This window comes from Diabrotica virgifera, chromosome 1, assembly GCF_917563875.1.
Source record: "Diabrotica virgifera virgifera chromosome 1, PGI_DIABVI_V3a".
Lineage (NCBI taxonomy): Eukaryota > Metazoa > Arthropoda > Insecta > Coleoptera > Chrysomelidae > Diabrotica > Diabrotica virgifera.
Genome location: NC_065443.1, coordinates 226821168 through 227397883, shown reverse-complemented (window position 1 = coordinate 227397883; position 576716 = coordinate 226821168). Strand labels below are relative to the sequence as shown.

At 33.3% G+C, this 576716-nt stretch overlaps 4 protein-coding genes and 2 long non-coding RNA genes across 8 annotated transcripts in view; 1 reads left to right on the top strand and 5 right to left on the bottom strand.

Moving 5' to 3' along the window:
* Positions 1-5119: 5119 nt before the first annotated feature.
* LOC126879047 (uncharacterized) lies at positions 5120-7166 on the bottom strand. Its single transcript, XR_007695950.1, has 3 exons — positions 6405-7166; positions 6135-6344; positions 5120-6072 (listed from the first exon to the last, which is right to left on the bottom strand). It is a non-coding gene; the product is annotated as an uncharacterized LOC126879047 (long non-coding RNA).
* A 97192-nt stretch (positions 7167-104358) lies between these two features.
* On the bottom strand, positions 104359-105652 carry LOC114327591 (uncharacterized). Its single transcript, XR_007695953.1, has 2 exons — positions 105501-105652; positions 104359-105237 (listed from the first exon to the last, which is right to left on the bottom strand). It is a non-coding gene; the product is annotated as an uncharacterized LOC114327591 (long non-coding RNA).
* Positions 105653-150869: 45217 nt separating this feature from the next.
* On the bottom strand, positions 150870-393742 carry LOC114329583 (anosmin-1). 2 transcript variants are annotated; one of them, XM_050641925.1, is made up of 7 exons: positions 393430-393742; positions 327566-327761; positions 256037-256357; positions 253583-253782; positions 184779-184920; positions 164119-164333; positions 150870-151153 (listed from the first exon to the last, which is right to left on the bottom strand). In XM_050641925.1, exons 1-7 carry the CDS (start codon positions 393625-393627, stop codon positions 150986-150988), a joined length of 1440 nt encoding a protein of 479 aa, XP_050497882.1. In that variant the 5' UTR covers positions 393628-393742; the 3' UTR covers positions 150870-150985. The 2 variants fall into 2 exon arrangements, with proteins under 2 accessions (XP_050497882.1, XP_050497883.1); XM_050641926.1 differs by lacking the exons at positions 150870-151153; positions 164119-164333 and adding an exon at positions 182967-183228.
* Positions 204849-249309, top strand: LOC114329577 (prothoracicotropic hormone). The gene is made up of 4 exons (XM_050641927.1): positions 204849-204972; positions 234670-234861; positions 247967-248070; positions 249007-249309. The coding sequence occupies exons 1-4, from the start codon at positions 204928-204930 to the stop codon at positions 249236-249238; spliced, it is 573 nt and encodes a 190-aa protein (XP_050497884.1). The 5' UTR covers positions 204849-204927; the 3' UTR covers positions 249239-249309.
* A 37797-nt stretch (positions 393743-431539) lies between the features above and the next one.
* On the bottom strand, positions 431540-437685 carry LOC114329576 (uncharacterized). The gene is made up of 2 exons (XM_028278731.2): positions 437519-437685; positions 431540-431973 (listed from the first exon to the last, which is right to left on the bottom strand). Exons 1-2 carry the CDS (start codon positions 437612-437614, stop codon positions 431656-431658), a joined length of 414 nt encoding a protein of 137 aa, XP_028134532.1. The 5' UTR covers positions 437615-437685; the 3' UTR covers positions 431540-431655.
* Positions 437686-574330: 136645 nt separating this feature from the next.
* The window catches only part of LOC126879036 (gustatory receptor 68a-like), a 15166-nt gene continuing 12780 nt past the window's right edge, over positions 574331-576716 (bottom strand). For both annotated transcript variants that reach the window (XR_007695944.1, XM_050641924.1), the window contains exon 2: positions 574331-574768. Coding sequence is in view for 1 of the 2 variants with exons in the window: in XM_050641924.1 (XP_050497881.1) it covers positions 574439-574768 (330 nt within the window). In the remaining variant the exon portion in view is untranslated. The remainder of the gene's footprint in view (positions 574769-576716) is intronic.

The following is a 576716-nucleotide window of genomic DNA, read 5'->3' as shown; positions in this document are numbered from 1 at the left end:
ATAATGGGATGGATTTGAATGTCAACAAGTGTCACATTATCCGGTTTTGTCGGAATCATCATTTATCAGTATTTAATTATACCATAAATGATCAATTATTGGATACGGTAGACTCAATTAAAGATTTAGGTGTTGTTCTTGATTCCTCTCTGAGCTTTAACCATCACATCAACAATATTACTCAAAGATCCATGAAAATGCTTGGCTTTGTTAAAAGGACAACTCGTGATTTCACGAACGTGTTCGCTATTAAAATGCTCTATTGTTCTTTAGTCAGGACGCACCTTGACTACTGTTCTCCAGTTTGGTCCCCACATTATTTACACCTCAAGAACAAACTTGATAGTGTTCAACATAATTTTCTTAGATATATTGGGTTCAAAAAACACATCAATTATATTTATACAGATATGGAACGATTTTGGAATATCTCTTCTCTGGATGTCCATAGGAAGCGTAAAGATCTTACAGTATTGTTTAATATTATCAATGGCATATATTACTGCCCTGAACTCCTTGCTAAAATATTGTTTGTTCCACCACGATCAACAAGACAAATTCAAACCTTTCATATTTCTTTTCATAGATATAATTACTCATATTTTACTTTTGTTCCTAGAACACTAAGCCCCGTATTTATAGTCAGTACTCAAGACTGATCTCGAGATTGGTCTCAGCCAAGACCAGTGTTGCCAGGTCAAATTTATAAAAGTTACTAGATTTCACTGAAAAAATCACTAGAATTTCACTAGATTACGCGCATGCGCAATAACGTAGAATTATGCGCAGTAACACATTTTTCGTTACTGCGCATACTCGTAACCATAGGGCTTTCATAAAATTTTCAGGGGATTTCCCTATTTTTGACCTATCCAGGTTAGTTAAAACGCAAAAAGTCCTTACAATTTTATGCTGAAGTAATTATTCCGAACAACCATAATTTAAATTTAATTTATAAATAAAGAGCTAAGTGATTTTTACAAAGGTAGCCATTATGATGAAACATTTTATTTTGGGAAATAGCGGGAATCGGTAACTAGGACATGGATGGAGATCATAATACTTATACTTATTAAAAGTTTATTTATTCATCTCGTTGAAATAGATAAGACAAACGTGATTTTCTTATTAGTTGGGCTAATGGATTGTCAAAGAAAACCGCACAACTATTATCTGTTATTTATGTCCTTCTCTTGACACTTGAATCTCTTGAGTTGAGGAGAGTGTCGTAATCGTGAATTGACTCATCACAGTCATCACTTTTTAAGGATTGCCATGTTTATGTTAACGTTATGGTATGTTATGACTAGGTATTAAATTGCCATCACAAATTTCTGGGGATTTTTCTTTCTTTGCAAAGAAATTTTTAAACAATACAGGGAAGTATTAAATGAATTTTAATACAAACGTATTAAAAATACTACTGAAAATATTTTTTTTTGGTATAATGTAGTAAAAATATTCAATATAATGGAAATTTCCAAAAATCACTAGAATTGTGACTATTTTGAAAAGTTATCACTATTTCACTAGATTCTTAAAAAATCACTAGATCTAGTGAAATTTCACTAGACCTGGTAACACTGGCCAAGACGATCTTACGGCAACGTCGAGCTCAAGACCACGTTCTGTTTTATAAACGAGTCTTCGGCTAATCTCGGCCAAGATTGATCTCGAGGCTGGAAAATTATGGATTTTAAGCAATTTTGACATAGAACACCAACTAAAAACTGTCAATCGTCAAGTTAAATATCTGCAATGTTTTTATTTTTTATATTTAATTTGTTTTTTGAAAATAGATTATTAAAATGTTTTCAGTTAAATAAAGTTTATTTTATTGATTGAAAGTTTACATTTTTATTTTTTCTAAATCTTACATGCTATTTTTTCAAAGGTTAATGACCTCTCATAATTTGTTTCCATTATGAGATAAAGGATTTCTTTTCTTTGTGGTAAAGGATTGCATATTAAAGGAAAGTATAAATATATTCTTTGATATTACCCCAGTATAACAGAATACTGTGATATTACTTTATTCTTGGTTGGGAGTAATGGGGTTTAATGAAATATTCAAAGTTCTAAGAGAAACCACTGGGATATATCATTTATTTCTTATGAGAGAAAGCAAAGCAAATAAAACTCTGGTACTTCCTAGTATTACCTGCCTTTTTATTAATGGTGTAAGCTTTCTTCTATGTTTATATTCTTCATCTGACTAACAACAAAGAAGAAACCATGACAGGTGGTACTTGTATTATACAGTGTATAAAATGCAATTACTATTTTCATGGGAATAAGCCTCAATTTAAGAGGATCGGAACGTATTTTCGGCTGCAATGCTATTCAAATGGGGATTCATTTTTTTCAAATCCTGAGAAAACTAATAAGTATTTTGGAAAAATTTAAACGCAGAATGAAAGATTACGTTATTAGCGAGGGCCGAAAGTCCCTGAGAACTTCTACAATGTTTATTTTAATAAGTTACAGGGGTGAAAAAACTAAGAGAAAATTTAGTGTGATTTTTAAATTCAAATATCTCATTCAAAATAAACTTTTTATTTATTCTAAGGGACTTTCGGCCCTCGGTAATAATTTAGTCTTTCATTCTGCGTTTAAATTTTTCAAAAATATTTATTGGTTTTTTTAGGATTTGAAAAAAATGAACACAATGCCGTGGTAATATTTTCCAAATCTGTCTTTGTCTTACAAGGCACTCAACCGAATATAATATTGTCAGCATATATTGTCAGTCAGACACTGACAATCAGTGACAATTTTAAATATTTGACATTGCATCGGGAATATTTTGAGAAATTGATTAAATATTATTGATATATAGTGTATTTGATAAATAATTGATTTAAGACGTGAACTTAATAAAAAGTTATTTATTGTGTATTATTTGTGAAAGATCCAAGCAGAGAATACATCAGATATATCCTGTGATCCAAGTATTTTGTTGTTAGAGATGTTCAAAATTGTAAGCGTTCCAAAATAACAACATATTATTAAAAAATCACTTTAACACTTTTCTTCTTTTCTCGATTGATTATTAGTTTTTGTTGTACAAATAAATTATTACAATCACTGAAAACATAGTTAGTGAAAAAATTATCACATTTATTAACTGAATTAATAATTTGCAATTATAAAAATAACAGTTATCCAAGAACATTCAAAAGCCATCTCTTTAAATTAATTATGACATTTTCAAGTAGAATGACATTCTAGTAATGTTTACATATCCACACCAGTGTGAATTTTACTACACATAATTTGCCGTGTAAAGACAGAAAAAGTAGGGATACACGTAAAATATTTGCGAATTATGTACCCATAGCCTTAAGTTTGAAATTAAATTTATTTAATGTTTAAATTCTTAAAGACAGATCACATGCTATAAATTTTTTGTGATAAATATTATTGAGTTAAAGTTGATTTTATGTAATCGAATTAACTATATTTTAATAAAATCGTCCCAGGAATGCAACTCATAACTATTGGTGATATTGTTTTAAAGACATCTACTCTAAAATGTATAAATATATGTCTGAATGAGTTAGATAAAATTAAATTATTAGAAGAATTTTTATCAAGCAACAACAATATTGATATAAAATATTAACAATCTTACCCAAATAACAGCAGAAAAGTAAATATAGCCTATCCATTTCTACTGGACATTAACGCTCCTCCTCCAATTCTACACTTCTTTATCATCCAAATCTCCTTACTGCTTCGAACAACTCTTTTCATGGTCTTTCTCTTTTTTTTCCTTCAAAAATAATCTCTTACATGTCGCTCTTACATTCAAGTAATGTTGACCTAGCCACCTGACTTTCCATATCTATTATTTTTTGCCAGTCCTAACTCAGAACTGCCAGCCCCTACCAGTACTATGTCTATTTTCATTTCATCTTTCTTATTCATTGGGTGCGTTCGGACAGCTGAGCCAGCAGTAGCTGTCAGACGTCACTGCTGGAAGTCAGCCGCTGAGAGATTTACTAAGCTTTCCCTATCACGGCTGAATACAACCACTCAGCCGATTTCTGCTTACAGCCAGCCACTATGGTCGTCCGAACGCACCCATTGTTTCAAGTGCCACAAGCATACAATGCCACTTGAAATAACTGCTTCATAATACATTTTTGCATTATAGTTGTCCTACATACATTTTTGACTTCAATCATATACCATCGATCTGCTTACTAGCTTACTCTTAGTAGTATCTTTTCTATTTATTTTTCTTCTTCCCATTTATCAATTATTGCCACTCCTAAATACTTGAATTTGTTGATATTTTCAATTTTGTATGCCTTTGTTCCTGTTTTTAGTGTGAAAAATTTATTCTGTTTCATCTCTCCACACATTTCAATACACTTAATATTTTATTTTTGTTTCATTTATAGACATGCAATTTTCTTGCTTCACCTCTCAAGTTTCTAAACAACTTCAGCTTTTTTTCTTGTTAAGAGGACTATGTCATCTGCATAAATAATGGTATACAGTGATGAGCGTGCTATTAACTGGCAAAATGACATAAAAGATGGAAACATATAGTATGTTGTGAAATAAAAGGAGATGAAACTAGTAGAGGTGTACAATTATCAATAGGAACCTATAAATTTACATTACATTAGATAATTTCCCACCTTTAGACCTCTGTGACAGTTGTCATACTCCTGCCACACATCTAAAGGTGACAAACTATGTAATGTAAATTTATAGGTTCCTATAGATAATTTTACATCTCTTTTTATTTCACAACATATGTTTTCCATGTTTTGCGCTATTTTGCTGGTTATTAGAGTGCTCATCACAGTATTGCTGTTTACACACCTGGACCTCGGAGGTAATCTACACTATGTCGACATGGTGTTTTTTTATTAGTTGGATTATACACATTGGTTATATATTATCATTAAAATATAGTCATATTGTCTTTCAACTAATTATGGGATATATCAGATTTTTATTAACATCCTAAGTGCTCTAAACTTTGGTGCAAACACATGCTAAACACAGTTGCTCGAAATGACATAGTGTAGTTTACCTCCGAGGTCCAGATGTGTAATTAATTTTATATTTGGTAAGGAAAGGTTTGTCAAATAAATACTTATTTAAGAAGAGGGAAACTCATACTCATTTATTTTAAAATAAAATATAAAAAATACATATTAAGAAATAAAATAAAAAATATATCATAATACAGATTCAATAATGTATTCTCAGAATAAATAAACAAATTCCAGTTGAACAAGAGAAAGACAGGTTACTATATATTTATATTCCAAAAATATATATGGTGAAAGTACAATAGTAGAGTAGCAGTAGACAGGTAGGTAAAATAAATGATGATAAATTGATAAAGCACTGGAAACAACGATAAAGCACTAGAATCAGGCTAAATAGCATCTAAAATATGAAGACCAGAGAAGATACAATTTTGAACTATACAGGGCATACCACGATCCATATACTTTCATCAAAATAGGACCACTGTCTAAGAGGAAGGATGGAAGCATATGAAATACTTTCCAAAATAAACACACAAATGTCAGCTGGACATATAACGAGAGAAAGACTATAGATTAGATATAAGGAACAAATAGAATAAGACATTGATATTTTAAAAATAAAAAATTGCAAGAACAAATCCTGAAATAGATTGGAATGGAGCTGTATTCCTCAAGAGACCAAAACTCGAACAAAAAGGGTTGTCGAACAATGATCATGATAACATTTTGAGAAATAATAGACAAAAAAATCAAACACAATAAGAGTAGGTATTCAATAATGTATTCTCATGCAAAATATTGTTGAAAAAAATGTCACCAAAAATTTAGAGATTGTTCCACATCATTAACATGTCTATTTACCACCAGATCATTATTTACCTAGATTGTAAGGTACTGCTGTAGCACATATTATTGCAAGACATGTATATAATTTGGTTTGTAGACCTTGTTGAAGACAAGGAAACTCTCTTTTCCAGGTTCCAAATAGCTTTTCTACATTTCTTGTTCTCACATGAGTACTATGGTAAAAATATCTTATTTTCTTGATCATTACCTAAAAAGATATTTATGTCTATTAAATAACCTACTATTTATTTAGCAATTATCAATAAATACCTGGCTGTAATACTGGGGTAAGCAGATAGTGTCTGCATGCATACCCACTACTGTCATCTATTCCTATTAATAATCCTGGAATTTCACTTCTTTCCATTTCACAATTTCACTCTTAATGCTCTTAGATCAAATATTGAATGACTTGATAAACTTGTTGTTGAACAGTAATATACATAATTCTCAGTTGAACAGTAATTTCTCTTCTAGTACCTACAAATTCATTTACCTAATAAGAGCCTGAATAACATATATTGTATGTCTTTACAGTACCTGTACATTTTTGGAAAGTGGGCTTCCTCATAAAAACTGGTTATATTCCTATAAGTAGCATAAAACCTTTGTTGTTTAAGTTAATGCGCTGATTCGCTAATGAACTTCAATATTGTAATACTCCATTGTATTTTAGATTATATTTTTATCTTGAATATATCGCTTTTGTATACTTCCCGGGCGATTTTCTTCTCCAATATTATCAATAAACTCTAAAAATGCTTTTACTTCTTCATACATTTTTATTGTAATTAGAAAAACAAAAAATATATGTTAAAACTGAATTAAAAATATTCAAAATTCAAACAATAACAAACAAAGTTAGGTTAGAATCGCGGTCTTGAGGAAGGTCGATCGATGACTTGAGATTCGGCTGTCATTTTACACTTCCCAAGACAGCGTCGTGTCTCGAGATCGTTTTATAAAACACAAATTTGGTTCAAGGTCGGTCTTGAGCATCGACGCTATCTTGAGACTCGACTATAAATACGGGCCTAAGACTTGCTAACTCCCTAGGTGACCTTTTACTTTTTGGTAACTCTGTTGATGTTTTTAAGAACCATTTAACCAAATTAAATATTTAGCAATGTCATAACCTTGTTATTTGTTAGTAATTAATGTTTTGTAATTATTTTACTTTGTCATGTCTTTTTAAATGTTTTGTACTCTCTCATTTTATTCTTATATATTCAACACTGTAATTATCAATATCTTATTAATGTATTACCGAATTGGGCTTGCCCGTATAAATAAATAAATAAATAAACTTCATATATCATTTTGTGCACGTTATTATTACCCATGCATGGACACCAAAAGCGATTTCCTAGTGCAACCCCTGTAGCAAAAAAAAAATAAATAAAATGGGGGGTTGAAATTTTTTTTTGTTTTTTGATTTTTGATCCATATGGGCATATGCTTCATCAATAGTGCTTTTCAAAAATATATATGGTTATTGCAACATCTCTGCGGAAACCACCCCTATCTTTGAAAATATACTGCAGAAACTACCCCTATCCCTTGGAGAGCAAGTTTTTACGATTTTCTCATTACCTATGCATTCTATTTAAACAAAACTTATACAAGGTTAAAGACCACTATTTACTCTAAAAATGAGGTCCTATTCATTTTTTTCGTATAAGCAACCGTTACGCCACAGTGGCGCCGTAAACCTCATATATGCTTTGGCGGGCTCCAGTTTTTGTTTTTTTTTTCGTCATCTGTTCGTTTTATTGATAAAGTACTTATTTAAAATAAAACAACACAGTGTAACCTACAAATTATGACTTATGCACATTTTACATTCTTTGCTCTCCAAAGCCACAGTGGTGGCCCAAAATAAATTTTTGCATATTTTTCGCCACCTACACGCATTTTATTGCATTAATGCTACGTTAATAGCACAATATTTACCCTTAGGTGGTCGCTAAGCAGTGGCGGATCCAGGGAGGGGTTATGGGGGTGATCACCTCCCCCCTCTCAAACCAAGTGATATTATATTCAAAGATTACAAAAATATTCATTTATTTTTATAGAAATTTAACCAATTGGCACCCCCTCTTAACGATGCTGGATCAGCCACTGTCGCTAAAGCATAAAAAGTCATTCTTATAAAAATAATATTAATATAATATAAGTATTTCTATAAAAATAAATGAATATTTTTATAATCTTCAAATATAATATCACTTGGTTTGAGAGGGGTGGGGGTGATCGCCCCCATCACCCCTCCCTGGATCCGCCACTACTTAGCGACCACTTAGGGGTGAATATTGTGCTATTAAGGTAGCATTAACGCAATAAAATGCGTGTAGGTGGCGAAAATAAGAAAAAATTTATTTTGGGCCACCACTGTGGTTTTGGGGAGCAAAGAATGTAAAATGTGCATAGGTCATAATTTGTAGGTTACACTGTGTTGTTTTATTTTACATAAGTACTTTATCAATAAAACGAACAGATGACGAAAAAAAAAAACAAAAACTGGAGCCCGCCAAAGCATATATGAGGTTTACGGCGCCACTGTGCCGTAACGGTTGCTTAAACGAAAAAAATGAATAGGACCTAATTTTTAGAGTAAATAGTGGTCTTTAACCTTGTATAAGTTTTGTTTAAAAAAAATTGAATGGGTAATGAGAAAATCGTAAAAACATGCTCGCCAAGGGATAGGGGTAGTTTCTGCAGTATATTTTCAAGTGTAGGGGTGGGTTCCGCAAGGATGTTGCAATAACCATATATATTTTTGAAAAGCACTATTGATGAAGCATATGCCCATATGGATCAAAAAGCAAAAAACAAAAAAAAATTTCAACCCCCCATTTTATTTATTTTTTTTTGGCTACAGGGGTTGCACTAGGAAATTGATTTTGGTGTCCATACACGGGTAATAATAACGTGCACAAAATGATATATGAAGCATATTAATAAAGGGCATTGTGTGTGAAGGATTCCAAGAAAATCACTTTATTTATTAATTCTTCGTTTTTTTGGGGTGGTTCCGGGGAAAAAATGGGGGTGCATTATACAAATTTATAAATAGCACCAGTACATGGGTAATCGCTGAAAGTCTTTTTACTCTAGCATAAACGGTTCAGATGGTATAAAAAGGGGTTTTTTAAAATGTAACACCCTGTAATTAAAAACAAGGCAATTACCCTTAAGTGAAACCTATACCAGAAAATCAGTCAATTATTTGTGAATAATTGCCGCAGGATTTCTTCTTAATTTCCGTTACAGTTAGGGAAAAATATATCTTTTTTAAAAACATCTTTTTTAAAAACTTGTCAACTTTGGGGCGCCACCCCCGCTAAACGGTGGATGATAGACAGATGCTGTCGGAAATAAATCGTAGAAAATGTAGTCCTCTTCATATTTCTATAAAAGAAATTTTTTGTAAAAGGTACAGGAAGGGCTACGTTCCGCAAAAACCACAAATTACCCCCTTTAAAGGGGTGAAAAGGGGGGTTCCGGGGAGAAATTTTTTCAGAAAAATTTGGTCTTATAATAAGCATCCCTTGATATGCCAGAAAAAAAAAATAAAACCGGACTTGTGCCCGTGTCCATTTTGCAAAGTTCAACCTCTGTTTACTACACTAATAGTTTTTAAAAAATGAATAACCATTTTCAATTTCGTTGCAAAACGAAAATACAGCCGAACCATATTCCAGCCCAATCAGAGAGTGCTGCAAGCACCTCTACCGGTTTCGAAACTTATTAGTCTCTCATCAGGAGGCACATATGCTGCTCTCCCTGATCCAACCAAAACAAACCCCAGCGTGCAGTCCCGAATTGCAACGAACGAAATGGCATAGATGCCCTAGCGGCAACTGCTAGCAAAAGAATAATCTCCTAATAGTTTTAATAAAACTCCTAATAGTTTTTAATTCTGAACAACAACTTTTTTAATAACAATTTTCAATATTGTGAAAAATAAAGGCACTTTACTCCTGAGTGAAATTCATATTTTTTGACATACCTTGTATAAAATTAACAAATTGTGATATCTGATGGTTGCATTTTCGGTTTTAGACCATGCAGCACTTTTTATGAAGAATAACTTTTTTTCGTAAAATTAATAATAAAATAAAAGAGTTATAATATGTGTAATAAATAAAAACGAAGTTAAGTATCCATAAATTTGAGAAAAATTTGGATTTTTTTTTCAATTAGAAGCATGTAATTGCATATTTGATCTTGGTTTTTAATTCCAAACAACTTTTCATAATAAGAATTTTCGATATTCAGAGAAATAAAGGTACTTTACCCTTGAACGAAATTCATATTTTTTTGACATACCTCGTATAATATTAATAAAATATGATATATGATGATTGAATCTTAAGTTTTAGAGCATGCAGAACTTTTTTTTGAAGAATAACTTTTTTTCGTAAAATTAATAATAAAAAAGTTTCCCATATGTTTCCAACTTAAGTAGACACTCTGTGTGTTATTTTAAATTATAAATAATATTAATAATTTATAGATATTATATTATAAATAATACTAAAATATAAAATATGTACTAACTCGATATGTTAATGACTTACTAATCGTCTATTGACTTCCTCTTTTAGTATGGGTAACCACATCCTACTGCATTCTACCGAGGAATTTGCGACACAATTGTTTTCATTTAGCATAATTAGACCCGCTTGTTAATTTAAAAAATGTTTCGCTAGGGTGATGAAAAACTATCAGATTCATTTTTATTTACAGAAAATTAGAGTGTCTTTGGAATTAATATAAAAATAACATAGCCGTTGGCAACGCTTACACCAAAATTCAGGAGGAAATGGGTCGGATTTATTATTAAATTTCTAACAATAATTATCTGTGACCTTAAGCTAAATTTGTTTGTTTAGTTCACTCTTAATACCTTCCATGGATCGCCTTTTTTGGTTGGAAACTCAAAAACTTTTAATTACAAAACAAATACTTTAGTTTCACATCTAAATCACTCGATTGTTTACTAGCACTGGCATGTGTAAAAATCTACCCCGCCTTTTTGCCTTGCCAGTAAAGGCATGCAAGCTACTGGCATGCTAATTACTCGTAAATGTGTTTTGTACATGGCAGTCATTGGCTTATGCCAGCTACTGACATGCTAGCTACTTTCCTAATTTACAGGCATGTGTGTAGACCATAGAGGTATATATTAACATAGAGGGAGCCTACCTTCCGCGCTTCCTGACGACAAGATCTCAGGGGACGGTTTGCTGCATCTCCTTCTAACACATTGTATCGAGAATCTATAATGACATTCAGTGTGAATATAGGCACGGAAGAGGAGGATAACTGTAGCAGCTTTACTATGCGTAAGAGTGAAACAGCACTAATCCAAATAAAAAAGATGGTGTCGTCACTTCGCTCTGAATGACACTCTCTCTATGCTAATATTTAACTCTATGGTGTAGACTCGCATCTATTCCCTTACCTAATTATGTCATTTGTCATTGAATTCAAAGTCAAATGTCATCGAATTCAAATTCAAATTGTCAAACTCAAATATAAACAGCTGTAAAGATTGTTTGATTTTAAAGTTTTGATTTAACTACTATTTTCTTATATTTAATTTAATTTTCATTATATTTTCTAATATTTAATTTAATTTACATTATATTTTGTTATATAATATAAGTATACCTTAATATTTCCCTAAAAACAAAAGATGAACTTGAAATGGAAGTGAATTTACTAAACTTCTCCAAGAAGCTGCCTGGAATGCCATTCTAGAATGTAAAGATACACAGAATAAAATAAACTGTCCTATTAATATAAGAAACCAAATTAAAGAGAAGAAAGATATGGCAAAACACAAGGCAGCATCAAGACAAAATAAACTACAATAATAGACTGCAAGACAGCTGAAAAATACAATACTACAGCACAAAAACTTCTAAGTCGAAAATTATCTTCAAAATTTAACACCAACAGCAGATACCGATTATTCACTTTGAAAGGCCACCAAGAAATTAAAACAACCCAGTTAACACATACCAGCATTAAGAAATCCAGATGGCTCGTGGTTGAGAACATATCAAGAAAGGCATTTGGAAAATATTTTGAAGAAGTTTTTCAACCACTGCCCTCTGTTAGTGCTGAAGAAGATGAAACTATTGAAAGTCTAGCAACAATCCAACAGCCAAGTGAGCAAATTAAACCAGCAACAAAAAAAGATGTAAAAAATACTGTTCAATATTTATTAAAAACCAAAAAGCTCCAGGCTATGACCTTATAACAGGAACTATCTTAAAAGAGTTACCAGATAAAGGTGTAGGTATGAAAACACAACTTTTCAATGCCGCACTAAGGCTCAAAATTGTACCAACGCAATGGAAAATTGCTGATATAATGATGATCCATACACCTGGTGGTAAACCACTTCACTAACATACCTCTTATGTCTCTTACCTGTACTAGCTAAACTATTTGAGAACCTATTAGCGACAAGACTTATGAAGATAATAACTGATAATAATCTTTTTCCGGATCACTAGTTTGGTTTCAGAGAGAAGCATTCAACAGTAGAACACGTTCATAGAGTTGTTGATATAGTAAAAGGTAAAGCTTTTGAAGAAAAAAAATACTGTTCTGCACTTTTTTTAGACGTCAATCAGGCTGTTGATAAAGTATGGCATGAAGGGTTGCTCTTCAAAATAAAAATGAATGTTCCTGATTCAGTGTTTACTATACTGAAAACCTATTTAGAAGGAAGATACTACCATGTCAAGCATGAAGCAGATATATCAAAAATCTACCCTATACGATCTGGAGTCCCTCAAGGTAATGCTCTGGGTCCTATATTATATTTGATATTTACACAAGACATACCAACAAACGAAAATGTAACGACTACAACATTCACAGACGACACAGCTATGTTAGTCACAGATGAAAATCCCGCAACAGATACTGTATATCTTCAAACTACTTCAAAGTCATATTAGGGACATTTAAAAGTGGACAAAGAAATGGCGCATAAAGATCAATGAATCAAAATCACAACATATCATATTTACAAAATGTCACAAAATATCGCCTAATATACAGCGTGTCTACTTAAGTTGGAAACATATGGGAAACTTTTTGTTATTCATTTTACGAAAAAAAGTTATTCTTTATAAAAAGTTCTGCATGCTCTAAAACCTAAGATTCAATCATCAGATATCAAATTTTGTCAATATTATACGAGGTATGTAAAAAAATGTTAACTTCGTTCAAGAGTAAAGTACCTTTATTTCTCTCAATATCGAAAATTCTTATTATGAAAAGTTGTTTGGAAATAAAAACTAAGATCAAATATGCAGTAACATGCTTCTAATTGGAAAAAATATTTTCCAAATTTTTCTCAAATTTATTGATACTAACTTCGTTTTTATTTATTACACATACAATAACTCTTTTATTATTACTTTTACGAAAAAAAGGTATTTTTTATAAAAAGCTCTGTATGTCCTAAGACCAACCAAAGATGCAACCATCAGATATCACATTTTATTAATTTTATACGAGGTATGTCAAAAAATATGAATTTCACTCAAGAGTAAAGTACCTTTATTTTTCACAATATTGAAAACGGTTATTAAAAAAGTTGTTTAGAATTAAAAACTATGTTTCAATATGCAATTACATCCTTTTAATTGAAATATTGTGAAATATAAAAGTACTATAATCTTGAGCGAACTTCATATTTTTTGACACACCTCGTATAAAATTAATAAAAGCTGATATATCATGGTTGTGTCTTAGATTTTAGACCATGCAAAGCTTTTTATGAAGAATAACTTTTTTTCGTAAAATGAATAATAAACGAGTTATCATATTTGTAATAATTAAAAACGATGTTGGGTATCCCTAAATTTGAGAAAATGTAATTGCATATTTGATCTTAGTTTTTAATTCCAAACAACTTTTTATCACAAGAATTTTCGATATTGAGAGAAATAAAGGTACTTTACCCTTGACCGAAATTCATATTTTTTGACATACCTCGTATAATATTGAGAAAATTTGATATCTGATGATTGAATCTTAGGTTTTGGGACATGCAGAACTTTTTATAAAGAATTACTTTTTTTCGTAAAATTAATAATAAAAAAGTTTCCCATATGTTTCCAACTTAAGTAGACACGCTGTAGAAATAAATAAAACAATTCCACAAGATAAAAGAGTTAAATACCTTGGAATGCACCTAGACAAAACTTTGACATGGAGAACCCATATATGGAAAAAGCACCAACAGTTAAACTTAAAATTTCGTAAACAATGTTGGATCCTGGACAGAACATCGAAGTTGTCTATACTTAACAAACTGTTGGTAGACAATAAAATACTCAAACCGGTCTGGACCTGTGGGATCCAGCTTTGGGGTACAGCAGCAAAATCCAACATATCCATAATGGAAAGATTACAATCTAAAGTATTACACTCTATAACAGACGCCACATGGTTCATGTCAAACAGACGTTTATTGTGAGCTATAAATACCAACGATCAGTGAAGAGATATTTCAGTGCAGTGTTCGGTACATAAAACGCCTAGAAAGCCATCCAAATGCCCTGGCAATAAACTTGCTTGGTAATAGTCAACAAACTGCCTGACTACAACGTAAAAATCCACTGAACCTGATCTATAAATACGTTTTCTATATCATCGTAATTGTGTTTATATTTTAGATAAGATATGTATTGTTTGTAAATATGAAATCTATGTTCATATGTAGCATATTATCGGAATGTCATGTTTGTTGCATACTAGGTCCAGTCATGGGACTGACCTCTCTGTCAATTTTTTTTACTTCAAACCCCAAGGACCCTCATTGTTAGAATGTTTATAATTATAACTAATAGATTGCTAAATAAACATTTTAAAAAAATCGTCTGAGCAAGAAAATTTAATCAAATGAAGACTTATTTTAGTATTTAGTAGTGTTTCTTTATAACACATTCTCTGGAAGATATTTTAACTGTACCAAATTTGTATGTTTTAGAATGTATATAAAGATGTTTTTTTATTTACCAATTTAGTGTATAACTAATATTCGAAGTGTATCTTTTAAATCCAATTACAGGGTTCAAAGTGACATGGAACAGTCAGGGAATTTTCTAGAGGGTAAGGAAAAGTCAGGGAATTTATGATATATTTGGGTACTTTTTAAAATTCGAAAAATCCTATAAAATCTGGATATGTAGGCAATTTACGTTGGGGTCATCACTAAAAAATTTCTATATTGGTACGGACATACAGGTACTTGCCAAATGGTAAGTAGAAGCCCCCATGTTTTGAACGTCTTGTATTTATTTTTTCACTTTACATAGGCAATATAGTAGTTTACTCTTGAAGAGAAGCAAATAGAGGTGGAACTCGCCCAATTAAGAAAGCAATATTTATTTTATAAATACCTAGTCTATGTTTTGTCCATTGTTATTCGCTATAATACACTATATTAATTATTATAAACATCCACTTTTCAAATAAATATTGAAAATGAATCAATAACGAGGTGAGGGAAAGTCGGGGAATTTGAAATCTGCTATTCACTTGGAACCCTGAATTATCATTCACAATGGATAAACTGTGTTTATGAAAAAAGATTCTCTTATTGAATTGTATTTTTGAAGAAAATATTTCATTTTAATTAAAAGCTGACTGACAGTTTCAGGATTTTATTTTTTGTTTACCTTATAATGATCCTCTCTTAGCTATCAAGGCATAGAATGAATATCTTCCTAACTGAATGTCACCACAAAATGCAAAATTTATGAAAATTAGTATGGTTTATGACTAGAATAATAAAATAGTATTTGATAAACTAAAAATTTATTGTGTTCAGCCAATAAAACACTAAAATATATAAACAACTTATAGTTTAAAGTTATAACTCCAACACTTGCTTATGCTGACTAATGTGCTTTCACTTTGATAGTGATTTTGTCATTCCTAAGCTTCCTTGGTTTTGAGTCAATAAATGAAGGGTAGAACCTGCTTATTCAGTCCACTCTCCATTCATCTATTCGCCCTATTCTCTAAGGATCCAGATTTCCCAACTTACTTCTTTTGTTATATAGGATATTCTAGCCTGGATTCTTGTATTATTTTTGATTGATGAGAAGAATCCAATAAAACTGTCTGGTCAGGTTCTTTGCCATTCTCGGGGTTTATGATTTGTTTACAAACTCATAATTAGTTCATTTCGATTTTAATTCACAAAGGCCAGTTAAATTTAAACAGTAAAGAATGCAGTATAGGGCAACTTTAAATCCAAACAAATAAATCTTCCTGTGTTTATTATAATTTATAATATTTTAGTCTTCATCATTAATTTATCTTCATAAACTTCATTTCATATTATTAAATTTTAATGATTTTAATATGTATATTATGTATTTTAATATTCTAGATTCTAGGTTATGAGTAGTTTGTTTACGTTTACATTTTGAATTTTGACATTGACAATTTGGATTTAATGACAAATGACATAATTAGGTTTGGGAATAGATGCGAGTATGTGTGTAGCGCTTAAGACCGCATTACAGCTTGCAAGAAAACTTGCTGCAATTTTTTGCATGCAAGACTTTCATGCAAGTCTATTGCATGGTCTTTTACAGCTTGCAACCCGGCTTGCATGCAATTTGAAAGTTTTACCCTTAACCTAACTTATAAACTTTTGTTTTTTTTAATTACTTTATTGCTGTTTATTTAACTTGGTAAATTTCGAAATGCCAAGACTATCAGAAATAATCAAATATAAAAGGAAAAAGGCGGTAGCAGCAACTTTAAGTATTATTATTGCTGCAGCCAGCCTTTTAGTCACTAATTTAGAACGCCGAGATCGGAGATGGTGAGTAAGATCTTAGTTGAACAAGAAGAGGGGTAATAATGTATCTCCAACAGAAGAATTTATCCAAGTAGATGATGAAAATGACTCTAATTTTCTAGGAATGAATGTACATTTTAATAAACCCTTGGGAAAAATTGAACAATTACAAAGAAATCTATATTTCGAAATACTATTTCTGCGAAACACAAATTAATTATTATCCTAAAGTACTTAGCTAGAGGAGAGAAAGCTTCCGTAACTTAATATACAATTTACAATAATTATAGAATCTCAGAAAGTGCCATTTCATTATTCATTTATTTCCATCGTTGATATATTTCACAAACAGAAAACAGCTGATCGGCATGTATTCGTGAATCCGTGTCGTCAATGACATTTGATATTGTGGAAAAATCAAATTCACCTAGACTTGCATGAAAACTTGCAGAAAAAATGGCACCAAACCGATTATCGCTCAATTGCAAGAAGTTGCATGCAATAATCAACTGACGACATACTGCGCATGCCTTTAGGCAACTTTCTTGCGTCTTGCAGGTAGAATTGCAAGCTGTAAAGCGCCCTTTATGTTTTACACTTTACCATGTAATGTTTGTCATGAAGGGCAAACAAAAAATTAAAGTTTAACATTGTATAATGCATTTGTAGTAAACATCTAGTACCATGACCCAAAAGATCTTGAAGAGGTAAACAGCACTATGTCCACTATATTGTGTTTTAATTTCTTTTTATTAAAAATAAATCAAATTTAGTATCATGTGTTTGAAAGAATACAATTTTGAAAGTTAATAATCTGAAGAATAAATTAGACATGGGATTGTGACATAATGTGTATTAACATACATCCTGTGAATAAAGAAACACAAAAATAAACTTAAAACGCTTCTCCTGTAAAATTGCAAAGGCTATAGCGGGATAAGATGGTCAAAATTGCACCAGGCTCGATTCAGTTTTGGGTTTAGCCATTCGAAAATATATAATTGAAAACTCACTCGGCCAAATTTTCAAGTCCCTAGGTGCTCCGGGGGGTCCGCTATGGAAAAAAACGTGTTTTTTTGAAATCATTTTTTTTCCGGCGCTGTATTGCTGCAAAAAATCTGAAAAAATTAATGAATGAGTATCTTAACAACATAAAGCTGCCTGATTTTTTTCAGATTTTTAACTTTAAAATTGAGCGCAGGAAAAATTTTTGAAATTTTCAAAAAATTCTTATGTTGTAAATTTTTCGCCAACTTTAAAATATTTTTGTTTTGTGTATTTTTTCCATTCTTTCGAATGGCATAGGCCAAATTATCATTTTCGACGTGGAAAATACCTAAAAATCGAAAAAACTGTTTTTTTTTCATTTTCTGAAGTTTTTGCATCATAAACTCAACAACACACAGCTTAATTAATCATCATTTACATTTTTATATGTATTGTTACATTTACAATCAAACTCAGCTATTAGAACTTATTTTCTTCCTACAGCATGCTCAAAAACCCTGTTGTTCTTCGTTTTTACTAAATAGCCTCAGAAATCAGTAAAAAAAATAATTCTTTTAACGTTTAAAAAATTAAAATTTTTGTTGTTCTCGATATAATGTAATACAATTAATACTTAAATAAATTATTTTTTTATTTTGCACGATTTTTTGAATTTTATATATAACAATCTCGTCCCATTAAGGGTACGCTGCCATAGGCTTATAAAAAAAATCAAAAAATTTTTTTTTAACGTTTTAACGTTTAAAAAATAAATTGTTTGTAGTATTTGATAGAAAATGTTGCCCCTGTATAAAAATGCTAGTTGCGGTTGTGATTTTCAAAGCGCGCTAAAGTTAAAAAAAGCTCGGCACATTGGTGCCGTACGCAAGGAATCGCTTCTAGCCACGTTTTTGGAAAAAACTCAGGATAAACCAGTCCTCAAGTACCCGCCGTCGAAGTCACTAACTACTTACGTAATAAAAATATTTAAAAAAAAAATAAAATAAGAAAATCTACGGTTTCGTTTTGATTAAAAAATAACAGGATCCCCAGGAGCTAGGTGCTTTGAAAAAAAACGTGTTTTTTTGAAAAAAAATATTTTTAGACGCTGTATTACTGCAAAACATCTGAAAAAATTAATGAAAGCGTATCTTAACAATACAAAGCACCCTGATTTTTTTTCAGATTTTTAGCTTCAAAATTGAGCACAGGAAAATTTTTTGAAATTTTCAAAAAAATTTTAGGTTATGTTGGAAATTTTGCGCCAACTTTAAAATATTGTTATTTTGTGAATTTTTTTCCAGTCTTTCCTAAAAATACCTAAAAATCGAAAAAACTGTTTTTTTTTCTGAAGTTTTTGACTCGTAACCTCAACAACATACAGCTAAAATCATAATTTAGCTTTTTGTATGTATTTTTATCTTTACCATCAAAATCAGCTAATAAAACTTTTTTTTTACTAAATAGCCTCAAAAATCAGCCAAAAAATAATTTTTTCAACGTTTAAAAAATTAAAATTTTGTTGTTATCGATAGAATGTAATACAATTAATACTTACATAAGTGATTTATTTGCACGATTATTTGAATTTCATATATAATAATATCGTCCCATTAAGGGTATCCTGCCATAGGCTTATATAAAAAATCAATAAATTAATTTTTTTAACGTTTAAAAAATAAAATTTTTGTAGTGTTCGATACAAAAAATCCACTCCTCAAGTACTGCCGTCGAAGTCACTAACTACTTACGTAATAAAAATCTTGTTATTAAACGTTAATGAGGAATTATTATATAAATAAATTACTAAATTATCTGAATTATTTAATTGCTTAAATAGTGCAACCTAAAGAGTGCAGTGTTTAAAGGGATTAATAAATGAATTATTAAAAAGTTACTACGTACAAATGAAATTACAAAATTCAAATTCAAATTAATATACAGTATGATGCAAAGGAAAGGAATAAATTCGTTATTTATTAAACTGTCGACTCTAAGGAAAAATCCCGAAAGAGGTCGATTTTTTAATTGTGTTTTTAATTTTTGGCATATATATCATAATAGTAGTGACGTCATCCATCTGGTCGCGATGACGTAATCGATGAATTTTTTTAATGAGAATTACGGTTATTTGAAAAACCATAGTAGTAAAGAACTTTGGTTTGTATAATGGTATATAATTTTATTAAAAAACTTTTAAAAAAGTCATCCAAGAACATCCAGAATGTTTTCGATCTAGTCAAATCATCTTCAGTGACATTCTGTGTAGTAATTGAAACTAGCCCACTAGTTGATATATAGTTTTTAAAATTACATAATTTTATTAAAATAAAATTTTTATTAAAATTATACTTTTGGAAAGTCAAGACGAGTGAGACAGACTGAATTCCGTCTTGACCTCGAACTCGTGACAAGTACTCATTCAGTTTTTCGAGCAGGGAAGCCATGCTGCTTTTGAGCTTTAGTAAAATCCATTAATATCGACATCGTGCCGCATTTCAAAAGTATAATTTTAATGTCGTTCTGAAGCTATTTCCTTTGGCATTTTTATGATTAACAATTTATATGGGAAATTTTAATAAATAATTATGTAATTTTGAAGACTACATAATAATATATCAACTAGCGGGCTATAGGTTCAGTAACTAAACAGAATGTCACTGAAGATGATCTGACTAGATAGAAAATGTTCTGATGTTTTTCTATAATCTATTTGGATGACTTTTTTAAAAGTTTTTTAATATAATTTTATACCATTATACAAACCGAAGTTTTTTATTTCTGTGTAAGTTTTTTAACTATGGTACACAGCCAATCACTGGGACTTTACTATAATTTGGTTATTCGAAAGGTTATTCAATTCTCTATTCAGTAGTATAAACATTACCATTATTAGAAAGGACTAAGTTTTCAATCTAATAGCACATAAAATAACATCAAAAATATTACTCTACATCCCACCAGATTGAAAACAATGGAAACATTACCCTTATTATTTAAGCAGAGTGACTAATTTTTTTTTAAATAAATTAATTTACAAAAAAAAATAATGTATGTAATTTATTTAATTCAAAATATATTACGGAAAAAAATGTTTATTCGAAAAATAAACATTTCTTTTCGCTTAAATAAAATGTTCAAACTTCCAAGACGCAGGTGGCTAGCAGGAGCTGGCTTGAACATTGAATTTAAGTGAAAAGCAATGTTTATATCTCAAACATTTTCTTCTGTTTTCTAACAGCAGTAAAATATATTTTGAAGTAAATAGATTACTTAAATTCTTCTTTTTATGTCAATTAATTTAATTCAAATTTTTTTTGGTCATACATACTGTATAAATAATTGTGTTAGTGTTTGTATTAATGAATAGAGAACTGAATATCCTTTGAAATGAGTTGCCACACGACCCATATTGTCATTTAAAAAAATCATCGATTACGTCATCACGCCCAGGTGGATGACGTCACTTGTATCACACTCGACCCGTTTCGGTATTTTTCCAAAAGTCGCCAGTTTACGAAATAACGAATTTATTTCTTTCTTTGCACCATGCTGTATATTAATTATTTGAATTTTGTAATTTCATGATTGTGTAGTATAACTTTTTAATAATTAATTTATTAATCCCTTTAAGCACTCTGCACTCTTTAGGTTGCACTATTTAATAAATTAAGTAATTCAAATAATTTAATAATTATTTATTTAAATAATAATTCCTCATTAACGTTTAATAAAAATATTTATTTTTTTATTTTCTAATTAAAACGAAACCGTAGATTTTCTTATTTTATTATTTTCAGAAAATGCCAAAAAAAAAACAGTTTTTTCGATTTTTAGGTATTTTCCACGTCGAAAATGATAATGATGCCTATGCCATTCGAAAGAATGGAAAAAATAGACAAAATAACAATATTTTAAAGTTGGCGAAAAATTTACAACATAACCTAAAAATTTTTTGAAAATTTCAAAAATTTTTCCTACGCTCAATTTTGAATCTAAAAATCTGAAAAAAATCAGGCAGCTTTGTGTTGTTAAGATACGCATTCATTAATACATGCAGCAATACAGCGTCTGGAAAAAAATGTTTTAAAAAAAACACGTTTTTTTTCATAGCGGAGCCCCCGGTGCACCTAGGGACTTGAAAATTTGGCTGAGTGAGTTTTCAATTATATATTTTCGAATGGCTAAACCCAAAACTGAATCGAGCCTGGTGCAATTTTGACCATCTTATCCCGCTATAGCCTTTGTGACATAGTGCTTTACCTTCGGCATACAGATATTTAGAAGTATGTAGTATAATTAGGACTAATTTTAGAAGATATTCTTCTTTAACGGCGAATCGATTAAGGGTAAAATTTGATTGATCCGCGCGCATGCGCACACCGACAGTATGGTATTAGTTGTTATACGGGCTCTGATTGGGTGTTGAAATTTTAAAATGATCTGTCAATAATTGTTCAATATGGAGGTTATCGGTAAACAAAAATATTGTATATTAGTTTTTATTGATGTGTGGACAGAAATAGAATCAAATTTATAATTATAGTGACTTTTTAAATAGTTTTGAAAAGCCGCAGGTACGTAATTCTAAATGTTTCAGTTTCAAATACCTAATAGTTTCAATACCTATCTATTTGGAAAATGTAAACAAAATAATGTAGTTACCTATTAGTAGGCAATGCTTTAATTTACATAATCTGATTATGAACAAACTTTCTACAAATCTTCATCTCATATATCGTTTTCTTACTCTATATTTTGTTGTATTTTATTTCGACAAAAATCAAACTAATAATTTTATTAAATTCATATAAATTTATGGTGTAAACGTTTAGTTTGTGTATATTCCCACATGACGTATACGAGAGTTTGGTGCAGTTTGAAATGGCGTCAACTTTCGTACGGCGCGGTAGACGTGAAGTGGGTTCAAGCCCCAAGCAAGTTATTATTTTTTTATTTTTTTATAGATTTTATGATTGTAAGTATATTATTATATAATTTTTGAAGATATTATTCTTTTTTGAAAGTGGTAGATAAGAAAGTTAGTTTGATTTTTAAATAAAATAGGTACAAATAACCTTTTAAGTATATTTACTTCGTTTAAATTACCTATTATATAATAGAAGAATATCTTCTTACGTGCGTACAAAGTACACACACATTCTTTTTTTAACAGTGAATGGTAGAAGAGAAAGACTACAATTAACTATGGAGGGGTTTGTTTGCAATCTTCTACATATACACACATAATTGATTGCCTCTGTTACCCATAGGTGACAAGGTTGTTTCCTTTGTATGCTATTCTCCAAATTTATGCCACTTCTTCCTATCTGCTGCTAAAACTTTTGCTTCTTGCCACGATGTTCCTCTTTTCTTAAGTATTTCGTTTACACTAGTGTTCCAGCTTTTCCTTGGTCTGCCCCCCCCCCCGTGCTTTTACCTACTGCTTTGGCCTACCATGATATTTTCACTTGTCTGTCACCACTCATTCTCATCATGTGTCCAGCCCATTTTAACTTATTTTCTTCAACTTTTTCGTTGAGCGATTTTACCTGTAGTTCATGCCTTATATCTTCGTTTCTTCTTTTTCTAATCTTCTTGCTCCCACCACTTTTCTTAAGTATCTCATTTCTGTAGCTTGTAATCTTTTTCTTTGTCTGTTATTCATTACCCAGTTTTCTGCCCCATTTATTGTAATTGGCATATTGTGGGCATACTGGAAAAATCCACTGACTCCATTTTTTTTAATTTTGAGATTTTAATACCATTAAATCCACAAACATCAGTATGTTAACAGGAAAAACCGTATATCTGCAAATTCGTCATCCCCGTGCTTAAATCGGTACATTCAATGACCAAGAAAATCAGCTAACTCCATCTTTTTCTAAGCTTTCATGAATAAAATAATGTTTTTTTTTAAATATTTATATGTACAAATGTACATGTATGTTCACATCACTTGTGGTTAACATCCTTCAAAATCATATTATCCAGGTACCAAAACTTGAACAGCCAGTGTACCTGATTTTTAAGAGGTAAGCCATAAGGAATAGTAGTAATATTGTTTAAATGCGTTTTTCTCAAAACTTTTGTGAGTTAGTGGATTTTCCCAGTACGCACACGATATATACGGTTTTATATTGGGACCATGCAAGTTCGGCAAAGCGACACCTGGTTTCTACGCTCAGCAACATTTTTTGCACTTTTAGCCATAAAAAATACACAAGCCACATAGCCCAAAAAAATAATAAGAAGAAAAATAAGATTCAGTTTATGTTATTAAAACGTAAACAATTGTATGTAGTAAATAAAATTAGTTATTAAAATGCAGTACTGCAAGAAAATACAATTAATTAAATTTACCTTTATATAATAATTGCATATTATCATATCAATATTGTGGAGCAATATATAATTTTTCTATGATAGTAGGTACGAAATATACGTCAATTTGACAATATGAATTATTTAAGAAAGTTTCTCGTATCCCCTCCAAGTATTTGCACGCCGCGAATACTGTCATTTTGGTTTTACTCGATATTTCCTTTTTGTTTAGGACATTTTTAAACAGTGAATAAGTTCTCATTGCCAATTTTAAGAGAGCAACCACTGTTGAGGATAGCAACAAGTTTCATAAATAAAATTAAATATTTTATGTAGTGCTGAAATTCCCCTTTCATCCATAGTATGGTAAGATTGATCCAAAAGATGGCATAACCCAGACATCCAAAGTGAAAGTTCTCCTCCAACACCAAATTGTTCTATATGGTCCACATAATGTTCAGAAAAGTCACACCATTTTGAGCATCGGGTTTGGGGGGGGGGGGGGGGGAGAAATCGGTAAATTCGTAGTTTTTTGCGTTTCTCGTCAATATTTCTAAAACTATGCGGTTTAGCATGACAACCTTCTATACAAAAATGTTCTACATTGAATTTGAAATAAAAAAAGGTCCAATGCATAATTCTTCTAAAATAAACGGTTCCAAAGTTACAGAGGTAGTATAGTATAATTGGTCCAAAAAAAGGCCTAACCCAGACATCAAAAATAAAAATTTTGCTCCAACACCAAATTGTTCTATATGGTCCACATATGGCTCAGTAAAAAGTTACACCATTTTGAGCGTCCGGTTTGGGGGGGAGATGGGGGAGAAGTCGGTAAATTAGTAGTTTTTTTTTTTACGTTTTTCGTCAATATTTCTAAAACTATGCTTACAATATTCTATACAAGAATGTTCTACATAACATTTAAAACAAAAAAGGTCCTATACATAATTGTTATAAAATCGACGGTTCCAGAGTTACGGAGGGTGAAAAGTGGAGGTTTTCGATACTTTTTATATCTTTTGGGCAATTGATGATGATTTTGGGTGGTGAGGTTGACGTTTCTTCAAGGGCTTATCACTAACATACCATCGACCACTGAAATAGCAAATTTGATTTATAAAACCCAACCCTGTTAAAGAAAATCAGTATAAAATTGCCCAAAAAATATAAAAAGTATCGAAAACCTCCACTTTTCACCCTCCGTAACTCTGGAACCGTTGATTTTATAACAATTGTGTATAAAACCTTTTTTGTTTTAAATTTTATGTGGAACATTTTTTGTATAGAAAATTGTTTACGCTAAAACATATTTTTAGAAATATTGACGAAGAACGTAAAAAAACTACTAATTTACCGACTTCTCCCCCATCTCCCCCAAACCGGACGCTCAAAATGGTGTAACTTTTTACTGAACAATGTGTGGACCATATAGAACAATTTGGTGTTGGAGGAAAACTTTTACTTTTGATGTTTAGGTTAGGCCTTTTTTTGTACCAATTATACTATACTATAGTATATTTACTACAAAAGCGATATTAAATTTTGACCTACGTAATATCGCTTTTGTAGTAAAAATACTATACCTCCGTAACTTTGAAACCGTTCATTTTAGAAAGATTATGTATGCATAGGGTTTAAAATTTAATGTAGAACATTTTTCTATAGAAGGTTGTTTATGCTAGATCGTATAGTTTTAGAAATATTTTCTCCCCCCCTCTCCCCCCAAACCCGACGCTCAAAATGGTGTGACTTTTTTTTGGACATTATGTGGACCATACAGAACAATTTGGTGTTGGAGGATTACTTTCACTTTGGATGTCTGGGTTTGGGTCTAGTTATATCATACTACCAGTAGTTTGAGTATTTCTGAAAGGATTTCATCTGGTCCAGGTGAATGATTGTTTTTTGAATATTTAGTGATTGAAGGGCCAGTCAGCTGGTCGTCTGTATAAACTTCACTCATGGGTCTTTCGTCATTAAAGAGCTCCTGGATATAGTTTATTGGTTTATAGTTTATAGTTAATTACATATATGGGTACACACGATGAAGGAAAAACAATAAATCAAGATATGAAAATTGCGACTGGACGAAGATCTTACAGATGTGAAATTTGTTTTAAGCAGTTTACTACAGCCAAGCATTTGAAAAGACATTTAAGAGTTCACACTGGAGAGAAACCATATAAGTGTGAACTTTGTTTTAAGCAATTTAGTGAAGCAGATACTTAAACATTTGAGGACACACCGAGGAAAAACTTTACAAGTGTGAAATTTGTTTTAAGCAATTTAGCGAAGCAGGTACTTTGAAAAAACATTTGAGAATGCACACTGGCGAAAAACCGTACAAGTGTAAAATTTGTTTTAAGCAGTTAGTCAAGCAGGTCATTTGAATACACATTTGAGAGTGCACACTGGGGACAAACCTTGTAAGTGTGAAATTTGTTTTAATCAGTTTGCTAAAGCACTCGGTTTGGAAAAACATTTGAGATTGCACACTGGAGAGAAACCTTGTAAGTGTGAAATTTGTTTTAAGCAATTTAGTGAAACAGGTATGTACTTTGAAAATACATGTGAGAATGCACACTGGGGAAAAACCTTATAAGTGTGAAATTTGCTTTAATCAGTTTACTACAAACACTGATTTGAAAAAACATTTGAGAATGCACACTGGCGAAAAGCCGTACAGGTATGAAATTTGTTTTAAGAATTCACATTTGAGAGTGTAATTCACATTTGAGAGTGCACACTATGGACAAACCTTGTAAGTGTGAAATTTGTTTTAATCAGTTTAGTCGAGCAAGTAATTTGAAAACCCATTTGAGAGTACACAATGGAGAAAAAACCTCATAAGTGTGAAATTTCTTTTAAGCAATTTATTCGAACAAGTAATTTGAAAACACATTTGAGAGTACACACTGGAGAAAAAGAATAATTATGATACCAAAGCCTGGCAACAACCCTCTAGATATCTCATCATATAGACCTATCAGCTTATTACAAACAATCTCCAAGTCTCCAATCCTTGAAAAACACCCAAAAACAGAACGAATGCAGAAATAAATCCACAAAATTGGATCCCAGATTACCAGTTCGGATTGCGGCAAAGCCATTCAACAATACAACAATGCCATCGCATAGTAAACGCCATCAACCAGTCACTTGAAAACCAGCAATACTGCACAGCGGCCTTTTGGGCCTGTATATACATCAGTCAGGCGTTTGACAAAGTCTGGCATCCAAGCTTTTTATGCAAAATAAATAGAATTCTCCCAGGAAGTTACTACGACCTACTGAAAGCCTACCTACACGAACGGCAGTTTAAAGTAAAAGTTAAAGAAGAAGTATCGGAACGCAAGCCTATTCACTCTGGCGTATTACAAGAGAGCATACTAGGGCCATTATGGTACATACTCTATACTTATGTCTTACTTACAAATGATAAATCAAGCATTGGGACATTCGCAGAGGACACTGCTATTTTTGCCAAGCATGACGATCCTATTCTGCCCTGCTAAGCCCAAAGGCGGTAACTGCTTTTTTATCAAAAATGAGATTTTTGTATTTCTAGGTAGAATAGAGTATTTAGAATCTATTCATAAAGTATTTGAAGTAGTAGAAGCATTGTATTTTAAATAAAACTGCAATTTTTTTTAGCGGTATCTACACTTTTCAATTAAAATACTATGCCATTTGGCAGCGAATGTTAAATACTATGGGGTTTTGACGGTACCTGCTATACTTGCCGCAAATATACTTTAGCATATTGCACTTACCGCCAGAGGCGGTTTTAGCCCATGTAGCGCCCGTGTGCAGTCGATGCTCTGGCGCCCTTTGGTAGACACGCAGTCAAAATGGAATAGTCGAATAGGTACCTACATATTACTAGTACTAGTACATAGGGTATTAGAGGGTATTAGGTACACTTATATTGTAAACAAAAATCCAGATGTAAATAGTCCAATATTAAATGATGTCGGGAGCCAATAGGTATTCACAGCGTCAGAACAACCTACCCAAAAGAGCCTTCGCAGACTGCAGACTTTTTATCGGCTGATAGTTTACCTTCAAACTAATTTGTCGGCCAAATATCGACCGACAGTTTAATAAGTGTGAGCTAACTAGGACTTGCGCACACACGACGATTATTTATCGGTCAATAGTTCAATTCTATCCTAGTTTTGGTATCCAATACTTGTGCCGTGCGAATATTTTTTTAACATTTTGCGAGAAAATGGCATCTTCTAATTCACAATCGTTAATTGTAGAAACCTGCATGGTCTAATTAGCATGACTAGTTCATTGAAGGTGACTAAGATCATCCGATAAAAGGCGAAAAACTTTTTTGGGTAATCAAGTAATTTAGAATACATTACAATGTAAATCAATTCTACACAAGTGTAGAATTTTCCACTAAATAATCTGTCACTGAGAATTCATCATCAGCACCATCAACAGCTATTCCATCCATCGCCAGAAGAAAGCCTTCCTTAGGTGTATATAGATTCATTTTAGTTTGTTGTTTTTTGCATCCATTCGTGACCAGCCATTCACTTGATGTCATCAGTCCATCTTGTTTGAGGTCTGCCTCTACTTATTTTGCTAGTCCTAGGTCGCCATTTAAGAATTTGCTTCGTCCAACGGTTTTTTTCCATTCTTCCTATGTGCCCTGCCAGTTCCATTTTAACATGACAATCTTCTGGATCACGTCTGTTACTTTTAACCGTCGCGTCGTCTTATTTCTTTCACTGTAAATTAGATGGCACTCAATACTCTCGGAATCTCTTCTTGAATTTCCTCATCCGTTATGAGAGCGATAATAACATTTCTGGATAATTTTTTCATTGTGCCACTACTAACTTCAACAGTCAAATAAGAACTTTAGTACTAAATCGTTCGAGAATAGTCGGTCGGCTGTTGATAGTGTGCGCCCTCTTCACCAACCCGACTGTTTAGTTGGCTCAGTATGCGCACTAACAGCCCATTCCGACTAAACTATCTGCCGATAAAAAGTCTGCAGTATGCGTGGCTCCGCTTACTGCAGTGTTTTATCCTTCCAGTGTTTTAATTTTTGAAGGAACGAAAAAGTGTCATTATTTTGCTTTAAAAGTTCGAAACGTTCGTCAAATTTAGTAATTGCGGTATCTAATAGGTAATAGTAAAAGTTTACTTAAAAATGTATTTTCGCGTCAGTTACTGATTCATCTTCCGCCTTATATTTAAAAAATTTTCATATTTTATGTTGAAACAAAGTAAAGGACCCGCTCTTTGGTGCTTGGCGCCCCAAACATCTCAGCGCCCGTGTGCACCGCACACCCTGCACAATAGGTAAAGCCGCCTCTGCTTACCGCTAATATACTTTCAAAAATGAAGTGTCTACATGTAGAAACCGCCAAATCGCCTTACTTAGTATTACCAAGTAAATACGACCTAAACTGACTTAGTTATATTTGTGTTATTGAAAGAGTTGTTCGCAGAGTGTCGTTTCGATGTGTTTTGGCGAGTTAAAAAGTGATTTTTTTTAAACAGAATATAATGATTAATTGTTTATTACATTTGTGGGTGCATTCTTAGCCATTTCTAGTAGATAGACAAACATTTTAAAACGGGCTTCTACTAGTAAAAACCCCGTAAAAAATGATATTTTGCAAAATAATTCATTATTAGCAAATGAATTGCAGCAGTATGAATTTGAACAAAGCTCTAAAAAGGTAACAACTCATGCTTTACAATGTCAAGTAGAGGCGCCAGATAATTATATACTAAAATCATAGAAGATGCACTAGAAATAAACAAACCAAGACACGTTGAATGTTACCAGGAGCACTCCCAAATCATGAGGTATATGTTACGGTTAAACTTCGAAAATGGTTAATCTCGACATTAACCGGTTAATCTTGACTTTAACCGAAATGTAATGTTAATGTCGTACGAAATCAGAGCTGGGCAATACCCGGGTACAAGTACCCGAATTTTGTACTCTGAGTACATTTTGGTTACTCAGTACCCGGTACTCGAGTACATTTTCAATAAAGTACTCGGTACTCGTACTCGTAGCATATGAGTAAAATACCCGGTACCCGCGTTTATACGAGTACATTTTCCGAGTCGTTTTTGCATGTCTAAACTTGTCGCTGCATGTGGGAGAGCAAATTAATAGCAACACGCAAAAACGCCGTTTTCAGTATAAGTCCATTCGTCAAAAGTTATCCAGCTGTAACAAGATGGAACTCCTAGTCCAGGAGAGGATGGAAGGCAAAAAAGTTTCCTATAATTAAAAAAGTTTTTCTAAGATATAATTAGAGCCAGGATAAAATGCAAAATGTATGTGCATAAATATGGGATTAAGGGAATATTGCGGCATGTTTTGATGTATTAGAACATATCGCATAAATAAAATAGTTTCCTATATTATCGTATATTATATTTAGATAATACTTTCTTGAAAATATTCAGAGCAGGTATATACTTGGGGTATCTACTAAATATTTTTATTAGCTACTTTATTCCAAGTATGTATCTACTAAATGGCTTTATTACAAGTTTTATTGTTTGGGAAGACCCATCTGGAACTGTTTATCAGTAGAATAGGGTCAATAGGTCGCTATTTGCTGTCGTAACAACGCCTAATACATTCCTTGCATCAGCTCGTCCTCTGTCAACATCGGGGACAGGTAATCTAACAGTATCACCAATTTTTACAGCCGGTAATAACTTATTGGAATTCAATTTAATTTTTTTTGCTTGATGAAGCAAACCATTTTTTGCTTGAAATCCAGTTTTGATAATAGATTTCTTTCGGCAACATATTAGGCACCTTAAATCATTTTTATTATTTTCGTTAATTTCAGCACAACAGTCTGTATGGACAAACATATTGCAAGAGATACAGACGCAACTGTTCGAACATTCCTCACAAACACCACAACAAATTAGGCTGTTATTTGGTATAAAATTCTCATTTTAACGTTTAGTTAAATTCATTTGAATCTTCAAATGTTCCTCCGACTTCTGGGTTAACTGAAGGAAGAATATTTACAGAAGACCAGGAATTGCTTTCTACTTCGCTTGTTTCATCGATTTCTGTCGTAACTAGGGGAATAATACTTACATAGGTCTTGGAATGGTTAGTTTCGTTTGGTACTTCATATTTGTGAGCGACTTCTGTGTTAACTGGAGGAATAATGTTTACGAAAGAGCTATATTTGTCATTTTCATTTGATTTGTTTGAACTGGTTATAAAAGTTGTACCTTTAAGTAATAAAGAAACGAATAATTAATAACAATAATTATTTACTACCCATAGCTTTACAATTTAGGGGAAGGGGGGGCAGAACCGGGTATCGAGGCATAACCGGGTACCCCCACTTTTTCTTAAAATCGGCGGTTAAATTTTAGTCACGTAGCACGTGTGTTGATCTCTCATAAGGCGCCAGTGTTTCATCAAATTTTGTACGGTGTGGCGTGTTTGTTTACTAGTGTGTTGCAGAATCAGTTGAATTTAAGGTACGTAATCTTATTTTGTCTTTATTTATTATTACCTACAGATGCACTTAACTCTATAATATGATTATTTCGCATACATAAACTGATTTAACAGTTATTTGGCTGCCAGAAACAGAGTGGTTTTGTCCAGATGCTCATATTTTTTTTTATTATTTAAGGTTGTTTAAAAATTGAGCTGTGGGGCACAACCGGACAGTCCATGCTCCACATGGACTGTCCGGTTGTGCCCCATGGGACAGTGGTGTATAGTTGAAAGTTTTAGATCTATAAATATTTATATTAAAGGGTTGGTTTTTATTGTAGCTGGTGAATAATATGGTGCGTACATGTAGGCGGAAAACAGATCGTCAAAATTGGTCAGAGGATGACATGAAAAAAGCAATTAACGACGTTATTTCTCGAACAATGGGCTACAAAAAAGCAGCCATTACTTATAACGTTCCACAGTCTACTCTGGAGGATAGGGTTAAAAAGATAAGAACTGGAGTACCTTTGGAAATTGCTGCTGCTAAAGGTAGATTGAATTAATAAAAGGTAATAAAAATAGATTAAAATTAATAAGACGTTTTTTAGGAATGGGTAATTTTAAATGTGTTTTCATTAAAGAACAAGAAGAAGAATTAGTAGAATATATCAAGCACATGGAAAGTCGCTTGTTTGGACTAACCACTACTGAATTAAGACGTGTCGCATTCCAGTTGGCCGAGAGAAATCAACTACAACACAAATTTAATATTGAGAATCAAAAAGCTGGATTAGATTGGCTCAAGGGATTCCTTAAACGACACCCAGAATTATCATTAAGATCTCCAGAGCCTACATCAGCAGCTCGAGCAGTGGGATTTAATAAAGTGGTAGTTGGAAGATTATTTGATCTTTTACAAGGTTTATGTGATAAACATATGTTTCGGCCAACTAGAGTTTATAATGTCGATGAAACAGGTCTTACGACAGTTCCAAAGAGTCATTCTAAGGTAATTGCCTTGAAAGGCCGCAGACAAGTGGGAACTTTAGCATCTGCAGAGCGTGGTCAATTGATAACTGCGGTTATATCTTTCTCAGCTGCAGGTCATTACGTGCATCCTTTATTGATTTTTCCACGTGTCAGAATGAAATCTGAATTGCTGAATGGTGCACCCGCTGAAACAGTTGCTACATGTCATCCTAGTGGCTGGATGCAATCAACTATTTTTGTTGATTGGTTAAGACATTTTATTAAGCATGTTAAGCCATCACATGCAGATCCAGTTCTGCTTCTTTTAGATGGTCATGCTACACATACTAAAAACATCGAATTGATAGACTGTGCACGAAATAATGGAGTAATATTACTATGCTTTCCTCCACACTGCACCCACAGGCTGCAGCCAGCGGATGTAAGTTACATGGCACCACTAAGTAAGTTTTACAGCCAAGAAGTAAAAACTTGGCTTCGAAATAATCCTGGGAGGGTAGTAACACAATACCAAATAGCCGAAATATTTGGGCTAGCATACAAGAGAGCAGCCACTATCCAAACAGCCGTTTCAGGTTTTAGAAAAACAGGAATCTATCCACTTGATAGAAATGTTTTTAGTGAGGTTGGCTTTGCTCCGTCTGAGACTACCGAACGTGAAGAGCAGTCAGTTAACGTTATTTTACCCCAAACAACACCTCAACCAACACTTTTGCGAAGCATTACTCCTACAGCTGAGCAATCTAGAATATGTTTGAGCTAATTATCCTCGGAAAAAAGGAAAAAGTGACAAACAATATTCCAACCCCACAGATGCCTGCTGTTGTAAGAAGCACCTCTCCTGTAGCTGGACCAAGTGGACTAAACCTTATGCAATCCCCTGGAGAAAATCATACAGTTGATATTAATGTTGTATTATCCCGAGCAGGAAGCCCAATTACACCTAAAAAACTATCCTGAAGGAACTGTCTAACTTTACTATTAACGCTGATAGATTTTATACGAAGAACAAAATTTCTTCATTTGCTGTTTCTCCAACTGAAATATTAGTGATTCCACCTGGTGCTCGAAACATAACCAAAACTAATCGCACGAGAGGAAAAACCGCAATCCTAACGGAGTCACCATATAAGAAGGAACTTGAAAACAGCATTGCAGTAAAAATGACTCCCTCCAAAATCCAACAAGTTAAAAAAAAAGGTTATGAATCAAAACGAAAATAAAAAAAAACTCACTAAAAAAATTAAAGTGTTCCGTTCAGAAGGAGAAGGAGAGGTTACAAGATCACAGGATGATAACTTCTGCGTATACTGTAAGGAGCAATATGCACGTACCTCCAGAGTTGATGGATGGATAAAATGTTCAAACATGTGTAATAACTGGGCACACGAAGGTTGCACAGGATGGCCAGAAGACGATTTAGACGACTTTGTGTGCGGAAATTGCCAATAATATAATACAATCCAATTTCCCGGTTGTGCCCCAATTACCATACGGTTCTGCCCCTTGGGTTGGGGCATAACCGTAATGCCATTTTTTCTTTTATGTTTTTGATTTTCTGATGGTTTTTATATAGTTAAACGCAATTCATTGTTTAGTTAATATGTTAAACCATGTAATAGTTCAGTATCATTTAATAAATATAAATATACTATTTTTTATAGCTACTTTCCCTTAGCTACCCGGTTTTGCCCCCCCCCCTTCCCCTACCCGTAGTAATTCTCTTATCATTGTTATGAGAGTCCGATGAATTTGTTCCAGCAACTTTGCTATTATTATTGACACCTTCTGCACTATTTACTTCATCTAATAAATGTTGAAGATCTTCTGTATCTATTTCATTAATACAGTCCTTTGGAAAGATAGAATCCGATAAACCAACTTTAATTTTCGACCCAAACATTGGTTCGTAGGGAGACTGTTTTATTCCTGCATGAAAGGCCCTGTTTTTCATTAATTGAATAAATTTAAGACCTTCAGACCATTTAGATGTATTATTTGTTTGCATCCACGTTATTAGCATATCCTGAATGTCACGATTAGCCTTTTCGACGCTTCCTTGAGACTGACTATGCCGGGGCTTTCCATGAACAATTTTTAAATTAGGCCACATATTTTTCAGTTCATTTATTATTGTGTTAACGAACTCACGGCCATTATCAGATTGGAGTATTGAAGGTGCTCCAAAAATGCAGAAAATTTCTACTAAATGTGTAGCTAGTTCATCTGGTCCATCAGCTTCGGATTGCATGTCGATCAAATAAACTTGACACTGACTATTCATTTCAGAAAATATCAACAGGCCTTAGGTTTTACAACAAGGCCTTTTCTTTTTGAATTAAGTTTTTGCTGACAGGGTATGCGAAATTAAAAAAAAGTGTTACTACTTGCGTTACATTTTTGGATTTAACATTTAAAAAATTTAACATTCTTGTTCTTCCTCCATGGCTAATACTTAAATGTGCTTCATAAAGGATATCAAATAATTTCTCTTTTTTACGTACCTAATATAAAAATTTCTCCTTACCTTCTTGCAAAGGAACAATAAGTTTGAAATCATTTCCCACACTACATCGTATTTGGCCAAACGTCGATATGACAACGCTGTTTTCTTAGCTTGTCGTTTTGCTTCTTTCACTTGATTACAAATTAAATCATATTTTTCACGAGATAAATAAGCACTGTTGTGATCCCTTTTTGTGGAAATAATTTAATCAAGATTCTCGTAAAACCGGTCTTTAACTTCATGGGACATATTGAATACTTAAATTTTCACTTTCAAATAACTATACTTTTTGCACGAATGCCACTTGATTACGCAACAAAACAATGTGGACTTTAATAAGACAAATGTGTTAATTTCGATATTAGCCGGTTAATGTCCGATTGAAGGCTGAATATCGTTTATCTTCGGACATTAACCAACTAGACTGGTGAATCTCGATATTAACTGGGTAATATTGAGATTAACCTGATTTCGGACGTTAACCGTAACATATACATGGTAAAATCCCAAATTATAATTTACAAACTTTATACATTGTAAATCATGTGCTTCTCCTAACATTCAACATGTCTTGGTTTGTTTATTTCTAGTGCATCTTAATTGTGATTTTAGTATTGTAGCGGTTATTTACTGTAATTACTTCTAATTACAATAAAACTAGCGGTTCGTAATTTATATACGACTTTATTTTTTATTTATACAAGTTTACTTTACAAACTTTAGCTTAAGACTAACTCTATTTACAAATATGTCCTATTTATATATGCGATACAGATATTCCAGAAATATCTATATATCTCCAGCTATGTCCATGTGACTCGACCGCTTGCACGTCATCGGCGCTGCATCGGCGTATCTCGAAACATCGATAGTGTTCTGTCTGTCCGGAGACGGGAGCTGGTATACGAGGGTAGGTCAATAATTATTTTGTTACACTGCTCCCCTCTTAAGATCTGAGCGTCCCGATCAGCAACTCTAGATGGCCCAGGATGGCGGAATCTACAGGATTCTCCAGCTCTGCATACACCCCTAGAAAAGAAGTAACAGTCTACTGTCTTTGAAGGGTATGACATCTTCCGGTTCATGCAACACACAGTAATCCGTACGCCAGTTTCTCTGAAGATCACTTCAGCATGCTTCTCACAATCTTCCAATCCAGATTTTCTACTGCATGGCCAATTTTTGGTAAAGCCAAATCTTTGATGTCATAATTACAGACCATTTTCTTCAAATTAGTTAGAGCACGCCATATGTTCTCGTAGCTTGGCGTGTCCGTATAAGACTTCCTGGTCACCATATACAGCAAAGATCGAGGACCATCTTCCAATCGCAGTACTCTTCCAATTTTAGGCTGCTGATTTCTTAACTCGTCCAGGCGGCCGAACTTTCTATTGAATACGGACGATATTCCTTTAGTCATCTCGAGGTCTTGGGCAACACAGTGGGCCAGAGAGACGTTTTCTGGAACACCAAACAGATCTCGCTGAACTTCTGTGGTCACGCCGAATCTAGCACTCTTTCTCGCTGCGTAATTTGACATAAATTGATTAAAACTTGGCTGTGCGACATCTTTCATCTCCTGTTGGAGGACTCGTGCTTCTTCTGTTTCATTTGAGCCAGCATATGGTGCAAGACGATTTATGTGAATAACTTTTGGTTTACCGTTTGGCAACTTCTTAATTCTATATATTACGTCATTTATTTTCTTCTTAACTTCATATGGACCTTCCCATTGTCTTTGCAGTTTAGGACATAAGCCTCGACGACGTTGCGGATTATAAAGCCAGACAAGATCACCTACTTCGAAGCTTTCATTCTTGCATCGAGAATCATATTGATCTTTCATTCTGTCACTGGCTATCTGGATGTGTTGTCGGGCAAGTTCATGAATGTTGTTCATTCGTAATTTCAGGCGGTCAACGTAGTCTTCGCCTGCAACATGTTCCTCGGAAGGTCCGCAGCCAAACTCTAGGTCGCAGGGCAACCGAACTTCACGACCCAACATCAGGCAGGTTGGTGTTTGACCTGTAGTTTCATTTACGGCCGAGCGGTAGGCCATCAGGAATAAATGAATGTGTTGGTCCCAATCTCGCTGATGTTCAGATACAACTTTGGACAAGTGTTTACCCATCGTTCGGTTCATCCTCTCGACCATCCCATCTGATTGAGGATGCAGGGGTGTTGTTCTGGTCTTATTGACACCAATCAATTTACAAACGTTTTGGAAAAGAGCTGACTCAAAGTTTCGCCCTTGGTCGGAGTGGATCTCCAAGGGAACACCAAATCGGCTGAAGAATTCTTTAACAAGTACCTCTGCAACGGTAGCAGCTTCTTGATTTGGTAATGCATAGGCCTCGGTCCATTTCGTAAAATAATCCATGGCTACCAGGATGTATTTATTTCCAGCATCAGTTTCTGGAAATGGACCTGCAATGTCGATTGCTACTCTTTCCATAGGACTGCCAACATTGTACTGTCTCATGGGTGCTCTCTTTTTACCAACTGGACCATCACCGGATGCACACAGTTCACATTTCTGGCACCATCTTCTTACATCATCTTTACAGTTCACCCAATAGAACCGTTCTCGAACCTTTTGCAGAGTCTTCGTAATACCAAAGTGTCCGCCTGATGTACCGTCATGCAACTGACGCAATACTTCTGACACTTTACTTTTAGGTACAATCAACTGAAGCTTAGATTCTGTACCATCATCGTTCTCAAAGGTTCTGTACAGAAGATCATCTTTTAGTATCAGGCAATTCCATTGGCTCCAGTAGGCCTTGACTTCCGGACTACATGCACTAATGTTTTGCCAACTAGGTCTCTCACCTCGACGCATCCAATCCAATACTCTTTTTATACATGGATCGTCTTCTTGGGCTTCTTGTAACTGTTGTGGCTGCCATTGCTCATTAACGACGGTAGTTCGTCTCACAGGGCAAAGCTGTTCATCTACTTTAAGCCGGTGATTACAACTTTCACTGCATGGCCGTATCGAGGAAGCATCTGTATTTGAACCAACTCTTCCAGCCCTCTTCATGCGTCTCTTCGGCATCGTGTCACGAATCACCCTCCGTACCATTTCCACCAAACGTTCATCTTTTCTCTTATCGCCTTTTTCCACGGTTATTACTCGATTGTTTCGTGAAGCTTGGCTAGCCGTTTCGTGTTCCAGTGCAATAGCAAGTGCTTCATCTAAAACTTTCGGTCTTGCTAGTCGTAAAGCTTTCTGTAGTTCATTATCTTTCAGCCCATTGACGAAGGTATCTACTGCAATTTCTTCTAAAACGCTGTCTGGCACCTCTGGATAAGCCAACCGCACCACACGAGCCACATCTGCTTCAAATTCTTGCAGATTCTCACTTGCTCGTTGACTTCTACTTCGCAGTTGTGCTTTGTATACTTGTTGTAGATGGGCATCTCCATAGCGTTTTTCTAGACGAGTGAACAAGGTCTGGTAACAATTTTCTTGACCCTTGGGAATTGACCTTAATATATCTGCAGCATCACCTCGTAAAGCAGCAGTCAAGGAAACAGCCTTTTCTTGTTCGGTCCAATGATTGGCGGTCGCAATAGCTTCAAATTGTTTAAGGTATATGGACCAAGAGGACTTTCCATCAAATGGTGGTAATTTGAATCTCATATTATGCGACGTTTCGTCTCTCGGTAGTTCATCTTTCACCACAGGATCTAACGCTGCTGCATTAACTGATGGTTGTACTTTTGTATCGGTTATCATGCTCTCTAGTTGTTTGATCTTTTCTTCTACGGTCTCTACACTTTTCTGCATCTTATCGAATGTTCTAGAAACTTCTTCAAATTTCTCGTCATTCTGTCTACAAACGTCTTTAATTACTTGAGAAACACTTTCAAATTTCTCGTCGCTTTTTCTAGAAGTTTCATCGATCTTTTGAGAAACACTTTCAAATTTCTCGTTGTTCTGTCTACTAACTTCTTCAAGTTTCTCGTCGCTTCTTCTAGAAGTTTCATCGATCTTTTGAGAAACACTTTCAAATTTCTCGTTGTTCTGTCTACTAACTTCTTCAAGTTTCTCGTCGCTTCTTCTACTAACTTCTTCAAGTTTCTCGTCGCTTCTTCTAGAAGTTTCATCGATCGTTTCAGAAACAGTTTTTAATTTCGATAAGATTACTTGTTCTGCTGACTGGAAGTGGAACGTCTTTGGGTCTTCTCCGTTCTTCGTGAGGACATCCTCGAGTCGTGCTTGTAGGACTATCTTGAGCCCACTGCTGTCCAGATCCCGTTCCTCGAGCTGTTCACGGAGCTGTTTTACTGTAAGTTCTTGTAGCAACATCTTTGGTCGGCACACACGTACTTTTCAAAATGTCTAAGTCTTTCCGAATACCGAACAATTAACGCACTCCGATTATTCCCGACGAATAAAGTTCAAAAGTCTTTTTTTCACTTTTCATTTATTTACACTCCACACCGTTAACACCACTGTAGCGGTTATTTACTGTAATTACTTCTAATTACAATAAAACTAGCGGTTCGTAATTTATATACGACTTTATTTTTTATTTATACAAGTTTACTTTACAAACTTTAGCTTAAGACTAACTCTATTTACAAATATGTCCTATTTATATATGCGATACAGATATTCCAGAAATATCTATATATCTCCAGCTATGTCCATGTGACTCGACCGCTTGCACGTCATCGGCGCTGCATCGGCGTATCTCGAAACATCGATAGTGTTCTGTCTGTCCGGAGACGGGAGCTGGTATACGAGGGTAGGTCAATAATTATTTTGTTACAGTATAATAACATTGATGCCCAGTTATTAAGTACAATACAGCCTATTTGAGAAATAATTAGCGAAGATGCTGAGACATTTTTGAGATTATTATATCTATTTTTATTTTCATTTTTTTTTTAGTATTTCAGGAACTAACCAATTATGTTGTCCTGGACGATATGCATACACAGAAAAGCTTTTCATTTCATATCAGTCGCAACTGAAAACCACATACCGCTATTAGGCTTAGTTTTACAGCAGTTTTTATTAAAACGTTTTAGTTATGGTTCTCTTAATAAACAAGCATATATCTATAAAAAAAAAAAACTAAGCTAGTCCATATAGCCCTAACGGGCCAAAATTGAAATCGATTTTGCCACGATTTTATCAAATGTTCGCTACCGCGTTTGGACCTAGCACGGCAGTATTGCAGCAACACAAAATCTAAACTCACTTGAAATATGGTTGAAGAAGTGGAAGTTAAAGGTAAACGAAACAAAATCATCCCATATAACATTCACTTTCCGGACTGGAATCTACCCACCTGTAACTATCAATCAAATAAGAATACCACAAAGTAATCAAGTCAAATATCTATGGCTACACTTTGACAGTAAACTCAACTGAAAACACCATATAACAAAGAAAAGAACACAACTTGACCTGAAAACCAAAGAATTTTACTGGCTGATCGGAAGAATATCTTACCTTTCAATAGAAAACAAATTGCTGATATATAAAGCAGTGATAAAACCAATCTGGATTTAAGGTATTGAACTGTGGGGCTGTGCTAGCAAATCCAATACCGTGATTATCCAGAGAGCACAATCCAAGATACTTCAAGCAATAGTTAATGTACAATGGTACGTACTACACCAAACTCTACACACTGACCTAAAAATTCCATGTAAACGAAGTCATTCGAGAAAACAACAGAAAACATCACAACAAACTTAAAGACCACCCTAATCGATTACTGCAATCTACCCACAAGAGAATACTCATAAGAAGCTGGCCATTCGACCTTAGAGGTAACTGAGGAAACATCGCTGGATGTTTACCTCTCCACGCCACCACATGTGCTATAATTAATTTACTGTATTATTGTATAACCAACAAATTGACTTATAGATATTTATATTATATCTGATTTTCAATAAAAGGACATAATAAAAAACTGGAGAAAACCTTATAACTGTTTTTCTAAATCGTGGATTCGTCCCTGTTCTCTTCTCTCTTCCCCGGTATACATATCTTACAATATTCGTTTAATTTATTTAAAAAATGTTGGTAGCTTAAATTATTATCAATTTCCATGAAATTATCAGTGATAGAAGAGAAAAAGACCGATCCGCTTTATTTATGTTCCATTGGAATTTTGTGTTTACACATTCCGCTTTATTAACATTAATATTTGACTTAATAACAATAGCAAAATGATTTGATCCTAATGTCTCGTCCACAACATCCCAATCGAAAAAATGACTAATATTTGTTGAGCATATTGTAAGATCTATTGCAGATTTATTATTACTATTCGGTCTACTCATCAAAGTTGCTTTACCATTATTTAAAATTACAAGATTACAGTCCTCAATAGCTTCTAACAGATTTTTTCCTATAGTGTCTTCAGTACTACAACCCCAAACATAATTGTGGCTATTAAATTCACCACCAATTATAAAAGGCTTCTCTAGAACTCTAGACTATTAAAAAACTTTTTCCATTCATTTACTGTGATTTTAAGATTTAGTTTTACGTATATTGAATAAATATTTATCTTTTTGCCGGATTGAATTTTAATTGATATGCAGTTGCACATTATGTCATTGATTTGGTGAAAAGTAGGACTGTTGTAAAATATAATTAATTTTTTCAAAAGGATGGCTACTCCACCATATCCACCATCCCTATCATTCTTAAAGACTTTATAACAAGTAAAGTTAATACAATTGCTTTTCTTTAACCAAGTTTTTGATTAAAATAGATATAGGATTAATATCAGAAACTACTTGTCATACAAGAATTTTTCTAAATAACCCTTATTTGTTTTAATTGATCTCGCATCCCATTGAAGAAATGAAATGTTAGCCATCACGAGATAGTAATAATTGTGAAATTGTTTTTTTAATAATTCCAACGTTTTTTGATCTAAATTGTGATTAATTTGATTTAATGTTGCTGAAGTTTACTATGATTTCTCCTATATTATTTTGATTATCGTTTTGTGTTTGTATTTTGTTAGAATAAATGCGATTATTAAAATTATAACAAGGCTGACTTTGTACTTTTGGTGTTTGCAAAATTTTTCTGTGTGCTTCCATTGTTTCTTTATCTACATTACTAGAATCAATACTATTTGATCGTTTATATTTTGTATATTTTTTATATTTATTATTTGCTTCATAATATGTTGTTTTCATTGTTCATAATTTTTTTTATATATTCTTGTTTTTGTCTTTCAGTACAATCTGCTCCCTTGTCAGTAGCGCTGTGTTTTCCTTTGCACAAGACCCAGAGTAAATTATTCGGATTGGAACAATTATATTTGTTGTGTTCTTTGCCACATCTTTCACACCTATCTTTTCCTCTACATTGAGCACTTGCCCAAATCTCAAACACTTTAAACATTGTATTATTCTGGGTGTATAATTTTTCACCTCGTATATCATTTTTTCTATTATTACATTTTTTGGTATAGACTGACCTTTAAAAGTGACAATTAGGCCCGGCGCAAATTGAACCTAAGCGAGACACAACCTGCGCCGGCGGAACGGGTGACCCGTGCAGTTATTTTTCTAGCGCACCGCATATTGAACACAAGCCAACCCGACCGTTGTCTGTCGCCGTAACAAATAGAGACGGACAAAATCAGTGCGGACGTGTAACGGTTACTTTTGATACCGGTTCTCAGTGGTACTGAGTACAAATACTGATTACAAAATACTGATGTATCTGATCTTTGTACTGAATTAAGTAGGCAGCTTTAAATTCGTATTTCCTTACTTGTAACGTTTTAAATACCTAACATCTCCCTAGTACTCGTAGCGGCATGACTTTCGAAAACATCGAATTTGATCATAATAGGGCGCATAAAAAAATATCTTATACTTAATATTTTATTTCTGCACACAATATATATTTAAAATAATATCAGAATTGTTTAATGACCCCTCCGTTAAATTTTTAATTTTATATCTTCAATGTATTTAAAATATTAGTAATATCTCCAATTATGATTTTAACTGTAATAAATTACTACCAACTACCACACTAACAACGCATTATTTGCATGAGTGCATTTTTCTATAGTCAAAACTGCTTACCTATTATATTTATATCTCGTCTACATATTTTGTTTTTAAGCATAAACCAAAATGTAGATACCTAATATCATCTAATATTATGATGACAAATTTTATTTGAGGGTAATGCGATCTTCACAGATATCCTTAACGATTTTTAAATAATGAATCATTTTTCAATGATAATGTTGTGTAGATTTATGAAATGAATAATACAAAATTTTTATACCTATATAATGGGGATTACGCCATCATTTGTGACATTGTATTTCTAGGCCTGGATCCCGCGTACCAAAAAAAGTTGATTAATAGCAAGCTGAAAATTTGTTACCTAATAGCTTAACGGTGTCTCATCAGACAAACTTTGATGTATGGGATCACTGGAACAGAGGAAGTTTTAATTGTGGAACAGGTTAAACATTTGGAACGTCATACTACGAAAACGTCCCATGTATTTTGTCGGACAGAACTTCCAATTGATTTGTTACCCTTTCATTAAACTCTCATGAAAAAATCAGACTGGTATTTATCACCAACTGTGCATTTTAATAAGTCCGACACGTAGAACATGTCAAATGACAGGAATTATGACAGGTGATAAATAGCAGTCTAATTTTTGCATGAAAGTTTAATGAAAGGGTAAGAAATCAATTGGAAGTCCTGTCCGATAAAATATATGGGAGGTTTTTGTGGTCTGACGTTCCGAATCTTGTTCCACAGTTGACCTGTTCCACAATTAAAATTTCCCCTGTTCCAGTGTTTCCATACATTAAAGTTTGTCCGACCAGATACCGTTACGCTATTAACCCATTAATGGCCAAGCATTGAAATACAAACAATATTTTACTTAAAATTATAAACAATAATAATTGCAATATACAGAAAAATAATGTTTTGTTAACGAAACTTTGGCATAATATAGGTAGTCAATTGAAAGTTGTACGTTTTATAGTGTGTAAATGAAATTTCTTAGTTTTATCAATTAAAAATTAAAGATATTGCTACAATAGTTAATTATATAAAATAAAATGATCACTTGGCAGTATGGTAGTATGGCAGTAGTGTCATTATGGCATCTCATTTTTTATGAAAAACACTAAAACAATCAGCGTTCAAGTGAACCTTGCATTTTCCGCACATATAAACAGAGTTAGTTTTGCACAGTCTGCACCGCCGTCTACGTCCCTCCTCTTCGCGAACCGTATTATGACCAATCTGGTCATATTGAATATCAGAAGGCAAACTTCCTTTAGAAGGACGACCCCATGCGGATGTGGATGGCGTTGGCTCTGAATCTGATTCGGAGTCACCTTCTTCAGCAGCTGTTTTTACTGTAAATCTTTTTTCGTTCAGTATCAGTGACAAAACCAACGAAGAACGGAATTGCAATTGGGAGACTTGAATTCGCAATGTAAATTCTCCATGAATTTACAACTGTGCAATTTACAAGTTTCATAAACAAGGGCGACCACCACTTTTTACTTCTTACTCGGATCCTGTAATTTGATACCAAATTATCTAGGAGACTTTGACCCCTTATAACTAACTTCGTCCCCCCACGCAGCGTTCCGTCCCTGAAGATTTTACTTAGCTATGTCACGATCTACCTATTCCCAAATGTTGGTGCCCTATATCGATCACGAACGTCACAAAAAATCCTCATTTTTTTTATATTCACCCCTGCCCCCAACCCTTTGTTCCCCACGCAGCGTTCCACCCTTGGAGATTTTTCTTAGTTACGTCATGACCTACTTATTCCAAAATTTTGGTGCACTATCTCGATCACGAGCGTCACAAAAAAATTAATAACAACCGCGATTTTGACCCCTTATAACTACCCTCTTTCCCCGCTCTGGTTTCCGTCCCTGGAGATTTTAGTTATGTCATGGATTACTTATTCCCAAATTTTGGTGCACTATCTCTATCATGAACGTCACAAAAAACCCTTATAATTTTTATATTTACCCCTGCCCCACCCCTTTGTCCCCCAAGCAGCGTTCCACCCCTGGAGATTTTACTTATTTACGTCATGACTTACTTATTCCCAAAGTTTGGTGCACTATCTCGACCATGAGCGTCACAAAAAAAATAATAAAAACGGCGACTTTGACCCCTTAAAACTACCCTCGCCCCCCGCTCTGGATTCCGCCCGTGTGGAAAGGTGACTAATTCAACATATCCCCGTGTAGTTTGTCCAAATTACTTATCACGAGCAAAATCCGCTTCCAGCTCTTGGACTTATCCGATATGGATCAAAAATTCACGGATTCTGCCAAAGTTTCATAAACGAAACATTATCTTTAAAGCGTTATAAAATTTTATGAGTAGTCATATTTCAAATTATGTTTGGATAATATTATTCTACAATATCTAACTGAACAAGCAATGTTGATTTGGTCGAATTTTAAATATCTTGTGATTTATTATGCGAGCTCAAACGGCACCGACAGATTACTAGTAAATTTGTAGTGTTTTGTTTATTATTTCAAAAATTATGCAACAGGTAATTTAGACCATTAGGATAACAAACACGTCAATAAACTATCTATATAAAAGACCGATACATAAAATATAACAATCATCATATGAAAATCGTAGAAAAAAAATAATTAACGAAATGTTTCGTTTTCGATACTTTGGCCATTAATGGGTTAACAAATTTTCAGCTTGCTATTAATCAACTTTTTTTTGTTACGCGGGATCCAGGCCTATTCGTTTTAAGTAATCTTTTTTCTAATAACGTGTTCTTGTAAAGGCATATCTAGTATCGCCGTTTATTTTGTCTACGAGTACCTAATAAAGTTAGCAGAATTTTAATGACAAAGCGGTGTTGGGTTTTGATTATATATGTACTAATATTTTTAATTATCACAGTAAATTGTATTTACCATTCGTTTTCTATCTTCACCCATACCTCGTCTTTTAATTTCGTCCTCATATTATGGTCGTGGCTGGTATCATATACGATGAGATAATTTCGAACGAGTTCTATCAGCTTTTCAACGTCTATCTCGCAAACAAAAACACAACTGAGAATTGAGTCACGCGTCCATGGATTCAAGAAACTGTACGCCGATGACAAACCTTCCCAAGCTAGACCTGCGAACTCATGAACTGATAGTAGGATGCGCAGAACGGTCTACGCAGTCCGCCGGTGCAGGTTGTGTCTCGCTTAGGTTCAATTTGTTTTTAATAATTCGAAGATATTCATTAGTCCAATTACTTCTTCTTCTTAGGAGAGCAGCCTTTCTAGCTTTTGGTGAACTTGCTGCAGCCTTGTCTGTTTTCGGCTTGGGTGCCTTTGGTTTTTCGTTGGACTTCCTTTATTTGATTTCTTCGCCTTGGTTGGTGTTTTTGCTTTAGCTTCTGCGGAAGTCGGAACTACAGATGAGGACGCAGTTTTAGGTGCTGACTTCTTTTAAACTTTTTTCGCCTTACGGTTCCTGTTTTTACATAAATAGTATTAGGTACCATTATCTTGAATCACTTTCCGCATAATTCTTTTTACACGTAATACTTCGAACTTAATTACAAATCTAGGTTTAATTAATGATAATAAAGCATTATCTTCTATCTCTTTATCTACAAATTTTATAACACCTTTCTTTTGAGTAAAAAACGTTGGAATATATGACTCGTACTGTTTGCTTTTTAGAATTTCAGAATCAATTAATTTATTAGCACTAGCAAAATTATTTAGTTCTACATTGATTTTATTTCTACCAACTACTGTAATTTGTGTGATATTATTTTCAATTTCAGGTACTGAACTTAAAATCAAACGGGCCGTGCCGATCCTGTGTAATCGATCGGTGTTACCGTTCTTATTTTCTAAATGTACTATATAAGGTGCATTATCTGCAAATTGATATCTACGTTTTAATCTTAAATTTATTACTTTATTTAAATTTTGCTTACCTGACTTATCTGTTTGATTTAAATTTGTCAAAGTTTTATCGTTATTGGTACTAAATTTGTTACTTACCTTAATATTGCTACTTGTTTGGTTTTGTTTCTTTGTTACCTTTTTATTTACCCTATTGTTATTTTTATTTAATTCCTCATATTCCATCATCCCATCTCCTTAAAATTCTACATAAAATTTCCCTCGATCTGGAGGTTCGGGTGGTATACCTTCCATATTATTTGTTTTCTGAAATTTAAATTCTAGGCGCGAAATTTCACACTTTCTTACAGAGCACTAGTTTAGTACTTCTTTATACTACTAGTAATACCCAAAAAGTTAAGAAAAAACCTTAAAAATTAATAATTTTTAAGAGAACTTCTAAATAAACTGCCTTTCAATTTGACGTTTATTTGACAATTAATTTTAAAATTTTAAATGAGTGTAAACAAATAACAAAGACATTCATTTTCACGAAAAAAATTTTATACTGTGTATTTTTGCATAATGTATCACCCTGAATTTTTTCAGATTTTTAAAATTGGTCAAACGTACTTTTAAAAATAAAAAACCGCATTTTTTTTGTTTTTTTTCACTTTTTGATACAATTTTATACATGGTGTTTAAAAAAAGGCAACACCGTCACTAGGATAGATAAAAAACTGAAAAACAATTGGTCTTTGTTTAATAAAAAGATACAGGTCGTTGAAGAAAACAAAATTTTACACATTTTTTACGATTTTGCCGAAACTACTGGCAACATTGTAATAAAATGTGGTATTTTGCACTATAAATAATTTTCTCGTTTGTTATCAATACATTATAATGGTGTAAATAAATAATTATTGATTGGCTTAAGATTTATGTTATTTATGTCTGTTTACTATTAATAATATTGGCTAAAAGCAGGTGTGTTTGGTTGTGTAGTAATTTCCAGTCACGGCTGGCAACTGAACTTGTCAAAAAAGAAATTACTAACGTCACTAGACAGTTGTGTCCCAGAAAAGTGAATCGACTATACTTCCAAAGTATTGGAATTCAGTTTTTATGGATGTACGAGTATTGGGACCGTGCAAGTTCGGCAAAGCGACACCTATTCCTACGCTCTTCAACTTTATTCGCACTTTTAATTATATTGGCCAATTATATTAGTCCTGGTTACTGGATAACTGTCAAGGCCATAGTCCAAAAAAATAATAAGAAAAAATAAAATTCAGGTTATGTTATTAAGGTTGATCTGAACCCCCCCAAAAATAAACTACACATTCAAAAAATTTGAAAAAAATTGAGAAGGTATATGTGATCACTAGAAGTATTTTGACAAATTTTGAGCAAACTTCATGTTTTCGTTTTCGAAAAAACTCAAAAAAACTCCTTTTTTTTCAAGTATAAAGCTGGAAAACTAAACATACAATTTTGTTAATTTTCTTACAGCATAAAGATATAATCCTAGGAAATACTTATGAATTTTTTTAAAATTTTTGAATGTAAAGTTTTGCCACAGTAGGAAAAAATAATATGTTTCGGCTTATAATAAAGCTACCGGTAAGAAATTGGATAAAATTTCAATAACAACATATATAAAACTGTAACAATGGAAAATATTTCCAATAAAATGTTGAATATTTTTTCCTAAACATATGAAAAATCTCGATAAACAAGAATTATATCTTGAATTGCCGCTAAGAATTTGTGCAGCCATGACATTGCGCCATCTACACCATCGGTAATATTTATGTTCGATAGATAGCAGTGCCTTCTGCTTCAATCGCGTCACACAGAATTTTATCCTAACAGCGTTGCCATATCAATTACTTTGTACAACAAAATGTTTTAATGTTAGTAGGTAATATAAGCCTACTACTATAACGTCTATTTATAACGCATCAACGTGACCTTCTGAAATTAATTTAACTACTTTTGTTGAAATATTTTCAGTCCCCTTGGCCGTATTAGATTTTGATATATTTAGGGCCGGTACTTTCTGTTTCGATTAAACCCTAGTTGGCAATTGGCATTTTAATGTTTTTAAGTACCATAAAGTTGTCTTTTTTATTTGTATTTTTTCATGTATCTCTGAAGCTTTGTATTTGACTATATTTTGAATTGGAATTGGAGCAGTCTTCATTTGTCAAATAGTGTTTCTAATAACTACCATCGATGGTATTTCTCTTTTGTCGCACTTTTATGTTTGTTAAAGATTTTAACTGAAATTATTACTTTATCTTTAAAATTTTCATTGTCCATTACTTTCTGCATTTGTGGTGAGCTAAATTTAAGGGAAAACAATTGGACGATATGTAAATTGATATGGAGTAAGAGCAGTAAATAACCACTTCTAAAATTAATTGAGGAGAGGTTAAAAATATTTTCACCTTCATATTAAAAATAAAAAAGGATCAATATACAAGGAATAATAGGTAACAATCAATTTTAAAAATCTTACATCTATATTGATTTCTTCTCTGTACAAAAACAACAGAAATAAATAAGACAAAAGAAAAAACGTGTTGTCACTTAATAATAGGTATGTTAAATAAACGTATTGATTAGTCTGATGGAAGTAGAACTTAAAACTGTTATATGGAGCTAATCTGGATCGGTATAAATTAAATGAGAAAGAAAAAAAATCTAATAAACAGTTTCTTTAAGAGCAGGAAGAGAAAGATTATGGAATATTAGAAAATGAAAACGGCGCGGCAGAATAATCATCGATAAAGAACTAAAAAGAGGAAACGCGATAACGATATCTGGAACAATTGTTTTATCTGATAAGAAACGAAGAACAACCAGAAATTGCTATCAAAATAAAAAATATAGTAAAGCAGTGTGGATTGTTTCTGTGTTTGAAAAAGGTTATGGGTTTTTACGAGCTTGTCCGGACGGGTCAGTAAGTGACAATAATATTGTGGAAGTTAAGTGACTGTATTCATCCCGAGAATATACATCTCTAGAGGCAGTCGAATCCATAAAAACATGTAGCTTGTTAAGTGAATGTCCCTAAAGAAAACAATAACTTCTTCTTTAGCCTGGTTGCATCCACTCCTGGACAAAGGCCTCCCATGAGTTCTCCACTCTTCTCTGTTTTGTGCTATTTGGTACCAGTTTCTCCCCACTTTTGCTTTGAAGTCATCTAGCCATCGTCTTTGTGGTCTTCCTCTGCTACGACTATGCTCGCGTGGTCTCCAATGTAAAATGTTTCTCGTCCACCTTTCATTGTTTTGCCGTGGCACGTGTCCTGTCCTATCCAGCTCCATTTCATTTGCGCAATTCTTCCATTAACAGATTCCACCTTCGTCCTGTTTCGTACGTTCCATTTCGAATATGTTCTCTCAGAGATACTCCTAAGATAGCTCGTTTGATGGCCCTCTGTGTTGTTCTTAATATATTGGCTGATAACCCTGTAAGTGTCACGGTCTCCACTCCATAAGTCATAACTGGTAGAATACAACTGTTGAGTATCCTTTTTTCTAGATTTATTGGTATCTTTTTGTATTTCAACACATCACTGAGTCTTGCAACTGCTGCCCAAGTAATTCAGATTCTTATAGCTATCTCGTCCGTTTGATTCTGTTTGCCTAGTTTGATCGTGTGACTCTTCGACACTTTCGATCTCACTTCCAACTAAGTCGATTCTGATATTTTGGTTTGTTATCACTTTTGTTTTATTTAAATTCATTTTTAAACCGCCTTTCTCAGATTCATGTTTAAGCATCTTTAATATGTAGATTGGTTCTTCTGTATTGTTTCTTATGAGCACTATGTCATCGGCGAATCTTAGATGACTTCCTTGCGTTATTCATTCCGTTTAATACGGTCCAGAGTTCTATGGAATCGAATGCCCCATTGTACAGCAAGAACAACAATACAAATGAAATATTAACGGTAGGCGGCCAGCAGTCTGAGAGAGTAAAAAATATATTTACTGGGAAAGATAATCACAGAAAATAACGATTATACTCCAGAAATAAGAGAGAATTGAAAAAGCACGTGCCAACTTCGTGAAAATGAAAAAGATTTTATGCAGCAAAGATCTGATATTGGCCCTCAGAATAAGGCTAATTATATGTTATGTACACAGTGTGCTTTACTAAGGAGCTGAATCATGGACATTAAACCGAAATGCAATAAATCGACGAGCAAGTCAGAGAAGAACTAGTTTTGGTGTTAGTGAAATAGTTTTGAGTATTTTTTTCTGTTAACAATCATTTTTAATATCTTTATTATAACCTTTTTGGACCTTATTCTGCGGTATCTCATGAAACTGATTACGCAAAAAGATCTCATGGGAATATTTTTCTCAAGAAACACGATGTTTTCGCTTTGCTTAAACATATTTTGCCGAATTTAAAATCAAAATCCTATTCTTTTCTTCTATTCTTTTTCTATCATACATTGACTTTATTCTCTCAGATATTTTTAGTTCTTAACACGTTGATGAACAGAACGTCTATAGACGACATTTTTAAAATAACGAGTTATGACAAAAAATCGGTAGATTTTTGTAGATTTTTTGTCACATTACATCTACAGATGCATATGAAATATAATACGACATCCATGGTCGTCGTCCACATGTTTACAAAAAACATATTGTTTCCATAAAACAAATTTAGCAATTTCGCTATTACACTGGCGGACAAAAAATTTAGGTCACTAGATGAATTATTTGATGCCTTGGATTTCCTAAACCTGTTGTCCGATTTGAATGAATTTTTAAGTATGTTATAGCTTTATTATTTAAGAATCTTAATGTGTTAATATTGTTGCTAGACAGGTAAGTGTCATTTTATACCGGATGTAACAATCATACTGTGTTTTTCCTTAAAGTTCGGAACACTCTGCGGAATATTATAGTATAGATAAAATATTAAGATTAGAACTCAATTGTAGCCTTAGGCTTTCTTAATATTTTCTTTTTTGATTCATTTGCTTATGTTGGATAATAAAAAAGTTAGGTACTTTAACAACTAGCCATGCTATTCATCAATACAGGGTGTTTCTAAATAAGGGCGACAAACTTTAAGGGGTAATTCTACATGAAAAATAATGACAATTTGCTTTATAAACATATGTCCACAAATGCTTAATTTCCGTGATACGGATGTTGAATTTTTTCTTCCAACTGACGGTTTATTTCTTGCTCTAAAACCGATTGAGATATGCAACTGAAATTTGGTAGGTTTTAAGAGGTAGTTATTGCGCATTGTTTGACATACCATTTGTAACCCTTATAGTAGGGTTATATTTTTTTTTGGTACTAAAATTTGATTGATGAAGAGAAAGGAGTAGTGAGAAACGGCTTAACAAGTTAAAATTAGAATGAAGATAAATTAATTATGAGGATGAGGATGAGACGTAAAAGCTCAGGAAGTGGAGATCGGCTTATTTTCGTGCTGTTGTTTAGGGGAGAAAGAGATAGTGATAAAGGAAGAAACCAGAAAAATTAAAAAGTGCTGAAATACTTAAAAGAAAAGAACTGACCTATGATCAATAAACCAAAGATGGGCGCCAGAAGTAAATGCCTTTTAGAGCCTTTACTTCGTTGATAGAACAGTGTGGGAGACTAGAAAAGAGAGAGAGAGAGATATAGAGAGAGAGATATATAGAGAGAGAGATATATAGAGAGAGATATAGAGATATATATATATATATATATATATATATCTCTATATCTCTCTCTATATATCTCTCTCTCTCTCTTTTCTAGTCTCCCACACTGTTCTATCAACGAAGTAAAGGCTCTAAAAGGCATTTACTTCTGGCGCCCATCTTTGGTTTATTGATCATAGGTCAGTTCTTTTCTTTTAAGTATTTCATCACTTTTTAATTTTTCTGGTTTCTTCCTTTATCACTATCTCTTTCTCCCCTAAACAACAGCACGAAAATAAGCCGATCTCCACTTCCTGAGCTTTTACGTCTCATCCTCATCCTCATAATTAATTTATCTTCATTCTAATTTTAACTTGTTAAGCCGTTTCTCACTACTCCTTTCTCTTCATCTATATATATATATATATATATATATATATATATATATATATATATATATATATATATATATATATATATATATATATATATATATATATAGAGAGAGAGATATAGAGAGAGAGAGAGAGAGAGAGGGGGGGAAAGAGAGAGAGAGAAATAAGGAGAAAGATATAAACAATCCATGTTAGACAAGGGGGAAGTCTCAGCCCAGTGCTATTCATAAATGTAATAGATGAGATAGTGAAAGAATGTAAGAAAACTTTCAAGAAATACTGCATAGGTTGGAACAGAATGCAAATGATAAACGCTGAGATGTGTATATTTGCAGACGACATAGTATTAATTGCGGAAACAGCAGAAAAACTGAAATACAACTTAGAGAAATGGAACCTAGAAGCAAGCAAATACAACTTAAACGTAAACAAAGAGAAGACTCAGATAATGAAAATATCAAGGAAAGAAGGGACGGAAGATCAAATAGAAATAATGATAGACCAACATCAATTAATACAGACAAATTCATACAAATACTTAGGAACAGTAATCAACAACAAAGGAGACATAGAGGACGATCTTAACAACAGAATGGAAAACACAGGAAAACTATTCCAAGCACTAAATAGAGGATTCCTTAATAACAAAGAAATATCAACAAAGACCAAGATGACAATATACAAAACAATATATAGACCTACGGTGACATATGGAGCAGAAAATTGGATATTAAACAAAAGACACCAGAGCAGAATACAGGCAGCAGAGATGAAATACCTCAGAAGAACGATAGGAGTAAAAAGAACAGATAGAATCAGAAATGAAGAAATAAGAGAAAGACTCAAAATCAAGCCGATACTCGACTCAATCAAGAAGAAAAAATTGGCATGGTTCGGACATCTAACCCGGATGGACAATGATAGACAAGTGAAAAGAGTGTGGGAAGCCAAACCAATAGGTAAGAATAGAAGAGGAAGGCCCATCAAAGAATGGAACAGTGACATTTCGCAGATACTGCAGAGTAAGGGTAAGACTTGGCAGGAAGCAACACAGATGGCATCCAATAGGAAGGAATGGAGAAAGTTCGTTAAGAGCTAGGACAATTCAGAAGATTGTAAAATATTGTAATTTATTGAATTGTAATTTAATGAATTGTATTATAAATGGCCCTACACCGAAAGGTACTAATGGGTATACTGATTAAGTAAAGTAAAGTATAAACAATCCAAATAACTTAATCCTGAAATAAAATATATGAACACATATAGTTGAGAGATATCAGGTGCAGGTGAAATGATACAAACCCAATAGGTATACCTTATTTTTATTGTGTAAAAAAAATACCTAGATATATGTAAAGTAAGATTTTGGTAACTAATGTATATATATATATATATAATGTAAAATTTCTAGCTAAAAATATAAATAATGTATAATAATGTAAAACATTGGCTTGCAAGATGAATATATAATAGTAAAATTTAATTAATAATATAAATAATGAATATGAGTAATGTTAAAATTTTGGTTGCCAAGATATAAGCAGATAACGTAAAAGTTTCCGACTATTAAATGATTTCTATGAGTTTACGTTTCTTTCAGATACAAACAATAAAGAGACAGAAAAACAATAGTGAGTGCTAGTCAACAGAACCAGATGATATTCTTCATAATACCGTATTAATATACTTGTATATTATCTACCACAATACCTAAGTTATTATGTAATGAACCCTATAGAGACCAATGCTCTAGGTCTATAAGTACTTATGTTCCCTTACATGCATTGAGATTTAGATGAAAAATTGACAAAATATTATTTGTTGTGTAGACACAACCGATAGTAAAAGATATGATAAGGGAAGTTAAAAAATAATCTAATGCTTAACAACAAATGTAGAATAAATATATAATATATTGCGGAACACAATTCGGTCTATAAATGAGAACATTAATTAAGTACACTTATCTTTGTTCCAATCTAGATGAAATTCCTTCAGCTCTAATTCCAAGTGTTGGCTTATGGACGTGCCGGTTTATCAGACGGTAAGCGGCTCTATGAGTATACACATCTTGGGGAAGATTTACGTTCCGGATAATTAATAGGAATGTTATTCTTAGTGCATTTTCCATATAAGTTGTCTTTGTGGGATATTAAAAGCTTGGTTCTATTTTATAATTCTCTAGGTACGGCTAAAAAGAGAGGTTCTCATTAGGTATCTAGAAATTTTTTCCTGGATACAAGGTGAGACAGACCGGTTACAAAAGATAACCGAACATATTCTTCCACATAAATGGGAAGGTCATTTATCCAAAATGAAATTACATTATTACTTAAGTAATATATTTCTAAAAGTAGCTTTGCTAGATTTGACTTTTTAAGGTATAAAATTATTCATTTTGATATATGTGTTTCCTAAATTTCCAAAAGAAATTTTTAAAATAAAATCACTTACCAGACGTTCATTTTAGGTATATTATATCTTTACAGATATATTTAGCTTGCTTTGTAATTGCAATTCCAAAATAGATTTATTGAATATCTCCTATTCTTTTATGTATGACATCTGCCGTTTTTTCTCCAACACATATTTGTCTGTATTTGACCTTCTTAAGTCGTTGGTTAGCTAGCACTAATTCTGTTTTCATTTTCCTACCTCGATCGTAAGGTAACTTTTTGTTATTCGATGTTAATTATTACGGTTGTCGGGAGTGGCTACTCGTAAACGTAGCGGAACGCTACATTCCCCCTCCACTCGATATAATTTTCCTTCAGAAAATTATTCTGGCAAAAACCAAAACGAAGTTTATTCTTGGCAGGGTTAGTACTTTAATATGGGTCAGGAGTAGTAGCTCCTAGCAGTTGTAGCTGTAGTTACAGTCACAACCACTCCACAAAGTTAAAGATAGGATTAGTACATCAACTAACTAATCTAATCTAACCTAAAACATTAATTTTGAATTTGGCTCAAAGTGGGTAAACATCCACATTATACCACATATTTACACAAGGGAAATAAAAGGCAACACTTCTCATGCTTCCGAGCATGGAAGAGTGCGGGCACAAAAGTATGACACACTTGTGTGGATCCAACACAAGAGTGCATCAAGGTAAGTTCCCAAGATTCCGGAACCGGTATGGTTTACGGAGATCGCGAGAAAGGAACTTTTCCTTCCTTAACGTAGACAAGGACTAGTCTGATGATCTGCATCCAGACTTTATTTACGAATGAACCGTATACTAGGTATCTTAAAGTTTACTAATAGTTATTCTTGTTGTACCATTACTTACATCAATTAAACTTATTAAATCGTTCACATTAAAGGCTTAGATTACACGTAACCCCAAATTGTGATCAACGTGAACTAAAGGTACTAGAAAAAAATATTCCTGACTAAAACAAAGTATCCACCCAACTACATAAAGAACCATTAAATTTGGCCTTACTCACTATCGGACTCACTATCGATTTGGATATTAGCACCTAAGTTAATCCAAAGATGAACACAAAATTTATTGTTGACATATTCAACCGAGAGTAACCAGGATATTCTCCAACCGATTCAAAACATGGTATCAAAGATAACTTAAGGTAAGGAAATAGAGATGTAACATAACTCTCTTAGGTAAGATAAGATAAGATAAGATAAAGTGAAGTACGATACGCTAAGTTAAATATATTATATATCCAATGCAGATATAAACCAGGTAGTTAAGAATGCACAGCAAAACAAAAAATGGACAAACAAAACAGTTCCACAAATGGATAGCCATTATCGTATCCATCCAAATATGGTTCCGTCAGTATAATTCATAATCCATTCCCGAATTGACTTAATATAATCACAGGTAATAATCATTGAAAGGTAACCTAAAGATAACCTAACTTAATATCTGTATCCGATAAATCTATAGCCTAAGGCTACAGCTGATTTCAGTGTACGATATACCAAAACGTTTGATAATCAGTGTATTTTTATACTAACACATGTATAAGCATAAACACAAGTAAGTTCTTAACTAAAATTTCTCAAAGGTAAAACTAAAATTTAAGAACCAAAATCAAACAATTTCATCTGAAACCGTATATTTATAGATCAGTTCCTAAAATCAATGACAGAAGAGGTCCGAACTGGACTACTATAGTGGACCAATGCGTAAGAAAACGAAAACCGAATATTAGAGTAGTCACTAAACAACAGCTAATGAATGTATTCTCCCAAAATTATTGATATAACAACCATCAACGAAATTAATATTAAAGGTATTGGGTTATCGCCTTGTACAAGAAAAAAAATCCATTGTATAACTTGATGAAGACTTAATCTATGCTACAGAACCGAAGATGGTCAACGACCATATTCGCCACATGCGACTCCAGGTAAAAGTACATCCATCACAAAATATAGCATGGATTACGAAATCCGCTAACGATCTAGTCCGGAATTTGATCAACGAATTCGAACCCACGTATTATGCTTAGATACACCTATATACCCATATACAACAAAATTTACTAATAAAAGTGAAAAGACAATATTTAAAAGCAATTTACATATAACAGTCTAATATTTTGAGAAGTGATAATAATGGAATACCCTGTATAATGCATTTATTACACCAGACAAATGTTATGACATTCCCTGTGCAAACGCTGAGTCCATAATATATGTGAACACTTAACTATCAAGGTAAAATCAAGAGCAGAGGTAAAAATAATAATTACCAAATAGCAAAAATAAGAGTTTTTTTAGGAAACTAGCAAGTTGCAGACTGCGATAAAAGGTTCCAAAATTAATGCAGAACGCAAGTTAATACCTAATCATCCTCTGAGGTCGAGGACTCAGAATCCATGACTGTTTTATCAGGTAGGAGATCTTTGACATGAAAACGACCAATTCGTTTATTGGACGAATTGTCTTTTAGTTCATAGACAAGAGGCGATATGACTTTTAAAACCGTACATTGAATATACTTCTGACAAAATTTCGCCGCTATGGCATCATTTTTACTTGATTTCACAAAATTTCGTTTTAGGACTCGGTCTCCAGGATAAAAACGTAACGGTCTTTTCCTTAAATTATAATATTTCTGGGAACGTAAATAAGAAGATTTCAATCTCTTCCGAATATCGGCAAATATAGGGGGTAGGTTTTGGAGATCCTCTAGTCGATGAAGATTCTCAGAAACTTGTGGTAAAGTAGTTGCATTATCGGAAATTAAACCAAAATAATCGCCTGAGAGAGGAACATTTCGACCAAAGTTAAGATACGCGGGAGAACATTTAGTGACCTCGTGAGTGGAAGTCCTTATGGCTTGGACAACAGAATGAATGTATTGATCCCACGACCTATGGTCCTCAAATGTATAAGACCTTAAAGCGGTAACAATACTACGATTTACACGTTCTGAGTGGTTCGCTTGAGGGTGATATGCAGCATTATAGAAAATCTTCTGCACCCTATATTTGGACATAAGAGTCTTGAAAGCGTTCGAGATAAATTGGGGCCCATTGTCACAGGAGACAATTTGAGGAACACCAAATACTAAAAATACTTGTTCTTCCAAATACTTAATAATTGCTGGGACTGTGGCTTTCCGAAGAGGGCAAACCAAAGGAAATTTGGTGAAATAGTCCACTACTACGAGACAATAAGTATTTCCTGTATAGCTACGAGGGTATGGACCAATTAAATCGAGAGAAATCATCTGCCAAGGGAAATTAATATTTCTAAAAGAACCCATAAGACCAGCTTGTGGTAAGTTACTTGGTTTACAAGTAGCACAAACTATGCATTTAGAGATGTACCTTTTAATGGATTTGCGCATGCCAGGCCAATAATATAACTCAGCAATACGGTGGTAAGTTTTATAGAAACCAAAATGGCCAGCAGTAACTTCGTCATGACACATACGCAAAATATTTTCCCTGTTTGGCGTAGGTACAACTATTTTCCATTCGGTCATATTCGATAATACCTCAACAGGACTTAAAATGTGTTTGTACAGCACATTGTTCTCCACCTTAAAATCGGGATATCTTTGTGGGTCTTGAGTAACCTTATCGACCATATTTTGATACCACGCATCAGGAGTTAATGAAGATAGATCTAAAACATTAATATCAAAAACACGGGAAAGAGCATCAGCAACCACTACTCCGGCTGCCTTTCGATGGACAATCTTATACGAATAGGCAGTCAGTTTACATATCCATCGGGAAAGTCTCTGAGAAGGGTTTTTCATGCTGTGAAGCCATACCAAAGAACTATGGTCCGTAATTATCGTGAAATTACGACCCTCTAAATAATAACGAAAAGCTTCTAAACCCTGAATAATAGCTAATAGTTCTTTCTCCGTAGTCGAATAGTTTTTCTGCGCCTTATTCAGTTTCTTACTTGTATAAGCTATTGGGTGTTCAGAGCCATCTTTCACCTGAAATAGCACGCCACCAGAAGCGGTGTTAGAACAATCGGTCATCAGATAAAAATGTTCGTTAAAATTAGGTGAGATCATGACTGGAGCGCTCGTTAGTGCATCTTTAACGCGCCTAAACGCTTCATCGGCCTCAGGAGTCCAAATAATCGTTTGGCCTTTTTTCCTATCCTTCAGAAGATCAGTAAGGGGTGATAGTAAGGTAGAATAAGACGGAACAAACCGACGATAATATCCACACATGCCTAAAATTCTGCGAACTTGGGTGGTAGTTTTTGGGATGGGAAAATCTCTTATAGCGGCGACCTTTTCAGGGTCTGTCCTAAGACCCTGGTTATCAACCATATAGCCTAAAAACTTCAAACTTGGTCGACAAAATTGACATTTATCAAGATTAACCGTTAAATTGGCCTCTTTTAACCGGACAAATAATTTATTCAAAATTTCGATATGAGTAGAAAAATCCGGGGTGACTACCAAGATATCATCAAGATAATAAAACACGTAGGGCTCTAACTGAGGACCTATTACTATATCCATGAGACGACACATAGTTTGGGGAGCAGATACTAACCCAAAAGGCATTGTTACAAATTGAAACAATCCTTTACCATTGACGGCAAAAGCGGTATATTTCCTACTTTCAGTACTAAGAGGTATTTGTAAAAAAGCTTTTGAAAGATCTATAGACGATATGAACTTCGAGTTTTGAAGTTTGCTCAAGATAATATCAATTCGAGGGATCGGGTAAGCATCCCGATTTACTGTGATGCTGTTTAACTTACGTCCATCAAAACAGACCCTAAATGATCTATTCTTTTTTTTCGTGAGCCATAATGGACTACTCTCTATTCGGTAGGGATACACCGGTCACGGATTAATAAAGAAACAAACGAATCGGCAGGTCGATTGTAATATTTTAGGTATACCAGTAACATAAGCGTAGATCTCGGGTGCGTAGAGGGCCAATATCTATTTAATTATTGAATTTTTAGTAATTTTTTGATTAAAATTTAATAAACAGGATAATTTAAGGAAAAATAATAAGATAAATAATAAAATACAATGCACCCTTGTTAGAAATACCTTTCTTAGCAAAAACTTAATACTAACTTAGGAGTAAGATTATGCAAAACACCTGACTAGAACATTTTCCCGAGCAGATGCGAAGAGACTTCCTTGACTAAAATAACAATTAGGATTTACCCGCAAGTAATATTTTAAATACGAAAAAATATATAGATTAGTGCCGATTCGATATGCGGTCTACCATCCAATATGCAGTCTACCGCAGAGTAACTAATTCGTTATGTGGTCTATCACAGAGTAGTTATTTCGATATGCGGCCACCACTAAATAATGTTAATGCATTCAGTAAATTTTGCAACTACTCGTATATACAGTATGGTGCAAATGAAAGGAATAAATTCTTTATTTCGTAAACCGATGACATTAGGGAAAATCCCGAAACAGGTCGATTTTTGTTTTTAAATTATGATATTTTGAATGAAGTAAAAGACAGACGTACTCTCAATCATTTATTGTAACTTCCGACGACCGGTTTCGCTCTCTAAAGTATGCAGAGCATCTTCAGGTCAACGGTTACAAGTAACTAAATGATTCGGTTACAAGGAGGTACTACCTCAGTATTCATTAACATGATATATCTGCTTAAGTTATGCTAACGGGATATGGTGGAATAGACGGAGAATGTTGCAAAGGTAAACAAGTTTATGGAATTTGGGAATTTTTGAGGGTGAAGAGATAGTTGGTGAAAGACAACCAACAAATCTGTACCGGTTTTAAAGATTTTTATTTCTATTTATTAAAAGATTTTTGTTTTTATTTATATTTATTAAAGACTTCTATTTATTAGTGTATGTGTTAGTGTAAGACTAACAACGTTTGGATCAAAACGGGTCGATATCTGATATGTATGTTAGATGTGGACGTGCAGCTGTAACCTAAATTGTTAAAGTCAATACTCCTTGATGTTTTAATGAGAGGAGTAGTGGTCGTAAAAAGAATGAAAAATCGGAAAGCTTAAAAATTGTAGCTAAAAGGGTATATTAGCAGTCATATAGTAATAACAGTAATAAATGTGAATTGATAGACAACAATGTAGGTACATGAAATTGAGATATAAATTAAAGGGTGAGAATTAGAGTAGAAAAGAAAAGAAAGGAAGGGATTAAAATTCAGTTGAAAGTAATTGATTGTAAATTGAGACTATGTATTATTGATATAAGCAGTGAAGAAACATTAATAAACTATTGAAACAGATAAAAGAAAGGAATAGTAATAAAATATATTTTGGGGGTATACCTACATTGTGTTTTAAAATCTGTCAATAAACCCATTCAACATATGATATTTTGGCATATATATCATACTAGTGTCGTCATCCATCTGGGGGTGATGACGTAATCGATGATTTTTTTAAATGAGAATAGGGGTCGAGTGCTAGCTCATTTGAAAGGTCATTAAATTCACTATTTAGGCATATAAACATTTACACAATTATTTGTACAGGGCGTGCAAAAAAATTTTTAATGAAATTATTTGACAAAAAAGAAGAAGGTATGTAGTTTATTTAATTCAAAATACATTTTACTGTTGCCCAGAAACAGAAAAAATGTTTATTTCAAAAATAAACATTGCTTTTCGATTAAATTCAATGTTCAAGCCAGCTCCCGCCAGCCACCTGTTTCTTAGGAAGTTTGAACATTTAATTTAAGCGAAAAAAAATGTTTATTTGTGATATAAACATTTTTTTACTGATTTCTAACAGCAATAAAATGTATTTTAAATTAAATAAATTATATAGATTCTTCTTTTTTTGTCAAATAATTTAAATTAAAAAAATTTTTTGGGCGCCCTGTATAAACAATTATGTAAATGTTTATATTAATAAATAGAGAATTGAATGATCTTCCAAATGAGCTAGCACACGACCCCTATTCTCATTTAAAAAAGTCATCGATTACTTCATCACGCCCATATGGATGACGTTACTAGTATGACATTTATGGCAAAATATCATAATTTAAAAATAAAAATCGACCTGTTTCAGGATTTTTCCTTAAAGTCGCCGGTTTACGAAATAACGAATTTATTCCTTTCATTTGCACCATACTGTATAGTATCAAAATAAAGCTCATTTTTTGACCTAGGTATTTTAATTACGGTACTGTCTTGGCATTTTAATTATTCAAGTGAAAGTACTTAATTACCCAAATAGGTGCAAAGCCAAATTAGATAAAGTATGACAAACTAATGCAATTTTAATAGGTAATTTAACTAAATGGGTCGACAAACAAATCAGGAATGCTATAAGAAACTATAAGGACATTTGTTATCTTCCAGTTGAATTTATTCTGTCGAATTGGTAACGTCTTATATTGTTAATTTTGTGAGAATCTGTTCGTGCTGTTTAACCGAAAATGCCAAGACGTGTTTTAGATGTAGATACTCTAATTTGTAACCTACATAAGTACTTTATTGCGGAAAAAAAACAATGGTGGTCCTTTAAAATCGGTAACGTCTGTACAACAACGCGTGTGCGATGCTTTAGAAATTAGCGAATCAAAATTAAGATCTACAATTAAAAACGAGAATAGTGAAGTGCCGGAAAACGATCACCACCATACTCGCCTGTTATTAAAAACGAACAATATGTTAGAAGGACGAAAATTTCAAATTCGTAATATCATATATCAAATGCGTGCAAATAAGGAACATGTGACTTTAGGTACAATTTTACTTAAGTTAAAAGAGAGGAAATTTGGTGACATCGGCAGAACAAGTTTATGGCAAGTCCTACATAACATAGGATTCAAATTTAAAAAAGAGGATAACAGAAAAGCGCTTTGTGAAAGAAGTTCTGTTGTACACAAGAGAATTGAGTTTCTGAGAAAATAAATATAACATATTTAAAGAAGAAGGGTCAACTTTTGTATATTTAGACGAAACATGGATATTTTCTAAGGGTGCTACCAAGAGAATATGGCAAGATGACAACATAAAATCGATCAAGCATGCTAGTGGAGAAGGGAAGCGACATATAGTTCTGCACGCGGGAGGGAAGACAGGCTTTATAGAAGGTGCTGATTTAATATTTTCGTCTACATCAAAAAACAGTGACTATCGTGACAATATGAACACGGAAATGTTTGTGAAATGGTTGCGTGAAAAACTTCTTCCCGGATTAAGTGAGCCCAGCGTAATTATTTTAGACAATGCGCCTTATCATTCAGAAATACTAAACAAAAGTCCAACAAATTCGTGGAATGTAGATAAGATTAAAGAATGGCTAACAAATGAACGCATATCTATTCCACAGCATATATTAAAGTCTGAGTTGTTACGTTTGGCAAAAGAACATGCAAAACCAAAAATCTTTGTGGTGGATCAGGTTACTGAAAGTTACGGGCATCAAGTTTTACGTCTTCCACCATACCACTGCCAGTTTAATCCCATCGAATATATATGGGGAATAGCAAAATAATATTACGACAACCATATTGGGCCTAATGGGTATACAGACGAAGCGGTTTGGGAAACTTGGCGAGAAGCACTTTCAATTGCAACTCCAGAAGTATGGCGGAACTGTATATACAAGTGCGAAAAATTAATTGAGGATTGGTGGATTCGTGAAAATAAAATTAACGAAATAAGCCCAATCATAATAACAATTAACGGTGACGACAGCGATGATGATGACAGCGATGGCGATGATAGTGTGAACAATAACGACTAAATCATTTTAGTAAAAAAAATTGGTACGTATATTGACTTAATAATATTTAGCATTTTACTTAAATATTTGATGTTTACATAATGCCCTGCTGTAGGATTTCCGGATCCTTTTCAAGGCGTGATTTGTTTGAAATCGAAACTATTTGTAGATATTGTAGGTACATACGTAATATTATAATATTGTTTTTAATAATTTTTATTTTCGGGAAAAATACCCCATTATACATATAAACTATAAAATATACATGACTAACATAGAAAACATGCGATCTGATAAAAGAATAAAACAAGCTCAAATTAGTTTACAATGTCATATAAACGCTTTTTACACGCGTCAATTGACTTTAATTTAAAAACATCCAACGTCAATATATCACTTAAATTGATTGTGACTTTATAGAAAACCATTTTAGAGATTAAATTAAAACATCAACAATACAGCAACGTTTAGCCTTCTACCTTTTATAAGTTATAATTTGTTTTATTTTTATTATATTGATATTCATGCAACAATTAATATTAGGTATATTGATTTTTGGCTACGGATAATGAACTGTTATAAAGAATCACGAAATTATGTCGTTTAGGCTTCTGAGGCTATAAAAAATTTAAAATTTAAACCTAAAATTTAAAATTATTTGATTTATATAAGAACCTCCTCAAATAAAAAATTACTGCGCCCATGTGTAAATAGTTAAACTACAGCGGACCAGTAAATTCGTTCATTTCTTTCTTAATCCATGACCGGTGTAAGTCTACCGAATAGACTTTACTATAGGAAGAGGTAGACGGTTCGATGATATTAAGTTTAAGCATTTCATCAATCTCTTGGTCTAAATCTTTTTGCCACGCTTGGGGTATCGGATATTGGTATTGCCTAAATGGTGTGGGATTATTCACTTCAATAGAATGGGAAAGCAAGGTAGTACGGCCTAACTTATCCGTAGAGGAGATAGAATTAAACTTGGAGATAGTTTCTTGTAACTGATTTTGTTCCTCATTTGATAAACTAGAAAAATCTTGTACGGCATTCAAGCTCGAAATATTAAATGAAGATATAGACATAGAAAAATCAGAGCAGTTAAGTGTGCTATTAAAAACATTAAGAAAGTCCATTCCAAGGATAACTGAATTTTGCACTGAGGGGATAACATAAAAAGTAACATTTCTGCGTATATTCGCTACAGAGACTTCTGTTACGAATTTTCCCGTGATGGGTTGTACAGTGCCATCAGCAGTCGATACTTGAAGAGAAGAAATCGGGTTAACTTTGACTTTATCGTTGTCTATTAAACGAAGAGATAAAGAACCTAGTAAAGATATGTTTGAACCACTGTCTAGAAGTGCTAAACAAGATTGACCTAATACTTCGATAGGGAGATACGGACGATTATCGTTATGTTTCCTAACTAATAGAGAATTTAAATCTAAGGTTGTTTTATCAATCACTATGGTGTTGCCAGAAAATTGAGATAAAGGTAGACAGGTATCTCCTTCCTTAATTTTTCTGGAAGAAGAAGGTAAAGGTAACGGAATTAACGCAGAGTTAAGTTCTTGCTCGAGACAAGGAGATGGGAGATTTAATGAAGATACTGAGAAAGAAACACTATCATTATCTGATTCGACATTAAAGGGTGTCTGCTTCAGATAACTTAATCTTGAGATAGGTTGTTGTTTGAAGTTGTTGTCTTTTTGGACGAAATACCTTTCCCTTTTCGACTGGTAGAAGGTACGGGAGGGCTTGACGTGTTGAGTCCTGTATTGTTTATGGAAGTTACGGAATTCCCTGATGGAGAGACTGTCAGAGGAGGGCTCAGGGTACAATCCTCTAAACGACCGTTTCCCTGACAATTCCTACACCTGGGTTTAGTGGTATTTTCAAGGCCACACCCAAAACAAAAGGGACGCAATCTGGGGTTTGGGCATGCAGAGAAGGCATGTCCCTGAGTATAACAATTCCAACATACGATCGTGGAGGTAACGGTAGATACATTGTGTTTCGGTACTTTATTTTGCCATGATCGATTTCGTGAAAAGGAATTCTGACTAGAAGACGGGAAAGGACGAGACGAAACTACAGTTGAGGGTTGATTAGACCAAGAAAATGTTTCTTCTAACCGCTTACATTTTTCCGTAAGTTCGTCGATACTACGGATTTCTACAAGAGCTAGTTGAGAGTGATATGAGGGTAACAAAGATTTCATGATGATTCTTACCTTTTCGGATTCCGTGAGAGGAATGTCAAGACGACTACACAACCCAAGGATGTTGTTGATAAACATAGTAACGGGTTCATTCTGGAGTTGTTTCCGCTTTTTAATGTCATCCAAAAGATCATCTTGGTAGGAATATGGTAGGAAATCAGCTTTAAGTTTTTGCACCAGATCTTTCCAGCAAGAAAGGTTAGAGCGATTATTCATAAACCAAGTGAACGCAGGACCGGTAAACAACTCAGCGGAGGCTGCAAATAAGTCATCCTCTGGAATACATCTAGAGATTCGCAAACATTCAACTTTCTCTAAGAAAGCGACAACAGTATCACGATCACCTGTACCAGAAAAAGAAATACCCCATTTATGAACTTGGGCAGATTTAGAAAATGGGAAGGGTGACGCATTGTGTATGGGTGCATTTGGAGTGGAGGTAGCAGCTGGGTTTCCCCGAGCATCGAGGTCACCTTCAATATCCAAGATTTTGACAGCGACGGTTTTCTGGTATAATTCCTGTTCATCGGTATCACACTCTAAGCGACTTACTCGTTCAGATAAATGAGCTACTCTAGACGACAATCTAGCAAAGGTAGGATCCAGTATTGTACCCCTGAATATCCCGATTTTCTGGGTAAGGTCTTTCAGTGTGTCCTCAATCTCCTCCTTATGTTTGTCAAAGGGAATACAGGAGGAAGAAATTTGCCGAAAACTCCTATTTTCCTTCTCCTGTCGCAGAGCTCCACGCAATATTTTGCGTTTAGCCTCGACGGTAGGATATTCAGTAACATCAATACTTCGGATTTTAAGCTCGTAATCTAACTCTTTTACCAGTAAATGATCAACTTTAAAAGTGGACATTTTAAAAAAGAAACTTTCAGTATCAAGACAAAACACCCCAATGAAGGTTAGATAGATAAACTCAATAAAAAAAAATTTTACAACTGGCACAAAGCCCGCAAATTTAATCGCATACAGTAATCTAAAATTGAGATAGAAATCAGAACCTAATAAACATATACCTATAACCCAAAATATATAATTGTGTGGATACAAGTGCCAGTACAGGATATCATAATAATTATAAGATACCAAAAAATATGTAACGTATAAAAATGTAAAAATTCAGTTTATTAAATATTAACGTCACCTTCAATAAACATTTATATATTACCTTTTAACTTATGTTCGTATACCACCCAACAATTCATGCTATATCCTCAATTCTAAAATAATTTCCCTTACACCTGTATACTCTCTCAAAAAAAAAACAAAATGATACACTGCTACTATCAACTTTTTCTTTTTTTTTTCAAAACAACAACAAACTGTAAGTGATAATTCGCAATAACCAAATTGAATAAGAGAATGTAGTGTAACTAACACTAAATCACCACCTAAATGAAAACAACGTCCCCACGTACAACGTCCCCACGTACAACGACCCCACGTTGGGCGCCACTTTGTAACCCTTATAGTAGGGTTATATTTTTTTTTGGTACTAAAATTTGATTGATGAAGAGAAAGGAGTAGTGAGAAACGGCTTAACAAGTTAAAATTAGAATGAAGATAACAAATTAATTATGAGGATGAGGATGAGACGTAAAAGCTCAGGAAGTGGAGATCGGCTTATTTTCGTGCTGTTGTTTAGGGGAGAAAGAGATAGTGATAAAGGAAGAAACCAGAAAAATTAAAAAGTGATGAAATACTTAAAAGAAAAGAACTGACCTATGATCAATAAACCAAAGATGGGCGCCAGAAGTAAATGCCTTTTAGAGCCTTTACTTCGTTGATAGAACAGTGTGGGAGACTAGAAAAGAGAGAGAGAGATATATAGAGAGAGATATAGAGATATATATATATATATATATATATATACATCTTTATATCATACCTGAACCATCTGGAAAACCGTACAATCCTGAACCTCCTATATCTAGAGTATTTAGAGTTGCCCACGGCACGCTTATATTCATTAATTCTAGCGGGGATTTCAAAAATGTATATATACAAAAGAAATTTTTAATATTTTTAAAGATATATAAATAGGGATTTTACATAATATTGACATAATCCTGATCCCCTTGTTATTTCAGTCAATTCTGAACCCAAACATATGTGTATATATACAAACCTGAGCCTAATAGATGTTGCCAGTTTTAAGTGAAATGGGATTCTTAAGGAAATTTTCGTATGGCTTCAGTAAGTAGTCAAAATAAAAATTAACCAAAGAAAAGCAAGAATTGTCTTTTACATATGCATAAGTTTACACCTTTTTGGATAGTTACAATTTATCTAGTAAATTATTTGTATTGTTCATTAAGTGAACAAATAGACAAACCCTTCTGTTTATTTATTTTCCGGAGAAGAATAAATTGAATAAAACTCTTATAATGTTAGTCTCTTATAATGGTGGTCCCTGGGATTGGGATCTCAGATTACAAGAACACTCGCCTGTGGAGTAATGACAGCAGTTATTTAGTTAGTTAGTTTATTTTTCAAAATAATAAACATCCAGGCTTTAAAAAATTACAAATTATAAATATCTCAAAAACAAACTATTAAACTGATTGTAATAAAGTATTATATATAAGAAATTAAAGCAACCTCTTTTATCAAACACAATGATAAACTCGTTGGCGTAAGTTTTGATTGTATCTCAACAACAACAAGTGTTTAAAAATGCAAAAATGAAATACATAGTGGATTGCACAGTAACGGTACATAGTATTTAAAAATAATACCTAATATAAAACTCATTAGTTAAAAAAGGGTTTTAAACAGTAACAAACTTGTCGGCGAAGGTATCACATTACTGCAAAAGATCCGTCCCACATAATGAATATCATAAAGAAGGCGAACCCATCATAATATTGCAAAACGATATTATGTCCCACCGAATTAACAGCGATGGCATCATATTACTATAAACTATACGTTCCAGGTTCCAGTTCTTATAATGAATGTCAAAAATATGACGTACCTATGTTGACAGCAATTTATGCAAATTAACAAAAAAGGAATAAATCAGGAAAGTATTCGGTACAATAATTTATTATCAAAAGTAGGTACATTTGTACATTACTTGATTTTATTATTTATTATAGCTTAAGTAATGGCAATTTCAATTGCCTGCAAGCGTAAGAATAATGTGATACAGATCAAAAATAAAACAATAATGTCTTTCAAAATAGTGAAAAAAAATTAAACATCAACTAAAAAATATTTGAAAAATAGTGTTTAATATTTAAGTTTTCCTTTATACATATATTATAAACGACAGCTTTGATACTTGTGCATTTTCTTTCTATAAATACCTCGAGACTCATATAAGTTGATGCACTTCTACCTCAACGGGAGGCTTTCTGTTTTTAATATGGTCGGAAAAATAATCTGCGATAATGCTTTTTTGTTGCTTTGTCCATGGTTGTCTCCTATCAATAAAGATTTTCTTTTTTAAATGGCCCTTTTTTTGGTGGTTCTTTATTATTATCTAAGTTAGCTGAAGTAGATGGAATCTGGTAATCGGCGTTTAGATTATCATCCAATATATATTTTCCATTTCTTCACCTTGCGCGTCAGAGAGAGGAGGTAAGTTAATGTCAATTTCGTCTAAAGTTTTACCTTTGTATTTTTCAGCTCCTTCCATCATTAAAAGTAAAAGTTTAGAAATTTTAGCAGTTTTATATACTTTTTCAGACAAAGGATAATAATTGCAATGCGTTTGTAATGTGTGTCCCATGAATTTGCTTAATTGCTCCATATCATTATTGTAAAATTGGAAAAGTTGAGTAATGGTGGTCAAATGCTTTCGAAGTTTTGTTGCTGTTATACTCGCAGGTCTCTCCAACTGACATTTGTTGGCATATTTATGAATAATTTTAGTTCCATCAACAAATCCTCTTCCAGTGGTGTGAAATATAAAGTCACTTTCAATTACAAAGTTATTTCTACAGTGTAAAATATAATCGAAATGAATTTTCATTGATAGTGATAACAACATAGGTACTCCTCTTCCACGCTTACCTCTTATAACAAAACGACTGTAAGTTTTTAATAAACATTTTTCAGCTTTAATAAACATTTTTCGAATTCGGTATCATTTTCACCCCCTAAATTAATACATTTAAACGTTTGGATCTTTAGCTGAGCCACCTCTGCTGGTCTTCGTCTGTTAAGAAGAATGACTTGCGCATACAGTGTGTCTTTTAATGAATTATAGGTCTTAAAATCATACTCATCTGATTTCAATTTGTCAAATAATTCTTCTGCAGTTGTTTGCAAAAAAATGTTAAGTTTCTTGAGGTCGTTAGTAAGCGGCAAAAGTTCTTCCTTGTTCCATTTATTCTGATTGAAATTGGTACATGCTTGTGCAGAAACTTAATTGCACCATTGGGATTCTATAAGATTTTTCAATATTTTAAGGTCTTTTCTCTCATCGCTTGTGTCCTCAATCTGAACAAGATTAATATCTGCTAAGTCGCAAGATTTCTTTATAAATGTCCCAAAATTTATGACCAACGTTGGTGACTCATAATTTTCTGTTTCTGGATTATATTTTGCCAGTTTATTAACTCCAGAAATTATTAGTTGAAAATGCTTTAGGCGAAGAATACCTACAAGTTTCTTAATCTCTGGATTTTTTAGTCTTGCAAAGTGTAAGAGTTTTGCAAGTCTTCGCATATTCTTTCTTACCAAATCCATATTGCCTTTACTTTGACGGCCTTTTATGTACGAATATGTATACTGACAAATTAAGGGATCTTTTTTGGCAATAATATTTTTGTCATCTGCGTGCATCCTGAAAATTTTTTTTGATTTTAATAAATCGTCATGTTTAAGAAAATGGTGTAGAAACAAAGTAGTTTGTCCGTCGCTTTGGGTCGTTCGTCTTCTATTATTATCCTTATCATAATTATTAGACGGACAAATTTTGGTATGCCTAAGTAAACATTTTTTCTTATAGTATCCCAAACAATACTTGCACGGTAGATATTTATCTGCACTTGACGACTTATCAGTAAGATTTGTCCTTTAACAGGTTTAATGCGGCGTCTGCCCGATTTCCGATAAAATTTACCTTCTTAAGTTTGACAAAGCCAATCGTCTTTCAAATTAACTTTATGACATAATATTTAACTACCTCCATTTCTTTTGAGTGCCATTTAGTCTAGCAAAATGAGATTGTACATCCTTTTCGCAATAGAAGCAAAAATCCCTTGGATCTTTGTAATTTTTCCTCAACGTTTTTTCAACAAATGGCTAAAAAAATGTACAATGAATCAAACACGTTAAAAGAAATAGGAAAGATTTAAGTAAAGTAACATTAAAAAAATAATCATAGTTGATTTTAACTTTATTAGACACAAAATCTTGTGATCAAGTTATTTCGTCATTTACGACTTGTCAGATAGGCTTTTTATACATGTAGCTAAGTTTGGTTTGTTTTGTTGGACACAAAAAACCGTCTTACGAGCCGTAAACGACAAAACAAACTTACCAGGGTATGTCATGTCTAATGGATTAAAATCAATTCTGCTTCTTTCCTTACGTTATAGGCTTTCTCACAGATTGTTAGTTTGACAATTATTGGAGTTTAGGAAAGCGTAAAATACCAAATTGTTTTGTATGCCATATTATACTGCTTATATCGTAATTTAAAGCCATGGAATATAGCCTCAATGTTAGGCATTTCTCGTAGGAATCGAATTACGAACAGGGAGATAAGACGGAGAGGAGGAGTGACGGATACCATACTAAAGTGGAACTGGGCTGGACACATAGCTAGAATGTCGGATAACAGATGGACACAGCAAATAATACACTGGAGACCAAGACAAGAAGCATATCGAAGTAGAGGTCGTCCGCCAACCAGATGGTCTGAAGAAATAAAACGGATCGACAAAAATTGGATGCAAACAGCACAAAACAGAAATGCATGGAAAATACTGAGGGAGACCTATATCCAACAGTGGATAGATCCGGGTTGAATGATGATCATGATCGTAATTTAATTGAGTTATTACCTTCTCTTCTAGAGCAAGAGATGATATCCTTTTAGCTACAGAACTGCTGCTTGTCTGTTGCCCCTTTTCACTTTCCTTCTCCACTTGATGTTCACTTTTTTGTTTACTATCAAAATTTAAGAGTTTCTGTATTATTAGGGATTCGTCCTTCTCGCGCTTCTCTCTTTCAACCGGTTTTTTTAAATGGTATTGAAGAAACGTTATTCGCGTGATCCGCTCCATCAACCACTTCTTCAAGTATTAACGAATCGTTCTCACGCTGCTTGCTGTCAACCAATTCTTCACATATTTGTGGATGGCTCTTTCTTAGTAGAATACTTAAATTTGAGAACTGCAAGAATAGTCTGGGCAGATTATCGGAGAATAAGCAATTTTTGGGAAAAGTTATTTACCAGCAATTTTATTGCTGGAATCGAATCTTATGATCCTATATATTAATAATATAGGTACGCAAAGTCCACAGATAGTGTGCTACTTTTCTATAAACAAAATGGCGCCCGAAAATCGTGTTTTTTCAATCTTTGCACTACAACTCCAAAGATTTTAACTTTACACCAAAAACACCCAAATAAAAATTCACCCTAATGAAATTCTGCATAGAGACAGATTTTTCTCGATTTACTTCGACGAAATTTTTTTTCGGTAAATGCGGGTTTTTTTCAAGAAAATTTTTAATTTTCAACTAAAATTTTAGGTTTGTAATTATTTATCAATAATTAAATAACTTAGTGATATAAAAGCTCTTTTGGTATCGACTTTATTTCCAGAAGCCGATTCGGGTCGCCATAATAACCACAATAATTATGATGCATAAGAATAACTATGATTTTTGTATAAAATGGCACTATACCTATCTAATGTACTTTACAGAATTGAAATTGGACTATTTGAGCGGCCTTAGGAATATTTTAAAATTATAAACAATTTTTTGCCTTATAAACAAATATAATATCTCGGAAAATATTAAATTAAATTAAATTATGAAAACGGTCTTGGAAAGAAAGCGGCAGGACGCTTCTTTTAAAAGAAAAACTGTTTAATTGCAATGCGTGGTTCCTCAGATACAACCGGTATGTAGTTGACCGGCATGTACGGCGAAGATATACATAATAGGATGGTAAATTTTCGAATCATCACCTTTCTATTTCGGTTCTCTTTCTCCGCACAAATTTTCATATCGTCAAAAGACATAACATATATTATAATAATAAAAACTATCGGTATTACGAGTGAAAAATACCAAAAATACCAAAATTTCAATAAAACATCAGGTTGGAGAAAATGGAATGTCAACGTTCAAAATCGGTATACGTTAAAAAAGATGCATTTTCTTGGCTTCCCATGGAGCAATTTTCTTCAATTTTTTTTGTTCTCAATTTTGTTCCTTTGACATTAATAAATGTCAAAGTTGTTTTTGTTTTGTTAAATAAGATTTAAATTTTCTGTTATGTTTTCTCTAGAAATTTAATATACATTTAATCCTTAAACCCTTTTTCTCAAAGTGAGAATTTATTTTAATCCCTTCTGTATAACTTAACTTTACCTAACTTATAAACACATATCAACCATCAATTTACAACGTCCTTTATTATTCATATTCACTTTTAAATCGAGCGCACACAGCGACGTTCCTGAACCAAAACAAACGACTGTTGCAAAGTTACAAAACTAAAGAATATAATATATACCTATTAACAAATCTGTCAGGCTAAAAATAGAATTCGCCGAATCTTTACACAAAATTACGACAAAGCAATGTTGCCACATGGTATGGATCAGGATGGTATTAATTGTGATATATACATAAAGATCATGTATATTCGTGAAATTGTTTCCAGCGCCAAAGTGGCAAATGTCTGAACTAAAAGATACAATGCTGAACCATACTACAAACAGGTTTCTCTCGGATTCCAAATGGCATATTGAATTGAAAGTTAATCAGTTTTGTCCGCTGATGACACCACTAGTTTAAAAAAATTATTTATATTGTAAGTTTCAAAATATATGTCAGTTATAAAAGGAAAACTATCCTGAACCAATATACAGGTTCAGGATGGTTAACGTGGTTCAGGTTTGTGTTTAAGTTTTACTATCGAAGGCTCAGGATTGTACTATAAATGAATGTATATATATATATATATATATATATATATATTTGTACAAATATTTTCGACCGTATATATATATATATACATCCCGCTATTAAATTGGCATCTTTTCACGTTGCAGTCATTTGGCATCACCTAGAAATGCTATCATTTTCTAGGTATAATCCGTGAATGTTCGCTTAGTACACTTCTTTAAGCTTGGCACCGTTGTCGGATTTTCAGTAATCCGATTTATTTATATATTTTATTCCTTACACTATAACGACAATTTGACCCCCGTAGGTCAAAAACATTGCTTAAACATCACTTTGGCAACAACAGGATGTTGCCAAGATATACATTTTTACGGAAAAGACAGTACCTAGTTAGATACATAATATCGATCGCTTCACGTTACAAGTCTTCCACTCGCACTCAGGTAAAAACCAGTTGTAGGCTCTTTTGTCTGAACGGGTCCCTGAATGAGTTTAATAATTCACTTTTATTGTGTATTTTGTTTCGTTTAGTTGAAATATCAGATTTTGTTTGTAACGAATTTCATAATAGATATTTAAATTATTTTTTTGTTAACAAAAACAAATTTTAAAGTTTGACATTTGAAAAATTAATTTTATATTGCCATTTTCATGACATGGTCAATGGTTAATTGCATTTATAATAATTTAATGGGTCATTGCGAAACAATATACAGTGCGTCCATAAAGTAACGCATAAATTCATTATTTCACAAACCGGACACTTTCAGGAAAAATACCGAAACAGGTCGATTTTTATTTTTAAATTACAATTTATTGGCATACATATCATACTAGTGACGTCATCCATCTGGGCGTGATGACGTAATCGTTGATTTTTTTAAATAAGAATAAAGGGCATGTAATAGCTCATTTGAAAGGGTATGTAATTCTCTATTCAATAATATAATTGTTAATATAATTATTTATACAGGGTGTCCAAAAAATGTTATTTAAATTAAATTAATTGGTATAAAAAGATGAATGTATGTAATTTGTTTAATTCTAAATATATTTTATTGGTGCCAGCAAACATAAAAATGTTTTATTTAAAACCTAAATATTGATTTTCGCTTAAGCGTAATCTTAAACTTCCAAGAGGCAGGTGGATGGCAGCTCTAACATTTAATTTTCTGACAAAAGTAAAACGAATTTTGAATTAAATAAGTTACATACATTTTTCTTTTTGTCTCAATTAATTTAATTAAAGAATTCTTTTTGGACACCCTGTATATATAATTATGTTATTGTTTGTATTAGTAAATAGAGAATTAAATACCCTTTCAAATGAGCTATCACATGACCCCTATTCTCATTTAAAAAATTCATCGATTACGTTATCAAGCCCAGATGGATGACATCACTAGTATGATATGTAATATGCCAAAAAATTGTAATTTAAAAATAAAAATCGACCTGTTTCGAAAATTTTCCTTAAAGTCGCCGGTTTACGAAATAATGAAATTATGCGTTACTTTATGGAAGCACTGTATGTTACAATGTGTAAATTTTTCAGGAAACGTAAAAATCTTTCCATTAGTAGTTAGAGATTCTGATAGTAATACTATATTTTATATAAGTATTATGGGTTATAAATGCATCTATTAGGTCTGGATCCCGCGTATGAAAAAAAAGTTGATTAATAGCAAGCTGAAAATTTGTTAATAGCTTAAGGGTGTTTAGTCGGATAAACTTTTATATATGGGAACACTGGAACAGGGGCAGTTTTAATTGTGAAACAGGTTGAAAATTTGGAACGGTCACACCACGAAAACGGCACATTTATTTTGTCCGACATAACAGACTTAAACTCTCCGAATAGAGATTAAACTCTCATGCAAAAATTAGACTGCTATTTATCACCTGTCATAATTCCTGTCATTTGACATATTCTACATGCTCTACTCATTAAAAGGCCCATTTGGTGATAAATAGCAGTCTAATTTTTGCATGAGAGTTTAATCTCTGTTCGAAGAGTTTAAGTCTGTTCTGTCGGACAAAATACATGTGCCGTTTTCGTGGTGTGACCGTTTCAAATTTTTAACCTGTTCCAAAATTAAAACTGCCCCTGTTCCAGTGTTCCCATATATCAAAGTTTATCCGACTAGACACCCTTAAGCTATTAACAAATTTTCAGCTTGCTATTAATCAACTTTTTTTTCATACGCGGGATCCAGACCTATATCTGAAAGACCAAAAAAGTTTAAATGTTGCTTATTTTTTTGATATTATGTTTTAAAGTTTGTGGACTTATGTTGTTTTCGAAATGAAACCATAATTGGTAAAGTTTTTTCTTTATTCTCAACAAGAAACAGTCATAATACGGACAACGCACACATCTTATGGAAAATATAATGTCACTCAAATTCAATAAAATTTATACGAATAGATCCGTTTTAATTTACCGATCAAATCTTATCATTGCGCCAACTCTTAATTATGATTAATTACGGCGCAAATTGCAATTAAAGTTTATCGAAATCACATTTTTGGAGTCCATAAAGTGTTAAAAGTGTTAAAGTTACAATCATTATTGCTCCGAGTGCTATTCATAAGAGCTTAAATCCCGCTGGGCCTAAGCGGATTAGTGAAACTAATCCGCTGATTTATGGAGTACCGAAAATCTGGGTAGTTTAAAATATTTTTTCTCTCTCTAACTTATGTACCTACCCATTTGATTTCAGATTTATTTGTATCAATTTCTGCTCTTATTTTTGAAAATAGAGAGTTGGCGCAATGATAAGATTTGATCGGTAAATTAAAACGGATCTATTCGTATAAATTTTATTGAATTTGAGTGACATTATATTTTCCATAAGATGTGTGCGTTGTTTTCGAAATGAAACCATAATTGGTGAAGTTTTTTCTTTATTCTCAACAAGAAACAGTCATAATACGTAGAAATTTATACTAAATTTAAAATCCAGATTCAGTAGAAATAAACAAACCAAGACACGTTAAATGCTACTAGGAGCACTCCCGAATCATAATTATTTACAATGTATTGTTATATTTCTATTTGATATGAAAATTAAATTTTGATGGTTGTAAACAGGATTCAATTTAATATAAAATATTTTCAATTTTCTCAACCACGGGCATATAAATTTAGAACACCCTGTATACAACAAATTGTTATATTTAATTTTAAGAAGTGATTAGACGGAACTCGGGACAGTGCGCTTAAAATAAACAAAGTGAATGACGCGTACCATTATCGTTCTTCTCGGAAGGTCGATCATTAGCCTATGCTAAATAAAACTCAGTGAAATAGATGATAGTTCATTATCGTTTTTCGCGGAAGGTTTCGATCATTAGCCTATGCTAAATAAGACTCATTTGAAAGAGAGAATAGGTCATTAAAATTTGTAAATAGTAGAAAGTGATTTTAGAATGGGAATTAAATATTTTCTTTTGAAATCCATTAAGCATATTTAGAAAGATTAAAAATTGGTTTTTGAGGAATACTGAGAATGAGAGTTGGTGGTGGAAGGTTGATTTGTGAATCTGGAAGGGATATTGAGAAAGTAGGTGAATGAATGACAAAGTGGGATCAGAATGTTTTGAGCTGTCGAGAAGTGAAGTCGAGTAGTAGACGGTAGTGTTCGAGGAGTGAGAAAGCCGGTAGTTCCGTGAGTGTGGAGTATCTATCGTGGAACGAGAAGTAGGCCAGGTCGAGAGTAAAAGAACCTCCTTGAGCCCAGAGTGTCCCGGTAGCTGATAGCAGTTTCGAAAAAGGTAGAACACAGCATCACGACAAAAGCAGGAACGAGAGCTATTCGAGCTAGTTTTTCAAAGGAGAACATCACTGGAAGCCAGGACGAGGTTTGATCGCAGCCAAGGATAGCAGGAAAGGGTTTTGTGTGAGGACATTTTCAGTTCACCAGGAAAAGGTCAGTCTCATTTGTTTGGACATGAATGTATGGGTTTTTCGTATTAAATTCCACATAAAAAATTGAATAACATAATCAATAATATCAGAAAAGCTTCATCAAACTTAAATAGAGTTGTCCCTAATAACTCCTAATAGTTAAATGTTAATAAAAACTTTCAATAGAAAACCAAAAGGAAATAAAATTCCCAGTTGTAAATGTTATGTTTAAGAATAATAAGAAATAGCAAATATTAAGCATTGATTGCCTTTTGAATAAAATAAAAAATATTTTGATTATAATTGTAACCCATATTTGTATTTTTTTTTACTCTTTTCTTTTCTATCCCGATTAGGAACCATTAAGAAATATTCAGAAGCCACGAAAGTAAGTAATTAATTTATAATTCGCCCTGAGATTGAAAACATATTGATATGTGATCTGGTTAATTAATTAGATTAGTATTAATACATTGATTAAATTAAGTGACATATAAGAATATTATCTCATATCAATAATCAAGATCACATCAGTATATACATTGTAAATTCCAAGTCATGATTTCCAAAGTTTACACATTGTAAATTATGATTCGGGAGTGCTCCTAGTATCATTTAACGTGTCTTGGTTTGTTTATTTCTACTGCATCTTTACTGTTTCTGTTAACTAATCTAAACGTAGAGATATTTTTTGAGATTCTTTAACTCTTTCAATGCTGGGGTTTGTCACATCCCACCTGTCTGTTAGTGGCAAAAAAGTTCACCTGTCGGATGCCGGGTTAAAACATGACAAATTAGATGTGGAATGAAAGCTTATAACCCAAAGATGGTACTAAAGGTGAGAAATTTGGCCTCCGACTTCAGGATAAAGAGTTGCAACCCGAAGTATTGTTCTAAATTCGCAGAAATAGTACAAACTATGTATTACTCGACGCGCCTTAGAAAGACGAGAACAAATATTTATGCCTGTCCGGTTTTATGCCTGTCTGTCCGTCCGTCTGTCAGATATAATCACAGAGGTTGAATGAAAGATTATAACCCATAGATGGTACTAGCGATTAGAAATTTGACGCGCATTAGAAAAATGAGAACAAAGAAATACTTTTTTTAGTTTTACACCACTTCCGGTTAAAATGGTGTACCCGGAAGTGACACACATAGTCACAGAAAAATATACTTGATCAATTTACGTGTATTAAGAGGTCGAAACCGAATTTTTTTAATTCTGGTTTTGATGTCATATGCGGTTAAAAAATTGTCTGGAAGTGGAAGAAACCAGTTTAATAGTTGTCCCCTTCGAGTAGCGAAAAATAAACAATACTTTGTAAAAACATTCAACATTGGTTGATATTCCGCTGTTTTCATATTATTTATTGACCTAAGTTTTTGTAAAATGCACTAGTCTTTTTTAAAGATATCATTGGACAATTTACTCACTGTTTTTGGATTTTACAAAATCGCTTGGATTGGCATGAAATTTGACATAAGCATAGCTAACATGTCAAAGAAAAAAGTGATATTGTGCCAGTGTGTGCTTTTTTCTGGGGATGAGTACCACCCCCTTCTCGAGTGTGAAAAAATATAGGTAAAAATATGTCCGTAAGTGGATAAACTAATTAAATTCCTTGTATTTTTTGTTTTTAGATGGTTTTTCGTAAATAAATCAAAAAGTAAGTATTTGATCGAAAAAACTATTCTTAGCAAATATAAAGCTTATAAAACAGTAAAAAAAATTATGTATGTATGAAGTCTGGACACACAATAAAAACAGAGTTGGAGCTGAACAACAGTTGGTTCTTATTCGTCGAATTCCAAATCGACTAGTTCAACGTAAAATATCCAAAAAATAACGCACTTTTCGGGGAAAACTCGCCACAAATTTTTTAAAGTGTTTAAAAAAGTTTTATTTTTGTTATTTAAAAAGTATCTATTCTATCACCATCAGCATCAAAAGTAAGTTACGCTTTAAATAAAATATGTCCCTTTTTTTGCTAAAAGAAATCGTGAAAATCACCACCTAATTAGCATTCCATATGAAATTAATAGTTACCGCCCTAGTTAATTTACTTATATTATACTGTTTATATGATCTATAAGATTTATTGGCAAGAAATGCTTATTAAAAAAAATTGGTTTTAAAATAAAAAAATTTTAATTTTGAAAAAAAAATGCCTTGGTTTAAAATAACTTAAACATTAGTGATACTAAATATCTCAAAGAGTAAAAAATGTACATATCACATAAACAATACATAAGTAAATTAGGCGGTGATTTTTACATTTTTTTAACAAAAAAGAGACTTCATTTTGATGCTAACTAACTTTTGATGCTAGAAACGTTTATAAAAATACAAATAAAACTTTTTAGACATTTTATAACAGTTGTAAGTCATGAGTTTTTCCCGAAAAGTGCTTCGTTTTATGGTTATTTCATGTTAAAATATTCGATTTGTATTTTGACGAAGTAGAACCTGCTTTTCATTAAGGTGATACAGTAGCGATCAACAGGTAGCCAAAACGCGTTCCAAGATTGCGGCTGTAATTTTGAATATTTTTTCGAGATATTTGGCACACGTATTCGTAATATAATAAAGAATGGCGGTACAGAGCCGAATTTGAAAAATATATTAATATGTGGAAATTACTCTGTAATTAAATATAATATTAAAAAAACGAGCCTGTACCGCCATTAAGAAGAACAAAAAAATACACTTTCTTCAAATAAACTTTTTATCCGATGCCTAGATTTTGTGTCATTTTGGAACTACTAATGAAATACAAAATTTTAGTAGTTCCAAAATGACACAAAATCTAGGCATCGGATAAAAAAGTTCATTTGAAGAAAGTGTATTTTTTTGTTCTTCTTAATGGCGGTACAGGCTCGTTTTTTAAATATTGTATTTAATTACAGAGTAATTTCCACATATTCATATATTTTTCAAATTGGGCTCTGTACCGCCATTCTTTATTATATTACGAATACGTGTGCCAAATATCTCGAAAAAATATTCAAAATTACAGCCGCAATCTTGGAACGCGTTTTCGCTACCTGTTGATCGCTACTGTTTCCTCTTAACTACAACTCTACTTTTACAGGGTCTACAGACTTCATACATACACCATTGTTTTCACTTTTTTATACGCTATATTTTTGCTAAGAATATTTTTCGTTAAAATACTTTTTGAGTTTTTTTCTAAAACCGTCTAAAAACGTGACTTTTTTGTTGAAAAACGAACATAATATATTCACTTGCAAATAACTCAAACAGTATGTTAAGAAAAAATCTATAGAACAAAAACTAGCTTAGAATTACTCAGTTTATCCACTTTAGGACTTATTTTGAATGTATGTCTTTTCACATTATAAAAGTGGTTGTACTAACTCCCAAGGCAAAAGCACACGTCGGCACAATATCACTTTTTCTTTGACCTGTCAGCTATGTGCATACCCAATTTCATGTCAATCCAAGCGGTTGTTTAAAATTCGGAGGTTTTGCAATATTTACCGTGAGTGGATGGACTACAGATATATGTATATTAGATAAAAATTATAGTCTCAGCGAATCTTTGAAATATCTCCATTCCTTTGAAATGTTACATTTTTTAAGCCTTGAGGGAGTAGGCGCAAAATTATGACCAATGCTATTTAAATGCATTCAGTTTATTCGAATCCTGAGAAAACTAATAAGAATTTTGGAAAAATTTAAACGCAGAATGAAAGATTACATTATAACCGAGGGCGAAACTCTCTAAAAACTTTTATGTTTATATTGATAAGTGAAAGGGTGAAAAAAAAAGAAAATTTAGTGTGATTTTTTATTTCAAATATTTAATTCAAAAGAAATTTTTGTTTATTCTATTCTTTTTGACATGAGGCTGTATTTGATTTCTCTATGTCATTGTATGCTATTGGTTAGTTCCTATCATTTCAGCCGACGTACGTCACGATTGGATCAATAGGGCCGAACATACATAACTAAGGCCCTTTTGGCATGATGCTGTATTATTTTGAAGTCGATACAGCCTGAATATTTTTTTTTATTTTTTTACGTTCTATGTGATTAAAAAAATTAAGAATCACCGCAATTTTAGCCCACCACCCCCTTCCCCTTTCCCCACATCAAAAAATGTCAATTTTTCGATTTTATTTTTTTTTAAGTTGGTTTGCAATTAAATTATAAATTACAAAAAATTCACACGCACAGCTGAGGCTTTTACAAAACATATATTTTTATGGACCCGAAGGTCGAGTGTACATAACCTCAATGTTTTTTGTTTTTTTAATAGGTACGTATAACTTTTTTTGGCGATGGCTGCATGTCTAATTTTTTTGCGTTTTGTGAATTTTATCAAAATCTGTATTTCTGACTTTTTTCAGATTTATTCGTAAGGTGCGCCATCTTCAAAAATCCGGAAAACTGGTTTTTTCGGTAGTTTTTTGGGATTTTCTCCATTTTATATACTTCAAAATAGACTAACTCAAGGTTTTTTATAGGTTACGTATATATAATTTGAAATAACTGAGTTTTTAGGGATATTCAAAAATTGTGTAAAACACCTAAACCCCCCAAAAACTATGTTTTTTCAAATTCTTAAAAGTTTCTTAATTCTTTCGTACCCCATGAAGTTAAATTACAAAGCCATTAAAATATAACTAGAGGTGATTCATACCTACTTACCATCTCAATTGAATGCAATCATCGGCAAAGCCATCTTTTAGTGTCATTGTGTCATCCCCAAAAATCTACCTGGGTCTTAAAATGCAGGTATGCATACTTGTTCCGTTATAACTCTTATCTTTTAAAATTTTGTAGTAAAAGCATTTCTATAGCTATAGTGAGTTTATTGCCCTACCTCTTTATGTGGCTTAATGATTTGGATTGTAAACACAGATAAGAAAGGGTGTGATAGACCAGAGAAATTAGCAAATAAATGGCCTCTTTCGTGACATCCGTTGATACAGGTATCTAAGAACTGCTTATGGCATTAGGGTAAATTTAGTTACAACAGTATCCAATATAAAAATTATGCAAAAAATCAAACGTACTTTTTAACTTATAAACAATATATAAACAATTAAAGATCGCTATTTGATTGTAAATATTAAAGGTGGAGACCGGTATGCTGTATGGAAAGGTGATACAATTTTACTGAAGAGCATAGAAAATTCTTTAAAATGAGTGTTTGGAAAGTTCTTTTTGTTAATTTGTTGCTTAGTTATTGGGAAAATAGCTTCAAAAGTCGATTTTTTGAAAATAATTAATAACTTTTCTAAAAATACACTAAAAGCTTTATTTTCGCGTAAGTAAAGGAACAATATTAGAAGTATTCAGCCGTTAAAATTTCAAGAAGTTTTACCTAATAGTTATTGCAAAATTGAAATTGTTTATCCCAAAAAGCTTCTATCTACAGCGTTATTATGCATAAACTATTAGGTCAACATAAATTCTAAAGACATCAAACCAAAGAGAAAGGTTCAATTTATCAAATTAGATCAAGTCTTGAATAAAAAGTTTATAATAAATATTATAAATAATTATAAAATAATTTTGAAAAAGTAGTGTTATTTTAAGCTTATTCGCGAACTCAAGCGAGGGTGCTGCCGCTTATTTTGAACTAGAGGAATTGGGATGAAGATTTAAACAAAACATCCGTTAACCTATATATCAATGTCGATTGAATGCTTGTCTGGTGTGTTCATTTAATGAATGATTTATTTATATTAATTAATTACATCAATAAAAATATTAATTATATCAAAATGCATTATCCCAATTACATCGGCCATTTTCATGCAACTGCACTGCCACCTATAGTCGATTGAGTTCGCGAATAAACAATTAAAATAACAACCGCATTAACATGTGGGAATTAACTAATTTTGATGGGAAATAAGCCACAATTTTACTAAAAAAAATGGTTTTATTTTGACAACGACACCCGATTTGAGCGTCGAAACGTTAATAAAATCAGTTTTTTTAGTAAAATTGTGGCTTATTTCCCATCAAAACTAGTTAATTCCAAAAATGCCACAAGAAAATAGCTTCAGAACAACAACACGTAGGAAGTTAATTTTTTTTATTCGACATGTTGGTATTCTTATAGAAACTGAAACAAAAATTTAATGCCCTACAACCCTTAAAACCCGAGTTAGCCACTTTTTTCAAAAATTCACCGGGGCTTTGTTTATAAATATTAGAAAATTTGAAAAGCAACATTTAAACGAATGAAAGAGCATGTTTATACAAAAAAAAATTAAAACGATTCTTTTAAAAACGAGCCGTCCATGATGCGCCAAAAGTGAAGAGTTTAAAAGTAAAGCGATTCTTACCCTCTTGATTTTATTATCAAAAACTTAATTCACAACTACACATTTATAAAAGGCGCAATACCTCCGGTAAGATTTAGGTACAAAATTAACAAAACCCAAAAAAAAATATATAATACAATATTCCAGTTACCCGTCGTTTGTCACCATTAATCCCTTTATCCTAAAGATAAATAACAGTTTGTCGACGAAAATTCCATTCGATCAAATGTTCGTCGATGAATTGTCCATTCGATGAATTGTGCATTCGACCAACTGTTTGTCGACCAACTGTTGTCGACCAATTTTCCGTCGACGAAGTGTTCTCGACCAGCTTTCCGACACCGGATTTGGGTGTCATTGTATTCTGTTGGTTAATTCCTACCATTTTAGCCACCGTACGTCATGATTGGAAAAATAGCAGCGAATATACGTAACTAAGGCCCTTTCAATATTTTACTGTAATTGATTTTTCTGTGTCATTGTATTCTGTTGACTGATTCCTATCATTTGAGCCGCCGTACGACACGTTTGGACCAATGGGAGTGAAGATACGTAACTAATACCTAACAAGAGGTTTACTCAAACTTCTTTTTTGTACTTATACCACTCGGTAAAAGTACAAAAAAAAGTTTGGGTAAACTTTTGCACAACTGTGTAAATACTAACGAAAAATCTAAAATATTAAAAAAAATTAGTGGAATCCGTTAATCTGTTCTCGAAAAAATTAGCTATGAAAATGAGCATAATTTTCTATATCCCTAACTTTTGACGAGCAGTTTAGCTTAAATGGGGAAAAGCGGTAAGCTTAGACCAAACACCAGTAGGAGGCATTCAATTAATTGAGGAAAAAAATTAAATGGATAACAATATTTATTTCAGTTACACAAAAGGCATTGTCCCGCTAGAATGTTTGAAATCACAATTAATAGTCCTACAAAAAAGACAGGCGTTTAAAAGTGATAAGACCATTGAACAATAAGCCTGTGAGCTACCTTTTAAACACATTCTTAAAAATAATCCATAACACAATTAAAAAAAGGTTTGTTAAGAAATTCTTTTATAGACTTCAGAAATTCAACAACTTCTCCTGATTATGTTTAAAAAACGTACGGAATGCACTAAATGAAAAAAAAAAAAAAGAAAAAGATTTATCATACCGTTATACTATAATATATCCTTACGTTGAATATTTGATGCTTCCCTGTGGAGTATAAAACGGACAGTTGTGTTTTTCCCGTGATCTGCCTTGTTTAGTCTTCTTTGTCGTTTTATTCGTTAAATCCTATCCTCTTAAGTCACAGCGTCAGAAAGCAGTGGGTATATGCAGTGAACGGGAGGCCTATGTCGAACAGTGAACGTTGGGGCCCTTTCGCGTTTATCATATGTAGAGAAGTCGCTTGTCAAAAACTGGACGTATGTAATCGTATTCTATTTGTTAAATACTCTCACATAATATGTCATACCATGTGCGTTAATCCATTTTATTTCTACAATTTTAAAGTGTTATTACATGCCGTCATTTTCATTTGTCTACACCATCGTATTCTGCCAGTTAAATCCCATCGTTTCAGGCGCTGTACGTCACGATTGAACCAATAGGACCGAAGATACATAACTAAGGCCCTTTTGACCTGCTGCTTGTTTGATTTTTCTGTGTCATTGTCTTCTATGATGCCTAAGGCATATTTATGACATGTCTTATTTTTAAAGAAAACAAGTAATTGGACTTCGTAAGTCCTAGGTTTTCACCCAAAGTAATCGAAAGTAGAATTGGAAGTCGATATTTGAATTCTTCGTGTAACTTTGCGTGGATTGATATACAAATTTACTAATTTTGAGTCATTTTTACTAAACTGTTTACACAGAAATAACTCTAAAGATTCAAACCTTTCAATACGCTTCGATTTATGTGTTCGTATACTATTTCTGAGTCTATTGGGACCGTGCAAGTTCGGCAAAACGACACCTGGTTTCTACGCTCTGCAACTTTATTCGCACTTTTAATTATATTGGCCAATTATATTAGTCCTGGTTACTGGATAATTGTGAAGGCCATAATCCAAAAAAATAATAAGAAGAAAAATAAGATTCAGGTTATGTTATTAAAACGTAAACAATTGTATGTAGTAAATAAAATTAGTTATTAAAATGCAGTACTGCAAGCAAAATACAATTAATTTAATTTGCCTTCATATAATAATTGCATATAATATCAATATTGCAGAGCAACATATAATTTTTCTTCTTCAATGACAGTAGGTATGAAATGTACGTCAATTTGACAATTTCAATGGACAATATGAATTATTTAAGAAAGTTGCAATATTTCTCCGCTATTCGCGCACGATCGTTTCTCGTATCCGTTCCAAGTACTTGCACACCGCGAATAATGGCATTTCCGGTTATAACTTTTTAAGCGGAAATTACGTAAAAACCAAAATTTTACATTTGTTCTCATCTTGCTAAGCCACGTTGAATAATATATCACTTATTCTCTTTCGGCAACTTTAAAATAGTAAATACTTACGGTTGCAACTCTAAAACCGGAACTCCGACGTCAAATTTCTCATCTTTAATAATACCATCCTTAAGTTAAAAGCTTTCATTCGACACCCGATTTGTCATTCTATCTGTATTAATAACGGAGGAGTTGTATTCGCGGATGGACAGACATACGGACAGACAGCCTAGGTAAAATTTTTCATCTTTAATACCATGCTTGAACTATAAGCTATCATTTGGCACCTCATTTGCCATTATACCTGGTATAATGACGGAGGATTTATACTCGCGGTCGGAGGGATCGACGGACAGACAGCCTAGGTCAAATTTTTCACCTTTAGTATCATCCTTGGATTATAAGCTTTCATTTGACACCTCATTTGTCATTCTACCTGGTATATTGACGGAGGAGCTATATTCGCGGTCGGACGGACCGACGGTCAGACAGCGTAAGTCAAATTTCTCACCTTTAGTACCATCCTTGGATTATAAGCTTTCATTTGACACCTCTTTTGTCATTCTACCTGGTATAGTAGAGGAGTTATATTCGCGGTCGGACGGACCGACGGACAGACAGCCCAAGTCAAATTTCTCACCTTTAATACCATCCTTGGATTATAAGCTTTCATTTGACATCTCATTTGTCATTCTACCTGGTATAATGACGGAGGAGCTATATTCGCGGTCGGACGGACAAACGGACAGACAGCCTAAGTCAAATTTCTCACTTTTAGTACCATCCTTGGATTATAAGCTTTCTTTTGACACCTCATTTTTCATTCTACCTGTATAATGACGGAGGAGTTATATTCGCGGTCGGACGGACCGACGTCTCACCTTTAGTACCATACTTCGATTATAAGCTTTCATTTGACATCTCATTTGTCATTCTACCTGGTATAATGACGGAGGAGCTATATTCGGGGTCGGACTGACCGACGCGACGGACAGACAGCCTAAGTCAAATTTCTCACCTTTAGTACCATCTTTGGATTATAAGCTTTCATTTGACACCTCATTTGTCATTCTACCTGGTATATTGACGGAGGAGCTATATTCGCGGTCGGACGGACCGACGGTCAGACAGCGTAAGTCAAATTTCTCACCTTTAGTACCATCCTTGGATTATAAGCTTTCATTTGACACCTCTTTTGTCATTCTACCTGGTATAGTAGAGGAGTTATATTCGCGGTCGGACGGACCGACGGACAGACAGCCCAAGTTAAATTTCTCACCTTTAATACCATCCTTGGATTATAAGCTTTCATTTGACATCTCATTTGTCATTCTACCTGGTATAATGACGGAGGAGCTATATTCGCGGTCGGACGGACAGACGGACAGACAGCCTAAGTCAAATTTCTCACTTTTAGTACCATCCTTGGATTATAAGCTTTCTTTTGACACCTCATTTTTCATTCTACCTGGTATAATGACGGAGGAGTTATATTCGCGGTCGGACGGACCGACGTCTCACCTTTAGTACCATACTTCGATTATAAGCTTTCATTTGACATCTCATTTGTCATTCTACCTGGTATAATGACGGAGGAGCTATATTCGGGGTCGGACTGACCGACGCGACGGACAGACAGCCTAAGTCAAATTTCTCACCTTTAGTACCATCTTTGGTTATAAGCTTTCATTTGACACCTCATTTGTCATTCTACCTGGTATAATGACGGAGGAGTTATATTCGCGGTCGGACGGACCGACAGCCTAAGTCAAATGTCTCACCTTTAGTACCATCCTTGGATTATAAGCTTCTATTTGACACCTCATTTGTCATTCTACCTGGTATAATGACGGAGGAGCTATATTCGCGGTCGGTCGGACCGACGGACAGACAGCCTAAGTCAAATTTCTCACCTTTAGTACCATCCTTGGATTATAAGCTTTCATTTGACACCTCATTTGTCATTCTACCTGGTATAATGACGGAGGAGTTATATTTGCGGTCGGACAGACCGAAGGACAGAAAGTTTAAGTCAAATATCTCACCTTTAGTACCATCCTTGGATTATACGCTTTCATTTGACACCTCATTTGTCATTCTACCTGGTATAATGACGTAAGAGTTATATTCGCGGTCGGACAGACCGACGGACAGATAGTTTAGGTCAAATTTCTCACCTTTAGTACCATCCTTGGATTATAAGCTTTCACATTTTTTCAAAATTGGGTGAAAACAACTTGATGCCAGAATGATTTGTTGATGAAAATAATATATACATTCTCAAATTGCCTATTTTTCGTTGTGGATAATATTGTATTCAACAGTGATGCCAAATTTCTGATGCCAAAATGATTGATAATGAAAGTGGGATATACGTTTTCATGTATATAGCGGCAGCGACAAAACGGTAAAACACTGAACTAAATGTATATAATATTTTCACTGTGCCATCATTTTGAACTCAAACATTTTATGGAATAAACTTATATAAGTCAGTAAGGAATAAACAAAGAAAGCTGATATATTAAAGTAACATCAAGGAATCAAATCTCTAACTACAGAGTTGATTAGACTTCTGCTAACAAGTACAGGAAAAAAGTTATTAAGGTAGTGTAAAGTGGCATCGATATACAGATGCCACTTTGCAAGACGATGCCAAATTGATGGTAAATGCATAATGTATCGATGCCAAATTGATAGTAGGATTTATATATATATATATATATATATATATATATATATATATATATATATATATATATATATATATATATATATATATATATATATATATATATATATATATATATATATACATCCTACTATCAATTTGGCATCGATACATTATGCATTTACCATCGATTTGGCATCGTCTTGCAAAGTGGCATCTGTATATCGATGCCACTTTACACTACCTTAATAACTTTATTCCTGTACTTGCTACCAGAAGTCTAATCAGCTCGGTAGTTAGAGATTTGATTCCTTGATGTTACTTTAATATATCAGCTTTCCTTGTTTACCTCTTACTAAGTTATATAAGTTTATTCCATAAAATGTTTGAGTCCAAAATGATCGTACAGTGAAAATATTATATACATTTAGTTCAGTGTTTTACCGTTTTGTCGCTGCCGTTATATACATGAAAACGTATATCCCACTTTCATTATCAATTATTTTGGCATCAGAAATTTGGCATCACTGTTGAATACAATATTATTCACAACGAAAAATAGACAATTTGAGAATGTATATATTATTTTCATAAAGAAATCAGTCTGGCATCATGTTTTATTGTTTTCACCCAATTTTGAAAAAATGTGAAAACTTTGTATTATCCACGTCCGTCTGTCCGTCTGTCTGTAACCACAACTCCTCCGTCAATATACCAGCTAGAATGACCAATGAGGTATCAAATGAAAGCTGATAATCCAAGGATGGTATAAAGGTGAGATATTTGACCTTGGCGGTCTGTCCGTCGGTCTTTACGACCGCGAATATAACTCCTCCATCATTATACCAGGTAGAATGACAAATGAGGTGTCAAATGAAAGCATATAATCCAAGGATGGTACTAACGGTGAGATATTTGACCTAGGCTGTCTTTCCGTCGGTCCCTCCGACCGCAAATATAACTCCTCCGTCATTATACCAGGTAGAATGACAAATGAGGTGTCAAAAGAAAGCTTATAATACAAGGATGGTACTAAAGGTGAGATATTTGACTTAGGCGGTCTGTGACTCGGTCCCTCCGACCGCGAATATAACTTATCCGTCATTATACCAGGTAGAATGACAAATGAGGTGTCAAATGAAAGCTGATAATCCTAGGATGGTACTAAAGGTGAGATATTTGACCTAGGCTGTCTTTCCGTCGGTCCCTCCGACCGCGAATATAACTCTTCCGTCATTATACCAGGTAGAATGACAAATGAGGTGTCAAAAGAAAGCTTATAATACAAGGATGGTACTAAAGGTAAGATATTTAACTTAGGCGATCTGTGCGCCGGTCCCTCCGACCGCCAATATAACTCCTCCATCATTATACCAGGTAGAATGACAAATGAGGTGTCAAATGAAAGCTTATATTCCAAGGATGGTAATAAAGGTGAGATATTTAACCTAGGCTGTCTTTCCGACGGTCCGTACGACCGGGAATATAACTCCTCCGTCATTATACCATGTAGAATGAGAAATGAGGTGTCAAATGAAGGCTGATATTCCAAGGATGGTACTAAAGGTGAGATATTTGACCTACATGGTCTGTCCGTCGGTCCGTCCGACCGCGAGTATAACTCCTCAATCATTATACCAGGTAGAATGATAAATGAGGTGTCAAATGAAAGCTTATAATCCAAGGATGGTACTAAAGGTGAGATATTTGGCCTAGGCAATCTTTCTGTCGGTCCGTACGACCGCGAATATAACTTCTCCGTCATTATACCAGGTAGAATGACAAATGAGGTGTCAAATGAAAGCTTATATTCCAAGGATGGTACTAAAGGTGAGATATTTGACCCAGGCTGTCTTTCCGTCGGTCCGTACGACCGCGCATATAACCCCTCCGTCGTTATACCAGGTAGAATGACAAATGAGGTGTCAAATGAAAGCTGATAATCCAATGATAGTACTACAGGTGAGCGATTTGACCTAGGCTGTCTTTCCGCCGGTCCGTACGACCGCGACTATAACTTCTGCGTCTTTATACCAAGTAGAATGACAAATGAGGTGTCAAATGAAAGCTGATAATCCAATGATGGTACTACAGGTGAGCGATTTGACCTAAGCTGTCTTTCCGCCGGTCCGTACGACCGCGACTATAACTTCTGCGTCTTTATACCAAGTAGAATGATAAATAAGGTGTCAAATGAAAGCTTATAATCCAAGGATGGTACTAAAAGTGAGATATTTGACCTAGGCGGTCTGTCGGTGGGTCCGTCCGACCGCGAATGTAACTCCTCTATCATTATACCAGCTATAATAATAAATGAGGTGTCAAATGAAAGCTTATAATCCAAGGATGGTACTAAAGGTGAGATATTTGAGCTGGGTACTCTTTCTGTCGGTCCGTACGACCGCCAATATAACTCCTCCGCCATTATACCGGGTAGAATGACAAATGAGGTGTCAAATAAAAGCTTGTGGGTGAAAACCTAGGACTTACGAAGTCCAATTTAAAAATAGGGCATATCAGAGATATGCCTTAGACATCATAGAAGACAATGACACAGAAAAATCAAACAAGCAATATGTCAAAAGGGCCTTAGTTATGTATCTTCGGTCCTGTTGGTCCAATCGTGATGTATAGCACCTCAAATGATAGGATTTGACAAACAGAATACAATGAGAGAAAAATCAAATACAACCTCATGTCAAAAGGGCCTTAGTCGCGTATCTTCGGTCCTATAAGACCAATCGTGACGTACGGCATCTCAAATAATAGGACTTGACAAATAAAATACAATGACACAGAAAAATCAAATACAGCAACAAGTCAAAAGGGCCCTAGTTATGTATATCTAGTCCTTTTGGTCCAATTGTGACGTACAGCAGCTCAAATGGTAGGGTTTAATGAACAGAATACAATGACACAGAAAAATCAAATACAGCAATATGTCAAAAGGGCCTTATTTACGTATCTTCGCTCCTATTGGTCCAATCGTGGCGTACAGCACCTAAAATAACTGGATTTGACTAATATAATACAATGACGTATGAAAATCAATTACAGCATCATGTCAAAAGGGCCTTAGTCTTGTATCTACGGTTCTATTGGTTCAATCGTGACGTACAGCGTCTGAAATGATGGGATTTAACTGGCAGAATAAGATGGTGTAGACAAATGAAAATGACGGCATGTAATAACACTTTAAAATTGTAGAAATAAAATGGATTAACACACATGGTATGACATATTAGGTGAGAGTATTTAACAAATAGAATACGATTACATACGTCCAGTTTTTGACAAGCGACTTCTCTACATATGATAAACGCGAAAGGGCCCCAACGTTCACTGCTCGACATAGGCCTCCCGTTCACTGCATATACCTACTGCTTTCTGACGCTGTGACTTGAGAGGATAGGATTTAACGAATAGAACGACAAAGAAGACTAAACAAGGCAGCTCACGGGAAAAACACAACTGTCCGTTTTATACTCTACAGGGAAGCATCAAATATTCAACGTAAGAATATATTAGAGTATAACGGTATGATAAATCTTTTTCTTCTTTTTTTCATTTAGTGCATTCCGTACGTTTTTTAAACATAATCAGGAGAAGTTGTTGAATTTCTGAAGTCTATAAAAGAATTTCTTAACAAACCTATTTTTTAATTGTGTTATGGATTATTTTTAAGAATGTGTTTAAAAGGCAGTTCGCAGGCTTATTGTTCAATGGTCTTATCACTTTCAAGCGCCTGTCTTTTTTGTAGGACTATTAATTGTTACTTGTGATTTCAACCATTCTAGCGGGGCAATGCCTTTTCTATAACTGAAATGAATATTGTTATCCATTTAATTTTTTTCCTCAATTAATTGAATGCCTCCTACTGGTGTTTGGTCTAAGCTTACCGCTTTTCCCCATTTAAGCTAAACTGCTCGTCAAAAGTTAGGGATATAGAAAATTATGCTCATTTTCATAGCTAATTTTTTCGAGAACAGATTAACGGATTCCACTATTTTTTTTTTAATATTTTAGATTTTTCTTTAGTATTTACACAGTTGTGCAAAGGTTTACACAAACTTCTTTTTTGTACTTATACCGAGTGGTAGGTATAAGTACAGAAAAGAAGTTTGAGTAAACCTCTTGATAGGTATTAGTTACGTATCTTCACTCCCATTGGTCCCAACGTGTCGTACGGCGGCTCAAATCATTGGAATCAGCCAACAGAATACAATGACTAGGGAGCGGATTTATATGCGATCAATTTTGATGAAATATTCGCATATATATGCGGTAAAAAATTACGAAATATGCGCAAGATATGCACAAAAATTCAAAAAATGCGCATTTCGGGAAACCACAAATTTTCTGTCTTATTTAGTAATTTTATTTATTATTTTTCAAATAAAATCATTTTTTATATATGCAATTTATTCTTTTACAAAAACTGCTACCAATAGTTACCTATTTAAAATAAAACAACAATATCACTATAAATATATCTTCGATTATAATTCACTACAATGTGTTTTTCCAAATTCTTTACGAGGAAACATATTCTTTGATCAGACAAAATATTTTTATAACTTGAAAAACTCCTTTCAACATCGATAATTGGTGCGTATTTAAAATAACTTGTTAATTTCCGTTAGAAAATCGTAAAACTTTGGCTAAAGGTGTAAATTCTCTTAACAATAGAGGATTTAAAAAATCACCAGAATTATAGGTAGGTACCTACCCTAATAGCACAAGGACGTCCAATGGACGTCCTTCACGGACTTTAGGGACGTCCATTGGACGTCCGTTTTCGTCCGAGGAACGTCCTTTATACGTCCTATTTTGGTCCAAATGTCGCGCTACCGAACGTCCATTGGACGTCCATCTAATGTCCGAGGGGACATATATTGGATCTTAATCGGACGTAAATTGGACCTTAATCGGACGTCCTAGGGGACGTAAATTGGACCCTAATCGGACGTAAATTGGACCTTAATCGGACGTAAATTGAACCTTAATCGGACGTAAATTGGACCTTAATCGGACGTAAATTGAACCTTAATCGGACGTAAATTGGACTTTAATCGGACGTAAATTGGACCTTAATCGGACGTAAATGGGACCTTAATTGGACGTAAATTGGACCTTAATCGGAGTAAATTGGATCTTAATCGGACGTCTTAGGGGACGTGAATTGGACCTTAACAGGACGTCCAATTTTGGTCCAAATTCCACGTTGCCAAACGCCCAATGGAGGTCCACCTAACGTCCGAAGGGACGTTCGGTGGACGTCAATTGGGCCTTCATAGAACGTCCCAGTTTGGTCCAATGTATTGCTGCCGATCATCCATCTAACGTCCTGGGAGGACGTTCGGTGGACGTCTAGAGACGATATTTATACCTGTGGAGAATGTATTGTGGGAAATAAAAAATATATTTTTTAAGGAACTTATATTACATCTTATATTAATTTACAATTATTGGATATTAGATTATTTACATTAAATTATAATTACATTTCTCCAAGAAATTAACGCACCACCTTAAAAATGGGCCATTTTTGATGTCTCGAATTTCCTAAAGCCATTGTCCCATCTAAGTGATTTTTTTAATAATATTATAGCCTAGGCTATATGGGCTACCTCCATAAGCTTGTCATGCACGGGGAGCTATACTGTAATAATATTATATCACATCGCTGAGGGAACTCTACATTACATATACTTTTCGAATCAAAACTTTTATTCTCTTAATATTATTACTTAAAAAATATATACTACATTCGTCTCGCTAAACTCGAAAAATAACTTATAAACCATAAAAATCTCCAAAAATATAAATGACATAAATGAGAATTGGCACAATTATTATTATGGTTTTAAGTTGATTTTTCGGATTTAACTACAATATTATGCAAAAAATTATGTTATATCGCAGATTTAAAATGGGTTTATCTCGAAAACAGTTATATTAAGTTTAGCGAGATGATTGTAGTACACTTTTTTTAAGTAAAAATATTAAGAGAATAAAAGTAGACTGGTACGCAGTCTGATTTTTGCATAAGAGTTTAATGAAATGGTAACAAATCAATTGGAAGTTCTGTCCGACAAAATACATGGAACGTTTTCGGTAGTCTGATGTTCCAAGTTTTTAACCTGTTCCACAATTAAAACTTCCCCGGTTCCAGTATTCCCGTACATCAAAGTTTGTCCGACTAGACACCGTGAAGCTATTAACAAATTTTCAGCTTGCTGTTAATCAACTTCTTTTATTACGCGGGATCCAGGTCTATAAATGAATACAATAAATAAGTAGGTAGGTACATATTATACACTTATTTATACGAGTACAATTAATAGTAGAGCTGGTTTTTGGAATGTTACAAGCAGCATTTGCATTTCCACAGAGATACTTATGACAGAAATAATAAAATACGGAGACGGACTATTATTATAATAATTTACAATAGGACCCGACGCGACGGCCGACGCTATAGGGACAGGTAAAATTTATGACTGAACAATGCACCGAGCATCGATACAAGCAATATGTACCGGTCGAAGGTTATTTTTTATTGTGCCAAATGGACGTATATAGTACCTACCTTTAAAAATCGAATACGCAAATTAAAAGATATTTAACAACCATAAAGATTTGTCAAACTCTATCACCGACTTCATGAAAACAAGTATTACTACATTCTTTGATGGTTTTTGCTGTAAATTTTAAAGGATTGACATGAAATTTGGCATACGCATAGCTAACATGCCAAAGAAAAAAAGTGATATTGTGCCAATGTGTGCTATTGCCCTGGGGTGAGTTTCACTCTTTCTCTGGGGTGAAAAACGTTCAAAATAAGTCCGGACTTCGATAAACTGATTAATATTAAGCAACCTTTATTCCATACTTACAAAGTATGTGTACTTACAAATTAGTATGTGAATTTGGGGGGTTAGTTTCACCCCGAGGAGGGGTGATATACAAAATATAGATAGATACACAAAAGATATACAAAAATGTTTCAAAACATCGAAAAAATGTGGTAAAATGCAAATATACATATCATATTATGATAAAATTGCGATTTTGGCGATTTGCCTTTTTGGATAGAATGATGATGATGTTGATTAGGATAAAACTGCGAAGAATTTTTTTATCGAAATATAGTAAAAAATATGAAAAATATACCAAAAAGCTTGAAAAAATATGTAAGTATGTAAGGAAAAACATAAATAATTAAATAAACTTTTGACAACACAACACAAAAGTTTGAAACACTCACTATTTGGATTGGTTGTCCTGGCTTGTGATTTTCTTCTTTGCAGATGACGCTCACGGATCGATGTCAATGTCCAACGGACGTCCGAGCACGTAAGTACGTCCAACGTTATTCAACACGTAAGTACGTCCAACGTCGGACGTCCGAAGGACGTTCATTTATAGTCCATCCGCATTAGGACTAAAACTGGACCTATTTTGGGCACACGTACGCTCAACTTCAAAAAGATGCTCTCAATATTCATCTGTAGTAAGGATACATTGATAAAAATTATATTTTTGCTTATTAGAATTAACCACCAAACTTCTATCATCTTGGTAACGGGAATAATAAAACATTATAAAGTCCACTTTACATCAACAATAATTGAACAAGAAATTGACGACAAGTTATTCAAGGTCAAATTTGGCTTATACAAAACACAATTCTACTTCCAATTTTGCCGTGAATAAACAGAAAATAAAGAAATTTGACAAAATAAAACATATCCAATTGTTCTATTTCATCAAATTCCTTCATTTTCTTTTACAAATCATACATTTTGTACTCGTCAAATTTGGCCTTGAATAACTTAGTCAATTTCTTGTTCAATTTATTGTTGATGTAGAGTGGACATAACGAATAATTTACCGATCAGATTTTCACACTTTACATAAAAACAAAAATATGTATTAGATATTAAACTACATATCGATGGCTTAACTTGCAAATCGGCTAACTCCATTTTACCGGTAAGTAGTTTTAATGAAGTAATATAACTTTTTGTGAGAAATATCCTAGTTATAACATAATATGTTGAGGATGGAGTTGTCCATTTTTAACGTAACTATTTACTATGCGAATTGAGGAGTTACCCAATATACCAATTCTGTGATTTTAAGAAGTTTGTTTGTGTTCCTGTAAAGTTTTAAAAAACGGAGTTAGCCGCTGTGCAAGTTAAGCCATCGATATACAGTTTTGAATTAAATATGATTTATAATCTTTTCCATTTAAACTATTTTATTAACATAATTAAGTTAATATTTTATTAAATAATTTTGCTGTTTAATCCCCTTATTGGTAGAATATGTCCAATATGGACGATTGGAAAAGGTCCGTATTTCGTCCGAGTACGGACGTCCAAAGGACGTTCATATTTATTCCACCCGAAGGACGTCCAACACCGGACGTCCGAAGGACGTACATATTTAGTCCACCCGAAGGACGTCCAACGCCGGACGTCCAAAGGACGTACATATTTAGTCCACCTGAAGGACGTCCAACGCCGGACGTCCAACGCCGGACGTCCAAAGGACGTACATATTTAGTACACCCGAAGGACGTCCGTTTATGGTCCATGGACGTTAGGACCAAAAATTGACCTATTTTGGACGTCCAAAGGACGTCGTGTGCTATTAGGGTATTAAATATAACAAAAGTATATAAAATTCGGATTTCCGGGTAAAACATCCTTCGTCATTTTAACATCCTACAATCATTTCATAACGGCGGCGTATTATCCTGTAAGTACTTTGTGTAGAGATCGTTTATTTTCTAAGAAAAAATGAAAGGCGGTTAATGAGCTGTCTCTCTTGGTTCTCGAATTAATAGAGACCACAGCCTGTGCGTGGAAATATTTTGTCGAATTAAAAAATTTAAATTTTGTTTTGGACTAATGAAATAAAACATTTTAGTAGTTCCAAAATGACACAAAATCTAGGCATCGGATAAAAAAGTTTATTTGAAGAAAGTGTATTTTTTTGTTCTTCTTAATGGCGGTACAGGCTCGTTTTTTAATATTGTATTTAATTACAGAATAATTTTCAAATATTACCTAATATATTTTTCAAATTGGGCTCTGTACCGCCATTCTTTATTATATTACGGATACGTGTGCCAAATATGTTGAAAAAATATTCAAAATTACAGCCGCAATCTTGGAACGCGTTTTGGCTACCTGTTGATCGCTACTGTATCACCTTAAACAATTTTTAAACAAATTCACAAAAATAATTTTTTCATTACGAACGATTTTTTAGATAAGTTGGGTTATTCTGAGCAAAAAAGGTATCTTGAGATTTTTCTCTAAAATTGATTTTTGTCGAGTTATATGGCCATTTTCGCATTTTTCAGGTTTTAAATCGCGTATAACTCGACAACAATCAATTTTAGAGAAAATTGACAAGAGACCTTTTTTGTTCAGAATGTCCAAAATTATCTAAAAAAAAATTGTTCAAAGTGAAAAAATTATTTTTGTGGATTTGTTTAAAAAATTGTTTAAACAATTTTTCGACCACGGCAATTTTTAAGGACCTCTTTTTGAGTAAGTTTGTGCAAAAAAATCGAATCGGAATAATTTCGCTAGCGGGGGCGACGATACTGCCCGGTCTACTTTTGATGCTGATGGTGATAGAATAGATACTTTTTATATAACAAAAATAAAACTTTTTTTAAACTCTTTAAAAAATTTGTGGCGGGTTTTCCCCGAAAAGTGCGTTATTTTTTGGACATTTTACGTTGAACTAGTCGATTTGGAATTTGACGAATAAGAACCAACTTTTGATTAGCTCCAACTCTGTTTTTATTGTGTGTCCAGACTTCATACATACATCATTTTTTTTACTGTTTTATAAGCTTTATATTTGCTAGGAATAGTTTTTCGATCAAATACTTACTTTTTGATTTATTTGCGAAAAACCATCTAAAAACAAAAGTTACAAGGAATTTAATTAGTTTATCCACTTACGGACTTATTTGGACCTATATTTTTTCACACTCGAGAAGGGGGTGGTACTCATCCCCAGAAAAAAGCACACACTGGCACTCTGATGTTCATTTCGCGAAATATCGCAGGGTTCGTATTTAAAATTTTTAATTTACTCCTCACCCCTTTCCGTGGGGGTTCGTTTTTGGTATCATTCGATAGACTTTTGAAAAATATTGAACACGCATTTTTTAGTTTTTCGATCTGACGTTCATTTCGCGAAATATTCGCTTTTTTGTGAAACTTTGTGACTCGCCCATCATTTCATCAGATTTGGGAACACTTAATAATCGGAGGGGGCCAAGTCAGGAGAGTAAGCCGCATGAGAAAGTAATTAGAACCCCAACTCGAATTTTTGCTACTGTCACAACGCTCTTGTGAGTCGATGTATTGTCTTAGGTCTTGAGAACACTTTTTTCTTCTGCTTATGGAGTCGTTTTTCATTCATCACATACCGGAACTCACCACATAAATTTTGAAGACCCTGACATCAAAACTGTATTAAATTATATGTGATCTAAGTAAGTTAATGATAAGTCAGAATAGATAGAGTAGAACACTTATAAAAAAAATTGTAACAAGCAATTGGACATCGTAAGTTCTAATTTTTCACAAAAAGTGACCGGAAGTTGAACCGGCAGTCGATATTTGAACCCTTCGTGTAACTTTTTGTCAGCTGATATGACGGATGAATTTTGTTCACCTACAGATATGGACGAACAGACAGGCATGAAACCGGAAGTATGTATTTGTTCTGGTCTTTCTTAGTCGTGTTGACCAATAGTTTGTACTATTTCGACGAATTTAAAACAGTACTTTCGGTTGCAACTCTGGAACAGGCAGTCCGAGGTCAAACTTCTCACATGTAATATCATATTTTGGTTATAGGCTTTCATTTGACACCTTATTTGTCATTCTTTCTGTCCTACTAATAGACGAGTTGTGTTTATTGACGGACAGACATGGATAATTCTAGGTTTTCACATTTAATGATAAAAACAATAATTATACAATTCAGTTAACCTGACTATATCATTGTGATAATGACTTCTTATCTAAAAGTGACAACGGCAATAATTGCCGTTGTAATAATTATTATTCCATTCACTCACGATAAAATATCGCAAAACCTCCAGATTTTAAAGAACCGCTTGGATTGACATAAAATTTGGCACACACGTAGCTAGAATGCCAAAGAAAAAAGTGAGATTATGCCGATATGTTCCCTTGTCCTGGATGTGACTTTCACCCCTTCTTGGAGGTGAAAAAACATACGTGCAAAATAAGTCCGGAAGTGGATAAACTGACTAATTCTAATTCTAAGCAAATTTTGTTCTATAAAAGTTTTAGGTCAATACTTTTCGAGGTATGTGCGAGTGAATATGTTTATTTTTCATAGAAAAACACGTTTTGGACGGATTTTCGCAAATAACTCAAAAAGTAAGTATGTACATATTTTATCGAAGAAAATATTCCTAGCAATAATATAGCTTATGAAAAAGAGGTGTCAGTATAAGGTCTGTAGACCCAGTAGAAGCAGGGTTGCAGCTAATGAAAAATAGGTTCTTATTCGTCAAATACCAAATCGAATATTTCAACGTAAAATAACCAAAAAAATAAAGCACTTTTCGGGAAACACTCATCATAACTCTTTTAAAGTGTTTAAAAAAAATTTTTTTTGGTGTTTTTAAAACAGTTTCTAGCGTGAAAAGTAAGCAAGTTACGCTGAAAATAAAATCGTTCCCTTTTTTTTGGCAAAAGAAAGTCATGAAAATTAATTGTTACCGCTTCACACGTTACTTTAGATAAATGTATTGTTTATACAGGGTGTCTCCGAAAATAGTGCGTTCCTTTAAGGTGTGGATATAATACACAATTTAGAACAAAAAGGTGTTGTAACATTTTTTCCTAAAGTTAACCGTTTCAACAAAAATTACGTTGTTCTCCATAAGAGTAAATTTTTATTTTCATAAATTTATATGACCTGGCAACATGGCGTAGAAGAACCTGTGACTGTGAAATTTAATCTAATGGGACCCCTTGTTTATTTACTAATTGAGTATCAATTTGCATATCAAAATGTATTTTCGTTTTTTGGTCAAACGGCTGAATTTAGAATAAAATGTTATAAGACTTTTTTGCTCTACATTGTGCTTTCTATCTATACCTTTAAGGAACGCACTATTTTCGGGGAAACCCTGTATATGATCTGTAAGTTGCATTGGTTCAAAATGCTTATTTTTGAAAGGGGTTTTGTTGAAAGGCCTCGAACGAATCACTAGTCACGAGTATGTATATGCAAATTTTGAACAGCCATATCTTAACCAATTTTTGTCTTCCAGAAAATCAAAAAATTCCAAATATTTAAAAAAGCAACACCTACATTTTTTACTCTTTAAGATATTTGGTATCACTAATAATTTTTAAGTTATTTTGACAAAAGTCTTTTTTTCAAAATTAAAGATTTAAAAAAATTTACTTTAAAACCAAATTTTTCCACAAATAAGCACTTTGAACTGATGAAACTTACAAACACAAACAATACATAAAGTTACTTGTGAAGTGGTAACGATTAATTCCATTTGGGCTGTTAATTAGAGGGAGTTTTTAGAATATTTTTAACCAAAAAAAAAGGAACAACTGTATTTTGAGCGTAACCTGCTTACTCTTGCTGCTAGAAACTGAAAAAAAAAATAAAAATAAACGTTTTCTTAAACACTTTAAGAAAGTTGTAATAAGTTTTCCCAGAAAAGTGTTTCATTTTTTTTATTTCACGTTAAAATATTCGATTTGGAATTTGAGATATAAGAGCTTATTTTTCACTATAGTCTGTTTTTAAACAAGAGGAGTAATTCAAATTTCCCGCGCCGTACACCTTGTTTGTAATTGGTACAACCTCAGGCAATTTTACTCATATCAAATTTTGACACTATTGGCATTTCATAGGTTAGTTTATTTATTTTATCAGCAATTTTTGTATTTTCTGCGTTCTTCCTTTTATTTTTAGATTTTTAGTCAAGATTACCGTCAAAGGCCGATATGATCAACCAAAAAAGAAGATTTATCTGATGATATTTCTAGTGACTTTCTTGGGTGTGAATCTGCCATTTAGTTTACCTACTCCTCTTGGTTTTAAAACAAAGCTTAGCAATAACTCTGCTTCTACTGGGTGTACAGACCTGACACATATACCATTTTTTCACTTTTTTATAAGCTATATTTACTATTTGCTAATTTTTTTTCAATAAAGTACCTACTTTTTGAGTTATTTGCGAAAAACCGTATAAAAACGTTTTTTTTTTTGTTGAAAAATGAACATATTCACTCGCAAATATCTCTAAAAGTATTGACTTAGTGAAAAACGCTATAAAATAGAAGTTGCTTAGAATTAGTCAGTTTATCCAATTCCGGACTTATTTGAACGTATTTGTTTTCATACCCTATAACCGACGAAACTCACCTCCAGATCAAAAGCACATATCGGCACAATATCACTTTTTTTCTTTAACATATTAGCTATAGGTACGTGTCCCAAATTTTATGTCAAACCAAGCGTTTCTTCAAAATTCTGACCAAAAACCCTAAGTAAATTAAACGAAAATATAAAATGAATTTTTCAAACAAATATTTTAAGTCGGTATGAGAAATTTTAATTTAACAGATGAAATCAAATAAACACAATTCAACTCGTAAAATATTTAGACCCTTGCTTGGTAATCCAGCTGAACAGGTAAAGAACCTACCTTTTATGTAGTTTATAATCTGAGAGGATGGAATATTTTACCAAAATATTCCATCCTCTAAGTTTACAATAGACCTTTTCTACCTGTCCTCAAAAGATCGGTATTTTTAACTCGTGGCAACGTCGAAAAGCGGCAAAATGATGGGAAATACACATTTTTATGTGGTGGAAGTCAAAATGGTTATGAAGTGTAAAAATTTTTGTATATAATATAAATTTTTAAAATTAAAATTTTAGAAAACTGAGAACGATACAGGGCGTTAAAAAATGCGCTCAACAAACATACACGAATTAAAATTCGAAAATGATAGTATTTCTTGGTGATGCCAAATGACTGCAACATGAAAAGATGACATAATGATAGCGGGATGTATATATATATATATATATATATATATATATATATATATATATATATATATATATATATATATATATATATATATAGAGAGAGAGAGAGAGATATAGAGAGAGAGAGAGAGAGAGAGAGGGGGAAAGAGAGAGAGAGAAATAAGGAGAAAGATATAAACAATCCAAATAACTTAATCCTGAAATAAAATATTATATGAATACAAATATATATATATATATATATATATATATATATATATAGAGAGAGAGAGAGAGAGATATAGAGAGAGAGAGAGAGAGAGGGGGAAAGAGAGAGAGAGAGAAAGAGAGAGAGAGAAATAAGGAGAAAGATATAAACAATCCAAATAACTTAATCCTGAAATAAAATATTATATGAACACATATAGTTGAGAGATATCAGGTGCAGGTGAAATGATACAAACCCAATAGGTATACCTTATTTTTATTGTGTAAAAAAAATACCTAGATATATGTAAAGTAAGATTTTGGTAACTAATGTATATATATATAATGTAAAATTTCTAGCTAAAAATATAAATAATGTATAATAATGTAAAACATTGGCTTGCAAGATGAATATATAATAGTAAAATTTAATTAATAATATAAATAATGAATATGAGTAATGTTAAAATTTTGGTTGCCAAGATATAAGCAGATAACGTAAAAGTTTCCGACTATTAAATGATTTCTATGAGTTTACGTTTCTTTCAGATACAAACAATAAAGAGACAGAAAAACAATAGTGAGTGCTAGTCAACAGAACCAGATGATATTCTTCATAATACCGTATTAATATACTTGTATATTATCTACCACAATACCTAAGTTATTATGTAATGAACCCTATAGAGACCAATGCTCTAGGTCTATAAGTACTTATGTTCCCTTACATGCATTGAGATTTAGATGAAAAATTGACAAAATATTATTTGTTGTGTAGACACAACCGATAGTAAAAGATATGATAAGGGAAGTTAAAAAATAATCTAATGCTTAACAACAAATGTAGAATAAATATATAATATATTGCGGAACACAATTCGGTCTATAAATGAGAACATTAATTAAGTACACTTATCTTTGTTCCAATCTAGATGAAATTCCTTCAGCTCTAATTCCAAGTGTTGGCTTATGGACGTGCCGGTTTATCAGACGGTAAGCGGCTCTATGAGTATACACATCTTGGGGAAGATTTACGTTCCGGATAATTAATAGGAATGTTATTCTTAGTGCATTTTCCATATAAGTTGTCTTTGTGGGATATTAAAAGCTTGGTTCTATTTTATAATTCTCTAGGTACGGCTAAAAAGAGAGGTTCTCATTAGGTATCTAGAAATTTTTTCCTGGATACAAGGTGAGACAGACCGGTTACAAAAGATAACCGAACATATTCTTCCACATAAATGGGAAGGTCATTTATCCAAAATGAAATTACATTATTACTTAAGTAATATATTTCTAAAAGTAGCTTTGCTAGATTTGACTTTTTAAGGTATAAAATTATTCATTTTGATATATGTGTTTCCTAAATTTCCAAAAGAAATTTTTAAAATAAAATCACTTACCAGACGTTCATTTTAGGTATATTATATCTTTACAGATATATTTAGCTTGCTTTGTAATTGCAATTCCAAAATAGATTTATTGAATATCTCCTATTCTTTTATGTATGACATCTGCCGTTTTTTCTCCAACACATATTTGTCTGTATTTGACCTTCTTAAGTCGTTGGTTAGCTAGCACTAATTCTGTTTTCATTTTCCTACCTTGATCGTAAGGTAACTTTTTGTTATTCGATGTTAATTATTACGGTTGTCGGGAGTGGCTACTCGTAAACGTAGCGGAACGCTACACATTAAGAATTTTATATTCACCATTGGCGTTCATACGGGTATAAATATTTTAGATACATCCGGTATGAATTGTATGCCAAACAATGCGTAATAACTACCTCTTAAAACCTACCAACTTTCAGTTGCATATCTCAATCGGTTTTAGAGCAACAAATAAACCGTCAGTTGGTAAGAAAAAATTCAACATCCCGTATCACGGAAATTAAGCATTTGTGGACAATGTTTATAAAGCAAACGGTCACTATTTTTTCATGTAGAATTACCCCTTAAAGTTTGTCGCCCTTATTTAGAAACACCCTGTATTGATGAAGAACATGGCTAGTTGTTAAAGTACATACCTACACCTAACTTTTTTATTATCCAACATAAGCAAATGAATAAAAAAAGAAAGTGTTAAGAAAGCCGAAGGCTACAATTGAGTTCTAATTTCAATATTTGAGGCGTCCAGAGCAACAGTGGCCTAACCCACATCCCACAATTTTACCAAAATGCTTTTAATACATTAAAGTTATGCATTACTTCAGTGTTTTCAGATGCAGAGTGGCTGAAGCAACCATTGCTTGAACTAGTCTGCATCTAAAAACACTTAAATAAAGAATAACTTTAATGTAATAATATCGTTTTGGTAAAATTGTGGGATGTGAGTTAGGCCACTGTTATTGCTCTGACCGCCTCATTTTATCTATGCTATAATATTCCACAGAGTGTTCCGAACTTTAAGGAAAAACACAGTATGATTGTTAAACCCGGTAAAAAATGACATTTACCTGTCTAGCTATAATATTAACTCATTAAGATTCTTAAATAATAAAGCTATAACATACTAAAAAAATTATTCAAATCGGACAACAGGTTTAGGAAATCCGAGGCATCAAATAATTTATCTAGTGACCTAAATTTTTTGCGCGCCAGTGTATATTCTACTTTGCAAAATTCATATAGTGTCACAACACTTGCTTATACATTTGACGCTCTGTCCGTCAACGTGTTAAAAAGTTTATGTATAAACAAAATTTGTGCTAATACATTTTTACAAGATTGCAAGCAGTCATAAAATTTTATTACCATTTTTCAGTGTGAGATAAGAGATGACTAACAACTGGAATATTTAGTTACTGAGAAACATAATATGCAATTAGTCTATGATGTGAGGCCGCTCTCGTCTGAAAAAAATTCTGATTTGGTTTCTTTGCGGATTCCTATTCAAAAATGTCCCCTTTAAATAAATCAGAAGGGTGCCGGCGAAATTTTTGGGTAGAAATTGTCTAAACAATGTTTCTAAACAAATTCACAAGATTGGTAATTGGTATTTAGTGTAACTCAATCTGAATCTTTCTGAATCTATTTCGATTATGACTGGTCGATGTTGGCTGCGGGGGGAAACTATGGAGTACGGTTCGGAAGCTTGGGAGTAGTTGCAACTGTGAGTTACTCGAAACCCAGCATAGATCGAGGTTGCGCCTTTGCGCCATCTCCTATAAAAGAAAGTAGTTTTATCTTTTAGACTATGAATAAGGTGAATATTGATTTCTTCGGCCAACTCCAGGAGTTTCCCCCATTTACATATGGTGACTGCTTAAGTCCTGTAAGTCCTAAACTGTAGGTTGGTTGTTGGTTTTCCACAGTTTTGTCGTGCGATATGATTGGCGTATGTAATTGATACATTGTAAATAATTAAAAAAATAAATAAATTGTTTATAAAACTATGGTAATAATAATATACAAAATTTAAAGAGAAGTAGTCCCGGTTGTGTGGTAGCTCCCGCATGAAAAATGCTTCCCATTCAGTTTCTCTGGAATTTCTGCTCAAAAATGTCTCCTTTAAACATTATGAGAAGGGTGCCGGACGGCATTTTTGGGCAGAAATTGTTTAAATAACTTTTTTCTACAACCTTGTTAAAAATGCAATTTTTAGCACTCCATACGAGCGTTAAAAATGCTACTTTAAGGCACTAGTGCTTTAAAATTTTTAAGGCACTGCAGTTAAAAGTGAATTGTCAAATTGTGAAACGTCAAAATATTTATATTTCATATTTCATTTATTAACATTAATATTAATAGTACAACTTGCTCAATTTGAAAAAGGTAGTTTAAAAAGTTTTTTAAAATTTAATTTAAACTGTATTATTGCATTTTTAACACGTTTGTAGAAAAAACTATTAAAATTTGTTAGAATATACTTACAACAATAAAAGTAGATGTTATTCTATAGTTGTTATATTATGATTTACGTATTGACAGTATAGACGGTTTTGATGTAATGTCAAGAAAAATATAAAAATGGAATGTCAGTCAAGTTCAAGTAAAAGTTTTTGTAGGTATTGTCATTGTTCTGTAAATGAGAATGAATAAATTATAATTGTTGATATACAGGGAGCGCCAAACCTCTGGTCTTCTTTGATTACGGCTAAACTATGAGATATACAAAAAAATGTTTATAACAAAACTAATGTGTATCAAAGAGGTCTATAATTTAAAATTATTTTCAATTATACAGGGTGAGTCAGAATGACGGTATGAACCAAAGTTGTATTTTTTTAAATGGAACACCCTGTATATTAAATCATTTTTAAATATATTATTTAAAAATATGAAAAATTTGTATAAGGTTTTATAGGCCTAAAGTTAATAATTTTCGAAATATTTACATTTTTATTGAGAAAAATGGTAATATTTATAGGGTGGTGGATTATGTTTCCAAGGAAATAAAAATTTAGGTGATAGGTCAAAGTTTTTGAAATATAGTGTTATTTTTAAATAATTTAATATTTTTTACTTTTAGCCATAAAATATACAGTGTGATCACTATTTGCAAATACAAAATTTTCTCATTTTTTTTTAAATGGGACACCCTGTATATTAGTTTTGCGTTTTGTAGTAAATATTACAACCTTTCTTTTGGTATAAGGTTGTATGTACCTAGCCTGTTTCGTTTTGTAGATATTTAAAAAAAACTATAGATTTTACGTTTTTGCGGATTTTTTATTTAAAAATTTTTTTGCAAAAAAAATAATTATAATCTGGTTTTGGAAACATACACTAAAATATAAAATATGAAAATAAAAACGTAATTAAAGATTAAAATAAATCGTATGCTAGTATAATTCAATTGAATTTAATAACTTTAAATTATTTTACAAAAAATATTTTACCATATTAATGAATACATAAATTAGTTACTAAATTAAATAAACAACCAAATTTTAAATCAATCGTAGTAATTCTTCTACCGCAGCAACTTTCCTGTACCAAATTAATTGTTAGTTATATTGTATTTACGAGTAAGATCAGTTAATAACTTTTTAATTTACCTACATCTTGAGAACGTATAAAGTATGCTTTGAAACAAATGAACGTTATGGAAGTATATTAAGAAGTAAATAGTATCTATGTACCTACTCGTGTCAAAAAAGCTGGTAATAATTTCTAATGGTTTCGCCCAAAACAAATGTCATATCCAAAAATTTTTTGGTTAAAAAATTAAAATTTAAAATATAAAAAATTGTTACAAAAATTTCAACTTCAAAAGTATTACCAGTTTTTGTCACACCAGTAAATATTATTTATATTAAGAAATAATTTGGCTGATACATTTAACATTCATTTGTTTCAAAGCATACTTTATAATAATTTTTATATTCTCAAGATGTATGTAAGTAAATTTAAAAGGTAAATTAAAAGTTTAACTAAATACAATTTAACTAACAATTAATTTTGTACAGGAAAGTTGCTGTAGTAGAAAAATTACTACAGTTGATTTAAAATTTGGTTGTTTATTTAATTTAGTAACTAATTTATGCATTCATTAATATGGTAAAACTTTTTTTGTAAAATAATTTAAAGTTATTAAATTCAATTGAATTGTACTAGCATACGATTTATTTTAATCTTTAATTACGTTTTTATTTTCATATTTTATATTTTAGTGTATGTTTCTAAAACCAGATTATAATTATTTTTTTTGCAAAAAAATTTTTAAATAAAAAATCCGCAAAAACGTAAAATCTATAGTTTTTTTAAAATATCTACAAAACGAAACATGCTAGGTACATACAACCTTATACCAAAAGAAAGGTTGTAATATTTACTACAAAACGCAAAATTAATATACAGGGTGTCCCATTTAAAAAAAATGAGAAAATTTTGTATTTGCAAATAGTGATCACACTGTATATTTTATGGCTAAAAGTAAAAAATATTAAATTATTTAAAAATAACACTATATTTTAAAAACTTTGACCTATCACCCAAATTTTTATTTCCTTGGAAACATAATCCACAGCCATATAAATATTACCATTTTTCTCAATAAAAATGTAAATATTTCGAAAATTATTAACTTTAGGCCTATAAGACCTTATACAAATTTTTCATATTTTTAAATAAAATATTCAAAAAATACAACTTTGGTTCATACCGTCGTTCTGACTCACCCTGTATAATTGAAAATAATTTTAAATTATATACCTCTTTGATACACATTAGTTTTGTTATAAACATTTTTTTGTATATCTCATAGTTTAGCCGTAATTAAAGAAGACCAGAGGTTTGGCGCACCCTGTATAAGACGTTTGTAGAAAAAATATTGTACGTGTTAAAAAGTACATTTTTAAGGCACTCGTGTGAATTGCAGAATTCGCTTCGCTGATTCTGCAAACTTTCACATGCCTGCCTTAGACGTGTACTTTTAAACTTTTAACACTTATATCATAAATAACTATTAAATTTTATTTTTAACGCGCATAATTAACAAGTAAAAAACAACGATTTATTTTTGAAATCAGCCCCGGTTACCCAGCAAAATCTTAAAATTAAATGTTTAAGCTTCGATTTTAGGCACTTATCAACTACAAAAATAATAATAATTATCAGTTTTCAAGCCTCTAACTCGAATATGCGTATGTTCGCATTTTTCAGATTTTCAATCGCTTATAACTCAAAAACTGTAAACTTGTCAGAAAAATGAAAACAAACTTTTTTATTTAGTATTACCCGAAAAACCTGAAAAAATATTTTCCCGTGCAAAATAGAAGATTGTTGAAATAGAACCTGCCGCATCGGCATTAAAATTGAATGGACGCATAATAACATCAACGAATTGAACGAATATAATAATAGCTCATAGAGGAAGCTTTTATATGAAACTGGTCACGTTTATAAGGATGCTTGTTGACGAGGGATGTTACGGCCGCAAAGCGGGCGGTGGTGAGATGACGGTGACTACGGACGTTGTCAGATCTATGCACCTTCATAGTACCTACTCAGTTGGAACGCAAAATCCTATGCTAAAACGTTACAGGGCCGTAAACTTCTACTCACTATATATTCTTTGATACATTTTAAAAAGAACGGTCTAAATTTAAGATAGAACCGACTACTTTTCATAATTTTGAAAAAAAAAACTTTAATTCAAGCACTTGGCTATTTCAGATATATTAATATACATAAATCTAAGTTTTTAAACTTCGAAAATGCGTATTATCGCATTTTTCAGATTTTAAATCGCCCTTAACTCGAAATCTATCAACTTTTGAGAAAAATGACAACACACCTTTCTTGTTAGAATGGCCCAAAAAACCTAAAAAAATATTTTCCGGAGCAAAAAGGGTGATCTTTTGAATTTCTTAAAAAAAAATTTTAAACAATTTCTGGCCAAAAATTTCGCCCTGCGCACTTCATATTTCCTTAAAGAGAACATTTCTGAATAGGAATCCGCAGAGAAACCGAACCATAATTTTTTTTAGACGGGAGCGGCATCACATCATGGACTAAATGTTTCTTGCTACATTACATTGTTATTAGGCCTTGATAAAATTACTGTCTAAACAATTTGGCAACAGGACCAATTGAGCCAATGGGTGTAAGGACAGAATAGTGTTCAGGTTTCTACATTATTACAGAGTCATCATGTAGAAATCTACAATTAAGTTGAAAATGTTACCACAGTAACATGCTACAGTACAGCCATCTCTAGGATCAGAAACAAATTAATTAAGGGTTCATATCAACCTTAAAACGTAAACAATTGCAGTACTGCAAGCAAAATACAATTAATTAAATTTACCTTTATATAATAATTGCATATCATATCAATATTGTGGAGCAACATATAATTTTTCTTCTTCAATGACAGTAGATATGAAATGTAGGTCAATTTGACAATTTCAGTTGACAATATGAATTATTTAAGAAAGTTGCAATATTTCTCCGCTATTCGCGCACGATCGTTTCTCAATTCCCTTCCAAGTACTTGCAAACCGCGAATAATGTAAATTGTATAGAAACTTAACATAGTAGTTCAAATACTTTGTAAGGGTTAATATGTTTTATTTCTTATATAAAAATGGCGCGTCGTATGAAAATATGGGAAGATAGATTTTTTGTCACAAATGGAACGAGAATTCAAAAATGATTGTTAATTTGAAATATGTCAGTGGCGTACTATCTTTTTGTCATTAAAAAGTTCAGACCATTACCCGTATGTACCCGAATATAAAATTCTTAATTGTATGTCAAAAAATGCACAATAAGTAGCTTTTAAAACCTGCCAAATTTATTATAATGCTGCCAGTAGTTTCGGCAAAATCGTAAAAAATGTGTAAACTTTTGTTTTCTTCAACGCTTTTTATCTTGAAAATGGATGGCATTAAAAACATTTTTTTTAAGCAAACCCCAATTGTTTTTCAGTTTTTTTATCTATCCTAGTGACGGTGTTACCTTTTTTTAAACACCAATTATAAAAGTTTTTCAAAAAGCGAAAAAAAAACAAAAAGATGCTGTTTTTAATTTTTAAAAGTACGTTCCACCAATTTTAAAAATCTGAAAAAAATCAGGGTGAAACATTATGCAAAAATACACGTTATAAATTTTTTTCGTGAAAACGAATGTCTTAGTTATTTTTTTATAATCATTTAAAATTTTAAAATCGTGCTAAAATTTAAATTTCCCGCCAAAAATTAAAAAACGGACAGAACTTTTTGAAACTTACAACTTTTTTATTTCAAGTTTTTTGCTAGCTCTTGATACGGCTGAGATCAAAAATAAAAACAAAAAGCCTAATTAGGCTCTAGGTGGGTCACGTGACCACTTAGGAGGCTAAAAATTTCAGAAAGTGAGTTTCTCTATATGTGCTAAACTCTATATGTGCCTATATGGAATTCGAATCGAGTTGGGGGCATTTTTCATCATCTTACCCGGCTAGGTCCTTTGTTTTTGATGTGTATTTAATTGTGCGTTTCGGAGTTGCTTGGCATCGTTACGTTGGGCTGTCAACGGTAATGTATGTCAGGTAGCCGGAAAATGGAAGGAGGGTCATCTCTCATCTCTGTATAAGATATTTTATAATAAAGTAGTCAAAGTACCATTTTGTATTTATATCACGGGCTCAAACACAAGCTTTTAACCATTTCCGATCCGATAACGTCCCACCTACAACAAAATATCAACCACTGATTTGTTGGTTGTCTTTCGCCACTTTTCTCCCTACCTTCAAGAACTTGCCCCTATACTTGTTAATCTATGCAGCATTGTCCGCCTATACAATAAATTCCCTATTAGTATTCCCTAATCATGTTATTGAAGACTTTAGAAATCACTCCTTATAACGGCATCATTTAGTTTACTTGTAACCGTTGACCTGGCGATGCCCTGCATATTTTAGAGAGCGAAACCGGTCGTCGGAGTAAAACAATAAATTATTGCGAGTACATCTGTTTTTTACTTCATTCAAAATGAACTCGCTTATACAACCCATTCAACATATTATAGATATTTTCTATTTTAGGCTATCTCCAACAAGAAGAAACCAAAATGGAAATTATGGAGACTCTAATTGGACATTCATCTGACGATTGCAATTATATGGGGACACACGATGAAGGAAAAACAATAAATCAAGATATCAAAGTTGCGACTGGACGAAGATCTTACAGATGTGAAATTTGTTTTAAGCAGTTTACTACAGCCGGTTATTTGAAAAAACATTTAAGAGCGCACACTGGAGACAATCCGCACAAGTGTTCTATTTGTTTTAAGCAGTTTGCTGATCGAAGTAATTTAACAATACATTTTAGAGTGCACACAGGAGAGAAACCATATAAGTGTGAAATTTGTTTTAAGCAATTTAGTGAAGCAGGTACTTTTAAAAGACATTTGAGAGTGCACACTGGGGAGAAACCTTATAAGTGTGAATTTTGTTTTAAGCAGTTTTCTAGAAACACTCAATTGAAAAACCATTTGAAAATGTACAGTGGCGAAAAACTATACAAGTGTGAAATTTGTTTTAAGCAGTTTACGCGATCGGACAATTTGAAAATACATTTCAGAGTGCATACTGGGGAAAAACCTTATAAGTGTGAAATTTGTTTTAAGCTTTTTACTACAAACTCTGAGTTGAAACCACATTTGAGAGTGCACACTGGGGAGAAACCTTATAAGTGTGAACTTTGTTTTAAGCAGTTTACTAGAAACACTGATTTGAAAAACCATTTGAGAATGCACACTAGCGAAAAACTATACAAGTGTGAAATTTGTTTTAAGCAGTTTAGCGGAGCAAGTAGTTTGAAAATACATTTGCGAGTACATACGGGGGAAAAACCTTATAAGTGTGAAATTTGTTTTAAGCAGTTTAGTGGAGCAGGTAGTTTGAGAAAACATTTGCGAGTACATACGGGGGAAAAACCTTATAAGTGTGAAATTTGTTTTAAGCAGTTTAGTGAAGTAGGTACTTTGAAAACACATTTGCGAGTACATACGGGGGAAAAACCTTATAAGTGTGAAATTTGTTTTAAGCAATTTAGTAGAGCAAGTAATTTGAAAACACATTTGAGAGTACACACTGGTGAAAAACATAAGTGTGAAATTTGTTTTAAGCAATTTAGTCGAACAAGTAATTTGAAAACACATTTGAGAGTGCACACTGGAGAATAACAATAATTATGGTACGAAAGTCTGGCAACAACCCTCTAGATATCTCATCATGTAGGCCTATCGGCTTATTACCAACAATCTCCAAGTTGCTTGAAAGACTTATCCTAAACAGAATAAATGCAGAAATAAATCCACAGAATTGGATCCCAGATCACGAGTTCGGATTTCGATAGGTACCATTTCGAGTACACACTGGGGAAAAACTTTATAAGTGTGAAATTTGTTTTAAACAGTTTACTAGAGCAAGTTATTTGAAAACACATTTGAGAGTACACACTGGAGAAAAACCTTATAAGTGTGAAATTTATTTTAAGCAGTTTAGTGGAGCAGGTAATTTGAAAAGACATTTGAGAGTGCACACTGGCGAAAAACCATAAAAGTGTGAAATTTCTTTCAAACAGTTTACTACAGCAAATTATCTGAAAATGCATTTTTTGAGAGTGCACACTGTAGTTAAATCGTACAAATGTGAAATTTCTTACAGCAAGTAATTTGAAAACACGTTTGAGGGTACAGACTGGAGAAAACCCTCACAAGCAGGGTTGGCAGGTTTAAACCAACAAGCTTGAAACCTTGGTTTAAACCAAGATTCAAACCAACTGATTTTTTAAGGAAAAAACCTGTTTTTTATTGATTTTTTCCTCTCTACGTTGTTGATATTATTATTGATCGTGTTTTTAATATACGGATCTCTTGCTTGAGAAACAGCTAGATCTGGATATTATTACATACGGCTGCTCTGCGCACATGTTAAACCGTATGGCTAATGACTGCCAATCCTCCAATATTACTTAACATAGGTACTTAGTGTTGTTAAATACCTACTTTCGGAATAATCATTTTGGTAATGCATGTTACCGCAAATCTTTTTTTTTTCGTCTTTAAGGAGGGGGGTCTGGAATCTTCAAAAGACACCTTAGTCCAGAACGCCGCCTGAACGCTGCCTTAGTGCAGGATTCATTCTTCGTAGTACCAGCGATAGTTCCCGAGATGCTTTAAGACGCTCTCGTCGCCGAGGCTACGCCGAATGCCTACCTGCTAAACCAGACCCTCCTCTGTCATCCAGCGCTCCGAAAACGGGTCGACATCGCTTCCGAAGCGCTTTACCTTCATTTATCCACAGACTGTAAGCAAGGAGGCCCTTCATTTTCCCCGTTCCCCCTTTTTTGGTCCCAAGATTGGGCTTTTTTTTTTGTTGAGCTTTCCCACAGTCTGTCTCATACAATATATCTCACTTATTCGCCTCTCGTCAAAACTTATTCCCTCTGCCTTCTACTCACCATATATTTCCCTCTCATCCCTATCGTTGGTACAGCTGTTTTTCCTCCTCTTCTTTCTTCTTGATCACTACACGGATATAGTTGTGTATGCTAGTCCAACCAGTTTTATTTTCAATCATTCTCTCAATCATTTCTCGCACTGTCACAAAATTCACACCTGTCTCTCTTTCCATTCTATTTCTTTCTACTATCTATCTGTTGCACTCTAGCATCGTATGTGTAACAGTGTCCGGGTGTCTGCAGTATAGACATTCATCAGTGTCAGCCTTTCCAAACCTAGAGAGGTAGACTCTAAAACATCCGTGTCCTGTGAGCACCTGCGTCAGAAAATAGTCCAGTCGTCTGTGACCACAGTCCATCCAATCTTTCAAGTTAGGAAGCAACATCTTTGTCCACTGTGCCAGATGCTCCATGTTGTTCCATTCTTGCTGCCATCTTTCAATTGACCTTTCTCTTTCCTGTCTTCTCTCGGCCATAGTAAGCTCAAGGTCTCTTCCCTCATACAGTTCTTTTCTTTCTACTACCAACACATGCAGCGGAACACATCCAGTGATGGCCCACAAGGCTGCGGCAGACACAGTCCTGTAGGCGCATGCCACTCGCAGCAGACTTGTTCTGTCCACTCGTGTAATGAGCCCCCTGTAGGCCCGTATCACTACCGCCTCACTCCAGACTGGGGCCGCATAGAGGACGATCGACTGCACAACACCGTGCAAGGCCCTCCTCCTTTCGGATTTGGGTCCTCCAATGTTGGGCATCAGCCTCCCCAACGCAGCCGCACTGTTTGCAGCCTTCCGGGTCACCACCTGTACGTGCTCCCACCATTTTCCATTCTGGTGCAACGTCACTCCTAGGTACTTTACGTGTTTCTTGGGTGTTAGACACGCTCCTGCACATTGTAGCTCCACACTTTGCCTGTTCCTTTTCCCCTTCAGAATGATGGCCTCGGTCTTCTCTGCCGCGAGTTTCAGTCCATGCTGTGTCATCCATTTCTTCACGACGCCGCCTGCTTTCCGTACCCGGTATTTAAGATCTGGCTCGTCCCGCGCCACTACCAGCACAGCGAGATCGTCTGCAAATGCGAAGGGAGACGTACCCTCTCCATATTCACAGTTCAGAATCCCGTCATATGCTAGATTCCATAGCGTCGGGCCCAAGACAGATCCCTGGGGAACACCTGCCGTCACATCCACGATCGTGCCTTTCTCCACCATAATTCTTCTTTCAGACAGATATTCCGCTACCACGTTCATCAGGTATCCAGGACACTCTCTCTCCTCCATTGCCTTTATTACCTCGTTCCAATGCAGCGTATTGAATGCATTCCTAACATCGAACAACAACAGGGCCGCCCAACGGTGTTCATCCCCTCTATTGCGCAATGCGTCGAATACACTCACGATTGCATCAATCGTGCTTCTCCCTTTAAAGAAACCAAACTGCCTCGGGGACAAGCCTCCCGACCTCTCAATCATGCCATCGAGACGTCCCCGCAGCATTCTTTCATACAGCTTACCGACGCACGGAAGAAGGCAGATGGGTCGATAATTTTCCCCAGCTTTGGGAAGCAGTACCAACTTCGATGTCCTCCAAGGCTCAGGAAAGGTCTGTGCTTCCAGCAGTGCATTCATGTGCTCCAGAAGCCACGCGGGCTCCGCCCGTCCTAGACACCTCACCGCCTCAGGTGATATCTGATCCAAACCGGGGGACCTGCGCGTCTTGAGTGCGCCCACTGCCTCGATAAGTTCATCCATGGTAAAGGGTACAGCCCGCTCAGCCTCCTCGTCTCTCCGTACACCATGCCACCTGCCCGCGGGAAAGAGCTCTCGTGTTACCTCGAGCTTCTTATCCATAGGCATTTCATACGAGGGGTACGCATGGAACTTTTTCATGGCGATCCTGTATCCCTGACCCCCAGACGTCCTCATCCAGCTTTTCACACAGTTCTCTCCAGTGCCTTCTTTTTTCTGTACGAATTTTCCTGTAGAGTTCCCTCTTCCGTAGGCGGTACTCCTCCTCGATCTCCTCGATGACATCAGGATCGACTCCTGCTCTGCCCCTTGCTCTCGTTAGCCTTCTTCTCATGACTATACATTCATTTCTTTGTGTCTCGATGTCCGCGTTCCACCAGTAGGGCATCTTGTTTACATCTCGGCGACCCCTCCTGCTTCCCTCCATCGCTTCTTTAATTACCCTCTCCAGGTTTTCGACTGTCGGTGATTGACCCTGCATCATGCTAACTCTCCATTTGATAAGCTCCTCGTATACTTTCCAGTCATTTCCATCGCCGCATCCGCCTCCCGACGTACCAGACGAGCGGACTGCGTTAGTAGTTCCCGCCCCGACTATCGAGAATCCGATGTACTGATGCTCCGTTCCGGTGTAGTCTGCTAAAACCTTCCAGCCTCTTGCTTTCGCCGCTATTCCTTGTGTCGCCATAGTCACGTCGATGTACGTACCTGTACCTCTCCTAACAAACGTAGGCGCCAGACCCGAGTTCAGTGCTACTAGATCCAGAGTACCCACCCAGTCGGTCAGTATCCTGCCGCGAGTGTCGGTGATAGGAGATCCCCACTCCGCTGCTTTTGCATTAAAGTCTCCCAGCACTACGCATTCTCCTCCTGTGTTTCCCACTTCCTGCATGATCTCGTCCATCTTCCTCTCATACTCACCCACTGTTATGTTTGGAGAAACATAACAGCAGACCAGCTGCATCTTCTCCATCCGGACGATCACGTATCCTTCTTTCGGTTTAATCTCATACACTCGCAGCTTTCTATTGTAGATTCGTACAGCGGCCCTTCCAGTAGTGTCCACAAACCATCCTCTTTTCTTAGCCGCTGTTGGGTTTGGCTCCGTCGTCATCAGCACGTCGATATTCTTTTCTACGGCGGCAGCCTCGGCGAGATCATGTGCTAATCTCGCCGTTCCCACGTTCGTTTGGAGTACTCTCAGCTCTCGGATCTTATTTCCTGTGTTCGCCATTTCTTAGACTCGGACTTCTTTCACGCTCTCTTTCATACTGTTTCCACTCCCGCGCGCTTCCTGGGACTAGTCCTTAGTGGCCTACTTTCAACCAGTCTGTTGAACTTTGGACATCTTCTTGAATTCGCCACATGTCCGGTCACATCGCAGTTGAGACATCTGATTGTTTCTGTCTTGCATTCCGACGCTATGTGACCCTCTTTGCCGCATCGGAAGCAACATCCTCTTCTGTTCTGCCCTTTACAGTGCCATTGCTTGTGTCCAAAGGCTAGGCATCTCAAGCATCTTGGTATTTCTGTCCTTGCTTCTATGACCCGACAGGAGGTATACTCTACCCTAATTCTTCTCATTCTTAGGATCCTTTCGGCCGCGTCTTCGTCCACATCCATCACGGCACTCATCATCCCTCTTTCTCCACCCCGTGTCTCGGTCCAGGTTTTTACTATGTCACATGCCCGCTCTTTACCTGCTGCTTCCTCTGTGGCCTTTTGGATCACATCCTCCGTTGTGTTGGGTGGGATTTCTTGCATCAAGATTCTTCTCTTTACGACGCCTCCTTTTGCCACTGCTCTCGACACACATGTGCTACCGCAAATCTGGAAATTTAAAATTTGTTGTACCCATTGAAATTAGATGGAATACAATGTGCAATTGTCTGGAATCTTATATTAAAGCGTGGCCAACATTGCTTAAAATTTGTTGAAAAAACAGGCAGATGATAGACAAAGATACACACACAGGCTAACGTAGGAAATGTAGGAATTAAAAGAAGTTCAGAAGATTTACTTTTACGACTTAAACCCATTTCCGTAGCACTTGATAAAGTACAAAGTAATATATTGATGGCTTAGCGTGAAAACCTCGTATCTCATTAAATTACAATTTTACAGGAGAGGCAAAAAACTGATTTTTTGCATAATATAACCTAAAAACAAAAATTACCGTTACATAATTTTAATTCGAGCATATTGAGACAAATATCTGATATTGGCCTAGAGCTAAAAGTGTTAAATGTTGCTATTAAATTGGAAATACAAATATTAACTATGAAAAACACGTAAATATCCTTGCAGTATATAGAGCCTTTGCCCAAGTAACTATGATAACCTCGTATATCTTGATATACGTGTTTTTCATCTTAAATGAGGTTGTGCTTATTATTATTTACGAGGTTTTCATTTTTCATAGCTTATTGCACACCTTCAAATACTAGGTTGATACAGTACAAATCTTTTGATTTAAGGTTCATAAAATGTTTCTGTATGCAGGACACAAGAATCTACAGGTCGAGCAAGTCTCGTAAATTTCACGATTGCGAGCCACGCTTCACGCAACCGTGTTTGCGTACTTGTGTTTTGAGTTGCGTGGTCGTGCGGAGTTATATTTACCAAATTTAAATATAATCTTTTTTTTATTTCTCTATGTATAATGGTTTCTACTGATTCATAATAATATATGTCAATATGGCTACTGGGTGTAAAAGATAAATCTTATTCTATCTGTTCTTAATGAGTTTTAGATAATTTTAGTTGTATTTCTTTGTAATTTTGTGTTGTACAAAGATTAATTTAACATTTTCTCTGGAAGTATTAATTTAGAAAGATAATATGCTTCATTGGTGTTGTGTTTTGAAGTGTGAAATGCAAAGTAATTGTGATAAAGTCAAGATAAAGTTCACTTTTAAACTGAACTAAATAAGGTATCTGAGAGACAACAATGGTTAAATGCAATACAATGTACAGGTTTTACTAGCGAAATGAAAATTTTCCTGTCCTGTCTGCTGTAATCATTTTATATCTGGTAAGTTACAATTACAACAGTAACGATTTTTGAAGATGTTAACATTTTAATCTTATAGGAAAACCAGCCGACTTAATCGATAATAACAATCTCCAGATTGGGTTCCTTCAATAAATATGGGCTATAAACACAATGAAATAAGTTCCCCAAAATCTAAAATGGAGTGGTATCAAAGGAGAATTAAAGGGAAAAATATTCATATTGAAATTATTTATAAGGCACTGGACTGTCTTAAATTCTACAATAATACTAGGTGGGTAAATGATTTTAGACATTTTTCATTAAGAGTAGATTAAGATTAAGTAGATTTTCATTCAGTAGATTTAAGACTTGTTTACACGGGTAGAGTAATGATGCAAGTACTTGATAAAGTAGAGTAACTCTACCTGTAAAAATGCTCAGCACAGTAGAATAGCTGGTAGAGTGTATAGTTGGAGTTAAAGTAGAGTGACTAGCAACCTATGGCAAAGTAACTACTCTATGACCACCACGACTGCCAAAATGTCTACTCGGCTGCACACTCTACCCATGGAACACGCTCAATTATGGCAGAATAGAGTAGGTAGGAGAGTACATGGGGGCGCTGTCATTCTGGCTGGAATTGTGTTTTGTGTAAATAGTGAAAATGAAGTTCACCGAAGATGAAACTTTAAAACTTGTAGAGCTATAATACGGCGAATACCAGTGTTTATGGAATTTAGGTAGTGTATACTACAGAAATAAAAGTTTGCAGCAAGCTGCAGAGGATGAAATTGTCGAAAGAATGGCAAAGGGGACTTTGGAGTAAACGAGCTTAAGCAAAAAATTAAGAATTTAAGGTGCACTTATAATCAAGAGTGTTTAAAAATACAAAAATCGGTTTCACTATACTAGCATCAGTACTATACTTGTACTCTCCTCATGTGAATGGTATCAAGCCATTTTTGGTAGAGTACTACCGCTACTCTACTCTCCTCAAAACTCTACCCATGTAAACAAGTCTTTAGAAACAGTGGAAAATGAGGTAGCTAGTAGAGTAAAATATACTGGTTTAGCAAATTACAATGTTTTAAGGTAATACAGTAGCGATAAAAAGGTAGCCAAAACGTGTTCCAAGATTGTCACTGTGATTTTGAATATTTTTTCGAGGCATTTGGCACACGTATTCGTAAAATAATAAAGAATGGCGGTACAGAGCCCAATTTGAAAAATATATTAATATGTGGAAATTACTCTGTAATTATACAATATTTAAAAAACGAGCCTGTACCGCCATTAAGAAGAACAAAAAAATACACTTTCTTCAAATAAACTTTTTTATCCGATGCCTAGATTTTGTGTAATTTTGGAACTACTAATGAAATAAAAAATTTTAGTAGTTCCAAAATAACACAAAATCGGATAAAAAAGTTGTATTTGAAGAAAGTGTATTTTTTTGTTCTTCTTAATGGCGGTACAAGCTCGTTTTTTTTTATATTGTATTTAATTACAGAGTAATTTCCACATATTAATATATTTTTCAAATTGGGCTCTGTACCGCCATTCTTTATTATATTACGAATATGTGTGCCAAATATCTCGAAAAAATATTCAAAATTACAGCCGCAATCTTGGAACACATTTTCGCTACCTGTTGATCGATACTGTTTCCTCTTAAGATACTTTTAATAGTTATTTATGATATAAGTATTAAAAGTACAATTTTAAGACGCGCATGTGAAAGTTAACTTGAAAAAATAATTTTATTAATGTTTTGACTTCCACATCAGATGTCATTGTCAAAATACAAAATATTCATTATTATTAGGTTTGTTCTAGCAAACAGTCAAACTAGTCAAAAACCATCAGCAAACAGTTGGTCAGTAAAAGAACATAATACAGTCACCAGTGCGATCCCCTCTACTTGCGCTGGTCCACTATTCGCTGATGGTTTCAAACTGATGCTAGAACAAACCTATTATTATTATGCATATCATTATCTGTAAATAATATTTCTTCTGATTGTTAATTGTAAAGGATAGAAAAATTACCATTTATTTTATTTTTTTTTAGAATCAGCTGAGAGAAGTGGTCTACAAAAAACCAGGAAGGAAACGGAATATGTGGCTACGAAAGGCAAAAGAAAGGTTTACAAAGCAAATGTGACACATTTTTTTGAAATATTTAGGAATATCAGTAAATTGCATTAAAAAAATGTATGAAAAGATTTTGTTCAATAAAAATGTTTATATTTATCAAGGATGTATTATTTGGTATGGCCACATATCGTCAGTGATGTAATAATACATCCTATCTGTTTTTTCATGAGTTTTGTAAGAGAGACTAAAAACTTGACTTAGGGTCACCTCCCGTTTTCATATGATATTTTTTGACTTGTTTTGTAGTAAATTAAACTATCTATGAACTACAAAACAAGTCAAAACTTACATATGAACACAGGAGGTGACCTTAAAACATGTTTTTCCATCTCTCATACAAAACTCATGAAAAAACAGATAGGAGGTATTGTCACATCAGCAAGGATGTACAGTGATGAGTGCCCTAATAACCGGCAAAATATGGGCAACATATTTAGTTGTGAGATAAAAAGAAATGAAACTAGTCGAGCTGGGAAATTTAGCGAAATTAACCTTTAAATTTACGCTATATTGATCCCACCTTTACACATATCGGAGGAGTATGTCAACTAAAACTGTCACTGTGACAGTGGTAGTTTCCAAACTCGTCTGAAGGTGGTACACAATCAATACAATCTAAATGTATAAGTTAATATCGCTAAATTTCCCAGCTCGACTAGTTTCATGTCTTTTTATCTCACTACTTAATACATCTTTTGTGCTATTTTGCCGGTTATTAGAGCGCTCATCACTGTATTTCTGGTATATCCAGGGAATGTCTACAAAATATATTTTGAATGTCCAGAGAACATTCGTGGACATTCATGGAATGTTCCAATAAGACATTCAGGTAATGTTTAAAATGCTGACACAGGATTTTCCTGGGATGTTCAGGGAACATGTTTTCGGGGATATTCCAGGAATTTTTCAATGTCTGTGTACCTTCTACGGAATATTTTGGTGTTATTACCGCCACACTCCACTTGCGATTTGTAATCAGGAAGATTGAACACATTGTTTCAAATACAAGTCAATCCATTTGTGACTAAATAATCATGGATTGACTTCTATTTGAAAGAATGTGTTCAATCTTCACAACTACAAATCGCAAGTGGAGTCCGGCGCTTAGGGCTACTTCCTCTTCGGTATTATGTATTATACTACAGAAATCAGGAACTTTCCTTCTAAATATATGTATGCATCTTGGCCATCAAACATATTCTTCCAAACATTTTTTTAAGGGGTTACATATAGGTCTTGTGGGTAAAAAAAGTGACTTTTTAAAAAAATTATATCTCGAAAACTAAAATTTATTTTTATTTATAATTGGAACATGTAAAAGTATAGTACTTAAGGTAGTCTCAAAAAAAGTTTCAGCCAAAAATATTCATTTTTGTAGAGGTTAAGTTTTTTTGCGTTGGCAGCATAAGTCCAGTCTCATCTGAAATCAAAAAGTTTCTTGTAGTTTATACCTCTGGCTAGAATATGAACGAAGGAATTAAAAAAAATGAAATTTGAAGATTTTACATAAGTTTAAACACATTTTTGACCCCAATTTTTCTCATTTTTAAAGTAGTTTTTTTTATAAAACAAAAATGACCTCATCTAATAAAAAATACTTTGTTTATTCACTAGCCAGAGGTATAAACTACAAGAAACTTTGATTTCAGATGAGACTGGACTTGTTATGCTGCTCACCCCAAAAAAGGGCTGTTGTCGAAAAATTGCAGTAACTCTACAAAAATGAATATTTTTGGCTAAAATTTTTTTGAGAGTACTATACTTTTACATGTTTCAATTATAAATAAAAATAATTTTTAGTTTCCAAGATATAATTTTTTTTAAAAGTCACTTTTTTTACCTGCAAGACAACAACTTAACAAATTGTTGATTTCAAATTGTAACAGTTTTTTTGCAAAGTATGCTGCCCTCTTGTATTTTCTGTGTTATCTTCAAAAAACACAAAACAAAAAAAAATAAAACAAAAGTTTAACCACCTTCACACTACAGAATCAAGCAATCAAGTTACACAAATTTTCAAACACCTCACCTGACACAGCGTCTCAAGTACGATTGCGCGAATTGGTAAATATAACTCCGCACGACCACGCAACTCGAAACACAAGTACGCAAACACGGTTGCGTGAAGCGTGGCTCGCAATCATGAAATTTACGAGACTTGCTCGACCTGTAGATTCTTGTATGCAGGACTACCTTTTACTGTTTACAAAAAACATTTCTCCAAGTCGATTCTCTCAAACAAATACTCCAAATTAAGTACCAAAGTCTTGGCTATAAATATACGTGGTATTCACACTAAATCAAGAGAGCAATTGATATACGTGGTTTCTTTTTTCGGCTGTAGAAAATAGTTTAGTGTATTTGGATTTTTTCTAACAGTTGTAAATCGTGAGATACAAGGTTTTCAAACTAAAACTACCAAAATGTCATTTTCGAAAAAAAATGAGATACGAGGTTTTCACACTAAGCCATCGATATGTAGGTATTACAATATTAGTGATTCTGTACATGTATGGAAGAAGCTTGAAAACAATTTCAGAAATATTGAGATATCAAAAGCACTAGACTTCACAAAAGAAAAGGATCCTAAATTTGACGTTTTGCCAATAATTGATAAAGTTTCAGGCAAAAAGTGTACCATTTCAAAAACATTTTTTTTTTGAAAACAGTGTGACTTCAAAAGTGACACCGATTGAGTGGTGGAAAAGCCAAAAAATATTGATACTAACATTAATGCTATTGAACAACGTCACACAGCCTAAGCGTCCTCGGCTGGGGTTGAAACAATTTTTTGTCCTTTGGGCTAGTGCAGTCGATATTTCTAAACAGGTTGGGTACAGCAAAAGCCACCAAACTGGTGTTTTTATAAATCTATTTTTGTATTTCCGAACTTGGCTATTTTGAATATTATTACGTTTGAAGATTGTTTTTGTTACATTAACTTTTTGTGTGTGTAAATAAAAATAAAAGTTGTCCTAATAATTGTTTTCATTGTTTATTACTAATATTTTATATGGAGAATAATTTATTCATTTTTAAAGTATTTATAGTTATAATACTTTATATCAAATAAACCTGGTTTAAGATAAATAAACCTGGTTTAAACCAAAAAACCTGGTTTTTAGATTTTTTTTTGAAAAATCCTTGGTTTTTGCCAACCCTGCTCACAAGTAGTGATGTAAAATTTCCGGGAAGATTCAAACCTCAGAAAGTTTCCGGGAATATTGAAAAGTTTCGGAAACTTATGGAAATATTGCATTTTTATTCAAATGATTATAATAAATGATACAAATCAGTAGTTAGCTTTACTTTTGTGGTCTACTAACTACAGAAAAAATCTGTTAAAAATTAAATGTCCAAAAATACTTACTAAAATTTATTTAACTTAATTAAAAAAATACTCTGAATATTTGTTATTAGTTAATATAATTTAAAAATAAAAAAGTTATTTTCTTAAAAAAATATATTAAAATGCAGCTATACACTGCATAGCTAATAATATGCTCTTCACCAGTGAGGCTTTGTCCTGTTAAGAATCAAGTAAGATTGCAGCATAGTGCACAGGCTTCACTGCCATTTTTTTCTTTTTTCTAATTTAGATAAGCATTCCTTTTCCTCAGACTTACTGATTGAAAGTAATGGAACATTCTCGGCAAAATTATTTTCTGTATCCTTAAACAGACAGTTCTGTTTAAAATTCGCCGGCCGTGTGAATTAAATAGCGCTACTTCCACGTAAGTTCAAATTATGTCACTGACTTTTATGTCCAAAAGGCTCTTGGAAATATTCTCAAAAGTTTTCGGAAACATTCTTGAAAATTCTCGGAAATATTCTCGAGAATTTTCCATTGAAAGTTTCCGGGAATATTCGCTGTCAGGAGAATATTTCCATTTTTTCTAGGCGAATATTCTCGGAAACTTCCCAATGTTCGCGAATATTCGCTTGGAAATATTCTCAACTTACATCACTACTCACAAGTGTGAAATTTGTTTTAAGCAGTTTAATTTAACACTTCATTTGAAAACACATTTGAAGGGTCACTACGAAAAACGATCAATGTCAATTTTGGCCAAAATTAGGATATTATATGCTCCATGTTGTAGAGGTTCTGAGTTAGTTTCGAACTATTAATAGTTACGGCAAGAAAAGATTAAGCTTTGCGAGAAAATGAGGGAAATAGATATAAGCTACCGCCTCAAACAATTCGATTTTAAACTTTAAAATCATGATTTTACAGAAACTATTAAAAATGACTATGATCGTATTTCGTAGTGACCCTTCATTTGAGAGTGCACACTGGAGAAAAATGTATGTGTAAAATTTTTTTTTGATGTATATTTAATTGTAAGTTTCGGAGTTGTTTGGCATCGTTACGTTGGGCTGTCAACGGTGACGTATGACAGGTAGCCGGAAAATGGAAGGAGGGTCATCTCTCATCTCTGTATAAGATATTTTATAATAAAGTAGTTAAAGTCCCATTTTATATTTATATCACGGGCTCAAACACAAGCTTTTCCGATCCGATAACGTCCGACATACAACAAAATATTTTTGTCTTTCGCCACTTTTCCTTCTACCCTCAAGAACTTGCCCATATACTTGTTAACTTATGCAGCAATGTCGGCCCATGCAATAAATTCCCTATTAGCATAATTTGAGCAAGAAATCATGTTATTGAAGACTTTAGAAATCACTCCATGTAACGGCATCATTTAGTTTACTTGTAACCGTTAACCTGGTGGTGCTCTGCATAGTTTAGAGAACGAAACCGGTCGTCGAAGTAAAACAAATGATTGCGAGTATATCTGTCTTCTACTTCATTCAAAATGAACTCGCATATGAAACTCATTCAACATATTATAGTTAGTTTGTATTTTAGGCTATCTCCAACAAGAAGAGAACAAAATGGAGACACTAATTGGACATTCATCTTAAGATTGCAATTATATGGGTACACACGATGGAAAAACAATAAATCAAAATGTGAAAGTTGCGACTGGACGAAGATCTTACAGATGTGAAATTTGTTTTAAGCAGTTTACTACAGCCAGTCATTTGAAAAAACATTTAAGAGTGCACACTGGAGACATTCCGTACAAGTGTTCCATTTGTTTTAAGCAGTTTACTAATAGAAGTAATTTAACAACACATTTTAGAGTGCACACTGGAGAGAAACCATACAAGTGTGAAATTTGTTTTAAGCCATTTAGTGAAGCAGGTACTTTGAACAGACATTTGAGAGTGCACACTGGGGAGAAACCTTATAAGTGTGAAATTTGTTTTAAGCAGTTTACTACAAACACTGATTTGAAAACACATGTGAGAGTGCACACTAGGGAAGAACCCTATAAGTGTGAAATTTGTTTTAAGCAGTTTAGTGGAGCAGGTAATTAATTCAGGAGCTTGGAGGAGTAAGGGCGAACCCGAAAAATGGTCATTTCAAAAACAGTCTCATATTTTTCACATACTTTTAAAGAATGCGTCTGTATATTATAACAGCATGTTTCGCCCTTCATACTCCTAAAATTTCGTAAGAAATAATATTCCAATCCATTCCTGTCAGAAGCTGAACTGCATAATCGTCTAGAAGAGTAAGGGCGAATCCACAGGCTTTCGTTGCGTTTCGTTCGCCCTTCTCCTCTGTTAACGCGCCGGTGTTTCTGCAATTCTGTAGCTTAGTAGCTTTAATTGGTGAGATACAGTCTTGTGTTGTATGCAGATTGCATTGTATGCAGATTGCGTTGTATGCAGATTGAATTGTATGCAGATTGCGTTGAATGCAGATGCATTGTTCTTGAGTTTTCCTGTACGATCGTGTATAAGGCGCCGGTGTTTCTGTAATTCTGTAACTTAGTGGCTTTAGTTGGTGAGATACAGTCTTGCATTGTATGCAGATTGCGTTGTATGCAGATGCATTGTTCTTGAGTTTTTCTTTACGATCGTGTGCTTGTAGTTTTTAATCGTATTTTAAGGAAAAACCAAGGTGCATTAGCGTTAAACTTGCTTAGTTTTTTCTGATTTATTTTCAAAATGAACGCCGAGAATACGACAAGGCGGAAGCAAAAAACACGGAACAATGGGTCGTTAAAGTATGTAAAGCCAAACGAAACTGTGGTGAAGCATACGTTTCAAGAAATACAAAGAAACCTGTATCTGCGCGCACAATCGGACTGCCTTGTAAGTGTCGTAAAACGTGTTTTGAAATGTTGGGCATGGACAATATCAATATGATTTTCAATAATTTTTGGCAAATCGGCAACTACGATAGTCAAAACCAATATCTTTCAAAAGCGCTAAGTTTCAGTAACTGTAAAAATTCTTTAATTACTGGCAGAGCAAGTAGGAAACTTCGGACCATCGGATATAGTGTTTCAATCAATGGTGAAAGAAAATGTGTTTGTCGTCATACTTTTATCAGCATCCATGGCATAGGTGAAAAAAGAGTTCGCGTTGTTTTAAACAAGCAGACCACCACAGGAACTGTGCTGAGTGATAACAGAGGGAAGTTAAGTCCAGGCAATAAAATGGGTGGGTATAGAACTCAGTTGGTCAGAGCTCACATTGATTCTCTTGTTACTGTTTCCAGTCACTACAACAGAGCCAAAAGTCCCTTTAAAAAATATATGCCACCGGGCTCATCAATTACTGGGGCATATGGAGCTTACACGGAATGGCTAAGAAACACATCTCCTGAAGCACTGCCTGTGACAGAGTCCTACTATCGAAATATTTTTGTAAACGAATTCAATATAGGTGTTCAGCCTCCTTCTGTTGATGAGTGTACCCACATAACAATGATGTTCGCATCATGTTCTAAGCATATCCTACCAACATTCGTCGAAGTATATCCTTTTTAGTATATGCGTAGTACAAGCATAGCATGTACCATAAAAAACATTCTAAATTTCATGTTCTTTGCATGTGCCTCAAAGAATATTCTTGCACCGAATATACTGAGCACATTCGGGTACGTAGCATCTCGGAATGTTCGTAAAAGTTTATTCTTAGAATATACCTTAATCGAATATTCTTAGTATATGCGTAAGTATATGCAAAAGTATATACTTAACACATACCTACTTGTATATACTTTTAAAATATCTAAAAAATAATATACTGTATGTACGTACGTACCTATAGGAAGAAGAATAATGTGAGCCTATAGATTATCAACTTCGCGTTAAGAATAATTAATAAAATTTATGTATTTTAGTAGGTACTACTGAACTATCTAATTCATTTTTTTTAAACCGTTTTAATTGTATGGTAAAAAGTTTAAAACTTAATTCTATTGTGAAGAAAAATGAGAAATTCTCGTTTCGTTTTCAGTTGAAATGAATATACCATTTTGATTTGAGTTTATACCATAAGTAAAATAATTTTCGGGAATCCGGAAACGGCCATTCATTGTCATTCTGACCCTTGCATTGCATTTTATACCTGCACAAGGGAAGGGGGTAGGTAACAAAAGAGCAAAATATGAAAATAGTTTCCAGTACAGTTATGCATTTATGTCTACGCTGTTAGGTAGGACCAAGTATTTCTAGCTACAAGGACTAAAACATTTTTAAGAACATAAAAAGCAGTTTGAAAATAATAAATTCATATTGGTACTTCAATATTTTCTAAATACCTAGTAAGTAAAAGTATGTATAATGTATATACCTAGATACCTATAAATTTTAGTAATTTACATACATATTATAATATATTTGGCTATTATATAATTATATAAGCAGCATTTTTATTTTGATGTGCACATAATAACTAAATATATTACTTATATTTTATATATAGGCTACTTACCCATATAATATTTATTATACATAGGTACCTACATAACTAACTAAAGTTTATATATTTTATACTTACTTTTTACGTAATATTGTAGAATGTAATAACTACATTCTCATATGCAATTAGAATATGTAAATATAATATATTAGTAGAACCAAAGAATACTAACACACCCTGTGGGTGTGTTAGTATTCTTTGGTAGAACCTATAGGATGAGATTGGGTGATGTTGAAAACATACTTCTGAGAAATACAGCACATCCTTGGAATATTCTTCCCATATACTAAAAATATGTGCGATAGTACATTCTAAGTATATACATAGAAGGTATATAGCACTTCCTTGGAATATTCTTCCCATATACTAAAAATATGTGCGATAGTACATTCTAAGTATATAACTAGAAGGTATATAGCACTTCCCTGGAATATTCTTCCCATATACTAAAATATGTGCGATAGTACATTCTAAGTATATAAATAGAAGGTTTATAGCACCTCCTTAGAATCTTCTAAAAAGTATGTTCTTGGTATATACTGAAAAGAAGTGCGGTAGTACATTCTAAGTATATACATAGAACGTTTAAGTACTGTAATGTAGTATATACTCAGTATATGCTCTGCACATTCGCAATGGTAATTACGCATATTCTAAGTATATACTTTTTCTGAAAAGTATGTTCTATGAATCTACTAAGAACATGAAATTGTTATGTGGGTAATACTTGCTCTAAGATTAAAATTGAACTTGATGGGTTAAAAACTAGTAACTTGAATTCTCCCAGAATAATTAAATTGGATACGGACCTGAAGGTTCACTTAGCAAAGCAGAAAGCTGCTCAGCAAATGATGAAAAGCTACGAAAACAACCGGGATGAAAATATTGAAGTTGTATGTGTTGATTTACAACAAGCATTACCCACGCCTAAACTTACCTGCAACGTGCAATATTACAAAAGAAAAATGTGGACTTACAACTTAGGAATCCACAACATTAAAACAGGAACAGCCATGATGTATGTATGGGATGAAACCATCGCCAAGCGCGGATCGTGTGAAATAGCCAGTTTCCTCAGTCACTATTTGGAGAACTTTGTTAACGAGCAAGTGCGAAAAGTTATAACTTTTAGTGATAACTGTGCCGGTCAAAATAAGAACATAAACGTTGTTTTGTCTAACCTCCGCCACATTCATGCAAATCGCTTTAATCTTATTAAGCACGTTTTTTAATGTCGGGGCATTCAATGATGGGTTGTGATCGAGATTTTGGTTCAATTAAATTAAAGATCAAGGACTGTGAGGTATTTTCAAAACAACACTATATCCATTTCATTGAACACACGAAAAAGAAGAACAAATTCCAAGTTGTTAATGTGACGAGGGAAATGGTTAAGGATTTCAGCGTTCTTAAAAAAGCAGCAACTAAATCTCAAATATTGGGAGCTAACTTCAAGGATGGCAGAATATTCGAATTTTCAACAGATTTTAAGATGGGCTTTAAAATTCAAATCGCATACAACACGGATATTTCTACAAGTGTGATACTCTAAAAGGGGCGAAAGAGACTTTATGATACCACAAATTTTAATTTAGATAATATAGAACTTTCTCTCAAATACCAGGGTGCTCTCAAGCTTACAGAAGAAAAGAAAAAGGACTTACTAGATCTTCTTGATTATGTACCCATGCCACACAAGTGTACTTTACAAGAAGCTATAAGTGGAGGAATTGGTATAAATGAAGACGAAGAAACCGTAGACGATGAAAATCAAATTGAATTCAATTAAAGCTTTCTTTGTGAATTTTATTAAAAACACTAGGGATGTTTACTTTTATAGAATAAAAAGTATTAAACCTCATTTTTTTTATTTCATAATAATCTTGCAAAATCCTTAAGTTTTTAAGATCTACCTGAAGGATTACCATACCCTAGGAAAAGATTAGGGTGTAATGTGCATAACAGTAGAGAAACTAAATTTGCATAAAGTTTATTGTATATTGTAACTTTTATTAGTACTTGGAGATAAACTTTCCGCTTTCAAAGGCGCCTTTCATTATTCTATTCAAAGCAATATTGTAGTGATGAGCCGATGTACCGATCGAACGTGACACCGACAAAGACTCTTTAGAAAGTGAATATAAGGCATAAATAAGGATTATTATAGTAATTTTACAAGTTAATACTTTATTACATCAATTTACTATTTTAGTTGGGAACAAGCCGTAAAACTAAAATAATAATTCATAAGATTTACACGTTTTATTCACTTTGAAGATTTTTTGTCGGCATTGTAATAATACAGATTATACACCGTATCCCTCGGTAGACCGCACGCTATAGTAGAGATGCGACGATAAACCGCATAATCTAGTATATAGCATCACTTGTTCGCCCTTACTATTCTAACATGTTTGTAAACTTTAACTCAGTTTTCCCGAAACATCGTTTTTGCAGTTCGCCCTTACTCCTCCAAGCTCATGATTTGAAAAGACATTTGAGAGTGCACACTGGCGAAAAGGCATATGTGAAATGACCCCGCAACACTTATGGAAAAGTGGTCCCGGTCAAATTTAACGAAACTTTGGTACATGATAGTCCTTATGAGTATAGTGAGTAGGTAAATTAAAAAAGTACACATGGCACCTAGATCTGAAAAACTATTATTCTCGAGCTACAGCCTTTTGTAGCTCGAAATTCAAGTACTCCGCTTACGTTAAGTGCACTAATTCACGGTGAAGTGAATGAACATTTCTATTAATGAAAGAAGACAGACTCATTTTCTTTATGCATATTTGCGTGTTTCATATTAATTCGTGGTCAAAAATAGATGCATCGTGTTTTAGTCTTCAGAAAACCTGAAAATTCCTCAGAAAACTGAAGAAGTAAGAAACTGTTAGACAGATCAAAAATATTCAAAAATCTCACACATTCGTTAAAAAATTGAACAAATCTAACACATTTGGTAAAGTGGGGCGAAAACCGTTTATTCGATGAAGACGCGCCTAACGTTTTCTTAAACGAATGTGTTAGATTTTTTCAATTTTTTAACGAATGTGTGAGATTTTTGTATATTTAATCTGTATAACAGTTTTTTCGAATAATCCTTCTGTAAGGGGAATATTTGTTCCCTGGGTTCTAATTTACCAAAACTGTGAAAATCAAACAACATTTAAACTATTTTATTCGAGAAAATCGTAAAAGCGTTACAACGTGTACAAAAGTAGGTTAAGAATCATATATATTCATATTTCAACTGTCTAAAGTCAACGGTCACTCTTCTCTCAGGCTGGCCTCTGGTAGTCAGAGCTATGCAGCCCAATATGGTGATATTAGGTGGGTGTTACATCCTCCCCCTTTGCACCGCACTGGCGTCTCGCGTGTGGGGCAAGAGTGGTGATGGAATCTGAACAACAAGAACACGACTTCTTGGTTCGTATTCGTTGACGTCTGCTAGCAGCATCTGGAGACGGTAGGTCTGGTAGGTCAGCAGCTAAGCTAACAGATGGAAGTTCCTCTTCGGGACACTCATCGACGGTGATTTCCACAGGAGCGGGAGTAAGATCTACAGGAGCCATCTTCGGTGGACGACCTCTCTTACGGATCGCATGCACTGGTTGTGGTGTGGGGTCACTGACCTCCGAACGGTAAGGAAAGGAGTCAGGGCTGACACGTGATATTTTCCAACAAAAGTCTCTAAGTTGTCAGCAGGTGAAACTTGGTAAGTAGTAGGAGAGATAACCTTCGTAATCACATAAGGCTCGTCGCGTCGGGGCGCGAACTTCGAAGTTACCGACTTGGCCGAATCACTAAGGGTGTGACTGTCTATTAGCACTTTATCTCCGACAACGAAAGTTGCACAACGGCGATGAGAGTCTTTATAGATATTTCGCCTATCCTGGCATAGTTCATGTCTTTCGCGCGCGGTACTTAAAACGTCACTTATAGTTTGTAAGTAAGGCGTGATTTGAGTTACGAAATTTTCGTTTGTTATTATTGCTCGAAAGTCTCTGTTAACATCGTCTGGAGTTCGCAGTTCTCTTCCGAACGTAAGATATGCGGGGGTAAAACTAGTCGAATCGCACATCACGGTGTTCATCGCGAAACGCACACTAGGTAATTTGTCCGCCCACAACGTATGATCAGACTTCGTGAGAATAGCTAACTGAGTCTTAATGTCTCTGTTTTTCCTTTCGACCGGGTTGGATTCCGGGTGATACACAGGGATAAGGTTTTGTTGAAAACCCAGGCAATGTGCTACCTGTTGCATAACCGCACTTACGAATTGGGTTCCGTTATCGCTAACAACTCGACGGGGAACTCCATAGCGTAAAATTACTTCATCAATTAAATGCTTTGCGCAGGCAAGAGCAGTGGCAGACTCTAAGGGAAACAGCTCTACCCAACGAGTGGCTGTGTCTTCTATGACAAAAATCCAGGTATAACCCTGAGGAGTGGGGGGCAAAGGCCCAAACAAATCAATGGAGAGGACTTCAAATCTTTGAGAGTATGCAGGGGTTTGAAGACAACCTGCGGGCTTAAGATTTGAGACTTTGTACCTTTGACATTCAATACAATTGCGTGTATGATCGGTGATGGTTCGTCTCATACCAACCCAAAAATAGCGTCGGCCTATTCGTTGGTAGGTTTTCTCAATACCATAATGTCCTGCCGTTTCCGAGTCATGGTATTCATGCAAAATGTGTGGTATCCGAGATTTGGCTACAACTAACTGAGGTTCGTCCTCATCGATTTCAGGAGCATATCTATATAAAATTCCATTTACCATTAGAAAATCTCTTTCAGTCCATTTCTTAAAATCTACACTTGCTTCTGAGGGATTTTCTAAACTGTTTATGATCTTAGCAAGATCGGGTTCTTCTAATTGTTCAGCTCGTACTTCAGCTATGCTAAGTGTCGGAAAATCTATAGCGACATAGTTAATTTCTGAGGCCATTAGTGAATCGTCACGAGATGGTCTCGATAATGTGTCAGCAATGACATTCTTCTTGCCTTTAATGTATTCGATCTTTAAATCAATGGCATTAACTCTAGGGCCCATCTGGCCAATCTACCTGTAGGTGACTTCAAAGACATTAACCATTTTAATGCTTGATGGTCACTTTGTACTGTGCAAGTAGCGCCTTCTAGATAACCTCTAAATCGTTTGACAGCCCAAACAACCGCAAGGGCCTCACGCTCGGTGGTGCTGTAATTTTGTTCGGCGGGTGTCAGTAGTCTAGAAGCGTACTCGACAGGTCTCTCGTCTTCACTCTCCCCCTGTAGTAAACATGCCCCCAGAGCATAACTGCTCGAATCAGTTCGAAGGACATAGGGAAGGCTACTATCAGCCTGTCTTAGAATGGGAGCGGAACAGAGCAAGGATTTTAGGAGATCGAAAGCCTCGGTTTGCTCTTGTCCCCAATTCCATTTTGTTTTCTTTTTAGTCAGATTTGATAATGGTTTGGCAACATGGGAAAAGTTCTCAATGAAGCGGCGAAACCATGAGCAGGTTTGGAGAAATCTAAGAAGTTGGGTCACATTGGTAGGAGGAGGCATCTGTAGTATGGCTGAAACTTTATCGTCATTTGGGCGAATACCTTGAGATGAAATTATGTGACCTAAGTAATGCACTTCTTGACATGCGAATGAGCATTTCTCACGATTTAAAAATAACTTGAAGAGCCTTAATCTATCGAATACTTGAAGTAAGTCTTTTAGATGGTCTTCAAAAGCAGAGGAAAGGATGATTATGTCATCCAGATAAGCATAAATATTTAGGTTCTGCAAGCCAGAACGGAACTTGTCTATGAGCCTTTGGAAAGTAGAGGGGCTATTACAGAGACCAAATGGCATTTTGGTATATCGGAAAGTGCCAAAAGGACAGACAAAAGCAGTTTTGTCACGATCAGAAGGGCGCACCGATACTTGATGGTAACCAGATTTTAGATCAAGGGTACTCATAAATTTGGTTTCTTTGGATGCATGTAAAATATCTTCGATTCGGGGAAGAGGGTACTTATCAGCTCGGGTCACAGCGTTTAAACGTCGATAATCTACTGTCAGTCTAACACCGCCGTTCTTTTTGGGCACCAAAACAACAGGAGCCGCGTATGGGGACTCGCATTCCTCTATTGTACCATCTTCTAATAGCTGGTCTAATTCATGACGTAGTTGTTCCTTTTTAATATCCGACATTCTGTATGGTGGAACAGCTATGGGATTATCATCTGTGAGGGTGATCGTATGTTCAGCAAATGGGGTAGATTCAAGACTTCGTTCGAATACATCCGCATTTTCTTTGAGGAACATATTAAGTGTATTCTTTTCGGGAGGAGAAAGAGAAATTCCTTCATCATCTCTAATTTCTAAGTGAGCCATAGTAATAGTGTTAAGTGTACAGGTATTACCTTGAAGGGGGTCACATGAGAAAGGATAACGAGACTCTGATATATCACCATAATACCAAGAGTCACGTGGTATGTCTAAAATTATGTTTGCTTTCTTTAGAAAGTCGGCACCTAGCAATGTTCTACTTTGAATGTGTTCAGGTACAGAAATCAATGTGATAGAATGTGATCTATTTTGTAATAAAATGGAAACGTTAAATAAAAGAACATTAACTGAATTTGTTCGACCATCCGCAAGAGTCATTTGCATTGTTCTCATGGTAAAAGGCGTTTTATCTTCTAAAAGAATGTCTCTTAGCATCGAACCTGCAATACTACATTGAGCTCCAGAATCTAAATAACAATGACCATGATGGCCTTCAACATTAATCTGAACTATAGGTTTGGAGTGTGAAGGTTGAACACTCAAGACATGATTGTCATTGTCAATTTCCGCTAATAGAAACTCAGATGTGTTAGAAGAAGAAAAGGAGGTTGATTGAGCATTTTTAGAACACTTAGGACAGTTGCTTACAACGTATCCTGGGGTTTTACATCGATAGCATGCAATAGAGTTCTGCGTCGGTGCATTAGCAGACTGAGATTTTGTAAAATTTGAATTTTGTGACGTTTTTGGTGAGTTAGCTTTGTCGGAATCGGTTTCTTTTGCTTTTACCGCAGCTAATTTTCTACAATCGTCTTTTACGTGACCAATGTTTTTACAAAAAGCACAGCGTACTTTCTTAGTATCTTTAATTTGTTTAGACTCGGTGTCATAATCAAAAGTTTCTTCGAGTAACCGTGTTTGAGTTAGAAGTTCGTTAAAAGTTTTTACTTTGTCACGAGGGACTTTTTCACGAATTCTTTTATGAAGCAGACCGTAAACCATGTCTAGTTGCACAGGTTCTGTTAGCGTATTTTCAGGTAGTTGTGCTAGTATAGCGCGAGCTTTACAAATAAATATATCGCTAGCAGTACGTGAGTCTTGCTCATTCTCGAAAAGTTCTTTATACACGCGATATGCGGGCTTTTGTGGACCGAATGTAGTACGCAGAAGTTGCACGATTTCATCCCACGACTTAACCGTAGTTTTAACGCCTTGGTACCAGTTTGCAGCAAAACCGTCTAACAGCATTGGGATTCCTTTCAACGCATTTTCATCCGATACCTGCGAACAGTCTTTAAAGATAGTGACCGCGTCTAGAAAAGCGTTTACGTCCGAATTTTTAGATCCATCGAATCGCGAACAGCATTTTGATAAGTTGCCGGCTTGATGCACGGGCGGTAGTTGAGTAGTCACTGCCAATTTTTGCAATAATTCTTGGAATTGATCATTTGTAAGTGTAACCGATGCCATCTCCGCTGTAGAATTGTCTTCTGTACGGCTAGTAGCTGCTTTTGGGTACTTTGACCGAAGGAGATATGTATGCATAAAAGTGTACTTACAGTTTTTTGATTAACCTATACTTAATTCCGTCTTGACTGCAATATTCGGAAGACACACTGTTTCCACGATGTAAGATTGCACAAAAGACACGATTTGCACAAAAGACACGATCTTGACTGCAATATGTGGAAGACACGACGTTCCCACGACGTAATATTGCACAAGAGTCCTGCACGAATTGTCGAATTAGTCCTATTTTGAAGTCATTTCACACGTTAAGGTTCCACAGTGGGCGCCAATGTAAGGGGAATATTTGTTCCCTGGGTTCGAATTTACCAAAACTGTGAAAATCAAACAACATTTAAACTATTTTATTCGAGAAAATCGTAAAAGCGTTACAACGTGTACAAAAGTAGGTTAAGAATCATATATACCTCGTCCAATTTACTTACCGTTGCACGTCATCCGCGCCATAGCCTGTGACACGATACCAACACGAAATATTTAGGCGGTGGGTGTGTTCTTTTTTAGAATCAAAATGATTCTAAAGGGGAACACACCTACCGCCTAGATATTTCGTGTTGGTATCGTGTCACAGGCTATAGCGCGGATGACGTGCAACGGTAAGTAAATTGGACGAGGTATATATTCATATTTCAACTGTCTAAAGTCAACGGTCACTCTTCTCTCAGGCTGGCCTCTGGTAGTCAGAGCTATGCAGCCCAATATGGTGATATTAGGTGGGTGTTACACTTCGAGTTTGATTTTTTTTTATTTTTTGCATTTTAGCTGATTTTTTTTATATTTTAAATTTTAGTCACTTGTGACTAAAGAAAAGCGTTTCTGAAATTTTTTTTTTATATTTTTTTATTTGTTTTTCAATCCTTTCCATCTTATCCTCCACTTCCTTGATTTTGCTATGTAGTTCTTCTTTTTCTCTCGTCCATTCTTCCTTCATTTGGGCGATTTCCTTCGCCATGCTTTTCATTTCCTCTCGGTTTTTCTGCAGCTCTTTTTTGGTGTCATTTATGTCCTCACCCCGCCAGAAACGACATCTGAATTGTCCCATTCGTACATCTGGGTTTACACCCACTGAGCGCAATCATATCATCGTCATCAGCGCCACCTCTTTGATATATATGTCTAAAGGGGTGATGCCAATGGGGGGTCGACCCCAATCCCTCAATTGTCATCAACACGCCTAACTTCACCGCAACTTTGATACGAGAATTATAAACAAAATATGCATTGAAATCCAAATCCCGTAATTTTTTGAGCATTATAAAGTGATTTTTTTTTGTAATTCCACCTTCAATTTACCGTGCATTTCTCGTTGACTTTTACCGATAAGGTAGAGTCAACTCCATTGAAGCAGTTGGTGTTGTTTTCATAGCACCTATTATATTTAGGCAAGCCATCCGCTGAATGCAAGTCATCAGTTTGTTGATCGCTGTTGCCTGTAGCTCTTTTGGTACCCAAGCAATAGCTTCGTAAGTTAGCATTGGTCTAATGACAGTAGTGTGGATCCAGGTAATCATCTTCGGCGAAAGGCCCCAAGTGCGTACGATCGTTCGCCGACACTGTTCATAGGCAATACTTTGCTCTTTTAGCTGTACTATTTAAGTGAGGGTTCCATGTTAACTTCCTGTCAAGGGTAATACCAAGGTATTTCACCTCTTCAGAGAAGTTTATACTGCAGTTTAAAATCCTTGGGGGTATTAAGCCCGTGATCCATCTCTATCTTTTTTGGATTTATAAACAGTAGTCCTGTCGCCAGGGGGGGTACAACGGCCTCCTTAATTCAGATGGACTTACCCAAGTTTTTTTTATATATTTTGACCCGTAGAATAGGTACGAATTTTTTGGGTAACAGTTGATCCGGATGTCGATAAGATTGTTATAGACAAAGAACTTGAGGAATTACATAACAGCGATTTCTCGCAAAACAAAACATCTTTTTGTATTTTTTGGGTCATTCTAAGCAAAAAATGTTTCGACAAGTTTTTTCGTAGGATGCATAGTTTTCGAGATAAACGGGGTTAAACTTTCAAAAAATCGAAAAATTGCAATTTTTGAACCCGAATAACTTTTGATTAAAAAATAAAATAACAATTCTGCTTACCGCATTTGAAAGTTCAAGTCAAATTATATCGGTTTTGATTATTTGCAGTGCTAAAAATTTATTAGTTTATTGTTAAACAAAGCTAGAAACACCTAGTGCGTGAGTGATGTTTTCAGTGATTTCTCATTTAAAATCGAACGAGTAGGTAGAGTAGCTACAAGTGCAAGCGAGGAAATTTCTACGTAGCATGCGTTAAAACGCATGTATTAGGCACGGGAAACACCATGTTTTTATAGCTTTGTTTAACAATAAAAAAATTAATTTTTAGCAATGCAAATAATCAAAATCGATATAATTTGACCTAAACTTTCAAATACGGTAAGCAGAATTGCTACTTTATTTTTTAATCAAAAGTTATTCGGGTTCAAAATTTGCCATTTTTCGATTTTTTGAAAGTTTAACCGCAGTTATCTCGAAAACTATGCATTCTACGAAAAAACTTTAGGAATATTTTTTGCTTAAAATGAACCAAAAAATACAAAAAAATGTTTTCTTTTGCGAGAAATCGCTGTTATATAATTCCTCAAGTTCTTTGTTTATAACAATCTTATCGACATCCGGATCACCTGTTACCCAAAAAATTCGTGTTCTACGGGTCAAAATACATAAAAAAAACTTGGGTAAGTCCATCTGAATAAAGGAGGCCGTTGTACCCCCCCTGGCGACAGGACTACAGTGAGTCAGGGCCGAATCTAGGGTTTTGAGCGCCCCGGGCAAAATAAAATTTGGCGCCCTTTAATACAAGAATATACCCACAAAGGGCCTAGCCGGGTAAGATGATGAAAAGTGACCCCAACTCGATTCGAATTCCATATAGGTCACCGTTTAGCATATATAGTGAAACTCACTTTCTAAAATTTTTAGCACCCTAGGTGGTCATGTGACCCACCTAGAGCCTAATTAGGGTTTTTAGGTTTTTATTTTTTATCTCAGCCGCATCGAGAACCAGCGAAAAACTTTAAATAAAAGAGTTGTAAGCTTTAAAAATCTCTGTCCGACAAAATTTTTTTTTTAAATTTTTTGCGGGAAATTTAAATTTTAGAACGATTTTAAAATTTTAAATGAGTATAAAAAAATAACTAAGACATTTGTTTTCACAAAAAAATATATAACGTGTAGTTTTGTATAATGTTTCACCCTGAATTTTTTCAAATTTTTAAAATTGGTGAAACACACCTTTAAAAATAAAAAACCGCATTTTTTCGGTTTTTTTTTTCGTTATTTGATACAATTTTATACATGTTTTTCAAAAAAGGTAACACCGTCACTAGAATAGGTAAAATACTGAAAAATTGTAGTTTTTGTGCATTTTTTGACATACAATTAAAAATTTTATATTTATCATTGGCGCGCATAGGGGTAATGTTCTGAACTTTTTAAAGTAAAAAGATAGTACGCCACTGACATATTTTAAATTAACAATCGTTTTTGAATTCCTCGTTCAATTTGTGACACAAAATCTATCTTCCTATTTTTTCATACGACGCGCCATTTTTATTCAAAAAATAAAACATCTTAACCCTTACAAAGTATTCGAACTTTTAGTAGTTTCTACATCTACATTAAACTCATACATTAGGTATTATAAAAACTAATTCGAATACTTTTTAAGCGTTAAGATATTTTATTTTTTGCAGCAAAACGGCGCGTCGTATGAAAAAATTAGAAAAAAGCTTTTTATCGCAAATTGAACGAGGAATTCAAAAATTATTGTTAATTTGAAATATGTCAGTGGCGTACTATCTTTTTTTCTTTGAAAAGTTCAGACCATTACCCCTATGCGCGCCAATGATTAATATCAAATCCTTAATTGCATGTCAAAACATGCACAATAACTACCTCTTAAGACTCGCAAAGTTTTATTACAATGTTGCCAGTAGTTTCGGCAAAATCGTAAAAAATGTGTAAAATTTTGTTTTTTTCCAACGCCCTGTATCTTGAAAATGGATGGCGTTACAAAAAATTTTTATTAAGCAAACCCCAATTATTTTTCAGTTTTTTACCTATTCTAGTGACGGTGTTACCTTTTTTGAAAAATATGTATAAAATTGTATCAAAAAACGAAAAAAAAAAACCGAAAAAATGCGGTTTTTTTATTTTTAAAGGTGCGTTTCACCAATTTTAAAAATTTGAAAAAATTCAGGGTGAAACATTATACAAAAATACACGTTATATATTTTTTTCGTGAAAACGAATGTCTTAGTTATTTTTTTATACTCATTTAAAATTTTAAAATCGTTCTAAAATTTAAATTTCCCGCCAAAAATAAAAAAAAAATTGTCGGACAGAACTTTTTAAAGCTTACGACTTTTTTATTTAAAGTTTTTCGCTAGTTCTCGATGCGGCTGAGATAAAAAATAAAAACATAAAAACCCTAATTAGGCTCTAGGTGAGTCACATGACCACCTAGGGCAGCGTTTCTCCTTTTACCCTTTGCGACCCAATCTTCCATAATTATTTTCACCGCGCCCCCCCTCGTTCAATAATTTTGACAAAAAACAGTAAGATCTTACTTTTTAGTATTGAGTGTTATGATTATACCTCCTATTCAGTGTTCATGTGTATTTTATTTTTTATTTTGTCAGAATTTTGTTTTGCTTTGATTTTAGTAAATTAGTTAAAATTATGTTGGTGTATTTTTTTATATACTCACGCCCCCCCATTACTAAAAGCGCGCCCCCCTAGGGGGCGCGCCCCACAGGTTGAGAATCGCTGACCTAGGGGGCTAAAAATTTCAGAAAGTGTGCTTCACTATATATTCTAAACGGTGACCTATATGGAATTCTAAACGGCATATTGTCAACAAGCAGAAAAAAGTTTGTATAATGTTGTACAATACCAATAAAGATGTTGATTGTGCACAAGATATAGCTGTGGCATCCATATGGCATACAAAAAGCACGACGATATTCTTTGCAAACACGAGCTTGTACACCTTTATTTTTTCCATTCATGTTAGAGCCACTGTCATATCCTTGGCCTTACAATCATCTAATTCAATTAAAAATCATTCATTAATTTTTTATTACTTATCTCTTATCATGAGTAGGACTACGATTCGATACTTCGAACAAAACTATGGGAAGCAATGGAATACATCGAAGTTCCACGAATATTAATAAGAGCAGTAAAAGCGGTCTACAAGAAAAACAAGCTATGTAGTTATCAAAATGGATATTACAATATGCAGTCCATTTAAGACTATACAGTGAAAACTGCTTAAATCCTTACTAATATGCAGGGTGTTTATAAATAAGTGCGACAAAATTTAAGAGCTACATAAAAAAATAATGACAGTTTCTATAAATGTATGTCCGCAAATGCTTTGTTTCCGAGATACAAGCTGTTGAAATTTTTCTTACATTTAATTTATTTAGTGCTCTACAATCGGTTGAGATCTGCAAATGAAATTTGATGGGTTTTAAGAGGTAATTATTGCGTATTTTTTTGACACTAAATTAAGAATTTTATATCTACCATTGGCGCGCATACGGGTACGGCTAAGATATTTCAAATAAAAAATCATTTTGGAATTCCTCGTTCAATTTGTGATACAAAAATCTATCTTTACTTTTTTTCATGCAACGCGCAAAAACCAAACCGTTTTATGCAAAAAATATAACATATTAACCCCTACAAAGTATTCGAAATGTGTTTCTATACATATATTCCTATGAAAAAGAACTTATCATCAGAACAAATTGTTAAAAGAAGAAATAAATCACTTTTCAATGAAACAATAGGTAAATTTATTTACTAATACGGATGAGAATAATCATTTTAAAAAATCACTTCAAATGTTCAAAATTTCCGTCGTTTACCTCCTGACAATGTGTAGTTTAATATTATCCTACCACAAATTTTCTATTTTTTATTACGTGGATTGCTACTTACCGAAATTTATATAACGTAAACTAAACAAAATTACCTAATTAATACCACCACAATACCAAAAATTCTTAATATCTAACAAATCTTTCTTTATTTAATTTAATAATTATTACACACACGGACACGCGCCAATCTTGCCAACGCAAAGTTTACAGAACAGAAACACAAAATTATTTAACCATAACCATTGAGGCATATATAACATCCCTGACATAATATACAAGCGCCAGTATTATGTTTAATATCCCTGACTATTCATACATTTGATCTTTGTCAATTTTTTTAAGTATGTATGTACATTGTTACCGTAAGTGATGTGACAAAAATGTCCTTTTAAAAACTGAACAAACTTTTTAGATCGTAAAAAACATTTTAGTCTGCATTAATATTGTATGGGTGATAAAAATTCTTAGGTTGCATTACATTGATAAGAGAATTTCTGTATTTGTCTATCAATCTTTTTTGAGTTATTGATTCTGATCATAGCTAGCAATAGTTTTCTTATTATTAAAATTATTATTCAATCATGTCCTAGGAATATTGCTCAAAATTATAAAAAAGTAATGAATGTAAAAAATATTTTATTTTTATATCGGCACTCCTCATAATTTGGCGCCCCTCAAAATTCGGCGCCCCGGGCTGTCGCCCGGCTCGCCAGCCCCTTTATCCGGCGCTGCAGTGAGTTTTCCTTACACCATTATACCATCTATCAGTCTTAGAGCAACTTATAAGCTTTCACATACAGTGATGAGCGTGCTAATAACCGGCAAAATAGCGGAAAATATGAAAAACATATTAAATTGTGAGATAAAAAGAAATAAAACTAGTAGAGTTGTTAAATTTAGCGACAGTAACAAACAAAATTGACATTATATTGATTGTTTTCTACCTTTAGACGTATGAGAGGTGTATGTCAACTAAAACTGTCACTGTGACAGTGGCATTTTTCAAATTCGTCCGATACGTCTAAAGGTGGGAAACAGTCAATATAATGTCAATCTATAAGTTATTATAGCTAAATTTAACACCTCCACTAGGTTTATTTTTTTTATCTCACAACTTAATATGTTTTCCATCTTTTGCGTTATTTTGCCGGTTATTAGTGCGCTCATTACTGTATACAGTAATGATCACCATAATAACTGGCAAAATAGCTCAAAAGATGGAAAACATAATACATTGCGACACAAAAAGAGATGAAACTAGTGGAGGTGGAAATTATCGTTATAAACGTCTAAAATAATATTACATTACATAGTTTCCCACCTTTAGACGTTTGTGAAAGGAGTATTTTAAAAAATTCTTCTGTCACAGTGACAGTTTTCATACTTCTCTGATACGTCTAAAGGTGGGAAACTAAGTAATGTAATGTTATTTTAGACGTTTATAACGATAATTTCCACCTCCACTAGTTTCATCTCTTTTTGTTTAGCAATGTATTATGTTTTCCATCTTTTAAGCTATTTTGCCGGTTATTAGCGTGCTCATCACTGTATGTCGTCTGCATAGGCTATTATGTAGAAGTCGTTCTTGCTTAGTTGGTCAACAAAGGTATTCAAAATTATGTTCCAGAGGAGTGGTGATAACACCTCTACCCCTATGGACATCCTCTCGTAACCATGCTTTTAACTCTAACTGAAACGTCTTCTACATTTATACTTATTGTTCTATTGGAGAGCATACTAAATATCTATTCGCTCACGGCCAGGGGGACATTCCCGACATTAAACTGTTGGGTGATAGTTGTGAATGTTGTTTTATCAAACGCTCTCTCAATGTCTATGAATATACCTAGGATGCATTCTTTATTATTCAGAATCGGTAGATCTTGCCGAAGTATATTCATGTTGATTTGGGCGAAGTTAAAAAGGATAAAGCACGATATGGCCCATCTTACCTTTTCCTCACTAATTAATGTTCTGGCAAGATGTCAGTCATTCGGTGTGGCTATGATTATTTCTTCAGTCCAGTTCGGTACTTTTGAGGTACTAGAACCGGGGAAGTATATTTTCATCAGAACCTCAGCACTTTCGCAAAGGTTGGAAGTTTTACTTTCACCTTTCTTCGTTACTATGCCGATATTTCGATATGGATCTTTTGAAAGCGCTATTTGTAGCCTGGAAGCCTGCGGAAAATCTTCGATTTCCTCACAGTAGGCTTTCCAAGTAGCTCTTTGTTTTTTTTTTCTGCAGATTTTCTTAAACTCAAGATTTGATTGATAAATACCCAATCCTCTATGAGTTTGGTTCGTTTTGCTCTATTAAAAGTTGTTCTTGCTGTCTTTTCCATGTCCAGTTCAGTGCATCACCAAGATTTGGTTTGGCGACTCCCCTGGACCATCCTTATCGGACAGGATTTTTTATAAGCTTAGCTTATTTTTTTTTGGATGGATACCGTATACCTTTCCAAACCTGTATTAGTTCCCGGAGTTAAAGCCTTTTCATTCTGCAGAGCATCTTCTAAGAGTTCCGAATTTTATTAGATATTTCTGCTGTTGTTAGCGTGGTATCTATGACTGTTTGGCTACAAACATTGATAAAAGTAGGTTTCGTGCCTCTATTTAAGATATACAAATCTTTTCTAATAATATAGTCATAGACTTACCTTAAGTGTTGTTATCTTTGCTGTCCCAGCCTATATTGTGAGAATTCGAATTACAGCCGATAATAAATTCTACCTTCTCGCTGAGACAATGGTCTACCAGATTTTCGATCTTTTACTTTTTTACATTTTTGTCTTTTACTTTAACCGCAGTTATGTCTGAGGTGCATAACTGCACCAGTGGGACGCTTTGATTTTCCTTTTAACATATATGCTGTTCTCGGTTGTTGGTTGCTTGATAGGCTGAAGATTTGACCATTTAGACTGCTAAACCAGTTATTTTGGTCTTAATTATCCAAGATTCTTGGATTAACGCTATTGCATCCTCCGTTACATCCATGTGGCGGTAGAGTGCCGTTGCCAACTTTTTGTTTTGGAGATTGGCATTGAATAATAATTACCTTTTTCCCGACGTCCCTGGTTATGACGAAGGTGTCGTACTGGTTTTTTAGGCGCCCATTTTCTCCTCGTTTGAGGAAGCGACAGCCTTAGTCTCAAGATGACATCTTGAGACTCATAATTCAAGGAAAAATAGAGGGTAGGAGAAGCGTAGAAAGGAGATGCGTTTTATGGTTGAAGAACCTGAGAGAATGGTTTGGTTGCAGATCAAGGCAACTGTTCAGAGCAGCTACCTCGAAGTTCAAAATAGCCATGATTATTGCTAACCTTCGTCGCGGAGATGGCACTTAGGAAGAAGAAATCTTAGTCATTTCGGCGCATCTTCTACAAGGTTCGTCGTCCACCATCTGATGGTCGTCATCCTGCTGTGGAACCATGGATGTCTCAGTCTCACTGGCGGTCTCCGGTTGCCGAGTATCTGAGGTCCCTGGTTCCGAGGAGGTGTCCTCCATTTTGTTGGTGCTTGCTTTTAGAGCCAATGAGGGGAATTGAGCAGTCCCACGAAAGGGCGCTATTTTGTAACATTAGCACGTCAAATGCCAAAGCCTCGACGGTGGAAGGCATTTTTGTATAACAGCACCAGTGTGGATAACAAAGGCAAAAAAAACGATAATATGTAACTCGACAAATTAAATAAACATAAAAATGTACTTGGTGCTACGTAACCTTACGGAGTACCTCGGTAGCTCTAAGTCTTCAGAGATCTCGGGGTGTGGATTCTTAATAGATTTTAAATATAATAGAAACTCAATTGTTCGGGGGGCGCCATAATTAAAAGAAAAATGAAAGACGAAGCTTACATAAAACTTCGAAAAAAAACTAAAGTAAAAAGTTAATAAAAATATACATGTAGTTATCATAAGATACAAACACATTTACATAAATATAAATATATCATGACCTACCTTAGTGTTCTCTTGTTGATTTCTCACTTATGAACAAGAGAAAGGGATCAGATAATAATATTATCAATCAAAAAAATTATTATAAAATGAATCAACTTTTTATTAAAATAAAAAAATGAAATGATGGATCTCTTGTAGACAATATAAGAGATTCTGTTTACAAAAACAATAAAAAGGTTTACAAACAATACCTTGTCATATAGTCCTGTCCTTATTCTTCACGTTGTGAATGTCCAAAGCAGGCACTTTTCACTGAATTTAGATAAAGAATAGTACTATTATTTTTATGAAAAGTTTCAGCAAAACCAAATAAGCTTCCAAATCTGCTCATATTGACTTTTAAATAACTTTTGAGGTATTTAGGATTATCTTTAGCACTTAATCCATAACTGCTTACAAAAAAGAAACTTAGGTAGTGTAGTATACCCTAAAATAAACTGGCTCTTTGCCTAACAGCGGCATTTGGCTTGTGACTAGGAAGTCACGAAAGGAGAATAGTTTCTAACACTACATTTTCAGGAACTTAAAAACTTGATTAAGAACTATGTTGGAACTTAATCTTTGAACTTAACTTTCTCAGAAAACTAAACTCTTCAGAAACCGCGCCGTGGCGGCTCCCGCCGAGGCTGGAACAATATTTTCTTGAACTCTAAACCTCTCTCTTTGAAAGCCCAAACTTGAATTTCTTTTTTTCACAACTTGAATGAATCTTCCTAAACCAAAACGCGTCCTTCTAAAAACCCACTCCATTTCTCATTCTACCCTACTCATCCAATCAACCAATGAGAAAAAAGTTTAATCCTCTTTCATCATTGACTAATAAAAAAAAATAACTAAGCTTCCTACACTTTTTATCGACTAATAGAAAAAAACAAAATATGTCCTAAGCCCAACCTACTTAGTAGGGAACCATCCAAAATTAGTTTGCAAAGTCAGCAAAAATAACTTCGTTCTACAGTTCTCAGGAGAGAAATTGCTGAGTGCACACTCCTACACCTGCGCTTTTTAATACTCAAAGCAGCACGTTTTGTGTATCTAACTACCAGGATTATTGAAGCCAAAACGATCATTAGCTACATTGTAGCTATTTTTTACATCACAAACGGAACACAGGGAATCGAATATATATGACCGTAAAATATAATAACGTCTTCCTTTAACAAGACAGAAAAACTTCTAATTCTCACGTTTAAATAAATTCCTTACATTCGCTTGGCATATGAAGCTATATTTTTATGTCTACAGGATGGGACAAAAATATGTTACGATAAATTTACAATTTTTGGTTTCTGCATAAGGCAAAATGATTGAGTTCTTTTGAACCGTTTCACAGCCATACCCTCGACTCTGCTTCCGAAGATGAACAGGTATCCGATTGGATCAGTTTTTACCTCGTGGTGGAAGGTGCACCATCTCGCAACTGACATGTCTGGATTTTGCGCCGTTAGCCTCCGCAGCACTGTTTCTAAGTCATCGGAGGTAGTAGTAACATCCTCCGAGATCCATAGAGAGGCTTTGGTAAGCTTCGGGAGCTTATCCTGACTGACAACAGCTAGTGATGATTCCTCCCACGGTTTGAGGTCATCTATAACCTTTTACAGCCACGCAAGCGCCCGGTCGTCATCACAGACTACTCTGATGGTGGGTGCTTTTGCTTGACTGTTATAGGTGGACAGGATTGCTCTGTCCAATTCCTCCATCAGGCTGCGTTTGATAAGGTTTTACCGGTCAGCAGTGACCTTGCCGTACGGGTTTACCTTATCTATGACAGCGACCCTAAGGTGTGTCACGGCAGCTTACGTGAAGCTTTGAGAAGAGGCAGTGGTGTTTCCATTGCTGTACTTAAGTGAAGGCGCTTCACACCAGAGGCTGTTGGTTTCTGTTCTCTTTTGGACGTGGAATTATTGACAGCCTCTGATGCTGGAACCTTCACCGTTGTATTGAGAGGGGCTCGCCTCTCTGGCCTTCCTCTTTGGTCGATTTCCCTGAGGCGATCTGTGGCGCTCTGTGGTGTCTGTGGCGCTTTGGTCGATTACCCTGAGGTGATCCTTGTCCAGCCTCTGCTTGTGCCGAAGTTTAAGGCGAACATTGCCGTTCATCGTCCACTCCGGCTTCAGACTGAGGTGAACGTTTTTAGTCACGTACTAATATAATTTATGTATAATTCATATTCTTCTTCTTTTGGTGCCTATTCGTTTCGAATATTGGCGATCATTCTGGCTATAATTATTTTATTAACTGATGCTTTAAATAGATTAGTTGCTGTTGTGGAGAACCATTTCCTTAGGTTCTTTAACCTAATTATAATTCATATAATATACCTAATCAATATTATTGTAATTATAAAAAGTGCCTAGTTATCCGTTAGAAAAAAAATTAAATCACTTGGTTTGAAAGGGGGGAAGGGGGCAATTGCCCCCATCGCCCTCATCGCCCCCTAGATCCGCCACTTCAATCCACAACCTTAACAGTAAGCATTCAAATAATATCAAAAATCTTTATTACAAAGATAAATTAACATTTCTATGAACAAAGTCTTTATAGGTACATCAAATAGTTATCACAATATATTATTTAAACATTTAAAATCAGTCTGGCTTCACGTACACCTCATTCGTTTACGATTCTTTTTGAAATCTTTACACTTCGGAGTGGTAAATGTCACAAAAGTGTCATGAGAAGATTTCACTTGCTCGGCGGAGACTTTTTTAACGCTGACTTTGTAGCGACAGTTAAACTGTAGATCGAAAAGATCGAAGTATGTAGCCTAAAAAAGAAAACTATGTATAATGACATTGTTAAGGCTATTAAATTGAATAAATATGCAGGGTGTTGGTAAATAAGTGCTACAAACTTTAAGGGGCAATTCTGCATGAAAAAATAATGACAGTTTGCTCTACTCGTATAAACATATTATGTCCCCAAAATGGTTCTTTTTCGAGATCCGGGTTGTCACATTTTTTACACACTGACAATTTATTTATTACTCTAAAAGTCTATAATCGATTGAGGTATGCAAATGAAATTTGGTGGGTTTTAAGAGGTAGCTAAGGTAGTTATTGAGCATTTTTGACAATTAAGAATTTTATGTTCATCATTGGCGCGCATGAGGATAATGGTCTGAATTTTTTTAAAGAAATAAACAGTACCTACGCCACTAAGATATTTCAAATTAAAAATCATTTTTGAATTTCTCGTTAAGGGTACTTAATATAGGCAAAATCCCCTTACTTCCAGAATTCCAGAATTCAATTTTTTACGTTCTATGCAATTAAAAAATGAGATAACGCGGATTTTTAGGTCGCCACCCCCCTTACCCCTCCCCCCACAGCCAAAAAAGTAGATTTTTAGATTTAATTTTTTTTAGTTGGGTTGCAATTGATTTAAAAATTTCAAAAAATTCACACATGTATCTGAGACTTTTACAAAACATGTCCATTTTTTATGGACCCCTAGGTCGAGTGTACATAACCTCAAAATTTTTTTTAACTTTTTTAAAGCTTATAACTTTTTCTTGGAGGGGCTGCAGGTCCAATTTTTATTGCATTTTGTGTATTTTATCAAAAGCTATCTCTCTGATGTTTTTCAGATTTTTCCGTTACCTGCGCCATCTTGAAAAATCCGGAAAACTGTTTTTTTAGGGGGTTTTTGGGGATTTTCTCCATTTTATAGACTGCAACATAGATCAACTCAAGGTTTTGTTAATAGATTATGTAGAATTTGAAATAACTGAGTATTTTAGGACTATCAAAAATTGGACAAAACACCCCAAGTCCCCCAAATCCATGTTTTTTTAAGTTATATAAGGGTTTTTGTTGGCTTAATGATATTTTTTGAGGTCGATACAGCCTAAAAATTTTGAATTTTTTTTCATTTTTTTACTTTATATGTGATTCAAAAATAAGACTCATCGCATTTTTAGCCCACCACCCCCTCCCCCTGCCCCCACAAAAACGACAATTCTTCTATTTTTTTTATTTAGTTAAGTTGCAATTAATTTAAACATTTTATGAGGCTTCTAAAAAACATATCTATTTTTTATAGACCGTAGGTCAAGTGTACACATAACCTCAAAATTCCTTTTTTATTTTTTTAAAACGTATTTTTGACTTCGATCGATACTTGTTTTATCGATATTTTTTAGAACGTCCAATGAATTGTACATCTCTCTCGCGGACGACCGCCTCAATACGTGCTTAGCGCTCATTTTTAATTATTAAAATTAATAGTTAGTAATAAAATAATGACAAAAATTTCTTCAGGCTCTTGTAGGGGGGGCTTTAAACTTTGATTTGGTCACTTTCTGACTTTCCTAATAATAATTTTTAATCGAGTTATTAAGCCTTAATGGCCATTTTCGCGTTTTTCAAATTTAAATCGCGTGTAACTCGACAACAGTCAATTTTAGAGCAAGATCACAAGAGACCTTTTTTGTTCAGGTTGATCCAGATAATCTAAATCAGATTTGTCCGAAGTGAAAAAATTGATTTTTTGAATTCGTTTAAAAATTGTTTAAACAATTTTCCGACCGCGGTACAGGTGAATTTGTTTAAATGACCTGTTTTTGAGTAAGTTTGTGCAAAAAAAACGAATCGGAATAATTTACCTAACGGGGACAAGCATACGTCGTGGACTATTTGCATTATGAGCCAAATGTAGATGGTTTGGAAAACATTAAACGATAGATATCTATGTCTTGTATATATCTTGTAGATGCGAGTTGCGCAATCGGCAACATAACCATAGGCTGTTCTGTTGTTCGCATGTAGCTGCCATAGTATAATATTTATGGCATGGAAGATATTCTACAAAAATCATCATGCCAGCAGAATATCTTGCAAAACTGTTTGACAATACAGATGTTATACCTGTAATAGACGAAGACAGCGATGAAGACTTTAGAACTGTTAAGTGTAATACCAACGAATATAACTCTCCGAATACTCTATGAATATACCTATACGGAGCTATATATTCTTTGGTAATACTTTCCTCATTCTTTTTATGGTGTTTTATGTGGCAGTAAACGTGAAGCAAAGTGTCATTATAGGCAGAGATACATATAGGTTATGCAGATGGTACAAGCAGATGTTTGAATAATTAGAATATGTATAATGTAAGGTAATATTAGGGTACCTACTAAATACAAACTAATGAACAAAGAACAAAATGTTTTGATTCACAAAACTACAAGAAGTATGATATATTAAAATGTACTTTTTGTAATTTATAATTTAATAATTATTAACTATTCTAAATAGGAAATAAGCCACAATTTAACTAAAAAATGATTTTATTAAGGTTTCGACGTCCACCACGTTGTAAAAATACAAAATATTAATAAATTAAACAAAAATTTAGCTTGGTAAAAATCTTATCTTAAAAATATCTAATAATTTAATTTAATCTGACTTATTTATATAGATCGCCCCGAACCCTTTTTATCGAATGCATCATTATCGAATTCAGCGAGATTATCGAATTCTCTCTAACGCATTACAGATGGAAAATAAAATCATTTTTTAGTTAAATTGTGGCTTATTTCCCATTTAGAATAGTTAATTACAAAAATGCCACAAAGAAATAGCTTTAGAACAACATTTTCGATTTAATTGCAAGCCAACTTAAAAAAATAAAATCGAAAAATTTACGTTTTTGGCTGTGGGGAGGGGTAATAGGGGAAGTGGGCTAAAATTGCGGTGAGTCATAATTTTTTGATCACATAGAACGTAAAAAAATAAAAAAAAATATTCAGGCTGTATCGACCTCAAAAAATATGATTAGACCCACAAAACTCTTACAAAACTTTAACTAAATAAAAAAATAAAAGAAATGACGTTTTTGTGGGGCAGGGGGAGGGGTTGGTGGGCTAAAAATGCGATGAGTCTTATTTTTTAATCACATAAAGTAAAAAAATGAAAAAAAATCAAAATTTTTAGGCTGTATCGATCTCAAAAAATATCATTAAGCCAACAAAAACCCTTATATAACTTAAAAAAAAACATTGTTTTTGGGGGGCTTGGGGTATTTTGCCCAATTTTTGATAGTCGTAAAATACTCAGTTATTTCAAATTCTACATAATCTATTAACAAAACCTTGAGTTGATCTATGTTGCAGTCTATAAAATGGAGAAAATCCCCAAAAACCCCCTAAAAAAACAGTTTTCCGGATTTTTCAAGATGGCGCAGGTAACGGAAAAATCTAAAAAAAATCAGAGATATAGCTTTTGATAAAATACACAAAATGCAAAAAATTGGACCTGCAGCCCCCTCCAAGAAAAAGTTATAAGCTTTAAAAAAGTTAAAAAAAATTTTGAGGTTATGTATACTCGACCTAGGGGTCCATAAAAAATGGACATGTTTTGTAAAAGTCTCAGATACATGTGTAAGTTTTTTGAAATTTTTAAATCAATTGCAACCCAACTAAACAAAATTAAATCTAAAAATCTACCTTTTTGGCTGTGGGGGGAGGGGTAAGGGGGTGGCGACCTAAAAATCCGCGTTATCTCATTTTTTAATTGCATAGAACGTAAAAAAATAAATATATTGAATTCTAGGAGTGAGGGCATTTTGCCTATCTTAACGGGGGGTACCCTTTGTGACAAAAAATCTATCTTGCCTTTTTTGCTTGAGGTATCGTTTTTATAAAATAAAATAAAACGTCTTAACGTGTATTTTTCATTTCTTTAATAATGTGTTGTCTATAATAGTAGGCTACTGTCAACATTTATCAAGTATTTTATGTCAACGATTATCAAATATTAAATACGAAATGGTAAATTAGCGCTTCTTAATCATTAAGCTTTTAAGTACTTTTATTAGTGATTAATTAATTGTTTTCTTTTTCTTTTATCGAAAAGAATGAAAAATTTTATAAATGCAGAATTGTCAGAAATGCATGTTGTCTATGGTCGAAGTAATGTACCCTATCCCACAATATTTCTCGTCTTCATCAACATTTGTGCCAAACTGGTGTAACTATTTAAGAAAGAAACGGCTGATAGACCAGGGCGGATCTGTAAAAATATTGGTACATTTGGACGTTAAGAAGTGACTCAAATTTTTTTGCAGAAATTGCTTGAAAATAATAATATTTGAGTTATCCTCCCTCTCAAAAAGGTCCGGAACATTGTTTAAATAATTAAAATGTCAAAAAATGAAGGAAAAATTCGATTTTTTTTTCGTTTTTTGATTATAACTTTAAAAGTATTCATTTCCGAGAAAAGTTATACTGGCATAAAAGTTGCGTAATTAAATTTCCTACAATATAGAAATGGTTAAATATTTAAAAAATAGCCACCCTTGTTGCAAAATAGCAATAATTGTGAAAAAAACATACAAAAACAAGTATTCGCATTTTACGTTTTTCAAATATTTATGCTACACTTAGGACCTTCATATTTCACCCAGAAAAACTTTATGATACAGTTAAACAATACTGTAAATTTAATTAGGATCGGTTTAATAGATTTTGCAAAATAAATTTTGCAATCCAGCTTTCGCAAAAAAAATTCATTTTTTCAAAATGTTACAGGACTGAAAATAAAGCACATAGCAAGTTGAAATTTTTTTTGCGTATAGAAGTGAACTGTATCTTTCATCTCCAATGTGAAAAATTAAAATCGATTAACTATCACGGCGTCAGGAATTTTTTTAAATAAACATTAATTATTGGTGCTACGCGCAGGACAGCGGATAGTTTGCCCTGATTGGGCATTCCAATGACCTCTAAAAATGATTGATACATTTTAATTTTTATTACATTTCGATATAAATAAATAAATTTGTTTATTGCAAAATTAAAACACATACTCTATCTTTTGAAATAACACTTTTTTTTTGCAAAAACTTTCATATATTTCTGTTCATATATTTTAACTTAGAGAATAAAAGTTTATTATTTTTAAACATGTGCAATTGTTTAAACAATATTTCACAAACAATAATAAAATTAGTTTGATTTTTGTGGAATTAAAATATTAAAATACAACAAAATATAGAGTAAGAAAATAATATGTTAGATAAAGATTGGAAGAAATTTTGGTGGAAATCAACTTGTGTGAATCGAACACCTCTGTCCTGAGCGTAGCACCAAAAATTAATGTTTATTTAAAAAAATTTCTGACGACGTGGTAATTAATCGATTTTAATTTTGCAAATTGCAAATGAAAGGTACCGTACACTTCTATAAGCAAAAAAATTTCAACTTGCTATCTGCTTTATTTTCACTCCTGCAACATTTAAAAAAAATGAATTTTTTTGCGAAAGCTGGATTTCAAAATTTATTCTGCAAAATCTATTAAACAGATCTTAATGAAATTTACAGTGTTATTTTACTCTATTATAAAGTTTTTCTGGGTAAAATATGAAGGTCCTAAGTGTAGCGTAAATGGTTGAAAAACGTAAAATTCGAATACTTGTTTTTGTATGTTTTTTTTTCGCAATTATTGCTATTTGCAACAAGGGTGACTATTTTTTTAAATTTTTAACCAATTCTGTGTTGTAGTAAATTAAATTATGCAACTTTTATGTCAGTCTAACTTTTCTCAGAAATGAATAGTTTTAAAGTTATAATCAAAAAAACAATAAAAAAATCGAATTTTTCCTTTATATTTTGACATTTTGATTATTTAAACAATGTTCCGGACCATGTTGAGTGGGAGGATAACTCAAATATTATTATTTGAGTTATTTTCAAGCAATTTCTGCAAAAAAATTTGAGTCACCTCTCAACGTCCATCTCAAAACAGATGCGCCCTGGACTATGCCTGCAGGCGCTCTCGAGAAGTACGAACTGTGCAACTAAAGGAAGCAGTTTTCGAAGAAATTGCGAAGTCACCCGAATCAGATACATACTCGAAAAATTGCCAACTTATTGAATGTGAGCAACCTCACTGCGTTAAAAAACTTTTAAAGAACATCAATTTGTATCCGTTCAATATCAAGAGACTATTAGCAATATCTATTAGGTACCTAGAGACTTTTTCCGAGTGAAATCCTCTAGATTTTAGAATTTTGGGTTTTCTAAAGTATTTAGTTTATTTCACTACCATCATCGGAAACGTTGACGACCTTAAGGCGCGTTTTCACGGTACACTTTGGATGATCATCCCGGATGAATCATCCAAAGTGAAAAATAAATGAATCGTGTAAACTATTAATCATCGAAAATTATCATACAAACAGTGGTGTCATGGTGCGGGAACGCGCGGGAACGCCGTTCCCGCACTGGTTAAGAAAAGAAAAAAAAATAAATAGAGAATTTAGGTTTTGTATACAAAAATTAGCAGTGCGTTCCGGCACTGCTAATTTTGCCATGACACCACTGCATACAAAATGAATATTGAACGAAGTTGGACCGAGTTCTACTTTTGTTCACTTTAGGGGATGCATCGCGGATGAATCATCCAAAGTGAACCATGTAAACATGCATTTGTTGCTGTGATTCATCGGCAGTGACTAGTGAACGGCGGCAACAGGTCCACGTGGTTGTTTATTGTCGCGTTTAAAGTGCGTATTTGTTGTGTTTGTACGTTGTGTTTTGTTCTTAGATGGTTTTTTAACATGGCTTGATGTTCTGTAGACCATTCCTTTAACAAACACGTTGATGCCCCCATTTTGTAGTGTCGAATTATCCACGGCGTTACCCACCAACGTCGTTTTTTTCTAAACTTTTGTTTTTCAAGTACATGTCTAAGTTCATTTAAAAGATTTTCACTTATTATGCCAATTCCAGCACGTACAACTTCAGTCGGCGCCATTTGTAAGTGAACAGACTAGTTCAGTCTTGGTGATCCATGTAAACGTAATTACTTTCATCGTCGTAATCACTTTGGATGATTCATCCGGGATGATCATCCAAAGTGTACCGTGAAAACGGGCCTTTAGGAAACGAACTAGAGCCTGTTGTGAGACAATAAGAAATAAGTACACCAGGAACACTTGCGCAAATACGACAGTCAGTGAGACGAAGAGTTGGATCTTGTGTTACATCTGAGGAAGGTAATTTTTTTAAACATTTGTTGTAACTTTGCACCTAGTTAAAATCTTATTAGTGTTTTTTTATTAAGTAGTTCTTTATAATGTATTCAAGAAATGAAAAATACGCACTAAGATGTTTTATTTTTTTAAGTGAAAACTTCGTTAGGGACGTTGTGCACTATTTGAACGGAGAAAAAGTATTGAATTCGCGACCGTCATCGCTTCGGCGAAATATATTTTTGAAGTGAAAACCCCTTTAGGGACGTTGTGCACAATTTTGATGGAGAAAAAGTATTGAATTCGCGACAGTTATCGCTTCGGCGAAATAAATTTTAAAGTGAAAAACCATTGAATTCGTGACCGTCATGGCTACGGCGAGATATTAGTAATTTATATATTATAGGTTGAATTATGTATATGTTCAACCGAACTTATAATGGTTGGAGGAGGAATAGAGTGTGTAAGTGTGTACCCGAAGGAGCTTGTGAAACAAGCGCCTGATAGGCCACACTATACATACGCCAAACATTATAACTGATTTAATGTTTAAAGCATTTTTGAAGTGAAAAGTTCTTTAGCGACGTTGTGCACTTTTTGGATAAGGAAAAAGTATTAAATTCGCGACCGTCATTGCTTCGCCGAAATAAATTCTGTACGTATATATATATATCATGTGTATGTATACAGGGTGAGGCAGATAAAGGGCCTATTAGAAATATCTCGAGAACTAAAGGTAACAGATTCATGAAAATTGGCACGAAGGGGTTTTGAAGAGTGATCTATTTAATGAAAATATTTTTATCCATTTGCTACTTCCGGTTATACCGGAAGTTGCCTATAACTTCGTTTTTTAAATGGGACACCCTATATATTCTTACATTTTTGGATTCTACTCGAAGTCTTATTTCTTAAAATATAAGGTTTTGTATTGTAGTACACACAGGGTAGTTTAAAAGATAATTAGGTTCTTTTATTAATTTCGTAGCAACTTTCACACCCTGTAGAATTAAAGTAGTTTGACATCAAAAACTTTATTTATGTTCAAATGATTTTTAATATAGTCTACTATTGTTAGAAATTATTAGTATAGCTAATTGTTGAATTTTAGTATACAGGGTTGGTCGAAACTCGGAATGAGTATTTTCTGAGTTTTCTTAAATGCAACTTTCACACCCTGTAGAATTAAAGTAGTTTGACATCAAAAACTTTATTTATGTTCAAATGATTTTTAATATAGTCTACTATTGTTAGAAATTATTAGTATAGCTAATTGTTGAATTTTAGTATACAGGGTTGGTCGAAACTCGGAATGAGTATTTTCTGAGTTTTCTTAAATGGAACACCCTGTATTTTAGTATTGTATTGAAATGATATTTTATGGTTCTTTTTTATTTCTTAAGCATTCCCTATACCTAACTGCTTTAATTTGTGCTTAATTGTTAATCGCACCAAGAATCTTAACTACGTAAGTATTTTGATAGCTCAACCATTATTGGAAATTTTAACGATCAGTCTAGATAAATATGTATTTATTTCCGACAAATTATTTGTGATTGAATATTTTCAAGGCCAACCTAATAAAATTTCACGTATTTTTTGTTGCAATTAATGTTTGGCTTGAATCACCAATAACTCAAAAATTAAAGCAGTTAGATATTCGCGGTGTGCAAGTACTTGGAAGGGATACGTGAAACGATTGTGCGCGAATAGCGGAGATATATTGCAACTTTCTTAAATAATTCATATTGTCAATTGAAATTGTCAAATTGACGTACATTTCATATCTACTGTCATTGAAGGAGAAAAATTATATGTTGTTCCACAATATTGATATGATATGCAATTATTATATAAAGGTAAATTTAATTAATTGTATTTTGCTTGCAGTACTGCATTTTAATAACTAATTTTATTTACTACATACAATTGTTTACGTTTTCATCACACGTTTTCAACCTGAATCTTATTTTTTCTTCTTATTATTTTTTTTTGGGCTATGGCCTTGACAATTATCCAGTAACCAGGACTAACGTAATTGGTCAATACAATTAAAAATGCGAATATAAGTGCAGAGAGTAGAAATAGGTATCGCTTTGCGCAACTTGCACGGTCCCAATAGGAAATGCTTATAAAATGAAAAAGTACCATAAAGAAAATATTCATTCCGTGTTTTGACCAACCCTGTATACTAAAATTCAATATATAGCTATACTAATAATGTTTAACAATAGTAGGCTATATTAAAAATCATATGAACGTAAATAGAGTTTTTGATGTCAAAGTACTATAATTGCTACAGGGTGTGAAATCTGCTACGAAATTAATAAAAACACGTAATTATCTTTTAAACTACCCTGTATAATAATATAAAACCTTATATATTAAGAAAGGAGACATCGAGGAAAATCCAAAAATGTAAAAATATACAGGGTGTCCCATTTAAAAAAATTAAGTTATGAGCAACTTCCGGTATAACCGGAAGTAGAAAATAGATGAAAATATTTTCATTAAATAGATCACTCTTCAAAACCCCTTCATTCCAATTTTCATGATTCTGTTGCCTTTAGTTCTCGAGATATTTCTAATAGGCCCTTTATCTGCCTCACCCTATATATAAATAGTATAGAACGCATGCAACGCGTATATAATATATGTAGGTATAGCACTTCTTTTTCGATCGGGAACAAGCATTGAATTCGCGACCGGCATCGCTACGGCAAGATATTAGTAATTTATATACTATAGGTTGTATTGGGTACGCATATACATAAGTTCGACCGAATATAAAGGTTGGAGGAGGGATAGAGTGTGTACCTGAAGGCGCTTGGTTCGCAAGAAGTTTTCACTTCTGTAGGGACTCCCCGGGGTACCTTAAATTTATTTTACATAAAAACGGTGCACCATATGAAAAAATTTCTACTATTTTTTCGTTTAAAAAATTCATACAATTACCAATGTGTAGTACAAAAATAAAATTCTTAATTGTATGTCAAAAAACGCACAATAACTATCTATTAGAAACCACTAAATTTTAATTGCATATTCCAACTGGTTTCAAAGCAATAAATAAAATTAGTTTGTAAAAAAACTCAACACTCCCTAATCAGGTCGAAAACGAAGCATTTGCGTATATACATTTATAAACCAAATTCTCATTATTTTTGGATTTAGTTTCCAAAATCAGCTGATCACCTGAAGTTTATTGTACTTATTTTCTACCTAACACCCTGTATAATAAATATATACTATCACATATAAATTATGTGTTTTTAATAAATACCATAAATCATCTTCTAAATATACTACTATACGTCGGTTTATAACGTTCTCCGCCATTTTCTGACTTCCAATCGCCACTTTGTCCGATTGTTCCATAGGTCCTCTTCTACGTTTATTTCTCTCAGCCTTTGTTTATTCCTTCGCTCCAACTTTGTCTTGGTCCACCTCGTTTTTTCTTTCCTTCTGGTTTCTATTTCAGTATTTCCTTTGGTATTCGTTGTTCATCCATTCTTTGTATATGTCTGAACCAGATAAGTTGTCTTCTTGATAAGTCATCCGTGACTGTTCGTTTGATTCCCATTAATTCTTAATGCGTTCGTTGGTAATCCTTTCTCTTCTAGATCTTCATGCTGCTCTTGTCCAAAAATCCATTTCCGTTGCTCTCAGCGTTGCCGGTGTTCTTTCTTTAAGTGAGCATATCTGACAGCTGTATATAGTGAATATGCATATTACGCATATCGTTTTTGGGTAAATACATTAATATTTCCTTCATATTAGGGAACTTGCATAATTTTTTAAATATTAAAATAATATTAAAAAACATAAGGTAACATGACCTTAAAACGCTTGCATCTTAAAAAAACAAATATTTTTAACCCATACGCTTATAACGAGGCTTTGAAAATGCTATAAAATTCAAATTTCTCAGGAGGCGCTTGAACGTCCTTTTATTGGTCTGACGTCACGGACCACAACCGCGCTACGAGTCGAGCCCGGTTAAAAACGCGATTAGAGTTACGGGAATTGTATGTAACATTTTAATCGTATTTAATTGGAAATTACCAGATATTATTTGTATTCTTGCATAGTTCTACAATCAGTTTATTTAGTTACAAAGTGAAATTTATAAATCTTTAGAAATTACTACCTTCTAACGTGCTTAAAACGCATAAGTACTATTACCACCTATTACTCGCGAGGGTTTTTCAAAAGAAAGCGATTAGGCTATTCTGGGGATTGTATAGTACAATACATTTTAATCGTCTTTAATTGAAATGCTAAGGGTAATTTTATTTTAACTGGGCCAACTTAGTTATAAAAATACAAGATCTTAAATATTTACTAATTAATGGAGCAGATTTTGCAAATATTCTCGAAGCATTGCTTTCGCTTATGCCGAAATCGTCTCCAAAAGACATAAATGTGTGTCCTGTTCTTTTTTAGAGTTAAAAATAGATGCATTGTTTGTGTTTTCCAATATATTTCCATTAATTGAAACGTATTTCATCACAAGATAAAGAATCACTTTCATTGTACCAATAGTCATCACTAATACTATATTCACTATTATCTTCAAATACAGAACGTCCTGATTCACTTTTTGTATCTTCAAATAATGTTTGCGAGTATTTTATAGGTGAAGTTCCTGCATCCTTATTATATATTTTCAATGGCGACTGTAACACTTCTGTGAAATTTACACTAAATACCTTTACTTCTGATTTTGATGTGAGTCTCTATTGATGCATTATTCAGTTTTTGAGGTAAATCTGGTTAGTTTAATTCAGGTCCTAGTTGAACTAAGTTTGTGAAACTAGGATCACACTGTCTCTTATTATCATTGTCCTCTAGAACAGACTTAGATTTAGAAGCGGCATCTTCAAGCAGCTGTCGTTTAACCCTTTTAAGGGCTGCTTCCCTCATGGGCTCAGAAAAGTTCGTTTTCTGTCTGGCTAACAATAAAATATGTGCAGGATAACACCTGACTTAATAATTTTGGAACCACCCATAATCTTGAATTTATATAGTTATCCATGTCGTGTTCCAACTGCAACAAATAAACAAGTTCAAGAAAATGTCTTATTAGTATTAGGTACCTAATTAGATAAATACTCACATCGAAATGATCCTCACAGACATAAAGACCTTTGCTACTTTGTGAAATACCCGTTTTTGGTTCTACAGATAGAGTAAAAAATATTTGTTGGATGTTCTGATAGTTGTTTTTTGGCATTCCGGCACTATATAGTACTTATATTGCGCAGATTTGTTTTCCATTTTGATAAAGTGTCTTAAATACAATAATATAAACACCGAGCAAACAAGACAGTTATTCGACACGCACAACTAGCAATGGAAAAATGCATTCAATGCAATAGCTCACCGCACGGGCGAACGAGAACACAGTGGTTGGTGACGTCAGACCCCAGCTCGCTTTTTTTATGCTTTGGAAGTTGTTTGAATCAGAAATTTTTGGCGCGGAACTATTATCATTCGTTGTACGTACAGTATTCATTGTTAAGACGTCATATTTTGAATGTAACATTTTTAAACATTAATTAACAATTTTATGTAAAAATATTTTTATGTGCAAGTTCCCTATTGTAGTTTTGGGATGGTGGTTTTGGTATTTAGCTGTGCCTAAGTATAATTACCAAATTTGTCACTCAAAATAGACCCAATAAAAACTTAGAAGATGAATAATTACTGAATCTAAAATGGATATTTCGATGATGAAAAAATATATGTTACCTTAGTCATAGCAGCAACTTTAAAATGCTTGAACGTATTTATCCTGCCATCGCACGGCGTGGACCACCAAGTGACGGTATATTTCGCATATTCTTCTGAAGGATTCCATACTATCCTAGCTTTCAGATTCCCTTTGTTCCATGTAATTCTCAGCAATCGAAGCCCTTCTATTCTGTTGGAATTGGTTCGTTCTAAATCTAGTGTGTTATCTTTTTCTACAAAAAAAAAATATTATTAATTTTGAGAAATACGTTTAAAAAATAATACTGTGCTATACTGTGGCATACTTATAGAACTGCTATGAAAAACAAAGAATCGAAAGACAATGCAACCCCAAAAGAGATTATGCAAGACAGTTAATGCGTCAACATCAACAAGAATCCTAGCATACGAGTAAACAAGAAAAAAACCGCTAAACGTCGTAAAAATGAGTGGCGCATACAATATTCTAGATGCAAAAGCGCTGATATGAATATTATGTGGCACGAAAATGTATTTTCATTTTGATCGAAAATAAAATTCTAGTTTTATTCTAAAAGATTCTTCCATAATATTTGCTAAATTTGAAGTAAAACGCGCCACAAAAGAGTAACTTTGATAGAGTTTGTATTTTGAAGCACTTTTGTGGCGCGTTTTACTTCAAAGTTAGCAACTATTAACTATTATAGAAACATCTTTTAAAATAAAACTAGAATTTTATTTTCCATCAAAATTAAAATACATTTTAGCGCCACTTAATATTCATATCAGCTCTTTCGTAGCTGGAATATTGTATGCGCCACTCATTTTTACGGCGTTTGGCGGTCTTTTGTAAGTTGGATATAATGTTTCCAGATTCCACGTTAAGCGTTATAAATGGTCGCCTTTGTCGCATTCTCTCCCAAATGATCTAGTAGTTACGACACCAGACTTGTGACAAGACAATCCGAGTTCATATCCTAGCCATCCTAATGATTATGGCCGGCAAATGAACTCGGATTGCCCTATCAAATTTAGCGTCCTAACCACTACAACTACATAAACCATTTCGGTGATAATGGTCAAATGGATTATACTTTGGAGCTTGATAACTTTAAAACAGCTTACCGATTTTAACCTTCCGATGACCAACCTTTTTTTGTTACACGGATGACCAAGGGGGGGGGGGGGAAATTACCCCAGGTCAAAAATGTCAAAAATGATAATTAACAAAAAAATGAAGTTTTTTTTAATTTTTTTTAATTTTTTTTAAATTTTTTTTATGGCATGGACTTTATGTCGTTTAGCCAGTCACAACATGAGTATTAGTGTCATGTGTGGTGTGTATGTTGAGTAAGTGTCTTGTTACTTTGCAAAGTCGACGTCATTAGCGTAAAACTACTTGGAATTACACATTATAGACGGTATTTTACTAAACATCAACTTCAGAATATATTTTTTATTCGTAAAATATAGGGAATTTCTTTTAATTTCAAAATATGAGGATATCTAGAATGATATTAAAGTCAAATAAAACAATAATGAGTTAAAAATTGAAAATACTTTTGAATTTATTAAAGAAAAACATACGCTGGGGTCACAATTTCCCCCGCTTGGTCATCCGAAGGTTAATCACTAAACATGAGTTTGAAACATATTGACAAGTAGTATCGGATGCATCGAATGTCAAGTAGGATAACTGAAGGTATTACAGGAATTATTGAGCTTGAAAAACCGTTTTCCCATAGAAAATGAATTTGATCACAATTATGAAGCCTACAACTTAAAAATTCGAATTTTTTCAGATATGAGGGGTACACCGTTAGACGCATCTAGAGTCCTCCTACAAACGCTTAGTTATTGGCGCAATTCGTAGGTTGAAATTTTAAGTCATTGTCGAAAAACCAAAATTTTCAAAGTTTAGTTTTTCATGTGCCTCCTGATGAGAGACTAATAAGTTTCGAAACCGGTAGAGGTGCTTTCTGCACTCTCTGATCGGACTAGAATATGGTTCGGCTGTATTTTCGTTTTGCAACGAAATTGAAAATGGTTATTCATTTTTGATTTACATTTACTCTGATTGGAGTACGAAGGGAACCATTCTCGTTGGAACTTTACCGCGCTGAGCAGATGGGACGTGAATTGCAAATTGTAGAATTCCCTCATCTTCCTTAGTCTCAGCATCCGTATGGCTTGCAAATTGTAGAAGCCTCGGAGGTGTAACCAGAGAAGGTTCACATTGTTTTCATTCTGGTGGGATGTAGAATAGCATTATGTTGTTTTGTATGCCATTAGAGTGAAAACTTAATCTTTTTGTTAGCAGTTGCCGCTAGGGCACCTATGCCATTTCGTTCGTTGCAATCCGGGACTGCACGCCGGGGTTTTGTTTTGGTTGGATCAGAAAGAGCAGCATATGTGCTTCCTGATGAGAGACTAATAAGTTTCGAAACCGGTAGAGGTGCTTGCTGCACTCTCTGATCGGACTAGAATATGGTGCGGCTGTATTTTCGTTTTGCAAAGAAATTGAAAATGGTTATTCATTTTTTAGTTTTTCAGTTTATTGGCTATACTGTGCCGTGTGTATGTCTGATCCTAACCGGTTAAGCACCATTTGAAAGCTTAACTCAACGCTATTCATTGGTGTCTTTGAGGTTTTCATGTCTCTCCTTGAACCTAAGATCTATACCCCCAAAAAAAGATGCCATTTTGTACCTACCCAGTCCTATAGCTGTCTTATGGGTGGTCAAAAGTCACAAACTACACCGGTTCTGAATCGGCCCTGACCGCCTCTTGAAACACAGAAAAAAATCAGATCGGTGTAACATTTCCACACACATATACACATATAACATTTTCCATTTTTTAAATAGAAATTGAATAAAATTTCTGAGCTGGGTAACTTTTGAATGGTATAATCGATTTTCAAAATGAAACATGCGTTTGAAAGGTAATGATTAGTACTATCAGAAAACGCAAAGGTCGGACTTAAATTTTAGAAATGTTTAGAAGTTGTGGGGACGAGAACGAGAAGGGTCGTAAACTCCACACCCTTAGACCAAAATGAATGGTTGACATATGGATGGGCGAACCTTTTGTTATTCTTTAAGATGGGATTTGGTTGGCCCAATTTTCAATTCTGTCAGATTTAGAAAATAGAAAGTTCCGTGTATAGAAGGTGATTGATTAGTGGGGTAAAGCTCCGTAGATCCGTTATAGTAATAGATAGCAATAAAAGTTAATAACCAAAATTGTAGCCAACTTTGAGCTTCACATTTCAAAATTAATTAGAATGTTACAGGGTGTTCGATAACATAGTGGCAGACCAAACTTATGTGTTTTTAAATGGAACACCGTATACTTTCTTTTATATTCGAAATCTTCTTAACTTCTCCATTACAAAAATATAAAGGTTTGGTATGTAATACATAGGGTATTTATAAAGTTATAACCAATTTTATATGAACATCGTAATAAGTTCAATTCTCTTTATAAATGAAAATAAGCACAACGGCAGTGGTTTATTGATGCCGTATTTTTTAATTCATTGTCAAAATTTACATAAATGATTCATATTGTTAATTTTCTTTATATTGAATATAGGGTGAGTCAAAACGCAAATAAAGTATTTTCTCAGTAATTTTAAATGGAACACCCTATATTTTATATCACTATCGGAAAGTACCATTACTGTACTTTAATTTTTATATGACATTCCCTATGTCTAAATTTATTAGTTTTCGAGATATTTTCATTTTTCAGGCAAATTATTAATTACGGGTTTAAATCTTTCCAAATTTTAAGTAAGCCATGACTAAATTATCTAAAACTGACAATTTACGATTACTGAATATCAATCTGGTAATAAATGTAACACTGTAGCAGTGTAGCAAATAAAGAAAGAAATATAAAATGATGAAAGGGTTGCCAATGCGAGTCCATTATACCACTGGATAAGGAAATGAGTCAATACTCGCAATCTTATAGTTTGTATGTTATTTATTAGTTGTTACAATCATGGGGCAACCGGTTTCGAAGCTTATATTTTATGCTTCATCTTCAGGCCCAGTACATATTATAGTCTTCACATATACAAACTACTAGATATCAGTATTTGGAACTGTTTTACAGCCAAAGATATTTACGGAAGTCACCAGCCCCATCAAAAAGCAGACTAGTTTAATTTTTGAATCTTGTGTTGCAAATGATGGATCTTTTTGTAGCTACAGTTGGTTTTTTGTCTCAAAACTTTTTCAATGCATTTGTTTTTACTTTGTATTTAATGTTTGTATAGGTGTAAAAAACATTTAAATTTAACACTCGGACATCACTCACAAATTAACATGCACAAAATTTAAAAAAGGGGGTTTCTTAGGATGCCATGGAGATATTAAATTTTTTCTCTATTTTTTATATATTTTATAATAGAGAAAAACAAAATATATAAAAATAAATAATAAATATATAAAATATATAAAAAATAGAGAAAAAATAAAATATCTTCATGGCATCCTAAGAAACCCCCTTTTTTAAATTTTGTACATGTTAATTTGTGAGTGATGTCCCAGTGTTAAATTTAAATGTTTTTTACACCTATACAAACATTAAACACAAAGTAAAAACAAATGCATTGAAAAAGTTTTGAGACAAAAAACCAACTGTAGCTACAAAAAGATCCATCATTTGCAACACAAAATTCAAAAATTAAACTAGTCTGCTTTTTGATGCAACTGGTGACTTCCGTAAATATCTTTGGCTGTAGAACAGTTCCAAATACTGATATCTAGTAGTTTGTATATGTGAAGGTTATATGTACTGGGCCTGAAGATGAAGCATAAAATGTAAGCTTCGAAACCGGTTGCCCCATGATTGTAACAACTAATAAATAACATAAAAACTATAATATTGCGAGTATTGACTCATTTCCTTATCCAGTGGAAAGAAATATAATTTATTAGTAATAAATTTTACAAAAAAAAAAACACAACCACAACATACAACATTTTTTAAGCAATTAAAACTACTTTTGTATGTAAGTGTAACAAATAAAGAAAGAAAAATAAATTTATTAGTTATAAATTTTACAAAAAAAAAAACATAAACACAAAATACATTTTGTGAAACCAATTAAAAACTAGTTTTGTATGTAAATGTAAAAATGTAACAAATAAAGAAAGAAAAATAAGTTATCAGTAAAAAATTTTACAAAAAAAAACAGGAACACAAAATATACCATTTTTTAAAAAATTAAAAGCTACTTTTTCCGCAAATCGCCAGGAAATTTTGACATTCCTGTCAAAATTTCTTGAAGAAAAAGTCAGGACTTCCTTACTGTAAGGAAATGTCATTTCCTTACTGTAAGGAAATGATATTTCCGTACAGTTGTTAGTGTTCTACATAAATGATAATACATATTTTTACTCATGCGATAATCCATAAAACGTCTGTATGCATTTTCGTACTTTTCTCTTGATTTCTTTGGCAATAATTCTAATGAAGCAGTATTCACTGCCTCAACCAGCTCTGGAGGAGTCCCAGGAATGGAAATTTCATCATCACTTATCATTTTACTTTCGAGAAAACCAGCAATTAAATTTATAAGCGTCAAGTTTGACAATTCAACCTCAATACGTTTCCATAGTAACCCAAGTAATTTTATTAGGAATTTCAAAGCACCATTTATTTGGGAATAAAATTATCGCGTTTTTTTTAAATCAATCAATATCTGTCGAATTTTAAACGATTTGCGGAAAAATAGTATGTTTACCTCGTAGGAAAAGCCACATTCCTGGACTCTGTGTTGCTAAGTCTCGGCTTGCGCCTCGACTTAGCAATCTTCACAGTCGTCCAGGAATGTTAAGCTTTTCCTACCCGGTAAACAATGTACTATTAATAAAATATTTTAAATATTTAAATATATAAGTTGTTCAAAATGACTTCCTAACACATTTATGCGTGCCTAAAAACGGTCATTGAATGAGTTACTTACACTTCAAAGTATTTGTAAATTAACACTTTAAAATACACTTTGTATTCTATTTTTCATCTCATCTATTGTTGTTGGAGGAATTTTATAACCTTCATTCTTAGAGTAACCCCAAAAAGATCGGTCCAGTTTATTAAATTCTGGTAATCTGGGTGACCACGCTACTGGTCCATGAAAAAATGAAAATATCTCGAAAACTAATAAATTTAGACATAGGGAATGTTGTATATAGATTAAAGTACGGTACTGGTACTTTTCGATAGTGATATAAAATACAGGGTGTTCCATTTAAAATTACTGAGAAAATAATATACTTGCGTTTTGACTCACCTTGTATTCAATATAAAGAAAATTAGCAATATCAATCATTTATGAAAATTTTGACAATAAATTAAAAAATATGGTATAAACCATTGCCTTTGTGCTTAATTTTATTTATACAGGGAGTTGAAATTGTTACGATTTTCATATAAAATTGGTTATAACTATGTAAATACACTGTATAACATACTAAACCTTTATATTTTTGTAATGGAGATGTTAAGAAGATTTCGAATATAAAATAAAATACAGGGTGTTCCATTTAAAAAAAAACACAAGTTTGGTCTGCCACTATGTTATCGAACACCCTGTAACATTCTAACTAATTTTGTAATGTGAAGCTCAAAGTTGGCTACAATTTTTGTCATTAACTTTTATCGCTATCTATTACTATAACGGATCTACGGAGCTTTACCCCACTAATCAATCTCCCTGTAAATAGTGTCGCATGTAGGCGGGTTGTGCGCCACTGGCGAGAACTGCCGTTCTCTGGGATTGATAATAATGAGATGAAAAATAAAAAGGCTGTAGTAATTAATGTAATAAACACATAAGTAATTAAATATGTAGGAACTTTTTGGCTTTTAGGCTCTTTTGTAAAACAAACGGCGTTTGTTATGAAAATACTCTGAAGGTTCTTATACGAAACCAAAAACTAGAGATTCAAATTCTGTCAAGTTATCTCAGTCGTCATTATTAGCGTATTAGTCCCTTTAATATGTAACTTTTATTCATAATTTACAAAGGCCCTAGCCGGGTAAGATAATGAAAACTGCCCCCAACTCGAATCCCATATAGGTCACCGTTTAGCATATATAGAAAAACTCACTTTCTGAAATTTTTAGCCCCCTAGGTGGTCATGTGACACACCTAGAGCCTAATTAGGCTTTTTATGTTTTTATTTTTTATCTCAGCCGCATCGAGAACTAGCGAAAAACTTTAAATAAAAAAGTTGTTAGCTTTAAAAAGTTGTCCGAAATTTTTTTTAATTTTTGGCGGGAAATTTAAATTTTAGAACGATTTTAAAATTTTGAATCAGTATAAAGAAATAACTAAGACATTCGTTTTCACGAAAAATATATATAACATGTATTTTTGCCTAATTTTTCATCCTGAATTTTTTCAAATTTTTAAAATTGGTGAAACGCGCCTTTGAAAATAAAAAACCGCATTTTTTCGGTTTTTTTTCGTTTTTTGATACAATTTTATACATATTTTTCAAAAAAGGTAACACCGTTACTAGAATAGGTAAAAATCTGAAAAATATATGGGGTTTGCTTAATAAAAATTTTTTGTAACGCCATCCATTTTCAAGATACAGGGCGTTGAAGAAAACAAAATTTTACACATTTTTTACGATTTTGCCGAAACTACTAGCAGCATTGTAATAAAACTTGGCGGGTTTAAAGAGGTGGTTATTGTGCATGTTTTGACATAAAATTAAGGATATTCATCATGGGCGCGCATAGGGGTAATGGTCTGAACTGTTCAAAGAAAAAAGATAGTACGCCACTGACATATTTCAAATTAATAATCATTTTTAAATTCCTCGTTCAATTTGCGATAAAAAACTATCTTTTCATTTTTTCATACGACGCGCAGTTTTGCTGCAAAAAATAAAATATCTTAACGCTTTCAAAGTATGTATTTGAATTAATTTTTATAATGGATGTACGAGTTTATGTAGATGTAGAAACTACTAGAAGTTCGAATACTTCGTAAGGGTTATAGTTTTATTTTTTGAATAAAAATGGCGCGTCGTATGAAAAAATAGAAAGCTAGATTTTTTGTCACAAATTGAACAAGGAATTCAAAAACGATTGTTAATTTGAAATATGTCAGTGGCGTACTATCTTTTTTTTTAAGTTCAGACCATTACCCCCATGCGCGCCAATGATAAATATAAAATTTTTAATTGTAAAAAACTGCACAACAACTAGATCTTAAAACTCGTTAAATTTTATTACAATGTTGCCAGTAATTTCGGGAAAATCGTAAAAAATGTGTAAAATTTCGTTTTCTTCAACGCCCTGTATCTTGAAAATGGATGGCATTACAAAAAATTTTTATTAAGCAAACCCCAATTATTTTTCAGTTTTTACCTATTCTAGTGACGGTGGTACCTTTTTTGAAAAATATGTATAAAATTGTATCAAAAAACGAAAAAAAAAACAAAAAAATGCGGTTTTTTATTTTTAAAGGTGCGTTTCACCAATTTTAAAAATTTGAAAAAATTCAGGGTGAAACACTATGCAAAAATACACGTTATATATTTTTTTCGTGAAAACGAATGTCTTAGAAATCGATTAGAAATCTTTTACTTAAAACATATGATCGACTTCTTCGGCAATAACAATAATACAACAATAATTGTTCGGCATTGCCTATTCCAGTCCAATCACGAATGTTCTTGAGTCATGATATCCCCTTCCTTCCAATACTTCTGCGGTCCTAGCTTTTACCATTTATGATAAGCAAAAGGATTCTGTACTTGTTTCCTCTAAGATCCTCCCTAGACATGAAATTTGTCTTATTTTTATGGTTCTTAATAACACGCGGACCGCATTTTCTCCCATTTCTAGCATTATAGCATCCTTCTATACAACCACATCTCAAACGTCTCTAGGCAAACGCCTCTCGGTGGTTGATAATATAAGCCTTCAGAGTGCTGGTCTCGGTGCTATGCAACAACATTGACAATTAGACCGAAATCATTAGACCGAAAGCAGTAGACCGAACTCATTAGACCGAAAGGCACTTTACCGAAACCTCACTAGACCGAACAGCATTAGACCGAAATGGTACATAAATTAAAAAAGATTGCATATAATTATGCTAAGATTTTGTATATCTGTCTTTTTGTTTATTGTATTTTTTTTGTATTAGTTTATATATAGACTGTGTAAATTGTTACTCTGTGCAGTTTGATATGAAATAATTTTCATCCGTTGAACAAATTAGTGAAGGTAAAATTAAATTAAGGGTAGAGTGACGTAACACCATTTTAACTGTTTATAATAACCATCCAAATAACATTAGTCTTATCTCTTTTACTGCGACAAGTAAAAAGAACTGCTTTTCGGTCTTCTGCTGTTCGGTCTAGTGAGGTTTCGGTAAAGTGCTTTTCGGTCTAATGAGTTCGGTCTACTGCTTTCGGTCTAATGATTTCGGTCTCTTTACAGTAAACCTGACGAGATATAGCACTTGATAATTATTTGACGTAATTTTAGGTTTAATCTAATTTTAGGTGGTTCTTCTTCTTCTTCTTCGGCCTTCAGTAATCCAACTTTGGAGATAGGCCTCCCCAATTCAATCCAGTGTTGTCTATTTTGCGCCACCTGTTTCCAGTTGTATTCTCCAAACTTCTTTATGTCATCGGCCCACTCATTTGTGGCCTTCCTCTACTTCTTCTTCCTAACTACGGTCTCCATTGTTGTATTTCGTTATTCCATATTTTATCCTTCAGTCGGGCATTGTGTCCTGTAAAGCTCCATTTTAATTTGGCAGTATGTTCTCCTGCGTCTTTTACTTTGGTTTTGCTTCTAATCCATGTATTTGTTTTTTTGTCTATGAGCCTCATCCCGAGCATTGATATTTCCATCGCTCTCTGTGCCTTTATTATTTTATCCATATTGGCCTTGGTGAGTGTCCACGTCTGTGAACCATACGTAAGTATAGGGAGGATACACTGATCGTAAACTCTGGTTCTCAAATATTGTTCTATTTTAGTGTTTTTCAAGATCCAACTCAGTTTTCCAAATCCTGCCCACGCTATCCTTATTCTTCTAGTAATTTCGGCAGTTTGATTTTCTTCGTTAACTTTCATTATCTGTCCCAGGTAGATGTATTCGCTTACTGTTTCTAAATCTATGTCATTCAACGTTATTTTTGTAATGTTCGGTGTATTCGTTATAACTTTTGTTTTTTCCAAGTTCATCTTAAGACTTACTTTTTCCGAAGCTTGAAATAGTTGCGTCATCATGGTCTGTAATTCTTCGAAACTTGTAGCGAATTTACAATGTCCTCAGCATATCTCAAATGACTCAGTTTTCTTCCATTAACGTGTATTCATTTATCTACCCAGTTAATGTCTTTGAACACGTCTTCAAGTCCCAGTGTGAACAGCTTTGGTGAAATAACGTCTCCCTGGCGAACTCCTCTGTTGATTGGTATAGCTTTGGTTTTCTCATCTATTTGTATTTTCATTGTAGCTTTCTTATAAATATTATGTATGAGCAGTCTGTATCGAGAATCTATCCTGCAGTTGTTCATAGCTCTCTCTCTATTGCCCAAAGTTTTATGGAGTCAAATGCCTTTTCATAATCAACGAGGCCAATGTATAAGTTCAAGTGATATTCATTGGCTTTCTCTATTAGCGTTCTGACTGTAAGAAGATGATCCGCTGTACTGTAACCCTTTCGAAATCCTGCCTGCTCTACCGGTTGATAGCTATCAAGCTTCGACGATAGCCTATTAGTTATTACTCTCATAAATTGTACATTTGAAACAACACGGAAATTGGCCTATAGTTCTTCAGATCTCCCCTGTCTCCTTTTTTGAAGAGAAATATTGTCAAGCTTTCTTTCCAATCATCTGAGACTTCTCCTTTGTGAAGGCATTCGTTGAAAAGATTTTTCAATTCTTCAAGAATAATTTCACTCCCCTCCTTTAACATTTCGGCAAGTATTCCATCTGGGCCCGGAGCCAAGGGTAAGAAGTGGGTTGCGGTGGAGGTGGATGTGTAGGTCGCGGTCGATGTTGATATCCATGTAAAACAAACACATTGTAGTGAATGGAAGAGAACAGAGCAGGTAAGTCGCGGTCGAGGTTTAGCGCGATGCCATCCAGGAGGTTTACATCGATACTTTTGAAAATAAAATGAGTTTGTTTTACAGGGATGTCTACTGCGCGGCCATAGGCGCCCATACACATGGGCAGGGGGGGCCGTGGCCCCCCTAACTTTTCTAGAAAGAACAAAAATAAATTTATATTACATAAACGTATTTTTGTCAAAAAATTATTGGATAATTTGGGCAGGGGGGTTACATAAACGTATTTTTGTCAAAAACTTATTGGATAATTTTGAGAGATAAATTGGAAACAACATATTTATTAATAAAAAAATTCACATATTGGGTAATTAATAGTTTAACAGAAAATCTGTGTGTCTGCCACAGCCGTCTATATGGAATGTGCATAATACACATTTCGCACAGTCACTGTATGCTATTAACGAAAACATTGAAAAAGATTAGAAACGTGGGAACATAATATATACTGTAATCGACACCCAAAATTACAAATTAAACGAATCATTTATAATACTGCAAAGTAAATCATATCAGCAAGAAATCCGATCTCTGACCGATAATCACTAATGAGCCATTTAAGAACTGGCACTATAAAGATAAAGTGTAAAATCTGTGAAGTGATTATATTTGTTTTCTATAATTAAGTTTTGTGTACACCGAATAGAACCATCTTCATAAGCAGAAATAAATTCATATTGAAAAATAATTTTTAAAATTGATTGAAGGTAGTTAGTCAAATTTTAGTTTGCAAAAGTATTTTTTTAGTAAGTAGATTATTTTAAAGTGTACATTATGATGAACAGAGCAACTTTATTTAAATGAAAAACAGGTGATCTTTCATGACGAATGAGTGTTATATACAGGGTGTCCCAAAAGTAGCGGAGAGGTCGAATAATTCGCGAAATGAACATCGGATCGAAAAACTGAAAAATATGTGTTAAATATTTCTCAAAAATCTAAGCGATGACACTAAACAAGTCCACCACTTCAACCCCTGGGTGTGGAGCGGGGGTAACTTTAAAATCTTAAATGGAACCCCTAATTTTTGTTGCAGATTTGGATTTTCCTTGTAAAAATAAGAAAATTTTATTCGAGTCATTTTGCAAATTGTGGATAGAGAGCGCTGTAATCGGAAAAAACGATATATCGTGATACCATAGCAAACTTATAGAAACGGTCTAATATCTCGAGAAATATACTTCCAAATGAAAAACTAAAAAACACATGTTTAATATTTTTCAAAAATCTATAGAATGACACCAAACAGGATTTTTCATTCCACACTCTGGAGGTGGGGGTGAGAGTTAACTTTAAAATCTTAAATAGGAACCCCGTTTTTTATTGCAAATTGAGTTTCCTCCTCAAAAAATAAGTAACATTTATTCGAAACTTTTTTAGAATTGTTGACGGTTGGCGCTATAATCGGAAAATGCGATTTATTTGCGCCATCTATCAACGATTCTAAAAATGTTTGGAATATATGTGACTTATTTTTCATAAGGATTCTAAATCTGCAAAAATAAAGGGGCTCATTTTTAAGATTTTAAAGTAAAAACTTGGTTCGACACATACTCATGGTTAGTCTACTCGCCAAAGTTGAAGGCAGGGCTTTGCAAGCATTGTATTATTTTCAAACGGGTTTTAAAAAGAGGCGCAACTTTTGTGGTACCATGACATTTCCATTTAAAAACTTGGTCTAGTATTTAAATGTATGAATAATTTCTCACAACAGGGTTCAAACTAGGTTTTTTAGGCGGTTTAAACTACAGTAGACTCCCTCTATAACGACAACTGAAATGGTGGACTAATTATCTCGTTATAAGCGGATCTCGTTATATCAAACAACAATAATATGATGCCTTGTTTTGATGCCTCTTACGTAGTTTATTAGGTGTCGATGGTCAACCTGAACAGTAAACCATGAGACTTCGCCGTCATAAATTGTAAATTTCCTATAATATTTAATATCGGTCGATAAACAGGCAGAAGTTTATTACAGGTGGCCGAGTTTATTACAGCACTGGCCTCGATAATAAGACATATGTTGGGCTATTAGGCTATAAGACAGATGTTGGATATTCAATATCGGTCGATAAACAGGCAGAAGTTTATTACAGGTGGCCGAGTTTATTACAGCACTGGCCTCGATAATAAGACATATGTTGGGCATTTCTATGTACAGGCAGTTGGGGCATTTATTTATTTATGACCATTACAACGCTAAAAACAGGTAAACACACGTATTCTTCGATTTCAATTTTCCTCGTTGTAACCAAATATGCCTCGTTATAGAGCGTTATAGTTCAATAGGAATTTCATGGGACACCAAATGTACCTCGTTAGAAGCGAAACCTCGTTATATCCGTGTTCGTTATAGAGAGAGTCTACTGTATATATTGTCATCCGAAATATACAAAATGTAATGTGCAACATCTTCACGTTTAGCCCCCCCTAAAAATTTTTATATGGGCGCCCTTGTGCGCGGCCTACAAGGATGCTTTCCTGTGATTGATCCGTTGTTCGAAGCCAAGTTATTATTACCTGCGCTATCTGAGTTGATACTTTTTATATAATCCCTTTTTGTATTCAGTTTATTTTTGAATTTATAAAGTAATTAAATTCAGTAAATTTTTGAAATATGAAGGAGGATCTGATTATTTACAGCTAGAATTTCATCACTATCATTACTTGACTGACACAACATCGCAAAAGTACAGTCTTTTTGTCATTCAAATTTTATTAACTACTTCACTTGATAGTGGTTCTAGCTCGACTGACAGCGCAGGTGACCTCCTTGCTATGTGCTGTCGACATCGACCGCGACTTAACTAGTGGCATCTACCGCGACCTACATCTCCGCCTTGATCCACTTGTTCTGTTCTTACCCTTATTGTTCGTTAGTTGTGCCATAGTTTGTTTTATTTCGAAGGATTCTATATTAGAGAGTACTTCTGAGTTGACATTTATTATCTTTTTCTTAAGATTTTCCTTTGCAGTGCTATCTGGGTCTTTGTTTGAGGAATATAAATCACGGCAAAATGTTTGTGTAACTTTTAGGATTTTGTTCTTTTCTCTTGTTTTTTTCCATCTTTATCTTTTAATGAGATTATTAGAGGCTTTCCTATGTTTGGTCTTAAGCATTATATGCCTCGGTTCTTTACTATAATTTTTTCTACCTTGTTTTCATTGTAGATTCTTAAGTCTTCCTTTACTCCCTTCTTTATTTGTTTATTCAATTTTTTGAAACCGTCGGTGTTTCGCTTTCCTTCGCTTAGAAATAGGCTTCTCTTTTCTATCAAACGTTTTGTAACAACGCTTATTTTGTTTTCTTTACTTTTCGTTTTCTTTGTCACAGTCAGGCCTGCTTTCAAGAGCTCTCGTTGCATTTCTCTATTAATTGTGTTCATGTCGGTATTTTCTTGTTGATAATATCCTACAAATTCTTCTTTTAAGACTTCTCTGTACTCATCTCCCTTCTGTCAGATTTGAGTTTGATCTATCTGATTACAATTATGTGGCCTGTTTCTACGGGTTTTGGTCTGTTTAAAACCAATCCTTGCTCTTAAGAGACGATGATCGCTGCCAGTTGTGAATTGATTGAGAGAAGTTATGTCTTTAAAAATGTCTTTGTTCCCACATAAGAAGTAATCGATCTCGTTTTCAGTCTTTTTATCGGGAGATATCCACGTCCATTTTCTGTTTGCTTGTTTTTTGAAATATGTGTTCATGTCATATAAATTTTGTTGTTCTACGAAGTTATATAATTTTTCTCCTCTTGCATTTCGTGTACCATAAACATGCATCCCTATTTTAGTTTCAGTATTTTCTTCTTTTTTACCTAATTTTGCGTTGAAATCTCCCATAATTATAGTATATCTTGTACCATTTTCATCTAATGCTGTTATCAGATCTTCGTAGAAAATTTCAACTTCCTCTTCCTGATGTGATGTTGTGGGAGTATTGTGTATTACCTTTATCTTAGTTTTATTATCTAGGTCTACTATAATATAAGCTACTCTATAAGAAACGCTTTTATACGTTGAAATGTATGGTGTGAGATACTTTTGATAAGAAATCCTACTCCACCATATGTTTCGTCTATTTTCCCTGTATAGTACAGGCGATTTCCAGAGTTTAGCTGCATGCATTGTTCGCCTCTTCTTTTCACTTCTGACGGTCCCACAATATCCCACTTTATCCTGGATAGTTCTTCTTCTAATTCGTGTACTTTTTCATCTTTAGCCATCGATTGAATGTTGTATATGGCTAGTAGTAACTTTTTTCGTTTGGTCGTATCTATTTTGGCGCGTTTTGTTGAGCTTGTCCCTCTCCCAGAATCTGAGAGGCTGACTGTTTTTTCGGTGTGGGAGTCTGAACTGCTTGCTCTACCCACCTGGAGAACCATTCCATTTTGTTTTAAGTTCAACATGTTTTGTTTTGAGGGGTATATTGGCATTAAAACACCACGCTTGGCGGACGGGTTGGTGAGTGTTCGCAGTATCACAGCCGGTTAAATCAATCAAATTGTCGCCTGCGACTTTGTGGAAGCGCACCTGTCAGGAATTTTATTCCTGACAGGTGCGGTTCCACTTAGGTAGTTACAAAAGTATTATTTCATGTCTGGAAACGTTGTGTGAGCTGTTGAAATTCTGCATTTGATTTCGTTACTATAATCTATAAGTCTCATAGTTAGTCTGTGATTATTTTTAGCCCAGTAAATGAACGGGAAATTCGGCGATACCGTGTAATTTTTGGGGCAACTCCGAATTGCATGAAAATTTGGATTTAGGTTCTACTTACCCTCCACTTCAAAGTTGAAATTGTGCCGTTGGTGGCTTTTACTTGGGGGATGACAGTCACCCTTTCTCGGGGGTGAAAAAACATACGTTCAAGATAAGACCGGAAATGGATAAATTGACTGATTTTAAGCAACTTTTGTTCTATAGAGTTTTTTACGTAAGTCAATACTTTTCGAGTTATTTGCCATTGAAAATGTTGATTTTTCGACAAAAAAACTACGTTTTCAGACGGTTTTTCGCAAATAACTCAACAAGTAAATATTTTATCGAAAAAAATATCCTCAGCAAAAATGTAGCTTATAAAAAACCCAAAAAAATGGTATTAGTAAAGTCTATCAATTAAATAAAAACAAAGTTGTAGCTCATGAAAAATACATTCTTATTCGTCTAATTCCAAATCGAATAGTTCAAGGTGAAATCACTGAAAAATTAAGCACTTTTCGGGAAAAACCCATTTAAACTTTTTTAAAATGTGTATAAAAAGCTTTGTTTTAATTGTTAACAAAAGTTTTAGCATTAAAAATAAGCGTGTTACGCTCAAAATAAAGTTGGCTCTCTTTTTTTTTTTGTAAAAAATCATGAAAATCTCGCCGTGTTTAGCTCCCCAAATAAAATTAATCGCTACTGCTTTACAAACAATTTACTTACCTATCTATTTTTTATATGATTTGTCAGTCTCACTGGTTTAAAGTGTTTATTTTTGAAAGGGTCATAATTGAGAAAGCTTGAATGGATCACTAGTCACGAGTGTATGCACATTTTGAACAGCCATATCTTAACCAACTTTTGTCTTACGGAGAAACAAAATAAAACTAGCATATTTATAATAACAATACCTACTTTTTTTATTCCTTAAGATTTTTCTTATCACTAACACTTTTTAAGTTATTTTGAAAAAATGAAATTTTTCAACTATATATTTTTCAATTTTTTACTGTAAAACCAAATGTTTTCAAAAATAAGCACTTCAAACCAATCAAACTTACATATCATATAAACAATACACATACAGTTAAAATAAATGGTAAAGCCAAACGATTAATTTTATTTAGGGTGCTAAATAGAGGGAGGTTTTCACGATTTTTTTTCCAAAAAAAGGGGCCAACTTTTTTTTTCAGTGTAACTCGTTTATTTTTGATGCTGTAAACTTTTGTAAAAAACAAATAATAAGCTTTTTTTCGATACTTTAAAAATGTTAATAAGATTTTCCCGAAAAAAGCTTCTTTCTTCGGTGATTTCGCGTTGAATTATTCGATTTGGAATTAGACGAATAAGAACGTATTTTTCATGAGCTACAATTTTGCTTCTACTCAATTTGTAGACTTTATACTGGTACACCATTTTTTTTCGTTTATTTATAGGCTACACTTTTGCTAAAAATATTTTTTTTTGATAAAATATTTACTTTTGAGTTATTTGGGAAAAACGGTCTTAAAACGTAGTTTTTTTGTCGAAAAATCAACATTTTAAATCGCGAATAACTCGAAAAGTATTGACTTATGTAAAAAACTTTATAGAACAAAAGGTGCTTAAAATAAGTCAATTTATTCATTTCCGGCCTTATTTCAAACACGCGTTTTTCACCCCCCGAGAAGGGGTAAATGTCACCCCCCCAAGTAAAAGCAACCAACGGCACAAATTCAACTTTGAAGTGGCGGGTAAGTAGAACCTAAATCCAAATTTTCATGCAATTCGGAGTTGCCCCTGGAAATTACACTCCAAAAAGGTCATTTATTGGGCTATTTGATGTTTTGTTGATTTATTTATAGTAAGGTATTGTCGAGAGTTTGGCGAATAAATATCGTACATGTTGTATCTTGTCTTAGAATAATTTATTTTTAGACTTATTTTTCTTCCTGTTGTGATACAATATCGAAAGGCTCTGGAGAAAATCGCCTAAGATAACAGTGTCGTCAGCGTATCTAAGATTATAAATCAGTTCATTATTGACTTTAAGTCCAGAGTTTATTTTGCAAAGCCTGTTTGACAATCATATCCAAGTAGATATTAAATAACAACGGAGATAGAATGCATCCTTGTCTGACGCCTCTTTAAATGTATCATTCGTCTTTTAATCACCCGATGTATATTTCGCGATATTCGACCGTCCCGCTACTTTTGGGACACCCTATATAATTATTACCAAAGTCAAGCAAATATGCAGGCTGAAAAGGAAGATATATGCGCATATATATGCATATTATTTGTGTCAAATATGCATGTATGTATATGCATTTATTTATGTCAAATATGCATGGATATGCATGTATTATTTGTGTCAAATATGTATGTATGTATGTACATAATATTTTAAATATGAAAGTTACTGTGGTACTATTTTATTTTTCACCAATTCTTTTAAAAGTATAAAAGTGGTTCGGAAGAATCTACTGGCTTCAATTCAGCAAAAATTTCTGCATAAAAAATTGCAGCCTCTAATCAAGTTCTTATCCAGTAACAATAGGTTTTGGTGGAAGAGAAAGTTTCGGCAAATGTTCTTTATACAACTGATACCTTATAGGTGCCTCAAGAAATATTTTGTTCATATTTGAAATAAAATTATTACAAGAAGAAATTTATTTCTAATTTCTTCTGCGACCCTATTTAAACCATGTGCTAGGCAAGTTGTATGTACTAAACATGGATAAAATTTTTTCAAATTGTTTCCTACTCTAACCATGTAAGGTGCAGCATCTGAAAGAAAAATAAAAATTTTTTGTTGGGAACAGCTAAAGGAAGAAAAAATTGCTAAACTGTCTTGCAAAATCCTTAAAACTGTTACCTAGTGCGTTGGTTTTATTCAACTGCTTGGAAGCAATTAAATGCGATTTACAAGGTTGCCCATTTTTAAGAGATCCGATTAATAAATGTGCGATGTAACGTCCAGAAGAATCAATTGTTTCATCCACACATACATAAAAATAATTGTCTCCTATATCTAATTTTATTTTACTCAGTACTGCAGAATATACCTACAGAATCGACCTCGTTTCTTCTTAAGCTTCTTTCACTTGGAATATACCATTTGCAGTATTTTCCAAGAAACATTCACAAATTTTCGTTTGATAATTTGGACAAAGATATATTTTAGCTTAACAATGCTTCGAACAAATCATGGTTAAAGGTCTCTTGCTCACTTGCTCACTAGTTGATTGTAAGCACCTAGATATCTAATCTTGCCTTTTCTCTCCCGATTCTAATTTATTTTTGTTACTCGTGTATTTTTTTCGCATGGAATCTGCAAAAAAATTCCTACAGTAAGCTAAAAATAATTTGTAGATCGGGGGATATTTAAAGCATTTTAAATTATAAATGTAAATTTTTTGGTTTTCTCATTATTTTTATGCAATTTAAAATATTTAGGGTTACTTTGTATTGACTTACTGCATGCTGAGCATAATAATTTTCCCATGTCAATGAAAAATTCTGGATGCCTTGATCCACACAGAAATATCAGGTACGAAGGTATTTGAACCATGAAAAAACAAATAAATTCTCTTTGAAAACCTATTATATGCACTTTATTTTTAAATATACCAGTATATGCAAAATTCAAAAGAAACTACAAAAATATGCCAATGCATATGCATATGCACTATTGTATATTTGCCCGACTCTGCTTATTACCATACTATTATCTATTTATTAATGGTAGGGGAGCCCAAGCGGGGATTTTGCAGTTACTCGAGCTCGACAGATTATCATATGGGGAGAAACCTGGTACTCTGCAGGTTTATACCTCTACCATATATCGGCTCTTAACGCAGGGGAGTTCGTTAAGGGGGGCCCGAAAAACAAATCTATCCTTAAAAATACTCGATATTGTCAGATTAAGATAAGGTAAATGTACATGCAAACGAGTGTATATTTTAAGCGGGGCGTAAGAAAATGGCCGAGTAAAAAAATTTCACAAAAAAAGCGAATATTTCGCGAAATGAACGTCAGATCGAAAAACTAAAAACTACGTTTTCAATATTTTTTAAAAATCTATCGAATGATACCAAACATGATCCCCCATGGAGAGGGGTGGGTGTACATTTAAAATTTTAAATACAATTCCCGCGATATTTCTCAAAATAAACATCAGATCGAAAAACTGCAAAACAAAATTTTTCAGTATTTTTGAAAAATCTATCGAATGATACATGATACCAAACACGGCCCCCAGGTAGGTGGGGTGGGGGGTTACTTTAAAATCGTGGGAGTTACTGTACGTAAAAATAAGCAACTTTTATTCGAAACATTTTTTCGAATTATGGATAGATGACGCTATAATCGGAAAAAACGATTGTTGGAAATGGAAAATTAAATTAAAAAATGGCAAATTCCCACTAAAATGGAAAATTTTACTCAACTTTTTTTGGTTTTAGGATCTAATAATCACAACCCAATAGGTCCCCACAGCGCTCGAGTGACTGCACATTTAGCATACTTTGCTCCCCTACCATAATATTTAAACATCTATTTTTATGTAAAATCGTCCAATAAATACCATAGTTTAATTATTTCTGGCACAAAATTGCGAAAAATCCCTATTTTCCAATATTTCCGGATTTTTCGGCATTTTCTCAAAAAACTAATTTTAGATTCGGATTCCTGAGGGTCGAAAACATGTGTGCAAAAGGTTTTCGTCTTCTCTGCCAATTTTGAGCAGTTGAGAATATTTCAGTGGAGTAGTGTGGCTCATTAGACTAATTAACCTGTACTCGTCGCATATTTTTCCCGATCCTTGATAATCAAACATAAAAAATAAGCAAGTAAACGTAAGAATCTTTGATCAACACTTACCGTTTACAAAATCTGTGGTATTAAGTACCAAGCCGGATTTTTCTCCTTTTAGCCTTTCTTTTCCGTATTGAAGAAGACCTTGTACTTGTAGAAAATACTGTGAATTCGGTTGAAGACCTTGGATCAAAAAATGAGTGGTATCCTAAAAAATTTATAAAAAATTGGTATTATAAAAAATTAAAACCAAAAAAATAAGCAACCAGATGAACGACTAATTGTCACAATTAGAAACGTGTGTATTGGATTGGATGACAATTTAAACAATATTATTGTGAACAACGTTCATCTGGTTTGTGAGGTTTTTATAAGCCTGTCAAATTTTGGTTATGACTTTAACTCAGAGAATATTCTAAACATTGAACATTTTTATTCCTGATTTCCACCGATTCCTGTGGTACAAACAAAGTACCGTAAATTCTGCTATCAGATCAGTTTTAATATTTTGAGGACCTATTTAGGAAGTCTATCAGTCTTTTTACTTCATTCATACTGATGCCTCAAAGTCAAACATAGTCAAAGTCAAAGTCTAACATAGAAAAACTTTTTCAGCTGAATCCTAATTATTCCATCTATGGTGCAGAAGCTATAGTAATATTGTAACCTCGGAAACCTTTTTTTGGATGGTGCTAGAAAGGTCACCGATGGAGACACTGCGACGGCAGCCAGATGGTAGGTGGGAAGCGAGTCGTGGGTTCGAAACTAGCTTTTGGAACGTGAAAGGGAGCCAATAGAAGAAATAGGTAAAGATAAGACAAGAGAAGGTAGATAAGAGAAGAGAGAGAAACAGATAAAAAGATAGATAGGTAAAGTTACCTAAGATAAGAGAAGAGATACAGGGCGCCACTTAACTTTTTCGGGTTGAAAGGGGAAAATTAAGAAACCTTAGAAACGAAAACAGGTAGGTAAGGAAGGATAATGAGGTTCTGAGACCAAATACAAGAAAAGATATAGACAGTTAATTAGTTAATATTTAGCGGTAATTTCTTTTATCAGGGAACTTATTAATAGTAGATAAATAAAAGTAGTGAAATAAATAAAAAACAATATATTAACAAATGGCTCACCAGAAGGGTGAGTCCAAAAAAAAACACAAGAAATAAAGAGAAGACAATATACACCAATAAGAACTGCACCAACAATTAATGTGTTGTGGTGTACAGTTAGAAATAAACAATAATTATGATAGAATAAACACAAGTATCATATTATAACAAAAACATGCACAATTAAAAACACAGTAGTAAAGAGAGCCTGGTTATGAATAAAAAAAAAAAAAAAAAACAAATCAAGCATCTATAATGAGAAACCTCTCTTTACTGGTTTAGGGCTTATCTCGAGATAACTGATATGGTAAACTTAATGATTGGTAGAAAATATAACGTACAAAGATATAATAAAATTGAATGCCAAGCATCCAAAGTTAACAAACGTTTACTGTTCAAAAATCAAAAACCACCCCGCACTTGGTTTCATAAACAAAAAGCCAATCGCACAGCTATTAATGGATTAGTGAATGTTTGTACTTAGTTTTGATAATGAAAAGTTTTATTAATGAATAAAAAATTGTATTGATGAAATCGCTGATGAGATTCATGGGAGGTTAGCCTTAACCACAGATGAAGATATGTTGAGGTAGATAGCCCTTAGATTGCTCTATTTTTGGAAATAGTTTTAGGTAGGATTATTAAGACACTTACAGTTGCTTTGCCTCTTAATCTGCACTGACTCTATATTATTTACTTTACTTAGTAAGCAAACACTGAAGTTATTTGGTAATTGAATCTAAGCGGATGTTAGATCCAATTACAGATACGATACGAGAGTGAATATCACTCAGATAAGATATATTGTAGGTAAGGTAGATGGTAGATAAGGTATTAGATACTAGACAGACGTCTGTACCCCACGATACTCAGCCACGAAGTCCTTTTTTTCTCTTCGCAATCTTTGCGATACTTTCCTTCTAAAAAAGTGGGGATATAATCTCCCTACTCAAAAAATTGCAACTCTTAAAAAAGATCCGACCTACTTGCGTTTTTAGGTAAATTAACGGTACATCATACAAATACCGCAAAATGAAGTCAAAATATACAAATACCGCAAAATGAAGTCAAAATACCTAACAGTTGTTTTCAGAAGGGAAAGTTATTCCTTTGAAATCTTACAGAAACCGAAAGTAACTATAAAACATTGCAATACCCTGGCCGCTTTGAATAAAGAGACATACCTAACGGAATGTTGGTAGTAAACTTTGGGGAGGTTTCTTAACGGAAACTTACTGTTCTCATACTAACAGATAACAATAACACCATAAATAAGATGCTTTGGGTCTATTTCCAAAACATTGTGTACCGGCAAAAATGTAATAAAAAATGGTCCCGTTTATAATAATGGACTCCAGTTATTTGCGTTGGTCATACCGACAAGAATTGTGCCAGTACCGTTATGATAGCCAATTTTAGCTAAGGGTAGTTATTTACGGAAACGGCCATAGGCGTACCCGTAATGAGTACTAGTGGATTTAAAATTTAATCCAACGGGTAAATTAATTATTAGCTAATCCTAGTATATAAAAAATGTTACAATATCATTGCTATATTATAAAATTCATTGAGAAATATGCATTGTGTTATCGAAAATGAATTAATGAAATCTCTGACGTCACAACTGTATATATGTTCTACGTTTCTGTAATAGTGGGTGGAACTTTTAAAACGTATATTTGTGTAAGTTTCGATATTTCCTAAATTTAGCTTAAAAATAGAACATCAAATGTCTTGTTGCTCTTAATGTGTACACAGTTATTAAGAGTAGGCCAGTATCTGGTAGTTGTATCAAAGAATATAGACCTTATATATAATGTTGTTTATTGTTGTTATTGTTGGTTATTTATGTTGTTAACGAATGTTGTTTATTCCATACCGTGTTCCAATTGTAACAACGTATACATTGGGGAAACATCTAGTAATTTCCACAGTAAGGTGATCTCACATGCATTAACTTTGAAGCATGAGTTTAATTTCGAAGATTCCTGTATTTTGGCAAAAAAAAAACAAACCATTCAAAACGAGTTGTCTTGGAGGAAATGTGTTTCATAAAATCTAGTACGTCTGGCATAAATAAAAAGTCTGACATAGATAAACTGAGCAAAATTTATTTTTATTTATTGGAAAAACATCAACAATAAAATAAATATTTACTTATACATATACACTTCACAATAAACCTGTGTGCATAGCAGGTTGCATACCATTAAGACAGGTTTAAAAACTAAAAATTACCCAGTATGGGTCGCTTGGTATTTGAACAGATATTCAATATTAAGAACACCTAATTACATTTTAATCTGATTGTTTTTTCTTTCTGTTCTCTATGTAGCAGTGTTAAAACACACCATCAAAAGATGTCATAGAATAAATATAAAGATGTACTATTCTTACCAAATTTTAGAATGTATTTTGTCCATTATTTTCTGAATTTTATGTTTGTGTTATTAATGTTGAGGGTCAAAGCTTATTGTAAATAATCTCAACGACTAGTAAGTTGCACTGATGAATTGTGATATTTTGTAAATATTTACATATTCTTTTTATCTATATTACAGCGTCTTGAAAAAGGAATAAAACAATTCCGAAAGCTAGACGTAAAGTCAAATGAGTGTGTCTTTAACATCCTGGCCAACCTTCTGACATCAGCCCTTCTAATATATAACTAAACAATTATTGTAAAAAACAGCACCAGACACGATTAAGAAATCATGTAATAAGAAATAAAGTATTTCAGAAGTTTTGACATCATTTTCATTAATGTAATAATAATAAAATTGCCGTAGGTTCCAGTTACCATGATAATAAAACTACTCTTTAAACTTCTGTTCATACTTGTTAAGAGTCAGGTAATTTGAGCTGAAATAGTTTATATGCCAAGAATTCTTGAGCCGACCTCGTCCACTGGAGCATTCTAATTTAACTCGCAGAACCATATTGGATTTAAACTACTATGCTATATGTGTTATAGTCAAACCCCAAAGTTCAGGCACTCCTAGCTTTGCCTAGTCAATCCTCAGGTCTGACTAACGGTCTTAGCCAAACCCCAAAATAAATTTCGTTTTCGACCTTTTACTAGTCAAACCTAGGAGAGACTAATTTAGTTAGGCAAAAGTCGAAACTTAATTTCATGAAATCGGGCTTTGCCAGTTAAATCCCGATAATCCCGATCAGGTATTATAACAGGGGTGGCCAAGATCCTTGATAGTCCGAGCCATTTTTCAAAATTTGAAATGTTTCGCGAGCCGCAATTAAACAATTATCTAAAAAGTGTATAAAAGGTATTCAATTTTTCTCTAATCGTTTGGATTTCACGAATTTTAACGTGAAATAAAATAGTTCACATCTTTGTTTCAAATAAGCAAATAATTCTACAAACAGCCTTTACTAATTCAGGATACGTCGATTCTTCATCATCCTTCCATCTTTTTCTGGGATGGCCTATTGACCTTCTATCGCCTGTCAAAAAACGTCGTCTTTAACACTCTGTCTTCCTCTGATCTACCACATCACCTGCCCATCTTATCTTAGCTTTTGTATGTCTGACGATGTTTTCAGTACCACTCTCCTGTAAATTCATCTCTTTGAGGACCAAATATCATTTTGAGGACTTTGCTTTCAAATACCAGCAGCTTATTTATTTCCCAGTAGCTTATTTATTTAATTTGTGACAACATAGCCGATCTTCAACAACTTGTCACTATAATCGGAAAATACAGTAAGAGAATGGGATTAGAGATTAATACCAAAAAGACCAAATTCATGATCATCTCCAGAAACATGGATGCACTTTAAAACTCCACCATAACACTGAACACCAAGTCCATTGAAAAAGTGAGCAAATTTAAATACCTGAGAATGTGGCTTTTTGAATATTGGGCATCGGACAGGGAAGTAAAAGGTCGCATTGAGCAAGCTCGACAAGCTTTCGTAAAATTCAGGAAGGTACTGACCTGTTCAGAGTTCGATCTTCAACTGAGGACTAAGGTTTACTAAGTGCTACATATGGTCGGTGCTGCTATATGGCGTAGAGGGCTGGACACTCAAAACGAGAGATATAAACAGATTAGAAGCTTTCGAAATGTGGCTTTATCGCCATATCCTAAAGATACCATGGACAGCGAAAGTCACAAATGTATGTCCTTAAAAAAATCAACCAAGAACGCCAACTTTTCGAAACCATCAAGAAAAGGAAAACTGTGTATCAAGGTTGCACCATGCGAAATGAAAAATACCAGTTCCTCCAACTTATAATCGAGGGTAAAATTTAAGGCAAGAGAGGAATGGGACGCAAGAAAATGTCCTGGCTCCGAAACATAAGGCAATGGACAGGGATTAACGACAATCAATCTCTGATACATTAAGCAAGAAACAGAGAGTTAATGAAAAATGCGATCACTAACATCCATTAGTGGATTTGCATCTGAAAAAGATTTATTTCCCCTGATGTTGAAGTTCCACTTCCATATTTAACAATTGGGCAAATAATTGGCTCTGTAGTCTTAATTTAGATTGTTTTTTAGCAGCTTAGATCTTAGTAATGATGATAGGAAGTATAATGCTCTATTCCACGCAGCTATCCTTGCTAATACCTCTTTTTATAATGTGATTGTCATCTGTGATTACCGTTCCTAGATATTTACTCTTTTACTACTTCGAAGTTGTGGTCATTAATAGTTATGTTCTGCCTAACTCTTGATCTTAGATTTTTGGTTGCTAGCATGTATTTCGTGTTCTCTTCATTTATTTGAAGGCCCAGACTACCTGTTTCTTCCTCGAGTTGTGAAAACACCTCTCTCACGTCTCTTGTAAAATGATCGACTGCAGCTATATCATCAGGAAAGGTCAACAATAGTTTTGATCCTCGATTCGTAAATCCTCCTGTCAGCTCAGATAATATTTTACTTATTAGATATTTTAAGGCCAAACTGAATATCAACAGTGATAAAGGGTCTCCTTGACCAAGTCCTGATGTTACGCTTAGTCTTTTATATTTGTTGCCAGATTTTGAAACAAAAATTAAAAGTAATTCAGGGACATTTATTGAGAGCCACAAATAATCCTTCAAAGAGCCACATGTGGCTCGCGAGCCACAGTTTGGCCACCCCTGTATTATAATATCATAATTTTTTAGATTGGATTTAATAAAACGTCTTTTTTTATTTTAATGCTTATTGTTTTTATACTGTCGCAATTATTAAAATAAAAAAATTAGTCTTTATTTTCACCTGGTGAAACATTATAGCATTTAGAATTTTACAATACGTTAGACCTTTTATATTTATCTACATAATTTTGAAGAGCATTTTTTATTGCAGTAGCATTTTATAAAGAATCTTTTGCACTGATTTTTCTTAGAAACAGGTGAACATCTTCCTAATTAAGAAAATTCTTTTTGTATTATTGTATTTGATTCCTCGAAAAAAGTGCGTTTATTGTTCCGTGCTTCCTCCCTACTCTGTATAAACTGTCAACGGTTTTATGATACTTGTATGATACCCAAAACTTTTTCGAGCATCTCCTTTAGCTCTATCAAAGCTGAGAATAGGTATGGTTACAGTTTTTCCGACCAGTTTTTTTTTTCAATTGGCCGAAAATTTTTATTCATTTAATTGTTTCATAACATTAGCCTGAACACGAAGTCTGATGTAGGCGCACTCAATATATACAACCTGATTACAAATTCTGCACGTATGTACGCCAGAGCTCCCTTTTTGCCGAACACAATAAACCAAATCGAAGAAGTAATCTTAAGTATTGACAGTTTTCCTCCTCTCTTAAGATTTGTTCCAACACAACAAGAAACCGTCCATGTAACGATCACCGTCCTGCGCAGTAACATGGAACGTATTATTTCGTTACCATGGAACCCATGGAACGTTAATTATATAGTAACGTGATCGTTACATGACGGTTCTTCGTTGTGTTGGAACAAACCTTTAGTATCTACGGTCCAGGGGATTTTTCAGTATTAGTCCAAGCTGTGGGTGAAAAATAGGTCGATTTCAGGATATAATTCAGAAATTTTTGAAACCTACCAGGTGTTGTAAAGAACTGTGGCAGGCATAACTTCTACTAAAATGTAACCAAAAATTTTGTGCGGTTTTTTATTTATGACGTTTTTCATTTGTTAAATTTGCAATTTTTAAAGATTTTTAATTTTGCAGCTTAGGATATTCATTTTAGAGAAAAACTTTTAAATAGAAAATTGTAGTAAATTAAAAAACCTACAATTTGAGCTATAGCAAGTTTATTTTGGTAAGATATTGCAAAACAGCCGGCGAAAAGTCCAAAATGGCCGTTTTTTGCAATTGCATTATTTATTATAAAAATAACTTTTATGTATTTTTTAATGCTTTAGAATGAAGATCTTCTCATACCAAATATAAAAAAAAATTGTAGAGCCCGATTGGTGAACTTGTTGCTTAGATATTATAACTTGTTTATCCCAAGGGGTCAAATGTCCAAGGCCATAACTTTTTCAAAAAAAAAATCGTAGAGAGTTAATCCAAGATCCACTCTCCTTCTAAAGACTTATATTTAATGGCGTAAATTACCCCGTAAATAAATGCGTATAACATTTTTCAACCTCTTATTTCGGGTTTGAAAATAAGGGGGCAAATTTCGTTATAAACATTTAGAACTGAAGCCGCCCCTGTACATTCTATGAGTTTCTAACTTGCAGATTATTGTTGCTGAAGACAAAATAAAGATTTAAAAGAAAACAAAAATTTTCTACCACCAACTGAAGCCGAGATAATTGTTTTTGTTTTCTTAAATCGTAGTGACTTTATTTATAACAATTAAGAAATTATTTGAAAGTCATTGACTAAAGAAAGACTTATATTATCCTAAAATAAAAATTATTTTAACCGAAAATTACATTTAATTATTAAAAATGATTTTTAAAGTGTAGTGGAGATTTATTTTCGTTAAGAATCTGATTTATTGTGTCGGTTGACCTCAGAACGGTTAGCAACTTATAATACATTGAATCACGGTTTTTTCTTTAAATTTTACAGCACCGCTTGGATTGACATAAAATTGGGCAAACACATAGATAACAGACATGTCAAAGAATAAAAATGATATTGGGCCTCTGTGTGCTTTTGTCCTGGGGGTGAGTTTCACCCCTTATAAAGGGTGAAAAAATATATGTTCAAAATAAGTTCGGAAGTGGATAAAACGTCTAATTCTAAGCACCTTTTGTTCTATAGCATTTTTTTACCAAGTTAATACTTTTCGAGTTATTTTCGAGTAAATACCTTCACTTTTCAACAAAAAAAAAACACGTTTTTAGGCGGTTTTTGACAAATAACTCAAAAATTAAGTATTTTATTGAAAAAACATTTTTATCAAAAATATAGCAAATTAAAAATTGAAAAAAATGATGTATGCATGAACTCTCTAGACCCAGTAGAAACAAAGTTCTAGCTAATGAAAAATAGGTTCATATCCGTCAAATTTTAAGGTGAATTATTTCAACTTGAAATAATCAAAAAATCATGCACTTTTTGGAAAAAAATCATTACAGCTTTTTTAAAATGTTTAAAAAAAATATGTATATCTGTTTTTTAAAAATGTTTATAGCATCAAAAGTAAGCAAGTTACGCTGAAAATTAAGTTGGTCTCCTTTTTTTTTGGTAAAAAAAACTCGGGAAAGTCACCCCGTAATTACCATCTTAAATCAAATTAATCATTATCGCTTCACAAGTGACTGTACTTATGTATTATGTATATGATCTGTAAGTATCATCGATTCCAAGGGCTTATTAAAAAAATTGGTTTTAAAGTAAATCTGTTTTAATTTTTAATTTTGAAAAAAATTAATTTTTTTCAACATAACTTAAAATTTATTTGTGTGACAAAAAATCACAAAGAGTAAAAAAATGTAGGTTTTGCTTTTTTGAATATTTTGGATTTTTTGCTTTTTTTGGAAGGCAAAAATTGGTGACATGGCTGTTCTAAATTTGCATACACTCGTGATTATTGACTAGTTCAAGTCCTTTAAGTACAGCCACTTCAAAAATAAGCACTTTGAACCGATGAAACTTACAGAAATAAATCACAGATACACGAGTAAAATAACATTGAAATAAAATGGAATAATTTCATTTTTGATGCTAATTAGGGGGAGACTTTTCCGAGTTTTTTTGACCAAAATAATAGAGACTAACTTTATTTTCAGCTCAACTTGCTTACTTTTGATGCTATAAACTTTTAAAAAAAACAGATATACATATTTTTTTAAACACTTTAAAAAAGTTGTAATGATTTTTCTCCAAAAAGTGCATGATTTTTTGGTTATTTCACGTTAAAATAATTCACTTTGAAATTTGACGGATATGAACCTATTTTTCATTAGCTAGAACTTTGTTTCTAAGTCTAGAGAGTTCATGCATACATAATTTTTTTCAATTTTTAATTTGCTATATTTTTGATGAAAATGTTTTTCTAATGTTTTTTTTTTGTTGAAAAATGAAGGTTTTTACTCGAAAATAACTCGAAAAGTATTAACTTGGTAAAAAAATGCTATAGAACAAAAGGTGCTTAGAATTAGACGTTTTATCTATTTCCGAACTTATTTTGAACATATATTTTTTCACCCCTTATAAGGGGTGAAACACCCCCGGGAAAAAAGCACACAGAGGTCCAATATCATTTTAATTCTTTGACATGTTATCTATGTGTTTGCCAAATTTCATGTCAATCCGAGCGGTGCTTTAAAATTTAAATCAGAAACCGTGATTCAATGTATTATAAGTTGCTAACCGTTGCTAAGGGCAACCGAGACAAATCAAATTCGTAACGAAAAATAAATCTCCACTACATTTTCAAAATCATTTTTAATAATTAAATGTAATTTTCGGTTAAAATAATTTTTATATTAAGAGTAAACAGTAGCAATCAACAGGTGGCAACAAAATATAACTTCGGGATATAGTATCATAAACTTTGGCAACAGTGGTAATCTTTGACATTTTCTAAGATTAATATTTTGACAATATCATAGTCGCGCTAAATGGAAGTAATAGAAAACGATTTTATTATTAATAAATACATATTTATGAAAATAACCCAAAATGGGTGAAAATTTTATGTTAAGATAAGTATTTAGAAAGGTAGGTGCATGAAATATCTAATAATAAAACAATAATAAATAATCATTTTTTGTTGTGAACTTTGTTGTGACTTTTTCTTGGAAGGTCTCACTTTATTTTTTGTTTGATTTACTTTTTCCATTTTGTTAAACTATTGATAATATTTTAAGAATAAAAAATCCTCCTAAAACTTTATATACTCGCATTAGAATTCGAAATATTTTTACGTAAAATATACTTACCTACCTACATATAACTAAAACTCACACTTAACAACAATCTATTCTTTCAAAGAGGCCAACAACTTATACAACAACAAATATAATAATAAATTAACTATCAATAAACACTTCTTTCCTCTGAAACAACAATAACGAATTCTTAAATTAACACACTACTGCACTGAACAGATATAGATAAATATGACAGAACAGATTAGAGAAAATCTAACGCAGGTTTGTCAAAATGACAGTGATAATTTCTCTATGTTGCCTAATTAGTTATTTAGTTATAATATGTTCGATTTCTTATTAGAAATAAAAAATTTTAGTAGTTCCAAGATTACACAAAATCTAGGCATGGGATAAAAAAGTTTATTTGAAGAAAGTTTATTATTTTTTTCTTCTTAATGGCGGTACAGGCTCCTTTTTTCAATATTTTATTTAGTTACAGAGTAATTTCCACTTACTAACATACTTCTGAAATTGGGCTCTGTACCGCCATTCTTTATTATATTACGAATATGTGTGCCAAATATCTCGACAAAATATTTAAAATTAGAGCCGCAATCTTGGAACGCGTTTGTAGCTACCTGTTGATCGCTACTGTAGCCTCTTAAGACAATATAAGTCTTTCTTTAGTCAATGTCTGTAAAATAATTTCTAATTGTTATAAATAAAATTACTACGATTTAAGAAAACAAAAACAAGTATCTCGGCTTCAGTTGGTCGTAGAAAATTTTTGTTTTATTTTGAATCTTTATTTTGTCTTCAGCAACAATAACCTGCAAGTTAAAAACTCATAGGGTGTACAGGGGCGGCTTCAGTTCTAAATGTTTATAACGAAATTTGCCCCCTTATTTTCAAACCCGAAATAAGAGGTTGGAAAATCCTATACGCATTTATTTACATCAGAATATGAAAACATAAGTCTTTAGAAGGAGAGTGAATCGTGGATTAACTCTCTACGATTTTTTTTGAAAAAGTTATAGCCTTCGACATTTGATCCCTTGGGATAAACAAATTATAATATCTAAGCAACAAGTTCACCAATCTGGCACTACAAATTTTTTTTATGTTTGGTTTTGAAAGGTCTTCATTTTAAAGCCTTAAAAAATACATAAAAGTTATTTTTACAATAAATAATGCAATTGCAAGAAACGGCCATTTTGGACATTTCGCAGGCTGTTTTGCAATAAAGTATTAACGAAATTAAATTTGTCATAGCTCAAACTGTAGGTTTTTTAATTTACTACAATATTTTATTTAAATGTTTTTCTCTAAAATGAACATCTTAAGCTGCAAAATTAAAAATCTTTAATAATTGCAAATTTAACAAATGAAAAACATCATAAATAAAAAACCGCACAAAATTTTTGGTTACATTTTAGTCGGAGTTATTCCTGCCATCGTCATTTACAACACCTGATAGGTTTCAAAAATTCCTGAATTATATCACGTTTTTTCACCCACAGCCTGGGGTATATTATAGTAATCTTTAGTTTTTTCTCCCATTGAAGTATCTGATCTGAAGGAGGAGAGCTCTTTCGCCAAAATATGAAAATGAATTATAGTAGTTTTTATACAACACGCTTTCAAGCAAAATTATCGATAATTTTGATGCACTTGTGTAATTACCTTCGATAATTTTTGATAATTTCCGTACGTCAGAAGCCCTTCGTTGCTACGCAAAAATACATTCAGTGACATTAATGACAATTAATGTTTTACAACTTGTCACAAATAATACCAAGAAACAGGTTTAGTAAATATTCAGGCGAATATATCAATTTAGTATTAGTTAAAATGATTTAAAAAGATATTTTTATTCATGAAAATAATCTTACCGAATTAGTCTCGAGCTCTTAAATTATCGATTTGTTTTGCCCTCGTGACACTTTGACATAATTTCAGTCCCCTTCGGGCCGTTAAAGCAAAACTGTTAAAGTGTCACTGGGAATGCAAATCGATAATTTTAGAGATCTTGTGTAATTACTAGATATTGATTATTTCTGCTTGCATCGCTTTAGTTTTTTACTCCGTCAGTGAAAATCAGTGAAAAGACTTCACCAAATACGTGCATAAAAACTTTGTGTCGTGATTCTCTTCAATATGTCTATAAATTAATATTATCAGGTATGAAAAAAGCACCAGGGAGCTAATAAAGTAAATTTGAAGAGGCAGAATCGTATCTCGCGTTGAATCGCAGCTCGTATTTCAGTTTTATGAAGGACGTTAATGTCATCCAACCACATTATACATCCAATTTAATTAAGATATCATTAACGATTTTACTTTTTTAATTTATTTACGATGTAATTTTTAAATGCTGCTTGTAAGACGATGGATTTTCTTATAAACTCGGGAGATTTTATTTAATTCTATATTTGCATTGTAAATACTGAAAAGAGAAAAATGGTTTGAAGATATAAAGGAATTGAATCTACAATTTCAACTTTAAGAAGCTATAAAAAATATGATTCTAAACTATTTTCTTGTGGCGTGTTTTTTACTGAATATGTTATACATATTATAATATGAGTATTAACCGTAATATTCATGGGAGGAAGGGAAGTCTAGCTGTAAAAACTCACCAGTAAAAAAGACAGAAGTTCAAAACTTTAGAAAAGCTGGGAATGAGCTTACAAAATCATCAAAATAATCTTTTAAAAATAAGGAAATTCTCCCTTGTGGATTTCAAAATAATCTACGACATGGTGTATATAATTCAGATAATCCTAAAATCAAAAATGAAGGTAGTCTATCTTGATCACTTGTAGCTGTAGCCTTATCATTGTTGAAGCCGACCATGTTGAATTTAGAAGTACCCAGAAAATTAGTTAATATTTGCCTTGACCTAGAGACCCAGATCATGGCAGAACCTTGGCGAGAATAGATTCAAAATATATAGGGTGTCCAAAAGTAGCGAAACGGTCGAATATTTCTCGAAATAAACATAGTATCCAAAAACTGAAAAACACGTATTCAATAATTTTCAAAAATCTATCGAATGACAAAAACACGACCCCCCACTCCACCCCCTAGAGGTGGGGCGGGGGGTAACCTTGAAATCTTAAATGAAAACCTCAAGTTTTTATTTCAGATTTTGATTCCTTAAGTTAAACTAAGTAACTTTTATTCCAGACATTTTTTTGAATTACGGATAGATGGCGCTATAATCGGAAAAAAAAACAATTTATCGTGATAAGTAAATCGTGATAAGTATCGTGATAGGTAAATTATAGAAACGGTCTAATATCTCGAGAAATACACTTCCAAATGAAAAACAAAAAAAATGTATTTAATATTTTTCAAAAACCTATCGAATGGCATTAAACACAACCCCCCAATCCACAACCTGGAGGTGGGGTGGGGGGTAACTCTAAAATTTTAAATAGCAACCCAAATTTTTAATTATATATTTGGATTCGTCATGAAAACTAAGCAACATTTATTCGAGACAATTTTTAGAATTGTTTATAGATGGCGATAATAAATAGTCTTTTTCAAATTATAGCGCCATCTATAAACAATTCTAAAAAATGTTTCAAATAAATGTTGCCCAATTTTTCATGATAATCCAAATCTGTAATAAAAATATAGGTTGCCATTTAACATTTTAAAGTTAACCCCCACCCCACCTGTAGGGGGTGAGGTGGAGAGTCATGTTCAAACTGTTCTTCATTTAGTGTATCTCCCATTTCCATAAATTTTGTTTTGTGTTCGTTAATTTTCAGACCGTACTGCATAGCTTTTCTTTCAAAAAGGTTAAATACTCTTAGCAGTTCTCTTTTTGTTCTTGTTATCAATACTATGTCGTCTGCATATGCAAGTACCTGAGTTCTTCTATCATGGATCGTACCTTGCGTTCTGATCCCGCTCTCCATGAATATTGCCTCTAATACACAATTGAAAAGGACAGTTGATAGAGGGTCTCCCTGCTTCAAACCCCTTCGTACTTTAAACTTTTCTGAGAGGCTACCCTCCAGTGCTACTCGATTTTCTGTTCTCTCGAGTGTCATTTTCACCAATTTGACCAACTTCTCCGGTATCCCAATTAACAGAAGTGCATGATAAAGGCGTTTCCTTACGACTGTATCATATGCCTGCTTGAAGTCTATAAACAGGAGCTTCATATTTAGCTGTTGTTCGTAGGTACCGCACTGTAACATCTTTAGTACGAAAATCTGATCGATGGTAGATCTTCCTTTCTTAAAACCACCTTGATATTCTCCTACCTGCACACTAATATATCTGTCTAATTTTTCTCTTATAACCTTGGCAAGGACTTTATAAATTACATCAAGCAAAGCGATGCCTCTGTAACTTTCACATTGAGATTTATCTCCCTTTTTGAATATCGGGCATATTACAGCCTGACTCCATTGTCTCGGCATTTCTTCCTGATCCCATATCATCTTTAGTAGGCTGCATATTCTCTTTTCTAATATTTTATCTCCATGTTTAATCATTTCTCCTGGAATGTCGTTGATACCCGCACTCTTGTTGTTCTTTATGCTTCTTAAAACTTCCATTATTTCCTCGTCTGTTGGCGGCCCCACTACATCCTCTTTTTGTAGTTTTCTTGTATCACTTCCATCTGAACCTCGTCATTACCTTCCTGCCTCTCATTTAGCAGTTCCTCGAAATGCTCTCTCCATCTATTAAGTTTTCCTTCCTTGTCGCCTATTAGGTGCCCCTCTTTGCTCCTGTAAAAGTTTTGCCCTCTTGAATACTGTTCTTTACTTCTTTTTGCTTCTTGGTAGAAATTTCTAATGTTCTTATTGATATAGTGTTGTTCAATATCTTCAAGCTTTTTACTCATGTGCTCCCGCTTTTTATATCTACACAGTCTTTTTGTGTTTCTCCTCTCTTCTTCATATTTCTTTCTATTTTTTTCACTAGGCTCATCTATCATTCTTTGTCGTGCCTGATTCCTTTTCTCTAACCTTTTTCTACAGTCATCATCGAACCATTCTTTTTCCTGTTTTCTACTTACTTGTCCCAGGTGCTTACTTGCTGATTCCTTCAAAGATTCCTCAATTTCTGTCCACTCCGTTTCTATATTGTCATGGTACTGCCTACCTCTAAGCTTGTCCGTAATTTCCACTTCAAAGCTCTTTGCAATGTCCTCGTTGTTCAATTTGGCAACATCGTATTTTTTCCGACTTTCCAATTGACCTCTCGGTTTCGGCATTCTTTCTCTTATTTTTGCTATCAACAATATATGATCGGAATCCATATCAGCTCCTCGATAACTTCGTACATCTGTTATTTGTTTCGCATGTTTAGATTCAATCAAAATATGGTCAATTTGATTCCTTGTTTGGCCATCTGGCGAAATCCATGTCTCTTTATGTATTGCCTTATGATCAAAGTATGTACTCATTATTCTCATATTATTCTCCTGTGCAAAGCCTATCAACATCTTGCCGTTGTCGTTACTTTCCTGGTGCTTACTCCTTCCACCTGTGGTCTTTCTGTACCTGTTCTCATTACCCACTTTAGCATTAAGGTCCCCTATAATTATTTTAATATACTTTGGAATTCTATTGTAAACCCGTTCTATCATATCATAGAATTCATCTTTTGTTTCTTGATCTTTGGTTTCTGAAGGGGCATGCAAATTAAATAAACTTAGCTTTCTAGTCTTACCTCTGATTCTCAGCATACAGCTCCTTTCTGATAAAGCTTCAAAGGCTACCACTGCCTTCTGCAGCCTCTCACTCACCACAAAACCTGTACCCAGCATTCTATCGGCACCTCCACTATTGAAAAAACTGTAACCGTCCACTGTTATCACACTGTCACCCTTCTGCTTCGTTTCTTGCATTGCTAACACATCCAACTTATACTGCTTCATTACTGTCACTATCTGCTTCAAAGCACCAGCTTCATATGTACTCCTCATGTTACAAGTTCCTATTCTAAGAATGGGCTCGTTGTTTCTCTGTTTTTTTTCTCTTTCTTTGTCATTCGTGTGTTCTCTCAGATCCTTGTTCATAGCGATTTTTTTGTCATCTTGTCCCCTCCACGCGGCCTCCTCTAGTTTCTTGGTTGGTCCAACTTTCCGTCTTTTCTGTTCCATCTCCAAGTTTTTCCTTCTATTATGAGCTTCCTGAACCCCAGCTTCACTGCCTTGCCCTCGCTCCTAGCTTCTTGAGCTTTTTTCCGTAATTCGCTCATTTCCATCTCTGCTACTGTTAGATCATCATTTATATAAATCCGTTCTTCCTTAAAATCTCTTAGTTTTTTCTTATTTTGCATTACCTTCCTCTTGTCCGCGGTTTCCAAGTGCAGTAAACATTTTTCCTCTCCTAATTTTACAGCTGTTTTAATATCCACTTTTATATTCATGGTCTTCTCAATCATGTTTTCCATCACCTCTTTTAAAATGTCTGAGTCCTGTGTATCTATCTTAACACCGGTTATAACGACGTTGTCTTTTTTGCTTTCTTTCTCTAAGTATTCAACTCTACTGGTTAAATTTCGTACATCTCTTCTTGCTTGCTCATTCTCTTTTTTAATTTCTTCGTTTTCTTTCATAATTTTTTTATTTTCTTCCCTCAATGCTCTAATTTCTTCTGCATAAATCCCTTGTTCCCTTTTAATATCCTTCACATCGGATGCCAAATCCTCCAACAATTTCATCACCCTGTCTATTTTTCTGTCAGCTCCCGTCTTTTCTGGTGACCGCTCTACTCTGCGGCTTCTTTTAAATAGGTCACTTTCATCGTCCTCTCCTTCCTCTCTCCTTCTTTTGCCTTCATCCGTTAGTTCATCCGACGACATTTCAGTAACTTTTCACACGCCCCCGGTACACAAAACTTTTAACACGATAGCGTAAAAAGATCTCGTCCCTTCCTCCGCGCGGAACTCGTTCCCCTATCCACCGTATTAAAAGCAGTTCCTACCGTATTAGTTTTTGCACGTTCTTATCACCTTTTAATGGGTTTTCGAATATTGTTAATGATTGTAAACACTAAAACTAAACAATATGAACTTCGCAATTTCTTTTTGTTCTAAAACAATTAGGCGATTGCCACAATTCCGTAATCACTTTACGCCAACTATTCCGCTCTTCGGTAAAAAGTTCCCGTGTTAAATACTCGAAACAGCCCGTATATCCTGGGTAAATATCTCGGAGTACCAAATACGTCCGTTCTTTAAGAATTCTGCCGCTGAACTGTTATATAATTTACCTATGGTATTACAATACAATTTTTTTTCCGATTGTAGTGCCATCTATCCACAATTCGAAAAAGGTCTCAAATAAAAGTTGCTTACTTTTACATAAGGAATCAAAATCTGCAATAAAAACTGAGGGTTTCTATTAAAAATTTTAAAGTTACCCCCCACCCCACCTGCAGAGGGTGGAGTGGGAGATCGCGTTTAGTGTCATTGGATAGATTTTGAAAAATTATTGAAAACGTGTTTTTCAGTTTTTCGATCCGATATTTAGTTCGCGAAATATTCGACCGTTCCGCTACTTTTGGGACACGCTGTATAAAAGACGCTGGTTTCCAAGCGGGATTAGTTCGAAATGAAATGTTACAAGCGATTGGATAAGCGAAATAATAAGAGATATTGAGCGAACACAGCCTTGTTTTAGCAAACATGAAAGTCAAAATAAAGAAAATAAAAACAACCACCGAAACACCTAGAATTAATCTAAGAAGACTGATCTCTGCCAACAAATCAAATACCAATTACACGAGGAAGTCCAGAAAGGAAAGATAAGGACAACGCTATAGAAAAATGGAGAGAGTTAGAGAAAATCCTGAGGAACATCATCCACCAATAACTGGAGGGTGATACATCCCCTAAAAGAAAACAATCGGTACACTTTGACACTTTGACATAATTTCACTCCCATTCGGGTCGTGAAATTAAAACTGTCAAAGTGTCACTCGGGAAACAAATCGATAATTTTAGTACTCTCGTGCAATTACTACTGAATATCTTCTCTTCTTCTTCTTCTTCTTCTTCTTCTTCTTCTTCTTCTTCTTCTTCTTCTTCTTCTTCTTCTTCGAATGCTATCTCCGCTACGGAGGTTGGCAATCATCATAGTTATTTTAATTTTTGAGGCAGTAGCTCTAAATAGTTGTTTTGAGCTGCATCCAAACCATTCTCTCAGATTCTTCAGCCATGAAATTCGTCTTCTTCCGATGCTTCTTCTACCATCTATCTTTCCTTGCATTATGAGTCGCAGGATGCCATACTTCTCGCCCCGCATCACATGTCCAAGATACTGTAGTTTTCTTTCTTTAATTGTAAGTTCAACTTCCTTCTCTTTACCTATTCTTCTCAGTACTTCGTTGTTCTTAACTCTATCTACCCAGGAAACCCTCATAATTCTTCTATAGGTCCACATTTCAAAGGCGGTAAGTCGTCTCATTGTCTCTATATTTAACGTGCATGATTCCACTCCATAGTATAGTACACTGTATACGTACATTTTGTTAGGGGCACTTTAAGAGCTAATGTTAAATCTTTGCTACATAGGACCTTTTTCATTTTCATAAAAAAGTTAGAACGTGCTTTTTCGATTCTGACTTTGATTTCTGCAATGTAGTCATTATTTTCTGTTATACGTGTTCCTAGGTAAGTGTACTTTTTTACTCTTTCGATCTGCTGGCCTTCTACTCTCAAGATTTCGTTATTATTATGGTTGTTTTTACTAATTTTCATAAATTTCGTCTTTTTAATATTGAGAGAGTCCGTACTCCCTACTACACTTTACTATTTTACTCATGAGTCTTTGCAGGTCTTGTAAACTATCGGCTATTATTTCTGTATCATCTGCATATCTGATGTTAACTAAGACTTCATTTACTCTTATGCCGACTGTTTCATCTTCCAGAGTTTCTCGCATTACCTCTTCAGAATAAGCGTTAAATAATAGAGGTGATAGTATGCAACCTTGCCTGACTCCTCTCTTTATTTCCATTTCTTCAGATGTTTCTTTTTCAATTCTTACTATTTCTCGCTGATTGTAATAGAGGTGTGTTATTAGTCTTAAATCTCTTTCATCTAGGTTTTTAGTTTTCAGAATTTCCATGAGTCGATCGTGTTTTACTTTATCAAACGCTTTATTGTAGTCTATAAAACAGACGTAAAGAGGACGGTTAACATCCAAACATCTCTGTGTCAGCACTTTGAAGGAGAATGATGCCTCTCTGGTACCCATACCAATGGGGAACCCATATTGAGTGTCACTAATATCCAGCTCCAGCTTAGAGTGTATTCTGGCGTGGATAATTTTCAGCAGAATTTTCAAGGTATGTGACATTAAGCTTATGGTTCGGTAGTCACTCCATTCTTTGGCAAACACACAAATGCTGATGTCAACATTTCTCTAAGGATGATTCCCGTAGTATAGATAGCGTTGAACAGTTCTTATCTTGAACAGTTGAACATATCTTCTGTAGACATATGAAATTTATTCACAATCGTGATTAATATAGTAATTTATTTCAAAATACTATTCAACGTCAAATTCTAATTTATCAATTTAAATACAGGTAAGCATCATGACCACATTTTTTCGAGAAATCTATTTTGCCGAACCGGACTATAGTCTAACCACCATCCCTTATGTATGCGTTTTCTGCTCTATTTGGTAACCTTATATACCCGACATACTCGACAATACCGATACAACAACGAACTATCCACTAAAGATCCATTATTTATCTATTCAAAGAGCATGTAACTCTATCGCTGGTCATTGCTGAGTACCCCATTGTTGCAGCATCATATATAAAGCGACCCCCAGCATGTGATGGGATCCATTCCAGAATTCGATATGGTGCATCCTTCAATGAAGGTGAGTGTTTATTGAGAAAGCTTGGTTATTGTTCTGAGTTGATAAATAGGGCGTGGTATTTTCATTTTATATTACATATTCCGCAGTTAATACACTAAGCACCAAAATTAACGCACCACCTTAAAAATGGGACATTTTTGATGTCTCGTATTGCCTAAACCTGTTGTCCGATTTTAGTAATTTTTTTAATGTTATAGCTTTATTCTTCAAGAATATCGATGTAATAATATTGTTGTTAAAAGATAAGTGTCATTGTATACCGGGTGTAACAATGATATTGTGTTTTTTCCTTAAAGTTTGGAACACCTGTGGAATATTCTAGCTTATATAAAATATTGAAATTAAAACTCAAATGTAGCCTTAGGCTTTCTTAAAATTTTGATTTTTGATTCATTCGCTTATGTTGGATAATAAAAAAAGTTAGGTACTTTAACTACTAGCAACGTTCTTTATCAATACAGGGTATTTCTAAATAAGTGCGACAAACTTTAAGGGGTAATTCTGCATGAAAAAATAATGACCGTTTGCTTTATAAACATATGTCCGCAAATGCTTCGTTTCCGAGATACGGGATGTTGAATTTTTTCGTACAAACTGACGATTTTTTTATCGCTCTAAAACCGATTGAGATTTGCAAATGAAATTTTGTAGGTTTTAAGAGGTAGTCATTGCGCATTTTTTGGCATACAATTAAGAATTTTATATTCACCATTGGCGTGCATACGGGTAATATGACCGAGTAATATAACCCGTATGCACGCCAATGGTGAATATAAAATTCTTAATTGTATCATTACTAAAACCTACTAAATTTCATTTGCATATCTCCACCGGTTTTAGAGCAATAAATAAATCGTCAGTTTGTAAGAAAAAATTCAACATCCCGTATTTCGGAAACGAAGCATTTGCGGTTATATGTTTATAAAGCAAACGGTCATTTTTTTTTCATGCAGAATTACCCCTAAAGTTTGTCGCACTTATTTAGAAACACCCTGCATCGATGAAGAACGTTGCTAGTTGTTAAAGTACCTAACTTTATTGTTATCTAACACAAGCGAATGAATCAAGAAGCAAAATGTTAAAAAAGCCTAAGCGTACAGTTGAGTTGTAATTCCAATATTTTAGATACGCTAGAATATTCCACAGGGTGTTCCAAACTTTGAGGAAAAGACATACTATCATTGTTACACCCGGTATACAATGACATTTATCTGTTTAGTAACTATAATATTTGTGTGCTTACTTACTTTTGTTTCGATTAATTGGGTAATTATAGGATGAAATAAAATTAATAAAACACATGGTTAAAATTGACATCCGAGAGGGGTGCTCCCTCCCTCTTCTCTTTTTGTCACTTTATTGAGTAGTCAATTTCTAGCGAATGCCAGCCATCTAAATAATGTCATCATGACATCTCCCTTCCTAAGATAATAATTCAACATTCGCTAGAAAAGAACATGTCAAGAACTTAGAAGCTATTACAATAATAAACATGTAGACCCATACACATATATACACACATATACAGATAAACAGCTTATACACTATGATTAAAGTTTAGCAGAAAGTTAATTACCAAATTATAAAATCATAAAATACATTGCTTACACATTATAAATTAGGTTGAACAGGAGGTCTAACAATTCGCCCAGATCTTGTTCTACAAGATGTATGCTCAGAGATTACAGTTGAATTATTTATTTCATGATCTGATAAATCTGTATCACATCTGGAAGAGTGATTAGAACTTACACTTGAATTTAATGAATTTTCAACAGTGTCGCGTATGTGTGTGCTATTTGCAGAAGGTGCATTATCATATTGAAACTGATTGTAACTACATGAAGCTTCACCTGAATTTACATTTTTCAACTCTACTTTTATTAGGTGACCTCTATTTCTTACTACAACATTATTAGTTCCACATAATCTTATTTTATATGATCTCGGATTAGACAGTTTTTCAACTACTATACCATCTAGCCATTTTTCTTTGTTAGATTCATTAAAATTTTTTACTTTAACTTGATCATTAATTTTTAATACAGGCAATTCTTTAGTATTTTTATCATAGTACTTTTTATATTGATTTTTCCTTTGTGTTAATTCCTTCCGTACATTGTTTTTTACCACTTGTGGTCTCAAATTTGATTTTAATACAGGAAAAGTTGTTCTAACTTTGCGACTATATAGCAATTCAGCAGGACTTGGAACTTTATCTGATATTGGTGTATTCATTAAATCTAATATAGGTACACAAATAAGGATATTTATTAGATTTGAATGCTTTTTGTAACATTGACTTTGCAGTTTGTACAAATCTTTCTACCTGACCATTGGATTGAGGAAAATGGGGACTAGATGTTTTATGAGAAAACCCCCATTCTGCAGCAAAACGACTGAACTCCATAGAAGAAAAGCAAGGCCCGTTATCAGAAAACACAACTGTAGGGATTCCATGTCTGCAAAAAATTTGTTTTAAGAACTGTATTACTCTATTACTAGTTTGTGACGTTAAAGCAGACATTTCCACGAATTTTGAATAATAGTCAACCACTAAAATATAATTTTGTGAATTAAAAACAAATAAATCAATTCCGACTTTATCCCAAGGGAGGTCAGGAATGGTGTGAGGCAGTAAAGGTTCTCTCTGATTACATTTTCTCTCTGATAGGCAAATATTGCAACATTTCACAACATTTTCTATACCTCTTGACATTCCTGGCCAAAAAAAATATTGCCTAGTTAATAATTTTGTTTTCTGTATTCCTTGGTGTGACATATGTAATTTATCCAGGGTTTCTTCCCTTAGATGTTTAGGTACAAGCAATTTATTATTTTTTACAATTATACCTTGAACTACACTTAGTTCATCTTTAAATGGCAAATATTTTTGAAATTCTTGATTTATGTATTTACTATCAGGGAATCCTTCTGTAATTAATTTCATGAGTTGTATTAAATGAGGGTCTTCTGCAGTTTGTTTTTGAAACTCTCTAATTTTACAATTTGAAATTGAGAAACTCTCTGTAATGCTTAGAAGCTGTGATTCAATTTCACTGAATTTATTTTCAAATGTTTCATCATATGATTTTGGAAAAGCCCTACTTAAGGCATCAGCAAAAAACATATCCTTACCTTTCTTATAAACAATAGTAAAACTATATGGTTGTAACATGACAAGCATTCTTTGAAGTCTAGCTGGAGCATCCACTAGAGGTTTGTTAAAAACTCCAACAAGAGGCTTGTGATCCGTCTCGATTGTCACATCAACACGACCAAAAATATACTGGTGAAACTTCAAACAAGCATTAACAATAGACAGCATCTCTTTTTCAATTACTGCATAATTTTTCTGAGTTGGTGTAAAAGCCTTCGAGGCATATGCCACAGGTTTATTATTTTGTAGTAAAACAGAACCACATCCAAACTGACTGGCATCTGTTGAAATCACTACAGGACATTTTACTGAATAAAACTGTAGGATAGGTGCTTCAACTAACAGCTTTTTTAATTTCTGAAAAGCAGTTTCCTGTTGGTTTTCCCAATGAAAAGAAATATTTTTTCTTGTCAGAAGTCTTAATGGCTCTGTAAGCTCAGAAAAGTTAGGTATGAAACGACATAAATAATTTACAACACCTAAGAATCGTTGTACATCTTTTGCAGATCTTGGTCTTTGCATCTTAGTAACAGCTTCAATTTTTTTCTTATCAGGTTCCAGACCCTTTTTAGAAATATTATATCCCATATAATTTACAGAAGCTAACCCGAACTTGCATTTATCTCTATTAAATTTTATATTATTTTTTCTAGCAATATCTAAAACCTGTTTTAATTTTTTATTGTGACCCTCAAGAGTATCAGAATATATTAATAAATCATCAAAATATAACCCTATTTCTACATTTTCAAATAATTGCTGCATTTTCTTTTGAAAAACCTCAGGAGCTGAAGCTATGCCATTTGGCATTCTTAAAAAACGATATCGACCAAATGGGGTATTAAATGTACATAGTTTACTGCTGTTATCATCTAACTGGATATGCTAAAATCCGTTGCTAAGATCCAAGACAGAAAAATGACAAGAACCTTTTAGTCGACTAGAAATATCATCAAGTGTAGGGATATAAAAATGCTCACGCTTAATAGCATTGTTAAGATCTTTAGGATCCATACAAATTCTTATATCATTATTAGCTTTTTTATTAACTATTACAAGAGAATTTACCCAATCCGTTGGTTCTGTCACTTTTCTAATTATCTCAAGTCTATCCAGCTCCTTCAGTTTCTCCATCAGTTTGTCATGCATTGCAAATGGTACCTTTCTAGGTGGATGGACTCTGGGGGCTACTTTCTCATCAATTTTTATGGTATGTTTACCTTTCAAACATCCTACACCCCTAAAAGCATCATCATATTCATGAATTATTTGACTAATACTCTCAATATCATTGTGTAAATTATCATTTATTACATTAATATTATTTTTCTGAATTAAATTTAACATTATACAGGCATCAAGGCCAAGTATTGCATCATTATGTGTTTTAACAATATAAAATTTCAATTTAGCTATATTTTCTTTATTTTTGCATTGTCTGACTTTTAAATATACACTTCCTACTGGTTTTATTATTTTTCCATTATAATCAGTAATTTTATTGGTGCTACTAGTAAGTTCAGAAGTTTGAATATTTAATTTTTTAAAATAAGTGTATGGCAAAACACAACAGTCTGCTCCTGAGTCTAATCTACAAGATACAATTATTTTATTATTTATAAAACAGTCTTCATACCACTTTTCTGAAGACTTTTCATTTATATTATTTAGAAAAAACTGATCTGGCGAAAAATCAGAATCTGAATCGGTATCACTTTGATGGACATTTACATTATGGACTCTGTTTCTATAACTATTAGCATTACAAACTTTTGCAAAATGGTTAAATTTATTACAAATTTTACACCGTAATCCATAAGCCGGACACTTGTTTAAACTATGATTAGAACCACACTTATAACAGTTTTTTATAAAATTGTTACTTATCTTTTGATTTCCTGACGTCTGGGGATGATTTCGGTAAGACTGACCAGGATCAGCTGTATACTGAGGAGCAGATTTCGGCTGCTGGCTTCTATTTGATTGATGTTTTTTCTGTTTTTGTATTTCTAGAACTTCTAATGATTGACTACTATTGGCCCCACTAATAACGCTCAACTGTCTTGCTGCCACCTCAGCAGCTCTGCATATTTCTAATCCTCGGTTCAGTGTTAAACCTTGTTCTCGTAACAATCTATCCTTTAACGAAACATCCGAGATTCCAAGGATTAGACGATCACGTATTAAACTGTCAGAGTGTCGAATTCACAAGTACTTGCAAGCTGTCTCAGTTCTGTTACATATGAGTCATATGTCTCTAACCCTATCTTGTCTCGAGTAAAAAATAAGTATCGCTCATATGTGACATTTTTTGAGGGTGTAAAGTACTCTTTAAACTTTTTTAGAATAGCTTTACAAGACGTTTTCTTTTCATCTGAAGACCACTCGAAATTGTTATAAATACGAAGAGCCCGATCTCCAACTCGATTCAACAGTAGGCTGCCTTGCAAACTGTCGGTCTCTTCATTAAGCTTGCTGGCTTCCAAAAATATATTAAATTTTTGTTCGAAAAAACTCCAATTATCTCCCATATTACCATCAAAACACAGTTCTGTTACTGGAACAATGTGGTCGTTCATTTTGGAGGTTAAGTCAAATTTAACAATTATTTACAAAGTATTATTTATCAATTCTCCTTAGGGTGCGAAGGCAACGAAATATGACTGCGCCATATAATATTTGTGTGCTTACTTACTTTTGTTTCGATTAATTGGGTAATTATAGGATGAAATAAAATTAATAAAACACATGGTTCAAATTGACATCCGAGAGGGGTGCTCCCTCCCTCTTCTCTTTTTGTCACTTTATTGAGTAGACAATTTCTAGCGAATGCCAGCCATCTAAATGATGTCAACATGACAGTAACAATGGTATTACATCGATATTCTTGAAGAATAAAGCTATAATAAATATTAAAAAAATAATTAAAAACGTATAACAGGTTCAGGAAATAGGAGACATCAACAATTTCCCATTTTTAAGGTAGTGCGTTAATTTTGATGCTTAGTGTATAAGCAAATATTAGTTTCTTTTTAATAAAAGTAAATAATGCAAAACAAGAAAAATAATAAATTGTGTTTAACCTAACCTACTACATTTCTGTCTTAGGTATTTCCAATAACCTTCTTCTTCTTTAAGTGCCGTCTCCCAATCGGAGGTTGGATATCATCATCACTATCTTTACTGTATCTAGCTCTGCTCTGAAGATATCTATGGTAATGCATTTAAACCAATCCTTTAATTTTTTAACCATGACACTCTCCTATCTATTCTCCTCCCTCCTCTTATATTTCCCTATTTTATCAATCTTAGCATTTTATATCGCTGTCCGTCATTCATTAAGTATTCCAGATATTGCAACTTTCTTATTTTTATTGTGTTTATTGTTTCGTATTCTTTGCTCATTTCTCGCAATACTTTCGTGTTCGCTTTCTTCTGTGTCCCTGCTGTTCTAAACATGCTTGTGTAACACCATATTTCAAATGACTGTAGCTTTTTTATGTGTTTTTCCTTCAGTATCCAGCTTTCAAGTCCATATTGTAGTTCATTTTCCAATTAGTATAGAATATCTACTAAGTTGTCATAAAATGGAAATATTTAAATTACTCATAAACTACTTGAAAGAAACAAATATAATCATTTAAGTGAAATACGTATAAATATAACAAAACTAATAAATTGAAGTAAAAATAAAATAAAAATCTGTGGCTAACGGACTCGCATCCAAGCCATTTTTTCACACACACACACACACACACACACACACACACACACACACACACACACACACACACACACACACACACACACACACACACACACACACACACACACACACACACACACACACACACACACACACACACACACACACACACACACACACACACACACACACACACACACACACACACACACACACACACACACACACACACACACACACACACACACACACACACACACACACACACACACACACACACACACACACACACACACACACACACACACACACACACACACACACACACACACACACACACACACACACACACACACACACACACACACACACACACACACACACACACACACACACACACACACACACACACACACACACACACACACACACACACACACACACACACACACACACACACACACACACACACACACACACACACACACACACACACACACACACACACACACACACACACACACACACACACACACACACACACACACACACACACACACACACACACACACACACACACACACACACACACACACACACACACACACACACACACACACACACACACACACACACACACACACACACACACACACACACACACACACACACACACACACACACACACACACACACACACACACACACACACACACACACACACACACACACACACACACACACACACACACACACACACACACACACACACACACACACACACACACACACACACACACACACACACACACACACACACACACACACACACACACACACACACACACACACACACACACACACACACACACACACACACACACACACACACACACACACACACACACACACACACACACACACACACACACACACACACACACACACACACACACACACACACACACACACACACACACACACACACACACACACACACACACACACACACACACACACACACACACACACACACACACACACACACACACACACACACACACACACACACACACACACACACACACACACACACACACACACACACACACACACACACACACACACACACACACACACACACACACACACACACACACACACACACACACACACACACACACACACACACACACACACACACACACACACACACACACACACACACACACACACACACACACACACACACACACACACACACACACACACACACACACACACACACACACACACACACACACACACACACACACACACACACACACACACACACACACACACACACACACACACACACACACACACACACACACACACACACACACACACACACACACACACACACACACACACACACACACACACACACACACACACACACACACACACACACACACACACACACACACACACACACACACACACACACACACACACACACACACACACACACACACACACACACACACACACACACACACACACACACACACACACACACACACACACACACACACACACACACACACACACACACACACACACACACACACACACACACACACACACACACACACACACACACACACACACACACACACACACACACACACACACACACACACACACACACACACACACACACACACACACACACACACACACACACACACACACACACACACACACACACACACACACACACACACACACACACACACACACACACACACACACACACACACACACACACACACACACACACACACACACACACACACACACACACACACACACACACACACACACACACACACACACACACACACACACACACACACACACACACACACACACACACACACACACACACACACACACACACACACACACACACACACACACACACACACACACACACACACACACACACACACACACACACACACACACACACACACACACACACACACACACACACACACACACACACACACACACACATTGTAGTATGGAAACATATTGCATCCCAGAGCTGTTATTCCCAGTTATAATCTAATAGTGGAGTCACTGAAGGTGGATATGAGCTATTACCTCCGATTTCGTTGAACCTCCATTGATTTGAATGAAAATTGGTGAGTGGTTAGAGGATATCTCAAGGAACAAAAGTGACATGGTGCCAACTTGCGCTTTTACGCTGGGGGTGGATGCCACCCCTTCTCGGGGGTGAAAATTATATTATTAAAATTAACCCCATAATTCGATAGAGGGACAAATTTCAAGCAAAATTTGTTATATAAAGTTATTAAAATAAATCAAAACTATTAGAGTTATTAAAGATCAAAGATTTTAATTTTTCTTGAGAAAAATGCATGTTTTTAACCAATTTTTCATCAATAACTCAAAAAGTGTAAGTTTTTACAAAAAAGTTATTATCATCAAAATTAAAGCTAATAAAAAATGAAATAAACCCCTTACTAGAAAAACCTTTTAATGGTAACTAAAAGTGAGTTATAGGTAATTGAGTGTATATTTTTTTCGGCGAGTAAAAAACTCTAAGTATTCAAGCTGAAATAACGGGAAATTGATGCATTTTATAACATAAACTTATAAAATATTTGTCAAAGTACTTAAAAATATCTATCAAATGAGCCCCCGAACATGTTGATAGAGTTAAAGTTTATGCTCCAAAATTTTTTCAAAATTTATCTTTTAAAATTTTTTCCAAAAAATGTTATTGTTTTTTTAATAACCCCGTTCGTGTTTACGATATCAGGTTTATCTAAAAACTGTTTGAAAGTTAATTCCAAGTGCTATTTAAGCACATTGAACATAATCTTTTAAACCACTTACTTTTTTAAAAATAAAAGGTTAAATGACCCCGTTTGCATGGTTCCCACAGCAAAATTGAAGATTTAAACTCGGTTATTTTTTACCCAATAGAAATAGTAAAATAAGTAAAATATTTGGCAAAGAAAGAACTAAAATTTGGTTAGTTATAATAATATAAGAATTACAATAATTTTAAAAATTATGATTTTTTAAATTATATCTTTTTTTCAAAAATATGCATTCTAAACCGGTCAAAATTATCAAAAACATTAATTATGCTAATATAAAGAAGTTCTTGTAAGGATTACTATAAATTTTAATTTTTGTGGAAATGGCGTATGTTTTATTTTTCACTTTTTCCTAAAAAATTCGAAACGGTTCTTTTATTTTCATTATAACTTGCTTAATTTTGACGCTATTACCTTATTCTGAAGCTCATTTGATAGGTATTCTGAGGTACATTGAAAAATGTTTAGCAGGAATATTTTATACATTGCATCGTTTTCCCGTTATTTAAGCTTGAATACTTAGATTTGAGTACTCGTCAAAAAAATACACATTAAATTGCCAATAACTCACTTTGAACTAACATTAGTTTAGTTCTTTATGTAGGGAATGTATTCAATTTTTTAATATCTTCAATTTCAGTAATAATAACTTTTTTGTAAAAGCCTATAGTTTTTGATCTATAAGTGAAAAACCGATTTAAAACATGCATTTTTTTACGAAAAAATAAAATTTTTGGTCTTTAATAACTCAAAAAGTGTTAATTTATTTTAATAACTTTATATAACAAATTTTGCTTATAATTTGTCCCTCTATCGACTTGTGGTATTATTTTTAATAAAATAATTTTCACCCCCGAGAAGGGGTGGCATCCACCCCAGGGTAAAAGCGCAAGTTGGGATCATGTCACCTTTGTTCCTTGAGGTATCTTCTAATTACTCAGAAATTTTAATGAAAATCGATAGAGGTTCAACGAAATCGGAGGTGAAAACCTTCAGTGACTGCACTATAAAGTCTTTATTGCAGAGAATTGTTTTCATTTTTACAAACGCATATCTGGCTATTTCTATCCAGGCCCTTATTTCTTTCGATTGATAATTATTTTCTGAAATCCAGGTTCCCAGGTATTTATATTTATCAACTGTTTCTGTGGTTACATTTCACAAATGTATGTTTGTTATTATATTATTTGTTTCCTTAGTTATTACCATATTATATACTCTTTTTTAGATTCATTTTTAGATCATATTTTTCACAGATAATGTTTATGTTTTGTTTAGTAGTAGTTGGAGTTGTTCAGCAGAGCGTGCCATAATCACGGTGTCATCTGCAGATCTTATGGTGCTAAAATTTTTTGCGTTAGTTATTATTCCTTCCCTCTTCTTAAAGTTCCGCTCCTATCGGAGATTGGAAATCATTCTGGCAATTATAATTTTTTTTTGGTTACGCGCCGGAATAGTTCAATTGGGCTGCATCCAAACCATTCACGGAAATTGCGTAACCACGAGATTTTACGTCTTCCTACGCTTCTTCTGTTCGTATTTTTCACCTCTCATGATGTGCCCCAAGTATTCTAACTTCCTGATTTTTATGGAATTTAAAACTTCGCATTGTTTTCCTAGTTGTTCGAGCACTTGTGCGTTTGTTTTACGATCTGTCCATGATATTTTCAGAATACGTCTATAACACCGCATTTCGAATGCTTCCAGGTTTTTAATGTTGGATTGTTTTAGTGTCCATGCCTCAACCCCATACAAAAGGGTGGAGAAAATATAACAACGAAGCATTCTTATCCAGAGCGTTATATTGATATTGCGATTACAGAAACGTTTCCTCATTCTGTTAAAAATGAATCGTGCAATTTCAATGCGGCATCTTATTTCTTTTGTCTGATCAGTATCTTCTGTGATCCATGCTCCAAGGTATTTGTACGAAGATATTTGCTCAATTTCTGTATTATCCAGTACTAGTCTAACTCTGATGTTTTGTGCTTTTGTAAATACCATGAACTTGGTTTTCTTCAAATTTATTTTTAGTCCATAATCGTTGCAATGTTATTGTATTTTAATAAAAATTCTCTTAGCGTAGTAAAAAAAAACAATTTATAAAAAATAACAATAAAAAAAATAATAAAAAAAAACAAATTAACAATATAAAAAAAATGCAACAAAAAATACAAAAAAAAAAAAATAAAAATGTACAAAAAAAATGAACAATAAAACAGAGTATTATTTAGATAATAATTGTAGATAATAATGTTAGTTTGTTATGTATTTAGAGTTAGAAATACAGAAAATATTCCTCTGATTGGAAAATCAAATTTGTTTGTTTTTAAAATAACAAAATGTCTGGCTAATTGGCTCGGCCAAGGCCATCAAATTCACTCAAAAAAAAAAGAATAATCGTTGCAATGTATATTTAGTTGTTGAGCAAGGTGTTGCAATTCTTCTAGTGTTCCCGCTAAAAGTACGATATCGTCAGCATATCTTATATTATTAAGTGGCTCACCGTTTATTATTAGGCCCTCATTGACTTCGGCCAACGCTAATTCTGAGATGGCTTCACTATATAAATTAAATAACAATGGTGATCAAATACACCCTTGGCGCACCCCACGACGAATCTGGATATCCTCAGTCAGTTCATTTTCAACTTTCACTTTTGCTGTGTGATTCCAATAGAGGTTACATATAATTCTAATATCTCTACTGTCAATGTTTTTATTTAACAAAATTTCTTTGAGACGATTATGCTGCACTTTGTCAAATGCCTTCTCAAAATAAATGAAACAGGCATATACTTCCTGATTCATATCTAGGCATCTCTGCGAAAGAACACTTACTGCAAACAGTGCATCCCGTGTTCCCTATCAGCTAGTAATGCTCCTTCAAAAATAAATTCGCTATATTCATGCGATAGTAATGGGGACGAAATACATCTCTGCCTAACTCTTCTCTAGATTTCAGTTTCTGGACTGGCTTCGTTATCTATTACAAAAAGTGCTATTTGATTCCAGTTTGAAAAAAGGTTTAGGATCAACTGTATTACGGAAGTGCAATTAGAACGAAAAGGTTTGTTATTATTCGTAAGTTCCTTTTATCTATGTTTTTGTCTTTACAATTTGGACTAATTTTCCATGTCGTAAGTACTTAGTCAAATGCTTTGTTCAACGTAAAGTAACGTAAAAGTCAATGTAACAAACATGCACATCCACATTCATATCCATGCATCTTTGAGCTATCACATTAAAAGCAAATAACACCTTTTTGGTTCTTAGTCCGTTTCTGAACCCAAACTGACTATCATCTATTCCTTCTTCTACTTTCTTATTTATACGGCCATGTATTATTTTCAAGAATACTTTGAGAACATGACTTATTATAGTCTGGGCTGATTATCGGAGAATAGGCCATTTTTGGGAAAAGTTATTTACCAGCAATTTTATTGCTGGAATCGAATTATAAGATCCTATATATTAATAATATAGGTATGCAAAGTCCTCAGATAGTGTGCTACTTTTTTTATAAACAAAATGGCGCACGAAAATCGTGTTTTTTTCAATTTTTGCTCTATAACTCCGAAGATTTTAACTTTACAACAAAAACACTCAAATAAAAATTCACCGTGATTAAATTCTGCATAGAGACGCTTTTTTCCCGATCTGCTCCGACGAAAATTTTCCTCGGAAAATGCGGGTTTTCCCAACAAAATCTTAAATTTCCAAATAAAGTTTTAGATAATTATCTACCAATAACTAAATAATTTGGTGACTTAAAAGACATTTTGGTTTAGATTATAGTTCCAGAAGCTGATGAAAATTAAACGAATATTTTAGCAACAAATCAATTGTTAATTAATAATTTACGGTCGCAATAATAACCAAAATAATTATGATACACTGATCAAGCTTTGAAATCTTATAAAGATGAGATGCCTATTTAACATTTTGTCGACAAAATATGAATTTTTTATGTTTTTGCATAATCTTTAAATGTTTTAAAAAAAATAGTTATAAACAAATTAACGTTTCTCAGAAAGTTTTTATTATATTAGAATTTTAAAAAATAGATAAAATGCGCATTTCAAATATCTTGAAAATGAATGCTTTAAAACGTTTTGCAACCATTTGTAAAAAAGTTATGAAACAGCAAAGTAAACATACGATTACTACTGTGTTTATAATTTTTTTTAATTCTTTCAAAGCGTAGAAGTGAGTTTAAAGTACAATCTAATTATTTACAAAAAAATTTCGATTATCATTTTAATGGTTATATTTTAATTAAAGATTATAAATATATTTTTTTGTAATTTACACGCGCGAAAGTAGAGTAACACAGTACTGTAGCTAAAATTTTCACTCGGAGCGACGACCGGCCACGTGATGTACACTTTTAATATATAGGGTGTCCTAAAAGTAGTGGAACGGTCGAATATTTCGCGAACTAAACATCGGATCGGAAAACTGAAAAATACATGTTCAATCATTTTTAAAAATCTATCCAATGATACCAAACACCAACCCCCACTACACCCCCTAGAGGTGGGGTGGAGGGTAACTTTAAAATCTCAAATGGAAACCCCTAGTTTTTCTTGCAGATTTGGATTCTTTACGTAAAAGTAAGCAACTTTTATTCAAGACATTTTTTCTAACTGTGGATAGATGGCGCTATAATTGGGAAAAACGATTTATCCTGATACCATAGGTAAATTATAGAAACGGTCTAATATCTCGAGAAATACACTTCCAAATGAGAAACCAAAAAACAGGTTTTTAATATTTTTCGAAAACCTATCGATAAACACAAAAAATGACCCTCCAACCCACCCCCTGGAGACGGGCTGGTGGGTAAATTTAAAATCTTAAATAGCAACCCCCACTTTTTATTACAGATTCGAATTCGTCATGAAAAATTAAGCAACATTTATTCGAAACATTTTTTAAAATTGCTGATAGATGGCGCTAATAAATCGTATTTTTCCAATTAAAGCGCCATCTATCAACAATTCTAAAAAATGTTTCGAATAAATGTTGCTTAATTTTTCATGACGAATCCGAATCTGTAATAAAAAGTGGGGGTTGCTATTTAAGATTTTAAAGTTACCCCCACCCCACCTCCAGAGGGTGGGTGGTGTTCTGTTAAGTAAGTAAAAGGGTTCTTGCACTTTCTCAGGTTTATTGAACTCAATACAATACAGTCAGTAGAAGAGATGAGATCTGCCATCGGCCATCCGCGTTGACGTATTAGTGCCTTACTTCACAACTTACAGGGTTGCCAGATTGTGCCGATAGTACATCTCCCTCTTTACAAAAACAAATTTTCATGAAATTAAATAATCTTTCAGATAAGCTGGCCGTCGAGATATCCTTTTCGGACGAGACGAATCCTGTTCCATATTAGAACAGTTATTTTCTGTATTTGGAACTGTTAGCACAATATTGTTATCATTACACAACTCACTGTTTCCCGCACAATCCTTCCGACTCGCACAATCTTCCCACCTACCTTCTTTACTATTAAAATTAGAATCAGAAGTGGGCAGAGGCAGTGCTGGAGTAAATTCAGGTTCAAAGCAGTATGGTGCTGGAATGAGGTCATGACGGTTTCGTCTGTAATTTCCAGACTTGGTTTTTACTATATAAGATCTTGGTTCGTTTAAAATGGATGAAATTTTTCCGTACAACCTCAAATCAATTACCCAAACACTGTCTCCTGTAGATAAATCTGACAAAGTCCTGGCCCTATGTCTTTTATTAAACTGGAAGGCTGATTTTTCTTTCGCTCTATTTTCTCTTTCTACCACCGAATCAGTATTAACGGGATTATTTAACAATTCTGGAATTACGGGTAAGGGAGATCTCAATTTACGATTCATTAGTAGTTCGGAAGGCGAAAATCCACATTCAAGGGGTGTGGTACGATAAGCTAATAAAGCTAGACTAAGGTCTTCATTTTTCTTAAGGAGATTTTTTGCTATTTTAACTGCAGCCTCTATGCATCCATTGGATTGAGGGAAATAAGGGCTACTAGTAATATGTCTGAAATCATATTGAGAAGCAAATATTCTAAATTGAGTACTGAATTGAGGCCCATTATCTGAACGCACTATCTCTGGAATCCCATACCGACTAAAAAGTTCTTTAAGTTTGGATATTATTACCAATTCAGTCATAGTGGTTAATTTAAATATTTCAAAGAAACGGGAATAATAGTCAGTAACAATTAAGTACCAGCAGTTATGTTTAAAAAGGTCCAAAGAAACTTTCTGCCATGGGCGCTCAGGAAAAGGATCCCTTATAAGGGGCTCTACCGGATTTGTTCTATGTTCTATACATATAGGACAATTTCTAACTAAATTTTCGATCTGAGTGGATAGACCCAACCACCATATTGAAGCTTTTGCTCTCGCTCTACATTTTACAATCCCTAAATGACCTTGGTGGAGATATTCTAAACACCGAAATTGTAGACATCTAGGGATAAATAATCGGGAATTTCTCAATAATAGATTATCGCTAAAAGACAACTCCAACCTATAATTATAATAAGGCTTTAAGCATTCCTCTAATTTATTTTGTTCAGGCCAACCCGACGTACAATATTCTCTTAATTTTAAACAAATGGGATCTTTTCTCTGTTCTTCCTTAATTTCTTCAATAAAATACGGCTTTACTTGAACCGAACTAACTATAAGATGAACATGAGCTTCTACTTCGCTTGCTAATTCGTCTTCAATTGGGCCACTGCTATTCTCATCGAACCGACGTGAAAGAGCATCCGCTACAACCAGCTCTTTGCCTGGAGTATAATGAACCTCATAATCATATCTCATCAATCTAATTCTGAGTCTTTGCAAGCGAGGTGTGAGCTCATCGATCGGTTTTGATTTTAGTACTTGGACCAACGGTTTGTGGTCAGTCTCTAAAACAATCGGTATCCCAGTGATATATTCTTGAAACTTATCAGCAGCCCATGTCAGAGCTAGGGCTTCCCGCTCTATTTGGGCATATCTTTTTTCAGTGGAAGAAAGCAAACGAGAAGCATAGGCAACAATTTCCTTTTTACCCTCATTAAACTGAATCAAACATGCTCCCAATCCAAATCATGAGGCATCCACTGAAACTGCTATCTGTTTGGTAGGGTCAAAGTAAGCTAAACATGGACTTTTTTGTAGTAATTCCTTAACTCTTACAAAGGCTTGTTTCTGCGGACTGTCCCAGATAAATGTGACACTCTTTTTCAGTAATGACGTAAGGGGCTCTAGGATTTCAGAGCGATTAGGTATAAATCTACATGAAAAATTTATCATACCTAAAAACTGTAGTAATTCTGTTTTATTAGTCGGTTCTGGAAAGTTAACAAATGCTGAAATCCTTTCAGGTGCAATTGACACTCCTTCATTTGAGATTTCGTGACCTAAATACTGGAGTTTTTGAACAGCAATCACACATTTATCTTTATTTAGAGCTATACCTTCAGCTTGTATTCTGGATAATACTTCATCCAGAATTTTGTTGTGTTCTTCTAGTGTTGGAGCATGGATTAAGATATCATCTATGTGACTAATTACACCGTCCAAACCAGCTAATATTTTGTTTAACAATATAGAAAAATATTCGGGGGCACAAGTGATACCGAAGGGAACTCGAGTGAATAGATACCTACCGAAGGGAGTTATGAATGTGGTAAGGGATTGAGACTCTGGGTCTAAACGAATCTGATAAAATCCAGAAGAAGTATCAAGTTTTGAGAAATATTTACTATCTTTTATTCTGGCTAAAATACTTTCAACTTTGTTTATAGGAAAATATGAACGAAGAACAGATTTGTTTAAATGGGTATAATCCACACAGAGTCGAACTTTTTGGCCTTTTTGGACCACAACAATGGGACTGACCCACTCTGTAGGATAATCAACAGGTTCAATTATTTTTAGATTTAATAATCTATCAATTTCTTCTTTTAACGGTTGGAGTAATGGAATAGGAACTGTTCTAGGGACTGATTGTACATAGGGTTTAATGTTGTCTTTTAATTTAATTTCCATTTCTGTTTTAAATGTACCTATATCATTAAATATTGTTGAACATTTTCTGAAAACTGCCTCTGGATTAAATACATTATTTATATTTTTTACTGTAACATTTTCATGAAATTGTAGAAGTTTTAAGTCTATTATTGATTTCCTTCCTAAAATAGGTTTAGATAAATTTTGTATAACAAACATTTGAGTTTTTGAAATGTCATTATTATGACAGAGGGTAACAGGAAGAGTTCCTACTACCTCTAATTTAATGCCAGATGGACCAGTAACTTTTTGATAAGGCTTACATAAAGTTTTTAATATCTCTTTAGGCATCAGAGAACTAGGAATACATGAAACATCTGCTCCAGAGTCAATTAAAAATTCAAATTTTGTCTGCAGCTCAAACACAAGCACAGAAATCAGCCACTCTCGAGCCTCAATATTATTAATATAAACAGAGCCGACAAAATTCAAATTATTACCCTCTGAATTTATCATAAAATTATCAATTTCTACAGTACTAACCTTATTTTCCCTTTGACCTTTACCAGATAAACAAACTGATGCCCAGTGCCCAAACTTTTTGCACTTATTACACTGAGACCTTCTAGCAGGACATACCTCCCTAGAGTGAGATTGCTGACCACAAAACATACACGTGTCTCCCTGGAAATTCTTTCTTCTGATGTTGTCTGCCTTCTGAAATGATCCGGTGACATTGCCTCGTTCTCTATTTTGGACACCCACTTTTGCTACTTCTTGAGTTGGATGATAACGGTTTTCATTACGCAATTCCCGAGTCTGATTTGCCTGCATTTCTGCTTGTTTTGCAGCAATAATACAATCTTTCAAAGTCAGAGTACCTTGTAGTTGCAAACGTTCGCTAGTTTTTGTATCTGACATTCCTACCACTATGCGATCCCTAATTAGCTCTTCCTTAAGGGTGCTGTAGTCACAATATTCTGCCAACGAATGTAAACTGGTAATAAAGTGTTCTATAGCTTCTCCTGGTTGTTGAATTCGGGAGTTAAACTTAAACCGTTCGAATATTACGTTGCGACGGGGAATAAAGTGATTTTCAAAACTCTGTAACATCTCCGAATAAGTAGCTGGAATTTTCGGAAACTGTAGAACGATTTCTTCGGCCTCATCTCCCATTATATACATAAGAATGTCAATTTTGTCTTTCTCCGGCTTCTGATCTTGTCCCGACACGCTCATGAAACGCTGGAACCTCTTGCGCCACTGGGGCCACCTATTTGGCTGTGAAAACGTAAATTTCTCCGGTGGATTTACCTGAACAGGCATGTTAATTGTCGTTGAGCCGCTACTAACGTCTAAATCTGTAATTGCCATTGCCATTTTGCTTTGTGTATGATTTCAACACAACGTACATAACCTAGACACTACACATGGAAAAGTTAAACTTCACTAATCATTTTTCTCTCTCTTCACTTGAAATATTAAGTTAATCTGGAAAAGTGCACCAGCTGCCACCATGTTCTGTTAAGTAAGTAAAAGGGTTCTTGCACTTTCTCAGGTTTATTGAACTCAATACAATACAGTCAGTAGAAGAGATGAGATCTGCCATCGGCCATCCGCGTTGACGTATTAGTGCCTTACTTCACAACTTACAGGGTTGCCAGATTGTGCCGATAGTACAGGTGGGAGGGTCATGTTTAGTGTTATTTGATAGGTTTTCGAAAAGTATTAAAAACTTTTTTTTGTTTTCTCATTTGGAAGTGTATTTCTCGAGATATTAGACCGTTTCTATAATTTACCTATGGTATCAGGATAAATCGTTTTTCTCAATTATAGCGCCATCTATCCACAGTTCGAAAAAATGTCTTGAATAAAAGTTGCTTACTTTTACGTAACGAATCCAAATCTCCAAGAAAATCTAGGGGTTTCCATTTGAGATTTTAAAGTTACCCTCCACCCCACCCCCAGGGGGTGTAGTGGGGGTTGGTGTTTGGTATCATTGGATAGATTTTTGAAAACGATTGAAGACGTATTTTTCAGTTTTTCGATCCGATGTTCAGTTCGCGGAATATTCGACCGTTCTACTACTTTTGGGACACCCTGTATAATGTAAATATGTATGCTGTGTGTCAGTCGCTTCGAGTGAACATTTTAGCTCCGACTCTGTATCAGGCCTACGTTTGCGCTAAAAATTACAAAAAAAAGTATTTTTAATCTTTGATTAAAATATAACCATTGCACTAATTTTTGATATTCTTTGTGAGTAATTAGGTTGTACCATAGACTCACTTTTAAGCTTTGAAACAATTAAAACAAATTATAAACAACGGATAATTCGTGTATTTACTTTGCTGTTTCATAACTTTTTTGCAAATGGTTGGAAAATTTTTTTAAAGCATTCATTTTCAAGACCTATGAAATACGCATTTCAAGTATTTTTTAAAATTAGAATATAATAAACAATTTCTGAGAAATGTTAACTTGTTTATAAAATTTTTTTTTAAACATTTAAAGATTATGCAAAAAGATGAAAAATATATATTTTGTCGACAAAATATTAAATAGGCATCACACCTTTATAATCTTTCTAAGTTTGATCAATGTCTCATGATTATTTTGGTTGTGTTTGCGACTGTAAATTGTTAATTAACAATTGAATTGTTGCTAAAATATTCGTTTCATTTTCACCGGCTTCTGAATTTATAATCTATAACAAGAAAGCTTTTATTTTACCAAGCTATATAATTATTGATAAATAATTACTGGCCCAAAAAATGTATTTGAAAATTCAAGATTTTGTTGGGAAAACTCACATTTTCCGAGGAAAATTTTCGTCGGAGCAAATCGGGAAAAACATGCCTCTATGCAGAATTAAATTGGGGTGAATTTTTATTTGAGTGTTTTTGGTGTAAAGTTAAAATCTTCGGAGTTATAGAGCAATAATTGAAAAAAATACGATTTGTCGGCGCCATTTTGTTTATAAAAAAAGTAGCACACTATATGCGGACTTTGTATACCTATATTAATAATATATAGGATCTTATAATTCGATTCCAGCAATAAAATTGTTGTTAAATAACCTTTCTTTGTACTTTACTAATTAGACCAGCGTATTATAACTATTTTTTTTTCAAAATTTAAAGATTATGCAAAAAAAAGAAAAATTTATATTTTGTCGATAAAATATTAAATAAGCATCTCATCTTTATAATCTTTATAAGTTTGATCAATGTATCATGATTATTTTGGTTATTATTGCGATCGTAATTTGTTAATTAACAATTGAATTGTTGCTAAAATATTCGTTTAATTTTCACCGGCTTCTGGAATTACAATCTATACCAAGAAAGCTTTGATGTCACTAAGTTATTTAATTATTGATTAATAATTACTTACCTAAAACTTTATTTGAAAATTAGAGTTTTTGTTAGGAAAACCCGCATTTTTCGAGGAAAATTTTCATCGGAGCAAATCATGAAAAACTTATCTCTATGCAGAATTTAATTGCGGTGAATTATTATTTGGGTGTTTTTGTTGTAAAGTTAAAATCTTCGGAGTTATAGAGCAATAATTGAAAAAAATACGATTTGTCGGCGCCATTTTGTTTATAAAAAAAGTAGCACACTATCTGCGGACTTTGCATACCTATACTATTAATATATAGGATCTTATAATTCGATTCCAGCAATAAAATTGCTTGTAAATAACTTTTCCATGAATTTTGCTAATTAGCCCAGAGTATTAATGATATTGTTCTGTATTCAGTGCAGTCTTTAGCGTTTGTACAGTATGCGGCAAAATAAACAGTACTGAAATGAATATTGAAATGTTTATGAGAATTTATAATATATCTAGTATGGTATAGCCGTGCAAACATTATTCACGACGATGCACGTTCCCAATAAAACAGATGTTAAAGATGCCCTCTGGCCAGTGGCGGATCTACAGGGAGGGAAAATGAAGAAATTTGCTCCCTAACAAGATCCAAAATACAACACCACCCTAACAAGATCTACCCACCCTACAAGATCCACCCTAACAAGAGCTCGACATCCAGCTGCGTACGAAGATTCTTTGGGAGATATGCCGGCATATCAAGCAGTGGCGAATCTACAGGGAAGGAAAATGGGGAAATTTACCCTCTTCCTGTAATAACAAGTTCCAAAATTAAAGAAAAAAATTTGTTCAATTATACAAATATATTAGATGACATGAAACTGAAACCACAGAAAGACAAATTCAACCCAATAAACATGCTAGTTACGAAAATTAAGGGAACTTAATGCCTATAAGTTATTATTTGTGTCTTTTATGTAATCTGAGTTTATCTTTTTTACGTCTTTTGGTTGGTTTTTCATTGGAAGTTCCCCCTAAGGCTGTCCCCTCTCAAGGCAAATTTCTTGAATCGTCACTGCCTCTGGCATGAAAAAATCTTTAATTCTAGTCTGAAATTCCGAAATGGCAGACTTTGGATATGTCTGACCCCTTCGGCTTTCCCCATGTGTACGCATCTGGTGGCATTAGTTCTGGTAAGTGGAAACTCCCAACATGATCGCGCAGTATTCGAAGAGACTCCCTGGCAGTTTAGCAGGTTGTCCCGGCCTGCTGAAACCATTGTCGATTTTAAGCTTGGAACATTTTCGTGACATTTTCCGTATGACCGAAAATAGTACTCCACCATTAAAATTTTTTCTGCAAAACTTGGTAGCATTCTAAAGCATCTAACATTATCGCGACATTCACATAGGTTATAACGACCTTCGGAAACTATTCAGTACATGCTCAGTACGCTTAGGCGCCTGACACATACAAATTTGAGGCATACGAATTTCAGTACTGTTTATTTTGCCGCATACCGTATTTTTAGAGACAGAAGAAAAGGTGGAACTTACCAATTATTTTTGTATGTCTTTTGCTTTGTATACTATGAAATAAGTCTACTATAATGACTAAGATTTCATCATTTATGCATTTTCAGCTATCTACTGGAGTTTGGTCTGGACCTAGTGCTTTACTATTTTTGCTGTTTTTAATGCCATTTTATCTTCCCCTTTTAATATTATTAAAACCATACCATTTTATACTTCTACTTCGTTCTGTTCTATTGTTTTGAACCATTCATTGATGTATTCTATCCTAAGAACAACCTTAGAAACTGATAAGTTGAATTGCCCAGTTCACTCATGTAACTAGATTGACTATCCATGTTTAAAGTGATACTTATCACACAAGTTCGAAATATTTAGGTTTGGTAAGTTTGCTGATAAGATCTTGATTATCTAGCAGTTCTAACTCTTTATTTACATGGTAATGGGTTTGTTTTTTAATTATTTGGGTTTTTTTTTATTTGGGTTTGTTAATTAACAATATACGATACGCTGATGACACGCTAATAGTAACAGATAACTAAAGACCGGATTATATGTTCCTGTTTTGACTGAAATATGTGCATATATATGTCTGAAATATGAGTAAAATATGTTGAAAATATTCCCTAAAAGTTTAAAATATATTAAAAATATGTGGAATATGTGAAAAACACTTTAGTTAACAATATACCTAAACATTAAACATTAACAATATAAATCCAGCAAACAAGACTTACCCGCTTATTCATTGACAATAAAAATAATATGTGCCCCATAAACTATAGCAATTTAAATAGCTTGTTTAATCGAATTCCCAAAATAAATATCAACTAAAATTGTAACATTATCATTATCAACTGACTATTTTAGCAAATGCTTTGCAGAACACTGTTTCTTCGTTAAAAACTAATTCTGGAACGCCGGAACGGTTTTGATCCAAGAGACCACCAAATAGTTTTTCACTTTAGGCATTTTTAAGAATCACTCGAGCATACAACTAGCACCTCACTTTGTTGTATGTTTCTGAATAATGACAATTTGTGAATGGGAAATATTTCTTGATATAACCGGCTTGAGGTGCCGGCATAACATAAATTATGATGAATCATAAATCATAGTCGTAAAATAAATGGAACTATAATACGCATTGCCTGGAACCCAGAAGCGGGTCTAAAGAAAGAAAAAAATTACCTGCTATTCAATTTGGATGGTGGGTTTTTCCCTAGGTCTGCGACGAATCTTGTGACATCAACAAAAATTTCGCTAAAATTTGTTAAAAATATGCCAAAATATGTCAAACGGTCGAAAATATGTTCAAACTATCCAAATATGTTGAAAAAACGAAAATTTTCTAAATATGTAAAATTAAATTAGTGTCAAACGCCTTTAATTATCATAATTCGTCCACATCCTGAAGCGTTTGATTATATCTTTGATGGTTATCGATATGCAAAAGACATATAATCCGGTCTTTACAGATAACCTAGCAAATTTACAGTATTTGCTGGAAAACATAAACACTCATTCCAACAAGTATGGTCTAAAACTAAACATCAAAAAGACTAAATTTCTGATTGTAACAAAGAAGCTATACACCAGGGAGGTAAGGGATCGGACTTAACAACAATACATCAATCGATCCAAAAGTCAACCTCACCTGCACGAGTGGTAGTCTAAAATTACCTGGTGCCTCCTGCTACATAACAGACGAGGCTCTGGCGACCGAGTATGAGCGGGATAACAGTTACAGGGAGTCAAGGAAATGTGATCCCTACAACTCACCAACCCGCCTGGCCAGCGTGGTGTTTTATGGCTATTTTCCCCAAACTAGCAATGTCGAACTTACAACAAAGCGGAAATGGACCCCAGGTGGGTAGGAGAAATCCGGAGTCCCACATCGGGAAACCGATCAGCCTCATGGATTCTGGGGGAGGCAAAAGCTCGACAAGAACGAATCAGAGAAAACGGAAAAAGAAGGAATGCAACAGAATACATATAGCGACATATAATATCAGATCCATGGCTCAAGATGAAAAGTTGTACGAACTCGAAGAGGAATTAACTAAAATCAAATGGGACATTGTAGGATTGTCAGAGGTCAAAAGAAGAGGAGAAATGTGTATAGACCTAGTATCAGGAAATCGCCTCTATTACAAAGGAGGAGGACGAAACATATGGAGGAATAGGATTTCTGATCAAAGAGAAAATTAAACAAAACGTAATCGAGTATAAGAGCATATCAGATAGAGTAGGATATATCATACTAGAAATTGACAGGAAGACAAGAATGAAACTAATACAAGTATATGCTCCAACAACAACACATGATGAGGAAGAAATTGATAACTTTTATGATGACATCACCACAGCAATGGAAGACAAAAATATAAAAACAACAATCGTTATGGGAGATTTTAACGCAAAAATCGGAAAGAAAATGGAAGACTCAGAAAACAAAATAGGAAACTACGGACTTGGATCAAGGAATATTAGGGGCGAAAGACTACTAGAATATTTGGAACAACAAAACCTTCATGCAATAAATACATACTTTAATAAGAAGCCAAACCGAAAATGGACATGGGTCTCCCCAAACGGGGTGACAAAAAATGAAATAGACTACTTCCTCTGCCAAAATAAACAAATCTTCGAAGACGTAACTGCACTTAATAAATTCTCAACTGGCCTCGACCACCGCATACTACGAGCCAAAATAGAAATAAGCAAACTAGCGACGCAGAAATCTAGAAGAAAACCAACGGCTATTGACTATAGCAGAACAAGACAAAACGCAGAAGAATATAGACAGACTTTAAGGGAAAAATATAATCAACAAGTAGCAAAGGCAGAGTCAGAAATTAATAAGATCAATGAAGAAATGAAAGAAAAACTCTTGGAAGCGGGAATGAAAATTGCCAAAAAACTAACAACAAAAGAAAATAGATTAAGTAGCGGGACAGTTAAATTAATGGAAAGTAGACGAAAACTAATAAGCGAAAACAAAAGAAACACAGTAGAATACGTAGAACTAAACAAACTTATTAGAAGAAAAACCAGAGAGGATCTAAGAAAACACACTGAAAATGAAATCGAGAAAGTAATTGAGAGAAATAAGGGCCTAAAATGCTTACGACCAAATTTAGGGAAACCACTACTCATTTCAATAAAGGATGAAACAGGACGGGAAGAGAGGAGAAAAGATAAGATATCAGAAGAAGTAGAAAGGTTTTATAAAGAACTATACACCTCAAAGAAAGACGCAAACTTCAACACTCAGGAATATATCAAGAAAACAATCACGAATGTAAACTCAGAAACACTACCAAAAATAGAAAATTATGAAATAGAAGCAGCACTATCACAATTAAAGAACAACAAAGCACCAGGACCAGATGGAATCCTTGCTGAAATGTTGAAAGAAGGGAAAGAAGAAATCTTACAAACATTAAGAAATCTGTTTAATCAGTGTCTACATAAAGGAGAAATACCCGACGAATGGAACGAAAATCTTACAATCCTGCTATTTAAGAAAGGCGACAGAAAGGACATAAAAAATTACAGACCCATCTCACTGCTGTCGCAAACGTATAAAATATTCATGAGGATTATCAACAACAGACTAACACACAAATTGGACTCGTATCAACCCGTAGAGCAGGCAGGATTCCGAAAGGGATATAGCACCACTGACCATCTTCTAACAATTAGGACACTAATAGAAAAAGCTAACGAATACCATATAGATCTGCACTTAGCGTTCGTTGACTACGAAAAAGCATTTGACAGCGTGGAAATGTGGGCAATAGAAAAAGCTATAAACAACTGTCGAATAGATTCCAGATACAGAATGCTAATACATAATATATATATAAGAAAGCAACAATGACAGTACAATTGGAAGAAACCACAAAACCCATACCAATTAACAGAGGAGTGCGACAGGGAGATGTTATTTCTCCTAAACTATTTACATTAGTACTGGAAGATGTTTTCAAAACAATGGAATGGACAAACATGGGAATAAACATAAATGGAAAGAAACTAAACCACCTAAGATATGCAGACGATGTAGTAGTCATAGCATCAAGTTTTGAAGAACTACAAACCATGCTAACCGAACTATCAAATGAATCCGAACAAATAGGTCTAAAAATGAATTTTGCCAAAACAAAAACAATGACAAACACACAAGACAATAGAAACGTAATACTAAACGACACCACAATAGAAGCGGTTAATGATTATATATATTTGGGACAGATTATAAAAATAAATAAGGAAAACCAAACAGCGGAGGTAAAAAGAAGGGTCAGATTAGCCTGGGCAGGATTTGGAAAATTAAAATGGGTCCTAAAGAATAAAAAAATACAACAATACTTAAAAACAAGAGTGTTTGACCAGTGCATACTCCCAATTCTCACATACGCATGCCAAACATGGACCTTGACCAAGGCAAACATGGATAAAATAATAAAGACACAAAGAGCCATGGAGAGAGGAATGTTAGGAGTAAAATTGACAGACAAAAAGCAAAACAACTGGGTCAGAAATAGAACAAAAGTCAAAGACGCAGGTCAACATATAACCAGGCTAAAATGGAGCTTCGCAGGTCATAACGCTAGACAAACGGACAATAGGTGGAATAGCACGATACAACAATGGAGACCATGGACAGGAAAGAGAGCAAGAGGACGACCCCAGATGAGATGGGGAGACGACATTAAAAAGATAGGAGGAACGCACTGGAAACAGAAAGCACTAAAAAGAAGCGAATGGAGGAAACTGGGGGAAGCCTATGTTCAGAATTGGACGAATTAAAGGGCAAAAGAAGAAGAAGCTATACACCAATGTGAAGTTAACCATAAATAATAAGCAAGTTGAGCAAGAGTAACGTCCTACAAATATTTACGGGTTTGGTTCACTGATACTAATGACCAGACAAGAGAAATTAAGAGGCGAATAGAAATTGCGAGACAATCATTTATCAAAATGAAAAAGTTCCTATGCTGCCGAGACATAAATGTGAAATTAAGAACGACAATGTTAAGGTGCTATGTTTTCTTCGTACTTTTGTACGGCATGGAAGCTTGGACACTGAAAAAGATAAACATCAAAAACATTGAAGATGTGGTACTACAGGAGAATGTGGAGAATGCCATGGACACATAGAGTAACAAATCAAGATGTTTTACTGAAGTTGGGGAAGGAATGCGAAATCATAAAAGCAATACAAACGAGAAAACTGGAATATCTAGGCCACATAATGAGAGGGGAAAAGTACTCCCTGCTAAGGCTCATAATCCAAGGAAAATTCTCTGGAAAGAGAAATGTGGGACGCAGGAGGATTTCCTGGTTGCGAAATTTAAGGGAGTGATACGGATGCAGTTCAATACAATTGTTCAGAGCTGCAGCCAACAAAATTAATATTGCTGTGATGGTAACCAACCTCCGATAGGAGATGGTACTGCAAGAAGAAGAAGGGGTTGCTTTTCATGACCCTTGGCAATTTAATTTATGTCTTGTCTTTGTAAAATTGCAGTTATGTAAATACAGTCCCATATTTGTATACTATAAGACATTGCTGGTGTGTATCATCTTTAATTGTATTGATTGTACTACGAGTATATTGGATTGTATCGCGTTTGATTCTATATTGTAAACATTTTACTAATATCCTGTTTCTTAAATCTCAGTTTCAGTTCCTCAATCTTCTTCTCAGTAAGATGTTCTATATATTATAGGTATTTAACTGTTATCGTGTAAGGTTACACTATAACTAGGTGATTATTTACTTGCTTATAAGTGCATTAGATATAGGTAGATTTGCCTTTATTAATTTTTATGCACTATTTGTTATTTCAAGTACATATTTATGTTGTTTCCTGCGTTTTGGAGGTACCTGGTCGACTCTTTTAATGGCTGTCCAACAATTACTATTGTAGTATCTGCCGCAAATATGATTAATTCAATATTTATCGCAAGAGGAATGTCACAAATTTTCAATACATATAGTGTTGGTTGTTAGTCACAGGAAACTGCCTTGTGACATTCCTGCTTTGATCAGCCGTAGTTCTTAAATTTCGCTTTTTTTTAGTAAATCACTTGTGTGTCACACTTTATTAATACTCTTGCGATGCATAGCAGTTAGCATGTCTAAGAAAATGGCTGATGATATTTTATTTTCTTCAAACGATCTCTTTGTAACATTTGTTGTGCAGGATACTTGATCTATTGTTGAACATTTATTATGAAATATAAGCTTATAGGGTGGAATGATTTCTTTTTGGTCAAGTATAAATTGTGTTCCTATTAAGAGTATCTTCTCAAATAGTTTGAAGACAATTGGTAGCAATGATATTGGTCGGCTCTCGAGGTTTGGAGATCATGCTTAGTTCAGCTGTTTTCCACGTTATTTTTGCGTATTATAGCTCGAGTACTGCATTTAGAAAGTTTTTGAGTGTAACGATGGTCTTGCTATGTAATTGCTGCAGGATTTTTCCTGCTATTAAGTCAACTGGCGGGCCATTTTGGGATTGATTTTATTTTTATTAATTTGCCTACTTATTTGCAGGTAGCGGACCTTATTATTCATTGACCAGTACTGTTATGTTTGTGTTTTATATCTTATACATCATCGTTTTCAACTTAATATTATTATTTTCCATATTGCTACGAAACTAAAAAAATCGAAATTATATTTTAAACTACCTCGTATAATATTACATAACCTTATATTTAAGAAAGACAACATCGAGGAGTATCAAAAAATTAGTGTAAAAATATACAGGGTATTCCATTTAAAAAACATAAATTTTTGTCGTGCTGTTAATACGGGTAGCCCTGTATATTTAAAAATATTGTTAAATTATAGTGCTATATGTGGTTCAACTTTTATCTCATTGACTTTACTTTTTTCGCATCTCTTACGACAAAGGAGTAATTGCATTTCCTCGCACTAATGCCACACCCTGTATATATTTAGAGATTGTATTTTTTCTTGAAATCTAATTAAAAAATCTGGAATATAGCTTTGACTAAATTATTTTTATTTCTAGATCTATTTGAATGTGCTGCTCTTAATTTTCCTGCAACTCAGCAATGGATTCGAGTACACTTTTTTGGATGACAAAGCTGAAAATCAACTCTACGATGAAAATGAGAATAAAATAGACGACAGAAAGTTTAATAAAAGGATAGAAAAGTTGACAATGCCCAATGAGGGTTTCAAAAGAAATTTTCGAACTTCGGTAATTCCTAAAAAATATTTTTTGCTTTTACTAAAGTGTATACTAGATTTACTATTCTAACTGGAAAATAAGCCACAATTTAACTTAAAAAATGATTTTATTGACGTTTCGACTCCACCTCGTATGTCGTTATCAAAATACAAAATATTATTAAATTAAACAAAATTGTTGTTGCTTAGTAAAAGAATTCTTCTAATAATTTAATTTAATCTGACTCATTCATATCGACAATTCAGACATTTTAAAGTAGAAGATTTTAAAAAATGATATTGCCAATATTTATGAGATGCGTTCCTGGGACGACTTTATTTAAAGGTAGTTCATTCGATTACATAAAATCAACTTTAACTCAAGAATATCCGTCACAAAAAAATCATAGCATGTGATTTGTCTTTAAAAAAACGACCACAAGCAATGGTGACAGTAAAATTCTCGCGTTAAGCGCTGGTTTCCTCGAAAGCGGCACCGACAAACTGCGACCGTAGCACTGCGATGAATTACGTCAGATTACGGTGAAAAATTCAAGGTTCTTCACTGCGGCAATGGAATGTGCACACTCAGCAAGCGGTGGCTTCCAACGCATCCTTGGAAACCACCGCTATTATTTTGCATGGTTCAGTTTTTTATGACGTCATTCATCGCAGTGTTACGGTCGCAGTTTGTCGGCACCGCTTTCGAGGAAACCAGCGCTTTAGTGATTTCATAGTAGATCACGAGGAAAAACAAGGAAAAAACCTCGTGATACTATCCCGACATTGTAAGCATTTTGTCTTACATTCAGTTTACTCTCAACACTAACACTAAACTCTGATGTTATATTTATGTTATTTTCAATTATAAACAATATTAATAATACATAGATATACAGGGTGTCCAGAGACTCTACCGACAAACGAATACAGGAGATTCCTCAGATATTTTTAAGACAATTTAACCCAATTCACTTAGTCCGAAAATGCTTCCTAAGGGAGCTAGAGCTATTTGAAGATGGCGTCTGGTAATTAGTTTTTCTTAAATACCTACGGAACGCTTTTATTTAGAAAAACAAAAATTGGTTTGCGTATTTATATTCTAGAGATAAATCGATTCCATCCATTGCAAATTTCTAGTACCGGTCATAGGCGTCCGTTTTGGGTAGGGCAACGGTTACTTTATCGCATAACTTTTTTTCTTTAACTTTTAAGCATTTTTGACTCTGGATTATTAAATTGTAAGGTATTCTTGTACTAAAAGGTTCTCTTGTTTTAAGTCGATAGGATACACCGTTTTCTAGAAAAATCGATTTGAAAATTTTTCGATTTTTAAATAAAAAAAAACTAAAAAGGGGAAGTTTCCTAGGTTGGCTGTATACCATATAGTTAAAAAACTCTAACATGAACTAAAAACCACTTCTATGTAATTGGTATCTATATTTATTAAAATTTTTAAAAATCCCAATGTATTGAATAAAATGTGTCCAATTCAGAACATTTTCGGACCTATCAGTCCATCATCAGTGAATTCGAATACTTGCTAAATAGCCCCAGAACCAAACAATGACTGAATTTATAATTCAATCTACATTATGTCATAGTAATATTGAACAGGCTAAACGCCGATGTCAAAAGATATAACCTCCGGGAACATGGTGAAACCCTATCAGGAAACTTAAACAACCATCTTAGGCCAACGTTGACTACCAAGTCAACTTGGTAGTTGGCTTGTTGACTTCGTAGTCAACGTTGGCCTAAGATGGTTGTTTAAGTTTCCTGGTAGGGTTTCACCATGTTCCCGGAGGTTATATCTTTTAACATCGGCGTTTAGCCTGTTCAATATTACTATGACATACATAATGTAGATTGAATTATAAATTCAACCATTGTTTGGTTTTGGGGCTATTTAGCAAGTATTCGAATTCACTGATGATGGACTGATAGGTCCGAAAACGTTCTGAATTGGACACATTTTATTCAATCCATTGGGATTTTTAAAATTTTTAATAAATATACCAATTACATAGAAGTGGTTTTTACTTCATGTTAGAGTTAAAAAAAAAATTAAAAAAATATTTAGAAAAACGAAAACTTGTACGTTTAATTATATTCCCGAGATGAATCGATTTCAATAATTGTGAACTTCTAGTATCAGTCATATGCGTCGGTTTTGGGTAGGTCAACGGTTATTTTATCGCATAACTTTTTTGTCTTTAATTTTTAAGCATTTTTGACACTAGATTATTAAATTATGAGGTATTCTAGTAGTAAAAGTTACTCTTGCTTTAAGTTGGTAAAATACACCGTTTTTTTTTTGAAAATTTTTTTCAATTTTTTTTTTCAAATTTAAGACACGAAAAATTTTCAAATAGATTTTTCTAGAAAACGGTGTGTCCTGCCGACTTAAATCAAGAGTACCTTTTAGTACTAGCATAACTCACAATTTAATAATCCAAAGTAAAAAATGCTTAAAATTTAAAGACAAAAAAGTTATGCGATAAAATAACCGTTACCCTACCCAAAACGGACACCTGTGACCGGTACTATAAATTCGCAATGGATGGAATCGATTTATCTCTGGAAGATAAATATGCGTACCAATTTTTGTTTTGTAACTAGAAGAGTTCTGGAGATATTTAGGAAAAACTAATTACAAGACGCCATTTTCAAAGAGCTCTAACTCCCTTAGGAAGCATTTTCGAATTAACTGAATTTGGTTAAATTGTCTTAAAATTACCTGAGGAATCTCCTGTCTTCGTTTGTCGGTAGAGTTTCTGGACACCCTGTATAAACAATATCTTTAAATATAGTCGTCCCAGGAACGCAACTCATAAATATTGGCAATATCATTTTAAAGTCTTCTACTTTAAAATGTATAATATATGTCTGATTGCCGATATGAATGAGTCAGATCAAATTAAGTTATTAGAAGAATTTTTTTACTAAGCACCAGCATTTTAGTTTAATTTAGAAATATTTTGTATTTTGATAACGACGTCCGAGGTGGAAGTCGAAAAGCCAATAAAATCATTTTTTAAGTTAAATTGTGGCTTATTTCCCAGTTAGCATAATAAATTACATAAATGCCATAAAGAAATAGCATTATAACAATGTATACTGTGTACTAGATGGGAATTGAAACATGTCAGAGATTAATAATTTAGTATACTTGTTTTGTTTTTTGTAGCGTGATGTATGACTTATTTGGAATTTTCAAACTGATAAGAGATTGCTATTTAATACTCGCGTACGAATAATATACAGTGTGTCAATTTGAAAAGTTGCCACCCCATATAATTTGGTCCCTATAGAAAATCTAGAAATATGCAAAAACACGTCATTTTATTTTCGAGGGGGGACATTTTGTAGACCAGTTTTCAACTAAATCACATCAACCCTATAGCGGGGGCAGACACAATACCCAAAATCTTTAATGGAAAGGGGGGTTGAGTGATACCTCATTTTGAAGGTCATTAAATTACCTTTTCAAAAATACCACATGCCTCATATTTATTTTCTGTACTTTTGGAAAAAACTTGGACTCAATACTCTAAAAAATTTTGGAGTTCTGAACTCGATACTTAATATCTTTACGGTTTTACTTGATTTTTCCAAAAATACTTAAAAAAGACTAAATACTTCAACACCCCAAAAAAAAAATTAAATTTGGAGTTCAATACTCCAAAAAATTTTTTTGGAGTTCTGAACTCAATATTTAGTATCTGTACGGTTTCACTTGATTTTTCCAAAATTACTGAAAAGAAATATAATGGATGTGGTATTTTTGAAAAGGTAATCGAACGATCTTTAAAATGAGGTATCACTCAACCCCCCTTTCCATTAAAGATTTTGGGGGTTGCGTCTGCCCCCGCTAGAGGGTTAGTGTAATTTGGTTGAAAACTGGTCTATAAAATGTCCCCCTCACAAAAAATTTGACGTGTTTTTGTATATTTTTAGATTTTATATAGGGACCAAATTATAGGGGGTGGCAACTTTTCAAATTGACACCCTATATGGTTGTGAAACTGTTTTCTTGTGGCATGTCTCTAAGTTAAATATTGTGTTTATATTCATTAATTGTTCATTATAGTCAATTGTGGCTCAATCCCATATAAACACAATATTTGTGTTACAAAATATATGTTTACTATTTATGTAACTTTTCCAAATCTTCCTTGTTTTTTCTATTCTTTGCTTTCTTTACTCCTTTTTTATTTGATTATTTCGGCCTTACTTTTCCTGTATTTTATTATCTGCTGATATTTCCCAGAGACGTTTTTTTACTATTTGTGTTTCCATGATTTAATTAAACATTTCACTATCTTTGGAGCTTTCAACTTATTTATAATTTAATATTGTACTTTTTCTACCCTCATACTATACTCCTTCTCAGAGGCATCTATCAGTGCGTCACAAGTGACAGAAAAAAAGGTAGGTCCGTGATACATACACATTTATAATATTTATTCCACTTGTTGATAGATGGCGCTATAATCGTAAAAAACGATTTAGGTATTTACCCATTATTTACCTATTACATATCTATACGACTATAATTTTTAAAGTTCTTCTCAGTCTTTCAGTGTGTCATTCATGATGTTATATATGATTTTAAGAATTTAGAGAATCATGGAATCATAGCACGACATTTTAGTTAAATCTGACAGTTGTCAGAATCGTAATCGTAATTTGGTATAAAAACAAATCAATTGTGTTTATTTCATTTATAAAAAGGAACGTTTTTTGATTTGTATAGAGTCTTACAAATTGTACAGATTAAGGTCGTATAGATAATACATAAATCATTTTTTGTTCGATTATAGCGACATCTATCAACAACTAGAATAAATGTTATAAATGACTTTAATCACGGACGTACCTTTTTTTCTGTCACTTACAACTTAATGCGTTGGAAAGAAATCGAAAAACTGTGACGCACTGGAAGATGCCTCTGAGAAGGAGCATACATACAGTTGAGTCCACGAGTCTTTACCCGTGCGTCATTAATACCTGGCGAGATAAAACACATACTTTTTATCTAGCATCCTTCTCTTTCACGCATGAAAATAATGACAAACCAGCTGCCGCCTGTTATTAAGTAAACACACATGTTATTTTTATGAACGATCTAGACTCAGTGCATTAAAAAGAGATAGGTACAAAGAAAGACGATTGGGGATGTTTTCACATATTTTAAGTACAATTTCTGACGTTTTGGTTTATTTACTTTTGTGGCTAAAGATTTGTTAATGTTGTTCTGAAGCTATTTTCTTGTGGCATTTTTTTTTACAAAATTAATAAAGGTTTGTTGAATTTTTTGCTGTTATTTTGTCAAATTTTTGTATTTTGAAGTTTTTTTATAGTATACAAATAAATTTTATGATAAGTTTATGTTATTTTACGATAAATTTTGACAACGTACAAAGCTAACCTCGTTGACACAGTTAAGGAATGCTTATGTTTAATGTTCCGCCAAAGTGAATAAAATAACAAAAAGAAAATATGTTATTGAATTTTTTTATAAATAGTTTATTTATTTATTAATCAATGATAATAAAAGAATTTATTAAGCTACTTCAAACGTGCAAATAAGCTAATTATGCAGCAAAATTTTAAAGCAAATCTTAAATTTGACATTCTATTTATTTGATAACGTCAAATATTATACTATAACCCGTGATCGCAATAAAGCCCACTTTCTGTCACTTGCTGTTGCGTTTAGTAAATTTCCGACTTTTTCGTATGCTTTAAATGATAACGCACGGGTAAAGACTCGCGGACTCAACTGTACTATAATATATCAATTATGATATGGATTATGATGTCACTACCTGTATCATAATGAACTTCATTATGATACAGTTTTTCATTACGATACAGATTTTTAACCAATAGAATCGCGATATGGCATCTGCGATAAAGGTGACACATGCGCAGTCACAAATGGCGAGTCAAAAACTGCTTTGGCAGTTCTCAATATGTAAACAAAGTGTCAAACTGACAAGCTACTTAATTTGTTTGCGTTACAAAATTAATAAATTTGAATATATTTTTTGCTGTGAATGATCATAGAAAAAATCGTGTATACAACTTGTATTTAATTATCATTATGAAGCTCGTACTCTATACGAAACTCGCCGCTAGGCGGCTCGTTTCGTATCCCTCATACTCGCTTCATAATGAACATCATTAAATGCTCGCTGCATAATATACTATTATTCTACAGTATATTTTATAGCACTCAGCATTTCAAACTATTTTACTGAAATTGGTGTGTATAGTCTACCTTTTGGCCAATGTGATTTAAAAACCACTGAAATAAGATGAAACTAGCAATCAAATTACCAGTGGTAGAAAAAAATATATTCTCTATTTCTTGTGGCATTCTAGTATGTAATTTACTATTTCATTTGTAGTCCAGAGAAATAAGATTTTTCTCGTGACACATCCCCCTCCAGGCCAAAACCAAATTCTTTGAGTAGTATGGACATCTATATTAATAACCTATATGTTTCCTGCAGCCGATTTTGATGATATACATAGTTATAAACAATTGAAGATCGAAAACGGTAAATTTTCGCTTTTTTGGTCTATTACTAAGAAGTAAGTAAGAAGCATTCTAAACAAATTTGAGAATAAGAAACTCAGAAACTCATAAACCATATAAAAAACTTCAATATGGCGTTCGCTGAATATGTCTATCCTTATTTGTTGCTTAGAAAATTGCAAAATAATAATAATAATAATAATAATAATAATAATAATAATCATAATAAGCATAATAATAATAATAATAATAAGATACTCAAGACACTCAAGATACGATCCAGAAAACAACACAGCCCAATAGTGCCTGGATACATTAAAACAAAGACTCTCAGTTTATTCAGGACGACTAAGAAGGTACAAAGTGAGTAACAACCGAAAATCCGACAATGCCCTTTTTGAGACTGCTGAGAAGGCGTTCTATCGGAAACTCAATTCCACCGTAGAAAATCTCGATAAGTCTTACCCAAGCCAAGAAGAAATTCATGAGTTTTGGGGAAATCAACTTTCCACACCAGCTGCTCTTAACAACAATGCTGGATGGATAGAAGATGCGGCACAGAACTGCCAACACTACACTACTACTCTCTACGAACCCTTCACCACTGAAGAAGTCTCAAATATCATCAAAGAGCTTCATAACTGGAAATCTCCTGGACCAGACGGAGTTCAAAACTTTTGGCTCAAGAAGTTCTCGAGTGCTCATGAATGCTTATCAACACTAATTAATCGTGTTATTTCTAATCCGCAGGATATACCATCATTCCTAACTCAGGGAACCACTTATTTAATACCGAAGGATCAAAATAACACCCAAGATCCAGCAAAATACCGCCCAATTACTTGCCTTCCAACTTTGTATAAATTGGTCACATCCTGTGTAGCCCGGCGTATATACCAACACTGTGCTCTGAACAATATCATAGAGCCTCAACAGAAAGGATGCGCTAAGGGTTCCATGGGTTGCAAAGAACAACTTATCATCGACTCAGTCATTTCTAATCAAGCATATTCCAAAAAGAGGAATCTATTTACTGCTTTTATTGATTACAAGAAGGCCTTTGATTCAGTGCCGCATGAATGGCTTATAGATATATTGAGAATATATAAAGTCGATGATAATATAGTGACCTTTTTACAACATATAATGACAGAGTGGAAAACTAGAATTCACCTTCAAATACCTGGTGAAAGTAACATCGAAACTGAAAATATCGTAATCAGCCGGGGCCTGTTTCAAGGAGATTCGTTGAGTCCTCTGTGGTTCTGTCTAGCTATGAACCCACTATCTCAGCTATTGAACTCCTCAGATGCAGGTTTTAGCATCAAAAATAACAACAATGTGGTGGCGAAGCTTAATCATTTATTGTACATGGATGATTTGAAATTAATGGCTTCCACTCGAAACCAACTCGACGAGATGCTAAAAACTGTAGAAACTTTTTCTAATGATATTAATATGCACTTCGGACTAGATAAGTGTCGTATTTTAAATATAGTCAGAGGAAAGGTACAGCCCGGAGGATTCGATATGCAAAGTGGCCAGAACATCGAGGCCATGGGTGAAAACGATATGTATAAATATCTTGGAGTAAAGCAAGCGCGGAAAATTGACCATAAACAAATGAAAACAGAGATAACTACTGAGTTTATACGAAGGGTAAAACAGCTGCTTCGCTCACACCTTAACAGTAGAAATTTGTTTAAGGCACTAAACACCTACGCATGTTCCGCGCTTAGCTACTCATTTGGTATTGTAAAGTGGACAAAAACAGATATAGAAGCTCTTCAGCGAAAAGTACGAACACACCTCACAAAGGCACAAAAACACCATCCTAAAAGTGCAGTAGAAAGAACAACATTACCACGGAATCTAGGAGGAAGAGGACTTATGGATATAGGTGAGCAATTAGATAAACAAATTGCTAATTTAAGAACTTATTTTCAGATGCAGGCTGAGACATCTACTCTACATCGCGCTATCTGCGCAGTAGATGACACAACACCGATCAAACTGAGGGAACCAGAAATGCGCATAAACCATCTTACTAAGGACGAAAAAGTGCGCGCCTGGATGGGTAAACCTCTGCACGGGCGACATCCCAATGAAGTCAGCCAAGATTATGTCGACAATATAGCGTCGAACTACTGGTTGACATCAGGAAAGATGTTCCCTGAGACGGAGGGTTCATTACTGGCCATTCAGGATCAGGTTATACCAACCAGAAATTACCTGAAATATATCATCAAAGACCCTCAGGTTCAAAACGACAGATGCCGATATGGATGTCAAGCCCAAGAAACCATCCAACATCTTACAGGGGGCTGCCAGGCATTTGCTGCAACTGAATACAAGGAACGGCATGACGCAGTGGGAAAAATCCTTCATCAAGAGATAGCTATCAAGCTGGGACTTCTCCAAACAGAGCATCTCCCGTATTATCAATACGTCCCTGAGAGTATGCTTGAGGATGGCAACTACAAGCTATACTGGGACCGCACTGTGCTCACAGACCAAACAGTGGCACATAATAGACCAGATCTCGTACTAGTTAATAAATTAACAAGACAAACAACACTAATTGATGTGGCGATACCTAACAACAATAATCTACGTAGTAAATTTACTGAAAAGATCGCCAAGTACAGAGATCTAGAAATTCAAATACGGAGGCAATGGAGAATGCAAAGTACCCAGACGATACCGATTATTATGTCTACTACTGGAGTCATTCCGAAGACCCTCCTCGAAAGCATAAAAAAGCTGGGTCTGAATGAACATCTTTATAAGACCATGCAGAAAGCTGTACTACTCGCGACGGCCAGATGCGTAAGAACATTTCTGGGAGATACACCTGCATTCCAAGTCACCTAGGGCTCGATAACACGGAAAGAGTCCCACCAGAGCTCAATCCTTTTGATACCGTAGGTATCTGGGATGAGTCAATTTTCCCCTTAGAGGGAGTGTGAGCCGTATGGCTAAATCTGGATAATAATAATAATGTTTATTTACTTCTCATTATGGCTGACATATAACAAATAAATAGTTAGTAAATAAACAAAAAAGATGAAATTCCCTGATGAACCAGAGGTTGTGCTCAGGGATTACATTATTCAAAATATCAAATATTAGCAATACATAACGCATTCTTTTTTAATGTTAGGTCATCTGGTTTGTTCATAAATTTTGTATGTAGTTAATTTTTTTTTATTAATCGATTTTACTAAACCATCAGTCATCCAGATATTCCTCTTAATCTTACATCCTCTTTTCTTTATTTCTTTTGTATTTTTATTAATTATTGAAATGAGTGTGTCTAAAAATTAATAACTGCCTTACAAAATCTTAGGATTTTCTCTTTTGCTTCCGAGTATTAGCTCTTTCTTTGGTACCCGAAAAAGAGTTTTGTCTTGATTTTGGCTTCTTTCCTTCTTCGTGTTCATCTTCGTTTTTGTTCTTTTCCACTCCTCTTAGTAATTCTTTATGTTCTGTAATATTTTTCTTTTCCGATATCTTATTTTTTGAATTACCTTTATCAGTAGTTGATTCGTTTTTTAGTTTTTCAGTCAGTGTAGTTATCATGTTAAGTTTTGTTGTTGGGTAGCCTCTTTTTCCTGTGATGAATTTTTGGGCGTAGTTAAGGCAAATTGTGAGAGGCTGTCTTCGAAAAATGTTATAGAACTTAGTGTTGTTGGTGTTTCTGGTACACTGTGTTTAGGTTTTTCTGATTGAAGATCATCTTTATTTTCATCCTTTTCTATATTTCTCCAGTCTTTGGCCGAATATTTTTCATTATTTATGAGTAAATGTCTGCCACTAATTTTAGCATAAATTTTCTTTTCTCTTGCTAGTTTAAGATGTGTATTAAGAAGTTTCTGATCTTGTCTATCCTCGTAGCATAGGTTGTGATTTATATAAATATTGGTATATTGCGTAATTTACTACAGTTTTTTAGTATTATATTTTTCATGAGATAGGTATATATATACATCTTAATAAATAAGTCATAAATTTTAAGATTTTATAAATATTCATAACTTATGTAAAAATTAACTTAGAACCTTCTTATTATACGGAATGCTGAGACTTCTGGTACTTAAATGATACCCTAAATTTCAAAGCAATTGGTCAAAATGGTTTGAAAGTTATTTAATTTGTTTATCCCAAATTAATTTTTTTTGCAACACTATAAGTCAGAAAATTATGAAGTTACAGTAATACTTTGGATAGCTTATGAAAGAAGAAGATTCACACTATTATTTTAATTAAAAAAAAATGACAAAAAGTAATTTTAAACAGTGTAAAATTATTTTGAAAAAACATGTCGATTTTTTGCTTACTTATAAACAATTAAAATAACTTTTTAACCGTTATCCGTAGAAAAATTATTTTTTCATATTTAGAAAGACTGAATTTTTATACACATTTAGCAAGAAAAACAATTGTCCTAGGATAATTAGGGACAAAGTTAGCCCCCCCTTTTTTTAATTTACATGTTCTTGCAAAATAATTTTGCAATATTTAGAATTATTTTTTGTCATTTGTTTAAATTAAATTAATAGTGTAAATCTTCTTCTTTCATAAACTATCCAAAGTATTACTGTAACTTCATAATTTTCTGACTTATAGTGTTGCAAAAAAAAATTTGGGATAAACAAATTAAATAACTTTTAAACTATTTGACCAATTGCTTTGAAATTTAGGATATGATGTAAGTACCAGAAGTCTCAGTATTTCGTGAAATAAGAAGGTTCTAAGTTAATTTTTACATAAGTTATGAATATTTATAAAAACTGAAAATTTATGATTTATTTTGCAATTTTCTAAACAACCAATAAGGATAGACATATTATTCAGCGAACGCCATATTGAACTTTTTTATACGATTTATGAGTTTCTTACTCTCAAATCTGTTTAAAATGCTTAACTTTTTGGTAATAGACGAAAAAAGCGAAAATTTAGCGTTTTTTGATCTTCATTTGTTTATAACTATGTATATCATCAAAATCGGCTGCAAGAAACATATAGGTTATTATTATAGATGTCCATACTACTCAAAAAATTTGGGTTCGGCCTGGAGGGGGTTGTGTCACCAACAGGATATTTTTTTCCTTATTTCTGTGAACTATTGGGAAATAAGCCACAGTTTAAGTTTGACATTAAATTTATTTGACGTTTTGATTTAAAATTTGGAATTAAAAAAAAAAAAAAAAATTTGACGACTATTTCCGAAATGAAAGCCGAAACGTTAGATAAACTAACAAACTTAAATTGTAGCTTATTTTCCAAATAAAATAGTAAATCACTAGAAAGAACTCGACTGCATACTGAATTTTGCGACAAAACAAAAGCAGGTATTGTATGACCCATAATTTTTCTCATACTGATTATTTAAAACTTAAAAATTTCGCAGGAACTAAAGCAGGCAGATCGGCTGGCCCCAACTTTGTTTAACCTGGTACTGGAGTATGCGGTTAGGCAAATGCAAACTGGACGAGGAAACCTACTGACCCACCGAACGGTTCCACTTTCGACTGGCCGCTTATACCGATGATATCAATATTATGAGTAGAACATCAACAGGAGCACAGGAAACATACTCAGAGTTAAAAATGCAAACAAAAAGGCTAGGTCTGGAAATTAACACAGAAAAACAAAAATATGGCAATAACTGGAATAAACTGGCGCCTGATCGGCCTATGGAGGAGCGGTACGGCAAGGGATAAGGGCTTGTGGCTTGGTGATACTCATCCATAGATCCCTACCGAAGGGCGTTGACGGCTAAGAACGGTATATATATATATATATATATATATATATATATATATATATATATATATAAAACAAAAATAATGATACAGACGAGAAGAAATATAGTCCAACAAAACATTATACATGAAGATGACATTAAAACGGTTGGAAAGTTTACATACCTGGGAGTAGAAATATATGCCGACGGATCAGAAGATGGAGAAATACGGAAGAGAATAATGCAGGCAAACAGAGCTTATTTTGCCCTCTCCCATATATTTCGGTCTAAAAATGTCCACCGAAATACAAAGATGAGAATCTATAAAACCTTTATTCGACTAATAGCATGCTATGGCAGTGAAGCATGGGTTCTGAAAGAAACATCCAAAAACAAACTCGATACATTCGAAAGAAAAGTACTGAGGAGAATACTCGAACCTGTGAGGGAAAACGGAATCTTCAGAAGTCGATACAACAACGAGCTTTATCAATTTTATAAGGAAGCACCGCTGTCAGACTTTATTAGAATACAAAGATTGCAATGGGCCGGACATGTGATAAGAATACAAGAGGATAGGCTACCAAAAAGAGCACTGAATGCTAGAATGCAGGGACAGAGACCGGTTGGAAAGGCCGAGAAAGCGCTGAGGAGACGCAGTAAACAGAGCTGTATGGAGAAGAGCAGCCACAGACAAACAAGGGCGGAGGCAAAAAGTAAAGAAGACCAAGGCTCAATTTGGGCTCGTTGAAGTATAAGATTATTTAAAACTAGTACTAGTACTAGTAGTTTAGTGGTAGTAGTTTAATAGTAGTAATCTCTATTTACTTATTTTAGACTAGATCTCAAGGCAGTCCAATGTACAGAACAAACAATCGTGCTCACTGTTCATGTGAAATGAACTTCCAACAGGTTGATCTAGGACGAGAATATTACCCAAGGTAAAGTATAAACAGGGACATTGGGAAATAATCCACTTTTAACAATTATTTGCGATATAGTGTCAATTTTGTTGTATGTTTTATGATTTATTGTTAATGTAGTATTTATACAGTGATGAGCGCGCTAATAACCGGCAGAATAACGCAAAAGATGGAAAACATAATACATTTCTTAGTAAAGAGAGATGAAACTAATAGAGATGGAAATTATCGATATAAACGTATAAATTAACATTACATTACATAGTTTCCCACCTTTAGACGTACCGAAGGAATATGACAACCGTCACTGTGAGAGGAGAATTTTATAAAATACTCCCAAAGGAGGGAAACTATGTAATGTAATGTTATTTTATACGTTTATACCTATAATTTTCACCTCTACTAATTTCATCTCTCTTTACTTCGCAATGTATGTTTTCCATCTTTTGCGTCATTCTGCCGGTTATTAGCTCGCTCATCACTGTATAATAATATTCCCAAGAGCTTTTTACCAATATGACAATAAAAGAAGTGAAGACTGCCATGATGATTGCCAACATTCGTCACGGATAGGCACATCAAGAAGAAGACGCTTGGTAAACAAAATAACAGAATGGAGTGCTGAAGGAAGAAAATATAAAGGAAGACCTGAAGATCATTTAGGGATGAAGTAGACGATGGAATGGAAAGATTGAAGGACAGAAACAGAGCAATATTAATTAAATAAAATGTTAAGGAATAAAGCATTTTTCTCTTTGAAAGTTTTGAAAGAACAGAAACAACATTAACAAATTGATTCAATTCTTCGAAAGAGCAATTCTTGTGGAGAGAGTGGTGCTCATTTTGAACTAGCTCATAGTTAGCAGAGGGTGAGCAACGTTGGATTTCATAAAAATTCTTATCAACTCATATATTATGTCTTTATTTTACATATTTATTTACTATTTCTTGTAGATACGTCCAAACCGGTATCTGTCACTCTAGCTCGTGCGACAAATTTTACCAATGTATAGAAAAAGTGTACAAAATAAAAGTTTTGCGAAAAAGGGAGATCAAAGACGGTGAGGAAACATTATCTTCAGGGTTACCGAAGCCTCTAAGGGATTTTTGGGTGTCCGAAACAGTACCTGTCGGTGTATCATGTGAATGTGTCCTGGATATACAATCGTTTCCAGATGGTGTATAAAAATTGTTCTTACAGATATTGTACTTATTTATGTAATAATTATATCACAAAATAAAATAATTTTCGCTTAATGAATTTATTTTATGTAATTTATATCTATATCCCAATTAAGTTGCTAACATCTCAACTCAAGATTAATGATAATATGAGGAGCTTCTCACAAAATTTTCTCACAAAATAAATGTATAGAATATTGTGGGTCTACCCCAAATTCCCGACAGCCAAAATCCCGACGGCCAAAATACCGACACGCCAGAATCCCGACAGGCCAAAATCCCGACACGCCAGCATCCCGACAGGTTTGATAAGTTTCTTTTAACATAATATGTTTACATTTATTTCTGGTTTTTTGTTTATGGCCATCTGTTTTTTATATTTTGTTACTAAACAAAAAAGTATTTACCATTTAATATGAACTAATTTTCTAAATAAAATTTCTAACATGGGTATATAAATTAAATTATTTTTTTCCAATATTAGTGTAGGAAACAGAGGTTGAACCTTGCAAAATGGACACAAGTCCGGTTTTATTTTTTTTCTGTTATATCAAGGGGTGCTTATTATAAGACTAACTAAAAATTTCGCCCCGGAACCACCCTTTTCACCCCTTTAAAGGGGGTAATTTGTGGTTTTTGCGGAAGGTAGCCCTTCCTGTACCTTTTACAAAAAAATTTTTTTATAGAAATATGAAGAGGACTATATTTTCTACGATTTATTTCCCGACAGCATATATCTATCATCCACCGTTTAGCGGGGGGGGGGGGGCGTCCCAAAGTTAACAAGTTTTTAAAAGAGATGTTTTAAAAAAAATATATTTTTCCCTAACTGTAACGGAAATTAAGAAGAAATCCTGCGGCAATTATTCACAAATAATTGGCTGATTTTTTGGTATAGGTTTCACTTAAAAGTAATTGCCCTAATTTTAATTACAGGGTGTTACATTTTAAAAAAACCCTTTTTATACCATCTGAACCGTTTATGCTAGAGTAAAAAGACTTTCAGCGATTACCCATGTGCTGGTGCTATAAAGTGATTTTCTTGGAATCCTTCACACACAATGCCCTTTATTAATATGCTTCATATGTCATTTTGTGCACGTTATTATTACCCATGCATGGACACCAAAAACGATTTCCTAGTGCAACCCCTGTAGCAAAAAAAAATAAATAAAATGGGGGGTTGAAATTTTTTTTTGTTTTTTGCTTTTTGATCCATATGGGCATATACTTCATTAATAGTGCTTTTCAAAAATATATATGGTTATTGCAACATCCCTGCGGAAACCACCCCTATCCTTGAAAATATACTGCAGAAACTACCACTATCCCTTGGCGAGGATGTTTTTACGATTTTCTCATTACCTGGTTACCTCAAAACTTATACCAGGTTAAAGACCACTATTTAATTAAATTAGGTCATATTCATTTTTTTCGTATAAGCAACCGTTACGGCCCAGTGGCGCCGTAAACCTCATATATGCTTTGGCGGGCTCCAGTTTTTGTTTTTTTTTCGTCATCTGTTAGTTTTATTGATAAAGCACTTATTTAATATAAAACAACACAGTGTAACCTACAAATTATGACCTATGCACATTTTACAATCTTTGCGCCCCAAAGCCACAGTGGTGGCCCAAAATCAATTTTTGCATATTTTCGCCACCTACACGCATTTTATTGCATTAATGCTACCTTAATAGCACAATATTTACCCGTAAGTGGTCGCTAAGCAGTGGCGGATCCAGGGAGGGGCGATGGGGTGATCACCTCCCCCCCCCTCTCAAACCAAGTGATATTATATTCAAAGATTATGAAAATATTCATTTATTTTTATAGAAATACTTATACATATTATATTATTATTTTTATAAGAATGGCGTACTTTTTATGCTTTAGCGACAGTGGAGGATCCAGCATCGTTAAGAGGGGGGTGCAATTGGCTAAATTTCTATAAAAATAAAAGAATATTTTCCCCCGCTAAACGGTGGAGGATAGACAGATGCTGTCGGGAAATAAATCGTAGAAAATATAGTCCTCTTCATATTTCTATGAAAGAATTTTTTTGTAAAAGGTACAGGAAGGGCTACGTTCCGCAAAAACCACAAATTACCCCCTTTAAAGGGGTGAAAAGGGGGTTCCGGGGCGAAATTTTTTCAGAAAATGTTAGTCTTAAAATAAGCACCCCTTGATATACCAGAAAAAAAATAAAACCGGACTTGTGTCCGGACTTGCAAGGTTCAACCTTTGTTTCCTACACTATATATACTTAGTCCAATAATATATGTATAATCAAATTCTGAATTCAAGTTTACTTTCATATAATAGATATTAATTATCATGTCACTTAAAACCTTCCATTTCAGTAAGTATAGCTTTTATATTATAAAATGAAGTGTTTAATGATTTTTTCTTTTAAAATACATAATAATTAGTACACGTATGTACTTATTAGTAAGTAATTAATTTTTCAATTTCAACACTATATCCTCTATAATATGATTTGGTATTGCATTTGAAAAGAAAACAATACATATTCAAAATGTAGTGGTCGGGATTTTTGCTTATGCGAGGATTGTTGCATGTCGGGATTTTGGCCTGTCGGGATTCTGGCGTGTCGGGATTCTGGCGTGTCGGTATTTTGGCCGTCGGGATTTTGGCTGTCGGGATTTTGGGCGCCACCGAATATTGTAGTGTTAGTATGTATATTGAGTGTATGCATGCCTGCTAGGTATGTAGGTATGCATACACTAAACGCAGGTATGCTTACTAAGAAAATAAATATACAAACAAGCATACCTTTGGGAAATGTACCGATGGAAAGGATTGACAAATAAGAGCCGAAAATCAAAATAATTATCTGCAACAAAGACCTTAGGTTAGCACTAAGACTAAGAGCTTTGAGATGCTACGTGTTCTCCATACTGCAATATGGACCTGAAAGCTGGATATTGAAGCAAGAACACATAAATAAGCTACAGTCATTTAAAATGTGGTGTTACAGAGGGATGCTTAGAATAGAATGGTCACAGAAGAAAACACAGAAGTATTGCGAGAAATGGGAAAGAATACGAAATAATAACCGCAATAAAAATTAGATAGCTATTTTTATTAAATATCAGGGATACGTAATGAGGGGACAGTGATATGAAATGCTAAGACTGATAATGCAGGGAAGAATAAGAGAAGGAAGGAGTGTAGGAAGAAGGAGAGAGACGTGATTGAAAAATTTAAGGAACAGGTTTAAATGCAGTTATATAGAACTCACTCATCAGTGCAGCGGTAGATATATTAAAGATAGTAATGATGATATCCAACCTTCGTCTTGGGAGATGGCACTTAAAGGAGAAGATACCTGCTAGCTTTGTCCAACGGCTCATTTATAGATATCAGGTGCTTAAGGTAGATAAAGAAATATTAAAGTCTCAGTGCTTATTTTTACGTATCTTTGAAATTATTATTAAAAATTAATACTGCCGGACTCATTTCGTTTGGCGGTAACTTTTAGCAGACGCTTTAAAGTTTCCACAAAAAAAAATTTAACTTTACTTATAATACCACTCTTGATTTTTATTTATAATACTCAGGGAACTGATCCAATAATTTTTGAAAGCAGTCAGACCATTATAAAGGGCCAACAATTTAGGAAACTGATTATTGGACGGTAGTTTTTTAAATTTGTGGGGTCGCTCTTCTTATGCATGATTGAATCGTTATAGCATTGTTTCATGAAGTGAGTCTTCCAGTTTCTTCCAGGTGCTGTATTGTGTATTACCAAATTCACAATAAACGAATTATTCAAAGAAAGCAAAAGTGGAGCCTTTTGAACTCCTAATTTCCAAAACTTCTCAAGGCTGATAGCAAATTGAAATAGATAAGTCATTAAAACAAAGACTAGATCGCAAAGAACATGTGGTTTGTTTGAAAAACTAGATTCTAACATTTGATAAAATTATGACATGCGTTGAAGAGGAATAGTACTACTCAAAATTTAAGTCAATTTAGTTTTATGTATGCAAAAATAATAGTAGGTCGATCTTGATGAACAAAAAGGAACTTATTTTTGAGAACCTCTGAGCTGGCTAGTTATAGGCTAAACTTTGACCCTTTAAGTTGATCGTAGCTTACCTATACACAAACAAGCATTTGGTTGATTGTATATTATACACTGACAGGTGACATAAATATCAAAGACAAAGATGGAAAATTAAAGAACCTACACATTTTATAAACGACTAAAAAAGAGCAGGTTTACATGTTGTTCCCTTTAAAAATTAACAGAACCGTTACTCTTTCTACTGTTGAAAATATGAACAATGGTTAAAACCTTTGTATTTATTGTGAGTCTTACCTTGGGTAGTACTTGTTGTTGTACAAGTACAGAATCCAACGCCTTGGCTCCTTGCAGCCTTCTGCTCCAGAACACTTTGTACCTTTCTATTGGTAAGTCAGAAATGGGAGGAGTCCATTCCAACAATACGTTCAAGCTGCCGTTTGTCTTAACCAGAGGACCGACAGTCACGTTTTGGGGAGCTTGTGGAGGCTTAGGATCTAAAACCAAAAAATTATAAATATCTATGTATGTAGTACAAAATAAGTAGAAAGTAAAGTAAAGAAATGAAGCGACCCAACACAAATATACTGCAAATCCAAGATCGTTGGAAGCTACTGGACGATATTAGGAATAACCTTTTATTCCAATACATCAAAGTCTACCCTGCGAAACACCACCTTTTGCACTATTTACGTAAAGAAAGGACGTTAAAATGAATGTAGAGGATTGCATTTCTTTTCAATTTAAGTGTTACTATTCGTTTACATGTGTTTGATGTTTTACATCTCACGAGAAGACCTCTATTCGATGGCAAATTAACGTCTTTTCTCTACGTAAAGAATACAAAAGATGGTGTTTTGTAGAGTAAACTGTAGATGTATTGTCGGAATAAAAGGGTACTCCTAACATCGTCCAACAGCAATCAGCTATCTATAAGAGCCATATAGATAAAGAGCATTTCCTTTTAATTCTAGCTACTATAGGTCTTGGTATATGGTGGACCTGGAATTGAAAAGTCTACTTTCATTTCAATGTGATTTCTCTACGCAAAGAGTACAAAAGATGGGGTTTTACAGAGTAAACTGTAGATGTATTGTCAGAATAAGAGATTATTTCTAACATCGTTTAATAGCTTCCAGCAAGCTTGGATTTGCAGTCCACCTAATCTACCATCGAAGAACAGTGTTCTGATTTGTTGTTGCTTCATATAGAGGTCGCTACTAGCGTACTCAGGCATGTTGTTTTAGTCTAAGATCCGAATAAGACCTACACCCATCTGCTTTCCGGATGAAACATTTTTTTATTAAACTGCATACATAGACCAATACGACTTGCTTGGGTTGCCTATAAAAATCGTGTCATAGCTATCCTTAAGGGGAGGCCGTAGGGATTGAAATCAAGTACATTTTTTTGAAAGTATGGTAGAATTATTTTCTTTTTAAATTAAACAAGCATATTCAGTCGAATTCATAGAATATTCAAGAAAAAATTCAAGAAAAACTATTGAAAAATAAGCCAACGGTGACCAATTTTTAAAGACACGCAAAAAAACAATGAATTTTGCGGTGGACATCAGAACTCATCATTGGATCATTGTAAACAAAAAAATCAGAAAGATTTTATTAGCTTATGAGATTCTCGAGGTAAGGATGTCGAGTTTTTTAGTTTTATTGACTTTTGACATCACTCAGAAGTTAAAACAACGAATTTTTTTGCAAGAAAGTGTGAAAATCAACGTATTTATTATTTATTATTGTTAAACAAAAAAATAAGCATAAAACAAATAGGCTATTGTTTATGTATTTTAGAAAGGAACTACTTTTAACGGGGTTTTATTGTTTCATATAGTTAATGCACCTCTAAATATGAAAAACCCGCGGAGTGCTACCATTTAAAGTGGTGCGTTTTTGAGAAAGGGGTGAATTAGTCCCTAGCCACAGGGTGAATTAGGGTGAGTTCTATGCACTTTTGGTACAAACACGTCTACAGGAAAATTGTTCACGGTCAAATTTATTATCGAAACATCACATTTTTAAGTCAAAAATATTTTTTTTTACAAAAATAGATTCAAAAGAAAAGCAAGAAAAAAATACGAAGGATAGCAATTTTGTTTTTTGCCACATAACTTTTTTCTACGGGGATATAGGTATAAGCATTGCTTCACAGAAAAAAACTTCCACCCTTCCTCTTTAAAATGACGTTTCGTAGAAGTCTTTATGAGTTACAGTTTCCAAAATATGATTTTGACCCATTTTCCTTGTTACTTCTCAAACATTGTTCTGTAACTTTTTTTACGCAGCTTTAGGTATCTGCAATGTTACAATTAGTAGGAAGAAAAGTCAATTATGGTCTATTGCAGAAGGCTGTATCACTATTTTTAAGCAAGATATATAGTCGTATATATCCTGGCTGGCTAATCTTAGGAAGTGAATTGGTCTAACTAAACGTCAACTAATCTATTTCGAGCTGCTGTGAATAGAATAAGATGAGTCAATGTGGTCGCCAACATCTCTAGAAGATAAGCACCTTTAGAAGAAGAAGAAATGAAATTAGGGAAAATGACCACGCATAGGAACACATGCAAAGACAATGATGTAGCTGTAAATAGCAGGGATCTAGAAGAGAGTAAATATAATGTAAAGAAGTTTATGGTTATTCAAATAACCCAATTGCGATACCGTGAAATGTCGAAAGATTTTTTTATCTATTTCTAAATATTCAAAATAACATTTACTATAATATACAAGTTACTTGCTGAGACCCTGAAGGGCAACGAACTCTCGGAGAATCCCCTCGTCCCATTTTCGTTGATAGCCGCTATTCGGAACTGGTACCACCTTCCAGGTTTCACGAAATGCTTCAGTAGTCTGTTAGATCTGAACGACTTGGAACAAGGATTCCAGTTAGTGAGCAGGTTGGAGTTATAGTACTTCCCAGCATGATGTCGTTCTTCTATAAGATAAAGCTGTCTTCCCGGTTCGGGTGCAAGATCAACAGGAGTCCATTCGATGTGAACGGTTCGTTTTCGGCGACCTTCGATGACTTTGGGCTCTTTAGGAGTCTCTGGAAGACCTGTTGAAGAATAAAAGGTTGTTTTAGATTTTTTAATTTGATAATGGTGATAGTGGTTATGGAAAACAAGTACGTGATGGTATTTTAATATCCAATTATAAACAAAACGAACGACTATATTATATTTTAAATCTTGATATTTATTTTCACTTTATAATCGATGTTTTTAACTTAGTATTCCAAAGGATCAATTATATCTAATGTAACAATTTTATATTACATGAATGTTTTCCTCTATAAAAACTAAAGTTTGGTTTGTGCAGTTCATTTAGTTTCAATTTTGTTACTTTTTAAAAATCGACTATATTTTTGTTTATACAAAAAGTCCTTATTCTCCTTTGTTTCTTATTGATAATATTTATCGCCAACCGTCACTAAAGTCATTCATTATTGTACCTTAGCAACCAAGAGAACAGACAGAATTCCGAAAAAGTTAAAGAAATAATGACCAAGTACAAAGCATAAACACTTTAACAAAGAAGAAGTGGAATACAATAAACCTCTAGTGCTAATATTCAATGATAGACTACAGATAGATTCAATACTACAGACCCTTAAAGAATGCAGGCTAGATACAAGATATACAAAATTATTATAGGTACATTATACATATATTATCAACAACTATACAGGGTGTTAGTAAATAAGTATGAAAAATTTTAAGGGCTAATTCTACATGAAAAATTAATACCAGTTTGCTCTATAAACATATGTCCGCAAATGCTTAGTTTTGGAGATACGGGGTGTTCAAATTTTTATTTCAAACTGCCAATTTATTTATTGCTCTAAGACCAGTTGAGCTATGGAAATGAAATTTGGTGAGTTTTAGGAGGTAGTTATTACCAATTTTTTGACATACAATCTAGAATTTTGTATTCATCATTGGCGCGCCTACGGGCAATGGTCTGAATTTTTTTAAAGAAAAAAATAGTACGCCACTGAGATATTTCTAATTAAAAATTATTTTTAAATTCCACGTCTAATTTATGATAAAAGAGAGCTTTATTGCCATTTTTGGCGTGATGCACCGTTTTTATGCAGAAAAATAAAACATCTTGGCGCGTATTTGTCATTTCTTAATACATCATCAAGAACTATCCAATATAATAATACTAAACTAGAACAATAACAGAAAATATTACTAATAAGATTTCAACTAGGTGCAAAGCTGCAAGAAATGTTTAAAATGATCTCCTTTACAGATAACAGAAGAATTTTATATTCATCATTGGCGCGCGTACGGGTAATGGTCTGAATTTTTTAAAGAAAAAAATAGTACGCCACTGAGATATGTCAAACTAAAAATCATTTTTGAATTCCTCGTTCAATTTAAGACAAAAAATCTTTCTTTCCTTTTTTTCATACGAGGCGCCGTTTTTATACAAAAAAATAAAACATCTTAACGCTTACCAAGTATTTGAGGTAGTTTCCATATGCATAGAAACTTAGTTCAAATACTTTGTAAACGTTAAGATGTTTAATTTTTTTGCATAAAAACGGCGCCGCATATGAAAAAAAGGCAAGAAAGATTTTTTGTCGTCAATTGAACGAGGAATTTAAAAATGATTTTTAGTTTGACATATCTCAGTGGCGTACTATTTTTTCTTCAAAAAATTCAGACCATTACCCGTACGCGCGCCAATGATAAATATAAAATTCTTCTGTTACCTGTAAAGGAGATCATTTTAAACGTTTCTTGCAGCTTTGCACCTAGTTGAAATGGTATTAGTAATATTTTCTGTTATTGTTCTAGTTTAGTATTATTATATTGGATAACTCTTGATGATGTATTAAGAAATGAAAAATATGCGCCAAGATGTTTTATTTTTCTGCATAAAAACGGTGCATCATGTGAAAAAAAGGCAAGAAAAGTTTTTTATCATAAATTAGACGTGAAATTTAAAAATAATTTCTAGTTCGAAATATCTCAGTGGCGTACTATTTTTTTCTTTAAAATAATTCAGACCATTGCCGGTAGGCGCGCCAATGATGAATACAAAATCTTAATTGTATGTCATAAAATTTGTAATAACTACCTCCTAAAACTCACCAAATTTCATTTTCATAGCTCAACTGGTCTTAGAGCAATAAATAAATTGGCAGTTTGAAATAAAAATTTCAACACCCCGTATCTCCGAAACTAAGCATTTGCGGACATATGTTTATAGAGCAAACTGGCATTAATTTTTCATGTGGAATTAGCCCTTAAAATTTTTCATACTTATTTACTAACACCCGTATATAATTACGTAACAACTACCATCAAAATATATACTAATTGTAATCGTATAAAACTATAACGGAGAGTTAGATAAGGAGACCCAATCTCATCTAAACTTTGCAATACGGTTCTAGAAAATGGTTTTAACATTTTGGATTCGCAAAAAAGGGAATCTCGTTGGTTCTTTGAGCACTGTAAGCAGGCAAAACACAAAGACATCTGGAGACCAACGAAATGAAGATCTCAAGAAGTATTGCTGGAATCATTCTTCTTTATTTATGTATTATTAACAGAGTCTAGAAGTTTGACTGGCCAGGACAGGGTAAGAAGTGAGGAAATCAGACGCATAATATATGTGGGGTAGATAATATAAATACCTGAGCAAAGAAGAGAAAACAAGAGTGGAATCAACACATAAGCAGGATGTCTGAATCAGGGATAGTAAGAATAACCAGGAAGCAAGTCACCATTAGGCAAAATAAAAGGCCATCGTCAGGCAAAAGGCACCGTTGAAGAAAAACAGGCAGTACTGCCTATATAAAAGAAAAAGAAAAAAAAAGAACAAAAAAGGGAACAATAATAGATAAAGAATATCTAAACAACTTACGTTTTGCCAACGATATATGCGTAAGAGCCGAAATATGACCCGTATGCACGCCAATGGTAAATATAAAATTCTTAGTTGTACGTCAAAAAATGCGCAATAACTACCTCTTAAAACCTACTAAATTTCATTTGCATATCTCAACCGGCTTTAGAGCAATAAATAAATCGTCAGTTTGTAAGAAAAAATTCAACATCCCGTATCTCGGAAACGAAGCATTTGCGTACACATGTTTATAAAGTAAACGGTCATTATTTTTTCATGCAGAATATTACCCCTTAAAGTTTGTCGCACTTATTTAGAAACACCCTGTATTGATGAAGAACGTTGCTAGTTGTTAAAGAATTTAACTTTTTTATTATCCAACATAATCAAATAAATCAAAAAGCGAAATGTTAAGAAAATCTAAGGCTACAGTTGAGTTTTAATTTCAATATTTTATATATGCTAGAATATTCCACAGGGTGTTCCAACTTTGAGGAAAAAACACACTATCATTGTTACACCCAGTATACAATGATACTTATCTGTTTAGCAATATTATTATTACATTGACATTCTTAAAGAATAAAGCTATAACATATTAAAAAAATTACTAAAATCGGACAACAGGTTTAGGAAATATGAGACATTAAAAATGTCCCATTTTTAAGGTGGCGCGTTATTTTGACGCTTAGTGTATTTTATTACACATTATGTCAATTTGAAGTACCACCCTGAATAATTTAGTCCAGTGGTTCTCAATCTTTTTGAGTCATGTACCACAAAATTCTTATTATTATTTTTGGTACCACCTAACTGAAATACTTATGTAGCTAGGTAATCTAATTAATTATAATAGTGGTGCTGATTTTGGCTGTTTTTGGGTTTTGTGTACCACCGCAAGTACTGATATGTACCACCAGTACATATCAGTACATGTGATACAGATTGAGAACCACTGATTTAGTCCCTATAGAAAATATAAAAATCTACAAAAACATTTATTTTTGAGGGGAAGATTTTGTAGACCAGTTTTAAAATAAATTACATCCACCCTCTAGCGAGGGCAAACATAACTCCAAAAATCTTTAATGGAAGGGGGGGGGGGGTTAAAGTTGTTTAACTACCTTTTTAAATTATATTATTATATTTCTTTTCAGTATGTAGTTTTGCATGAAAGATAACCCTTTCTCACGTTCCATTAAAGATTTTGGGTGTTTGTCCGCCACCGCTAGAGTATTATTATTGTAATGTAGTTGAAACCTAGTCTACAAAATGTCCCCTTCACAAATAAATTCGATGTGTTTTTGCATATTTTTAGATTTTCTACAGGGACCAAATTATAGAGGGTGTTACCTTTTCAAATTGACACACTGTATGTGCGTAGAAATAATAGAAATATTATTTGATGATATTATGATTTCTATTATGGTAGGGGAGCCCAAGCGGGGATTTTTGCAGTTACTCGAGCGCGTCAGATTAGCATATGGGGAGAAACCTGGTACTCTGTAGATGTACCTCTACCATATATTGGCTCTTAACACAGGGGAGTTCGTTAAGGGGGGCCCGAGAAAAAAAATCTATCCTTAAAAAAACTCGAAATTGTCAGATTAAGATACGGTAAGTTAAGTACATGCAGAAGAGTGTATATTTAAAAAATCTGACGATTTGAGCCGGGCGTAAGGAAATGGGCGAGTCCCAAAGTTTCACAAGAAAAAAGCGAATAATTCGCGAAATGATTGACAGATCGAAAAACTAAAAAATATGTGCTCAATATTTTTTAAAAATCTATCGAATGATACCAAACACGACTTCCCACGGAGAGGGGGGAGGGGTAAATTTAATATTTTAAATACGAATCCCGCGATATTTCGCGAAATGAACATCAGATCGAAAAACTGTAAAATACACTTATTCAATATTTTTGAAAAATCTATCAAATTGCACCAAACACGACCCTCCATGGACGTGGGGTGGGGGGTTACTTTAAAATCTTAAATAGGAGCCCTCATTTTTTATTGCAGATTTGGATTCCTTACGTAAAAATAAATAACTTTTATTCAAAACATTTTTTCGAATTATGGATAGATGGCGTTATAATCGAAAAAAACGATTGTTGGAAATGGAAAATTAAATTAAACAATGGCAAGCGCCCACTAAAATGGAAAACTTTACTTATCTTTTTTTGGTTTTAGGACCTACTCATCACAACCCAATAGGTCCCCAAAGCGCTCGAGTGACTGCATATTTAGCATACTTTGCTCCCCTACCATTATTGTAAATTTAAAGAAATATACATAAATAGTTTTATTTAATTTGTATAAGTCATAAGTGGATCATAAAGCGTTTTGATGAAGCACATTTTTGTCCGGATTACACTTTAACAATATTTTATATAGTCATGGACAAAAATATTGCATATTATGCAGGTGGAATGAGATTTTGTGTGCTGTTATCCTTAGCTCCCCTGTATCATAGGAATAGGATTTCTTTTCCGAGTGCGATGTTTTACAGTATCATAAATGTTATAGTCGCATTTAAATCTGATCTGGGCTTTATGCTGGAGAGTATAATTTTTAAATTGAATCTCCTCCAGGTAAGTCTTCACTATGCTAGCGACATGAAGAAGTGCATTAACACCAATATGTCATATCCAATATGGCTTTCAAATGGTAAACCATGATCTTCTTAAATGTTTTCAATGTACATATCAATATCAGTTGGCAATCGCCTAATCACCTCCACGTGTTCTTTCGAAGTAATATCGCTCCGTAGCACTATGCCGCCACCACTAAGATTTGTAAATCTTGTTTCCATATGATGAAAGCTATGTCAGATGTAACCTCATACAAAATGTTAATTTTGGTGGTGGCAGCATAGTGCTATGGAGTGGTATTTCTTGGAAAGGAGTTACCGAACTTATGGAGGTGATTTGTCAAATGACAGCTGATATGTACAATAAAAACATTTTAGAAGATCATGTTTTACCATTTGCCAGCCATATTGGATAACAAATTCGTGTTAATGCACCATGACGGTTGACGTCATCTTGGTTAAATAGTGAATACTTACCTTGATGAGATTCAATCTAAAAATTATATTGGCCACCATATAGTCCATATCAAATTTAAATCCGATTATACCATTTACATGATACTTCAAAACATCACATTCGGAAAAACAAAATCCTATTCCTATAACACTGCGGGCAGCACAAAAAATTTTGTTTTACACGTTAATTTCAAAATATGCAATATTTTTGTCAGTGAGTGTATAAATAATAAGAAGGACAATAATGACTTACTCGCAATTGGTTTTGGATGACTGCTTTCTGGCTCTACAATTTCCAGTACATCGCTAGGTCTCCAATAAAGTTATTTAACCATTACACGCTTTCGTTTCTTAGTTTCATAGGCCTGATGATGGAGTACAAATTGTAGACTCCGAAACCTGTCTCAGAAACATATAGCCCGGGAGGTAGTGTCAAATTTAACCGGAGCATTTTAGCATGGCTCTTTTCTTTTTATTTAGTTTTGTGTTCCAAAGCTTATTACCAAATGATGTGTCAGCTGGCCCAAAACCGAGGATTTTAGGCAAGAAAAGGTAAAATGTGAAACTTGATGGAAAAACGCTACAACTTATATGCCAAATATTTATCTCCGTGACTTACGTGTATAATAGCCAAGAATGCCTAGCTACTGGCTTTCACCCAGACGACTCGGGTTCAATTCCTGTCCCTGAATTTTTTTTTTGTTTTTAAAATTGACATTTTGATTTGAAAAATAAATATTTTTTGATAATACCACGTTTTTATTATTTGTACGACACAATATAAAAAAGTCTGTATGTCTTTTATAGAATCGTAAACTATGCATTTGATCATAATACATAATATGATAATATCATAATGTTATTATGATTGACCTCCTTTATAAACAAAGTTGTACATAACTCCCTGAAGCTTCCTGAGCTAGTATGACCAATGTAAGTGAAAAAGGGGATTGCCCCCCCCCCGACGTTCTTTTTTATTTTTTTGGACCCTAATTTTTCACTTTTCTATCACCAATCCCGTATTAATCTAAATATTTCCTTGTTCTCTATAATATATAAAAATGAATGTTTGTCTGTATGCCCCTTATCGAATCGTAAACAACTATGCATTTGATCATATGATCACCTCAAACAAACTTGTTGTAGATGATCCCGGGAAGGTTTCTGAGTTGATACGATCAATCTAAGTAATCATTATTTACGCAGACACCACAGAAACAATATTGTTTATTAGAAAAAAGTATACGCAATATTTTTGAGTATTTTTTGGTCTTCTGGTAATTTTTAGGTATTTAACTTTTAAACATTATTTTTTAGTTCTAAGGCGGTATGAAGTTTGCCGGGTCAGCTAGTTAATAATAAAAAAATATTCTTGAACTATGTATAGTTTGGCAAAGACTAAAATGTATAAATCATTAATTTATGAATTTTTGGATTGTAAGAAAAAAGCGTCTGCTGAATATATATGATCAAATGAAAAGTTTACGATTCTATAAAAAACATACAGACTTTTTTATATATTGTGTCGTATAAATAATAAATACGTCATATTATCAAAAAATAATTATTTTTCAAATCAAAATGTCAATTTTAAAAACAAAAAAGATTTTTAGGGCCAGAAATTGAACCCGAGTCGTCTGGGTGAAAGCCAGTAGCTAGGTATTCTTGGCTATTATACACGTAAGTCACGGAGATAAATATTTGACATACAAGTTTTAGCGTTTTTCCATCAAGTTTCACATTTTACCTTTTCTTGCCTAAAATCCCCGGTTTTGGGCCAGCTGACATATCATTTGTTAATAAGCTTTGGAACACCTAACTAAGTAAAAAGAAAACAGCCATTTTAAAATGCTCCGGTTAAATTTGACACTACCTTCCGTGCTAATATTATATACAGTGATGAGCGCGCTAATAACCGGCAAAATAGCTCAAAAGATGGAAAACATAATACATTGCGGAACAAAAAGAGACGAAACTAGTGGAGGTGGAAATTATCGTTATAAACGTCTAAAATAACATTACATTACATAGTTTCACACCTTTAGACGTATTAGAGAAGTATTACAACTGTCATTATGACAGTAGAATTTTATAAAATACTCTTGTCACAGACGTCTAAAGGTGGGAAACTATGTAATGTAATGTTAATAATTAATACGTTTATAACGATAATTTACAACTCCACTAGTTTCATCTCTTTTTGTTTCGCAGTGTATTATGCTTTCCATCTTTTGAGCTATTATGCCGGTTATTAGCATGCCCATCACTGTATATTGTTTTATAGTTTGTTGTTTTTATTTATTTACATTAAATATTAATTTGTTTTGTTGTATAATCCAGTTGTTCAATAACCCTTGTGATAAATTTCACTTAAAATGAATTTAAGAAATGAATACATTCCATTTAAAATGGAAACAATGCCAACTTAGATCTCTAACGTAGGTAATGACGAACAACGGTGTTTGTACTCTAACAACCATAGATAGATTTAAAATTGGACCACTTGATTATATATTAAATTAGGCAAAAGAAACCATATATCACCATATTATATATAAAAAACCATTATCAGATTGTTCCATTGTTAATATTAGCATGAAATACAGTTTGTTGTCTACGAAAAGTTTCTAAATCTACGCATATTTGAAACTAGCATACTAATCACACACCAATTAAAAAAAATCAAAGGCATAAAAAGTTTACAACGCTTAACAAGATTATTACTCCCATTTAATTTAATTAAGAGATACATATAAAAAAGGCGGTGATAAATTAAGCAAAATTATATTTGCATTTGTTAGCACCGTTCCTCGCGTTTATAGAATTGTTCTACAAATAACTCGTTATATAAATCTGAGTTATGTCTTTCTGTAACTGGATTTCAATTTCTACTTAAGTTTATTGCGTTTTGATTAATCTGGCTCTCTAAATGTTAAAAGAATATGCCATCTGTTAAACAAATTCTTTTTTACAAATGCAAAAACGATATTTAAATCAAAAAATCATGATGAAAAATTATTTTTATGTTATAGATTTATTATGATAATATCTAATCGTCAGATTACCCCTCTTACACCCCTCCCAATTTTTTTCGATTTTTTTCGAACCCCCTTAACGATAACGAACTCCCCTGTATTAAAAGCCAATATGTATATGGTAGAGGTACATTTACAGGGTAAATGTAACTACAATACTGTACATTTAAATTCATGTTTAAAAAGTACACATTTATATACATGATGATTCATTAATAATGTCCAATCTCTGAGTTGTAGATTCTAGACCTCAAAATATTAAGATTTAACCCAAATCACTTAAATAAAATATGGCTGGTTACTGAGTTATAGGATGCTTTATTTAAAAATGTATTAACTATTTTTACCCAGTACTTTAACTATTTAACATAATATCCTTGTCATACTTGGCAGAAAGTGTAGGTACTAAACACTTTATTAATTATGATAAACAAACGTTTCTGGCTACTACCAGAGGCGTACGACAGGGGAGAGTGAATGGTTAACCCTTCCCAAATTATACGCCACTGGTAAAATTGCTATTTTAGGACAATATTTAGATTCTCCAATACTCCAATACCATAATATACTCTTTATTCGTACATAATATAAAGTCATTAGTTTTCGAGATATTTGAAGTTGAAAATGAAACCCCACAGTTATTTTGATTAATGTAATGTGGTACTTAATTATTAATTTTAAATATCTCAAAAACTAATCATTTTATGGTTACGAATGAAGAGTATATTATTTACGTCGAAAGTATTGTAGAATCTAAAAATTATGCTAAAATAGTAATTCATCAATGGCGTAGAATTTGGAAAGGGGCAACCATTCACTTTTCCATGTCGTACGCCTCTGGTAGTAGCCAGAAACGTTTAACATAATTTAGCAGGTTGTACAATACCTACACTTTTTGGTAATTATGATAAAGATATGTCAAATAAAAAGTCTAATAAGTCAGGAAATAAAATTCAAAATTATTTATCCTCTGAGCTTTTTAAGTTGGAAAAATAAAGCAAACAGAGTGGCGTCGACAAGGGAAATCTAAATTGCATTTCACGTCCTGTCATTCACCGTGATAATAATTTTAGCGAACTATTTCCTTTAATATCCACCAAAGGTGAATAAAGTGTAAACTTAAAGAAAAGAAGAGATTGTTCAGATTTGATTACAGTACAGAGCCTCTACTACGTGCTTATACGTATTTCGGAATAACCGTTTCCTCATCGGAGCACCTGGGAAGAGGCACTGAACTAAAATCAAATCCTTTCATCCTTTCCGCGTAATTATCAGTAGTAATTGCACAAGAGCTTTAAAATTCTATATTAATTTTAGAGATCGAGTGCAATTTGTTGCGATTATTTCATGAATAAAACTGTTCAAAACCAAAATTTTATTGTAATTTATTTATGTAAGTACAAATTAGTACAATTAAACACACAGTTGTTATAAATATTTGATGGTTGATGGTCATCAGTTTTATAATTTTAAAAACATTAATTGTCATTAATGTCACTGAATGTATTTTTTCGTAGCAACGAAGGGCATCTGACGTAATATACTTGACGACGGGAAATTATCAAAATTTATCAGTTTAATTTAGATTTTTGTAGCTTTCTATTGGTCAGAATCTCCTATGAATGAAATAATCAAAATAATTACCAAAGATGCTACTAGCACCATCTATGAATCAAAAGTCTAATAAGCCAGAAAATAAAATTCGAAATTATTTATCCTCTGAACTTTTTAAGTTGGAAAAATAAAGCAAACAGAGTGGCGAAATACTCGACAAGGGAAATCTAAATTGCATTTCACGTCCTGTTATTCACCGTGATGATAATTTTACGAACTATTTCCTTTAATATCCACCAAAGGTGAATAAAGTATAAACTAAAAGAAAAGAAAAGCTGGTTTATATTTGATTATAGTACAGAGCTTCTACTATAGTAGGTTAAACTTTGAAAATTTTGGTTTTTTCGACAATTACTCAAAATTTCAATCTACGAATTGCGCCAATAACTGAGCGTTTGTAGGAGAACTCTAATTATAAAATAAAATTCTAGTTTGAATTTGAAAGATTTTTTCCATAATATTTGCTAAAGAATGAGCCTCAAAATGCAAACTGTATCAAAGTTACTCTTTTCATGGCGCGTTTTACTTCAAATTTAGCAAATATTATGGAAAAAATCTTTCAAAATAAATCTAGAATTTTATTTTCCATCAAAATAAAATACATTTTCGCGCCACGTAATATTTATATCAGCTCTTTTGTAGCTGGAATACTGTATGCGATATTGTAAAAATACTCTCACGATCAGTTACTTGATTTGTTATCTATTTAGAGTATTGTAATCGCCAACCAATTATACATCTATAACTATAAGTCGTTTTAATATGCAAATAGGTACTCAAGGAATACATAATTTTCTAAGTTCAATGTAGTATAATAATCACAGAGGCACGTTTTTTTCTGCCACTTCCAACTCTAATGCGATAGATAATCTGTGACACACTGAAAAAAGGGTTTGGGATGATCCGTATAACTTTTCATCATGATCATGTTTATGTGAGAAGCTAGGCATCATTACTTGTCAGATATATTTTTCTTTGTTTTTGTTTACTGTACAAATGATATTAATATGATTCTTTATTCTAATTGATGATGTCAATCAGTTTTTATTACTTGCCGAAATATATTACAGTGGAACTTCGATTATCCGTCAGGGCACCGGACCAAGGGTATGACGGATAATCGAAAAGACGGTTAACAGAACATTAAAAAAATTCAAAATTCATAGTACAGCTCTCAAATTTTATTTGTATGTTTTTTTGACAATATAAGAGAGATTTGTGTTCGTACAATCTAATCAATTTGTCAGCTGTAGTCTCTGTCAGCTTCTGAATCTGCTTCCTCCGCCTCTATTGCCATTTCAACGATTTCATCATCTGTCAACAATGGATAGCTTTTTGCGTCCTCATCACAAATTAACCATTATTTTATGTCATCTTTAGGCCACGAAAACAAAACAGTTAATTCATTCTTAAAATATGGTGATAGCAAAACTGTACATTTCAGCGAATTTCACTTGGCCTATCGACTTATCGCAATACTCAAACAAAATGAATTTATGACTCATTTTTTACTTCTGTAGTCAATACAACTTATGTACGGACCCTGACGGTTAACAGAGGTTACGGTTATTGGAGAGACGGATAATCGCGGTTCCACTGTAATTCACAATATGGTTATCATTATGTATAACCAATCAAACAGATCATTTAAGATTTTACGGCTAAACATGATATTTATGTGCATATTAGCCCAATAAATGACCGTTTGGGAGTGTAATTTCCAGGGGCAACTCCGAATTACATGAAAATTTGGATTTAGATTCTACTTACCCTCCACTTCAAAGTTGAATTTGTGCCGTTGGTTGCTTTTACTTGGGGGTGACATTTACCCCTTCTCGGGGGGTGAAAAACGCGTGTTTAAAAGAAGACCGGAAATGGATAAATTGACTTACTTTAAGAACCTTTTGTTCTTAAAGTTTTTTACGTAAGTCAATACTTTTCGAGTTATTCGCGATTTAAAATGTTGATTTTTCGACAAAAAAACTACGTTTTCAAACCGTTTTTCCCAAATAACTCAAAAAGTAAATATTTTATCGAAAAAAATATTTTTGGCAAAAGTGTAGCCTATAAAAAAAAACGAAAAAAATGGTGTACCAGTAAAGTTTACAAATTGAGTAGAAGCAAAGTTGTAGCTCATGAAAAATACGTTCTTATTCGTCTAATTCCAAATCGAATAATTCAATGTTAAATCACCGAAGAAAGAAGCGTTTTTGGGGAAAACTTTATTAACATTTTTAAAGTATCGAAAAAAAGCTTATTACTTGTTTTTTACAAAAGTTTACAGCATCAAAAATAAACGAGTTACACCGAAAAAAAAAAAGTTGGCCCCTTTTTTTGGTAAAAAAAAATCGTGAAAACCTCCCTCTATTTAGCACCCTAAATGAAATTAATCGTTTGGCTTTACCATCTATTTTAACTGTATGTGTATTGTTTATATGATCTGTAAGTTTGATTGGTTTGAAGTGTTTATTTTTGAAAACATTTGGTTTTATAGTAAAAAAAAAATTTCTCAAAATTTTTGAAAAATTTCATTTTTTCAAAATAACTTAAAAATTATCAGTGATAAGAAAAATCTTAAAGAGTAAAAAAATGTAGGTTTTGCTATTATAAATATGCTAGTTTCATTTTGTTTCTCCGTAAGACAAAAATTGATTAAGATATGGCTGTTCAAAATTGGCATACACTCGTGATTAGTGACCCATTCAAGCTTTCTCAATTATAACCCGTTCAAAAATAAACGCTTTAAACCGGTGAAACTGACAGATCATATAAAAAATAGATAGGTAAGTAAATTGTTTGTAAAGCGGTAGCGATTAATTTCATTTGGGGAGCTAAGCACGGCGAGATTTTCATGACTTTTTACAAAAAAAAGAGGGCCAACTTTATTTTGAGCGTAACTTGCTTATTTTTAATGCTAAAACTTTTGTTGTTAGGTTAATGGAATTCTGATAAATACAATCAGATATGCAGACGATACAGTTATTTTAAGTGATGATATGAATGGATTACAATACCTTTTAAATGCCATTGACAGCGTGGGAAGAGATTTTGGCCTAAATATAAACTGTTCAAAAACAAAGTACATGGTATTTAGCCGTTTGGCCCATCAAGATTCACGGTTATATGTTGATGGTCATATGATTCAAAGAGTACCCAGTTTTAAGTATCTTGGTTGTCATATTACTGAACAACTAGATCCAGATAAAATGTAGAATCGAGATAGCCCGCACGACATTTTTAAAAATGAGGTCATTCTTCTGTAATGATACCTTGCAACTTCAACTTCGAAAGCGCATGATTAAATGCTACATTTGGTCAGTCCTCTTGTATGGTGTCGAAGCATGGACATTAAAAATATCCACCATTAACCGTTTGGAGGCCTTTGAAATGTGGCTGCACAGACGTATTCTAAAAATACCATGGACGGCTATGCTGACAAATGTGGCAGTCCTTAAGAGAGCAAATAGAGCTGCTTGATAACATCAAATATAGAAAGGTGGCCTATTTTGGACACGTAGTAAGGGGAGACCGGTATAATATTCTTCAACTTATTATGATGGGTAAAATCGAAGGACGCAGAGGAATTGGTAGAAAGCAGGCCTCTTGGTTGAAGAATATACGGGAGTGGACAGGAATAAAGAAAGCAGAACACCTATTTAGAATAGCTCGAGAAGAGACAGTTTCGCCATGTTAATCGCCAACGTCAAGGGGACTTGATAGGGCACGTTAAGAAGAAGAATATTAACAATTAAAACAAAGCTTTTTATAAACACTTTAAAAAAGTTTAAACGGGTTTTTCCCGAAAAGTGCTTAATTTTTTGGTGATTTCACCTTGAAATATTCGATTTGGAATTAGACGAATAAAAACGTATTTTTCATGAGCTACAACTTTGTTTTTATTTGATTGATAGACTTTACTGATACACCATTTTTTTGGGTTTTTTATAAGTTACACTATTGCTAAGGATATTCTTTTCGATAAAATATTTACTTTTTGATGGCAAATAACTCGAAAAGTATTGACTTACGTAAAAAACTCTATAGAACAAAAATTGCTTAAAATCAGTAAATTTATCAATTTCCGGTATTTAGTCCTGTCGCCAGGGGGGGTACAACGGCCTTCTTAATTCAGATGGACTTACCCAAGTTTTTTTTATGTATTTTGACCCGTAGAACACGAATTTTTTGGGTAACAGTTGATCCGGATGTCGATAAGATTGTTATAAACGAAGAAGTTGAGGAATTACATAACAGCGATTTCTCGCAAAACAAAACATTTTTTTGTATTTTTTGAGTCATTCTAACCAAAAAATGTTTCTACAGGTTTTTTCGTAGGATGCATAGTTTTCGAGATAAACGCGGTTGAACTTACAAAAAATCGAAAAATTGCAATTTTTGAACCCGAATAACGTTTGAATAAAAAATAAAATAACAATTCTGCTTACCGCCTTTAAAAGTTTAAGTCAAATTATATCTGTTTTGAATATTTGCATTGCTAAAAATTTATTTTTTGATTGCTAAAAAAAGCTATAAACACATAGTGTTTCCCGTGCCTAATACATGCGTTTTAATGCATGCTACTTAGAAATAGCCCCGCTTGCACTTTTACCTCCTCTACGTACTCGTTCGATTTTAAATGAGAAATCATTGAAACATCACTCAAGCACTAGGTGTTTATAGCTTTGTTTTAACAATAAAATAATACATTTTTAGCAATACAAATAATTAAAACCGATATAATTTGACTTGAACTTTCAAATGCGGTAAGCAGAATTGCTATTTTATTTTTTAATCAAAAGTTTTTCGGGTTCAAAAATTCCAATTTTTCGTTTTTTTGAAAGTTCAACCGCGTTTATCTCGAAAACTATGCATCCTACGAAAAAATTTGTAGGAACATTTTTTGGTTAGAATGGCCCAAGAAATACAAAAAAATGTTTTGTTTTGCGAGAAATCGCTGTTATGTGATTCCTCAACTTCTTGGTTTATAACAATCTTATCGACATCCGGATCAACTGTTACCCAAAAAATTCGTGTTCTACAGGTCAAAATATATAAAAAAAACTTGGGTAAGTCCATCTGAATACAGGAGGCCGCTGTACCCCCCCTGGCGACAGGACTAATTATCTTGAACGTATGTTTTTTCACCCCCGAGAATGGGTGACTGTCACCCCCAAGTAAAAGCAACCAACGGCACAATTTCAACTTTGAAGTGGAGAGTAAGTAGAACCTAAATCCAAATTCTCATGCGATTCGGAGTTGCCCCTGAAAATTACACGGTATCGCCGAATTTCCCATTCATTTACTGAGCTATATACTGAATAGTATTTAATGCATTACTGTAATGACCTTCAAAAGGGGTGACCCAGTATGGTTATACAATCCCACATGCAAGAAGAGGACTTTGTCCGAAACTAACGAAACTGGGAAGGCCTGTACACAGTACTGCAGAAAATAAACGTACAAGCTAGTGCATATCGAGAGATTATCCCCGTACCATGAAACTGATAAATCCTGTTGGTTTCAACCACACCCTGGTAGACCAATTATTAGAGGCGAATAACTATAAAGGAGGGAACAGTGTTTCCACAGTTTTGTAAAATTGATCATCATAGAAAAAGTCCCTTGACGTAAAAGAGGAAGTATTAAGTTGGAGAATATTGGAGATGCCATGAAATGGCCTATAATTTTGGCATAACATCAAAATGTACCTATTTTGTTACACCTCTTGTAATGTTGTGTCGGTAAATATATAAGTAAATATCATCACATCGCATCAGTGAGAATAAGATAATTTGAGTAGTTTGTTGACCATATGATATGCAAAACATTTAACTTAACGATCCAATCGACGAAAAGCTACGGTTCATGTATCGGTAGATTAAAAATACATAAAAACCATATAAAAAGTCACAGAAAAACGGTTCACCGATATGTAATTAAGCCATTAGATAGGTATCTTTATGAGTATACAAGATATTACAGCTCAAGAACTAGCCAATTATGGATATATTTGAGACAAAATATGGGCTTTTTGTAGATAAACTAGTTAGTTTAGTATTTTATAGGTAATGTAATACTTAAATATGCGTTTATATGCACAGATTTCGGTATATATTGCATATTTAATTGATTTCCTACTGTAATCTCAAATTATATTGATACTGACTCTTCTTTCAACACTTACTGGCACAAAATTCCGCCACTAATTTTCTTGATTAAGTTTAACAATTTATAGCTTTATTATTTGTACTCCGACTTTCAAGATTCTTGCATCAGCTTGTAATATCGTTTTAGGTCTGGATCCCGCGTATGAAAAAAAGTTGATTAATAGGAAGCTGAAAATTTGTTAATAGCTTAAGGGTGTCTAGTCGGAAAACTTTGATATATGGGAACACTGGAACAGGGGAAGTTTTAATTGTGTAACAGGTTAAAAATTTGGAACGGTCAGACCACGAAAACGGCACATGTATTTTGTCCGACAGAACTTCCAATTGATTTGCTACCCTTTCATTCTTTATACATTTTAACTACACTGGATAAAACTTTTTATCATTCTGTACACTCCAAAAGTAACTGCTTAAGTTCAATATATAAACTACATTGACATTTTCCTTACCTAAGTTAAAAAATGGCCAAGAAGCCCCAATAGGCTAATTCCTGGGAATTTTTACTTTCTATTTTCAGGTACCTATTTAGAAATTGTTAAAGGGTTAAGATAAGAATAACATTACATATTTTGGAAATATCAGGTGCGAAGGTATTTGAACCATAAATCAACAAATAAATTTGTTTTGAAAATCTATTATATGCACTTTATTTTTAAATATACTAGTATATGCAAAATTCAAAAGAAAATACAAAAATACGCAAATGCATATGCACTCTTGCATATTTGCCTGACTCTGGTACTTATGTTTTTGAGCTTTGAAAATCGTAATTTTTCGAGTTTTTTTTCAGTTTTAAATTGTTTATAACTCGAAAACGATCAACTTAAGAGAAAAATTACATAAGACCTTTTTGTTTCGAATGATCCAAAAAATCTAAAATAACATCTGCCCGGGCCGAGAAAATTGATTTTTATAATTTGAATAAAAAATTATGTAAATAGATGTAGCAATAATTCCGAACTTATGGCATTTAGGCATAGGGAATATTTCATGAAAAATAATCAGTTTTCTTAAGGACTCCAATTCGTAAAAAATATACAGGGTGTCCCATTTGAAATTTTAAACTCACTCTGGATGTGAAAATAATTCAGAACAAAATATCTGTTTACACCCGGCAGCTCAATCGTTTTGAACGGTTAAAATTGGCAGCCCTAGACTAGCATAATTAAAAGAGTTATTTTTTAATTATTATTTATTTATAGTTTGGACAATATTATATCAGGCATCTCCTGTTTGTTTATAATTTTAACATACTAATTTACATAAAATTTTGATCCTTTACACAAATCGCTGAAGGTCTATTATACTATTATTGCTATTATTAAGTAACTAAGTACCTATTATAAGTATACTATGACAAAATAGTTCATGCTTCGCCAAAATTTTTATGTATGGTGGAAGGCACTTATTGAATAAAATTATTTCTGTCCTTGTCTTAAAAAATTACAAAAAACGCTGAGACCAGTCGATTTGTATATATAAATGTGTGCTTTTTAAACATGAATTTGCTTAAAAGTTGCTTAACAACCTGATTTTAACGAACTATATCATGCGTCTGTGGTATTTGAAGAGAGATTAGTGAAGTAAAAAGAGAATATTCTCGAGAACGAGAATATTTTCGAGAATATTTACAAAAACGGAAATAAAAATAAAAACTAGATATGGGTCAAATTATTACAATTTAAAAAAGATGTAAAATCCCACAACTTCTCATCAGTATGTGCATTGAAATGCAGAATGTAGATGATCAGGATGAGCTAATGATAGAAACAGATTCTGAATCTGAGGCTAATTTTTGTCAGATTAGATCACCACATCCATTATTTGCTAATCAAGTATATTCAATGGGAAATAAGCCACAATTTTACCTAAAAATGATTTTATTAACGTTTCGACGCCCAAGTCGGGTGTCGTTGTCAAAATACAAAATAATACTCAGTATTATTTTGTATTTTGACAACGACACCCGACTTGGGCGTCGAAACGTTAATAAAATCATGATTTTAAAAATGATTTTATTAACGTTTCGACGCCCAAGTCGGGTGTCGTTGTCAAAATACAAAATAATACTCAGTATTATTTTGTATTTTGACAACGACACCCGACTTGGGCGTCGAAACGTTAATAAAATCATTTTTAGGTAAAATTGTGGCTTATTTCCCATTTGAATATACTTGATTATAAAAATGCCACAAGAAAATAGCTTCAGAACACCATTATTTGCTGTTAAGAAGAAAATTTCATTTTTTTATCAAATAAAATTTGTTTTCTCTTGTTTTTGTATTTTTTATATATTAAGAACACTTTTGTTTCGTCTCATATAATTTCATGATTCTTAATACCTTATTTTATCTTAAAAAATATCCCTAAGCGCGTCATGGTGTTCATTCTGAGAACATTCTCCATATCGAGAATATTCTCCGATTTTTCATTCTCGAGAATTTTCCAACATTAAGAGAGATAGAGAGAAAGAGAGAAAGAGAGAGACAGAGAGAAAGAGAGAGAGAGAGAGAGACCCGAAAACGGCTACCACGGAGGATAACGTGAAAGAAACTCACGATCTTGGTTTGGTAAACCGCTGACTGGAGGTTCGCGAGATAGCTGAGAGAGTAGACATCTCAAAAGGTCATGTGGGTCACATCCTGCATGGAATTTTGGGTATGAGAATGCTGTCGGCGCGATGGGTGCCGCAATTTTTCACTCAGGCCAACAAGCGCAACCATGAGACCACTTCAGAGCAGCGTCTGAGGCTGTTTAAGAGTAACTCGAAAGAGTTTCTACGTTGGTTTATAACCGTTGACGAAACATGGATCCATCGGTAGTCACCAGAAACTAAGGCATAGTCGACACTTTGGAATGCAAACGGCCTTGCTAAATACAAACAAGAAGTAGAAGTATTTCTTGCGCACAACGACATTGATATTCTTCTAATATCAGAATCCCACTTTAACAGTAGTTCTTACTTTAATATTAAAAATTATTTAATGTACCACACAACACATCCAGCAGCTGACAGGATAGCCAGAGGAGGAACGGCAGTGCTCATTAGACACCAAATTAAACACTATGAGTTACCTAAATTCAGTAAAAACTTTCTACAGGCAACCAGTATCGTAATTGAAGATTGGCTAGGTCCATTAACAGTATCAGCGGCATACTTCCCACCAAATTACCCACCAAATAAACAAGAGATGGAAGAATACTTCTTGTCTTTAGGTCACAGGTTCCTAGCAGGAGGTGATTACAATGCGAAAAACATAGCATGGGGCTCAAGACTAACAGCGCCAGATAGAGGTAGAGTACTATATAACATCATCCAAGAACTGCAATTGAGTTACCTATCCACAAATACTCCAACGTACTGGCCTAAGGATCCAGCTAAAATACCAGACCTACTTGATTTCTTCATAGTAAAAGGCATAGGAGCTGGTTACCTAAATGTAGAATCAAATCTAGACCTTTATTCTGATCACACACCAATAATAGCACAAGTTAGTGCCACCATTATAGAAAAAGAACTTCCTGTAATGCTGTTCAACAAGAATACCAATTGGGAACAATATAGAAACCAAATTAATGCAGAAATTGACTTAAAAATATCATTAAAAACAAAAACAGAAATTGAAACTGCAGTAAATCAATTAACAAACATCATCCACACTGCTGCGAAAAATGCAACACCAGAAATATCAAATCACAAAAAAAAAACAACACTGCCCAGTAATAATAAAAAAGAAAATAGCTGAAAAAGAAAACTCCGAAGGATTTGGCAGCGCAATAGATACCCGACAAACAGGATAAATTATGACAAAGCTTCTAGAGAATTGAAAGAGCTTATTAACAATATAAAGAATGCATCATTTAACGAATACTTAGAAAATCTGACAAGTACAGAAGATACAGACTATTCGTTATGGAAAGCGGTTAAGAACTTAAAAAGACAAAATGAACAAATTCCTCCGATTCGTAAAAGAGACCGAACACGGGCACGCACTGACGAGGAAAAAGCAAATACCTTCCGAGAATATCTGGAGGAAGTCTTTCAACCTCTTCCATCGCAAAATACGCCTGAAATAGAAGCTAAAATCAAAGAAACTCTTGAAGCTCCATATCAAATGTCCCAAATTCCAAAACTCTTCAAAGTCAAAGAGGTACATGAGACAATCAGAAGAAACTTAAATCCAGATAAGGCTCCAGGGTTTGATCTGATCAAAGGCCGTCTTATTAAAGAACTCCCAAGAAAAGGGATTGTGCTAGTAACAACAATATTCAACGCGGTGCTACGATTAGGACACTTCCCTGCCCAATGGAAAGTTGCCGAGCTTATACTTATTCCAAAACCTGGAAAACCAATAAATGAAGTAACATCATACAGACCAATCAGCCTGCTGCCAGTCCTTGGTAAACTCCTAGAAAAGCTACTCATAACCCGACTGACTCCCATAATAGAAGAAAACCACCTGATTCCTGAACACCAATTCGGATTCAGAAAGGATCATAGCACAATTGAACAAATCCACAGAGTAGTGGACGAAATAAATGAAGCATTTGAGCAAAAAAGTTACTGCACGACTGCTTTCTTAGATGTGAGTCAAGCTTTTGATAAGGTTTGGCATAATGGACTACTATTTAAATTTAAAAAATCACTCCCCCACACACTGTACATTATTATGGAATCCTACCTAAAAGAAAGATATTTTACTGTAAGGTATGGACAGACATCAGAAATTACATTGATAAAGGCAGGGGTACCACAGGGCAGGGTTCTTGGTCCACTTCTCTATCTTATGTACACAGCTGACCTTCCAGTAAGCAACCATACAATCACAGCTTCCTTTGCAGATGATAAAGCGATAATGGTCAAACACAAAGACCCAGTCATAGCCGCAAGAATTCTCCAACAACATCTAGTGAAAATACAGGACTGGACAAGAAACTGGAGAATCAAAGTCAATGAAGTAAAATCAGTGCAGGTTACATTTACCAAATGTAGAGGTACAGTGCCACCTGTTACACTAAATGGACAAGATCTGCCTCAATCTGACAGCGTTAAGTATTTAGGGATGCACTTGGATAAAGGACTGACCTGGAGAAAGCACATTTTTAACAAACGAAAACAACCTGGCTTAAAACTCAGCAAATACTACTGGCTATTGGGAAGACAGTCAAAGCTTAGTTTAAAAAACAAATTATTGGTGTATAAAGTAGCCTTAAAACCAATATGGACATATGGTGTACAACTATGAGGTACGGCTGCAAACTCAAACATAGAGATATTGGAACGCTTTCAGTCGGAGGTACTACGGACCATAACAAATGCACCTTGGTTTATACCTAACAGAGAAATCAGAGACGATCTTCAAGTAGCCACAGTAAAGGAGACAGTGAGTGAATACAGCAGCCGCTATTTGGTAAAATTAGAAAACCACCCTAATAATCTTGCACTAAACCTGCTGGATAATAGTGAGCAGACTCGGAGACTGAGGAGGCACAAACCACTGGAGCTACCACATAGGTTCTAAGCAGAAGTGAAGTGAATTGTCGTGCAGTGCAGTGCAGTGAACTACTTACCCTTTCAGGGCACAGTTCAATAATTTAAGAGGCTATTGGAGTTTTTGTTATCATTGGATAACAAATCCAAATTTATACTTACACCCCTTTGAACAAACAACTAACATGCTTATAATTTTTTTGTTTATTGATTGCATGTAGTGAATAACTTATAATAAAAAAAAAATAGTCGACACACTGGACGTCACTCCGCGAATGTGCTCGAAGAAGGCGAAGACTCTCCTATCGACCGGAAAGGTGATGGCCACCGTTTTCTGGGATTAACCCGGTGTGATCTATGTCAACACATTATTGTGTCGATTCGACGCCGAATTTCCGAAAAAACAGCCCCAATTGGGTAATAAGAAGTGCTCTTCCACCATGACAACGCACCGGCCCATACCTCCACGGTCGCCATGGCCAAACTTGTCAAATTAAGCTACAAACTTCTATCCCGTCCACCGTATTCTCCAGATTTGGCCCTGTACAACTTATTTTTGTTTCCAAACTTGAGAAAGTCAGTCGACGGGCAGAAATGTAAGTCGAATAAGGAGTTCATCGCCGTCGTGGAAGATTATTATGCAGACCTCGAGAAAACGTATTTTTCAGATGGGTCAAAGAAATCTGAGCATTGCTGAGTCAAGTGCGTCTAGCTAAAAGGATACCACGTTCAGAAATAAATCAACGCTTTTCCAAAATTTTCGTTTTTTTCTTGAAGGCTAAGTACTTATCAGACCGCCCTAGTATGATGGGAGTAGTTGCTATCACACAGGGACATGTTAGGAACTTGGTTAATGGCCAGCGGAATGCTGCTTTATTTATTCTTCTTTTACGATAAGCAAGAGAAGCTGTGAAACTTTAGCGGCTCGCATCCACACTGGTTAAGACAATGGAGATGGCTGGGACGCACTTTTCGTAGACCTTTATGTAACATTGCCAGGATAGTGTTGGATTGGAATCCTCAAGGCCGATGGAAAGTAGGTAGACCTAAGAAAACTTGGAACTTGGAAAATGACAATACTGGATGAAAGGAAAGCAATTGGCACTATATTTCTTGTGGTATTTCTATTTTATCTACTGCCTTTAACGGGGATTAACCAACAGTTTAAGTCTCGGTCTTCCTCGTATTCGTCCAATAGGCTCACTTCGATCAAAAATGAACAAAATTTACTTAAGATGTGACATGATGTATGACTACTGTAACAATGTTAAACAAAGTTGAACAAATTGAATAGGATATGCGCAGTTATCAACAGAAGCCTAAGAAACACCAAAGAACCAAGACATGACCCACAACATATAAACTTTTTAAGCAACTGACTGCTGTAGCAATTCTTCCATAGGAAATCAAATTACATGCATTAAAGCATTTCATGGAAGCTTATTACCTACATGCATAAAAATTCAAATTTCGAAGACATGTCACAGTCACAGGTTGTTAATACCAGACTTAAAATAACAGGATAATACCTATATGACGCAATAAGAGCTAAGATAATCAAAAAATTAGCCTTAGTTTTTTTTCTTCTTCTTTTTCTTGTGTAGACATGGCTTTGCCTCCTTTTTAATGTGCAAGTGTTTCTCTATTGTTTTCGTGGGCTTCACACTGATAATCCTCTGATAATTGAGGAACCGTCTCGCGCCGTCCTTACTACTATATTTATACTCATTCGGCTTATGTGGTCATTCCATTCTATTCTTCTGTTCCTCATTAAGTTCCTCTCCACCTTGCATCTCGTTTGTATATCTGTACTTCTAGATCTGTCCCATAGTGTCTTACCATCGATTTTTCGAAGGGTTTTCATCGCAGCTGTTTCTAGCCTTCTTTTTGTCTTCTCTGTGTCAGGTCGTGTTTCTGTCTCATATGTCATATTGGTCTGATAATTGTTTTGTAAATTCTGCCTTTCATTTCTTTCGCGGTATTTTTATTTCTCCATATTGTGTTATTCAGAAAACCTGCGGCTGTGTTTGCTCTATGCATTTGATCTTCATTTCTGCTTCGAGATTTCCGTAGGTAGATAGTGTGATGCCTAGATATTTAAATTCCACCACTTATTCTATTATCTGACCCTCCAGCTCTAATATAAATCTTAGTAGATTTGCTGTTATAATTATGCATTTTGTATTTTTTTTTTGGAAAATTAATATGTTAAAATTTCTGGCAGTTATCTATATTAATATCTTGTTCTTGAAGTAATAATGAGGAATTGCTGCATAAAAATTGAAGAAACCATATTTAAAAATGAACATCAATGTATAGCTTTCGCGGATGATCTAACAATATTAGCAAAATCAAAGAAAGAATTGAAAATAAATGTGAAAAAGATAGAAAAAGAAGCAAATAGGTTTGGCCTAAAGATAAATGAAAAGAAAACTAAGTACATGATAATGGGGGATACACAGCAAAACAATGAAGAGTTTATAAAAATACAAGGGGAGAAACATTACATACAGTTTTGACAGAGTGTAAGAGTTTACCTACCTTGGTGTGAAAGTAAAGGAAAATGGATATGGAGATAAAGAGATAGAATCCAGAATTACAAAAGGCAACCAGAAATACGGAACGCTGAGATCCCTAATGAAGTCTAAGTTTGTTTCAAGAAAAACAAAAGAAAGAATTTACAAGACAGTGATTAGAGCTACGGGGTTGTATATGGAGCTGAATTATGGGTTTTGAGAAAGACAGATGAAGAAAGACTAGAAAGATAGGAGAAGAAAATTCTGCTATCAATTTACGGAGTCATAAATACACAAATGGGATGGAAAAGAAGGACAAATAAAGAGTTGGAAAAGCTGTATGCGACCGACAGTCACTTATGGGTCAGTATTCTGGTAGAGAAAGGCGGCTTTGCAATCTTGTGTGACCACTGTCACCACCCTACAAAAACAAGCGCTTCTAAATATAACAGAAGCTTTGAATAGTACAGGAACGGCTTCATTAGAGGCTATCACAGATCTTCCTCCGCTGGAATTATATATTTCGGCGGTAGCCATTATAACCATCCTGAGACTCAAAGCAAACCATACTTGGAGGCCGAATTATGTATTGAGTAGCCACACAAACATTACTGGGACTATACTTGAGGAATCCATCTTTATGATGAACTCAGATATGATGATACCAGAACTAACCAGAACTAATCTTCACTGAGAAGATTAACACAATTATTATACCATCAAGAGAACAAAAAGTCCCAAATATTAATGGGGACTAAATATGGTTCACTGATGGATCTAAAACTGCCCATGGTACTGGATCAGGAGTCTTTGGGAAAACATGTAGTTGTAATAAATCTTACAGACTAGGTCAACATTCAACGGTGTTCCAGGCTGAAGTTTTTGCTTTGGTGGCCTGCATTGATGAAATCATTGATGAAGACCCTAAAGCTAAGAGAATCAAAATTTACACAGATAGCCCATCGACTATTCTGGCTGTAAAGAACCCTCTTACCAAATAAAAACTGGTGAGAAACTGCAAAGATCTCCTCAATAACCTGGCAAAAGACAATAGAGTGTCTTTAATATGGGTGCCGGGTCATGAAGGGGTGCATGGAAACGAACGAGCAGATATGTTAGCGAAACAAGGCTCGAGAGAAACTTTTGAAGGCCCAGAACCTTTCTGTGGCATCACTAAAGATGCTATGAAAAACGAGGTTCAGAAATGGCTGATAAAGGATCATCAAAATTCATCAAAATAAATGGAGAACCACTTAAGGGCAAATCCAGGCTAAAAAAATAATCAAGAATATTGATAAAAAACTCTCGAATATTTTGATGAAACTCAACAAACGAGAGATCAAAACGGTCACTGAAATGGTGACTGGACATTGCCGTTTAAGAAATCACCTATACAAACTAGGTAAGGTGAATGAACCATGGTGCAGAAAGTGCGAAATGGAAGAAGAGACTGCCATACGCATACTATGCCATTGCAGTGTGCTAGATGATATAAGGCAGGACTTCACTGGTCAAATGAGGTTTGAATCAGAAGAGATCCTAAAAGTACCAATAAGAAAACTGTTGGCCTTCGTTGAGGCTACAGGACTTATTAAAGTTTAAGGAGAAGAACAGGGTTTGGTACAAAAGTCTTATGACCAACTGCCAGAGACTAACGAGTCTCGCCTGAGTTAAGAAGAAGAAGAAGAGCTGTATACGGAACCAAAAATCACCGCAATAATAAAGGCGCATAGAATAAGATGGCTGGGACATGTGCAAATATTGGAAAATCACAGAATGACCAGGATGGTATTGAACAGGGAACCAGTCGGGAAAAAAAGGAAAGGAAGACCCCGTAAAAGATGGTTTGATAGCGTCTAAGCAGATTTACGTGAATTGAAAATAGATAACTGGAGAAACAAGGTACTAGACAGAAGAGAATTGAGAGAAGTGGCAAGAAGAGCGCAAGAGACATTGTAACACAAGAATATGCCATGAACTTTAAAAGGAGAGCTATATGTATATGTATTATATTTATATCATGTATTTTTAATAGTCAAATTATAAAAATATGTATATAGTAAAAAATAATGTAATTGTGTATTTCACACCCAGGGCCTACATGGCCTGTTGAGCAAAATAAATAAATACCTATATTAAATTGGAGCAGCATACGTTGTAAATCATCTTCACTTTGAGATATTAGTATTGCATCGTGTGAGTAGCAGAATATTTTAAGTTGTTTTCCTCCCATTTGGTATCCTTTTCTATTTCTTACATTTTTATTGTTTCATCTATGATCAGGTTGAACAATAGAAGACTAAGAGAATTCCCTGCAATATCCCATTGCCAGATTCAATTGGATCAGTTAGTTCTTCTTCTATTTTTACTATTATTATTGTGTTTTCTGATATATATTTTCAACTGCCGTAATTTTTTGAACTTAATAATTCACCAACATTTTAAAAACATTCTCTTAAACATTTCTTACTACAAAATAATATTTACCCTATTTACTTGTAGAGTATCATACAAAGTTAAAGATTATTCAGTCATGTATAAAATCTGTTAAACAGATATTTTTGTATATGTGTATACCTCCTAAGTGCATGATATAAAGTATTTAACGACGAAAAAACAACTACACATAATTGATTCATTAACATTTTTCCCATTTTTTGTTATGGCACGCCCACAAACTGAGCATTTGCATACGCACACGAACAAGCTTAGCAGCAGCAGCGATTGTGGTGTGTGGGTTAAAGACGTTCCTGTCTTCATCAAGAATATTTTGAGGTGGGTGCGTTGAAATCTAAAATCATTTTGCACTCTTAATTGACTCAATGAGAAACAGGGAAACAGGAAATCGTTAAAATCGTTAATCTGAGAAATTTATTAGTCTAATGGTGTAATGTACGCACTTTTCGCTGATATTCAAGCAGATTTCTAATTTTACATTATTCCATTATAGTGTAGGAAACAGAGGTTGAACCTTGCAAAATGGACACAAGTCCGGTTTTATTTTTTTTTCTGTTATATAAAGGGGTGCTTATTATAAGACTAACTTTTTCTGAAAAAAATTCGCCCCGGAACCTCCCTTTTCACCCCTTTAAAGGGGGTAATTTTTGGTTTTTGCGGAAGGTAACCCTTCCTGTACCTTTTACAAAAATTTTTTTAATAGAAATATGAAGAGGACTGTATTTTCTACGATTTATTTCCCGACAGCATATGTCTATCATCTACCGTTTAGCGGGGGTGGCGCCCCAAAGTTGACAAGTTTTTAAAAAAGATGTTTTAAAAAAAATATATTTTTCCCTAACTGTAACGGAAATTAAGAAGACATCCTACGGCAATTATTCACAAATAAGTGACTGATTTTTTGGTATAGGTTTCACTTAAAAGTAATTGCCCTATTTTTAATTACAGGGTGTTACATTTTAAAAAACCCCTTTTTATACCATCTGAACCGTTTATGCTAGAGTAAAAAGACTTTCAGCGATTACCCACGTACTGGTGCTATTTACAAATTTGTATAATGCACCTCCATTTTTTCCCCACCCCAAAAAAAAAGAAGAATTAATAAATAAAGTGATTTTCTTGGAATCCTTCACACCCAATGCCCTTTATTAATATGCTTCATATATCATTTTGTGCACGTTATTATTACCCATGCATGGGCACCAAAAGCGATTTCCTAGTGCAACCCCTGTAGCCAACAAAAAAAAATAAATAAAATGGGGGGTTGACATTTTTTTTTTGTTTTTTGCTTTTTGATCCATATGGGCACATGCTTCATCAATAGTGCTTTTCAAAAATATATATGGTTATTGCAACATCCCTGCGGAAACCACCCCTATCCTTGAAAATATACTGCAGAAACTACCACTATCCCTTGGCGAGGATGTTTTTACGATTTTCTCATTACCTATGCATTCTCTTTAAACAAAACTTATACAAGGTTAAACTACCACTATTTATTCTAAAAATTAGGTCCTTTTCAATTTTTTCGTATAGGCAACCGTTACGGTACAGTGGCGCCGTAAACCTCATATATGTTTTGGCGGGCTCCAGGTTTTGTTTTTTTTTCGTCATCTATTCGTTTTATTGTTACAGTCCTTATTTAAAATAAAACAACACAGTGTAACCTACAAATTATGACCTATGCACATTTTACAATCGTTGCGCCCCAAAGCCACAGTGGTGGCCAAAAATCAATTTTTGCATATTTTAGCCACCTACACGCACTTTATTGCATTAATGCTACCTTAATAGCACAATATTTACCCTTAAGTGGTCGCTAAGCAGTGGCGGATCATTTATTTTTATAGAAATACTTATACATATTATATTATTATTTTTATAAGAATGGCGTACTTTTTATGCTTTAGCGACAGTGGAGGATCCAGCATCGTTAAGAGGGGGTGCCAAATGGCTAAATTTCTATAAAAATAAAAGAATATTTTTATAATCTTTGAATATAATATCACTTGGTTTGAGAGGGGGGGGAGGTGATCACCCCCAACACCCCTCCCTGGATCCGCCACTGCTTAGCGACCACCTAAGGGTAAATATTGTGCTATTAAGGTAGCATTAATGCAATAAAATGCGTGTAGGTGGCTAAAATATGCAAAAATTGATTTTTGGCCACCACTGTGGCTTTGGGGCGCAAAGATTGTAAAATGTGCATAAATCATAATTTGTAGGTTACACTGCGTTGTTTTATTTTACATAAGTACTTTATCAATAAAAGGAACAGATGAAGAAAAAAAAACAAAAACTGGAGCCCGCCAAAGCGTATATGAAGTTTACGGTGCCACTGTGCCGTAACGGTTGCTTATACGAAAAAAATGAATAAGACCTAATTTTTAGAGTAAATAGTGGTCTTTAACCTTGTATAAGTTTTGTTTAAAAAGAATGCATACTTGGAGAAAATCGTAAAAACATGCTCGCCAAGGAATCGGGGTAGTTTCTGCAGCATATTTTCAGGGATAGGGATGGTTTCGGCAGGGATGTTGCAATAACCATATATATTTTTGAAAAGCACTGTTGATGAAGCATATGCCCATATGGATCAAAAAGCAAAAAAAAATTTCAACCCCCCATTTTATTTATTTTTTTTTGGCTACAGGGGTTGCACTAGGAAACCGCTTTTGGTGTCCATGCATGGGTAATAATAACGTGCACAAAATGATATATGAAGCATATTAATAAAGGGCATTGTGTGTGAGGGATTCCAAGAAAATCACTTTATTTATTAATTCTTCTTTTTTTGGGGTGGTTTCGGGGAAAAAATGGGGGTGCATTATACAAATTTGTGAATAGCACCAGTACATGGGTAATCGCTGAAAGTCTTTTTACTCTAGCATAAACGGTTCAGATGGTATAAAAAGGGGATTTTTAAAATGTAACACCCTGTAATTAAAAAAAGGGCAATTACCCTTAAATGAAACCTATACCAAAAAATCAATCAATTATTTGTGAATAATTGTCGCAGGATTTCTTCTTAATTTCCATTACAGTTAGGGAAAAATATATTTTTTTTAAAAACATCTCTTTTAAAAACTTGTAAACTTTGGGGCGCTACCCCTGCTAAACGGTGGAGGATAGACAGATGCTGTCGGGAAATAAATCCTAGAAAATATAGTCCTCTTCATATTTCTATAAAAGAAATTTTTTGTAAAAGGTACAGGAAAGGCTACGTTCCGCAAAAACCACAAATTACCCCATTTAAAGGGGTGAAAAGGGGGTTCCGGGGCGAAATTTTTTCAGAAAAAGTTAGTCTTATAATAAGCACCCCTTGATATACCAGAAAAAAAAATAAAACCGGACTTGTGTCCATTTTGCAAGGTTCAACCTTTGTTTCCTACACTATTAGCAAACATTGTAGTTGTAATTTTGTTGATAATAGAAACTCATAATGTAAGATTTGTTTTGACTTTTCTAGGTCAGAACAACCATAGTATTGTAAATATTTTGGATCTATGCTCACTACACGCTACTATGATTTTTAAAATTTAGAAAGATATTAATAAAAATACAGAAAAAGTCTAATATTGTATTTTTGAAAATTTTCAGGAGAAATTGTACTTCTTTCAAATTATTTTGAGTAATAGCAGTTTTCTATATTTGATAGGATCATATTACATTAAGAAATTTGGATTGAAAGTAGGGGAGACCGGGGCAAAACGGGATACTTAAGAAAGAAAAAATCATAGAAAGAAAACTAAACTGTGTATTCAAAAATAACAAAGTCAGACAGAATCAACTACCAGCTGCTATTAAACTTCATATAACTTATTTTATTTATAATCCAAGTTGTTTAGTTATTTGGTCATAATGCCCCGGTGGTGGGGCAAAACGGAAAATGCTACGGGGCAAAATGGGAATGTATTTTAGTCAGGCAGGCAGAGTTCATAAATATGAGCACCTTCGCCTTCATCCTCAACACCTGCGAAGGAATTATGAGCCCATCCATGCCAGACACTACACACTACCCTTCCTTCAGTTGACTGCAAATATAAGTATCCAAGGTAGATGCATCCACAATCTTCATCATCTTCTGATGAGTCAGTGTCCATCTCCTTTAGTTTTCTTTGATTTTTTTTATTAGTTTAAGTTTTAGTCAGATTCTTCTTACAAAGTTTAAATGCTGTAAAGTAGTGGCAATTTAGGAGAGCGGGGCAAGATGGCATAATATCCCGTCTTGCCCCGACTGCTTTGCCCCAATAGGCATCATTTCAAATAAAATTAGTAATAATTTCTAACGTAAAAGATATAAAACGGTTCACAGCACGCAATATTAAAATTCAGTAACATATCTATCATATTTGAATGAAAAACGTGGTAAAACTTGCTTACTCACCTTATAGCACTTCTATAAACATCACCAAAATTTTTAACAAGACAAAAGAAAACGGATTTTATGTCTGTAAAGAAGCACACTACGTGACTAGAAGTTTCTTTCTCATGACTGAAGTGAGTCAACCCACGTTCGTTCGAATGGCGCTATTGCCGATATTATGACGACTATAAGTTTTGCCCACCGATGCATTTCCCGTTTTGCCCCGAGCCTCGTTTTGCCCCGGTCTTCCCTATGTCCGGGAAAACTGTTTTTATATTATCTAGTTTATTTAGTGGAAATTAACTACACTTTTAATTGAAATTATGTTTGAAAAACATAAGGCTACATGACTAAAGAACAGTGTGCGGAAATCCAGCAATTGCAACATAAACACGATTCATTCAATATGCACAAAAAAGTTAAAGAAGCTGCAGGCTTATACAAACCTAGAAGAGTTGGGTGTTTGGCAGATAACCAAGGCAAACCACTGTTAAGTGTGGAAGAAAAACTAGACACGTGGAAGAAATATATGGAAGTAACTTTTGCAGATGAAAGGCAGAATATTATTGAAGACACTGAATGCCAAACAGGACCCCCGATTACCATTGAAGAAGTCACGTCAGCTATTAAAACAACTAAAGATGGTAAAGCTGTAGGGCCTGACCAGTTTCATGTAGAATTCCTAAAACTTATGGATGAACAAGGGATAAAATGGATAACAACTGTATTCAACAAAATATACGTAACTAGAAAAATACCCCAAAGCTGGTTAAAGTCGACCTTCGTAACTTCGTAACCAAAAAAGTAAATGCCAAAACATGTGAAGACTACAGAACAATTATTAGCCTAATGAACCACTTACTCAAAACGTTTCTGAAAGTGATACACGGCAGAATATATAAAAAATGCGAAGAACAGGTATCATGGACGCAGTTTGGATTCCGCGATGTCTTAGGCACCCGAGAGGCTCTATTCGCTGTCCAAGTGCTTATGCAAAGATGCAGGGATGTTGACTGCGACGTGTACATTTGTTTTATCGACTACAAAAAGGCGTTTGATAGAGTAAAACATGATAAACTCATAAACATCTTGAAAGAAGCGAGAGTAGATGATAAAGACTTGAGAATCACATATAATTTGTATAAATTGTGAGAAATATTAAACTGGATGACCAATTGATAGAGGCAGTCTCCATAGATAGAGGAGTGAGGCAAGGATGCATCCTGTCCTCGGTGCTGTTTAATATATACTCTGAATGTATCTTCGAGCAAGCGCTGGAAAAACTACAGGAAGGAGTATTAGTCAATGGAGTGCGTCTGAACAACATTAGATATGCCGACGACGCTGTAGTTTTTGCAGACAGTCTAGATGGTTTGCAAAGAATAATGTTGCGCATATCAGATATAAGTAGAGAATACGGACGATCTCAATACGAAAAAAATAAAGTACGTGGTAGTCAGTAAGCGCGAAATATTAAATACACAGCTTTTAGTTAACCAACAACTAATTGACAGGGTCGACAGCTACACATTTTTTTTTTCTTCCGGAAGCCGTCCGTGTATGCACCCCGGTGGCACTGCAGCTTTTCAGCTTATTGTGCTTCCTTCCATTTGTTCTCATGACACCCAATCCAATAATGCAGTGCCCTTTACTAGCCTGTAAAGGTCCATTGGGTTAGTGCCATACACTGTCGGACTTGGTTTGCAGTCTCCATATATTGCTTGTCTCTTACGATCCAGCGCCTCGCAATCGCACAATAAATGTCTGACTGTCTCGGTCTCTCTATTGCATAGTCTGCAGCTGAGATCTCCGTTATATAGTCCTATCGTGTGTAGGTGTCCTTTTACTGGAAAGTGTCCAGTTAAGAAACCTGTAATAATTTTGAGCTGATTCCTGTTCATTTTGAACAGTTCTTCAGCTCTTTTTGCGCATGTCTGAGGTATAAATCTCTTCGCATGCTTTTGCGTGGGAATTTCTTCCCAGTATTCTTTGTGCTGTCTTCGTATCCAGCCTCTTAATCGGTCTCTGATTGTGCTTTTGGGCACTCCCAGTGCCGGTTCTGGACCGAAGTATCCTGTTGCTGATCCTCGTCTAGCAAGTTCGTCAGCTTTTTCATTACCAGCGATCCCTTGATGTCCAGGCACCCAAATGAGTTTTACCTCATTATGTTCCGCCAGGGTGTCAAGTTCTTCGCGGAATTCCCATACAAGCCTTGAGGTTATCCTTGGGTTCTTTAAAGCCCTCAAGGCCGCTTGGCTGTCTGAACAGATATTGATTCTCTTATTAGTATAAGTCCTCAATCTGTTTATCCGTGCACAGTGCAGGATTGCATATACCTCCGCCTGAAATACAGAGGTATATTCTCCTAGTGGGATGGAACCGTTATAGTTCCTATCCTCACTATATACTCCTGATCCCGAACCATCTTCTGTCTTGGACCCATCTGTATACCAGGTGTGGCCCTCATACTTCAGATGTCTGCCAGGATCTTCCCATACCTCTCTGGAGTGTATTTCCACCTGAAAAGGTATTTCCATTTTATATTTGGGGATACAATGGTCTGTTATCATCTCCCATATTGGATCCCCGCATATATCATTGATGCTGCAGTGTCTTTTGCCCACTGCAATTTTGCTTTGATTACCCTGCAGTCTATGTAACCCCATCCTTGCCTCGCCCTTCACTGTGATGTGTAAGGGAGGAAGGTCTAGTAAGGCTTCCATTGCTGCAGTTGGTGTGCCTCTCATTGCTCCTGTTATGCTGAGACAGACAAGCCTTTGTATCTTGCCTAACTTCTCTATAGCATTTCTCTGTTGCACCTTTGGCCACCAGACCAATGCTGCATACGTTATTGTGGGCTTTACCATCATGTTGTATATCCAATACATCATGTCCGGTTTAAGTCCCCATGTTCTGCCATGTGTGCGTCTGGTCACCATTAAAGTGGCCATCGCTCTTTTGGTTATTCGTTCCAGGTGTTGATTCCAGGTAAGCCTTGAGTCTATTATGACTCCGAGATATTTTACCTCCCTCTCCACCTTTAGGGAGATCCCCATGAGATTCACAGGTCCTATTCCCTCTAATTTTGTCCTTCTGGTGAAGGCTACTATTTTGGATTTGTGAGGGCTTACGGTCAATCCTACCTCACTTGTCCATTTTGATACTACATTCAGGGCCTGTTGCATGTTATCCCTGACAGTTGTATTGAACTTGCCCTGAGCCAGAATGACAAAATCATCTGCATAGCCCAGGACATTATATTTTTTCCTGTTGAGCGTTCCAATCAGTCCGTCCATAACCAGATTCCACACTAACGGAGATAATACACCTCCCTGTGGGCATCCTCTGGCAACCCGTGCTGACATGGTCTCGCCCATCAGTGTCGAATATACCACGCGGCTTTTAAGCATGCATTCTATCCACCTGCAGCTTATTTCATCCACTCCTTTCAGCCGGATAGCCTTTGTGATTGCATCGAATGAGGTGTTGTTGAAGGCTCCCTCTATGTCAAGAAAGGCTCCCAACATCACCTCTTTGTTTTCCAGAACATACTCCACCCTCCGTACTAGATGGTGCAGTGCTGTTTCTGTTGATACACCTGGCCTATATGCATATTGGACTTGTTCTATTGGTCTTTCAACCAATATTCCATCCCTAATATGTCTATCTACCAGTTTTTCCAATGTCTTTAGTACAAAGGACATCAGACTTATTGGTCTAAGGGACTTCGCAGTCATACGTCCACCCTTACCAGGCTTAGGTATGAATGCTACCCTTGTCGACCTCCAAGCAACCGGTACATACCCCAGCGCAATACTTGCACGAAGTATTGTACACATTTGCTTGTACATTGCTTCTGTACCTTTTTGCAAAAGTACAGGATAAATCCCGTCCGTTCCCGGTGATTTATATGGTTTAAATGAACTTACTGCCCATTTTATTTTGTCTGGTGTCACCATCTCTTTTGCAGCTCTCCAGCTTCCCCTATTTCCATATTTCATGGTAACTGGTCCTTCTTGCTGTAGAACTTCTGGTGTCATCATTCTGGTGACCGACCCAGGGAAGTGAACATTGAAGAGTTCCCTCAGCGTCTCTTCACTGGTCTGTGTGTAATCGCCTGACTCCATTTGGAGCGTGGCGATATTGCTCTTAGGTTCTTTCGAGAGAACCTTTTGGAGTCTAGCCACTACTGCAGTATGTTCTATCTCCTCGCAGTGCTTCCTCCATGATTCTCTTTTGGCTTTCCGTAGAGCCTTGTTATATTCAGTCAGAGCTTTGCGATATTCGCTCCACTCGCCTGATCTCTTGGCAGAATTGAATTCTTTTCTCGCATCTCTCCTTCTTTTAGCAAGTTCATTGTTCCACCAGGGCACTTTCCTGTTGGAGCTCCTCACTGTTACGGGACAGTTATCTTTATATGCTTCTATGACTATATCCTGAAATTGTTCAGTAGCCATATCTAGCTCTATTGTGTTCCTTATCCTCTTTATAGCCCCACGAAAACTATATGTCAGCTCTTCTTGATACGCTTCCCAATCAGTTTTCCTGGGGTTTCGATAAGTCTCTGTTTCGTGCTCATAGCCCGTTATTTCAAAGTATATGTGTCTGTGGTCTGAGAAACTCGCCTCATCAGACACATGCCAGTTCCTAACGATGCTGCTTGCAAATGCAGTCGCCATCGTTATATCGATAACCTCCTTCCTATTAGCAGTCACAAAGGTAGGTTTGTTGCCTACATTTAGTATGTCTAAATTATATTCCATAATAAATTGTAGTAAGTGCTCACCTCTTTCGTTGTTTCCGGTGCTCCCCCAGCTGATGTGATGTGAGTTGGAGTCACAACCGATGATTATCTGTGATCCTTTGCCTCTGCAGTCTCTCATCAGCTCCTCCAATTCCCTTGGTGGTGGTGGGTTAGGATCATTATAGGGCAAATAGGCTGATCCGAGTATTATCTCCTTCATCCTACCTCCCTCTGTAACTTTTAGTATTACTGCTGTTAGATCCCTAGAACAGAAATTAGTTAACGGCAGTACCTTAATGTTGCTTTTAGCTATTATGCAGGTTCTTGGTACTTCAGCGGATCTACTGTAAATAAGTTCTCCACTTATTCCTGAGAGACCTTTTATTTTACCCTGGTTTACCCAGGGTTCTTGGATGAGAGCAACATCAAACCTTTCCATCGCCACAGCAAGTTCTGCCGAAGCTGCCTTACTGTGTTGAAGGTTGGCTTGGATCACTCTCACCTTTGTCATCTCCATCTGTCTCCCGCACGATCTTGAATGCTACCCTTCCCATCCTATAAAAGGCCTTGAGTTGGGTCTGCTTCAAAGCCCTAAAGGAGACCTTGTCGATCGAGTACGCAAGGATTTCTCCTTGCCCCTCGACCTTCTGGCTTTTCAGTGTCCAGTCTGTCGTATTGAGCCCTGCATTCTGCTTGCCCAAGCGACTCCTGAACACTTTTTCGCTTATGCCGGTCTCAGGCACGTGCACAAGCACAATCGGTCTTCTCAAGTCCTTGGATTCGATCAACTTCAAATCCGCCGACTCCCAGAGATCCCGAAGCTCTCGTACCGTCCCCTCCAGCCAAGATTTGGTAGGCTCATTCGCGCAGTGGATCCACAGAATCCCCGCGCTGAATGTAGTTCTTAGGAACTGCAGTGGATTCTGACTTCCGCCGGGTGCCTTATCCACTGCCTCTTCCAGTTTTGTTCGAACCAGTTCTGCTTGTTCCTGGTTCAGTTTTACCTCAGGATGACGTCTGTCTACCACCGCCATCCTCAGTTTGTCTGTCACTTCGCCGTAAGTGCCAGTCTGCGTTTTACTGCCCCTTACCTCTTTAGCGCTAGCAACTGTGCCAGTCTGCGTATTACCGCTCCTGGTCGCGTTGTTGACAGCTACACATACTTTGGTACTAACATAAACAGCCAGTGGGACCACTCAAGCGAAATAAAACAACGCATAGGAAAAGCGAGATCAGCGTTCGTAATGATGAAGTCTCTTTTCAGAAGCCACGATTTACCGCTTGCTACCAAAATCTCTATCATCAGATGCTATGCATTTTCTACGTTACTTATTATACGGAGTAGAGGCCTGGACACTTTCCGAGGCTTCTTTGAGAAAAATCGAGGCATTCAAGATGTGGTGTTTTTTGTTGGATTTTGAGAATTTCGTGGATGGATCGTGTGACTAATGTTGAGGTTCTACGTAGAGTAGGCAAGGAATGCGAGATTATTAACACAATCAAAGAGCGCAAACTAGAATATCTTGGCCATGTTATGAGGAATGAACAGAGATATGGCTTGTTGCACCTCATTTTTCAAGGCAAGGTATTTGGAAAAAGAGGACCAGGGAGAAGAAGAATATCTTGGCTTCAAAACCTGAGAAAGTGGTTTAATACATCGACGACCGGACTATTCAGAATAGCAGCAAGCAAACTTAGGATAGCCATGCTGATCGCCAACATCCGGAATGGATAGACACCTTAAGAAGAAGATGTTTGAAAATATGAAAATATATGCTTGGTAGCAGCCCTCTATGCAAATTTTTGCATTTAATTTGCATATCACAATTTTTATATCATAGGCCAGTTAACGAAAGCAAAACGGGATATTACCTCCGAATTCCATCTTACTGCATGGATTTTAATGAACTTTTGGGAATAGCCTATACCGATCTCCTAATTCAAAGTCTACCCTACGCCGATGTGCGCTTTTATCTTTGGCTGGTTTCCACCCTTCTCGGGGGTGGAAAATTTTTTGGTCAAAATAACTACGGAAGTGGCTAGCACTTCTAAGAGTGGCTAGAAATTCTAAGCAAAAACTGTTCTATCATTTTTTTTAAACTCAATACTTTTTGAGTTATTCGTGGTTGAAAATTTGCCATTTTCATTGAAAAATGACACCTTTCGGACGGTTTTTTGCGAATACCTTAAAAATTACGCATCTAACGAAAAAAACTATATAAAACATTTTTGTAGCTTATGAAAAATCAAAGAGATTCGTTGCTTGATAAATATTCTACTTATAATACGTAAAGATATGGTAGGTGAAAAGATATTTTTTGGTGTATGTTCAAATCGGTGTATCCAACATAAAATAGCAGAGCAATGGTCAAATGTATATGTCGAAATAGTGCATGAAAAGACCCTTAAAACGAGCACTGTTATATGAGCACAAAATTTTGACTCTTGTCAAAATTTTCAATGTATTTTAAATGTAATCATTTTTTTCGAATCTTGAGAAAACTAATAAGTTCTAATTCTTGAGAAAACTAATAATCTTGAAAAATTTAAACGCAGAATGAAAAACTATTTTATTAACGAGGGCCGAAAGTCCCTTAAAATAAATAAAAAGTTTATTTTGAATGAGACATTTGAAATTAAAAATTACACTAAATTTTCTCTTAGTTTTTCACCCCTGTAACTTATTAAAAACATTATAAGAAGTTTTTAGGGACTTTCAGCCATCGGAAATAACGTAATATTTCATTCAGCGTTTAAATTTTTCAAAAATATTTATTAGTTTTCTCAAGATTCCAAAAAAATGAATCCCATTTAAATAGCATTGAAGCCGAAAGTTCGTACCCTTCCCTTTAACATTAAGCGAGATATGGTGCAAAAAAATTGATGACTAGTGTATTTTAAGGAAAAATGAGAAGTATATATATTTAACCGCTTATCCACCAGAATTTAAATGCATCGGTTTCCTTCTACAATTCATTTTATTATAGTGTTATTTCTATGTTCAGTTGGACGGGTTTAAAATTATAAGGCGCATTTTTAAATTTTCTTAAAAATATTCCTTTTTTTCCATGTACCTAACTTGAAGATGATAAGAGACACAGTAATGAAAAACAAAACATAATTTTATCTGAAAAAACTCTATACTTTTGTACTATATCTTTTTTGTATCTCTTATCATATTGAAGTTACATGGAGAAAAGGACGATTTTTTAGAAAAATGCGTTCTATGATTTGATCTTATTTTTTTTCAAAAACAATTCATTTTAAACCTATCCAACATTTTGAACATAGAAATAGCACTATAATAAAAGGTACTGTAGAAGGAAACCGATGCCTTTAAATTCTGGTGGATGAGGGTTTAAATATACTTCTCATTTTTCCTTAAAATATATTAGTCATCAATTTTTTGCACCATATCTCGCTTAGTTTGGATGTAATCGACATTTAGCAGTTCTAATTTTAAAGGTCTTTTCAAGCACTAAAAAAGGTATTGGTAGCATTATACCCCTAATAGGCTATTGATTATGTACTATAGAAAGGAACTACAACGTTAACGGGGTTTTATTATTTCATATGGTCAATGAATCTCTATATATGAAAAAACCGCGGAGTCCTACCATTTAAAGGGGTGCGTTTTTGAGAAATGGGTGAATTAGTTCCTGGGCACAGGTTACATTAGGGTAAGTTCTATGCACTTTTGGTACAAACACGTCTACATAAAAATTGTTCCTGGTTAAATTTTCTATCTAAATATAACTTTTTTAAGTCAAAGATACTTTTTTTTACAAAAATACATTCAAAAGAAAAAGCACAAAGAAACCCAAAAGAAAGAAATTTTGTTTTTTGTCCCATAACTTTTGTCCACGGGGATATAGGTATAGACATTGCTTCACAGAAAAAAAACTTGCATATTTTCTCTTTAAAATGATGTTTATTAGAGGTCATTAGGGTTTACAGTTTTCAAAATATGATTTTTCAAAGTTCGCCACTCACAGCAATTTTGGGCAATTTTCCTTGTTATTTCGCAAATATTGTTCTGTAACTTTTTTCTACGCAACTTTAGGCATATGCAATGGTACATGTAAGAGGAATAGAAATCAATTACCTTTAAAATGTTCTACTGTATAATGTTGTACGACTTGTTTTAAAGAGGTTATCTTTTTCAAGATTTTATACTTTTAATGAGTTTTTATATTTTTTACGATTATTTTTTAGATTTCCCATTATAACTCTTTTTTCTAAATTTAGGTATATATTATATAATAAAAAAGAAAGCTTATTCTGTTTACTTTAAAATGGTGTATTATAAAAAATTCTAGGATTATTTTTGAATAAGATATGTTTTTCAAAATGTTATAAGTACTTGCAACGATTTTTGATTTTAGGATTATTTTTTAAATTTCTCATTATAACTTTTTTATGTGATTGTGTGTTATAATTGAATCTTATTTTTTATAGGTAATACTTTGGATCCACTTGACTCTGCCGGGCAAACTTCAAAATATGGATTAATTCCAATATTTACTGCCAAAGCTCCTGCACCACAAGTTTTGCTTGAAAAAATAGCATGTAAATGTACCAAAGGATGTACAAAAAACTGCGGTTGTAGAAAGATAGGAATTAGTTGTTCAATATTCTGCAAAGGGTGCATGTGCATGGGTACTAATTGTGGGATCTCTAAGATAACTGAGGTGTCAGAAGAAGATATTGAAGCTAATGCTAACGAAGAGATGGACTTTGATTTTGAAAATTTTTTAAATGTCAACGTTTAAATAATTTTAACTAAAGTGATGTTTTGTAAGACTAATGTTTATGTAATTTTTGTAAAAGAAATAATTTTAAATAATACAGGTAAAAAAATATCAAAGAATCACTTGGTTTCAATTATTTAAATATAGATTTTACACCATTTTAAAGAACAGAAAGTAGGCCATCTTTATTGAGCAATATATAGTATATTCATATACAAGAAAAAAAAGTTATAATGAGAAATTTAAAAAATAATCCTAAAATCAAAAATTGTTGCAAGTACTTATTACATTTTGAAAAATAATATCTTATTCAAAAATAATCCTAGAATTTTTTGTAATACACCATTTTAAAGTAAACAAAATAAGCTTTTTTATTATATAATATTATAATATATACCTAAATGTGGAAAAAAAAAGTTATAATGAGAAATTTCAAAAATAATCGTAAAAAATGTAAAAAATAATATTTTTTTATATTAGGAATTACACAATATTATATAATATATAATATATTATATAATAATATTATTTTATTTTTATATTATATTATAAAAAATCGTTAAAAGCAAAAAACCTTGAAAAACCATAATATCTTTAAAAAAAGTCGTACAACGTTATACAGTAGACCATTTTAAAGGTAATTGATTTATATTTCTATTACGTGTACCATTGTATATACCTAAAGTTACGTAGAAAAAAGTTACAGAACAATATTTGCGAAATAACAAGGAAAATTGCCCAAAATTGCTGTGAGTGGCGAACTTCGAAAAATTATATTTCGAAAACTGTAAATCCTAATTACCTCTACTAAACAAAATTTTAAAGAAGAAGTATGTAGGTTTTTTTTCTGTAAAGCCATGTCTATACCTATATCCTCGTGAACAAAAGTTATGGGACAAAAAACAAAATTTCTTTCTTTTGGGCTTCTTTGTGCTTTTTCTTTTGAATATATTTTTGTAAAAAAAAGTATCATTGACCTTAAAAAGTGATATTTAGATAGGAAATTTAACCAGGAATAATTGTTATGTAGGTATGTTTGTACCAAAAGTGCACAGAACTCACCCTAATGTAACCTGTGCCCAGGGACTAATTCACCCATTTCTCAAAAACGCACCCCTTTAAATGGTAGCACTCCACGGTTTTATCATATATAGATGTCCATTGACCATATGAAATAATAAAATCCCGTTAACGTTGTAGTTCCTTTTAGCCATCGTATTTTGAACATAATCAATAGCCTATAAAGTCGACCACTTCTCTGTTATTTTAAGTTGATTACACCGATTTGAGCATGCACAAAAAAAATCTTCTCACCTACCATATCTTCTTTTGTATTATAACTAGAAAACTTAGGAAGAAACGAATCTCTTCGATTTTTCATAAGTTACAAAACCGTTTTATATAGTTTTTATCGTTACATGCATAATTTTTAAGGTATTCGCAAAAAACCATCCCAAAAGGTGTCATTTTTTAATGAAAATGGCAAATTTTAAACCACGAATAGTTTTCAAAAAAAAATTATGGAACACTTTTTGCTTAGAATTAGGTTCTCTAGCCACTTCCGTAGTTATTTTGACCAAAAAATTTTCCACCCCGAGAATAAGTGAAAACCACCCCCAAGATAAAAGCGCCATAGAATATAGGGTAGACTTTGTTTCTTGAGCTATTACCTACTTACTTTAAAAATTTCAAGCAAATCGATGTAGTAGGATGGAATTTGGAGCCACATACCCTCACTGATTGCACTATCTTATTATGCACGATCTTAGTATATAGAGTAGAGCCTTGGACTCTAACGGAAGCAACGACGAAGAGACTGGATGGAAGCATTCGAAATGTGGACATATAGAAGAATTCTTAAGATATATTATCATGGATGGACAAAATATCAAATGCCAAAATACTCCAAAAACTTAACAAAGATAAGGAAATAATGTGTACGGTGAAAATAAGAAAGTTAGATTATTTCGACCACATCACAAGAAATGATACAAAATATAACCTGTTAAAATGCATTTTGTAGAGAAAGGTGAATGGTAAAAGAGCCGTCGGAAAAAGAAGAATATCTTGGCTCAGGAACTTAAGGACTTGGTTTGCGGCATCCATTACAGAGCTTTTCAAGGCAGCAGTTAATAAGATTATCGTTGCCAGAATTATTATCAACATTCGTAACGGATAGGCAACAGAAAGAAGAAGAAGACTGCAGTATCATTTCGGGGCATGTATCATAAGTGTATTCCAATTCTTTATAAAACTGTTTTTCTTTCTCATCCGCTTCTTCGGTCGGTGAATAGAAGCTGACTGATGAATAATCAAATGTATATCAAGACCAGATAAAGATTGATACAATACTGTGTAAAATTTGAATAAATATCTCCAAGAAAAGATCACCTCAAAACAGAATATCTTTTAGGTGATGTTTTCTTCTTCTTATCAATAGGTGAATCTGGAGAGTCCTTAGCGCGATTTCGATTTTGTTTACCAACTTTATGAACCATGTACTGGTTCTATAGCATTCCTGTAAGTTCTTGAGCCAAGAATGTCTGCTTTAACCTGAATTACTTGATATTTTGTGCTACGTAGTATATCGACTATAAGACGGCTTCCGATAAAGTATGACACCTAGTGCTTTTTAATATTTTACATTTCTATATTACATTTATTTACATCTATGTTATTTACTTTATTTAATTTATCTGAAATCAGTATGCAGGTAGTATTTTTACTGAGTTCATCAAGTTTGTATACCACATATTTATAACGCAGTAAAAATTTCGGACAAGATAAGGGCCTAGATTACAAAGATATAAAATTCTTAAAATACTTTTTATTGGGAACAAACAGTATCTTTAAGGACAGAACAAGAAAAAACAGACGAAACACAGAACCAACAAAGAGTCCGATTATTGCTGATAACTGGGTAGCTCTTCAACAACTTCTAAATCAGGTAAGTCAGGAAGCTGCTCCAGTGTACCTTAAAATAAATACTACAAAAACAAAGAAAATGAGAACTCTATTATGTAACAAGTCAATTAATATCAATTTACTTCTATGTTTTATGCATTGCTACGGTTACTACTTTCTTTTATATGTCTGTGAAATTTGGCCCCCTAAGTAAATATTTTGAGAATCTTCTAACCTTTGAAATGTAGATCTATAAAAAACTGGTGAAAATACTATGGACGGATCATGTACCTACCAACGAGGAAGTTCTTCTAAATAAAGAAAGAGAGTTGATTTGTTACATAAAAAAGAGAAAAACTTCATACCTTAGCCCTGTTATTAGAAGCAGTAAAGATTTTGAAGTAAATTATAGAAGAGAAAAAAAGTAGCTAAGAGAAACTGCGAAGACGTAGATGAAAAACGTAACAGATTGGACTGGTTTGAACTTGCTTCATTGTTTTGAGTTGCACAAATACATAGACCTTACTTCACTGATATTGTTATCAACCTTCAATAGGAGATGATATCATAAGCAGAGATTATCTGTCCGAAATATTCTAATTTTATGTGATGGTGTGTATAACTTCTCTTTGTTTCATTACCTGGTAGAGTACTTCTGGTAGACAGAGACCGCTATGCTCGTTAATAAATCAAAATGTGTACCCCGACACGCATGATGTCACCTACGAAGCAACAATACAGGTTCCAGATGTAGGAAGCACCCGTGTCCCGGTTGATCTATTTGTGTATCGTACGGTAGATGAACTGTTTTTACAAAGCCTCTCGTTTCGATCCTTTTCTATTATTTAAGTCTGTTTTGTCGTGTTTTGTTCAGTTTTTATGTATTAACAAAGACATGCCGGATTGTGCCGTAGCTAATTGTAAGAATTATAATCGGGTGACAAAAGGATCAGACATAAAATACTTTCGATTTCCTCAAAGTAAAGAGTTTGTAAAGCAATGGGTGGTTGCAAGTCGGCGCCAAGATGACAATATAAAGGACTTATTCCATTTCAAAAAGGGATATTGCTTACTAATAGATCTCTGAAAGAGTTACTTCCTTACCTACAAGCAAATACAACGTTGACTATATTTTTACATGGAAGCTGAATCAGGACGTGCTAGAGAACTTTTTTTCTTATATTCGAGAAATTGGTGGTGTAAACGATCATCCTTCGCCAATAGATTTTAAATGTAGATTGAGGTGGTATATTTTAGGAAAAACTTCGGCGGCGATCTTTACAGAATGTCGCAATACTATTAAAACTATTGAATCTTGCGTAAGTAACAGCTCAATAGAAAGTCCTCAATTGCCAAGCGATATTTCGGCATCAGAAGATATTTGCTTGACACAAAAAATGCTGTCTAATTTGATAGCAAAAACTGAAGGTTCGAAAAAATCTCAGTCTGAAGAGGACAAAATACTTCTTCTTCTTCTTCTTCTTCTTCTTCTTCTTTTTATATAGACATGACTCTGTCTGTTCTTGTAAAAACAAAATACTTCAAAATAAATTTATAGAAGCTCACTACTTGGAGGAGGATCATATAACTGACGATGACATTTTGAAAGTCACAGAAAATTATGAGGTGAAAGAAAAAATTCATCGGGACTATTTGAAGTATGTTGCTAATTTTGTGGCATACAAATTAAACCATAAATATAGTTTAGGAAACCCTACAAAAACCTATGAGACATATATGGAGCCAGAATGGCTACAGACAGTCTAAAGAGGTCCTCTTATGTACCCAAACGAATAATTGTGGGAAGCTGCACTAAAAATGGAATCACTGTTTTGTACAATCCATGGAAGCTATGTGTCAAAAAAAACTAAAATCTTTCAAGAGCTTGCACAGAAAACTTTGGCTCAACTTGTGAATATCACGATACCATTTGAGGTACTTCTATGCCTCAGTAGGATACGTATATATAAGATTAAGAGAAATAAACGGAAAGATTAGTTTGAGTAACTATAAAAGAAAACTCGACAAAAAAATATCAAAGTTTGTTAACTCTAAGAAATAAATTTTAATAATGTATAAATAGGTATTCAATAAATGTACAATAAATCTTCATTACAAATTGTCGGCCGGATTCATTATTGGCATAGGCGTAACCAGGGGGGATTTGGGTATAACCCCCTCATTTGAATGCACTTTGAGCTGAATACGCTTAACACCATTACTATTCCATATCCCTCAGAGACCATCAAGTAGTTGTAACCCCCCCCCCCCTTAGGATCATTCTGGTTACACCTCTGATTATTGGAACATTATAAAGTAAGCTAATGTTGAAAAATGCAAATGAAAGTTTGAATATATTTTGTAACCTCTAAATATTGTAAACGTTAGTTAAGTAATTCGTAAAGTATTTTTAATATTTAACCATTCTACCTCCTTTGTTCAAAATACACGATTTTCGAAATATTCCAGTAATGAATCCGACCATCGAAATATGTATAAAATATAATTCATTTACATGCATATTAATTAAAAAACATTATTATATTCCTACATTAGTATGAATATTACACACTTTATGTAGCGGCGAAATGTCGAAAATAGTTGTTTTATTTTTCATTAATCAGAAAACCTATACCAAAAAAAATGTTAAAAATTGTAAACTACACACCATAAAGAGTAAAGCACCAAATATTTATGCTTATATTTAATATTAACCGACGAACAGGGCAAGCGTTAGTGTTCTAATAGAAACTTTGCTTTGCACGTGACGTCACTCCTTAGCTAGCGTGCGTATAGGCATACCGGTCTCTGTCTACCGTGGGCTAGCGTAAGACTGTCTGAACAACAAACAAATACATTCTGTATACAGCAAGGAGTACGGCAGGAAATTTACAGCTTGTTATTTTACATCATTTAAAGCTACATTTAAAGTTATTTTACAGCAACTATAATTACAAATATAACTATTTAATTTTTTTAGCTGATAGTAGTTTTATTATATTAAACTTACCAAATTCTTTGGCAAAAGCCTTCGATAAGTACGTATTGTTGGTTCTGACATACAGAACTGAAATATGGGCATTTAACAACAGCATAGTCCATAAACTTCAAGCGACTCAGACAGCCATGGAACGAAGCATATTGAACATTAAAATCATCGATCGCAAATCCAACGAAGAAATAAGAAGACGATCAAAAGTACAAGATGTGATCCGGAATATTGCAATGTTAAAATGGAACAGGCCAGAGCACACAGGAAGAATGAAAGGCAACCGTTGGACGAAGCTAATTCTTGAATGGGAACCAAGAACAAGTAAGAAAAGTAGAGTCAGACCTCAAACCAGGCATGAAGCGAATGGCTGGCCACGAATGGATGCAAGAAACAAGAACCAAAAATGAATGGACACACCTAAGGGAGGCTTATATCCGATTATGGATGGAATAGCTGTTGATGATGATAATGATGAGTTTTGTAGAGATATCTCACTGTTTATTATAACATTACACTGGTAAACACACAGTTTGCTGCCGGAAATTTTTTTACTGTTTCTAGGTAATTTGGGTCTGCTGAATCCAAAAATGCCACCAGATTTGTTCCATCAGATCGTTTTCAGAAAATACCACAACATATCACATTTCTAACATATAGGGTAATTTAACGCAGCACCACCTACATATGTAGTGCTGCTACCCATGAAATAAACCAAATACGAATAAAAAGTAAAATATTTATTGTACAATAATGTACTTACAAAAATTATCAAACATATCTGCCAAAAAAACTTAACTTTTCATCTAACCTAACCGGCAGCGTCGCAACAAAAATGTGTTATTCGGTGTCACCTAAAAACTTCCTTTTATACGATTTTCTTGCAAAGGCTTTAAAAGTACGGTCCCTTTGAAAACTCCAGCAGTAATCCGCCATCATATGATACCCCGATCTCCCTGATACCCCACTTCCATCGTTTTGATATCTTGGTGAAGATTTTCTGGGAAACGGTCTAAGTGGCTGTGGAGGTAATGAATTTTAGTACTCATAATATGACAACCGTGTTTGTTAAAATTGTTGAGCATTTATTCCACTCTAATGCCCAATTGGTGTACTTCCATATTTGTTGCCATTATGTAGAAGGACACACCTTAAACTTCGTTTGGAACTGTCGATAAAAACACGCCAGTGATCTGGTGTATACTCCGATACACCCATTTTTTCTAACAGTCCTTTATAAAACCATATCATCTTGCTGAGAAAAAAAGGCAAAATATCTTTTATCTCTATTACGGTAGTATGTAATTTTGGTGTCTGGGTGAAGAACATTCTTTTCTTTTAGTCTGGAGGTAAGCAACTCGGAAGAATCCTTTGGAAGGTTCAAATTTCTGATAATATCGCTTAGCTCTTCCTGAGTAAAGCACTCAGGACGTGTTGAATCCCCTTCAAAATCACTGTCGTCTTCCTCAAATCTATTAGTCTGCAGTTTGTCAAATAATGTTTCGGCATTATCCTCTGGTAACATAGGTAGACTGCTAAATATTGGAATGGGTATCTGCTCAAGCTGATGTGGAATTGGTCTTATTGCTGAATCCAGGTTAAGATATGTTCACGCATGTCGATTGTTACGATTAATGCCCTTTATATTCACAAGACAGAAATAGCAATCATCAAAATGATTTTCTGGTTCCCTCCATACCAGTGGAAAACCAAATTTAAACATTTTCGTTCTCCTTTCGTCCACTGTCGCAACTTTTCAATACAATTTTTGCACACTACAGGTGGAGCTCCGGATTTATCTTGATCTCCTGCATGAACACCAAAATAGGCCCTTTTGTTCATTTGCCCATTTGTCTTAGAATTTGTTAATTTTGTTTATAAACATATTGCAATTATAGTGGTGGAATATACAGAAATGTAAGAATATTTAAGTATTTGATAAGTATGTTATATCTCGAAAACTAGAGCTGATACAAAGAAAAGGTTTATATTTTTGGAATCAGCACAGATGAATTAACTAAAATCAGTTGATTTTTTTTCGGCAGCAAGACAAACATTTGTTGGGCTCTGTTATAAGTAGACTTAGGCAAATATGCAAATAAAAAAGTATGAAATATGCGCATAAATATACAGTATTTTATGCAAAAATATGCAGTATTTTATGCAAAATAAATATGCATGTAATAAAAAATATTTACAATATTTTTTATTTACAAAAACACTTACAATATTATAAATACATAACATATACAATTATTTTAACGTATAAATATTATTTTGAATTGTGGTAACAATAGATTATCAAATGATGTTCAAAATTTTCTAATGAAAACTTGTGGCTTCTACCTGAATATATATATATATATATATATATATATATATATATATATATATATATATATATATAAAAACTTCTGACTGCAACCCTAATAAACCACTTGTTTGTTATATATATATATATATATATATATATATATATATATATATATATATATATATATATATATCTGTAAATAGAAAAACATCTTTCGACATCAACTGATGTAACTGGGGCATTTTTCAAATTTATTATAATAGATGGTTCTAAATTAATTGGTTCGGAAAATGTCCCAGCTAGTGCTTGAACCATTTCAGAAAGAACTTGGTAACAACTATTTTTTTCCATGGTTACTTTAAATTTTTGAAAAATTTCCTTTCCAATAGTACCTTTAACGTTTTGACACAATGACTCAAATTCTTTTATTAAAACTGTACTCTCTAACAATGATAATTTGGAGGATTCTAATTGAGTTACACTTTTCTGGACAAAACTATAATTTGATTTTATGAATGACAGTTGCTGTCGGAGGATGTTATTTTGGAAGGCTTGCTTAGCTTCCAATAAAGATTGGCAACTATCATCCGTTAAAATGTTAATTTTTTTTTTAAATCAACAAAATGATCAGCATAGAAATTAGCTGCTTCCAACCATGTTCCCCAATGTGTTAAAATGGGTTGCGGTGGCAGTGGAACAGCAGGAAGCATATCTCTGTAACATTGTATTCTTATAGGTGATTTCAGGAATAACTTTTTGACGCTCGCTATTAAACTGTTAACTAGTGGAAATTTTTTCTTACTTCCTTCGCAACTCTGTTTATTCCATGCGCTAAACAAGTGACATGTATTAGGTTTGGATAAAATATTTTTAAATTTTGTCTACTTTCACCATATATGGTGCGGCATCAGATAAAATAAGCAATAATTTATCTTTAGGCACAACAGCAGGAAGAAAAAAGTTTGCTAATGCTTCTTGTAGAAACCGTGATATTGTTAGAGCGTTGGTTTTTTCCACTTGCTTACAGGAAATTAAATACGATTTTGAAAAGGTTTCATCGCTAAGTACACCAATCAATAAGTGCACAATGTATCTTCTTCGTGAATCAGTGGTCTCGTCCACATATATGTAAAAGTAATTATTACCTATTTCGGCTTTTATGTTGCTGATAACTGAGGAGTATAATAAATTGACATTATTTCTCTTTATATTTCGTTCAATGGGAATGTTTTGTTTGCAATATTTTTTTTAAAAGAACTAAAGTTATAGAAAAAGACGATAATTTTGAAAGCGGTATATTAGAAGATACTAATGCACGACATAAGTCTTTGTTAAAAGTTTCTTGTTCGGTTTGTTTTTTGGAACTTGACTGAAAGCACATGGACACTGAAGGTTGATATTTTTCACCGGATGTGGTTTTTACTTTTTTTAGCTAAATGTTTCGCGGTTCTGACATGCTGATCTATTTGACATTTTTTTTAGATGAAATCTGAAAAAGAATATAAATATTTTATAGTTGTACCCATTTTTAAAATCTAAGATTGTAGAAATAAATTAAAAATGAACCGTTTTTGCATAACAATTAAATATTTTAATTAAATCAAATAAAAATCGGCGTAGTAATCTTGAAAACGTCAAGAAATGACTGTGCAAGAAAGAAGGAAGAACCCCCAAAATATTTACAAGAGGCTTTTGGTCTTTTCTGTTTACATTTAAAGAAAAAAATACCCTGAGCATAAATTAAAAGCACTTAATTAATTAAGTCCAATATATGATATGTTTTTGTTTTAAGCAAAATTAAAGCAAACTATGCTATTGTTAGAAAAAAATGTTAACGACCTTTCAGTAGACTATTGAATGATTTAAATTTTAAATGGTTACCCTATTTTTGTCGGTACCCTATTTGTGTCGGTACTTTTCTTAAACATAATCTCCAATTTTAAAATCTTTTTTGTACCACCGTGTAAATTTTTAAAATAAAATAAAAAATAATACGTATGTACTTACGGTTTTGCCACAACATAAGCAATAAACTTTATCCATATCCATAGATAGCTCTTTGTAAGGTTCTATCTAAGTTGAAACATAGCTTATTTTTGGCATTTTCAAAGCACAATAATTATTTACAACAAGAAATATACGCTGTTTACGCCTCCAATTTTACAACAAAAGTGAAACCAAGTGAAACTGACCGTCAAAATAAAATTTTTTACCTAGAGACATAAACTGGCAAACACAAACCCTTAATTCCAGGACAAAACGTTACAAAACTATAAGCCGCTGTCTTTTATTAGTTACTATACCAAGAATTTGAATACCAAGTGATTACAAAACAAAATTAAATATTGGCATTTTCATGCATTTCAAAATCACATCAAAAAGATAATGAAATAAAGATAAAATATAAAAAACGCAGAACTGGAAATAGTTACAACTTACGAACACCTGGGAAGTATTATTACTAACGACGGAAAAATAGACTGGGAAATAACAAATAGAGCAAAGAAATCAAACAAGTTATACTATGCGTTAGCCCCAATACTGGGAAAAACATAACTTACAAGAGAGGCAAAAATAAAAATATAAACACAAGTGATACCGTCTGTGCTCTATGCAAGTGAAAACTGGAAAATTCTGGAAAGACATAAGAGCAGAATAAATGCAATGGAGAGGAGACATTTAAGAAGGATAGTTGGAAAGACAAAATGGGATAGATTAAGCAACGAGACTATTAGGAGAATGGCCAACAAAGAACCAATAATGAATAAAATAAAAAAGAGACAAATGAACTGGTATGGGAATGTGATGAGGATGCAATCCAACATAATTACAAGAAAATTTCACGAAGCAAAGAATATCGCAAAAAGAAAAAGAAGCAGACCAAGAAAAAAATGGATACAGCAAGTAGTAGAGACGGAAAAAGTTAAAGAAAAATCACTCGAGGAATTGAAAATAATGGCAGAAAACAGAAAATAATGGAAGAGTTGGGTGAATGGAAGTTAAAATGGCGATCCCAAATTCGACACTCTGATAGGGTAGAAGGAAGGGGAGAAATAAAGAAAGAGATCTGTCCAATCTGTTGATGATCTCTCGTTAAATCATCCTTAATAATTTATCTTCTATTACAAATGTTGGGGGTTTTCAATCCGGGAAATCGTTACATGACAGATCGTTTGAATCGAGTCCGGAACTGCAGAAGAACATTAAGATGTTAATAAATAATTTTTGTTGATTCGTGGTGGTCCTATTAAGATTCAACAGAGAAGCATGTCTAAAAAACTGGGCCATAATTTCGAATCTAAACCAGTTTCATTAGCTTGTTAAGAATCAATCAGATATAGTGATTCAGGGGCATCGCAGTTTTTTTGGTCATTACCCGTCCATTAATCAAGGTATCTACGGTAAATATGCACAGGGTTGCAGGCCCGTTTTAGCACACTTTGTATCGCTTTTTATGACATTATTAATTTTTATGATTATTGGATTTTTGTTATGGTTATTGCCTATCATTAGCCATGTAGAGCAGCTATAAATATGCTAATGATTAATTGAATACAATGTATTTTAGCTCCTTCGTGATACACATTTTTAAGCGACTATTGGACACTTTTGAGAAGTTAAAAACTTTCCAAAATATAATTGTTCTGACAAACAGAGTAGGTATGAAGAACAAAGTTTAATTTCATGAAGATTTAACGGTTAATTGTGTAAAACAATTAGTTTTACAATCAATGGAGTAAATGGAAGATGTGTTCTTACACTTTTATTCTTACAGTACAGAGTTAAGAGCGTAGGCGCAAATATTTGCCGTAGCGAATCGACTATCCGTAGTGTTTCTTTCTTTACACGGCAAACTACGTGTAGTAAATTTTCACTGGTATGGAAGCTGCAGATGTAAACATTAATTGTCAATGACATTGTCATGTATTTTGCTCTAATTTTTTGTCATTTGAAAAAATGTCAGTATGTATTATTTTAGCAACAATTCCTATTTATATGTTTACATTAAATACTAAAAAATGCTTTTTGAAACACAAACAAATATAATTGGTTTTTTCAGCTATTTCAGCTATTAGCCCAATAAATGACCGTTTTGGAGTGTAATTTTCAGGGGCAACTCCGAATTGCATGAAAATTTGGATTTAGGTTCTACTTACACTCCGCTTTAAAGTTGAATTTGTCCCGTTGGTTGCTTTTACTTGGGGGGTGACAGTCACCCCTTCTCGGGGGTGAAAAACGCGTGTTTAAAATAAGCCCGGAAATGGATAAATTGACCGATTATAAGCAACTTTAGTTCTATAAAGTTTTTTCAGTAAGTCAATACTCTTCGAGTTATTCGAAATTGAAAATGTTGATTTTTCGACAAAAAAACTACGTTTTCAGACAGTTTTTCGCAAATAACTCAAAAAGTAAATATTTTATCGAAAAAAATATTCTTAGCAAAAGTGTAGCTTATAAAAAAATAAAAAAAAATGGTGAATCGGTAAAGTATATAAATTGAGAAAAAGCAAAGTTGTAGCTCATGAAAAATACGTTCTTATTCGTCTAATTCCAAATCGAATACGTCAACGCAAAATCACCGAAAAATTAAGCACTTTTCGGGAAAAGCTTATTAACATTTTTATAGTATCTAAAAAAGCTTTATATTTGTTTTTTACAAAAGTTTCTAGCACCAAAAATAAACGAGTTACGCTGAAAAAAAAGTTGGCCCCTTTTTTTGGTAAAAAAATTGTGAAAACCTCCCTCTATTTAGCACCCTAAATAAAATTAATAGTTACCGCTTTACCATTTATTTTAATGGTATGTATATTGTTTATATGATCTGTAAGGTTGATTCGTTTGAAGTGCTTATTTTAAAAAAAAATTGGTTTTATAGTAAAAAAAAATTTCTAAAAATTTTTTGAAAAATTTCCTTTTTTTAAAAAACTTAAAAAGTATTAGTGATAAGAAAAATCTTAAAGAGTAAAAAAATGTAGGTTTTGCTATTATAAATATGCTAGTTTCATTTTGTTTTTACGCAAGACAAAAATTGGTTAAGATATGGCTGTTCAAAATTTGCATACACTCGTGATTAGTGACCCGTTCAAGCTTTTTTTAACTATAACCCTTTCAAAAATAAGCATTTTAAACCGGTGAGACTGTAAGTAAGTAAATAATTACTGTAGGTAAATTGTTTGTACAGCGGTAGGTATTAATTTCATTTGGGGAGCTAAACACGGGGAGATTTTCATGATTTTTTTACCAAAAAAAAAGAGGGCCAACTTTATTTTGAGCTTAACCCGCTTATTTTTAATGCTAGAAACTTTTATGAACAATTAGAATAAAGCTTTTTATAAACACTTTAAAAAAGTTTAAATGGGTTTTCCCGAAAAGTGCTTAATTTTTCGCTGATTTCACCTTGAAATATTCGATTTGGAATTAGACGCATAAGAACATATTTTTCATGAGCTAGAACATTGGTTTTTTCGATTGATAGACTTTACTGATATACATTTTTACATTTTACTGATACAAAATAAACATTTTCAATCGCAAATAACTCGTAAAGTATTTACTTACACAAAAAACTCTATAGAACAAAAGTTGCTTAAAATCAGTCAATTTATCCATTTCCGGTCTTATCTTGAACGGATATTTTTCACCCCCGAGACTGTCACCCCCTAGTAAAAGCAACCAACGGCACAATTTCAACTTTGAAGTGGAGGGTGAGTAGAACCTACATCCAAGTTTTCATTCATTTCGGAGTTGCCCCTGAAAATTACACGGTATCGCCGTATTTCCCATTCATTTACTGGGCTATATCGGCTAGATAAGCTAGAAGCAACTGCTAGATCAAAATAAAGGGACGGACACTGTCTCTACTTGTCACTCTCTTGTCACCACATTGTATGACAAAGATAGCGAATGTTCGATTTGGAAAATATCACCACGAACATGGTGTTCATTTCTTTCGAACCCTGAAAAAACTAATAAATATTTTTTAAAAATTTAAAGGCCAAATAAAAGATTATATCATCACCGACGACTGATGAAAGTCCCTTAGAACAAACAAAAAGTTTCTTTTAAATGATATATTTGAAATTAAAAACCACACTCAATTATTTCTTCCTTTTCACACCTGTGACTTATTGACATAACTTCTATAAACATTATATAAGTTTTCAGGGACTTTCGGGCCTCGGTAATAATGTAATCTTTTTTCTGCGTTTAAATTTAAAAAAAATGTTTATTAGTTTTCTCAGGATTCGAAAAAAATGAACGCATTTAAATAACATTGGAGCCGAAAGTTTGCTTCTATTCCCCAAAACTATGATATCTTTAATAAAGTTCTGAAAGTGTTTACTTGTGGCATGTCTTAATAATATATTTTTATTCGCTATGTTTCGCCGGTAGCGCTCTCTAGCGGTTTGAGACTTGTAATTTTCTGATAAAATTGGTGTATCTGAAATATTACAAAACGAGAAAAATAGACATTTTTCTAGGAAACACAAATTATGAACTGAAACATTATTGTAAATTGATTACTAAACAAATACAAAAAATTAATAGTAAAAGTAACTATGCTTCTTAAACGCTTTTCTTTAGTTTATTCGTTTGGGTCAAATCTTTAGACGTTAATTTGACTGCCTTTTCTTCAATGCAAATGAATAAAAATTTGCAGACATATGCCTTATAGGGAACAATATACGAATAGTCAATAAATTTTTTTTATGTTTCTTAATTGTTTAAATAAAAAAAAAAAGATTTTAATGGAAAATGCTTAAATTCTCTTGTTTTTTACAATGAAGAAATTTGAAACTTTTACAGATCGTAGCTAATTATATGAACTATACCATATTTCACTTTTTACGTTAATTGTTTACGTTATGCTTCATAAATAAACAATAAAGTTTCAAGTTTTTTACCGATTCCGACTACTTTTCATGTTTGCACATCATATGTTTTATACATATATTTTAATAAACATGACGATAATATTTTAATTTTTTAATTTTACTAAAAAGTAAAAAATAAAAAAATATTATAAAAAAATCAACTAAAAAGCAAAAAATAAATAAAAATCAAACTCGAAGGACTATTCGAAAAAAACTGTTAGACAGATTAAATATAATACAAAAATCTAACACATTCCTTAAAGAAAAGCGTGGAGCGAAAAGCGTTTATTCGATGAAGACGCGCCCCACGATTTTCTTTAACAAATGTGTTAGATTTTTTCAATTTTTTAATGAATGTGTGAGATTTTTGTATATTTAATCTGTCTAACAGTTTTTTTTCGAATAGTCCTTCGAGTTTCATTTTTTTATGTTTTGATTTTTAGTTGATTTTTTTATATTATTTTTAATTTTAGTCCTTTGTAACTAAAAAAAAAACGTTTTTTAAATTTATTTTTCATATTTATTTATTTATTTTATTCATTACAATTAAAATATTCTATATAGTGGGTGTTTGGTAAAGAATGGGCCATAGCTTAACCTTAGAAGTCGATTTAAGCTAACTTACCTTAGCACAAAAGTTGATAATAACCGAAATACAGGGTGTTAAAGTTAAAGTTTTATTTTATTTATTTTTTAATATTTCATTCATAAGTGATTTAAAATATGAAAAATGCGAAAATACTCATTTTCGAGGCTTGAAAACGCATACATATTATATTACTTAATTATTATGTTTGAGGTGCCAACCTACCTATTGAAGTTTATTCATTTCAAGATTCTAGAGAGCAATCGGGGCTTATTTCAATTGACACCGTTGTTATTTAGTTATTAATTATGTGCGTCCACTCGCCTTTTAAGCCGCCGAGCCGAGACTTCGCGTCGCACTATATGGTGCGTCTTTGTTTGGTACTTAAGCACAAAATTCACAAAAAATGAATAACGTTTATTAAAATTTTATAATTTATTAATAACATAGTTTTTGAACTAATATATTTATTTATTCAATAATTAAGGGGATGTGTACGAACTTTCATCTTCAATGCTATTTAAATGGGATTCATTTTTTTAGAATCCTGAGAAAACTAATAGGTATTTTTGAAAAATTTAAACGCAGAATGAAAGATTACGTTATTACCGAGGAACGAAAGTACCTGAAAACTTCTATAATGTTTATTTTAATAAGTTACAGAGGTGAAAATCTAAGAAAATTTAGCGTTTTTTTTTTTAAATTTCAAATATCTCATTCAAAAGAAACTTTTTGTTCATTCTAGGGGACTGTTGGCCCTCGGCAATAAAGTAATCTTTCATTTTGCGTTTAAAATTTTCAAAAATACTTCTTAGTTTTCTCAGAATTTGAAAAAAATAATTACATTTAAAATTCATTGAAAATTTTGACAGAGTCAAAATGTTCGTTTCTTCTTAATATGCCATAATTAAATACGCCAATCATGTAGTGCGACAGAGATGCACCATAAGTCGAGTGGACGCGCGTAATTAACAATTAACACGTTGACGGACAGAACGTCTATAGACGACATTTTTAAAATAACGAGTTGTGACAAAAATCGGTGTCAAAAAATGTCACATTACATCTACAGATGCGTATTAAATGTAATAGGATGTCCGAGCTCGTCGTCCACATGTATACCAAAAATGGTAAAAACTCATTGTTTTCATAAACTATAAGCGCTAAAAGAAATTCAGCAATTTTCCTATTCTACTTTGCAAAATACGTATAGTGTCACAACACTTGCTTATACATTTGAGGCACTCAGCCCCGATGACTCTTTAGAATCTTGAAACAAAATGTTTAAAATTCAATTTAGGCACTTGGTAACCTCAAAAATAATAGATAATTTACATATGAGTTTTCAATCCTCGAAAACGAGTATTTCGCATGTTTCAGATTTTAAATTGAAATAACACGAGACCTTTTTTTATTTAGAATGACCCAAGAAACATAAAACATATTTTCCGAAGCAAAAAGAAGTGAACTTTTATCTTTGTTTAAAAAAATTGTTTAAACAATTTCTGCCAAAAATTTCGCCCGGCACCCTTCAGATTTGTTTAAAGAGACATTTTTGAAGAGGAATCCGCAAAGAAACCGAATCATAAATTTTTTCAAACGAGAGCGGCCTCACAACATGGACTATTAAAATATACTATAATTTATTATAATTTATAATTATAATAAATGTAAGGACCTCGGAGGTAAACTACACTATGTCATTTCGAGCAACTGTGTTTAGCGTGCGTTTGCAACAAAGTTTAGAGCACTTAGAATGTTAAGCAAAATCTGATATTTATCATAATTATTAGCCCAATAAATGACCGTTTTGGAGTGTAATTTCCAGGGGCGACTTCGAATTGCATGAAAATTTGGATTTAGGTTCTACTTACCCTCCACTTCAAAGTTGAATTTGTGCCGTTGGTTGCTTTTACTTGGGGGGTGACATTTACCCCTTCTCGGGGAATAAAAAACGCGTGTTTAAAATAAGGACGGAAATGGATAAATTGACTTATTTTAAGCACCTTTTGTTCTATAAAGTTTTTTACGTTAGCCAATACTTTTCGAGTTATTCGCGATTTAAAATGTTGATTTTTCGACATAAAAACTACGTTTTCAGACTGTTTTTCCCAAATAACTCAAAAACTAAATATTTTATCGAAAAAAATATTTTTAGCAAAACTGTAGCCTATAAAAAAACGAAAAAAATGGTGTACAGTAAAGTGTACAAATTGAGTAGAAGCAAAGTTGTAGCTCATGAAAAATACGTTCTTATTCGTCTAATTCCAAATCGAATAATTCAACGCGACATCACCGAAGCAAGAAGCGTTTTTCGGGAAAACCTTATTATCATTTTTAAAATATCGAAAAAATCTTATTAATTTTTTTTTTTATAAAAGTTTACAGCATCAAAAATAAACGAGTTACACTGAAAAAAAGTTGGCCCCTTTTTTTGATAAAAAAAAAATCGTGAAAACCTCCCTCTATTTAGCACCCTAAATGAAATTAATCGTTTGGCTTTACCATCTATTTTAACTGTATGTGTATTGTTTATATGATCTGTAAGTTTGATTGGTTTGAAGTGCTTATTTTTGAAAACATTTGGTTTTATAGTAAAAAAAATTTTCTAAAAACTCCATTTTTTCAAAATAACTTAAAAGTATTAGTGAAAAGAAAAATCTTAAAGAATAAAAAAATTTAGGTTTTGCTATTATATGCTAGTTTCATTTTGTTTCTCCGTAAGACAAAAATTGGTTAAGATATGGCTGTTCAAAATTTGCATACACTCGTGATTAGTGACCCATTCAAGCTTTCTCAATTATAACCCTTTCAAAAATAAACACTTTAAACCGGTGAGACTGACAGATCATATAAAAAATAGATAGGTAAGTAAATTGTTTGTAAAGCGGTAGCGATTAATTTCATTTGGGGAGCTAAACACGGCGAGATTTTAATGATTTTTTACAAAAAAAGAGGGCCAACTTTATTTTGAGCGTAACTTGCTTATTTTTAATGCTAAAACTTTTGTTAACAATTAAAACAAAGCTTTTTATAAACACTTTAAAAAAGTTTAAATGGGTTTTTCCCGAAAAGTGCTTAATTTTTCGGTGATTTCACCTTGAAATATTCGATTTGGAATTAGACGAATAAGAACGTATTTTTCATGAGCTACAACTTTGTTTTTATTTGATTGATAGACTTTACTTATACACCATTTTTTCGGGTTTTTTATAAGCTACACTTTTCCTAAGAATATTTTTTTCGATAAAATATTTACTTTTTGAGTTATTTGCGAAAAACCGTCTGAAAAGGTAGTTTTTTTGTCGAAAAATCAACATTTTCAATGGCAAATAACTCGAAAAGTATTGACTTAAGTAAAAAACTCTATAGGACAAAAGTTGCTTAAAATCAGTGAATTTATTCATTTCCAGTCTTATCTTGAACGTATGTTTTTTACCCCCCGAAAAGGGGTAAATGTCACCCCCCAAGTAAAAGCAACCAACGGCACAATTTCAATTTTGAAGTGGAGGGTAAGTAGAACCTAAATCCAAATTTTCATGCAATTCGGAGTTGCCCCTGAAAATTACACGGTATCGCCGAATTTACCGTTCATTTACTGGGCTAAATGGCTTGATAGACAATACGTCTATATTTTAATGATAATATATAACCAATTTCTAGAATCCAACTAATAAAACAAGTGGATTAAAAAAACTTGTTCAAAAAACACCATGTCGACATAGTGTAGTTTACCTCCGAGGTCATATTAAAACTAATTAAGGACACCCTGTATAAATATTTATGTTAATGTTTATATTAGTGAATAGAGAATTGAATAACCTTTCAAATAAGCCATCACACGACCCCTATTAGTTAAAAAAATCATCGATTGCGTCATCACACCCAGATGGATGGCGTCACTAGTATGATACCTATATAATATGTCAAAAAATTAAAATTTAAAAATAAAAATCGACCTGATTCGTAATTTATCTACAGAGTCACCCATTCTCGAGAAAATGAATTTATTCCAACTCAAACGTCCTCACCGTGCCTATAACTTCAGGCAGAGGCATATATCTTGAAACCATGATTTTTTGGAGCTACGCGCCCATTACCAGAACCCAAAGTTTCAGAGCATTTGACAGAGCCATTTCCCATAAGGTTTCTGCGGGGTCCTTTATTAGATTCTTATATTAGAGAACCCGATCGTTAAATGGAAGGTCAATAAGACGCCCAAAGAAAATATTGTCAGACAATATCAATGGAGGCTAAAATTAACATTAAAACAAGCTTATGCATTTAAAATATAAGCAAGAAAGATATACAATGTCATAAACAATTTTAGATCTCACCTATTGCATATGATTTATTAGCATAACTTCGGAAATGCACAATTATCAAACTACAAATAATTGCAATTATGTTTATATTCACAGATCGAATCAACATAATTTAATTAATCATTTGATTTTCAAAGACTTTATACAGTCAGAATATATTAAAAACCTAATAATCTAAATTAATAATAATGTATTCAATAATGCTATTTTATTGCCTGTAAATTTATACAGGGTGTTTCATTAATAATTGTCCATATAGCAACTGGAGAAACCTTAGCACAAAATACGAAGATTTAACCTAAAACACTTGAATAAAATGTGGTTCCTTACTGAGTTACAGGGTGTTTTATCTAAAAATTTAAAAATTATTTTTGCTCAGCATTTTAAAACTATTCGACTTATTATTTTCATACTTGGCAGGAAGTATAGGTGCTATACAAACTACTAAATTATGTTAAACAAACGTTTGTGGCTATTGCCAGAGGCGTACGACGGGGGAAAGTGAATGGTTGACCCTTTTCAAATTCTACGCCACTGGTGGAATTACTATTTTAGTTTAATTTTTAGATTCTCCAATACTTTCTATGAAAATAATATACTCTTCATTCGTAACGATAAAGTCATTAGTTTTCGAGATATTTGAAATTAAAAATGAAACGACACTGTTATTTTGATTAATGTATTGTGTCGCTTCATTTTTAATTTAAAGTATCTCGAAAACTAATCATTTTATCGTTACGGCGGAAGAGTATATTATTTACATAAAAAGTATTGAAAAATCAAAAAATTGCACGAAAATAGCAATTTTGTCAGTGGCGTAGAATTTGGGAAGGGTCAACCAGTCACTAACCCCTGTCGTACGCCTCTGGTGGTAGCCAGAAACGTTTATTTATCTTAATTCAGTAGGGTGTACAGTACCTACACTTTCTGCCAAGTATGATAGGGATACGCCAAATAGTTTTAATGTAATGGTACAAATAATTTTTAAATTTTAATCATATATGAATCATATCATAAATTAATCAAAATAACTGTGCCGTTTCATATTTAACTTCAAATATCTCGAAAACTAATGACTTTATCGTTACTAATAAAGAGTATATTATTTTCGTAGAAAGTATTGGAAAATCTAAAAATGGCACTAAAATAGTAATTCCTCCAGTGGCGTAGAATTTGAGAGGGGTCAACCATTCACTATTCCCTGTCGTACGCCTCTGGAAGTAGCTAGAAACGTTTGTTTATCATAATTTAGTAGGGTGTATAGTAGTCGCACTTTATGCCAAATATGAAAAGGATACATGGAATGGTTTTAAAATGCTGAGCAAAAATAGTTTTTAAATTTTTAGATAAAATACCCTGTAACTCAGTAAGGAACCACATTTTATTTAAGTGTTTTAGGTTAAATCTTCGTATTTTGTGCTAAGGTTTCTCCAGTTACTATATGGACAATTATTAATGAAACACCCTGTATACATATACTAATTGACATATATAATTGTAGATTAAAATTTAAATAATACTTATTAATACTTATTATTATATATCATTAAATAAAGACGAGCATATATCCCAAATTATTGATCGGTGTAGAAACATAGAAGATATTTTAAATCGTCTGCGGTATATTCACAATCTAATTCAAGTAATATGTACCTACATAATATAGAACCTTAGTTACTTTATACACTTTAAAGATAGCATTATATTATAATAGGGGAGGTAAGTACCTATGCTAAATTTGAACACTTAAAATGCAACTGGATAAAAGATATACTGGAAAATATCAGATTCTAACAAACCTGCAAGGAGAGGAGAGTTTGGCCAAAACAACTAAGGGTGCTTATAGGGGGAAGTGATTTCTCCCCTCCAGTGGTAACTCCTGGTGGATGACTTTATCTTGCTCCTTGACGCGTAGGGGATAAAAGTGCAGACATATGCGGACGGTCTAGTAAATTATGGTAAGAGAAAAATATGGTAACGTTCTATCCAGCACACTCCAAAGAATATGAAATATCCTTACTAGTCGGTGCGACGAAAAAAACCTCTGTCGATCCTAGTAAAAGAGTAGTAGTCAGTTTCATAAGGAAACGGAACATAGATAACATCTGGATATCCGCTCTGGTTGAAGAAACTGTCAAATAGGCGAATGAGGTCAAATATCTAGGAATAATACTAAATAAGCGGCTTATATTTTTTTATTAACTCCATTGAGTACAACAATCTGCCCATTGGGCATTAAGCATTTGTTATGGTAAAAAAACTACAGACATGTAGAGAGTTACTCCAGTAAGTAACCTCTTTACAATTCTAAAACTAAAATTTTATCAGTCTGAATACACTTTTGATTACATTCAGTTGGTCAAGTCAGACGGCAGTTGCCGTTTTAGTCTACGCACTTCAAAGACGTCCCGCACATTTAATTGTCTGGCAAACGCATTAGGATGCACTAACACTCGTTCACAGTATTTAACACTAAAACGTTGTATGGTTTCTTTCACGGATTCTAGGGGGATGTCTGTTGAATCACCTCGTTGGATACATAGTATGGCGCATTGACTATGGCACGCAGCACCTTGTTTTGAAATCTCTGTAAGATGTTTGTATTGGAGACGCTAGCAGTGCCCTATAGCTGAATCCCATAAGTCCATATGGGCTTGAGGATGGACTTCTAGAGTAAAATTTTGTTATCCAAAGATAGTTTGGATTTGCGTCCAATGAGCCAATACATATTTCTTAATTTAAGTCCAAGCTGTTTTCGTTTTGGTGAAAATATATTTTTTCAAAGTTAGACGGCGGTCCAAGTACATGCCAAGATATTTAGCGTCCTCGGATTGAGGAATTAGACAATTATCAATATATACAGGGGGACATGTTTCTCTGCGTAGCGTGAATGTTACATGCAATGATTTAGTTCCATTAGATTTGATGCGCCATACTTTCATCCATTGCTATATTCTATTTAGGTTTGATTGAATATTCCTTGATGCTGTTGTTGGATCTGTGTGGGATGCCAGGATAGCAGTGTCATCTGAATACGTTGCAACTGTAGTTGTACCAGATGTTGGAATGTCCGCTGTGTATTAAAGATATAGAATTGGGCCGAGAACGCTGCCTTGTGGGATGCCTGAGTGAATAGGATATATCTTAGTGTGCTCGTTACCGTGCTTCATAAGGAAGGTGTCTATTTTCAATGTAGGATTTTAAGAGCTGGAAGTAAGGATAGGGTAGGAGCTTCTTTAATTTTATTTGTAGCCCTATGTGCCATACCTTGTCAAAAGCCTGAGATATGTCAAGGAAAGCAGCAGAACAGTATCTTTTGGCGTTAAAATCCTTGTTTATTTGGTTGACTAGCCTATGCACTTGTTCTATGGTTCCGTGTTTGTCTCGGAAACCTAATTGATGTTCTGGAATTATTTTATTTTCATCTTTTATCGTTTTCAACCTTTTTACGTACATTTTTTCAAAGACTTTGCTAATCATAGGCAAAAGGCTTATAGGCCGGTATGAAGATGCATTTTCCGGTCTTTTTCCGGGTTTAAAGATCATAAGGATTTGTGCCACTTTCCATGAACTAGACAAGTAGTTTCGGCGCAGAATTGCATTAAATATAAAGGTGATTAGTTTTATGCACTTATCCGAGACTTCTTTTAGAATCTTGCCAGAGATTAGGTCAAATCCAGTGGCTTTTTTGTTGTTGATTTCATGTATTATTGTTTGTTTTACTTGGTTGACTGACTATAAATTTCGTGTGGGGCAGATCCATTTGAAACGGTGCTGTTAGGAATCTGGTTAGTTCTGTTTCTTCCTCTGTAGATACTGTAGAAGGGTATGGCGTGAATACTTTTTGAAGGTGCTTGCCAAAAAGATCAGCTTTTTCTTTGTCGTTCCTAGCCCAGGTGTTTGCCTCATCTTTGATTGGTGGGTTATGCTGTTGGGGCCGTTTGAGTTTTTTCGTGGCTTTCCAGAGTGAATAATCTGTAGTTAAATTTTCTAATTTAAATAAAATTTTTACGTAAATTTAAACAGTTGGTGTTAAATTTTCTAAAAATATTCTTGTATTCCATGGTTTTCTTCTTCTTGGATTAGATCCTTTAATTCCTTTGTTGCTTTGTTAAGTGTTTTCTTATTTTCTGCCGTTCTTGACTGTTGCCAATTTTTACATAATTGTCGTTTTTCTAAAAATTTTGCTTGTTAAGTGTTTTCTTATTTTCTGCCGTTCTTGACTGTTGCCAATTTTTACATAATTGTCGTTTTTCTAAAAATTTTTGTTTAATTGTGGGAGACACATTATTTCTGTTTGGAGATGGTTCGTAGCTGGGAGTCGCGTACCATGCAACAATTTGTATGCTTTTTGTTAGGTTACCTACAGCTGATTCTAGTTGGAGTTCATTTTTCAAGGACAGATTTAGTGAGATCAGGTTGTCTAGTTTTTCTCTAAATTGGGACCAGTTAGTTTCGTTGTTATGCAAACTTGGTTGATGTACTTTGTTTATTATTTTTTCGAAGATTGTATTATACAGGGTGTCCCGAAAATATTGGTCATAAATTATACCACAGATTCTGGGGTCAAAAATAGGTTGATTGGACCTCACTTACCTATATACAATAGTGCACACAAAAAAAGTTACAGCCCTTTGAAATTACAAAATGAAAATCGATTTTTTTTCATATATCGAAAATTCTCAGGGATTTTTTATTGAAAATGGGCATGTGGCATTTTTATGGCAGCAACATCTTAAAAAAAAATTAAAGTGAAATTTGTGCACCCCATAAAAATTTTATGGGAGTTTTGTTCTCTTAAACCCCCCCAAACTTTTGCGTACGTTCCAGTTAAATTATTATTGTGGCACCATTAATTAAACACAATGTTTTAAAACTTTTTTGCCTCTTAGTACTTTTTCGATAAGCCAGTGTTTATCGAGATATTTTGAATATTTGTCGAATCCACTACATATTTGTATATGGTAAATAAAGTACGATTATAGAGACCTATTAATGATCTGAAAATTTATTTACAATTTACATTTTTAGGTATATTTTGAAAAAGAAGCTACATCTCGACAAAAGGTGACTTATGAAAAAAAGACTAAGAGGCAAAAGTTTTAAAAACACTGTGTTTAACAAATGGTACCACAATAACAGTTTAATTGGAACGTACACAAACATTTGGGGGGTTTAAAGGAACAAAACCCCCATAAAATTTTTACGTAAATGTATTGAAAAAGAAGCCGCATCTCGATAAAAACTGGCTTATAGAAAAAATACTAAGAGGCAAAAAAGTATTAAAAACGTTGTGTTTAACTAATGGTACCACAATAATGAATTAATTGGAACGTACACAAAAGTTTGGGGGGGTTTAAGGGAACAAAATGCCCATAAATTTTTTATGAGGTTGACAAATTTCACTATAATTTTGTTTTACAATGTTCCTGCCATAATAATGATACATGTCCATTTTCAATAACAAATCTCTAACAGTTTTCGATATATTGAAAAAATCGATTTTCATTTTGTAACTTCAAAGGGCTGTAACTTTTTTTATGAGCATATTTGTACTGAGGTAAGTTAGGCTCAATCAAACTATTTTTGACCCCAGAATGTGTGGTGTAATTTATGACCATTCTTTTCGGGACACCCTGTATAAGATTAACTAACAAATCAAAACTGCCCCTTTGGGCATGTCGAAATATATGTGACTGTAGTCATACATATGATTACGTAAAGCGCACTATGATGGTCTAGATGCCAACAACAGACCCTCAACGAGAATATACGACAAAATCACCCAGAGTTGAAAATAGTCCTAAACGGAAAAAACGACAAGTGGGAGTCGAATAAAACGAATCTTATAATAGCAGGTCAATTCTGGTTAACTGACGGCTCTAAAAATGCTGAAAATTTGGAACTGTGATGTACGGAGGGTAATCAAGGCTAAACCTGCGCAAAAGCCTAGGTAATCACTCTACCATCTTCCAAGCGGAAATTTATGCTATAGATGTACCTACAGGAACTACTAAATAGGAACTGTAGGGATAGATCTATAAAAATTATATGTCATAGCCAGGCGTTATTAGAGGCACTGGAAACGAATTGGATTGACCTTAAGTTTGGAACTGTCTTCAAAAACTGATTCGGATCGGAAAAAGTAACAAACTAATTGCCAGGAGAGAGGCAAAAGAAACAGTAATGTGCCCAGAACCTGCCGTTGGCATAACAAGAATCAAGAATCACAGCCAAAAGAACAATATTGGACTGGGTGAAACGGACGGAACGTAAGCACTGGTACGAAAAAATGAGTCTCAAATATTATGGTAGGGAAGCCCAAGCGGTGATTTTTGCAGTTACTCGAGCGCGTCAGATTATCATATGGGGAGAAACCTAGTACCCTGCAGATGTACCTCTACCATATATTGGCTCTTAACACAGGGAAGTTCGTTAAGGAAGGCCCGAAAAAAAATCTATCCTTAAAAATACTCGAAATTGTCAGATTAAGATAAGGTAAGTTAAGTACATGCAAAAGAGAGCGGCGATTTGAGCGGGGCCTAAAGAAATGGGTAAGTCAAAAAGTTTTACAAAAAAAAAGCGAATATTTCGCGAAGTGAACGTCAGATCGAAAAACTAAAAAATACGTAGAGGTAGAGCAGCATAGCACAGGTAGAGCAGCATATGTGCCTCCTGATGAGAGACTAATAAGTTTCGAAACCGGTAGGGGTGCTTGCAGCACTCTCTGATTGGACTAGAATATGGTTCGGCTGTGTTTTCGTTTTGCAACGAAATTGAAAATGGTTATTCATTTTTGATTTACATTTACTCTGTGTGGAGTATGAAGGGAACCATTCTCGTTGGAACTTTACCGCGCTGAGCAGATGGGACGTGAATTGTAAATTGTAGAATTCCCTCATCTTCCTTAGTCTCAGCATCCGTATGGCTTGCGAATTGTAGAAGCCTCGGAGGTGTAACCAGAGAAGGTTCCCATTGATTTCATTCTGGTAGGGTGTAAAATAGCATTATGTTGTTTTATATGCCATTAGAGTGAAAACTTAGTCTTTTTAAAAAATACGTCTTCAATATTTTTCAAAAATCTATTGAATGGTACTAAACATGACCCCTCACAGAGAGGCGTGCGGGGTAAATTTAAAATTTAAAATACAAACCCCGCGATATTTCGCAAAATGAACATCAGATCGAAAAACTGCAAAATACACTTTCAAAATGTTTTTGAAAAATCTATCGAATGGTACCAAACACCCCACGGAGGTGGGAGTTACTTTAAAATCTTAAATGGGAACCCCAAATTTTTATTGCAGATTTGGATTCTTTACGTAAAAATTAGCTTTCATTCGAGAAATTTTTTCGAAGTATGGATAGGTGTCGCTATAATCGAAAAAAAAAACATTGGTGGAAATAAAAAAATTAAGTAAAACGTGGAAAGTCCCCATTAAAATGTAAAATTTTACTTAACTTTTTTTGATTTTAGGACCTAATAATCACAACCCAATAGGTCCCCATAACGCTCGAATGACTGCAAACTTAGCACATTTTGCTCCCCTGCCATTAAAAGTAAAATTTAGTATATAGGCTTATCTTGGCAAAAATAATAAATTATTAGAATTCAGTTTAGGATTTCTTTTTTACTCATTTTTTTTCTGAATTTGCTAACCGCTAAAATTTTGAATTTTCAAGTTTAGTACAGATGAAAAGTTAGCGGTGTCTGGTACTTGGTTTTTTTGAAAATCGTTTACAATGCTTAGAATACTAGACGAAGAAATAAAGCACTAAAATCAGCCTTACCTCCGAAAAAAAAGGACAAGATGGATCTTAGTAATTATTTTTGCATCCGATTCGTGAATGCGCCAAGAAACTTTGTGAACCGGAGCCATGATATAATATTGAAAAACTGCATACAAAAAATGCATTGTTAAAATGCATCTCAAACAGACAATAAAAAAAATTCAGAACTCGTAAATTATCGGCGAAAATGAGTTCAATTTTGTTACTCGGGAGGGAAAACGAATATGACGTCAAAAGTGAACTCCGGAGTACCTGTTGCCAAGGGTACCTACTGTTTAGCTCGTCATTAAAATTAATTAAAAAATTAGTCAAAAATCATTACCTGGGGGGTTTTTGGGGCCGCTAGCGACGAATATGACATCGGAAGTGATTTTCGGATTACTTGGTGCCCAGGGTACCTACTGTTTAGCTCTCTTGAGAAGTTTTCGGCAAAAAATTTATTAAAAAATTAGTCAAAAATAATTACTCGGAGATTTTTGGGTCGCTAACGACAAATATGACATGGGAAGCGATATCCGGAATACCTGGTGCCCAGGGTACCTACTTCTTATGGAGTTTTCAGCAAATTCATTAAAAAATTAGCCAAAAATCATTACTCGGGGGTTTTTGGGTCGCTGACGATGAATATCACATCGGAAGTGATCTACGGAGTACCTGGTACTCAGGGTACCTACTGTTTACCTCGCTTTCTGGAGTTTTCGGCAAATTCATTAAAAAATTAGTCAGACATCATTAGTTACGAGATAAACAGTAGGTACCCTGGGCACCAGGTACACCGGAGATCACTTCCGATGTCATATTCGTCGTCAGAGACCCCAGAAACCCCTAAGTAATGAATTTTAATTAATTTTTTAAGGAATTTGCCAAACAATCCAGAAAACGAGATAAACAGTAGGTACCCTGGGTACCAAGTACTCCGTAGAGAACTTCCGATGTCATATTCGTCGTCAGCGGTCCAAAAAACCCCGAGTAATGATTTTTGGCTAATTTTTTTATGAATTTGCCTAAAACTCCATAAGAAGTAGGTACCCTGGGCACCAGGTATTCCGGAGATCGCTTCTGATCTCATATTCGTCGTTAGGGATCCCAAAAACACCCGAGTAAGTATTTTTGACTAATTTTTTAATATTTTTTTTGCCGAAAACTCCACAAGACGAGGTAAACAGTAGGTACCCTGGAAATTACTTCCGATGTCATATTCGTCGTTAGCGGCCCCAAAAACCCCCCGAGTAATTATTTTTGACTTATTTTTAATGAATTTGCCGAGAACTCCACAAGACATGGTACACAGTAGGTACCCTGGGCATCAGGTACTCCGAAGATCACTTTTGACGTCATATTCGTTTTAAGTGACCCCAAAACCCCCGAGTGACAAAATTGAGCTGATTTCCGCCGATAATTGACGAGTTTCGAATTTTTTTATTGTCTGTTTGAGATGCACTTCTGTCTGTCTGAGCTGATTTCCGCCGATAATTGACGAGTTTCGAATTTTTTTTATTGTCTGTTTGAGATGCACTTTAAGAATGCATTTTTTGTATGCAGTTTTTCAATATTATATCATGGCTCCTGTTCACAAAGTTTCCTGTCGCATTTACGAATCGAATGCAAAAAGAATTTTTAAGATCCGTCTTGTCCTTTTTTTTTCGGAGGTTCAGTGCTTTATTTTTTCGACTATACGAACACTCGCAAATTTCCTTCAACCGAGTGAGTTTGATAGGGGGCGGACAGTTGGCATAAGAGAAGCCGGATTTTCTTCCCGGTAAATTGCGAATGACGTTCACTGGAGTTTAGAGACTGTGTTAAGTTGTTATCGGACATGGCATTGTTGATGGATGTAAGAGACGACTTCTCCACTACCAGATCTATCAACGGTTTGCAAAACATAGAAGACCAATTGGGATGCAAACAATTTATGGTCCAGTTCACAGTTTTGGATTATTTTCATTTCAGCCACACTCGCTGCTATCTATTGCCCCTACACATCGACTTAATCCTCTTGAATGTTGCAGAGTACAATTGGCTTGGGACCAGAAATTTTTCAGAAGGATAACGTAATGCCACACATTGCTGGAGTCACCATAGACTTCTTTAAAAAGGCTGCAGTCAATCTTCAAGAGAGTGTTGTCCACCAAGTTGCATCAAGTCATTATTAATTGATTTATTCCTGTAATTTGTTTAATTGATATTGAAATGTTGATCTTTTGTTTAATTTGCTACGCTGTATAAATGAAACATTATCGAAGCATTTCCACTTACGCTGTAAGCATTTGTTATTTTCTTAGCTCTATTACTCAGATTTAGAGATGCGACGTCAATATAAAAGAGTAGGTATATAAACAGATTAGCAAATCATATTAATAGTAACACTGTTTTCAGAATACAATAAAAGTATTTTAACATATTGGAAATGAAATAAATAGGCACTAACCTTCAACAAAGTCCAAGTTTACTAACATTTGACACGTGGTTCCACATCCATGCGGGCAGCATTTTGCAACTCCACCACATTGAGAGTCCTTTTCGCAATTTTTGACGCAATTTCCGGAAAATGGTAGGTGATGGGTATTTTTATCAGGACAGAATCCTGGTTTTGGTATTCCTTTACTTAGACAGTCCTTGACGCACTAAAAATAAACTATTATAAAATAACACAATTAACACAGTAAACAATCTCAGCTAATTGATTTTTGTTACTACTTTTACATTAACCATTAGTGGAGTCAATGAAGGTTTTCACCTCCGATTTCGTTGAAACTCCATCGATTTTCATGAAAATTGGTAAGTATGTAGAGGATACCTCAAGAAACAAAGGTGACATGGTACCAACTTGCGCTTTTACCCTGGGGGGGGGGGGGGATGCCACCCCTTCTCGGGGGTGGAAACTATTTTATTAAAAATAATACCACTAATCGATAGAGGGACAAATTATAAGTAAAATTTGTTATATAAAGTTATTTCAATAAATCAATAGTTTTTGAGTTATTAAAGATCAAAAGTTTCGATTTTTCCTGAAGAAAATCCATGTTTTAAAGCAGTTTTTCATAAATAACTCAAAAACCATAAGTTTCTTCAAAAAAGTTGTTATTTAAAAATCGAAGATAATATAAAAATAAATAAGCCCCTTATTCGAAAAATCCTTTATTACATATACAAAGTGAGTTATATGCAATTGAATGTATATTTTTTTTTCCGCGAGTACTCAAATCTTAGTATTCAAGCTTAAATAACAGGAAAACGATGCACTTTGTTAAATATAGATATTAAACATTTTAATAAAGTACTTAAAGGTAACTATCAAAAAGCTATATAAGAAGTCAATAGCATCAAAATTAAGCAAGTTATGATGGAAATAAGAGGACCCTTTCAGATTTTTTAGGGAAGAATGAAAAATGAAACATACGTCATTTCCACAAAAATTAAAGTTTATAGTAACCCATTTAAAACTTTATTTATTTTAACATGAGTAATAACTTCAACAATTTTGACCGGTTTAGAATACATATTTTTGAAAAAAAATACGATTAAAAAAATTAGAATTTTTCAAATTTTCGTGAATTTCATTTTTTTTTTTGATAATAACTCCAAAAATACTCGATATACTTAAAAAATGGTAGAGAATAAAATTTTAGTTCTAACTTTATTTAAGCTTTTTCTTTTCTTAATATTTTTTTACGACAAAAAATAACCGAGATAGAAACATTTAAAACCTAAATTTTACTGCGAGAACCATGTAACCGGGGCCCTTTCACCTTGTATTTAAAAAAAAATAAAGGATTTAGAAAATTATGTTTAATACAGTGTTACAGAACTTTTACTTAGCTTTGTAATGCTTTTTGGATAAATCTCATATTTCAAAATTTAACGGAGTTATTTTAAAAAAACCAATAACATTTTCTTTGAAAAAAATTTATAGCGGAGATTTTGTATGTATACAGGTTGTGGGAAGTCCAATTAGTCGTTTGTTGCAGGAGATACGAAAAAAGTTTATTTAGGTGAGATTGGGGCATAGATAATATCAGAATTTAAATACATTTCCAAATATACAGTGCCACCCATATTGACAGGGTGAAACCAAATTATCTTTTGTTTAATGGAACACCCTGTATATTTTTACATTTTTGGATTCCCCTCTATGTTTTATTTCTTAAAATATCAGGTTTTGTGATGTTATACGAAGTAGTTTAAAAGATAATTACGTTTTTATTTTCAAATTTCATAGCAATATTCACCCCCTGTATAATTGTAGTGATTTGACATCAGATAATCAATTTATGTTCAAGTGATTTTTAATATAATTTATTATTGTTAAAAATTGTTAATCTAGCAAAACGTTTAATTTTAGCTAATACAGGGTTGGTCGAAACTGAATGAGTGTTTTCTCAAAGTTTGAGAGTATGAGTTTTCTCAAACGGAGCAGCCTGTAATGCCTGTAATGAGCATTGTAATGAAATGCTATTGTATGGCACTTTATTATTTCCCACCCTGCCAGTGAGAACTGAATTTATTTTTGAAATCCCTAACTTTATGTCTTTAATTATTTTAAATATTGTAAACGATTACAAAACAATCAAATTAAATTGAAATGAATAACCAGTGTATATCTTCCACATTTACTTCATATTTAACGTAGCCTGTACCATAACATTGCACAGATTATTATCCCTGTATAGCAACGATATACCATGAATGTGAATTTATACTTGAGAAATGTCCTATATCCAGTCTCACAAAAAAAGGGATTCCTCAAACATAATATATATGCAGACAAACTCAGCCAAAGTGATTTGCGATATCTAATTAAAGGCCCTACCAAGTTGGTTTTGTTGAATATAGCATGGAAGCACGACGATACTTTAGTGATAAGCGTATTTTTCGTAGTAGCTATAGTATGCTGTTTTATATTATGTATTACCTATATTAAATTAGTTTTAGCATGTTTCGTTTATCTAAAGAAATGTAAAACAAACAAAAATTTTGTTTTTCTTGTAGTTGTTTTTTCGTATAGATATTGTTTTATATTGTAGTAAATTGAATTTAGTTTTAGTATGTTCCGTTTGTCTGTAGAATTATATTTAATTAGATTTGCTTTAATTACTAAAATAAATAAATTTTCAATTATATTTTATGTATTTGTGGAAAAGGAAACCTAGCATTAGCGACCACATTTCTATAACGGCCAATTGTTTTCTATTTTTAGTGGCCGTTATTGTCAGGTTTTACTGTACCAATAATATTTTATTAAATTATGAAATATTATTTAAATAAAAAATTTATAAACTTGATAAAAGAAAGTTTGCTTAGAATTTACTCCTCTATCTAATTATGGGGTTATTTTTAATAAAAGAGTGTTCACCCATGAGAAGGGGTAACATCCACCCCCAGGATAAAAGCGCAAGTTGGCACCACATCATTTTTGTTTCTTGAGGTATCCTCTAACTACTTACCAATTTTGATGAAAATTGATGAAGGTTCAACGAAATCAGGGGTGAAAACCTTCAGTGACTGCCTTTTTGGAAATATAAAAGATTAATTTTTTTCGTGATTGTCGATTTGCTAATTTTCTGATTTTTGGTTGCTATAAAGTTTAAAAAATTACTAAAAATTATAAATCATGCACATAAATGTAAGAAAACATTTATTTTACTTAATTAAACGAGATTGCTTGAGCCAGAATGCTGAAATCTGCATTTTTATTATTAAAAAAAAGGTGGATTTCACTCCTAAAATGCAGAAAGCGCAACTTGGTGCCATATCACTTTTGTTTTTTGAAGTATCCTCTAAGTAAGCAACAATTTTCATGAAAATCGATGAAGGTTCAAAGAAATAGTGGGTGAAAACATTCAGTGACTACACTTTCAGAAATATAGAAGAATAAGGTTTTCGTGATTTTCGACTTGTTAATTTTCGGATTTTTGGTTGCTATAAGGTTTGAAAAATTAAAAAATATATAATTCATGCACATAAATGTAAAAAAAATATTTATTTTTCTTAATTAAACGAGATTACTTGCGCCATAATGCGGAAATCTGCATTTTTTACAATTTAAAATTAGGGGCGTATTACACCCCTAAAATTCAAAAGCGCAAGTTAATGCTATATGTTTATTATTGCTTGAAGTATCCTCTAACTACTTACCGATTTTCATGAAAATCGATGAAGGTTCAACAAAATAGGAAGTGAAAACTTACAGTGACTGCACTTTCAGAAATCTAAAAAATAATTTTTAAAAAAGGGGTGTATTTCACCCCTAAAATGCAAAAAGCGCAAGTTGGCAATATATCACCTTTGTTCCTTGAGGTATCCTTTAACTACTCACCAATTTTTATGAAAATCGATGGAGGTTCAACGAAATCTGAGGTAATAACTCATATCCACCTTCATTGACTCCACTACATCAATAATAATTATTAAAACAAATTATAAAGATTTTATATACTCCTGTGTTGTTATTACAGGACATACATACTCTTTATGTTCCTCACGTTTCATCTCCCTGTAGGATATTGGAGATCAATATGGCAATTTTGATCGTATTAACTCCTATTTTAAATAGTTAGTTTGTTGTACAGCTGAATCAATCTATGACATCTCATTCCCTAATTTTTTCTTCCCTTTTGCTTTCACTCTTAGTACTTTTTATTCTTCTTTTCATTATGTTTTATAGTAAAGCATATTTAGGTCCTCCTACAATATATCCAAGGTATCTAGTCAAGATTTTTCTTTTTTTAACCTTTGGATGACCAAGCGGGGGAAATTGTGACCCCAGCGAATTTTTTTCTTTAATAAATTCAAAAGTATTTTCAATTTTTAACTCATTATTTTTTTATTTGACTTTAATAGCATTCTAGATATCGTCATATTTTGAAATAAAAAAAATTCCCTATATTTTACGAATAAACAATATATTCTGAAGTTGATATTTAGTAAAATACCGTCTATAATGTGTAATTCCAAGTAGTTTTACGCTAATGACGTCGACTTTGCAAAGTAACAAGACACTTACTCAACATACACACTACACATGACACTAATACTCATGTTGTGACTGGCTGAATGACATAAAGTCCATGTCATACAAAAAAAACTTCATTTTTTTTGTTAATTGTCATTTTTGACCTGGGGTCATTTCCCCCCCTTGGTCATCCGTGTAACAAAAAAAGGTTGGTCATCGGAAGGTTAAGGTTATTGATTGTTCTTCCTTATTTCCTAATTTTGCAACGCAATGGTTTGTTCGTGAGTCTACCTAGCATTTGCGGATAATACTATCTCTAAAATCATCGAATTAATGAAGTTTTATTTTTTTAGGGACCCAGGCTTTTAAACGAGATAGCCAACTTTAAAAAATGTTTCAAAGAAATACTATTGCAGGTTAGAAGTATTCATTTCTTGGAATTTGGAGCTTTAGACAATAAGATTATGAAGTTGATGAAGACTCCCCTACCACCATCAATTTTTCCTCTGTTAGAGGTACATTATATTAAAACTAAGCGAGATATGCTGCAAACAAAATTGATAACGAATGTATTTTAAGAAAAAATGAGAAGTAATTTTAACACCCATCCACCAAAATGTAAATGCATCGTTTTCCTTCTACAATACCTTTTATTATAGCGTTATTTCTATGTTCAAAAAGTTGGACGGGTTTAAAATGAATGGTTTTTGAAAAAAAAAAAGATCAAATTATAGAGCGCATTTTTAAATTTTCTTAAAAATCTTCCTTTTTCTCCATGTAACTTGAAAATTATAAGAGATACAGTAATGAACAAAAAATGGAAATTTATATCTGAAAAAGCCCTACATTTCTGTGTGGTATCTTTTTTTTGTATCTCTTATCTTTTTCGAGTTACATGGAGGAAAAGGAAGATTTTTAAGAAAATTTAAAAACGCGCTCTATAATTTAATCTTATTTTTTTCAAAAACCGTTTATTTTAATCCAGCCCAACTTTTTGAACCTAGAAATAACACTATAATAAAAAGTATTGAAGAAGGAAAACGATTTATTTAAGTTCTGAAGGATGAGGGGTTAAATTTTCTTCTTAAAATACATTAGTCATCAACTTTATTGCAGAATATTTCGCTTAGTTTAAATGTGATCGACATTTAGTATTGCTCACTTTAAAGGTCTTTTCAAGCCCTACAAAAGTTATTAGTATCATTATACAAGTAAAATCGACAGTTTCCCTGTTATTTCAAGTTGAATAAACTGATTTGAGCATACCCCTCTTTTTTATTTTAACTAGAAGATTTATGAAGTAACAAATCTGTTTGTTTTTTTATAACCTACAGAAATATTTTATATAGATTTTTTGCTAGATGCATAGTTTTTAAAGTATTCGCAAAAATCCGTCCGAAAAGGTGTAATTTTTCAATGAAAATGACCAATTTTTAACCACGAATAACTAAAAAAATATTGAGTTTGCAAAAAATAATTATAGAACAGTTTTTGCATAAAATAAGGTTCTCTAGCCTCTTCCGTGGCTATTTTAACCAAAACATTTTTCACCCCCGAGAAGGGGTGGGAACCACCCCCAAGATAAAAGCGCACATCGGCATAGGGTAGACTTTGTTTCTTGAGATATTACCTACTTACTGCGAAAATATCAAGTAAATCGATGTAGGAGGATGGAATTTGGAGCCAAATACCCTCATTGACTGCCTTATTTTAGTTTTCTCAGGATTCGAAAAAGTGAATGTATTTAAAACACATTGGCGCGAAATTTTGCGCCTACGCCCTTAACTTTACTACACATTGTTCTAGTTAAAAATTATAGGTTTTTATCCGTAGTATTGTTTGATTTGTTTATTTTAAGAAAAAATGTAGGTTTGCCGTTTTTCTTAATTCATTTAAGCTTATTGAACGTTATAAATAATTACATAGTTCTTTTTTCACTAACGCTAGAGGAAAACTAAAGAATCTTCGTTCAGCATGCATCGAGTATAAGGATTAGTGGAATGATAATTTATAAAGATTTATCGAGCAATGATGAAATTACTCAAGAAGGATAAATATTGCGGAACTTAACGTCGTCTTTACCATTTATATCAACTACAGAAACAAACAGAAAGTCATATTGACCACTGGAAAGTAAATAAAACTCCTTAGCGATGCGGCTCGTGTGATTTGTGGCAAATAAATGAATTTTTTAAAATAACGGAGCCTGCTGCAATTCTAATACAGAGTGATACTCTTAGATTCAGCCAATAATATAAATAATATAAAATCAGCAAGAAGAATTGTGCAAGAAGTAAAATTAAAAGATCTCAGAAATTGTTTGAAATGCTGAGAAGATTGTTTGTGAGAATATTCAATAGAGAAAAAATACAATTTACTATTCTAATTAGAAAATAAGCCACAATTTAAGTTTAAAAATAATTTTATTGACGTTTCGACTTCCACTTCTGATATCGTTATCAAAATACAAAATATAAATAAATTAAACAAATTTTGTTTTTCTTGTTGCACTCTTCTTGAGACGACATTATTGGAAAGTAGTTCATTCGATTACATTAAATCAAATTTAATTGAAAAGTTTCCGTCAGAAAAATCATAGCATGTGTTTTGTCTTTAAAAAAACAACCACATGCAATGATGATAGTAAAATTCTCGTGTTACTGATCCCATACTCATCAATAGAAAGGAAATGTCATCATTAGTAAGTCAATAACGTATCGAGAATACATCGTTTATATTTAAAAATAACATACATAAATTAAAAATCCACAAGGAAAAAGTTTTCCTGTAGTTGGCTGTATACCATGTAATACAAAAAATAGTAAATCCTTTATAAAAGGTATATATTTAAAATCCCTAAAAAGGGCTACATCACAATCACATAAATAGTTTTCGACTGGTTTACCAGTCATCATCAGTGCTTACCTAAAATTAATATAACCTGATAAAATAATGAAAAGATTGAAATTTTGACTAAGGTTAAAAAAAGCTGTCGGTTATACTCACGTGAAGTTTACATGCTAACCACCAAGATATAGTTTAACAAAAATATGTGGGTCAAAGCCCTGTATAAGTGGTCCGTTAAGGAAACATCAACTAAAAGGGGCAATTAGAGCATGGATGTTTAAACTATTTTAAAATAATGCCCCAGGTAACATCTGACCTGTGGTGTGACTAGATTACATGGTGAAAGGCTGGTAGCAAATGACAATGAAATAGGTGGAGACCTCAGAACGATGACAAGACAGACAGATATGACAGTTCCACAGGAAGTTGGAACATTAGCCTGTCATATTTAAAGACTATGGTTTACAATTTGTTAAAATTTGAAATGATGTAACAACACACTCCATTGTGAAAATTATCATTTGAAATTCAGTAGGCAAAATGATGTTAAAAATGTATATGCGTATACTGTTAGTGGAGATGGATAGGCAATCCACATTACACAAATTTTAATACACATTCGATAACTGAAATCAGTAATAAAATATTTTTGTCATAAACCTAAGATTTAGAAAAGCAATTTTGTGTTAATGTAAAGTTATCGAATTTATTTAACTTATTGACACTTGTTGGGATTTGTGTAAAGGGCCTAGCCGGGTAAGATGATGAAAAGTGCCCCCAACTCGATTCGAATTCCATATAGGTCACCGTTTAGCATATATAGTGAAACTAACTTTCTGAAATTTTTAGCTCCCTAGGTGGTCATGTGACCCACCTAGAGCCTAATTAGGCTTTTTAGGTTTTTATTTTTTATCTCAGCCGCATCAAGAACTAGCGAAAAACTTTAAATAAAAAAGTTGTAAGCTTTAAAAAGTTCTGTCCGAAAATTTTTTTTTTTAATTTTTGGCGGGAAATTTAAATTTTAGAACGATTTTAAAATTTGAAATGAGTATAAAAAAATAACTAAGACATTCGTTTTCACGAAAAAAATATATAACGTGTATTTTTGCATAATATTTCACCCTGAATTTTTTCAAATTTTTAAAATTGGTGAAACGCACCTTTAAAAATAAAAAACCGCATTTTTTCGGTTTTTTTTTTCGTTTTTTGATACAATTTTATACATATTTTTAAAAAAAGGTAACACCGTCACTGGAGCAGGTAAAAAATTTAAAAAGAATTGGGGTTTGCTTAATAAAAATTTTTTGTAACACCATCTATTTTCAAGATACAGGGCGTTGAAGAAAACAAAATTTTACACATTTTTTACGATTTTGCCGAAACTACTGGCAACATTGTAATAAAACTTGGCGGGTTTTAAGAGATAGTTATTGTGCATGTTTTGACATACAATTAAGTATTTGATATTCATCATTGGCGCGCTTAGGGGTAATGGTCTGAATTTTCAAAGAAAAAAAGATAGTACGCCACTGACATATTTCAAATTAACAATCATTTTTAAATTCCTCATTCAATTTGCGATAAAAAAACTATCTTATCATTTTTTCATACGAGGCGCCGTTTTGCTGCAAAAAATAAAATATCTTAACGCTTCCAAAGTATTCGAATTGGTTTTTATAATGGACGTACGAGTTTACGTATGTAGATGTAGAAACTACTAATAGAAGTTCGAATACTTTGTAAGGGTTAAGATGTTTTATTTTTTGAATAAAAATGGCGCGTCGTATGAAAAAATATGCAAGAAATATGGAGGCTCCAAAGAACTTTAAGAAACGATAGAAAACCCATTCCCCCACTACATGGAGAAAATGGGATCGTCTACACAGAAGAAGATAAAGCCGAGGTGATGAGAAGGACACTTGAAAGAGAGTGTACACTGAATTATCACCAAGACGAAGATATAGACTTTATCGAAGAAGTCGAAGAAACAGAACTAGAAACGCCCGAAGAACAAGAAGAAATAATAAATCCCACATCACCAAAAGAAATAAGTGAACTGATTCGAAAAAGTTCACCAAAGAAAGCACCTGGTCCAGACGAAATCACTAACAGAGCTCTGAAGTATCTTCCCTCGAAAGCAGTTGTGTATTTGACAAATATAACAAACGCAATACTAAGATACAGGCTCTTCCCAAATCGATGGAAGGAAGCCCATGTAATTATGATACCCAAGCCAGGAAAGAACCACATATTTCCTCAAAATTACAGGCCGATTAGCTTACTTCCAGCAGTCAGTAAGATAGTGGAACGGGTCATACAAACCAGGCTCCAATCAGAGACAGACAGACTAGGCATAATCCCAGAATCACAGTTTGGATTCAGAGCTCAACATTCCAGCGAACTTCAAATATTAAGACTTACCGAATATATAGTAGCTGGATTCAATGACCAACAATATACGGGAGCAGCCTTTCTGGATGTAAGCAAAGCCTTTGATAGAGTGTGGCATGAAGGACTGACATACAAAATGAGAGATTATGGATACAGCGGGGCCATGACGAAACTCATCTCCTCGTACCTAAGCGACCGGAAGTTCAGGGTCCGGATAGGACCAGTTCTATCAGAACACGGAATGCCGGAAGCTGGAGTACCACAGGGGGCAGTTTTATCACCCCTTCTGTATACCATATATACAGCAGATGTTCCAAGAACACCCGGAACATTGATCAGCCTTTATGCAGACGACACTGCAATTGCTGCAAAACACATGAACCTAGATATAGCTGTAAGAAATCTACAGACGGCATTGGATACAATAGAAGAATGGAGTATCCAATGGAAAATAGCAATAAATCCAGATAAGACCCAAGCGGTTATCTTCAAAAAGAGAAGAGATAACCCAGAAGAACAGCTAACATTGCAAGACAGACCCATCGAATGGCAAAACGAAGTTAAATATTTAGGAGTCACAATGGACCAAGGTCTTACATTCACATCACATGTCAACGCAACAGTCCAGAAAACAGCAGCGGCCAGATCAGCAATAAGAGGACTCACAGGAAGAAGAAGCAAATTAGCTATGAAAACAAAATTAAGACTGATAAATAGCATTATACTGCCAATAATTACATACGCATCTCTTGCATGGGGTCACATAAGTCAAAGTAACAAAAAGAAGATACAAGCGGCACACAACAACTGCCTCAGAGAAGCTGCAAACGTGCCCAGATACGTCGCCGAACGGTTCTTATTTAGAGACCTAAAACAAATAAGAGTACTGGATATTATGGAGGAAAAAGCCAGAACAAAATTTGCTGAGCTAGAAGATCACCCAAACCGGATCTTGCAAGAGATATTAAGGTATGATGTGTACCATAGATGGAAACATAGGAGACCCAAACAACAAATATTAGTAAATATATAATAAAGGCTAGATAATCGTAGCTCTATCAAAAGAAGACAACTTGCTCACCTTTGGCATCTCATTATATTTATTAATGTTGATTTTTATAATTTTCAGACATCCCTCAAAAAAATATACAAAAAACTTCAAATCGGCTTCAGCCACTAAAAAAATTAATAAAATATTAACAATAGGCGAAAACCACAAAAAAAAATATTAGTAACAAAACCCAAAAAAGGGCATGAGGGGCCCACATCCTCGAGCGCCGAGTCGCCGAACTGGACAGAGCCCAGAGCGGGGACTCGGCGCCCGAGCAAGCAAAACAGATCGAAGATAAGTCACTAGAGATAGCGGGAATAGAGCGCCTCACGCTGGCCTGCATTGATCGGGGTAGGATTTCATATGGGAGTCCGTGTACCCAAGACTCCCATATGATAAGCACTTTGCTGATTGAGAGCCTCTATAGCGCATCAGAGTGCTATCGGGGGGTAAGTGGATGGTCTGGAGCATTGAAGCGGGGTGGAGTGATCGTATGAAAAAATAGGAAGATAGATTTTTTGTCACAAATTAAACGAGAAATTCAAAAAGGATTGTTAATTTAAAATATGTCAGTGGCGTACTATATTTTTTCTTTAAAAAGTTCAGACTATTACCCGTATACGCGCCAATGATAAATATAAAATTCTAAATTGTATGTTAAAAGATACACAACAACTACCTCTTAAAATTCGCCAAATATTATTACAATGTTGCCAGTAGTTTAGGCAAAATCGTAAAAAAATGTGTAAAATTTTATTTTCTTCAACGCCCTGTATATTGAAAAGGGATGGGGTTACAAAAAATTTTTATTAAGCAAACCCCAATTATTTTTCAGTTTTTTACCTATTCTAGTGACGGTATTACCTTTTTTGAAAAAAATGTATAAAATTGTATCAAAAAACGAAAAAAAAAACCAAAAAATGCGATTTTTATTTTTAAAGGTGCGTTTCACCAATTTTAAAAATTTGAAAAAATTCAGGGTGAAATATTATTCAAAAATACACGTTATGTATTTTTTTCGTGAAAACGAATGTCTTAGTTATTTTTTATACTCATTTAAAATTTTAAAATCGTTCTAAAATTTAAATTTCCCGCCAAAAATTAAAAAAAAAAAATTTTCGGACAGAGATTTTTAAAGCTTACAACTCTTTTATTTAAAGTTTTTCGCTGGTTCTCGATGCGGCCGAGATAAAAAATAAAAACCTAAAGACCCTAATTAGGCTCTAGGTGGGTCACATGACCACCTAGGGTGCTAAAAATTTTAGAAAGTGAGTTTCACTATATATGCTAAACGGTGACCTATATGGAATTCGAATCGAGTTGGGGTCACTTAACTACTTAAAACTACATCTTAAAACTCGCCAAATTTCATTACAATGTTGCCAGTACTTTCGGCAAAATCGTAAGAAATGTGTAAAATTTTGTTTTCTTCAACGCCATGTATCTTGAAAATGGATGGTATTACAAAAAATTTTCATTAAGCCAACCCCAATTATTTTTCAGTATTTTACCTATTCTAGTGACGGTGTTACCTTTTTTGAAAAATATGTATAAAATTGTATCAAATAACGAAAAAAAACCGAAAAAATGCGGTTTTTTATTTTTAAAGGTGTGTTTCACCAATTTTAAAAATTTGAAAAAATTCAGGGTGAAACATTATACAAAAATACACGATTTTTTTTGTGAAAACAAATGTCTTAGTTATTTTTTTATACTCATTCAAAATTTTAAAATCGTTCTAAAATTTAAATTTCCCGCCAAAAATTAAAAAAAAAAATTTTGTCGGACAGAGATTTTTAAAGCTTACAACTTTTTTATTTAAAGTTTTTCGCTAGTTCTCGATGCGGCTGAGATAAAAAATAAAAACATAAAAAGCCTAATTAGGCTCTAGGTGGGTCACATGACCACCTAGGGTGCTAAAAATTTCAGAAAGTTAGTTTCACTATATATGCTAAACGGTGACCTATATGGAATTCGAATCGAGTTGGGGGCACTTTTCATCATCTTACCCGGCTAGGCCCTTTAAAAGGAATCACAATGGGGGTGGCTAAGGTGTAAAAATGTCTTAAATAATCTAGGGTGATGTATCATTGGAAAGCACAAGCTCAAACTAAGGCGACTAATTCCTGAAGACTTCGCAGGCTGCCCGGATCCCTAAGGGTCTAAAAACCAAAACCGTCGTAAGATGATGACAATAGGGGCTGGGGATATGAAACGTCTGTGAGGAAGGTAATGAGAAAAGAATATGAACGGGACCTAGAAAGAAAATTGGGCTATTGATTTGGTTTTACTACAGATAAGTGTTATATGTTGGTAATGACAGGTTGAATAGCTTGGGTGGGAATAGTGATATTTAGAAATATGATGGTGGGTTGTATGTAGATGAAGATTTATATAATGTGTATGTCTGTGGATGATGATGACAGTAATTTATATGTATGTTATGGATAGATAAAAGTGGCTTGTACCAGATGAATTATAAGTGTGAATGTGAACTAAGCAGTAGAAGGAAGGTGGAGTAATATTGTAAATATGTCAAGGAAAAAGTTGTCAATGAAGTGGTTAAAAGTCACGATTGAATGAAATATGTCGGTTGACACAATTCGGACTTTTTTGTTTTTCTTTGATTATTTCTAGATCTTCGTATAAGTCCAATTTTAAGAAACCTTTCTGTGGGATGTTGGGAAGTAGAGTTACATCATCTGGTATATTCAAAGTATGATTTTTGTGTTTAATATATTCAGAAAAGGTAGAGGTGTTCTCTCTTTTGGTATGTTCAAGAGAGCGGGAAGCAAGTGACCTACAAGTTCTTCCTATGTAAGTAGCGTCACAGTCAGAACATTGTAGTCTATAGACACCACTACGATTCATGTAATTGATACTATCTTTGGTATTTGATAGAGATTGTCCTAAATTGTTGGATACTTTAAAAGAAATTTGGATGTTGTCTACTGATCTTTTGATTATATTTGAAATATCCCCAGATAGTCTATCTTGGTGAAAGGGTATAGAAGCGTAACTAGGTTTGGTTGTCGAATCCCTAGGGAACGCAGCATGTCGTAAGACTTTAAGCTGTTTTTTTGTGAATGAGCTTGTCTATAATTTTGAGAGTAAACTAATCAGTAGTAAAATCAAATTAAATACTTTCCATGTGAGGATAGTATCATGAATTTTTTCCTGAATTTTTCCTCGTGATTTACTATCAGATCACTAACACGAGAATTTTATTACGTAGTTGTTTTTTTGCAACCTTGATACATTCTCTTTTTAAAGACAAATAATAAGCTATAATTTTTCTGGCGGATATTCTCAAATTAAAGTTGATTTCATGTAACCGAATTAACTATCTCCCAACAAAGTCATCCCATGAACGCAACTAAAAAATTGGCAATATCATTTTAAAGTCATTTACTTTTAAGTGTGTAATATACATATGTTTATATATAATTTTAACTTATTTGACAGTAAAATTCTCATTTTAGTGATTCCATAATAAATCACGAGGAAAAATCAGGAAAAAACCTCAAGATACTATAAATGCATGATTTGATCGAATGGAACACAAGAAATAATACGACGAAAATATGAATACCATATATAAAAGGACTATCCCAGAAACTTTAAACAATGGAAATAAATTCAACATTTCAATAACATGCAAAACAACAAACACATTGAGATCTATTTTATGTAAAACTAACCCAATAATGAACAAGAACGGCAGTCTCGTGCGGGAAAGTATCACTTTTCGCACTAGTTAGGAAAATAACTATCTTCTAGGGCCGTGCTAAAATAGCCATTTTCCCGGACGCACGCCTAGTTAGGCAAATAACCGTACTTACAACACTCCTGTTTAAACAATTTTCAATATTTTTTTTTGCTAGGAGCTGCGTTAAAAACTTTGACTTTTCTTATAAAAGATTGGCTAATTTCAGCCCTTAATTTAGTTAATTAACGTAACAGTGATTGAAAAAAAAGGGGTATCTTGGTTCTTAATATTTTAAAATTTGGACCTATTACTGACAGTATTCTAAAGTCTTAAAAGATGATGCCAAAATTTCGTCAACATGCTTGGTATATGATAATTTGTATTGTCTAAAATAAAAATATATTCAATTACCTCCTGTTTTTTACAAAATGAAAGTGTTTTACATTTAGAAATATTCAAATCTATTTTTAGTAGGTACACTTTAGTATAATACTTGTCTAACGGATTGAGTACTGCTTGTAATATAAGTTATTGCAGTCTTTGATACAGAATATTTTACAAAAGAGATTTAAGTAATCGGCCAAAAATAAAAAGCCTCTATTCAATTGTCATAAAAAGTCATGTATAAACATCAAAAAGAGGAAAAAACCTAGGTTGGAATTTTGAGGACTGAGGAACTCCAGAGCCAGTTGTAAATTCAATAGACTTTTTCCATACTCTACATAATAATTTCTTTCGAGAAACCTAGAATATCTAGTTTAGCCAATAAAATATAGTAATCTATATTTTCAAGTGTTCTCTACTCTTATTTAAGGCTTGGAAGCGTGGGCGTTTAAAACAAGTCCATCTGAATAAGTTGGCCCGCTTTAAATTATGGTGTTACAGAAGAATAATATGAATATCATGGATTGAAAGAATGTCAAACGTGGAAGTCACTACAAAGATAGGAAATAAAGCGGAAATAATATTAATTATCAAAAGACGCTTTCAGACGCTTTTCAAGCTTTCGTAAAATTCAGGAAGGTACTGGCCTGTTCAGAGTTCGACCTTATACTGATACAGTAGCGCACCTAGAATTTTTCTCTGGGTGGGTTGGCTTAGGTATCAATTTTTTTTTGTATTGTTTGTGAAAGACAGGTTACACTATCCTATAGGCAAGGAAATAGCTTCAGAACAACATTAGGAAATAAACTTCTACTAAACACTTCTAAATTTTTAAAGTAAGACGGATCGTTATGAAACCTTTTGCATTCAATTCGGGAGAGTTTTAGAAAAATTCTTGTATACTTGGTATGAGGGACAAATGAAAATTGCATTGTTGTAAGCGGAAAATGCATTTTCCAAAGTGCTTCTCAAAGTGTTCAAAAAAAAAAAAAAAATTCACAACTGGGAAAATACCTAATCATGGAAATAAGTGCAATTTTTATACACCGAAGTTTTGAGGTCGCTGAACAGGAATATCGAGTCGGCGAAGCTGTAAGAAGTACCTGGTGCCCGGTATCCCGGTAGGCACGTCGTATCCTGGAGTTTTATGGAAATTCATTTTATGAAAATCGTGGAAACTTGTTTTTCCGGGGTTATTGAGGTCGCTGAATACGAATATTGCTTCTGTGAAGCTGTATTAGGTACCTGGTGCCCGGTATCTATGACAACTCCTGGAATTTCATGAAAATTCGTTATGAAAATAGTTGAAATTTATTATCTCGCAGTTTTTGAGGTCGCCAAACACAAATATTGCCTCGAAGTTGCTGTTTTAGGTACCTAGTTCCCCCGTATCTACGTCATCTCCTGGAGCTTTATAAAAAAATTCGTTAGGTACCTACTGCCCCCGTATCTACGTCATCTCCTGGAGCTTTATAAAAATATTCGTTATAAAAATAGTTGAAATTTATTATCTCGAGATTTTCGAGGCCGCTGAACACGAATATTGCATGGAAGATTCTGAACGACGTACCTGGTGTCCGGTATCTACGTCGTTTCTTGGAGTTTTATGGAAATTAGTTATGAAATTCAACAGTGAGTAACAATAACAGTAAGTTATTTTAATTCAGAGCGCAAATTATGAAAAACGAAATAATTTGAAATATTTTTCAGCGTCAATAATAATTTTTTTAGATATAAAGATGTCAGAACCTCGAGTATATGATCAAAACTGCCAATTGCCTTGAAAACCCCGGAATAACAAATTTCAACAAATTGTATTACGAATTTTCATAAAATTCCCGGAGACGACGTAGATACAGCGCACCAGGTACCTCCTACAGCATCTTCGTTGCACGATTCGTGTTCCGCGATATCAAAACCCCAAGATAATAAATTTCAACTATTTTTATAACAAATTTCCATCAAGCTACAGGAGATGACGTAGTTACCGGGCAGCAGGTACCTCGTGCAGCATCGCCGAAGTGTTCAGCGACCTCGACCAAAAATTTAGGGATAACAAGTTTCAACGATTTTCATAATGAATTTCCATAAAACTCCAGGAGTCGACATGCATACTGGGATACCAGGCACCAGGTACATCTTACAGCTTCGCCGACCGTATATTCCTGTTCAGCGACCTCAAAAACCCCCCGAATATGAAAATTTAAAATAAATTTAAAATTAATACAAAAAATATCATAATAGATTTTGAAAAGGGATTCAAAACGCTGTGAAAGCATTGTGGCCTGAGTAAAAAATAACTGGTTGTCGATTGTAATGTGTCAAGCTTGGTATCGCAAAATACAAAGGTTCAGTTTCTGAATATAATGACAAAAATTCCGATACTGGGAAATTTTTAAAATTATTTTTTGGATTAATTTTTTACAATTAACGAAAGTTGGAAGTTGAATTATTTGTGAAAATCCCGGATGACAAACGTGTAAAGAATTTTACTGATTTCATAGTTGAAAACTATTTGGAAGAATCTAGGTTTTCCCCAGAAAGGGCCAGTACTACAAATAGTATGTGCTGCACTTGAAATGCATGCGCATCATTTCAGTGTGTTTTAAATTCTAGTTTTTACTACCCACATCCGAATATTTTCAACTTTTTAAATGTCATAATGCGTATTCAATCCAAAAATATGTGAAAATAAAAAGTGCGAATAACTCGTGTTACGAGAGCAATGTAGTTTAAATAAAATTAAAGAACTGCAAAAAAACAAATTAGAGAATTAAGCGTTTATAACTCCCCATTAGGTTTAGTTATTATGTTATAGTATTAGGTCTATAAATAGGTATGGTAAATATGTACGTATTTACTAAAAAGTATGTTTTAGTTAGTTTATAAAAAAAGTTAATTATATTAAATAATGATTAAATAGAGTAAAAAATATTTGATTTTTGTGTTGTTTTAAAAAAAATTTAATTTATGTTCTTAAATTTGACCCTCGTAGGATAAATACTACAGTGTTCGAGTGAAAGGAGCAGATCATTATCTGTTAACAACTATAAACCGTTTATCCCTTTTCGTCAAATCCGTGAATTGAAGGTCCCCGACCATTTGTGGCACCTTTAAGAAGGTCTTTTTCTTTAACATTTTATTAAAATACAGGGGCAATAAACAATAATCCAGACTCAAGGCGTAGTCTGAAGGCAGGCGGCAGGTATCGACAGCATGCAAAACACAACGTGACACAACCGAAGGCTGGAAATTGCAATAAGGGTTGTAAATGCAGGTTTTTCCTACTGATAAACATTACCATTATAAAAATATACCCTAATCTCTTTATATAGAGAGAAATAATTAGGTCATTAGGTGAATGTATAATGTTAAAATTGGTATCCGTTTGAAACTACATTCTACATTCTGTTAAAATTTTAAAGCAAAAAATATAGTTTCATTCTTCACATCTTTATTTATTTCAATGTACATTTTATTCGAAATTGTTTGGTTCAAATTATTACTACCAAAAAAGCAAGACCAGCAAGACTCTTGCAGCAAGACCAAGACCAAGAACAAGACCGGCTAGTGCAAGACCAAGACCAAGACCAAGACTTCCTTTTAGCTGCAAGACCAAGACCAAGACCAAGCTTGCAAGAACAAGACCAAGACCAAGACTAGCCTGGTCTTGGTCTTGTTCTTGTTTTGCTCATCACTAAAAACACTGTGCGTGCACTAAGTGCCCCGGGAGTTCTTATGACGTATTAGTATTCAGCAAATTCAAAAATCCCCGAGTAATCTCTTTGCATCAATTTAATGCCAAAAACCCTCGAAAATGCAGATGACGTGTCTTAGCAGTGAAAATGGGCACCAGATGCTCCGGTGGTGGGTTTTGATGACGTAATCGTCTTCAGCGATCCCCCCGAGTAACAATCTCTCTCTCCTGTCGTTTCCTCATTACTGAGGATCGCGATTTCTTCCAATATTCCTAACAATGTTTCCCCATTGGTCTCTATCTTCAGCTGCTCTAAGAGCTTCGCAGAATGAGTTTCCAGCTGAATGATTTATTTGGTCAGACCATCTAGTTGGTGATCGTCCTCTTGATCTTCTCCCCGGAATGTTTCCAGAAACAATTAATTTCTCCAAACTGTCGTCACCTCTGCGAACCACATGACCAAAGAATTGCAGAATTCATTGCAGACATGTTGTGGACAGCCTTTTTTTTTAATATTGAGTTGGTTTAGAATGGAAACGTTTTTCCTATGAGCTGTCCAAGGTATGCACAGCATTCTTCTCCAGCACCACATCTCAAAGGCATCAATTTTTTGGCGCTCGCATGCGCGAAGAGTCCAAGTCTCTGCTTCGTATAGAAATATTGAGAATACAAGGGCAATTATAATATAAGAGATAAGAGAAAACTGTTTACAATTATTTAGAAGTTACCTCTCTGAGAGACAACAGGTAGTAAGGGTCTCCGAAGTAATAAGCGGACAAAGAAATATAACATATGGAGTGCCACAGGGAACAGTATTAGGTCCTGTCCTGTTTAATCTATATATAAATGGACTACTTTCACTACAGAGTACAGGGCACATAATTGGGTTTGCTGATGATACAGCTATTATTTATGATGCTGAGAATTGGTATGAATTAAAAACAAAACAGAATGTGATCTACAACTAATAAAAGAATGGTTTGACTACAAAATACTAACAATCAATTTTAAGAAAACTGTTTATCTACCAATATTTAACTCTAACTTGACCACTGATCTTTTCAAACCCCTTCAAATATCACATAATAAACAAAATTTTTATATTAAACCCGTAACAAATGTTAAATATCTAGGAGTTTTTATAGCTACACATCTAAAATGGGACTTTCACATCAAATATATCATTAAAAAGCTCCAGTTTATCCTATATAAGTTTAAACATCTTAAAAAACACATACCTAATATATACCTTCGCACACTATATTACGGACTAGTAGAAAGTCATCTCCGTTATGGTATACTGGCTTGGGGAAGCGCCCTAAAAACACACATTATCCCACTGGAAATCATACAAAGAAGATTTCTGAAAATTATTATGCCTAAACCATACACCTACTCTACAGATAGATTATATAAGGATGGTAATATATTTGACTTGAAACAGTTATACTTTCTTTGTGTGTCTTTAAAATATCACACCATGAAAACAGACAACAATTTACCATCACCTGAGCATGATACAAGAGGCAAACACCTTTATATGATTCCGAAAATGACAAAGTCCTTCTGTCAAAGAAGTTTTCTATTTCTAGCCCCAAAAATATATAATAATATCCCCAATGATATCAAAAATACTAATAATGTTCTTCTATTTAAAAAGAAATTAAAATAATCTCTGATGGAACAAACAAGAAATTTTTGTGACATCATTATAGTAGCTTAAATTTACATATATTAAAAAACAAAAAAAAATAATAAATGAAACTCTAGAGTCACTACCAATTTTTATTCCTATATTTCAAATTTTATATTGTTTTAAACTGATTTATTTTGCTTATTATTTTTATCATATTTAATAAAACATGCGTATATACACCATTCTTCAAAAATATTACTAACTAATTGAGCCATACATAATTGTTTAAAAAAAATTAATTATTTGTGCTTTATTGTTAAACTAAGTATTTATTTTATTGTTTTCATTATATTATTTATTCTACGTATCATATTTACTAAAACATAACTGTGTATTTACAATTAAAAAAAAGTACCTATCTATTTATTGTATTATATTATATTGTATTATGTTTCTATTTATGTTATTTACGTTAATATGTTATGATTTATTATTTTATATCATATTTACCGAAACAGGTGTATCCACACCTCTCGGAGACCTTCGGGTTAATTTATTCACTTTAGCTGTAAATATCTAAAAAGATTGTACCTATTATTTTGTTGAATAAATTATTATTATTATTATTATTATTCACCAGTCTCATCTTGATATTTTGAGAGATATATGTCTTTCCAAACTTTAGTTAGGCGACTCATCGCATTTTTTGCCATACCAGTACACCTCCGAACTTCTGCTTCACAGTTACCATCGTTAGTTATACTAGACCCGAGATAGACAAAGGTGTTTACTATCTGGTATTCCTGTAATATGTTAGTCAGTTGAATAGTGTCAAATCTGTCGACCAACATTATTTTTGTCTTAGCTTTATTGATTTTCCGACCAACTCTATTGCTTTCGTACTCAACTCTTCGCAGAAGATCAAACATTTCTTGCTCATTTGCTGCTATAAATGTAGTGTCATCAGCAAATCTTAAATTGGAGATTTTCCTACTAGCTACTGTTACTCCACCGGCCCATCTTTCTAAAACCATCCTCATGACATGTTCACCATAAATGTTAAATAAGTCAGGTGACAACACGCATCCTTGTCTAACACCTCTTTCGGTCTTGAATTGGTTTGAGAACTTCTGATCTAGTCGTACTGTCGCTATATTAGACTGGTACAGACTTTTAATAAGTGTCACCAGGTGCATTGGTGCGCCCATTTCTATTAAAATTGACCACAAATTTATCCAGCTTACACAATCAAATGCCTTTTGGTAGTCAACGAAGCATATAATCATAGGCACTTGAAATTCTCTAGACTTTTCAATGAGTTGTCTCAGGTTCAGGATTTGTTCCCTTGTACCTTTACTCTTTACAAACCCTGCTTGTTCCTGAGGTCTTTGGTAATGTAGATAGGTTTTTAATCTGTTTTTGATGATATGCAACAAGATTTTACCAGCATGTGTTATTAGTGACAGTGTGCGGTAGAGTAACAATAGTCCAGAGTAATAAGGATTTTCTCGAGACACTCAAAGGTCCAGGTAGCCGACTACTTTTTTAGTTATTGTAGACCTATAGGAAGAAAACCTACCTGTTTGCTGCCTAGAGTTCGCGTCCGTTTTTTAATTATTACCAATTTAGTGCAAAAATCGCGATTTTTTGCACCCCATTCAAAAACTAAATAGTTGACATAATTGCAAAATTTAATTTTTTAGAACAATAAAAAACCTTCAAAATGCCGATTTTTGAAAGTTAAAAAGTTAATTTTTTGCTAGCAAACTGCAAAATAAGTGAAAATGGTTATTTGTTAATAACTTTTACTAAAACTACCTTAGAACTTTATTGTTTCACCCAAAGTTGGGTATTGGGGTACTTAATAAACCCTCAAAATTTGAATCCGATCCATTAATTAGTTTAAGAGTTATTCTATTTGTTTTTCCCAGAGACCTTTATTTTGCAATAAGATAAGACAGAAAATAATGAAGATATAGGGCAGTCAATGAGGGTATTTGGCTCCGAATTCCATCCTACTACATCGATTTACTTGATATTTTCACAGTAAGTAGGGAATAGCTCAAGAAACAAAGTCTACCCTGTACCGATATGCGCTTTTATCTTGTGGGTGGTTCCCACCCCTTCTCGCGGGTGGAAAATTTTTTGGTTAAAATAACCACAGAAGTGGCTAGAGAACCTAATTATAAGAAAAAACTGGTTTATAATTTTTTTTTGAAAACTCAATACTGTTTGAGATATTCATGGTTGAAAATTGGCCATTTTCATTGAAAAATGACACCTTTTCGGACGATTTTTTGCGAATACCTTAAAAACTATGTATCTAACGAAAAAACTATATAAAATATTTTTATACCTTATAAAAACACAAAGAGATTAGTTCCTTCCTAAATATTCTAGTTATAATACAGAAAGAGATATGGTAGGTGAGAAGGGACATCTTGGATATTAGAAAATATAAATTGGTGGATTGGATAAATTGGTGTATTCAACTTGAAATAACAGAGAAACGGTCGAGTTTAGGTGTATCTACCACTACCATTTGTAGTGCTTGAAAAGACCTTTAAAATGAGCAATATTAAATGTTGATTACGTTCAAATTAAGCGAAATATTAAGTGAAATATGATGTAGGTTCAGAAAAAATGAGAAGTATATTTAACCCCTCATCCATCAGAATTTAAATGCATCGTTTTTCCTCAACAATATCAACAATACTTTTTATTAAAGTGTTATTTCTACGTTCAAAAAGTTGTACGGGTTTAAAATTAATGGTTTTTGAAAAAACTAAGATCAGATTATAGAGCGCATTTTTAAATTTTCCTAACAACCTTTCTTTTTGTCCATGTAACTCGAAAATAAAAAGAGATACGAAAAAGGATACCGAACCAAAATGTTGACTTTTTGGTTTTTCATTACTGTATCTCCTATTGTTTTCAAGTTACATGGAGGAAAAGGAATATTTTTAAGAAAATTTAAAGATGCGCTCTATAATTTGATCTTATTTTTTTTACAAAAACCATTCATTTTAAACCCGTCCAAGTTTTTGAACATAGAAATAACATTATAATAAAAGGTATTGTAGAAGAAAAACGATGCATTTAAATTATGGTGGATGAGGAGTAAAATATACTTCTCATTTTTTCTTAAAATAAATTAGTCATCAATTTTTTTTTTGTAGCATATCTCACTTAGTTTGAATGCAATGACATTTAATAATATTGCTCATTTTATAGGTCTTTTCAAGCACCGCAAAAGGTATTGGTAGTATTATACACCTAAAATTGACCGTTTCTCTGTTATTTCAAGTTGAATACACCGATTTGAGCATGCAGCAAAAAAATAAACTCTTTTCACATACCATATCTCTTTTTGTATTATAACTAGAAGATTTATGAAGGAACAAATCTCTTTGTTTTTTATAAGCTACAATATATTTAGTTTTTTTAGTTAGATGTATATTTTTTAAAGTATTCCGCAAAAAATTGTTAGAAAAGGTGTTACGTTTCAATGAAAATGGCCAATTTTCAACCGCGAATAACTCAAAAAGTATTGAGTTTTCAAAAAAAAATTATATAACAGTTTTTGCTTAGAATTAGGTTCTCTAGCCACTTCCGTGGTTATTTTAACCAAAAAATTTTCCACCCACGAAAAGGGGTGGGAACCACCCTCAAAATAAGAGCGCATATTTTCATAGGGTAGACTTTTGAATCAGGAGATAAGTAGAGGCTATTCCCAAAATTTCATTAAAATCCATGCAGTAGGATAGAATTAGGAGGTAATATCCTGTTCTTGCTCCCATTGACTGGCGTAATAGAGCAATTCTGAGTATGCCAAATGAAAGTGATAGTATCAAAATGTAAAGAGTTATAAGTATCAAAATGTATAAAAAAAATTAATATTGTCAAAAATCCTAATGCCAAATTTTTGAAATTTTTTAGTCTATAAAGATTTAGAAAATGTTGTCCGTTAGAAACAATCTTTTTATATATTTGAAAAGATAGTATTTTAACACGAATTTTCAAATAAAAAAATTTAGCCTGAGTTCATTTGGGACAAAGTTAGCCATATGTTTTTTTTTTAATTTACAGCTAATTTGTTTATAATAATTAAGGAATCTCATTAATGCCATTTTAAAGAATGGGATTTGTATTTTTTTTTAATTTGCACAAATATTGTACCTTCACAGCACTTTCTACGATTTTTCAAAATTGTAGTTCAAACGGTTACTAGCGGCAACCTACAAATTTACCGACTTAAAATGCCGAAAAAGCAATTTAAAATTTTTGTAATTTTCTGTATCTCCGGAACAACTCAATGGATTTTGATCTTTCTTTTTTAACACTAGAAAGTTGGAGGGGCCAATTTGGCCCCTGTTGCGATTTGAAGTTATTGTAGTTTTTTTATTTGAGGCAATAATAATTTCATATTTTATGACTTTTAATATTATGATACAAAGACTTATTTAACACAAAAAAATATTGTTTACTAAGTTTATTAAATGGTTTTTCTAACAAATCTACAATAGAAGTCTAAAATGGCCAAATTGGCCCTATGTAAGTTATTATCGTTTTCTGGGAAATTCGACGAGCCACTCTTTCAAATTCCTGTCGGATGGGTAAAATTATATTTATGTATGTTTATTGTAAATGGTTACCCTTATACTGGTACAGATCATCTACGTAATAAAGATAGAATTGTTGGTGAACGCAAGTGAACACAAAGATACAATAATTGTGGGTTTAGAGGACCAAATGATGCGTCTTTATACTACAAAATAACTTCAAGACGATGGGCCCCATACCTTGCCTCCCGAAATCTGGAACTACGCCTAGCAACACCAGGTCTACCAACAAATATCACTGTTACTATCCAAAAACGACAAAAATATCAGTTGAAAATATTTTGTAAAGGAAATCATACTTCCAATCATTGCCGCGGCTGCAACAAGGCAATGTCTGGCAAATATCAAAAACTGCAAACTGTATGGTGTTCCAAATGTTTTTGATATGCAGCGAATGTGTTAAACAATGAAAGTAAAAAATAAAATCAGATTTTATCGTCTAGAGTAGATTTAATTTCTTTAAACTGAGTTTTAATTGATTAAAGAACGTGGGGCCAAAATGATCCCTTCCGGCTTTCTAGGTAGGTAAGGTAAGCCCGACTTTCTAGTGTTAATTTGTATGTAATTTCTACGTACATTACAAATATGCAATTTGTTTATAAATGTATTAATTAATAAACAGTCTAATTTGTTTAAACAATTCTCGAATTTTTTTTACAAAAATCTACTTTTTTAATCATAGTATCATTAGTGATCATAGAAAAAGTTAAAGTACACTTTAATAAATAAATCATTTTTATTAGATAATAATTTATTGAAGATAATTTATTTATTACAGTATACCTTAACTTTTTCTATGACTAATAACGATAGTTGATTAAAATCATAGATTTTTGGGAAAAAATTATTATTTCAAAAATTGTTTAAACAAATTAGACTGTTTATTAATTAATAAATGTCTAGACAAATTGCATATTTGTAATGTACAGAAAAATTACATATATGTACATTAAAAAAAGAACGATCAAAATATATTCAGTAGATCCCGAGATATAGAAAATGATAGTAGTTTTAAGTTGCCTTTTTTAGATTTTGAACTCGTGCATTTGTCGGCTCCCAGCTCACCCTTCACTTACCACGACTAGTCATCAAATAAACTACATTTTTAGAAATTCGTATAAAATACCAAATTTTCTAATATGTAAAATGATTTTTTCTACGGACAATATTTTTAAAGTTATTCTAAATGTTTATAAACTACAAAATTTCACAAATTGGCATTAGGATTTTTGACTATATTAGATAATTTTTTTATCTATTTTTAGTACGTTTTGATAGCATCAGTTTTCTACTTTCATTTGGCATACGTAGAATTGCCCTATCTTCATTATTTTCTGTCTTACGTTATTGCAAAATAAATGTCTCTGGGATAAACAATTAGAATAACTCTTAAACTAATTAATGGATCGGTCTCAAATTTTGAGGGTTTGTTAAGTACTTCAATACCCAACTTTGGGTGAAACACAAAAGTTTTCAGGTAGTTTTAGTAAAAGTTATTAATAAATAACCATTTTCACTTATTTTGCAGTTTGCGTAGCAACAAATTAACTTTTTAACTTTTACAATCGGCATTTTGAAGGTTTTTTATTGTTCTAAAAAATTAAATTTTGCAATTCTATATCAACTATTTAGTTTTTGAATGGGGTGCAAAAAATGGCGATTTTTGCACTAAATTCTTAATAATTAAAAACCGGACGTGAACTCTAGGCAGGAAACAGGTAGGTTTCCTCCTATAGGTCTACAATAACTAAAAAAATAGTCAGCTACCTGGATCCTTGAGTGTCCCGAACATGGTCTATTTCTAGCGTATTACCCTGGAGTACAAAACTTGGCTCTTAATATATTTATTTTAATATGTTTAAGTTTATGCACTTTTGGATGCATTTTATGCACTTTAAAATACCATTATGCATATCCAATCATTTTTTTATAGTAGAGTTTTTCCTGATATCATCCTGACCACAATGCAAAAAGTCGCAAGTTTTTAGGTGCTGTATTTAAAAATCGATTTATTTTGTGCTAAATGCTCTGTTCGAGTAATATTAAATCAAAATATTTACTTTCAATCAAAGTCATTGAAAGCAAAATTATTCATAAGGGCTAACCCATATCACAGAAATCTCTCTGCTACTGTTATCGATAATAATGTATGCATATTTGGCCGGTTGGAACGAGTGGCGCCATTAACAGTGTAAAACATAATTATGTACCTAGTGTTTAAATATTACCGAACAGGCACACATGATGTAGGTAGCTTTAAGTACCGAGATGGAATAATAATCTTAGCTCTAGCTGCCTGCCTACTATGCCTGTTGCAAATTGTAAAAAGTTGTTTGAAAAATTTTAAATTATGAAAAAGATGATGAGACGCTACTAAGTATTTGCTGAAAAATTGGCGGAGGGTAATTTATCTTCTTTGTTTCTCGTTTCTTCAGAAGGAGGCGCACAAGCCAGTACAAGATTCCTCATATATTTATAATGAACTATTAAAACGTGTCATTTCTTATTCTACATGACATTTTAAACGAACAGCTTATTTATTATAGTTTTTTAAATGAGTGAGGGGCAAAATTATGGAATAAATTCATTTTCTCGAGAATGGACGAGTTTTAGTTAGTTAGTTAGTTATATTTATTCCAAAAAATCACAAATTTACAATAAATATAATTTTAACAAAAATATTTGTACAAGAACAATATGTGATTTTAGCCTAAGCGTTGGAACCGTCTAGATCATTAAAATTTATTAAAAAGAATTCATCCAGACTATAAAAAACATATTGACCTAACAATTTTTTATTTTTTTTTTAAATTACATATTGAAAGTGCTTTAATCCCAGACGTCTATAATTATAATTGGGAAGAATTATATCTTGCCTGCGTGTATTGTGACTGTGTATATCAGAAAGTTTTAACAATTCATGTCGTTTTCTATGTATAAGTAGAGACATCTTATAAATATAAATATTAATGAGCGTCATTATTCCATGATCTTTGAAGAGAGGTCTACATGAAGTTCTATTTAAGTTGAATAGTGCTCGAATTGCTCGTTTTTGAGCCACAAATGTGGATTCTGCTGTGCTAGCCGCGCCCCAAAATTCCACACCATATTGCATAATACTTTGAAATTGAGCAAAATAATCTATTTTTGCCACACAAAAATTTGTATTTTGTCTAATTGCTCTTATGGCATATGTAGCTCTGCTGAGGGTTTTATTAAGTTCAGTTATGTGGTAACTCCAATCAAGTTTGCTGTCTATGTTTATGCCTAAAAATTTAATTGTATGACAAGAAGTAATGCTTTCTTGATCTACTTTAATAACAACATCTTCCACATTTTGATACAAATTAAAACGGATACTTTGTGTTTTACTAATATTCAGAACCAATTTATTGGCGAGAAACCAGTTTGATATCTCTTCAACTGTAGTAGCGGCACAGGATGTTAATGTATCAGAACTATCGCCTTTAATTACTATACTCGTATCATCTGCAAAAAGTGAAAATGTGGTATTCGGGAAACTAGCTACCAAGTCATTGATATAGATAAGAAACAGTGTTGGTCCTAAAACAGACCCTTGTGGAACTCCACACTGAACTTCTGCGAAATTTGAATAGGATGCTTCACAGCTACTATCAGAATTATTTATTCTAACACACATTTTATTGTGTGATTGGTACGTCTGAAACCATTTATGTGGTGTACCTCTAATGCCGTAGTAGTAGATCTTGTCCAGTAGTATTTGATGGTCTACGCAATCGAATGCTTTCGATAAATCACAGAAAATACCAAGAGGATGGTGTTTTGCTTCCAAGATTTTATGCACATTTTCGATTAGAGAAAATGCTGCATCTGTAGTACTCATATCAGATCTAAAGCCATACTGAGAAGTTGTTAGAATTTTATGTTTATTTAAAAAAAGAAGTAATTGTTTATTTACGCACCATTCTAATAGTTTTGAAAGGGACGGTAATAGAGACACTCCGCGATAGTTCTCTATATTACACCTATCACCTTTTTTATGTACAGGAATAACTGCCAATTTTTTAAAACATTTAGGAAATATTCCGTTTTCAAGAGACAAATTAAAAAGAAAAACTAAAGGCCTACAAAGGGTATCAATATTTTCTTTTACAAGGGTAATTGGAATTTTGTCAAGCCCCGCGGATTTCTTTGGTTTTTGTGACAAAATGCACTCCCTGACATCAGTTTCTATTAAAGGTCCAAAAAACAATGAACTTATATTATTTGCCGGTAAACTCTGCAAATAGTTATCACTAGATTTTTTACTTTTGATATTAGGAATAATACTTGATGCAATGTGTTGAAAATAAGATTTAAATTCTTCTGCAACTTCAGTTGGATTTGTGATATCAATATCATCTTTTTTAATAAATATATCTTTCTTAGCTGTTATGTTTCTTTTGTTAAAATGTGAAATTAAATCCCATGTAGCTTTAGATTTATTATTTGAGGAGTTGATTATACCGTGGAAGTACTTATTTTTTGCCTCTTTAATTATTTTTTGTAACCATCGACAATACGTTTTAATGTAGTTTTTTATGGTAATATTATTTGTATATTTTTTTAGTTGTAATAAGAATCTTTTGTTTTTTGACGATACTTTTATTCCGGGAGTTAACCAACCTTTAAAATTTCTTTTGTTATGTATTTTTTTACGTTTAGTCGGGAACGCGTATTCGAAGCCCGAACCAATTTTTTCATTAAAAACATTATAAGCTACTTCCACATCTGATATTTCATATACATCATTAAAGTCGCACTGACGAAGATACTCAAGAAATTTTAATTTATTAGTTTGACAAAAGGATCTAACCAGATGATATTGATTATTAGCATCAGCTTTATCCATACTTATGGTTAAAATTTGAGCTTTGTGATCAGACACTCCTACTTCAAATGTAGACCCCTCAAACAATAGTTTAGGATTCAAATTAACACAAATATTATCTATTCGTGTAGCAGACGTTATTGTTACTCTAGTAGGTTCTAAAATAGTTGGTATTAAATTATACATTGTCAATATGTTTTCAAAATCAAAAACATTCCTATTCTTTTAATAATTGCAATTTCTGTATTTTAAATACAGTTTACTTAACAAATCGCACAACACATTAAAAACAATATTTGCAAATCTCCCGAGGGGGGTCTATAAATACAAGAAATTACTAATTTTAAATTATGATTGTTTACAACGGCAAATTCAATTTTGTTATCTACTGAAACAGTTTCTAAATTAACAACAATTAGCAAATCCCGAAACATGTCAATTTTGATTTTTAAATCATGATCTTTTATGATCTATTATATTATACTAGTGACGTAATTCATTTATGATACGTTATCTTCAGAATAAGGAAGGAAAATAATTATACATCGAATGGAAAAGAGCACAGAAGGTTGTCGGTCTGTTATAAATAAAACACTTTATAAAAATAAAATAAAAATTCCATTTTTATTCAGTTGCAATGCGAAGGCAAAACCGTCTTATTTTTCACTTAGAACAGGGAGCGCAGACCAGCACTCTAAATCGACCATTTTTGAATCTATTTGGAGTCATCATCGGAGAGGCGTAGGCCTGCTGCTCTCTGCCCAAAGTCCAAAGTGACAAAATCACGAAAGCTTATCCCCGCATTGCAACTGACGTTTATGACGTAGGTGACCCGCGTCATCTGGCAACTGAAAGGCAAAGTAAGTTTTCAACCTAATAGAAACATTAATATTGATTTACAATCTAATAGAAACATTAATAGAAACATTGCCTTTCAGTTGCCAGATGACGCTAGTCACCTACTCCATAAACGTCAATTGAAGAGTACAGGGGAAAAACAAGGAATGTCACTTTTTCATGAATTTTGGATTTTATCGCCATGTAATAGCAAAAACTGAGTACTATCGACTAGACTATCGATTCAGAACAATAACCTGAAAGATCAGTCTATATAAATTTTTTAAGAATTTGTATCCAGGCGAAGGACCAGGATTGTCCGCACGCCACTGGACAAAAATAAGGAATGTTAGCAGTTCTTTGGTGCATTATTAAATTAATAACTTAATATAGATTAATATTATATTAAGATTATAGACCAATAATTGTTACAATTTTGCTAAGAATCTCCTAAGTAGTTTTTATATAACATAAGAATTAAACCTTTATTGGTGTTTATCTCAATATGTATAAAATGTGACATTCCTTGTTTTTCCCCTCTACTCTTCAATTGCAATGCAGGGATAAGCTTTCGTGATTTTGTCAGTTCGGACAGAGAGCAGCAGGCCGACGCCTCTCTGATGATGACTCCAAATAGAGTCGAATATCGTCGATTTAGAGTGCTGGTCTGCGCTCCCTGTTCTAAGTGGTAAAATAAGACGGTTTTGCCTTCGCGTTGCAACTGGATAAAAATGTAATTTTTATTTTATTTTTACAATGGTCTTTAGTCATTTGAGTAACTAGGTCCATTTTCCGTTGGAATATACCAGCTGAACAGACGGGGTCGTGAATTGTAAATTTTTTGAATTCCTTCTTGTCTTCTTCTCTTCAGCATCCATCTGGCTTGCAATTTTTAGAAGCTATAGAGGTTTTACCAGGGAAATGGATGAATAAGTTTTCAATAAGTTTTCAATTAAAAATCTTTTAGTAATATTTTTAACATTTTTCAATATTAATAATGTTTCTATTAGGTTGAAAACTTATTTTGCCAAAACACTTTATTATTGCTTAAACGTTTCGGTTATCTTCACCATTTTCAATAAGCACTTTAATTATATAAACATTACTTAATATAATTTATATATGCACTATAGATTAAATAAAGAAAATCAGACCGAAGAAATAAAGAGAAGAATAAGATTGGCCTGGACATCATTCAGAAAACTGTCTTATATTCTAAAGAACAGAAAATACCCGCAATATCTAAAAACAAGAGTCTTCAATCAATGTATACTCCCTGTTCTAATATATGGCTCTCAGACATGGACGTTTACGAAAGAAAATATGGAAAAAAGCAAAGAGAGAAAGATCCATGGAAAGACAAATGCTAAAGATTAAACTATCAGACAGGAAAAGAAACGAATGGATCAGTAACAAAACAAAAGTGACAGATGTCTCAACCCAAGTAGCAAAGTTTAAATGGAAGTTCGCCGGACACACCCTACGGCAGAAGGATGAAAGATGGACTGAGATGTTTATACATTTGAGACCATGGAACCACAAACGAAAAAGGGGAAGGCCACAAATGCGATGGTCAAATAATCTGAAGAAGCACACTAGGTCAAAATGGATGCAAATTGCCCAAGATAGAGAGGCATGGAAGAAGGAAGAGGAGGCATATCCAAGGATGTATGTTTAGTACTGATTAGATAGATAGATATATGCACTATATCCTATATGCTAGTTTGCGATGGAATGCAAAAATGATAATTACCCAAAAACCACGTGGCGGATACTTAAAAACTGGGTCGTATTAAAACCACGTGGCGGATACTTAAAAACTGGGTCGTATTTATAATATCTACCAATAGAGATTTTACGGACAGCTTAATTTATTAAGGCATAGGAGATTTTTATCTGTTTTATTAGTGATATAATTTTAATCACGCTGAATGTAAATCATCTCCAATATACATCTTTTGTTGTCGTTCTGTTCTTTTTACAAATCTGTATATTTTCAAATTCAAAAGCATGGTTATTTTCTATAGAATGTTTAGTTAAGGCTGTAGTGTAAACCATCTAGGAATATATGTATATCAAACAAAGTGAATACATTATAAAAAAAATTGTGTTACCTTTAGTTTTCTTTTAGCTAAATATTACAATAAAGAGTAACAAAAATTTAAAGAAAAATGTTAAAAACAGGATTTACAGAACATTTCGCATCCTCAGTGCAAAACTGTTGTAAGTCAAATTAAGTAAGTTTCGAGATAACGCCGGTTTTGTGTATTTTCGTGCTATTGTCGGTGTGCTAATATCGGTGTAGTTGTGATATTTATCCGGTTGAGCATTTAAAAGCTACTAAAATTTTACACGGGATCGATATGCATGTTTACGAGCGAATGCTATAATTACTTCATTTTCATAAAAGGTTTTACTTACAACAGTTTTGCATTGATATGGAGATTTGTTAGGTCAATAATGACATCCTTTGGAAACTTAATTGTCATTACAATAAGTACAGAGATAATGTAGGACTGAGTAGGAATTACAATGTTCAGAAACATTGATTGAAAAAAATAACGAATCGGTAAAAAAAAGAAGAGTGGAGTGAAATCATAAAGACATAATGACCAGATAAAATAGTGGAAACAGCGAGAGAGAGAGAGAGAGAGAGAGAGAGAGAGAGAGAGAGAGAGAGAGAGAGAGAGAGAGAGAGATATTTAATGAATTTCACCACGGTCACCATATTAAACGAAGTTTGGAAACCAGAAAAATACCAACTTCAAAAAAGGATTGGATGACAGACAAAATACTAGACCTTATTCAACAAAGAAGAAAGTGGAAAAATAAAGAAGATACTCGATATAGAGAAATATTTCGACAAGTAATAAGTTATGAAGTTAAGCCAGCAAAAGCCTGAGCCTAGGTCTGGATGAAACAAAGAACTACAAAGAAAACATAATGAGTTTAATATACACAAAAAACTTAAAGAAATAACCTGCACTGAAAGAAAAAGAACTCCACATTTCATGAGAAATTACAATGGTAAAATAATTCTCGACTTAACGAAAAAAAGAAAGAATGAACTAGTTACATAAAGAACCTCTTCCTGGATATGTGGTCACCATTTAATATTGCAGAGTATACGACTAAATCTAGTATTTTAAAAGCGGAAGTAGAAAAAGCCATCAAACAAAGCAAAGATGGGAAGTCTCCAGGCCCCAACCAAATACTATCAGATTGGCTCAAGCTTTTAGATGACGACAATGTCCCAAAACTATCAAACATTTATAACTACATATGCGAAACTGCAATAATGCTACAAATATGATTGGAGTCTACATTTATCCCACTCCCAAAAAAACCCTAATACATCATCATAGACTTTAGACTAACTAGTCTCATGGGTCAGAGAAAGAAACAACATGGGTCAGTTTCAGAGAAGAATTGGAAACAAGGGAAGCTTTGTTCTCAATGCTAACATTATTTCAAAGATTATGCGAACTACAGAAACCAATTTACGTCAGCTTTCTGGATTTTGAAAAGCCTTTAATAGGGTTTAACATGATAGACTGAATTGTTTGATGGACTGTTTGAGTATCTGGAAATGATTGGAATAGATAATAAAGATCTGATACTTTTACAGCATCTACATTGAAATCAAGAAGCTTCTATTGTGGTAGACGGCGAAGAAACAGACAAAATTTTCATTCAATGAGGTGTCAGACAAGGTTGTGTGTTATCCCCAACTTTATTTAACGTGTACATAGAAATAATATTTAATGAAGCCTTGGAAGGGAATGCGGAGTTCGAATTGAGGAAGAAGCGATTAATAACATCAGATATGCAGATGACACAAATACTGACAGTATCGAAGATCTTTAATTCCTTATAGATCGAGTCACTAGAGAATGCTTCAATAACGGATTTAGCATACACATATCAAAGACTGTGGTCAGTAAACAAGACGTTAACACTATGCAACCAATTGTCAAGAATGAGACGATTACAAAAGTTAACACCTTTAAATATCTAGGATGTTGTATAAACCAGACACTGTATCCTGTTGAAAAAATTAAGATTTGCATAGAAATTCAAAGGAGCCATTATGAAACTTAGATCTATACTGTACAGTACAATTCTCAGTTGAACATAAAAAATACCAAGTTTCTTGTAAAAGGTATATATTAAAATACCCTAAATAAGGGTCACAATACAAAACGTTTTCGGATTACGCAAACCATCATCAGTGTTTAAAAGCCCTAAAATTAAGTATAACCTAATTAAATGAGATAAAAGTTAAAATTGACAGAGGTTTTCAAGAACAAAAATTTCGTTTGCAAATCCTACACCAACACAGTTAATTTCTGGACCGAAATAGCATAGGATATGTAACTAATATTCTGCATACAAACCCTACTCGAATTCAGTCGCTGCCGTGACTGAAATGGTATAGGTTTTGTAAATTCGCGACCTGGCAGGCATCAGCCGTGCACGTGTATCTACCAAGTGAATCGAAAAGTGTACAGTTTAGGGGTAAAATAAATTTTCTCCTGTAAGGTTTAAATTTAAGTATGTGTGTGAGTAAGTCATTTATAAGAAATGTGTACAATGACAGGCGATTCTAAAGAGCATAAGACCTTGCTAGGCGAGGGGAAAGATTAGGGGTTTTTCCTAAAATTATTTTTTTTTGCATCGAAAATTTTTTTTAGGTTTTTTGAATCATTGCAAACAAAAAAGATCTTTAGTGATTTTTCTCTTAAGTTAATAGTTTTTGTTATATAAGCGATTAAAAATTTTGAAAATTTCGAAATCGGATATTTTTAACCCTAAATCGGACATTTATCTAAAAATTTCAATGTTGCCAAGGTACGTAGATATTCTTTAAACATTGATTGATGAAATCCCGAAGAGTTTTTTGCAATAAAATATCGAAAACCCCTTTGTTTTTTTAATTGCTAATCAAGCGGGCGCGACACTGTAGTATAAGTGAGGACGTTTGAGTTTGCATAAATTCATTATCTCGAGAATGGGCAAATTTCAAGAAAAATCCTCAGACAGGTCGATTTTTATTTTTGAATTAGGACTTTTTGGCATATATATAATACTAGTGACGTCATCCATCTGGGCGTGATGACGTAATCGATGATTTTTTTAAATAAGAGTACGGGTTGTGTGATAGCTCATTTGAAAGATTATTTAATTCTCTATTCAGTAATATGAACATTAACATAATTATTTATACAGGGTGCACAAAAATTTTTTTTCTTCTATTTGTCAAATTAAATCAAAGTTAATTTAATAAAAAACAATTTTGCACACCCTGTATAAATAATTATGTTAGTGTTTATATTAGTGAATAGAGAATTAAATAACCTTTCAAATGAGCTATCACACAACCCCTACTCTCATTTAAAAAAATCATCGATTACGTCATCACGCTCAGATGGATGACGTCACTAGTATTATATATATGCCAAAAAGTCCTAATTTAAAAATAAAAATCGACCTATCTGAGGATTTCTCTTAAAATTTGTCCATTCTCGAGATAATGAATTTATGCCAACTCAAACGTCCTCACTTATACTACAGTGTCTCGCCCGCTTGATTAGTAATTACAAAACAAAGGGGTTTCCGATATTGTATTGCAAAAAACTCTATGGGATTTCATCAATCAATATTTAAAGAATATCTACCTACCTTGGCAACTTTGAAATTTTTAGAGAAATGTCTGATTTAGGGTTAAAAATGGCCGATTTCGCAATTTTCAAAATTTTCAATCGCTTATATAACATAAACTATTAACTTAAGAGAAAAATCACTAAAGACCTTTTTTGTTTGGAATGATTCAAAAAACCTAAAAAAAGTTTGTTCGATGCAAAACAAAATAATTTTAGGAAAAACCCCTAATCTTTCCCCTCGCCTGGCAAGGTCTTATGCTCTTCAGAATCGCCTGTCATTGTACACATTTCTTCTAAAGGACTTACTCAAACACATACTTAAATTTAAACCTTACAGGAGAAAGTTTATTTTACCCCTAAACTATGCACTTTTCGATTCACCTGGTAGATACACGTGCACGGCTGATGCCTGCCAGGTCATGGTTTTAAGCCTTGGTGTGATATGAATTATCACTAGACACATTTCTAGCCTAACAGGACGACCGTTAGTCGGAGGGTTCACTGGCTCTTAGATTATAATACAGGATACACATACCATTTTAGGAACTTGATTCTTAGTTGGATGCCTCAGAAGTTAAAACGGTGTAAGTCACATTCTCCCTAAAAATGACTTACGAGATATAACACATATTATTATACATAATAATACTATTATTTCCTTGTTTGTATTTATGAATATGTTACCCATATTATGATAAATAAAGACGGATTATTTATTTTTAATAACTACTTATATTTCTGCAACTACTTTCAGAAACATTTTAGTATCTCATTTTAAACACTTATTGACTTACACACCGATTGGCTTCTGAGGCATCGAGTTATAAGTTATGTTCAACTAAATCCACGAGGAAAATAAACTTCCTGTAGCTGGCTGTATACCATAAATCACAAAAATACCAAGTTTCTTGTAAAAGGTATATATTAAAATACCCTAAATAAGGGTCACAATACAAAACGTTTTCGGATTAAGGAATCCATCATCAGTGTTTAAAAGCCCTAAAATTAAGTATAACCTAATTAAATGAGATAACAGTTAAAATTGACAGAGGTTTTCAAGAACAAGAGGCCATACTTACAAAATTTGCATGCCTGAGCCACCAAAATGTATAGGGTAAAAACCCTTTAAATGTAAATAATAAAGTTATAAATATGTAAAATAACTTTACATTTACATACATTTACATACAACTTACATTTTGGTGGCTCAGGCATGCAAATTTTGTAAGTATGGCCTCTTGTTCTTGAAAACCTCTGTCAATTTTAACTTTTATCTCATTTAATTAGGTTATCAGCCGTGCACGTGTATCTACCAGGTGAATCGAAAAGTGCATAGTTTAGGGGTAAAATAAACTTTCTCCTGTAAGGTTTAAATTTAAGTATGTGTTTGAGTAAGTCCTTTAGAAGAAATGTGTACAATGACAGGCGATTCTGAAGAGCATAAGACCTTGCCAGGCGATGGGAAAGATTAGGGGTTTTTCCTAAAATTATTTTCTTTTGCATCGAACAAACTTTTTTTAGGTTTTTTGAATCATTCCAAACAAAAAAGGTCTTTAGTGATTTTTCTCTTAAGTTAATAGTTTTTGTTATATAAGCGATTGAAAATTTTGAAAATTGCGACATCGGCCATTTTTAACCCTAAATCAGACATTTATCTAAAAATTTCAAAGTTGCCAAGGTAGGTAGATATTCTTTAAACATTGATTGATGAAATCCCATAGAGTTTTTTGCAATACAATATCGGAAACCCCTTTGTTTTGTAATTACTAATCAAGCGGGCGAGACACTGTAGTATAAGTGAGGACGTTTGAGTTGGCATAAATTCATTATCTCGAGAATGGACAAATTTCAAAAGAAATCCTCAGATAGGTCGATTTTTATTTTTAAATTAGGACTTTTTGGCATATATATAATACTAGTGACGTCATCCATCTGAGCGTGATGACGTAATCGATGATTTTTTTAAATGAGAGTAGGGGTTGTGTGATAGCTCATTTGAAAGGTTATTTAATTCTCTATTCACTAATATAAACACTAACATAATTATTTATACAGGGTGTGCAAAATTTTTTTTTATTAAATTAACTTTGATTAAATTTGACAAATAGAAGAAAAAAATTTTTTGTACACCCTGTATAAATAATTATGTTAATGAGAAAGACTAAGTTTTCACTCTAATGGCATATAGCATATCCCACCAGAATGAAAACAATGGGAACCTTCTCTGGTTACACCTCCGAGGCTTCTACAATTTGCAAGCCATACGGATGCTGAGACTAAGGAAGATGAGGGAATTCTACAATTTACAATTCACGTCCCATCTGCTCAGCGCGGTAAAGTTCCAACGAGACTGGTTCCCTTCATACTCCACACAGAGTAAATGTAAATCAAAAATGAATAACCATTTTCAATTTCGTTGCAAAACGAAAATACAGCCGAACCATATTCCAGTCCAATCAGAGAGTGCTGCAAGCACCTCTACCGGTTTCGAAACTTATTAGTCTCTCATCAGGAGGCACATATGCTGCTCTCCCTGATCCAACCAAAACAAACCCCAGCGTGCAGTCCCGAATTGCAACGAACGAAATGGCATAGATGCCCTAGCGGCAACTGCTAGCAAAAGACTAAGTTTTCACTCTAATGGCATATAGCATATCCCACCAGAATGAAAACAATGGGAACCTTCTCTGGTTACACCTCCGAGGCTTCTACAATTTGCAAGCCATACGGATGCTGAGACTAAGGAAGATGAGGGAATTCTACAATTTACAATTCACGTCCCATCTGCTCAGCGCGGTAAAGTTCCAACGAGACTGGTTCCCTTCATACTCCACACAGAGTAAATGTAAATCAAATTATTCATTTTTGATTTACATTTACTCTGTGTGGAGTATGAAGGGAACCAGTCTCGTTGGAACTTTACCGCGCTGAGCAGATGGGACGTGAATTGTAAATTGTAGAATTCCCTCATCTTCCTTAGTCTCAGCATCCGTATGGCTTGCAAATTGTAGAAGCCTCGGAGGTGTAACCAGAGAAGGTTCCCATTGTTTTCATTCTGGTGGGATATGCTATATGCCATTAGAGTGAAAACTTAGTCTTTTGGTAGCAGTTGCCGCTAGGGCATCTATGCCATTTCGTTCGTTGCAATTCGGGACTGCACGCTGGGGTTTGTTTTGGTTGGATCAGGGAGAGCAGCATATGTGCCTCCTGATGAGAGACTAATAAGTTTCGAAACCGGTAGAGGTGCTTGCAGCACTCTCTGATTGGACTGGAATATGGTTCGGCTGTATTTTCGTTTTGCAACGAAATTGAAAATGGTTATTCATTTTTGATTTACATTTACTCTGTGTGGAGTATGAAGGGAACCAGTCTCGTTGGAACTTTACCGCGCTGAGCAGATGAGACGTGAATTGTAAATTGTAGAATTCCCCCATCTTCCTTAGTCCCAGCATCCGTATGGCTTGCAAATTGTAGAAGCCTCGGAGGTGTAACCAGAGAAGGTTCCCATTGTTTTCATTCTGGTGGGATATGCTATATGCCATTAGAGTGAAAACTTAGTCTTTTGCTAGCAGTTGCCTCTAGGGCATCTATGCCATTTCGTTCGTTGCAATTCGGGACTGCACGCTGGGGTTTGTTTTGGTTGGATCAGAGAGAGCAGCATATGTGCCTCCTGATGAGAGACTAATAAGTTTCGAAACCGGTAGAGGTGCTTGCAGCACTCTCTGATTGGACTGGAATATGGTTCGGCTGTATTTTCGTTTTGCAACGAAATTGAAAATGGTTATTCATTTTTGATTTACATTTACTCTGTGTGGAGTATGAAGGGAACCAGTCTCGTTGGAACTTTACCGCGCTGAGCAGATGGGACGTGAATTGTAAATTGTAGAATTCCCTCATCTTCCTTAGTCTCAGCATCCGTATGGCTTGCAAATTGTAGAAGCCTCGGAGGTGTAACCAGAGAAGGTTCCCATTGTTTTCATTCTGGTGGGATATGCTATATGCCATTAGAGTGAAAACTTAGTCTTTTGCTAGCAGTTGCCGCTAGGGCATCTATGCCATTTCGTTCGTTGCAATTCGGGACTGCACGCTGGGGTTTGTTTTGGTTGGATCAGGGAGAGCAGCATAGGTGCCTCCTGATGAGAGACTAATAAGTTTCGAAACCGGTAGAGGTGCTTGCAGCACTCTCTGATTGGACTGGAATATGGTTCGGCTGTATTTTCGTTTTGCAACGAAATTGAAAATGGTTATTCATTTTTGATTTACATTGACTCTGTGTGGAGTATGAAGGGAACCAGTCTCGTTGGAACTTTACCGCGCTGAGCAGATGGGACGTGAATTGTAAATTGTAGAATTCCCTTATCTTCCTTAGTCTCAGCATCCGTATGGCTTGCAAATTGTAGAAGCCTCGGAGGTGTAACCAGAGAAGGTTCCCATTGTTTTCATTCTGGTGGGATATGCTATATGCCATTAGAGTGAAAACTTAGTCTTTTGCTAGCAGTTGCCGCTAGGGCATCTATGCCATTTCGTTCGTTGCACTTCGGGACTGCACGCTGGGGTTTGTTTTGGTTGGATCAGGGAGAGCAGCATATGTGCCTCCTGATGAGAGACTAATAAGTTTCGAAACCGGTAGAGGTGCTTGCAGCACCCTCTGATTGGACTGGAATATGGTTCGGCTGTATTTTCGTTTTGCAACGAAATTGAAAATGGTTATTCATTTTTAATTATGTGAATGTTCATATTACTGAATAGTGAATTAAATAATCGTTCAAATGAGCTATCACACAACCCGTACTCTTATTTAAAAAAATCATCGATTACGTCATCACGCCCAGATGGATGACGTCACTAGTATTATATATATATATATATATATATATATATATATATATATATATATATATATATATATATATATATATATATATATATATATATATGCCAAAAAGTCCTAATTCAAAAATAAAAATCGACCTGTCTGAGGATTTCTCTTGAAATTTGCCCATTCTCGAGATAATGAATTTATGCAAACTCAAACGTCCTCACTTATACTACAGTGTCGCGCCCGCTTGATTAGCAATTAAAAAAACAAAGGGGTTTTCGATATTTTATTGCAAAAAACTCTTCGGGATTTCATCAATCAATGTTTAAAGAATATCTACGTACCTTGGCAACATTGAAATTTTTAGATAAATATCCGATTTAGGGTTAAAAACATCCGATTTCGAAATTTTCAAAATTTTTAATCGCTTATATAACAAAAACTATTAACTTAAGAGAAATATCACAAAAGATCTTTTCTGTTTGGAATGATTCAAAAAGCCTAAAAAAAATTTTCGATGTAAAAAAAAATAATTTTAGGAAAAACCCCTAATCTTTCCCCTCGCCTAGCAAGGTCTTATGCCCTTTAGAATCGCCTGTCATTGTACACATTTCTTATAAATGACTTACTCACACACATACTTAAATTTAAACTTTACAGGAGAAAATTTATTTTACCCCTAAACTGTACACTTTTCGATTCACCTGGTAGATACACGTGCACGGCTGATGCCTGCCAGGTCGCGAATTTACAAAACCTATACCATTTCAGTCACGGCAGCGACTGAATTCGAGTAGGGTTTGTATGCAGAATATTAGTTACATATCCTATGCTATTTCGGTCCAGAAATTAACTGTGTTGGTGTTGGATTTGCAAACGAAATTTTTGGTTATTATTGAGGAAATGTCTATACTGTTTCAGTCATGTAAGTAAAACTAATCAAATATTTTCTAAGTGGATTTTTTATTATGCATATCATAAAATTTAGATATGTTTTGAAAATTATAATGAATAATGCATATTTGGATAATATTAAAAATTAAAAACAAATGAATAATTACCATTGTAAGAATATATACAGTATGTCCCTGTAAGTTGGAACCATATGGAAAAAATTTTTATTACTGGTTTTACGCAAAAAAGATATTCTTCATAAAAAGTTCTGAATGGTCTAAAACCGAAGATGCAATCATCTGATATTAAGTTTTATTAATAGTATATGAGAGATGTCAAAAAATGTGAATTTCTGTTAAGAGTAAAGTAGGTATCTTTACACAGAGAGGGGCTAAATTTAGGAATAAATTAATTTTCTCTAAAATGGACGATTTGGGAGGAAAATTAATTACAATTTTTTGGCATATATTTCATACTAGTGACGTCATCCATCTAAGCGTGATGACGTAATCGATCATTTTGTTAAATGGGAATAGGGTAATATGGCACCTCATTTGAAAGGGTGTTCAATTCTATATTCAGAACCAGGGTGACCAGAAAAATAATTTTTTAATTAAATTAATTGACGCAAAAGAAGAACGTAGGTAATTTATTTAACTCAAAATGCATTTTATTGCTATCAATAAAAAAAATGTTTATTTCACAAATAAGCATTTCTTCTTGCTTAAATTAAATCACAAACAACCTCCTACGTACATACCTCTTGGCAGTTTGAACATTTAATTTAAGCCAAAAACCAATGTTTATTTGCCAAATAAACAGTTTTTTCTATTTTCTGACAGCGATAGAAAGTATTTTGATTTAAATAAATTGCATGAATTCTTCTTTTTTCGTCAATTAATATAATTCAAAAATTATTATTTTTGGCCACCCTGTATAAATAATGATATTTGTGTTTATATTACTGAATAGAGAATTGAACACCCTTTCAAATGAGGTGCCACACGACCCATATTCCCATTTAAAAAAATCATCGACTACGTCATCACGCTCAGATGGACGACGTCACTATTATGAAATATATGCCAAAATATTTTAATTTAAAAGTAAAAATCGACCTGTTTCGGTATTTTTCTCCCAAGTCGTCCATTTTAGAGAAAATGAATTTATTCCATAATTTAGCCCCTCTCTGTTTAAAGATACGTTACTATTGAAACAAATTCATATTTTTTGACATCTCTCATATACTATTAATAAAACTTAATATCAGATGATTGCATCTTCGGTTTTAGACCATGCAGAACTTTTTATGAAAAATATCTTTTTTTCGTAAAGTCAATAATAAAAAAGTTTTCCATATGGTTCCAACTTACAGGGACATACTGTATACATTCGTACATTGGTAATTATTCATTTGTTTTTAATTTTTAATATTATCCACATCTGTATTATTCATTTTAATTTTCAAAACATATCTAAATTTTATGATATACATAATAATAAATCCACTTAGTAAATACTATTTTATTAGTTTTACTTACATGACTGATACTATGGGCTAATTAGCAAAATTCATGGAAAAGTTATTTACCAGCAATTTTATTGCTAGAATCGAATTATAAGATCCTATATATTAATAATATAGGTATGCAAAGTCCGCAGATAGTGTGCTACTTTTTTTATAAACAAAATGGCGCCGACAAATCGTATTTTTTTCAATTATTGCTCTATAACTCCGAAGATTTTAACTTTACAACAAAAACACGCAAATAAAAATTCACCACAATTAAATTCTGCATAGAGATATGTTTTTCACGATTTGCTCCGACGAAAATTTTCCTCGGAAAATGCGAGTTTTCCTAACAAAAACTCTAATTTTCAAATAAAGTTTTAGGTAAGTAATTATTAATCAATAATTAAATAACTTAGTGACATCAAAGCTTTCTTGGTATAGATTGTAATTCCAGAAGTCGATGAAAATTAAATGAATATTTTAGCAAAAATTCAATTGTTAATTAACAATTTACGATCGCAATAATAACCAAAATAATCATCATACATTGATCAAACTTATAAAGATTATAAAGATGAGATGCTTATTTAATATTTTATCGACCAAATATAAATTTTTCTTTTTTTTGCATAATCTTTAAATTTTGAAAAAAAAAATAGTTATAATATGCTGGTCTAATTAGTAAAGTACAAAGAAAGGTTATTTACCAGCAATTTTATTGCTGGAATCGAATTAAAAGATCCTATATTTTATTAATATAGGTATGCAAAGTCCGCAGATAGTGTGCTACTTTTTTTATAAACAAAATGGCGCCGAAAAATCGTATTTTTTTCAATTATTGCTCTATAACTCCGAAGATTTTAACTTTACAAGAAAAACACTCCAATAAAAATTCACTCCAATTTAATTCTACATAGAGACATGTTTTTCCCGATTTGCTCTGATGAAAATTTTCCTCGGAAAATGTGGGTTTTCCCAACAAAATCTCGAATTTTCAAATACATTTTTTGAGCCAGTAATTATTTATCAATAATTATATAGCTTGGTGAAATCAAAGCTTTCTTGGTATAGATTATAAATTCAGAAGCCGGTGATAATAAAACGAATATTTTAGCAACAATTCAATTGTTAATTCACAATTTACAGTCGCAATAACAACCAAAATGATCACGAGACATTGATCAAACTTAGAAAAATTATAAAGGTGTGATGCCTATGTAATATTTTGTTGACAAAATATAATTTTTTCATTTTTTGCATAATCTTTAAATATTTAAAAAAAATTGTTATAAACAAATTAACATTTCTCAGAAATTGTTTATTATATTCTAATTTTAAAAAATACTTAAAATGCGTGTTTCATAGGTCTTGAAAATGAATGCTTTAAAAAATTTTCCAACCATTTGCAAAAAAGTTATGAAACAGCAAAGTAAATATACGATTTCTCTGTTGTTTATAATTTGTTTTAATTGTTCCAAAGCTTAAAAGTGAGTCTACGGTACAATCTAATTACTCACAAAGAATGTCAAAAATTAGGACAATGGTTATAGGTCTGGATCCCGCGTATGAAAAAAAAGTTGATTAATAGCAAGCTGAAAATTTGTTAATAGCTTAAGGGTGTGTAGTCGGACAAACTTTGATGTATGGGAACACTGGAACAGGGAAGTTTTAATTGTGGAACAGGTTAAAAATTTGGAACGGTCAGACCACGAAAACGGTACATCTATTTTGTCCGACAGAACAGACTTAAACTTTCCGAACAACAGAGATTAAACTCTCATGCAAAAATCAGACTGCTATTTATCACCAAATGGGTTTTTTAATGAGTGGAACCTGTAGAATATGTCAAATGACAGTAATTATGACAGGTGATAAATAGCAGTCTGATTTTTGCATGAGAGTTTAATCGCTGTTCGGAGAGTTTAAGTCTATTCTGTCGGACAAAATAAATGTGCCGTTTTCGTGGTCTGACCGTTCCAAATTTTTAACCTGTTCCACAATTAAAACTGCCCCTGTTTCAGTGTTCCCATATATTAAAGTTTATCCGACTAGACACCCTTAAGCTATTAACAAATTTTCAGCTTGCTATTAATCAACTTTTTTTTCATACGCGGGATCCAGACCTATTATATTTTAATCAAAGATTAAAATTACTTTTTTTTGTAATTTTTAGCGCAAAGGTATATTTATAATCTTTAATTAAAATATAACCATTAAACTGATAATCGATAATTTGAAAATAGTTAGCTTGTACTTTAAACTCACTTCTACGCTTTGAAAGAATTAAAAAAACCGTAGTAATCGTATGTTTACTTTGCTGTTTCATAACTTTTTAAAAATGGTTGCAAAAAAGTTTTAAAGCACTCATTTTCAAGGTACTTGAAATGCGCATTTTAGATATTTTTTAAAATTATAATACAATAAAAACTTTCTGAGAAACGTTAATTTGTTTATAACTATTTTTTTTAACATTTAAAGATTATGCAAAAAAATAAAAAAATTATATTTTGTCGACAAAATGTTAAATAGGCATCTCATCTTTATAAGATTTCAAAGTTTGATCAGTGTATCATAATTATTTTGGTTATTATTGCGACCGTAAATTGTTAATTAACAATTCAATTGTTGCTAAAATATTCTTTTAATTTTCACCAGCTTCTGGAACTATAATCTAAACCAAGAAGGGTTTTAAGTCACCAAATTGTTTAATTATTGGTAGATAATTACTTATCTAAAACTTTATTTGAAAATTAAAGATTTTGTTGGGAAAACCCGCATTTTCCGAGGAAATTTTTCGTCGGAACAAATCGTGAAAAACACATCTCTATGCAGAATTTAATTGCGGTGAATTTTTATTAGGGTGTTTTTGTTGTAAAGTTAAAATCTTCGGAGTTATAGAGCAATAATTGAAAAAAATACGATTTTCGGGTGCCATTTTGTTTATAAAAAAAGTAGCACACCATCTGAGGAATTTGCATACCTATATTATTAATATATAGGATCTTATAATTCGATCGCAGCAATAAAATTGCTGGTAAATAACTTTTCCCAAAAATGGCCTATTCTCCGATAATCAGCCCAGACTATGAAACAGTATAGACATTTGCTAAATAATAACCAAAATTTTCGTTTGCAAATCCTACACCAATACGGTTAATTTCTGGACCGAAATAGCATAGGATATGTAACTAATATTCTGCATACAAACCCTACTCGAATTCAGTCGGTGCCGTGACTGAAATGGTATAGGTTTTGTAAATTCGCTGCCAGGTCATGGTTTTTAGCCTTGGTGTGCTATGAATTATCACTAGACAAATTTCTAGCCATACAGGACGACCGTTAGTCGGAGGGTTCACTAGCTCTTAGACTATTAGATACTATATGGCTATGAAACCTGGATCATGAAGTTGAAGATTATGAACAAATTAGAAGCCTTTGAGATTTGGTTATATCGAAGAATGCTTAAAATACCATGTGCATTTCAAACATAGAAGTCTTAAACAGAATAGGTCAAGGCGAAGGTGAACTGACGAAGATGATAAAAATTAGAAAACTTGAATATCTGGAGTATATAATGAGAGATAGCAGTTACTGGACACTGCAGTTAATACTCAATGGGAAGATCGCGGGAAAAAGAGAAGTTGGTAGAAAGAAATATTTAGACTCAGAAACCTTCGTCAACAGACTAGATTGTCAGCAAATGAATTGTTACATGCTGCACAAAATCGAGAAAAATATCGGCAAATTGTCGTGGAAGCTACCCAGTACCCCTAAAATTTTGGTACGACATTCAAAGGAGAAGGGAGCACACATATTATTATCTTACAAATAAATTCTTGTTACGGTTTTATGGCACCTGTGGTTAGATATTTTTCATAAACGATAGCGTTTTCGCATTATTTTGTCACTTTGGTTTAGGTACTCACTGGGTGTAATTTTCGATAAATTTAGGCAGCTTTTAGGTTACAGATATGGTTGTTACTTACTTATTTAGCTAAAATATACGCACATTAAAATAAGAGATATACTCAGTTAAAAGTTTCGCAAAAAGCTCCTCAAAAATACTTTTTTTCCCATTCGCTCAGTCCTCAAAAAGTGCTACATTTTTTCCATTTGTTCTTAACCCGCCATTAAACGCGCTATGAGGGAATACCTCACCATATTTGTTTATAACCAATGAAATTGTCTTAACTAATACAATAACCTTGAGTACCCAGGAATGCCATTAGCATCGTTTATGAGAGGGTATGACAAAGTTATAAAATATTTGTGATATAATGTGATACTTGAAAGAAGTGACATCCCTCTTCAAGTGAGAGAATTCCTCACTGCACTTGTAATCACGGTGAAATCACGTTTCTGTTATCTCAAAGACTTTTAGGTTTTTGTTTAATATTTGGGTAAGTTTAATTAAAATATTATTGTTTAGGTTAGGTTAGGAACAGTGGCGCACCGAGGGGGGTTTTGGGTAGGGATGGCGGTTTTTGACAAAACACCGGTTTTTGGTTATACCGGTTTTTTTGCTTACGGTTTAACCTGGAGGTTATAACCGGCCAAAAAACGGGTTTTTCCAAAAACCGGTTTTTCTAAAAACCGGTTTTCTGTTTTTTTTATTCAAATATGTTACAATGTTACATTTACAATACACTTTAGTTTTCGATACTCCACTCAACTCGGTACTCGATGTCAATATGATCAAAATTAGTACTGTCGAAAGAACATCAATATCAATATAAATAAAACACAATTTTTAATAAAACCATTTTATTCTATTAATTATTATATTCCAGATTTAGCCATACGGCTCACACTTCCTCTTAGGGGAAAATTGACTCATCCCAGATACCTACGGTATCAAAAGGCTCTGGTGGGACTCTTTCCGTGTTATCGAGCCCTAGGTGACTTGGAATGCAGGTGTATTTCCAAAAATGTTCGTACACTTCTGACCGTCGCGAGTAGTACAGCTTTCTGCATGGTCTTATAAAGATGTTCATTCAGACCCAGCTTTTTTATGCTTTCGAGGAGGGTCTTCGGAATGACTCCAGTAGTAGACATAATAATCGGTATGTCTGGGTACTTTGCATTCTCCATTGCCTTCGTATTTGAATTTCCAGATCTCTGTACTTGACGATCTTTTCAGTAAATTTACTACGTAGACTATTGTTGTTAGGTATCGCCACATCAATTAGTGTTGTGTGTCTTGTTAATTTAGTACGAGATCTGGTCTATTATGTGCCACTGTTTGGTCTGTGAGCACAGTGCGGTCCCAGTATAGTTAATTACCGTAATTATTATATTTATTTATTATTTTATTATTATTACATATTTATTGATTATTATTAAATATAATATAGCGTAAGATTAATTATACATATTGCAATAATATACAATTTAACCCAACCATTTCAACTTATAAAAAATTTCCCAGAATCTTTCAAATGGGATTTAAAAAAAAATAATATCAACATAAATATTTTACTTAAAAATAAATTGGATAATGCAATTTATCTTTTATTTTTACTACCATCAAAAAAAATGCATCATGTATTTCTTTTAACACGTTTGTTTATTTGTATAATAGGTACATTTTAACTCATTTAATACTTCCTGTATGGGTGTATCATTTGGAAAACGTAAGGAAATCCTTGGAGATTCGTATTCGTAATCGGTAATTCGATATTCATAGTCAGAACATTATTTTTGGTAATCAGAAAAAGTCATTCGCCCACTTTCATTGTCAAGAGTCACGTATGAAAAATAAATGATGTTTGCGACTACTTCAACCAGATCACTTCTTATGTAAATATTATGATTAAAAATACCTGTTCAACGAAATATTATAATAAAAATTAATTGTTTCTGGCTGATGTGAGTTTGTACTTTCAGTTTGCTTCTGTATTTATAAAATAAAATTTGAATTATGGTTTTGTTTGGAATAATTACTTGAGAATATTAATTACGATTGGGATCCAAAATAATACCTAACCTAATCCTAATCACCGTAAAAACCTAATAACCGGTTTTTACTTTAAAAAGAAAAAACCGGTTATAACCGGGACAAAAACCAACCGGTAAAACCGGTTATTGCGAAGTAAAAAAACGGTTTTAGGTTAAAACCGGTAGGTTTTCCCCATCCCTAGTTTTGGATTAAAATCCCTCCCAGAACATATAGAAATATATATAAAAGCAAGTAGGAAAATGTAACTTGTCTTTCACAAGTAATACAAAAAACTTTCGGTGTCCAAGCCAGCCCGAGGAAAATTCTAGGTGCGCCACTGGTTAAGAACCCATTTTTAATTTTACCTATTCTGATTGGGAAATAAGCCACAATTTAACTTGAAAAATTGATTTTATTGACGTTTCGAATTCCACCTCGGACATCGCTATCAAAATACAAAATATTAATAGTTAATTACATAAATGCCACAAATAAATAGCTTTAGAACAATTGGTATTTTAATTTGTATTTTTAGTAAAATGGATTTGCGAAAAGAACGTCAATTACTTCAGTGCCTTGCTGAAAATATTAATATTATGAAAATATTAATATTGAATTGCCGCGAACATATTCCTGTCCCTGTATTGTTACGAATGCAAATATTAGACCATTTGGGAATTCGAGATGAAGAAGAGCCTGTAGAAATGGAACAAGTATCTAATAAATGTGCATACTGTCCTAAGAAGAAGAACAGAAAAACTCAGACAAAATGCTGCAAGCCAAATTGTACAAGACCAATTTGTAAGGAACACACAAAAACTTTGTTTAATTCCTATTGGGAAATAGAGGAGTAAGAATCTGAGTAGATTTATTTATTATCTTTAGATGTGTGCAATATTTTTAATTTAAAACTTTTCATTGGGTTATTGATTATCTCTTTTGTCTATTATCATATTATTTTTGCTTTATGTATTTGACATTTTTATACTTTTGATCTATATTATTTTTACTTTTGTTTTGTTAAATTAATAAAAAAAATTGGTTTACGAGACTTTCTGTAATATGTGAGTACAACCCGTTTTATATACATATTATGTTGTGCATTCATTTTTCCTCGAAATAAGTCGAATTGATGTTGTAGTTGAGGGCGACGCTCATACGCGTGCAACCACGTCACTATAATAGAAGACGCGTGTAACGGCGGGTTTTAAATAAACTTTCGAACGAAATCAATATTATAATTTAAGCGTATATGAAAGAGTTACCACTATACAACAGTTTTCAGAAGCTTTAGTACATACTTTGGACTACCAAGCTGCTCATATGGGTGCACCGATATTTCCGAACATTGACATTCATCCCAAACAAACAATGAAGTTTTTTTTCATGGTCTCTGACGCATACAGTGCACATTATGCGAGAAATAGAACAAATATAGTGTATAATATTTATGCTAATACATCGTACTAGAAATAGGAGTGACATGAATAATTTTGAATACGTATTATACCGAACATGACTGATATATTAGTAAATTATTTTAAAACGGTTTTGGAGCAAGTTTTGTACATAACTTTATCAAAGAACGAAACAAGATGTAATGAGCAAATTGAAAAGTATTAGGAGGAAATAAGTATAGAATAAAAAATAGCTCTCACCTGGTTCTCACCTTTATAGATTTCTCATAATATACTTTAAATTTTCTAAGTTGCTTGAAACGCTTAGGACTTTATTAATTTATATATACAGGGTGCAGCAATAATGCGAGGAAGTCCAATTACTCATTAGAGATACTAAGAAAGTTGTTGAGGTAAAAGTTGAGGCATATAGTAGTCTATCGGAGTATAGGCCATTTTTGGGAAAAGGTATTTACCAGCAATTTTATTGCTGGAATTTAATCTTATGATTGTATATACAGAGTGAGTTTTATGTATGGAAACACTCAATTATCTCGAAAATGGCTTGGAAGATTTTTATATATTTTGGTAGGTAGGGGTTTTCTAATGCGGCCGATATTATAGTGCTAATTACATTGTTGTCGTATTTTCCGTTTTTCTGGAAATCTAATGAACTTTCTTATTTCAAATGGAACATCCTATATATTTTTTGCATTTTGAAGTCCTTAAGAAATACTGATTATTTTTTATGTTATATTCCCTATACCTAAATGCCATAATTTCGGAGTTAATGCTACATTTATTTAAAAAAAAATTACAAATTATAAAAATCAATATTTTTAGCCCGGGTAAACACTATTTTAGGTTGTTCGGATCATTGGGAACAAAAAAGATCTTCTGTAATTTTTCTCTGAAATTAATCGTTTCCGAGTTATAAACAATTTAAAACTGAAAAAAAATCGAAAAATGACGATATTCAAGGTCCAAGAACACAAGTAAAAAATATAATTTTTAAAATTATAAAGTACCTAAATTCAAGCCCAACTCTTTTTCTAATAGCTTACCATAAAATTTTTTGCCTCCTTTTATTGTATAACATTGCTTTTTAATTTTTAATGAAGTTTATATGAGAGGACGGGCGATCGGGCTGCATTAACAACTAAAAAACAATGTTTTAAAATAAAAAAATCTCAAATTATTTATCGGTAACTGATAAAATAAGCCTTGAGCTTGAATTTGGGTACTTCGCAGTTTCAAAAATAACATTGTTAATTTGTGTTCTTGAACCTTGAATATCGTCATTATTCTATTTTTTCAGTTTTAAATTGTTTATAACTCAGAAACGATTAATTTCAGAGAAAAATTACAGGAGATCTTTTTCGTATCCAATGATCCAAACAACCTAAAATAGTGTTTACCCGTTCCAAAAAAATTGATTTTTATATTTTGTTAAATTTTTTTTTAAATAAATGTAGCAATAACTTCGAAATTATGGCATTTAGGTATAGGGAATAAAACATAAAAAATAATCAGTATCTTTTAAGGACTTCAAAACGTAAAAAATATACAGGGTGTTCCATCTGAAATAAGAAAGTTCATTAGATTTCCAGAAAAACGGAAAATACGACAACAATGTAATTAGCACTATAATATCGGCCGCATTAGAAAATCCCTACCTACCAAAATATATAAAAATCGTCCAAGCCGTTTTAGAGATAATTGAGTATTTCCATACATAACACTCACTCTGTATTAATAATAGAGGTATGCAAAGTCCGCAGATAGTGTGCTACTTTTTTTATAAACAAAATGGCGCCCGAAAATCGTATTTTTTTTCAATTTTTGCTCTATAACTCCAAAGATTTTAGCTTTACACCAAAAACACTCAAATAAAAATTCACCGTAATTAAATTCTACATAGAGACGGGTTTTTCTCGATTTAATTCGATGAAGATTTTCCCCGGAAAATGCGGGTTTTTCCAACAAAATCTTTAATTTTCAACTAAAATTTTAGATAAATAATTGTTTATGAATAATTAAATAACTTGGTAATATAAAAGCCCTTTTTGTATAGATTACAATTCCAGAAGTCGATGGAAATTGAATGAACAGTTTGGCAACAATTCAATTGTTAATTACAAATTTACGGTCGCTATAATAACCACAATAATTATGATACATAAGAATTGCTATGATTTTTGTATAAAAAATACATTGTACCTATCTAATATACTTTACAGAGTTGAAATTGGACTATTTCAGCGGCCTCAGGAATATTTTAAAATTAAAAACAATTTTTTGGCTTATAAACAAATAGAATATCTCGGGAAATGTTAAATTAAATTAAATCATAAAAACGGTATTGGAAAAAAAGCGGAAGGACAGTTAGTTTAAAAGAAATACGTTTAATTGTGATAAGTGGTTCCTGAGATACAACCGGTCAAACTTGACCTGCATTTACGGCAAGGATATAAGCAATAGGATCATAATTTTTGAAACATCACCTTTTTATTGCGGTCCTCTTTCATCACACCAATTTTCATATCTTTAAAATACTCATAACATATATTATTATAATAAAAACTATCAATATTACGAGTCAAAATTGACAAAAATAGCAAAATTCCAATCAAAAATTAGGTTGGAGAAAATGTAATCTCAAAGTTCAAAATCGGTATACGTTAAAAAAATGCATTTTCTCGGCTTCCCATCGAGCAATTTCCTTTATTATTTTTTTGTTCCCAAGTAACTCGAGTAGAGCCATCTAACTAACTCATTATTAAATGTCAAAGTTGCTTTTGTTTTGTTATAATAAATTAATTTATTTATTATAACAAAATTTTTTAATTTGTTTAAATCAAGACTGTTTAAATAATTATACAGCTTTCAAATGAGAATTTTTTAACGTTAAAAGGTACACTTGAAGTAAGTTTATGTAAAAAAAGTCTACAACTGGAAAAATATATTATTTTTTGTTTCTTATAAATAAATTAATCTATTATAACAAAACACAAGCAAATTTGACATTTAATAATGCGTTAGTTAGATGGCTCTACTCGAGTTACTTGGGAACAAAAAAAGAATGAAGAAATTTGCTTCCTGAGAAGCCGAGAAAATGCATTTTTTTAACGTATACCGATTTTGAACTTTGAGATTACATTTTCTCCAACCTACTTTTTGATTGTAATTTTGCTTTTTTGGCAATTTTCACTCGTAATATCGATAGTTTTTATTATAATAATATATATTATGAGTATTCTAAAGGTATGAAAATTGGTGTGACGAAAGAGGGTCGCAATAAAAAGGTGATGGTTCAAAAATTATCATCCTATTGTTTATATCTTTGCCATAACTGCCGGTCAACTTTGACCGGTTGTATCTCAGGAACCACTTATCACAATTAAACATATTTTCGACTGCCGCTTTTTTTCCAATACCGTTTTCATAACTTAATTTAATTTAATATTTCCCGATATTTAATATTTCTATAAGCCAAAAATTAGTCCTGTCGCCAGGGGGGGTACAACGGCCTCGTTAATTCAGATGGACTTACCCAAGTTTTTTTTATGTATTTTGACCCGTAGAACACGAATTTTTTGGGTAACAGTTGATCCGGATGTCGATAAGATTGTTATAGACCAAGAACTTGAGGAATCAAATAACAGCGATTTTTGGCAAAACAAAACAATATTTTGTATTTTTTGGGTAATTTTAAGCAAAAAATATTTCTACAAGTTTTTTAGTAGGATGCACAGTTTTCGAGATAAACGCGGTTGAACTTTGAAAAAATCGAAAAACTGCAATTTTTAAACCCGAATAACTTTTGATTAAAAAATAAAATAGCAATTCTGCTTAGCGCCTTTGAAAGTTCAAGTCAAATTATGTCGGTTTTGATTATTTGCATTGCTAAAAATTTATTGTGTTATTGTTAAACAAAGCTACAAACAACTAGTGCGTGAGTGATGTTTCAATGATTTCTCATTTAAAATCGAACGAGTAGGTAGAATAGGTACTAGTGCAATCAAGACTATTTCTACGTTACATGCGTTAAAACGCATGTAAAAGCACGGGAAACCCTACGTGTTTATAGCTTTGTTAAACAATAAAAAAATAAATTTTTACCAATGCAAATAATCAAAACCGATATAATTTGACTTAAACTTTCAAATGCGGTAAGCAGACTTGCTATTTTATTTTTTAATCAAAAGTTATTCGGGTTCAAAAATTGCAATTTTTCGATTTTTTTAAAGTTCAACCGCGTTTATCTCGAAAACTGTGCATCCTACGAAAAAACTTGTAGAAATATTTTTTACTTAAAATGGCCCAAAAAATACAAAATATTGTTTTGTTTTGCCAAAAATCGCTGTTATTTGATTCCTCAAGTTCTTGGTCTATAACAATCTTATCGACATTCGGATCAACTGTTACCCAAAAAATTCGTGTTCTACGGGTCAAAATACATAAAAAAAACTTGAGTAAGTCCATCTGAATTAACGAGGCCGTTGTACCCCCCCTGGCGACAGGACTAAATTGTTTATAATTTTAAAATATTCCTGAGGCAGGTTAAATAGTCTAATTTCAATTCAGTAAAGTATATTAGATAGGTACAGTGTCTTTTTATACAAAAATCATAGTTATTCTTATGTATCATAATTATTGTGGTTATTATAGCGACCGTAAATTTTTAATTAACAATTGAATTTTTACTAAACTCTTCATTGAATTACCATCGGCGTCTGGAATTATAATCTAGGTATACGGAAAGAGCTTTTATATTACTTAGTTATTTAATTATTGATAAACAATTACTTATCTAAAATTTTAGTTGAAAATTAAAGTCTAACAATAAAACACTGAAAACGTTTGTTTTCTATACTTCCACAAAATTTATTACAACCAAGTGACTACAGCTGTTTCGGCAGAGTGCCTTTCTCAAATGATATAGTTTATAATGTGTTTTCCTTTTTAAGTCTTTAACTGAAGAACCGAACTGAAGAACACTCTGCCGAAACAGCTGTAGTCACTTAGTTGCAATAAATTTTGTGGAAGTATAGAAAACAAACGTTTTCAGTGTTTTATTGTTAGATAAAATGAACTTCCATCAAGTAACGGTCCAATCCATCAATTATGAAAATTAAAGATTTTGTTAGAAAAACCCGCATTTTCCGGGGAAAATTTTCGTCGAAGTCAATCGGAAAAAACACGTCTCTATGCAGAATGTAATTACGGTGAATTTTTATTTGAGTGCTTTTGGTGTAAAGTTAAAATCTTTAGAGTTATAGAGCAAAAATTGAAAAAACACGATTTTCGGGGGCCATTTTGTTTATAAAAAAAGTAGCACACTATCTGCGGACTTTGCATACCTATATTATTAATATCGGTGCCGCCCAAAATCCCGACATCCAAAATCCCGACATGTAACAATCCTCGCATAAGTAAAAATTCCGACTTTTGTTTAATATTTTAATACAAAATACTTTTGTTTAGTAACAAAAAATAAAAAACAGGTGCCCATAAACAAAAGACAAGATATAAATGTAATATATATATATATATATATATATATATATATATATATATATATATATATATATATATATATATATATATATATATAATTATAAAAAGAAACTTATCAAACCTGTCGAGATTCTGGCCTGTCGGGATTTTGGCCGTCAGGATTGTGGCTGTCGGGATCTTGGCTGTAGGGATTTTGGGGTAGACCCACTATTTTTATCATGTACTTTAAGGTAAGATTAAAACATAAATCTTGTTTTCTATTTCTAAAGTTTTTATTTATTTACATTGAATAATAATTTGTTTTGCTGTATAATCCACTTCCGCAAAAATTGTGTGATGTATGATTTAAAATGAATTCAAGAATTTTTGTAATTGGGCAACAATGTCAACTTAGATCTCTAACGTAGATAATGACGTGCAACGGTAAGTAAATTAGATGAACTGTACAATCATAAGATTCGATTCCAGCAATAAAATTGCTGGTAAATAACTTTTCCTTATATTTTGCTAATTAGCCCAGAGTATAGGGATGGACCCTGGATCCACCATACCAAAAAAAGTTTATTAATAGCAAGCTGAAAATTTGTTAACAGCTTAATATAACGGTGTCTAGTCGGACAAACTTTCATGTACGGGAACAGTGGAACAGGGAAAGTTTTAATTGCGGAACAGGTTACAGGTTTCGAATGTCAGACTACGAAAATGTCAAATGTCTCATGTATTTTGTCGAACAGAACTTCCAATTGATTTGTTACCTTTTCATTAAACTCTTATGCAAAAATCAGATTGCTATTTACCACCAATATAATTCCTATCATTTGATATGTTCTACGTATCGGACTTATTGAAATGCCCAACATATTTGTCGGACAAACATTTTTTCATCTATTATAAAAGCTTCACACGGATGACACGTTCCACAATTAAAATCCCGTTCCACAATTAAAACTTCCCCTGTTCCAGTGTTCCCAACTTGTGCAACCTGTTTACCTACAAACATCATACACAAAGTACATTACATATTATAGAGGTTTAAATTTTAAACCTCTATAGGTAATATTAATTTGTAGACTGTGAACATAACCTCAATAACAAATAATTGGCGGTTGTGAACACTATCTAATAAAAATTTAATTCAATTCTCTTTTGATAACTATTTTCGGAGTAGAAATCGAAACATCAGGCATTTAGGTAAAATATGTAATTGTGATTCCAACATAACTGTGGCTAATCCCATAAGATAAACATTGATTTTTTTAACTTAAACATGCCACATGTTATTGATGATAGAGGAGAAAAACTCTTCGTAGTCCCTAGTAGGCCGAAACAGTAGCAAAATGCTAATAATAAGAATTAGATTGTTATTATATTTTTATATTATTATATTATTAATAATAACTCGAATAATAAATTAGGAGAAAAATAGTCAGTACTAATTGCACGAGAGCTCTAAAATTATCGAATTTTTCCCGAGTGACACTTTGACAGTTTTAATTTCATGACCCGAAGGGGAGTGAAATTATGTCAAAGTGTCCCGACGGCAAAAATTCGATAATAATTTTAGAGATCGAGTGCAATTTGCGGTGATTATTTCATGAATAAAACTATTCAAAACCAAAATTTTATTGTAATTTATTTATGTAAGTACAAATTGGTACAATTAAACACACAGTTTTTATAAATATTTGACGGTTGAAAGTCATCACTTTTTTAACTTTTAAAACATTAATTGTCATTCATGTCACTGAATGTATTATTTCGTAGCAACGAAGGGTATCTGACGTAATATACTTGACGACGGGATATTATCAATAGTAATACCACTAGTGATTCAATTTTCGCGATAAGTCTGTCGATTTACTTCTAAACGAAACTGAGTTGCTTGAAAACACCACGAGTCCGTAGGACGAGTGGTGTTTTCTTTAAGCAACTCAGTTGAGTTTAGAAATAAAAGACAGACTTATAAGATAAATTAAATCACGAGTGGTATTTTATTAGACTATTTCACGAACAAAGTGATAGGTCAAAAATTCAGTAGAATGAGAGGAAGGAATTTAATAATAATACATTTGATCTAGGTAACCCAAATCTACCCATTTTTTGAATAATTCACAATTAGTCATAATCATGAAATATTTATTATAACTATAAATAATTTGTTATAATTATTTTTTACCTATAACAATAAATAGTTGAAGGCCCAGTCTTTTAGAATGAATGCTAGTCTTTCGTTGTTATTTTCTGCATCTAATTTGTAGTTGCGATCCACACAGAACATCATAAATTGTCTCCATATATAAGATTTAGATTTTCTTGTGTTAGTCGGTATATTTTCTTCAATGTTTTGGTTTATAACTTCGTTTGAAGTACCACCGATACGACTCATTTTGACGTATACAGTTACAATAATTTTTTTGGCAAACGTCAAACTTTGCTTTGCGATCGGTACCCATGGTTACGTCGTTGAAAACACGAAGCTGATAGACCAATCAGAATTGAAAGACAGTTGGTGTTTTCGCGATAACACAAGCTGTCTTTGGTTTGTGATTGGTCAGATTATGTGAAAATTTTAAGATGAGTGAAATAGTCAAACATATCAGTAGTTATTGCACAAGAGCTCTAAAATTATCGAATTTTTCCCGAGTGACACTTTGACAGTTTTAATTTCACGACCCGAAGGGGAGTGAAATTATGTCATTATGTCAATTATGTATTATGTGTCAATTAACACGTGATCAAAAATCTTACTATACGATTGGAAGTTAAAATCATTAAAAACAATCACTTTAATTTTTATTTCTGTAGCTTTCTATTGGTCAGAATCACATATGAATTAAATAATCTGAGGAATATAGCATATACCGAATAAAACATAAATTATACAGGAGTAAAACAAGTGACATATAAACTATACAGGGTGTCCTGAAACTCTACCGATAAACGAAGACAGGAGTCCTCAGGTAATTTTAAGACAATTTAATTAAATTCACCTAGTCCAAAAATGCTTCCTAAAGGAGCTAGAGCTCTTTGAAAATGGCGTGTTGTAATTAGATTTTCTGAAATGCCCCTAGAACGCAGTTAGAAAAACAAAATTTGGTACGCATATTTATCTTCCAGAGATAAATAGATTCCATCCATTGCGAATTTATAGTACCGGTCATAGGCGTCCGTTTTGGGTAGGGTAACGTATATTTGATCGCATAACTTTTTTGTTTTTAAATTTTAAGCATTTTCACTTTGGATTAATAAATTGTGAGGTATGCTAGTACTAAAAGGTACTCTTGATTTAAGTCGGTAAAATACACCGTTTTCTAGTAAAATCGATTTGAAAATTTTTCGTCTTTTGAAGTTGAAAAAAAAAATTGAAAAAAAATTTCAAAAAAAAACGGTGTATTTTACCAACTTAAAGCGCAAAAGTAACTTTTACTTCTAGAATACCTTATAATTTAATAATCTAGTGTCAAAAATGCTTAAAATTTAAAGACAAAAAAAGACAAAAAATGTGATAAAATAACCGCTGACCTACCCAAAACCGATGCACATGACCGATACTAGAAATTCGCAATTGAGGAAATCGACTCATCTCTGGAAGATAATTAAACGTACAAGTTTTCGTTTTTCTAAATAGTTTTTTTTTAATTTTTTTTAATTTAAAAAACGAAACATTTTCGAATTGATTTTTCCAGAAAACGGTGTATCCTATCGACTTAAAACAAGAGTACCTTTTAATACAAGAATACCTCACAATTTAATAAGCCAGAGTCAAAAATGCTTAAAAATTAAAATCAAAAAAGTTATGCGATAAAGTAACCGTTGTCTACCCAAAACGGACGCCTATGACCGGTACTAGAAATTTGCAATGGATGGAATCGATTTATCACTGGAAGATAAATACGTATACCAATTTCTGTTTTTCTAAATAGAAGCGCTCCGGAAGTATTTAAGAAAAACTAATTACCAGACGCCATCTTCAAATAGCTCTAGCTCCCTTAGGAAACGTTTTCGGACTAAGTGAATTGGCTTAAATTGTCTTAAAATTATCTGAGGAATCTCCTGTATTCTTTTATCGGTAGAGTTTCTGGACATCCTGTGTAAGTGGAACTATAGAAGAAAAAAAGATAAAGTCAAAGAATAAATGAGGCGCTCAGAGCAACAGTGGCCTAACCCACATCCTACAATTTTACCAAGAACGCTTTAATTACATTAAAGTTATCCCTTATTTAAATATTTCAGATGCAGAGTAGCTTAACCAATGGTTGCTTGAGCCACTCTGCATCTGAAAATACTTAAGTAATGCATAACTTTAAAGCGTTTTGGTAAAATTTTGTGATGTGGGTTAGGCCACTGTTGCTCTGAGCGCCTCAAATAATGATCGATAATAGAATCAATCACCGGAGGGACCGCAGACGTTCGGAAACAATTAGCGTCTCTTTGCAAAGACAATGACGTCGACTTTGCAAAGTAACAAGACACTTACTCAACACACACACTACACATTACTCCCCTGACTTAGTGATAAGTTATACAATTACGTGGCTAAAGGTTCTAGTTCTAAACCAAAGCCAGAATCAGAAAAAAAAAAGAATCAATCAATAACGAGTCGGTTATAATATCTGGTCGAAATATGGAGTCGATTATAATATTTGTATGGATGTATGACAAAGTTAAAAGATATGCAAATAGTGTTGTTAAAAGAATTTGTAGGCATTTTTAAGTACCTAAATATTTTAAAATTAGTGAAAATATACACGCTTTTCTAAAATACCGTGGATCATTAAGTAGATTACTGTGTATTATTTTAAATTTGATTTCTTTTTATGTTTTCGATTGTGTTAATAAAGGTTTGTATCATATAAATAAATGATGATTTCAAAATAGTAAGCTATAGAGTAGAGTAAATAAATACTCTCGAATGGACAGAAAAAAATAAAAATGACAGTATAAGAAATAAATTTAAAAATATATGGAAAGAGATTCTCTTTCACGCAAGCTTTCTACTTTGCTAAATGCTAATAGATAATAAAAATTCAAAAGAACTCGGAGTAAGGATAAATATTTTGAAAACTAAATATACAACAAATGAGTTGTTCAATAGATATACGAAAATAACTTGTAATGAGTAAACAAAATCAAGAAAAGGTCCAATTTTATGTATACTTAGAACAAAAAATCGAATTGTCACAACAGTATGTACTGCCAGTCCTATCGTTCGGAACCGAAATATTTTTTAGAAACGTTTACCATTTTGACTTTTAATAACGGCATAATTATCAGTAGTAATTACACAACAGTTCTAAAATTACCGATTTGTATCCCGAGTGAGAATTTGACAGTTTTAATTATGTCAAATTGTCACGAGGGCAAAACAAATCGAGTATAAGTCGGCAAGATTATTTCATGAAAAAAGCTCGAGTATAACTCGGCAAGATTATTTCATGAAAAAAACTGTCCCTTTAAATAATTTTAACAAATATTTTATTGACATCTTCGCGTAAATATTTGCTAAACTCGTTCATGGTTTTCTCTTTGTCAAGTTGTAAAACATTAAGTGTCATGAAATGTCAATGAAAGACTATTTTTGCTTATCAACGAAGGGCATCTGACGCAACACTTGACGATGGGAAATTATCAGTAGTAATTGCACAAGAGCTCTGAAATTATTGAATTTTTCCCGAGTGACACTTTGACAGTTTTAATTACACGAGCCGAAGGCGAGTGAAATTATGTCAAAGTGTCACGAGAGCAAAAATTCTATATTAATTTCAGAGGTCGAGTGCAATTTGTTTCGATTATTTCATGAATAAAACTGTTCAAAATCAAAATTTTATTGTAATTTATTTATGTGAGTACCATTAAACACACAGTTTTTATAAATATTTGACGATTGAAAGTCATCACTTTTATAATTTTTAAAACATTAATTGTCATTGTCACTGAATGTATTTTTTCGTAGCAACGAAGGGCATCTGACGTAATATACTTAACGACGGGAGATTATCAAAAATTATCGATTTAATTCAGATTTCTGTAGCTTTCTATTGGTCAGAATCTCCTATGAATGAAATAATCAAAAAAAAAATATCAACATTAATATGACAAGAGAGTGAGAATAAATTGAAAATAATGCTACAATTTTTTTGAAAACTTGTTGCCTGGTAATATACATGAGACACGAGAGCCCCTCAAGGCTCGAGTGACTATTGCCGTATGGAAACAAGTTTGAGAAACAAATTGGAGCACTATTTTCTTATTTATTCTGACTATCGTGTGATATTCGACAGATTATTATTTAATACTGACATAAAAAATTCAAATTTTTGTAAATAAACATTCAGTGACATTTATCACAATTAATGTTTTTCAACTTGTCAAAGTGAACAGCACAGTTTAGCAAATATTTAGACGAAGATATCAATACAATATTAGTTAAAATTATTTATAAATACAGTTTTACTCATGAAATAATCTTACCGAATTACGCTCGAGCACTTAAATTGCCGATTTTTATTGCCCTCCTGACAATTTGACATTAGATGCAGAACTAAAAGTTTATTTTGATTAATTTTCTTAAATTTAATAAACTTAATGAACTCGTTTTAATTTCACGACCCGAAGGGGAGTGAAATTGTGTCGAAGTGTCACGAGGGCAAGAAGTCGATAATAATTTTAGAGATCGAGTGTAAATTCTCTGAGATTATTTCATGAATAAAACTGTCTGTTTGAATCATTTTAACTAATATTTTATTGATATCTTTACCTGAATATTTGCTAAACCTATTTCTTTGTGTTCTCGGTGACATGTTGTAAAACAATAATTGTCATTAATGTCACTGAATGTTTATTTTTGCGTAGTAACGAAGGGCATCTGATGTGATGTTTGACGACGGGATATTATCAAAAATTATCGCTGTAATTTTTATTTCTGTTGCTTTCTATTGGTCAGAATCTCCTATGAATGAAATAATCATTGAAATTTTTATTTTTGTAGGTTTCTGTTGGTCAGAATCACTAGGAATGAAATAATCTATAATACACAAGTAACTCAAAGAACTATGGAACGCGGAATGCTCAATACTAAACTGAATAATCGTATACCTAATGAGTAAATAATGAGATCAAAGATACCAGATGAAATCCAAAAATTTGCTACGCTAAAATGGAACTTGGCTGGTCATGTAGAGAGAATGCAAGACAAGCGATGGATTGGAAACCTAGAGACTATAGGAGAATGTAGATAATAATATACATTTTATTTGTTATCGGCCGTACTGTGTTAAATACAGTCGAACCCGCTTATTGGAATAGCCTTATTGGAATAGGAATTCCGTCACGAGTTTGTGACTTCTTCAAGGGAAAACTGTAAATTTAGAGTAGTAATTTAACATGTTTAACAGATTAGCTTGATGAGCATTTTTGATAATGTTTTGATTTTGACATATTTGGGAGTCATTGTAATTGCAATACCTTTTTTTTAATAGAATGATGTCTGATATTGAAAGATTTTTAGTGACTAGGTTAAAGTAAACATGAAAGTATTAACGAAATTTTTTGTAAGGTGGAAAGGTACAATTATTGATGTTAGAAAAATGAGAAAAGATCAGTATCTTAATTAAATTGATCTACAAAATGAAGTTGAGGGTACGGGAGTGAGTAGATGGTGTCACACATTCAGAAATTGAATAAAAATTAAGGTAAATTAACTAAAAAATTTAATGAGTAATGCGTTTGTTTTTTAAAGCTTAGCAAATATTTTATCATGTGAAACCTATCACCTAATACTTTACAATGTTGTAGCAGATATTACTCAAATGGTTAGTTAACAACTGAACAGTTTGGAACCACTTTATATCCTGTGTAATGTGGTGAAAAGGACTTTGAAAATCGACATAAACACCGTACCTACTGATCTTTTTTAAATTGTATAGACTACAGTTATTTTCCTAACTAGTGCGGAAAGTCATACTTTTCCGCACGCGATTGCAGTTTGCGAAAGACGCGAAGCGGAGTTCGGCAAGCAGTCGAGTGCGGAAAAGAGACTTTCCGCAAGAGTTAGGAACAATATTTTTTCTACGAGCGTTTAAAAAATGACCAAATCTTAATCAATTAATTGAATTAAAAAATAACCAAATACTTTGTGGTCACGCTATTCCATGCTCAAGGCAGTATTAAAAATTGAAAAAAAAAATTAAATATAGGCGATTATTTTAAGTTAAGAGCATATTTGAAGAAAAAAAACGTAGGATCCACGCCAAAAAAAGCAAAGATTTTTATCAAAGAAGAAATTTCAAAATTTTTTATCTGAAGCTCGTGATGAAATATATTTAATGATTAAAGTAGCTGTGATATTTGGATTAGATGGCGCATGCCGTAGAGAAGAACTCATGAAAATAACGATAGATGATATTCTGGATAAGAGGATTTTTTTACTGGTGAGGATACCAGACTCCAAAAATCATACCAGCAGAAGTTTTGTAATATCAAATGACGTAAAAAAATAAATTTAGTGCGGAAAAGTAATGCGGAAAAGTAATGCGGAAAACTAAAACTTTCCAAACTAAAACGTGCGCGGAAAAGCAGACTTTTTTTGCACGTTCGTAGAAAAAATAAATTTTTAGCTTTCGTTACTTTTTGTTACTATTGTATGATATAGACTTAATCGTTTTACTAGAGGATACGATATAAGGTCGATCTGCTTCGATATGATTATCGGATAAAGCTTATTTAGTATATTAAAAATTATAAAAAACAAGGGGTGTCCGATATAATTTAGTCCTGACTATAATTAATTATTAATAATTAAATTACTTTTTTTACTAAAAAAAGTTTTCGGCCGGGCAGATGTTATTTTAGATTTTTTTTATTATTTGACACAAGAAAAATCTTTTGTAATTTTTCTCTTAAGTTGATCATTTTCGAGTTATAAACAATTTAAACTAAATAAGTACGAAAAATTACGAATTTAAAGGCTTAAACACAAGCAAAAAAAGATTATTTTTGTAATTGTGAAGTACCTAAATTCAAATTCAAACCTTCTTCCGTGAGGTCCCGATAAGAATTTTTGCCATGTTTTATTCTAAAATATATTTTTTAATTGTTAATGAGGAAGGTTCCTTATAAGAAGACGGGCGATCGGACTGCTTTAACAACTAAGACACAATGTTTTTAAATAAAATAAGTTCAAAATACTTATCAAGAACTTATAATAACGTTTGCATAAACTTGAATTTAGGTACTTCGTAATTTCAAAAATGATATTTTTTACTTACGGTTTTGAGCCTTGAAAATCGTCATCTTTCGTTATTTTTTCAGTTTTAAATTGCTTATAACTTGAAAACGATAAACTTAAGAGAACAATTACACAAGACATTTTTGTTTCGAATGATCCAAAAAATTTAAAATAATATCTGCCCGGGCCGATTTTTTTAATTTATAAAAAAAAGTTATTTATGACACAATTATATCGGACACCCCTTTATTATCAGACACAATTTTTATCCATTAAACAGATCGGTGCTGGTAGACCTTACATCGTATCTTGAATATTTTATGTAATTAAAAGTAAGAACTTACAGCGTTTCTGTCATCATCGTTCCAACACCTCACCTCGCACCTGGCCACAACGAGCGGTTCGTGTTGGCTATACCAGGAGCGCATCCTGGCGAAGGCGCCTTGCAGGACGACCGTCGCGACGACGAGAAAGCCCAAGCTCACCTTTGCCAACCTTCGTTCGTCCACTCTCACTCTCAGATTTGGCGTCGTGAGCGTCATCTCTCTCTAGGCACGCGGCTATCTGCGAGGATCGATCACATCTGTGCGGATGCTGGTGGTTGATGTGAGTGTAAGTGCCTCCAGCAGCAGGCCGATTACCCGATCAGCGGCAAGAACCCACCCAACCTCTGATCCCGCGAGAAGAACTACCGCTTGATGGGCCGCACGGTGCGGTGGGAAAAATCAACAGATTGGGTTGTGGGAAGTAGGTCGGCTGATACGGCTTCGAGCTACCCTTTATAAGTCCATCATTCAGGGAGTCATAAAAAATATTTGAAAAAATGTGTTATAAGTAAAATTATTTGGGTACTTATTAATTTAAAATTATTTAGTAATTAATGACAATATATTAGAGATTTTATTATACGAGTAATAATATTACACTGGTCAACACATATTTTTCTGTCGGAAGTCGGAGTTGCTTGAAACTGTTATGTGTTGCGTGAAACTTAAATAATTTTTGTACGTTAAATCCAAAAAAAATGTGTGTGTACTTTGTACGCTTCTATTATTATGATTTCAACGAAATTAATATACTTAACAGGTTATTTGTATTTTATTTAGATATTAAACTAACTTTCTTTACCTACCACTTTTAAAAATTCTTATTAAAACGATACCAAAAATATAAAAAAAAGAATATGAATCGTCCGGGATTTGAACCCGAGACCTCTTGATCTCCGGTCATACGCTCTACCACTGAGCTATAATATCCCTTTTGCTTTGACAGGTTACAAGATTTCTCATACATACTGACAAATTTAATAGACCAAGTGGTATACAAAAATATTTAAATATACCTACTTACTATTATTATAAAATATCTTATTCCCGAGGAAGACAAATCCAAAGACACAAAAATTATAATAAATAATACATTTACTAAGAACACTAATATATCCTTTTATATGATATAATATGACTTATTTGCGCTGAGAGCGCTGATACATACATATCTTGAAAGATTAGCAACGAAATACATACTGTCTGTGTGCGCAAGCGCCCGAAACACATTGTTTTTAAAATATGTGAGACTTTGTATTTAATTAGTCTTAATCTTGCATATAAAATGTTGGTTTTACTATATAAAAATATAGAAAAAAAAATAAGTTAGGAAATTTTTTTCTATATCTGACATGCAATATCATAATTAGTCCAGAAAGCCACTGCGCATCCGCTAGGAAAAATATTCCGATTCGGATTTTTTGCACAGTCTTACTGAAAAAGGACCCCTTTTAATAAATGTGCATGTTGCCAGGACCAAAAATGGGTTAAAAATTGTTAAACCGTTTTTTTGTTTTTTCCTAAAATTATTTCTTTTTGCATGGAACAAAGTTTTTTTAGGTTTTTTGGATCATTTCAAACAGAAAATATCTTTAGTGACTTTTCTCTAAAGTTGATAGTTTTTGACATATAAGCGATTAAAAATTGCGAAATCGGCCATTTTTAACCTTCAAAAACTATGTGAATTCTTAAAATTTGAATGTTGCCAAAGTAGGCAGATATTCTTTAAACATCGATTGATGAAATCCCGAAGAGTTTTTTGCAATACAGTATTCAAAACTCCTTTGTTTTTTAATTTCTAATCACGCGTCCGCGGCTCTATTTTCCACCGTTGCATGTGTATACAGTATGCTGCAAATGAAAGGAATAAATTCGTTAGTTCGTAAACCGGCCGATTTTAAGGAAAAATCCCCAAACAGGTCGATTTTTATTTTTAAGGTATGATATTGTGGCATATGTGGTATACTAGTGACGTCATCCATCTGGGCGTGATGACGTAATCGATGATTTTTTAATGAGAATAGGGGTCGTGTTGTAGCTCATTTGAAAGGTTCTTCAATTCTGTATTCAGTAATGTAAACATATACATAATTATTTATACAGGGTGTCCAAAAACGTCTAACATTTTTGTAAGTCAATATTATTAAAAGCTTCTTTTGTTCTATTTTTCATATCATCAAGCGTTGTTGGATGTCTGGCCAGCCACATTGTTTGATTTGCTTGCCTAGATAATGTTTAGAAGAAATGCGTTCAATGTGCTTCCCCGTTTAGGATTTTGTCCTCTTCAGGGTTTGAGGTGAATGTATTGTGTTGGCAGCAAAAGCAAACAGTCCGAAAAACACACTGGGGCAAGCGCCGTGTCCTGGTGTTTTTGGATCCTGGGTTTTGCCGGACGGTGGTGTCCAGAAGGCTAAGAAGTCGACAGAGAAGAAAGTTTGATGGATTGTTGTTGGTTCCATAGACATTTACGTGTACTGTCCGTGCTTTGCTCTCGACCAGTCTCCCTAGAAACCATTGTACAACGACAGGCGAACCTGCGTCCCTCGTCGGCGGTCAGGAGGTGGCTTTGAGTGCAGCGTGGACAGTGTGCGTTCGAGTGGAGAATAATGTAGTGGATGTCTGGTATACAAGGTTTTTTATATAGCCCCACTTGAAAAAAAATCACTTTTGGAAGAACTGGAGCACCGTCGTATAAAAACCTCAACCGTCAAAAAATGTGGACCAATCAAATAATCTCTAACAATATCACCTTAAACATTTATAGATCACCTAGTTTGAGTGTTAACAAAGTAGGGATTTCTTGATGCATATTAATGAAATGTAATATGAAAATTATATTATTAATAACTGCTGGTCACAATCTGCAATTAGGAATGTGTTACTAGAAACTTCTTGGCTTAGAATGCTGTTGATATATTAATCTAAAAACTATTAAATTAGTTGTATATTGTTTTGATTTATGTTTTCTGTGAGTTGTTTATTAAATAAAAGTAATCATGTAATTTTATTATACACAAGATACCTATATATTTTTTGTAGGAATTGTATGATTCTTGTATATTAGGGAAATATGATAATTCCTTAATATCACATTTATTGATACATTCATTGCATATTGCTATGGTTTATATTTTGTGTTAGTTATTTATTGAATAAAAATAATTTTGTTTAATTATCATTCAATACCAACTTATTTCTACTAGAAAAATTGAGTGTATTCCCGAAAATTGAAGAAAACTAAAAATATCTCCGAAAGTAATAAGTTTAGATATGGGGAATGCTATATAAAAATGAAAGAGTATAATAAATACAATATTTTTGAAAAATAAAATATAGGGTGATCCATTTAAAAAAATAGAGAAAATAGTAATTTGGTTTTGTAGTTCACCCTGTATACAAACATTCGTCAATGATTTCAATTGGACTTAATTTAAAAACTACAGTATATTGTTTATCTTACTACATAAAACAAATTATTGTTTATAAATTACTTCTTTATATACAGGGTGTTAATCTCATAGGGATTTCGAAATAAAAATGGCCATAACTTGTTAAATACCCTGTATATTAATGCAAAACCCTATATTGTATGAACAAGAATTATGAGTGGAATATAAATATGAAAAAATATATAGGGTGTCCTATTTAAAAAATTATATGTTTGATATACCACGCTGTTATTGATCACCCTGTAGAAATGGACATATTTTCCAAGCGTGGAGAATATCATTGCCTACATTTTTACTACATAACTTTTTTCGATATTCTATACACCGTAATGGAATTATCGAACGATCCCGCACTAAAAACTCACCCTGTATGTGTATAGATACCATTTTAAATATTTCCTTTAATTTATATGAGTTTATAATTTTATATTGGCCCATATAAATAATGAAAACGTATTATGAAAAGTTCTGTTTTATAAAAGTGTAATAATTATTTATTAATTGAAGGGAAATACTGTTGAGAGATGTCTTGCATTTTCTAAGAACGAATTATATTTCTTCCTGAAGTGCCAATAAACTTTGCATACACTCGCTCATATCTTTTTTCTTCCAGATCACCAGCGAATGCTGGTGGTTGATCACCGGCAAGAACCCACCCAACCTCTGATCCCGCGAGAAGAATTACCGCCTGATGGGCCGCACGGTGAGGTAGGAAAAATCAACAGATTCGGATGTGGGAAGTAGGTGGGCTGCCGCTTTCGAACTACTCTAGTCGGCCTAGTCCATCATTCAGGGAGTCATAAATAATAATATATTTTGGAAAAAATGCGTAAAAGTAAAATTATTTACTATTTACTTTACTAAGTAATTAATAAGAACACATTGGAAATTTTATTATACGAGTAATAATTATACTGGTCAACACACGTTTTTCTGCCGAAGTTTCTTGAAATTGTCCTTAAATAATTTTTGTACGTTGAATCCAAACATACCATCAGAGTTTCACTAACACAATATTTTCAAAATACACATGTGAGAATTAGTACGGGATCCAAATATAGGTCGACCTACATTATCTGCTTTCCAGATGAAACATTTTCTTTATTAAATTTCATACATAGCCAAATACAACTTGCATGGGTTGCCTATCAAAATCGTGTCGTAGCTATCCTTAAGGAGGGAGGTGTAGGGGTTGAAATTTCAAGCACATTTCTGTGATTTTTTACTTTATCGTACTACATACGAAGTATGAGTATAATAGATAAAGTTATAGGATCGTGCAAAAAAAAATTTCAGATTTCACTTTTTGTTCCACGTTTTGAATCCCCCTGGGTCTAAAAAGCAAATAAAAAAACATGTCGGAAGTATGTACGTACGTAGGTATGTCGCCACCGCCCAGCAAAAACTACTGGACCGATTTCTATGAAATTCGGTATGAGTAAGTTTAAGAGAATTTTGTCGAGAAACTAAGCTTTTGAAAAAAATCTCTCAAAGGAGGGCCGAAATAGGGGTTATTTGGGGCCCATTTTTGCAAATTTTGACCGAAACGAATGTAATTTAACTTAAAGTTAGCTCATCGATAGATAAATAGAAATACGGAATTTTACATTTCCAAATCCAAAATGGCGGCCAGCATGGCTGACCGCCCACCCGACACATTTCCCTACCAATCTAAAAACTTGTTTAAGATAAATTTAATTTGAAAAAATATTTATATAGCCTAAAGATGGGGATACAACAAGAATATTATCGTTTCTCAGAAAAAGTTATGGGTTGCCTATATTTAAGGGGCAAAATTTGACATAATTTTGAACTAGATTTTCTCAAAAATGGCTCCAAGGAATTTGTTTATTTTTGACATATTTTTGATATCCTATCGTTAAATTGAATAACATTAGTCAGATTTCTTAACTCCTCACTGGAGGGGAGTTATGATTTTTTAATAAAAAAATATCCGAGTGCCCGTAACTTCCTCTGTAATAGAAACTAAAATTTGAAATTTGGCAGACGTATATAGTATTTTATTGTCTATTATAGCAATAAATTTTACCTACAATATGGCTTCCGGTTGAACCGGAAATGAAAAAAAATCTTAATATTTTAGATACGCCCTGTATATTTTTACACATTTTGATAGAATGTAAAATTACCTTTCCAATGACATAAAACTCGTTGCTGTAACTCAAAAACTCGAAAAGTTACAGAAAATAGAAATTTTGCTAGAATCTTATGTGTGTCCTCTCTCACACGATCATAGCAGAGCATTATTATAGGGCAGTCAATGAGAGTATTTGGCTCCGAATTCCATCCTACTACATCGATGTACTTGATATTTTTACAGTAAGTAGGGAATAGCTCAAGAAACAAAATCTACCCTATATACTATGGAGGTTTTATCTTGGGGCAATTCCCACCCCTTCAAGGGGGTAGAAAATGTGTTGGTCAAAATAAGCATGGAAGTGGCTAGAGAACCAATTTTTAAGTAAAAATTGATCTATACTTTTTTTTTGAGAACTCAATACTTTTTGAGTTTGACGGTGACACGTTTTCGGACGGTTTTTTGTGAATACCTTAAAAACTATGCATCAAACTAAAAACACTATATAATTTTCTTTTTAGATTATAAAAAACAAAGAGATTCGCTCCTTCGTAAATTTTCTATTTACATATAATACAAAAAGAGATATGGTAGGTAAAAAGAGTTTGTTTTTTGGTGCATGCTCAAAGTGCTCATGCTTTTGTAGTGTTTGAAAAGGCCTTTAAAACGAGCACCGTTAAATGTCGGTTACATTCAAACTAAGCGAGATATGGTGCAAAAAATTATATGACTAATGTACTTTAAGGAAAAATGAGAAGTACATACATTTAACCCCTCATCCACCAGAATTTAAATGCATTGTTTTTTTTTTGCAATACCTCTTAATATAGTGTTATTTCTACTTTCAAAAAGTTGGGCGGGTTTAAAATGAAAGGTTTTTGAAAGAAATAAGAACAAATTATAGAGCGCATTTTTAAATTTTCTTAAAATTCTTCCTTTTGCTCCATGCAATTCGAAAATAAAATATCCACGAGAAGTGGTGGGAACCGCCCCCATGATAAAAGCGCCATAGTATATAGTATATAGGATAGACTTTGAATTAGGAGATTGGGCTACTCCCAAAATTTCATTAAAATCCATGCAGTAAAATGCAAATATTGTAAACTATTAATTTCTCAGAAATATGAACTAATTTGAAATGCAAGTATGACTAATATTCTATTGATTTATGCAATAATCTATAGTGTGTCCCCGAAATGTGGCATTGAACATTTTCTCAAATGCAGGAATGAATGATGCGTAGAACCATAAAATATTTTCAGGTATGCAAGGTGTTTCTAAAATATCAAAATAACGAGTAACTTTATTAAATTAAAAAATTCTGTGGCAAATAGACATGGTCTAATGCCATCCACTCTCTCATCACACACACACACACACAACGAGTAACTTTGTTATTTTTATAGAATGCCAGTATCTAGTACGATAACGATAATAGATCGGTACGATAAAGTTCTCGGGCGGCCCTTCCGTCCAGCGTTTTTTTGAAAGTGATAGAATTATTTTATTTTTAAAGTAAATAAGTTTTTTAAGTAAAATTCAAAGAATATAAAAAAATTCAAGGAAAAATATTGAAAAATAAGCCAACGTTGGCAAATTTTTAAAGACACCTCAAAAAAATGGATTATGCGGTGGACATCAGAACTCATCATTGACCTTTAACATTTTGGCATCACTCAGAAGTTAATTTTTACACAAAAAGAGTGAAAATCAACATATTTAGTATTGTTAAACAAAATATAAGCATAAAACAAAACATGTCTCAGCATAGTTACCTCACGAAATGTCTAAAGAAAATATAATATATACAAAATTTCCGGTATACCTACCGGTTAAGTAGTATTTGGGTTACAATGTCCACCGCCTTTAGACAATATGTACAATATTACAATATTATATTATCATATCGCTCTCTATAGAAATGAGTGAGCTTGCATACACGAGTAATAAGTAATGAGTGAAGACTCACTCATTACTATAGTGAGCGATATGATATAATATGATATACAGTGATGAGCGCTCTAATAACCGTCAAAATAACGCAAACGATGGAAAACATATTAAGTTGTAAGATAAAGGAAATGAAACTAGTGGAGGTGGGAGATTTAGCGATAAACACCTATACATTTACATTCTACTTATTGTTTTCCATCTTTAGAAGTATCGGACGAGTTTGGCAACTGCCACTCTGACATTGACAGTTTTAGTTAACATACCCCTCTAATACGTCTAAAGGTGGGAAACAATAAATATAATGTAAGTTTATAGGTTTTTATCGCTAAACTTCCCACCTCCACTAGTTTCATTTCTTTTTATCTCAGAACTTAATAGATTTTCCATCTTTTGCTTTATTTTGTCGGTTACTAGAGCGCTCATTATTGTATAGTCAGGGCCGCCGAGAGGGATGAGCGGGCCCCGGCAAGAAGTGACGAACGGGCCCCCTACAAAAAGTGAAGAGCGAAAAGATTGTTTAACTTTTATAGAAATAAAATTATCAATAGTAAAAATATGTAATAAGAACCATTTCAAATATAAATTTTATTAAATTTTGATTATATTTATTTATAATAGTGAAAATATCTATAATACAGGTGTTTTTAGATTTTTCTGATTGGAAAAGATGTCTATAACTTTCGAAAAATTGCATGATTTTACCAAATCATTCTTAATGCACAAAGTTGATAGGCGAGTTAACCAATCCTGTTTCATTGTAGATATCACAGCATTATTTATGCGGGAAAGAAAACTAAAGCATCTTTCTCTTCTGCGACTGTCACCGGCAATATGCAAAATATTCTTAACGCAATAACGGCGTTAGGAAATAATGAATCTAATTTTATTACATAAGCAAATCTATTGGCGAAATTGCAGGGAAAGATTCAAGGAAGGCGCAGCATAGGTAGAAGAAAAATGCCTGGCAGAAAAATCTCAGAGAATGGTTTAGATTAGATCCAGCTCAACTGAACTCTTTCGGGATGTAGTGTCAAAAGTTAGAATAGCAATGATGATTGCTAACCTTCGTCGCGGAGATGGTACGTAAAGAAGAAGATTGGAGAAAGTTAAGATTTACCAATATTACCCTTGTATATCGCTCTTAAATGCAAAATCTTACCTATCAATTCGTCACTGATGTCTTCTTTATAAAACTCGCGCAATATATCAATTTTTTCTTAATATTCTCGTTATCGTCATCTCGGAATGTCCACAAAATGTTAAATAGCGAATGAATTTCATTTGCCGAATTAAATATTCTGGTTAATTGCTGATTATTTAACAATATGCATTATAGTTCACCATTTGTCAGACCATGGAGTTTAGGGTGTCTACATTGTAAAAATTACGTGAACCTTATCCTCCATGCTATGGCATGCTGGACGAGCCATACAGTCTGTAGTCAACACCCCGAAGTATGAGCGGGAACACAAAGCGTACCAATACTCATACGCTTATGAAACGCACCTGGCGGATCATAAGGGCCTTCACATTTTACTCTTCTTCAACGTCTTGAGTGAAATGTCTTTAATCTTTTCTATCAGCCTCTCTTGGCTAACTCTTGTTTTTTTCCGACCCCGAATGGCGATTAGGTTTCCGAAGGCAGACGGGTCACTATATTTCTTTCTACTACAGATTCTTCCCATATACACCTTTTTCCCTCCCCATCTTACCCAACAAAATATGGAGAAAACCAGATGCAAAAAATCCGTAAGTTAAGGTGGAAGCTATCGTGCTAAAAACTGAATGGTCGCACGTCACGCGGCCGCTAACGATGCTCTTGGGACACCGGGCGAAATCCCATTGAAAATTAGCCTTGTTCCTGTACGCGGGGCTCTACAGGAATCGACAACGATCCCCAGCTACTCGTGGGAATAAATATGAATACTCACCAACATGCAAGGCAAGCACGGTGTTTAAATGCCACAAACCCGACCAGTGTAAACCAACCCTATTCAAAGTGCGTCAAAAATATAAACCTCAACATCGCCACATATAATGCTCGGTCGCTCTCTACCGAAGAAAGGTTCGAAGAAATGGAGGAAGAACTTTCAAAAGTGAATTGGGATATTGTGGGTATCAGCGAAGTTAGAAAAAAAGGAGAGAATCTTATCTCACTCCCATCAGGCCATCTGTGGTACTACAAAGGAGAAGAGGAATCGACAGTCGGAGGAGTCGGCTTCTTTGTTCACAAAAGAATTGCGAACAGAATTGTGTCAATAAACCAAATATCAACAAGGGTGGTCTACTTAAACATCAAAATGAGCACCAGATATATCCTAAAGTTCATTCAAGTATACGCACCTACTACAGGCCATTCAGATGAAGAAGTCCAAATATTCTACGACCAAATATCCTGTGCAATCAAGGAAAATCCTGGCCACTTCTTAATAATAGGCGGTGATTTCAACGCCAAAATAGGTACCAAGGAAGACCCCTCTGAAATAATATTGGGAAATTTTGGAAGCGAAGGCAGAAATGATAGAGGCAAACAACTGTTAACTTTTCTTTTGGAAAACAATCTCTATCAAATGAACAGCTTCTTTAAAAAGAAAAAACACAGAAGATGGACCTGGGAAAGTCCAGATGGAAAAACAAGGAACGAAATCGACTATTTCTTAACAAATAAAAAAGAATTATTTAAAGACGTAAATGTGTTAAACCAGTTCAGCACAAGCAGTGATCACAGGTTAGTAAGAGCTAAAATAACGATATCGATCGAAAAGGAAAGACTCAAAATGATAAATAAGAAACACCCAAAGAAATGGGTAAAACCAACTAATATTCAGGAGTTCGAAAAATATATTAATGATACATTGAAAGATACAACAACAACAGACATTAATATACTGAACAAGCAAATAATCACCACAATACAACAGGCTCAAACTAAATACTGTCCAACAAACCAAAAAGATGAAAAACTAAGTCAACCTACTAAAACCCTTATAGAACTAAGACGACAGATGAAAGGAGATACAAGTTCCAGCAAAGAAGCGCTAAATCAAATAAATAAGACTATCACAAAGTCAATAAGAAAAGACATAAGAAACTACAATGTAGAAAAAACAAAACAAGCAATAGAGCAAAATAAGAACATGAAAGTTTTGAAGAACGTAAGCGTACAAAAAGGAAAAATAGAAATCAACAAACTAAGAAACAGAACTGGAAAAGAAACTACAAACAGAGATGAAATATTAACAATAGTCGAAGAGTTCTACACAGAGTTATACAAATCAAGAAAAAAAGATGACAATGCGCAACCTCCAATTACAGTAAAAACTGGAGTATTAAATCAAGGATCGGATTTAATGCCCGATATAACAAAATCAGAAATCAAAGAGGCTCTGAAGAAAATGAAAAATAATCGAACCCCAGGTGAAGATGGAATAGTATCAGAAGCACTAAAAATTGGAGGAAATATACTACTTGAAAAAATTAAACAACTTTTCAATATCTGCCTTCACAACGCCAATATTCCAACAGACTGGAACAACGCTACTATGATTCTATTACACAAAGCAGGAGACAAAGCCAATTTAGAGAATTACAGACCGATTAGCCTCCTCAGCCATTTATATAAGTTATTTACGCGAATAATAGTTAAGAGAATGGAAAGAAAGTTAGAGACTTATCAACCAAGAGAACAGGCAGGATTCCGAAAAAATTACGGAACAAATGACCATCTACAAAGTATAAAAACCCTGATAGAGAAAGTAGTGGAATACAATAAACCCCTAGTTCTAGTTTTTATCGATTTTCATAAAGCCTTTGATACAGTTGAACTTAGCAAAATATTACAGGCGCTTAAAGAATGCAGGCTAGATTATAGGTATACAAAATTATTACACAAAATATACTTACAGGCAACAACCACTGTCAAATTACATACTAACAGTAATCGCATAAAAATAGAACGGGGGGTTAGACAAGGAGACCCAATGTCACCTAAACTTTTTAATACGGTCTTAGAACATGCTTTCAAGAGTTTGGATTGGATGACAAAGGGAATAAAAATAGATGGAGAATACCTAAACAACTTACGTTTCGCCGATGATATAGTCATAGTAGCTGAGGATCTAGGTATGGCAAGAGAGATGGTACAAGAACTCGTTGTAGCTACAGAAAATGTTGGTTTAAATATAAACATCTCAAAAACAAAAATAATGACAAATTTGGTACCCAACCAGAACATCAGTATTGGTGGGAAGGAAATAGAACTCGTAGATAGATATAAATACCTGGGACATGAAATTACGATTGGCAGGGATAACCAGACTCATGAGCTGAAGAGAAGAATCGGTCTTGGGTGGGCAGCATTTGGAAAACTGAGAGAAACTTTTAAAAGTGAGTTACCCACATGTCTAAAGAGAAAGGTATTCGATCAGTGCGTCCTCCCAGTCTTGACGTACGGATCAGAAACACTTACCTTAACTAAAGCCTCGGCTACCAAACTAAGAGTCACGCAGAGAAGAATGGAGCGGTCAATGTTAGGAATAACTCTGCAAGACAAAATCAGAAACGAAGAAATCAGGAGAAGAACAAAGGTGACTGACGTCATCGAGAGGATAGCCAGGTTGAAGTGGAGATGGGCAGGACATGTAGCCAGAATGACAGATGGGCGATGGACGAAGAGGTTATTGGAATGGAGGCCAAGAGAAGACAAGAGAAGCGTCGGTCGACCGCCTACAAGATGGACTGACGACTTAAGAAAGGTAAATAAAAACTGGATGAGGGCGGCGCAGGATAGATGGGGTTGGAAACGAGGGGAGGAGGCCTATGTTCAGCAGTGGACTTTTGAGGCTGGATGATGAATGATTATAGTTCACAGCAAAATATTGCGTCGGACTCAAAATTATCAGTCGCATCACTACTAGGCCCAGGCAATCAACAAAAAATCTCACAGGCTTCTTGCGCCGTTTTTCTTTATTTGATGTAAATTCTGGATTTAGTCCATAATTGCTGGTAACTAATTTAGATTCTTCAACAATGGAAGACCTGAACCCTTTAGATTTTGACCCTTTATATTCTTCAATCAATTTCTGATTTTTTGTAAATCTTCTAAAAGCCCTGAATCGCCATATCCATAGTTATCTGATTGCACTGCAGCATTTGACGTCTGTGATTTATTGGTTTTAAAATTTTACAGAAAATCAACTAAAGGTCATGTTGAATATAGCCGAGGATTAATTAAACGTATTATGGACATAAAGAGAAGAGCAAAAAAAAACGGGAAAAATTACGTCTGGTCGACGCCGAGCCCCTTACATCGCCGGGCTCCGGTAAAATGTACCGGCTGTACCGCCCTCTCGGCGGCCCTGTGTAGAGTATAGCTCTCCGTGAGTGACAAGCTTCAGAGACACGTCCACGACAAGTGGGGCATGCGCACTTAAAATAATATAAATAATACCGTTGATAGATAAATTAATGTACAAGGTATATTTACCCAGATTTAGCCATACGGCTCACACTCCCTCTAAGGGGAAATTGACTCATCCCAGATACCTAGGGGATCAACAGGATTGAGCTCTGATGGGACTTTTTCCATGTTATCGAGCCCTAGGTGACTTGATATGCAGATGTGTCTCCCAAAAATTTTCGTACACTTCTGGCCGTCGCGAGTAGTACAGCTTTCTGCATGGTCTTGTAAAGATGTTCATTTAGACCCAGCTTCTTGATGTTTTCTCTGAGGTTCTTCGGAATGACTCCAGTAGTAGAAAGAACAATAGGTACTGTCTGGGTACTTTCCATTCTCCATTGTCTCCTTATTTATGAAACCCTCCTTCTCGGGAAACATCTTTCCTGACGTCAACCAATAGTTCGACGCTGAATTGTCGACATGTTCTTGGTTAACCCAGATGCCACCCACGCAGAGGCTTACTCATCAAGGTGCGCATTTTTTCTTGCTTAGATTGGTGGTTTATGCGCATTTCTTGTTCCCTTAATTTAAGTGGTGTTGTGTCATCTACTGCGCATATTGCGCGATCTAAAGTAGATCTCTTAGCCTGCGCCTGAAAATAAGTTCTGAAATTAGTAACTTGTTTATCTAGTTGATCACCTATGTCCATGAGTCCTCTTCCCCCTAGATATCTCGGTAATGTTGTTCTCTCTACTGCACTGCGTGGATGATGTTTTTGTGCTTTTATTAGAAGTGTTCTTGCTTTTCGCTGAAGACTCTCAATATCCGTTTTTGACCACCTTAGGCCGATGCCACATTATGCGTTTTGACCGGATGCGGTGAAAACGCATCCGTTTCCAACGCAACCGGACCGACCTGTCACACTATGCGTTTAGTCTGGTGCAGTTTGTAAGCGCGTACCGATGACTCAAAACGCATCCGTTTCCAACGCCACCGGACCGATCTGTCACACTATGCGTTTTCACCGGATGCGGCGGAAACGCATCCGGTTAAAACGCATAATCTGACGTCGGCCTTAGGCCGATCCCACATTATGCGTTTTGACCGGATGCGTTTCCACCGCATCCGGTGAAAACGCATAGTGTGACAGATGGGTCCGGTTGCGTTGGAAACGGATGCGTTTTGAGTCATCGGTACGCGCTTACAAACTGCACAAGACTAAACGCATAGTGTGACAGGTCGGTCCGGTTGCGTTGGAAACGGATGCATTTTCACCGCATCCGTTCAAAACGCATAATGTGGCATCGGCCTTATAATACCAAAGGATGGGAAGTATAATAAAAAGGAGGTATAATACCAAAGGTACCAAATATTGAAGTATGGGAAAGTTTGAAATGTGAATACTAATTAATTTTGTAGCAATATCTATTTGTTTGTTTTAAGATAATTCGATAAGTTATCATGGTAATGATATCTTAACAAACCACCTCAATTTAACACGAGACATTTTGTTGACGAGTTCCGGATATCCTATTTTATATTTGACAGTTGGTTAAAATATTTTATTGAACTGGTAACTATAATGTTAATTTTTTAAATACTGATTGTCCTGATACCAAAATTTACTGTGACTTTTGTGAAACTATGGGGTTACATTAAATCATAGATCAGCAGACCAGAATCATAACTCTTGTTGGTTATATTCTAGCCACAAAATAAAGAAAGATCGATTTATGATATTATGGTATGGTAGAATGTGTTGAATTAAGAGCTGTTGGTATCTAAAATTAGCATAGAAATCTACAGCGCATATTAGATCCCTCTTAGACTAACCAACATACTTTCTTCCTTTCTTGCTCCCGTTACCTTTACCCATTCAGTGGTTCTATCCCCTTACATTCACCCATCTAGTTTATTCTTTTCTACTTCCTGCCATTATTTTTAATTCCTTGAGTGATTTTTTTAGCATTTCCCGCCTCTACTGTTTGCTTTTGTCTTTGATCTGCCTCTTTCTCTCCCTCGTGCAAGTTCTCTTTTTATCAGTATTGAGACTAACGCATAGTATAACTTGTCTAATTTATTTGAAAATGTTGTTGATTTCCCAGTGTATTTTTTCGTTGTTACTAATTATACTTCCAAGGTATTCGTAAGTTATAAGTTTTCTATATTCTTGAGCATCATATCCAGTATCCTTCTTTGAGACTAAAACATCGAGGAAAGGCAGGGTGTTATTATATTTCTTTTCCATTGTAAATTATATTGTCTCTTTTTGATCGTTTATAATATTTAGGAATGTGTTTAACAACTCTGATCTATGAGGCCGTATTGAGAATGAGAACATATTATGTAGATGATATTATCATCTACATAATAATATGTCCACCATAAGTTATAAGTATTTCCAATTCTGAATTTTTACATTTTATCTTTATTTCATTATCTTCCTTATCTTCTTTGCCGTCGATTATCATTATCTTACCTTTTTATTCGTTTATTTAGATTTTTAGTTCTTCTATTTGTTCTTCTACCAAGACCCATTATTTTTGGCAAATCCCAAATATCTCTCCGTTTTTATTTTCCAAATTTTTTTGGAACATAAACAGAAACATATTTCCAATCTTGCAACATAATCTTTCTAATTTTGTACCTTTTTGTATGCACTCAGACTTTATTCTTTTCTCACTACAAAATGCGTAGTGTCAGTAATAGTCTTTGAGACCACCATTTAAAAAAATGATTGCATCCCTCATGAGACTTTTTTTATTCAAATACTCATGTCAAGTTGAACAACTTTTCTATTTCAGAAAATCTTCTTCTTCTTTTGGCATGATAAACCTGGATGGGTCTTTGTCTGCCTGGACATGTCCTTCCATTCAGATCTCTCTTGTGCCCTTTTTCTCCATTGTCTTATATTAAAGGTTTTCAGGTCGCCTTCCACGTCATCCAACCATTTCGTTCTGAGCCTTTTTGTCGTCTTTTTCGGCCTTTTTGGCCTTCCTATCCTCTTCCATTTTAATATTTTCTATGCTGTTTTTGCATGGTCTTGTCTCTGGACATATTTCAGCCATGACAGTCTTTGACTCTTAACAAATCTTACACTATCATAACCTTCATTTAGTTCATTAACCTCGTCTTTTCTGCTGATTGTACATGTACTGTCATCTTGTCGCATCGAGCCATATACTTTTCACAGTATTTTTCTATCGAATGTCCTGAGTTGGGTTTCATCTTGGTTTTACAATCATAGGTTACTACGGGTCTAATCATAGGTTTCGTAAAGATAGATGTTTCTAAACTTTAGTGCGTCCGACAACTGTAGTCAGTGCCGCGCCAGCACGTTGTACCTGTGTGCAAAAAATGTAATGGCGCCCAAAATGAACAATTATTTATTTATTGTAACAAAAATAAATAATTAAAAATTCTTACATATGCAACAGGGAAATAAAATAAATTAAAATAATTAAGTAAAAATAAATCTTTCGCATAACAGCATAAAAACTAAATACATATAGATAGGAAAAAATGAAATATTTTGCTATGTATTTTATAAAAAATTAACGTTTCGCGTCTTCAATTCGAAAACTCTGTTATAATATGGTAAATATCAATTTGATTTAATACTGACGACTCTATAGAGATGGTAGATAAATTTGTCAACCACCCTTGACTGATGGTCGATCTTAAATATTTTTTTAAGTTTCAGTTTATAAAAAGATCACTCAGCAGTGGCATCAGATATGGGCAGAGTGAGCAGTATGCGAAGAGCTATTGCTAAATTTGGCTAAACTTCAGTAAATTCGTTTAAAAATATAAATTTAAAAATTTACAAACATTATTTATTTCTTTTAACAAAGGCTGAAGCTGTAGAATTTCCTCAATTAAGTCGTCTCCCCCTATATCTAGATGATCATTAAATTTCATTATGTACAAATTTCTACACAAAAGTTTTAATTGTGAGTGTTCTGTACTGTCGTTTAAATTATATAAAAAATTGAAAGAATCAACAGGATTTTCCAATGTGGAAAATCTTTCATTTACCGAAACTAATTCTTGGTTGAGAACACAATAAAAGAAATCAACTTTTTATTAAATTTTAGGATACAAAATCGGTTCGTCTTTATGTCGTAATCGAACTGTTTGCTTTTATTCCGACGCCGAACTGTGTGTCTTGTTGAAAACTCGGCTCCACATCCAGTTTCTCTGCAGTTTTATTTGCTGTAGTAATAACATCATTAAATTGGCGATCTATCCGAAACTAGAGCAAGAATTGTTTTAAGGGCGTAGGTGCAAAATTTCTCTCCAGTGTGTTTTAAATGAACTAATTTTTTTTGAATTCTGAGAAAACTAGATAATAATAAGAATTTTTAAAATATTTAAACGCAGAATAAAAGATTACATAATTACCGACTGCAGAAAGTCCCTTAGAATAACCAAAAAGTTTGAGATATTTAAAATTAAAAATCACACTAATTTTTTTTACCCCTGTAACCTAATAAAATAAATAATATAGAAGTTTTCAGGGACTTTCGGCCCTCGGTAATAATGCAATCTTTCATTCTAGATTTAAATTTTTCAAAAAGACCTATTAGTTTTCTCAGAATTTGAAAAAAAAATATGTAAATGAATTTAAAACACATTGGCGCGAAATTTTGCGCCTACGTCCTTAACTCTTGTAAATCATTTAAGGTAGGCTGCATATATTATTCATTGTTTTTGATTGTAAAATTTTGCTAACGAAGTTAACTTTCATCAGAACTCCGTACCATAGCTATATGTGGACTGAGCATATGAATGTAAATGTTGATATTTTGTCTCCTAAATATCTAGCTTGATATTTTGAATTAAGATCAAATTTATCCGAATGTGAATTAACACATAAAGCATCATACATTTCCATAAATTTTTTTTGCAATGGCTTTAAAGCATAAATTCTGCTGGACCGGTGGCTGCATGTCTTTACAGGATTTTCCTTGTTTATGGAGATTGTATAAATCAATACGTAATTTACCTACCTTTGAAGTTGAGATATGCAAGGTCGTTAAATGGGTAAGTGTTGTTTTGACCTGCGTAACATTTTTGTAACAACTCTAGCGGCGCCCCTAATTGCTTGCGCCTGTGTGCGCCGCACACATTGCACACATGGACGGCGCGGCCCTGACTGTAGTATACTTAAAATTTTGTCAGACAATATTACCAGTAAATAGAAAGTATTTTATCATACAATCCTGCAAAACAAATCATCATTTATGACTCCACACGCACGCATCATAAAGAGTAATAACATTTGTACCCACACAGGTTATTTTTGCAGGATTTTTGATAAAAATATTTAAAATTAGCTGGTAACATTGTCCGACAAATTTATCAAGTTGTCTAATGCACCAAAATTTAGAAACCTCTATATTTACGAAACGCCAGAAAATTTTCTGAAATAAAGAATTTGTCCCACTCGACATAAATACCTAAATAAAAAAAGTCCCATGAGGAAGGTGATATATTTTTTTAAAATTGTGTTGGGATACACAGCATCTCAGTAAACATCTTCTTAAGGCAAACTCTTTAATAATTAAATGCCCGTGGTAAAAACAAATATGTTTGTTTTTAATAAATACGATTAACCTAGATTACCACATCGATACATGCTAGTATTTGATACAAGGTCAAGTTGCAATAATAATCAATGTATGTTTGTTAGCAGTCAGCAGTTTTGAATCACTCTCACTTTTGCTTACCAAAACATAAAACAAAACAATCGACCTTTAATTATACTTTCACGGGGAACAGATAAATCAATTAGTAGTTGAGATTCCAGCGAGTAACATCACATTAAGCAAATAATATACCACCAGCTACTTACCGTTAAATACTCCACGTACAAATAAATGTATTAACTGTGAGAGTTATTTACTACATCAACCCTTATGGTCGGGGATAACCAACCCCTAATTATCTAAGGTGGCTCAGAAGCCAGGAGCCACCATAAAATGGTGGGCCTAGATGTGTTATTATAATAGTTCAGGATTACTAGGGCTATCTTCTCCCGGTAAGGGTGGTTAACCCTTATCCGAGGGGTGGAATGATTAATAGTCGTTTCACTGTTGAAGTTGTTTTATTATACTCGCATGAGTACAAGCTGGTAGCAACCTACGTAACGTCGTCTCGCGGAGTGTAGATGACACTATCTTTTAATGTGAATAATCTTTCATCTAATAAAATAGAATGACGAATGTGGAATGTGTAATGAGGATTCCCTTATTATGTTTTGGTTGTATAAATATATTTAAAAGTGCAAAGTCAGCGTCGACCCTGAAAATTGTTTATAGTGGCTGTATGTATAATTACACCTCACGATCTAGGTCAACAATGTTTATGTAACGAAAGAAGGTTGGAATTGTTTATGATGACATTTAAATAACCGAAAGAAATTAGCGTAGATAATTAAAGGGTGTTTTTAAAAGATATCTAATGAGTACAGATGAATTCTTGTACATTATCAATGGCACATAATTTTAGAAATTTTGTATGTTACGTAAGGAGCATGACGATCCAGTAAACATTTTATATTATTAATAAAAAAATATGAAAAAATATTTTTAAGAAACACTTTCTTTAGTTACGAGTGACTAAAATTAAACATATTATAAAAAAATCAACTAAAAAGCAAAAAATAAAAAAATGAAAAAATCTAACACATTCGTCAAAGAAAAGCGTGGCGCGTCTTCATCGAATAAATGGTTTTCGCACCACGCTTTTCTTTAACAACTGTGTTGGACATTTTATTTTTTTTTATTTTTGCTTTTTAGTTGATTTTTTTTTGATATGTATTATGTATTTTAGTCACTCGTAACTAAAGAAAAGCGTTTCTTAAAAATATTTTTTTCATATTTTTTTATTTTTTGTTTTTTAGTCTTACACTTTTCAAACATTAAAATATATGACGAAGTAGTAGACTGAATAAAAATGGTATACATTTTTATTTTATAGTCGTATTACTCCGTAGAGTAACTAGGTGCATTTTTCCGTTGGAACTTTACCAGCTGCAGACGGGGGATGTGAATTGCATAGTGTAGAATTCCTTCCCTCTCGTCTTCACTGCAGCATCCATTTGACTTGCAAATTGTAGAAGTCTTGGAGGTGTCACCAGGAAAGTGTACCTATAAGTATTCAATTTAAAAATCTTTTAGTAATATTTTTAATATTTTCAATATTAATAATTTACTATTAGGATTGAAAACTACTTCGTCTTTCAATGCCAGATGGCGCTAGCCACCTACTATCATCACTTCAGTTGCAATGGGTGGGAAAACCTCTCGATACGAATCAGTTAAAATATGGAGAACAGTGCCTACGTTCCTTCCGATGAAGGCTCCAATAAGAGCCGAAAATCGCGATTCAAGGGACTGGACTGCACTCCGTATTCTAATTGAAAAGTAAGATTGTTTTGCCTTCGCATTGCAACTGAATAAAAATGGTATACATTTTTATTAAAATATATGTTTATTAAAATATGTATAAAACATATGACGTACAAACATGAAAAGTAGTCGAAATCGGCAAAAAATTTGAAACTTTATTGTTTATTTATGAAGCATAACGTAAACAATTAACGTAAAAATGAAAATATGTATAGTTCATATCATTAGATACAATTCGTAAAAGTTTCAAGATTCTACATTGTAAAAAACAAGAGAACTTAAGCATGTTCCATTAAAATCTTTTTCTTTATTTAAACAATTAATAAACATAAATTTTTTTTATTGACTATTCGTGTATTTTTCTCGCGAATGCATATGTCTGCAAATTTTCATTCATTTGCATTTAAGAAAAGTCAGTCAAATTAACGTCTAAAGATTTGATGCAAACTATTGAACTAAAGACAGGCACGTAGCTAAGGGAGGGGTCCATGGGGTCCGGACCCCTCCCAAAACTGTCGCGGCTTTGGTACCAAGGCAGCAAGTTTATCCCCAAGTCATTATTATTTTTTTGGAAAAATAAACGAAATTATTATTATTTTTTACTAGGATTATTTCTATTTTTATTCAGTGTACGAATCAATTTATATCCAATTTAAACATCAGATTTATCAAAAACGAAAGTATTCTATAAGCATTTCAAATTCTTTTACCTTTTACTTTTTATAGAAGACCAGGTATATCTACTCTTTTCTATGGAATCCTATATTTCGTTAGTAGTCACTAACATCGCCAGGGACGCTAAAATGATATGAAAGATACAGTGGTGAAATTAGGCATTAAAAAAAACTTACTAGGGTGAGATTGTCGTCATATATGTAGATGTTATATCTTACCCTAGTAAGTTGTTTTTAATACCTAATTTCACCATTGTAGCTTTAATATCATTTTAGCGTCCCTGATGATGTTAGTGACTACTAACAAAATATAGGATTCCTTTCTACATTCCCATTCCGTACTTGCACGTATCTTGAACTTAGTAAAAGTAATTTGAAAATTTTTTAAAATGTAAGTTTTACATGGTTAAAATAATTTAAATTTAGAAATATTTGTCCGCAGATTGCTCGTTTACACTGTACACAAAAGTTTGTTGTCATTCTTCTTAGACGGCTAGGGCATAAGTAGCATCAGAGCATACTGTCCGTTTTCTTTCGATAGGATTATTCAGTTAAGAAACTGATTGTATATTTAGGATTTCGTTTATGTCCTGTCGAATATTGCGCCGTAAATTTAATATGGTTAATCTTTTGAGCATCTATGACTCAACAATGCTTTTGCCCAAATAAAACATAAACTGAGAGTGAAAAACTGGCTTTAATTTGTTTTGCGCGAATTATGGAAATATATCACATATGATTGATAGTATGTTTATTATCCCTTAAAAAACACACAGTATCAGTATGCATGGTAATGTTACGGTTGCTACCATGGACCGATTTTGTCAATTCCTTCACATAAAAATTTGTAAGAGGTAATACTCCGGTATCGAAGTTTTTGCCAAGATAGAGACTGGCATCAATCATATATTTGCAGAATGAATCGCAAAGCATAGCAATCTTTATGCTTGTACATATACTGCTTATGTTACTATCGTTAACACTTACGCGTCGTAATATTTACGACAGGATACCTAATTCACACACTTCTGCACAAAGTTTAACTGACGTTTATACACCAACGTTACTCTAGTACTAAAGAACTCTGGAACCCAACTTCTTGGGATTTTACGTTGCTCAGAAATTTCGCAGAAAATAATTCGGCGTCGTACATTTTAAGAGTAGGTATTAGTATTCGAGGGTTAAAATAGTTTTTTTTTCAAATTTTGCAAATGGATCTAAAATTTATTCTGAATATTTTTTCAATACCTTACCGCCCAATTGAACAAAAAATTTGAGTTGTGATTGGACCCCCCTCAAGCACATTTCCTGGCTACGTACCTGACTAAAGAAAAGCATTTAATAAGTAGTTCAACTTTCTCATCAATGCTTTAATATCAAGCATATTATGTCAAAGGTAGAGACCGTATTTATTCATGAAAAATATTATAGTTTATTGCCTTGAATTTTCTAACAGTTTTATAATAAATTTCAGTTTTTATAAACAATTTCTTTCTTTTTAGTTTTTATGCTAGTTTTAGATATCAACAACTCTTGGTTACTGGCATCAAAACATTACACCATAATATCATTAATGGATCTTCATTTTGTGGTTAGAATATAATCAATAAGGGTTGCATAATAGATATGATTCTAGATGGCTGACAATTTCGATATCAGGACAATCAGTATTTAACAAATTAACATTATAGTTACTAGTTCAATAAAATATTCTAACCAACTGCAACGGTAAAACTCATCAAAAAATGTATGATGTTAAGTTTAGGTGGTTTGTATAGAACACAGAATCCATATTATTTATTACTGAAAACTAATTGCAGCAAAGGTATTCATTCTCATGAAAATTTGAGAGTGGTTAGAGAATAAGTAAAACCAAAACTGACATCGTGCCAACTTGCGCTTTTACCCTGGAGGTTGATGCCATCGCTTCTAGATGGTGAAAATTATTTCTCTACCTAGGTACCTCTAACGAAAGTATACTTTTCCGGACCTGATTGTAAGCAAAGTCGTACTTTTCCTTCCTAGTGATTAAAAGTACTTTTCCTCCCTAGGGAGTAAAAGTAAAAGTGACGTCATGGTATCTCATTGATGAAATAACTTATTGACGCCCTATGCAATATTCTATTATTATCTATTACGTAAGTGTCTATACATTTTAACGTTTATTTATAGAACACCCTGAATTTTGCAGAATGGAAAAAACAGTAAATTGTTATTTTGATTTAACAATGTTTACATTAATAATTTGACTTATATTTGACAGTTGACAGTTCTACTGTACCTACTTGTTAGATTAAGTTCTCTAATAAATTTTGTTAGTTAGTTACATAAATAAATTATTTTAAAATTAAAAAATTACCTGATATTTGAGGAAGGTGGAAAAATCATATGTATAACATGGGAGTAAATGGGAGTAAAAAATGGGAGTAAAACCTCCGCTACGCTTCGGGCAGTAAACTTCATTCTCGGGAGGAAAAGTAGCACTTTCCTCCCTTGTTATACAAATAGCTATTATTAAAAAGAGTCCCACAAATCGATAGAGATTATAACTATCAGAAAAATTTGTTACATAAAGTTATTAAAATAAATTAATACTTTTTGAGTTACTAAGGGTCAAAGATTTTAAATTTTCGTGAAAAAAATGCATGATTTAAAGCGGTTTTTCATAAATATCCCAACATCTCTTAGTTTTTTCAAAAAAGGTATTATACAAATTGAAGTTACCTAATAAAAAACAGAATAAACTGCAGACTTCAAAAACCATTTACTAATAATTCAAAGTCAGTTATAAGTAATTGAATATACATTTTTTTCGGCGAATACTCAAATCTAAGTACTGAAGCTTAAATAACAGGAAAATTTTTATAAAATATACTTGCTAAATAAACACTTGTTAAAGTGTTGAATGGGTTGCATATGAGAGTTCATTTTGAATGAAGTAAAATACAGACGTACTCTCAATCTTGTTAAAGTACTTAGGAACACCTATCAATTGAACTCCAGAAGAAGTTGATCATCAAAATTTATGCTAAATTTTTTTCCAAATTTATGCTCTAAAAATTTTTCCAAATTTATGCTTTAAAAATTTTTCCAAAGAAATGTTATTGATATTTTTTTAAGAATAATTCCGTTAATTTTTATGATATCAAATTGATCCAAAAACATTTTGAAAGGTAATATGTATCAAGGTCTATAAAATCGTATTAAATTGAATCTATAAATCCTTTTTAAAGATAAAAGGTTAAAGGACCCCGGTTACATGGTTTTCGCAGAAAAATTTAGGCATTAAATGTTTCTCTCTCGGTAATTTTTTATACTACAAAAATAATAGAAAAAAGTAAAATATCTGTTTGAAAAGAAACTAAAATTTGACTCTGTAGCAGGTTTTAAGTATATTAAGTATTTTTGGAGTTATAATCAAAAGAAAATTTAAAAAGTTCTAATTTAAAAAGTTCTAATTTAAAACGAAAATTTAAAAAGTTCTAATTTTTTTAAATCATTTTTTTTTCAAATATATACATTCTAAACCGGTCAAAATTTTTAAGGTCCTTACTTATGCTAAAATAAAGAAAGTCATAAGGATTACCATAAATTGTAATTTTTGTGGAAACGGCGTATGTTTTGTTTTTCACTTTTTCCTAAAAGTTCGAAAGCTTCCTCTTATTTTCACCATAACCGGCTTAATTTTGATGCTATCAACTTCTTCTGGAGCCTTTTTGATAACTATTTCTGAGTACAGTAGAGCGTCGATAATCCGAACCCTAGTAATCCGAACGATCGCTAATCCCAACGCAAAAAAATTGAAGGCACTCGTGGGAGTGCCGACAGAAGTAAAAACTTCTTATAGTATATAAATTAAGAGCTCAATCCTTTTCCCTAAAAGAAGTGCTATACCTATATCATATACGCGATGCGTATGCCCTATGCTATTTATATAGCATACACATAATTAATATACGTACAAAATTTATTTGAGCGAAGTGATGACGGTCGCAAATTCAATACTTTTTCCCCATCCAAGAAGTGCATAACGTCTCTAAAGAAATTTTCAATTCAAAAATTTATTTCGTCGAAGCGATGATGGTCGCGATGAGGGTCGCTAATATAATACTTTTTCCCATCCAAAAAGTGCACAACGTCCCTAAAGAAGATTTCACTTCAAAAATTTATTTCGTCGAAGCGATGACGGTCCCTAATTCAATACTTTTCCCCCATCCAAAAAGTGCACAACATCCCTAAAGAAATTTTCACTTCAAAAATTTATTTCGTCTAAGCGATGACGGTCGCTAATTTAATCATTTTTCCCCATCCAAAAAGTGTACAACGTCCCTCAACAAATTTTCACTTCAAAAATTTATTTCATCGAAGCAATGACGGTCGCGATGACGGTCGCTAATTTAATACTTTTTTCCATCGAAAAAGTGCAGAACGTCCCTAAAGAAGTTTCACTTCAAATATTTATTTCGTCGAAGCGATGACGATCGCTAATTTATTATTTTTTCCCATCCAAAAAGAGCACAACGTCCCTAAAGAAGTTTTCATTTCAAATATTTATTTCGTCAAAGTGATGACGGTCGCTAATTTATTACTTTTTTCCCATCCAAAAAGTGCGTCCCTAAAGAAGTTTTCACTTTAAAAAATTTACTTCGTCGAAGCGATGACGGTCGCTAATTTCATAATTTTTTCCATCCAAAAAGAGCACAACGTCCCTAAAGAAGTTTTCACTTCAAATGTTTATTTCGTCAAAGTGATGACGGTCGCCAATTTAATACTTTTTCCCATCCAAAAAGTGCACAACGTCCCTAAAGAAGTTTTCACTTCAATACATATACGTACAAAATTTATTTCGCCGAAGAGGTGACGGTCGCGAAATAAATCCTTTTTCCCCATTCAAAAATAGGTTTTACATTTATTTTAAATTCAAATACTTCTATAGAATTTATGTATGATATAGATACGTACAAAATTTATTTCGCCGAATAGATGACGGTCACGATGACGGTCGCGAAATAAATCTTTTTTCCCCACCCTAAAATACGTTTTACATTTATTATAAATTTAAATACTTCTATACAATTTATATATACATACAAATAATATATAGCATAAGCGATGACGGTCGCGCTGACGGTCGCGATGACGGTCGCGAATTCACTGCTTTTTCCCCTATCAAAAAATCGCACAACGTCCCTAAAGAAGTTTTCACTTCAAAAATATAAAAATTAAAAAATATGATCGAGGACCGAATTTTTGGATTTAATATGACAATATGGGCAAAATATGACCGCGGATTTTTGTTTTGTTTATGCAGTAATACATACAATATACATATTTGTTTATTATGCAGGTGTCTTATTGCTTGTAACTAAAACGTATGTACATATGTACATATGTACTATGTTTATGAGCTTTGTATGTATTTGGAAGATATGTTCGATAATCCGAACAATTTGATAATCCGAACTACCCCTGTACCAATTAGTTCGGATTATCGACGCTCTACTGTACTTTAAAAAAACAAAGTATATTTAATAAAATGCATCGTTTTCCTGTTATTTAAGCTCGAATACTTAGATTTGAGCAGTGTTAGTGTGACCAACTCTTTATCTTACCACTTTTATTTCTTTCATATTTGTACTTTTTATAACGTTGAACTGTTTTATTATTCAAGTATGTGGTCCATGGTCATTTCTTTTTTAATTTATTGTTTTATTTCTTGATTGCATCAGTTTGTTCCTCTATATTTTTTTTGTTGCCCCGCATACTTGTCCCGTATAACTGTATTTATGATAGTTTCTTTGGAGAGAGCCTCATCTGTTCTTTTATTTTAATTTCTCTAACTTTTGCGTTATTTACTGCTGTCTTATACTTCTTATTTTATTTGTTAGTTTAAGGACTTACTAGTATCAATCAAAACTTTTTCTGATTTTTCGTTTACATTTAGGTTGTTTGTCGTTTTTTCATTAATATTTTGATAACTTATCTACTGATATAATAAGCAGATATGGGTTTTTCTCCTTCCCTTTTAACTTTTCTATTATACTTATGTATTTTTTGAGTTCAAATATTAAATTCATTGTTATTAAATTTTGCATCATACAGTAATCGAGCGTTCTTGACCCGTTGTTATTTCTGTCTACCTCACCGTATTTTCCTAATGTTTTATCTTTTTGATCCACCCTGCTATTAAATCACTGGCTATTTAAATTGTTCCTTTTGTCCTTCCTGTAGTTAATGTTAAGTCTCCCCAGAATATCTTTTAGTCTACAAAGCATGCTTGGAAACATTTGTTTGGTCCAAAAGCAATTATTACAATTTTTATATTCAAATTTTCAATTTCTATTTCTATTTGAAGTATTCGTTCCACCCAGACTTCCCAATTTTTTATTTTTTCTGCTATTTTTTTTATAAATTATATTATCCTACAACCATCCTAGCTCTCTGATTTTCGTGTTTTTGTATTCCTTTTCCTTCTTTCTAAGTTTCAGTGATTGCTAGTACCAGTGGCGTAGCTGAAGATTGGGGGGCCTCCCCGCGACAACTTTTGGTGGGCCCCCTATTATAAACATAACGACAACTTATAACAGTATAATAATTACTAGAATATATCGCACCTCCGCTCAAAGAGTGTCATAAATAAAAAAAGCAAAGTTTCGAGAAAAAGCCGTTTAAATTTTGTCCTACAACATTTTCAGGTTTAATTCAAAAACTATTAAAATTAGAATAATAACTATTTTAGTTAGTTATTTACAATTGTTTTTGAAGCTCTATAAAATAGCGTTTAAGTATATTAAAAATATTAAATTATTTTTTTTGAGGTGTGACACTGTATAGATAAAGTAACGAAAAATTTACGAAATATTATTTATCAAAAGTGACACTTGCAATACAGAAAATAATATCACTATTATTATCTGGTTAACAGACTTATACTTTTTAATGATTTAACTTTTGAATACAAGTAACAACATTAAACACAAAATACTGCAAAAAGAAAAATAAATAAGTGATAAATGTGAGACTTTTCTTGAGCACATTTGCAGATTGTTTTGAATAAAGTAATCACATATACTGTCTTAACTCGACAAACGACGCTTTATACACATCTTAGATACAAGATGGACAAATACTTTGCATAAGTCGAAAAGTCGATATGTGACGTGACACGGTTTGTGTTCGGTGCGTCGTTGATTTTGGATAATCGTATAATGACACTAGTGTCATATAACGACAAATACTTGACCCATAGACGTGATACCTTGTGAGATAGGAGTTTATAGTTTTAATTAGCTGTTGGTGTAATAAACCGATTTTAAATTTTTTTGAGTTATGACACTTTTTGAGCGGAGGTGCGATATGTAAATTACATTATTTGGCCTTTCTATACGTCTTCATCATCATCATCATCATTCTCTTTGCCTTATCCCTATGCGGGGTCGGCTTCCCTAATTGCATTTCTCCACACAATTCTATCTTGGGCCATATCACTGTTAATCCCCTTTACCAACATGTCCTGCCTTATCGTCTCCCCCCAGGTCTTCTTTGGTCTTTCTCTCCTACTCCTTCCAGGAATCTACACTTCAGCTATTCTTCGTATTGGGTGGTTAACGTCTCGACGTTGAACATGACCAAACCATCTTAACCTATGCTCTCTCATTTTGGCATCAATTGGTGCCACACCTAGACTTCCCCTAATATACTCATTTCTAATTTTATCCTTCTTTGTGTATAATTTCTTCTATACGTCTTCATCAGTTTGTGTTAATAGATTTTTTGGGAATATACATTAAAACCTATTATACATGTCTCTTAATCCGACAAACCTATTAGTAAGTTGTTGCAATATTATATCTAAATTTACATTGAAAACACTAACGTCAAAAATTTTTTGCTACAAGTTATTTTTTCGTCGCAGCTGAGTTCATCGTAAAATTTTTTATACGTTTTATCAGTTGATTTTTAAATTCCGGTATAATAAACCATTATTCTGCTATTGTTGCTGCTTCTGCTGTAGTTTTGGAAAACTAGTTTTTCATTTCTCGAAAATTATAACGAGTTTTTTCAAAAAGTTGAAGGGCGACCGATAACTCTGCCGTTTCAGATTGCAAAAGTTTTGATGTTAGATTAATAAAGTTAAGTATTTTAGATTTAATAGTAATGTTAATGATAAATTCACAGTTGTTCATACGGTCTCATAATGCATTAGCTTCTATTTTTTCTTCGTTCTTTAGATAGCAATGAAATTTTCGTTAAAGGTTTCATTACATGTCGGAAAGCTCGACCATAGCCATAAAAGCATCATGTCTGGATAACCGCCGGGTTTCATATAATCTTTTAAGTGTTAGCAAACGCGACGAATCCAAAGTTATAATTAGCACATAGTACATCCCATATTTTAATACTTGCACTAAAAGAACATTATAATCTTTTAATTAATTATATCCTAAAAAAACAACTCATGTACACCGGCAACGGCATCATTCAATACTAGGTTCAGATTATGAGATGCACGATGAACATGGGAATTTACATAGCACTAGCTTTTTAAATGTCAGTTGCGCCTTTGTAGCCTGAATATACACCACTCATAACGCTTGCCCTATCATACCTCTTTCCTCTGCAGTTGTGTACGGAAAAGTGCTTTGATTGTGATTGTATAAATTTTACAATTTCCTAAAAGGGGTGGACTCTATTCCAGCCGAGCCGATCTTTTGACACTTATTCCATGTTTTACGGACACACTGTATATTGAAAATACATATTTATAGTCTGAATTACTTATTCTCAAACAGTAGTATCAGTCGTAGCAGAAATAAATGAACAGTGGCGGCCGGTCAGGGTCGGCAGGGTCGGCAGTGCCGACCCACACATTTATAGATATAGATTTTTTTAATATTTGTATCTGTAAAGTAAAAAACATCTGTCAGATAACACAGACTAAATTTTATTCATGGTTTTTAAAAGGATTTGATCAATCCGAGCGTTAAGTGATCCCTGCGCATAACAGATTTCTCAAAAAATGAATGATCCGAGCCATTCATCTGACTTTTCGGCTAGCCGTACCCAACTCATCCGTAGCTTGACGATTTACACGTAAAACTCAACGAAATAACAAGTCGATGAGCAAGCGAACATAAATTCTCTCCGTAGGCATAAGCGGCAGGTACGGCACATTTTAAGTCTGCCGGTCGGTATTTCATTTGGAATCATCGGCAGAAATTGTCAAAAATAATCACGCCGTTTTACGTCGTTTAATTGATATTATATATTTTTTAAGTTGTCAGGAATTATCATTTAGTGGACATGATGGAGCGAAGCATTTGTTAAAAATCAAAGTAATTATAGAGAATTAATAAAATTATTTTAGAAATATTTACTTTCTGATTCGAAGTGTATTCGTACTACAGAATTAACTAATATACATAATCAAATAGTTACATTTTGAATAACGTTATTGAATCTGATATTTAGAAAACCATTTGCTTTTCGCTGGAAGTAGATAAAACTTCTGATTATCATGTCATTCACAATTATCAATTATTGTTGTTCGGTACGCGTTACGTGGTAATATTTATGAGAGGTTCTTAGGTTTTAAGACGTGAGTAAAAGCAATAAGGCAGAATAGATCTTTGGTGTTTTAAAGAACAGATTAAAATTTTTTGATATCAAAAATAAATTGGTAGGGCAAACTGGGGCAATCTTATGACGGCGTTGCTGTGATGTGTGGTGAATTGAATGGTCTCCAGGCAAAATTTAAAACTATTGCATCACAAGCTTTATTTACTCACTATTATGCGCATATAATGAATTTAGTTTTGCATGATACCATCGTCTTTTCTTGCCAGTTTAGCTCACCTAAACGGATTACTGCTTTAGAACAAATTTGTTTCGAAAAAAAGCGAACAGTTTGTCAGACGCGATGAAATTTTTAATCTCGGTTAGTTTTATCTAAGCAGATTATCTCATATCTCTGGTAGTTTTAGTATCTGTAGCAGATTTTCGTGAACAGCTTTTGGAAATTTTTGATTTTATTATCGAAGGCGACGATTTTGAAAGTGGCGGTACGTGAATATTCTTTTAAATATTTTTAAGACAGAGTTTGCCCAAGATATTCCTTGTTGTTCAAAATCAGTAAACTGACATTATTTATTCCAAAAATAGAATACGACATCTGGTGCAAAATCTCAGAGATTTTCGTAATGATAGTAGTTTCCAATATATACGCAGTGACGTTTTGGATTCGCTTGATATTTCCGAACCATCCCAAAAAAGACAACGACATGATACATATCTCGAAAAACGAGTAGGTATATCTTGAAATTTTGGATACCTACTATTATATACAAATAGATACTCGTTTTTCGAATTTTGAAGATTTGCAAATTTTTGACCTCTTTGACGATTCAAAATTTAAAAGTTACCTTCGCCAAAGAATTTTCAAGATATTTATTATTACTAGTTAGGTACTGAAAAATTATGCCGATCTGAATATTTTCAGAAAGTGGGATAAGTTACAAAATATGTATGTATAATTCTATGTAGTAAGTACTGCAATTCATTACATCAAACTGTTCATTAATTTTCTTATTACCACCAATTTCTGCCTAAAATAAACGGGATTTATCTTGTCTCAAAAGAATCAACCCGTATTGTCGAAACACCATGAAACAAGAGAGAATGTCACGTACATCAAATAAAAAAAAACAAAAAACAACAAAATCTCCTATGATGATTTAAGCCTTTTATTTTGATGGTATACCTATATGAGGAGACAAAAAACCTTGCCGACCCTGTCTCCAAGGCCACGAGCCGCCACTGTAAATGAATTAGAAAAAGTATTAAGTATTAGCTAAAATATTCACAAGCTCGTTGAGGAAAGCTCGGCTCGTTTCAAACTCGACTCTGCTCGAAAAAAATTTGATTCAGCTCGAAGCTCGGCTCGCAAGAAAGAAACCGGCTTGAGCTTGAAGCTCGACTCCTCAAACGGGCCAAGTCGAGCTAAGCTCGAGCTTGTGACCATGCCTATTTCATAATATGCGAATAAATCCCATAACACTTTCAACAACGTCTGCGTCTGATTTAGATGGTAAATTATTTTCATCGCAAGTCATTTTTACATACCGGAAAATAAAACTAAGCTGATCGTGTTTTGAAATATCTTGAGTGGTATCAAGAATTATTGAATAAAAACAATTTTAACAATTTTTTTAAATTAAATTAATCAATTTGTTTTTCGTTCCTTGAGCCACCAAATTTATAATTTCGTTTTGTATTTGGGAGCTCAAGTAATTTGTGCTTAAGTTAGTGTGTTTATCGATTAATTTAGCTAAAACAGGATCATTTTAGCTAGTAAAAGAACCACGGACAAAAATTACCTTCTTGGGATTCACTTTCAGCTAAACTAACAACATTTCCACGAAAAGTTACGTCAATTACCCGCTTCATTACTTCCTTCCAAATTCTCCATTTTGATGCTTATTAAGAGAGTATGTTTTGGTCCCTAATTTAAAGAAAGTAGAAGTACTAAGCTTGAAGGCTTTAAGGGGCCCCTTCTAAGGTCGGGGCTCCCCCGCATTGCGTGCCCTGCGGGCCTGTCAGCCACGCCACTGGCTAGTACATATATTTAAATTTGCTTCTTCAAACTCTATCTTTTTTTCTTTACCCTGTATAGTTCTACCATTCCAAGTAATTAGTTTCCATATCTCTTCTTTCTTTTTTCATTTCGTTTCTTTTGGTTTGGTACTTACTATTTCTGATAAAGTGTTCATTTTCAACGTCATGTCCATATCTTCCGATTCTATTCCATTATTTTTTCTCAGTTTTTTGGTATTTCTAGCTCTTCTGTATGTTTTATTTCTATTTCTTACTTACTGACTTACTCCGTGGCGTTACAACCCTTCGTGGGTTTTAGCCGACTCGACAACATGCCTCCACTATTCTCTGTCTTGAGCAACCTCTATCCAATTCTCCACTCCCATAGCTTTCGGACCTGCTATATCAGGGGTGGTCCAAATTTGGCTCGCGAGCCACATGCTGCTCCTTGAAGGATTATTTGTGGCTCTCAATAAATGTACCTACATTACTTTTAATTTTTGTTTTTCAAAATAACTGACAACAAATACAAAAGACTAAGGGCCGGCACTTTATGTCCCGATTAAACCCCGGTTAGCTAACAGAAAAAAAAATCGGGTCAGAAAAGTACCCCATAGGGCCTCTTTCGTTGTAATAAATGCAATTATAATTATTATTATAATTATTTATGAATATAATAAAAAGTATAATTGCGTTTATGTTTATGTTATGCATATTATACAGGGTGAGGCAAATAAAGGGCCTATTAGAAATATCTCGAGAACTAAAGGCAACAGAATCATGAAAATTGGAATAAAGGGGTTTTGAAGGATGATCTATTAAATGAAAATATTTTCATCTCTTTGCAACTTCCGGTTATACCGGAAGTTGCTTATAACTTCGTTCTTTTAAATGGGACACCCTGTATATTTTTACATTTTTGGATTCTCTTTGATGTATTCTTTCTTAAAATATCAAGTTTTGTAATATTATACAGGATATTTTAAAAGATAATTACGATTTTTTATTAATTTCGTAGCAAAATTAACACCCTGTAGAATTGTAGTAGTTTGACATCTAAAACTCTACTTACGTTCAAATGATTTTTAATATACTCTACTATTGTTAAGAATAATTAGTATAGCTAAATTTTTAATTTTAGTATACAGGGTTGGTCGAAACTCGGAATGAGTATTTTCTGAGTTTTTTTAAATGGAACACCCTGTATTTTAGTATTGTAATGAAATAATATTTTATGGTACTTTTTTATTTCTTAAGCATTCTCTATACCTAACTGCTTTAATTTGTGCTTAATTGTTAATCGAACCAACAATCTTAACTACGTAGGTATTTTGATAGCTAAACCATTATTGGTAATTTTAAGGACCAGTCTGGATTAATATGTATTTATTTCTGAAAAATTATTTGGGATTGAGTATTTTCACGGCCAACCTAATAAAATTATACGTATTTTTTGTTGCAATTAATGTTTAGTTTGATTCACCAATAACTCACAAATTAAAGCAGTTAGGTATAGGGAATGCTTAAGAAATAAAAAAGTACTATAAAATATCATTTCACTACAATACAAAAATACAGGGTGTTCTATTTAAGAAAACTCAGAAAATACTCATTTCGAGTTTCGACCAACCCTGCATATTAAAATTAAAAATTTAGCTATACTAATGATTCTTAACAATAGTAGAGTATATTAAAAATCATTTGAACGTAAGTATAGTTTTAGATGTGAAACTACTACAATTCTACAGGGTTTGAATGTTGCTACGAAATTAATAAAAAAACGTAATTATCTTTTAAAATACCCTGTATAATATTACAAAACCTCATCTTTTAAGAAAGAAGACATCGAAGAGAATCCAAAAATGTAAAAATATACAGGGTGTCCCATTTAAAAAAATGAAGTTATAAGCAACTTCCGGTATAACCGGAAGTTTCAAAGAGATGAAAATATTTTCATTTAATAGATCATCCTTCAAAACCGCTTTATTCCAATTTTCATGATTCTGTTGCCTTTAGTTCTCGAGATATTTCTAATAGGCCAGTTATCTGCCTCACCCTATATTTCTAGGTTAGCTATGGTCCTTCTGTCCTTAGCTAACCGAGGTTTAACCGGGATATAAAGTACCGGCCCTAAGTGTTACATAAGGACTTAGACACGGACACCCTTTATCACTCTTGCTATTCAATTTGGCCTTAGAATATGTAATATCTAAAATATCATCTGAGCTGACAGGGGATTTGCGAATCAAACATCGAAACTATTGCCGACCTTTGCTGATGATCTAGGTGCAGTCGCTCATCAGTCGTGAAAGAGATGTTTTCACAAAAGGAAGAAACAGGTAGTCTGGGTCTTCGAATAAATTAATAGAAGACGAAATACATGCTAGTAATCAAAAATAAAAGACCAAGAGTTATGCGGAACATATCTATTATTGACCACAACTTCGAAGTAATAAAACAGTTTAAATATCTAGAGGCAGTAATCACAGATGACAACCACATATGAAAAGAGGTCTGAGTATGGATAGCTGAGTGGAATAGAGCGTTCCTAGACAATTAATCTAATAATCTAATCTATCTCACACATACATCCTTGAGTCTAAAACCTCTAAACAATCACAAGACGCGGACTTCGAATGGGGTCTCCATGGGACTCATATTCTGCGGGTCCAGCTCGACGACAGTCACATTCTCTCAATAATACGAAGTACTCACACTCCGCGGCGCGTACCTGGACATACCTGCACCAAAGTGAACAGATTTGAATAGTTCGTGACTCATTCTACAAAAGTCGTTAGAGAGATGTTTTCACAACTTGAGGAAGAAACATGTGTTCTGGATCTTTGAATAAATTAATAGAAGACGAAATACATGCTAGTAACCAAAAATCCAAGACCAGGAGTTAGGCGGAACATATCTATTAATGACCACAACTTCGAAGTAGTAAAAGAGTAAATATCTAGAGGCGGTGATCACAGATGATAACCACATATGAAAAGAGGTCTGAGCATGGATAGCTGCGTGGTATAGAGCATTATACTCCTTATCATTATTATTTAGATGTAACCTGCTAATAAGACAATCTAAATTAAGATTGTACATGCCAAATTATTCACCCAATTTTTACATATGGAAGTGAAACATGGATTCTACATCACCGGGATATAAAAATATGCTGCTGGATTTTGAAAGGAATGTTCTCATAATGATATTTGGCCTCCAAAGACATGAATTGACAGGAGAGTGGAGAAGGCGCCGCAAAGCTGAATTGGTGACTGTGAATTCTACTGAAAACTTCGCCAGATATAAAAAAGCTAAGATAAGATTAGCAGGTCATGTGGTAAGATCAGAGGAAGACATATTATAGACAGTGCTTTTGAGAGACGGTAGAAGATCAGTAGGTCATCCCAGAAAAAGATGGAAGGATGATGAAGAATCGAAGTATTCTGAATTAGTAAAGCTGCTTGTAGAATTATTTGCATATTTGAAACAACGATATGAACCGTTTTATTTCACTATAAAGTACTTGTAATCCAAACACTAAGGGAAAAATTTAATACCCTTTTTGAACTTTGTAAATAAAATTGTTTAATTGTGGCTCGCGAAAACTTTCAAATTTTGAAAAATGGCTCGGAGTATCAAGGAGCTTGGCCACCTCTGTGCTATATATTATCTCGTCACCGGAGTCGAGCGCGTCCGCGCGGTCTTCTACCAGTTGGGACTTCCTCCCATACCAGCATTACTGTTATTTGGTTTTCTGAGGTGTCCTGTCCATTGGAGTCTTCTGGACTCTATTTCTTTTATGAAGTTGGCGTCTGGGTAAAATTATTTCCATTTCTTATTTCTTATAATAATTAGTCTGGTGGAACCAAATTTACTTCCTTTCCATTGTTCTTTTCTTTATTCGTTTTATAGCCTAATAAAATAAAGAAAATCAAAATGTAATTTCGTAAAGTTGGAACAAATTTTATATCAAAGTTTAGCTGAATACAAAAGATATTTTCAAAAAAGTATTCAAATCATATAAGGGGATCATTTTTTAAATAATTAAAAAGGGGTCATTTTTGCACAGTATTTTTTTTAATTGCTGAGGTAATTTACATTTTAATGAATGTCTTTAGGATTTTTTCTGCAAAGCTAAAGGAAAAATCTTTCACCTAAAACTTACTATATTAAATTTGACCGCCTATTTGTTTAAATAATTATTAATAAAATTTAAAAATCAAATTTGCAAAAAATTATTTTTTTTTGCGTTAAATAAGCACTATAAATTATTTTATTTTATAGGAGAAGTTGCGCTATGTTACCAATATTAAGCAAAAAAAATCGTTGAAAAATATTTAATAAATTATGAGATATTTAATTTGTTTATTAAATGTTACTATATTTTCAATTGTAAAAACGCGATTGTTTCCAAAAGAATATAAGTCGTTGTACGGTCCCATTACTTTTATTTTTATGTATGTTTTCGATAAATGAATTGATACATTTAAATTTCAATTAAACTCTTCTCTAAAATGGCATTTGAAAACTGTTCTAATTTGTTTATAATTTGTTTTTTAATAACGTCGCGGGGACTAAACATTTTGAAATACCGTTTCGATAATCGGGTTCCTGGCAATTTTTCACTAATTAACGAATTTTTTTTATCGTTTTTTCTTCTTCTTGCTTTCCTTGCAGTTATATTAATACGGGCTCTTTAAGGCTCATTCGCCGATACACCATTTTACAATATATTTTCCTATACTTAATATTTCTGATCGCACTTTTATCCTAGTTAATTTATTTAAGAATTGACCATTGGTCAGTGGGAGACTTTATTTGAAAAAAAAAAACATAGTTCTGCTTATACAGGATGTTTCATTAGAATATCCAATCTCTGAGTTTTAGATTAAAGACCTCAAAATATTAAGATTTAACCAAAATTACTTTAATAAAATATGGCTGCTTACTGAGTTTTATTTAAAAATTTAAAAAATATTTTTGCTCAGTATGTTAAAACTATTTGACGTATCATTTTTATACTTGGTAGAAAGTGTAAGTACTAAACAATAGTTTCCGACTATTACCAGAGGCGTACAACAGGGGACAGTAAATGGTTGTCCCTTCCCAAATTCTACGTTACTGGTGAAATTGCCATTTTAGCACAATTTTTAGATTATTTAATACCCTCTATGTAAATAACATCCTCTTCAATCGTAACGATAGTCATTAGTTTTCGAGATATTTGACGTTAAACATGTAACAGCACAGATATTTGGATTAATGTGTTGTGCCGCTTAATTTTTACTTTCAAATATCTCCAAAACTAATGATTTTATCGTTAAAAATGAATAATATACTCTTCAGTCTTATACTCTTAAATCAAAATTTTGGTAGTTTTTAAGATAGAGTCAAGTATAGTTATTGGCGATACTATCCGTTTATTTTTCTTACCTTATTATTCTCCAACCTTCTTTTATTCTAAAATATTGTCAGGTTAATCGTAGATATTGAATAATTTTGTCAAGTATTGAAGGTTAACTTACTGGCAGATCTACATAAAAGTATTAAAACTGAAAATTGTTTTAATAACATAATCTATATAAAAACAATACAATATAAAATTATAAAATATTCATTCCAAACATAATCAAAATTATTATAGTACACATGAAATTCAAATTTATCCCATAGAAGAATCCATAGGGGGAGCAGGAGTATCACCTGCATTACCAGGAGTAACACCATTAGCGTTACCACCTGCAGGAGGAACACCATTAGCGTTACCACCTGCAGGAGTAGCACCATTAGCATTACCACCTGCAGGAGTCACCGTCGGAGTTACTTGAACCATTAAAGGAATATTAACTGGCATCGACGTTGGTGAGCATCCTTGACAAAGATTACTTCCTGGAGAAGTTACGTTGACATAAACATACACGTATTTGACGTTGTCATCTTCTTCGGATGAGGAAGAATCATCGTAGTATTGATCTCCGTACTGAAAAATATGCAATTGTAAATAACTGGAAAATAGAAAAGTTTTGGGGAAAATTTAAAAATTAAGTGATAACATGATTAAGTCACGCATTTTATGTCCATATAGGCGAGGCAATGGAGCATTAAACCTAGGAATTTTGTGCAGTAAGTTAAATCAAAAGATTGTGCAGTCTTGCAACTTTTTGCATTCGATTCCGGAAAGTGTTAGGAAATTTTGAGAACTAAATTGATCTCCGGGAGATGACAATTCCATTTTGGCAATAAGAAAAATGCATGTTCAATGTGCATCTCAAAGAGATGGAAAATAAAGTTCAATTTCTAAACTCGGGGGTTTGGGGGATCGCTGAATACGAATTTTATATCAGCGATGGTGTCCGAGGTACCTGGTGCCCAGGGTGGAACTCGTCGCCTGGAGTTTTATGTTATAATCATTCAAAATCAGTCAATAACCATTACTCGGCAGTTTGTGGGTCGCTGAGCACGAATTTCATGTCGGCGATGGTCTCCAAAGTACTTGGTTGGTTGGTTCAGTTTGAATTTTTATTGGAAAATATAATTGATTCAATCAAAGAGAATAAAATAACTCTCAGACAAACTTCAGCGGAAAATAGAATTTTAGGGAGTCAAGATTACAATCGTTGCCAATGCAAAGGTGGTAGTAAAAACAATAAGTGTGAATGTCGTGAAAACAATACATTGAATTGAATAAGTTGAATTTGTAATTCAAAATGCCATGGATCACTATCTTGTTAACCTTTAACTACACGCGCTGGCGTACTTTGTACGCCAGAATATAAGAATTCTACTGGAAATATATTTAAAAATTTAATTTTTGACCTTGCTTAATTTTCTAACCTATCACTGGAATGTGCTTTACAATTTGGTTTTAGTTTCGTTATAATCGGCGTTCTGGAAAGATCGTAATTTACATTGTATTATTTGTTGTTTCCGGTGGTGGACAATATACCCCAGGATTATATTACTATAAGTCGTAATATAAGTACATATTTTAATTGTTTTTTAGTCATTATGGCAAAAAATATATTTTTCTTTGTAAACAATACTTTTTCTCCTGTAAAAAATCACATTTAAAAAAAATTTTTGTTAGTAATTTTATTTATCATGAAATCCAGTTATTCCATGATTCCAGTTATAAATCCCAATTGGCTTACTGAAAAGGAACTCCAAGTATTCACTGATGCCGAATAAGGTTTATAACAAACAACTAAGTGTATTTTTTCAAAAAAAATTAAACAAATCCGCTGTTTTTAAGTGTATTTTCTTGTGGCGTACAAAGTACGCCACCCGTGTAGTTATGTTATAACTTGCTGCGTGGGTAGTTAAAGGTTAAAATAAAAATGATTAGACTTCAAAAGTTGTTTTAAATAAGAAATAGTACATCATGGATAATTTTATTTACTTATCAACGTTTAACGTGAATGTCCAATTTACATTATTGTCCGTAATAATTTTTGTAATTTTTTTAGATATCCTATAAAAGAATTTTAAGAAAGATTAATAAAAAAAATTATATTCAGCGATCCCCTAAACCCCCCGAGTAATGGTTATTGGCCGATTTTTAATGATTATAATAAAAAACTCTATGCGACGATTTCCACATTGGGCTCCAGGTACCTTGGAGACTATCGCCGTCATGAATTTCGTTCTCAGCGACGCTCAAAACCCCTCGAGTAATGGTTATTGACCGATTTTAAATGATTATAAAATAGAACTCCAGGCGAAGAGTTCCACTCTGGGCACTAGGCACCTTGGAGACTATCGCCATCATGAAATTCATTCTTAGCGACCCCCAAAACCCCCGAGTAATGGTAATTGACTGGTTTTGAATGATTATAACATAAAACTCCAGGCGAATAGTTCCATCCTGAGCACCAGGTACATCAGAGACTATCCCCGTCATAAAATTCGTGTTCGGAGTCCCCAAACCCCTAAGTATAAAAATTGGACTTATTTCCGACAATATTTCAGTGGCGGCTCGTGACCTCAGTATGCGGCTAGGCTACACATATACTTCGGGTAGGCGACAAAAAATATCCTACAATTTGTAATACATTTTGAGCCGTCTTGCTAAATGTAATCTATGAGCGCAACGATGTCTAAAAAATTGCTTTTGGAGCATCTACTTTAATTTTTGATTGTAATCCGTTTAAAGAGCCAACCATTACACTTGCACCATCGTAAAATTGAGCAATTAATTTATTTTTGTAATCATATGGCTCAATCACGTTTGAAATTAAACTATATAGAGCGTCTGCAGATCTCTTCTCGCTAATATCAAAAAACCCTAAAAATCTTTCTGTTATCTGACCAACTTTGTTAACAAAACGGATTGTTAAAGTACACTGTGATTTTTCGGTTATATCAGCAGTATCGTCCGCTAGTATAGAAAAAAATTGACTTTCATTAATTTCTGTTGAAATTTCATTTTTTACGTAATCGGCAAGACAATCTATTAAATAATTTTGTATTGTTTTTGACAAACCCGTGAACACCCCTTCTATTTTTTAACATGATCCTGGATTTCCTGATCGCGTTTAACTACTAAATTAAAAATTTCTTTAAAATTACCCATGTTTGAAGAATTATGGCTCTCACCACGACCGCGAAATGCAAGTTCTTGTTTTGCTAACAGAATTGTAACATCAATTTCTTCAACTTCTTCAATCTTTTTCAACTTCTTCATTATATATCTTATTAGATAGAGAAATATGTCCAGCTAAAGCACTGTCAATAGTTTGTTTATTTTTTTCTAACCGTTTTAAACCTAAGCAATTGTATAAATGTTCTTTCGAAGATTCATGTTTTTTACACTAGCTAATAAATTTTTCAAATCTGAATATCCCTGACTCACCCAAACATTTTGCTTCAAATTTGAGAGCAACAGACAAGGCCAACAGAAAAGTGAATTTTTAAAATAACTTTCGCTTAGCCATTTATGATTTTCATATCATATTGTTTTAAACGATCTCGAAAATGGTCGATTGTCTTTTGTCTTATCTGTGGATAAAATTGTTAAATTTGGTAAAGGCCGGCCCGTGGAAATAATTTCTGATCTTTCTTGATTTTGGCGCCTTGAAAAAGGCGTCTCGATCAAACTGAATATTACATCGTTATCGTTTAAAATATTCATATTCGATGACTAAAGTTTTTCCACCAATAAAACTAACACGCCTACGTTTCAACAACGTCAAATATTACTTATTTTATTTATGTATCAAATAATAATTTACTCTTCGAATAAATTGATAAGTTACCAATTAACCTCGCTTTAAATTTTTAATTATCTATATAATCTAATAACACAATTCGTCAGTTTAACTTTAAATTATCCAAATTGTATTGAAACACAATAAAAATATAATGGACGACTGACAAATAACTATTCACAGATTTATTTGTCGTTAGTGAATTATTACTAAATTAATATAAAATTAAAATGCCCTTCAATAGACCGATCTCAAATTTACCTGTTTATTATTCAGTTTTCATAAACAAATTTAAATTGGCCTACCTAGTTTTATTGAATACTTAACCTACTAATAACAGCCAAAATTAAAAAACAATTATTTATTTTTATTTTTATAAAACAGTTTCACAAGACACAAGAGAAGCAACTGATAAAATTTTGTAGGTCCGGCTAAAAGACTCTGTGCCTATCCGCCCGTTCAAAATCGTGGCCAGCAGACCTGCAGCCGGCCTTTACTTCGCGTAAACAGAGAGAGGTCGCACGTCAATTCGGTGTTGGCGTCGTTCTATTTCAGGCTACGTTTTCAAGTGCCTGACCAAGGAAGAATATAGAATCTTATACAGTACTACTGATACTACAAGGAGCTGTATTCCCAGTGAATATAAACATAAGCCAAGTTTACCAGTCCCTACAGACAAAGAAAATACCGTGATTGAAATATTTTACCAACTTGTATCAGAAGCAATGACATAAAAAACACGAATACTCTTTTCATGGTGACTTCAATGCAAAGGTGTGATCAGAAAGTACTTTTAATATTACTGGAAAAATTGGTAGAGGACAGCGAAATGAAAGAGGAGAACGCTTGGTGCATTTCAGCAGTAGAAAAGAGTCCTAATTGTGAATACCTGGTTTTGTCTACCAAACGTAGACTGTATACTTGGGAGTTTCTAATTCTAAGTGGCCATCATCATCATCATTAATGGCGCCACAACTTTTCGTGAGTCTTTGCCGCGTTTATTATTGCCTTATTTTAAACGCGGGTACTGAATGGGAAAATTACATAATAGAATTATTTAAAGACAAAAATAGAAACTACCAAGACATAATGAAGCCATGTATTCACCGATATACCAATTATTCGGGTCTACCCCAAAATCCCGACAGCTAAAATCCCGACAGCCACAATCCCGACGGCCAAAATCCCGACACGCCCGAATCCTGACAGGTTTGATAAGTTTCTTTTTAACATAATATGTATAATTACATTTATTTCTTGTTTTTTGTTTATGCCATCTGTTTTTTTTTATTGTTTTTACTAAACAAAAGTATTTACCATTTAATATGAACTAATTTTCTAAATAAAATTTCTAACATGGGTATATGAATTAAATTATTTTTTGCCAATATATAGTCCAATAATATAATGTATGGTTCATTCCACCAACATACGCCTGTTTTGGATTATCGCGACAACGAATATTTCAGTGTGCAACATAAGAAGTACGAAAGGAAATGGCTCTAATAATTATTCCATTAAACAGCAATGTAATTTGCAATTCATTTTTGTTCTTCATATTTTGCACAATAAAATATTCGTTGTCGAAATAATCCAACACAGGCGTATATTCGTGGAATAGGGTATATAATCAAATCCTGAATTCAAGTTTACTTTCATATAGTAGATATTATCATGTCACTTACAACCGTCCATTTCAGTAAGTATAGCTTTTATATTATAAAATGAAGCGTTTAAATAATTTTTTCTTTTAAAATACATAATAATTTACATGTCGGTGTTTTGGCCGTCGGGATTTTGGCTGTCGGGATTTTGGGCCGCACCGCAATTATTCATAGTCTAAACAGAATTTAAAAAACAGTCAACAGACCAACAATGACCTAGGCGGCAGGCGCGTGAAGAAGGCGCGAAAATATGAGACAAGGATAACGTTTAAGCCTACCATTATTTATAATATAATAATATATGTATTATACATAACAACTGAAATGCTCGCAAAAAAAAAATCAGGTCAGTTATTAAAAATATCAAACAATAAAAATATATAAAGATTTGTTTGAACTTTTTGTTGAAATTGGGACACAAACAAAATCATTGTGGTTTATTAATACCAAAAAAAATACTGTTGTCCAGATTCAATCTTCTAAGGTATGTTTTGATACAACTAATATATTGCTTTATATAATGATACATCAAAGACGTTCTAAGAAAATGCAAAGAATTAATATTGACCTAAACACACCGAATTATTATTTATCAGACCGATTTTGGAATTTATTAGTAGAAAAACGGCAATAAATTTTCGAAAAACCTACCTACCCAAAAGAAGGGCGCCGGCGCACCAGCAACACCGATCATCAGCAGTCTTGAGGCCACCACGAAGAATCCCACCAACAGCATTGTACCGTTCGCCATCTCACAAACAAAAATCCTTTCAATAAAGCTGTCGCTCGGACTTTTACAAAATGAGGCCGGTCTCACAAATAATCTATATGTACCTAAAATGAAATCGAACGTATTGCTACCGGGTCTGTTCCAAATTTAAGTACCCATCAATGATTAATTAAGCTTACAAAGTCGCTTCGTAAGGCGTTAATGCGAGAATACAGGTTTTAAACATTGATGATCTCAAGCGTTTAAAAGCTGTAGTTTAAGTATATCATTTAGTTAAGTATCTTTTCTGATAACATCAAATATTCACCTGACTTAAATGCTCCAGATTTCACAATTTCTCATACTCAGATATTTCTTCGTTCTCATACTCATTTTTCTAATTTGGATTTTGTTTTAATCTAGACAGGAAATAAGATATTTATAGAATAGTTTCTTCTTATACAGTGTGATACAAAAGTGTGGTTAAAATTCATGATTTCAGAAACAGACGACTTAAAAAAATCTGAAAACACTTAAATTTTAATTATTGAATGGTCATAAATTTCTATGTACAGGGTGGGGCATTAGTGTGACAAAGTCCAATTACTCGTTTGTCGTAAGAGATACCAGAAAAAGCTATTTAGGTAAAAGTTAGGGCACACATAGTACCATAATTTAAAAATATTTTCAAAAATACAGGGGTGTGCGTATTGACAGGGTGACAAAAATTTTTGTTTTTTTTTAATGGTATATTTTTACATTTTGGATCCTCCTCAATGTTTTCTTTCTTAAAATATATGGTTTTCTAATATTATAAGAGGTAGTTTAAAAGTTAATTACGTTTTTTTTTTTGTTAATTTCGTAGCAATATCTACACCCTGTAGAATTGTAGTAATGTGACATCAAATTTGCTATTTGTATTCAAACGATTTTTAATATAGCCTGCTACTGTTAATCAATAATAGTATAGAGAAATGTTTATTTTAGTGTTTAGGGTCGAAACTCGGAATTATTTCCTTAAATGGAACACTCTGTATTTTAGTATTGTATTGTAGTGAAATGATATTTTATGGTACTTTTTTATTTCTTAAACATTCCCTATACCTAAGTGCTTTAATTTTTAAGTTATTCGTGATTATTTAAGCCAAACATTAATTGCAACAAATATTACGTGAAATTTTATTAGGTGGCCGTGAAAATATCCAATCAAAATTAATTTTTCAAAAAAAAAACAATAATCTAGCCTGGTCCTTACTTTATTAATATTGGATGAGATATCCAAATACATTCGTAGTTAAGGTTGTTGGTGCTTAAAATATTAATCAAACATACAAAATTCTCCCTAGTTGGCTATGACACAAAATTTGCTCAAACGTTTGACATTATACTATTTATATAGTTCCAGTTGATTTGTTACCATTACTAATTTTAATTTTTCTAATGAGGAACTGATTAAAATGGCTTTGTGCTAGGAAAGTATAACAAAAATGAGCTACTTGCACTAAAAATTTATCATCAGCAATTCCCTGATAGACGACAACCAAAAAGAGAAACTTTTGAAGGTATACTAAAACGGTTTCAACAGACTAGATACTTAGATTGTAAGAACGGTTGAACTAATATGCAGATCCTCAGTGAAACTAAGGATTACATTTAATTCCTGTTTTCTTCACTTACAATAGTTTTTGTTCGATCATATTTATCATAATCTAAGTGTCCAGTCCGTTGAAACCGTTCTAGTATATTTTTAAACGTTTCTCTTCTTAGTTGTCGTCTATCAGAGAATTTCTGATGAAAAATTCTTATTGCTAGTTGCACATTTTTGTTATACACCATTAGCACAAAAATCTTATTATGGGCCATTCCACGAACATACGCCTGTTTTGGATTATTCGACAACGAATATTTTACTGTGCAACATAAGAAGTACGAAAGTAAATGGCGCTAATAATTATTCCAATAAACAACAATGTAATTTGCAATTTACTTTCGTTCTTCTTATTTTGAACAGTAAAATATTCGTTGTCGAAATAATCCAAAACAGGTGTATGTTCGTGGAATAGGGTATAATCAGTTCCTCATCAGAAAAATTCATATTAGTAATGGTAACAGAGCAATTGGAACTATAAAAATAGTATAATGTTTTTTAAGGAAATTTAGTGTCATGGCCGACTAGGTAGAGTATTGTATGTTTTTATTAATATTTTGCGCACCAACAATCTTAACTACGAATTTATTTGGATCTCTCATAAAATATTAATAAATTAAGGAACAGGCTAGAATATGATGTATTTTTTTAGAAAAATTGTTTTTGATTGAATATTTCCACGGCCACCTAATAAAATTTCACGTAATTTTTCTTATTCTAATTAATGTTTGGCTTAAAGAATCACGAATAACTTACAAATTAAAGCACTTAGGTATAGAAAATGCTTAAGAAATAAAAAAGTACCATAAAATATCATTTTATTACAATACCAAAATACAGGGTGTTCCATTTAAGAAAACTAAGAAAATACTCATTCCGAGTTTCGACCAACCCTGTATACTAAAATTTAACATTTCGCTATACTGTTAATTTTGCACAATAGTAGACTATATTAAAAATTGTTTAAAGATAAAATAAAAATTTGATGTCAAATCACTACAATTCTACAGGGTCTAAATATTGCTACGAAATTAACAAAAAAAACGTAATTATCTTTTAAACTACCACGTATAATATTACAAAATTATATATTTTAAGAATGAAAACATTGAGGAGAATCCAAAAATGTAAAAATATACAGGATGCTCCATTTAAAAAACATAAGTTTGTGACACCCTGTCAATACGCACGCCCCTGTATATTTGAAAATATTTTAAATTATGGTCCTATCAGTGCTTCAACTTTTATCTACATAACTTTTTTTCGTATCTCTTACGACAAACGAGTAATTGGACTGTGTCATACTAATACCCCACCCTGTATGTGTTAGACATTGTGTCATCAGTGTTGGCGTAATGACTTAATCGACGATTATTTTAATACAAACCATGGTTCAGATACATTTCATTTGAAAGATCTAATCCGCTTTGCCACGATGTATTATAATAGGATTAACCAAAATTATGTTATTAGATAGTTAAGTAAAATGGAATTAAAATATATATCCATTCACTAAACTAAATTATCAGAGGAAAGAAATTGCTACTCGTCTTTCCTATTGCATCATTGATGAAGATTGTCTAGTTTCTGGCTACTACCAGAGGAGTACGACGGGGGAACGTGAATCCTTTCCAAATTCTACGCCACTGGCAAAATTGCTATTTTAGTGCAATTTTTTGATTTTTCAATACTTTTTATGTAAAAAACATACTCTCCATTCGTAACGATAAAGTTTTCGAGATATGTGAAGCTAAAAACGAAGGAGCATACATTAATCAAAATAAGTGTGCCTTTTCATTTTTAACTTCAAATATCTCGAAAACTAATGACTTTATCGTTACGAATGAAGAGTATATTATTTGCATAGAAAGTATTGGAGAATTTAAAAATGATGCTAAAATAGCAGTTTCGTCAGTGGCGTAGAATGTGGGAAGGGTCAACCATTCACTTTCCACTGTCGTACGCCTCTGGTAGTAGCCAGGAACGATTATTTAATATAATTTAGTAGGGTGTAAATAGTGTTTAGACTTTCTGCCAAGTATTACACGGATATGTCAAATTATTTTAAAATATTCTTTTTTTAAATTTATTCTTTATTTAAAACTTTAAAAACTATATTATGTGCCCGGTAATATAAAACTATTTGACATACCCTTATGATACTTGGCAGAAAGTGTAGGTACTCTACACCCTACTAAATTATGTTAAATAATGGTTTGTGGTTAATACCAGAGGCGTACGAGAGGGGAAATTGAATGGTTGACCCTTCCCAAATTATACGCCACTGATGAAACTGCTATTTTAGCATAATTTTAAGATCCTCCAATACTTTATATAAAAATAATATACTCTCCATTCGTAACGATAAAGTCATTCGTTTTCGAGATATTTGAAGTTAAAAATGAAAAGGCACACTTATTTTGATTAATATAATGCTCCTTCGTTTTAGCTTCAAATATCTCGAAAACTAATGGCTTTATCGTTACGAATGAGGAGTATATTTTTTACATAGAAAGTATTGTAGAATCAAAAAATTGCACTAAAATAGCAATTCCGCCAGTGGCGTAGAACTTGGAAAGGGTTAACCATTCATGTTCCCCGTCGTACGCCTCTGGTAGTAGCGAGAAACGTTTGCTTAACATAGTTTAGTAGATTGCACAATACCAGAACCACTTACCAAATTTCGTGTTATTGTCCCAAGCCTGTCAGGAAATATTCAAAAATAAATAAAATAAAAGTTTAACTTTGACACCCTGTATTTAGGTTATGATCAACTTTTGTGCTAAGGCAAGTTAGCTTAAATCGAATATTTTAACCTCAGGAATCTAAGGTTAAGCTATGGCCCATTCTTTACCAAACGCCCTGTGTATAGGGTAGAAGGCACTTTTATGGAATAAAATTATTTCTCTCCTTGTTTTATAAAATTTAAAAAAAACGCTAGGACCCCTCCATTTTTAAATATAAATATACGTCACACAATTCACACATTAAGAATTTGAAACGTGCGAGGGTTAGGTGGTGGCTCGAACAATCATATTATGGAACCTTTCTCATTACACAGCGGATGGAACGTTCGGTGTAATGTGAAAGTTACCATAGGATTGCTTGAGCCACCATTGTAATGTCATCGTTCGTTCTAACCCTCGCACGTTTCAAATGCTTAATGTGTGAAACCGGGGTAAACCAAACATAACAAACGAGAACCAGTGACTGAGATCTAGAAATCCTCTAATCAGAACTGCCCGAAAAATTGGTGATACTTAGAATGATATATATGTAAATTGGCCATCGTAAAAAAAAAGATGCCAACAATAGAATCAGAGTATCGCGTCTTAACTGAGAAGAAGTTTAAAATGCATTCCACATGGCAATCCATTGTGGCAAGATGAAAATTGATCTAAGACTCAATGGTGCAACACGTGTGTTTCGTAAGCTGAGCTTAAGGTACCTCTTAAGGAAGATTTGTAGGTGCAACCAGGCGTAAGAAACTTACAACATATCGAGAACGTTCTCGTGGAATAATGGGAAGAACTAGGTTAAGAAACTATTGAATGCATGTGATTGAAATGTAATTGGAAATGTGATTGGAAATGTGATTGAAAGCATGCCTGGACGTTATTGTGCAGAAGTTCGGCGAGTTAGAGGAGCCTATATAAGCTATCTCAAATAAATCGATTTTTTACATTATCGATTTTAATTTTTTTTCACAAGAAAATTTTCAGTTTGGTAACAAAAACTTTGCCATGTTTGTAGCGAAAAGTCTTCTTCTTCTTAAGGTGCCGAGACCGTTTGTCGATCGTTGGCTCTCATGTTGCCCAGCATTGTCTTATCTACAGCCGCATGAAATAGTTCAGTGCTAGTTTTCCCAAACCATTGGCGTAGGTTTTTAAGCCAAGAAGTTGTACGGCGGCCCACACTTCTTTTTCTCATTATTTTACCTTGCATGACAAGGTGAAGTATGTCATATTTTTCTGGGTGACGCATTATATGACCAAAGTATTCCAATTTGCGCCTTTTAACGATGTTCACTACTTCGCAACTTTTATTCAAACGTTGCAAAACCCTTTCGTTTGTGACTCTTTCTACCCAAGTGATCTTCAGAATACGGCGATAGACCCACATCTCAAATGCTTCTAGGTTTTTTAAAAGCGATTCTGTCAGGGTCCACGCTTCAACCCCGTCAAGTAATACTGGAAATATATAACATCGAACCATTCTTATGCGAAGTTCCAAATTTAGATCATGACTGCACAGGATTTCCTTAAATTTCATAAAATTTGTTCTTGCTTTGGCAATTCTACTTTTTATTTCTGTACTAGGGTTCCAGCTTTCATTAATATGAGTACTCAGATATACAATATTACTTACTCGTTCAATTGAGTCATTACCGATTGTTACGTTATAGTTATTATTATTTACGGCTGTCTGTTTACTAATAACCATAAACTTTGTTTTTCTTGCGTTGAGTTTGAGTCCATATATCGCGCAGAATGCCACCATTTGGTTCAATAACACTTAAAGATGTTCAATTGATCCTGTCAGTAACAAGGTGTCATCTGCTTATCTGATGTTGTTCATAAGCATACCATTAATGAGTATTCCCTCTTTTGCGTTTTCCAACACTTCATTTAAGATTGTTTCAGCGTAAAGATTAAACAACATTGGTGACAATATACAGCCTTGTCGAACTCCACGCTTGATTTTTACTTCTTCAGAGCACTGATTCCCAACCCTAACACATGCAGCCTGGCCCCAATACAAATTTGCGATTATTCTAATGTCCCTACCGTCCAGACCAGTAGTTTTGAGAATATGTAGCATTTTTTCATGGCGAACTTTACCAAAGGCCTTTTCAAAATCAATCGCGCACATGAAAACGTAATGATTTACATCTCTGCGTCTTTGAATTAAAACTTGTGTTGCGAATAGTGCATCACGCGTTCCAAGGCCACAGCGAAAACCAAATTGAGTACTTGAGATACTTTCCTCAATTTTTCTATATGTTCTTTGATGAATTATTCTGAGAAAAGTTTTCAATACATGACTCATTAGGCTGATGGTACGATAGTCGATGCATTTCGTGGCTCTGTGTTTTTTTTTGGTGGTACAACAAATGAGGTACAACAAAAGTGCGAATTGCCGTGATGGTTGCCAACCTTCTTAGAGGAGATGGCACATGAAGAAGAAGAAACAAATGAGGATTTAAGCCAATCTTTAGGAATTTTTCCGCTTTCGTAGATTAAGTTGAATAATTTCGTATCTTAATGCCCTCGGTACCTAAAAGCTTTAGTGTTTCTACGTAAATCCCATTTGGTCCTATGGCCTTGCCGTTTTTTGCGTTTTTTATAGCGTATTGCACTTCTTCCCTAGTTATTGGAGGACCGCTCATGTCATCTAGCGCTTCTAGTTCGCTTCTTTCATCATCGAATATTTCCTTTATATATTCTGTCCATCGTATTAGTTGACCTTCGATATCGATTATAATTTTTCCGTTTTTATCTTCGATTAGTGGAGGATTACATTTTTTTAAAAGCCTTAGATGTAATTAAAAAAAAGTATTATTATCATAGAAATAATTCAAGTTTATTCATACAAGCTATGCAGGCGATGTAAACATAAGTTGACAGCGATGTCGTCATCAGTCATAGAGATATGCCCATTTCGTTCACATTTTGAATATTTTTGGATATCAGTTACCTGTATAATCGCGTAAATTATTCATTAATTTAATTAATAGAATTATTTTTTCACTATCTATCTATATATATATATATATATATATATATATATATATATATATATATATATATATATATATATATATATATATATATTGTTGCATGCATTGGTTCACCTACTAATTTATTAGCATCTTTTTTGACTGAGATTTTGACCAATGCATATGTCTCTAATGAATATGACGTAAAAAGTTCTTTTGATGTCTTTAACAGCTTTAACAACTATCAGTTACCTGAAGGCTATGTTATTATCAGTCTGGATGTAGTCTCTTTGTTCACTAATGTACATCTAGATGCAGCCTTAATAGCTGTTGAAAATAATTGGAATTTTATTAGTTCTCATTGCAATATTAGCTTGGAATCTTTCAAAAAACTCATTTCCTTTCTTTTTAACAACACCTACTTCACATTTAATAATACTGTGTTTAGACAAACACAAGGGACTCCTATGGGAGGTACTATCTCTCCCATTCTGGCCTGTTATGTGATGGATCATTTACTGGATATGGTGATCCCAGAATTGTCCTTCTATATTCCTTTTGTTAAAAAGTATGTGGATGACTTAATCCTCGCTATTCCTAGCAATAGATCAGCTGAAATTTTGCAAGTATTCAATAGTTATGACCCTCTATTACAGTTCACAATTGAACATGAGGATGATCTATGCTCAGTCCCCTTTCTTGATACCCGGTTCATTAGAACCCATAACAACTCCCTGAGAATTGACTGGCATAGAAAACCTCATAGTTCTGGACGTTTTCTTAACTATTGGTCATATCATCGACACTCAATAAAAATCAATTTAATTAAGCAAATGAAGGCTAGAATCATAGCTATCAGTGATCCTTCTTGCCATCAGAAGAACCTGAGAATCCTGTCTAACCTTTTTATCGACAACTCTTATCCAAGACACCTAGTCACCAAAATATTATTCAGTTTGACCCCTGACATAATACGCCATAATAATGAGTTGCAAATTACTGTTACAAGCGGAGAACAAAATGCCAATTGTTTATACACTTCTTTAAAATACGTTAAAGGCATAACACCCAGACTGGCTAGACTGTTTAAAGACATCCCTAACTTGAAAATAGCCTTTAAAACATCTTTAACTTCAAGATCTATATTTTCAAAGGTTAAGGACAAGAGTGACATTAGGGATTGTTCTAACGTTGTCTACCAGATTCCCTGTAACAACTGTAATTTGGTATATGTTGGACAAACCGCACGTAATTTAGGTAGTCGTTTAGTTAGTCACCGCAGTGATAGCAGATTATATCCTGAAAGATCTGCTCTTGCCGAACATGTTAATAAAGAACATCATAAAATGAATTACGAATCGGTCAGAGTTTTAGCTTCTGAATCCAACTATACTAAAAGACTGTTCTTAGAGATGGCTTTCATTTCGCAGAATTCTAATGCAATGAACAAAAGGAGTGACATAAATCAATTAAGCTCTATTTACTCATATCTATTATGTTTGGACAACTATCCTCATTTCAATGATGTCTTATCAACTGATTCATTGTAAAGTTTCCAGCTTTCAGTACATTGAAATGTAAATTATTTATAATTTTGGTTTTTTAACTTCAAACAAAACTCTGGTAAATTTTTGGATGTGTATTCTTAAAGTATTAGTACTACATAAGACAAAGAAAAAAGAAGAAGTGGTGTCATTTGCGTATGTCCAGGAATGACATTGACTTCTAACCTCACATTTCACACTTGCCGGCACACGTGGCATGTAAATCTTTTTAATTGTCTTTTTCTTATGTGTTAGTGTAGAAAATAATTTGTCAATTTGGTCTTTTACACCATGTATTTTTTAATATTTGACTCAATCAATGAGTGGTGCGTGAATTTGTCACCTGTGAGTATAACATCCACGGAAAGCAAATCTCAATAACGTAAGTTTTTAAACCTTTACACCTTGTACTATATGTTTTCGAGGATGCTGTACTAACAGTAGCACTTTATTTCAGTTATTCCTGATGATGAAAATATATATATATATATATATATATATATATATATATATATATATAAATGTAAAAAGTGAGTGAGGAGAAAATCTCACTGTAATTGAGGTTATCAGTCAAGGAGAAATAAAAAATGATCAAACTATTTCAATCTTTTTAATAGAATACGTTTCGTGCAGTATTCCTGCACTTCATCAGTTCTAAAATGATTGTGAAGTTAACATAAAGATGTAAAAAACAATGTCATAACAATGGTTTTTGACGTTATAAACTTAGTAGCTAAAAAATACATTAAAATTTCTTTTGCTAAAGTAAAAAGCCAAAAAAGTCACAAAACTAAAAGTTTCAAAGTTACAATTACAAAAATTGGTTGAACCATGAGGCCAGGAGAAGAAAAAAAATTGTTTCCCATTTGATAGAGTTAGAATAATCAATTTAACACAATTATTTGCTGTAATGTGGAAAAGATAAAAAAACACCAAAAAAGTTTTAGGTAAAAAAACAACCGTTGGTTCACAGATAATGATGAAACGGCATGCGACTCGAACAAAATACTGGATGTGTTTTAAATCAAAACTCTCATCCAACCCCCTTCGGTAACCTTCTAAGTATAGCATGAAAAGCATAGAGCTAATATTACGAGCACTTTAAAAATGGATGTAAAACATGTTGTCACAAAAGGCCTCCAAATGAAGAACCTATCGTTTAAAAAATGACAATACTGTTGAAAAGTACCGGATTTACATCTAAACTGCAGCAAAATAATCTAATCTAATTTGATGGTATCTAGTTTTAGGTGAAATCCATGAACCTAAAATAGGTTAGGAATAATTAAATGTTAGTTATAAAAAAATACTGAATTACTTGCCTCATGATAGTAGGTTACTAACCACCAGACATGGAGTTAGTATGCCATGTTGGAAGCAGAAGTTGGGATGAAATGAAAATAGGAAACTTTCATTACCAAACCAAATATCGGAGGTTCGTAGGTGGGAACTTTTTGGATGAAGTAAAAACATAGGTTTTAGGCCATGCTTTGAACGGAATTATTCATGAACAATAATTTGGAATTTCAATAACTGACTGGGATTATGGGTTGTTAAGAAGTAAGGAGTGATATATAATGCTGAGATTGTCTATATCTGTGCGTTTGTTCATGGAATCTTTCTCTCTTAATATGTGAGTCATTTCTAAAAAGGTTCTTTTATAAAAATTAGATTCTGAGCCTAAGGATTTGATGTTATCAAAATCTATTTGATGATTCAGTGAAATAGAATGTGAGCTAAGGGCACAAGAATGCTTGTTACATCTAATATCGCTTTTATGTGACGTCACGCGAGATTTCAAAGTTCTTTTTGTGTGGCCAATATATTTCAAATACAATCTTTACAAGGGATGTTGTAAACTACATTAGATTTCTTCCAAATATCTATCGGTGTTTTAGTACGAGAAAAAAGATTACCGACTGTTTTACAATTCTTAATACCAATTTTGGTGGATAACGGTTTAAATAATTTCGTAAGTTTCTCAGTTAGATGTGGGAAATAAGGTAAGGAGCAGTATCTATGAGGGGACACAGATGTGGACACTTCATCCCTTTGAATTTCGATGCTAACTTGTGGAGAATCGTGAACTCCTCCCAAATTGGAATAGGTCTGGTCAAGTAATGCTCGAGAAGTAGAACAAAGGTATCTATTGATGAGAGAGATTGGATAAGAATTCTCACCTAAAATGGTCTTAAGTAATATACTGGCTTCACTTCTGTAAAGAGGATGTGACAACCTATGTGTCCTAAGGGCTAATCCCTGTACGAGGTTATGTTTGAATCTTTTAGGATGAAAGGAATAATAATTAAGGAAGCGATTGCTAGCAACGCTCTTTCTAAACCATTTGGTTCTTAGGATGTTGTCAGTACCTCGTACAACTAACATGTCCAGGAAGGGAATGGTGTTGTCCTCCTCTATCTCACATGTAAATTGTAAGTGGGGATTATATTCGTTAAAAACGGAAAGGGTGTTCAAAATTTGATCAGTGGGTACAGCCAGGATCAAGTCGTCCACATATCTCTTCACAAAAGGAATGTTGTAATCTAGAAGACGGAGTCTGTCTGAAATCAAGTCATCCAAGACAAAACCAACCAACAGGGGAGAAATAGAAGATCCCATTGGAGTACCAAAGATTTGTAGATAAAATTTGTCATTAAAGACGAAATAGTTGGTATCAAAAACTAGTTTAAGAAGTTCCACAAAGGTTTCCCATCCAAAAGGACAATGGGGTTGGATTTGATCCCAATGGTTATGTAAGGAGGAAAGGACTACAGGTATAGGTAGGTTAGTGAAAAGGGACACCACATCAAAACTTACTATTTGAAACCCTATAGGTAGTTGGAAGTTATTGATGAATTCACTGAATTTAAACGAGTCTGAAATATTGAATTAGTTGTTGTGATCATATGATGTTGAAAGTATATTGGCCAAAAATTTAGCAATATTACAGTTGGGAGAGTTGATTGATGATACTATGGGACGCATGGATAGTTGAGGTTTGTGAATTTTTGGCAAACAGTAAAATCTAGGAGCGATACCATTATAATTGTTGAGGGCTTTGGCTACAACATCTGTAATTATATTAGATCTTTTTAAATTAGAAATGTGCTTATTGATCTTAGATGTAAAAGTGATGGTAGGGTTTCTTGGTAATGATCTATAATATTGATCATCATTTAAGAGTGATTGGCTTAACTCCATGTATTGATCTCTGTACATGAGTACGGTGGTATTACCCTTGTCACTCAAAAGAACTAATAATTCAGGGTGATCCTTTAAAAAAGTTCTTGTTTCAATGTAAACCCGATCTATTTCTGACTGTGATTTTTTTGGAGCATTGGTATAGTTAAGTATAATATTATTGGCTGATGATCTTAATTGAGTGAGATCTGGGGAATCAGAATATGTTAAAATATTTTCGACATCTGATAAAAGGTTACAAATTGAATAATCCTTGAGAGTTGGAGATAAACCAAATTTTGGACCAAGAGCCAGTAATTTTGAGACATTAGGAGGAAGATCAATATCAGTAAGATTTTTTAACCATTTCTGTTGATGTTTAATTTTGGAAAATGGAGTGATACCAAGATTGGCAATCTTTTTTTGAAGTGTTTCAAGTGACTTGTTAACAGTAAAATTAAATTGATTGTGCAGTCGATGATCAAAATTATTGATGATATGGGTAGGAAGTGAGTTCCTAAGACAGGAAGTAATAGACTGGATTTTTTGGGTGATGGTTTTAATGTCATGATGAACTGAGTGAATAGAAATATTAAGGAGTCGCACCCTCACCTGAGATTCAAAGTTGTCTACCCTGCGTCTAACGGAACCTCTGGTTGCTCTGAAGGTTGTGTTAACTACTCTATCAATCTGGTTTTTAATAAAAGTAGGTGTTTGCTTTCTTCTCCGGCATTCTAACAAGAAAAGTCTTCTAGCCTCAAGTTTCGCTAATTTGTGACATAATTTGGACCACTGTTTTAAAGATATGACATTGTTATCTCCATATTTCAATCTGATGTTGTGGAAAAAACCTCCTAAAAAAGACATATCAAGGAGTACGACTGTATAATATTTAAATGTAAAAAGTGAGTGAGGAGAAAATCTCACTGTAATTGAGGTTATCAGTCAAGGAGAAATAAAAAAGGATCAAACTATTTCAATCTTTTTAATAGAATACGTTTCGTGCAGTATTCCTGCACTTCATCAGTTCTAAAATGATTGTGAAGTTAACATAAAGATGTAAAAAACAATGTCATAACAATGGTTTTTGACGTTATAAACTTAGTAGCTAAAAAATACATTAAAATTTCTTTTGCTAAAGTAAAAAGCCAAAAAAGTCACAAAACTAAAAGTTTCAAAGTTACAATTACAAAAATTGGTTGAACCATGAGGCCAGGAGAAGAAAAAAAATTGTTTCCCATTTGATATATATATATATATATATATATATATATATATATATATATATATATATATAAAGGATGTTAAGTAAGCGAGTACAACTATAAACATAGAAAAGAAAAATCATTGGCAAATAACTCGCAATGTGAATGTGAATACAAAATTAACAATATAAAAAGATGGAATGCAACTGCAGACACGTGTTTCTGACTCATTAGTCGTCATCAGTACAGTATAGCCAAGTTAGAAGAATAATAGTTTAACTTGGAAAAAGATCACTACAGGAGCAATATTACCATTTGTGACAACAATGTCAGAAGACCCTGCCTTTCAGGGCGACGACCAACACAGTCACGGAGGTAAAGCTACCTGAGGAAAGAAAAGCCAAAACCTTATAAAATAAAGGATGTTAAGTAAGCAAGTACAACTATAAACATAGAAAAGAAAATCATTGGCAAATAACTCGCAATGTGAATGTGAATACGAAATTAACAATATAAAAAGATGGAATGCAACTGCAGACACGTGTTTCTGACTCATTAGTCGTCATCAGTACAGTATAGCCAAGTTAGAAGAATAATAGTTTAACTTGGAAAAAGATCACTACAGGAGCAATATTACCATTTGTGACAACAATGTCAGAAGACCCTGTTTTTTCAATGTTTATCAATGTTTATCAATGTTTATCAATCAACCTTTTCTATGTTTATAGTTGTACTCGCTTACTTAACATCCTTTATTTTATAAGGTTTTGGCTTTTCTTTCCTCAGGTAGCTTTACCTCCGTGACTGTGTTGGTCGTCGCCCTGAAAGGCAGGGTCTTCTGACATTGTTGTCACAAATGGTAATATTGCTCCTGTAGTGATCTTTTTCCAAGTTAAACTATTATTCTTCTAACTTGGCTATACTGTACTGATGACGACTAATGAGTCAGAAACACGTGTCTGCAGTTGCATTCCATCTTTTTATATTGTTAATTTTGTATTCACATTCACATTGCGAGTTATTTGCCAATGATTTTTCTTTTCTATATATATATATATATATATATATATATATATATATATATATATATATATATATATATTTAGTGATTACAATAATTTATATAATATACAATAAAAACTAATAATAGAGAAAAGAGAAAAAGTGATAAAAGGATTTTAATCATATACTGTTACTATGGAATGAGTTAATACATTTTGAACATCTTTAACAACTAAACTTATTGTTGTTTACATGCCATGCATCTCTTATTGAAATTTAGTATAGTTCAAAATTACAATCGTCTTAAACGTGGCTCTTTTTCGTTTTAATCAGGTATATTATAAAGGTCATGGTAACGCAAAATTTCGTATTTATCGAAAGGCAACATTGTAGTCAGTTTTATAGAGATTTCGAAGCTCTCCCGTAGACACCTAAAGTTAAGTCAACCTCGTAAATATGTCGGCCTTGCCGAAACTCACGTTTTACATAACTATAAAAAATGCATCCGATAATTGTGGCTTTGTTCGATGGCTAGTTTGCATCTTTCTTGGGGTTATTTTATGGGTTTTCGTGTCAGAGCATTTTTAGCTCGCTAACTACCTTTGAGCTATTAGTTAACATTTTAATATTTAAGGCCACCAGACACAAAAACAATATTTGTTGAACGGAAAACCGACTATTCTTAGAAGCATTATAATTTTTATGCGTTAGTTCAATAATGTAGGCGTAGGAGGCAATTACAATGTAGACGTATTGTTGAACTAAATTGTTAAAAATCAAAACCCAAACAAAAATCTTAAACGAATAAAATGTATTTTTAGCCTCCATTTATTATATTTGTTTAGAAATTAAAGCTGTTCTAATAAGCTTTAGTAATATTATCCGACTTAACATGGATTAAAATGGTCCGCAGATTCCAGGTGTTTCCTGACTCGGGAAACTAGTCCCTGCTAGGGGTCCCTTGTCCAGGGTCACGGATGAAGCCCACAACGGCATCTACAGTGGAGAAGAAGATCTTCACAATGGTCTGGAGAGCGGAGGTGGCAGCCAACTGGTTTTAGTTTTTGTATAAAATCGAGGGGAAGACTAATCTTGCTGAGGTACGGATAGATGTTACAACCCATTCCGCTGTGTTGCCAAATTTTTAAGCAGTATCGAAACGCGGCAGATTTAAAAACATGTCAAAATATGTTGTTTTACTTTACAGGTTCTAAAAGTGAATCAAATCTATTTTTTCTAATTTAATAGTTGCTTGTATAATATAATATATTCCAGTTAGTTAGTAGACAAGCTTTAAAAAAAGTAAGTTTGGATTCCGAACACACCTGATTTTTGTGTTTATTTTTATAATTTCAGCTCCTAACCTAACATAATTAGATTCAAAGATGATTTTATCGTTTTTATTTCCATTTTGGAAGAGGGAATGAAGAAAATGTAAGTAAATCAAAGAATTACAACTTAAAAAATAAGTATACAAAGTCATAAGGTTTAGAAATACATTTCCATATTTTAATCAGACAACAATATTGTCTTAGAAAGAAAACATTGATTATGCTGAAAAATTTACTGGAGAGCTTGAACAAGAGGAAAAATCCATTTTAAGTTAGTGGAAAACTGTTGATTTGTATGTAAAATAAAAGACAAAGACACGTTTAAATAAAGACAATCTAGCTAATGAAACAGATGCAGTGGTAATTTTGTTTACATAATAATTATGTGTACATATTATATGATTATTAATATTAACTGTTCAATGATGTAAAAATTTGTTAATGTGGGGAAAACTTTTATTTAAATTCAATACTATATTTCTGTAGTGGTATGGCAAAACTTGATGTGGCTGATTTTAGCCAGAATGAGATTATTTGCTTGATATGCTATTTAGTAACATTTCTTCAAGTTGGTAGAGTTTGGTATGTGTATGATGAAGGTAAAACCCCCTTTGTCCCACATATCTTTTGTATAAAAGATATGTCCCCTCCCCTTTTAACTTACAGTAGAACCCCGATTATCCGGGTGCAGATTATCCGTGCTACGATTTTCTATTACATACCCAAGTTGCATTTTTGAGGTTTTATCAAAATAGCGTCATCGTAAATCACTTGACAGAAACTCTATATGACGAAAGAGAGACTCATAATGAAATATTAATTTTTTTCTGTTATCTTTTTATGGTAGGTACATATTATGTATGTGTATGTACATATGTATTATACATAAGAAATACATGTTCGGATTATCCCTGCTTTTCAATACACCTTCGGTCCCGAGGAGGACGGATAATCGGGGTTCTACTGTATTAGGTAGTGCAGAACTTGATATATTACTTGATTTCTTATGTTGATTACTTTTCGTTTTTGAGTTGGCAAAATATGATTCAAAGTTTCCAAATTCTCTCCTGAAAAATTAGGCTAGATGGACATATCAATCATTGTCAAAACTCTCCAGATTTATAATCCATCCAACTGATATATTGAATAGTAAACTAGGGCTAAAAACCAACTATGTATATCAAAACACAATATTTTTAAAGATTGGATAATGTACATGGTAAATTGAAGAATCCCAATAACAGGAATAAAACCTAATTTTAATATTTGGATGCCTCAGAAGTCAAACGGTGTAAGTCACATTCTCCCTAAAAATGACTTATGGGATATAACACTTATTATTTTATATAGAAATATTATTATTTCCTTGTTGTATTTATGAATATGTTACCCATGTTATGATAAATAAAGACAGTTTACAGTCGGAAAAATTAAAGAATACACATGAACGATCACATCAATCACATATTCAGATTACTAATAATCTATCTCTCTCGTTTGTTATTTATGGGAAAAAAACAGCAAATACAAAATATGTGATTGACTGATTGATGTGATCGTTCATGGGCTCTGAGCTTCGCTGGTGGCGCTCCTAGCGGATTACTAATTCAACTTTCACTCGTAATTTTTAAATTTATTATTTAATTGTTATCGCTTAATATTTACAATGCAAAAAATTAAATAAATTGTACTCGATTTTTTTAAGATTTTGCTAATAATTTTGACTTACTTACACAATTATCGTGTAGATGGCGCTAAGATTACCGTTTATTTCAATCAACGATATTACAGAACATTAAAAAAACATAAATTCAATATTTAAAACGTAAGTATATTTAAGGTAAAAATACTTTGACCAACTAATATTTTTTATAATTAATGTTTTAACTTCACTTTGACATTAATAAACGTCAAATACGGTTGCATCTAAAATAGCTCCAGAAAAAATTAATTTTTTAGTAGTTTAACTTAAATTAATTTTATAGTGGTTTTAATTATCATTGATAAGAAGTTTCAGTCCTATGGGTTAAACAGCCTAGGCTTCTTTTCACGGTGTTTAACTTTTGTGTGAACAGTTTAAAATTTGGCCATGGTTAAACGTACCTAAATATTGACATTCAGCTCGCAGTTTTTGTGACAATTAAAACATTTAAATTTCATCGTGGGTAAAAACATTTACATATTGTAGAATAGTGATACAAAAGTGAAAATATTCTCCCCAGATGGGGGAGAATATAAAAAAGACGCCAGTGTGCGAACTAAATACTGCTGAAGTTATTAGTGATAGTAATCAAGACATGGATACAGGAACTATCACCACAAATTCTTCTGCTACAAGGGAGGTAAAACTTTTTAATATTAATTGTAATAGTTACGACTTTCAAAATTGTTGTGTTTATGTTGAGAAGACCAATGATCAGAATATTTCCCGTTTGCATCCAATGGTTGTTGCAGATATTTTACATCAAAAATTAAAGATTAATAATATTAAGCAAATTAAAAGTATAGGAAGAAACCGTGTTAAAGTAATCCTCAAATCTATTTTGGATGCAAACAATTTAGTCAATAATAGTCACTTAAAGGACGATAATTTAAAAGCGTACATTCCAAATCACCTCTTGGAAATCAAAGGACTGATACGCGATGTTGATACCAAATATAATATTGACTATTTGAAAAAATATATGAGCTCTAGTTCACCAATTATTGATATTAAAAGAATGCACAGGAAAGTAGAAAAGGATGGAAATACAGAATACGTCCCTAGACGTAATGTTATAATTACTTTTGAAGGCAATTGTTTGCCAAACTATGTTGTGATAAATTATGTATTTTTCCAAGTGGAAAAATTGTTGAGTAAAGTGACGCAATGTTATAAATGCCTCAAATATGGACATATTTCTAGACAGTGTAAAGGTACACAGGAATAGTGTATACAATGTGGACAAATTAAAAATGACATACATACATGTGATGAAACAAAAAAGTATTGCATACACTGTAAAACTGATAAGCATATATCGATCTCTAAAAACTGTCCTTTTTTCGAACATCAAAAAAAAATAAAAAATATCATGATTGAACATAAAATCTCATATTTGGAGGCAAAAAATTTGAGTGACTCATCATTTTCTGGTCTTATTTCTAATAACAGATTTGAAATATTGTCAAATTCAGACAAAGAATTTCCAAAATTAACTAACTCCTCTGAAGTTAGTACATCTCCTTATTTCAAGCCATTGAGGCCTCACCTACAGAAACCCAAAAGTTTTAGCCAACCAAGCTGTAGTACATCAAGCACTGAGTATAGTGCAAATAAAAAAAGAAAAGTATCATCTCCAACTTCCGAAGATCCTACACCATATCTCATCCCTTTCAGATTTGGACCGTCTCAACCTTTACCTCCCTTAAATAAGGAAAGTTTTCCTAATACAGACAATGATAAAAATAAGTTAGTAGATTCCTTAGTACTTCTTTTCTCAAGTTTTATTCAAAATATTAATTGTTTAGAAGAGGCAAAATCACTTGACATGAATTTGTTAGCCAAAGGTATTAATAATGTTCTAGATAATATTTTAAAAAATAACTCATCTAATGACGAACAAATCTAAACTCAAAATAATACAATGGAATGCTCGATCAGCTGTTGCTAACAAAAACAGCCTTATTAACTTTTTAATAACCGAAGATATTGACATAGCTTTAATAAGTGAAACTTGGTTTAAACGGGATGTTGTATATATTTATAGAGGTTATAATGTGATACGCGAAGATCGCGATGACGGCTATTCTGGAGTTGCTATTTTAATTAAAACTGGTATTCCTTTTGAGCGCATAACAATTAAAAAAAATTATATTCAAGACTTGCTTGCTTGTGGTATTAAAATCAACTATAAACAAAGTTATTTAAGTTTACTCTCTGTATATAGGTGCCCAAAAACTAAAACCAAAACCGAAGATTGGGATAAGTTATTTTCTCAACTAAAACACCCTTGTATCATTGGAGGAGATATGAATGCACATAATTCTTTGTGGGGCTCATATAAAAATGATAATATAGGCCATCAAATTGTGGAGACAATTCAGAATTTAGATTATGTAGTAATGAATAATGGACAACCAACTTGCCAAACGAGTCCAGGAAACTCAGATTCCATGATTGATGTCACGTTTTGCTCACCATCCCTTTTTGATAAAACTTCGTGGTCTGTAGATCTTGATACCTTGGGATCAAATCATTTCGTTATAAAGGTTGTGATCGATGTCTTGGGAAGTAATGCTAATACCATTTATCCCAGTACTAAGTGGAACATTAAAAAAGCAAATTGGTCATTATACTCTCAGCTTGTTGATACCTTATTAAACGAAAAACCTCACACATCCTTAAATACCCAAGAAAAATATAATTTCCTTATTGACTGTATTAATGAAGCTTCTAAACAATCTATTTCTGAATATAAACCATTTAAATGCAAACGAACTCCCCCTCCGTGGTGGGATTCGGAATGTGATCAATCCGTTGCAGAAAGAAAGAAGGCATTAATAAACTATAAAAACAATTCTTCTCCTGAAAATTTTTGTAAATGCAAAGAAGTAAATGCTCGTGTCAAAAAATTCCTGAAATTAAAGGCCAAACAAAGTTGGGTTGCATGGTGTTCAAAATTAAATAAACAAACTCCATCTAGTCTTATTTGGAATCAAGCAAGAAAAATGAATAGGAAAAAAGTTAATTTTTCATTACCTCTAAGTAATTCATGGGTAGACGATTTTTTCGATAAAATAGCTCCACCTTACGTAAATAACCAGTTAGATGTTATTAATTCTAAAACGCTTCCATCTGATCAGAATCATTTTCTCCTTACACCTTTTTCGAGAACTGAATTAGAATTTGCCCTTGATAATCGCGTTAGTACCTCACCAGGATACGATGCAATCAAATATCCTATGATACAACATTTACCAGATAACGCAAAACAATTACTTTTAAATATATTTGACCAGATAATTATTGAAGGCAACAGCATAATAGATTTTAAGCGTATTATAGTCGTTCCTATTCCCAAACCGGGGAAAGACCCTAAATTAGCTGAAGCTTACCGACCGATATCATTATTATCATGTATATTGAAGACTCTCGAACGGATGGTTAAGATTAGGTTGGATTGGTGGCTAAGGGATCAAAATCCTTTACCCGCTAACCAACATGGTTTTAAAAAAGGTTATGGAACTTTAGATTCCTTAACAACTCTTGTGGTAGACATTCAGAACAGTTTTTCCAGGAACAGTTATGTGCCCGCTTTATTTTTAGACATCGAAGGTGCTTATGACTCTGTCTCTCTTTCAATTCTCCAAGAAAAGATGATTACATTTTTTAATATTCCATCACAGTTTGCTTCTAACATTGTAAACCTGTATAAAAATAGAATAATTTATTTAAAAAATAATCATACTCTTATAGGCCCTAGACTTAATAATAAAGGATTACCTCAGGGCTCCGTTTTGAGCCCTATTTTATTTAACATTTACACAGCAGATCTACACAACATCACTATTAACAATATTGCATTTAATGTTGTACAATATGCTGACGATTTCTGTTTGTACACAGAACACAAGAAATATCAGCAATCCATTGAAAACTTGAATAGTGTCTATGGTCTCCATAAAAAATGGTTTATTGAAAATGGCTTTGAATTATCATGCAGTAAATCACAAGTTTGTTTATTTACCAGACATAACTTTCCTAATATTAGCACAATCACCTTAGGTGGGCATAAATTTTCTTTTAAAAATAAAATTAAATATCTTGGAATGATACTCGACCAAAAATTGACCTGGAAGTTACATATTGACGACATGTTGAACAGGTGTAATAAGGGAATAAACTTTCTTAAATCAATTAATAGAACTTGGTGGGGATCGGATGTTGAAGTAAGTTTATTATTTTATAAAGCTTACATACGATCTATTTTCGATTACGGCAGTGTTTTGTATGGATCAGCAAGTAATGCACTACTAAACAAAATCAACGTTTTACAGAATTCAGCCTTACGAATATGTCTAGGAGCTATGAGATCCACTCCAGTACAAGCTTTATATTTGGAAGCCTTGGAACCTCCTTTAAATCTAAGACGAAGTTTTTTGTCCAAAAAATATTTAATGAAAGTATACTTAATTAACCCTCTTCTATACCAAAAAATAGTGACTTTAAGTTGCCATGATCTAACCAATAAATATTGGCAAAAAAAGAAATCTCCCTTACTGTGTGAAGCTTATAATCAAAATATAGTACTCTTAAAAAATATAGATAAAACGAACGACTTATTCAAAAGCTACGCGTACTCTTCTTTCTTTTCTCCTACAGATATTATTGTACCAAATTATAGTGAAAACATATATTTAAATAAAAATATTCTTTTATCCATAACGAATAGTTACAATGAGTCAATAGCTCTATATACAGATGCGTCTAAATCTGCAGATGGAACTGGATGCGCCTTTTTTATACCATCGGGACATATAGAAAAGAAATTCAAACTGAAACCGGAGACTTCGATTTATACAGCAGAGGCTATTGCAATATATGAAGCTTTACTATATGTAGCTGAATTTGATTTCGCCCATATTATAATTTTGTCTGACTCCTTAGCAGTATTGAAATCTCTTGGTAAATATGGACCCCCAAACATCCAAGACTGCCCATACATTTATAAAATTAAACATATTAAACAAAATCTTTTAACCAAAGGAATCAATGTACATTTTATCTGGATTAAAGCACACGCAGGTTTTGAACATAATGAGTATGTCGACTTATTAGCCAAAGAAAGCGTTTCATCCGATACCAGTATTCTACATAAAATAACACTGACTGATAGTATAATCTCTTTCAAGTCAACACTGCATCGGGAGTGGAGCTACCAGTGGAAGGAATACTCTTTTGTGAATCAAAATAGATACTCGTTAATTCAGCCCGATATTCCCAAATTTCCTTGGTACAAGTCTTGTAGAGCTTCTAGAAAGTACATAACTTCTATTATTAGAGTACGATTCGGGCACGCATGTTATCCAAAACATTTATTTAAAATACAGGTTTTGGATAATGATAAATGTGAGCATTGTGAAGAGGAAAGTGATTTAGATCATATATTTTTTGGTTGTTCTAAAAATACAATTTACTCATCTAAATTAATAAATGATTTATTAAAATGTAAAGTAGCAACTCCTTGGAATATACTATATTTATTATCACTTGGTTCTGTAGATGTATACAACTCTTTAATTAACTTTTTAAAAGACAGCAAATTATCATTATAATTCCCTTAAACATTTTTAATTAATACCTTTGGTAGTTAGTAGTTTTAGCTGTTAAGCTTAGTGTTACTTAATACCTTTTAGTTGTTATCTTTGTTTTAAACCTGTTTTGTATAACTTGATAACTTGTATTCCTTATGTGTCTGGCAGTATGACGGTAAGTCTAAGCCAAAATAAAAAAAAAAAAAAAAAAAAAAAAAAATGTTTTAACTTTTAATTTTAAATTAATCACTTTGACATTTATGTCAAATTTCCGGTAAACGTTTACAGACTTGCCACTACTGGCGGTCGTGAATTTGTAAATATCCCCTCTACGTACGAGCTCACAGCGTATAGGGCTTTTCATTCACAGTCATTTGTTTCGAGCTTCTATCATGTGTCATCAAATATTAATATATCTACAACATACGTTATTGGTATATACAATAACACAAACCAAAGACGTATGATGTAGATATAATAATATTATGTGACACATGACAGAAGCTCGAAACAAATGACAATCGATGAAAAGCCCTATTCTTTCATTCTTCCGACTGTATTTGTCAGCAACTATTGTCAGAAACATCTTAGTATCTCATTTTAAGCACTTATTGACTTACACCGATTGGCTTCTGAGGCATTGATTTGTTAATAGATACCTTTCACTTTTCTAAATAAAAAAATTAGTTACAGATATGACAAACATCTAGCTAGAAGATGGAATCCTGCGTTCTTAAAATAAAAAAAGCTAGTTCCAGAAGTAAGCTACCAATAATAAACTAGAGAATGTATTACAAGAAAGAACAACGCTAATACTCAACATAGCTCAATTGCTTCAGATAGAAAAAGAGGAGGAAAGGGTACAACACAAGCGTGCCAGAGAAAATGAAAGGGCAGAAGAGAGACACAAAATTCATTGATTTATTAAATTTACAAATTAAATTATACAAAGGACAATTAAATAAAAAATTAAAAAATGATACATGTATATTAATGATCCTTCTTTTTCACCATAAAGCTTGTTACTGACCAGGAGGTATACTATATATACTATAATAGATATACATATATTATATCTCATATCGCTCACTCTAGTAATGAGTGAGCCTGCATAAACGGAACCATAATATACATTATAGTTCCGTGTATGCAGCCTCACTCATTACTGTAGTGAGTGATATGAGATATATTATAGTATAGCTCCCCTTGTATGACAAGCTTAACACAAAAAAATTTATAAGGTTATCAAACATCTTAACTTCAGTAAATTCAATAATTTAGCTTATTCCTGGTATATACTTAGCAAAAAATAATTTTTGAATTAAATTAATTGACGCAAAAAGAAGAATGTGAATTTATGTAATTTATTTAAGCCAAAATACATTGTACGGCTGTCAGTAAATAGAAAAAAATGTTTATTTCACAAATAAACATTTCTTTTCGCTTAAATTAAATCACAAACAGCCTCCACATACCTCTTGGCAGTTTGAACATTTAATTTAAGCGAAAAGCAATGTTTATTTGCCAAATAAACATGTATTTTGAGTTAAATAAATTGCATACATTCTTTTTTCGTCAATTAATTTAATACAAAAATGATTATTTTGGCCACCCTGTATAAATAATGATATTCATGTTTATATTACTGTATAGAGAATTGAACACCCTTTCAAATGAGGTGCCACACGACCCCTATTCCCATTTAAAAAAATCATCGATTCCGTCACCACGCTCAGATGTATGACGTCACTAGTATGAAATATATGGCAAAAAATTGTAATTTGAAAATAAAAATCGACCTATTTCGGGATTTTTCTCTAAAGTCATCCATTTTAGAGAAAATGAATTTATTCCATAATTTAGATCCTCTTCTGTATGTGTACTTATATTTTATACCTCTATTTCTAATGTAATTAATTATCGAGTTTGAAAAAATACATTTGATTCACTTTTAGGAAGAAGATATTAAAAAAGGCAAGTGTTAGGATGTAGTAATTCAATGGATTATTCAATAAATATGAAAATATGGACATTATAGACAAAATATTGAATAATTTTTAGAACGTGTAATGACATGTTTTTAAATCTGCCGCGTTTAGGATTCCGATCCTGATTAAACATTTGGCAACATCGCGGAATGGGTTGTAAGATCTATCCCTACCTATCTTGCTGCACTCTCTGATTGAACTAGAATATGATGCAGCTGTAATTTCGTCTTGCAACGAAATTGAAAATGGTTGTTCATTTTTGAGTTTTGTATGAGTTTAAATTGTGTTTAATATCGCTGTGTCTAGGTACACGCTAACGTGTACGCAAATAAAAAAGTTAGGTACACGCGAATTAAACTTCATCAAGCCAGTGACGTCATTATTTAGCGTGCACAGTGACTGTATATTTTGGTACACGCTATTTTGATATGTTTAGTGTTTGTTTGATAGAAAAATATTTGTTATTAAGGGAAGGGAAGCAAAATTGTTCATATGTTTCAGACTTAATTGTAATAAATCAATGCATATGTATTTATATTATAAAAGTATACATTCAGGTTAGCAAAATAAATAATGTATTTAGTTGACATGACATGTACAAAATATTAAAATCATTTTTATACGTAAGTTAATTATTATAATCAACTATTATAAATGGGAAATAAGCCACAATTTAACTAAAAAAATGATTTGATTAACGTTTTGACGTCTAAATTGGATGTCGTTGTCAAAATACAAAAATTATTCAGATTAAATAAATTATTAGAAGACATTTTTTACTAAGTAACAACACTTTGGTTTAATTTAATAGTTATTAATAGTAATTAATAATTATACTAATTTAGTAGTCTCTTATCTTTTTCATACTGTTTTAAAATGTTGTTAAACTCATTGTTGTCAAACTAAAAGAACTACCTAAATACTTGTCCACACTCCATAATTAATTTAAAAATAAACACTAAACAAATAAAAAATAAGAAATCTCTTTACTAACCAATATTAAAGTGTAAACATAACGCGATTAAACAAATTCTAACACTCTGATACTCGCGGTATATACTTACCACAGCATACACGCGGCTCAAGTTAGCGTGTATGTAAAAAACCAGTAACAGTGCAGGCTAAATAGTGACGTCACTGACTTGACATTTCCCGTGTACCTAACTTTTTTATTTGCGTACACGTTAGCGTGTACCTAGACACAGCGGTTTAATATATGTAATTGTAATTAGTTAATCTACGATTATGTTTTATAAAAATGCACTAGCTCTTAACGGCCTTATATTGTGATGGAGCAATGAAGAGGTCGACCAGCAGAGGCGTCTCTTTTGCTGCCGACAATAATTAATATATATTCAAGTTTCTCTGGCCAAAAATGTGTAACAGGAAAAATATTAACATCCAATTTTTTCTATGGCAGTATTATACAAGGTGCACCAATACAACTCATATACTCAAACAAAGAAAAAATGATTATTTGACTAATTCGAATTTGTAAAATTTGTTTGTAAAAGGTATATTTAAAAATATCCCTAAATAGGGCTACATCAAGACAACAAACGTTTTCGGAATAAGAATTGCATCATCAGGTTTTAAATTAAACAGAGCATGCCTGATAGGGTCAATACCCTTTAAAGAAGTTCATGTTTATAAAGATTGTAGATATTGTTATTTTCAAGATAGGATGTTTTAAATTTTCCTAGATTTAACTTTAGGCAACATATTATTCTGCCCCATGTGGGTTGCAATGTCCAGAGGATGAACCTCTATTGACGGACTTAAGTTGCCATCTTAACAGTTTAACATCTGCACAGATTGCATTGAGGAAGTTCAATTTTTTCTAACGTCTTGGCTTGGTGAGATACTTTCATTTAATCTATATGGAAAAACAATTTTCGCCCTGACCGTGTGGCGATATAATGCGCACACTGCTTCTCTCATGGCTCTAAAATTCACTAATGGGTATTTGTGAATTTTGATTAGCTATCACGTAATCTATTATAGACTTATGATTCCTTTTTGGTTGATACCATGTTTATTTGTGTATGTTTATGTGACCATTAGTTATTTTGAGTCTATTACTTTCACACATAAATAAGTCTTTCTCCGTTTTCATTAACGACGTCTTCTCCATAAGGTCCAGTTACATTGTTGTGGAGCTTGTTTCCTGTTTTCCATTCAAATTGCCTAATAGATATTTCTCGGTTATTTCCAATTCTAGTAATAACTTAGTTTAATTTTTTGGTTGCTAGTATTGTCGTTTTTATGGTGTAGCGACATATTTACTTGCAGGATATTTTCATCTATTGCAAATCAGCTGGTTATTTACCTTTTAAACTTTTTGTTTATAATTACGGATACCCCTCTCTTAGCTCCTTCTTTATTTAGTACGCCGCTATACAAGTGTATGTAATCTCCTATAATTACTGATCCAACGCCCTTTTTCTTTGTTTCAGTGAGGATCACTATGTTGAGGCCAAGTTGTTTTATTTCTTTGATAATCTCTTCAGTTTATCCGCTTATTTCTTGTACATTTCATGTACTTTTAGACTTATGTAGAAGTATTGTTAAACTAAATTATTAAAAATCAAAACCCAAACAAAAATCTTAAACAAATAAAATGTATTTTTAGCCTCGATTTATTACATTTGTTTAGAAATTAAAGCTGTTCTAATAAGCTTTACTAATATTATCCGATTTAAAATGGATTAAAATGGATCCGCAGATTCCAGGTGTTTCCTCTAGGGCGGGGAAGAAGATCTTCACAACGGTCTGGAGAGCGGAGGTGGCAGCCAAATGGTTTTAGATTTTGTATAAAATCTAAGGGAAGACTGATCTCCAAAGTCCAGAAAGACAGTCAATCTAAAGGAACACTTTAAGACAAATTTCCTGGCCCTCGAGGTTGGGGGTTGATAATTGAGCTAGCTCCTTAATATCTAACAAAAAACTACTGCTAAAAATCCCAAACCAAGCTTCGAAATTATAGACGGATCTAAAAAAGACGAAAACGACTACGAAAAAGGACCATGATCATAAGTACTTGGAATGTACAAGAAATAAGCGGAAAAACTGAAGAGATTATCAAAGAAATAAAACAACTTGGCCTCAACATAGTGATCCTCACTGAAACAAAGAAGAAGGGCGTTGGTTGGATCAGTAAAGATAGGAGATTACATACACGTGTATAGCGGCGTATTAAAGAAAAAAGAGCTAAGAGAGGGGTATCCACAATTATAAACAAAAAGTTTAAAAGGAAAATAACCAGCTGGACTGCAATAGATGCAAATATCCTGCAAGTAAATACGTCCCTACACCATAAAAAACAACAATACTAGCAACAAAAAAATTAAACAAAGTTATTACTAGAATTGGGAATAACCGAGAAATATTCCTATTAGGCGATTTGAATGGAAGAACAGGAAACAAGCTCCACAACCATGTAATTGAACCTTATGGAGAAGACGTCGTAAATGATAACGGAGAAAGACTTAATATGTGTGAAAGTAATAGACTCACAATAACTAATGGTCACAAAAACATGCACAAATATGCATGGTTTCAACCAACAAGGAATGTTAAGTATATAATAGATTACGTGATAACTAAACAAAATTCACAAATACCCATTATTGAATTTTAGAGCCATGAGAGGAGCAGTGTGCGGATTAGATCGCCACACGGTCAGGGCGAAAATTGTTTTTCCATATAGATTAAATGAAAGTATTTCACCAAGCCAACACGTTAGAAAAAATTGAACTTCCCCAATGCAATCTGTCCAGATGTTAAACTGTTAAGATGGCAACTTAAGTCCGTCAACAGAGGTTCATCCACTGGACATTGCAACCCACATGGGGCAGAATAATATGTTGCCTGAAGTTAAATCTAGGAAAATTTAAAACATCGTAACTTAAAAATAACAATATGTGCAATCTTTATAAACATTAACTACTTTAAAGGGCATTGACACTATCAGGCATGCAATGTTTAATTTAAAACCTGATGATGCAATTCTTATTCCGAAAACGTTTGTTATCTTGATGTAGCCCTATTTAGGAATATTTTTAATAGTAGGGGAGCAAAGTATGTTCAATGTGCAGTCACTCGAGCGTTATAGGGACCTATTGGGTTGTGAAGATTAGGTTCTAAAACCCAAAAAAGTTAAGTAAAGTGTTCCACTTTAGTGGGCGCTTGACATTTTTTAATTTAATTTTCCATTTCCAACAATCGTTTTTTCCGATTGTAACGCCATCTATCCATAATTCGAAAAAATATTTTGAATAAAAGTTACTTATTTTTACGTAAGGAATCCAAGTCTGTAATAAAAGATGGGAGCTCCTATTTAAGATTTTAAAGTAACCCCCACCCCACCTCCTTGGGGTCGTGTTTGGTGCCATTCGATAGATTTTTCAAAAGTATTGAATAAGTGTATTTTACAGTTTTTCGATCTGATGTTCATTTCGTGAAATATCGCGGGATTCGTATTTAAAATATTAAATTTACCCCCCACCCCTCTCCGTGGAAAGTCGTGTTTGGTATCATTCGATAGATTTTTAAAAAATATTGAGCACATATTTTTTAGTTTTTCGATCTGTCATTTGTTTCGCGAAATATTCGCTTTTTTTGTAAAATTTTGGGACTCGCCCATTTTCTTACGCCCGGCTCAAATCGTCAGATTTTTGAAATATACACTCTTTTGCAGGTACTTAACTTACCTTATCTTAATCTGACAATTTCGAGTATTTTTAAAGATAGATTTTTTTTTCGGGCCCCCCTTAACGAACTCCCCTGTGCTAAAAGCCAATATATGGTAGAGGTACATCTGCAGGGTACCAGGTTTCTCCCCATATGCTAATCTGACGCGCTCGAGTAACTGCAAAAATCCCCGCTTGGGCTCCCCTACCATAAATATAAATTTACAAACAAATTTTACAAATTCTAATTAGTCAAATACTCATTTTTTCTGTATTTACGTAAATGAGTTGTATTGGTGCACCTTGTATAATACGGCCCTAGGAAAAATTGGATGTTAATATTTTTCCTGTTACACATTTTTGGCCAGCGAAACTTGAATATATATTAATTATTGTCGGCAGCAAAAGAGACGTCTCTACTGGTCGACCTCCTCATTCCTCACCATAATATATAAGGCCGTTATATTATGATCATCATCATCACGTAGCACTACAACCCTGGGTGGGTCCTGGCTGACTGTACAACTTTCTTCCAGTTTGTTCGGTCTTCCATCAACCTAGGGTCAAATGGAATGTTCATTTTCCGGAGATCTGCTTGGATGTTATCTCTCCATCGCATTCTGGGACGTCCAAGTGGTCTTTTGCCTGTAGGAATCTCCTCCCACACCAGTTTTGCAAGTCTTTCGTTATCAAGTCTGTGCACGTGGCCTGCCCATCTTAGTCGCTGTGATTTAATTTCTTGGACAATATCGGTGTCATTGTGAAGTGCTTTTAATTCGATATTGGTTCTGATCCTATACTGGTTTGTGTTAATATCGTGGTAAGGTCCGAAAATTTTTCTAAGTATTTTTCGTTCAAAACGTCTGAGCTTTTCTTCGTTTGATTTGGTCATGGTCCACGTTTCGCATCCATATGTTAGTACTGGTCTGACGATGGATTTATAAATTTTGATCTTGGAACTTCTTGTAAGATTTTTTGATTTTATAAGCTTATCCAGTGCGAATAGACAGCGATTTGCTGATTGGATTCTGTCTTTTATTTCTTCAGTAACATCGTTGTCACCTGTGATTACGGCCCCCAGATACTTAAAACGTTGTACTCTTTCGAAATTGAAGGTGTTGACCGTCACATTTTGTCCTATCCTGTCTCTTCGTGTCTTTCTATTTATACACATATATTTCGTCTTCTCTTCATTAATCCTCAGCCCTACTTCGCTTGTTGCTCCTTCCACCTTGTTGAAAATGGCTTTTGTGGATAGGATGGAGCTCCAACGAGATCAATGTCATCTGCGTAAGCTAGTAATAACTTGGGACCTTGAACCGATAGCAGTCCTGTCCTTATTTCGGCCGACCTCATGGCTTTCTCTAATACAAGGTTAAAAAGTAGTGGAGATAACGCATCACCCTGTTTGAGTCCACTGTTGATTTCAAAGCTGTCAGATAGTTTATTATTTACACGTACTTTTGATATTCCACCCTCCATACATACTTTAGTCATCCGAATGAGTTTCTTTGGTATTGAGAACTCCGCCATGGCATTCCATACTTGGCTTCTTTCTACGCTATCATATGCCTGTCGAAAGTCTATGAAGAGATTGTGTATGGGTCTGTTATACTCCCATCCCTTTTCTAGAAGCTGTCTCAGCGTGAATAGTTGATCTATTGTGGATCTGTTTGCCCTAAAACCGGCTTGATATTCTCCTAGGACATTTTCAGCCTAGGGGGTTTCTTAAGAATTATGTTTGAGAGGATTTTATATGCCGTGTTTAGGAGTGAAATTCCTCTATAATTCGCGCATTTTGTTTTGTCCCCTTTTTTGTAGATGGGCACTATGATGTTTTCCTTCCATCGTGCTGGTATCTTTTCTTCTTACCATATTTGTGTTATTAAGTGGTGGATTTGGCGATGTAGTGCGTCTCCACCATGTTTCAGAAGTTCTGCTGGTATCTCGTCCGTACCCGGCGCTTTGTGATTTTTCAGCTTATTTAACGCCTTTTGGGTTTCTTCAAAAGAGGGATTTTCGACGGGCATGTCGGCTGTGATATAGATCTCTTCTTTGTGCTGTTCTTCCTGTATGATGTTTAGAAGGTCCCTGAAATACCCTTTCCATTCTTCTGTTTGTTCTTTATCGTCGATTATCATATGACCTTGATTGTCTCTCAGTGTATGGATAGAATTGGTTCTATGTCCTCTTTTCTCAGTGGAAATTGCTTTATAGAATTCTCTGGAGCCTGGTTTGGGTCGATCTCTCTCCATAGCTTCATATTTTTGTTGTTTATAGTTTCTTTTCTTTGTGCGTATCATTTTTCTTGTTTCTTTTCGGCAGTCGTCGTATTCCTTTTTACTTTTGTCTCTTTGTTGTATCCATGTCTTCCTTACGATTTGTCTTTTTTCCAGCTGTTTCCGACATTCCTCGTCATACCATGTTTTTGCCCTCTTCTGCCTACTCCTTCCAAAGATCTTGTCGGCAGTCTTGGTTATTATTTCGGCAGTCGTTTCCCACATCTCTTCTATATCATTGTAAACTATTTCAGAGTTCAAGGTTTGTTCAAGTTGTTCTATATATTTTTGATGTTCCCTGTATTCTGCATTTCGTCCTTGTTCCATTGTGGGTTCATTGTTGTTTTGTTGTATTTGTGGCTAGATATTCTGGATTAGACTTTTGCTTTGACTAAGTAATGATCTGTGTCTCCGTCTATTCCTCTGAGGCTTCTTACGTCTATGATATTGCTCCCATGTCGGGCATCTCCAATGATGTGGTCAATTTGGTTTCGCGTAATATGGTCGTTTGAGATCCAGGTTTGCTTATGAATGTCTTTATGCGGAAACATAGTTGACTTTATTAACATATTATTAGCTGCTGCAGTTTCTGTGAGTCTTAAGCCATTATCGTTGGATATATTGTGAAGGCTATGTTTACCGATTGTGGGGTGTAGGCTAGGCTCTTTGCCTATTTTAGTATTAAAATCTCCGCAGAGTATGCGCATATCTTGTTTGGGAATCGTATCTATCACTCTTTCTAGAGCGTCGTTATATTATGATAACCGCTACAAAATATAAGACCGTTAAACCAAAGGGCTAAAACAGGGAGATGGGCTGGCACCGACTCTGTTCAATGTATGTATGGAATATGTCATCAGAAAAATGTCCGTAAACCCAAGAAATTTACCCTTTAATAACCAAGTTTACAGATGACGTAAACTTGATGGGAAGAACCGCAAGAGACGTCACAGAACTATATGTGGAGCTTGAAGAAAATGCGAAAAAAGTAGGGCTGGCCGTCAACATAGATAAAACTAAAGCCCTAATACAAGCAAAGAACCAACGAAACTTGCAGAATTTAACAATAGACGACACTAGTATAGAAGTAGTAGAACAGCTCACATACCTGAGTGTAAAGATTACTGAGAATGTCAGCGAGGAGGAAGAAATACGGAAACGGATAATGCTTGCTAACAAAGCATACTTCTCTCTGTCGCAGGTGTTTGGATCCAAAGACATCCATAGAGAAGTAAAGTTTAAAATATATAAAACCATCATACGGCCAATAGCAACTAATATGGTGTAGAAACGGGGATCATGACGGAAAAGACAATAAACTTTCTTAATACTTTTGAAAGAAAGATATTAAGGAGGATACTGGGACCCATTTGCGACAATGGTATATGGAGAATAAGGTTCAACCACTAGTTATACCAATATTACAGAGAACCCTCTATAGAAAATTATGAAAAAGCACAAAGATTGCATTGGGTATGTCAGCTTATAAGAATGGATAATGACAGAACACCCAGTAGAACGCTTAGCGGAACTATGGTGGGACGTCGGCCAGTACGAAGACCAAGGAATAGGTGGATAGATGAAATGTTGACCGATATTTAAGAGATATTGAGGGTGGACAACTTGAGGAGAGCAGCCAGAGAAAAAGATACTGGGATGCTGGGAAAGGCCAAGGCCCGACTTGGGCTGTAGAGCCGTAGGAGAAAATATAAGGCCGTTAAGAGCTAGGCATTGTTATAAAACATAATCGTAAGATTAACTAGTTACAATTATACTAAACACAATTTAAACTTATACAAAACTAAAATCAATGGGAAAAACCCAATAGTTGGCTGTATACCATAGTTTAAAAAACTCATACACAAGTAAAAACTTGAACTTGTATTCTGGTATAAAATCGTTTATTTAAAAACTATCTAAAAAGTCATCCAAATGGATTGCAAAACGTTTTCGTTCTAATTCAGAACATCTTTAGTGCATTCTGCAGAGTAGTTTGAAACTAGCACACCATTTAAAGTGGTAACCCCATAATATATGGTTTAAATATGTTATTTTAACAAAACCTGGTGACTACAAGTCGATGTTATAAGATATAATAGAACACATGCTCAAAGGGCAACATGGTCTGCTCGCAAATGCTAGGTACTTGCCAGTACAATGGGCACATTGTAATGGCAAGTGCCCATTGTACTGGCAAGTACCTAGCATTTTCGAGCAGGGAACCATGTTGCCCTTTGAGCATGTGTTCCATTATATCTTATAACATGACTTGTAGTCACCATGTTTTGTTAAAATAACATATTTAAACCATATATTATGGGGTTACCACTTTGAATGGTGTGCTAGTTTCAAACTACTCTGCAGAATGCACGGAAGATGTTCTGAATTAGAACGAAAACGTTTTGCAATCCATTTGGATGACTTTTTAGATAGTTTTTAAAGAAACGATTTTATACCAGAATACATATTGAAGTTTTTACTTCTGTATGAGTTATACAAAACTCTTAACTACTCAGAACGACTTGGTGAATAATATCTCTCCATTCACTTATATGTTTTGTGCTTTTTTTTTCCAGTCCCATACCTTCACGTGTTTAAGGTCTTCCTCCACTTTATTAATCTACTTAGTTCTGGGTCTACCTCTTCTTTTGAGACGGATTCGTTTTATTGTCATAATTAGTTTATGCATCATATTCACTCGGAATGGGACGTTTCGATGCCGCCGGTTCATCGCCGGCCGTTTCGATGCCGCCGGTTCATCGCCAGTCCATTTCATCGCCGTCATATCTCGCATTTCCTAGAATTCCTAATTAATACTAAAAATAACTAATAATTGTAACTGTCGAAAATTCGGAAATATATCAGATAGCGATTAATTGACTGGTGATGAATCGGCCGGCATCGGCATCGAACTGGCTGCATCGAAACGGCGGCGATGAAACGTCCTAGACCCTATTCACTGCCATTTGCTCTAACTTGCTCTAACCATTTGATTCTTTGTGATTTGACGACCATGATGATTTTAGGTTCTATGTACAAAGTCATTAATTCGTTGTTAGTTCTTCCCTTGCAGCCGTCTTCTGTATTCCTTCCTTCAAATACCCGTTTCAATATTTTCCTTTTCAATCTTTTCAGAGTATCCCTCTTCCTTCTTATTTAATATCCATGTCTCGCAGACGTATGTTACTGTGGGTCTAATTATTATTTTATATACCCGGAGTTTGCCTTGTCTAAAAACGCATTTTGAGTTCATTAGAGCTCTTAAACTTTTTGTTCGCTTTTTACTCTGAGATAATTAGCAAAATACAACGAAAAGTTATTTACCAGAAATTTTATTGCTGGAATCTGGGTATGCAAAGTCTGCAGATAGTGTGCTAATTTTTTTATAAACAAAATAGCGCCCGAAAATCGTGTTTTTTTTTCAAGTTTTGCTCATAACTCCAAAGATTTTACCTTTACACCAAAATTACCCAAACTAAAATTTTAGATAAGCCATTTTTTATCAATAATTAAATAACTTGGTAATATGAAAGCTCGTTTCGTATAGATTCGCTTTAATATCCACAATAATTATGACACATAAGAATAACTATGATTTTTCATCTTTCTAATGTACTTTACAGAATTGAAATTGGACTATTTGTGCGGTCTCAGGAATATTTTAAAATTATAAACAATTTTTTGGCTAATAAGCAAATAGAATATTTAGGGATATATTAAATTAAATTAAATCATGAAAACTGTGTTGGAAAAAAAGCAGTAGCACGCTTCTTTTAAAAGAATTCGCCACACCAATTTTTATATCTTTAAAATACTCATAACATATTATATTACTATAATAAAAACTATCGATACTACGCGTGAAAATTGCCAAAAATCGCAAAATTCCAATCAAAAATTAGGTTGGAGGAAATGTAATCTCAAAGTTCAAAATCGGTATACGTTAAAAAAATGCATTTTCTCGGCTTCCCATGGAGCAATTTTCTTCATATTTTTTTCCCAAGTAACTTGAGTAGAGCCATCTAACTAACGCACATCGAGTAGAGCTATCTAACATTAATAAATGTTAAACTTTCTTTTGTTTTATTATAATAGATTAATTTATTTATAAGAAAAGAAAACTACATTTTTTTTTCAGTTGTAAACTTTTTTTAGATAAATTTACTACAAGTGGACCTTTAAACGTTAAAAACGCAAATATTCTCATTTGAAAGCTGTATAATTATTTAAAAAATCTCTATTTAAACAGATTAAAAATTTTTGTTATAATAAATAAATTAATTTATTATAACAAAACAAAAGCAACCTTGACATTTAATAATGCGTTAGTTAGATGGCTCTACTCGAGTTACTTGGAAACAAAAAAAGAATGAAGAAAATTGCTCCATGGGAAGCCGAGAAAATGCATTTTTTTAAAGTATGTATACCGATTTTGAACTTTGAGATTACATTTTCTCCAACCTAATTTTTGATTCGAGTTTTGCTATTTTTGGCAATTTTCACTGGTAATATCGATAGTTTTTATTATAATAATATATGTTATAAGTGTGTTAACGATATGAAAATTGGTGACGAGAAAGAGACCAAAAATAAAAAGGTGATGGTTCCAAAATTATGATCCTCTTGTTTATATTTTTGCCATAAATGCCGGTCAACTTTGACCGGTTGTATCTCAGGAACCACTCACCACAATTAAACTTTTTTTTCTTTTAAAGAAGTGCCCTGCCGCTTTTTTTCAATACCGTTTTCAAGATCTAATTTAATTTAATATTTCCCGACATATTCTATTTGTTGATAAACCAAAAAATTGTTTATAATTTTAAAATATTCTTGAGGCCGCATAAATAGTTCAATTTCAATTCTGTAAATTACATTAGTTAGGCACTGTATCTCTTTATACAAAAATCATAGTTATTATTATGTATCATAATTATTGTGTTTATTATAGCGACCGTAAATGTTTAATTAACAATTCAATCGTTGCTGCTAAACTGTTTATTCAATTTCCATCGGCGTCTGGAATTATAATCTATATGAAAAGGGCATTTATATTACCAAGTTATTTAATTATTAATGACCAATTAAAATTTAAAATCTGAAATTTTAGTTGAAAATAAAAATGATGTTGGAAAAACCCGCATTTTCCGGGGAATATTTTAGTCGATGTAAATCAGGAAAAACACGTTTCTATGCAGAATTTAATTGCGGTGAAAGTTTTATTTGGGTGTTTTTGGTGTAAAGTTAAAATCTTTGGAGTTATAGAGCAAAAATTGAAAAAAAAAAAACGATTTTCGGGAGCCATTTTGTTTATGAAAAAAGTAGCACACTATCTGCGGACTTTGCATACCTATATTATTAATATATAGAATCATAACATTCGATTCAAGCAATAAAATTGCTGGTAAATAACTTTTCCAAAAATGGCCTTTTCTCCGATAATCTGCCCAGCCTATTTGGTATTCTGGCATCGAGATCCCATTTTTTTCCATTTTTATCTAATACTACACTCCGCCGTTCAAAACTGTCCACCCTTTTAAACTATAGCTTTTAACCACTTTCAGATCTCACACTAAAGCCTTTTTTCTTGTGTCCTTCCCACGATCGTATTTGTTTTCTTCATATAGCTTCAATCCGGATTTCTATACTTCTTTAATAATTTTCTTCACCACTCTTCTTAATTCTTTCGCGGTTCTGGCTAAGATCATTAGATCATTAGTAAATGCCATGCACTTGTGCTCATATTTCATGATTATTTCTTCCACCTTCATTCTGAATTTTGTGATTACTGTTTCTAACACTAAATTAAATAATGTAGTGGATAAAGAATATCCCTGTCTCAAGCCTTTTACCAAGCAATTTCACAGGTTTAATTATTTAGTGTCATTTTTACCAGTCAGATCAATTTTTTTGGTATACCCGAATGTTCCAATGCTCAATAAATTTTGACTCTATCGACTCTATAATATGCTTGTGTAAAATCTACAAACAAAACATGCAGAGGATCTTTACCTTCATAACAACTGTCTGAATTTCCTTTAAGGAGAAGCTTTGGTCTATTGCAGGTCTGTCATTTCTCAAGCCAGCCTGGTACTCATGTTGGATTCTTTCTAATAGAAATTTAGTCTATTTCTCAATATTCTTGCCAAGATTTTGTATACAGTATCTAGTAAGGCTATACCATTATACACTTCAGTTTGTCTCTTTTTTTATGCAGTGGGCATATGCGGACCTAATCAATTGGCATTATTCTATTTTCTCATACTTGCACTACCTACTAGTTTGTTGATATATTTTTCTCTGAAGTTGATCTCAACCAAACTTATGATGATTTCTGTGAATATATCATTTTTCGCAGCACTTCTGTTATTTTTTATTTCTTGTATTTCTCTCACCACTTCCTCCTCTGTAGGATGCCTTTCAACTATCTTATCTTCTCCAACTGCTCAGTTGTCTACTGCTTTGGGCTCGACCTTAGACACCAGTTAATAACCACTTTTGTTCTATCTCTTTTAATTTCAATTCATTGTGGTATCTCTTTTTCTTTCTACACAGAGCTTTCAGTTTCCCTGGAGTTGTTATATATGTTCTTGTTTGTTACGTTCTCTATTATCTGTTAGTAATTGTTGCCTCATCTTCTTCTTGTCCTTTGCTATCGCCTGACACTCTTGTCAAACCAATCTTGGTACTTCTCTTAATCTTCGGATGGCCAAGAGGGGTGAATTTTGACCTAAATACATGTTTTATTTAATAAATTTAGAAATATTTTCAATTTAAACTTATTATTTTTTTATTTGACTTTAAAATCCTTCCAGATACCCTCATATTTTGTAATAAAAAAATTCCCTATATTTTGCCAAAAAAAAAATTTCTGAATTTGGGGTCAAAGACGAACTCCCTTGGCCTTCCATATTCCAATTTTATATTAAATAAGTACCGTCTATTATGTGGAATTGTATGTAAGAAACATTCCAGTATTGAAAAAAAAAATGATTGTTAAACCTGTGGCGACGAAAATTAGTGTATATTTTAAAATTTCTTTAGTTCTAAGTTCAGAATAATGATTCCTGTGTTTGTTCAGTTGTAATTAAAAATATGGTTTACTAATGTTTAGTTATCATTTATTGATACAATAGTAACAATAAAATTACGAATACATTATTTTATTTCCTAAAACAACTTAATTTTTTTGTCAATTGTCATTTTTGACTTGGGGTCATTTTTGACCCACGTTGGTCATCCGAGTAACAAAAAAAGGTTGGTCATCGGAAGGTTAAAGTCGCACTTAACTATTTTCTCGCTAAATCCTCCTACGGCATATTCAATTTGTTCACAGGCTTGCTTTTTTTGAAAATTTTGATCACATTGTTGGAGCATTTTATTTATTGCTCTTATTACAATAAAAAATCTTCAAACGACGATAAACACGGATTAGAGTTTATTGGTGTCACCTTATATTACGATAGGAAAAATTGGCTGTTAATATTTTTCCTGTTACACATCTTTTTGCGAGCAAAACTTGAATTTATGTTAATTTTTGTAGGCAGCAAAAGAGACGCCCCTGCTGGTCGATGCACCTCTTCATTGCTCCGTCATAACATACTTTTCTCAGAAATATTACAAATGTTATACTCATGTTATGACTTCAAGGGCAGCATGGCAATAAGTGATTTTTTTACAAGCGTTTTTGATTTATCGCTTATTGGGTTACTTAGCTTATATTGTGTGACACAAACATTTTTACTGATTCTCGCCGCTTGTGTGTGTCGAACCATCCCACACAAAGAAAATTCCCAGTAATGCATAAATCATGAATGTGTTTTGGGATTAGAACGAGAAGAAAACTGCACAGTGCTGTCTTTCGCAATAATATTATTTTCAAAGAATTTACGAAGGTCTTCTTTTTAAAATTTTCGATCATTTGATTCTAGTCATCCTAGATAATGAAAACTATATCCCTAATGTAGTTTATGAGGCAATGACGACGAAGGGCCATGGGAAAGAACGATCAGAGTCCATTTTTGGTCAAAATTTAAATATTAGCACCATATTTTAGCTTTTCGTGGAAAGAATCTAACCATGGTCTCGTTTGTACAATAACGATCACCGTACGTTATAATTAAAAATGTTGAATTTAATTTTCCTGTACCAAAATATACAAACTAAAACTTTCAAACTGGATTTGCACAGAATGAGCAAAATGTGACTCTGATCGTTCTTTCCCGTGGCCCTTCGATTGTTAATCTCAAATTTTCATGTAAATCGATGGAGTGTCAACAAATCGGAGGTACATAATAGGTGATTTTTACCTTCATTCCCTCTACTTTATAATAATAACTTAGTCTTGTGTAATAATACAAAAACATTATTCTTATTCAATAAATGGGTCTATTGAATAAAAAAAGTATTTGCTTATACTTCCTCGTATTTAAGTATTTATTTAATAATAATTAAATAAAGCATTAAAGAAATTACTTTATTCAATTACTATTAAGTAAATACTTAAATACTTGTAAATAAAAGCAAATATTTCTTTTTATTCAATAGACCCAATAACTAATACCACACATAAATCAAAACAATATACAATACAATAAACCGTTTTTAGATTAATGTTAAGTCCTCAGTAGGAATGGCGGTTTTTGACAAAACACCGGTTTTCGGTTATACCGGTTTTTTTGCTTACGGTTTAATCGGGCGGTTATAACCGGCCAAAAACGGTTTTCGGTTTTTTTAATCCAATAGGTTACAATGTTACATTTACAATGAACTTTAGTTTGCGATACTCTACTCGACTCGATATCGATATCAATACGATCAAAATTAGTACTATCGAAAGAACATCTCAATATCAATATAAATAAAACACAAATTTTAATAAAACCATTTTATTCTATTAATTATTATATTTATTTATTATTTTATTATTATTATATATTTATTGATTATTATTAAATAATATAGCGTAAGATTAATATATACATAATATAGGTACAATTTAACCCAACCATTTCAACTTATGAAAAATTTCCCAGACTCTTTCAAATGCGATTAAAAAAATAATATCAACATAAATATTTTACTTAAAAATAAATTGGATAATGCAATTTACCTTTTATTTTTACTACCATCAAAAAAAATTTATCATGTATTTCTTTTAACACGTTTGTATATTTGTATAATAGGTATATTTTAACTCATTTAATACTTCCTGTATGGGTGTATCATTTTGAAAACGTAGGGAAATCCTTGGAGACTCGTATTCGTAATCAGTAATTCGATATTCATAGTCAGAAAATTATTTTTGGTAATCAGAAAAACTCATTCACCCACTTTCAATGTTACCATGTTTTATTATAATAAAACTTTATTGTTTCTGGCTGATGTGAGTTTGCTCATTCAGTTTGCTTCTGTATTTATAAAATAAAATTTTAATTATGGTTTTGTTTGGACTAATTACTTGAGAATAATAATTATGATTGGGATCCAAAATAATACCTAACCTAATCCAAAACACCGTAAAAACCTAATAACCGGTTTTTACTTTAAAAAGAAAAAACCGTTTATAAACCGGGACAAAAAAACAACCGGTCAAACCGGTTATTGCGAAGTAAAAACCCGGTTTTAGGTTAAAGCCGGTAGGTTTTTCCCATCCCTAGTCCTCAGTATTCTAAGCAAGAAGATTTTAGTAAAACATCCATAAAATTAGTTCGGGAAATTGCAAACTTGCACCTAGATATCAAAAGCGATATCCTGCACGGGCGAAGCTAAAGGTAAGAGCTTCTGAAAAATGAATGAATCGTTTACAGTACTAGGTCAGTTGCATATGAAAAAAAAAAAATAAAAAACTAAAACTGTTGTAGGTAAGCGAAGAAGAGGAATATGATATAATTCGGACAGGGCCCCATTTAAAAAATACTTAAAAATGGAAATAAGAAATTTTCTAATCTAATTATCTATTAACTAACTTTTTGTTTTTGAGATTGAATGAGTATGAGAAACACAACAAAATAATTTGATTAGATATTTACTTCATATAGAATCGTCGGCCATCTATATTACCAATCTACATATTATACAAAAAATATCTCTATCTTAACTGGACATACACAACGACAAATGTAGTAACGCCACTAAACATATACATAAGCAAAGAAAAATTAATCTCAAAAAGACCACATGCAGTAAAGTACGGTTTCTGCAGTTCCATTTCTTTCATAATCAGCACTATGCTTTCCTTGTACATATCGACGTGGACATCCTGTATTCCATGGGGCAGTTCTATGAGGATTTTGCAGTAGATGGAGAGAATTTTGTTTAGCTCTTGTCCGGTTAGATGGCAGGGTCTGATCATTATCAGCAACCAACTCTAAAAGAATGTAGTTAAAGAATTAGATAAATAAAATAGATGAAAGAAACAAAACTTCCACTTAAACTAGTAAACATTTAAAAATTTCTCTTCTTGGTTGTCGTCTACCAGGGATTTGCTGATGATATATAATTTTCATCTAATTTTTATATCTCATCCAATTTATTTTGAGGTATTTTGATACCTCATCCAATATAAATAAATTAAGGTTCAGTCTAGATTAATATGTATTTTATTTTTTTAACAAATATTTTTGATTGAATATCTTCACGGCCACCTAATAAAATTTTACCAAATTTTTGTAGCAATTAATGTTTGGCTTAAATAATTACGAATAACTCACAAACGTAGATATGTGTAGGGTCAATCCAAGCCAAGTGGTCCAAAGGTGGTTGCTTGACTATTTTTAATATTTCTTATTCTTTTACCTTTTAAACTTCAGTATATAGAGACTACAAAATTGCATTCATTTTATTTTTTAAAAATTTAGTTTACCGATGACGGCCATTTTTGTTAAAGCGTATCGATCATTTTCACGGAAAACATGACTTCGCTCTTTAGCCAATATTTTCACTGAGGTTTGTCCTAGAACAATAAATCAAAAACCAATCTTTTTAGAAAACTATGTTTTAAAAAAACGGCCTATAGAATTATTTAATTTAAAACTACCGTTAAGGCCTTAAATGAACCTCAAAATTTGAAAAGATAAACTGATAAAATTCCATTTTCCGCATTTTTTTAACAGCATAAGGCAAGCCGATAATGGTTTGTAATTTTTTTCTGCAAAAGACATACGTCCATACTTTAAGTAAAAAAAGTTTGAGCTTTGAGACTTGAGTAAATTTTTCAAAAAAAATCTCAAAAATATAATTTTTTGAAAAATCTCAAAGTTTGATCCCTTATATCTCTGATGGGCACGGATGAAAAAATTTGAAATTTGGCTGAATGTTAGCCCCCAGCAAGTAGAATAAGGAGTAAAAATTTGGAGTTGCAGACTTACCTCATATGGGAGTTTTATATATATATATATATATATATAATGTTCTTGAACTCCTAAGTGGAGCATAGAGCTTCGGTGAAAACGCGCCATCGGGTTCTATTTTGCGCTAGGGCCTTCACCTCATTCCAAGACTTTCCTTGACTTCTTATCTCGTCCATGATGGATCTTCTCCAAGTTTGTGCTGGGCGACCTCTTTTTCTCTTTCCTTGGGGATTCCACTCTAGGGCATTTTTTGCAATACTGGAACTATCTTTTCGGAGTGTGTGACCTATCCACCCCCACTTTCTGTATTTTATTTCATTTTCTACCCTCTTTTGTTGGGTCAGGTGTAGCAGATCTTCGTTTCTGATGGTGTTTGGCCAGAAAATACGAACAATTCTTCGTAGACATTTGTTAACAAAGGCCTGCAATTTGTCTGTAAGGTATTTTGTCACTTTCCAGGTTTCACATCCATAGAGTAGAACAGACATAACATTTGACTGGAATATTCGGATCTTTGTCCTTGTAGTATATTCTCCAGACCTCCAAACAGGGTTAAGCATGCTGAAAGCTTGTTGAGCTTTTCGTATCCTCATACGAATATCGTCTTCTGTACCTCCGCTTTCTGTTATGACACTTCCAAGGTACGTGAAGTTCTCCACATTTTCAATCTGCTTGTTGTCGATATTAAATAGCGTGTTGCTCCTTGCATTTATTCTCATCGACTTGGTTTTACCAATATTGATTTTAAACCTATTTTATTGGCCTCAGTGGATAGTGTTTCCAATTGGTCGGCCACATCCTGGAACCTTTGTCCTAACAGGCAGATATCGTCGGCGTATTCCAGATCACTTAGGCGTGTGGTTAAGGTCCATTGTATCCCTTTTGTGTCGAAGTCCCGTTTGGAGAGAACATAGTCCAGAACTATGTTAAACAGAAACGGAGAAAGCACACATCCCTGTCTGACTCCAGTAAGTACGTCAAATTCGTCACTGTTGACCCCATTGTGTGTCACGCTGCACGTCGCCTCAGTGTACAGTGACTTTATAATGGAAATTATTTTATGAGGAATGTTTCTTAGCTCTAAAATTTTCCATATAGCAGCATGAGACAGGCTGTCAAAGGCACGTTCGAAATCGACAAAGACCATGTATAGAGGTGTGTTCCATTCAACCGATTGTTCCATTATTACCCTCACTGTATTAATGTGATCTATGCAGGAAGATTCTGGTCTAAAACCTGCTTGATTCGCTCGAAATTCAACCTTGTTTGTTAATCTTTTATGTATGATGATCGTAAACTCGATTGGAGTTGCAGACTTACCTTATATGGGAGTTACAGGCCTTAAAATATGGTCAAAAATCAAAATGGTCAAAATTTGAGCGTTTGCGGGCAGGGTAATTAAAATTCAAATAAACTGTCTAATGAAATTAAAATTAATCTATTTTCACCAGATTTCACAATGAATACAAATTTATACAGGGTGGGCCAAAGAAAAGAGTCCACCTCGATATTTGGCAATAGTTACCTATTAGATTATAAGAAAATGATGGCATAGGTCCATTTTTATTTTTATCATATTGCAACTGTTTGGGATATATTTCATACTACGTGACGTCATCCATCAGAGCGTGATGACGTAATCGATGATTTTTTTAAATGGGAATAGGGGTTTTGTGGCAACTAAAAATACATTGTACTGCTATCAGAAAATAAAAAAAAATGTTTATTTCGCAAACAAACATTTCTTTTCGCTTAAATTAAATCACAAACAGTGATGTCACCTACATGATGACAGTGAAACCAGCTACCTCTTGACAGTTTGAACATTTAATTTAAGCGAAAAGCAATGTTTATTTGCCAAATAATGCCATTTGCCCATTCCCATTAAAAAAATCATCGATTACGTCATCACCCCCAGATGTATGATGTCACTGACGATGACACGTCATGGGGACGTATGAAATATATAATATATAAAAAATTGTAATTTAAAAATAAAAATCGACCTGTTTCGGCATTCCCTTAAAATATAATAACTGTCAAATATCATGGTGAACTCTTTTCTTTGGCCCACCCTGTATAAATTTGTATTCATTGTGAAATCTGGTGAAAATAGATTAATTTTTATTTCATTAGACAGTTTATTTGAATTTTAATTACCCTGCCCGCAAACGCTCAAATTTTGACCATTTTGATTTTTGACCATATTTTCAGGCCTGTAACTCCCAGGTAAGGTAAATCTGCAACTCCAAATTTTTACTCCTTATTCTACTTGCTAGGGGCTAACATTCAGCCCAATTTCAAATTTTTTTATCCGTGCCCATCAGAGATATAAGGGATCAAACTTTGAGATTTTTCAAAAAATTACATTTTTGAGATTTTTTTTGAAAAAATTTACTTAAGTCTCAAAGCTCAAACTTTTTTTACTTAAAGTATGGATGTATGTCTTTTGCAGAAAAGAATTACAAACCATTATCGGCTTGCCTTATGCTGTTAAAAAATGCTGAAATTGGAATTTTATCAGTTTATCTTTTCAAATTTTGAGGTTCATTTAAGGCCTTAACGGTAGTTTGAAATTAAATAATGCTATAGGCAGTTTTTTAGAGCATACTTTTCTAAAAAGTTTGGTTTTTGATTTAAAAATCACACTAGGACAAACGTCAGTGAAAATATTGGCTAAAGAGCGAAGCCATGTTTTTGGTGAAAAATGGCCGTCATCGGCAAACTAAATTTTTTTAAAATAAAATAAATGGAATTCTATAGTCTCTATAGACTGAAGTTTAAAAGGTAGAAAAATAAAAAATATTAAAAATGGTCAAGCAAGCAACTTAATTTATATTGGACCACTTGGCATGGATTGACCCTGTAGGTAGAGAATACTTAAGAAATAAAAAAGTAGCATAAAATAGCATTTCATTGCATTACTATAATAGAGGGTGTTCCATTTAAAAAAGTCAGAAAATACCCATTCAGAGTTTAGACAAATCCTGTATACTACAATTGAACATTTCACTATATTAATAATGTTTAACAATAGTAAAAACACTAAAAATCGTTTGAACATAAAGGGAAATTTTGATCTCAAATCACTACAATTCTACAGGGTGTAATATTGCTACGAAATTAACAAAAAAAAAACGTAATTATCTTTTAATCTACCTCGTATAATATTACAAAACTATATATTTTGTAAAAGAAGACATCGAGGAGAATCCAAAAATGGAGAAATATACAGGGTGTTCCATTAAAAAAAAAACATAAATTTGTGTCATCCTGTCAATACGGATGACTAAGGACACTAATATTTTTAGAGAAAAATTTCTTTAAAAATAAATACATTTTTTCTCTTTAAACATTGATTGGAACACCTTGGCGAATATTTTGCTTGCAGTTCTATTTAACTATTGTGAGTAGCAGCCTATAGGGTTAGAAATGCCTTGATGATAGCCAATCTTTATAGCGGAGATGGTACAGGAAGAAGAAAAGAAACATTTCTTGCTGTTAAATATCCACTCCAACCACAACGTAAATATCAAAAAAGGAATAATTCCTTTATAATTGGCAGTTGTTGATGTTGGATGTTTTCCCTTAAATAGGCAGGATTGTTGATATTCGTTTCAGAGTTCTGACTGGAAACTTCACTGAGGATGCATAGATGCTGAAATAGCTATATGGAGATGGTGGTCCAACTCTGAATCAAATAAAAACAAAAACTGCCTTTATCTTTTTAATCTTTACTCAGATTTGAGTACCTGAAACTGTCTTTCGGTCCTTTTTCTAGCCGAAAAGAAGGTAAATACGTGGCCAAAGTGTCCTTTATTTGCTTTCTTCTATATTCGTCGTCTCTTGTGCTTATATATTGTAAAAGCCGGAGATACAGGATGCAGCCAGAAAGCATTTTCCTAGCGAAAAGTCTTGGATTTAAAATATTGTTTATTATTTTTATTTCAATTATTCTAATTGTATAAAGGTAGAAAACTTTGTATCCAGGGCTTTTCGTCTTCCTCGTATTACGAGAGATGTCGCCGTTTTGCATCTCAAAAGTGGAAACATTGCATCGCGATGTTTTTCCTTAAATAGGCAGGACTGTTGATATTCGTTTCAGAGTTGTGACTGCATAGCTTCACTTAGGATGCATAGATGCTGAAATAGCTATATGGAGATGGTGGTCCAACTTTGAATCAAATAAAAACAAAAACTGCCTTTATCTTTTTCATCTTTACTCAGGTTTGAGTACCTGAAACTTCGTTCGGTCCTTTTCCTAGACGAAAAGAAGGTACCTAAATACGTGGCCAAAGTGTTATTTATTTGCTTTCTTCTATATTCGTCGTCTCTTGTGCTTATACAGGGTGGTTCATCTTATCCGCCTCGGTCTCTGCACGGAAAACCACTTGATATTTAAAAAAAATTTCTTCATAGAAATATACAGCGCCTTTAATACTACAACCTAAAAATAATGTGAAGTATACAGGGTGTTCCAAAAAAGAGTGATATATCAAAGTTATATTTTTTTTATGGAATGCCCTATATCTGATGACATTATTGAATCGACCGTAAAAAATAAGCTATACTTTCATAAGGATTCCCTATACCTAAATACAGGGTGTTTTGATTTATTTCGATTTTTATAAAAATGTAAGGTTTTAGAAAAAAATTAATATCCACGAATCTAAGAAGCAGTAACAAATTCTTTCTTGAATCTTAATAATAGACTATTTAGCATACTTAAACAGATGCTTATTGCAACAAAATTTCTTACAGGGTGGTCAAAATATGAGATTGTTCTATTAACAAATTCAAGCTGTAATAACTTACTTATTTTAAATGGAATACCCTGTATCTTACTAGTCTATCGCGTAGAAAATTTACTTAGCTTTCAATTTGCATTAGGGTTTCCTATACCTATCTTTTTACAGGGTGGTCAAAATATTAGATTGTTCTATTAACAAATTCAAGCTGTAATAACTTACTTATTTTAAACGAAACACCCTGTATCTTACTAGTCTATCGTGTAGAAAATTTACTTAGCTTTCAATTTTTATTAGAGTTTCCTATACCTATCTCCCTTCATTTTTTAAATATTTAAAAATTTCCTAATTTGTAAGCTTTAAAAATTAGAATTACATAAGTATTACCTATGTCGTGTTTATGTACAACACATCACCAACACCGGCAATATACTTAGACAACATACTGTCATTAATAAAATTTTCATTGTTAACATCTAATCATACAGAGTGTTGTATTATTTTAGTTGATTTTGGCCTACATGTGAAATTGAATAATATGTTTATTTTAAACTGCATACCCTATATTAGATGCCGTATTCTGGAAGATATTTAAATGATATTTCATTCCGTATAAGTATTTTCCATAGCTTAACCCAACCATTATTAAGTAAATTTAAGAACGCCACTTTTTGTTTGAATCTTTAAATCGCAATTACAAACAATTAAATGCAATGGCTACTTTGACGAAAACGAGCCTATTGTACAAAAATATGTAAAAATGGGTATTTACAGAATAACATGGGAATTTATATTTACAGAATAACACGTGTACTAAGAATGTTAACATGGAATTGAAGAGCTTTTAAATATCTTCCATTATAAAGAATAGAATATCGAGTATGTCATTTAAAATAAGAACACTCTGTGTGATTAAATGATAAAAATGTGAATTTTATTAATGAAACTATATTGACTAAGATATTTAAGTATATTGCCGGTGTTGGTGATGTGTTGTACATAACCACGACATAGGTACTTAATTCTAATTTTTAAAGCTTAAAAATTAGGAAATCTTTAAATATTTAAAAAATGAAGGGAGATAGGTATAGGAAACCCTAATAAGAATTGAAAGCTAAGTAAACTTTCTACTCGATAGACTAGTACGCTACAGGGTGTTCCATTTAAAATAAGTAAGTTATTACAGCTTGAATCTGTTATAGAACAATCTAATATTTTGACCACCCTGTAAAAAGATAGGTATAGGAAACTCTAGTAAAAATTGAAACCTAAGTAAATTTTCTACGCGATAGACTAGTAAGATATAGGGTGTTCCATTTAAAATAAGTAAGTTATTACAGCTTGAATTTGTTAATAGAACAATCTCATATTTTGACCACCCTGTAAGAAATTTTGTTGCAATAAGCATCTGTTTAAGTATGCTAAATAGTCTATTATTAAGATCCAAGAAAGAATTTGTTACTGCTTCTTAGATTCGTAGATATTTATTTTTTTCTAAAACCTTACATTTTTATAAAAATCGAAATAAATCAAAACACCCTGTATTTAGGTATAGGGAACCCTTATGAAAGTATAGCTTATTGTTTAAGGTCAATTCAATAATGTCATCAAATATAGGGCATTCCATAAGAAAAAATATAACTTTGATGTACCACTCTTTTTTGGAACACCCTGTATAATTCACATTATTTTTAGGTTATAGTATTAAAGGCCCTGTATATTTTTGTGAAGAAATTTTTTTAAAATATCAAGTGGTTTTCCGTACAGAGACCAAGGCGGATAAGATGAACCACCCTGTATAGTGTAAAAGCCGGAGATACAGGATGCAGCCAGAAAGCAGTTTCTTAACGAAAGCCTTGGATTTAAAATATTGTTTGTTATTTTTATTTCAATTATTCTAATTGTATAAAAGTAGCAAACTTTGTATCTAGGGTTTCTCGCCTTCCTCGTATTACGAGAGATATCGCTGTTTTGCGTCTCACAAGGTGGAAACATTGCATCGCGATGTTTTCCATTAAATAGACAGGATTGTTGATATTCGTTTCAAGAGTTAAGACTGCATAGCTTCACTGAGGATGCCTAGATGCTGAAATAGCTATATGGAGATGGCGGTCCAACTCTGAATCAAATAAAAACAAAAACTGCCTTTACCTTTATCCTTTATAATTATTATCAAATCCCTATCTGATAGAGCCCGAATGAGTTGCTCCAATGAATATGCATTTCAGAAAGAAAATATCTGCTAACAAAGGTTTTGACAAAAATGACTAACCGTCGTCATTTACAGACAACGAATTCCACAAGATTGAAGGAAAAAAACGACAAAACACCCAAGTATTCCAGAGACACTCGCAAGTTGAGATTCAAAGATGACAACAATTTCATACGTAAACGGCTTATCAGAAAAATTAGAAAAGATAGAAAACAAGTAAACATCATAACAACATTCAAAACAATTATAGGGACACGCTTCATTTATTACTTTTTTAATTGCTAATTTTCAATATTAACTTTTCTCAAAACGAAAGAATACGTCTCATGTTAAATTCACATGTGTTTTCGCTCCTAAAATACAAAACCAGATTGTATAAAATTAATGTTTTTTTCAGGGAAACACAAATTCCGTAAGAGATTACGATGCCAGATTGGCCACGCTTTTTATGTCAACTTCTTAAAAACTACAGAGAGGTTCTCAGCTTTTAAAACGCCAGATTTACTAATTTATCGCCTTTTCTGGCCACATGGTAGAACTGCATACATGATGACATAATAGTGTTTGTGGTCTCGGCCAGTATCGTCACAGCGGGCACGCGGTTCAATCACACCCTCGCTAAAATAACAAACTCTTACGAAATATATACGAAGCACGCTTGTTTACCCAAAATAAATGAATATATTGCTGTTCGTTGTTTTACACTTATTTCAATTTCATTTAATTGATTCCGTCAACCACCACCACGGAACAACCAACACTAAGAACTTTAAAACCAAACTTAACAACGCACAAGAAAGATTCAAAAACTAAATGTATAAAATACAATGTGAATGAAATAGCTTCTTCGTGGGAGAGATTGCAAGACCACGAAGTATTAGGGTAAACGACCATAAAACATGCATTAAGAACAAATACTTCGAGATATCTCAGACATGCAAACATGCCGGCGAGAACAAACACAGAGTACAATGGAAATATGCATCAATAATCATAAAATAAACACGCATATAAAAGAGAAACGTCAAAGAAGCAGTCCTCGTCCTACTTAACGAAGAAAAATGTGTAGTCAAAAATAAGCAGTGAGATGCAATAAGAAAAAAATCCAAAATTCGAAAGAAAAAATAGATACTTTTGCCGTTTTGTTTCTCTTTCTAAGCGTTAGGTTGTGCACTGAAATGCAGCATACAAGTCCTTCGATTCCTTCTGGTGTCTATGGTCTTGGTAACAAACGTAAGACACACCAAGGTGTGGAATTTTGGTATATTTTACAGTAACAATATTTTACAGCAGTGCATCGGCGAATATTTCAGGGTCAAATTCTTGATAGTAGTAGAGCTTTGTTGAGAACTGTCTTGATTTGGATAGCAAATATATCTAATAAATAAGTGACATGTAAAACGTGTGTGGAATCGTAAAGGTGAAAGAATAACCTAAAAAAAATAATTGCTTATAGTCCAGTAGTTAAAGCTTATTGAAAACAAATATATGCTCAATCCACGTTTTAAAATAATAAATAATTATTTTACAAACTGGACTAAGGCATTCTTTCTTCTTAGGGTGCCTGTCTGTTCCGAACGTTGTCGATCATTCTGGCTATGATGACTTTGTTGGTTGCTATACGGAATAGTTGTTGTATTGCGGTCTTTCTATCCCTTGCTCTCAGGATAGCAAGCCAGGATATTCTTCTTCGTCCTGGGGTCCTTTCTACTTCAATTTTACCTTTTAAAATGCATTGGAGTAGCTCGTATCTGCCTTGATTTCTCATTATATGTCCCTGTACAAAGAATTATTTCACGGTTTTGATTTTACCTTGAGTATCCATTAAGACCAAGAAAGAAATTTTGAAAAGTGACTATTTCAAAACGTTTAGCGTTGATTACCAACGAAATCAATATTTTGACGCTTTTACCAATGCAGTTACTAGCTCAACAGCAACAATATCTGGCTAGACTGATTAAGAGAAAGGAAACCCTTGAGTTACGTACGTATAAAATAGAAAAGTAGTAAAGTGATGATATAATATGTTCCTACTAAAAGGTCGGAGCCTAAGGAATGCTTTGTTTTCATTTGATAAGATTCCTAATAACTAATTTTAAAAAATCTCCAAAAAAGACATTCTTTCTCTTAAAAAATATAATGGTTGTTAAACCTCAGGGAATGATTAGCTTGCAGCTTTATTCAACTGTTTCGAGCAACATCCTCCAGTGTCAGAATTGCCATGATGATAACTTTGTAGCAGAGATGGAACATAAAAAAGAATAAGATACATATTTTGCATTGACCAATGGTGGTCAGCCTAATATTTATTAACATCTTAGTAGTCGATTTTAAAAAAAAGTTAAACGAGTAGCCAATGGTAACGAATCTTATATCAGGGATTCTTAGGACAAGAATGAAAGAAATTGTAAATACAATACGAAACAGAAAGTAAGAAAAGGGAATAAAATTGACAAGAACAAGAATAAACTTATTATTTATCTTTTTTTTTTAATTTTGCGATCTTTTTTTATTAATGTTAAATTGAAGCAATTCCAGAACTTAAATAAAATGATTTGTATATTAATAACATAATCATCTTCGTTGTCATGCCAGTTGTCAAAAGCAAATAAATAAATTATAAGTTTGACGTTATCGCTAATAAAAAATAGAATGTGTGTGTGTTCACAAAGAGGGGATGGTATTAGATAAAAAAATATAATGATTCCACTAATTCCTAATATCTGAAGCCCGTAAATCCTGTCAAAAGCTGCGACGCTTTTCAAAAATGTGATCATGTGCCACATGTGCTTCTTCAAAGTTGCCGTTCGGGAGTATCTAATCAGAATCATGTGAGGATTAGTTTCAACCAGTTTTAGCTGCTTGACAGTTTTGTATTCCTTTTTAAGAATAGTTTTTATTAACAAAACTTTTCTTCTAAATAATCTGAATAAGCCGTTTATGGGCAAAACGGTCATGAGAATAAAGTAGGAAGGCGCATTTACTGGCAGAGTAACTGTAGCTGAATAAGTGTCAAAACTACTATATGTGTGTAATGCAGTAAGATAAAAATCCAAAATTTGAAAGAAAAAACACACCTTTTTGCCGTTTTGTTTCGCTCTATATGTGGTCCTTTGTACACTGAAATGCAGCATAAAGTTCTTTCCATTCCTTCTGGTGTCTATGGTTCTCTATAAAAAACGTAAGGCACACCAAGGCGTGGAAAAGGTACAATTATAGCGTCGGCAAATACTTCAGTGTTAAAATTGCCATGATTATAGTTTACCTTTGTAGTGGAGAAGGCACATAAAAAGGAAGAAGAGAAAAATTTCTTATTGGTCAATGCTGGTCAGGCTAATATTTATAAACATTTGAGTAGACGGTTTACCACAAGCAAAACAAGTAGCCAAAGGTAATAAATCTACTTGAATTCTTTCAAGGATTCTAACGACAAAACGACTGATACAAGACGCGACAGAAAAGGAAGACAATTGACCCGAGAATTACGAAGCATAAATTGACAAGAAAAAGAACAACTTTATTAAAATTTTGCCAACTTAAAGGAAATTATCTGTATGTTAATAACAAAATCATCTTCGTTGTCTTGCCAGTTGTCAAAGGCAAACACATGAATTATAAGTTTGACGTTATCGTTATTAAAAAATAAAATGATTCCACTAATTCCTAATATCTGAAGCCCGTAAATCCTGTTAAAAGCTGCGACGCTTTTGTGTTCGGGAGTATCTAAGTAGAATCATTATTTTTTGTGGATTGGTTTTAACCTGCTTTAGCTGCTTGATAGTATATTGTATTCATTTTTAAAAATAGTTTTTATTAACAATAATAACCTTTATGCCTGCCTTACCGTGTGGGGTGGGTATATAGGTAATCAATAATTATTAAGAAAAAAGAAAAACCCTTGAATGAGAATAGTGTGACCCTTGTCCTTATCCCATAATTTTTATTAAGATTAATTTAGCAAAAATTCACTTTGAAAATGAAATGTTTATTATATCTATTCTTAACAAAAAGGTTGGTCAGACTTAGATAACCTTAACTTAGATTAGTAATTAGATAGTTTAGATAAGATATATATTATGTTTATGTATGTACTATTTACTTTGTTTCTGGCCGCATGGTCTAATCCTAAAGCCAATAAAAAAAAATTAAAAAAAAAATAATAACTAGCATAATATTGGAAAAGGTTATACAGGAAGCAAATATTAATAGGACAGGTCTTAATATATCATAAGGAGCACCAGTGCTTAGCATTTGCCGATGACATGGTAATATTGACTAGGACCAAAGCGGAATTGATGTAAACAACCAAGAAGCTCGAGGAGAAAGCGGCGACCAAAGGATTACATAGCAATGAAGAAAAAACAAAATATATAGAATGGTCAAACAAACTTTATTTAGGGTCAATATATAACGATGAAAACAACAAAAGAAATCCAACATAAATTCGAAGAAGTAAAAAGTTTTGAATACTTAGGAAGTAATTTCACAAGGTACTCTAATATCCGAGAAGAAATACGTAGAAGAATTATGTCAGGTAACTGTGCCGTATATGCTCTCAACAAACTGTTGAGAAGCAAGAATATATCCCGAGGAGCAAAGTTAAGAACCTACAAAACCGTAATAAGTCCAATCGTAGCTGAAAATCCGAGAAATGGACCACATCAAAAAAATAGCAAGGAATACTATTAGTTTTGGAGCGAAAAGCGCTGCGCAAAACCTTTGGTGGGAAAGACGTAAATTGACAATGGATGCGAAGAACAAAAAAGGAGCTATCAAAGCTCTATCAAGAACCTAATACACTAGCACTAACAAGAGGTCAAATAATTAGATGGCTGGGTCAAGTCCAGAGAATGCGTTCAGTGATAGTCCCAAAAATGATAATATCTAGTGCGTTGGCAGAAAGAAGGAGAAGGGGAAGGCCGAAGTCAAGATGGAGCAATGAAATCAAAAAAGACATGACAAGACTTAACATAACCAACTAGAAAAGGAAAGCTAACGATTAGCGAGAATGGAAGAGTACATGAAGCCATGGGCCTGCTAGGCCTGTAGAGGTCATATATTGTAATTATATTTTTATTAACAAAACTTTTCTTCCTTGTACTCAGATAGAAGTAAAGCTATAAAAAAATAAAAGACAGTTAAAATTTCATTCCGTTTCAGAGACAACCACCATCCTCTTACGTACGATTCAGCATTTTGGGATTTTCAAAGAGGCCTCTGGTCTGCTTTCAATCGTAACGAAAACCAACCGTCTTACTAAAGAAAATTATGTAAAATAATTTGCTGCTGTATTCTGTAGCGACATTTTTTAAAAATTCTGAGAAGTCTTAGATCAGAAAATCTAAAATTTATATCGTTGAAATCAAGTTTCGGGTGACAACCTGACTTCGTGCCTTCTATAATTTGCAAGGTAAACAAATGATGACTAAAGCAGACTAGGGAGAATCTAAGATTGCATTCCACCATTTCACTTGGTGAAATGCATTTCTTATAGTTTTATTCCTATCTGAGTACAAGGGATCAAGGTTCGTTGGAATTTTACCTAGATGAATTGATTAGTGGTGTAATGCAATCTTAGATTCTCCCTAGTCTGCTTTATTCATCGTTCGTTTGTCTTGCAAATTTTAAAAACGCACGAATTCAGGTTGTCACCAGATACTTGATTCCAACGACAGAAATTTTAGATTTTCGGATGTAAGACTTCTCAAAGTTTTTAATAGATGTCGCTTCAGAATCCAGCAACAAATTATTTTTTATAATATTTCTTAGTCGGACGGTAGGTTTGCTACGATTCAAAGCAGACCAGACGCCACTTTGAAAATACCAAAGTGGTAAAACATACGTAATAGGATGGTGGTTGCTTCTGAAACGGAATAGAATATTAACACTTTCGTTTTAATAAATTTTTCTATTACCGTTAAATTGCAGCAATTCCAGAACTTAAAGAAAATTATCTGTATATTAATACAGTCTGTATATTAATACATTCGTTGTCCTGCCAGTTGTCAAAAGCAGACACATAAATTATAAGCTTGACGTTATTAGCCAGGGAGGTAGTGTCAAATTTGACCGGAGAATTTTAGCATGGCTGCTCTCTTTTTATTTAGTTAGGTATTCCAAAGCTTATTAACAAAATGATGTGTCAGCTGGCCCAAAACCGGGGATTGTAGACAAGAAAAGGTAAAATATGAGACTTGATGGAAAAACGCTACAGCTGATGTCAAATATTTATATGTGACTTACAACTCTTAATGAGTAGAACTCTACTCTACTACTTTAAGGGTAGAAAATGAAATAAAGTTCAGAAAGTGGGGGTGGATAGGTCACACACTCCGAAAAGATAGTTCCAGTATAGCAAAAACTGCCCTAGAGTGGAATCCCCAAGGAAAAAGAAAAAGAGGTCGCCCAGCACAAACTTGGAGAAGATCCATCATGGACGAGATAAGAAGCCAAGGAAAGTCTTGGAATGAGGTGAAGGCCCTAGCGAAAAATAGAACCCGATGGCGCGTTTTCACTGAAGCTCTATGCTCCACTTAGGAGTTTAAGAACATTATATATATATATATATATATATATATATATATATATATATATATATATATATATATATATATAACTCTTAATAGCTTTGCTGACTTCTCTCCTAGCTTTCACTCAGGCAATCCGGGTTCAAATCCTGGCGTTGAATTTTTTTTTAATTGACATTTTATTTTAAAAAATAATTATTTTATAATACCACGTTTGTATTATTTATACGAGACAATAAAAAAAATCTGTATGTCTTTTATAGAATTATGCATAGAACTTATGAAATAAAACTTATGCATTTGATCATACATATTATGATTGACCTTAATAAGCAAAGTTGTTGTAAATGAACCCTTGAAGCTTCCTGAGTTAGTACGACCAATCTAAGTGAAACAGGGGGTTGCCCTCCCCACCCCCTCCCGACATTTTCTTTATTTTTTGGACAAACTGTTTTTTCTTAATGTAATATGATGTAGAACCAAAAGATACATACAACCCTAATTTTTCACTTTTCTATCACCAACCCCCATTTTTTAATAGCAATCTAAATATTTCCCTGTTCTCTAGAATAGGTATATAAAAATGGATGTTTGTCTGTGTGAGGAGCCAGTTAAATTAATACTAAATAGCTTTGTCATGAAATATATCCAGTGGTTAAATAGTAGATAAATATTTGACCTAAGTTGTAGCGTTTTTCCATTAAGTTTCATATTTTACCTTTTCTTGTCTAAAATCCCCGGTTTTGGGCCAGCTGACACATCATTTGTTAATAAGCTTTGGAATACCTAACTAAATAAAAAGAAAGCAGCCATGCTAAAATGCTCCGGTCAAATTTAACACTACCTCCCTGGCTATATCGCTAATAAAAAATAAGATGATTCCACTAATTCCTAATATCTGAAGCCCGTAAATCCTGTCAAAAGCTGCGACACTTTTCAAAAATGTGATCATGTGCCACATGTGCTTCTTCAAAGTCGCCGTTCGGGATTATCTAATCAGAATCATGTGAGGATTAGCTTCAACCAGCTTTAGCTGCTTGACAGTGTTGTATTCCTTTTTAAGAATAGTTTTTATTAACAAAACTTTTCTTCTAAATCATCTGACTAAGCCGTTTATGGTCAAAACGGTCATGAGAATAAAGTAGGAAAGAGCATTTACTGGCAGAGTAACTGTAGCTGAATAAGTGTCAAAACGACTATAAGTAGTCAACTGTGTGATGCAGTAAGGTAAAAATCCAAAATTTGAAAGAAAAAACAGACACTTTTGCCGTTTTGTTTCTCTCTCTTTCTATGTGGTCATTTGTGCACTGAAATGCACCATAAAGTTCTTTCCATTCCTTCTGGTGTCTATGGTTCTCTATAAAAAACGTAAGGCACACCAAGGCGTGGAAAGGGTACAATTATAGCGTCGGCAAATACTTCAGTGTTAGAATTGCCATGATTATAGTTTACCTTTGTAGCAGAGATGGCGCATAAAAAGGAAGAAGAGAAAAATTTCTTATTGGTCAATGCTGGTCAGGCTAATATTTATAAACATTTAAGTAGACGGTTTACAACAAGCAAAACAAGTAGCCAAAGGTAATGAATCTACTTGAATTCTCTAAAGACAAAACGACTGATACAAGACGCGACAGAAAAGGAAGATAATTGATCCGAGAATTGCGAAGCATAAATTGACAGGAAAACGAACAAAAATTTTGCAAACTTAAAGGAAACTATCTGTATGTTAATAACAAAATCATCTTTGTTTTCTTGTCAGTTGTCAAAGTCAAAAACCTAAATTATAAGTTTGACGTTATCGTTAATGAAAAATAAAATGATTCCACTAATTCCTCATATCTGAAGCCCGTAAATCCTGTCAAAAGCTGCGACGCTTTTTAAAAATGTGATCACGTGTTCGGGAGTATCTAACTAGAATCATGATTTGTGGATTGCTTTTAACCTGCTTCAGCTGCTTGATAGTATTGTATTCATTTTTAAAAATAGTTTTTATTAACAATAATAACTAGCATAGTATTGGAAAAGGTTATACAGGAAACACATATTAATAGGACAGGTCTTAATATATCATAAGAAGCACCAGTGCTTAGCATTTGCCGATGATATGGTAATATAGACTAGGACCAAAGCGAAACTGATGGAAACAACCAACAAGCTCAATGAGAAAGCGGCGACCAAGGGATTACATAACAATTCACAAGGAAAAATTTTCCTGTGGTTGGCTGTATACCATGTAATACAAAAAACACTAAAATCCTGTATAAAAGGTATATTTAAAAGCTCTCAAAAGGGCCACATCAAAATCACATAACTAGTTTTCGACTGGTTTACCAGTCATAATCAGTGCTTACCTAAAATGAATATAACCTGATAAAATAATGCAAAGATATTTAAATTTTGACTACGGTTAAAAAATTATCAGTTATACTCACGTGCAATGTACATGCTAACCACCAAGATCTTATTTAACAAAAATATGTGGGTCAAAGCCCAGTAAAAGAAGTCCGTCAAGGAAAAATTGGTTTAAAATGCTACATTAAGTGTGGATGTTTAAAATATTTAGCTAATCTGCCCCAGGTAACATCTGAGCTGTGGATATTTGACTTGTTTACATGTTGAAAATATGACGGCAAGTGACAATGAGATGGATAGGACCTCCGAACGATGACAAGACAGAAATGACAGTTCCACAGGAAGTTAAAAATTAACCTGTCATATTTAAAGACTAAGGTGTACAGCTTGTTAAAATTAGAAACACACTCCATTGTGAAAATTATCATTTAAAATTCATTAAGCTAGTTGTTATAATTAAAAATGTATTCACGTATACTGTAGGTGCAGTTAGGCAAACCACCTTACACAAAAGTTATGTATTCGATAACTAAATTCAGTAAACAAATCTTATTATCAAGAGATCTAAGATTTAAAAAAGCAATTTTGTGTTGATTTAAAATTATCGAATTTATTTAACTTATTGATAGCTGTTTGAATTTGTGTGGGTAAATGTGTAAGAAATCACAATGGGGGTGACTGAGGTGTAAAAATGTCTTAAATAATCTGGGGGATGTATCATTAAGAAAGCACAAGCTCAAACTTAGGCGACTAATTCTTAAAGACCTCGCAGGCTGCCCGGATCCCTAAGGGTCCAAAAACCGAAACCGTAATAGGATGATGAGAGTTAGGGCTGGGGGGTATGAGATGTCTGTGAGGGAATTAGTGGGAAAGGAACCTGAACGAGACCCAGAAAGAAAATGAGACTTTTGATTTGATTTTACTAAAGACCAACATCTAACACTCATCTTTAGTAAAACCAAATCAAAAGTCTAATTTGCTTTCTGTGTCTTGTTCAGGTTCCTTTCCCACTAATTCCCTCACAGACATCTCATAACCCCCAGCCCATATTGTAATCATCCTATTACGGTTTTGGTTTTTGACCCTTAGGAATCCGGGCAGTGTGCGAGGTCTTTAAAAATTAGTCGCCTAAGATTGAGCTTGTGCTTTCTTAATGATACATCCCCCCAGATTATTTAAGACATTTTTATACCTCAGTCACCCCTATTGTGATTTCTTACACAGAAAGAAAATGAGACTTTTGATTTGGTTTTACTAAAGACCAACATATAACACTCATCTTTAGTAATACCAAATTAAAAGTCTAATTTGCTTTCTGTGTCTCGTTCAGGTTCCTTTCCCACTAATTCCCTCACAGACATCTCATACCCCCAGCCCTTATTGTCATCATCCTATTACAGTTTTGGTTTTTGACCCTTAGGAATCCGGGCAGCCTGCGAGGTCTTTAAGAATTAGTCGCCTAAGATTGAGCTTGTGCTTTCTTAATGATACATCCACCCAGATTATTTAAGACATTTTTATACCCCTATTGTGATTTCTTACACACTTACCCACACAAGTTCCAACAGCTTGCTACCAATAAGTTCAACACAAAATTGCTTTTTTAAATCTTAGATTTCTTGATAATAAGATTTGTTTACTGAATTTAGTTATCGAATACATAACTTTTGTGTAAGGTGGTTTGCCTAACTGCACTTACAGTATACGTGAATACATTTTTAATTATAACAACTAGCTTAATGAATTTTAAATGACAATTTTTACAATGGAGTGTGTTGTTACATCATTTCTAATTTTAACAAACTGTACACCTTAGTCTTTAATTATAACAGGTTAATTTCTAACTTCCTGTGGAACTGTCATTCCTGTCTTGTCATCGTTCGGAGGTCCTATCCACCTCATTGTCACTTGCCGTCATATTTTCAACATGTAAGCAATTCAAATCCACAGCTCAGATGTTACCTGGGGCAGATTAGCTAAATATTTTAAATATCCACACTTCATGTAGCATTTTAAACCAATGTTTCCTTGACGGACTTCTTTTACTGGGCTTTGACCCACATATTTTTGTTAAATAAGATCTTGGTGGTTAGCATGTACAGCTGGTTCCAAAAAAAACTGATACGACTCTTAAAGCGTATTTTGTAGAAAATTGAGCAGTGTATTTTGAAGGATAAATACTTTTTATTTACATGCTGTCACTGTCACTGCCAAATCTTAAAATTTGTCAGATAACTTATTCTGTTCAACCTCAAAAAATGGCTGTTTGTTTGTTTATTTTATTATTTGTCTGTCATAATAAATATAATAAAATGTCAGGCCAATCATACACTGCTCAAAATGATCAAATCTTACCAAGAGTCGTATCAGTTTTTTTAGGAACCAGCTGTACATTGCACGTGAGTATAACTGATAATTTTTTAACCGTAGTCGAAATTTCAATATCTTTGCATTATTTTATCAGGTTATACTCATTTTAGGTAAGCACTGATGATGACTGGTAAACCAGTCGAAAACTAGTTATGTGATTTTGATGTGGCCCTTTTGAGGGTTTTTTTAATATACCTTTTATACAGGATTTTACTGTTTTTTTGGATTACATAACAATGAAGAAAAACAAAATATATGGAATGGTCAAACAAAAAATTTATTTAGGGTCAATACATAACGATGAAAACAACAAAAGAAATCCAACATAAATTCGAAGAAGTGAAAAGGTTTGAATACTTAGGAAGTAATTTCACAAGGGAGTCTAATATCCAAGAAGAAATACGTGGAAGAATTATGTCAGGTAACTGTGCCGTATATGCTCTCAACAAACTGTTGAGAAGCAAGAATATATCCCGAGGAGCAAAGTTAAGAACCTACAAAACCGTAATAAGTCCAATCGTAGCTGACAATCTGAGAAATGGATCACATCAAAAAAATAGCAAGAAATACTATTAGTTTTGGAGCGAAAAGCGCTGCGCAAAACCTTTGGTGGGAAAGACGTAAATTGACAATGGATGCGAAGAACAAAAAAGGAGCTATCAAAGCTCTATCAAGAACCTAATACACTAGCACTAACAAGAGGTCAAATAATTAGATGGCTGGGTCAAGTCCAGAGAATGCGTTCAGTGATAGTCCCAAAAATGATAATATCTAGTGCGTTGGCAGAAAGAAGGAGAAGGAGTGCGTTGGCAGAAAAAAGACATGACAAGACTTAACATAACCAACTAGAAAAGGAAAGCTAACGATTACCAAGAACGGAAGAGTACATAAAGCCATGGGCCTGCTAGGCCTGTAGTGGTCATATATTATAATTATATTCTTATTAACAAAACTTTTCTTCCTTGTACTCAGATTTCATTCCGTTTCAGAGACAACCATCATCCTCTTACGTACTTTTCACCATTTTGGGATTTTTAAAGAGTCCTCTGGTCTGCTTTCAATCGTAACAAAACCAACCGTCTTACTAAGAAAAATTACATAAAATAATTTGCTGCTGTATTCTGTAGCAACATCTTTTAAAATTTCTGGAAGTCTTAGATCAGAAAATCTAAAATTTCTATCGTTGGAATCAAGTTTCTGGTGATAACCTGAATTAGTGCCTTCTAAAATTTGCAAGGTAAACAATTGATGACTAAAGCAGACTAGGGAGAATCTAAAATTGCATTCCACCATTTCACTTGGTGGATTGCATTTCTTAGTTTTATTCCTATCTGAATACAAGGGATCAAGATTCGTTGGAATTTTACCTAGATGAATTGATTAGTGGTGTAATGCAATCTTAGATTCTCCCTAGTCTGCTTTATTCATCGTTCGTTTGTCTTGCAAATTTTAAAAAGGCACGAATTCAGGTTGTCACCAGATACTTGACTCCAACGACAGAAATTTTAGATTTTCGGATATAAGATTTCTCAGTGTTTTTAATAGATGTCGCTTCAGAATCCAGCAGCAAATTTTTTTTTATAATTTTTCTTAGTAAGACGGTTGGTTCGTTACGATTCATAGCAGACCAGACGCCATTTTGAAAATCCCAAAGTGGTAAAACGTACGTAATAGGATGGTGGCTGCCTCTGAAACGGAATAGAATATTAACACTTTCTTTTAAATAAATTTTTCTATTACCGTTAAATTGCAGCAATTCCAGAACTTGAAGAAAATTATCTGTATATTAATAACATAATCATCTTCGTTGTCCCGCCAGTTGTCAAAAGCAAACACATAAATTATAAGCTTGACGTTATCGCTAATAAAAAATAAAATGATTCCACTAATTCCTAATATTTGAAGCCCATAAATCCTGTCAAAAGCTGCGACACTTTTCAAAAATGTGATCATGTGCCACATGTGCTTCTTCAAAGTCACCGTTTGGGAGTATCTAATCAGAATCATGTGAGGATTAGTTTCAACCAGCTTTAGCTGCTTGACAGTGTTATATTCCTTTTTAAGAATAGTTTTTATTAACAAAACTTTCCTTCTAAATGATCTGACTAAGCCGTTTATGGTCAAAACGGTCATGAGAATAAAGTAGGAAAGCGCATTTACTGGCAGAGTAACTGTAGCTGAATAAGTGTCAAAACGACTATAAGCAGTCAACTGTGTGATGCAGTAAGATAAAAATCCAAAATTTGAAATAAAAAACACATACTTTTGCCGTTTCGTTTCGCTTTCTACGTGGTCCTTGGTGCACTGAAATGCTGCATATATGTCTTTCCATTCCTTCTGGTGTCTATGGTTCTCTATAACAAACGTAAGACAAACCAAGGCGTGGAATAGGTATAATAGTGCATCGGCGAATACTTCTGAATCAAATTCTTGGTAGTAGTATAGACCTCTGAACATTGTGTTTGTAATATATAGTAGTAAGATTAGCGCAATGCTTCGCAGGAAGTGAATGTTACGACCAAAGAAGCTTGCCTTTGTATTATGGTGAGGAAGTAAGTAAAACAGTTTGGATATTGTTAGAATGTAATTATGAAGAGGCAGATCCTGCATTTTTTCAACCATTACTTTAAAATTTTTCACAGATATATAAGACTTAAATTGCTCTTGTAAGCTCAAATTTTGTCAATTTATGTTCCAATTTAATTATAAAGTTATTTTGTAACAGTTTATTAAAATAACAAATTAAGAATGATAAAAAAGTGCATGGTTATAACGGTTGTCCGGAAATAACTATTTTTCTGCAAAATATTAAATATATGTCAAAAATGCCAAAATAATAGAAAGTGTTTAGATTTAAGTTGTAGGCCGGGATCCCAAAAAAAGTTAATTAATAGCAAACTGAAAATGTCTTAATAGCTTAACGGTGTCTAGTCGGGCAAACGTTGATGTATGGGAACACTGGAACAGGGAAAGTTTTAATTGTGGAACGTAATTTTAATTATGGAACCTGTCATTCTGACAAGTTTATGATTGTATAAACTACCAGGTTGTTTTTAAGTTTCTTCAATAGCAAACTTTATATAATGAAAAAAAAATTAGCACGACAAGTATATTGGACGTTTTAATAAGTCCGACACGTAGAACATTTTAAGTGACAGGAATTATGTTGGTGATATATAGCAGTCTGATTTTTGCATAAGAGTTTAATAAAAGGGTAAAAAATCAATTGGAAGTTCTGTCCGACAAAATAAATGGGACGTTTTTGTAGTCTGAGGTTCAAAACCTGTAACTGTTCCATAATTAAAACTTCCCCTGTTCCATTGTTCCCCTTTATCACAGTTTGTCCGACTAGAAACCGTTAAACGATTAACAGATTTTCAGCTTGCTATTAATTAACTTTTTTTGGTACGCGGGATCCAGGCCAATTATTGATTTTATATTATGAATAGAAGTTATAAATGATAGCAATGTTTTAGAGGCTATAACTTCGTTTTTCAATACCATTTATACCAGCGGACAACTTCCTAATGGCTGGTCTAATTCACTGTTTATAGCTCTACCTAAGAAGATAACAACAAAAACCTGTGCTGATTATAGAACCATCAGTTTGTTAAACCATTTATTGAAAATTTTTCTGAAGGTAATACATGGTCGTATCTACAATAAATGCGAGGAATACCTGGATGACACACAGTTTGGTTTCCGTAATGGGTTTGGAACGAGAGAGGCATTGTTTGGAATGAACGTACTTGCTCAAAGATGTCGAGATATATCTGTAGACTTATACTGTTGTTTTATTGACTTCCAAAAGGCATTTGATCGTGTTAAGCATTCTATATTGATCGAAGCTCTAAAAGACATAGGCTTGGATGGCAGAGATGTTCGAATAATGGCAAATTTATATTGGAATCAGTTTTAGTAGATGGTGTGGAATCATAGGCTCTTAATATTAAAAGAGGAGTACGGCAGGGATGCCTCTTGTCACCACTGCTTTTCAACGTTTACTGCGAAAGAATTTTCCGAAAAGCTCTTTCTGAAAAACAAGAAGGAATACTTGTGAACGGTGAAGTCATCAATAATTTGCGATATGCGGACGATACAGTACTCCTAACTTCTAGTCAAGAAGATCTGCAAACACTACTTGATAGTTTTGTTGAGAGTTGTAGGGAGGCAGGTCTGGATCTGAACATACGGAAAACCAAAATACTAGTAATAAGTAAACAGAAGCATATACATAAAACCGTCTTTATATGTAAATAATACCAAACTTGAGCAAGTCGATAAAATCGTTTACCTTGGACAGCAACTAAATTGTAACGCAGAATGTCACGGCGAAATTAGATCTAGGATTGAGCAGGCTAGAGCTGCTTCTAGAAGGATGTCCAAGGTGTTATGTGTAACAGAGACCTAAAATTGGCATTGAGAATCCGCCTACTCCGCTGCTACGTGTTCTCGGTCTTACTTTATGGTGTCGAGTCCTGAACTGTGAATAAAATCGATCTAAATCGCCTTGAGGCTTTCGAAATGTGGTGCTATAGAAGAATTTTAAAAGTTTCCTGGGTGGAGAAGATTCGAAACTCGATAATACTAGAACGTCTCAGCAAGACTACTGAGATCATAAAAAGCATCAAGCAGAGAAAGCTGGAGTACTTCGAATATGTAATGAGAGGTCCCAATTATAGGTTGCTACAAAATATTATGCAAGGAAAAATAGCAGGCCAACGCGGTCCAGGACGAAGAAGAACCTCATGGTTGAAGAACTTGCGAGATTGATATGGTGTTGATACAAGTATGCTATTTAGGGTGGCAGTGAATAAAATTAGGATAGCTATGATGGTAAACAACGTTCTGAAAGGACTTGGTACATGAAGAAGAAGAATAGAAGTTGCATTCGTAGAATTTTTAGACATACATTTAAAGACATTGTTGCAAAGTTTTATAAATTGAATAAATTTAAAAAAAAATATTGAAATAGTTTATTTAGACTAGATTTAACACAGAGACAAAATGCAACAGATTCTGACTGTAGCTACAGAATAGACTTCAAATATAGAGCTTAATATAAGCCCTCTTCTTCTGAAAGTGCCCTCTCTTTAATGAAGGTTGGGTACAATAATTGCAAACTCTTTTCTATCTTTAGCTTTTTTTAGCTGTTCAAAATTTAGCACCGTTTATTGCCGGATGTTTCTTAGCCACGATAGTCTATTCCTTCCTAGGCCTCTGTTTCCCACGATATCTTCTTTCACTATTAGTTGAGGATATTGGTAACTATTATTTCTCAGTATGTGGTCTAGGTATGGTGTTTTTCTAATTTTCTCTGTATTGAAAAGTTCTCGTTCCGTGCCTGTTCTTGCAGCACTTCTTCGTTTGAGGTATGCTATGTCCATGAAATTTTTTGAATTCTCCGGTATATCCACATGTCCACAATGCCGCCAATTTATTTAAGGTTGATATTTTAAGATTCCACGCCTCAACTGCATGGAGAAGAGTCGACCAGACGTAGCATTTGGATAAACGTAGTCAAATTTCGAGTTTTATTCGAAAATTTATATTAGACAAGGCGAAAACTGCGGGTTCGTTGGGAAAAATATTCCCATGAGATTTTTTTTGCATAACTACATTCGTGAGAAATCCCAGAATAGGGTTCAAGAAGTCGCCCACGTGAAAAGTGGGCCAAATTTTGTTTAACAATTTTTTTAATCAAATTGCAAAAATTAATATGTTTGGCACGGGAAATTTTTTTTTAGATTTTTTGGACCATTCTGGATAAAAAAGGTCTCTCATAATTTTTCTCTAAAGTTAATTGTTTTCGAGTTATTAGCAATTTAAAATTGAAAAAAACGAAAAATGGCGATTTTCAAGGCTTAATAACTCGGTTAAAAGTTATTACTATGAAAGCCAGAGAGTGACTAAATCAAAGTTTAATGCCCCCCTACAAAATCCCGGAGAAATTTGTGTCATTATTTTATTACTAAGCTGTTATTTTTAAGTAATAGTATTGAGCGCCATGCACGTGGTAGGCGGCCATAAATGTGAGTGCAAGTAAGATGCACAATTGGACTGCCGGAGTGGCATCTCTCTCGCACTCAGCATTTACGGTCGGCTACCACGTGCATGGCGCTCAATAATATTACTTAAAAATAACAGCTTAGTAATAGAATAATGACAAAAATTTCTTCGGGATCTTGTAAGAGGGGCATTAAACTTTGATTTAGTCACTTTCTGACTTTCATAATAATAACTTTTAACCGTGTTATTAAGCCTTGAAAATCGCCATTTTTCGTTTTGTTCAATTTTAAATTGCTTATAACTCGAAAACGATCAACTTTAGAGAAAAATTATAAGAAACCTTTTTACCCAGAATGGTCCAAAAAACCTACAAAAAATTGTCCGGGCCAAAAAAATATTAATTCTTGCAATTTGATTAAAAAAAATTGTTAAAACAAATTTGGCACACTTTTCACGTGGGCGACTTCTTGAACCTCATTCTGGGATGTCTCACGAATGTAATTATGCAAAAAAAATTTCATGGGAATATTTTTCCCAACGAACCCGCCGTTTTCGCCTTGTCTATATTTATAGATCAGGATTTAGGCTGTTATCCAATCAACATCCTAGGTACTTTTTACTGGCCTGTTCCAAAATGTGCCTGTTTATTGTGCAAGGTTAAGGTACATTTTGTTTTTTTTTTTCGGATTGACATCACTTTGATGGAGAACTATAAGCCCTCGGAAATCAAAATTATGAATTTTATTAAGATTAGGAATTTAGTGGGATTGGGTTAGTAAAGCCATCGGAAAGTAAAGTATCTTAGGGCAATATAAGATTCAAGGCTTAGTTGGAATCAGCAGATAAAACGAATAATCAAGAGAATGATGACTACAGTAATAGTAGCCAGACATGTTATATCCAATTTATAAAATGGCGGTAAAAAGTAAAATCATAAATTACATTGGAATAGTGGCTAAGGGTAGAGAAAAAAATCCTTTCTCAAACTAAGCAAGGAGCAAAGACTTGCTTGCCTCGGAATGACAGTGGCTATGAGGTGCAAACCAACGGTAGCCCTGAAGGCGCTACTCAAACTTCCTTCTTTACGGAATTCTTTACGGATTATAACGGAAGAAAACCTGCAAGAAAACCTGAGCAACTTAAAGGTTAGATAAGAACACAGTAATATCAACAATAAAGTTAGAAGTATGTAGTGGATATTCTGACCATATTGCTTATAAATATAAGCCTAAATGGCCTTTTCAAGCTTTTTTAAGTGGAGCTTTGCTTACAAGGGAGATGAGGTCAGAGGAAACACTAAACCGAGACTCCAAGGTTTGGCTGCAGGAATATTTGGTAGTGGTGACGGCCTAGACAGTAGTTAGCTGGATATAGAGAAAACCCTTAAGAATGAAGAATTGAGATAGCCACAGGAGAGTCGAAACATAAACGTCGCTCTTCAGGCATTAAGTACCCTTTATGTAGGTCAAATGGACCATAGTCGCAGAAGTTGAGCATCGAGGTCACGTACCGACAGACGTGGACTTGATAGCCACACCTTTCGGGTGCTCAGCCGTCGAGGAAAACAAAATTTGTTTTGCCATTTCGGCGGCTGAGTGATCGAGCACACATGATCCGGACAACGAGACACCGATTTAGATCAGTGCCTTGATGCCCGGAACACACTATTTTAGGACACAAGTCAAAAGCCAAGTAATACATTAACTGTCATTAATACGGAGAAAATCTCTTGTAACTACCGCTAAAATCAGATGGCTTAACCACATGAAGTAATACAGAGGATGTCCCCTTACCCAGGGCATCCAAAGTAACGTTAAGTACAACGCCTCCCCATTCAGTAGATCCTTCGATGGAGAGGGGGTGTGGTATGGCTTGGTGGTCAGATATGTACTATTATGGAGTGTGACCGGTTTGATCTTCGGACATGTGGGTCCCACTTCTCCATTGTAACACACATGTCCCCCGGAGCAGGGGTTGTACGAGCATGTGTCTGTGTCCCGAAGCAGGGGTTGTACGAGCATGTGTCTGTGTGTGTGGTAGTGGTTGAAATTTAAACATTTCTATTCCACTAGGTTATTATACCCCTATATGTATGTACAAATTTTTGAAATCTTGCAGTGTGCAAAAAAATAGGTTGACATGAAGAGGATCAATACAGGGTGTTTCATTAATAATTGTCCATATAGTAACAGGAGAAATATTAGGAAAAAATACAAATATTTAACCTAAAATACTTTAATAAAATGTGGATCCTTACTGAGTTACAGGGTGTTTTATCTAAAAATTTAAAAACTATTTTTGCTCAGCATTTTAAAACTATTTGACGTAACCTTTTCATACTTGGGACAAAATGCGACTACCAGACACCCTACTAAATTATGATAAACAAACGTTTCTAGCTACTACCAGAGGCGTACGACAGGGGATAGTGAATGGTTGACCCTTCTTAAATTCTACCCCACTGGAGGAATTACTATTTTAGTGCCATTTTTAGATTCTCCAATACTTTCTACGTAAACAATATACTCTTCATTGGTAACGATAAAGTCATTAGTTTTAGAGATATTTGAAGTTAAATATGAAACGGCACAGTTATTTTCATTAATTTTATGATATGATTCATATGATTAAAATTTAAAAATTATTTGTACCCAGTACTTTAAAACTATTTGGCGTATCCTTATCATACTTGGCAGAAAGTGTAGGTACTGTACACCCTACTAAATTAAGATAAATAAACGTTTCTAGCTACCACCAGAGGCGTACGACAGGGGAGAGTGGCTGGTTGACCCTTCCCCAATTCTACACTACTGACGAAATTGCTATTTTAGTGTAATTTTTCGATTTTGCAATATTTTTTATGCAAATAATATACTCTTCATTCGTAACGATAAAATGATTAGTTTTCGAGATATTTGAAATTAAAAATGAAGCGACACAATACACTGATCAAAATAAGTTGTCGTTTCATTTTTAACTTCAAAGATCTCGAAAACTAATGACTTTATCGTTACGAATGAAGAGTATATTATTTTCATAGAAAGTATTGGAGAATCTAAAAATTGAACTAAAATAGCAATTTCGCCAGTGCCGTAGAATTTGGAAAGGGTCAACCATTCACTTTCCCCCGTCGTAAGCCTCTGGTAATAGCTAGAAACGTTTGTTTAACATAATTTAGTAGTTGGTACAGTACCTATACTTCCTGCCAAGTATGAAAAGGATACGTCGAATAGTTTTAAAACGCTGAGCAAAAATATTTTTTAAATTTTTAGATAAAACACCCTGTAACTCAGTAAGGAACATTTTAAGGAACTCACATTTTATTTAAGTGTTTTAGGTTAAATCTTCGTATTTTCTGTTCAGGTTTCTCCAGTTACTATATGGACAATTACTAATGAAACACCCTGTATATGCGTAGATAGGCTAGCAGCCATGAAGGCGTTCATAAACATGACCTGGGCATGCGCCAGTTAAGGACCACTTACATATAACAAGACTATTTCACGAAGACTTAGATTGTACACTCTGTAGCAGAGAACCTGAAACAATCAAATATATCTTGCATGACTGCTTGGCATTATATTGCAGGCGGCAAATACTTTTTGGAAACTACCAAATGACTAAAAGTATTTAGTACCCATTTAATAGACTTGTGCAATTGTGCAAGCTGGTACGGAGTTTACAAATCCTGTAATGTTAGAGTCTCGCAAAAGGCTTAGTTTCACAAAACTCTCAGCGCTCTCTTTTTTTTTTTATTTTTTAATGGCTTTGACAGAGTCAATTAGCCAGACTATTTGTGTTTTTTTTGTATGGTATTACAATAACAATTTTAAGTTAATATCTAAGCCTACTTATTATCTAAATTTACAGAGTGTTATACTATCTTAATGGATACATTTTTCAATTTTGTGTGATATCTTTACAATTTTATAATTTTATTATCTAAGCCTATTTAAAATTTAAATTTACAGGACGTTACATATTCGTAAAGACATTGTATCGTCTGCTTATTTTTTGCAAAAAGAATTTCGTTTAAATTGACAGGTAGAGGACAATTTAGATCAATTAACTTTTCATACATTACTTTAATATTTTGTCTGTACAGTCCACACTCCAATATGAGGTGCTGTAGATCTCCCATTCCACCACAGGCGCAATATGGGTTATCATTGATACCTATGCTGTGTTTGTATGCTGGCGTTAGTGCGTGATTTGACCTCATTCTCTTTATTGTTTTTATAAATAGCCTATTTGATTCTTGTTTAAACCATCTCTCATTGGGAATTAGTGGCTGGCAATTTCTAAAATTTATTCCCGTTGTACTTTGGTTATATACACGTTGCCAATTTTGTTTGCAATGGTTTTTACTGATATTATCTATATCGGTTACTGGTAGAAGTATCTTGCTTATGTTTTGTTTGGTTAAAGCTGCAGATTTAGCTAATTTGTCGACTTCTTCATTTCCTAATATTCCAGAATGTCCTTTCACCCAACAAATAATAATTGAACTGTCCGAGGAAGTAAAATCATAATATAGACTCTTAATTTCTATCTCAATGTGGTTTAGATTTTTTGTCGATTGGATAGAAGTGAGTTTGTCCACAATACTTCTACAATCGGTGAAAATGATATAATTGTCCATACCAACAGAGGCTATATATTTTAACGCAAGTAATAAAGCTGATAATTCGGCAGTATATATTGAAGCTTCATTAGGCAATCGGCATGATTCTTTGTATTCAGAATTCCAGTGATATATTGCACATCCGGTTTTATTTTGAATTTTGGAGCCATCAGTAAAAATATATTGAAACATAGGCCACCTGTCTTTAATTATTTTGTTGATAATATTGATAGTTGATATAATATCAGCGCTCTATTGTTGATATAATATCAGCGCTCTCGTTACGAGTAATTATTTTAATCCATAGCACCCATATCAAAGTTACTTTGATATATTGCTGAATGTTGTAGTTCCAAGCTGGTACCCACTAAAAAGTTGTCGATTGTATGGTCTTCCTGAGATGGATTCCTGAGAAGTACGTAACCAAAGCAAGGACTTATGTCGGATTGACCAAAAGATTTCCAGTGACGGTTGGTTTGCATCAAGCCTCTTCCTACCTGTTTAATCTTGTTATGGATCTGCTGACAGAGAAAGTAGGGAAGGCGGCTCCATGGTCAATGCTCTTTGCTGATGGTATCGTGTTAGTAGAGGAGAGGAAAAAATGTTGGAGAAGTTGGATGATTGGAGAAGGGCTACTGAAGAGAGAGGATTTACCATCACCAGATCGAAAACAGAATATATGTGTTTTGGAGGAATACGACTTTGGGGATATTGGAATTGTTTGGACAAAAATAGTGATGAGCAAAACAAGAACAAGACCAAGACCAGGCTAGTCTTGGTCTTGGTCTTGTTCTTGCAAGCTTGGTCTTGCAGCTAAAGGCAGTCTTGGTCTTGGTCTTGGTCTTGCACTAGCCGGTCTTGTTCTTGGTCTTGGTCTTGCTGCAATAGTCTTGCTGGTCTTGCTTTTTTGGTAGTAATAATTTGAACCAAACCATTTCGAATAAAATACACAAAAATCAAATATTTTTTTACTTTATTTAATATAATTAACTTTTTTATAAACTAACTAAAACATACATTTTAGTAAATACATATCTACATATTTACCATACCTATTTATAGACCTAATACTATAACATAATAACTAAACCTAATGGGGAGTTATAAACGCTTATTTCTATAATTTGTTATCTTGCAGTTCTTTAATTTTATTTAAACTACATTGCTCTCGTAGCACGAGTTATTCGCACTTTTAATTTTCACATATTTTTTGATTGAATACCCAATATGACATTTAAAAAGTTGAAAATATTCGGAGGTGGGTAGTAAAAACTAGAACTTAAAACACACTGAAATGATTCGCATGCATTTCAAGTGCGGCACATACTATTTGTAGTACTGGCCCTTTCTGGGGAAAACCTAGATTCTTCCAAATAGTTTTTAACTATGAAATCAGTAAAAATTTTTACGCGTTTGTCCTCGGGGATTTTCACAAATAATTCAACTTCCAGCTTTCGTTAATTGTAAAAAATTAATCCAAAAAATATTTTTAAAATTTCCCAGTGTCGGAATATTTGTCATTATATTCAGAAATTGAACGTAAGTTTTGGATTTTGCGATACCCTGACACATTACAATCGACAACCAGTTATTTTTTATTCAGGCCACAATGTTTTCACAGCATTGTGAATCCCTTTTCAAAATATATTATGATATTTTTTGGTATTAATTTTAAATTTAACGACCTATATTTTTCCTCGATTATGCGAAAAGAATTACAATAAGTGTCAGTTTTTTTCTTAGACAAAAAAGCGAAAACTACTGGTACATAAAAACCGTTTTTAATGGCATTTTTTTTAAATGGATTACCCTATCTATACTTAATTACATTTTTTGTCTTAAAAGTAATTTCAATTGTCCTTGAACTGTTGCCGTTTGAAAACTTGCCTTCTGGACACTTTGAAGGTTGAGAAAATGCAAACCGTTTGACTTAATCAAAACGACTTAAAAATATAACCAAAACATTATTATGTATTTTAAAAATTCGATTATGTTTAAGGTTTATTACAATGTCAGTATATATTATTGAACTAAAAAAATAAAGTTAAATAATAAAAAACCAATTTCGCAAAAAAGTGCAAGGGTCTTGCTGGTTGGTCTTGGTCTTGCGTAGTCTTGCAAGGTTCGGTCTTGGTCTTGGTCTTGAATACCTGGTCTTGGTCTTGGTTTTGCAAACCAAAAGGCGGTCTTGGTCTTGGTCTTGGTCTTGCAAACCAAAAGACTTGCAGCAAGACCAAGACCAAGACCGCAAGCCCAAGACCAGTCTCACTCATCACTAGACAAAAACTAGGACGAGTAGATGAATTTAAATGCATTGGCTGCTACGTAACGGAAAATGGGATCCGAGATCGAAAACTTTCCCACAGAATACAGGGTGGTTGGTTTTATTTGAAAAGAACAAGCGGAGTTGATACTCTGTGATCGAAAAATCGGGAAGTGGCTAAAAGGAAAGATAAACAAGAATATGGCGAGACATGCGTTGGTGTAGCCCGGTGAAGTGTGTATGCTGGATAAGACTAGAAGGGACAGAATCAGTAACATGCGCTACAGAAATACGACCTTATTATGATACATGAGAAGATATACACCAAATTCAAGACATTAACATCCCATTTGACCCTAGGTTGATGGAAGACCGAACAAATTGGAAGAAAGTTGTACAGTCAGCCAGGACCCACCCAGGATTGTAGTGCTACGTGATGATGATGAAGACATTAATAATAAATATTATAAATTTCTCTAGTAGATATCCTAAGGGCCAAACTACAAGAGCACCATAACAATGAGTAAGACATTCTGTATAAATTATTTACTTCAATAAAACATCGAAAAATTATCCAAACATTTATTATCAAAATCCAATCACTTTCTTTTCAATTAAAAGAATTAACTCAAACAAAAGGAACAAAAGTCCATACAATTTAATGAAAATGCTTCGTTGTACTTCAACGGTGTTGAAAAGCAGGATGTTCCAGTCCATATCGCTGATTAACTTCTGCATTATTAAAAGAATGCTTTTAATTTCAGCTTCGTTTTGTAAAAACACCGTCGACGGCATGTTTATGTAGTATTTGTAGCTTTGTTTGCCGAGAATTTTGATCTGCTCTGTTATTGTTAGGCATTCCCAAACGATTTGGAGAAAATATAGCTAAAAAATTAATTACGATGATACATGTGATTATTGATCTAAAAAAAATGATACAAAATTAGGAGTTATAGTAGGTTAGTTCCTTATTTTCTTTGCCTATGATTTAGAGAGAATGCAACATAAATTCTACACTTTGGGTAAAAATTAACTGCCCACCTTAAAAATGGGTAAATTTGGATGTCTCTAATTTCCTAAACCTCTTATCCGATTTAAGTGATTTTTGTTATAAGTTATAGCCTCATTGCTTGACATGCTTCCTATCGAACTTCTAAAAATTATAAATGAGCTGCATATTGATGTTTTAGTGATACTTTTGGAACAAAATTTATAGCTCAGCGTAATAACTGAACATAGATATTAATGATAGGCAATTCGGGTTTCGCAAAGGCCTAGGAAGTAGTGAAGCTCTTTTTTCACTTAACGTACTAATACAAAGGTGCCTAAATGTCAATAAAGCGTGTTCTATTGACTATAATAAAGCATTCGACAAAGTTTGACATGAACAATTAATGCATGTCTTAAATAAAAAAAAAGATAGGCTACAATGACCTCAGGATTTTATGGAATTTATAATATAAGCAAAGAGCAAAAGTACGTGTTAACGATCAGTTGTCAGAAAAAATTGAAATCAGGGGTGGGGTGAGGCAGGGATGATTGTTATCGTCAATTCTTTTTAATGACTACTCGGAGGAGATCTTGAAAAAAATCTTAAGGGTGAAACAGCTGGAATAAAGGTAAATTGAGTTCCCATTAACAACATTAGATATAAGGATGATACTGTCATCTCAGCCGAAAATATTGGGGATCTTCAGAGGCTGCTGACAAGAATAGCGGAGTTTGGACAAGAATACGGTCCAACAATGAACGTCAAAAAGACAAAGTTTATGATAATATCGAAAACTCAAACAAGTAACGAGAATCTCTTCATAAACGGATCCAATGTAGAAAGAGTCGACCAATATGCATACCTTGGTACAATGATCAACTCCACAGATGATTACTTACAGGAAATCAAAATTAGAATAGAAAAGGGAAGAGCAAATTTTAACAAAATGAGAAAAGTGCTCTGCACAAGAGATTTGAATTTGGAGCTAAGAGTTAGGTTGGCTAGATGCTACGTTTTCTCGACTTTGTTTTATGGAATGAAAGCTTGGACCTTAAATGCGGCATCAATAAAAAAAAATAGAATCATTCGAGCTCTGGGTGTACAGAAGAATTCTGAAAATATCGTGGAGAGAACACGTCACAAACAAAGATGTTCTGAGAAAGAGTAATAAGGAAATGGAAATCTTAAATACCATAAAAACAAAAAAATTGGAATATCTCGGACATATTACACGTGGAGAGAGATACAACTTGCTCCAATTGATTATGCAGGGAAAGATTAAAGGAAAAAGAATCATAGGGAGACGCAGAATATCGTGGATGCGCAACCTGAGAGAATGGTACGGATGTACATCAAATTCAATTTTCAGAGCAGCCGTCTATAAAGTCCGAATAGCTATGATGATTGTTGACCTCCGTCGCAGAGATGGCACTTAAAGAAGATGGCCTGATTATTTAACAATATCGCTGTAATAATATTGTTGCTAAACAGATAAGTTTTCATTGTATACCGGGTGGAATACACCCTGTGGAATATTCTAGCATTTAATTGAAATTAAAACCCAACTATAGCCTCGTGTTTTCTCAACATTCTGTTTTTTTATTCATTCGCTAATGCGGACCATAAATAATTGGCACTTTAATAACTAGCCATGTTGTTCATCAATACAGCGTGTTTTTAAATAAGTATGACAAACTTTATGGGTTTAAGGAGTAATTCTACATGAAAAAATAATGACATTTTTCTCTATAAACATCTGCCTGCAAATGCTTCTTTTCCGAGATACGGGGTGTTGAAATTTTTATTTCAAACTGCCAATTTATTTATTGCTCTAAGACCGGTTCAGCTATGAAAATGAAATTTGGTGAGTTTTAAGAGATAGTTATTCCGCATGTTTTAAAATAAAATTAAGAATTTTATGTTCAACATTGGAGCATATTATCCGTATGTGCGCCAATTGAAAATATTAAATTCTTAATTGTATGTTAAAAAATGTGCAATTACTACATATTATAACCCACTAAATTTCATTTGCGTATCTCAACGTTTTAAACAACTCTCAACTCTCGGTTTTAAAGCTATAAATATATCGTCGGTTTGTAAGAAAAATTTCAACACCTATCTCGAAGCATTTGCGGACATACACCAAACGAAGCATTTGCGGACATACTATAAAGTAAACTGTCATTATTTTTTCATGCAGAATTACTCCTTAAAGTTTACCATACTTATTTAAAAACACCTAAAAGTACCTAATTTTTATGGTCCAACATAAAGCAAATGAATAAAAAAACTCAAGGTTGAGAAAGCATGCGGCTATATAGTTGGGTTTTAATTTCAGTATTTTACAAATGCTAGAATATTCCACGGGGTGATGCGAACTTTGAGAAAAAATCACAGTTTGATTCGTACATCCGGTATACAATGAAAATTTACCTGTTTAGCAACAATGCTATTACAGCGATATTGTTAAAGAATAATAGACCAGGGCGCATCTGTAAAAATATTAGTACATTTGGATGTTAAGAGGTGACTCATGTTTTTTTACAGTAAATGCTTGGAAATAACTCATATAATAATATTTGAGTTATCCCCCTACCCAAAAAGGTCTGGAACATGGTTTAAATAATCAAAATATCAAAAAATGAAAGAAACATTTGATTTTTTTTTTGGTTTTTTGATTATAACTTTAAAAGTGTTCATTTTCGAGAAAAATTGCACTGACATAAAAGTTGCGTAAGTAAATTTCCTACAATATAGGTTAGTTAAAAATTTAAACAATTGCCACCCTTGTGGCAAAATAGCAATAATTGCGAAAAAATCATAAAAAAACAAGTATTCGCATTTTACGTTTTTCAATCATTTATTCTACACTTAGGACCTTCATATTTTACCCAGAAAAACTTTATGATATAATAAAAAACACTGTAAATTTCATGAGGACTGATTTAAAAGATTTTGCAAAATAAATTTTGCAATCCAGGTTTAGCAAAAAAATTAATTTTTTCAAAATGTTGTAGGACTGAAAATAAAGCAGACAGCAAGTTGAATTTTTTATTACATATAAAATAATACTGTACCTTTCACATACAATTTTCAAAATTAAAATTAGTTAACTACTATAGCGTCAGGAATTTTTTTTAATAAACATTCATTTTTGGTGCTACGCACAGGACAGCGGATACGTTTGCTCTGATTGGGCATTCCAATGACCTTTGATAATGATTGATAAATTTTAAAAATATCACATGGAAAAAATTCCTGTACTGGCTGTATACCATAAATCACAAAAATAAAAACCTTATCTTGTAAAAGGTATATTTAAAATTCCTAAAAAAGGGCTGTATCACAACAAAACGTTTTCGGAATCAATATTCCATCATCAGTGTTATCACAGGTTTACATGCTTTAAGCCACCAAAATGTACGGGTAAAAACCCTTAAATTGATATTAAACAGTTGGGGTTACATTATATTATCTGATTTTAAAGGATGTTAAAAATATTTCCAGATTAACCCCTGGCATCACATGACATCAACCATATTGGTTGGGAAATTGTAGGTAGAACCTTACATGGCAGAGTTTAGGTGACAACTCTTTGTGGGGTTAATATGGAAATATAGGGTTAATCTGGAAATATTTTTACCATCCTTTAAAACCAGATAATATAATGTAACCCCACCTGTTTAATATCAATTTAAGGGTTTTTACCCGTACATTTTGATGGCTTAAAGCATGTAAACCTGTGATAACACTGATGATGAAATATTGATTCCGAAAACGTTTTGTTGTGATTTTTAGGAATTTTAAATATACCTTTTACAAGATAAGGTTTTTATTTTTTTTTGATAAATTTTAATTTTTAGTACATTTCGAAATTACACCTTTTTTAGCAAAAACTTTGTTTTTTCATATATTTTAACTTAAAGAATAAAAGTTCATTATTTTTGTTTAAACAATATTTCACAAAAAATAAGCAAATTAGTTTGACTTTTGTGGAATTAAAATATTAAAATACAACAAAATATAGAGTTAGATAATAATATATTATATGTATAAAGATTTAAAGAAATTTTGGTGGAAATCAACTTGTGTGAATCAAACACCGCTGTCCTGCGCGTAGCACCAAAAAATAATGTTTATTTAAAAAAATTACTGACGCCGTGGTAATTAACCGATTTTAATTTTACAAATTGCAAATGAAAGGTACATACAGTATTCTTCTATATGCAAAAAAATTCAACTTGCTATCTGCTTTATTTTTAGTCCTGCAACATTTTGAAAAATGATTTTTTTTTGCGAAACCTGGATTTCAAAATTTATTTTGCAAAATTTAATAAACCAATCTTAATCAAATTTACAGTATTGTTTTGTTATGTTATAAAGTTTTTTTTTTGATAAAATATGAAGGTACTAAGTCTAGCATAAATGGTTGAAAACCGTAAAATGCGAATACTTATTTTTATGTTTTTTTGCAATTATTGCTAGTTTTCAATAAGGGTGACAAATTATTAACCAATCCTATATTGTAGGAAATTTCATTACGCTACTTTTATGTCAGTACAACTTTTCTATGAAGTAAATACTTTTTTTTCTCTGATTCTGGCTTTGGTTTAGAACTAGAACCTTTAGCCACGTAATTGTATAACTTATTACTATGTCAGGGGAGTAACGTGTAGTGTGTGTGTTGAGTAAGTGTCTTGTTACTTTGCAAAAAGTAAATACTTTTAAAGTTATAATCAAAAAACGAAGAAAAAATCGTTTTTCCTTCATTTTTTGACATTTTGATTATTTAAACAATGTTCCGGACCTTTTTGAGTGGGAGGATAACTCAATTATTATTATATGAGTTAATTTCAAGCAATTTCTGCAAAAAAATATGAGTCACCTCTCAACGTCCATCTCAAAACAGATCCGCCCTGAACTATAAAGCTACAGCATTTTCAAAAATTTAAATCTGACAAGATGTTTAGGAAATTCGAGACATCAAAAATGACCAATTTAACGTGGGCGGTTAATTTTGCCCCACAGTGTATTTGGTAAGCTTACACTGGTTTCAAATTATAGGCCTTGGACACACATTTAAAAAAAATGTTACCTCCCTCATGAGACTTTTTTTTAGTTATTCATGTCGAGTCGAACAACTTTTCTATTTCGGAAAATTTTTGGGAGGGGCGTTTCATAAATACCTATAGGGGTTTCTAAACTTTGGTGCGTCCGACAAATATTGGAGTACTCGAAAATTATCAACTTCTGAGAAAAATGAGAAACCTGTTTTGTTCCAAATGACTCAAAAAACTTAACGTCCAGGGCAATAAGCATTTTCTCGGGACACTCAAAGATCCAGGTAGCTGACTACTTTTTTAGTTATTGTAGACCTATAGGAAGAAAACCTACCTGTTTTCCGCCTAGAGTTCGCGTCCGTTCTTTAATTATTAACAATTCAGTACAAAAATCGCGGTTTTCTCGATTTTTTGCACCCCATTTAAAAGTTACATAGTTGACATAAAATTACAAAATATAATTTTTTAGAACATTGAAAAATCTTCAAAATGCCGACTTTTGAAAGTTAAAAGTTAATTTGTTGCTACGCAAACTGCAAAATAAATGAAAATCGTTATTTGTTAATAACTATTACTAAACTACCTTGGAACTTTAGTGTTTCACCCAAAGTTGGGTAATGGGGTACTTAACAAACCTTTAAAATTTGGGACCGATCCATTAATTAGTTTAAGAATTATTCTATTTGTTTTTCCCAGAGACCTTTATTTTGCAATAACATAAGACAGAAAATAATGAAGGTAGGGCAATTCTGAGTATGTCAAATGAAAGTAGAACAGTAATAGTATCAAAATGTAATTAAAAAGGATAAAAAATTAATCAATATAATCAAAAATCCTAATGTCAAATTTTTGAAATTTTGTAGTTTATAAACATTTAGAATAACTTTACAAATATTGTCCGTAGGAACAATCTTTTTATTTATTCAAAAAGCTAGTATTCTAACACGAATTCTCACTAGTAATACCACTAGAGGTCAAATTATTTCCGGAAATTTTTTTGAGATCATGAATATTTTGAAAATTTCCCGAGTCGCAGACGAGGGAAATTTTCTAAAAATATTCATGATCAAAAAAAAATTTCCGGATATTAATTTGACTTCGCGTGGTATTCGGTAAGAAAATTCCACACCAAATTTGCATTTGAAAATCCAAAGCTGCATGAACAGATTAATAGCGCGCCATAGCTTTGTCAGCAATTATTTAGGCTTTCAAATTCGTAATTTCTACTCATTGTAGTTGCATGGGAATACCATTTCAAGATAGAAAATAGTATATTCTTAAATTTTACATAAGTTTTGAGTAACTACAAGTGATAGAAAATTATTTTTTGGCGTTTTATTTTAAATTATGTAAACAAATAAAAACCAGTCTGTCAAAAATGTTCTGTTATTGTAAACGTCAAAAAATTTCCACTATAATTCGCTGTTGGGTACCCCACGAGCAAAAAATTTCCGATAAAATACCTCCGTTGCCATGGTGATCTGTCAAAATAACGTATTTTGATTGGTTCAAAAGTATAGGTGTGGAATTTTCAAATAAAAAATTTAACCTAGGTTCAAAGTTAGCCATGTGTTTTTTTATTTACAGCTAATTTGTTTATAATAATTAAGGAATTTCACTGATGCCATTTTAAATAATGGGATTTGTATTTTTTTTTAAACAATTTGCATAAACATTGAATATTCACAGCACCCTCTACGATTTTTCAAAATTGTAGTTAAAACGGTTACTAGGGGGAACATACGAATCCACCGAGTTTTTTTTTGAAAAATGGCTTTGGCAGTGCCAATTAGCCAGACTTGTTTGTGATTGTTTGCAGATTCATAGTCATAAATTTCTTATAAACATAAGTACATTCTACAATATTATTTTTATAGATACATTGGTACATTGTGTAGCTTTTTTTATTTTATTTTTTTTAATTATTTTACTGTTTTTTAATATATATTTTAATTTGTGCGAAACACTTTTTTTACTTCTTTTTTTTCTATTCTTTTTTATTTTCGTTTCTATTTTTTTTCTTTTTTTTATTTATTATTTTTTTGTTATTATTTTATTATGTGTTTTTTTATATTATCATTTTTTTTTAATTTTTTCAAACCACATTAACAAATTATGCCTATTATATTACGTTTACAACTTGTATTTACATAATTTAACATGTTTATAAATGAGATGAAGAATTTCCATATCATTTGTAAATATTAAAGTATTAAGGTTTATTGGGAAAAAACATTTTAAATCTTTTAATTTCTTATGAAGGTCGTTTATGTTATTTATGTTTAAATGACATTCTAATATAGTCCAGAAAGCCACTGCGCATCCGCTAGGAAAAATATTCTAATTCGGATTTTTTGCACAATCCTACTCAAAAAGGACCCCTTTTAACAAATTTGCATGTTGCCAGGACCAAAAATTGGTCAAAAATTTTTTAAACGTTTCCTAAAATTATTTTTTTGCATGGAACAATTTTTTTTTAGGTTTTTGGATCATTCCAAAAAGAAAGGTATTTGGTGACTTTTCTCTAAAGTTAATAGTTTTTGACATATAAGCGATTAAAAATTGAAAAATTGCGAAATCGGCCATTTTTAACTCTCAAAAACTATGTGAAAAACTGAAAATTTGAATGTTACCAAGACAGGTAGATATTCTTTAAACATCGATTGATGAAATTCCGGAGAGTTTTTTGCAATACAATATTCAAAACTCCTTTATTTTTTAACTGATAATCAAGCGTGCGCGACACTATTTTCCACCGTTGCATGTGTACTCGTATACAGTATGGTGCAAATGAAAGGAATAAATTCGTTATTTCATAAACCGGCAACTTTAAGGAAAAATCCCGAAACAGGTCGATTTTAATTTTTAAGTTATGATATTGTGACATATATGGTATACTAGTGACGTCATCCATCTGGGCGTGATGACGTAATCGATGATTTTTTTAAATGAGAATAGGGTATATTCAAATGGGAAATAAGCCACAATTTTACCTAAAAATGATTTTATTAACGTTTCGACGCCCAAGTCGGGTGTCGTTGTCAAAATACAAAATAATACTAAATAAACAAAAATGTTGTTGCTTAGTAAAAAATTCTTCTAATAATTTATTTAATCTGACTCATTTATATCGGCAATTCAGACACGTATTATACATTTTAAAGTAGACGACTTTAAAATGATATTGCCAATATTGATGAGTTGCGTTCCTGGGACGACTTTACTAAAAGATAGTTCATTCGATTACATGAAATCAATCCCAACTCAAGAATATCCGCCACAAAAAATCATAGCATGTGATCTGTCTTTAAAAAGACAACCAAATGCAACGGTGGCACTGAAATTCTCGCGTTAGAGATTCCATAGTAAATCACGAGTGAAAACCAGGAAAAACCTCGTGATACTATCCCGACATCGTAAGTATTTGGGTTTACATTTAGTTTACTCTCAAAACTAATACCAAATTCTGACTTGATATTTTAAATTTTAAATAATACTAAAATACTAAATATGTACTAACTCGATATGTTACTGATTTACTAATTGTGGTATTTTCTTTCTATTGACTTCCTCCTTTAATATGGGTAACCACATCCTACTGCATTCTACCGAGGAATTTGCGACACAATTGGTTTCATTTAGCATAATTAGAGCCGCTTCTTTGATTTTTCTCTTTTTACTATCTGCTTCTTTTAGGACTATACTTGAATCTCTCCACTGAACTCTATGTTCATTATCCCATGCGTGTTGACATATTTGAGATCTATCAAATTCTCTATTTTTTATATAAGACTGATGTTCATTTACTCTAACGTCTAATGGTCTTGACGTTTCACCTATATAAAATTGTTCGCATTCACAAGGTATTTTATAAATACAATTCTTTGTTCTTTCTTGTTCACTGTTAGGTTTAGTTTTAGATAGAATAGATCTCAATGTGTTTGTTGTTTTGAATGTTGTTGATATGTTGAATTTATTTTTTATTGTTTTAAGTTTCTCGGATAGTCCTTTTATATATCTGTACCGTAGAGGTAAAGGGTAGTAACTCCATTTTCTTCTAATTTGGACTTAATACTTTTGCTAGGCTTAACTTGTTCCAATTTTATTTGTGGCAAAAGATGGTATGCGAAGTATTACTGGTGGCCTATATATTCTTATAAGAAAAAGTAGTATATCCTTTGGAGAACGAGGTAAAGTGTAGTAACTCCATCAGATGTCGGATTTGTTTATCGGGCGCGCTATTTCGCGCCTGGTAAATAGCAGTATCTCCATACAAATGTTAGTCACTTTGATTGACAGAGACTTTTACTTGATAGATAGTTGACAGTAACAAAAAATAAAAGCAACTGCGACCAATCTTAGTACATTAGTTACCACTACATTATAAAAAACCGAAAGGTATAACATAAAAGAAAAAGGATCACTTACTAATCGTTTTACAGTGGATCCCCAGTCAGTTTCAAGAGTTTAATAGAAATTTAGTTGTTACCAAAAAACGTTGATGATAGCGATTGTGAATAAATGTTTTTTATCATGTTTGTGTTTTTATTTGCGCATAGGCACTTACTATTTTCTACACTTTTTTATCTGCTGGTATATGCTGAGGCAAAAGGCCTTAAGTCACAATATTGTCAAATATATAAACAAATTTTTTATCACAGTAGGACAATACTGTTTAACTGATATACAACGTTACAATTACATAAATACATAATTTCATATGTCTTCAGATTAAGAATGATTGCAATAATTTTCTGGAATTCATCTTATTTCCCCATTATCTCAAAACTTCACTAGATGGATATACTACCCTTTACCTCTACGGTACAGATATGGTATTGATATTTTCCTCGTATTATTTCTTGTGAATGTTGTAGGATCTTGATCGAGAATTTCAGTGCCACCGTTGCATTTGGTTGTCTTTTTAAAGACAGATCACATGCTATGATTTTTTGTGGCGGATATTCTTGAGTTGGGATTGATTTCATGTAATCGAATGAACTATCTTTTAGTAAAGTCGTCCCAGGAACGCAACTCATCAATATTGGCAATATCATTTTAAAGTCGTCTACTTTAAAATGTATAATACGTGTCTGAATTGCCGATATAAATGAGTCAGAATAAATAAATTATTAGAAGAATTTTTTACTAAGCAACAACATTTTTGTTTATTTAGTATTATTTTGTATTTTGACAACGACACCCGACTTGGGCGTCGAAAGGTTAATAAAATCATGTTTAGGTAAAATTGTGGCTTATTTCCCATTTGAATATACTTGATTATAAAAATGCCACAAGAAAATAGCTTCAGAACAACATTAAGAAACCGGTATGGGCCTAGCGTTTGTCAAAATTTTAGGAGATTGGAAACTTTGTACGAGAAATTGGCACACTGTCAAAATTCAATTAAATTTTTAAGACGATGTAGAGACAACAATTTAATACCAAAAGGCTTGAGGTTACGGCCAGCATACTCAAGCAGAAGACTCCAAAATATTTTACATAGAGCCAGTGTGTCAATGATCCGGGAAAGGTTACAATTTCATAGATCAAATTTATTTTTTATTGAACAAGACATCGTAAGTATTGAAGATTTGCTTTACGGAATGATATCAAATTCTGATTTTGATCGAATTATTTTTAGTTTACACATAATTTATCAAAATTCATATCAGAAACAAAGAAATATACATTTAAATAAATTTAATATTCTTTTAGAACAAAATAGTATACATACTTTTGATAACCTAAATAGAAATGATGACATATTAGCGACAGTTGTCAATCTATCAAATAGACATTTAAATGCAACGGAAAATTTGGTATTGTCAAAAGGTTTAAACTATGCTGTCACTCATCCATCTATTCCAAAATTAGACATAATTAGCGCAGTGGAAAAAATATTCCAGTGTTTACCAACTCATGAAAAAGAACAATATAGGGTACTATGCAAACTTGAATTGGAAAAATCTAATAAAATTGAACAGAACATCAACAAAGAGGAAATGAAAGACGATTCGTCTTTCGTCTTTCAATTGCCAGATGGCACTTGCCACCTATTATCATCACTTTGGTTGCGATGTGTGGGAAAACCTCTCGATGCAATTTAGTTGGAGTATGGAGAACAGTGCCTACGTTCCTTCTGATGAAACTCCAATAAGAGCAGAACTGGACTGCACTCCGTATTCTAATTAAAAAGTAAGATTGGTTTGCCTTCGCATTGCAACCGAATAAAAATGGTACACATTTTTATTTTATTTTAGGAAATGAAAGTTTTAAAAACTTTAAAAAATGATGACTCCATAACAATCCTACCAGCGGATAAAGGAAATGCAACTGTAATAATGGATAAAGTACAATATGAGGACAAAATTACAGATCTAATTACAAATGGACCTTATACCAAATTAACGAAGGATTCAACGAAGACACTGGAAAACAAAATCTATAGAACTTTATTCAAATTTAAAAATGACCTAACGTACTATCAAAGAAAATTAATGACACCTCATTACAGTAAGACACCACATTTTTATGGAGTACCGAAAATTCACAAAGCAAATATTCCACTTAGACCTATTTGTAGTACCATCAATTCTCCTTGTAGTGAACTATCAAAATTTTTATTAAATATTATAAAACCATTTGCAAATAATAATGACACATTTATAAAAAATACACAACATTTTTTAAACAAATTATCAAATATTGAATTTAATCCAAATAATATTTTAGTAAGTTTTGACATAAACAGTTTATTTACAAATGTGCCATTAGATAAAACTTTAAACATAATCAAAACGAAATTAGAAAATGATAATACATTAACAACTAGGACAGGACTAAATGTATCAGCTAGAATGGAGTTATTGACATTATGTACTAATAATACCTATTTTCAACTAAATAATGAATTCTATAAACAAAATTTTGGTCTCGCAATGGGCTCTTCTTTATCTCCATTATTGGCTAATATATTTATGGAGGATTTCGAAACTAATATCATTTCTAAACAAAATTTAAAACCCACAGTATGGTGGAGATATGTAGATGATGTGTTTTCCATATCACCTCATAGATCGGAATTGTTGGATACGTTCCTGAATATTATAAACGATCAAGAAGAGACAACAAAGTTTACAATGGAAAAGGAATACAATAACACCCTACCTTTCCTCGATGTTTTGGTCTCAAAAAAGGATACTGGATATGAGACTCAAGCAATGAACTGTCAACACTGATGGAATGGCCCCGTCCCATTCCAACAGTGAAGCGAGATAGGCGCCAACATACAAGAGAGAGGTTCTAGCACTTCTAGAGAGACATGAGAGAGACAGAGAATTTTCAGGTAAAATTTTGTTACAACTACAACGTACCTGACTAGCACTGTCCGATTATCTTCCCTCCTTTACCTGATTATCTTCTATCTCATCCTGGCGCCATTAACTTCGTTTTATGGCGATTCCATCAGTGTTGACAGTTCGTTGGACTCAAGTGTATAGAAAACCAACACACACCAACAGATATCTCAATTACAAATCAAATCATAACATCAACGTTAAAAAGGGAATCATTAAATCCTTATATGATAGAGCCAAAGTTACTTGTTCTAACGAAAATTCATTTTTAGAAGAAAAACATTTGTTAACATCTGTTTTATTAAAAAATGATTAGGTATCCCATATCGTTTATAAATAAGGAATTGTCAAGATTGGATCGAATGGAACAGAACAACTTAGAACGGGATCCTACAACATTCACAAGAAATAATACGAGGAAAATATCAATACCATATATAAAAGGACTATCCGAGAAACTTAAAACAATAGGAAATAAATTCAACATATCAACAACATTCAAAACAACAAACACATTGAGATCTATTCTATCTAAAACTAAACCTAACAGTGAACAAGAAAGAACAAAGAATTGTATTTATAAAATACCTTGTGAATGCGAACAATTTTATATAGGTGAAACGTCAAGACCATTAGACGTCAGAGTAAATGAACATCAGTCTTATATAAAAAACAGAGAATTTGATAGATTTCAAATATGTCAACACGCATGGGATAATGAACATAGAGTTCAGTGGAGAGATTCAAGTATAGTCCTAAAAGAAGCAGATAGTAAAAAGAGAAAAATCAAAGAAGCGGCTCTAATTATGCTTAATGAAACCAATTGTGTCGCAAATTCCTCGGTAGAATGCAGTAGGATGTGGTTACCCATATTAAAGGAGGAAGTCAATAGAAAGAAAATACCACAATTAGTAAATCAGTAACATATCGAGTTAGTACATATTTAGTATTTTAGTATTATTTAAAATTTAAAATATCAAGTCAGAATTTTTTATTAGTTTTGAGAGTAAACTAAATGTAAACCCAAATACTTACGATGTCGGGATAGTATCACGAGGTTTTTCCTGGTTTTCCCTCGTGATTTACTATGGAATCTCTAACGCGAGATTTTCAGTGCCACCGTTGCATTTGGTTGTCTTTTTAAAGACAGATCACATGCTATGATTTTTTGTGGCGGATATTTTTGAGTTGGGATTGATTTCATGTAATCGAATTAACTATCTTTTAGTAAAGTCGTCCCAGGAACGCAACTCATCAATATTGGCAATATCATTTTAAAGTCGTCTACTTTAAAATGTATAATACGTGTCTGAATTGCCGATATAAATGAGTCAGATTAAATAAATTATTAGAAGACTTTTTTACTAAGCAACAACATTTTTGTTTATTTAGTATTATTTTGTATTTTGACAACGACACCCGTCTTGGGCGTCGAAACGTTAATAAAATCATTTTTAGGTAAAATTGTGGCTTATTTCCCATTTGAATATACTTGATTATAGAAATGCCACAAGAAAATAGCTTCAGAACAACATGAGAATAGGGGTCGTGTGCTAGCTCATTTGAAAGGTTCTTTAATTCTCTATTCAGTAATATAAACATTTACATAATTATTTGTACAGGGTGTCCAATAATTTAATTTTTTTGTCAATTTGCCAAATGATTTAATTTAATAAAAAAAATTTGGACACCCTGTATAAATAATTATATACATGTTTATATTACTGAATAGAGAATTGAAGAACCTTTCAAATGAGCCAGCACACGATCCGTATTCTCATTTAAAAAATCATCGATTACGTCATCACGCCCAGATGGATGACATCACTAGTATACTATATATGCCACAATATCATAACTTAAAAATAAAAACCGACCTATTTTGGGATTTTTCCTTAAAGTCACCGGTTTACGAAATAACAAATTTATTCCTTTCATTTGCACCATACTGTATACACATGCAACGGTGGAAAATAGTGTCGCGCACGCTTGATTGGCAATTAAAAAACAAAGGGGTTTTTGATATTGTATTGCAAAAAACTCTTCGGGATTTCATCAATCGATGTTTAAAGAATATCTATCTATCTTGGAAGCATTCAAATTTTCAGTTTTTCACATAGCTTTTAAGGGTTAAAAATGGCCGATTTCGCAATTTTTCAATGTTTAATCGCTTATATGTCAAAAACTATCAACTTTAGAGAAAAGTCACTAAAGACCTTTTCTGTTTGGAATGATCCAAAAACCTAAAAAAAATTGTTCCATGCAAAAAAAATAATTTTAGGAAAAAAACAAAAAAAAAAACGTTTAAAAAATTTTTGACCAACTTTTGGTCCTGGCAACATGCAAATTTGTTTAAAGGGGTCCTTTTTGAGTAAGATTGTGCAAAAAATCCGAATTAGAATATTTTTCCTAGCGGATGCGCAGTGGCTTTCTGGACTAATATGACATGTGTTAGATCTCCGATTTTGCCACAAGTACAATTGGGAGTATCTGACAAGCCGATTCTATGCATGTAATATGGCGAGTAATAATCTATGCATGTAATAATCCACCGAGTTAAAATACCGAAAAGGCAATTTCAAACTAATACAATTTTCTGTATCTCCGGATCAGCTCAATGGATTTTCATCTTTCTTTTTTTAATTTGTATGTGATTTCTACGTACATTATAAATATGCAATTTGTTTATAAATTTATTAATTATTATTCAGTCTAATTTGTTTAAACATTTCTTGAAAAAATATTTTTTTACAAAAATCTATCTTTTTAATCCATTAATGATCATACAAAAAGTTAAAGTTCACTTTAATAAATAAATTATTTTTATTAGATAATTATTTATTCAAGATAATTTATTTATTAAAGTATATCTTAACTTTTTGTATGACTAATAATGATAGTCTGATTAATAACATGGATTTTTGGGAAAAAATTATTTTTTCAAAAATTGTTTAAACAAATTAAACTTTTTATTAATTAATAAATGTCAAATTGCAAATAGACAAATTTTTGTAATGTACAGAAAAATTACATAAAAATTAAAAAAAGGAAGATCAAAAAATATTCAGTAGATCCCGAGATATAGAAAATGATAGTAGTTTTAAGTTGCCTTTTTTAGTTTTTGAACTCGTGCATTTGTCGGCTCCCAGCTCCCCCTTCACTTACCACGACTAGTCACCAACTGAACAGCATTTTTAAAAAATCGTGTAAAATAGGTACCAACTTTTCGAATATGTACAATGATTTTTTCTACGGACAATATTTAAAGTTGTTCTAAATGATTATAAACTACAAAATTTCAAAAATTTGGCATTAGTATTTTTGACTATATTAGATAAGTTTTTTATCTTTTTTTAGTACAGTTTGATAGTATCACTTTTCTACTTTCATTTAACATACGCAGAATTGTCTTTTATTTATTATTTTCTGTCTTATGTTATTGCAAAATAGAGGTCTCTGGGATAAACAAATAGAATAACTTTTAAACTAATTTATGGATCGGTTTCAAATTTTGAGGGTTTGTTAAGTACCCCAGTACACAACTTTTGGTGAAAGACTAAAGTTCTAAAGTAATTTTTGTAAAAGTTATTAACAAATAACGATTTTCATTTATTTTGCAGTTTGCGTAGCAACAAGTTAACTTTTTAACTTTCAACAATCGGCATTTTGAAGGTTTTTCAATTTTCTAAAAAATTAAATTTTGTAGTTTTATGTCAACTGTTCAGCTTTTGGATAGGGTGGAGAAAATCGAAAAAATCGCAATTTTCGCACTAAATTGTTAATAATTAAAAAACGGACGCGATCTCTAGGCAGGAAACAGGTAGGTTTTCATCCTATAGGTATACAATAACTAAAAAAGTAGTCACCTACCTGGATCTTTGAGTATCTCGAACATGGTCTATTTCTAGCTTATTACCCTGGAGTAAAAGTGCTTTGTGATTGTTTTGTTGTACACAAGAAAATTGATTGTCTTGTAAATATACATAATTTAAAGAAAAAGGGACTTTTTTTAAAGAAAGATAATAAGGCAGAATCTTCTTCTTCTTCACGTGCCATCTCTGAGACGGAGGTTGGCAATCGTCATGGCCACTCTGATCTTAGATGCTGCTGGTCTGAATAGTTCGGTTGATGTGCATCCGTACAATTTCTTCAAGTAAGGCAACCATGAGATTCTTTTCCTTCCTATACTTCTCTTGCCCTGGATTTTCCCCTGTATAATTTTGAAGTATGTTGTATATCTCATTACGACATGCCCCAGGTACTGCAGCTTTCGTGTCTTAATGGTTTCCAATATTTCCAGTCTTTTGTTGACTCTTCTCATGACTTCGTTGTTTGTTATATGCTCGGTCCATGATATCTTTAGGATTCTAGACAAGATGAGAACGTAAAATCGATCAAGCATATTGATGGAAAAGCCAACCAATAAATAATTGCAAAGGAGGGAAAATCAAATACACGTAAGAGGAAAAATTGGTTTGAGAGAAGGTGTTGTATTATAGAGACATCAAGTTTACCTATTCCACCTTACCAGTGCTAGGTTAATCCCATTGAATATACAATCACCGGAAAAATTAACTGCCCACCTTGTATTTCTTTCAATTTGCAGAAATTTTCAATCTTGTACAATATTTTAGGAAAGATACTGTGAAAACTACTTTTAAGGAAAATAAAACAATACAATCAGCGGCGTAACCAGTGGTTGTAACCCCCCATTGAGACGTACTTTGGACTCTATACAATTAACACTATTACTATTCCATACCCCCCAGCTAACCTCCAGTAGTTGTAACTCCCCCTCCCCCCTTAGGATCATCCTGTTGACGCCATTGAATACAATTATTGAAATAAGTCGATTAATTTTAAACGAGTTTAAAATATTTATTTATTTAAAATTTAAACATACAATTTTGAAAATCATAGTCTAATTAAAATAATATGAGTCTTAATAATGGGTTTTGCCGCCTATGAACCTTAAAACTTCTTAAAGCCTGTTCTGCAATCCATTCATGATATCCTGGATATCCGATTGGTGGATATTAATTATTGTGCCACTATTGCGCCTACAACATCCAGCCATCTTGAGCTCTCCGAAGGATGTAGGGCGTAGGGGCTAGTACTCTTGCTCTTTTCTCTCTTTTTTTTTGAGGTTGTTCTAATGTGTTCAATTGGGATAAAATCGGGACTGCGAGCCGGCCTGCACTGTAATTCGGGATGACCGCTTCATTATTAGCAGCGTATTAAGAAATAGTTTTTGAAGCTCTGAAGCTCTTACGCATCTTTTTGAGATGAGAAATGTTAGTGTGAGTTTTGAGTCCATCTGACCTAAAACTGCTCCCACAACACCGTAGAGCTATACTTGGTTTTGCGCAAGAATATGCTAACTGGACTGTGGCAGCATGGAAGAACATACCGTTCTCAGATAAGAGAGGAGATATTTAAATATGAAATTGTAGCTTATTTGAAACCACCTTTACCAACCCTTTCAATTCCACCTTTTTGTATGATTGAAAATTTTAAAAGGATTAAATATTAATTGCCTTATATATCTTGTAAAAACCTACAAAATTCTTTTTTAACTAACTTTCTAAGATAAAAAATAAAAAAGTTACGGTTAAAAAATCAATATTTTTTTTTTGAAAAAAAAAAGGAGAAATCCAATTGGAAACACAATAATGTAAGTTAGCGGTGTTTTTAGTCATTGGCCTTATTTATTCTTCTTTATTTACGTATTATTAATATATTCTAGAAGTTTGACTGGCTTAGAATGATTAGTTTAAAAAAAACTGAAGTTTAAATCGAATAACGAATGTTTGCAATTTGGTAAAAAATGCCATTTTCTTCAGACTAAAAAGATTAGCATCAGAGATACGAAAAAATGTTTAAATATGAAATTGTAAGTAATTTAATTCCGAAGAACTTGGTTTGATAAAATTTGTTCTACGGCAAAAAGTTAGTGAATCGTAAATGAGTATACCATCGAAAAACATTGATTTTTTAAATATAAAACTAACACTTTCGATAGCGAATAAATCAAAAACTATTAATTTAATCAAAAAAATCTATAGAACATTTTTTGCTTAGAATGAATGTTTTTATTAACTTTTGCGGTCAAAATATAATAAAAAATTTCCACCCACGAGATGGGGTGGCTACCACCCCCATGGTAAAATCGCCTGTCGACATCATATAGTATCCACTAATTATTCTCAAATTTTTAAGCAAATTGATCCATTCTGTAAAAATTGCGACGTGAAAAGCTTTGGTTCCTGGACTATATTTGTATTAGTAAATTCGTATTTTTGTATAAATAAATGTTTTGTACGTAATTCTGCGTTTTTATGTATAGGTAGATCTATTAACTTACTTATAAAAAATTGCAATGTTATTAAGGGTGGTTTTTAAGGGTTGAAATATTATGATATTACATATATCCTAAAGCCATCATTATTTAACCAATCAAAATCAAATTTTACCTATATTAAGGTTTACAATGTTTTAATATAATTTTTGAAAATAAGGGGTAGTTTACACCCCTAAAAATAATCTACGCCCTTGAGCACGATATAGCATATGTAGTACAGGGTGATATAATCCTAATCACAAATTTTTATGCAAATCGATGCAAGCTGAAATCATTATTTAGGATAAATAAATTCTTTATATATAGCTCCAACAAGGGTGGTTTTCAAGGTTGAAATATTATGATACTATGTATATCCTAAAGCATAAAACAATCATTATTTAATAAATAAAAACCAAATGTTGACCATATTAAAGTTTAAAATGTTATTTTATAATTTTTTGCAATTTGGGGTAGTTTTCACCCTTAAAAAACCAAAATCGTACAACGGCTCAATATAGAAAATGAACTAGAGGGTGAAATGAGTCTAATCCCAAATTTTTGTACAAATCGATGATGGACGAAAAAATTGCGAGGTTTTGCCATTTTTTCAGCTTCATTTTCTGGCTTAATGTGAGTGGTCAAAAATACGTGGGAGAAATTCTCCAAGACCATGTGATACCTTTTGCATAGTTCATTGGTGAAATGTGGTCCAAGACTGACAATTTCTGCAAATCGGAAGAAATGCAAGGTAGTCGGTTAATTATGCCGTAAAGTGTATTATATTGGGAATAAAAAACAATATTATGACAACCATGTTGGGCCTAATAATAGTTCTATTAACGAAGCGGTTTGGAAAACTTTGAGAAAAGCACTTTTAATTTCCAGTGAATAGTCCAGAGTAATAAGGTTTTTTCCATGGCACTTGAACAACCAGGGTACTGAAGCGTTTTTTCGACAGGTAATACCTATAAGAGCAAATTGTAACTATCTCCTGCGTAGGATCTGGCGGTCATTTTTATTTATAAACAATTAAGTGCCAAAAAATGACATTTTTAAATTTTTTTCAAATCAATGTAAAACAGGGAGACTTATGGTTTTTTTAGTACCAATATCTTCGAGATTATGGAAAAAGCTTTAAAATGACGTATTACAAAGTTTGATATGCTTATTCGTTGTTAATATAATTTGCGAAAAAGGTCGGAATTGCAAAAAAAAATATTTTCTTAGTAACTGTTGTAAAAATTAGTGTAAAGCTTTGAAATTTTTGTCAAATAAGGGTTCTTTAGTGCTTAATATGTGATAAAAATTTCAAAGCGATTCATTCAATTGTTTAAATTTTATTCAAATTGTTTATCCCAGAGAGCATTTTTTTGCAATAACATAAGTCAGAAAAAAATGCAGTTAGAACCATTCCACAGGTGAAAAATGAAACTGGGATAAACAATTTGAATAAAATTTAAACAATTGAATGAATCGGTTTGAAATTTTTATCACATATTAAGCACCAAAGAACCCTCATTTGACAAAAATTTCAAAGCTGTACACTAATTTTTACAACAGTTACTGCGAAAATAATTTTTTTTGCAATTCCGACCTTTTTTTGCAATTATATTAACAATAAATGAGTATATCAAACATTGTAATACGTCATTTTAAAGCCTTTTCATAATCTCGAAGATATTTGTTCTAAAAAAATCATAAGTTTCACTGTTTTCCGTTGATTTGAAAAAAAAAGGAAAATGCCATTTTTTTAAAGTTAATTGTAATAAAAATGGCCGCCAGATCCTACGCAGGAAATAGTTACAATTTGTTTCTATAGGTATTACCTGTCGAAAATGGCGTCAGTGCCCTGGCTGCTGAAGTGTCACGAACAGGGTATATTTTTGTCTTATTACCCTGGCCTAGAAGACAGCGATGACGATGATAGCGGTGGCAATGATATTGTGAACAATAATGATAGTCCTGTCGCCAGGGGGGGTACAACGGCCTCGTTAATTCAGATGGACTTACCCAAATTTTTTTTATGTATTTTGACCCGTAGAACACGAATTTTTTGGGTAACAGTTGATCCGGATGTCGATAAGATTGTTATAGACCAAGAACTTGAGGAATCAAATAACAGCGATTTTTGGCAAAACAAAACAATATTTTGTATTTTTTGGGTCATTTTAAGCAAAAAATATTTCTACAAGTTTTTTAGTAGGATGCACAGTTTTCGAGATAAACGCGGTTGAACTTTCAAAAAATCGAAAAACTGCAATTTTTAAACCCGAATAACTTTTGATTAAAAAATAAAATAGCATTTCTGCTTAGCGCCTTTGAAAGTTCAAGTCAAATTATGTCGGTTTTGATTATTTGCATTGCTAAAAATTTATTGTGTTATTGCTAAACAAAGCTACAAACAACTAGTGCGTGAGTGATGTTTCTATGATTTCTCATTTAAAATCGAACGAGTAGGTAGAATAGGTACTAGTGCAATCAAGACTATTTCTACGTTACATGCGTTAAAACGCATGTAAAAGCACGGGAAACCCTACGTGTTTATAGCTTTGTTAAACAATAAAAAAATAAATTTTTACCAATGCAAATAATCAAAACCGATATAATTTGACTTAAACTTTCAAATGCGGTAAGCAGACTTGCTATTTTATTTTTTAATCAAAAGTTATTCGGGTTCAAAAATTGCAATTTTTCGATTTTTTTAAAGTTCAACCGCGTTTATCTCGAAAACTGTGCATCCTACGAAAAAACTTGTAGAAATATTTTTTACTTAAAATGGCCCAAAAAATACAAAATATTGTTTTGTTTTGCCAAAAATCGCTGTTATTTGATTCCTCAAGTTCTTGGTCTATAACAATCTTATCGACATCCGGATCAACTGTTACCCAAAAAATTCGTGTTCTACGGGTCAAAATACATAAAAAAAACTTGAGTAAGTCCATCTGAATTAACGAGGCCGTTGTACCCCCCCTGGCGACAGGACTATGACTATAACTTTATCATATTAGTAAGTTAGATTTTTTTGAAATGGAAACTGTGTCGTAGGTAAATTTGTAAATAAAAAATAAAATGAATTTGTAAATAAAAGTCAAAAAATACATTGTACGTATTATTGATTTTATGCTGCATTGCAACCGTTTTCACATGTCGTCGCCTCAAAGCAACGGTAGGATATGTAAAATAATGTAGTTTCGAGAAAAACGCAATTGAAAATTTTACGAAACTTCAGTAATTCATAACTTTTTTATATTTGAATGGATTTACATGGAATTTTGTTTGAGTACCTAACTTTACATGCGTCACATAACAATTTATATTAATTCATAAAAAAGTGAAAAATAATTAGAAAAAAGTTAGTTGTCCTACTGTTGCCCTCAAAGATAATACGTTTTTTAACGATATCCGCAAATTTCTGTTATATAAACTTATATTGCACTAAAGTTATGTTTAAAATTGTACACATTTCAATACAAAAAACAAAACAATTTGTTGTTTAAACATGTTATTACATAAATTATAACATGAACATACTTGTTTTCCAAAAATTTAAAAATTTGACAAGATAATAAACAAAATAAAATGAAAAAATCATCAGAATCAGTTTTGGTAATAGCGGATGCTGAAAGTTGTGAAATGTGAAAATAAAAACTTATTGCATTTTCTTAAATAAGCCCGAAATTTTAAAGGGGGATTTATCATGTATTTAACTTACCTTTTTCCTGTGCTTGATAAATTCCAGATAACAACTCAGCATCAATATTATTTTTGTTCGTTAAATACATAAACTAAATACTGACTTCTTATAGATACCCATAATTTTTACAAATTTAAATTGGCTGAATTATTCATTTTTACTCTTAGCATACACCTTTTAACATCAATGTATTAAAACTATTGTTTAAGATTACTGAAGATAAAATTGTGACCGCAAACTGGATAATATAAACAAAGACATAATCGCAACTCAACAATAACTACATGGAAACAGTAGGATATGTGTTGCATTATAGAATTTGGTCTAAAAGGAATTAAGCTACACAATGATATGTAATATTATGAAAAAAGTATTTCACTTTTTATTTATCTTAATGTTACACTCGAACACCTATTTAGAATAGCTCGAGACAGAGACAGTTTCGCCATGTTAATCGCCAACGTCAAGGGGACTTGATAGGGCACGTTAAGAAGAAGAAGTTACACTCAACAGAAGGGTCTATTTCGAATCATTTGACATGGATATCACAAAAGTTATTTTTTTACATATCCTACTGTTGCTTTGAGGCGACGATATTATGTATTATAACTTTAATTATTGTGTGTGACTTTATGCAAAACATTTTTGTAATATTCGAAGCGGCTCGCAGCCGTCAAAACATCGTTTGTGATCCAAAAATAGTTCTTACAAATTTTGAGTAGTGAATAGACTCTCTTTTGTTATTTAGCACAATAACTTATTGTTCGAAGCAAAAATTGTTATTTCGAGATTTCGAGCAAGAAATCAAATTAAAATATTAATTTTAGACTAAGGACTAGCCTTCTACTGTCGTTACCCACTGAAAGATACTAATCTATACAGGGTGAGGCAGATAAAGGGCCTATTAGAAATATCTCGAGAACTAAAGGTAAGAGAATCATGAAAATTGGAACACAGGGATTTTGAGCTATGAACTATTTAATGAAAATATTTTGGTCTCTTTGCTACTTCCGGCTATACAGGAAGTATATTGTAACTTCGTTTTTTTTAAATAAGACACACCCTGTATATTTTTAGATTTTTGGATTCTGCTCGATGTCTTCTTTCTTAAAATATGAGGTTTTGTAATACTATACAGGGTAGTTTAAAAGATAATAACGATTTTTTATAAATTTTGTAGCAAATTTCACACCCTGTAGAATTGTACTGATTTGATATCAAAAAGTCCATTTATGTTCAAGTAATTTTTAATATAGTCTATTACTATTAAAAATTAATAATATAGCGAAATGTTTAATTTTAGTAAACAGGGTTGCAGTGCCGTTTTATCCATTGGGCGCTTGGGGCGGGCGCCCAGGGGCCCGGACCACGAAGGGGCCCGTAGGGAAGCTTCCTTTTATTCATAACAAATTAAAAACCGCTAAATAATCGAGGACCATATTTTTTTAAATAGAGAAAAAGACTACGAAATACCTGCGATTTCGATATGGTCTGATTTTAAGACTGATAGATAAGAACTGTGACAACTTTTAAACCAAAGAGCGATTCCTTAGAAAATTGTAAAAAATGTATGAAGCTGGAGACAAAGCTTATTATAGAAGATTAAATGAAAGCAACTCTTATAGAGTAAAATCCAATGGAGGCGAAAAGAAGTGTTAAAGCTGTTTATTGTTACCCGTGCAAATTATTTTCGATTGAAAAAAAAAATAGTTTAACTGATTTTGGATATACATATTTTACCCACTAGAAATATTTGAATAGTTTACTCAAATCTCACGAAGAAATTAAATTTCATCTGAACTCTATTGTTACATTAATAACAAGATCATCAGTTGGAGTTAGATGGATCATCAGTTAAATTGGAGTTATAGACGTTCGACGTTGGCTTGAAAGAGCAAGTAGAACGCGAAGCTGACTATTGAGAAGAGTGGTTGTCACCATTAAATTACTTGCTTCTCAAGGACTAGCTTTTCGTTGATCCCATGAGAATTTAAAGAGTCGTCATAAGGGAAATTACTTAAGTTGTCTTGTATACTTTGCTTTTGACAACTTCTTAGCTCAGCATTTACAGCGGAATGCGAATAAAGAAAAAGGTTCAGTTAGCTATCTGTCTGACCAAACTTGTAATGAATTCCTGGAAGCAATGAAAACAAAACATGTAGAAACTTGTGACGCTGTAAATGCTTTACTTAAAAACTACGGATGCATCAAACATATTTTTCCAGTTACGCAATAATAGAGACAAAAAATCAGCAGTTAGAAGTGAAGCCAAGACACTGCATAATAAAATGGATACCTTTGAGATAGGTTAACTTGGATACTCTATTGACACTGATTTGGGCAAGGATTTTAAACGAGTCAATGCAACAAGCAAATCATTAGAAATTGTGAACTTGGACGTGTCAATTGGAGTAGAATTAATGACATTTGAGTTTTGTTGGAGACGTAAGAAATAAAATAAGCGAAATTGAAGCCAAAAAATATTTTTTTGGGAAGGCAATAATCTCAAATATATTCTATAGAATTGGCCCTCAAAAAACAAAAAAAAAACAATTTTCGATGAAGCAGTTGAAAGTGAAAAAATTTTAAAGGGGCAAGAGATATTCAGAATTGAAGTACCTATTTAATGTTACATGCCACAATATTTCTTACGGTCTTTTAAAGAGAATATAATGCTACAAAGATGTTACATCAGCTGTTAGATTTTTTTTACGCTAAATAAAGAAGAAATCAAAAATTGAATTAATATTTTATGCGAGGAATATAAAAAAGATGTTGATGAAACCAAAGAGAACTTGCCTAATAAAATTATTCATTATAATATAACGTTACGCCAAAATTTCAATAAACATTTGAAAATTTGGTGTCATCCAGCCAGGATGTAAATGCCAATTAACTTTACTGCAAGTTTATTTGACGATACCAATTTCTAATGCGTCAGGCGAGCGGTCTTTTTTGTCTTTAAAAAGAATAAAGATACATATATTGAAGGTCAAAGGATCAAGAAAACCTAGACGCATTATCACTATCCTATTGTAAAAAATGTAGAAGTGGATCAGCTATATTTTGATAGTATTAATATGGCAGTTTGCTAACTAGCCTAACTAACTTCTTGCCTAGTCAAGAAAAAAAGTGAGCTAATTTTTGTCTTAGAATATGTTTAGGCTTAGAATATGTCATATTTTTTAGAATATGTTTTTTTGTTTGTCATGTGTTGTTCTGTAGAACTTTTTTTATATTTGTTTTTTGATTTGTTATTGAACTGTTTTTTTGTATTTTTTGGAATATCTTTTACGTTTGCTATTTTCCTCGTTGGTTTTAAAAATCTTTTTTAAACTTTTTAAAAATGTATGGGTTTTACAATAAACGTTTATAGTTAATGCAGGTTAATGCATGTATTTTTTTGTTAAAATAATTGACAACGAATAGCAATGAAGGGGCCCCTAAATCTCTAGTGCCCAGGGCCCGAAGTTAGGTTAAACCGGCACTGCAGGGTTGGTCGAAACTCAGAATGAGTATTTTCTGAGTTTTCTTAAATGGAACTCCCTGTATTTTTGTATTGTAATGAAATTATATTTTATAGTCCTTTTTATTTCTTAAGCATTCTCTATACCTAACTGCTTTATTTTGTAAGTTATTCGTAGTTCTTTAATCCAAACATTAATTGCAACAAAAATTACGTGAAATTTTATTAGGTTTGCTGTGAAAATATTCATATCATAAATAATTTTTCGAAAATAAACACATATTAATCTCGACTTACCCTTAATTTATTAATACTGGTTGATATAAGTATCACAATACCTATAATACAGTTGAGTCCGCGAGTCTTTACCCGTGCGTCATCATTTAAAGCATACGAAATAAGTCGGAAATCTATTTCACGCAACAACAACTGACAGAAAGTGGCTACTGTTCCGATTACGGGTTTTATTATATAATTTGACGTTATCAAATATATAGAATGTCAAATGTAAGTTTTGCTTCAAAATTTTTGTGCAGATTTACAATTACATTTGAAGTAGCTTAATAAATTATTTTATTATTATTGATTAATAAATAAATAAACAATTTATAAACAAATTCAATAACATATTTTATTTTTGTTATTTTATTCACTTTGACGGAGATCTAAACACAATCATTTCTTTACTGTTTAAATGACGTTAGCTTTGTATGTTTTAAATATTAATTGCCAAAATATAATTATTTACCTTAAAATTTCAAAGCCCAATATAAAATTAGTTGTGAAAACAACTGTTTGTGTAATATAAAGAAACTTCAAAACGCAAAAATTCGACAAAAACCTCAAAAAATTCAACTGACTGACAGCCACAAAAGTAAATAAAGCAGAAACGTCAAACAAATTAGGCATTCCAATGAAACGTCAAACATGGCCGGGTGTGGCAAAATCTAACCTTACATCGACATTAATTTGTAAAGAAAATCCTGTTTGGTTGTTTTTTTATGTTAATTGTGTAGGGAAATCTGCGAAAGTGTGATAACAAATTAACTATGAAGTGGTTTATCGCCTACAGAACTGAATTATCCCATATTAGTTACCAGTTTGTGTCAATAACTACTATGGGATAATTCAGTTCTGTAGGCGATAAACTAGTTTATATTTATTTGCTATCACAATTTCGGTGCACAATTAACAATAAAAGACAAAACCAAACAGAATATTCTTTACAAAAACTGATGTAAACCATATATTAATAAATTTTTGCCCACTGCCGGCCATATTATATCACGTGATTTGGAATGGTCAATTGTGCTTAAAATATGAAAACATACCGAATCGTCTTTTTTTGTACCTATCTCTTTTCAATGCACTGAGTCTAGATGGTTCATAAAAATAACATGTGTTTTTAATAGGGCTTTTCATCGATTGTCATTTGTTTCGAGCTTCTGTCAGATGTTGTATAATCTGTCTATAATATTAATATACACAGATTATACTAAATATGACAGAAGCTCGAAACAAATGACTGTGAATGAAAAGCCCTATTAATAACAAACGGCAGCTGGTTTGTCATGAGTTTCATGCGTGGAAGAGAATGATGCTAGATTAAAAGTATGTGTTTTATCTCGCCAGGTATTAATGACGCACGGGTAAAGACTCGGGGACTCAACTGTACGTAGTTAAGATTGTTGGTGTGTTTAATATTAATAAAAACCTACAATATTCTTTTTAGTTGGCTATGATTTGGACACTAAATATGCTTAAATATTTGCTTTGCTTACACATTCTACTATTTTTGAAGTTATAGTTGCTTTGCTACCATTACTAATATGAATTTTTCTAATGAGGAACTGATTCAGATGTTTTTTTTTTGTTTTAAGAAAATATAACAAATAAAAATGTGCTACTAGCAATAATAATTTATTAACAGCAATTCTGTGATACACGACAACCAAAAAGAGAAACTTTTCAAAATTAGCTAGAGCGGTTTCAGCGAACTTGACATTTAAATTACGATAAATCTAACCGAATAAAACTATTGTAAATGATTAAAATGAATTATTGACGCCTCAGAAGTCAGTCAATAAGTGTTTAAAATGAGATACTAAGAATTTTGTGGATGTAGTTGCAGAAATATAAGTAATTATTAAAAACAAATAAACCGTCTTTATTGATCATAATATGGTTAACATATTCATAAATACAAACAAGGACCTAATAAGATTATTATATATAATAATGTGTGTTAAACTTCAATAAGTCATTTTTAGAGAGAATTGACTTACACCGTTTGACTTCTGAGGCATCCTAAATGTTAGTGTCACTGAGAATCTGTCGAAACTATTGTAGTAAATTTGAAAAGTTTCTCTTCTTGGTTATCGTCTATCAGGGAGTTGCAGATGATAAATTCTTATTGCTAGTAGTACATTTTTGTTATACTCTCCTAGAACAAAAACTTTACTAATCAGTTCCCCATTACAAAAATTTATATTAGTAATGATAACAAAGCAACTGGAACTATGAAAATAATATAATTTCTAATGTTTAATCAAGTTTAGTGTCAAAGCCAAAGCTAGGTAGAATATGGTTTGTTATTATAAATATTCTATGCACCAACAATCTTAACAACGTAGGCATTTTGGTATCTCATCCAATATTAATAAATTAAGGATCATTCTAGATTAACATGTATTTATTTTCAAAAAATTATTTATGATATCAATATTTTCACGGCAAACCTAATAAAATTTCACGTAATTTTTGTTGCAATTAATGTTTGGCTTAAAGAACTACGAATAACTTATTAAGGCGGGTTCTCATTAGTCAATCTCATTGATCAATATCATTGATTCTATGCTATAGAAGAAAAATAGATTTATATGAACGTCAATTCAGCGATATTGTTCTATGATATGGTATTTCAATAAAAGTGAAAAGCCTTCCTACTTTTGATAGATCAATGGAAATGATTCTATCAAATAGAACAGTGCTTGACAATGAGAACTAGCGTTCAGTTGCGTTGACTTGTATTTTGTGGAGTTAAATATGTATATAGTAAGCATATAGATGAGGTTAAATTCTTTGTGAAAACCATAGATGTATTATAATTTCGTGAAAAATGTCAAATTTTAAATGGAGAGACAATCATATCTGCAAGTTTCTATAATTATACCAGAGAGATTATACCTACTTTTGATAGATCAATGGAAATGATTCTATCAAATAGAACAGTGCTTGACAATGAGAACTAGCGTTCAGTTGCGTTGACTTGTATTTTGTGGAGTTAAATATGTATATAGTAAGCATATAGATGAGGTTAAATTCTTTGTGAAAACCATAGATGTATTATAATTTCGTGAAAAATGTCAAATTTTAAATGGAGAGACAATCATATCTGCAAGTTTCTATAATTATACCAGAGAGAGGAGTGCTATGGAATATTAGGAGTGAACAATATAAAAATATAATAAAGCGGGAAAAAGCTATGAAGATAATCGTTTTGGAATGGAAATAGAAACCCTGACTCTAAACGATATTAAAAATAAAATTAAAAGTATCCAGACAACCTGCAAAGTTGAACTGAATAAAATATTAAAAGCAAATAAAAGTGGTACAGGAACAGATGATCTGTATAAACATAAACCACCATAAACCAAAACGTTTAAGAGGTGTTTCCGTTGCAAAAGATAGTCAGAGATGTTCTTGTTTTCCTATTTTTAAATACGTTTTTTAAATATTCACACCATGCGAACGCCAGCATGCACAATTTTCTTCTTTACAGCCATTATTAAAGTTAGCACTTTGTAGACCAAATTCAATATCCTTGAAATAGTGTGAATTTGAATTATATGTTCAATTGCATAGAATCAACGCTATTGATCAATGAGGTTGACTAATGAGAACCCGCCTTTACAAAATAAAGCAGTTAGGTCTAGAGAATGCTTAAGAAATAAAACAGGACTATAAAATATCATTTAATTACAATACAAAAATACAGGGTGTTCCATTTAAGAAAACTCAGAAAATACTCATTCCGAGTTTCGACCAACCCGAGATTCGACTAAACTGAAACATTTCGCTATATTATTAATTTTTAATAATAATAGACTATATTAAAAATTATTTAAACATAAATGGAGTTTTTGATATCAAATCAGTACAAATCTACAGGGTGTGAAGTTTGCTACAAAATTTATAAAAAACCGTAATTATCTTTTAAGCTACCCTGTATAGTATTACAAAACCTCATATTTTAAGAAAGAAAACATCGAGCAGAATCCAATAATCTAAAAATATATAGGGTGTCCCATTTAAAAAAAAAACGAAGTTAAAATCAACTTCCGGTATAACCGGCAGTAGCAAAGAGACCAAAATATTTTCATTAAATAGTTCATACCTCAAAATCCCTGTATTCCAATTTTTGTGATTCTCTTACCTTTAGTTCTCGAGATATTTCTAGTAGGCCCTTTGTCTGTCTCACCCTATATACCTACAATAATTTGTATAGATGGTCAGTTAAATCGTTGCTCATTTACTTTCTTTTCATTGGCTTTACACAGCATAATATTTTGTTTGCCGTTTACCACACCCCAATCGCCATTTGTTCTTGTCTTTTTATACCTTTTTTCCATTGCTGTTTTTATTTGTACGTTCCACTGTAATTTAGGACGTCGCTTTTCGCCTTCCATTCGTTTTGCATTTTAAAGTTCTTAGCGGTATTTTTATCTCATCCATCCTTCGCATGTCTGTACCAGAGTACTTTTCGTTGCTTAGTTACTTAATCTAAAGCCCTAAATTCACCAAATACACTTTAGTTAGTGTTATGCTCCAATATCCTATTATTACACCTGGTGTAACCCGGGAGAAGTCGCGCCGTTAGAAAAAATCTAACATTTTTCCTTTTTCGTGATAAGTCGATGAAAAATTTTGCAACATAACTTTCCTCTCGTAAGTGTTTTGAGAAAGTTTTTTCTTTCTTTTTTTTGGAATTTATGGCTTTGGTGAGAATCAATTAGCTTTATACACTGGACTAATTAGCAAAATACAAGGAAAAGTTATTCGAATCGAATTTTATGATTGTATATATTAATAATATAGGTAGGCAAAGTTATCAGATAGTGTGCTACTTTTTGTATAAACAAAATGACGCCCGAAAATCGTATTTTTTCAATTTTGCTCTATATTTTCAAAGATTTTAACTTTACACCAAAAACACCCTAATAAAAATTCACCACAATTAATTCTGCATAGAGACGTGTTTTTCTTGATTTACTTAGATGAAAATTTTCGCCGGAAAATGCGGGTTTTTTCCCTTCGGGGAAAATTCTAATGTACTTTACAGAATTGAAATTGGACTATTTAAGCGGCCTCAGAAATATTTTAAAATTATAAACAATTTTTTGGCTTATAAACAAATAGAATATCTTGGGAAATATTAAAATAAATTAAATCATGAAAACAGTATTGGAAAAAGCGGCAGGACGCTTCTTTTAAAAGAAAAAACGTTTAATTTTGATGACATTTACGGCAAAGATGTAAAAAATAGGATCATAATTTTCGAAACATAACCTTTTTATTTCGGTCCTATTTCTCCACACCATCTTTCATATCTTTAATATACTCATAACATATATTATTATAATAAAAACTATCGATATTACGAGTCAAAAATTGCCAAAAATAGCAAAATTCCAATCAAAAATTAGGTTTGAGAAAATATATAATAATCTCAAAGTTCAAAATCGGTACACGTTAAAAAAATGCATTTTATTGGCTTCCCACGGACCAATTTTCTTCATTCTTTTTTTGTTCCCAAGTAACTCGAGTAGAGCCATCTAACCAACGCATTACTATATGTCAAACTTGCTTTTGTTTTATTATAATAGACTAAATTTTTTATTAGAAAAGAAAACTACATATTTTTTCCAGTTGTAGCCTTTTTTTAGATAAACTTACTACAACTGTACCTTTTAACCTTAAAAACACAAATATTCTCATTTAAAAGCTATATAAATATTTAAACAATCTTTATTAAAACAGAATAAAAATTTTTGTTATAATAAATAAGTTAATTTATTATAACAAAACAAAAGCAACTTTGACATTTAATAATGAGTTAGTTAGATGGCTCTACTCGAGTTATTTGGGAGCAAAAAAAAATGAAGAAAATTGCTCCATGGGAAGCTGAGAAAATGCATTTTTTTTAACGTGTACCGATTTTGAACTTTGAGGTATGAGTATTTTAAAGATATGAAAATTGGTGTGGAGAGAGAGGACCGAAATAAAAAGGTGATGGTTCGAAAATTATGATCCTATTGTTTATATCTTCGCCGTAAATACCGGTCAATTTTGACCAGGAACCACTCATCATAATTAAACTTTTTTCCTTCAAAAGAAGCGTCCTGCCGCTTTTTTTCCAATACCGTTTTCATAATTTAATTTATTTTAATATTTCCCGAGATATTCTATTTGTTTATAAGCCAAAAAATTAAAGATTTTGTTGGAAAAACTCGCATTTTCCGGGGAAAATTTTAGTCGAAGTAAATTGGGAAAAACATGTCTCTATGTAGAATTTAATTACGGTGAATTTTTATTTGGGTGTTTTTGGTGTAAAGTTAAAATTGTTGGAGTTATAGAGCAGAAATTAAAAATAACACGATTGTCGGGAGCCATTTTGTTTATAAAAATAGTAGCACAATATCTGCGGACTTTGAATACCTATACCTATTATAAATATATAGAATCATAAGATTCGATTCCAGGAATAAAATTGCTGTTAAATAACTTTTCCCAAAAATGGCCTATTCTCCGATAATCTGCCCAGACTATTAATAATAAATATTAGAAATAATATTTCTAACATAACAAGTAAATAAAAATGCTATAAACTAAAAATATGTTGTAAATTCGTATTTAAATTCGTTTTGTTTGATAAAATCTAAGGCGCGACCGGTCAGGTGACAGAAAAGAGCGCGATTGTTCCCGGGTTAACTTAAATCACTAATTTTATTCGAATTGATTTGGGACCACTTTGGCTAAGCACCGGGTCCAGATAGGTAACACCGGAGTTAATAAAAATATTAATAAAACATACACCAGAAGTGTTATTGCCTACCTGTAACAATTTGCTAGGCAGATAACAATAATTGTTAGATGAACTAAAATTAGCCAACCTGGTACTATTATTAAAGCCGGGAAGGGCAATGGAAGAGATATAATTCGTTTAGACAAATTTGTTTGCTGGCTACTCTGGGAAACAATATGAAATTCTTATAAAAAATAGATTAAAAAAGGTGTTGAATAAAGGTAAACAAATATCCAATAACAATTTGGATTCCAAAAAGGAAAATCAGTAGTAGAAGCAATAAAATGGCTAGCAGACCAAGTTAAAATCAGCAAAAGAAAATGGGTAGTTATAGCAATGCTAGATAATATTAAAAATACATTTAATATACGAAGACTTAACTAGAAGAAGGGGGTATGTCATATTTTCTAAAATCTTGTGTTTTTTAGTTAATGAAGTTTGTATGTAACTTCACTATCGTATGACACTTATACTGTGTCTGTAAAAGCTTAATAAGAGATATTCTAGTGGATGAAGGTGGTATGTAACATGTAAAATACGATTATTGAATGGAAGAAGGAGGTATGAAACGTTTTTCGTTTTTTTTTCAGGTTTAAATTGTTTATATTTTGAAAACCATTAACTTTAGAAAAAAATTACAAAAGCCCTTTTTTGTTTCCAATGATTTTCTTCTTCTTTAGGTGCCGTGTCCTTATTCAAACGTTGGCTGTCATCATGTTTACAAGTTCCTGACACCTCTCTCTATCGGCTGCTACGCGAAATAATTCTTCTACCGTGGAACCACACCATTGTCTAATATTACGTAACCATGAAAGTTTCTTTCGACCAATCCATCTCTTTCCCTCCACTTTTCCTTGTATTATAAGGCGAAGTAGATGGTATTTAGGCCCTCTAATTATATGGCCGAAGTATTCTGGTATTCAGTCCGGTGCCAGACACAAGGGGCAGCAAGACGTGCGAGCAGCCGAAGAAGTGAAAGCGGCTCGACTGTGAACTTTTCAGTTCAGTCTTGAATGTAAGCAAGACAGCAGTTGACCGCTTCTCACTCTCTGAGGCGAGAAGGAGAGGCAAAGGCCGATCGACTGGATGAGGTGAAACTTAGGGAATTTGATTTTATTGAATTCTCTGAGACGCCACACCTAGATATCGGTTAGCGGAAAAAGTAGAACGGGCTCGACGAGAGCCCGTTACGAAATTTCTACTGTGCCTCCGTAAGGGTATCGACACTGCAAGGTGTAGTTCTTTGAAATCTACATCGGGCAACCCCGGCCCCTAGGTCAGTAGAACGAGAAAGTCAAGAGGATCCCGTACCTAGTTCTGTCTAGGTACGTGAACAACCGCGCTTTGTGCAGGGAGCCAACCCTGAATGAAGCCGACGTGGCGTCGGGCCAGTCGGCAGACAAAAAGGCTTCGTCTAAAATAGGACCAATCGCTTCCAAACCCAATAACCCCCGTTCCAAGGCGCCTACCCCGCCGACAAATGAGGACTCTCGAAAAGAGGGTGCTAATCTTTTTCAGGTCCTCGACACCGACGGATACTCGACCGACCAGTGGTCACAGAAAGATGGGGAATTCGAAAAGCCCAGAAAATCAAAGAAGAAGAAGTCGAAGAAAAGCGAAGACAAACAGCGAAACAGAGAACATGGAAGAGGATGAGGTAGATGCGACAGGCAGAGGCACTACTAAAAGAACTCGGACCGAGAAATCCGAGAGCGAAGAAGAAAAGAGCGCGAAAGAAGAACTAGCAGCCATGGGGGAAGTGCTAAATAAGATGAGTGGCCAATTTGAAGAGCAAATGGCAAGAAAATAAGAAGAAAATAGCCGACTAAGGGCCGAAATCAAGCGCCAAAGTGAAGAAATGACGAAGATGTCTAACCGGTTGGACGACCTACTGAAGCTGCTTGAGAAGCAAGGAAAAACCCAGCAACAGGAAAAAGAGCCATCCAAGCTGCCGAGGCCACAAACCGAAAAACCAGGCACTGAGGCCAAGAAGACATGCACGGAGAAGTTCAAACCAGCCGCCGAAGCAAAGAAACCGACTGAAAAGTCCAAACCAACCGTCGAAGCGAAGAAACCGATTGAAAAATCAAAACAGAAAGAAGATTTCCCGGCACTGCCATCTACCTCCAAAAACGAAGAACTGACGACATGGGATCGTCAAGCCAACAACGCGATGAGGGCCAAGTCACCCCCAATAGAAATGCTCCTGCCAGAAGGACCAATCCAACCAATCCATCCAGCTACGAGCACAGGTGGTGGTACGCCTGCTCCAAGACGTCCCAGTGTCTCAGAGTCGGAATGTCAGATGGAAACCAACCAAGACGAAGATACCGCCGAGTTTCCTGAACAACAGGTAACACACCACCGAAAACCGCCTGTAATAAAATTACAGAGCGTGAGCGAGACAGGGGATAACCTCAGCATTGCCCAAAAACATAAAATCATAACGATTAACAAGATCTCCAGGAGCGGTAGGGAAACCCTCATACAAGCTAAAAGCCCCGAAGATTACAGGAACATGGTCAAGATAGTGAAAGATTATGCGAAAGTATATAATGCCAAAGACAAAAACAAGAGGCTACAATGGATAGCCTTCCCGTTGGACGGGGATAGAAAACCCAGAGTGATTTTAAGAGGGTTACCAACAAACACCACAGAAGAAACAAAAAACGAAATGGCAGCACAATATAATATTGTCTGTCATTCAGCGAAAAACATGTCCACCAGAGCTGGCCCCAAGAGACAGCTTCCAATGTTCGTCCTGACTCTGGACCACGGGGACGTCGAGGAAGCCAGACGGATAACCAACCTGTGCCACATGAAGGTCGTGGTAGAGGACCTACGTAAGGCAAACGGACCAACGCAGTGCTTTAACTGCCAGGGCTTCCATCACGCCCAGAACGCGTGCTACAAAGATCCTGAGTGTGTTAAGTGCGGTGAAGACCACCCAACAAAACAGTGCAAACGTGACAGCGAAGTTAAAGCAACTTGCGCCAACTGCAAAGGCAGCCACCCAGCCAACTACCGAGGATGCCCTAGGTGCCCAACATGGGGTAGACCACCACCAAAGAGGCCACAGCAAGCACAGCAAAGACGACCGCAAGCAACCGGGGTTTCCTACGCCCAGGCCACGCAGAACAACATAGCGATCCCAGACGAAGATTACCTAGTCAGAATGGTCACCAACATTGTGACTAAGGTAGTCCAAGAAGTGATATTGGGCACCAGGAAGGCACAGAAATAATGCTGGCAGACAGGGAATACTTGAGGATAGGCTCCTGGAATCCGGGCGGCATAACAACTAACCAGAACATCCTAGACGAACTTGCCAACAGATACGAGATGGACATCGTAGCTATACAGGAAACCAAGCTTACCAACAACTTTAACTTGAAGTTTCCTGGATACGATGTATATCATATATGATATTGAACGACCACACAAGAAGATCAGGAGGAACAGCCATCCTAGTCAAGAAGGGAATCAAACATATAAGTTTCACTACTCCGCCACTAATAAACATGGAGGCAACAACAATAGAAGTGAAAATGAGGCAAGGCGCAGTCAGAATAACATCAGCCTACGTAAGACCACAGGACCCATGAATGGATGAAGACCTCGACGCGTTCCTAAACATCGCCGAATCAACAATAATAATTAGAGACCTAAATGCGGGATCCCCCAACTGGAACGATAGAGCTACGAAACGAAACGGAAGACTACTAAACAACTACATAGAAAATAACGAAGATACAGTGGCAATGGGCCCAGAAGATCCAACACACTTCCCAGGAAATGGACTCCCCACACATATAGACATCGTTGTCGCTAAGAACCTAGGACTTCAAGCAGACCTAACCACACTAGACGAAGGAAACACAGACCACAACCCCATTCTACTAGAACTAGGAACATGAGAAGAAACAAACCAACCGAAGAGAATTAAAAAGAAAATAAAGGGGACAAATTATAAAAGATTAGTTAGTGAAGGAATAAATAGAGTGCCAACCATAAATGATCCAGAACAAATAGAAGAAAGAGTCCTAGAGCTAGAAAACAGCATACAAGAAGCAATCAGAAACAGCACAACGGTAGAAGAAGTCGAGATCCATACGGGAAGGTTCAAAGACATACCACAAGAAGTAAAAGACCTTATAAGGGAAAAGAACAGAGCAAAGCAAATAGCCAGAAGAACGAGAAACAGAGTAGATAAAACCTGGGCAAATACAGTAAACAGAGAGGTGAAGACGCCTCTTCGACTACACCGCAGCGAAAAATGGGACAACTTCGTACAAGAGATGGAAGAATCAGACTCAAACATGAAAAACGTCTGGAAGCTCCAGAAAATGCTAAGAAGCGATAGGAAACCCATCCCCCCATTACATGGAGCAAACGGTATGGTATACTCCATAGAAGAAAAAGCTGAGGCGATGAGGTCCACACTCGAAACAGAATGCAAGCTAAACTTCCACGAAGATGAGGACGACGACTTCTTAAAAGAAGTCGAAGAGCAAGTAGAAAGACCAGAGGATCCAGAAGACATCATCCCCCCAACATCACCGGAAGAAATAAACGAACACATAAGAAACAGTTCACCGAGAAAAGCGCCTGGTCTAGACGAAATATCAAATAGAGCCCTAAAATACCTTCCCAGAATATCTATAGTGTATTTTACAAACATAGTGAACGCGATATTAAGATATAAAAGATTCCCAAACAGATGGAAAGAGGCCCATGTCATCATGATCCCAAAACCTGGCAAAAACCACACGTTCCCGCAGAACTACAGGCCAATCAGCTTACTCCCAGCGATCAGCAAAATAGTGGAAAGAATCATCCTCAGAAGACTGCAATCGGAAACAAACAGACTAGAGATAATCCCAGAAGCTCAATTTGGATTCAGAGCAGAGCACTCCAGTGAGCTACAAGTACTCAGACTAACTGAGTACATAGCAGCTGGTTTTAACGATAAGCAGTACACTGGAGCAGCATTCCTGGACGTAAGCAAAGCTTTATATATAAAATGCGAGGCTATGGGTACAGCGGGGCGATGACGAGGCTGATCTCTTCGTACTTGGGCGACCGGAGCGTCAGGGTCCGGATAGGGCAAGTCCTGTCCGAGCTCGGGAGCCCGGAAGCTGGGGTACCGCAGGGAGCAGTCCTGTCAACCCTACTGTACACAATATATACCGCAGACGTACCTAGAACTCCGGGTACCATCATGAGCCTCTACGCAGACGACACAGTGATAGCGGCCAAACATAGAAACGTAGACATAGCAGTGACCAACCTGCAAACAGCGTTAGAAGACATAGAGGAATGGAGTATAAAATGGAAGATAGCCATCAACTCCGAGAAAACGCAAGCAGTACTATATAAGAAAGGTAGACAACAGCCAGAAGAACAACTGACGGTGCAGAACACCCCCATCGAGTGGAAAGATGAAGCCAAATATCTAGGAGTCATCATGGATAAAGGATGAACCTTCAAAAAACACGTAGAAGCTACAGTCCAAAAAACCAACATGGCAAGAGCAACATTAAGAGGATTAACAGGAAAGAGAAGTAAACTAAGACTGAAGACTAAAATAAGGCTCATAAATAGCATAATACTTCCGATACTAACGTACGCATCTCTCGCATGGGGACACGTGTGTAATACAACAAAAAAGAAGATACAGGCGGTCCACAACAACAGCCTAAGAGAAGCAGCCAAAGTCCCAAAATACGTAGCCGAACGATTCCTCTTCAGAGAACTACAGCAAGTAAGAGTCACGGAGATGATGACAGACAAGGCAAGGGTAAAATTTGCAGAACTGGAGCACCATCCAAGCCCAATACTGCGAGAGATGCTAAGGTACGACGCTTTCCACCGGTGGAAGCACAAACGTCCAAAACAACAAATATTGTAAAGTGGGATAAATAAATAAAATAGTGTAAACAGTGAACGGTTCGTAGCTCGAAAACAAGTGCCGAAGAAAACGTAACACACGTAGGTCCAACACCACGATCACCTTTAAGGTAAGTCAGATATAAAAAAAATTCTAAAAAAGGCGTAAGCCACCAAAAAAATCACAAAAAACAAAAAAATCATAAAATTCTTGAGTTTCAAGCCATTGGACTGAGCTCAATGGGGCTTGGTACAATGACTTGGGGCCCAAGCAAGCAATTTTAGTCCGCGGATAAGTAATTAAGAAGATAAAGGCATATAGCGCTTCACGATGGCCTAGTTTTTTGCATTCGATTAGGGTACCACATGGAGCCCCCATCGCGCATCAGCGTGCTATGGGGGGAAAGGGATGGCCTGGGGCATTGGAGCGAGGTGGGGTGATCCCTGTTTTTACTCGGGTCAAAACACCTCGTCCAAATTAATTGTTACACCCGAATGTACTTTTTCGATAGGGTGGACATCTCTCCCAGGTCGGGTTGAATCAAATTGCATGCTTGCTTGCCGAAGTATTCTGTTTTTCTCCTCTTTATGATGTTTATGAGCAGACGTTCTGAATTCATCATTTGGAGAACTTTTTCATTGGAAGTGTGCGAAACCCACAATATCTTTAGGATTCGTCGATAGCACCACAATTCGAATGCTTCTAATTTATTTAGAATTGTGACTTTTAACGTCCAAGTCTCACTACCATACAATAATATAGACCACACGTAACATTTTAGGACCTTCTTGCGAATCTTCATCGACAGGCTTCGGTTACATAAAACTGGTTTCCAGGACATAAAAGCCTTACGTGATATTTCAATCCTGGTTATTATCTCTTCACCACAAACGCAATTTACATTTAACCAACTGGCCAGATATTTAAAATGGTTTACTCGTTCTATCTCCTCTTCATCAAGAGAAAGCACGCCCTGATCTACATTTTTTATCTTTCCAACTGCCATTCACTTTGTCTTTGAAATATTGATTTTTAGGCCTCTCCGATAAATTGCTTCACTGACTAGATTTACTAATGTCTGGAGATCTTCATCTTCTAAATTTTCTGCAAGAAGGTGATGAAGGCAGTGAAGGTTTCTTCCAATGATCAAAAGAACCTAAAATAATGTCTACCCGGGCCGAAAAAATTGATTTTTATAATTTGTTTATTTTTTTTAAATGAATGTAGCAATAACTCCCAAATTATGGCATTTAGGTATAGGGAATATAACACGAAAAATATTCTGCATTTTTTAAGGACTTCAAAACGAAAAACATCTACAGGGTGTTCCGTTTGAAATGAGAAAGTTCATCAGATTTCTAGAAAAACATAAGAACTAACAACAATGTAATTACCACTTTAGTATCGCCCTCATTAGAAAACCCTTACTTACCAAAATCCATAAAAAATCGTTCAAGGCGTTTTCGAGATAATTGAGGCTTTCCATATATAAAACTCTTTCTGTATAATATACTCCATGTAATAATACAAGGCAAGGTAGACGGAAGAAAAAGGGCCAGGTCGAAGAAGACCGTCATGGCTTAGAAACCTGTGAAAATGTTAACAGATCCTCTGCATCCCTTTTCCTAGATGCCATTAACAAAATTACTATAGCCAATTTTATAGTCAACGCTCGATAATCGAGCACGACACATGGAGAAGATTTGTGTTCAGTTACATAAATTTCTGTAAAACTGATTGTAGAGTATTATTTCATGCAACATACCCTCTTCATCCATTCAGATAAAGGATAGTTGTACAATCAAAATTAATGGAAGGGGGCGGTATATACTATGTACAGTTTTTATTAATTTTTAGGAAAAATACTAAAAATAAAAACAAAGTATCAACATTATATGTCAAGGAATGCTTATAGCAATATAAATAAAGCCAAATAATACAAAGCTAATAGCGGAGCATTGCGCGACTAGTGTGCAAGCAACGTGTTGGTGTAGTGCGTGATAAAGTGAAAAGCAGAGCTTTGTGTGATAGTGCGCAATCAAAAAGTGCGCCAGTAATAATAAAGACAACTAAGAAGACATCAAAGGGTGACTCTTAGATATTAAGTAGTTAGTAAGATAGGATAGATAAAAAGTTACTCATTGGTCAAAGACCAGATTGTAGCACTTAGCAAATAAAAAAAAAAAAATAATACAAAAAATATTTACATGATTAAAGTAGAGGAATAAAAACTTTAACTGCCCATATCTCTAAAAGTAAGCTTTGTAACGTACCCCCATCTTCCACTTAGGTCTTCATACCATATTGGGGCATTATAATAGATAGAATGAAAACATATCTAAATATTCCCACATATCTAACTAATACCATATACTATCTATTGAACAGAAAAATAACAGTTACCAGTAAAACTTGTTGGAAACAACGTCGGAATTTCTTCAGGGATCAGTGTTGGGACCGATACTGTGGGACATCATGTAAAACGAAGTATTGGAGTTAAAGTTGAGGAAGGGATGAAAATAGTCGCTTTTGCAGATGATCTAGCCATCACATCGGGGGAACGGGGGAAGATAATACAAATCGGGGGATCATAAAACGGGCCTGTGAACAAAGTATCCATATGGATAAAAAGATTGAGAATGAAAATTTTTAAAGTTCAACCGAGATTGGGTTGAAATTATACCGAAAAAGTAGGTAAGTTCCTGCTGGTTCAACTCGATGACAGATTCAGTTTCACAAAACATACACTTAGAGAGAGTTGTCAAGAGAGCTGAGAAGAAAACCGCCGCTTTAACAAAGATAATTGCAAATAAGGAGCGCGTATTTCATACAGAAGAAAGGTGTATTTAGAAATAGTACACTCTACAGTTCTATATGCGGTTCCAGTCAGGAAGGGGTATTAAAGGAAAAAAAGTAGACGGAGATTGTAAGGGCGCCAAGGAAACTACTACTAAGGGGTGGTAAGCGTTTATAGGACAACCTCAACAATTGCTGTACAAATGATAGAAGTATAATAGGAGAAAGGGAGATATGAAGAAGATCAGGGAGGAAAACAGAAAAAATAGTGTGAGATAGTGGCAGAGTGAGTGAGCCGCAGACAGAACTAAGGCAAGTTGAACGAGAACTCTTATTCCCAACATCAAGCAGTGGATAAACTTTACATTTAGACATACAAGTTTTTATTTCATACATTTTTTGACGGGCCGTGGGTCTTTTAGGACCTGTACTTATCAAGTTAAAAAAAAACAAATAACGAGCGATTCGTATGTGTGCGGTAGATGGAGTAGAACATTGCATTTTGCATATATGTATATAGTTAATTCAGTCAGGAAAAGGAAGAGCTGCTAAAAAAATAGAAAGGATCATTAAGAAAATGTAACAAAGACAGCCATAACTAGCAAAGAATACTTTAACATAACGGTAAAGACTATCAGATATACTATAAAAAAGAAAGTAGCATATGAGAGAATATTACAAAATAGGCAAAACTAAAATAATAAAAGGACAGAGACAAAGTGACATACTCGAAGTTATGTTATGTTATGTTATGCTATGTTATGTTATGTTATGGTACATCGGGGCAAGGCCTACTTGTGAGCCCTTCAGACAGTTAGACCTCCTACGGCGGGTCCATAGTATTACCACTATCTTACGGAACAGGTTCATAAGAACCTGGTCTTCGGCGTTTCTGGGTTTCAGGCTGCACCGGGCTCCCATGCTAGTCCCCCAAAAACCTTATGGCCTCACAGGAAGCCACAATTCTCTTAAAATGCAACACTCTCAGCTGGCTCGGCGGCATAGATGCCGATCCCAGGAACTGCCACCTCCTATAGGCCAATGCCGGGTACTCCCAGAGGACATGTGAGGAGATTTCCTCCTCCTCATTACATAGACGGCACCGTGCGCCATCCGCCAGTCCAAGCAGATGAAGGTACCGTCGGAGTCTACAGTGGCCGGTGAGCGTACTGACCACCAGGGAGCATCTTCTACGATCTAGAAAAGGCAGTTGGACTGTAAGACTTTTGGATGACCTCACTATATGGAGCCTTACCTACCTCAAACCTCTACAACTGGCCCAGGAGTCCTGGAACCTCCGCAGAAGAAGCTCCCTGAGACTACCCCGACCAGTACTGAAGGGCACCCCAATCACAAGTTCGGGTCCCACAGACAGAGAGAATAAGCCCCGTCTTGCCAGGGAGTCTTGAGCACATGGCAGAATCGCAAAGATCTCGGCCTGAAAGACTGATAGGGGAATGCAATTAGAATGAAAACATGCAATGTTTCGGAAAAATCCAAACAAGCTTATATTTTTCTAAAACTTTCTTTGTTAGTTTATATACATGTTAAAGTAATAAGTTCGACGCGCAGATTTGGCTGCTAATTGTTTATTAATTGTTTAAACAATAACAATTTTTTTGTATTAATAATTTTAAAAATATCGTTAAATTCATCATTTTACTTTGATCAAATATGTTTTTATTTTGTTTTTGATTATACTGAATCCGAATATGGCATTGCAATTTGAAAATTCTTATACAGAAGCTCTTATACAGTATGTCTGCGTAGCTAGGAACCACATGGAAAACTTTTTTATTATCAATTTTACGAAAAAATTTATTCTTCATAAAATGCTCTGGATAGTCAAAAATCTAAAACTCAACTATCAGATATAAAATTTTATCAATTTTATACGAGTTATGTGAAAAATATGAATTTCGTTAAAGAGTAAAATACCTTTATATTTCAGAATATCAAAAAATGCTATCATGAAAAGTTGTTTGAAATTAAAAACTATGTTTAAATATACAATTATATTATTCTAATCGCAAAATTTTTTTCAATTTTTTCTCAAATTAGGAATACTCATCATCATTTTATTTCAATTATGATAACTATTTTATTATCACTTTTACGAAAAAAAGTTATTCCTCATAAAATGCTCTCCCGGGTTTAAAATCTAAGATACAACCATCAGATATTAAACTTTTTTAATTTTATACGAGGTTTGTAAAAAATATGAATTTTTCTTAAGAGTTAATGCCTTTATTATTCACAATATTTTAATTAGAAGGGTGTAATTCAACACTAAAACAATTTTTTTAATTCCAAACAACTTTTCTTAATAACAATTTTTGATATTGTGAAATTTAAAGATACTTTACTCTTTAGTGAAATTCATATTTTTTGACATACCTCGTATAAAATTCATTAACTTTGATATTTGATGATTGCATCTTAGATTATAGACGATGCAGAGTATTTTATAAGGAATAACTTTTTTTCGTAAAACTGATAATAAAAAAGTTATCAATAGGTTTCAAGTTACGCAGACATACTGTATACAGAGCTAAAAATTTTTTTTTGCTGAACATTTATTATTGTTGAAGTTTATTATTAAATGTATTTTAGGTAAGTTTTACAGAAAAAAGTTTTGATCACTTAATATAAACATTTTTTAGCTGGTAATTTTCGCTCTTTGTATTACATTTTTGTTATCTTTCTTAATTTTCTCAAAAAGAAATATTCTATTTAATTTCTAAAGTAAAATAATTGAGTGCATTTTAAAGACTACATCCTAAGCTTTAAAAAATAACTTATAAAACTGTAATAGATCTGTTCAAACTTGAGTAATACCGTCTTAAATTGGTGGTAATTCTATAAAACTACCAAGATTTCAAAAATTACATTTTTAAGACGTCATATCATTTGAATTAAATTTTGAGATTTTTTTTGAATGAAACATCATTTAGTACGATGCTTGAAAGGTAAGTTGAGCAAAATTGAGGGTTTTATAAGGAAAATTATATTAGTTACACATTTTTAAATCATTTTTAAACAAAATTCATGTAAGGCTCATTTTCCGCCCCCACCGTACTTATGCCCATACATTTTATTTCATTTTATTATAACCATAATATAGCTTAATTATTCTTCTTTTAGGTTCAATTTTTAAAATTTCATTTGATCCATTAGTTAAAGAATTACATTAAAATAACTCAACCCTGCACTTCGCCGTACGCTAGTTTACAGTGCGCCAATGTTTGTGAGAATGGTGACTTTAGCGTTATAAATAAAATATTATACAAGATACAGATTTAATTTTAGAAAATTCTTTATACAAGGTTTGTTTTGTAAAATTTTCTGAATTTTTCAATGGTTAAGTCAGTTTTGTTCTAAAGTTTATATTTTTGGAGTTATTTAAAAAAAAACATCAAACTTCGTAGTTCATTTGTTTAATAAAAAATGAAGCACCCACTTCTCGAGTAGAACTATTTGATATGTTGTTTATAAAACATTTCACAAAAAGTTCTGTCTTGTTTGATTTTTTCCGAAGTGAAAATCTATATGCAATCCCCTATGAGGCATGACAGCCGAGAGCCTTTCTAGACTCAGATCCGACTTCACCACTATACACTCCAACACCTGCCGTCTCGTCCATTCTAGACCCATCTGTTCCTCGAAGTTACTCATATTATAATCCTAATTTGGTGCGAAATTAGTTGAAATTATATTTCTCTTAATGCCTGAAGAAGTTAGGATATCTGGAATGCAAGTTTTGAACTTACCTACTTAAGAATATCGTGGCTGCGCAACCTGAGAGAATGGTGCGGATGTAGGTACATCAAATGAACTTTTCAGAGCAGCCGTCTCTAAAATCCGAATAGCTATGATGATTGCCGACCTCTGCCGCGGAAATGACACTTAAAGAAAAAGAAGACTTAAGAATAGAGAAACTGAGTGAAATATTGATTTATCTGAATACATAAATGTGTTTATGCACGACCGGGCGGTAAAGTCCATATTACGTATACATTTGGCGGGCGTTAAGTGGCACTTTAGCGCCCGTGGGCTTCTTTATCGCCCGCCGGACGGTAATGTTAGATGGCGGGTGTGGTTAGTAAAACAAAGTTTTTATTTATTGTATTTTATTTTAATAAAGGAATTATAATTTTAGCAATCAAACATAAGTTTCCTACATCTATAATTTTATATTTATAACGCAATTTGAACAATTAATTATAGAAATGTTAGGATTTGCTACATTGCTCTGTTGTAAGTTGCTATAAACTTCCAATAACTCCGTATGATTTGTGGAAGGTGCATGCCCAACAGAATCACCATAATATTAAATTTGGACTGCAATCTGAGCAACTTGTAGATGGCATATCAGCATTGACAATTTCTTACGGCGCCGGCGCGGCATTTAGACTTCTCCAGAAAATACGCAAGAAATACATTTTCTGTATAATTACCGTCTTTAACATTCTGCAATTTGGACCAACTAACAAATTCATCGTAGACCTTATCGTATATTTTCTTAGATTTAGCGGGTAGTAAACTTAATTTTGCATCTTCTGTCGCTTTAAAAATTTCCTGTGGTGTTCCAGAAAATGTTTGATCGTCACTAGTTTCTATTATAAAAGAACTTTTTAAAAGATGTGCTATAAAACTTTCAATACGATAAATAATGGCGACTTACTATTCTTGACTAATTTACTTTGTTGCTAGGGTAACGCGAACATAGCTATAGAGGTTACTGTTCTATCATATTATTATTTCTTACACAGATTTCTTTCAATATGATATTTTTTATTAACTAACCAATACAAATGATTCGTTGAATTGTTATACAGGATGATAGGTCTGGTATGTAGTCGCGTATGAAAAAAAAGTTGATTAATAGCAAGCTGAAAATTTGTAAATAGCTTAAGGGTGTCTAGTCGGATAAACCTTGATATATGGGAACACTAGAACAGGGGCAGTTTTAATTGTGGAACAGGTTAAAAATTTGGAACGGTCAGACCACGAAAACCTCACATTTATTTTGTCCGACAGAATAGACTTAAACTCTCCGAACAGAGATTAAACCCTCATGTTTTTCATACGCGGGATCCAGACCTATGAGCTTTAATAAATTGAGCTATAAAATTCATGCAACTTTTGAAACGGTATTTATAATAAATTGCTCTCAAAAGGTGGAAAGAAAAAGAATCATTAAAAATAATCACTAAGACGATCGTGCAAGGAATTTTGTATCTTTATTAATAAATAAGCATTAAAACAGTCGTGCATAAAAATGTGTACGTATTTCGGGCGTAAACAGCGTTTATGGACCTTACGTGTTAATAGCTCTCGCCTATCGGCTCGGGCTCTTACTGACACGTCGCGGTCCATAAACGCCTATTTTACGCCCTTGATACATAAATAATTATAATGTTCAAAATTCTTAATGTTTCTTACCTAGAATTACGTATTATAGACCTAACTACTCACCGTAAAAAATAAGAACTCTATTACAGCAAGACCAAATTTATAGCATTCTTCATCATTCTTCAAATTTATATTTGAATATGAACATAATCTTACAAAATGCGATATGAAACAAACACCTAATACTGAAACAGATTTAGCAAAAACATTGTTAAATATATCTACAACTTCTTTTAATTTAAATATACTCTCAAATACTTTTCTAAATTTCTCTTCAAAATTTTCGTTTATATTAAAGCGCAATGATGCTGAAATCCAACCAACCAGTATGAAATCACCACCTTGGGTCTTTTTTAAATCTGCAGGAGGAACATTATAAAAGTCAGTGTAGTACGCTTGGAGGCAAATATGTAACCATTTGATATATTCTTGCATGATTTTTATAATTTGAAGCAATGTAAGGTACTCCAAAAGAACCACAAGTTCCAAGAAGATACCAGGAATGGTATAAACAGCTGATGAACTATAAAACAACAGTATGTAGAGCAGATCCAAAATCATAAACATTATAACACTTGAAACTGATAGTAAATAAAATTTATTTTGACAAATCAATATTTTTGCTATATTTTTAGTCATTAATGTTAGATTTAGTTGTTCAGGTTCCTCTATTTTGAACAACAACTCAAAAAATTTTTGAATTTGTTCAAATTTGTAGTATCTCATAGCCACTACATAACAACAACAAAAGCTGAGTACTATTACTAATAATACTTGCGTATAATTGTCATTGTATTCTTCAACTGATAAGAATGATTTTCTTGTAGAATACAAGCCCGCACATAAGACTACAAACAGTAATAAACCACTAATTTTTCTTTTCTCTTCATTACATTCTTTTGCAGATTTTATTGGAAGGTATAAACCGAATATCAGGAGAATAAAATTTAGGTAATGTAGAAAAATCAACTTGCTACTTCTTCGATTCATTTTGAGACGGATATGGACACTATTATCGTACACCTATAGAGTTTTTGAATAATGAAACGTTAATTCAGTAGAGTGCGGTTCCATAGGGAAATATAGGTACTTAAAATTTGGTATATCACAAAAAAGATTAATTTGTTACTGATTACGTATAGTAGATTTGATCTATCTAATATGAATCGCATATGAATATTTTTAAACTTTTGGAGATTAAAAAAAGTATTAAGAATATTAGGAATTCTTAAAACCAAAGTAAAAACTAAAACAAAATTTACAATAATCTGCTATGCAGATAACGCTGACAACGCAATACTAATCTCTTGTTAAATTAAATGACATTATCCAAATATAATACGCAAGAGGGGAACAATAAAGACGATGGAAAATATCTACCGACTAGAACAACACAATAAAAATAAAAATAGAAGAAGAACTAACTGACCAAATTGAAGCTGTCAATAAGATAAGACAGAGGGATTCCTGAGTCCTCTATTGTTCAACTTGACCATGGGTTAAATAATAAAAAAGTAAGAACCAAAAAAGGGTAACAAATGGGAGAAAAACAACTTAAAATAATTTGCTACGTAGACAATGCAATACCAATCACTCAAAGTGAAGACGATTTACAACGTATGCTGCACCAATTTAATATAGGTACCTAACCTCTAAGAAAATTTAACATGTTAATTTCTCCAAAAAAAAAATACCAAATGCATAGTTATAACAGTAAATCCACTAAGACGTAAATTAGAGCTGGAGGGTCACATAATAATGTCATGGAGTTTCAATATTTAGGCCTCACACTTTCTAGCTACGGAAGCTCGAAACAGAAGTGGAAGATCAAGTGAATAAAGCAAACAGGGCCGCAGGTTGCCTGAATGAAACAATATGGAGAAATGAAAATTTCGGAAAAGAAAGTATTAGGAAGGTAATTGTAGAGGATCATCGCTGTTAACTGCTGTGGAATACAAAAGGAGGATTTATCTATGCCTTGCATCCTTACTATCTCTAGCTTTTGTTTTTGAGCTGAAGATATTATTTTTTAGATGAATACTATAAGTCTTTGATTGCATTGATGGTTTAAAAGCTAATATTTGTTTCTTTCGATGTTGTTGACAACTTTTGGTGGGGCAAGTTGTTATATGCTTTTTTTAAGGTTACATAGAGCAAGTAAACTTTTGGGCTAAAAGTTTTTTTCTTGTTACTTGGGTTTCACAGAAAACGTGAAACATTGCAGATTTTTCTCTATACTTGAGGAATATACTTCAGGAATTCATCTTTATGATAAACTAAGATACGATGATATTGGAACTAATCTTCACTGAAAATATTAACACAAATATACCATCTAGAGAAGAAAAAAAGTTCCCAAAATTAATGATTGCTTAAAATGATCCAAAAACCCTAAAAAAATTTCCTTAGCAAAATCGGTGATCTTTTGAATTTGTTTAAATAAATTACTTAAACAATTTCTACCTAATAATTTCGCTCGGCACCTTTCCGAATTGTTTAAAGGGTATATTTTTGAACAGGAATTCGCAAAAAAGTCGAATCAGAATTATTTTCATACAGGGGCTGCTTCCGCAACATGCACTGCATCGAGATTATTTATTCAAGATATATCCTGAAGGAATTCCAGAAGAAAAAGAGACTCCTATGGAAATTGTCCAATTCAAAATATATCCCGCCTGGACTATTTTTGAATATTTTCATTACATTATCATATATATGTATCGGTTTTAGAACGTCTTTCGACGTTGTCCGATGCATAACTTTTACGTCATTCTATCATCCCATTGGCCATCTCTAAGATCCCTTGTACTTCTTTGCATGTCTTTTTGGGTCTTCCTTGTTTTTTGCGGTTTGGTGGTACCCACTGCATAATATTTTTGGGCAATCTTGTGTCTTCCATTCTTTGAACATGACCATACAAAATCAACTGTTTCTTCTCAATGTCTGTTGTTAAGTAACCATCTATTCCAATTCGTCGTCTTACTTTCTCATTTCGAACTCTTTTCCTACGGGATATACCTAACGATCTTCTAAATACATCCATTTCTACAGCTTCTAATTTTTTCCTGTTATTCTCGGTTATTCTCAAAGTTTCTGCTCCGTAAAGTAGGCTGCTTTTAATAAGTGTTTCATAGATATTGTATTTTAGCTGTATTCCTATTTCGGAGGCAGCCAATTATTGTTCTTCTAGCTTGTGTTACCCGTTTCTTTATTTCTTCATCGTCTTTTTCCGTTCTATCGAAGATTATTCCCAGGTACGTGTATTCACTACAGGATGTGATTTCTTCATTATCCTCTATTTCGATATTGGATAACTCAGCTCATATGAGTAGGTATTTAGTTTTTTCCACATTAATTTCCAAGCCCCACTGTTCATATTCCTCCTTTAGTTTTCTTGCCACATACTGTAGATCGTCTTTATCATTAGCTCTGATGACTTGGTCATCAGCAAATTGTAAGGTATATAAACAAACCTCTCCGAGGTCTATACCCATACCGTGGCATTTACGTTTCCACTGATTTAGTGCTTTTGCAACATATATCTTGAACAAAGTTGGTGAAATACAGCAGCCCTGGCCCAGACCCTTGTTAACGATGAACTTTTTAGATAGTGTGTCGCCAATTTTTACTTGTGATGTAGAATTTTCATATAGATTTTTTAAGGCTTTGACTAGAGTGTAGCTGATGTTAGTTTCTCATAGTGATTTCCACAATTTAGTCACAGAAACGCTGTCGTATGCTTTACGGAGGTCAACAAACATGAGATGGGTCTCTTGATTGGTTGCTGATTTTTTTTCAATTAATTGTTTTAGGCAGAAGACATTATCTGTGCAAGTCCTTCCAGCGCGGAAACCAGCCTGTTCTTCTTCTTCTTGTTCCCTATACTCCATCTTAATGAGATTTTTAAGAATGCGCCGTACACCCGGCTTAGTGTACTAGTTACCGATATTCCTCTGTAATTTGAGCAATCCAACTTATTTCCTTTTTTATGAATGGAAGAAATATAAGCTACTTTCCATAAACTGGGTGGTGTGACACCGTTTATATATTTGTTCATACAACAAGTAAGTGCTTGAAAGGGTTTATCTGTGCCACATTTTATTAATTCGACAGGAATGTTTTCTGGCCCTGGAGCTCTATCATATTTTAGTTCATTTACAGGTTTCTTCACCATATCAACTCCCACTACTATTTCACTATCATTCAATGTTAATTAACCATGAATGTTCGCACATCCGATATCGATAAAATTCTCTGCTGTTCATGTAAGATTGATGTTCATTTATTCTACCACTCCTCTCATTGAGGTATATTTCCAACTTCTGTTTACTGTTTATGCCAAACCGTAATGTACATCATAGCCAAACAGGTCTTAATCACTTCTGGTGTAAACCGAGCTTCGGCCACTTACCAATTATTTCACGAATGGTTTTCCAGCTAATGTTTAGATCATAAAACTCTTGACGATTCAATTTAAGTACCGCTTTGTTCAATGGTTATTTACTAGCAGTAAAAGACAAGAATGAAAGACACAAATTGGTTTTTTATGTCAGTTAAACTTCTTCAAGGAAGTTAATACTACTACAAATATGTAGATTTGTAGGTATCGTAAATAGTTTTTTTCTTAATTGGAAATTAAAATATGCGCTCTAGGATAAAACATATTAACTAATATAAAAAAAGGTTCTTCTACTTCTTTCACTGAAAAATTGCAGCCTATTGAAAGTTTTCCTTTATTAAACCATCTAATCTGTTTCAGTGGTTATATTTTTGTCCAAGAAATTATTAAGTCGCATTTTTTGCATTTTGTGCTCCTTTATATAATTCATATAGTCATCTATACTCAGCGGTTCTCAAGCGGCTGTTACTGGTGGTACATATCATTATTTGAGGTGGTACACAAAACACAAAAAAAGTTAAAAAATAGTAGTTCTTAGTAAGTCTTGAGTCTCGATAATACAAACTAAAAATATAGGTGGTACCAAAAATAATAAAAGTAATTCCCTAACAACACAAAACATTCCAGGAATGTACTGTCAAAATTCTATTAATGTTTGAATGTCCTGGAAATTCAAGGAACATTCGGTGAACATCTGATTAAGTTATTCGTGGAATGTTACCACAAGACATTCTATGAACATACTACCAATGTCCTATATTTTAAGAGAGGCCATTTACTATTCAATTTGCTTTCATTTTCAAATTTGCCGCGCGTGTATATATGTAATTAGGCAATCCAAACCACGTGACTTCTGGTTCTGGTTGGCACACAAAAAGTTACAGGTTACAGAGGTTATGTTTGTAATATCATTTCATTTCATTGTTTATCATCGTATTTTGTCTATTTTGGATTCATTTGGATTTCCTTTGCTGTATTTTGTGAACTTTATAAACTTTACCACACTGCAAAGTGATTATTTAAGGAAATTATTATTGGAAACTCCAGATGTTTGGAGAAAGGTAGGGGAAACAATTTTTATTTACTGTTCATTTTTCTCTGATATTTATCAATATTGATGAATTTTGCAAGCAATAACATTATTTCTTTTATTATTTTAGGTATTTATAGAAGCTGAAAATAAGGGCATAGGTAAATTGAGTCCCATATACCAGAATTAAGAAGGGTCAAAATATTTAGATGGTCGAATTGAGTCACGGGCATCGTAATCCTTCTAATTACATTTTAATAGCTTTCTAATTTGTAAGTACTTTCTAATTTGTACTTAAGCATATTTAGAAATATTGTTATTACCTGGAATAACAATAGAGGAATGAAATGATTTTATTGGTTATGCATTTATGGTAATCAAATATAAAAAAGCAATATCCTACAAAATATTTAGTATGGTGCGATCTATCTGTATACGATACGGTGTTAAGTTGATTGCCAAAATGAGTTCAGTGAAAATTGTTCTTAGTGAAAAAGAAAAACAATTGATTGTGTTAAATGGCTTCAAATATCGTTTTCACAAATCTTTAAAGGATAACGACAAGCGTTGGATGTGTTGTGCGCAGGCGAGTGAAAAATGTAAAGCATTTTTAAAAACCCAAGGTGACAACGTAGTGACGGAAATTCGGGATGAACACAATCATAGCGAATTAAACGAAGATGCACTTAACCGTCAAATGTTAAGTAACTCCTTAAAACGAAAGGCCGTAGAAGACATCGGTGAAAGACCTATGAAAATTTTGCAAAAGGAATTACGAAATGAAGATATTAGTACCTTGACTACCAAAGACGTGGCATTGGTTCGAAAAAATATGTATAACGCCCGACGATCTCTTCTGCCTAAATTACAAAAAAGTATGGAGGAAACTCATGAAATTAAAAACATTTTCAGTGAAAACCAACAAAAACGAGGATTTTCTAATGGTGAACGACGTAGAAAACCAAATTATTATATTTTCCTGTAGCAGCAATTTAGAATTTATAGCAGATTTGGACACCATTTATATAGATATACTTTTGAATATTGCCCAAAGTTTTTAAGCAAATGTTCTACATCCATGGTCTAAAAGAAGATATACCTTTGGTTTTCTTCTTATTGCCAAATAAACAAAAACATATATATACACTGGCACTTAAATACCTAACAGAACAAGTTGAGAAATGCAATAAAAAACTCTCTTTAAGAACGGTATTTGCAGATTTTGAAGAAGCAATTCAGCAAAGTGTCACTGAAGTTTGGACTAATGTTTCATTGAAGGGCTGCCTAATTCATTTAGGACAAACCTGGTAAGTAGTCATATTTGAATCCTTTTTTGAATGATGATGTGTATGTGTGCTTTTTGTTTTTTGGTTTTTTTTGTACGGATTTTCCATATGCCACGCTGTTGTAATTTTCCTGGTCCTGACAAGTAGTCATATTTAACATACAAGTATTTGAATTGTATTTTTGATGATGATGATGATGTGTATATATGCTTTTTGTTTTCCGGTGTTTTTTACTTATTTTCCATGTCATACTGTTGTAATTCTAATGATGTTTTTTTCTTTTTTCAGGTGGCGCAAAATTCAGGCACTAGGTTTAACATCCTTATACAAAGACAAAGAGAGTGATGTAGGAAAATATTTAACATACTGCTTTGGAATGCCATTTCTCAACCCAGAAGATGTAGGAGATTGTTTTGTTGAAGCTTTATCAACAATACAGCCACAAAATCATAGAATAGTAGAATTTTCGGACTATCTGGTTGATAATTATGTCTCAGAATCGGCTAAGTTTCCGCCAGAAATATGGGCGGAGATGTCAAGCAGTTTACAACGGACGACGAACGCATGTGAGAGTTTTGATTCCAAGTTTAACTGGTCATTTTATTTTGCTCATCCTCATATTTTTCAATTTTTAACAGTTTTAATAGACTTTCAAAATGAAACGTATGTTAAAATTAGAAGTGTACAAAAAAGTAAAAAAAATTATTCTGCACAAACCCTTACATCAAAAAAAAATTTGTAGATAAACAAATTTTAAAATTAAATAATAGATTAATATCAAAATTTGATTACCTCAAAAGTGTAGGTGAAAAATTTAGAATAGTTAAATAAATGAATTAGCATGTAATGCTAGCTTATATTGCTTTTTGTAAATATTGTAGGTATACATTTTTGTAATAAAATTAAATGCTCTAAAATAAATTATTGTTTTCTAATTCCTAGAAATCATTACGTACACCGACTAAGCCCCAGGTAGACACGGGACTCAATTTTCCCATCTTCGGGACTCAACTCGGCTATTAGAATTACGGATTATAAATTATGGGACTCAACTAGGTTATTCCGGAAAATAATTGGGATTTAGATCCATATACAATTCAGTCAGAATTGGATTTTACCATAAAGTGCATTCCACCAAATTACTATTATAGATATTTGTACATATCTGGTGGAGTCTCACAGTTACTACTCTAAGCAGCAAATGGAAGCATACAAAAGCCTTCAGGCACATAAATATTTTACAGCTGGATTTGTTTTTAAAGTTGGAAGTCACAAGCAACAACTTCGTAAGTACCTACAAGAATATTGAGGAAATCCAACTCCTCGATACTACTGGGCAAACTAGAAGATTGAAGAGGATAAAGCCTTTTGAACTAGTTTGAGTGATAGATGATAGTGAAAAGCAGAGCATAATGCTTGTGTGCCTGTGTATGTTAGAATAGTGCGGTTAGAAAAGCAGAGCATAGTGCTTGTGTGCCTGTTAGATTAGATAAGAGACGCTATGGGGTAAGCTCTTCATTTTAAGGAACAGTAGTAATTTAGGTTAAATTAAAATTGCTCATTGGTCAGAGTTATGACCAGATTGTAATTGTAATGTACAATTCAATACAATGAATCGTCATCGTAGTAATGATTATGGAAAAAAATATATGACAAGATTTTGGGCAATATAAATGTTTATATTTATCAAGGATGTATTATTTTGTATGGCCACATATACTTCTGGTATATCGTCGGTGATGTGACAATACCTCCTATCTGCTTTTTCATGAATTTTGTAGGAGATGAAAAACTTGTTTGGGCCACCTCCTCTTTTTATATATTTTTTGACTTGTTTCAACAGTAAATTCAACTATCTATTTACTACAAAACAAGTCAAAACTTACGTATGAAAACAGGAGGTGACCTTAAAAAATGTTTTTCGTCTCCTGCAAAACTCATGAAAAAACATATACCTAGGAGGTATTGTCACATCACTGACGATATATTTCAGAGAATGTCTAAAAAATATATTTTGAATGTCCTAAGAACATTCGTAGACATTCATAGAATGTTTCAAAAAAAAATTCAGTCTAAAAAATATACTGTGAATGTTCAAAGAACATTCGTAGACATTCATGGAATGTTCGAACAGGACATTCAAGGAATGTTTAAAATGCCAACACAGCACATTCCTGGGACTTTCCAGGGACGTTCCTGTGCTTTTGGGGACATTCCATGAATGTTTTTAATGACCTGTGTGTACCTTCTAGGAACATTCCTGGAAAGTTTTGTGTTATTAGGGTTATAGCTGGTACATGACTCAAACGGCTCCCAACTTTTAGCAAGAAACAGGAGGTTTTCTTTCTATATAGGATCTAGGACATCTCGGCGTCGCAGTTTCGGGGGGTATTTCAGCGTCGCCGTTTGGGCGTTGAGCCAAGTTGACGTCAGCCGTTTCGGCGTCGGCCATTTCGGCTTCGGAATTAATTGGTGACGTTACAGGGTACTTCTGTCAGATCAATAATTAAAAAGTTAACTCTAGACTTTACGTTTCTATGGTTGCCATGGTCACTTTAAAACACGTTAACAAAAATGTATTATTAATTTGTTTGGTTGGGTCATTAAAGATATCTTTATAAATAGAATTTCTAAGAGGACTAGCACATAATTGCAACATGTAAATACTTTTTTTAAATTTATTGAATAATTTTTGTAAGCTGGATATAAACACATAATGTAATACATGTATTATAGGTCTGGATCCCGCATATGAAAAAAAAGTTGATTAATAGCAAGCTGAAAATTTGTTAATAGCTTAAGGGAGTCTAGTCGGATAAACTTTGATATATGGGAACACTGGAACAGGGGCAGTTTTAATTGTGGAACAGGTTAAAAATTTGGAACGGTCACACCACGAAAACGGCACATTTATTTTGTCCGACAGAACAGACTTAAACTCTCCTAACAGAGATTAAACTCTCATGCAAAAATCAGACTGCTATTTATCACCAAATGGGCGTTTTAATGAGTGGAACATGTAGAATATGTCAAATGACAGGAATTATGACAGGTGATAAATAGCAGTCTGATTTTTGCATGAGAGTTTAATCTTTGTTCGGTGAGTTTAAGTCTGTTCTGTCGGACAAAATAAATGTGCCGTTTTCGTGGTGTGACCGTTCCAAATTTTTAACCTGTTCCACAATTAAAACTGCCCCTGTTCCAGTGTTCCCATATATCAAAGTTTATCCGACTAGACACCCTTAAGCTATTAACAAATTTTCAGCTTGCTATTAATCAACTTTTTTTTCATACGCGGGATCCAGACCTATTACTGTATTTAAAAATATAATATTTTTAAAGTGGTACTATTTTTTTGTTTTTATAATTTAGTTTTCTAAAACGCGTGTGTTTTAAAGTGACCATGGTGACATCAGTAACCTTAGGAACGTACACTTCCCGTCATAAAAAAAGGTACACTTTTTTCCCAATGTAAACCTGTCTTCAGACTCGACACAATGGTTCGTGAATCACTTCGTTGTTGCCATTACAGATAACGGAATTTCACTAGATCTATATAAAAAAAAATAACGTTTAAGAATGTATAAAGTTTTTAGATAGGTATTATTTTTATCATCAAAAAACCGTATCTAATAAATTTAATAACCAGAGAGAGCGTTGATAATCTTAAAAAAATTCACTTATAACTGAAAAATTAAACGATAAAACATAATAAAAAGCAATACGTTCAGTCTTCGATGACTTATTTAATTACATAACATCAGTCAGATTTGACAAGTTGGTCAAAGTAAATTTTTAACGATGCCACGTCAATTAAGTAAGCGTGATAAAACGAGAATAATTTCTAAAATAGGAGATGGTTGGTCTGTCCGAAAACTGACTCAAGCGGAGTAACCTAGTTGAGTCCCAGAATTTATAATCCGTCTTTCCAATAGCCGAGTTGAGTCCCGAAGATGGGTAAATTGAGTCCCGTGTCTACCTGGGGCTTAGTCGGTGTACGTAATGATTTCTAGGAATTAGAAAACAATAATTTATTTTAGAGCATATAATTTTATTACAAAAATGTATACCTACAATATTTACAAAAAGCAATATAAGCTAGAATTAAATGTTAATTCATTTATTTAACTATTCTAAATTTTTCACCTACACTTTTGAGGTAATCAAATTTTGATATTAATCTATTATTTAATTTTAAAATTTCTTCATCTACAAATTTTTTTGATGTAAGGGTTTGTGCAGAATAATTTATTTTTTATTTTTGCTGTACACTTCTAATTTTAACATACGTTTCACTTTGAAAGTCTAATAAAACTGTTAAGAATTGAAAAATATGAGAATGAGCAAAATAAAATGAAGAGTTAAACCTGGAATGAAAACTCTCACATGCGTTCGTTGTCCGTTGTAAACTGCTTGACATCTCCGCCCATATTTCTGGCGGAAACTTAGCCGATTCTGAGACATAATTATCGACCAGATAGTCCGCAAAATCTACTATTACATGATTTTGTGGCTGTATTGATGATGAAGCTTCAACAAAACAATCTACATCTTCTGGGTTGAGAAATGGCATTACAAAGCAGTATGTTAAATATTTTCGTACATCACTCTCTTTGTCTTTGTATAAGGATGTTAAACCTAGTGCCTGAATTTTCCTACATCCTACATCTTCTGGGTTGAGAAATGGCATTCCAAAGCAGTATGTTAAATATTTTCCTACATCACTCTCTTTGTCTTTGTATAAGGATGTTAAACCTAGTGCCTGAATTTTGTGCCACCTGAAAAAAGAAAAAACATCATTAGAATTACAACAGTATGACATATGAAAAATAAGTAAAAAACACCGGAAAACAAAAAGCATATATACACATCATCATCATCAAAAATACAATTCAAATACTCGTATGTTAAATATGACTCTTTTTAAGGACCAGGAAAATTACAACAACGTGGCATATGGGAAATCATTAAAAAACAGCAAAAAACAAAAAGTTTACATACCCATCATCATCATCATCATCAAGAAAAAAAGATTCAAATATGTCAAATATTAAAAAACAAAAAGTTTACATACACATCATCATCATCATCATCATCATCATCATCAAAAAAAAGATCCAAATATGTCAAATATGACTACTTATCAGGACCAGGAAAATTACAACAGCGTGGCATATGGAAAATCAGTACAAAAAAAAAACCAAAAAACAAAAAGCACACATACACATCATCATCATTCAAAAAGGATTCAAACATGACTACTTACCAGGATTGTCCTAAATGGAATCGGCAGCCCTTCAATGAAACATTAGTCCAAACTTCAGTGACACTTTGCTGAATTGCTTCTTCAAAATCTGCAAATACCGTTCTTAAAGCGAGTTTTTTATTGCATTTCTCAACTTGTTCTGTTAGGTATTTAAGTGCCAGTGTATATGTATGTTTTTGTTTATTTGGCAATAAGAAGAAAACCAAAGGTATATAATGATCTTCTTTTAGACCATGGATGGAGAACATTTGCTTAAAAAACTTTGGGCAATATTCAAAAGTTCCATCTATATAAATGGTGTCCAAATCTGCTAAAAATTCTAAGTTGCTGCTACAGGAAAACATAATAATTTGATTTTCTATGTCGTTCACCATTAGAAAATCCTCGTTTTTGTTGGTTTTCACTGGAAATGTTTTTAATATATCATGAGTTTCCTCCATACTTTTTGGTAATTTAGGCAGAAGAGATCGTCGGGCGTTATACATATTTCTTCGTACCAATGCCACGTCTTTGGTAGTCAAGGTACTAATATCTCCATTTCGTAATTCCTTTTGCAAAATTTTCATAGGTCTTTCACCGATGTCTTCTACGGCCTTTCGTTTTAAGGAGTTACTTAACATTATTTGACGGTTAAGTGAATCTTCGTTTAGTTCGCTATGGTTGTGTTCATCCCGAATTTCCGTCACTACGTTGTCACCTTGGGTTTTTAAAAATGCTTTACATTTTTCTCTCGCCTGCGCACAACACATCCAACGCTTGTCGTTATTCTTTAAAGATTTGTGAAAACGATATTTGAAGCCATTTAACACAATCAATTGTTTTTCTTTTTCACTAAGAACAATTTTCACTGAACTCATTTTGACAATCAACTTAACACCGTATCGTATACAGATAGATCGCACCATACTAAATATTTTGTTGGATATTGCTTTTTTATATTTGATTACCATAAATGCATAACCAATAAAATAATTTCATTCCTCTATTGTTATTCCAGGTAATAACAATATTTCTAAATATGCCCGGGACTCATATTATGCCCGGGACTAAGTATTTCTAAATATTACGATGCCCGGGACTCATTTCGACCATCTAAATATTTTGACCCTTCTTAATTCAGGTATATGGGACTCAATTTACCTATGCCCGACTCAAGAGTTCAATAATATTTTCGTTGAACTGGCAACGATACCCTAGAAATTAGAATGACACATTTGACAAGACCAACTTACACAACTTAAAAAACACGATTTTCGCTTATAAGAGTTGTACCAGTTTTTTATGACGCGAAGTGTACATAAAGTCCAGAGCCAACTTTTTAATTATTAAACTGACAGAAGTAACCTGTAACGTCACCAATTAATTCCGACGCCATTCTGCCTGCAATAAGTCTACAATAACTAAAAAATTGTCAGATGCCTGGATTATCCAAAGTCCCGAGAAAAATCTTACTTCCCTGGACTATAACGGCATCATCTCCAGCATCATATTTATTTCCTTTTATCTAATAAAGCAGTGGCGGCCCGTGAGGTAGTGCCATGGAGCCATGGCACTACCTTGCTAACTATGCATTAACAGTGATATTAAATCACTTTTTGCGTGTGTGTAAATAATAGAATAGCGTTATTTTTATAATTTTCTAAATAGGCTCTAGAGACCAATAAACTTCAAGTACATCAGCAGTGGTAGGAAGAATGAAATATTGACAGCATAGGATTAAAGGACGTGGTGGTCGGATGAGTGCGAGAGACGGAAGCTGATGCGTGATGACGAGCGACTGAGAATCGGGCAAAAGGACATCGGGGAGAAATCATGCCCTAACGGGCGATTCCACCCTGATGCCCTAGTATGAGTGGGGTGTGGTTTAGCTGGTCCCGGCCACATCGGAGTTACGGAGGGCAGGGAGGTCCGATTTAGGGCCAAACTGGTCGACGTGACACTGATGAGGTTTCAGCTCAGGAGCTCAGCACTGTTGGAAATGTTTACTTCCGACGTCTGTTTGCAGATTCCCCACCTAGTGATGAAAAAAAAAGTACATCAGCAGTAAATACTGGTGGTAAGTTGAGTTTTTTTATTGTTAATTACTTAATTTACGGAACTGTTTTGATAAATTTTGGTCAATTTCTTGGCATCCCAAAAATAGTAATATAAGATAAAAATAGCTGCACCTATTCTTTTTTAAATTTCTATTTTATATCGTTTTTGACAATATCGTGAAACCGTCACTAAAAATTTAGGCAGCTGCCCGGATTCTGGCACTACCTTCCTTAAGTTATACGAGCCGCCACTGTAGTAAAGCAGTCTATTTTGCAGTAAAAATAAGAATTTGATGTATTGTTTTATTGAAACTACAGAAAACGTTAAATAACTAACATTAAAACCAAAAGCTCGTGCACAATACAATTATATACTCCCTATTACATAACAGTTTATCTACATGCAACTCAATCTAGTTAATAATCATGCTAGAATTATCTTCTTTGGTAAAGTGGTGAATAAGTTCCTTATCAAATCCAAGGCAAATTATTAGATACGATGTAATAGTTCCCATCAGCTTAAAAATCAAAGAAGAATCAATCACAAAGAAACCACCAGCAGAAAAGTACACTGGTTCGTGAATGTACCTCTCGAACACGACAATATCCTCGTAAAGTTCCTCATGCTCCGGGAAATAGGACTGAAGAGGGAGGTGCAGAAATAATTCGAAACTTTCCAGGGCTGAGTTTTTCAGTTCTTGCGTCACCTTGGTACAAGTTGATATTATCACCACAGTACAAATCTGCAAATACATAAATTAGAGTTATGTAAGATTAGAATAAAAATATTTGGTAAAAACATTATTATTTCAATAGTTAGTCAATTTTTCTGAAGATGTGGGGTTACGATATACTACAAAAATTGCTAGAAAACAATAGATATAATATATACAATGTACAGTAGTACGGGAGCCCAAGCGGGAATTTTTGCAGTTACTCGAGCGCGTCAGATCATGACATGGGGAGAAACCTTGTAACCTGTAAATGTACCGCTACCATATATTTAATTTTAATACAGGGGAGGTCGTTAAGGGGGGTCCGAAAAAAACATCGATCCTTAGAAAAACTCGAAATCGTCAGATTAAGATAAGATAAGTTAAGTACATGCAGAACAGTGTATACACTTCGGAGCAAAAAAATCGATTCACTAAAAATTTGGTCATTTTTGATGTTTCAAATTTCCTAAACCTGTTGTCCGATTTAAGTCATTTTTTACCACGTTATAGATTTATTCATTGACAATATCGCTGTAATAATATTGTTGTTAGACAGTCAAACTATCATTGCATACCGGGTGTACGAATCAAACTGTGTTCTTTTTTTTAAGTTCGCATCACCCTGTGGATTATTCTCGCATTTATAAAATACTGAAATTAAAACCCAACTATAACCTCAGGTTTTTTAACCTTTTGTCTTTCGATTCATTCGCTTATATTGGACAATAAAAAGTTAGGTACTTTAACAACTGGCCATGTTCGTCATCAGTACAGGATGTTTCTAAACAAGTGCGACAAGCTTTAAGGGTTATTTTACATGAGAAAATAATGACAGTTAGCTTTATAATCATATGTCCGCAAACGCTTCGTTTTCGAGATACGGGATGTTTCATTTTTTATTTACAAACTGACGATCTATTTATTGCTTTAAAACCAGTTGAGATATGCAAATCAACTTTGGTGGGTTTTAAGACGTAGTTATTGCACATTTTTTGACATACAATTAAGAATTTAATATTCAATATTGGCGCGAAAACGGGTATTATGACCAATAATATTACCCGTACGCACGCCAATGGTGAATATACAATTTTTATTTGTATGTTAAAAATGTGCAATAACTACGCCTTAAAACCCACCAAATTTAATTTGCATATATTAACTGGTTTTAAAGCAATAAATAAATCGTCAGTTTATAAAGAAAAATTGAACATCCCGTATCTCGGGAACGAAGCGTTTGCGGACATATGATTATAAAGCAAATTGTCATTATTTTCTCATGTAAAATTACCCCTTAGAGTTTGTCGCACTTATTTGGAAACACCCTGTACTGATGACGAACATGGCCAGTTGTTAAAGTACCTAACTTTTTTTATTATTCAACATAAGCGAATAAATCGAAAGACAAAATGTTAAGAAAACCTGAGGCTATAGTTGGGTTTTAATTTCAGTATTTTATAAATGATAGAATAATCCACAGGCTGATGCGAACTTTGAGAAAAAAGCACAGTTTGATTCGTACACCCGGTATACAATGAAAGTTTGACTGTCTAGCAACAATATTATTACAGCGATATTGTCAATGAATAAGGCTATAACGTGGTAAAAAATCGCTTAAATCGAACAACAGGTTTAGGAAATTCAAAACATCAAAAATGACCAAATTTTTAGTGGATCGATTTTTTTGCACCACAGGGTAGTTAAAAAATCTGACGGTTTGAGCGGGGCGTAAGGAAATGGGTGAGTCACAAAGTTTCACAAGAAAAAAGCGAATATTTCGAGAAATAAACGTCAGATCAAAAAACTAAAAAATACTTCTCCTATATTTTTTAAAAATTTATCGAATGACACTAAACACGATCCCCACGAAGAGAGGTGAGGGGTAAATTTAAAATTTTAAATACGTATATATAATAATATTACACGTATTCAATAGTTTTCAAAAATCTATCGAATAATACCAATCACGGCCCCC

Coding starts and splice junctions, on each gene's coding strand:
- LOC114329577 (XM_050641927.1), top strand. CDS start 204,928: ATGGGATCCATTCCAGAATTCGATATGGTGCATCCTTCAATGAAG. Junction 204,973..234,669: donor TGGTGCATCCTTCAATGAAG/GTGAGTGTTTAT, acceptor TTTTATTTCTAG/ATCTATTTGAATGTGCTGCT. Junction 248,071..249,006: donor GGACGAGAATATTACCCAAG/GTAAAGTATAAA, acceptor TATTTCTTGTAG/ATACGTCCAAACCGGTATCT.
- LOC114329583 (XM_050641925.1), bottom strand. CDS start 393,627: ATGACGCTCACGACGCCAAATCTGAGAGTGAGAGTGGACGAACGAAGG. Junction 327,762..393,429: donor ACGATGATGACAGAAACGCT/GTAAGTTCTTAC, acceptor GTTTATTTTTAG/TGCGTCAAGGACTGTCTAAG. Junction 256,358..327,565: donor AAACTTGGACTTTGTTGAAG/GTTAGTGCCTAT, acceptor ATTCTTCAACAG/GTCTTCCAGAGACTCCTAAA.
- LOC114329576 (XM_028278731.2), bottom strand. CDS start 437,614: ATGGCGAACGGTACAATGCTGTTGGTGGGATTCTTCGTGGTGGCCTCA. Junction 431,974..437,518: donor CGCCGGCGCCCTTCTTTTGG/GTAGGTAGGTTT, acceptor CATATTTTTCAG/TACGGAGATCAATACTACGA.